This window comes from Cnephaeus nilssonii, assembly GCF_951640355.1.
Source record: "Cnephaeus nilssonii genome assembly, chromosome: 17".
Lineage (NCBI taxonomy): Eukaryota > Metazoa > Chordata > Mammalia > Chiroptera > Vespertilionidae > Cnephaeus > Cnephaeus nilssonii.
The window spans coordinates 53,484,689-54,000,326 of record NC_137088.1 but is presented as its reverse complement, the minus strand read 5'-3'; the positions used below and the strand labels follow the sequence as shown (position 1 = coordinate 54,000,326).

General features: G+C 45.8%; 1 protein-coding gene across 1 annotated transcript; it reads left to right on the top strand.

Moving 5' to 3' along the window:
• The first annotated feature begins 29,807 nt into the window (after nucleotides 1-29,807).
• SUCLG2 (succinate-CoA ligase GDP-forming subunit beta) lies at nucleotides 29,808-277,710 on the top strand. Its single transcript, XM_079795026.1, has 11 exons — nucleotides 29,808-29,945; nucleotides 91,490-91,631; nucleotides 158,362-158,461; nucleotides 159,348-159,438; nucleotides 163,415-163,567; nucleotides 165,868-165,957; nucleotides 176,336-176,432; nucleotides 185,049-185,210; nucleotides 187,640-187,782; nucleotides 256,515-256,635; nucleotides 276,661-277,710. The coding sequence occupies exons 1-11, from the start codon at nucleotides 29,868-29,870 to the stop codon at nucleotides 276,774-276,776; spliced, it is 1,293 nt and encodes a 430-aa protein (XP_079651152.1). The 5' UTR covers nucleotides 29,808-29,867; the 3' UTR covers nucleotides 276,777-277,710.
• The last annotated feature ends 237,928 nt before the right edge of the window (nucleotides 277,711-515,638 follow it).

Below are 515,638 nucleotides of genomic sequence, written 5' to 3'. Positions count from 1 at the left end.
TCCCTGCTTCAGGACCACGACAAGGAGAATAAATTTAAGTGTTACTTCCCATGAGACCAACTCCAGCCATGACTCGATGTTTTACATTTGTATTTATTCAAACAACCAATAAGGAGGGAATGATAGTTTGAAATATCAAACTGTATTTTCCTTCTTGGGAGAAAGTTGGTTTCCCCCGCCTGCAGCCCATCTGCCACAAAGATTAGGCCCAGACGCTGAGGAATATGACCCCAGGGAAAAGACAGGGTGTAAGGCCAGATCTTCCCAAGAGTGAAACTTGGGGAACCCTCCAGTGCTGACAGGAGGGGTCTTGGGGGAGACAAGCAGAAGAGGGCAAGAACCCAGTCCCTCGTGTCTCCAGCCATGCCCGGTGGATTCCGCCTCAGGACACCGAGGGACCAGGTGGAACACCCTAGACACAGATAAAGGCAGCATTGAGGTCTTTCACCAAAATACCAGAATGTTCTGGAAGCTCCCAACAGGGATTGCTGCCAGAAGGGCCAGGGAAGTGGGATGGGGCAGAATCCAGAACATCACTGTCCAATAGAAACAGAATTTAAGCCATTAGAAATTTTCTAGTAACCACAACTTAAAAAGTAAAAAGTAGCAGGTAAAATCGATTATAATAATATAGTTTATTTAAGTCAATATAATAAAATATCATTTTGATATGCAATTAATATGAAAGTACTACTCAGATATTTTATATCTTTAAATCCAGTACGTATTTCACTGGATTTTATTTGCAACACTCCTCAGCTCACACGAGCCTCATTTCACAGGCTTAGTAGCCATATGGGTTGCTAGCACAGATCTAGAACGATCTAAGCTTGAATCCTGGGGTGCTTTAAGCCAGAAGAAACCAAATGAGCTTGACAGGACAGTTCTCTTTGCTTGTTTTTCTGCTACAAATCTGGAACAAAGGTTAGAGAAAGGAGAGATTGGTGTTGGGAAATCTTTGAAAACCATGGGATTATTTCATGTTTATTAGATTCTTCTAAAGTGTCACATTGAGCCCTAGCTGGTTTGGCTCAGTGGATAGAGCGTCGGCCTGCAGACTGAAGGGTCACGGGTTTGATTCCAGTCAAGGGCACATGCCTGGGCTGCAGGCTCGATCCCCAGGAGGGAGTGTGCAGGAGGCAGCCAATCAATGATTCTCTCTCATCATTGATGTTTCTATCTCTCCCTTCCTCTCTGAAATTAATAAAAAATATATTTAAAAAAAGAAGAAATTTCATTAAAAAAAACTTAAAAAATAAATAAAGTGTCACATTGAAAATTCTCGTTCCTACTATACAGAAGTCTGTGGCGTGTCTGCCTTGTGGGGGCCATTGAATGGGACTGAATTGTCCGTGATGCTCAGTGGGCCCATGAAAAATAAAGACATGCTATAGATAGAGACAAAAGAGCAACATAGGATCCAGGAAAGGCAGTAATTAATTCCTCTGGATTTCCCGAGGCCCTAGGCTCCATGAGGCTGAAGCCATCCCTGCCCTATTCACTGCTTCCTCAACAGAAGGTGAAGTAGGGCTCAGTGGAACTGGCCAGATAGTGATTGCTGGTTAGATAAAACAGGTGAGCAAATCATTTAACCTGGTATTTGAATTTGCTTTTGAAGAAATAACTGTCTTCATCTGAAAAGGTAGAACACTCAAAACCAAAAAATCTGAACGTCCTGAGAGAGGCATATTTGGGGCGTCCCCTGTCCATGGTATCTGGGGTTTTGAGGCAGGAGCGTAGATGGAGACAGAGGTGAGATGGAAGAGGTAGATGGGGCCAGATGGGGGAAAGGGTGGAAGGGTTTTCTGGATCATTTGCAGGATTAGTCTGCCCTAGCCCCCTGCTGAGAGCACTGGCTGCTGAGCACTCCCGCGGTGCTAAGAGAGACTTCTGCAGCAGATTGACCTCCTGTCTTTAGAGCTTTCAGAAAGCAATCAACCATCTGACAGCCCGATGGGGGAGAGCCACAGCCGCAGTCTCAGAGCCTCCTATACTCTGCCATTGAACTTCCCATCCAGTCAACTTCTTATTCCCTCCTGAATAAAGTAACTGAGAGAGCAATATGATCAGGGAATAAAATAAAATAAAAAATGTGCTGGGTTACATCTCACCCCAAAATAACAGAATGAGATTTTTCACTGGGGACAAGAGTGGCAATCTTTGTTCACTGTGATCATCAAGCCTGTCTGGAAGGATGCTTCATCTACTGAAATAATATTAAACACACCATCCGACTGGTGATATTAATGCATAAATCCCAAGGATACATCTAGAAATGTTTGTTCTGTAAAAAAATAGAATGTTTCTGACTAATACGGTATTTTATAATTCAATGTGCATATTGCAACAGCAACTTTAAAGTGGCAATAAACAAAGCACAAAAGGAGGAGGGGAGAATAGTTTATGAAGCTTATAAAGGCATTTATTCCAGCATCCGGGTAATTGGAAATGTGATTATGGCCAACACAGTTTGGGTTCCTGCTAAAGGGAGCTGGTGCAGTGCAGCCGTTACCAACACGGACATTGAGCCAGGTAAGCAGTGGTACCCACACTGGCTCATTATCTTGCTGGAAAATGACTTACCTCTCTAATCCTCACTCTTTACATTTGCAAAATAAAATGATAGAAATAGTAACAATGAGGGTTGTTATGAACATTGAGATTGCAAAGAAGTGTCTGATGCATGTTAAGAACTCAATAAGTGATACCTATTGTTTTATCATTCCTTGAACAATTATTGAGCCACTACTAGTACCAGGTATAATGCATTAAAGTCTGGAAATTGAGCAAGTTCACTATCTAATCTAACGACTGTTTTCTAGGAAAGCACCCATGATTATCAGCCTTCAACATGTGCTCTCTTTGGTGATGGTTTCAGACAGCCGAGGGCCAGTGGTGCCTTTTGCTGGGGACCTCCCCAGGTTTAGCATTTTAGCATTTTAGAATCGGGGAGCCCCCACAGCATTGAGCCCACTGTATTTCCAGACATTTTGTGGAACTCCAGAATGGATCTAACAAATACGAAGCTTGGGCTCAGATCAAGCGGGCAAAATTCATCATAGTTTGTTTGTATTCTTTTAAAAAGAATTTGGCTTCATGTCTGACTTCTCTCACTTTTCTGGCTGTCCCTCCCTTTTGCAGGAGGAAAGAAACCCTCAGCCTAACCTGTGATCCACCCACATTTTCAGGGCTGAGGCACAGGGGCTGCCCTGGCTCCCGCATGCGTGGGTCCCAGGAAGCGGCTGGGGCTCCCCCTGGGCTGCCGGCCTGGCCCCCGCCGAGGCTCCCGCTGCCCCCACGCCCCGTGCGCAGGATGCAGTCATCGCTGTGAGCCTTCCTGCCTCTCCTCCCACGGAAGACATTCAGGGCCTTAAGCCCTCGCTTTGGTCCCTTTCTTGCCCCCCAATCTGAAGGAATCTCCCCATTTTCGGGGTGGGAAGAGCCAGCTGCAAGCTCCCCCTGGCTGCGTTAGCACACGTTAGTATGCCTATATATTTTGCTCCTTCTAATTTTCCGCCACCTCTTCACCCAGTTCTTCCAAAGTTTTGTTCAGGGTCCTAAGCAGGTGCCCCTGGGGCTGACTGGAGCCCACAGTCACGCTTTGTGTGCCTTACACAGGCTTTTGTTTGTGTCTTGATTCATTTAGGCTTAAATCTGAATTCTTTAAAAGAGGAAAGCACTCTCCTGTTCAGGACAGATCTCGCCATGCCCGGTCCGCATGCACCCTCCCCACTTCATCTGTTCGCGTGACATGCCTGTGAGACCCCCCTGAGCAGCCCACCCGTTACCCAGGTTCCACCACTGTGAACCCACAGCTGTATCAGTGGGTTCCCCAGAGAAACAGAACCAATAGGATGTGCATGTTTGCACATTATATTCACAAATATTTATTTATTATAAGTGTTACTGGGAAACCCCCGGTTGGGCTCAGGCTGCCTGTCACTGTGTCCAATAACAAAGGCAGGGTTGGATCATGTGAGGCGTTTATTGAGAAGGCCAGCCAACCAAGAAGACAGGGCGCTTACAAGCATCAAATCCTGTCTTTCAGCAAGGTGCAGGGGACAGGATTATAAAGGGGAGTGGACTAGGGGGAGGCCAGCCTGCAGCTACAAGGAGTCCCGGAGGTCCACAGAATTCAGCTACTGTTCCGGGTCGGCAGGCGATGAGATCATGTCTTAACTCTTGGCCTGACCATGCTTAACGGTTCTGCTTGCCTGCTGGGTACATGGTACATTGTCCACAGCTGAGTCACCTCCTCAATCACTTTGCGGGGGATCAAAGGGAGTATGCCGGTGCACCTGCCTAAGAAAGGACACTTAGAAAAACTTAACCCTCTGTTCCCACACAAGAAAGTTAACCCTCTGTTCACATAAGTATATGTATTCTAGGATTTAAAATTAATATGATTATTTTTCAGATGAACTCAGGTGCTCTATCTGTCAGATGTGACCCGTTCCCCCATGTAAGGAATCAGCTCACATGATTTTGGAGGCTGAGAAGTTCAAAATCTGCAGTCAGCCAGCGGGAGACACAAGAAAGCTGAGGGTGTAGTTTCAGTTCAATTTCAAGAGCCTGAGAACCATGCGAGCCGATTGGTAAGTTCCGTGATTCTGAGCCCAAGTCCAAAGGAAGGAGAAGACAGACAGCTCAGCTCAGAGTCAGGCAGAGAGAGACAGTTCTTTCTTATTGGACCTTTGGTTCTCCCAGGGGTGGGGAAGGTCCTGCCCGTGAAATCATCTGGTCTGGCCCTGCCAAGGCATTAGGGGAGTTAATCAATGTTTGACCAATAGGCAGGCTAACTTTTAAGCTGATAATTTTGTGTGATGTTACAAATATCCAATGATGTTATAAACACCCAGTGGCCCTCGGCAGAGAGAAGGATCCCCACCCTGGTTTAGGCCTTGAATTGATGGGATGAGGCCAGCCCACCCTGGGAGAGCTCTCTGCTTTCCCCAGTCACCAGTTCCGATGCTAATCTCACCTAGAAGTGCCCGCACAGACACACCAGGAAATAAGGTCTAATCAAATTCTGAGCACCCTGGTCTGGCCAAGTTCACACATAAAATTAACCATCACACAAGCTAAACTTTGCCATTTTTCTTCCTACCTGGCCTGGCCTTGCTAATTCATCAGCTTCAACCCTCATCCCACTGGGAGGCCAGGCCAATAAAGGCACACACACCCCTTCTCCTCTCAGTGGGAACCAGGCCTTCCAGTCCTGGAAGCAGAGGTGGTCCTGACCACTAACGCTCCTCCAAAGGAGAAAAGAAGGTCATTGAAAATGCAGCACTCCAAGAGTTTACTGCAGGTCATACCAGTCCTGTAAGAGACACTGGGGAAAGAAAAGAAAGACAGGAATTCCTGACTATTAAGTGTTCTATCCTTGTACTGGTTTTCTATGCTATGGAAAATATCACCACAAACTCGCAGTTTCAAACAACATTTACTGTCTCAGTTCCCGAGAGTCAGAGTCTCTGCTCAAGTTCTCACGGGAGCGATATCAGCGTTGGCTAAGCTGTGCTTTTCTGGAACTAAGTCCTCTCCCAAGCTCATGCAGGTGTTGCCTGAATCCCGTTCCTTAGGGAGGCTGTCCTGAGGCCCTCAGCGCCTAAGCTGGCCCTCTCCCCGGCCATCTCACTTGGTGCCTGTGTTCCAGGGTCAGCAGGGGGACTGCAGTCTTGTTTTAAGGGCTTTCACCCGAGTAAGTCAGGCTACCCAGATCATCTTTTTGGTTAATTCAAAGTCAACTGATTTAAGACCCTTCATATTTGCCATAGATGTAGCCTAATCCCAGGAGTGATGTCTCATCAGCTTCAGCAATGCCGCCCGCACTCACAGGGCGGATATTGCACCGGGAGTGCACACTGTGATGCACGGAACATTCAAACCTGTAGAGAACGTTTGTGAGTTTCTTTGAGCCAAATTGTCGCCAATTGCCAGGAAGCAAAATCTCAAGGGATTGAGAAAATGCTCCAGAGAATGTCAGTTTTGCACCTTATTTTACACTTCAGAATCAAAGGAGCCGTAAGTGGGTTATAGGAACAACGTTGGTGATAGATTAAGGGAGGTGGGAGAAAGCAAAGCGGGGAAACGCCTGGGATTGGATAAAAAGTAAAATGACAGACTTCTATTAAGGTGAAAATTAACCTTTGTCAGGGAAGATTCTTGCCTAGGGCATGACCACACACCATAAACTGCTTCTAGTTAAAGTGTTTTCCTTTCAGATCATCCTTTGTGGTGACCTTAGGTCTCTGAGTTGGTAAAGCAGCCACATAGGACCCCCCTGGGCGTGTCAGGTTAGCACGTGGCCCCTTTTCATCCACAACACCCAGGGGTCGGAATCTTGGGGGCTGCCAGCCACAACCCAGATTCAGTTTGTGAATTAGAATGTCATGGGGTCTGAAAAATCTTAGAGCAAGCTTTGTTTCATCTATTTCTCTTCTAATAACTCGGTCTATGTGAAAACCTATTTTCACATAACACCTTTCTTCATCCCTGACATGAGTTCTGTGTCAGCCCTATTCCGGATGCACTGGAACAGAAACACCTGGACCCTGCAGGGAGTCCAGGCTCTTCCGCCCGTCACTTCCCAGGGGCAGCTGCTTGGACGAGTTTGAAAGGTTAGTGTGGTGGTACGCAGGCAGGCTAAATAGCCATCTCAGGTGGTGATGAAAGTAAATTGAGTTGAGCCCTAGCCAGTCTGGCTCAGTGGATAGAGTGTCAGCCTGCGGAATGAAGGGTCCCAGGTTCAATTCCAGTCAAGGGCACATGCCCAGGTTGTGGGCTCAATCCCCATTAGGGGCCATGCAGGAGGCAGCTGATCAATGATTCTCTCTCATCATTGATGTTTCTGTCTCTCCTTCTCCCTTCTTTTCTGAAATCAATAAAAAATATTTTTTAAATAAAAATGAGTTTACTTAGGGGAAATTGAGGGAAGGGGATGGGGGTGGGGGATAGGATTTCCAAAGGGAGGGGCTGCCAGCCCCGAGCCAAGGGGACACTGGGCGATGCTGGCAGCCCAGGAGCTGGAGTTTCATCCTCATATGCAGTCACTGGCGGGAAGCTCTTGTCCTCAGTGGGTGGGGGCTGAGCTGGGCTTGGAACCGGGTGGAACGCAGGTGTGCGGTCAGGGGTCTTCAGGACAGTTCCCATTCCTCCTATGGCCTGAGTCCTGCTGTCCAGAGAGGTTTTCCTGGCCTTCGTTCTCCTGTGGCGGGAAGCTCGCAGATGGCCGTTAAGGATTGCATCGCCCTAGAGTCCGAACAGATTCTTTTGATACCGCTGTAGTAATCTAGTTATTATTTAACAGGAAAGGAGGAAAGGGAAGACTAGATGTAGGCATGCCATTTATACAGCTTTGTCACAAAGCTACACTTACAGTCCGAGTCTGTTCACTGCTCATCCTTGGGGGAAGGGGCTGGCAGAGGCGGTTTAGACCCACGCCCAATAAGGTCTGAGTGACCAGGGAAAGTGCTTGCCCATCAATCACACCTAGAAACAGGTAATTGGCCAGGATGGGCGTGGCCACTGCAGGTGCACGAAACCTAAATACTTAAACTTCCAAACAAAGGAAGGCTGCATTCTTGGCTTTCTCTCGGCTCCAGGGCGCCTGCCCCCTTAGGATTCCGGCTGCAGGGGCTGCTGGGCTCCCTGTGCCCACAGGACAGGGCCCGCGGCCACGCTGGGCTCCACACGTGGACTAATGGACTTGAGTCTGGCCTGAATGCTGAGCCACACCGGCTGCAACGTGGAACAGAAACCCTGGGCACCGGCCTTGCTTCTGACGTTACTGCCCTCCCAGCGGCACCTTTTCCAGGACTGGCTTCAGGGCTGGGAGGCTTTGGCACCCGAGGCATGTACCTCCATGCCAACAAAGCCTGCTTCCACATCCCATCCTCCTGTGCCAGTTTTAGAAAATTAATTTTCTGGAGATATTGCAAGAGCCTCAATGCCACTCGTGTCTGGGAAGCCTGGCCCATTAATTTCTCCAGCATCACCTTGACCTTGCAGAGCCCTGTAAAGTGGCTGTGAAATATCAGTACCTGCTTCCCAAGGCTGTAAATAGCACCTTGCAACAGGCCCGGCACAGGTCAGAGATCCAATAAGGTACAAACGGACGTCCGCTCCTTCCCGCTCCGTAAACAAAATGATACTCCACCGATGTTAGACTGCACACGTTTTCGGATATCACACTTGAAGGTTTATAACATCCTTAAGCTAAAAAATCTAAAATTCAAATTTAAGAAGTATATTTATTTATTCTGTCCATAATAATTTGTTTTAAACGGTCTTTCTTCAATACTGTCAGACCACAATCAATCCAGAAATGAATCATTAGCATATGGATGTCACATATGTGCTCTTAACCACCGCGCCGAAATAGGAAAAACATGAGAATGTTGATGTTACTATTTAAGTTAAAAAAGTGAAAATTAATTAAGATGTCACAAAAATGTGGCCATTCCTTTCACCAAGAAAAGTAATATAAAAAGCCTTCAATGCCCTAGACGGTTTGGCTCAGTGGATAGAGCGTTGGCTTGCGGACCTAAGGGTCCCAGGTTTGATTCTGGTCAAGGGCAGACTCCTCCTGGCCCAGGCCCTCGTCAGCGCTTGTGCAGGAGGCAACCAATCAATGTGTTTCTCTTACAAGGATGTTTCTCTCTATCTTTCCCTCTCTCTTCTACTCTCTGTAAAAATGAAAGGAAAAATATCTTCGGGTGAGGATTTTTAAAAAAAGCCTTCAACCACATAATGTGAAGCATAAAGTACTTAATGCCTTTGAAACAAGTGCCAAGTTTAGGAGATAAAATATTTGACATTTAGGCTAGTATCTGTGTGGTCTTCAGAATTTACTTTTTTAAAAATATTTTTTTATTGATTTCAGAGAGGAAGGAAGAGGGAGAGATAGGAACACCAATGATGAGAGAGAATCATTTATGGGCTGCCTCCTGTACACCCCCTACTGGGGATCAAGCCCCCAACCTGGGCATGTTCATTCCTTGACTGGAATTGAACCCAGGACCTTTCAGTCCGCAGGCCTATGCTCCATCCACTGAGCCAAACTGGCTAGGGCCAGAATTTACCTTTCTAAGCCTCAATTTGCTTACCTAAAAAAGGTGGGTACTATAATAGTACCTGCATCACAGGCATATTATAAAGATGAAAACAGATACAAACTACGTGTAATGTGTATTACTTATTAAGTGTAAAGTTAATTATTGTATCAGTTTAGGCTCTCATTTGAGCTCAACTATTGTGTTGTACTTTAAATCTTTGAATGAAAAGTTGGTGCTGAATTCCTAAAAACTCAGAAAACTTGGTTCATGTTGGGCCTCATTAAAAGGAAAACAGTACGCCTGTGTTGTTCACTGTCATTAGCCGTTAACAGAGAGCAGAAAAGTGCAGAGAATATATCACGCATAAACAAAATTCTTTCTAAATGGAATCCTTTGCAATGTATCCCATGAGGCATCTGTAGGTCTTTAGGGACACAAAACAATTTATTGAAACTTCTGTGCAAATTGAAACCCATATTTGGAGCAATGCATTAAGAATCTACAGGTCATTTATTCATGCTCGTCGCTGACGGAACTGCAGAGGCCACTTCTATTGTACAAATGCTCCTTGGTGATTAGCATTTCTTCTCTGGCACATGGATGGAAAAGGATAAAAGCAAGTGGATAAGAAATGTAACCTGCTCTGATAAATTGCATATATTCAAAACAAGGAAAATAGAGTATGTGTTATCATATTAAAAACTAAAATTTATCGGGAAATCCTTGAGTTTTCTTCCTCAGTAATGAGAAGCATGGAATGAGAATGTTCACTTATAGTATGTAATTTCATCAGCCACCATCAGTGGGACCAGAACAAATGGGAGGCAGGAATGCGAAGAGGATATCATTTTGATATTACTTCTGCAAACAGCTAGGAGAGCTAATGCTCGTTTTTAAACTGAATATCAAGGCTTCAAGAGTCCCAACAAAGAAAAAACATCCTTGCAATTTAACTTGTTTTTCCCAGAGCTGCAAGGTACCTGTCCTTTTCTGGACGCCTTTAAACTCGTCGGGAAGAGGTATTGGCCCTCCCAGGGCCGCTTGGTGGCTTATGTTAACTGAGCACTCCACAACTCCTGGGCACTGCCCGCCCCAGAGCTTTGACAGCGTCTGAAACAGACTGGGAAGTCACCCAGAGCTGGGAAACCTGACTCTGGCACTGAATGTGAAATTTGGTTAATTTTTTAAAAGACTCCATTTCTTCATTAGTCAAATAGGAATAAAAACACCTACCTTTTACATTCAGTGCAGGGATTGTATGGGCTAATGTTTATAAAGCACTGGACTCAAAATGCTGTAGATGCACAACAGTGGTTGCTGGAACCGCTTTTCTAGTTAATGTCTGTCTGTGTTTGGCTTTTCCCAACAGCAGCCCCTAAGACAAGGATTTGGGTGCAAAAAGTTTATCTGGGAAGTGATTCCAGAAAGCAGAGTTGGAAAGTGAGACGAAGCAAGGATGTCAATGATGTGGGATTTGCTGAGCTGGTGACTGCTGGTCACCGGGGCTCAGTCCCACTGGGGAACTCCGAGAGGCAAAGTAGACAGTTTCAGCCTCACCCGCACCCCACGATGTGAGGGAGCTGGGGTCCGTATCCACCGGCTCTCCTGTTGCTTGAGCACCATCCCTGAGGGACTCGCCTGCCTGCGCTTCTGGCAGTCCACAGGCTGGCTGCGCCGGGCAGAGCCTGGCCCCGGGCACAGGGTCAAAGGGGTCTCAGTAAGTGGCCTTCCCAGCAGCTGGAGTAGGGGAGGCCGGCCCAGCTCCTACGGGATCTGCTGTGATCTTCAGCCCACGGCTTCGGGGGTCTTCCCCGGGGCCCTGCTCCCCAGCTCCTCAGCTCTCGGGACTCTGAGGCTACTTTAGGGGTAAACTGTTTCAAATTGTACTCTCGGCATCTTCTCATCGGAAGAGTTTGGGCAGCCGGGGTGTGAGCGTGCCCTCTGGGTTGAGTGATTTGGAACCCTGAGGCCAGCCAGCCAGACCTTAGGCAGGCTGCTTTGGCAAATGCCTCAAATAATTTACAATTGAACTGAGGCGGCGGCACAAACACAAGCACAAACTGTAAATTCAGAAATCTGAGGAGTGCTTTCGGGGAAGGGAACGCGAGGCTGTCGCTGAGAAACCTGCTGCGCGCCCCGAGCGTGTGTCCGGCAGCACCTCCCTGCCCCTCGGAGCCTCCAGGCGTCTGAACAGGCCCCCTCTGGCTGTCAGCTCCTTAGCTCAGGAGTGAACTGGACGAAGGACTTGGTACAATAGAGTAAAAATGACCAAAGACCGGACAATTGTTTAGGAAACATCCTACCAAATTATTCCGCTTCATTCCAGTTAGAGGAAAGGGTGGCGGGAGTGGGTCTTTCCCGGGGTGGCATGGAGAAAGCATCAAGCGGAAGGCGAGGCTTTCAGTGTGAGCATACACTGGAAAAGCGCCTCTGAATTTGTAAATTTTGCTAATTAGAATGGAGAACAATTTAGTGAGCGTCTGATTTATGTTCTTAGAAAGGTGGGGAGAGTAGAAAAGTGTAGGCTTTCCTGAGGGAAAAACCCGAGATCTAAGCTCCACTAGATTCGAGCGGAGATCCCAGGTACCGGAGTTCACCGCTCGGAGCCCACGTGGGTGAAGACCTACCACAGTTCTGTGGAGAGCATGACATGTCCATGAACGAAGGCACGGAAAAGTGCTGGCGCCCACCACCTGGGGAACCATGGGCACATTGTGGCACATCTTTGCAATGGGAAGCTCCCCGCCATACAACAACGAACTGCTGATGCACAAAATATGAACTAATCTCTGAATAATTATGCCAGGCAGGAAACAGAGTATGTGCTGTAACAGTTCCATTTATATGAAATTCTAGAAGATATAAGATAACCGAGAGGGACAGGAAGCACATGAGTGATTGCTGGAGGACGAAGAAGGGGAGGGGAGGGAGGGGAGGGCAGGATGGGAAACAATGGGGAGATGGAGATGCTCATTATGTTGACGGCTGTGCTGGTTTCACAGGTGTGTACATGTCAAATATTGTCAAAGGTACACTTGAATATGTGCCCTTTATTGCATGTTAATTATACGTCAATGAAGCTACTAACAAAAGCAGCGTTAGTAGATTCTCAGTAAGTTTAATTTTTTTCTCTGAATGTATGTTCATCTGACCTTGACTCAACCTGCTTGGAGTCAAACTGGGTGAGTCCAAATCAGTTGCAGCCATGCAGAACTGACATTCTTTATTCTGTCTGCCCATCACCTCTCTCTTCTTCATGCAACAGAATCTTCCCTGTTTTAGTCAATTCCCCATTTTTGGCACAAATACATGGTTCTGGTTGGGGTTGCCAATTAGAGACCCGACATTTGGCCACTCAGGGATGGGTGTGTGCAGCAGACAGGAGGGCTGGGTGCCCAGCCCCAAACTTCCTTGGATTTTGTTGCAAAAAGGTGGTATTTACAGCCTCCTTAGGGGTTAGCTCCTGGTTTGCTAGGGTTGCTTCACCTCCAGGGAGCTGGAGCTGGACGTGCCTCAGAGATCACAGCCCCTCAGGGCCAACTCAGCCAATGGCTGGTGCGTAGGTGCAAAAGCCCGGCTCCTTCCTTCTAGGTGGAGACAAATTCTGCAGTTTATGCTCCAGAGCCCCTCCCCTTCCCCTGGGATCAGATGGAGGCTGGAGGCCGGCTCTTCACCTGGAAATGGAGCAGTGACCTGTCCTTTCCCCGCCTTCTCCTGTTTCCCCCATTGCCTCTCCATGTTGCACTGAGAACTTCCGTAATAAAACCACTTGTACTTGAGCCTGACCTCAAACAGCATGGCAGGCCTCTGGCCACAGAGATTTATCCAGTAAGGATGAGGCAGGAGAGTCCCAGCACCCAGCACCCTCATTTGGTTAAAAAGAAAACAAAACAAAACTGTTTTTGAAAGAAAAAGCCAAACTGAGAGAAACTCAGACCAGAAGAGAGAGACTCCCATGATGCTTGAGTTCCTGAAGCCAGTTATCTTTATTACAGACACTCTTTCCTTCTGGGATATTTTATGTCGGCCAATAAATGCCCTGGCTTGGCTTCAGTTTCCGACATTTGCATCAGATGGAATCCTGAGTGAGACCCCTAGCAAGCACAGGAATAGGACCCGCTGCTCTTGCCAGGTGACATGGGCCGACGGGCAGGTGAGGACAAACTGCATCACACAAGCGAATGCTCTTGTTCAGTCAGGTGCAGGAAATAGCCAACATTGAAGGTTCAAAACCACCTTTCAGAATTACAGCTCAAAGAGATTTCTCTTTTTTCTGGCTTAGAAATACAACTTGTATTTTGAGTTGTAATCAAATACTTTAGCAATATTTTCTATGTTCCTATGTCAGTTATTTTTAATAATTTGAACTGATTTTCTTCAGAAGACCAAACTCTCCTTTTGCATAGACCGATGGTACGAAATCACATCAAGGTAATTCGGAGGCCAACCTTAGATTTCTTCCATTAAAAATTACACTTTTCCCTGAGACTCAGAACAATACCAAAAACTTATTTTATCAAGGAAAGAAGGGATCTTAATGGCACACACATGCTGATAGTATAAAAATGCCTTCCTGGGAAAGTTTAGTTCACAGATGCTCTGAACCCTTCATCAGATGGATAGCAGGACCGTTAACTGCCTGCAGAACTTTCCAATTGAAATTTGCGATTTTGTGCAGGATATTGGAATAGTACTTCCTCAACCTGGCTAAAATCAGACTAATGACAGGAGAATTATTCTTTTAATTCATTTAATAATTTCTTGGAGACAAAAAAATCTTTTGCTTTTCACTTACAATTTTTTTTAAAATTCACCTACTAAAGGATCCTAATATATAAAAACCCAGGGTCTGTAATGTCCAAAACGACCGAAGTCTTGACCAACTGGAAGTCAGTCCTGCAGTCAGTGCTGGGTTGCCGTGGCGACCCAGTACTGACTGCCACTGCTGCGGGCACAGCGACCCAGCACTAACTGCCAAGGGGACTGTGGATCAGGCCTGGAAAAAGGCCTGGAGAGAGATTCAGGGTCCGTGGCAGCTATTGATCGGCCCTTGCCTCTCTCTTTCTCTCCGGGCCTGGCCAGCAGCCACGCCTCTCTTTCTCTCCCGGCCTCCGAGGGGGCTGCTGATCAGCCCCACCTCTCTGATCAGGCCTGGAGATAGGCCCAGAGATGCTGACTGGCATAGAAACCAACCAATCAGAACCTAATCTGGGTGAACTATGAAGGCAGAACCTAAGGTGGGGGCTGAGGAGGGGTTTTAAGGGCAACAGCTGTTTGGTGTAAGGTGTAAGAAAGCGGTTCAATTTTTTAATGACCGGTTTGGCAGTATAGTGCATATGGCTGGCTATCAGTCCAGATATAGGGATTATGTATTTTTGTCTGCCAAGAGCATCTCCTCCTACTGAAAAAGGCCTCCCCACCCCCATTTAAGCAATCCTATCCTATATAATCTATTTATACTACTAAAAGGGTAATATGCTAATTAGACCAGGTCGACCGGCCATCTTCCGGACGTCCGACTTCCTTCTGGACAAAGCCATGGTGGTGAGGGCCAAGGCAGAGGCAGTTAGGGACGATAGGCTGAAAGGGGAGGGCAGTTGGGGGCAACCAGGCCAGCAGGGGAGGGCAGTTGGGGGTGAGATCACACCGGCAGGGGAGGGCAGTTGGGGGCAAGATCAGGCCAGCAGGGGAGGGCAGTTGGGGGTGAGATCAGGCCTGCAGGGGAGGGGAGGGGAGTTGGGGGTGACCAGGCTGGCAGGGGAGAGCAGTTGGGGGCGATCAGGCTGGCAGGGGAGCTGTTAGGGGTGATCAGGAAGGCAGGCAGAGGTGGTTAGGGGCTATCAGGCAGGCAGACAGAGTGGTTAGGGGTGATCAGGCAGGCAGGCAGGTGAGCTGTTAGGAGCCAGCAGTCCCAGATTGTGAGAGGGATGTCCGACTACCAGCAGTCGGACATCCCCCAAGGGGTCCCTGATTGGAGAGGGTGCAGGCTGGGCTGAGGGAACCCCATCCATGCACAAATTTCATGCACCAGGCCTCTAGTCATAAATAAAATGCCTAAGGTTAAGGACAAAGAGAGAATCTTAGAAGTAGCAATAGAAAAGCAGTTAATTACATACAATGCAGCTATTTTTAACCATAAGAATGTCAGCTATTTTTTCAACAGAAACTTTGCAGGCCAGAAGGGAATGGCATGAAATATTTAAGGTGATGAAAGGTAAAGTCTACACCAAGACTACTCTACCCAGCAAGGCTATAATTTAGAATAGAAGGAGAGATAAAGAGTTTTCCATACAAGAAAAAGGTAAAGGAGTTCATCACCACTAACCCAGTATTATAAAAAATGTTAAATGGACTCCTTTAAGTAGAAAAGATAAAAAACATAAGTAAGGAAATATAGTTAAGAAAAAAATTCTTAGTGACAAAGGCAAACACTTAATAAAGGTAGTGGATCACCCTATTAAAATGCAAATATAAGGGTCACAAGACAAAAATAAGAAAATCATGCCCAGTTGGTGTGGCTCAGTGGTTGAGTGTTGACCTATGAACAAGGAGGTCACAGTTCAATTCCTGGTCAGGATACATGCCCAGGTTGTGGGCTTGATCCCCAGTGTGGAGCATGCAGGAGGCAGCTGATCAATGATTCTCTCTCATCATTGATGTTTCTATATCTTTCTCTCTCTCCCTTCCTCTCTGAAATCAATAAAATATATATATTTTAAAAAAAGATCTTGTGTAATTACCACAATAAATTAATGGATACACACAAACACACACAAAATAAAAAAAATGAAATAACTTAAAGATGGAGGGGGTGAGTAAAAATGATAGTCATTTCAGAATGAATTAAACAGCCATGAACTTATAATAGACTTCTATTTTAAAAAGCTTGGATTTATATGAAGCACATGGTAACCACAAACCAAAAATCTCTAAGAGATATACAAGAAGAGAAATGAATCCAAACCTAACACTATAGAAAGTCATCAATATTCAAAAGAATAGAGCAAGAGAATAAGAAAGCAACAGAGAACTACAACCAGAAAATAATGAAAAAAAAAATAGTACTAACTACATACCTGTGGGGAAGCATGGGACTTGGTTGGAAAGACTGTAAGGAGGAATCTTCGAAAGGTTACGGGCCTCTAGGGGGACCTTGCCAAAGGCAACAGACACTGCCTTGATTTTTCCAATCAAGTCTGAGCCCCCAGGCGTTTTACTGGAATCTTTATATTTAGACTTCAAAACGTCCTTGCTTAAAGGACACTACAGACATGTGTGTCTTCTCAAGGATACTTACCCTGCTGATAGTATGTAATAGTTCATTTTAGTTGAAGCTGTTGCTATAATAAAAGCCTAAGAAGGCAGGCGAATGGGGCTGTTTGGTTCCTATAGCCAAGCAGTCCCTTAGCCTCTCTTTCACAAAAAAGAGTGTCAGAGTAATCTATTCATCCATCGCTCAGGATCTGCTCGTCATAGCCATCAATAATTATGTTACATGTAAATGGACTAAATGCTCCAATCAAAAGGTAGTCTGAATGGCTGAAAAGCAAGGCCTATACATATGCTTCCTATAAGAAAGCCAGTTCAGATCGAAAGACACACACAACCTGAAAGTAAAGGGATAGAAAAAGATATTTCATGCAAATAAAAATAAACAAACAAAAAAATCTGGAATAGCAATACTTATATCAGATGAAATAGACTTTAAATCAAGGCTATAATATAAGAGACAAAGAAGGATGCTACATAATGATAAAGGGATTAATCCAACAGGAGGATATAGGTCTTACAAATATCTACACACCCAATACAGGAGCACCTACCTTTAAAGAGCAAATATTGACAGACATAAAGGGAGAGATCAACAGTAATACAGTCATAATAGAGAATTTTGACACCCCATTGACATCATTGGATAAATCATTCAAACAGAAAATCAACAAATAAACAGGGCCTTAAATGGATAAATAGCCTGGATACAGTTGGAATTCATTGATATTCCTAGAACATTTCACTCCAAAGCAGCAGACTATACATTCTTTTCAAGTGTACATACAATATTTTCCAGGATAGGCAACATGTTAGGTCATCAAACAAGTCCCAATAAATTTAAGAAAATTGAAATGATACCAAGCTCCTTCTTCAATCACAATGGTATAAAACTAGAAATCAATCAGAAGAAAACTGATAACACACACACACACACACACACACACACACACACACATGAACATGGAGGCTAAATACCATGCTAATAAATAATGAATAAGATTTCAATGAGATCAAGGAAGAAATAAAAAATATTCCTTGAGACTAATGAAAATGAAAACATAACAACTCAAACTCTATGGGACATAGACAAAGCAGTTCTAAGAGGAAATTTATAGCAATTCAGGCCTACTTCAAGAAACAAAACCATCTCAAATAAATAATCTAACCCTGTACCAAAGGAACTAGAGAAAGAAGAACAAAGTGCAAAATGAGTAGAAGGAAGGAAATAATAAAAATCAGAGTGGAAATAAATAAAATAGAGTCTAAGAAAGCAATAGAAAGATGAATAAAAAGATTATTTAAAAAGCAATGTTGTTAAACATTTAGGTAGAATCAAGGAAAAAAAGAGATAGGGCCCAAATAAATAAAATCAGAAATGAAAGAGGAAGTGACAATTGAAACCTCAGAAATGCAAAGAATTATAAGAAAATGCTATAAACAATTATATGCCAACAAATTGGACAATATGGAACCCTATATAATAAAGAGCTAATATGCAAATGGTCATCACACCATCACGTTGTCATGCCTTAACGGCTCAGACACTCAACACTGGGGAGAGAGGAATGGGGACCAGCCAGGCACAAATGAGCTTGCAAGAGAGGAATGGGAATCAACCAGGCACAAATGAGCTCATGAGAGAGGAATGGGGACCAGCCAGGCTGCAGCCCAGGAGAGGGACAAGCCACCTGCCCCGTGGTCCCAGGTGCCAGTGGCTGGTGCTGTGGCCCGGGAGAGGGACAAGTCCCCCATCCCCCAATCCACTGTGCCAGCGGCTGTGCTTGCGCCTGTGGCCCAGGAGAGGGACAATCCACATGCCCCATGGTCCCCGCACTCCCGGGCACCAGTGGCTGTGCCTGCGGCCCGGGAGAGGGACAAGCAGCCTGCCCCACAGTCCCGGGTGCCAGCGGCTGTGCCTCTGCCTGCGGCCCGGGAGAGGGACAAGCCGCCCGCACTGCAGTCCCAGATGCCTGCGGCTGTGGCCCCAGTGAAGCCACCTGCCCATGATCCCCTGTGAAGATGGCCCGGGTCCTGGGTGCCTGTGGCCAGCCAGAGGGAGTGAAGCCCTGGTCCTGGGTGCCTATGACCAGCCGGAGGAGGGAATCCTGGGTCCTGGGTGTGGGGCGAGGCAGAGGCGGTTAGGGGTGATCAGGCCAACAGGGGAGCAGTTAGGAGTGATCAAGCTGGTGGAGGAGCAGTTAGGGGCAATCAGGCAGGCAGGCAGAGGTGGTTAGGGGTGATCAGGCAAGCAGAGGTGGTTAGGGGCGATCAGGCAGGCAGGCAGGTGAGTGTTTAGGAGCCAGCGGTCCTGGATTGCGAGACATCTCCCAAGGGTTCCCAGATTGGAGAGGGTACAGACTGGGCTGAGGGATACCCCCCAACCCCGTGCACGAATTTTATGCACTGGGCCTCTAGTGTGTGTGTGTGTGTGTGTGTGTGTGTGTGTGTGTGTACACACACACACACACACACACACACACTAGTGGCCTGGTACACAAAATTTGTGCACAGGCAGGGAAGGGTGTCCCTCAGCCCGGCCTGCACCCTTTCCAATATGGGACCCCTCAGGGGATAACCAGCAGTCAGACATCCCTCTCACAATCCATAACTGCAGGCTCCTCACAGCTCGCCTGCCTGCCTGATTGCCCCTAACCACCTCTGCCTCGGCCCCGCATCCAGGACCCAGGATTCCCTCCTCCAGCTGACCACAGGCACCCAGGATCCAGGCTTCCCTCCCTCTGGTCAGCCATAGGTGCCCAGGCTGGCTGCAGCCACAGGGGATGGTGGACAGGTGGCTTCGCCTGGGCTGCAGTCACAAGTGCTGGCGCCCGGGACTGCGGGGTGGGCGGCTTCTCTGTCTACCAGGCTGTAGCCAGCTGCAGGTGCTGGTGCCTGGACCGCAAGCAGGCGGCTTCTTCGTCTTCTCTGGGATGCAGTGTGGGTGACTTCTCTGGCTGGCTGCAGACTGGGATCATGGGGCAGGTGGCTTCTTCATCTCCCGGGCCGCACCCAGCCTCAGGTGCTGGGGCCCGGTTTCTCTGTCTCCCCCAGGACGTGGGGCAGCCGGACGTGAGACTTCTGCTGCTGGCTGCGGCCTGGGATCACGGGGCAGGCGGCTTCTTCGTCTCCCGGGCTGCAGCCAGCCTCAGGTAGTGGGGCCCGGTTTCTCCATCTCCCCCAGGACGTGGGGCGGGTGGACATGGGGCGGGCGGATATGAGGCAGGCGGACATGGGGCAGGTGGCTTCTCCAGCTGGCTGCAGCCTGGGATCACTGGGCAGGCAAATTCTATTTCTCCTGGGCTGCACCCAGCCTCAGGCACAGGGGCCTAGTTTCTCTGTCTCCCCCAGGACATGGGGCAGGCAGACGTGAGGCTTCTGTTGCTTTCTGAGGCCTCGGATCACAGGGCAGGTGGCTTCTTGGTCTCCCTGGCTGCAGCCAGCCTCAGGCACTGGCGCCCAACTTCTCCAACTCCCACAGGCCAGGAGCGGCTAGGGGGCAGGGTTGACGCAATCTTTTCAGGTTAATTTGCATACTCACTCTGATTGGCTGTTGGGTGTAGCAGAGTGATGGTAATTCGCATGTTTCTCTTTTGTTAGTGTAGATATGCCAATATCCATGATGAACAGAGATGCAAAAACCCTCATCAAAATATTAGCAAACCAAATTCAGAAAAACATTAAAAAGATCATGCAAAATGATCAATTGGTATTTTTCCCTGGGATACAAGGTTCATTCAATATCAACAAATCAATTAATGTGATACACCTCATAAACAAAATGAAGGATAAAAATCATGTAATCATATCAATAGAAGCAGAAAAAGTATTTGACAAAATCCAACATCCATCCTATATAATAGAAGTTTAATATGCTAAGTTATCAACCGTTTCTTCGACCGTTTGACCAGTTGCTATGTCGTGCACTGACCACCAGAGGGCAGACACTCCGACCAGTAGGTTAGCTTGCTGCTGGGGTCCGGCTGATCGGGACTGGGCGAGATGGGCTGGACACGCCCTGGAACCCTCCCATGGTCCCTCCCTGGCCCTGATTGTGCACCAGGCCTCTCGTTTATAATAAAAATTCTGAACAAAGTGGGTATAGATGGAATATCAGTCAACATCTATAAAAAACACACAGCTGAGATCATATTCAATGGTGAAAAGCTAAAAGCTTTTCCTTTAATCAGGAACAGAAAAGTATGTCCACTTTCATCCCTTTAATCAACATAATGTTGAAAGTCCAGCTAAAGCAATCAGATAAAAAAAAGAAAAGAAAAGGCACCCAAATTGGAAAGGAAGAAGTGAAACTGTTATTATTTGCAGATAACATAGTACTATAAAACCCTAAAGATTCAACCAAAAGGATTAAAATAAGTAAATTTAGTAGTGCTGTAAGATACAAAATTCATATTCAGATATGTTGCATTTTTATACACTATCAGAAGCAAAGTTAAATAAACAATCCTGCCGAGAACCAATTCCAGCATGTAATAATTACAAGAGTTCCGTCAAAAGGTTGATGGGACTTGGCGGCTCAACAAGGGTGAGCCACATATGTAATTTACCTGTTGGAAACGGCTAAGGCACTTCCCCCAAACCTGAATAGGATAGTTAGCTGCCAGACAGCTCAGGGCATTTTATTGCCTCCAGTTGGCCAAACACCTGAACAGCTGTAGTCTATTCCCCAAACTGACAATGCTCTGTACCCTTTGATACCTTACCCTTTGAAGTGTATATTTCCACCTTGCCTTGGGACAAATTGTGTTTAATAAAAGCACGGGTCCTTGGTCAAGGAAGAGTCTTCAGTTCCCTTTAGCAGAAGCTCCTCTGACCCCCAATGCCTTTCAAAAATATCTTTCGTCCTTGGACTCCTTCTTGAATCTACGCACAGCCCCTTTCTCCAGAATGCTGAACCCTTTGTAAGGCTTTGTAAAGAACCCCAGCATTATGGTGCCCTAATGAGGGACACCAACACAATCCAATCAACAATTGCATGAAAAAGAATAAAATGCCTAGGAATAAATTTAGCCAAGGAGGTAAAAGACCTGTACTCAGAAAATTATAAGACATTGAGGAAAGAAATTGAAGAAGATACAAAGAAGGATTAACATTGTTCAAATGGCCATAATACACAAAACAATCTACAGATTCAATGCAATCCCTAACAAAATACCAATTGCAGTGTTTACAGAAGTAGAACAAATAATCCTAAAAATTTATACAGAACCACCAATGACCCAGAATAGCCAAAACAGTCTTAGGAAAGAAGAACAAAGTTGGAGGTATCATGCTACCTAATATCAAACTATACTACAAGGTTATAATAACCAAAACAATGTAATACTGGCATAAAAACAGACACATAGATCAATGAAATAGGATAGAGAGCACAGGAATAAACCCACACCTATATGGTCAATTAATCTATTACAAAGGAGGCAAGAGTCTACAATGGGTAAAGACAGTCTCTTCAATAAATGAGGTTGGAAAAACTGGACAGTCACATGCAAAAAATGAACCTAGATCACTTTCTTATACCATATACAAGAATAAACTCAAAATGGAATAAAGACTTAAATGTAAGACCCAAACCATAAAACTCCTGGAAGAAAACATAGACAGTAAACTCTCTGATATTATTCTTAGCAATAGTTTTTGGGGAAATATCTACCCAGGAAAGGGAAACAAAAGAAAAAAAAATGAATTGAATTACATCAAACAAAAATATATTATGAAGGAAACCATCAACAAAATAAAAAGATAACCTACTGAATAAGGGTAGATATTCACCAATGATACATCCAATAAGGGGTAATATCCTAAATATATAAAGGACCCATACAACGTAAGACTAAAAAAAAAAAAAAAATCCCCGTACTGACCACCAAAAAAAAAGGGGGGAAAAAGGACTAAAAAAACCCAAACCGTCCAATTTTAAAATTGGCAGAGGATCTGACTAGACATTTCTCCAAAGAGGACATTCAGATGGCCATCAGACATATGAAAAGCTGCTCAACATCAATACTTATCAGGAACATTAAAAATAAGACCATAAGGAAATATCACCTCAACAAACAAGTGATGATGAGAATGTGGAGAAAGAAAACTCATGCACTGTTGGTGGGATTGTAAATTTATGTAGCACTCTGGAAAACAGTATGGAGGATCCTCAAAAAATAAAAAAATACAACTACTTCTGACAAGCAAATCCACTTCTGGCTATTTATCTGAAGAAACCCCAAACATTAATTTGAAAAGATATATGTACCTCCATTTTCATTGCAGCATTATTTACAATATTCCAGCTATGGTAGTAACCTAAGTGCCCAGCGTTAGACAACTGGATAAAGAAAATATGGTGCATAGATACAATGGAATATTAATTCAGCCACAGAAAAAGAATGGAATCTTACCATTTGTGACAGCATAGATGGACTTGGAGGCTACTACGCTAAGTGAAATAAGTCAGACAGAGAAAGACAAATACCATGTGATTTCACTTATATGTGGAACCTAAGGGACAAGATAAACAAAACAGAGACTCATAAATACAAAGAACAGGCTGGAGGTTGCCAGAAGGGAGTGGGGTTCAGGACTGGGTAGAAAAGGTGAAGGGATTAAAAAGTACAGATTGGTAGTTACAAAATAGTCATGGGGATTTAAGGTACAGCATAGGGAATCTATACTAATAAGAGAGAAATATGGTAATTGACCATTACTCCATGACGCCCACAGCCAATCAGGAGGGAATATGCAAATTAGTGGGACAAAGATGGCGGCAGCCACGGAGCCAGCCGGAGCGGGCGGGAGGAAGCCAAGCTTCCCACCCGCCCTGGCTGGCGGCTGAAGGAGGGGCCTGTGGGCGGTGGCCACAGAGCAGGCCTGAGCGCACAGGAGGCTTGGGTCGCCTGGACCGGCCGCCAAGGGAGGGACCTGCAAATGGCCCGCAGCCCCTCACCCAGGCTGGCCAGGCACCCCGGCAGGGACCTCCACCTTGAAGGGGGTGTGGCCAGCCTGAAAATGGCCCTCAGCCCCTTACCCAGGCTGGCCATGCCCCCATGGGGTGAAGGTCCCCGCTGCGGGGCATGGCCAACCTGCAATCAGCCATCAGCCCCTCACCCAGGCTGGCCAGGAACCCCAGCAGGGACTCCCACCTTGAAGGAGGTGTGGCCAGCCTGAAAACAGCCCTCAGCTCCTCACCCAGGCTGGTCATGCCCCCCCAGTGGGGACCTTAACTCCATGGGGGCGTGGCTGGCCTGCAAACTGCCCCAGCCCCTTGCCCAGGCTGGCACCGTCCCCAGTGGGGACCCCCACCCCAATGGGGGCGTGGCCGGCCTGCAAATTACCACAGGCCCCTCACCCAGGCCGCCCCGCCCCTCAAGGGACCCCCCACCCTGATCTGGGACACTCTTCAGGGAAAACCAGCTGGCCCCCACCCGTGCACCAGGCCTCTATCTATACTAATAAAAGGCTAATATGCTAATTAGACTGGGAGACCTTCCAGGAGACCTTCCAGATGTTCTTCTGGACAAAGCCATGGTGGCGGGGCTAAGGTAGAGGCAGTTAGGGGCCAAGAGGGGAGGGTAGTTGTGGGTGATCAGGCCAGGATGGGACAGCAGTTGTGGGTGATCAGGCTGGTGGGGGGGGCAGTTGGGGGCAAGCAGGTTGGTGGGGAGGGCAGGTGAAGGTGAGCAGACCGGCAGGCAGAGTGGTTAGGGGCAATCGGGCAGGCAGGCAGGTGAGCAGTTAGGAGCCAGCAGTCCCGGATTGCGAGAGGGATGTCCGACTGCTGGTTTAGGCCCGATCCCTGTGGGGTCCCAGTTTGGAGAGGGTGCAGGTTGGGCTGAGGGACACCCTCCCTCCCGCCCTCCCCCCTCCCCCCGCCCGGTGCACGAATTTTGTTCACCGGGCCACTAGTATAGTCAATAATATTGTAATTACTATGTATGGTGTCAGGGTGGTACTAGACTTAATGGGGCTCTTACTTTGTAAGTTATGTGTCCAATCACTATATTTTGTACCTGAAACTAATATAATATTGTATCTCTACTGTAATTTTAAAATAAGTATTTTTAAAAGTGTTCAATAAATGTGTGTGTGGGGAGAGAGAGAGATGGATCTCTAAGGCATCTAGGAACTCTGAGGGACAGTGTATAAATCCAGCCTAGTGTGTGATAATGAACAGGTTATTCCCTCCAGGGGCCTCAACTTCCTACCTTGTGGGGAGGTACTGACAGATTTCAAGACCTTAATTACTGGGAATTTTCTTATAAAGGGTGATTATTGCATCAGCTTCCTCTTTACCTGTTTATCCTTTCTGCTTTAGGCAATGTACTGTGAGCAGGATAAAAACATGGAAGAAGACACAGTCCTTGTCCTTGCAGATTTTAAAACCCTAAAGGAAGAGCAGACAAGAAGCTGATGTAGTAATTGCCCTGTGATAACCACGGAGAGGGCCCAGCCTTGCTCTGAGGGAGATTTCCTGAAGGGGCTGATATTCAAAGGATGAGAGAGAGCCTGAGGCTGGTGAACCACTGGATGGGTATTTCAGGCAGAGTGCACAGAGTGGAGACTTTGGACAGAAAGATTAAGGAGGGTAGTAGAAGTGGGTCAGAAATGGAAAGGAAAATGAGAAAGAAGGGCATTGCATGATGGCTGCCCTCTCCCTCCAGCCTTCTCAAAGTCCCCTTCCATGTCAATGCCTCTCCAGCCTTGGACCATGGACCATCTACAATAGATGGTGGGGCCCTAGCTGGTTTGGCTCAGTGGATAGAGTGTCGGCCTGCCGACTGAAGGGTCCCAGGTTCGATTCTGGTCAAGGGCACATACCTGGGTTGCAGGCTCGATCTCCAGTAGGGGGCATGCGGGAGGCAGCGGATTGATGATTCTCTCTCATCATTGATATTTGTATCTCTCCCTCTCCCTTCTTCTCTGAAATCAATAAAAATATATTTAAAAAAATAGATGGTGGGGTGAGAGTTCCCTGGGCCTACTCACCTACTGAATCAGAACCTCTAGAGAATGTGGCCCCAAAGGCATTTAAAAAAAAACCTCTGAAAGGCAATTCTGTCCGATCATTGTTGTGACTGCTTACTTCCTAAGGACACTTGAAATGAAATGTTCCTTCACTTTTTATTTTAGTATTGAAAAGCAGGAAGCATTTCAATAATACTGAAAATGCTAAATGCAGGCTACTGATGGCAAGGGAATGTAGGTTTCGTTTCTGAAGGGAACTTCTTTCCCATAATCTGGTGCCATTTCTCTCTCCAGTCCATGTCCGTCCACTGTGCTTTGGGCAGATGTTCTTCACTCTGCTCTGCCTTCTCCATCTGTCTCCACCCTCCCTTGTTTCTGTCATTACTTCCTGTTCTCCACCTACTGTCTTCCCCGCTGACTTCCCTGACTGCTCCTTCTCTGGTTCAGGAGCTTCCTTCTCTCCACTCTTTTTCATCTTGACTTAGACCTGCTACACCGCTGTGGCCTTGCCTCCCCTGAATTCTCTCACGCATTTAGTGAGAATTTCTCCTGAGCCCACTGTGGTTTTAGAAGAAGAGATGCTTTTTCTTGGGGATTCCTTTTTTTCTGGGCACCTTATAATTTAAATAAGCTCCTGAAAAATGCCATTAAAATTAATCACGTTCATGCATATTGAAGAGGGGAAATAACATTAGCACAATGGCAGTTCTTTCTGGGCCAAGAGAACAACTGAAGCATTGGTTAAAAACGGCTGTCACCAACAGCAGCAGAGACATGGCCTGGGTACACAATGAAAGCCAACGTTTCTTTGCCTATGAATTCAAAAATTTGTAATCCACTAAAGAATAACGGAACAAAATCCATAAATGCCCTTTATTTCATCATCGTAATAGTGATTTTCATTTCTGACATGCAAGCAGCATGAACTCCAATACATTATTCATGAAAATTAGCGTTTTTTTTCTTTAAAAATTCTATTCAGTTCTGCGGGTTATAATGAGTTTGTATTTGTCAAATGGTTTTTATGCTTAAAAGAAAAGGTAATGACAAACAACCATTGGAATTGCTGGGTGCACCACCCAGGGCATGCCTCTTGGGCAACTCGGCCCTTGGAGAAATCAGCGTGGATGTGAACACCAGTACATTCTTTCCCTGTTAACAGCCACTGCTGGGATGAAAGAGAAGGTGTGTGGGCCTACTCTCTATTTTCCTTCTTGAGGTGATTAACTTAGGAAACAGAGTAGGCAGTGTGTTCTAAATCCCAAGTTTGTTCATGGAGTTTTAGAACTTAATAACGTATGCGGGTTTATGAGAAGCACTACACTGTTAACTCCCAGTTCATATAAGAGGCTATTACACCTGGCATTCATTTTACTAATGGGGAAACTGAGGCTCACAGATGTAGATATTAAAAAAACAAACAAAAAGAATTTTTTAGTCGAATCAAGAAGGCATGGTTGGATAACAGCCACTGGTATCTAACTGTCGACAATTGCCGGGAAGCAGAATCTCAACGGATTGGGATAATGCTCTGGAGAAGGGCAGTTTTTCACCTTGTTTTATATACAATACAATAAAAGGAGGAGACCTAGTGGGTTACATGGAATCCATTGGCAATAGATTAGGGAGGAGGGAGAAAGCAAAGTGTGTGTTTGGGGGATACCTCTGGGATTGATTGGATAAAAAGTAAAATGATAGACACATACTTCTTTTACTTAGGTGGGTGCAGGATAGTTAACAGTCAACAATTACCATAACAATAAGAATAAAGGAATTTGTGGTTTCTGTTCTAGGGCCCAGGGCATTTGGTTGTGTCCTGTGGGGTCTGGGAAAAAAAGGAAGTTATAAGTTACCCTGACATTTCAAGGATATGTTATCTACGTTATAGTAGATGCAAAAAGACAATAGGCTCAGTTAAGGCAAAGATTGACCTTGTCAGGGAAGATACCGGCCTAGGACGTGATTACCCACCATAACTGCTTTAGTTAAAGTTTTAACTTCAGACCATCCTTTGTGGTTACTTTAGGGTTCGGAATTTGTAAGACCACCACACAGGCCTTCCCTGAGCTGGTCAGGTTAGCATGTGGCCCCTTTCGTCCACACCAGTCTCTGTTCAAGCAGTCTACAGTGCCATTTTAACAGAGAAAAAGCATAGACCCGTGGTCGGCAAACTGCGGCTCGTGAGCCACATGCGGCTCTTTGGTCCCTTGAATGTAGCTCTTCCACAAAATACCACGGCCTGGGCGAGTCTATTTTGAAGAAGCGGCGTTAGAAGAAGTTTAAGTTTAAAAAATTTGGCTCTCAAAAGAAATTTCAATCGTTGTACTGTTGATATTTGGCTCTGTTGACTAATGAGTTTGCCGACCACTGGCCTAGACTAGCTGCTTATTTGTCCCTAGTCAACGTTTCTGCATGTCACAGCTGACCTAGACCCCTCGGAGAAAATGGGTTTTGCTCCAGGGTGTCCAGGTTCTCTGGAGGCAGCGTTTAGTCACACCTGCACCTACACTTGGTTAGCTTTTTCTTCCACATTTAGGAACCCAATGGAGGCAAGCAGAGTAATCTGTCTCTTGAGTTACCAAGTAACTTGAGAGTTTGTCTATGGCTTAGTTTGCTTTTTTTTAGTTCTCAAACTAAAAAACAAAACAAAACTTTTGTGGATGAAAAGGGGCCACATGCTGACCTGACTAACTCAGGGAAGGCCTGCGTGGCGGTCTTGCAAACTCAAGAGACCTAAGGTAACCACAAAGGCTGGTCTGAAATTAAAACCTTTTAGTTAAAAAGCAGTTTATAGTGGGTAGTCATGTCCTAGGCCAGTATCTTCTCTGACAAAGATCAACTTTGATCTTTAGTGAGCCTATTGTCTTTTTGCATCTAATTACAGTGATGGCGAACCTATGACACGCGTGTCAGCACTGACACGCGTAGCCATTTCTGATGACACGCGGCCGCATGCCGAGGATGAAACATTTGCTGCTCCTGAGGATGAAACATTTGCGACTAGAGTCTTGGAGTTAGTTTTTTCCTCAAAGTGACACACTACCCGAGTTATGCTCAGTTTTTTTGGCGAAGTTTGACACACCGAGCTCAAAAGGTTGCCCATCCCTGATCTAAGATAACATACCTTCCGAATGTCAGGCTAACTTGCAACTTCCCCTTTTTCCGGACCCCTCAGGGCACAACTAATGGCACTGGGGCAAATTCCCTCATTGTTATCACGTTAATCATTGATTGTTAACTATCCTGTACCCATTTGTGTAAAACAAGTATGTGTCTATCATTTTAGTTTTTATCTAATCCCAGAGGTTTCCCTGCTTTGCCTTCTCACGCCTCTTTAATCCATCACCAATGGAGTTCATGTGACCCACTTATGTCTCCTCCTTTGATCATAATGTCTAAAACAGTGGTCGGCAAACTCATTAGTCAACAGAGCCAAATATCAACAGTACAACGATTGAAATTTCTTTTGAGAGACAAATGTTTTAAGCTTAAACTTCTTCTAACGCCACTTCTTCAAAATAGACTCGCCCAGGCCGTGGTATTTTGTGGAAGAGCCACACTCAAGGGGCCAAAGAGCCGCATGTGGCTCGCGAGCCGCAGTTTGCCGACCACGGGTCTAAAACAAGGTGAAAAACCGCCATTCTCCAGAGCACTATCTCAATACCTTGAGGTTCCGCTTCCTGGCAGTTTGGCTTAAATAAACTCAGAAATTCTTTGCAGGTTTGAATATACAGTCTATATATATGTATTTACGTTAACATGTACCTACTGGAAAGGCTGCTATGCTGACTGAATTAGCTCATATCTGTAAAGTGCTTGGCAGGCCCTGAACATATTTGCCACACTAATTCTTATTACGCATCAGTGTTCAGAGTTGGTAAACTCCAAATGTCTGCCTGCTCTTGTGATGGTGGCGGCAGGGCTTCGAATCCTTCACAGGTTTAGCATTAATCATCCGTTAAAGGTAAAGAAAAAAGCTTGCTCATGTGCAGAGGGTTTCCACCACCCTCACCAGATCCACGTGCTCCCCTTATTCCTTCCAGTCTCAGCTCAAATGTCGCCAGGCCAGGCCAGGCTCAGTGACCCAGGGGCGGACCAGAGGTCACTGGGAGGCGGTGTCAGCAGCGGGCAGGTCCGTGGAGCGCTCGCTGCAGCGAGTGGCAGTCCCTTGTCCACAGGTCCCCGGGGACAACTGAAGCCCCAGGTCGCAGGGCTGGGGGGCGGGATCTGCATTTGCCCCAAACTGCATCCCCGCAGCACAGCGCGAAGGCCGCCGCCGCTGAGGCGGCTTTGGGCTTTGGGGCCAGGGCTGGGGACCGCGCCCCGCGGGCAGGGGAGCGGCGCCCGGGCTCACCCACCGGGGCGCTGCGGGCCCCCCGCGCGGGCACGCGGCAGGGGCGGGGCCTTGTGGGGCGGGGCGGGGCCTTGCCGAGTGGGGAGGGACAAAGGGGGACGGCGGGCCCGCCTCCCGCCTCCCGCCTCCGGGCCTCCCAGCCTCCCGGCCTCCCCGCCTCCCGGCCTCCCCGCCTCCGGCCCCGCTCCCCGCTCCCCGTTCCTGCTAAGATGGCGTCCCCGGCGGCTGCGCGGGCGCTTCTGCGAGACCTGGCGCTCCGGCCCCGGCTCCTGGCGGCCAGGTCGCAGGTGAGCGGGGGCGCTGGCGGGGCGCTGGCGGGCGCCGCTGCCGGGTCCCCTCCTCCTGTCCCGGGGGCGCGGCGCGCGGTGCTCCGTCCGGGGCGCACGAGGGACCCGCACCTACACGCGGCGCGGGCCGGGGCCGCGGGGGATGGCAGCCCGGGTCCCAGCCTGGGAGCCGCCCGGCTGGCCCACGGCGCCGGCGGCCCCCGAGCTGCGGCGGAGGCGCCTGCCCCGGGCCGAGCGAGCGCTGCCTGCAAGTTGGGGAAAAGTTCCTCCCCGGGTTCGGAGCCTGCGGCTCGATGCGCTTTCCAGTTCAGCCCCTGCAGCGCCCCTGCCCCTGAGCGCGGGGGGAGGCCACGTGGGAACCCGCCTGCACACCCAGCCCCGCCCGGCTCTGCGCAGGCTGCCCGCTATTGCAGGCTTGGGGCGCCGAGCTGGCGAGAAACTCAGTAAAAATCAGTTCCGTCTCCAAAACACACCAGAGCATCGGCCCCGTCCACTTCTCCTGTTCTTAGGGCAGGAAAGCCCTAGGGCCTGCGGTGCTGAAGAGCGGCGGCGGAGCGTGGCGTCCCGGGGCGTTTACTGCTGCAGGCGCAGGAGGCAGGAGGCCCCGGGCGGCGGGAGGCGGGGAGGGCTTGGGGGAGTCACTCAGCCACCGCACTTCTTCCCCTCTCTCCCTCCTTTACAGAAAGCACCGTGCGGGGCTGAGCCCCAGCAGGGCCACTTCCCGTCCATTTTCCCACTTTTAAGTGATGAGAAGCAAATTGGCACCCGTGCACTTTTAACCAGGACATGCATAGTATAGTTTTTAAGAAAATTTAAAGATAGCTACTAATGATTTTTTGAGTTACTCTAAGCTTTGTCTAATTATGACATCTGCGAAGTTTTTTTTCTCTTTCATTTCCTGACTTCTCATTTCTCTCTTTTTGTTGATGTAAATCTAAAAGGTGCTAATACTTATTACGGTGATATCCTTACTAGGCACTTGGCAGTATGGTGGGCTAGCGGAAGGTGCAGTGGTTTTGTCTAATTAAAATCACTAATAACTGGGAATATGGAGTGAGGAGAATACCTCCAGGTGATCAAGTCCTATTCATTATGTAGGTGTGACAGAAAACAAGAACTGTGGTGCTAACTGTGAGTGTAGGCCTGACTTGATAAGAAACTGGGGCTTAGGGCATGAACACTCAAGCAAAGGAAGTAATTGTACAGAGAAACACACGTGTTTAGCTGACATGTAGGGCTTCTTGCTTGCCTAACCAAGAAATGGGAACACAACCCTTGAGAACCTGGTTGGGGAGAGCTACCCCTGGTTTGGCAAGAAGACTAGGTAAACAGATCTCCAATCTCTTAATCCCATCTGGTAACCTTGATTTACACACTTGTGGATGACTTGTTATCGTGTAAACAGAAGGCTTAGCAGATGAGAATACAGTGCACTCTTGATTTTGTGGACCTCGATTTAACGGACTTTAGATTTAACAGACAAAATTTCTGGCCTGTATGTCGAATGTGAAAATTAACACGGTTACTTTTAAAATGCTTTTAACCAAAATTTGCTTATAATTAAATTAACAGGTTTTTTTGGTTTTGTTATTAATTCACTGTTTAACGTTTTAGCAAATAGGCCATATGTTGGGAAAAACACTAGTAATTTCACCTTCATAAATAAATATTACATATCTACAACTATAGTCTACATATTTAAATCCAGGAGTCCATGGGCATGTGCTGTAATTGGTTCTGTTGTTGGGTGGCGTGACTTGGTGAATGTATGCATTTACTAGACCTATTCAGTATATATTTAAAATTACAGTAGAAAACTACTGTTAAATTTAAGTTTTCATACGTACTTAATTTTAATTACACAAATGTGTAATTAAAATTACATAAGCAAAAACAGGTAAACTAAGTAATTTGTCAATTTTTAACATACACATTCAGAAAAACCTACTTTATTATATAACTGACTTATGTATGATAGTCTGCATACCAGTAGTAACTATATTACATCCATCTCACTAGCACTGCTACACAATTTTATTTTCTTTATAAACATCTTAGAATTGCCCCCCCCCCCCCCCCCAAATAAAAAATTGATGAGTATCGCTCGTGACTTGTAAGGAACTCTTCACATTCTTGGATACTTCATTCTTTTTTTTTTTCCTTTAAATCTCACCTGAGGACTGGCGAGAGAAACAGAGAAGAGAGAGAGAGAGAGAGGAGAAACATCGATGGGCTGCCTTCCATACACTCCCTGACTGGGGATCAAACCCAGGTATGTGCCGTGGCCGGGAATTGAACCAGCAACCCTTCCGTGCATAGGACTACACTTAACCAACTTGGCTATTCCAGCTGGGCTTGGATACTTCTTAGTTCTCCTCCATCTAAGTCTTCTGGGATGTGTGCCTAGCCATTATGTACAATTGGACATTACCCACTTTTCCACAAAACTTAAGAATCCTCAGCAGGTATCTCAGAAATCTGTTACCACTCTTGGCTCAGACCCATTTTGTACCAGGCCTTGTACAAAACTGTTGGGTGTACAGAGATAAAAGAACCAGTTGTCTGCTTTGAGAAGTAACTTTAACCCATAGCATGACACTTCATCTAGCCCCTCCCCATAGTTAAATTTAACACTTGACACATTTTCCTAATGCTAATGCCATTGAAAATTTTTATTTCCTTTACTGGCTTTACTGTTTTGATTTTTGATTGATGTTATGTCCTTTAGCCATTTCTTACTTTACATATAGTTTTGTATTTGGCCTATAGGTAGAACAGGACTGTTCCAGGTGCTGAGATATGGGAGTGGTGACTAAGGCAAGCAGAAACATACTTTATTTTAATGGGAGTGGGGAAGGACTGGACCATACATACATAAACAATAATGATGGCTTCAGCCAATGACAAATGCTATGAGGAAAACAAAACGGTCTTGGGATCGAGAAGAAATAGCTTAGCCAGTTGGGTGGTATAGATTAGGTGATTAAGGAAACCAATTTGATGAGGTAGTTTTTTAGTTTTGGTTTAATTTTTTTATTGCAATATAACACACATACTAAATATGTATAATAATAAAAGCATAATATGCTAATTAGACCGGTCGTCCTTCAGGACGACCTGGATGAAGCAGGGGCTGTGAAGGCCGGGGCTGTGAGGGCCAAGGTGGCTGCCGCAGTGGGCAGGGGCCGAGGAAGAGGAGGCCGCTGCAGCAGGGGCCGAGCCCCTTGCACGAATTTCGTGCATCGGGCCTCTAGTATGTTATAAATGAACAGCTCAGTGAGTCCACAGACTGAACATGCCCAGGTAACCAAATCCAGATCAAGAAAGAATCATTTAGCAGTAACGCACAGAACCCCCTGTGTTCCTTCCTTTCACTACCTTCCCGCTACAAAGGGTGACTGTTCCCGACTTACACCAACCATACACTGGTTTCATTCCTTTTTTACTTCATGTAAATGGAATTACATAATATGCACTCACATAACTCAACATTATGTTTACGAGATCCTGGCGCTGACTTTTTGACATTTGAGCTGAGACTGAGTAATGAAGGTAGCCTGCCAGGTAAAACTCTGGGGAAGAGTGCGTTAGGCAGAGAGGACAGCAATGCAAAGGCCCTGGGGTGGGAATGAGCCAGCATGTCCAGGCAGTTGGAGGGGAAGATGGCAGTGCAGGTAGTGCTCTGAGAGGTCAGCAGGGGTCAGGCCTTGTGGAGACTTGTAGGGTCTGATAAGGTGTTGGTCAGAGCTTAGTGGCTTAGTGGCTTGCCCAAAGCTGTTCAGTTAGTGAACCGCAGCTGGGTCTGAATCCCGGTGCTGGCTGCCCTTCAGCAGGCATGTTCCTGACTGCCGTGCGCTCTGTTTGGATCCAGCTAGGCTGGCTTTGAAACTTTCCAGGGCACAGTTCAGATCTACATGGTTAGGCGTCTTCTCGCAGACCCAAATTCTGGTAGATAGACCCTGCAGAGTCCAAATGGCCAGGAGAACAGGGCGCCGTGGTACATGGCAGCGTAATACAGCCGGCACAGCCATGGCAGGAGATGCATCCGCTCCCTCGCTCACGGCTGAGCGGACATCGTGGTGCGGGCGCTGCGTTTAAATGGTTAATCGTGATTCTGAATGTGGTCTTGTTGCCTCTGGCACAGCTGGGCGAGGTGCGCAGAGCTGTTCTGTCAGAGGACCAGAGAGAGGCATTGTGGCAAACTCCCTCCGCCAGGCCCCAGCCTGGGCGTCCTTGCTTTATGCTTCTCCACGGAGCCCAGAGCCTCCGTCCGGACCTGGGGGAGGTGTGCGTTGCTGAAGGAAACTTGTAAACTTCCGAACGGGTGGCTGCAGCTTCTCTGTCGGCCCTTCACGGAAGTGGGCGGTGGGGTGATGTGTGTCAGCCTTTAGGGAAGGACTAAAGGTCAAGTGCAGGTTCTTATCAGCTAAACGAGGCTGAGGAGCCGCACTGAGGTTGTGACTTCACCTGGACCTGCCTTCTTGCCTAGAAAAGAATGATGTGACTTTTTTGATTTTGTTTTTAAAAAAATGAAGTACAGCTATGATTGCTGCTGTTGGAAAAGGAAACGTGTCTCGATAATGTAGACGCTCAGCTATTAACCTGCGTGGGGAAGGCCTCGAAGGCATAGCTCCTGGGTCAGATGGTTTTGTGTCCTGTAAATGGAACATTGCTGTCATGGTGGGTGGTGGCGCTCACCGGCCCACAGGGGTGAGGACTTTGCTGCCCTTGTACCCTGGCCCAGTGCTGCCGGCACAGTGCCCAGAAAGTCACTGAAATACCGTGTATTTGGGGAGGGAAAGAAATTGCATAAGTAACCTCAGATCATTCGTCCTTCAACTCTCTTTACCACTCAATCTGGAGTTGTCAGTTGATGCATTGCTTCCTTTTATTTGATGGAAATGTTTTGTCTGAAGAACTTAAGAGATGTGTACATGTTTGAGCAAATGATAAAATCAATACACGAAGGAAATTTTAGGAGATAGTACCAGGAGTTAGTCTGGTGAAGAAGGTGGAGGCGGGAGGCGTTCCAGACAGAGTGGACTGCGCGCGTAGGCGGAGGAGAGAGAACAGGGGAGCTAGAGGGGCCTTTGCCGACGGTTTGCTCTGGGCAGTGCAGGTGAGTAACACGGTGAGGGACCATCCAGGTAACTTAGGCGAGCGAGGGAGGAAGGGGCCGTAGGCAGTCCGGTTGTGAAAGGGCTTTCATAATAATTGCAGGAGTATTCATGTCCTCTGTGACAGGCTGTGCAGAACTATTTCTGCACATTGTTTCTTAACCCTTAGAGCATTACTGCAGGAGAGATTGTACTGCCTTCACGTTGCATGTCAGGGAGCAGAGGCACAAGGCTCACGTAGCCACTCTCTTAAAATCACAGTGCGGCCAGTCACCTGCCTTTGCTGATCAGCCACTTCTGCTGTTAGAGCGTTACGCTAGATTGCCAAAGGATCCTGTTTGGGCTGACGTTCGGTTACACAATGCTTACCTTTCCCCTCCCTTCGCCCCGAGTGCTGGGTTTGTGCTGACTCAGGTGTTGTGCCATCACCACTGAGCAGCTGTCCGCCGCAGGCCCGTGCTCGACTCCCCCCTTCCCTGGCTTTGGGGTCTGGGAAACAGTAACAGGAGAAAAGGGAATGAGTTCTGTGTTCAAATAGAACCAAGTTCAAATTCTGGTCTGCTGCCGGGTTCTTGCTCTGCAAATTATTGAACTTGGTAAAGCCTCAATTAGTTTTTCTCTGAAAGGGAATAATTCTCACAGATGGTCACAAAGATTAAGTAAGATGCTGTATATGACATTTGGCATAATGGTTAGATGGTGGGCTCAGCGATGACTTCTCGCAGTGGATTTGAAGCTAAGTTTGCATTTTTAAAGGTTTATTAAACTAGAATAATTTTCATTTCCCAAATTGATTAACAGTTATTCTTGCTGCCATATCAGGGTTAGGCACTGGCTTGGCGTTTCTGTTTTATTTCATTTGATCCTGGCAACAACCATGTGAGACAGAGGTGATAATTCTCAGTTTACATCCGGGGGACCTGAGGTGCAGAGAGTTCAAGCCCCGGGGCTGAGAGGGCATTGGTGACAAAGCCGTCACCAGCGGAGCTGCCCCTGACGCCCTCCCTGCGGGACACTGTTCCACTCCTGGCGCCAAGGTCTGATGCGGCTCAGGGTGGCAGCGGGGAGGGCCACGGGGCAGGCAGCTCAGTTGCACCATCCTTGCTGTTGCTCATTCCAGAAATGTTTGCACATCCTGGTGTTGACTTAGTAGCCACGGCTCTGGACCTCATGTGCGTCAGAGATTTGAGGTGGGGGGACATGTGAAGAACAAACTAATCACAACCTGTCCCAAAGGGCACCTGGTACATGCCCTTCACTCCCTGCCCAGCACGAAGGCGGCCTTCAGGGTTGCAGGAACGCGGGAGGAATGGTGAACTCGCATTGCTTTGCAGGGTAGACGTGGGGCGATGGTAACGGAGGGTGGTGTTTCCCAGTGGCCTGAGTTCAGACCTTGATCAATGTGCTGATTATGTGGCCAGCTGTGGCCCTTTTCTAGAAATTATTCCAAATGAGTAGCACTTAGGCATTAGTCAGGAATAGAAGATTTCTAATATTCACCTTTAAAATTTATTGTTATTTTAGAAATTGGAAGGGTTTGCTGTAAAGTTGAATTGATACTGGAGACGTGGCAAAGCACAAGAGTAGGTCTGTGTAAGCTTTGTCCATGTGCTTGTCCCATTTCCATTCCTGGGCTGTCTTGTCCCACGGCTGTGACTCCAGGGCACGGGGGAACCTCGGGGCTGCCCTGTGGGGTTTGAGGTGGGGGAGCAGTGAGACAGGAGGCTGGAGACAGAAGCAGGGACAAAATTCTGTGAATCTGGAAATGGAGTTAGGGTTTGTACCGAGGGCAGTGGGGAGCCATTGAAGGGTTTTAGATGTTGGGATGTCCAGGGCAGTTTTGTGCGTTAGGGTATCTTTCAGCATGTTGCTCATTGGGTTGGAGGAATGACAGAAGAGAGATCATTTGGGGGACTCCCAGCGACTCAGTGCCATTCGTAATTGCGCCAGCATAATAGGCTGTAAGCAGGACTGCAGCCAGATTGCCTGCGTTCAGATCTTGCCTTCAAGACTGATGACCTTTGTGTTCTTCAACACTTAACGTTTTATTACAAGACTCACTTTCTTCTTTGTTTTCTGATTCATTTATAGTTTTATTTTATTTTTTATTGAATTTATTGGGGTGACATTGGTCAATACAGTAGGTTTCAGGTGTACATTTCTATAATACATCATCTAAGACTCGCTTTCTCCTTTCTCACATTTCAGCCTCTCTGAAAACTGGATGTGTTTGTACACTTGTGTCATAGATTGGTTGACAGTTTTTCCCCTCCAATGGCACATGAAATGGGAGAAGATGGGGCTTGAACTAAAGTTAGGGTGACTACATATTTTATTGCCAAATTGGCATACTTTTGAGTGTGAGCTTGAACACTGTGAATAATTTCACTGGGACAACAGGTGTAACAAGACTGTCCCTGAAAACAGGTTTATAGTCGCACTCGGTGGTGGTGATGGGATAGGAGAAAGATCGGCGCTGTTAAGGGGATGCCCTGGACGAGACCCCCAGTTTCCCTGCTGGGTCCCCATTGCTGGCTTCTGCCCTCTGCCATACAGCAGAAAGGTAATGAAGGCTGTGTACTGTCCCTGAGCGAGAGGGTGTGAGACCTTGGACTTGCCTTCAGGGCAGGGAAAAGGTTTATTGAAAGCAACTCAGATTAGAACTCAAGACCAATCTTCCTTGATGCTGGCTTCTCTGTGCTTTTCTGTTCCAGTCACTGGCCGCTTCCTCATGGTAACATCTCTTTGTAACCTCTGCCTGCCTATGACTTGTCCATTCCCATGCCCCCTGCAGCCCCTGCCCCGCACACTCATCCAGCTCCTGTCTCAGAAGGTTACAGTTCTAGTAACGAGAAAATCTCCCCGGTCTGTCTCACCCTTTTGCACCCAGGTTCAGGTTGCTGATCGGCTGAAGGTTGGGCTGGTTTTGTATGAGGTACCCACCTCTGTGCCCCCACTGGTGGCTGGGGTGGGAGGTCGTGGGGACGAGCAGCACGGTGACCCCGAGGAGCAGGGCTCTGAGTGCGGGGTTGGGGGGCGGCCGGAGCCATTTAGAGCACCGTTGTGTTTCTGTGCTTCATGACCTGCTGCTAACCTGTCTTCTCTTCAAGGTCGCATGTTCATGTTCTTTGCTTCCTTTTGTACATTCCCACATTTCTGAAGATTCTCTTCCTATTCCCTGTTTTGGTTGGCGCGGGACTAATGTACCAGAGCTTAAGGTGATGGCAGATGGCCTTTTAGACCATTTTCTTTGGATCACAATGGAAAGTAACTAATGATTGGGAATTAATTACTTCTCAGGAGAGAATTACTAAGTGGGAAAGTGGGGTGTCATGGGAAGTCATCTCATCCGTACAAGTAGCCAAGTGAGTGTTCCCAAGACAAAAGTAGACAACAGACTCCCCCCAGGCCGGGACACGTCCTCGCTTGCTGGGAACCATGTTCAGGGGTTCGTGCTCCTCCATTTTGTGCTCCCAGCGCGGCTTTGTTTGGGCCACTTGGCACCGTGCAGAGAGGAGCTGGCTGGGCAGGGGCTGCTGGCTCCTCCGTGAGTCCCGGGAGAGTCAGCTGGGACAACAGGGCAGGCAGGTCCATGTCACTCACACCCTGAGTAGGAGGACTTTGTATCGTATCCGTAAAACCGAAGCACTTTTGGGAGTAAAAGGGAGCATTGTCAATTATTCCAGGATGATGGGCTTACACAGGACTGGAACCACATTGTCTGGGCTCACATCTGGCTTTCAGCACTTAATAGGTTTGTGATTTTGTGAAAATGACTTATGTGCTTTCTTGTGAGACATACTCCTTTCTTTTCCATATTTCAATACCGTGTCATAGGTTGATGGGCAGGTTTCCCAGTGGCACGTTAAAGAGCTGGCGGGGCGGGACGTGCTGCGTGTGTCATAATGCTTTCCGTTTTGTTTGATTCTGGTTTATGGTGAGGCTTTTGTGAGTGTATAAAATTGGTCTTCTAACTGTATCTTTTGTGGACAAAAAGGGGTCCTGTAATAAATCATGAATTCCTAACTGGGCAGGTCATGGTGGGCAGTCACTCCCAGGCCTGTAGCTTTTATGGTGGGCAGTTTTAAGCCAGCCTCATCTATTGTTCTTGTGCATCTAGGTTAACATGCCTTTAAAATGCCAGGAGTGATCCCCCCAAAGGCATAACCACCCTTAGGAGAGCTCGTAGTCTTACTGCCATGTAGTCCAACCTGCCCCACCTTGCTTTCTCCCTCCTTCATGTAATCTTTCCTAAGTCCCCTCATGAATTTCAGATGCATACCGTAAACTGCAGACTGATTCTCCAGAGCATTTGACGTCTTGCTTCCCAGCAAGTTGTCAGTTTGGCCTAAATAAACGTAAAAAATTCTTTACATTTCACTCCTTTTATGAGTGAAAGGTCTGACAACCCTGTATGCTGCGGGGCTAATTTCATGTTGTCTAAATGACTGATAGAAACCCTCATTTAGCAGTTTGCAAAACTAAACCATCAAGTTAAATGAATGGCATTTCAAATTGCAGAAGCATCTGGACTTTTCGATGGATTTAGTGCCCCGCCCACCTTTGTGCGCTTGCATCTCCTGGGATGCGCCTGCCTGTCAGGTGGCGGCGGCCCTTGGTGCCCCACGCCAGGTCAGCCTAACGAAGGCTGATGACAGGAAACTAGGGGAATGGCAGGCCTCTGGAACGGGGGAGGGAAGCCTGGGGAGGGGCTGGTTGCAGTTGTGTGGGGTAGACTGGCAGTCTCCCGCCAAGGATGTCACCGAGCAGTACTTCCCTTGAGCTTAGCCGAAAGGCCGAGAAGCGAACGCGAAAATGAACAAATAAACTTGGCTTAAAAATTTTCCCCCCCGCAGGTTTGCATGTTTCTTACATCAACAATGTTTTTTATAAAATATAATTTAATGTGGGGGAAACTTATAGAGTTAAACTTTCCATTTGATGGTCCAAGTGCGTATGGCATTTCATCTTTCCTAATAATTAGCAGTGTATCAGTAATGTTGTGTTGCTCGTAATCCATGAGTTACAGCACTCCTTTCTTAATGTTATTTTCTTCTGTGCTACAGGATGGATCATTCCCCCAACATACTTCAGTCTTTTTTAAGAGGTCAGAAGAGATTTCCTTTCCTGTGACTTGGAAGTTTTAAATAACATTGTTGTAATTTAAGTAAAACTAATTATGAATGCAAAGGAGTGTTTTTGTGATTGAATTTTGGGGTGTTGGGAAGTAGGAAAGGAACTGCTTTTTTCATTCAAAGTTTGGGTGAGCCAATGTCCCTTAAGTCTCCAAAACCTTGTTTTTGCCTCTCAAACTTCTAAAGTTACTAAAAATAGGAATACATATATTTTTCACTTAAAATTTTAGTTATTTCTTTTTTTTATTTTTATACTCACCCAGGGCATGCCTTTATTGATTTTAGAAAGATAGGAAGAGAGAGGAGAGGGAGTGGGAAACATCCTTGTGAGAGATCAGTTGCCTCCTGCACATGTCCTGACCAGGGATCGAACCCACAACTTAGGTATGTGCCTTGACTTGGAATCAAACCCATGACTTTTCAGTAAACGGGCAGATGCTTCAATCATCTGATCTACCCAGCCAGGGCATATTATTTACTTTTTTATTGTGGTAAAATCCTATATAATAAAGAGGGAATATGCTAATTGACCATCACACCCTCACAAAGATGGCAGTGCCCACAGCCAATAAGGAGAGAATATGCTAATTGACTGCCATGCCCTCAAAGATGGCGGCACCCACAGCCACAAGAGGGCGGCACCCAGTCTCCTCAGCCCTCCTGGGGCGCCAGGCGCGCGGAGCCTGGGGGTGGGTCCTGCCACTCCGCGCGCTTGCCTCTGGAGTCCTCCAGTCCCCTCAGCCCTCGAGCCACCCAGGGCCGGCCCAAGGGATGACCAAACGACTGAACAGCAGGCTGTGTGGTGTGACCAGGTCAGCAGGGAGGCTGTGAGGGGCGACCAGGCTGGTGGGGGAGGGGGCAGTTAGGGGTGACCACGCCAGCAGGGGGGCAGTTAGGGGCGATCAGGCCGGCATGCAGAGGCAGTGAGGGGGCAATCAGGCTGGCGGGGGGGGGGGCAGTTAGGGGCGACCAGGCAGGCAGGCAGGTGAGCGATTAGGAGCCAGCGGTCCAGGATTGTGAGAGGGATGTCCGACTGCCTGTCTAGACCGGCAGTCTGACACCCCCTGAGGGGTCTGGATTGGTAAGGGTGCAGGCTGGACTGAGGGGACCCCTCCCCCCCCCGTGCACGAATTTCGTGCACCGGGCCTCTAGTATACATATAAAATTATGATTTAACCATTTTTAAGTTTCCCTTTTTTTGGCATTAAGTACTGTTAACGTAAAAACATTCAAACCTGTAAAGAATTTTTGTGTGAGTTTATTTGAGCCAAACTGGACAATTGCCAGGAAGCAGGATCTCAATGGGTTGGGATAATGCTCCAGAGAATGACGGTTTTTCATCTATTTTTATACATCGCAATCAAAGGAGGGGACATAGTGGGTTACATGGAATCCATTGGTGATAGATTAGAGAGGCAGGAGAAAGCAAAACGGGGAAACCTCTGGGATTGGATAAAAGTAAAATGACAGACACAATACTGGTGGGTGCAGGATAGTTCACAGTCAACAATGAACATAACAGTAACAATGAAGGAATTTGTGGTATCTGTCCTGGTGCCCAGGCACATTAGGTTGTGCCCCAAGGGGTCTGGAAAAAGGAAGTTGCAGGTTACCCAGACATTTCAAGGGTATGTTATCATAGATGCAAAAAGATAGGCTCAGTTAAGGTAAAGGTAGACCTTGTCAGTGAAGATACCGGCCTAGGACGTAACTACCCACCACACTAACTTCTTTCAGTTAAAGTTTAATGTCAGACCATCCTTTGTGGTTACTTTAGGTCTGAGTTTGCAAGACCGCCATGCAGGCCGTCCCTGAGCTTGTCAGGTCAGCATGTGGCCCCTTTCGTCCACAGTACATTTACATTGTGGGACTGTCACCACCACCATCTCCAGAACTTCTCCGTCTTCCTTAACTGAAGCTTCATACCCATTAGACCAGTGATGGCGAACCTATGACACGCGTGTCAGCACTGACACGTGTAGCCATTTCTGATGACATGCGGCCGCTGAGGTGGCCACATGCCGAGGCGGCCGCATGCCGAGGATGAAACATTTGCTGCTCCTGAGGATGAAACATTTGCGAAATAATGTTTTTTCCTCAAAGTGACACACTACCCGAGTTATGCTCAGTTTTTTGGCGAAGTTTGACACACCAAGCTCAAAAGGATGCCCATCACTGCATTAGACACTGTGGGGGCAGAAGACACTTTCCTCCACCCTCAAGGTTCTTCTGGCTGTTCTAATAGTCAAATAGACACGAGACTGATTAGCAAGAGAAAATACATTTATTTTTGTGGGGACCATGCATCTGTATGGGGACCTTGCATACATAAGAGAGTCAGAGACCACACATGCATGAGAGGTTCAGAGACAGAAAGGGAACATGGGTATATAAGACATCCTGAGCTAGGCCTGAGGTGAGGGGCCGTGGGCGCTCAAAGGGTCACTGTAGGATGATGAGAGCAGATGTTGAGTAAATGGAAGTTTGCCCTGCCCTATGGATAGGTCAGAAGTCAGATCCCTGATCATCTCTTAGGGGCAAGACTTGTAATTCAAATTCTTCTAGGAGGTTTCTCTTGAGCCTGAGGCTAAAGTTGCCTTTAGCTCAAAACCACCCACATACCACAGAGGCACATCTTGGGGTGACTCATTCTGAACCCCCACAACAACTCCCCATTTCCCCCTCTCCCAGCCCTTGGAAACTGCCATTCTACTCTCAGTCTGTGAATTTGACTACTCTAGAATCATACCACGTTTGACCTTTGTGACTGGCTTATTTCACTTAGCACAATGTCCTTAAGTTTCATCCATGTTGGAACACGTGTCAGAATCTCCTTCCTCCTTAAAGCTGGGCCATCCTGCTATGTCTGTGGCACACTTCATTCATCTATACATTGGTGGATACTTGGGTTGCTTTCGCCGTCTGGCGCTGGTGACTAACGCTGCTGTAAGCGTGGGTGTGCAGTGAATATATATATAGTGTGTGTTAATGACCACTTGAGAAGAAATGTCGTCTGCTGTATCGTTAGGGCTACACTTTCCGTTTCCCATGTCTGTTAAGAAATACCTTTACTGTTAGATTTTCAGGTTCATTTATCTTTCCTGTGGATACTGGTGTTAAATACACAACAGGCGCACCATCAGGCAGAAGGTCGTGGGTGGGTAGGAGCTTGGGCATGTGAGGCAGCTGCTGCCTTTGAGGAGCGTCTGGTCTAGTCTGGAGACGGATGAGAAATGGGCAGCTACGGCAGGAGTGCTTGGTGTGAGGGGCTCCGGGCTCGGGAAAGCAGCTGTACGGTTTCTCTTGGACTCACCTGCACAGTGGCAGCCAATGGGGTCTGTTTGGATACCCTGACATTGGGTACACGTAGAAGTAGACACTTGGCATTTATCAAGCCCGTTCAGGGGGCCAGGCCTGCTGCTGTGCCCTTGAGGATGACCTCCTTGAGTCCTCAATGCCGCCCTGGGAGGTCGACACTCCTGTTGTCCTCACTGCACCCATTTCAAAGAGGAGCAAGCCTTGGCTGAGAGACTTCAACAACCTCCATGGCGATAACAGCTCACATCGGTCTGTCACTTGTGCTGTGGGTTGAATTGTGTCCCCTCCAGAATTCATGTTGAAGGCCTGACCCCCAGTACCTGAGAACGGGACCTGGTTTGGAGGTCGCCTTTACAGAGGGGATCACGTTAAGGGGAGGGCCTTGGGGTGGGCTCTCATCCATTAGGACTGGTGTCCTGATGAAAAGGGCAGCCGTAGGCCCCGGAATGCAGGCAGAGCACCATCCGCCAAGCAGGAAGGCAGAGCAGGGCCAGGGACTGCCGCCACCTCCCGAAGCTGAGAGGTGCCAACAGGCTCTCCCTCCGCTCCGGAGGCGCCCCCTGAGGACGCCTGGCCTCAGACTCCAGCCTGCAGACTGAGATGGTGCATTTCCTTCCCGTGCCTGACAGGCACCTCTCAGAGGCTGCGGTTCTGGGTCCAGACCACTGCAGTAAAGCGATGTCACACAAAGGGAGCCCCACGAAGCTCTGGGTTCCTCACTGCACGTGAAACTTACATTTATACTATTCTGTGGTCTGTTAAGGGCAACATCCTTATGTCTAAAAAAGAATATACATATCTTCATTAAAAATGCTGTTTTGCATCATCAGAGCCCTCAGGGAGGCATCAGCTTTTTGCTGGTTGAGGGTCTCGCCTTCAGTTTGTGAGAAACTCCGTGCAGCGCAGTAAGATGCCGGCACATGACGTGGCCGGCCTCGGAAATGAGGACCGTGGCCGTGGCGGTGCGCCCTGGGCCAGCGCCAGGCTCATCTTGAGCTTCTCCCCCGGGCGCTTGGAACCTGGGCTTAGCCTCGAGATGCACGTCTTCTATGGCTGCTCGGAAGGCTCGCTCAGGGGCCACGGCCACGGTCCGTCTTGCTTTATGATTTATGCACCTGTTTTGAATCAGAACACTGTTCTCTACCACCTCGCCCTCCAATGCTGGGTTAGGAAGCTCTGGCCGTTTCTGAAAGTGGAGTCAGTTTAAAGGAAGAAGAGTTGCAGTTGAGACAAATACTCCAAGGATGTGGTACATGCTTTGATACCACTTCCCAAATAAGTGTTCTAGGAGTATTTTGAACAGTAGTAGAATAAGCCTTGCTTATTCAAATGAGTAAGTTCTGGTACTTTTCATTTTACTTAAAAAACAACAACAAACACCTCATTATTTTTTCTTTTTTACCTCACCCAGTTCTTAACCATTCTTTTTATTCAGAAAGCTCATTCAAGGTTAAACAAAAGAACTGCATTTTAAAACTTGTGTTTCACGCCTTTTAAAAAATAGTTATATAACTTAATCCATCTGATTTTATAATCAGAGCATAATACCAAGCACTGTTTTCTTCAGGAGTACAAAGTTGAAATTTAAGAATAATCAGCATGCAATCAAAAGCTGATTATAAATGCACAATAATGAACATAAAAGTGAAATCAATTCTGAGGGTTATAATGAAAGAAAAAAGGAGTAATAGCCGCAGTTGAAAAGGAGTAATAAAAGTGCACAGTGGATGAAAATCAGCAGCAGTGTTCTGTGGAATGATGGGGAGACCAACTGAAAGTAAAAAACTATGTACTTGTGTAGATTTACTGCCCTGGGGGACGGCTTCTGGGGAAAGTGGTAGTGGGTGTCAGGAACGAGCCCTCTCTGGTTTAGGTGCTGGCAGATGTCACAGAGATAAGAGAAGTTCAGTCGGGCCTGTTTTTGGCCCACTGACACTGGCTTCAGGTAGGAGTCTCGGTGTCCTCATTAAACTGGCTGGGTGTGTGAGCAGGGAGACCAGATGGTAATCCAGAGGAGAGATGCGTGGGCTTGGACCAGAGAGCTGGGCACACAGGAGAAGAGGTGGTCAGATTCTGGAAGCATTTTGTAAGGAGACTCATATTTCCTGATGGGCTGAATGTCAGGAAAGAGAAGGAGAGAGGATTCAAGAATGACTAATGGGCAAGATGGAGTTTACTTGTCAATCTTACTCAACTCCGAAAAGTTTCCTAGAAAGCTTTCTTTAAAAGAAGTATAAATTCACAGGAAGTTGCAAAGATAGTATAGAGAGGCCTCCTAGTAGTTATCTTCTATATATATAAAACCCTAATACGCAAATAGACCGAACGGCAGAACAAACAAACAACCAGTCGCTATGACGTGGGCTGACCATCAGGGGGCATGCGCAGATCATGGCAGGCGTCGGCAGCAGGCGGCAAAGCACAGAACTTGGCGGGCATCGGCCAGGGAGGGATGATGGAGCAGGTGAGCAGGGGCACCAGACCAAGGTGGGGTGCTGGTCGCTGTCATCGGGGCAGGCCTCTGGTGGTTACTAAAAATTCTTTGCTCCCATGTGCCGTGGTCCCGCTGGGCGCTTGCACCTGCTGCCAGTGCCGGAGCTGCCGCTCGCACCTGCAGCCGGGGCCTGGCACCAGCTCTGATCGCTCGACACCTTCAGTGGGTGCGAGGGGTGGCTGCCAGCCCCGATTGCCCCTGAGGGCTTCTTCACTTCCTCCTGCTCCTGAGGGGCGATCAGGGCAGCAGGCACTGCTCACACCTGTTGAAGGTGCCGGTCCCACTCACACCTGCTGCTGGCGCCGGCCCCAAATCGCTCCACGCCGTCAGCAGGTGCGAATGGGGCTGGTGCCGTCAGCGCGTGGGAGCGGCAGTGGTGGGAGCGGGGCTGCTTGCATTCAGGGGACAGGGGCCACGGCGGGAGGGGCTAGGTGGGGGTGCAGAGGATAGGCCAAGACCTGCTCCTGTGCCCACCGCAGCCTTGCGGCCCAGAGTTCCTTTCAAGATGCACGAATTCGTGCACTGGGCCCCTAGTATCTTACATAATCAAAAGTATACAGTCAGAAGGGAATTGGATATTGACATAATGTGTGTGGGATTCTATGCCATTTGTCACGTGTAGAAGTTTTCCATCAGCCCAAAGCTCCCCCTCGTGCTAACCCTTTATGGTCACACCACTCCCTCGTCTACCATCCCTGGCCTCTGCAACCTACCAATCTGTTCCCATCGCTGGGATTTGTCATATGCTACATAAATGGAATTCTTCATCATCTGACCTTTTGAGCTGGCTTTCTTCACTCAGCTTAACCCTTTGCACTCGCTTGCTTTTTTCTCGATTCCTTTATTCTAATGCTAACCGTGTCGAGTCACACTCGACATCCGAGTGCAAAAGGTTAAAGCCCTTGGTATCCATCCAGGTAGCATGTGTTTGTTGCATTTTATTGCTGAGCAGTATTCCATGGTATGGATGGACCACAATTTGTTTAACTCTTCACCTACTGAGGGACATTTTGTTTCCAGTGTTTGGCTATCTATACTAATAATCTATACTAATAATAGAGGAATATGCAAATTGTCTGGGACACCATCACAGTAACAGTAATGACTGAACAGCAGGCTGTGTCGGGCGACAAGGCTGGCAGGGGGGTTAGTGAGGGATGACCAAAGGACTGAACAGCAGGCTGCATGGGATGACCAGGCCGGCAGGGTTAGTGAAGGACGACCAAATGACTGAACAGCAGGCTGTGTGGGGTGACCAGGCTGGCGGGGGAAGGGGGACAGTTGGGGGTGACCAGGCTGGGGGGGGGGCAGTTAGAGGTGATCAGGCAGGCAGGAAGGTGAGCAGTTAGGAGCCAGCGATCCTGGATTGTGAAAGGGATGTCCGACTGCCGGTTTAGGCCTGATCCCTGCAGTCAGACATCCCGAGGGGTCCCGGATTGGAGAGGGTGCACGCTGGGCTGAGGGACCCCCCCCCTCCACTCCCCGTGCACGAATTTTGTGTACCAGGCCTCTAGTTACAAATAAAATGCTGTGAACAATCATGTACAGGCTTTGTGTAAATAAATTTTTGTTCTGTTGGCTAAATGCTCAAGAATGTATTTGCCAGGTCATAGTTCCAGTGCATGTTTCATTTTTTAAGAAACTGCCAAACTTTTTTCAGAGTGGCAGTTTCATTTTCATTCCCACCAGCCATGTATGAGGGATCCAGTTTTTTACATCTTTGCCAGCATTTGGTATTCTCAGTATTTTTAAATTTTAACTGTCCTACTATCTCATTGTAGTCTTAATTTGCATTTCCCTAATGGCTGGTGATGTGGAGCACGTTTTTATGTGCTATTTGCCACCTGCATATCCTCTTTACTGAACTATCTCTTTATTTCTTTGGCCTCTTTTCTAATTGGATTGTCTTGTTTTTCGAAATTCTTTATTCTAGGAACCAGTCCTTTCTCAGATATATGGTTTGCAGATATTTTCTCCCAATGTATGGCTTGTCTTTTTATCCTTTGAACAGACTCTTTCACAGAGCAAGTTTTAAATTTCAGTGAAGTCCAATTTATCCATTGTTTTTCTTTGATGGACCATGCTTTTGCTGTGTCATGTCTAAGAAATCTTCACGAAGCCCTACATCCACAAGATTTTCTCCTGTTATCTTCTAAAAGTTGTTACAGTTTTACATGGAACTCTATGATCCATTTTGTTAATTTTTATGTAAGGTGTGAGGATTAGGTTGAGGTTTATTTTTTTTTTTTTGCCTAGGGATAGTCAGTTGCTCCAGCACCATTTGTTGGAAAGCTATCCTTCCTGCATTGAATTAATTTTGTTTTGATAACTTTTAATTTTATTCTGATGGAATCTGGAATTTTGGAATTGTTAGGCGTCTTTGACAAGCAACTTACATGACAATACACCCGAATCGCAGAGAAGTTCCCGTGGGAGCCCAGTGCTGCTGCCTTGGTTAAAGCTGGGCTTGAACCTTTGTCCCTGACTCCCTTCCAAGGCACTTACAGCTTCTGAATCCAGTGACATCAGTGCATTTGGGTCTTTGGATATAGTTTTTTTTTTATGTAAACTCAGAACTTTTTTGTCTCTGTATGGCATCCTGGTTTTTAAGCTTTTCTGAATTAAGAACCGTTTGAGATTCTGGAATGGGATATTGAACATTTGGCTTAATGTTCCCATGGACCCTGGGCCAATAACCCTACTGAGCTTGTCTATCCATCTGCATTAAAAAGATATTGCTCTCAAAACTTAGTATCTTGGTGAAATCAGTGTATGCATTTTCTCTTTAGGAGTTTCCTTCCTGCGGGTTTGAAGTTTAAGGGAACACGAATCTGGAGAATGTTTCCATCGGTCATTGCCTCGTAGCGTTTATATCATGTTGATCAGATACAATTGCTGAACTGGCTTCAGGTGATTGATAACTGGTTGGTTTATCTCAGCTTCCTTTCTGTGGTTTCTTAGCAAAATAATTGATAAAAGCTTTTCCTTGACTCTTTAAAGAATCTCAAAAATAGATTGTAATTCTTTTTTATCAGTGGTTTATAGGATCTTAGGACTGTAAGCAACTTTGGAAATGATTTAGTCCCAACACACAAGCCAGGGCCATTTTTTTGGGGGGGGGAGGCAGTAATGAATTCTCCAAACCTATAGAGAATTTATATGAGTTTATTTGAGCCAAACTGACAATAATTGCCAGGAGGCAAAAACTCAATGAATTGAGAAAATGCTCTGGAGCAGCGGTCGCCAATCGGTGTGAGGTCCAAAAGGTTGGCAACCGCTGCTCTGTAGAATGGCAGTTTTGCACTTTATTTTATGCATTATAATCAAAGGAGCAGAAGTAAGGAGGTTACATGAACTCCATTGGTGGTAGATTAGGGGGCTGCAGAAAGCAAAGTGGGGAATTCTCTGGGATTGGATAAAAAGTGAAACAGAGAAACGCGTGCTTCCTTTACGTGGGTGGGCACAGGATAGATCATAATTCAGTCCCCAGCACACGGAGATGGTGTGCGGGAAGAGGTAACAGTGAGGGCTCCTGGTCTCTGCTCTCGCAGGAACGAGGGTGAGCCCTGCGGGGTCTGGGAGAGGAGATTAGCTGACATTCCAAGGCCTGTTATCTTGGATGCAGAAAGACAAGAGCAGCTCAGTTAGCTAAAGAGTGACCTTTGTCAGGGAGGCCACAGGCCTGGGACGTGACTTCCGGCCATGCCTCGCTTTTGGTTCGGAAGTGTTCTGTCAGACAACCCCGTGTGCTTACTGTAGGTCTCTGAGTTTGTGAGGCCGCCTTGCGGGCCTCCCCTGAGCTGTCAGGTTTAGGGTGTGGCCCCTTTTTTTATCCCCCCGGGGAATTAAACCTTTTTTATGGGAACAGAAATCTGTGTGTGTGTTTTCTTTTACCTTTGTGTATGGCTGTTATATGGAATCAAACTGGTGTATTCGAGACTTCGTTCTCATTCAGCTTTAGTAGCAAATATTGCAAGTAAGACTGTGAAGCATTTATATAGTTTGGTGGTTAAAAACCCAAGCCTAGGCCTGGGGGATGGAGAAAATAGGGAGAGGTTAGGAAAAAGGCACAAACTTTCTGTTTCTTTCTTTCTTTCTTTTTTTTTAAATCCTCACCCGAGGATATTTTTTCCATTGATTTTTAAAGAGAGTGAAAGAGAAAGGGAAAGACAAAGAGAAATATCGATGTGAGAGAAACAAATCAATTGGTTGCCTCCTACACGAGCCCTGACCAGGGCCTGGGCTGCAACCGAGGTACATGCCCTTGACTGGAATTGAACCCAGGACCCTTGGGTCCGCAGGCAGATGCTCGATCCACTGAGCCAAACCAGCTAGGGTCAACCTTTCAGTTTTAAGATGAATAAGTTCTGAGGATCTGTTTATAACATGTGAGTATAGTTGATAATACTGTGTTGTGTAATTGAACTTTTCTAAGAGAGAACTTAAATGTTCTCATCAAAGAAAGGGGGAACATGTGAGAAGATGGAGATGGATGTGTTAATTAACCGGAGGTGGGAACCCTTTCACAGTGTGTATGTATACCAAATCATCACGAACACTGAAATATCTTACAATTTTGTCAATTAGACCTCTGAAGCTGGGGACAAAATAGTAATTAAATTAATAGAAAGGCAAACAAAATAAAACAAAAACAAAATACAGGCTCTTAAGGCAGACTCCTGAGTTCTGATCCTGGCCCTTGCTCAGGGAACTTAAATGAACTCCCAGAATTTAATTTTCCTCATGTGTCAGCTGTGCTGGGCATACAATAAGCCTCAATAAATGATGGGGATGGTATCAGTAGTATTAGCAACCCAGGCATGTGCCCTGACCTGGGAATCCAACCAGCCACCTCCTGGTGCATGGGGCGACACTCAACCACTGAGCCACACTGGCAGGCTGAACATCCTCCTGACATACTGTACCCGTGGGCATCCTGGAGGGTGGGTGGTGTGGTGTGCTTTCGTAAAATAGCGAGCTAAAGAACATGATAAGTGCCACACAGCTTAGCAGTTTGGAAAGTCAGAGGTCGTTCTGAGGCACTCTCTGGGCCTCCTTCTCTTTTCTCCCCTGCCTGTGGCCTCCGTGTCTGTGCCGCTCTCAGCGGCGAGGTCCCTGCAGAGCCTGGGCTTGGATGTCCTTGTGCTGCTGGTGCCTCACCCTATTAACTCGCCTGGTTGTCTTCGCAATTTAGCCCAAAGGCAGGAGTGATGTTTTGTGTTTCCCAATGTCATCTCTCCCTGCAGTGCCTGAGTCTCTGTCATCTTTGAATCGCCAGCATCTGGCTCATGGAGGGTCTGTGGACTGCATATGTCCAATCACCGGTGAACAGAGCTTACAATTAATTGAAGGCAAGGAGTTTTCTGCTTTTGATGAATAATTAGTAACTTTCAATTATCCGGGAGAAAGTTTGGGTATCTGGATAGCATCATTGGAACTTGAAAAGTTGAGAGAATAGTTTTTTTTTTCTCGTTTAATAAAAACATGTCCATGAGCTTTTGCCGGTTTCTCAGTGATTAGAGCATTGCCTCGCCAACCAAAGGGTCATGGGTTCAATTCCTGGTCAAGGGCACGTACCTTTGTTGCAGGTTCAATCCCTGGCCCCCATTGGGATGTGTGCCTGAGACCATCAATCAATGTGTCTCTCTCTTTCTTTTTTTTTTTTTTTTTTAATATACTTTTATTAATTTCAGAAAGGAAGGGAGAAGGAGAGAGAGAGAGGGAGAGAGACATCAATGATGAGAGAGAATCATTGATCGGCTGCCTCCTGCACGCCCCACTGAGCCCGCAACCCAGGCATGTACCCTTGACAGCAATCGAACCTGGGACCCTTCAATCTGTAGGCCGACTCTCTATCCACTCAGCCAAACTGGCTAGGGCATCAATGTGTCTCTCTTAAGTCAATGTTTCTCTCTCTCCCCTACTCCTCCCTCCCTTCCACTCTGTCTAAAAATCCATGGAAAATATCTTTGGACAATGATTAAAAAAAAAAGTACATAATAAAAATGCCCATGAATAACTGATAAAAATTTAATTGTGAGAATAATTGGATATTGCTTCCAACCATTTCCCCCCACATGTGAAAATCCAATCTCTTAGCCCTTTTACCTGAGGATCTTTTTAATCAGCATGATGTGGAATAGATTGTAGAGAAGAAAGGAAGAGTTGGTGGTTTAATATCTGTTTTTAATTTTCAGGGATGGGGAGGTGGTTGGCACTTCTTTTTCTATATTATTTATAGTTATTAGCATGCTTTTCAGTGCATTAGACTTTATTGTACTAAATGGCCATATTGCTAATAAGCCTAGGCATAGTTGGAAAAGCTTTTGTTTCTAATGTAAGGTCAGCTACACAGAAGATAGAACATTTGAACACTTCTTTCTGGTTGTTGTTCTAATCCTAGCTTCGTGTTTAGTTTCCAGACTTCTCCTGATGGCCATAGATATTTGGTGGTCATTTATTTTGCGGATTGAAATAAAGGAATGAAAAACTCAATAAGATAAGAAACTATTTGAGGGAGATAGCAAAGCCAAAAATCTGGTCTTTTCCAAAATATTCATTTGGGTATGGAAGCTGTTTCAGAGAAAGCCTTTTGATTAAAAAAATCCTTACTTTATCATTATCTGGATATTTTATGCTTCTTTATGGTCCAACAAGTCCGGCTTTCCTATCTCTAGTCTGTTCATGGAGTTTTCTCAAAATAGGATGTTATCTGCCTTGACAGGTGGAACTTAGCTATATACTGAAACTTCAGTCTGCCTATAACTTAGCTATATACTGAAACTTCAGTCTGCCTATAATTTGAGAATATATATATATATATATATATATATATATATATATATTCTCACCTGAGGATATTTTTCCATTGATTTTTAGAGAGAGTGGAAGAGAGAGGGGAAGACAGAGAGAAATATCGATGTGAGAGAAACACATCGATTGGTTGCCTCCTGCAGGAGCCCTGAATGCAGGGCCCAGGCTGGGGAGGAGCCTGCAACCGAGGTATGTGCCCTTGACCGGAATTGAACCTGGGACCCTTCGGTCCATAGGCTGATGCTCTATTCACTGAGCCAAACCAGCTAGGGCAAAATTTGAGAATATTTTAAAAAACTTTTTTTGATAATTAAATAGTATTTCAAAGCTGTCGAGTTGCTGACATAAAATGACATAGTCTTGGAGAAAACCTATGGGTATCAGATATTTTAGCTATCTTGTTTGAAGGGTAATGTAATGTGTTTTCTAATTTTATTTCTGAATAAGAAAATTCACTTTGCACTTACTGTAAAACACTTGGAAACTCTAGAAACATATCACAAGGCCATAAAGATGCTCTGTGTTCTAGAGAAAGCTGTTGTAGACAGTAATGAGGACTTTCATTATTTTGCACACGTGTGCAGTATGTTTGTGTGCATCTTTCAGACAAAATTAGGATCATACTAATTAGATAATTTGTTAGTTCCCTCCCAGCTGACATCAAATGAAGAGTACTAACCTATGCGTTAACATTTTTGCAAATATTTCTGATGCCAAAGAATGTGGACGAAAAGGAAGCTGCACTCACATAGATGTGCTCATTATGTTGTCACTTGCTTGTTAGTAGGCATTTGTGTTATTTTTGATGTTCCACTATTTTTGTGTTTTTTTTTTAAATGTATTTTTTATTGCTTTCAGAGAGGAAGGAAGAGGGTGAAATAGATGGAAACAAAATGATGAGATAGAATCATCAATTGGCTGTCTTTTGCACCCGCAGCATGTGCCCTTACCAGGATCGAAGCATGACCTCCTGGTTCACAGGTTGATGCTCAACCTCTGAGCCACACTGGCAGGGCCATTCTGCTCTTTTAATGTTACGTTGACTATTCTTGAACATACATTTCTGTTTACTAAATCAACCAAATTCTTAAGACATTTGGTCAGATTGACCTCCAGAAAGGATATACAAATTTATACTCCTATCTGTAATAACCTCAATAATAGTGGCTACTATTTATTGACAATTTATTATATTTTATGTGTCACATCCTATTCTAGGCTCTTTGTGTGAATTAATTCTCTTATTTCTCACAAAACACTAGTGTCCTTACAAAGATAAGAAAAGCAACATGCATTATATGAGATCGTTCTCCAGTACCCTGAGCAGCATCAAATATGATCATTTAAAGAAGTTTTTCTGTTCATTAGATGGGAAATAAGTTCTCATTGTTACAGATTTCATTGCTCTGACTCTACAAAGATTGTACCTTTTTTTTCATCGACTAGAAACAAGCAGTATCATCTTTCTTAGGAAGAAATTTGTTCCTGAAAATCTCCTAAGACAAATTCTAAATTCTTGTGAATCAAAAATATAGTTACTGTTAATTTCAATAGGAAATTTTTCAAAGCATGGCTGAACCCCAAAATAAAATGGATACAATTTCTTCAGCAGTTGTCTTGAAATGACGTATAGACCGTTTTCTTTCATTTTTTGCCCTTTAACAGATCTGTTACCCATGTTCCTTAAGCAGTATTTTAGCTTTACATATATGCACTTAACAGTCTACTCACCAATTATTCATTGATATTCAATGTTTATGTAATTGAAACTTTAATGCAAGCCCCATAAAGCATACAGAGAAAAATCAATGAAAATAACGAAAGCAATACTCTAATCAGTATTATGAACTAGCAAACTGTGATGAGCCCACTGACATCCAGTGTACAGATAGAAGATTGCTTGCATGATGTTTCTCGTTTCCCAGCTTTCAGCTGCTCAAAAGGCATGAGCTATTGAAAATGATCCTTGTAAATGCAAATAAATGTCATGTAAGTCAAACTAGGTTTATTAAAAGAAATTCCTCATTAAGTGGAATTCTTGTAACCTGATGGATGTATGTCAGGGTCTTACTGTATTATAAATAATTGGGATTGAGGAGGGGGACTGAAGGTTATTTCATGATATGTTGTTCAGTTAAGCATTTTAATTGAGTTTCACCAATGGAGGGTTTGGAGCAAGGAGGCTGTGTGAGTAGATTTCAGTTTTCAAAAAATCACTGGCTGCTGGATGGACTGACTGTGGCCACGGAAGTGGAGACAGTAAAGCTAGGGAGGCTGTTGGGAGAGTCCAGTGGAAAAGGTCCAAGTGGATTCTAAGACCACCTACATCAGGATCACCGAGGACACTCGCTAAAAATGCAGATCACTGGGCCTACTTGGATGTAGTGTGTGGTTAAAACCCAGGACTCTGCATTCTAACGAGAATCTTTCACATGTCAGTCCTCTCAGCCCCGCCTCATCCAGCCTCAGTACCCCGCAGAGCTAGTGATCTTTAGGGTCCATTTTAGCTCTGGCATAAGAAAACACCCACTATGGTCTGTTTCATGAAATTTTGAATAAAGAAAAACTTTAATATGTTTTCATGATAATTCATTTCAAGAGTGTTTTTTGTTGTTTTGTTTTAAATGGGGACCATTTATTGACTATGTAATAGGTACCAGGCATTGTCCTAATTGCTTTTGATAATTTTTCTTTAAAGTTTTGCTAAACCTTTCACAACTGGGCAAGGTCAGCATTAATAATCCAGTTTCTAGAAACCGAAATCCACACACTCAGGTCATTTTTAGCTAGAATGATTTTGGCTACAAGTAAAAAACCTGGCCTCAAGTTGACCTAAGCCATAAAGGACTCATTATTCCATGTGCCAGGTACTCCAGAGGTAGGACATGCCGAGGTGGGCGAGGGTCTAACATCTTTGCTTCTCTTTCCTGCAAAAGCTTTGGCATTGCCTTTGCTTTGAAACTAAGATGACAGCATTTCTGGGTGAGAGACAATATCCAGAGACCACCTGTTTTTAGTCTCCTGAGGAGGAGAGTTCTTCCTCTAACCCTCCCTTCAGGCATCCTCTCACTTGTTGGGGAAGGTTAGATCACAGGCTTGTTGCTGGACCAGTCCTTGTCAAAGAGGTGGAATTCCTTCATTGGCTGAGACAGCAGAATGGTGTAGAAAAGATCCTGGGCGATCACTAACAGTGTCTACTGCAGCCGCATTGCAGGGGAGTGGCCCAGCTAGGATTTGAACCCTCTAAATGTCATACAGAATCCAAAGTCTCCATGATTTCTCCTGTGCTACCTGCCTCCCTAAATTCCTCTCTCCTCGCTATAAAGGGTTAAGAGTTGCACTTCCCTTAGTGGTTTCTTGTTGGAATGAGACTGATGGCCCACAAATTATGTTCACGTGTCCACTTGCTAGCTTTCTTTGTGGACCAAACCTGCCCATCCTCGGCTGTGAGGGCATCTCCTGATCCGTGGAGCCCGAGTCACGGTAAAAGGCGGCATCTCCACTCGGCTGTGTGCTGCCCCTCGGCAGCATGAGCAGCTGCACACTGTCGGCTAAGAGGTGAAAAGTCACGTGGAACTACACACTGGATGTGCGCCATCTGGGAGATGATGTGGGGGCCGTGTCTGAGCCTTCGCTGGGACCGCCTCGGCCCGAAGGCCCACTCAGTGCTAGGTTAAGCGCTGTGACTGCATTTTCTCTGACACAGCGTCCTGTGCTGTTATTATAATCATCTGCCATTATCCTCACTTTACCAAAGCGGAAACGGAAGCTTAGAGCGGTTAAGTAGTTTGCCTAAATTCACCAGCTTGTAAATAATTGAGTGTAGATGTGCATTCAGAGCTATGGGACTTCAAAGCTTACACTTTTATTTAAAACTTTTAAAAATTGTGAAATATAACATACAACACTGAAAAAAATCCATGCAACATATGTGTACTTCAATATGTAATTATAAAGAGAACGTCACTCCCCAGGATGAAAATAGAAAACCCCCAGAAAATTCCATGCTCAGTCCTTCTACTCATAACCAGTTCTGCTAAGTTTTGTGTTAGCCATTCAGTTGTGAAACTTACACACTTAATTATCCTCCTCAGCAAGTCATAATCTGCTATAGGGAAAAGCTAACTGCAGTCAGAGGCAGCATGCCCCCTTCTGTAATTGTGTTTACCTTGGGCAGGTCACGGGTCTCTGAACAGGGCAGACATAAGGCCAATTAGCCTCTACAAGCCTCACCCACCATTAGCCACATCAGTAGTTGCTTAACTGGAGCATGAACGTCAAGTTGGAGGTCAGATTTTGCTTGCATTTTTGTTAATGTAGTCGTGTGGTTACAGAAACCCTTAATGATTTCAGTGACAGACTTCACTCATGTCGAATAGCAAGTATTTTGTTCATTTATGTAAGTCAGTAAATTGCCCTTACACCTTATTGATTAAAATGTCCTAGGTCCTGAAGGACTCACAAGAATAATTTCTCCAAGACCGACTTTAGTTTTTTAAAATCTGCTGTTGAGGCCTGTGCATGATAAAGTGGAACCAAGTGGTTATTAATTTTTCATTGAAATCTTCTGAATAAGTGTTTTCTCCTGGTTGGTTTCCAGAGGAGTCATATTCCTGAATCTAATTAGAGGCAGTTCATGTACTGTGGGCTTATTAAGATTCAAGGCACTTTTTTTATTTTAGCCTGTCTGATAGCCCTTTTTAATTTCACTTATATTTGAATTACTCTAAACATCATCTGGGCATATTGAAGATACTCACTATTATTAATAATGATGATGTTGACGAATCTGCCCTGTCTTATTCTTCCCAAATTTCATAACCTTATTCTTGATTCTGGCTTGTGAATATGTGGACTGCGTGCTCGCTTCCTCTGGAGGTATCGGTAATCAGTCGTGACACTGCTCTGCTGAGCCCAGACAGAACCTTGGCGGCGATCCTCACGAAGCACCCAGGCAGCACTCCCAGTGGGTTAGAGTTAGCGGGCTCTTTGCTCTCTCTGGTCCTGATGCTGATCGTCTTCAGTCTAGCCCAGTGGTCGGCACACCGCGGCTCGCGAGCCACATGCGCTCGCGAGCCGCGGTTTGCCGCTCTGTTGACTAATGAGTTTGCCGACCACTGGTCTAGACGTACACATCCCCCTTGGTGATCTCTTGAGTAAGTTACATTATCAGCTGGTGGTTCTTCCTAAATTTCTGCCTTGGACTCCCATGTTTCTAACTGTTTGGATGAAGACCTTTCCCATCCCTGGGCCTTTCTGTGTTACTGTACAACCCAAAGGTGCTCAAATCTCTTACGCTGCCATCTAGCATGTGCATCTCAGGGTAAGCTACTGGACTTACTCCTTGACCCGTGTTTGCCATTCCTCCAGAGTTGTTCTTGGAGGTGATTTTCTACCTTAAGGTGTGAATTCTTTCCTCACATAATAACATTGTTACTGGTCATGTCAGCCCTTGGTTCAGCAACCTAAGTTCTTGAGTTCAGCAAAGAAAGAATTGAAAGTCTGGAACTCTATTGCAAGAGGAAGTTTATTTAGTGAAAGTACACTTGAAGAGAAGAATGTAGAGGGCTGCATAGAGAGCTGCTTTGGCCTTTAATTTTTATTATATTATATATAAATTTCAGAGAGGTTGGAAGAGAGAGAAAGAGATAGAAACATCCTATCTAATAAAGAGGGAATATGATAATTGACCATCACACCCTCACAAAGATGGCGGCGCCCACAGCCAATAGAGGGAATATACTAATTGACTGCCACGCCCTCACAAGATGGCAGTGCCCACAGCCACAAGATGGAGGCGCCCAGTCCCCTCAGCCCCGCCTTCATCCAGTCAGAGTCCCCCAGTCCTCTCAGCCCCGCCTCATCCAACCTCAGTCCCCCAGTCCCCTCAGCCCCACCTCATCCAGCAGGAGTCCCCTAGTCCCCTCAGCCCTGCAGGGGAAGGCAGTTGGGGGCGATTGGGCTGGCAGGAGAGGACAGTTGGAGGCGATCGGGCCAGCAGGGGAGGGCAGTTGGGGACAATCATGCCGGCAGGGGGAGCAGTTAGGTGTCAATCAGGCTGGCAGGGGAGCGGTTAGGGAGCAATCAGTCTGGCAGGTAGAGTGGTTAGGGGTAATCAGGCAGGCAGGCTGGCGAGTGGTTAGGAGCCAGCAGTCCCGGATTGTAAGAGGGATGTCCGACTGCTGGTTTAGGCCCAATCCCTGGATTGGGCCTAAACCAGCAGTCGGACATCCCCTGAGGGGTTCCAGATTGGAGAGGGTACAGGCTGGGCTGAGGGACCCCCCATACCCGCATGCACGAATTTCGTGCACTGGGCCACTAGTCAATGATGAAAGAGAATTGTTGATTGGCTGCCTCCTGCACGCCCCCTACTAGGAATCAAACCCACAACCCTGGCCATGTGCCCTGGCTGGGAATCTAATTGTAACCTCCTGGTGTGCCAGAGAGAGAGAGAGAGAGAGAGAGAGAGAGAGAGAAAGAGGGGAGAGGAGAGGGGAGAGAGAAGAGAGCGCGTGCACACACTCACGCCTGTGAGAGCGTGCGTGCACTTGCAGTGAGTCCTTTGTCTAAAGGGTTTTTATCTGTTTTCTAAAGGCAGGGATTTTAGGGGAGGTCTCAGGAGAGGATCTCAACAGAATGTTATCAGCTTCCTAGGTATGTCCTTTAGTAAGCTGATTCATCAACATGAGTGTATAGGATCGGAGTTGTGGTCTCTACGGATGGGTCAGTGCTAGGGTAGGGGGTCGTTAATCATTTCACCTGGTCCTGAGGCGGCCAGGGCATCACTTCAGCTCGTTTCACCGCTTTTCTGGGCCTGGAGCTGAAACACAGCTGGGGCCTAGATGTCCTCTCTGGTTTGACCAAAACTGTCTGTGGTCAGTGGGTCCCAGGCTTTGTTCCTGAGATTATTTAATGCTGATCCCACGTCATTGTTCTGAGGGCTTAATGCTCAAGGGCGTGGCCGGACAGGGAGAAGGAGGCAGGTGAGGCCGGTGCTGGGTGAGGCCAGTTTGAACCCGCTCTCTGTCCAGTTTCCCCATTCCACTTGCTAAGGAATGTTCCTGGCTTTTTACTATCCTGCCTCACTATGAACTCTCAAAGCACTGTCTCTGCTGAGGAGTTCCCTGGCTGTTTGGGACAGAAGAGAACATGTCCGCTTGAATCACCCCGGAATGTGTCAGCATTTCCAGCATGGCCATGCAGGCTCTTAACAGACTGAGCTTTCCCTAGCTAGCGACTCTACTCTGGGCAAAATCCAAAAACCAACTACCTGCTGGCTCTGGAGAGTGGAGAAGGGCAGGGAGATCCCGAAAGGGAGTAAAAGTTGGAAGGGACAGGCGTGTTCTAAGTTTCCAGTTTTTATTCCCAGCTTTTCTCTAGAGAGCAGGCCACCGTGGTGTCTAAAACCCCAGTAGGAAGCCTACAGGCTTTCTGCCCTGAAGAACCAGGCCAGAGCTTGGGACACCACGGTCCCTGGACCGAAGGGGTGTGCCGGGAAGGACAGAGAGGGTGAGTCCGATTCTGTGTACAAACTCTGCCCAGATCAGGTGACCTTGAGGGTACGTGCAGGGCTGACTGTAGGCGGCCCAGCTAATGTAAAGCAGAGCTGAACTGAGATTTGAGCTGCTGCCCAAGAGACAGAATTTGCCGTGTGAGTCTGAACATGTCAGCCGTGAATCCCTCTTCACTGAGCTGTTTGCACTGTGGCTGCTGCACACGCTGTATATACACTCCTTCCCGCTGTTCAGTTGGCTGTCTCAGTCGCACACGCTTCTTCCACAGTTGTTGGGCTCACAAGGCAGGGAAGAGGTCTAAAATATTTAGAACTAGTTCAGAGCCTCAGCCAAGAGTTTGGTACGAGGTTTGAAGGATAATGGTTCTGTCCCAGTTCCTACTTCTTTTGCACAATTACTGGTGTGCTGTGAGGGCCGGCCCCGTGCAGGCTAATGTCGCTGGCGGCCTCATCTTGCTGTGTTGGATCTTCAGAATGGCAGTGGGAGCAGTGTTGAATATTGTAAAAGTCACAGTAATGATAAACGAGAATAGCTAGTATTTTCTGAGCTCTCTTTACACAGCAGGCACTGTGCTAAGCACCTGCATATAGTTACTGACTTTGTTCTCATGATAACCCTGTTTATCATGCCCGTTTAATGGTTGAGGACCAGAGAGGCTGAATACACAACTATAACATGGTAAAACCAGGAGGAAGCGGAAACTATGCGAGTATGGTATTTACTCATGTATATTCTCTCAAAATTGGGGGTTGAATTGGGGGACAGGTGTGTTCTGGACTGAGTTCCAGTAGATTTCTGGGCAAGGTAGATTCGGACAATATAATTTTCTGCTATGTGTTACCAAGTTTACTGGCATGAACTTGTCAGGGAAAAGGTAAGAAATAGCAGGCCCCAAGATTGAACCCTAATTGAAAGGAATAAGTAACGAATGAGCAGTTAGCTTATCTCAGATGACTTAGATTCTGCCAAGGGCGTTGTGTATTGACTAGTAGCTAAAATATCACTGTGGTTTTTATTCATGTTGAGGAGCAAATTATAGAATGTAATCAAGTTGCTTATACGAGATTTCACCATTTTCTCTGTGTGGCCTGGAATCCTTGAAATCTGCTCGGAGTTCTCCAGGCTCTGGACTGTCCCCTGGGTAGTGGTCGTGGCCATAGTCAAGAATTGGCAAGAGAAAGAGAAACCCCTTCCTGTTTTGGCACCGAGGAGCCGTTAACAGTGCCCTGAGCACTGCGGGGTCCTGTTAGACGGACGCAGAAGGCAGCTGTTCCAGTGTCAGGGCGAGGCAGCACACGGGCCCGCCCGGGTCGGGCGGTGCTGTTCCCGCTTTTGTTTAGACCACATCTGGAAGTGTGTCCTTTCTGAACTGCGCAGTTTTAAAGCAGACCTTTATTCCAGTAACACAGTAGCTTTTCATGGACTGACATGTAACACAACACAGTGTTCACCTCTAGACAAAATATACAAAATAAAAACAAAATTTCAGAAATATTAAAGTATCTGAAGTGTTGGAAAATAACTGAAACTAGGCAGAAACTGGAGAGGGTTCCACCCTAACGTGAAGAGAAATCTACTGGATGTACTTTATTTAGGTTCGTCTGAGGGCCCTTCCCAGTCTGCCCAGGACGGTAAACACCTGCCCACTGGAAGGTTACTTTCCCTGTTTGCTAATGGAGTTTAGGCTTCACTGTTGCCAGGAGACCTTGCTGACGCTGATAGGCAGCACTGGTTTTTATTTAATTTATTTAAAAAAAAATACATATTTTTATTGATTTCAGAGAGGAAGGGAGAGGGAGAGATAGAAACATCAATGATGAGAGGGAATCATTCATCGGCCGCCTTCTGCACGCCCCACACTGGGGATGGAGCCCGCAACCCGGGCATGTGCCCTGACTGGGAATTGAACCGTGACCTCCTAGTTCATAGGTTGACACTCAACCACTGAGCCATGCTGGCCGGGCGGTAGCACTGGTTTTTCGTTGGTATTTACTACAACTAGATATTTTCCTGGCCTTTCATTATGGGATATTTATTTAATTTCATGTGGACTTGGGGACTTACATGATTTTACAGGGTATGGGACAAATATACTAGTAGAAGGAAGGAGGCAGGGAATAGTAACCACATGGATTTCGATTTAGAACTTGGTTTTTGAAAATGTGAAAACTTCATTTGCTGTTTCTGGGTTTTAAAGGTTTGACCTCTGTGTAAATGACTTTAATACAGAACCTGGTTGCAGTGCACTACAATGTTTATGAATATTGATATAATAAATATTTAATGGATACATTTTGCTAGTAAGTAATTCGTTTAGCATGGAATTAGAGAAATTTTACCTGAATCAGTCTGTGAAACAGCCAGGAAAACATAATCCTGTCCTTTTGAATAACCTTAAAATATTTTAATTTTCATTATTAATTTGTTCTTGCTTATGGTTTCTGGCTTGAGTACATTAATTAAAAAATGCAGTACTAGGTACCTTCATCCCTCTATACCTGTGGGTTCTAGAGATGAGGGTGGGGGAAAAGCAAAATCAGACAAGCTCAGGTTTATGTTCCACTATAAAGGGTTGTGAAATATCTTTGTACGTGTTTGTTAACTTTGTGGAAGATCAGATGGATTCTTTGCTTGACTGGATGATTACGGTGATGGAACAGTTATAATAGTGAAAGCTTTTGTGGAGTGTCTGTTTTGTGTTAGGCACTGTGATACGTGCTTCAAAGGCAGGGTCTCATTGATGACAAGCGATAACCTGACAGCACGGTGACTAAGGGCAAGGGCTCCAGAAGTTCGTTTTCAGTCCCTGTGACCTTGGAAAAATGTCTTTGTCTTTCTGTGCCTCAGTTTTCCACCTGCAGTTGGACAGAATAATCCTTTCCCTCCCTTGTTATTCTGGAGAATTCCGCTAGGATGGAGTTGCCTCCCTTGCTATCTCCAGAGGATTGCGCTAGGATGGAGTTGCCGCCCCTGCTCATCTCCCATTAAATGGTCACGGTCATCGTCATAGAGGGGCCAGGACTCAAAGGCAGGTCTGCGTGCCTAGCGTCCATAACCTCAACCACCTCACGGTGTGTCTCAGCATGCCACCTGACACGTAGTGGGTGCTCAATACACATGCTCTGAGGTATGTGTTTGTAGAGCTTGTTTGAACTGGCTTTTTGGTCATTTGTAAGTAATACATGGCTGAATGCAGAGAAAAACTCCCAGCTTTGGAGCCTTAGAGATAGTGAAGGGCACATGGATTGAATTTGTATTGCTCTAGCACTATGAGCGCTGAACTGTTAGCCCAGGGAAGAGCCTGGCCATGTCTATATAATTTGTTGTCATGAGAACCATTGGTATTTATCTGCCATGAAAGCAGGTCGGTGGCCCCAGTTTTAGTTTCATGGTCACTTATCAGTGGTCTTTATATCTAACTAGTGAATTGGTGCACGGATTTGTGCACATTAAAAGGAAGTTAATTGGTGGGGCGGGACTGGGCAAGACGGGCCGGACACGCCCTGGAGCCAACCTCTCTCGGTCCTTCCCCGGCATCTGTGGAGTGAGCGGGGTCCCTCCGGCAGGTGGGGTCCCTCAGCCTGTCCTGTGGGGATCGGGCCAAAACCGGCTCTCCGACATCCCCCGAGGGGTCCTGAGTGCGAGAGGGCACTCTGCAAAACTGCTGTTGTACAGGGTGTGGAATGTAAACACAAGTGTGCAGTAACCAGATTCAGGGCCTACAGCGTCCCAGCAACAACATAACCCACGGCCCAAGGTGGAATCACAGGGCCCGGCGAGAAATTGGGCTCCCTCCTCTCTGGTTTCGGGGTGCGTCACCCGAGAACCACTGCTGCCAAGTCACTGCAGTTCAGCAGCTCCTGCTTTGAGCGTCTGCTCCGTGGTGGTCAGTGCGCGTAATAGTGACCGGTCGGACGGTCGGACACTTTTATATATATTCGCTATCAATCTATCTATCTATCTATCTATCTATCTATCTATCTATCGATAGATTAATTATCATTTAGCAAGTACTTATGAAGCACTTCCTGCAAGCCAGGACTGTCCAGGCCTGGGGATGCGTTGAACATAGCAGGCCTGGTTTGGGCCTCTGAGACCGTGACAGTGTGGGAGGATATGCCAGATACCGAGATCAGACAGCTGCATAACTGCCCTCTGAGACGTCCTCTGGGGGGAATGATGGGCGTAGTGAGGAGGTGTAACCCGGGAGAGGACTGCTGATGTGAGCTCTGTGGGAGTCAGCACTGTCTCCTGTAAAGGACCATGTAAGTCAGTGGTTTAGGCTCTGGGACTTACGTTCTCTGTGCAGCCACTTAGCCCTGTCTCTGCAATGAAAGCAGCTCTGGACAGTGTGTAAATGAACAGGTGTGGCTGTGTTCCAATAAAACTTTATTGACAGTGGGCTGTCGTTTGCTAACCCTGATTTTGGGAGCCAGGAAAGGTGTTCTAGAGAAAAGGATCCATTTGTAAAGGCAATTTATGTTGTTCTTGGGACAGAATTCAAAAGGTATGTAGGTTATTTTAGTAAAAATGAAATCTCTCACCGTCCTGCCCTCCTCAGAGGAGAGCACTCTTGTTGGCTTTGGGTGCAGTATCCCGTGTGCACAGTTTATTGTATAAGCCACACCTGTACACTCAGAAGCATACACTTAGAGAAAGCCAGGCACCGGTGAGCGAGTGAGGCAGGTTCCCCGGAGCCGCGGGCCCGGCCCCGGGCCACAGGAAGTGAGGCGCGAGGCCGGGAGGCTCGTCTTCTCTTCGGGCTCTGGGTGAAGGTGATGGCGACGTGGAGCTGTGAAATCAGTGTCTGCCCCGACACTCTGGTGATAAAACGGTGTCACTGTGGGAAGGAGCGCTTTGCCGTGGAATGGCCTGAGAAATGCAGCGTCCAGTCTGGAGCTTCATGCTGTTTCACTTTTGTGATTTTTGAGAAGGAACTGCCCTCAGGAGGCCAAGCGTGTGGCAGTCTGCTGAACGCGTGCCCGGACTCGGTGGGCAGCCCTGGTGAAACTGCCCATCTTCCTTTGCTGTCCTGGCATCACAAGCGGGTTTACTCCCGGCTGTTCTGCACCCTCAGGTGGGAGATGGAAGCGTAACAGCCTCCCCCTCCCTTCCCTGGCCCTGCTCCTCCGAGGGCGCCCGGGTCGTCCCTTCTGCTGGGGCCCGGATTGAGAAAGGGCTTTGGGCCTCGCAGGGTGTTCCTGATGGGCGTCGGAGAAGCTCGTCGAAGCCCAAGGGTGCTGTCCTAATGAAGCAGCGTGTGCACCGGAGGCCATGGGGTGCTTCCCTGAGCCGGCGAGGGAGAGCCGCCCGCGGGGCCGGGCTCGGAGGGCGTTCAGATGCGGTTTCCTCCTCTGGACTCCCAGGAGTTGATCTCCTGCTCTTTTAGATCTGGGTCAGGCTCAGCAAACGTTCCTTCAGAGAGAGCAGACCAGACATAGGTATTTCAGGCACTGTAGCCATGCGGGCTCTGTTGTGCCCACTCAGCTCCGCGGTTGTGCCAGAGCAGCTACAGGCGACACAGACCTGGGCAGGCATGGCTGTGCTACGATCAAACCGGCTGTGAAAGCCTCCGTATAATGTTACTTCAGAACGTTGATTAAGAATTAGCATTCTAGGTCCTGTGGTCAGAGTGTTTATGCCCCCACCCCCCAATTCATATCTGAAGCCCTAATCCCCAAAGTGATGATTTTTGGAGGTGAAGCTGTAACCACAGAACCAACTCAGAAGGGTTCTATCCTGTTTAACGAGGTCCTGAGTTGCTTCTCAGAGACAACAGACCAAGACTGCAAGGACAAGGGCATGCATGTAGGAGAGAACTTTGGCCTCCAGCTGCGCCCGGAGCCAAAGTCTCCCCACCCCCACTAAGGACCAGGAGATAACCGAACTTGAGCACCAGAACCCTTTCAGAAGCCGAGGGTGCTGACCTCCTTTACCATAAATGGCCAATTCCCAAGGTCCTCCAGTTAAAACTTGCCCACCAGCACACACACCTGGTCCCCCGACTCCCCGAAAACCCTTGCCCTGGCTCAGTGAGCAAGGTGGTTTTGAGACACCCGTAGGCCTCCTGTCATCTTGGATGGCACCTTCTCCATAAATAAACCTTTTCTTACTCCAAACCCTGACATTTTGAGTTCTGGCCTTTTGAAGCATCAGACACGCAAACTCTGGGTCTGGTAACGGAGCCTTTGAGAAGCAATTAATTCATGAAAGTTGATGTAAAGAAACTTCCAGACTTCTAGAAAATTTTTATAAGAATTTATCTGTACCAAACAGATGACATTTGCAGGGGAGCAAGATCTCAAATACTCCTGAGAGTTCCAGTTTCGAAGTTTCTTTTATGCATTTGAATTTAAGGAGGGGATTTAAGAAAGATTACATGAAGGTGGGAGAAAGCAAGGTGGGGCTTGGATTACCGAATATTTAAGATGATTTGATCCCTTGAGGGGGTTACATTTCAGAAGGAGGGGTCTGAAAGGAGGCATTGTCAAAGGTGTGCTAACCAGAGAGTACAGGACGATTGCACAGGCTTGCTTAGGGAGACAGGCCTTTCACTAACATAGGCCTGGAGTGTGACTACCCATCCTGTCCTGTCTGGTCAGGAATTTATGATCAGATCACTCTGTGAGGTTACTTTCCACAGAACCCCCTTTTTCCTCTTTTCATCCACAAGGTGGAGCCCTCATGAATGGGATTCGTTCCTGTATGTGAGGGTACAACCAGAAGGCCTGCATGGCCAGGCCTCTGGCGAGTCCTCCCTCACAGAACCTGACCGTGTTGGTAGCCAGCCTCCAGAGCTGTAAGAATTAGTGTTTGAGATACAAGCCACCCAGTCTCTGCGGTATTTGTTATAGCGGCTTGAGTTGCTGTAGACTCTAGGCAAGTAGGTGTTACCTTGTAGTCCAACTCTTGCTGGTGGTACCCACGTGGAGCACTGTGTGAGGAGTCGTCTGAGCCCAAGGCCATCTGTGGGGGAAAAGGAGGTGATTGATTAGTGATATCTGTCATAAATTCAGATTGGGGCACAATGCTATGCATGTGTCTTCCTTGCACCTAGGAATGCTTGGAGAACGAAGACTTTGATATTTATCTTTATACATAGAGTACAATATGTAAAAGTTCAAGAAAGGCTTATCAAATGAATGGACATTTAGCTTGATGTCTTCCTACAAAACTGCATTTAAACCAGTTGTACTGCACAGGAAGTGCTTACTAAATACTTGTAGTGTTAATGTAAACATCTTCTTATTCTAATGGTTTTCCAAAGAAAGGAAATTCTTTGTATTCTATGCCTAATGCCTTTTGGCCATCAGTATTTTATCTTTCTACATAACAGATCTACCAAAGTCTACTTAAATGATTTTTTCCTAGTTCAGTTCTTAACTCATTTGTGGTTTAGGCTTTTATGTTTTTTTACAAGTAATATAAACCATATAGTGCAATTAGAATTTGTATTAGCATTTCTTTGAAATATTATAGAATGGGTAATTAGGAGTGATTTTTCATGTGTGCTTCATTAAATTGGTTTCATTCCCTCATAGTAGAGTGCAGTGCCTTATATACTTACAGCTCTGAATCTTTTTTTACAGGCTCAATATACATTTCATGGCTGTATAACCAAATTTATCTCTTTTGTTTTTAGGGTTGTAGAATGAGAAGGGAGGAGAGAGCAGGATAAGAAACTGCTGTAATTCTCATAAAGTTGACTCTTTTACCACGTGATGTGGGGTATTGTTATCATCGCAATTAGGGAGTTATTAATATTAATAACTGGAAGAGAGCAAAGGGGAGGCCCCACATGATAAGATCGTCCTCTGGGCAGCTTCACCAGGAAGCTGCAACTCTGCACTCCCCAGGGAGCCACCAGGCCACTGCGGGGAGGGGCCCAACAAAAGAGAGATGGTACATGCGCAGTCAAGTCGGGTGCTGTAGGGGAGATTCTTGCTGTCAGTCTGACCTGGGAAAAGATACTTGGCTAAGGGGGTTGAGCCACGCAAACGCGTGCAATCCTGAGGGATCCTTATACTCCCCAAAGAGCTCTCTCTTGTTCTCTCCTGTGCTCTTGCTCTGTGTGCTCGCTTGCCATGTGGCCTTAAGCAGCCTCTTGGCCCATGGCCTCGTGGACCCCACAAGCAATGGACTGCAGCTGGGAACACAAGCTAAGCTGGTCAGATGCTGGACTGGGCTGGACTTTAATATGGAGCATTAACTCTGGGCAGGGGCCTTACTTCTAGCCCTGCTGAAGACAAGCTTGGACTTCTTCCATGGCAGGATGAAGGGAAATGGGATATTGGAAACTCAGGGGTGGAAATAAAGATCACTCACCCTCCCTTGCGAGTCTCAAGAAATTCCTTTCCTTGTGGTATCCCAAGAGCTGCATTTCCACGGGTAGCAGGTGGGGATTCAGAGGGCACAGAGCTCCTAAAACCCGTGGAATTTCCTGGGTGGTGAGAGTATCCTTTATATTTATAACAAGCCCCTTTTTGCCACACCTGAGTTTGTGCTAATGTGGTGACTCCTGGTGGGCCCTTAGTTTCCAGGGAGAGGCTGCTGCTTAGAAGGTTGTTACAGTCCCTTTCCTGACTGGGAGATTGAGTTCAGTCAACACTGGCTAATCACTTAATCATTCTTACGTAATGAACCTGGATTAAAACTCTAAACAGGTTGGTGGACATATCTACACATTGCCTGGGGAGGGGGCGTGTCCAGAGGGCTAGGGGCTCTGCTCACTGCCCACATTATGCATGTCTTACATTGGCTTTTGCTTGATAATACACCGTAAAGCACTTTCCCAAGTTCTGTGAGTTGTAGAGAATTTTTGAACTTGAGGGGAGGCCCAGGGGAACCGCCTCTTTTGTTGTCGGCTGGGTAGAAGTACATGATGCCTGAGAACCCCGTTTTTAGCTGGTGTCTGCAGTGGGAATAGTCCTGTGGGACTGAACCCCTAACCTGTGGGGTCTGTGCTGAATTGAGTTGTTGGACACCTTGGTGTGCAAGAGGATTGGGGAAATGGTGTGGGAGAATGACACGCCTCTGGTGTTAGGAGACGTCATGCGTGTCTGCTCTAGCCAGTGCTTAATTCAATATGGAGCTCAGCATCTCTGGATATTCAGCAGAAAGAACGCTCTTCCCCCAGAGCAGTGGTTGGCAAACCGTGGCTCGCGAGCCACATGCGGCTCTTTGGCCCCTTAAGTGTTCTAACACCACTTCTTCAAAATAGACTCGCCCAGGCCAAAAACCGACTTCTGCGCATGGGCCACGAAGTTTCAATCGCACTGTACGTGCGCGCCCACACGTGGTATTTTGTGGAAGAGCCAACTCAAGGGGCCAAAGAGCCGCATGTGGCTCGCGAGTCACGGTTTGCCAACCACTGCTCTGGGGGAAGAGCGTTCTTTCTGCTGAATATCCAGAGATGCTGAGCTCCATATTGAATTAAGCACTGGCTAGAGCAGACACGCATGACGTCTCCTAACACCAGAGGCGTGTCATTTCCCCACACCATTTCCCCAATCCTCTTACAGGCCTGCAGGGGAGGGCAGTTAGGGGCAAACAGGCTGGCAGGGGAGCAGTTAGGCATCAATCAGGCTGGCAGGGGAGTGGTAGGGGGTGATCAGGCTGGCAGGCAGAAGTGGTTAGGGACAATCAGGCAGGCAGGCAGGCAGGCGAGTGGTTGGGAGCCAGCAGTCTTGGATTGTGAGAGGGATGTCCGACTGCAGGGATCGGGCCTAAACCAGCAGTTGGACATCCCCTGAGGGGTCCCAGATTGGAGAGGGTGCAGGCTGGGCTGAGGCACCACCCCCCCCCGCCACCCCGCCCCAGTGCATGAATTTCGTGCACCGGGCCTCTAGTAGCTTAATAACTGGCACGTCACTGAAATGGCCCAAATTTGGGCCCTCTTCTTCTTTCTTTATATCTGAATCCCAGAGGTTGTACAGAATAATGAGAAGATAAGTGTGAAATACCCAAATCAACAAAGGTACTTGCACACGGAGGTGAAATAGCTCCAATTTCCTTCTGTCTGGTGTTAGGGTTAGTGTGTATGTGTCTGTTTTTGTAGTCTATGGCATTTTCCAAAGGAGTAACTAAAGCAAGTGCCTACTTAAAATTGCTTTGGCGAAAACTGTAAAATAAAGTTAGATTAAAAAAATATTATTGCACTTCTCTGATCCTTTAATGTGTATTGAGAATCTCTAAATCAGGGGTCCTCAAACTTTTTAAACAGGGGGCCAGTTCACTGTCCCTCAGACCGTTGGAGGGCTGGACTATAGTTTTAAAAAAACTATGAACAAATTCCTATGCACACTGCACATATCTTATTTTGAAGTAAAAAAACAAAACGGCAAAAACACCTGCATGTGGCCCGCGGGCCGTAGTTTGAGGACGCCTGCTCTAAATAAAGAAAATAAAAGTATATATTTCCCAAATATTTGACCATGGACTTCCCTCATCCAATTTCTAGCTCCCTAATTTGCTTTCTGGTTATATTCCCTCTACTTTCAACTTATCTCTTCTCCTCCCCCCCGCCCCCCCCCCCCCCGCTTTTTTTTTTAGTGATCAATTTTAAATTTTCAAGATTTCCAGTTACTTTGTTAAGTGACCTTTATTGGGGTACCATTTCTTAGTAGCATCATGTTTCAGGTGTACAGTTCTATATCTCTATATATCATTGTGTGCTCACTGCCCAAAGTGTAGTCACCGAATATTTGACTCTGTTTACCCTCTTCATCCTCTTTCCATCCCCCTTTTCCTCTGTCACCACCATACTGATGTCTGTGAGTTTGTTTGTTTAGTTTGCTTGTTTGTTGCTTTCTGTTTTATATCTCACATATGAGTGAAATCATATGATTCTTGTCCTTTCCATCTGACTTACATTGCTTAGTATGATCCTTGTTGTCACATATGACAGTATTTCATCTCTTTTTATGGCTGAGGAGTATTCCATTGTGTATACGTGCCACGTCTTCTTTATCCAGTCATGTGTTGAAGGGCATTTAGGTTGTTTCCATGTCTTGGCTACCCTGGCATTCTCTCACATCTGTCTGATGTATTAGACTTTTTAAAGGGCAATTTGGTCTGTGTTCTCCATGAATTACTTTCTTCTGTTTCTCCTTCACAGTGTTGGGGGGCCTCCGTAATCACTGTTGGTACTGTGCATCAAGCACCCTGCCCTCAGTGCTGGGAGCGGCCGAGTGTGTAGACACACGGCATGTGCCAGTAACTGGTCTCTTGTCTCGTGTCAGGTAGCCTGGGCACTGTCCTCTCTCAGGGCCACGGGCCCCACAATTACCATTTGCTCCCGGGTCTCCGTCTCCTAACGGTTGCCTCCTCTGCCCTCTGGGTATCCAGCCCTCAAATGTAAAATATAACCAGAGTGTCCGAGAAGGAAGGGGGCGTTTATTTGAGGTGTCCCCTGAGATAAACTTTAACCGTGCAGGTATTTAAAGTAGTTGCCAGCAAAAAGACTACTTTATGCAGGCAGGATCGTGGCAGGCAATTTCATATGACCTTAAATTAGTATAATTACGACTGCTGGAGGAATTATGCCACACAAATAGTTACAGTTGCAATTTACACAGCGATTTATTTTTTTATTATTGCAGTGGGCACAGAGCTTATTAACTCACAGCACACGGTTACTCACAAAATTCCTGGTGCCGTGGGTACAGGCTCAAAGGGAGCTTCCGAAGCGTGGCCTCCTCTGGTGGCAGCAACTGCACCTTCTCTGTCTGGTCGGTCAGGTCAGGAAGGAAGTTTCAGTTTCAGGGCGGCGTTGCCTCCAGAGATCCCTGTGCACAGCGCGGATCCACCTGAGGCCCCACCATTCGTCTCTCTTCTGGCACCAAGCGGAGCTGAGCGGATGGGGAGGGGGACTGCGCCCAAACTGAAGGCCATCAGCGAAGATAACTTCCAGCGATCAGAGCCACCAGTGCAGCGCAGGGATCAAAGCGAGCAGCGACGACCAGGCGTACAGCGATCAAGTGATGATCAACTTAAATGGTGTTGGGGGACCCTTTAAATAGCCTGTGGTACCCACGGCAGTCCAGGGGGGAGTAGGGGGATTCTGGTAAACAAAATGCATAACAAGATCTCAAGTTTAACATTCGTTCCAGTGGGCATATCAGTAAGCAAACTTGTAAGCACTCGGTCTCACTCTGGAGAGGGGGAGGAGTACAGGTCATCAGACATGGTTATCAGGGCAAGTCACTCTAAGTCTGCAGTCTAAGTTCAAATCCTTATCAATGGAATACGCACACTTCAGGGCAGTGGGGAATGTGTCCTTAATATCACACTTTAAGTTTCAGGAAAGTTAACTCAAACATTTTAAAACCTTTTTAACATTTTTTTGGCATTTTTAAACATTTCTATATTTTACTACAACACACACCCACGCCCACTTTCGGTGCAGCCCCGTCCTGGGCTTGTTTAGCTGTGGATTCTACCTCAGTCTGGTTTGTACTTGCCTGCTGTTCTTTAGGAACGGTAGTTCCTTCAAAAGTCTTCTGTAGGAAAGTGAATGTTGTGTGTCCTGCATTGTGTAAATTCTCTTTTGAGGGATTATTTTGAAGTTTCATGTTCACCTTCTCCAGTTTTCTGAAAGCCTGCCTTGAATTTAAGTTCCACGGGTTAGTCCCACAGATGCAGGTGAGGTTTAGCTCCCCCGCTTCCCCACTTTGGCCGAAGAACCTCACATTTCTGCCAGAGCAGAGGTGACTGATGTGAATTGAAAGATCTGACATGTACTTTTCTCCCATAACCAGGGCATTTTATATAGAATATTGGGGATTTAATACTCAAAATTATAATTTCTCCTATAAATGCTGGTTCTGACAATGGAAACATGAAAAGATAACACTTTCTATAATGTTATCTTTGAAAAATCATTCTTAATAGAACATTCTAAGAGTTAGTTTTCCATAGTAGTAATACTTTATTTATTAGTATTAATAAGAATAAAGTCCCTTTCTAATTTATTTTTATTTTTAGCATATTTTTTATTGATTTCAGAGAGGAAGGGATAGGGAGAGAGAGAGAGAAACATCAGTGATGAGAGAGAATCATTGATTGGCTGCCTCCTGCACGCCCCCTACCGGGGATCAAGCCCACAACCCGGACATGTGCCCTTGACCAGAATCAAACCTGGGACCCCTCAGTCCCCAGGCTAACACTCTATCCACTGAGCCAAACCAGCTAGGATAAAGTCCCTTTCTAAACACAAAGAGTGCACTCAGAACCTTGCAGACGCCTATTATCATTCTGTACAGCCCCTGCAAAATGCCGCAGCACCGCCTGGGAGTTCCCCATTGAAGGCCGCTCATTCACTACTCCCCAGTCATTCTGAGCATGCCAGGTTGACAGGTGAGCCTGGGAGATTGAGTTAGCTCGGCCGCTCAAATGCCGCTATAAAAAAGCTATGAGAAGGCCATTTCTATGGGGTAAATCCCATTAAAGCCAAATGTATCCTAAACTAGTAAGTGCTATTTGATTGTTAGGAGCATGAGTGGGTTGATTGAAATAAAGTCTGTCCCTTAAAGCTTTTCACTGAATTTATTGGAAGGGACTTTGGGGAGTAATTTAAGGAGTTCCTGAAGGAGAAGGGCGGGCGGAAGGAAGGAGCTCTGAAGGAGGGTGTCTGATGCCCTGAGTGGACACTTTGACCCATTATAATAGCTGTGTGGACACACCTTTCAGTACCTTATCTGTTTGGGCTTCTGTAGCATCCTAACAGAAGAACAATATTTCTTCAAAGAAGTGCTAAGACAAAGGAAAAGGAGTTTGAGCTTCTTTGGGCATCCAGTTGTAGGAAGGGCCACTTCTTTTCAGTTGCCTTCAGCTCAAAATAATTCTCATGCCAGAGTGGCATATTTTGGGGTGACATACTCTGAAACCTTCATTTGTCTCCATAACATCTATATATACAAAAGGCTAAGCGACCATAGCATCCAAAACAACTGAACGGATGACCGAACAGACTGCGTGGGGCGACCAGGCTGGCAGGGGGGTTAGTGAGGGGCGACCAAACGACTGAGCAGCAGGCTGCGTGGGGCGACCAGACCAGCAGGGGAATTAGTGAGGGGCGACCAAACGACCGAGCAGCAGGCTGCGTGGGGTGACCAGGCCGGCAGGGGGGTTAGTGAGGGGCGACCAAACGACTGAGCAGCAGGCTGCGTGGGCAACCAGGCCGGTGGGGGGGCAGTTGGGGGTGACCAGGCCGGTGGGGGGGGGGGGCAGTTGGGGGCGACTACGCCTGCAGGGGGTGCAGTTAGGAGAGACCAGGCCAGCAGGGGGGGTAGTTATGTGTGATCAGGCAGGCAGGCAGGTGAGCAGTTAGGAGCCAGTGGTCCCAGACTGTGAGAGGTATGTCTGCCTGCAGATCGGGCCTAAACCAGCAGTTGGACATCCCCCGAGGGGTCCCGGATTGGAGAGGGTGCAGGCTGGGCTGAGGGAACCCCCCTCACCCCCCGTGCACAAATTACGTGCACCGGGCCTCTAGTTGTTTAATACTTTTGCTGTTGAAGCATGCATGCTCTTATGTGACCCTCTATTTGTCACTTGCTTATTTCTCCCTCTATTTTGCTGTGGAAATATTTGTGCATCGATATATCAAGAGCTGGCTCATTCATTTAAACCGCTTTACAGTATTTCATTGGACATGCCACAGCTTATTAATCCTGTTTTTATGTGTCTCTTTAATCAAGAGAGGCCTGTGTTTTCTCCTTGGAGCAGAGCTGCCGAGGGGCCACTGTAGGAGGACGGGCGCTAGCAGAGCTCTGCCTGTTGCCGCTGGGACTAATATTAAATAATGAAGAAGGTTCTGAGATCAAAGACCCAGCAGCTCTGATGTGGAGGAGGAATGATGTACGGGTGTCTCAATAATTAAGTGTCATGCCAAGTCCAGTTTGGGCAAAAAAAACTAAGGCTAAGGGTGTTTCTAAAGAAATGCTTTCTTATGATACGTAAAATCCACCAGGTTTACACACTGTAAAGAGTGTGTGTGTGTCTGTCTAATACTAGCTTTCTTTTTCCTTAAACCCCAGGTCTGAGCCCTGAGTGAGCTTTGCTTTCCCACAGGCTTATCCAGACTCTCTTCATTTCCGTTTCTGCCTTCACTGCCCTTCTCTGTTGTTTCATTGAGGAGTCTGCAAACCCAATTGTTTTTGTAAGTAAAGTTTTATTGGAACATGCCATGCCCATGATTTTGTATATTATCTATGCCTGACCTATGCTACAAAGGCAGAGCTGAATAGTTGCAACTCAGGCTATCTGGTCTCAAAGTCTAGCGTATTTACAGCTGGGCTGTTTGTAGGACACGGTTGCTGACTCTGTTCTGGTTCAGTGCAGCTCCGGTAACTGGTCTCATCGTCTCCACCGCAGACAAGGCGACTCTTCCAAAACGTGGACTCATCTCACCCACCCTGCTTACAGCCGAGGCACAAAGTCTAAGCTCACCAGCCGTTTGCAGGCACCGCACGTCTGCTTCCTGCTCACCTTCCATTCTCCTCTCTCATGTTGTCCCCGGTTTCTGCCCAACTAACCCTTTCCTCCCGAGTATCTTCACATGCCCCTCCCTTCTGTCTTCAGGGCTCCGCACAGAGGTGGCCTCCTGGAGGTCAGGAGGTCACCGTTCAGTCTGCACTGGCCTCCGTAATTCATCATGTATTTCCTTCATAGCACCTCCCACGGTAATCACATTCTTCAGTTGTGTGTTCAGGTTGTTCTTCCCTGCCTCCCCTCCTGGGACACAGGCCTCTAACAGCAGCTCATCTGTGCTGACCTGTGGAGCGGGGATGCCAGTCAGCAAGTGGCTGCTGCGTCGTAAATACCCAGGGGAAAATCGTTCAACAAATGAACAAGGTACAGGTTCTGCCAGTGGCCTTGGTAGGGGTTAAATGCAAGTATGTGTTCATGCTGCCTTAATTTGTTTTCCTCCATTCTATATAATAAAAGACTAATATGCAAATTGACTGAATTGCGAACGACCAGTTGCTATGACGCACACCGACCACCAGGGGGCAGACGCTCAACGCAGGAGCTGCCCCCTGGTGGTCAGTGTGCTCCCACAGGGGGAGTGCCGCTCAGCCAGAAGCTGGGCTCATGGCTGGCAAGCGCAGTGGCAGTGGCGGTAGCCCTTCCCGTCTCTGCGGCAGCACTAGGATGTTCGACTCCCCTGAGGGCTCCCGGACTGCAAGAGGGCCCAGGCCAACGCCCCTGAGTGCACGAATTTCGTGCACCGAGCCCCTAGTGTATCAATAAGTCTGTCCACTCTGCTCACAGTATAAGATAAGGGTGGCTTTCCGTGTGACATGCTTGAGCTGGCACGCAGTCCACCAGGGGAAAGCCAGACATTTTAACGCGATGCTGCTCGGTATATTCAGTGCCTTCTATGCATTTATTTTTGCTGTTGTGTTAATATGCTAATGTTTATCAAGGATGTATTTTTTCTCTCCCTTTCTTTCTGGCTGTTGGTGAAGTCTGCACTCTCCTTGGGGCATTTGTCGTGACTACAAAGAGTTTCAGCTGTCTTAGCTCCTTAAAAAATGGGCTGCTTTCCTGCTGAACTGGGATAAAAAGAACCAGACAGTATCTGTGAGGATCCTAATTCTTTTGACTTAGAGAAGCCCATCCAGGAAACTCTCTCTCATTCACATCTTCCCATGTTCCCCGACCCTCTTTCAGTGCCGCTCTGGACCTTCCTGAGGAGGAGGCTCTACACCGCCTCCTGCCGCTCCTCCTGCCCCAATTATTCCACTGCTCTGTGACCTGGAGACCTTGCGCCGGTCTGTCCCGTCGGAGAGCATAGACTGGAGTCAGACACACCTCAGTTTGAAATGTGGCTCTACCTTTGGCCAGCTCTGTGACTCTCAGCAGGCACTAAACTTATCTGAGACTTAATTTGCTCATCTGTAAAATGGGCCTCATCCAGTTTCTTCCTTGCAGGTCTGTCGCGACCCACAGGTTGAGAACTGCTGCTGTAGAGCCTAAGACCATCGGAAAACACAGATATTTACATTACGAATCATAACAGTAGCAAAATTACAGTTATGAAGTAGCAACGAGAATAATTTTATGGTTGGGGGTCACCACCACATGAGGACCTGTATTAAAGGGTCGCGGCATTAGGAAGGTTGAGAACCACTGTTCTAGGTAGTAGAGGGGTTTGGGGAGGGAGGCAGAAGTTTCTCGAGCCTGAAGCTAAAATGGCCTTTAGCTGAAAGTAATCTGCAGAGCACTAGTTCTAGACCCGCACATCCCCAAGAGAGGAAGTAATTCTAAAATAGGAAACGGCTACGATCCAATTCCAGGGTAGTCTGAAAACTAAACTTTCAATTCTTTCCTGGTAGGCCAGGCCATTTTATCTTTTTAGCAGATGCTGCCCCGCTTCCTGCCCGGTCTTAGACAGAGGTGTGGTGCTGTCAGAGATGCATTGGGGGTGGAGCAGACACGGCCTCCGGCTCCCAGTCTCATTTATTGCAAAGAAGAGTTCAACTATTGTTTCTCTTGATTAGGAGACTTTAAAGTATGTTTCTAGTCATCTGCTCTAAGTTCCACATCTCATCCACACTCTGTTTTCAGGCACCATGCCATCTTTATTAGCCTTCCCAATTTGTTAGTCACTTTGTTTCTGATGTCACTAGCTAGCGCTCATTAACAATCGGAAAGAAGCAAAGCGGAGGCCGGACATTGTAAACATGATCATCAGGGCCGCTTTCCCAGGGAGCTGCAGTTTCACACTCCCCAGGGAACCACCTGTCCATTCCCTGCAGATCCTGGGGGAAGGGAAATGGACACATGGCAGTGAAGTCCCGGTGATGCAGGGAAGGTGCTGGCCTGTCCGTCTAACCTGGGAACAAAGATCACTGGCCAGGAGGGTGGGCCCCAGTGCAAACCCGTGAAAATTTGGGACACACAATCCACAGACAGAGAGTTCTCCCTGCTGCTTGCACTCCTGTTTCTCGTGCTCCGTGACCTGCCCAGCCTGTCATGCAGCTCCCACGCGGTAGCCTGTAGCTGGGAACACACGCTAAGTTAGCTGAACTGGACTGTGATTTACCATGGACACCGGCTTCCATCCCAGCTCTGCTGAGGACAGAATGGGACCTTGGAAACCAGGGGTTTAATTCCGAGAAATAAAACTTTCCGCCATTCTCATTCTCCCGGGGGCCCTCAGGAAGTTCTTATTCCAGCTGCACCCCAGAAGCTACTTCCACGGACAGAGAACACCCCGCTGGTAACAACTTTATTTCCTCTTCTTTTAAATGGAAAATGGGTACTTGTAGATCAGGAATGGCAGTATATTTTTTGTCTGGTGGTGGTTCCAAGTTCTTTTTATTGACATAGGATTCACAGACTGACCCAGAAAAATCAATCAATTAATCAGTTGGCATAATAGAAAGGTCATGGGTTTTTAAGGCAGACCTGGATTTAAATCTTGACTCTTCCTTAACCAGCAGAGTGGCCTTAGATGAATTACTTAACCTCTCTTACCTTCTAATTTTCTCATCAGTGAGATGAAATTTCAGGGCTTAAATGTGATGGAAAGTAAATTTACTTGGCACATATAGCACATTTTAACTTGCTTACCGAATGAGATTTGTCTGGTCCTTCCTATTATAAACCAGAGGTCCGGTGCATGAAATTTGTGCGCTGGGAAGGGGGGTCCCTCAGCCCGGCCTGCACCCTCTCGCAGTCCGGAAGCTGGCAGTCGGACATCCTTAGCACTGCCCTGGAGGCGGGAGAGGCTCCCACCGCTGCGCTTGCCAGCCGTGAGCCCAGCTTCTGCCTGAGCGGTGCCCCCCCCACCCCCCGTGGGAGCGCATTGACCACCAGGGGGCAGCTCCTATGTTGAGTGTCTGTCCCCTGGTGGTCAGTGTGCATCATAGCGCCCCGTCGTTCTGCTGTTCGGTCAATTTGCATATTAGCCTTTTATTATATAGGATTACTATTCTGTCTCTTTTTATGAGTGATTTAAGTATAGAGATTTCACTATTAGAGTGTAAAAATACTTGCCCCCATGCATTTAAAACAAACAGCAGGACACCATGGGCACTTCTTTGTCATTTATGTGATGACCACCTGCTATTTTCATTCTAGTGATTGCTCTCCTTGTTATATACTTCTTCTCCCCCCTTGTATTTCTGCATCCTATTTAATAAAAGGCTAATATGCAAATTGTCCCCTTGACTGGGAGTTCGACCAGGGGCAGGGGCCAGCCGGCCAACCATCGGCGGCCCCTCTCCCTGAACGGCCCCGCCTCCGATCGATCCCCCACCCCTGATCAGGGGCGAGGCTGGACCACCAACTGCCCGCGGCTCTTCCCCCCTGCCGGCCCCATCCCCATTCAGCCCCTCTCACCCCGATTGGGGGTGGGGCTGGCCCGCCAACCGCTCACGGCCCCTCCCCCTGGCCAGGCCTCTAGTTAAATAGTAATAGCTAATATTTTTTGAATACTCAGGATAAGCTGGACCCTGTTTCAATTGATTTATAATATTAACTCATTTAATTCTCACAACAGCTATGACGATGGGCCTATTAGTTTCCTGGATTTGTAAATGAGGGAACTCTTTTCAGCTGCCCTTTCTCATAGTGCGGGTAGCATCCCTGTGCACTCCTGCTAGCGCGTAAGAACTCATAGTGGACTAGTTCACTGGTTAATTAATTTCCTTACAGTGTGCAAAGTGGGGATGTCACCAGACCAAAGGGATCCGTTTGCCTATGCACATCACACCCACTAAGACGCGAACAGGACTTTGCAGCAAATAAAGTAAGGGTTTTTTTTTTAGGAAATGGTCCTTCCCCAGCGTCACAGGTGAGCTAATGGGCAAAGACCTGGCTCCCTGAGGGCTTCCAAGGGATGGGCTATGTAGGGAAGTAAGGAAGTTAGGGTCATGGCCAGGGTCGTGGTCTCTACTGATTGGTCGGTGCTGGGGGTAGTTGGTCAGTGGTGCATCAGCCATGGTGTCACTTCATCTGGTTTTGCAAGAGTGTGGTCGGTGGGGTCATTCTGGAGCTGAAATCCAGCTGAAGCCTAGATGTTGTCTCTAGTTTGACCGAAACTCTGTCTCTGGGTCAGGGGCTGAGGCTTTGTTCCTGAGAGTATTTGATGCTGATCAGAACCTCATTGTCCTGAGGGCTTAATGATTAAGGGAGTGGCCGGGCAGGGAGAAGGAGGCAGGTGAGTCAAGGGCTGGATGAGGCCTGTTTGAATCCGAAGGAAAGAGAGGAGAAAGGATCCTATTAAAAACAGGAAGTTTCTGCCTGGGCACAGGGACGGCCTACATGGAGAGGTGAGGGAGCAGTCCAGTGCTAGACAGAAGGGCTGCTCGTGCTCTGTTTTATTTTTAAAGGTGATTCCCAAGAAGGCCCTGCACACTCCAGCCTGAACACAGAGTAAAATACAACAAAGCGTCAGTACCCGCGCTCCTGCCCTTTCTTTAGTAGTTTTTCCTTTCCATGCGCTTTGGCCCCTAATCATGCACTAAGTTGCTTTTCTTTATTTGCTTCTTTAGCATGTTTTCTTTCTGAAGGAGGAGTTGATGTGTTCGCATTATCGCATTCAGGGCCAACCAGAAAAACATTATTGTTTTTTAAATTATTATTTTTCCTCTTAAAAATCAGATTCCAATTAATCTCTTTTACAGGCAGAAGTGAGGTGGCTTCTTCAGAGCCTGTTTTCAGCAGTCAGGCCTTTTATTTTATGACTAGGACCCCGGGGCACAGATTCGTGCACATTGAAAGGAAATTAATTAGAAGGTGGCCGGCAGGGGTGGGGGGTGGGGGGGGGGGACTGGGTGAGACAGGCCAGACACGCCCTGGAGCCAACCTCCCACAGTCCCTCCCTGGCTGGCCACATCTGGGTCGACGCCACAGCTCAAAGGGCGTCTGTGGAGTGAGCGGGGTCCCTCTGGCAGGTGGGGTCCCTTGGCCTGGCTTGCAGGGATCGGGCTGAAACCGGCTCTCTGACATCCCCTGAGGGGTCCCGGATTGGGAGAGGGCAGCTCTCGGGTGATGCACCCTGGAATCGGGCTCCCTCCTCTGTGGTTCTGGGGTGCGTCACCCCAGCTGCCAAGTCACCACAGCTTGGCAGCTCCTGCATTGAGGGCCTGCCCCCGGTGGTCATTGTGCGTCATAGCTACCAGTCGGACGGTTGCTTAGCCTTTTATATATATAGACTAGAGGCCCGGTGCACGAAATTCGTGCACGGAGGGGGGTTGTCCCTCAGCCCAGCCTGTACCCTCGCCAATATGGGACCCCTCAAGGGATGTCCGACTGCCCGTTTAGGCCCGATCCCACCGATGGGATCGGGCCTAAACGGGCAGTCGGACATCCCTCTCACAATCCAGGACTGCTGGCTCCCAACTGCTTGCCTGCCTGCCTTCCTGATTGCTCCTAACCACTTCTGCCTGCCAGCCTGATCACCCCCTAACCACTCTGCTGCCAGCCTGTTTGCCCCCAACTTCCCTCCTCTGCCGGCCTGGTCACCCCTAACTGCCCTCTCCTGCAGGGTTGATCACCTCCAACTGCCCTCCCTTGCAGGCTTGGTCCCTCTCAACTGCCCTCCCTTGCAGGCCGGGTGCCTCCCAACTGCCTTCTCCTGCTGGCCATCTTGTGGTGGCCATCTTGTGTCCACATGGGGGCAGGATCTTTGACCACATGGGGGCAGTGATATTGTGTGTTGCAGTGATGATCAATCTGCAGATTACTCTTTTATTAGATAGGATAGAGGCCTGGTACAGGGCTGGGGGCCAGCTGGTTTGCCCTGAAGGGCGTCTGGGGTCAGTTGGGGGTTCCCTTGGGGTGTGGGGCGGCCTGAGCGAGGGGCCTGTGGTGGTTTGCAGGCCGGCCACGCCCCCTGGCAACCCAAGCAGAGGCCCTGGTATCTGGAATTTATTTTCCTTCTACAATTGAAACTTTGTAGCCTGGAGCGGAGCCAAGCCTGGGGCTCCCTCCGAGGCTGGCCGCCATTTCTGTTGGGGTTATAATTGAAACTTTGTTGCCTTAAGTGGGTGGGCCCGGCCAGGGTGTGCAGAAAGCTTTGCTTCCCCTGTTGCCGGCGGCAACCCTGGCCTGCTCTCTCAAGCTCCATTCTGCCGCCATTTGTTTGAATTTGTTTACCTTCTATAATTGAAACTTTGTAGCTTGAGTGGAGGCTTAGGCCTGGCCAGGGCAGGCGGAAAGCTTGGCTTCCTCTGTTACCTAGGAAACCTTGCTCTCACTGGCTGTAGCCATCTTGGTTTGGGTTAATTTGCATGCTCGCTCTGATTGGATGGTGGGCGTGGCTTGTGGGTGTGTCGGAGGTATGGTCAATTTGCATATTTGTATATTATTAGATAGGACTAGAGGCCCAGTGCATGATTTAATCATGCACCTGGTGCACCAGCGGGCTGGCTGTCCGCCGGTGCACCAGGCCTTCCGAATGCCTCCGGCGTGGCGGAGGCTTTCGAAAGGCCTTGTGCCGGAGCAGACAGCCGGCCAGCTCCCCCGCTTTGGCTTTTGATCGCGGGGGAGCTGGCCGGCTGTCCGCCGGTGCACCAGGCCTTCCGAAAGCCTCCGGCACGGCGGAGGCTTTCGAAAGGCCTTGTGCCGGAGCAGACAGCCGGCCAGCTCCCCCGCTTTGGCTTTTGATCGCGGGGGAGCTGGCCGGCTGTCCGCCGGTGCACCAGGCCTTCCGAAAGCCTCCGGCGCAGCCATGACACAGACGCTGAGCTCGCGGCGCCAGTGACGCCGCGAGCTCAGCGTCCTGCTGGCCCAATCAGCTACCCTGGCCACCCTGAGTCCCGCCCCCTGCGCCTCCTGCTGGCCCAATCGTGGGCGTAGCGGAGTGATGGTAATTTACATATTACCATTTTATTATGTAGGATACTCATTGCAATGTCTTTTCATCTGCACCAACATGTGCATTTGCAGCCTCATATTTTCCTCGGTAACATGACAAAGGTAGATGGGTGATAATTTGCATACAGAATGACATGGGCAAAAACTAAACTGTAACAAGCACATACCAACTTTTGGCTTCGTAGCCCGCTCGGCATCTGCCTGCCTTGCTTTGCCCATGACAAGAGGGAGTTTTATTTTCCTCTGAGTTTACAGCTAACTTCTTGTTTGTATTCACTGTCTCCTTGCTCTTGAGGCCTCAAAATGAGGTTTAAGAGCCTCTTCTTTGGAACAGCAGGAATTTATAGGAGGTGGTCGGTCTGTGTGACCCAGAACACAGCTTTGTCCCCACACCCTCACCTTGGTTTCACGCTGCCTTTCAAGAACGCTGCGACCTTTAAGCGAGGATGTAAGCCCTTCGCTTCCCAGACTAGTTAATAGAGATGCAGTTGGTTACAGCCTCGGTTTTATTATTTCCTCTCAGTGTTGTTTTTAAGTAGATTGATTTTCATTATATAAATAATAAGTGATTTGTTTTTCTATAATGTTTTAAAAAAATTTATAAATTAGACCCTTTTCTGGGTCTGCCCTCGTTTTCTGGCATTAGGCTTGGGGAACTTCATGTGGGCCTTTCGTATCTATTTACGTACAGGGAGCTCTAACTTTAAAAGATACAGAATGTTGCTTTGTGTGTGGACACGTGTGTCTGAAATGTTCATGTTATTCTACTTCCTATGTTGAGAGAAACCTGCTGACTCCTTTAATGTGCCTTGGAGAACAGTCACAATCAGGGGTAGGATGTTCGTGCTTGTCAGGCGAGGCTGGTACATGAGCAAATACAGGTTATTCCCAAGACCTCAGTGATTTATTTCTCACGCATGCAAAGGTGGGCCAGTGATTCCGATATAACTCAGTAATTCAGGCCGATTCAGCCCTGTGACTCCGTCCTCTGCACGTGTGGCTTCCAGGCCCTTGCAGCCAATAAAATGCGCTGGAGGGTTGCAGCGGTTGCTTAACAGTTCGGCACACCAGTTCCAAGGGAGCTGAGAATGCAGGGGCACATGGATGCGGGTGCTCTTGGCTGGCACAGATGTTTCGAGTGCCTCACATAGTCTGACCTGCTGCGGGGCAGTCTTTTCTATTCCAGGGGCGTTCAGGTCGCCTCCCCCTTTCCCCTCTGCTCTGTGGAACACTACACAAAAGAGGCGCGTCCGCGGTCCACGTGTGAGCGCTTTGTTAGCCGACACCCGAGAAGTAGACCCAGTGCACAGGGTGTGGGTGGGTGGTTAGTTTGCAAGATGCTGCCAGATTGGTTTTGAAGGTGGTTGCACGGGTGTTCTATCTGCGCGGGGCGTGTATGAGCAGGTTCACGGCACCTTCACAGTGACATCACAGGCTTTCATGCCTTCCGGCAGAATGGCTTCTCGTTTGTGTTTTTAATTTCTATCTTCCTGATTACCAGTGAGCTTTTGGCTCTAATATCCTCCCTCCTCCCCCTCCATGCAGCTCTCCCCCTCCCCCCGGGCTGCTTTCCTGAGTGAAGCAGCATTACTGTGCTGACACGGGGCGTGCGGCGCCCCTGGGCACATGTGGCAGATGTGGCTCACTGGGTCTCCCTGGGGGCGCCCCGCTCAACCACATTACTTCCTAGACTCCCCTTAGTGATGGTCCTCCTGAGGGCTGTTCCAGTAGTCTCTACACCTCTGATTTTAAAACCACGGGGCCAAGGATGATTTCTGTTGTGCCATGGTTTCTGTGCAGCTGTCTAATTGTGGGCTTTGATGTGTGTGTGTGTGTGTGTGTGTGTGTGTTGTGACTTTTCCCCCCTTAGTCATTGTCTTTGATGTCTCGGTTCTATTGGTCCTTTCCTTCATTTTCCTTCCTTTTCTTCTGCCTCTGCTCCCTTGTTCCCGGAAGCCCTCACGTCTCCATGTGCGGCTTTTCTTTCAGTTGCGTTTTCTCCTTCCCCTCCAGCTTAGAAATGGGTTGCTCTTCCAGGGACGTGGAAGTGAGGGGAGCGGGAGGTCCCAAAGAGACCAGCGCGAGGTGCCCACCCCCTTGCTGTTTTGAGAACATTCTGCTATGATAATATGGTCACTTTGCCAAAATCCAAGTGAAAGAGGGAATGGAAGTTGGAATTTGTCTAGTTGCCATCCTGCCTCGCTCACTGTAGGACCCGTGGGCCTGTTAAACCCCCTCGTTAGGCCTCACGTTCCTGAAGGGACAATGAGGAGGTTGGACCCCAGCCGTCTTTTCATACCTTGGAATCTGCCTGCCGGGGACATGCCTGCCCGGGAAGCTGCTGCGGGTAGGGTCCCAGTGTCACCAATGCTGCCCTCATGAGTGCCAGTCCTTCCGCTCTGCCTTCAGGGGCGCCCGCAGCTCTGTGGAGCATCAGGTCTTTTAATAGAACTTACCAGGGAAAGATAAATAGTTACAAAGGTGTCAGAACCAATGGAGGGCAAGCAGGGCTGGAGGCCACCCAGAGGTTGGCGACTGGAGGGACCCTCTGACCGTCCGAGGAGTGGAAGGCGCCGTGTGATGCGCCAGCTGGTGGTGCAGGGGGTGTGGTGTGCCGTGTGGCGCTGGGTGTGGAAGAAAGGGCTGCTGGAGGGACCTGGAACTACCGAGGAGGTGCCGTCGCTGCCAGAGGTGCTGACTCAGAGGAAGACAGCGCCAGGCCAGTCTCTGCACAGAGCCTCACGTTTAGCAGAATCCCGATGGAAAGAGCATGGGGAGAGCGGATGGCAAGCGGGCAGGTCACAGCAGCCGCAGGTGACAGGTCTGGAGTCAGCTGAGCTTTAAACCCCCTCCGCTGCTCCGTTCCAGAGTCCCTGGAGGTCCTGACTTCTGCAGTGGAGACACAGGCCCAGGGTTTTAACAGGTGGCTCTCTTCCTAGGAGTTGAAATAAATGGCTTCTGCCATTCTAGTGTCTTAGGACAGCACTGCTCGCACCCACCTCCCTCTCTCCCAGAGTCTGAAGCATTCACACTTCCCTTTACACGCACGGGCCAGCGTTTCATGAATTCTGTTCTGTAGACATTTGAAGACAGGAACGTGATCTTACTCATCTCAGCCTGTCTGTATCCCCAGGGGCCCCTGGGTTGTGGGGCCAGAATCCAAATGCAGGGACCGGCAGTGTTGCACAGTGATCAGTACTGCTAACCAGAGGGGCATTGTGTCTGACAGCCTCCTGTGATCTTGGGCCAATGACTTTACCTTCCACCTGGGTTTCCTAATTTATAAGATGGTTTTATAGTTAGCACAGGCGAGGTTCTATAGGCAAGGTTCTGCAACAGTAACAAATAATCCCCAGAATCTCAGTGGCTGAAGGTCCACGAAGGTGTATTTTTTATCCCCTGGGGTGTGTGGTCCTCACTCTGGCCCCTGGCTGGGACAGCAGCGCCATCCTGAATGTCGCCTTTCCCCAGGTGAAGAGCGAGAGAGCTTCGTGGGCGGGAGGGTTGATAACTCAGTGTTGGCCCAGACGTGTTACACGGCATGTGTACTCATGACTTATCAGCCAGTGCGAGTGACAGGCCTTATCTAACTTCAGCCACGGCAAGGGCGCGCCTGGAAGAAGGAAGCTTGGGGTAGTTGTTGGTTTGCATCAATGATAGCTGTTGAGAAAGATAATAATATTTGACTTTTCGTGATTGTTTTGTTAGATACACGATAGTTTAGTATGATGCGTAACACATGGTAAGTGCTCAATCAACAGTAGAAGGAACTGTTAACATGATTTAAGATCAGAATTTAGCATTTGATTACATTTCCAGCATACTTTACACCAGTGGTCGGCAAACTCATTAGTCAACAGAGCCAAATATCAACAGTACAACGATTGAAATTTCTTTTGAGAGCCAAAAACCGACTTCTGCGCTTGGGCCACGAAGTTTCAATCGCACTGTATGTGCGCGCCCACACATGGTATTTTGTGGAAGAGTCACACCCAAGGAGCCAAAGAGCCGCATGTGGCTCGTGAGCCGCAGTTTGCTGACCACTGCTTTACACCATCCATTTGCTTAGCGTGTGTCTTCTCTCCTTTTTTCTTCCCCTTGAAAATACAAACATAGATTTAAGTTGTTCCTCCCTAGATATATCACAAATTCTTAATGAACGAAGTTGAGTTAATGAAGTTTTAGACCCAGTCAGTGACCCTGTTCTTCCAAGTTTAGGGCTGACAAATACAGGTGATTATTGATCACTTTGTGGATGATAGCTCAGAGTTAGCAGTGGCTTTAGAACTGTGTTCACTGTGCTAGTTTTCAATTTAAGAGCAACTGACTTGCAGCAGGCTTTCATTGGAGTCAGTGCAAAAGCAGTCAATGTGTTTATATGTCTATGAAGCTGGTCTCTGGATCAATTGCAATTAGTTTGCAGCAGATTGCATTAAAATATCTAAAATTAATACAGTGAGTGTTCTGATGAAAAGGCATCGACTGTGACCACACTGTGGCTGTTTTTAGTCTCTCTCAAATGTTCTTTTCAAACCGTATTTTTCTTCATCTTCTGCTAACTGCTCTAAATGGGTCTGTCAACATAGACTTAATCTATTGATCCTTCCCCACTTGCCTTTTTAAAGTGGTCCCAGAATATGATGTATATCCTATATAATAAAAGGTCAGCGATCAGAATGAACCAGAGACCAGAACACCACGGCCCTCGCCCAGGCTGGCCCCACCCCCCAGGGAGTGGTTAGGGGCATCCCTAAGCAATGCAATAGGGTGTGAGTTCAATGGGGGAAAGTTGAAGAAATAGTGGGGAACGTCTTAAGGGTCTGCGGGGGTGGGGTGGTCAGCCCGGAGTAGGTTTGGAGGTTGTTGGAGAAGGAAGAGGAAGATCCGATTGGAAAACGGCTCAGCACCTACCTTTCTCAGTGCCAACCAGGATGGCGCCAGCCGTGGACTGAATGAGCGGTTGTTTCATGAGTGCGCTTGGGACTGATGTGTTCATGGCAGCGGCAGTGCTCCCAAAACTTCACTGATTCCAATAGTTCCAACCTCAAAGAACAGAAAAATCCTCTCCACCTAGAGGCCCTGGACATTGTAACGTGACTGAAGGAAACACCACTTAAGGAGGAGCTAGAAAAACCGGAAGTGTGCGACCAGAGGATTGTGGGATTGTGGAGGACACCTGGGTGCCTACCGCTAGAATGTGAGCCTGTTATTGCGCATGTACACAGTCAGCCCCATAGTCCTCAGTCTCGCAGTATTTGGACGTGACTCTGGCAGGAAATTATTTGGATTGAGGTTTGCTGTTCCCTTGTTCGAGGAAGATCAGCATTAAAGGTTGCATTTGTTACCTTGGTTTGAAGCGGAGAAAATGGGATAGTGATGGATAAGAAACTTGGGAGACAGTGAAGGGCAGTTTGTCCAGACTGTTGAGAGCTCAGAATTAGAGTTTAATTGGGATAGAAATCCTGCTCATAGCACCTGCTGCCTGAAATCTGAGCGCTCTACTTTTAGGTTTTCCAGTTCAAGTTTTTGGAGACTGTCTATTAAAACATTCCTGGTTGGAAAGTGCAGAACACCATGACACCTTGCCCAGGCTGGCCCCGCCCCTCAGGGAGCGGTTAGGGGCGATCAGGCAGGCTGGCAGGCGAGTAGTTAGGGACGATGAGGCGGGCAGGCAGAGGTGGTTAGGGGCGATGAGGCAGGCAGGCGAGAGGTTAGGGGCGATGAGGCAGGCAGGCAGAGGCAGGTAGGGGCGATTAGGCAAGCAGGCAAGTGGTTAGGGGCGATCAGGCAGGCAGATGAGCAGTTAGGAGCCAGTGGTCCCGGATTGCGAGAGGGATGTCGGACTGCCGGTTTAGGCCTGATCTGCAGTGGGATTGGGCCTAAACTGGCAGTAAGACATCCCCTGAAAGGTCCCAGATTACAAGAGGATGCAGGCTGGGCTGTGGCCCCCTCTCCCCGCCCCCCCGCCGCAAGTGTAATATATAATATTCTCTTTCTTTAGGGAGCTTTTACTAAACGCCTGAAAATTGAGTTTTTCTTAGTGTGTAATGTGATGTGCTATTAAGTCTTTTGATACAATGAATATGTTCATTTTTGAAATTTTATGTTTTTTAAATTTTAATGTTTCATCAAGACTTAAAAGTTCAGAAGGTTAACAAATCTTATACAATTCTATAATATCCAGGAAATGATGGGAACATTGCTTACCTGGCAGTTTATTTTTATCCCAGTAGATTTATTTCTAAAGAAGTGTAGGCCAACTTCAACATTGAAAACACCATTTCCAATATTAATAAGGATAGAACAGAGGGATATCTTTAGCTTTAATCATGTAAAAATTTGAATTTTTAAGAAGTGTATTTAAATTATATTACGTTTATTTCAGGTCTAAAGGACTTTTCCATTTTTAGAGAAGGTCATTTTCCGGGAATGAAACATGATCTGAACAAGGGGACAAAAGGCAGGGTTTATTCATTTGGACATCTAAGTGGTATGTTTTTAGTGTCTTCCACATGCCAAGCACCGTCACCGTCTTCATTAAGATACAAAGAAGATGAAGACACCTCTCTGCCTGTGGGTAGAGCCCCGTCTCGCTGCAAGGTGCTGGAGCCTCTGTGGAATGGCCTTTGTCCAAAGAGCTGCATGAGTGCATTGTAGCTTTGAGATTCCAGAACAAAGCACCATTTTAAGGACGCACTAGAGGTGCTGAAAGCTCATGGTAACATTTGGTAACGCCCTGTGGACCCCATGTGACAGTCTGGAATATCCCTTGGCTATCCACCGAGGCCCGTGACGGAAACCACAGGGAGGTGTGTCGGGAGGCCTTCCACCACCAGCCTCGTGGCCCAGTTGTGTGATGGGTATTTTGATTTCTTTCTGCATCAATGGCGTTGTCATCCTACCTCCTGTGACTCATGGATGGAAATGAACTTAAATTAGGTGTACTTATTTTTTCCTGTTTCTCTTCTTTTAAAATTTGGGCTCATGGATTTGATAGGGAATGCTGTTGATCGTATTGGATAAAATGTGAAGAATCTATTTATTCATGTCATTCTGCCCTTTGATTACTTTCTTCCAAGACAGATAAAAACTAATTGATCGGTAGTAAGGTTGCCTTTCATACACCCGTTGCAGTTTTTGGAACTAGTTTAATTAATGGTGACTCTTTCAGGTTACTGAACTCTGGTGTGTGAGAGAGATAATCTCATTAAACATGTAATGATTATGCCAAATCCCATTAAAAACTTCAGTAAGGAAATGGATTGGTCTATGGCCTATTGACCTGAAAGTGTTAAAAAACAATTAACAATGTCCCTACAGGTATTGCTGTGAACTTTATTTATTTGGGGTGGGGATGGGGGAGGCATACACTATATAATAGAGTCCTTACCATTTTAAGAATAACTTCATTTTAAAATGCTTGTAGACTTACAGGGAGCTGTAAAAATAGTGCATGAGTCCCGAGTACCATTCACCCAGCTTCTCCTAACATTGACATCTTACATAGTTTTAGTACAGCAGCAAAACCAGGAAATCGACATTGGTACATTATTATAAGTTTTTCTCTCTTGGACCGTGACCAGTACAGCTAGAGAGCGGACAAGTTCCTGAGTAGGGGCAGCTGGGGATTGAGAAAAGGAAAAAAAGGAGACAGACACAGAGATAATGGGGAAAGCTGGGACCAGGTGGAACACTGCCCCCTGATGGAGGGACAGTGACCCAGAGCTGATGCAGCGTGTTTATTATATACAGCGTGATTCCAGGAAGTTTTACTAGAGTTTAAAACAAAGGAAATTATGTGAAATCATGGTTAAAGATTAAGCTGTAACCCTTCATTCTTGTGGCTTCTTTGTAATTGTCACTCCTGGCTGAGCCCGGATAATTTGTCCGTTCCTTGCGCCTGGCTGAACTTAAATAATGAAACCCACCCCCTGGCACCTGAGCTAAGGGTCAGGCTGACAACATACCTGCCTCTGGCACAGTATGTTTCCAGGACGTGGCTCTGCCAATGCCACTGGACTCAGCTGACAATAATAAAAGAAATGCTCATGTGCCTTCCCAGGCACTCTCTACACATTACTGTTTACTGGACATAGATCTTACTTACTTTTCATAGTTTGTTAAAATTTTGATGTATTTGTGTGTGTGGTTATCTTTAACATTTTGATTAGGAAAACAGTTAAGCATGAAGAATTTAGATAGATTTTTGTTGGTTTGTTTATAATGTGTTGCTGCCATTTGAGGGTACCTGTAGGACTGGCCATATAGGTTGACTGTCATTTCACTTGTTATTATGTGTTCACCTCTCCCCCAATTTTTCTAGGCAGTCCACTTAACCCCCAGACGATGGCTGAACCTGCAGGAGTACCAGAGCAAGAAGCTGATGGCCGACAACGGAGTGAAAGTTCAGAGGTTCTTTGTAGTGGACACTGCGAACGAAGCTCTGGAGGCCGCTAAGAAACTGAGTAAGCTCACCCTCCTGGTGTAATGCGTTGTCCCCGATTAGTGAACTCATCTAACTCACTGTGTTGTGGGTTATACTCACAGTGACAGATCCAGTGGGGAACGTGGAGTTGCAAAGGCAAGAGAGCTCAATTAGGGAAACTTCTTTTATAGCAGAGAACAGCACATGGGATGTCACTCTATGGTAATTTTCCTGAGTTTTTTTTTTTTTTAATATATTTTATTGATTTTTTACAGAGAGGAAGAGAGAGGGATAGAGAGTTAGAAACATCGATGGGAGAGAAACATCAATCAGCTGCCTCCTGCACACCCCCCACTGGGGATGTGCCCGCAACCAAGGCACATGCCCTTGACCGGAATCGAACCTGGGACCCTTGAGTCCGCAGGCCGACGCTCTATCCACTGGGCCAAACCAGTTTCGGCTTTCCTCAGTTTTAATCACTGTTTCTATTGTCCGTGGCTTAGTGGGTCAGACATATGGTTGAAGGCTATGGAAGGTGAGTCAGGAAACGTGGTTGGCACCCTTTTTAACCCTTTGCACTCGCTTTTTTCTCGATTCCTTTATTCTAATGCTAACCATGTCGAGTCACACTCGACATCCGAGTGCAAAAGGTTAAGCCTCTTCGAACCTGGGGCAAGTTCCCTCTGAGCAACTGGAGGAGAGATGGGACATGGAATGGACATGTATTTCAAGGTCAAGTTGACTTTGGTTCAGTGTGTTGCCCTCCCATTTACCAGCTCTGGTTTTGCCTCAGTTTCCTTATCTGTAAATCCAGGCTAATGCCACTGCTGTTGTGTTTCTTTCATATATAATCTATATATATATATGTGTGTGTGTGTGTGTGTGTGTGTGTATGTATTTAGTATTTCAGAGAGAGGAAAGGAGAGGGAGAGAGAGAGAAACATCAATGAGAAATATCCATGGGCTGCCTCCTATACACCCTCTACTGGCCTGTGCTCTAACTGGGCAACCAGCTGGCCACACCAGCCAGGTACTGTGGTGTTTCTTTAAGGGAGATTGTACAGGAAAGAAAATCTAACCAGTTTCTCAGTTAAATTAGGAAATGAGGAGTCAGATCCCGCTCTCTTTGTCAGTGGACTTTCTCTCTGGTGGCATCTCTTATTGTCAGCCTGGGTTAGAGCTGGAGCAGAGATACCATATGAGCCACATACATATTTTCACATTTTTTAAGTCACCTTAGGAAAACTAAAAATAAATGGATGAAATTAATTTTAATAATATATTTTGTTTATACCAATATATTCAAAATAGGATTTTAACATGTGATTAATATAAAATAATTTATCAGTGGGATGTTTTTCGTTCTCTTTTGGTCCTTAATCTTCACAAAAGCTGCTTGTATTTCACACCCCAGCACGTCGCCTTTCCCACCAGCCACACGGCGTGTGCTGCGCTGGCCTGGGCCGTGGCTCCCGCTTCGGACAGCCGGGTCTGGACCTGGAAGGGTTTGCAGGTGCATTCCCTGCCTGTGGCTCCGGGGAGCAGGTGTTCCCCACGGAAAGCGAAGACTCGAGCGCCTGCTCAGGGGCCTTGCCCAGGCCTCGCAGTCACCTTTGAGAGTGTAAGGCAGAGGCAGGCTTCCCGTCTCAATCTCCCGATGTTCGACGCCCTTTGAAGGTGAGCAGTGCGGTCCTTCAGCCGGCTGTTCTCTTCTCTCCCTTTCCACGTTCCTTCAGCGGCTTCTCACAGGCCCTTTCTGTGCTGCCAGTCATGCGGACTGTGCATCGGGCACCACGGGCACAGCTGTGGAAGGAAGATAAGCGAGCCTTCTTTCTCCTTAGAACTTATGCTCTAGTGAGACATTAATTTGTAATCTGCAGATGCTAAATGTAGAAACTGAGAGCAACTGATACATGTTTTTAATTTTATTTTTTAGTTATAGTTTCTATTTAATATTATTTGGTATTAGTTTTAGGTGAGATCGACCAATATTTTAAGAAATGAAAATTGATTTCATTTTCAAAACTATCAAAATTGCTTTTTAAGGTGAACCTCCCCCCCCCCCCCCCCCCCCCAGTCAAATGAGCCCTAACCCGAATGAGTGCTCGTCAGTAAACTCTGGCAGTAGACTCAGTAAAGGCTAGCGTTCGAGCCTTTTCAGCTGAAAGGATCATTTTGTTTTATACTCCTGTGCTTTCGGGATTGGGTAATGAGAGTGGAGAAGTGTAAAGTTCACGTTGGCCTTTGGTCTTCATCGTCCCCATTATTTTCTTACCTGTGCTGACATACTGGTATTCCAGGTCCACGGCCCCTCTTGAGGGAATGCTGGGAGCAGCCGATTCCCCCAGCACAGCCGGGGCGCTTCTCGGTGAGACTTCCGTGGGGTTGGGGCTTACTGACCTAAAGGGCTTCCTAGTCATGGGTTCGGGTAAGCATTCAGTCAGCCCGGCTCTGTGGCTGGGATTGCACGCTGTGTCGGTAAGACAGGAACTGCGCTGGAGGAGTCAGCCAGGTGGCTTTCCCATGTGGGGCCAGGGCGGGGGAGCGGGAGAGACAGACGGTGAAGCCAGTTTAAAAAATGAAAAGAAAAATGAAAATCAACTTTTGAAAAAGCCATTTTGGTTTTTGAGGAATGTGCTTTAAGAAAATCAAACTGGATAAAAGGTTTGGGGATGATGTGGCTGGGTGTCCCCTCCCTGTGGCACTGTCAGAGCTGAAAGGGAATGGAGAGAATGAGTCCAGGCACCGCCTTTGGTGAAGGAACGAGTAATCCTCTTACTCAGTGAGCACTTGTTGTAGAAGGAAGGTCTCTGGGTTTGTTGCTGAATAGACCGTTTTGCTCAGAGGGGAAATTTATAGTCTTGGAAGAGGAGATGGTACCAAGTCTACCTGGGTGAACCGAGGTGATGGTAAATATAAAAGGAAGCACACATGTCACTGAGATTGCCTGGAGAAAGCAAAATACGAAGACTCTGGCAAAACGCCACAGTGTTTACATTTCTGTCCCCACAAGATTGGTAAGAACCAAGAGCACAGTGGGAGTTTTAACAAATAGATTTGAGGTGAAAGTTAAAACTGGATCACACATATATCTTTCTGATTGTCCTGAAAATGGGACCTCCACTTTATAATTATGACATTTTAATGGGGAAAAATTACATGGAAGGATAATATGCCTAATATGTAATAAGTGCTCTATAAGATTTTATTACTATCATCATCAGCAGCAGCAGTAGCAATATATAATATCAAGGGTTTACAGATGTCATAGAAAAACTAGACACATGATAATTAGTATCTTATTGATCATATGTTAGAAGAGTTCATATTTTAATTCAAAAAGTTTATAAATGATTGAAATGTGTATGCATGCTTACTTTTTTCTATGTTATATTTGGATATGTTTTGAAATAAAGTGACATTTGATAAAATATTTTGAAAATTGATGCTGATATTAGGCATACCTATGATTTCCAGTAATCTCTGTGAGGATGATAGGCAAATCTTTCTTTGTGTCTGAAGCCACATTCCTGGTAGTCTGTTGTCCACCCACTCATGGGTCTCTGTCTCTCCGTCTATCCTGCCCCAATGGAACTGGCCATCTCTAGGATGCTCTGAACTTCTCTTCCTCTTACGTCCCTCCACTTACCCAGCCGAGATACCGCCAGGCCGTCTCTAATGCCTCTCCTGTTTGTCATATTCAGTCAGTTGGCAAATCCTGCCATTTAAGTAGGATGTTAAAAACTTGGGAAGTTTCTACCACTAATAATTGACAAAGATGGGATTTCTACCAGCCACATTGGATTTAATCTCCTCCCCAAGCATTTTCCCTCTTTGCTAACTTGATGACGATGTTCTTGGAAGGTTTTATGTGTGAGTCGGCATTTTTAAGATAGCAAATATATATTAATAAAATTAGAAGGTTGAATTAAAACCAGAACTAGCAGGTTCTGAGGAGCGATTTGTAGAAACTGTGTAATCTGCAGATATTTTCTTAATGATCCACTTCGTTGTATCTCTTTGGGTAATAGAACATTTTGCTATATAGTTATGGAAAACTTGTTAATTTGAACATTTGTTTAAAATGGGTAATGCAGACCTTTTGTTTCTCAAACAATTCATAATGATAAGATATTGAGTGAGAACCTCATTTTCTTGCACAGAAAATGGACTTGTGTCTGAGAGAGTAAATTTGGTTTGGTGAATTAAGTTTTTAATATGTGGGTAATTTTCATTTCTGTAGCTGTTTGTATCAGCTACCTTTTAAGGAATTGTTTTTTCTTGCCTACAATTTTCTCAGGAGGTTTATTAATTATGTATATTCACCTCTATGGGTTAAATTTAAGTATAAAGTCAACAGATGACTACAGAATACCCACTGTGTGCATAACTAGCCTTGATGTGCCTTTCTATTCTCTTCAAAGAATGTCTCTCACATGATTCACAAGGCCTGCCTTGAAAGTATATTTGCATTAAACATAGCTGAAACTGTATTAGGACCTCCACTTTTTAGTTTTTGGGATCTCCACAATTTGTTAGTTAATCCATTCATGTTGATATGAGATTCTCAATATTAGTTTAAGCAAAAAGATTATACTTAAAAAATGGTTTTGTTTTATTTATTTAAAAATATTTTTATTGATTTCAGAGAAGAAGGGAGAGGGAGAGAGAGATAGAAACATCAATGATGGGAGAGAATCATTGATTGGCTGCCTCCAGCACACCCCCCACTGGGGATCGAGCCCACAACCCGGGCATGTGCCCTGACTGGGAATCGAACCATGACCTCTTGGTTCATAGGTCGATGCCCAACCACCAAGCCACCCCACACAGCCGGGCTGTTTTATTTTTTGCTGGGAAAGAAATTGAAATATAAATAGAGAAGTTAATATTCTTCCAGCTAATGACCTGCATGCTAAAATGTTTTTATTTGTCAATATGATAACATCCTTTTCATTTTATATATAATCACATCCTGTTTTATATAAAAAGGGCACTGCCTGTTGACTGATCAACTTGTCCTATTCATCCTAAGACAATTAAATACATCACAAGCCTCCTTGATTGTTGTGGCTTTGTCACACCACATTATGTGTTAGGATCGTGTCAAAAGATCTTATAAATAACCTTTGTGTTGAAATGATGGTCCTCATCCTATATAATAAAAGGGTAATATGTAAATCAACCGAACCGCCGAATGACCGGTTTCTATGATGCGCACTGACCACCAGGGGGCAGATGCTCAATGCAGGAGCTGCCCCCTCGTGGTCAGTGAGCTCCCACAGGGGTGTGCTGCTCAGCCACAAGCCGGGCTGACGGCTGGCGAGCGCAGCAGCCCGCCTCCGCGGCAGTCGGGCATCTCCCCAGGGCTCCCTGACTGCGAAAGGGCATAGGCCGGGCTGAGGGACCCCCTCCCCCCACTCCCCATCAGGCCTCTAGTTGTCTTATAATGATAGGTGAAGATAACATTGGGTTCTGCGTAGTAAATCTTCATTTTACCACCACGTCAGCTGCCCATTATTTTGAACCTGGAGTCAGGGATGCAAAGAAGCAAGGGTAAGGCAAACGCTGGCCATGGAGGTGGCGCTGCCTGCTTCCCAGGGGTGAGGGCGATGGGGCTGTCCTCCCGGCTCCCCTGGCGGATTGCCTGTCCTGGCTGCTGCTGCCCCTGTGTCCCTTCCCATCTTTGAGCCTCATTCTCCCACCTCCTTGGTAATTATCTGAGCCCCCTCATTTCTTTTTGGTAATTTACTTCATGCTTATTTAGGTCCTGAGATATAGAATATGCTCAGTAAATACTATTGTTATTCACAAAATATTCACTTACTGATGTGTACTTAGTCCTCCTTAAAGGCACACCGGAATTGACATTAAAGGCATTCCCTACTGTGTGCATCAAGATGTTCCCTTTTCCTATTTATACATTTTTGCTAAGAGATCCCCTTTTTATAAAATGATCTTTTCTCTTCCTGAGTCTGCAGATATAAATGAGTCTGTGGTCACCCCCTTAGGTTTTTCTGTGCTAGGACGTCTTTTCCCTCACCGTCTCGTGTTCCCTGACTAAAGCAGCAGGACACCTACACAGGGAAGGGCGAGGTCCCGGCGGGCCGTGGGCAGGCAGCTTCACACCTGCTTCCTGGCACTCCCCTTAGGAACGAGTCGCAGTGCTCTGCACGCCAGGGCCTCGGTGTGCGTGGGGGCAGTCCAACAAAGCAAGGACGGACCCTCTTTCCACGCTTGAACCCATAAAAGTCATAGTGTGCTGAGCATTTTGCGAGTGTGATCTCAGATGGGCCTCGTTTACACAAGAGGCGCGCTTACTTTAGGAACTGGTTCTGAATCTCACCACGTCCCTGCCTGCCCAGGATTGTATATCCGTGGAAACTGGGTAATTTCTGTGTTTTCAGTATGTCATTAATGGAGTTATTTGTTAAATGGCTTTTTAAAGCTACCGCATTGTGAATGAACAGAGAAGTGTCGATTTCCAGGACTTTCCTGGGAATTATTTGCCCCTGGGCCTTTGACTCACCCTGTACATTGGGTGGTTCTGAATGCCTGAGAGGCTGCCTCATGGGGTAGTAAATGGAGCGAAACCTTGTCTGGGACATGGGGGCATAAGAGCTAGCTCCATATTATGCCTATCTGGATATATTGGCCTTTTTAAAGAAATCTTAAGCATAAACAGACAAATCTCTTCTGATTATGAAAGGACTATACTCATTATTTTGATTTTAGAAAATACAGAGAAGTAAAAACCTCCTCCTGTCCCAATATCCAGAGGGAACTTGACTTAAAGTGAACATGCTTTCTTCCACTTTTTATGCATTCATTCGTTCAGTCAACATTAATTTCGGGGTACATATTTACGTAAATATAATTAAGAGGGGATGTCTGTTTTTATACTTGGGAAAATACTACTCATACAGTTCTATATCTTACTTTTAAAATTCCACGTTATAACATGAGCATTACCTAAATACTAAATATTTAAAAATATATTATTTTAATGTTTTTTTTAAATCTTTAGTTTGACTGTTATTTCCTATTATGACTTGTTTTGATTTTTTTTTCTATTTTAGTATGTTAGGTAATGCTAGCTTCTGCAACCCTTAAACTAACCCATCTCAGCAGCCTCTCCAATAGAGTTATTTCTTAGTCACATAGCAGCCCGGTGTGGGGTTCGGTCTGCCTCTGAGTGGTGACTCACAGACCCAGGCTCCTTTCTTCATGCCGCCCGGCCCTCAGCACGCGGCTCCCACACATGACCTGGCGTTGTGCTCACTCCAGCCGCTTGCAAGGGGAAGAGCACGGAACTCATGTGGAGATTTTGCAGGGACCACATCACGTCAGTTCAGCTCGCGTTTGTTGGCGGAAGTTAGGTGATTGCAGTGAATTGAAGAGAGACAGGGATATCTCCTCGGAGTGCACCTGGGGACCGGAAAGGGGTGGGATCACGCAGCAGGCTCTGGCACTTGGAATCGGGGAAATTGGTCTGCTTCTTGGCTTAGAATGAGCATGGGCTATATATACAGTCAGAGCACAGCTTTCACAGCAGCTGTACTTTGATTACTTAAGCTGCAGTTTACCTGACTATGAAATTGAGGATAATAATACACACTTGAAGAAATGATTCAGATACAAAAGACAAGCATGGCACATAATTTATTCAAACAAGGCACTCATCAATTTACCTTCTCTTTTGGTCTGAACTGAGCATATGTTTCAAGCATCATAAAAGGATTATAATAATAGCTATCAGAAACAGCAACAGCAGATAAAAACTTAAAATGCACAGTGCTCTTGCAATAACACCTGAGTGTTAAACTATATTTAGTGTACAGCTCGTCAGATGATTTGATAATGAATATATTGCTCATATACTGTTGGTGATATTTTCTAGGGAGACTGCAGCGTATGAAATAAAAAGTTGCATAATTTTGAAAGAAAATGAAAAGTGTGCTTTCTTTATATTGCAACGGAATAAATATTACCTAAGGAATTTTGCTTTTACCCAAGGTGGTGGTTGCAGGCGTTGGCGTTAATAGATGTGCATAAATAGTACTGAGGCTCCACTTGGGGTTTCTAGGTTACCGGCAGAAAAGTCAGGGAATGAATTGAGAAGGTTTAAAAAATACATATTGCGTGATCTATTTTAGGATCAAAACCAGATGAGTAAACAAGCTTCATCATTTACGTGTTTTTGTTTCTTTTATTCAACATGGAACAAGCTGGTGAGTCTGTTATTTTTCTCCAATGAAATTGGGCCAGTTATTAGATTTTTATTTGTATTTTTGTCTGCAGGCTTTTGTTTGAGCGAATATACCAGTCACTGCAGTGTGGGGAAGAGGAAGCAGATGGGATGTGGATAACAGAGGGGAAATGACAGTGCTGCAAGTATTTGATATGCAGCAATCAAACTGTTCCCAGTCCTCAGATGGGAGATGTATCGCTGAGAAACAACTTCACATAAAATATGTGTTTTCTTTATAAATAACCTCCACCCGAGTGTCGCAAACATGGGAGAATCTAGATCCCTTGATGGCTCTTCTCTTGCTCAGAATGCCTGCTACTCTTCGCTTTTTGGCAGGTTCGGGATAAAGTCGTGTGGCCAGTTGTGCAGGACATAGTCCTGGTCTGTCTGACACACTGTGCCCCTTGGGGCTGTTTTCTAGTGTGTGGCCCAATCGGGGTCTTCTTGCTTTTGTCCAAGTTCTTCCACAGGATGCCTTCCAGCTCAGTGGAGATCACTCTGGAGTTGGCCGTCAATTCAAATCCTGTGTCTTCCACATGCTGGCTCTGCACCCTGGGCAAGTGATCTGACCTCTGGAATCCGCACTTTCCCCATCTGTAAGTGGGTTAAATAATAACACTGGCTTCCTAGGGAGCCGTGAGAGTGAAATGAAGTCATGCATGTGGAAGCTTTGGCAGAGTTGTGTACCCTAAAGTCTCATTAATGGGTAGCTGGGCTCATTATCATTGTTATTACCCATTCATTATGGTCCAGCTTAACGGTCCCCTCCTAATGCTGTCTTCTGGGAGATGCTGGTGGTGTCAACAAGATGGGCTCTAGAGGAGATTGCCTTGGTGTCAAACCTAGCTCCACCCTTTCATTAGATGTGTTGTAACCAGTGATAAATGATGTTAGATGTGTTGTAACCAGTGATGGAGAATGATGTTAGATGTGTTGTAACCAGTGATGGAGAATGATGTTAGATGTGTTGTAACCAGTGATGGAGAATGATGTTAGATGTGTTGTAACCAGTGATGGAGAATGATGTTAGATGTGTTGTAGCCAGTGATGGAGAATGATGCTTTTATTGTTTCTGTAGCTAAAAGGCTGGTAATTTCATACCAGACCAAACAACTTTTCATTTGTTCAACTTCCTTTGGTGGTGGTGGTGGTGGGGGGGGCTGTGATAGGAGTATGATATTGAGGTACTGTTCCATTTGCTATAACTGTAAGTCTGGTATAATTCTCTCTGGTTCTTCAGCTTACGTCCAGATGATCTTTTTTCCCCCCCTTATTAAAGCCCTTTTGAACTTTTAATTTAAAAATGTATCAGTGGTTGATAAACATCATCTATAGCTCTACTGTCTTATCCATTTTCACCTTCTATCTTCAATAATAAAAATATTTTACACCTGAGACCAGAAGGGTACCAGGTTAACAGATTTTATGGACCTTTTGGTACCTTTCAGTTGATGTTCAGTAACTTGTTGAGAAATATTTGAGTATTTGATCTTGGTGGGGACAGAGAGTATAAACGGACAAACAGTTCACACGTTGTGAGAAGTGCTGCGACAGAAACAAACAAGCGGTGAAGCCATGGGGACTTAGGGTGTCGAGGGCGTCGTCTCTGAGGGGGTTCTAGTCTGACACTCGGATGGAAGGCGCCAGCCAGGAGGAGAATCGGGGGTAAAGGGTTCCAGGCAGGATGACCAATGGGGCTGAGATCCCGAATGGGAAACAGCTTTGTTAACTGAAAAACAGAAAGACCCGTGAGATTGAAGTTCAGGAAAGGCAGTGGGGTGAGATTTAAGAGTAGACAAGAAGAGTGTTTGTAGGCCTAGTTAAATATTTTGGATTTTATTCTAAGTGAATGGGGAACTGTGGAAAGATTTTGGTAAAATCCATGTCTATCAGACATAACAACAGTGCTAGATGCCGAACTACCAATGAATCATTTCTTCTTGCTCAAACGTCTGTCTATTGGCCCAGCCAGGGCCTCACTGGACGTGGCTGTGGCAGCCGGTGGGGTCCAGGTCTGCTCCGTGTGACCCTCACCCTGCTTGGAGCAGCAGGATCCCTGGGGCATGTCTTCACAGTGAAGTGGCCAAAACAGAAGAGAGCAAACCACCACAAGCATGCTGCACGCCTCTGCTTGCATCACGTGTGCTAACATCTGGCTGGTGGAACCCAAGTCACAGGACCCAGAGGAAGGAGCTGCAGGGGCACAGGGCACAGGGGTGCCTCCAGGAGGGTGAAGACTGGGCCATGATTTCTCTGACCACAAGCAGTGACCCGTCCTGTCCATTACATAGGAATGCTCTCATGGACCAGATGACCACCTGTCCTGGAGTGCCCGGAAGGGCGGGGTTTCCTGGGATATGGGACTTTCAGAACTTAAAGCCAAGAAAGCCCCAGGCACCCAGGAGGAGTTGCTCCCTGTTGTGCATTGTCCTGTGGGGCACGGTTAGCAGGGCTGCGGGAAGAGGTAGGCGTGCTGTGACCATCCAGGTGAGGGGCTGGTTCGGATGGTGAGGGTGGCAGAGGAGCTGGAGAGGCGGGATCTGTGTTTGGGATGTCTTTTGGAGGTAGAGCTCAGAGGACTTGCTGATGTATGGAATATGGTAGATGAAATAAGTTGAGGGTAAGTTAGACCAACTGACTGACTATGCTATTTGCTAGAATATGATGACTTGAACACCTATGAGTAGAGTAACAAATTGTAATACTTATTGTAAGAATGTTATAACAATCCAGTACTTGCAAATACATTCTATGTTATAGTCACACAATTACATGGCATTTCTCTTTGAAACCATCCAAAGAAATTAGTGGAATAAATGTAGGGATTGCTATATATGGATCTAGTCCTGGAACAATGTGAGCAGATTGCACTAGAAAAATGACTGCCACTGATAAAGAGACTCTTCCTAAAGGCCTGTGTAGGCCTCGGTAAGTACCTGGCCCACCAAAGGATACTGTTTCCATAGAGAGCAGGAAAGCCATGGCGACTGGAAAAGGGGTCCAGTTCTCTTCCTTTTAATTTGCCAAGGGCTGAACCCATTGTGATTGACATTTTACATGGACAACGTGAATTTCCTGTGTAGTGCTGTAGTATCTTGGGTGACTGTACCTGGTGTGATGGAAAGAATATTTGGATAGGTCTGCATTTGAGCTGTGGTTTTCATATTCAGTTACCCCCCTCTCCCCATTTTAGGTGTGGGGTCGAGCACTGAGTATGATTGTGAGTAGAACTGCCAGTTCCTTTTACCCACCGTCTAGATTAGTATCTGGGAGGACAAGGAGAACGTGTTCCCCAGACCATTAGGGGTGCTGGGTGAATCAGCATTGAATTAATACCCATTTACATGTGGGCAGCGCCACTGGTACTCTTGTGACTCTGAATAACTTGCTTGGCATGTTTGGGCTCAGTTTCTTCCCCTGGACCGGGAATAACAGTTTAGGGATGTTTGGAGGATCTCATAAGGGACTGTTCGAGTCCTCAGAGAAGTCCTGTTAATAAGGTCCTCTTTCTTTTCCCGCCTGGACTCATATCCTCTGGCCTTGCCCCCTGTCCTCAGGGCTATAAACTCCTATTTGTGGGAGACAGGGCAGATAAAGGGCCAGGTTTCTAATAGTTGTTGGTTCCATCACTCACCTCTCTGGATTGTCGTGTTGACTACCTCTATGAAGCCAGAGCTCCTGGTTTTTTTCTACTTTTCCTGCATGAGACCTTGGGCAAGTACTTAATCCCTCTGTGCCTTAGTTTCCCCATCTCAAAAGGGATTAATATTTCTTGCATCAGAGACTTGCTGAGTCTCCTCATTATTGAAACAACTCGGGTTGCAATAGATAACTGCACCCAGTGAATGTTAGCTGTCTTAATTATTATTGTAGTTATTATTCACAGGTGTTTCCTGCTGAGTTTACTTGACTTGTAGACCTGAGAGAGGGCACAGGACTGCTGGGGTATGTAGAAAACTGGAAAGGTTATGAAGGGTACTTTGGTAGAGATTTCCATTATTTTTGGCGATTTGTGACTTCTCTGCAGTGACCTCTGCACCCCACTTGATGTGTTTAATGCGTAGTGTAGAGTTTTGATCATCTAAAGTGCAGTCTTTATGACTCGTAGTTCACCGAACTCTTACTTCATTTTCTCTTGTCCTTTATTGGCCTGAGCTGTTTTAACGTTTACGGTCCTCTAGCCAGCGTACCCCTCTGCCATCTTTAAGTTTTTGAGTTTCTCTTTATTTGTCCTAGCTTCTTTTTATGTGCTCTCGTTGTGCTCTTGATTTATTGTCTCTGAGATCATTCTTTCTTGAGGATAGGAGGAGAAGCTCTGGCAGACGCCCTGGGAGACCTCAAACAGCCCCGGGTGTGGCCACGTGCCGCTCATGCAGCCACTGGTTAGCGTCAGGAAGCTCACAGCGCGCTGTTAGCGGAAGAGGCATTTGTTAGTTGGCATGCTTCTGTAACTGTAAGTGACTATACATTTAGAAGTTACTTCTTTAACATTCTCTTTCTATTTTAATGGCAGTTTTGTATCTTTTTCCGTCTGGGACGGTGTGAGACTTTGAGGGATAGAGAAATAATTTTATGAATACTTAACACTCTGAAAAAATGACATAAGAAGCAAAACCCCATTGTAGCCTTGAGATTGGCAGTGGAAATTGTCATGGTCTTTATTGCTTGAATATGTTGGGTGCCATGTGGGAAAAGAACACAATACGAATACTTTTAAATTATGCTTTTTGTAGATTTTTAGGCGTGATCTCATTTGTTATTCACATAATATGGCATGTTTGGGGACAGGAATTATTTCCCCAGTGAAGAAATAGGTTTGGGGAACTCCAGGGGCTTGAACAAGGACTTCCATGGCAGATAGGTGTACCCCAACACTTGCAGGACCAGAGGCAAGAGTCCAGGTAGCAGCCTACGTCCCATATGTTCCAAATACAAAGTTATAAATCAGGCTAACAGTCTGTCGAATAGACTAAAATCAGATATCCAAAATTGCATAAAATGTCTCACCTTGATAAACATATCTTCACAGTGATCTGGAAGGGCCAGTTTAAGTCCCACATGGCTGTCCTTTCTGGAGCATAGGCAGATGCTGGCCTGGTAGCTCGGTGGGGTAGAGCAGTGGCCAGCAAACTCATTAGTCAACAGAGCCAAATATCAACAGTACAACGATTGAAATTTCTTTTGAGAGCCAAATTTTTTAAATTTAAACTTCTTCTAACTCCACTTCTTCAAAATAGACTCGCCCAGGCCGTGGTATTTTGTGGAAGAGCCACACTAAAGGGGCCAAAGAGCCGCATGTGGCTCGTGAGCCGCGGTTTGCCGACCACTGAGTTAGAGCATCATCCCAATGTGCCAAGGTTGTGGGTTTGATCTCTGGTCAGGGCACATGCAAGAATCAACCAATGAATATACAAATAAATGGAAAGCAAACTGATGTTTCTCTCTCTCTCAAATCAATAAATAAAAATTATAAAGCCTGTTTGGTGTTGCTCAGTGTTTGAGTATTGACCTATGAACCAGGAGGTCAAGGTTCAATTCCTGGTCGGGGCACATGCGCAGGTTGTTGGCTCGGTCCCCAGTGGGGGGGCGTGCAGGAGGCAGCCAATCGATGATTCTCTCTCATTGTTGATGTTTCTGTCTCTTTCTTTCTTCCTCTCTGAAATCATTAAAAAAATATTAAAAATTATGAAAAAAAGAAAAGAACGTGCAGTATAGGTATTGCCAGCCCCTGGCTTGTCATCCCTTTCTTCACCGGCCCATCCAGGATGGTGAGGTGCCTCCTGTGCATTCATGTTCAGATTCGTTCACCTTTTCTGCAAATGGCCACTTTTTGGCCAGCCTTTCAGCTTTGGAGTGTACAGAGGAGGTGCCATATTTTTCCCCTGTAAGGCCAGACCTTGGGAAGAGGCCCACACTGGGGCCCACTGGGCAGACAGTTCGCAGCAAGGCTGTAGGCACGTCCCCTTGGCCTTGCGGATTCCTCCCTCCATCCTCTAATCAAGTCTGATGAAGAGGCCAATAGTGGGTGGGCCATCCAAGGTCCGAGCTGGATCCGTTTGGTCACTTCAATCACATTATTAGTCAGTTCGGTGAAAAATAAAATTGCTTCATTTAGGATGCACTTATTATGTGCAGGCATTTGGTGCTGGAGATGCCGCTGTGATGGGGGCTTTAAATTCTGTTGGGGAAGAGAGAAAATAAACATGTAAACAATTACAAATAATGCCCAAAGCTTATCAGTGCTATGATGAAAGTAACAGGATAGTGAGCTGGCGATCGAAGGGTAGGGCAGGGCTGATGGTCAAGGAAGGCTTCTGTGTGGAAATGGCTTCTGTGATACGAATGCCGAATGGTTGCAAGGAGATCTCAGGGAAGTGTGTTCCAAGCAGATGGAACACGGGTGTTGGCCATGAGCTTGGCGGCCTCAGGAGACAGAGGTTGACCACGGAAGCTTGGGGTAGTTGGTTGGGGAGTGGAAGGAAGTGAGGTTGGGGAGACTAAAGGGTCTGGGAGGTCACTGGGGCGCTGTAGGCTCTGTAAGGGATTCACATTGTGTTCCAGTAGGTTCCTTGGGATGATATTAAACAGGAGAGTGATAGTAAAACTTCTGATGCAATTCATTACCTAACAGTTAACTCAATGTGGCCTGTCAAAGTTTTAATTATTTTCCAGTACCAAATGAATCCCCATGCCATACAAATCCCCCCACTCTTGCAATAGTTGAATATCAGAGATATATTTTGTGGACATTTTGAAGAGTTAAACATGGGCGCTCCTGGCAAGTAATGTGAAAAAAGTGGCCATATATTTAGCTATCAAGTTTTATGTCCTTTGCTAAAAATAAGAACCAAGAGAGCTCTGAGCATAAAAAGAGGCATGCTCATGGTGTTGGTTATTTCCTAACTATTCTTAGGTGCCAATGTCTTCGTCCTCACGTGATTTATAGTAATATAAGTAATGTGTGGGAGACTAACAAATCAAAATCTCATTTCAAATGTGTGACACTGATGTTGTGTTGACTTATTGTTTTATGTGTTAGATTTCTGATAAAATTTGTAAAACACCTTTTGAAAGGAGTAACAGGCAAAAACAATTGTGGTATCAGATATTCAGCTCTATGTGCTTTCTCTTTGGAAAGCGGTTGCTAATAAAAGTTTTAATTGTGTTAAGTAGCATATTAGAGTACCACCACGTAGGAGCCCTCAACACTTTGAAATCTTTGATAGCAAAGCGTTGCGAAGTAGCTTGATAATTAGGAGAAAACGAAGAGCAATTTTAAGGTTCTGTTTGTTGTAGTGTATTTTTTTACTATTAAAGATGTTTCCTCAACAATTATCAGATGTGTAGCGTAGAAGCAGCTGAATGAAATTGTCATTTCTATGCCTAATATTGGGAGTCTTAGACAAGGTTTACTGTATGTTTTGGAAAATGGAAGATCTTTTCCCCGTCTCACAGCTGTGCACACAGAATGACAGCATCTTCTCCTGTCTCCAAGTGACCATCTGTTTTTATGGGACTTGACAGGTAATTTATTAATTTTAAGAGGTTTGTTTTAGTGAAGTGTTGGCAAATGTGCATGTAGCCGTCTTGTAGGAAGATGCTGTAAAGCTCTGGCATTTTTCAGGGCCTTCCTAATGGTCTGGTGGATCTTTAAGAATCTTTTTTTCTGGTCTGTTTTGAAATAGATAAAAATATTTGCCAATGACAGAGTACGCTCCGCAGGCGCCAATGCCCACTCGGCACGCTCTTGTCGGTTTGGCCGGATCCAGGAATATTAACCGTTCAACCGAGAAAGCACTTACTGAATTGTTTTTCTTTCAGAGCGATCTCAACTCGTTTTCGTTGTCTTTTTAATATACATGTTAAACACAGACATTAAGTGGTGAGTTATTTCTTAAACTCTGCCCTTGTCTATTCCAGCTGTCACTACACCTTGCCAGGGTCCTCCTGGCATCTTCTCAAATCTTGCAAAAGATGTCAGCTCGCTTTCATGTTCTTCTGACACTTTTAAGGTGGCGCGGAGTTACTTAGGCTGAATGCAAAGCGATAAGAAATGCCAGTTATTATGCTGACTGCGACACAATGTGGGATTCTTTATGGCGGGCCCTTTCACGTGCCTAATACTTTATTTATTCCAATGTGCTCAGCAAGCCAGCCTGCCCTTGTTTTCCTGCAGGTAAATCAGGTGGCTGGAAATAGTCCTACCTATTTTCATTTGGGAAGCTTAAATACTTTCAGGATGAGTAACAATGCGGGTGAGCAGAGTCGAGCTCCATCAGTTCTCTCTCGGCCTCTCAGTCACCAAGCGATGCTAGCAGACTTAATCATTCTTAGTTCAGCTCCCCAGTCTGCAAAATGAGGTTTCTGACATTTTCTTCTCTACTTTACTGGCATAGCATTAGAAAAACCGATGAATGTGGTGACTATTTATCGGGTGGCATTTGCTGAGTATGGCTTTTCAGAGTTTAAGACTTGAATTAAAAAAGCAGTTTAATTGTCTATAATATGGCTGTCTGGGAGCGAAGCAGAGGAGGAGGATGGTGGAGGAGTGGGCGGCAGGTAGTATAACAGTAAACGAGGGGCCTGGAATAGGGGCTAAGCCCCTGGATCCTGGAAGCAGACTTTCTTGGTTCAGATCCCTCTCCTGTCGCTTCCTAGTTTTGTGACCTGATGCAAGTGACTTAAATCTTGGAGCCTATTAGATGTCAGATTTGGGATTTGAGCTATGCCCATCTCAGCATGTGCAGCTTTTTTTTTTAAAAATATATTTTATTGATTTTTTACAGAGAGGAAGAGAGAGGGATAGAGAGTTAGAAACATCGATGAGAGAGAAACATCGATCAGCTGCCTCTTGCACACCTCCTACTGGGGATGTGCCCGCAACCAAGGTACATGCCCTTGACTGGAATCGAACCCGGGACCCTTGAGTCCGAAGGCCGACGCTCTATCCACTGAGCCAAACCGGTTTCGGCAACATGTGCAGCTTTTAAAGCAAAACCAAAAAGCCCCGAAACATTCCAGAGCATTTGAAAAGGTCATCTCACAGAGCATATAAACACAGGAGGAGCCAGGGACACCCTTGTCTTCTTTAAAATACTCACTACAGTAATTAATTTTTTAAAAAAAATATGCTTTTATTGATTTCAGAGAGGAAGGGAGAGGGAGAGAGATAGAAACATCAATGATGAGAGGGAATCATTGATCGGCTGCCTCTTGCACGCCCCCAACTGGGGATTGAGCCCGCAACCTGGACATGTGCCCTTGACCGGGACCTTTCAGTCCGCAGGCTGACGTTCCATCCACTGAGCCAAACGAGCTAGGGCTAAAGTAAATATTTAAATGCCCCATGGAGTCATGGATGTCAGCCGCACTTGGGGAAGGTAAATGAATTGGCTGCCGGAGCTCTGAGATTAGCATATTGGATCTGCTACAAAGCTTGCTTGTTTCTGATCTCTCAAAAATCAGTGAACCTCATTATTAGTAACAGCTCTTTCTTTTTTCTTTATTAGTGAAGCACTTCTGCAAAAGGAGAATTTTGTCCCATGCATGCTGTAGGCTTCACAGGGCGTGTTCTCAGCACGCCTCCGCTTGTCCTGGGCCCTGGGGCGGGGGGACTTGGCCGGAGCTAGGAGAGAGGCCTCCTCCTCAGAGCTGCAGCCTCTGAGAAGGTCATTGACAAGGGGGATGCACTGTCCTCGCTACAAAATTAAAAAAAAAAAGTCTAGTGTAAAAAGTGGAAATAATGGTTTATTTTGGAAATACATGGCGATTTATTTCATTGTGCAAGCGATTCTGATGAAATGGGGGTGATTCTCTGTTGGTTTGGGATCTAGTTGGTTGATGGCATTATTTCGAATATGTTGAGGGAATTCTGTCATGGAAGTAATTGAAGTAAACCTGACTCCTGGGACCGGGGGGCAGGAGGGCTGCTGGGGGAAGCATTTCAGCAGGGCAGCGATGTGTGTACTCCTGGGGCATCCCCGGTGCTCGCCCCGCCCCGCCCCGCGGAGTGGCACCCGCCTGGGGCAGCTGCAGACAGATGGTGGGGTAGTTCTGTTCCAAAGAATGTCGTCTGCCTGCTCTCTGGGTGTCACACTGCTCACATGTATGATTGCCAGTGTGGTCATTTTTCATGATACCTTCTCTTATCCCGGGAGACAGCAAAGGGGAGCAGCGGGAGCACTGAGCGTCCTCTTCAGGATCTTCCATGAGCAAGACCATGCTGATGCGGAACGATTCAGGAGGCTGGGTCCAAAGCAGCGATGGGCTCATTCAAAGGGCTGGGGTGCTAGGATGAGTTGGAGAGGCCCTGAGGCAGGCGTGTGTTGGCATGTCAAGGAGGTCAGCAGGGCAGGAGCAGGCTGCTGGAGAGAGAGAGCACAGGAATGTCACGGGATGGGGAATGCAGATCTGTAGGATTTGTGAGTAATTGGGACACTGACTTGAAATTTGCTTGAAAAGAGTAACCGTTCTGCCCATATTTAACTTTAATTTTGAAATGTTCATTGAGTCTTTTTATGTTATAAGCCTTACCCATTTCAAGTGTCCAGCTAGTTGAATGACTTTTGGTAAGTTATATCAAGTTATGCTCCCATCACCGTAGTCCCGTTTTAGAGCCTCCCTACTTACTGTTAACCCCATTCCCACTCCCAGCCACAGACAACCCCCACTTGACTTCCTGTCCCTACAGATTTCCCTTTTCTGTAAATCGCATTATGCGATATGTAGTCTTTTGTTTCTGGCTTCTTAGCAGAAGCACATGTTCCACTTAGTAGGATGTGTTGGAGGTTCTTTCATGTCCCTGGAGGTGTTAGTAGTTCTGTGTTTCTGTAGAGTATCCCATTGTATAGATATAGCACGTTTTTCTAATTATTCTCCAGTTGGTGAGCATTTAAGTTGTTTTGAATTTTTTGCCTATTGTGATTGGTGCTGCTGTGAATATTTATGTGTAACTCTTTGGGTGGAATATGTCCTTATTTCTCCTGGGTGGAGTAGGAGGCAGAATTCTAGCCCCATGAACTTCCTCCGGTGCTGTACCTGTGACTGTGTGATACTACGTGGCAGAAAGGCAGGTCTAATAAAGATGACCGTGTGTCAAGGAAATGGAGACCTCAGTCCAAACGCTGTAAGGTCAGAATTCTGCCCATAACCAGTGAGCTTTGAAAGACGACCTGAGCCCCATTCCTGGCCAATACTTCGATTTTAGTCTGGCGAGAATCCAATCACATGGTGCCAGGCCTCAGACCTACTCTGGGACATAGTTAGCGAGTGCTGTTTTAAACCATCGATAAGAGAAAATGAATGGAATACATCCTAGGATGGGATTGCTAGGGCCTATGGTAAATTCCCATTTTACCAAACTGCAGTGGTTCTGAGCAGGGCAGTGAGATGGTCTTTTGAGAGGATCCCCTGGCTGTGCTGAAACTAGCCGGTGGAGGGGCCAGGGGCAGAAGAGGGAGAGCAGTCAGGAGGCAAGACAAGTGATGGTGGAGGCTCCACCAGAGTCCCTCTGCCCGAGTTGGAATCAGGCAGAGCCAGGAGGATGGAGGCACCTGGACCTGGATTGGCCTGGGAGTAGCACGGGGAGGTGATGGTGGTGTTCAGGAGCCCTGGTTGAGGGAACATCCCAGGACCGCTGGTCAGTCTCAGGTGGAGTCTGAGCACTTAGCAGAGGGGGTGGGGTTTACAGTTACTCAGTGGTAAAAGCAAGGGCTTATAGGATATTTCCCCTTTTATCAGTGCATGTAAATAAGTAACCCCGCTCACCGCTCTGAGATAGCCGAGTTCTGTTGAAGTTAATGCAGGTTTGACAGAGGAAAATGAACACCAAGATGAATAGACCAAGAGAATTGTCTTATGGGAGAAAGGTGTGTCATGTAATGAAAGGTGGCTTTGAGGGTGGGGAATATCACTCCACACAGATATAGGGGCTGCGTAGTGATAATGTCATGCATGTTGTGGAATACCCCTAGTACTTACTTCAGGAGTCAAGTAGAAAACTTCCAAAGGACATACTTAGCTCGCTGTGACCTGAGAGATAAGCAGGCTTCCTGATTTGGGTATTATAAGTTAATCAGTTCTCCAAGTTTTTTTTTTTTTTTTTCTTCCAAAAAAATATACATATATTTTTTTATTGTTTTTTTTTCTCAATTTGTTTTATTAAGGTATTATATGTGTACATATCTTACCATTGCCCCCCCACCCCACTCCCATATATGCCCTCACCCCCCAGAGTTTTGCGTCCATTGGTTATGCTAATATGCATGCATACAAGTCCTTTGGTTGACTCACCAGTTCACCATTTCGACATCTTAAATGCCATGTTGATAGAAGCCATCCTTACTTGACTGCTGATAGCTACTTGAATGCTGGTAGCTCCCTCAGTACTTCTAGGTCTTTGCATCCACATTCCTCTTCTCGCCCTTGGTACTTCAGTGCTCCAAGGAGCTCCTCTGACCTTCCGTGTTCAAGTTGGGTGTCCCTTCGAGATGCTGCCGCTGCAGGCCCTGTACTCATCATGTGCTGTTTTGTGTTTGCTTCTCATTGTCTCCCTAACTTGATTCTGGGCAACAAAAGTTCAGGGCTCAGTGTTGTCCATGCACCCCTAGTGGCACAGGGAAGTGCTCAGTAAATATTGGTTGAATTAAAACAAAGAAATGAAGCCAACACTGTCTTGCATGCCCCCTCTTTGGAAAGTACCTAACATTTCTCTTAGCGGAAGAATATGAGTGTCCAGGGAAAGTCAGTTGTGATTGACAGACCTCCGGATCCTTTTGAACAAACGTGCAGCAGCGAGTATATCAGGTGACCGCCGCTGGCCGCTGAGGCCCTTTTCAGCATGATGGAAACCACCGTGTCCTAAGCACTTGGGTCTTGTGCCTTATTACTAACTTGGTTTTGTCTTTGGAGTTTGCTCCCGAGAAAAGACTCCATAGGAAAGTCTGAAGAATGTGTTAACCTTGCCCTAGCTGGTTTGGCTCAGTGGATAGAGCGTCGGCCTGCGGACTGAGGGGTCCCGGGTTCGATTCGGTCAAGGGCATGTACCCTGGTTGCGGGCACCTCCCCAGTAGGGGGTGTGCGGGAGGCAGCTAGTCGATGTTTCTCTCTCATCGATGTTTCTGGCTCTCTATCCCTCTCCCTTCCTCTCTGTAACAAATCAACAAAATATATTAAAAAGAAAAAAAGAATGTGTTAACCAGCATTGGTTATGAGCCTTAGCAATCAATGCCCCTGTATCACTGCACAGAGAGTGGGTGAGAAAAGTGTTTATTAGAAAAGTGACTGTACAGGCAAGTATTTCAAGGATAAAGCACAGTGGAGAGGAAGTTAGCAGGTTTACCGTGTAGGTTGCCACAGAGGGGAAAATCCTTGATTTCAGAAACACAGACTCAACCGAAAAATGGGGTCTCATTTTCAGAGGGTCTTGCCCAGGTTTCCCGTTCACATACCCATAAGTTCCTGCAAACAATTCAATTTTATTTGACATTTATTGGGTTACACTTGACATTTCCAAGTGCAGTAGATCTTTTTTCTTCCTGCCAACTCAGTTGTGAGATTATGATTGACACGCCATAACGTTCAGCTCAGTTGTGTTCAGAACTGACCATTGGTAAGTTTTAGAGGATGGACCACTTCCAAATTTTGTGACCCATGGATACTATTCTCATCCTGTAAGTAGAGGTAATATCAATAGTTAAACAAGGGAATTCTCCACTGGGGGTCTGGTCTCAGGCTTCATTCCTGGGCTCAGGTTTGGCCAGCCTTTGTATGTCTCACAGTCCTTTGGGAGGCACTGAGCAAATACTGGGTGAAAGAATAAATATAATCACTTGAGGATATGTCTTTCATTACCTTTTCATTAATTAATTTAGTACTCTTTTCCTCAATTGTAAAAAGATCAATTGGAATAATTTCACACAGACTTCCACTGTTAGGAGCTTGATTTATGGCCCTGCAGACTGATGTGTAAATGCATATACAGAGTGTGGCTCAGAGCAACCCACTTCGCTAAAGACACCATTTTCACCTTGACATGTCAGGGAATAGACCTCTGTACTGTGGATATACACACAGTCATCATTAAGGCACATTTGACCGTATTTAACCAATCCTGTTTTCTTAGACATTTAGGATGCATTTTTGTCTCTATACACAACCCTGCCGTGAGCATCCCTGTCCGCGTGGGTGATCAATGCTATGCGAGTGGACTTGCCGGTTGCTAAGTCCATGACTTTTGAAAGTCCTTTGGATATTGCTACTGTGGTAGGTTATTGCTGCCAGTGAACACACGGAATCCAGGTGAATGACGGGTCTGTGCCAGTCAGAGGGAGGGTGCCTGCCTCCCCTCCCTGCTCTGAGGCTGTACCTGGCCATTCACCTGAGTTTTTAGAGCAGGTTCATGTCTTTTGGAGACGGTTGCTAACTATGATGGAGATGTAGCATAGCAAGCAGTGTCACACTATGGAGGTTATAATCCTTGAGACCTAGCTGTATGCGGTGTGTTGTCACTCTCTGTACCTGTGAGTTTGGATCGCAAGCTCCTTGAGCACACGGCGAGCCTCCTTTCGATTGTAGGCAGCACCCACAACGATGTGCGTGCGAAGTTCTACACAGATGCAGCTCCAGTGGCTTCTTCGGGGAGAGAAATGTCACTCACTGTTCATTCTCAGCGTGACTGCCCCGGGTCCTCGCCTGCAGGCATTTGTCTGCTACCTGTTCTTAACAATCAGGTTGGCACTCCCCGCATGGCTCTGTGCTTCCTCGTGCTGTTCTGCTGGACCTTTGACCCAAATTCTTTTATGTATTGGGGTCGGGTCTATCTTCCTGCTATCTCATCTTTACCCAGCATGTTTTATGTTATTCTGGAAAATGGATGCGTTCTAATTTTTTTTTATTTTAAGGGTCCACATTTAATTCATTTGCATTATTGGATTTTATTTAAGCTGCTGAGAAGAGGGCACGTGACACTGAGCATTATTCTGTGATGACCATACCACACATACTTAAGGCACAGGTGTCCGCCAGTGAAACTAAGACTGAAATATTAGGGTGGTAAAGGAGTTAGCATAAAGGGAAAAAAAGAAAGAAATATATATAAACAATATATAAAAGAAGAAACTACAATATACTCTGACAAACCTCAATACAGTGGATATTTTGTAATTTTGTCCAACCTTATTTTACTTAATCCTTATTTAATCCCACCAGTATTGTATGAATATATTCCAAGAGTTTAGAAAACCCAGCCTCACATGAAGAATACCAAGTCGGTGTACCTCACTGCCTTTGTCTGTGGTTCAGCACATGGAGCGTGAGCAGCATAAAGAAAGCCGGGATCAGCACCTTTGGCTGCGGCCGTGATTCGCATCACAGTGGACACGGTCACCTACACCTGGGCTGCGCCAGGCCAGGCCCTGCCAGCCTCCCTGCTCCTGTCTGCGCAGCGCCCCGGCTCCAACCACCTGCTCTGCAGGCAAACAGGACTTGGTTTTCTTTTCAACTATAAAAGAAATTCATGCACTGGGGCGGGGGGGGGGGCGGGGGGGGAGGTCCCTCAGCCCGGCCTGTGCCCTCTCGCAGTCAGGGACCCCTTGGGGGATGTCTGCCACGGGGAGCGGGCCTAAGCCAGCAGGCGGACATCCCTCTCGCAGTCCAGGACCCCTCGCTCCTTACCACCTGCCTGCTCGCTGCTCCTTAGCATTGCCATGCCCATGCACTGACGGCGCTGGCCCCACTCGCACCCACTGACAGTGCAGAGCAATTGGGGCCGGTGCCAGCAGTGGCTGCGAGCGGGGCCGGCATCGTCAGCAGGTGCGAGTGGCGGCTGCTGCCCTGATTGCCCCTCAGGAGCATGGGGAAGTAGAGAAGCCCTCAAGGGCAATTGGGGCCGGCAGCCGCTGCTCACACGCACTGACGGCGCCGAGTGATCAGGACTGGCACAGGGCGCCGGCAGCAGGTGCAAGCGATGGCTCTAGCACCAGCAGCAGGTGCAAATGCTCGGCAGGATCGCAGCACGCGGGAGCAAAGAATTTTCAGTAACCACCAGAGGCTCACCCCGATGACAGCGACCAGCGCCACGCCTTGGTCTGGTGCCCCCGCTCACCTGCTCCACCATCCCGCCGCAGCCAACACCCCCCATGTGTTCATCAGATTTTTAATTCACTTGATTTTTAGATTCACTTGTTGATAGATATGTATTTGTTGTTCATAATTTTTATCTTTACCTTTTTCTTTGTCTTCCTCTTCTTAAAGAATACCTTTCAGCATTTCATATAATACTGGTTTGGCAGTGATGAACTCCTTTAGCTTTTTATCTGTGAAGCTCTTTATCTGCCCTTCAATTCTGAATGATAGCTTTGCTGGGTAGAGTAATCTTGGTTGTAGGTTCTTGCTATTCATCACTTTGAATATTTCTTGCCACTCCCTTCTGGCCTGCATAGTTTCTGTTGAGAAATCAGCTGACAATCATATGGGTGCTCCCTTGTAGTTAATTAACTGTTTTTCTCTTGCTGCTTTTAATATTCTCTCTTTGTCTTTTGCTCTTGGCATTTTAATTATGATGTGTCTTGGTGTGGTCCTCTTTGGATTCCTTTTGTTTGGGGTTCTGTGCGCTTCCTGGACTTGTAAGTCTATTTCTTTCACCAGGTGGGGGAAGTTTTCAGTCATTATTTCTCCAAATAGATTTTCAGTATCTTGCTCTCTCTCTTCTTCTGGCACCCCCATAATTCAGATGTTGGTACGCTTGAAGTTGTCCCAAGGCTTCTTACATTATCTTCAAATTTTTGGATTCTTTTTTCTTTTTGCTTTTCCGGTTGAGTGTTTTTTCCTTCTTTGTATTTTAAATCTTTGACTTGATTCTTGCGTTTCTCTAGTCTGCTGTTGTGTCTCTGTATATTTTTTATTTCAGTCAGTGTATGTTTAATTTCTAGTTGGTCCTTTTTCATATCCTCAAGGGTCTCGCTAAATTTATCGGCCTTTTCTAGGAAATTCTTGAAAAACCTTATAACCGTGGTTTTGAACTCTATATCCAGTCGTTTGTTTTCCTCCATTTCTTTCGTTTGTGATCTGTTTGTCTCCGCATTTTCGCTGCTTCCCTGAGTTGGTAGGGTAGCTTTGTGTGCTAGGTGTCCTATATGGCCCAGTGGCTCGGCCTCCCCAGTTACCTGAGGTGGACACTCTTGGTACACCCCTTTGTGGACTGTGTGTACAGCCTTGTTGTAGTTAAGTCTTGATTGTTGTTGGTATCAGTGGGAGGAATTGACCTCCAGGCCAATCGGCTGTGAGGATCAGCTGTGTCTACACCGGGAGAACTTATGTGCTGGAGATAGTCTTATGAGACAAGACTTGCAAAATTACAAAAGCCTCTGTGCTCAGCTTGGATGGGGCGGAGTCTCAGGGCTGAGCAGACAGTCTTGGCTTCCCGTCAGCCCTTCCCTATGACTCCCCTGGCTCTCAGTGTCCCTTGGTAATCGCTGCAAGCACCTCTAAGAGTAAGCCGCCCTCGAGTTTCGCCCGCTGCCAGACCAGTTTCTCCCCCAATGAATCTGGATTCCCAGATTCTCGCCCGGAACTGGAGTTCAGCGTAGTGGGGGAGCTTCTGTTTCCCACCCGCTAGGGAAAGCCAGTGGCACACTCAGCAGTCAGTCCTCGCTTTGCGCACTCACGCGCGCACCTCCAGACCTCTGCCTTTTGCGGCTCCCCTGAGTATCCGCCTGACAGTCCAAATTCCCCCCGTATAAGCCTGGGTCCCCAGGGTCTCGCCCGGAACTGGGGTTCAGTACAGTCAAAACTGGGGTTCAGTGCAGTCAGGAGCTTTTGTCTCCTTCCCGCTAGAGAAAGACAGCCAGGCACTCAGCCGTCCGCGCGTGTGTCTCCGTACCTCAGCCTTTTGCAGCTCCTCTGATTCTCCGTGTGCTTTCCTCTTTCCTTCTAGTTGTAGAATTTCCACTCAGCCAGCTTTCCTGTGGTTCTGGATGATGTTCGTTTTGTCTTTTAGTTGTAGTTTTGAAATTGTTGTGCGAGGTAGCAGTTTAGGTGTTTACCTATGCCACCATCTTGGTTTCTCCCTGTTTTTTTTTTTTTTTTTTTTTTTTTTTTAACTATATAGTTTTTTAAATTTATTTCAGAGAGGAAGGGATAGGGAGAGAGAGATAGAAACATCAGTGATGAGAGAGAATCATTCATCGGCTGCCTCCTGCATGCCCCCTACTGGGGACTGAGCCCACAACCTGGGCATTTGCCCTGAACAGGAATCAAACCTCAACCTCCTGGTTTATAGGTAGATGCTCAACCACCAAGTCACGCCTGCCAGGCAAAACCTGAAGTGTTGAAGTATAGAGTATTAGAGTATGAATACTGTGTTATTCTCATTAAATTTCTAGTTTTATTCCAGAAAAATAAAGTTCTGTGAGACCTGGGCATTAATTATGGTAAAGAGAACTTATTCCTCACTAAAATTAATGCCACTTGACATTGAATTCTTCTACTCTTCACCTCATTTTGCCATGATTTATAAATTGTGAACTTTGGCCCTTTATCTTACTGAAAATTCAATTGTAAAAGATTTATTAATGAGGAAGTGAAATAATTCTATTTTATTTTCGACATTATTTTAATATAAATTTTGATATTGCATATAACATACTGAAATTTGTAATTACTTTTTAAAGGAAATTTTAAGATTTCATAATAGACATTTTAACTTTTGGAAAAATATAAAGCTCTAGTTTATGGCAGGCCAGATGCTCCCGGCCCCCTCAGGGGGCAGCTCCCCTGCCTGCAAAGGCCTGAAAAAGGAGCGAGAAGACCGAAAAAGCCTGTAAGTAGATTCCTTGCCTTGCTTTTCTGCCCCATGTTCTTTCTCCCTCATCCCTCATAGATTGTTCTCAGACACAGTGGCTCCCGGCCCCTCTAGAGACCTCCCGCCCTCCACGGACAGCCGGGCAGCTCTGTCCTCTGTGGGAGCCCTGGCCCCGGGCAGCACACACTGTATTCCCGCCCTGCCGCCCCGTTCTCTCTCACCTGGCTTCCCTGCTGTTCCACTCTCAAGTAAAAGATACGTTGGCATACACTTTTAAAAAATGCCCTTATTTATTATCAGCCAATCTAAGACATTTTGAAAACATAAATTTTCATTATTTTGTCCAAATATTTATTAAGTAACTGGATAATTTCAGCAGACACAAGCCCTTATTTTTAAGTGGCACAATTTCTTTACATCTTGTATATAAAATAGCCTTTTAAATTATTTATGTAGATGTGAATTATATATTACTAGAGGCCCGGTGTACAAAATTTGTGCACTTGGGGGGGTGTCCCTCAGCCCGGCCTGTGCCCTCTCCCAGTCAGGGAGCCCTTGGGGGATGTCCAACTGACAGCTTAGGCCCGCTCCCCGTGGGCATCCTTAGCACTGCCACGAGGCGGGAGAGGCTCTCCTCACTGCTGCTGCACTCGCCAGCCATGAGCCCAGCTTCTGGCCCACTGACCACCAGGAGGCAGTTCCTGTGTCGAGCGTCTGCCCCCTGGTGGTCAGTGCCCGTTATAGTGATGGGTTGTTCTGAGGTTCAGTCGATTTGCATATTAGCCTTTTATTATGTAGGATTATTTGTTGATGATAATATTGAATTTATACTATTTATTCATTTTTGTGATGTGTAATCATCTTAATGAAAAGCAGAGGTGTTTTTCCAAGTGTTAAGATTTAAAAATGTTATTTTATGACTAAATCAGTGAGAAAAAGCACAGACAGAGAGAGGAAGATATAAAATAACCACTGGCCTCCCCCCACCCATACGTGCTCACCGCACTCTCTTGAGTTGGTTGATGATGGTGGTACTCCTGTCTTCTCGTTCAGTTGGTTGATGGTGGTGGTACTCCTGCCTTCTCCTCCCATTCCTGCCAGCACTTGAAGAGAAAGAGCGAGTCAACAAAGAGGCTCTGATACAGCTTTTCAGGCTGTCAGATTTTTGCCCTGGGCATTTTAAAACATTTCTGTCAGGTCTCCATTGGTTGAATATCACCACATTTTAACTCGTCTCTGCTTATAATAATCAGAAGTCATTTACTTAGCATTTAGTAGCTATGGAAAGTTACTATTTAAATCCAGATTTCTTCTAATACGTCATTTCTATGTCTTCACTTACTCAGTCTAATTCTCACTTAATCTATTTTTTTCTAGCTCATAATTCTACTTAAACTTACTAATCAAACTATGCTCTGAACCCTAATTCTTCTGTAATGAAGACTATACCTTGTTTTTTTAAAAAGCCCTTTTATTTATGACTTTGCCATAACCAGATATTTCAGAGAAGCACCACTTACTTTGTTTATTTTTAGCTCAGCACAGGGTCTTTTATGAATCTTATTTAATTTTCTCCTTTATGAATTTGTACTTCTCTTCTCAATAGCTTATTTTTATTACAAACTGAACTTGACTCTTCACTGCCCTAGTTGAACTTAATTCTTATGCTGTGCAGCTGGGCCAGGCCAACCTGTAGAGTTGTTTACACTGAGGTGGCTGATCCACTTGGAGATTTCCTTCTTCTTCTTCTTCTTTTTTAAAATCCCTGTTTTTGTATTGATAGTAAAAGTTTTTTTGGACAATTTGCTCTTAATTTTTAGTGAGAAGTATTAAGCTGTGAATCAAGCTGACCTGTGGTGTTTGTGTCCTCTCACTTGCGTGCTTTTCCCCGGACCCAGGTGGTCTGAGATATTTGTATTTATTGGACAGAGTGGAAGTGACTCTCAACTGAAATTCTCTAAAATCAAAGTTGGGGAAACATGCAGAAGGTTTCTGTGTTCTCTGAGGTCATCTTTCGGAGCAGAGCAGTTTTCTCAGGCAGAGGGTGTTCTTGACATGTCCCCAAACTGTCGCAGCCCCTTGAGATTGCTCTGGGAACTTAAATATGTTCATCTAAACTCATTTGTTGCTATTTAAAGAAGAGGTTTCAAAACCCTTGTGAATGGGAAGTACTTCTTAAAACTGTTAGGTTCTGAATCAGGAAAATGTCTGAAATCTACTCTTTTCTTTTTCTATTAAAAATTGTACAGATTATTCACTGGCCCACATGAATTGTTTTTCTGCTCTGAGGTATACAAACCGTACTGTGGCTTACATGGTCTCCCTTACATTGAATCTCCTGGTTATGACTAACCAGCATTTCTGCAAACTCATGCAGGTGAGACTTGTCTGTGATTCTCTGAGGGGCCCTATGCTGAGGAAGTCTGTCCTCTGCTCACCGTTGTGACAATTGGTGAATAATCTTGTTTATAGTTATAGCCTGGCCACGGCCTTGCTAGTTATGCAGAGAGCCCGCCCAGACAGGAGGCTCCGATGTCCATGGAGGATTCCGAGTCCACCCCCTTTGGGGGTGTTCCTGGTTTCATGTGAGGAGGGGCCAATGGGAAAAGTCCAGTTTCTCTATTCTAGTTGAACATGGGCTCAGAGACAGCTACTCAGAACCCACTAGTCAGTAGACTTTGTCATCCATTTTCCTTCAAATCTGTTTTTATCCTTAAGTTCAGTGTTAATTTCAATTATTTTCCAAGATCAGACACTTCAGACTTGGATGGTTGCCATACATCTCCTGGCTGTTTTTCTTTCTTTTTGTAAACAGCTTTATAGAAAAACATTTTACACTAGAGGCCCGGTGCACAAAATTCGTGCATGGAGGGGGCGTTCCCTCAGCCTAGCCTGCACCCTCTCCAATTGGTGACCCCTTGGGGGATGTCTGACTGCTGGCTCCTAACTGATCACCTGCCTGCCTGCCTGATCACCCCTAACTGCCCTCCCCTGCCAACCTGATTGCCCCTAACTGCCCTCCCTTGCCAGCCTGGTTACCCCTAACTGCCTCTGCCTGCCTGCCTGCCTGATCGCCCCTAACTTCCCTCCTCTGCCTGCCTGGTTGCTCCCAACTGCCCTCCCCTGCTGGCCTGATCTCGCCCCCAACTGCCCTCCCCTCCCGGCCTGGTTGCCCCCAACTGCCCTCCCATGCTGGCCAATTTGGTTCTGATTGGTCAGTTTCTATGCCAGTCAGCATCAAAAACTTTGCCTCCTAGGCAGCCATTGGCTCCCCACAGCACCCACATTTGGTTCTGATTGGTCGGTGTCAATGCCAGTCAATGTCAGAAGCTCCGCCTCCTAGGCAGCCATTGGTTCTTCACAGCACCCACATTTGGTTCTGATTGGTCAGTTCCTATGCCAGTCAGCGTCTCTAGGTCTATCAACGGGGCCTGATCAGAAAGGCAGGGCTGATCAGCAGCCCCGGTGGAGGCCTGGAGAGAAATGGAGGCACGGCTGCTGGCCAGACTGGGATAGAAAGAGAGAGGCAAGTGCTGATCAAAAGCTGCCACAGAGGCAACGGATCAGTCCCTGCTTCCCTCTTCAGGCCTCTCTCTGGCCCTGATTCACAGCCCCCTCAACAATCAGTGCTGGAGCACCATGCCTGCAGCGGAAGCAGGACTGACTGCAGGACTGACTTCCAGTTGGTTGAGCCTTGGCCGTTACTGGTCGTTACGACCTAGGGATTTTATATATTAGGATATATTTTACTCATTTCAAGTGTATAATTTGATGACTTTCGGTAACTTTGTCGAGTTGTGCAACCATCATCATGATAAATGGCCTTCTGTGTCTGACTTCTTTTGTCCTGCATAATGCTTTTGAGGTTCATTTCTGGCAGCATATGTGAGTCCCCTTGTGTTGCTGAATAGTGTTCCATTTTGTCTCTCCTTCCATAAGTTACTAGACATTTAGATGATTTCTAGTTTAGGCTATTACGAATCATGCTAACATGAATATACATGTGCCAATCTTATGTGGACATATGTTTCCATTTCTCATTGGTAGTATTGGAATTGCTGAGTCTTATGGTAACTCTTTGTTTAACTTTTTAAGAAACTACTAAACTGTTTTTCAAATTTGCACACTGTTTAGCATTCCTATAAGCAGTGCAGGAGGATTCCTAATTCTTTACATCCATGCCAACATTTGTTACGTTCTGTCTGTCAGAGCACAGCACGGGCACTGCACAGCTCATGAGTTCGTGCATTCCTGTGAGTTATTCCCAGCTACGCGAGGGCAGGTTCCTTTTCCAACCCGGCCCACTCTACTAATTGTTGTGTCTGAGCCCCTGTGCCTCAGGACTGGACTTCCTTGGTCGCTGGGTCTGAGACGGAGAAGCCATGAGAAGTTGTGGGTGTATAAAAATGAGTCTTTATTGCAGAAGCCAGTGGCCATATAGCCGACAGACAACACAGTCTTTCACAGCAATCCTATACAGCCAGGCAGCCGGACACCAGCTGGTAAATACATGTCTTTCCTACAAAGCAGCGTTAATCTCTATACCCACAGCTGTTATCTGAGCAGCCGCACGCTGCCTCTAAACCTAAAGCTTTACATCACAATAGCACCTGCGCTCTCCCTTAGAGCTACAGCCTTAGTAGCCTCCCTGGCTCAGCAGCTTCTCCTGTCTCCCCCTCCCAGCACACTCGAGCTGGTTAACGTGGTAGCTATATCTGAGCTCTCTATGAGCTCTTAGCCTTACATGGTAGCAGTACCAGCTCTCAGCTCCATTTCTCCAGCTCACACACCTTCAGACTATTGGTCAGTAACCTATATAATACTCCTTAGACAAAGAAGGCTTCCTGCCAATAGTTGCATCAATCATTTTGGCTACAGAGCACACCTGCGCAGTATACCGTGGGATTGTACCTCCTTATGGCATCTCAGCCTGATTAAGATTCCCATGTTCAGGGTGGCCTTGGATGTCTGGTGTATTAACAACAAGGCCTCTGTGCTTCACTAGCCTTGACTATCAGGCATCCAGGCGTCTCTGGCATGGCTCCCACACTGTCTTTTACACCTGTTTTACTACTTAGCCTTCTGAATTCTTGGTAAATTGTCTTTTTTTTTGTTGTTAGTTATTTTTTTTTTTTTTCATTATTCAGTTATAAGTGTCATTAACATATTCTGTGTTCTGGAGACAAATCCTTTGTTGGCTATGTTTTTCAAATATTTTCTCCTGGGCTGTTGCTGGTCATTTTATTTTTCTAATGGTGCCTTTTGAAGTGCACAGGTTTAGAATTTTAATGAGGTCCAACTTACCAACTTTTTTCTTTTTTGGTCTGTGTTTTAGATGTCAGATCTATGAAATTTTTGCCTTATCCAGGTCTCAAAGATTTTCTCTTGTATTTTCTCCAAAAGATATTGTTATTTTTAGCTCTTACATTTGAGTGTATGATCTATTTTGACTCCATTTTTAATATGGGGTGAGGTGAGGATCTAAGTTCACTTTTTTTGCCCTTGTCCTAGCATCATTTTTGAACACTCAATACTTTCCTTAATGAATTGACTTGACACCTTCACCAAGAATCAATCAACTATAAATATAAGTGTTTATTTTTGGACTCTCAGTTCTGTTTCATTCATCTGTAGGTTTATCCTTATTCCATGTGGTAGGCAGAACCCTTTCTCGCCAAGATGTCCTTGTCCTGATTCCCAGAACCTGTGACTGTGTAGCTGTGTATGGCAAAAGGAACTTGACAGTTCCCTGTATGAGTGTGAATGGATCACTGGTGGGCTCAGGCTAATCACGCACGTACTTAAAAATGGAGAACCTCTCCATGCTGGGTCCCATAGATGAGGTAAAAGGAAGAGGGAGCACGTGAGAGTGATAGAGACTCTGCCTCTGTGACTGGCTTTGAAAGTGGAGGAAGGCAGCCACGAGCCAAGGGAAGTGTGTAGTTTCTAAAACCTGGACATGACTCTCAGCTGCGAGTCAGCAAGTAAACAGGGATTTCAGTGCCAGGACCTCAGGAAGTGAGTTCCGTTAATAGCCTACACGACAAAGGAATGTAGCCGCCTCCCTTAGAGCCTCCAAGAAGGCATGCAGCCCTGCTGACACCTTGATTTCGCCCGTGAGACTGGTTAAGTAGGGTTTTTCCATCAGGTGTGCTATCTGCTGTGTCTTTGGCTGTTTTAACCTGAGGTGTGTAATGTGGTGTAAAAGGGAGAGCAGCTTACTCCCAGCAAGAGCCCACCCTGTTTTTACTGCTCTGGCTTGTGTCATTCATTAGAACTGGGAGAGTTCAGTCGCCCTCCCTTATCCCTGGGCTACCTTCCAAGCCCCTCAGGGCATGCTCGAAACTGCGGAGAGTGCTGAACCCTGTATATACTATGGTTTTATCCTATACATTCATACCTGTGGTAAAGTTAAATTTATAAATTAGGCACAGTGAGAGATTAATGGAAATAATAATAAGTGGAACAATTAATAGCATACTGTAAGAAAAGTTATGTGAATGTGGTCTCTCAAAATATCTTATTGTGGCCCGGTGCACGGAATTTGTGCACATTAAGAGGGAATTAATTAGAGGAAATATTTTAATATTGCTATTTTCCCTTTCTCTATAATAGAAGTGTCAGAGATGAAAGAAAATTGGTAAAAATTATATGAAAATTTCCCTTCTGTCAGAGTATGGGGTGCACCGTGAGACCCAGAATCAAGTCCCTTCCCACCCACGCGTGCCTTGAAATAGCGCGAGACCCAGACCCAGCCTGCCCCACCCCCATCAAGCCTCGCATGGTGGGGGGCGCAGCCTCTGGTCCCCTGGGGCAGGGGGTGCAGCCTCAGGTCCCCTGGGGCAGGGGGTGCAGCCTCAGGTCCCCCGGCCCGGCGCCGGGCGGGGGGCACAGTGTAAGGTACCCCGTCAAGCCCCACCGGGTAGGGGGCACAGCCTCTGGTCCCCTGGAGTGGGGGCGTGCAGCCTTAGGTCCCCCGGCCTGGCCTCAGGTCCTCCGGCTCTGGCGCCACAGTGAGCGCGCAGCCTCAGATCCCTCGGCCCCGATGCTGGGGTGGAGGGCACGGCTTCAGGTTCCCCGGCCTGGCCTCAGGTCCCCCAGCCTAGCCTCAGGTCTCCCAGCTCCAGAGCTGGGGCAGGGGGCACAGCCTCAGGTCCCCTGGCCCGGCCTCAGGGCCCCCGGCCCTGGCGCGAGGGCATGATGACCATTTGCATATTAGCTCTTTGTTATATAGGATACTCACTTTTTCACTAAAAGGAAGCTCTTTACAGCTTCTCTGTGGCATGTGTGAAGCGCCTGCGTCACTGCTCCTGCACTTTGGGGCCATTACTAAGTAACATAAGGGTGACTTGAGCACAAACACTACCATACCACTACAGTCCATCAGATAACAGAGATGGCTAATAGGTGACTAATGGTTGGGGAGCGTATGTAGCCTGGATACACTGATTCATGTCCCAGGTGGGTCGGTGTGAAATTTCATCATGTTACTCAGAATGGTGCACAATTTAAAACTTGTGACTTGTTAGTCCTGGCCAGGTTTCTCAGATGGTTACAGTGCTGTCCTGATGAGCCAAGGTTGTGGGTTTGATCCCTGGTCAGGGCACATACAATAATTAATGTATAGATGAGTGGAACAGATGTCTATCTGTCTCTCTCTCTCTTCAGTCAATCAATCAAAATAAAAATAAAACAACTTACGAATTGCTTTTTTTTTCTGGAATTTTCCATTTAATATGTTTGGACCTTGGTTTACCATCGGTAACTGAAACTGCTGGATTTTATCAAGTGATTCTTTTGCATCTATTGATATGATTATGTGACTTTTATATCACTAGAGGCCCGGTGCATGAAATTCGTGCACAGAGGGGGGTTGTCCCTCAGCCCAGCCTGCACCCTCTCCAATCTGGGATCCCTCTCACAATCTAGGACTGCTGGCTCCCAACCGCTTGCATGCTTGCCTGCCTGATTGCCCCTAACTGCTTCTGCCTGCCAGCCTGATCACCCCCTAACCACTCCCCTGCCAACCTGATCGATGCCTAACTGCTCCCCTGCCGGCCAGATTGCCCCTAACTGCCCTCTCCTGCCGGCCTGTTCACCCCTAACTGCCCTCCCCTGCCAGCCTGGTCGCCCCTAACTGTCCTTCCCTGAAGGCCTGGTCGCCCCCAACTGCCCTCCTTGCTGGCCCAGTAACCCCTAACTGTCCTCCCCTGCCAGCCTGGCCACCCCTAACTGTCTTCCCCTGCAGGCCTGGTTACCCCCAACTGCCTTCCCCTGCAGGCCTGGGTTCCCCCCAGCTGCCCTCCCTTGCAGGCCTGGTCCCTCCCAACGGCCCTCCCCTGCTGGCCTGATCACCCACAACTGCCCTCCCTGCCGGCCATCTTGTGGTGGCCATCTTGTGTCCACATGGGGGCAGCCATCTTGTGTGTTGGAGTGATTGTCAATTTGCATATTACTTTTTTATTAGATAGGATGTTTGATATATCATGTTTATTGATATGCATACATTGTTCCAAACTTGCCTCCCTGAAATAAATCCCACTTGATTGTGGTGTAGGATCTTTTGTTTTCTTTTTACTATATTAGAGGCCCGGTGCACAAATTCATGCATGGGTGGTGTCCCTTGGCCTGACCGGGGGGAGGGGCCACAGGAGGTTGGCTGGCGAGGAAGCAGGGAGAGACTGCGGCAGGTTGGCCGGCCGGCCTGGGGTAGGGAACACGGGAGGTTGACCGGCTGCGGGACGTTGGCTGTGGGAGTGCACTGACCACCAGGGGGCAGCTCCTGCATTGAGCGTCTGCCCCCTGGTGGCCAGTGTGCGTCATAGAAGTTGGTCGACTGGTTGTTCAGTCTCTTAGGTTTCTATATATATAGACTAGTGGCCCAGTCAATGAAATTAGTGCATGGGGGTGGGGTGTCCTACAGCCCGGCCTGCACCCTCTCCAATCTGGGACCCCTCAGGTGATGTCCGACTGCCAGTTTAGGCCCGCCCCCAACTGGCCCTTCCTGCTGGCCTGCTTGCCCCCAACTGCCCCCTCCTCCCCCGCTGGCTGTAATTAGTCTATTACCCTTTTATTAGTATAGATTTTTATTGACTTCAGAGAGGAAGGGAGAGGGGGAGAGAGAGAGATAGAAACATCAGTGATGAGAGAGAATCAGTGATCGGCTACCTCCTGCAGGACTCCTACTGGGGATTGAGCCCACAACCTGGGCATGTGCCCTTGACTGGAATCAAACCCGGGACCCTTCTGTCTGCAGGCCGAGGCTCTATCCACTAAGCCAAACCAGTGAGGGCAGATCATGGTGTATGATCTTTTTAATATATTGCTGGTTTCAGTTTGCTAATATTTTGTTGAAGATTTTAGCATCTATGTTTATCAGGGATATTGGCCTATAATTTTCTTTCTTCATGTTGTCTTTATCTGGTTTGGAATAAGGATAATGCTGGCCTCATAAAAAGTGCTTAAAAGTGTTGTTCCCTGCTCTTGAATTTTGTGGAGTAGTTTCAGGAAGATAGGTATTTGTTATTCTTTGAATGTTTGGTAAAATTCACCCATGAAGTGATCTGGTTCAGGACTTTTGTTTGCTGGGAGTTTTTTGATTACTGCTTCAATTTTATTGATCTTTTGTATTGTTTTTTAGTCTCTGTGTCCTTTATTTCTGCTCTAATCTTTGTTAAATTCATTTCTTCTACTTACTGTGAGCTTCTTTGTTGTTCTTTTTCCAGTTCTTTTAGGTGTAGACTTAGATTGTTTACCTGAGATTTTTCTTGTTTTTTGAGATAGGCCTGAAATGCTATGAACTTCCCTTTAGGTTGTTGTGTTCATTTTCATTTGATTCCTGTAACTTTTAATTTCTTTCTCTATTTCATTGTTAATTCATTCATTGTTTAATAACATGTCATTTAGCCTTCATGTGTATGAATGTTTTTCAGGTTTTTAATTGTCATTTATATGTAGTTTTATACCATTGTGATGGGAGAAGATGCTTGTTGTGTTTTTAGTCTTCTTGAATTTATTAAGATTTATTTTGTGTCCTAATATGTGGTCTGTTTTTGAGAATGTTCCACGTGCATTTGAGGAGAATGTGTATAGTGCTGCTTATGGATGAAATGTTCTGTAAATATTAATTAAATCCATCTAATCCAGTGTGTCATTTAAGGTTGCTATTTCCTTGATTTTTTGTCTGGAAGATCTATCCATTGTTGTAAGTGGGGTGTTAAATTATCTACTCTGTGTTGTTGTCGATCTCTCCCTTAATGTCCACCAAGATTTTCTTTAAATATTTAGGTTCTCCTTTGTTGGGTGTGTGTATGCTTACAAGGCTTATATATTTTTTTGAAAGATCCCTTTACTATTATGTAGTGGGATCTCTTCTTTGTCTCTTATAGCCTATGTTTTGAAGTCTGTTTTGTCAGCTATGAGTATTGCTACCCCTGCTTTTTTTCTTTCCACTTGCATGGCAAATTTTTCCCTATCCCTTCACTTTCATCCTGTGTGAGTATTTTGTTCTGAGGTGGGTCTCTTATAGACAGCATATATATGGGTCATGCTCTCTCATACATTCAGTTGCCTGTGTCTTTTGATTGGAACATTTAATCCATTTACATGTAAGGTTATTATTCATAAATACTTATTTATTGGCATTTTATTCTTTATATCTGTATTCTCTATATATTTTCTTCTTCTTAAAGCAGTCTCTTTACCGTTTCTTGTAATATTTGTTTGGGGTAATTAACTTCTTTTTCTTGTTTGGTCTGGGAAGCTCTTTACTTCTCCTTCAATTTTAAATGATGTCCTTGTTGGATTGAGTAGTCTAGGTTATAGGTCCTTGCTTTTCATCACTTTGAATATTTCATGTCAGTCCTTCTGGCCTGAAATATTTCTGTTGATAAATCAGCTGACAGCCTTATGGGAGTTCCCTTGTAGGTAACTCTCTCTTTCTCCCTTGCTGCTTTTAAGATTCTCTCTTTGTCTTTAACCTTTGACATTTTAATTATGTCCCATGTGTGCCTTTTTGGGTTCATGTTGATTGGGACTCTCTGAACTTGTGTGACTTTTCTTTCACCAGATCAGGAAAGTTTTCAGTCATTATTTCTTCAAACAGGTTCTCTGTTCCTTGCTCACTCTCTTCTCCTTCTGGTATTCTTATGATGAGGATGTTGTTACGTTTGATGTTGTCCCAGAGCTTCTTTAGACTTCCTCATTTTCAAAAATTTTCTTCTTTTGTATGCTCTGTTTGGGTGCTTACTGCTATTCCCTCTAAATAGCTGCGGATTTCTCATATTCTTTAACTTGGGACATATTCTTTGTCTCCTCATTTTGTTTCTGTGCATTAGGTAGATCTGCTATGACTAACAAACTTGTTATGACAGGTTTAGGTGTCTTGTTGGGCTCAGTGACACAATCTTCCAGATTACTTGAACCTGGTGCTCCAGGATTGTTTCTTGTGGGTGGGTGCACCCTCCTATTGTAGTTCAGTTTTGAATGCTGTTAACCCTTTTCTTGGGTGGCATTAACCTCTCAGGCAGCCTGGTTATAAGGATAGACCTCTGTCACCATGTATGAGTCACTGTGCAGGGGCTGCCAACTGCCCGCCCCACTGCACCTGAGGCCAAGTTGTTCCCAGCAAGGTCTGGTGCCTGCAGAATTCCCCTTTGTGCATGCTGCTTGTGTGGCTAGTTGGGTCAAGCTCTGGTGTGGTCTGAAGCCCACCACTGCTTGTGTTGAAGAATACTCGTATTTTAATTTTATTCAAGTTCAAGCAGAAATTGGTTGTTCTGCTGCTTATATGCTAAATAAAATTTTAATTATTCATTCTTTTATTTGTTCCTCAATTTATTTGCTCTTATACTTTCCATTCATTTGGCCATCTGTCCATCTGTCCTTCCCTCCATCCAGAAGATGTGAATTAACGCATGCAGCATGCCATTGTTGTGATAGGTTTAGGGGCCTGGGAGGGAAAGTTATGTCTCTTGTTTGAGGAATTTACTTTTACATGGAGGGAGGTGGAAGACCCAGACACAGACGGAGCAAATTAAAGGTCGCTGGTTCTCGGATATGACCTGCACAGGTCTGTGAGCAGGATGATCTTACATTTGGGGCACTTTGTAATTTTCTTGGACAGGTCATCTAGGAGGGATTTGCTTACCCAGTGGCTGAGTTTAACAGGCAGCTGTGCCCGGCAGTGCCATTTTTGGATTGCGTGGTTTGTTTTCCTTTGCCATTGCCTCTATAGTAACTCTCATGTGTGATATAAACTTTGCTTCTTTGTAGAAAATGGTCATGCAAAAAAGCCATGGTGTGTGATGATAATGGCAAGAAACAGAAAATGGTCATGGCAGAGAAGATACATTTTGCATTAAAAAGTATTTAATTCATTGGCAGTACGGATTTATGAAATCAAAGTCATCTATCTGTTCTGCAACAATAAAAAAAAACACTGACTTGTGAACATGCTTTTACCAGTATTCCTAACGATAATGTTTTAAATGGTTTCCATTTTTTTAAATTTTTTTTAGGGAGAATTAAGTGATGTATGGACCATTCAACAGTACTTACTTTGGTCCAAATATTTGGCTAACTCATTTTAATAGATGATTTTATTTCTTCTATAAACAATCCTGTGGAGTCAATTCTATTATTCATTTTATTTACAAATGAAGAAATTGAGCACCAGAAGTTTGGAAATTTGTTTGATGTTAAGAGTGGTTTTGTGGAGTTCGCTTTTGAATACTGGCCCTTGACACATAGGGTGCCATGTGACCCTTCCTGAGTTGTCTCAGATGTGGGTGTCTGCCCTGTCAGGGCTCCAGTGCAGGCTTTCTGAAACTTGATATTGTAGACACTTGGGTTGGATAATTGTGTGCTGTGGGAGGCTGTCCTGGGCACTGTGGGCTGTTTAGTAGCATTCTTGGCCTCTACCCTTGAGATGCCAGTAGCAACTGTCAGATGAGTCCACCAAAAATGTGTCTAACATCACCACTTATCCTTTGAGGGACAAAAATCTCCCTTTTAGAGTCCCTGTAACTAACAGGCAAATTAGGATTCTGTGCTCCGATGCACCAAGGAGAAAACTATGGTTAAATATTTAGGGTAGTAGATGAAATATGACTGAGATGGTGCTGAGGTGTTATCCCTGCCCAGGTTAGCCAAACTGCAGAGTTAGAGAGCACCGTCTCCAAGGTTGTCTTCACTTCTGACACCAGCTTCAAGTCTGGGCGTTTCTGACAACCACTCTCAGGTCCCAAAATTTGCTAATAGGACTCACAGAACCCACTGGAAGCTATTCTGTTCAGGGTAATGACTTACTACAGGGGAAGGATACAGATTAAAGTCAGCCAAGGGGAGAGAGGCAGAAGGCAGAATTTGGGAGGGTCTATACATGAGGCTCCTTTGTCCTTTCCCTGTGGAATCAGGACACAGGCCTTCCCAGGACTGATGTCTGACATTACTTCGTACAGTATTGCCAAGCAGGGACACTTACCTTGGTGAAATGTCCAGAGATTTGTTGGGGTTCCATGACTGGTTAATTGATTGCCCATGTGGTAATCTTAGCCAATGTGTGACTCAAAGCCCGGCCCCCTAAATCTGATGATGGGCCTTTCTGGCATGGTCACCACTTACTCTAAACTATGGAATGTGGCTAATCCCACCTAACAGCTCTCACTCTAAACCAGTGATGGCGAACCTATGACACGCGTGTCAGCACTGACATGCGTAGCCATTTCTGATGACACGCGGCCGCATGCCGAGGATGAAACATTTGCTGCTCCTGAGGATGAAAAACATTTGCGACTAGAGTCTTGGAGTTAGTTTTTTCCTCAAAGTGACACACTACCCGAGTTATGCTCAGTTTTTTGGCGAAGTTTGACACACCAAGCTCAAAAGGTTGCCCATCACTGCTCTAAACAAAGGGGGTGCAGTGAGGGGCAACCAGGCCAGCAGGGGGGGCAGTTAGGAGTGATCATGCTGGCAGGCAGAAGTGGTTAGGGGTGATCAGGCAGGCAGGCAGGTGAGCAGTTAGGAGCCAGGGGTCCCGGATTGGAGAAGGTCCAGGCTGGGATGAGGGCCCCCCCACCCCCTGCACGAATTTCGTGCACTGGGCCTCTAGTATATATATATGTTTAGAGCATATATATATTTATTGATTTCAGAGAGGAAGAGAGAGGGAGAGATAGAAACATCAATGATGAGAGGGAATCATTTATTGGCTGCCTCTCGCATGACCCACACTGGGGATCAAGCCCGCAACCCAGGCCTGTCCGACCAGGAATTGAACAATGACCTCCCTGTTCACAGGTCGATGCTCAACCACTGAGCCATGCTGGCTGGGCAGATTCTGTTAGCTTTTTAAGGCTCTAGAATTGTCCACTTTGTGTTGGTGACGCTCTGTCTCCTAAGCCCCCTGGGGTAGGGGCCCTGTCTCCCAAGCTCATTGGTGCAGCAGTGTCGTCCGTCACCTGTGGGCGGCAGCTTTACCCCCACCCCTCCTGGTCAAAGTAAATATGATGAGAAATACTGAGCCCTGCTTGGTCCTCATATGTTTAGATGTTGCAGTCAAGGTGGGGAGACGGACATCTACACATAGTTGTAACAAACTAGTTGTAATAAACAAAAGTTGTAATCAATAGTAAATTGTATGAATGATAGAATTTACTATTTAAGAGTTTAGCAGTTTTGTATGGAATATCCTCAGGAATATTTTGAGATTTTTCTTAACATCATCTCTTGTAAGAAAGAAATGATTGAATCAATTAATCAAGAAAATAGAGAATTAGTACATTTGCTTTGGTAAGCTTGAGAATCTTAGGATTCCAGATAGGATTGGGGATCATAATTGAAAAGCTCAACAGCTTGATCATCATTCCTAAATATGTCCTTAATATACTTTTAACCTCCAGGAATAATCTTAGTGTAGATTTAGGAATGTTTTCCTCAAATAAGCCTAATTTTTTTCTAATACCTTTCAGTATATATTTTTAAGAGCTTACTGCTCTCAAAGAAAGTGGTAGGATACTTTTAGGGATTTAAAGTTTGTGTTCAGGAAATATTTGTGTCTTTTCTTTGAAAAACGAGTCACTTGACTGCACAAAACTTGCACACAAGGTGGCTACTGGGAATACCGGGGTACAGTTTATAAAGTGTGTGATTGTCTAACCACTGTGCTGTATACCTGAAACTAATACAGAATTATATTAAATGTAAACTGTAATTGGAAAAAAAAATCACCAAAAACTTGCACACAGACATTTATAGCAGCTTTACTCATTATTCCCCAAACTTGGAAGCAACCAAGATATCCTTCAGTAGGTGAGTGGATAAATACACTGTGGAACACCCAGACAAAATATTTCAGCACTGAAAAGAAATGAGCTGTCAACACAGGAGAAGACATGGAGGGAACTTAAATGCATATGATTAAGTGAAAGAAGCCAATCTGAAGGGTACATACTGTATGATCCAGCTATATGACATTCCGAAAAAGGCAGTGGAGACAGTAAAAAAGGTCAGGGGCTGTGGAAGGGATGCAGGGGCGGGGGAGAGAACAGGAGGAACACGGATGTTTAGGGCAGTGGATCTCCTCTGTGTGATGCTACAATGGTGGATACTTGTCATTATACACTTGTCCAGCCCCGTGGAAGGTGCGGTTCCAGGAGAGTACCCTGACTATGGACTCTGGGCGACGCTGATGTGCCGGTGGGGCTAAGGGTATATGGCAAATCTCTACCTATGCCCAATTTTGTAGTGAACCCAAAACTGGTGTAAAAAATCTAATCTGTTTAAAAGAAAAAGCTGCAAGTTTTCTTTAAGACCAGGATGGGAGAGCATTTGTTTTCTCATTTTCTCTCTCATTTGTCTCTTTCTGTGTTGCTGTGAAATGTCGGGCTTACATAGGATCAAAGAATCATATTACTTTTTTGTCTTTTATTTATTTTTTATCCTTTCCTTGACTCTGCTACTTTAAAATGTATCAGCTGCTTTTCTTGCAGAGTTGTAGCAGGCTGGGTCTCACCATTTGGTTGGAAATGGCACTCCTCATTCTTCTCATTTGAGGCTTTTTAAGGCTCTAGAATTGAGATTACAGTATTTTCCGGCGTATAAGACGACTTTTTAACCCAGGAAAATCTTTTATATGCCCAGTCGTCTTTTACGCCGGAAATTACGGTATTTGGGTAATCCCACCTAATATCTCTCACTCTAAGGCTCTAGAATTTTTAAGTCTAGAGACTTTTTAAGGCTCTAGAATTGGAATTATGTTGGATTCTCTATAGTAAGTTGCCTTTTGTGTGATATGTGTTTAGCACATTTAAACCCAACAACAAATTTTTCTTAAATTGAAAAATGTTCAGTAACTCTAACACAGTAGTTTTATTTATTTTTTTGTTTGTTTTCGCTGTCATGAGCTCCCTCTCAGGCATGACGAAGGTCACCTAAGACCAGTCTCCTTGATGCCTGTGTCTTACGTTTTGGTGGAGTTTCATTTGTGCCAACTGTTCCTGAGAGCTGATCAACGCACGTCTTCATTCTCTGCCGAGGCTGCGGTAGGGCAGTGGTCATCATCTTTTCTTTCCTCTCTTTCTCTTTTTTTGGAGTTGGATACAATAGAATTAAATTTTCAGTGATAATTTCTGAAACCATTTTATCAAGAACAAAGAGACAGATTTTCTTTGTATATAAATAAAGAAGACGGTTGCTGCTGAGGGGAAGAAGAATTCTTTAATAAAACATTGTCCCTCTACCTTGGCTCAACTGGGAAAAATCAATTTTAGGTTCGTCAAGTGCAAAGAAAGATCCAAAAGAAAAGCTGACCGTCTCCACAGAGGGCAAGGTGGGAAGCTTACCGCGGGCCCCATCTCTCTGGTGTACTTTAAGCAGCCTCTTTCCAAATGGAATAAATTAAGGAGATGAAAGTTTTCTTTTGTGAGAGTGGAATAAAGAATGACGTAAATAAAAAGGTTGCCAAAATGTTTTCAAATTAGTGTTTTTTTTAGTTTTGAAATTTTTGTCATTAGAAGTATAGTTTAGCCATATTAAAATGCAGCATTAACTTATATGTAAAAGTATTTTGTTCATTTCTATTGATATTTTTTCTTCACTTCCAACTGAGGTTAAACATACTGCAGTTTTGAGGCATTAAAAACATGGAATGGAAGAGATTCATAATTATAAGGGTAGCCATTAATGTTTAAAATCCTAGATAATTATATCTTTTAAATTTCTTAAAAGCTTACTTTATTCACTATGGAGAGAAGCATAATGGCTCATCTTTACTTCTCATATATGTGTTTTTAATGAATGCAATTCAATTTGAAAAATAGAACATGTGTACTAATGGAAGATAGTAGAGGAATTGTTTTACTTTGTAAAATCCACTATAAAACCTGTTAAGAAAATAGAATTTCTATAAGTAATGCATGGTCATAGTATAAATATTGAAACCAGAGGGAATTACAAAGAAGAAAGTAAAACTCATCTATTTAATTTGTCCTCAGAGAGATCATTTATTTCATCTCCTTTATTTTCTGTGTGCAAATGTATATGTATATTAACTGTTTTCATATAACTTTATTTCACAAAATTGAGATCCCACTTTTGTTGTAATGTGCTTTATACATTAGCATTATATATGAGAATTTCCCATGTCATTGAATACTTCCCCCAAATGTAATTAAAATCATTGTTTTAAAGTTCATCATTTGACAAATTAGAAGTTATTTAACCACTTTTGTTCTGTGAGATTTTTAGGTTGATGTCCTTACATTACTATAAAATTTACAACCTGAAAAATCCTATATAATAAAGAGGTAATATGCAAAGTGACCATCACTCCAACACACAAGATGGCCGCCCCCATGTGGACACAAAATGGCCACCACAAGATGGCCAGCAGGGGAGGGCAGTTGTGGGTGATCAGGCCTGCAGGGGAGGGCAGTTGTGGGTAACCAGGCCTGTAGGGGAGAGCAGTTAGGGGCGACCAGGCTGGCAGGGGAGGGCAGTTAGGGGTGACCGGGCCGGCAGGGGAGAGCAGTTAGGGGCAACCAGGCCTGCAGGGGAGGGCAGTTGGGGGGGACCAAGCCTGCAGGGGAGGGCAGTTGGGGGCCACCTGGCCAGCAGGGGAAGGCAGTTGGGGGTGACCAGGCCTGCAGGGGAGGGCAGTTAGGGGCAATCGGACTGGCAAGGGAGCAGTTAGGCGTCGATCAGGCTGGCATAGGAGTGGTTAGGGAGTGATCAGGCTGGCAGGCAGAAGCGGTTAGGGGCAGTCAGGCAGGCAGGCAGGCAAGTGGTTGGGAACCAGCAGTCCTGGATTGTGAGAGAGGTCCCAGATTGGAGAGGGTGCAGGCTGGGTTGAGGGACACCCCCCCCCCCCCAGGCACGAATTTTGTGCACCAGGCCTCTAGTAAAGACATAAGTGTATAACGTCAAAGACACACTGGAATGTTCACCATCCTCAGAGAACCGAAAGTTTCATTCGAAAGTCTCCCCAGCCACCTATGGACATCTTTTGCAAATGCTTGTGTTTGAATCAAAATCTGGTTTTAAGTGGACATGTGTGTTCCTCCACTAGACCGCGGGAGGCTCTGTCTGATGGAGCCAGGGCTGCCACCATAGTAACCGGAATAGAGTGTGCCTCACTAAATCGAAGCTAAGAAGAGGAAGGCATGACTGAGATGGTCAGGAGTTTTAGGGCATTTCCAGTGTAAGCAGTGAATATGATTTGTGGAACCATGGAGAGCCAGTGACAGCTGCCTGGCAGTGTGCAGGCTCCCTCTCTCACACATGCATTCATCAGACCTGTGTCCTGGCTGAGTGCCAGGCACTGGGGTATGCTGGTGGCCCATCATGAATGAGACATGTGCAGGCCTCCTCAGTGCACATGCATTCATCAGACCCGTGTCCTGGCTGAGTGCCAGGCACTGGGGGGTGCTGGTGGCCCATCATGAATGAGATATGTGTAGGTCCCCTCTGTCACACATGCATTTAACAGACCTCTGTCCTGGCTGCCTGTGCCAGGCACTGGGAGGTTGCTGGTGGCCCATCATAAATGAGACATGGTTACTGTACAGGAGGCCTCGAAGGTTATGGAAGGTGACCAATAACTCTAGTGCAAGGTTATAGTCCAGTAGTAGAAATGTATAAATTATTGTTGGAACACAATAATTTGCAGACGTCTGAGACGTCAGGAAGGGTTCACAGATCAGTGGGATTCCTCACCTGATGGGTATGAAGGGTGTTTGTTTGTATGGCAGTGTTAAGTGCTTTGGACTCAGCCAGTGACCAGTAAAATGTGTTACTTTTTTTTTGTATTTTGATAGCTAATATTGGATTATAGAGTTGGGGTAAGGCTGAAAGCATAAAATAACTGGTTTTCACACAAATACCCCAAGTCATCCTGTAATGCTACTGCACATGGAATAAAAAGAAAATAACACTGTTCAGTACAGTTTTTACTATTAACTCCTCATGAATCAGGAATGATTATAGACCATATATGACTACATGAAGTAGTTCATGATATCAATTTTGGAATTGCTCCTCCTTCCCCCCCAGATAGCCTATATAATAAAAGCCTAACATGCTAAGTGTCCAACTGTTCGTTCGACTGTTTGACCAGTCGCTCTGATGCACACTGACCACCAGGGGGCAGACACTTCAAATGGTAGGTTAGCTTGCTGCTGGGGTCCAGCCAGGACTGGGTAAGACGGACCGAACATGCCCTGGAGCCCTCCCGCGGTCGCTCCCCACCCCGATCATGCACCAGTGGGGTCCCTCAGCCTGGCCTGCACCCTCTCGCAATCTGGGACCCCTTGGGGGATGTCAGAGAGCCGGTTTCGGCCCAATCCCCGCAGGCTAGGCCCAGGGACCCCACCGGTGCATGAATCCGTGCACTGGGCCTCTAGTAATACATAACTGAGTGAAAGCAAGTACCCAGTTTATTTCCCTCTGTATCCTCAGCTCCTAGCACACTGCCTGACATACAACACATAATAATAATGCATTCATGTCAAAATTCTACTTAAGAGGTTTGATTGATTCCATTAGAGTTGCCCAGTATTTTGATTTTTAAAATGCCACAGTTTGAAAATCTAATGTTTCCTTATTTAAAAAAAACACCAAAAACCCAGTGGGAAAATAGAGGTACTGTTGTAATGTGAGGTCCATTTAATTTTTATTGAAAAGGAAAAAATGCTGCTCTATTATAAATAGCAGTATATGCTTATATCAGTTTTTTAAAAAAGTGACACTTTTCCCTTGGAGTACCAGAAATTCAGGCTCTAGATATTCTCTGAGGATTCTGAGGCGGATATTTAAGACGGGGTGTGAGGGGCCCACAAGAGAGGGCTTCATTTAGGAGTTCTTGTCCGTTATGGTGACTGTAGAGATGATAATTGTGGCATTCGGCTCCAGCCGTTCCACTGATGCAGCATGCCACCAACTCGTGTCCGTGCCTATTTTGGTAGACTGGTTTGTAAGCTGTTGAACATCTACATCAGGTTCACATGTGAAATGAGTATCGGAGTGACTACCAGCAGAAAAGCAACGCCCAGTGAGCTCTGTCAGTCAGCTCAGCGAGTTCATGTGCTGGGAGCTAGTGCTCCCCAGGTCATGTCCTCAGGGGAGGACAGCTGTCCACAAAGCTGGAGACGGGTTACTTCTGGTGCAGGCAGCCGCTCTACAGAAAGGACGCGTGGTGGCTGGTCAGGTTCCATTGCTGCTGCAGAGATGCTTGCGTTTTCTAGAAGGGAAACTTGAAATAATCTGGAAGTTTCCCTCTTTTTATTCCTTTAAGATATTATTTAATTGACAACACTCCCCTCCCCCCCACCCAAAAAAAATGAAAACAAACAAACCAAAACTTCAGGGACAATTAGTACTTTTCTTTTTTTCTAGCAACTGCTAATAGTAGTAGTTCAAATGCGGGTCCTTAAGAACTTGGATGAAGCCGGGTCAGCTTAACAGGTAGTGTATTGCTTTATTTTTTAACTTCCCAGCTGGTGGATCTGCCTAAATTAGACCGGTGGGAATTGAGAAAATTATACTGTATGTTAAGTACCGGTATAAAGGACCACCCATCCAATTACACAGGAGCCCGAGTTGCCCCAGGGAGCGGCTAGTCCCGCCCTCCCAGCGAGTACAGTGACATGGCTGCCTGAGAAACCCCTGCTGTCAGTGGGAATGCGCATTCCGGGCGTGCGCAGATTGCAGCATCGGCTCAGACTTGCCTTTTGGAAACGGGTCAGCAGAAAAGATCTGTTACCAGAAATCATCTGTTTCAGAAGGAAGCTGCTCTTTCAAGCCAGCACACTGATGTGAAGTAGAAAGACCAGCACTCTCACGCCTGCTCTAAGTCACTCCGCCAGTGTGAGGGGGGTGGTGGGTACACAGGTGAGCGAAGCCTGGTGGCCTCAGGCCCTGGGCGCTCACCCGGGCCCTGCCCAGCGGGAAGCTGCAGCCTCAGGACCACAATGTGGAAGAAAAGTGGGACATCTTCTTCCCCGAGATACAGATGCGCTTGAAGTTTCAATTTTCTTTGTGGCATTTAAACCGTATGATTATTTTTTTAGAGTCAAAGAATAGAAAATTAGTTTTAATTGTTACTTATGGGGCACCATATGGCCACCCTATAATTCTGGCATCCCGTGGAGCTGCATGTGCATATGGAAAATGAAATTAATTGGAAATCACACCCTGAAATCTATTATTAAGTCAGTATAGCTAACAGCTTGTGGGGTGTCCTCATCTCAGCGTGATGTAATTGCATATAACAACAAGTAGCTGTAATTCTCGTGGGAGACCAGGAGGATAAACAGGTCAGGCGGACAGCCTTGGGAGGCAGTGGCATTAATTATGGATGCCACAGCAAACAGTTCCGCTCCTGCTGTCCGCAAGCCCGGGGCCCAGGGAAGCCGTTTAATCACATTCAAATGAATTAATCAGCAGTCTTGTGAATTTCACAGCCCAGGGACCGATTCTTATTTGGCCAACAGTGTCATCGTGAGCTGAGGCGCCTCCTGCGGAATGGGTGGCAGTTACTTAAATCAGAAGTTCCCAAACTTCGCTGTGTGCCAGGATCTACTGAGGAACTTTTAAACACACTGAACTCGAGTGTAATTCCTGACATTTTTACTCATTAGCTCTGGATTCTAAGTTATTAAGCAGTGCTACAGGTGATTCTGCTGCCGCTCAGCTGTGGACCGTGGGGAGCGCTGATTTAAGGAACATATCCACAGGCTCGGGATATTGAATGACACGTCTGCAGCTAGCGTGAGTTCAGTATCCCTAATTAGGTTCTCAATTTTAAAATCAAGTGAAGTGAGGTAACATGGAAACACAACCTAGGGTCTAATACTTGCTGAAGTGAACAGTTGGATGTCATCTGTGCTTCGTGTGAAATTTCCTGGTTTATGGGGGTCTCCTTCCCAGGCCTGTGGGCTCAGGGAGGACACTGGCTGTTTTACTCACTTTCGTGTTCAAGGCACGGAGCGGCAGGAAATAAATAAATGTTTATAGACTAGGAATATACGTATGAAAAGAAGCAGAATATTCATTTTTAAAATTAGTAACTATTCTCTTCATTATCGGCATCAAACATAGTCTTTATTCATGTAAGTTGACAATAACGGTGTTATAAATGACTACCCAATTTGTGATGTTAGTGCAACCTTGTATTAAGTCACTGAGGACATAATCCATGGATTTGTAGCCAGGAAGGAGATTTTTCCTAGTCTTGATTCCTTTTCCTGTGAATGAAACAACCAGGTTGTGTCTGTAAGAGCCACGTCTAGAACTGTAGTTGACTCATTGATGAGCTTTTTGGGTAAGTTCAGTCCAGGCTCTTCTTTGTGCTGGGGTGGGAGGTCCTTGTGTGTGGTGTAAAGGTGCCCCCTCCATCCCGGGAACCTGCTCTCATTTCTGTTTTATCTTCTACACTCTGCCATGTCTCATGCTTCCACACCGCTTGGTATTACTTTTGCTCTCCAGCTTTCTTGGGTGTGTGACTTCCATTCTTCTAGTCCTCAGGACAGAATTGTGTCCAGAAGGTCTTAAATGCGGTGCAGATAGTATGACGTTGAAAACACCATGCTATCTGGCCCAGAACTTGTTGCCTATGGAACTGACTGGTTTGGCGTTAGGCAGGTTGGGATCTTATTGATGGACCAGAGGGAAGGAAATGATGTTGTTAAGGCAGCAGCTGAGGCAGAGACATGGGAAGAAGGATTTGATAGCAGAGCTGAAAAGCCGAGAAAGACAAGCAGGTCTGGTAGCGTGTCTCGTGGCCTGACTGGCAGAGAACACTTGCTGTCCCTTATTATCAGGACTCCCCTTCTTTCTAAACAGTGGGCCCCGAAGGTTGATCGTTTGATACTTTATTTTGAAATAATTTCAAACTATGGCGAATTCTAAGTCCCATACAAGCAGCTCCATATCACTTTCACCAGATTCCCCGGCTCCTGGCATTTGAGAACATGTTGCCTCATCACCCTGTACCCTGTGGTATGTACCCCTAAATCGGGGAAGCCCTCCCGCATCACCCCCACGCAGTCCTCACAGCAGGAAACTGTGGACACTGCCCCCCAGATAGATCCCACCAGCTTCCTGGACAGCGTCTCCCCTCGTTTCTGAGCCAGGGTCCACGTCAGGAACACACACTGCACTTAGCTGTCATGTCTGCTTCATCACCTCTACTCTAGAATATTCTCTTGGTTTCTCTTTCTTTTAAGACCTTGGGTAAAAGTGGCCAGGCCCTTACTTCTGTAGAACGTCTCTCAGCCTGGTTCTGTCCAGTGCCCTAAACATCGTGGTCAGCTGTTCTCAGTTGGCCACTTTAGGAAGTACTGACCTGTCCCACCACTGGTCACGTGTGTCTGTCAAGTTTCTGCACCTTAGATTTTACGTTTTCCCTTTGTAATTGTTTAGGGTTTTGTGGGGAGCTGTTCTGAGATCACACGTATATCAAGTTTGTCATCTGACCTCCACCCACCAGCCTGGCCTTCACTTAGCTCTGTAATAGTTGTCAGTTGGAGATCCTCATTTCCATCATTTGTACATATCTGTGAGCTGGTAATCTACGTAAGAAAGAGATTTTCCTTCTGCCTTTCGTATTTATTTATAGCAGCAAGGACCTATGGATTCCTGTGTTAGTCATGGGTCGTCATCCATTCCGAAGTCATTTTTGACATGTACTTTCTTGTACAAGATGCCCCTGGACTTCCCTGAGAAGAGATGCTACTTTGAGGAGAGATGCATTCATTCTACTCTGCATATACACATTTACTCACACACACACATCAGTACCCATGTCTTTGTCTACATGTTGCGAAAAGCAGTGTGTTTATGTCAGTACTTGAAATTCCAGTCTGTTTGAGTTCTTTCCAGCCTCCCACCTTTCTGTGTTTGGAAAGACTTCCTCCAACAGCAGCAAACCTGGCTCTCCTTATCGACCACACTTACTTCTGCAATCAATGTCTCTTAGTCTAGCAATATGATCAATTTCCCAATATGCTTCCTGCCCTCCCCCCCCCCCCCCCCAGCCTCCAGCATCTTCAGTTTTGGGTGCTGTGAGATCTGCACTGGTGTGGGTCTGTGAGCACCTTCCTCCCCCTCCCTCAGTGACAGTGAACATGGGCCCCAGGTGTGCTGCCGGCACCTGAGTGGCCCTCCCCCTTCTCCCCTCAGTACCCATGTTCTCAGGGACCAGGGGCTCGCCAGTCATTCACAATGCCCACGGCTGCCTGGAGGAAAGACTGTTTCCCGTCTCCCGCGCAGCCCGTGTGGACTTGTTAGGGCAATGGAGCCGGTCTGACCAGGAGGTGGGAGACATGTGATAGAGGGTGTGATGGTCGTGGAATCACCCATGCTTCTTAACTCACTTCGGGACATTGTGTGAGAGAGAAATAAACTTCTATCTTACTTAAAGTTTTAAAATTATTATTTTAAGCTTTTGGTCCCTCGACTTCTAACCCAATTCTAACTCATCCTCCCCCTGCCAGAAAAGAAGGGAACAAAATGAATTCTGAATTCCATGAGGCAGTAAAGGGTGTGAGGGAGGTCAGCCCCAAGCTCAGTGGTGCAGCCAGTGCAGCATTTAACCTCCTGGAAGGGACAGGACACAGAGTTTAAAAGAGTGGCTGTAGGACACTAAGGGTATCATGGAATGGCTTCAAATTCACAGGCAGTAGGAAGGCAACTGAAAAGTCAAGCTAAAAAATCAAAAACAAAACCACCAAACTGAACATGTGTGCAGTCAGTGAAGGTGATAGCTGCAGCCGAGAGTGGCTGACCTGGCTCTGCTGGAATTGGGTGGAATTAGGTAGAATCAGGTGGTGCGCTAACATGACTGAGCCGAGGTTATATATAGTTGGCAAGACCACCCTAACTAGGGGTCGGGGGGGTCTCCATTTGTCTCAGTGAATATTAAAAACTAGAGTCCCTTGGCCTGGCCTGCGCCCTCTCACAGTCCGGGACCCGTTGGGGGATGTCGGACTGCTGATTTCGGCCCGATCCCTGCATGCCAGGCTGAGGGACCCCACCGGTGCATGAATCTGTGCACCGGGCCTCTAGTATGCATATAAGATCTTTGGTTAATCTCTTCCTGCCCTTCCTTCTCCCCCCTTCGCTCTGAGATTCATTAGTCTGTTCCATGTTTCCATGCTTGTGCATTGAGCGTCTGCCCCCTGGTGGTCAGTGGGCGTCATAGCTACCGGTTGGACGATCGGATGGTCGCTTAGGCTTTTATACATATAGATAATAAGAATTGCAAATTGAACTTGTGTAAAAGTGGATTTTTAAAAATATGTTCCTTTACTAAACCAGATATTTAACTAAGGCTGCAAGTGTGCTTTTGGCAGCACCGCCTCCCTAGGTCTCCAAACACACTGACACAGGACAGTCCCTGCTGCAGTGGCCACGACCAAGGTGCGTGGTGGACCAGATTGTCATCCTGCCAGGGACTGGGCCCGGCTGGTCCTAAAGCTGATTTCTGCTGACTCTGCCTGGGCCCCCTGGTGAGGTGCGAGGTGTCGGCCCTCAGCAGGTGAGCTGCTGCCCTGGGCAGCGAGATAATATCCACACCCCTCTGGCCAGGCATGTAATAGAGAAAGCCTGGGCTGCAGGTCACACCCTTCAACAAGTCACTTATTACCTCGGGCAGCCCTGGCTGAGGCAAGTATATTAAATCCAATATTTTCAACCATAAACGGGGGACAGTTTTTAAATGACGGGACTATTGGGGCAGTTAGCGATAACACGTGTAAGAATCACTCATATATTTCTTTTAGCAGGGACTCAAACAACAGCGGCACTTGTTAGAGAAGGATGTGGGCTGATGGATTAGTTTAGGAACCATTTGGGGCCTAAATCAGAGGGTGTAAGATGTAAAATTCATAAAACCTCATGTTCACTGGTCACCTGCTCTGTCCCAGCTTTGTTCAGTCTTCACATGCGTGCGCCCTTGAATCCTCCCAGTAGCCTGTGAGACACTTGCTAGTACCCTTTCCATTTTCCATGTGGAAAACCCCCGAAGTTTAGAGAGGTTAAGTGACTTTTAAAATTTTACACAGCGAAGTAAAACAGTTGAACCAGAATTTAAATCCAGGAACCCTAATGCTAGACCAGTGATGGGCAACCTTTTGAGCTCGGTGTGTCAAACTTCGCCAAAAAACTGAGCATAACTCGGGTCGTGTGTCACTTTGAGGAAAAAACATTATTTCGCAAATGTTTCATCCTCGGCATGTGGCCGCGTGTCATCAGAAATGGCTACGCATGTCAGTGCTGACACGCATGTCATAGGTTCGCCATCACTGTGCTAGACAGTGGACTTAAGTCCACTCTCCTGGGTCCTTGTGGGGCCACATCCGTGTCTGCAGTGACAAGGCGCAGAGGAGGTGGGGCTGGCGCCGCCGCTGACCTCTCAGAGTTGCTCTCTGACGGGCACCTGTCAGTTTGCATGCTGTGTTTTTCACAAGTAAAAGAGCAGTCCCCGCGCCGGGGCGTAAAAGTACTGAGGGGACACTGTTGGAGTCGGCTTGGTTTTATGACAGGAAGATCAAGTTTATTAAATCACAAAGACAATTGGTTGTGTAGACAGTGAGGGAATTGTTCTTGAAGCTACTAACCCTTGCCAGCTACCTGGTGGGCGTACCCTTACATGCAGCTCAAATCGGGATGGTGTTGTGTTACGGGTCTGCATCTTTCCTTCATTTTAATTGGCAGACCCCAGAAGTCATCGTCAGGAAACGGGTGGCTCGCCTTCTCTCCATGGCTGTCACCTTACCTAGCCCCCAACCTCTGCCGTTGCCCCAAACTTGAGTGGGTGAGGGTGAAGGACGGCCATGCTCACCTGCCACGGGTGGAGCTCAGCTCTGGCAGGTCCTGTGCTCTGTCGACCGACTGTGTGACCTTCTGAGTCAGTGTCCGGTCTCTAGGAACAGTGCCTCCTGCAGAGGCTGATGTGAAGGTGAAAGGAGACGAGGTGTGTCAAGTCCTCTGAACAGTCCTTGGTGGGTAGTCAGTGCTGAGTACGTGGGCTCTTTCAAGACACACAACAACAACCCCAACCACCATAGTAACAACAACAGCGATAGCAGCAATGATGCTCAAGGACAGGCAATCCTGTATCTTAACAGTGATGGGCAGACACCCGCTGAGTTCAGCATGTAGCTTGCTCCCCAGCTCATTTTCCCTCCCCCGCAGCCAGCCACGGGCGGGGTCCCGCACTGATGCTGGGGAGGGAGGCGTGTGCTGGTACAGACCAGCCTGCCAACAGGCGTGATGTTGGGCAGCTCTGGCTGAGGCGAGGCACATGTTCTCTGCCAGGAGTCCTGGCGGGTGGGCTGGGGCCATTTTTGCCGAGTGACAACCATGGGCATCAAAGGGAGACAGACGAAAAGCAAGGAGATATGCAGGCCTTGGAACCAAACAAACGATTCAAACATAAAGCAAAGCGCGGTGTGCCTTTGCCGCGGGGGCTGCTCTCTGGGGTCTGGAGGAACCCAGGTTACTTACAAAAGCAAAAGTGCGTCTGGGTGGTGGCAGGGCGGTGCTGTGGCGTAGATTTGGGCTGCTCTCCAGGCATTTGACCCTTTATCTTGATGTGAACTCCTATGTTCTCATCAGCCAAGAGCACATTTTTATTGTTTCTGAATGACTGGAAAAAATACAAGACAGGTATCTGTATTCTTAACACTTGGGAAGGTCAGTATTCGATTTTATTATTTACTATAAAAATTACCTTGCCCAATGGACAGCATATTCATCATTATCATCCTCATCTACTACTTACTTGATACTTATGATGCCGGTTTAAGAATAAGCCAGTATAAGTATAAGCCAGGCATTGTGTTAAGTACTTTACTTCTTCTCATAAAATACCCATAGCAACTCTGAAAGGTAGGCACTATTTTTGTTAATTTTATTTTTTAAATGACAAAATCGAGGCTCTGTTTTCTGGCCAAAGTCGCTCAGCTGACTGGTCAGGGGCAAAGCCTGAGTCCTAGTCAAAGCTGCCCGACCATGACGCGGGGACTTGCCCACTGCACGTGACTCCTCTCCGATGTTTTCCTCTCCGGGGGGACTGCAGAGGATGGCAAGTTCATGTATGTAGAAAGCAGACGTCCTAAGTCCGCATGTCCCTCTTAGAGTGTTGGAGCTCGGGGACGCCTCGGGAGGGCACGGCACCCCTTTGCGTTGCCCTTAAGGAGGAAGCATGATGTGAGCATAGTGCTGGGTGCTGCATGGGCCTCGTTCTGAGGCACACCTGTGAACTGCGAGGCTGGCAAGGATGGCCGTGTTCTGTGTACGTCTCAAGCACCGATACGATCTAATGGATAATAAGCTTATTTTAAAAATAGCTGCTATTCCCCTCCCCCAGTATTTACAGAAAATAATCAAACACTTCAGTATATTATATTCCTAAAGTATTCTCAGTATATACATTATATATGTATACATGTACATGTATTTATTGGTATATATTTTATATTTCAGCAAACTTTCCCCCCTCACTTAGCAATAATACTGTTACTGTTCTTATCAAGTCAAATAAACATAATTTATTTAACCATAAAATAGCTTTTCTCTGATTATAAATGACATAAGCAGTCACTGTAAAAAGTGCAGAAGAAAGTAAAAATTATTTGAACCCTCAGCACCTGTTATTAACCACTGTCAGTGTGGCTTTATGTCATTTCAGCCTTTTTAAGGCATTTATATCTGGATTTTCTAGTTTTTGAAAGAGTAATGTACTTTAGTTTGCAATGTTTTGGCTTTTATCTGCGGGCTTGCTGAAAGTCCGGAGTCGCACAGGGCTAAGTTTCAGGCAGTGGCAGCATGGAAGAGCTTTGGGTTAAGATTGTCACTCCCATCACTCGTCCCTTCAGCGTCAGACCCAGGCTCCAAGCATCGTCCTGGCTCTTCGGGGGGTGCGTGGTCTCCCCAGGAGGATTTACCTCCATCCAACGTGGAGCAGTCAGCACATTCCCAGGCAGACAGGTGCCAGGAGACACCACTGGCCCAGCTGTGCCTGGTCGTTTCCCTGAGCTCACACAACATCACTGCTGTAAAAATTACACACTAGAACGATTAGTTGTTTTCAGAAAGCTGCATATGCTCATGGTAAAAAGACAGCCCTTCAGAAACTAGTGCTTTGCCTGTCATTGACCGACTAGGAGGTAGATACCACTGAATGGTGGCAGGTCTGGCGGGCCCCCTGCAGGCCAGGCATCGGGGTGTACACAGTAACATTTGTTGTTTAGTTTTAGTGAAAACCCAGTTAAGAGACTTTAGATTCCTGTTGGTCTATTTAGATATTTTGTAGTAAGGCTACTCTTAATACGTTCTCAGAAACAATCATGTGTGTCTTGATTGGGCTTTGTGTCATACAGACACATGCATTTGTCAAAACCTGTCGAAGGGTGCACTGCAGATCTGTGCAATCACCGTATGTAAATTTTGTCTCTCCCCAAAAAGGGACTGAAACCAACTTCCGAGCGTTAGTTACTGAAGCGTATGCTGGAGCATTGAGGGTGATGGCACTGCTGTCTACAACTTCCTTTGCAAAGCGTGGAAACAAAAGACGACTGATGAGGGCCAGATGTGGTAGAGCGGGCACAGGGGAGGGTTGGCAGTGGTCAGACCTGGGTGCTGTGTGGATGTTTACTTGTGGGTCAGCTTTTCCAGGTGACTGGAAATGTTCAGAATAAAATGTTGGGGGGAAACCCAGTCATGAGGCTGTATGTGAAGGGGTTAGAGCTCAGTCTCTAGAAGTTTTTTACTAGCTTAAGCATCCAGACTCGTGTTCTGGCTAGCTGTGTGTTGGGAAGACTCAGCCTCGCCTGGGTTATCTGTTCAATGTGGATAAAGACTAGACTTAGCCCAAATCTTATTCCAGAGAAAGCTCCTAGCACACACTGATCGTGATTTTACAGTGCGAAGGAGGTGATGTTTGTGAATGCGCGGCCATATGCTGAGGGCCTACTGTGTGCCCGCAGTGTCATTGGTCATTTTCAGGAGCAGGAGGTGACTGCACTCTGCATCACTCTGCACCTCGTGTGCCCTCAGGAGAAGCTCTCACATGGGAGATGGCTGAGGGGCGTGACGCATGAAGCTACAGTGGCCGCGTTGACTTGGCCAGAACCCCGCCCTGGCTCCGTGGGTGCCCCTTGGCCGGGTGTCTCCTCTGAACTGGAAGGGCCTTCAGAGGGGGTGGCATCGACTTTATTAGTTCACAATGTTCCCATTCAGGCTAATGCCTTTGATCCTCAGAATGGCTCCCTTTGTGACCGGCTCGGCCGTCTCCTCTTCTGGGGTGATTCTGTTTTCTGCTTTATGGACAAGTTTCCTGGGGAATTCTTCTAGGGCAGCAAGATCTCCCCTCCCCGCAGCCTAATCATGTTTGTGCATCACGGCAGCCTGTTCGCTGCACTGGAGGCAACGAGAAGGGGTCAGGACCTGGGAAAGGCTGCCCGGGGTGACACCAGCCCCAGGGGAGGGGAGGGCATTCGTAGTCAGTAGTCTGCGGAGGTGCTGGCTACTTCTCAGGTCTGACATGCTGCTGGAAACGGAGGTGGAGAAGAGAGTGAAAACTGTGGTGTTGCAGGAGAGTGGGATATAGAACAAATATTGCTGCGTTTTGGGGGAGAGCGTGCCGTCATGGGTCGGAGTAGACTTACATGCTGGCTTCCCAGCTGCAGTGATGAAATGTAACCTTGACCCGTGTCTGTTCCCACCCCATCTGCCTGGGAGCCCACGGCTCTTTGAGGCTGATCAAGTTCTCTTCTCTTTGTGGCTCCTCTGTCCTTTTTGCTGCTCTGCTCGCCTCCACACTTTCCCTTCTCACTGTGCGTTGTTCTAAACATTTATTCTAGCATTCGGGTTTTTCAGTAATGACCTGTATCTCTTTCCTCCATCGGATTGTAAGTTTCCGAAACGCAGTGACCACGACTTTTTTAATCTTTGAGTTCCCACAGAGTAGCTACTCGGTAGATGTCTTAAAAGGGCGGGACATTGTCCTGCCGTGCTGACCTCCCAGGACAGGACAGGACAGGGCAGGGGTATGTAAGACGGCTCCACAGGCACAGCAGCCCTCAGCCAATGCAGTGAGATGATCAAGGCTGACACCGAAAAGAACAGTTAAGTATTCAAGGTAAACTGCTGTGGATAAATGTCTACATTTACCTTACATTTTTAAAAAAATATATATTTTATTGATTTCTTACAGAGAGGAAGAGAGAGGGATAGAGAGTTAGAAACATCGATGAAAGATCAGCTGCCTCTTGCACACCCCCTACTGGGGATGTGCCCGCAACCAAGGTACATGCCCATGACCGGAATCGAACCTGGGACCCTTGAGTCCGCAGGCCGACGCTCTATCCACTGAGCCAAACCGGTTTCGGCTACCTTACATTTTAAACTCATTTTTATGACAACACGTGATCATTGCAACAAACATCTAAATCATTACTGAACGATGCTCCCCAGCCCTGCATGATAATTTTAGTTTAGTTTTATTAATTCATTTAGAATTCCTTGTGACTCTATTCACAAATGAATTTATTTTTTAAAAATATTAATCATTAAGGTTTAAATGGGAGCATTTTCCCAAGTTCATATATAAAGATATACTTAATCATGGTTAATGGATATGTAGCATTATATTATTTCATTGTATTATTACAATTCATGTAAAATTCATTTTCCAATCCTGAATGTGGAAGTGCTGCTGGACATTTGATTGTGTTCAGGTTTCACTGTTGTAATTGCATCGCAGAAAAGCCTCATTTCTGTACGTGGATTGCTCTGCCAGGAGGTGCTGTGAGCTCTGGGCCCACCGTCCTCCTGACTGTCTCATCACAGTCTAGGCGCTTCCTAGCCATCCTGCGCCTCTCAGGAGCACGGAACGGGCGCCCAGTCCTGCTCCTTGATTTGCACGAGGCTCCGGAGGCTGTGAGGATTTTGAATGTACCCTGCATTTGGGAAGTCAGACAGATGCCGGGCCTCTGTGCCGGGGGTCTCTCTAAAGAGCAGAGCTGGTTAGAGAGGTCGGGCTCCTGGAGGGTGGTGACTGAGGGCTCAGGGCTCCTGGAGGGTGGTGTCTGGGCTGCAGGCTGAGGGGTCCTGGAGGGTGGTGTCTGGGCTGTAGGCTGAGGGGTCCTGGAGGGTGGTGTCTGGGCTGCAGGCTGAGGGGTCCTGTGGGATGGTGTCTGGGCTGCAGGCTGAGGGGTCCTGGAGGGTGGTATCTGGGCTGCAGGCTGAGGGGTCCTGGAGGGTGGTGTCTGGGCTGCAGGCTGAGGGGTCCGGGAGGGTGGTGTCTGGGCTGCAGGCTGAAGGGTCCGGGAGGGTGGTGTCTGAGGGCTCAGGGCTCCTGGAGGGTGGTGTCTGAGGGCTGAGGGGTCCTGGAGGGTGGTGTCTGGGCTGTAGGCTGAGGGGTCCTGTGGGATGGTGTCTGGGCTGCAGGCTGAGGGGTCCTGGAGGGTGATGTCTGGGCTGCAGGCTGAGGGGTCCTGGAGGGTGATGTCTGGGCTGCAGGCTGAGGGGTCCTGTGGGATGGTGTCTGGGCTGCAGGCTGAGGGGTCCTGGAGGGTGGTGTCTGGGCTGTAGGCTGAGGGGTCCTGTGGGATGGTGTCTGGGCTGCAGGCTGAGGGGTCCTGGAGGGTGATGTCTGGGCTGCAGGCTGAGGGGTCCTGGAGGGTGATGTCTGGGCTGCAGGCTGAGGGGTCCTGTGGGATGGTGTCTGGGCTGCAGGCTGAGGGGTCCTGGAGGGTGGTATCTGGGCTGCAGGCTGAGGGGTCCTGGAGGGTGGTGTCTGGGCTGCAGGCTGAGGGGTCCGGGAGGGTGGTGTCTGCGCTGCAGGCTGAGGGCTCCTGGAGGGTGGTGTCTGAGGGCTCAGGGCTCACAGGTTTAGAGTGAGGTTGTGCCTGACTGAGCCTGTGTCCCTTGGAGAGTGTGCATCTATTGGAGTAGAGACTTGGCTGCAAAGGGAACAGCTGTGTCACCAGGGCTCAGCCACCCTGCCGAGGAGCCCTTTGAAGGACCCACCCATGAGCAGCCGGAGGGTCTGCCTTGACCACGAAGGAGAGCCTAGAGGACAGGGAGAGGTGCGGTCAGTGACCTCCGGCGGCGGAATGAGGACATCACCAGGCGGTGCAGCAGGTTCCAGACTCTCCCACATGAGAACACCCCTCACCTCAGTAGGGCCAGATCGAGGAGTTGACTTAAATAAGAGAAAATAGGGAAAAGAGAAGATTTCTAATGAAGAGGGTAGGAGACCTCAGAATGCTAGTAATATGGCTGTGAAAGTGAAAGAAACATATTTAAATCTGGGGGCAGCCAGGAAATACTTATTTTTCATACATTTTACATTTCCGTCATTCCTGTCAGCTCTGAAAATAAAAGCATCACGCGCTATCTTCCCATGTCAGTCCTGGCGTGACCACGCTGTACTTCCTCTTGTTCATCGCTGGCTGAGATGACAGGAGCGCCCCTTTTATGTCTCTGTTGTCATGTAGCTTCCAAACGCCAGCCACGCCAGGAGGGGTCTGCCCAGGCGGGCTGCTCAGCGTCTGCCGCCCTGTGTGAGCTGCAGCTCCGGGTCAGTCCCGGGCCGTGGCCCACTCTAGTTCTGCTTGCCTAATTGAACCTTGACTGAATGCCCCTTTGGTTTGAAAATCAGAAAAAAAGAAGAAAAGGTTTTTTAGAACTGGCTTTCTTTTATCCTTTCCCTTCAATTGTACCACAAAACCCTGTAGAAATGCATTGGTGTTCATAAATGCTTTTCATCTTTCACGGCTGTTGAAGTTCCAGATGTTACACACATATTTTTATTAATGTATGTCATTCATTCTTCCTGTAATCTGTATAAAAACATAGTAGAGATTTGTTCTGGAAATTTATTTAGTAAAAACTTGTATGTGTGTGGGGTTTTTTTGCTGAAAAATTGTCATTTTTTTCAAGTGACTTCATTTTGAAAGATTGGTGTAATGTCCTGTGGTTGCAGGCTTACAGCATTAGAAATTCTTGGATTAGCTGTAAGTACTTGAATATAAGGTCACATGGATATTGTTGCCATCAATGTTGGGATTTTCTATCCTTAACCTTTCTTATGGAAATAGATATTTTAATTTAATAGGCAAAATGTAAGATTGGTTTATTAGTATTAAACTACAGAAAGATTAAGATATTGAGCCCTTCTAGAGGTAATTTTTATCTAGCCTTAAAAATTTCATTATCAATGGAGTATTAATGATTATAAATCTAATTAGTGACACCAGTGATAGAATCAGAAAAGTAGGTTAATTTAGGAATTTTTTATAGGAACTAAAATTTTAAAAATTACCTTGAAAACAAAAGCATGTTTTGTGTTAAGATAATGTTATCTTCGTTATAATCAATAAACTGCTCATAGTGGCATTTTCCTATGGAATCAGTTGGCTGCCATATTTGGTAGGAAATTTAAGATTGAAAACTCCAATGAAAAGCCTTATCCATAAAGGATTTCTTAATGTGAAACAGTGTCTCCCTGGACAGCTTCCTGTTTGTCACAGAACTCCTGGCGTCAAGATGACCCTGGATCCATCCTTGATTTGTGTTCGGAAACCACTGTGTTAGGCATGAGCAATTCAAGCCGTGATGGGCAGCAGTCAGGTGGGGGCCCGGGGTCTCTCTCCCGATTCAGCCAGCACGTGGCCGAGGAGGGAGCAGTGCGTCCTCATGTTCCATATGTTTGACATTTTCTGACCCAGTGAGCCCATGTCAGACATGTTGAAAGTTGAAATAATGGTTTTAGTCTCAGAGGTGCCACTGGGCATTTGGAGTCACTGCAGTATTATCTCATTCCCAGTGACGGGTCACAGGTCCGGGACCCGGAGCCAGTCTTCAGGAGATCCACAGTAATGACGAAGAATTGTAAGAGGGTCCTGGGGTCATAATGAAAGCACAGAAGCTAGCTTATTTTCCTTGGGAAACTGGCTCTTAGGCCTCTGCTATCATCTATGGATGGATCTTCTTTATACATGTTCATCTTTCTGTGGTAGCTTCTGAGTCTTGGTTCACCCTCCCCTTCTCCTTGCCTTACAGGAATAGGCAAATCTGAAATACATTTTAACTTTCTCGATTAAGAATGCTATCAAACCTTATGGAAGGTGAGCGCCATTCTAGAAATTATACCATGCAATTTTGCTGAAAACTGGATATTCCAATTTTGCTGCAGGCAGTGAACCGTAGAAACCAGTTTCCCCAACAGTTCCGGTGTTATTGACTCGAAATCGATGGTCGTCCGTTGCCCTGTCAGTGTAGATAGCGCTGCATTTTGCATTTAGGAAAGAATTATATTTTTGAAGAGAGCAATGCTGAAGAAGACCAGTTCGGTAATACAGGTATTTGATCCTTCACAAAACCTTTTGCTTTATGGCCCCAAACTATGTCTTGTGAACAATATTCTGCCATCTCTAAAAAGCAAAGTGAACCGGCTTTACCAAGCTTGCCAAATTAAAGGCATTTCTTACTTAGTCTCCTTAGCTTGTGCTTTCCTTAATGAATTTAATGTTTTTTCTTTTTAGGTTTAATAATGCTTCCAGGAATGTTTATTAGCCAGCATGGGACTATTGGCAGACTATAAAAATCGCTATAAAACTGTATTTTTGTAATTAAAATACAATAATTACACGTGTTGTGGTAAAAATGAGAGGAAAATATTTGAGAAAGCATTATTCTAATGCACTAATAGAGCTAAGCGAGACCATGTATGGGGTGTTTCCGTTTCTAAATGGCTGTAAATACTGTTCTCTTAGCTGACACAGTATTTGAGGGTCTTTGCTATCTATCCGTAAGTATATCAAATATATTTTTACGTGCCTTTTCTCCTAAAACACACATATAGTGATAGAATACGGGGTCCGGTCACACCTGGTGGAGGCCGGACACTGAGCAGGGTAGCGTGCTGGAACGGCGCCAGGGAGGACGCAGGGAAGTGCACGTGCAGCGTGTTCGGGCTCCTGCTAAGCGCATAGTGAACTAACTGCGAGGATCGGAGGCAGCCAGACCCGGACGATGCTTGTGCTCTCAGCATACAGACAGACAGGTGCCGCCTTCTCCACACACAGCCGATTAGAGAGGAGGCCTGATTCCCGGGCTCTTTTTATCTTGTTATCTTAAAGCGTGCGAAGCCATCGTATGCATTCAGACAAAAACAGAATTTCTCCTATGGGATATTCTTTTGTCATTCTCTTTGGGACCAGGGAGGTAACATTAAAAAAACACCTAGAAATTTGTATGAGTTTTGCGATCATTCAGATCATTAAATAACATAGAAATAATGACATTAAGTGTAAATCAACCTGGTAAGTACTGAATGAGAAGACTAGTTCCTGTTCAGTAGGACTTGGTCACCTAATTTTCAGCACGGTGAGGAAATACCCACCTGAGTTAAAGTGCTGCATGTGCGTTTCCCCCAAGATGAGAAGGACTTGCTTTGCTTTGGGCTACTGGCCTGCTGGACTGTTTGCCCTTGAGGCCTGGCCGGAAGAGGTGATGGAAGTGAACTTATTTTGGCCTGGAGTGTACGTTGCAGAAGATGACCTGGGTAGTTTCCTCTGCCTTTTTCTGTTTGCCTGGCTGAGTATATGGCTTCACGGTGTTTGAAGTGGTTGCTTAGACTACCAAATGGGTGACATGGAGTCCGTTGACATGTGGTCACATACTAACATGTCATTGGCAACACTTCATTGAGACTGCAGTGCTTTCTTTGTCGTGGTGCCGAGTGCCTGAAGCTGATCTAATCACGCCTGTGGGGCCAGTTAACAGTGTCCAATTAGACGTTCTGTCTGGCTTTCAAGTTTAGCTGCTAGAAAGCTTGGAGAGGCAAGCATTTCTTCTTCCGGATGACAAGGCAATGCAATACTCGTTATCCTTTTAAATGAACGTGAATAGATCATAATTAAAACTTTAAGACAGCAGAAAGCGTTTTGCCATTTGATGTCATCAAAAGAAATATCTTCCTGTATACCACTCTTTTGGTTAATTGCTGAAAATAATTATAATGATACATATCATATTTTGGCTATTTTTAAAATGTGCCAGGTGTTGACATAAGCACCGTACCTAGTGTATTTTGTTTATTTTTTGACATCATCCTAACATATTATTATGACCATTTTACAGACGGGTATGCTGCTTTACCTCTCTGATCCCTCAGTCTCCTTCTCCACGAAGGAAGTTACAGGCAGAGCTGGACGCTGTGCCGCGGGGTGGTTTAACTCCAGTCCTTGCTTGCATGGCTGTTCTTTAACTCATTAGCACAAATAGGCAATACATGCTTTTCCTGGTTTCCTTTCCTGGTGAGTTTCTGGTAATAAGCGTCACTGCAGCTTGTCTTCTTCTGTTTGATAGGAACCAGTTTATTCTAAAACATGGTTGGCTGATGCTATGATGGTTCATTTCCAAGGCAGGACCCGTTGTCAGAGGGTACAGAGTGCAGCAAAGAAAGAGCTTTGTTTGCTTCTGAGAGGAGGTGAGCCCTGGTTTCCCCAGTGTAAGCAAATATAGGAGCAAGGAAGACCAGCCCGCAGAGGCAGTGAACTTGAATAAGCTCACCGCGTCAGGTGGAGTGACTGTCCTCCCCAGTGTCTGTGGCCTCCCTCTGTAGCTCCTGTTGCCTTCATGGTAAACCTCCGGTGGCTCCCTCTGGTGGAACCTTTGCGTGCTTGCCTGTGAGTAACGGCAGCGGAAGTACCAGCTGAGATAGCCAACACTTACGCAGCTTTACGTGAATCGTGCCACATACCAACAATTTCTTTTTTACCATCTCCGCCCAAGGGGAAATAATCCTTTTGAATCTTTACACTGTACAGAGGCAATAAATGGACTAATTGACTGTGGCAATCGTTTTTCATTAAGCATATACGTTTTTAGGCTCTTGGGATAAAATGATCACATGTGTTGTCTCATTTAATTTTTAAAACCATCTTCATCATCATTTCACATTCAAGTAAATAAAGTCTCAGAGATGTTAAGCTACTTGGCCAACATCACACAGCTGAGTAAGGGATGACGGCCAGGTTGAAACCTGCGTCTGCAGATTCTAAACCATTGGAGCCTTAGAGAAGCTTGTCAGACTTTGTTCTCTGACTTTAGACAAGTATGAGTCCCACAGAATGCCAGCTGTGGCCCGGAGGTGGGTACTGTTTGGTTGATGAAACATATTTGATTGGGGGACGGCCTTTTCTTTTTCTTCTTGATGGTTGGGGCGGGGAGCGTTGTTGTCTGCTAAGGCCTTGCTCCGTCCCTGGCTGCTTCACTCCCCCGGCTTTCCTGCCTGGCCCATGAAGGTACCCGGGTTAATGACTCTGGTCTAAGTGGCAGCTCACTCTAGTGTTGAGTGCAGAACGAAGATTCCACAACCACTTCTCCTTGGGATGTTTTGTGACCCTGCCAACACTTTAAAATCATTGCTTGCTTTTAGTTTTAATCTATTTCCTCCTCCCTTACCCAACCCTGTCAATATCAGAGCAACTGCTCAGAAAACTCTTAGTTTCCAAGAATACAGTTATTACGTCCTCCCTTTGCATTTTGTCTGTGCACCTTTCCTTTTGTAACCCTGTCTTCCCTTTGACATCCCAGATGACTGACAGGTCGTTAGCTTCTCTGGCTCCAGGTGGTGCCTCTGCCACGGGGAGTGTCATCACACAGTGGAATTAAAACCTCAGCCTGGACCGAAACCGGTTTGGCTCAGTGGATAGAGCGTCGGCCTACGGACTGAGGAGTCCCAGGTTCGATTCCAGTCAAGGGCATGTACCTTGGTTGCGGGCACATCCCCAGTGGGGGATGTGCAGGAGGCAGCCAGTCGATGTTTCTCTCTCATCGATGTTTCTGGCTCTCTGTCCCTCTCCCTTCCTCTCTGTGAAAAATCAATAAAATATATTATAAAAAAAAAACAAAAAACAAAACCTCAGCCCGGGTTTGGTTAGCGCCTTGACACTCACATGCCTTGCCTTCCCTTGGGATGGTCCAGTGTTAGATTAAACTGGTAGAGCAACGTAAGTGTCCTCGATAAACAGACTTTGTAGTGGTGCACTGATGTTTTTTGAAGTTCCTTACTGCCTTCATTTTCAAAGTTGGTTGGGGAGAGCTTTTACCAGTGTTGGAAGTTATATGTCATTACCACGTTCATTGTTGATTAAAAAAATAATTTAAAATCAACTACCCACTCTGAATTTTCTTTTTCTTTTTCAGATGCAAAAGAAATTGTTTTAAAAGCCCAGATCTTAGCTGGAGGAAGAGGAAAAGGTGTCTTCAGTAGCGGTTTGAAAGGCGGCGTTCATTTAACCAAAGAGTAAGCCTGGGCATTTTCATCCCCGTCTGGGCCCGCAGTGGTGGAAGGTCTTGCTGGTGATTGACAGGAGCACCGATGGGAAGGTGGGGTGCAAGGTGGGAGCTGGAGCTGGCGCATGGAGGGGACAGGGTCAGGAAGACGCTGGCAACGCCTGTTTCCTCCCGCTCCATAAAAGCGTTTTCTTCACTTGGTGCCCCTGGGCGCTGCTTCTGCCCTGGACAGTCTGGTTTCACTCCCAACGCTGGCAGGGACGCCACTCACAGATCAAGCTCTGCGCCCTGATGGCTCCTGCTCCAGACCTGCAGCGGCTGCCCACCACCGGGCCCCCTGTCCCTGTCTGAGGCACCCAGGCTCCCTCCATCTGAGCTGTCTGTGCAGCCGCAGCTCCTTGACCCTCAGCTCTGAACACGGCCTCTCCTTTCCCGAACTTTCATTTCTCCCAGTGATTCTTCCCCTCACCTTTACCCCCGTTGGCCAGTACATTCCAAATTACCCGCTCTCAAGTCTCTGTTACTCAGCTCTCATCTAAACCTGTTGTGCGTTTCAGCCTTGTCTCTTTACTATGACTATCATTTATTTGGGGGGGGGGGGGGCGGTAATAGGGGATATTTTCCTTCCTTCCTTCCTTCCTTCCTTCCTTCCTTCCTTCCTTCCTTCCTTCCTTCCTTCCTTCCTTCCTTCCTTCCTCCCTTCCTTCTTCCCTCCCTCCCTCCCTCCCTCCCTCCCTCCCTCCCTCTCATTTGTGTTTTTGAACAGAAAGCCCCATGTATCCGGGCATGGAGGTGTGCCCTGCACATGTGGACATGAGGATTTAGTATGGACTCTGCTTTAAAATTACTTTCAACAGAGATGTTGATTTTCTTTTCTTTCTCTCTCTTTCTCTTAGCCCTAAAGTTGTGGGACAGTTGGCTAAACAGATGATCGGGTATAACCTGACAACGAAACAAACTCCAAAAGAAGGTGTGAAAGTTAATAAGGTAATATGAATGCTTCTGGTCATTTTCTGTGTGTGTGTGTGTGTGTGTGTGTGTTAAAAAAAGATAGCCATATTTCAGTTTTGGCAGAATCTAATGCACTTTGGCAATGCGCCATTTTATTTTTAAACCTCATGTAATCTGTTTAGTATGTAGTATGACTTTGAGGAGAAAGAAAAAGTGTGTGTAATAGCAGTGTTCTTTATTAGGCTCAGCATGTAGTGAAAGTGGGCCTGGGCCCTGTGCAGCCGACAGGCCACGCCCCAGCCCGGAGCGCAGGGCGAGCGGCCCCCTCCTAGTGCTGAGTCAGGGCCTCGCATGTCGGGAGGAACTGTCTGCTCTGTGGGCACAGCTCGCAGGTGGCGATTCCCAACCCTGTGCATGCTTGGGGAAACTGAGGCAGCGCATGCTGGTTTTACTTTTCAGAGAGAGTTGAGTGGAAAATTTTTGATGTGACCAACAAGAAAATCACCAGCTCGTGGTTCTTGTGCCACGAGAGAGTTTCCTCCCAAGGGGCCTTGGAGCTGGAGGAAGGCTGGGCGCTGAGATCCTGAACTCTCCCTCGGACATAGCCTTGCTGATGCTCAGATGCGCTCACAGAGTGGGTCCGCCCTTCTCCCCTTCCACCGCCTCTCCCTTAGGTGCCGGAACTGGTTCACATGCAAGTGCATTGTTTTTTGCTTGTTTTGTTCAGCCTGGCACATTACGTTTATCTCCTTTTAAATCTGACTATGAGCCTTTACAAACTGTGTACCTTCTTCAGCATTTGTCCACAGAGGGCATGATTAGTATTTTTGTTTTAAAAATTTGTAGTTCTTTATGGCTAGAAGGGTTTTTACATTAGAGTTTGTGGTTCTTTTAAAAAGCATATAAAAATACACAAAGAAGAGTCACACTGTATAGATGAGCTTAAAATGAGTTTGTAGAAAGGTTCCTAAAATACCGGTGGTAAGTTCACTCTTGTAATTTGAATCATTGCCAGGAAACTACTAGATTGATCAATTTTTTTAGTAGTTTTTTGTTTCCCCTGATTGCAAAAGTGACTAACTTATGTAAAAATTCCAGTAGTACAGAAATAATAAAAATTGGAAGTGGAAGTTCCTTGTATTGTCACCACCCAGAAATAATTGTATACATTATTTCAGTCTTTCTCCTCTGTAAAGTGTGTCTTACCACTTTTCTGTAACAATAACATTTCATATGCTCTAAGGAACATGCGTTTTCTTTTTACTTACAGAACCTTGGACATCAGTCAGAATCCCAGAGTATTTTAGGTTTCTGTTTCTTTGAGAAGTTATTTCAACACATTCATACCTCTGTGCCCATGGGGTGTTTTTCTAAAGCTGTGCCTTTGGGTTAGCGGGCTGTTCCCGGGGGAGTTAGTGCTGGGAGCTGAGATGCTGTGGTCGGCGCTGTGGGGCCAACACGGAGCACGCGCTCATCTTACCTGACCGCGGTGTGTTGCCGGGAGCCTGTGTACTGGCACTCCTCCGGCCACAGTCCGAGCAGCAAACCAAAACCAGCTCAGCATCCAATCAGGGTCAAGCATGCTTCAAAGCTTTCTGCACTGGGGACAGCACAGAAAGGCTGCACTGGTGGTGTGCCTGGTGTCAGTCACAGATGGAGCTTTTCTGAAATGTATCTACTAGTAACTGAGCTGCTCCTGGGAGGAGTGTTCAAGCTCCATTTCCGTTCTCTCTGTTACAGTTCCTAAAATATTCTGTCATCCCGGGTTATAAGATGGCAGAATAATGTACAGAATTGGCCTTTATATAAAATTTCTTGATTTATCTGTTGATAATCATTGTCACTTTCCTGTGGAAGTTCCCAAAGACCAAGCAGGAGCTTGTGAGCCAGCGGGGGTCTTCACACACAGATCTGATGGAATCCAGAGCACACCTGCCAACACTTTAGAGGAATAAGATAGGACTCGTGAAGGACAGGTACCCTAAAGTTGTGAAGTTGTGTTGCCTCTAAGAATAGCTCCTGAAAGTCACTAAATCTGTTCATAGACGAGCTCTGTGTTAGGAAGTGAACTTTTAATCAAATGGTCCTCCGTAATCCCAGCACCATATGCCAAGAAGCATTATATATATATATGCCTAACCAACCATTATGACTGAATGACCAGTTGCTATGTCACACATTGACCACCAGGGAGCAGACACTCAACGCTGGAGCTGCCCCCTGGTGGTCAATGTGCTCCCATGGCCAGCCAACCTCCAGCAGTCCCTCCCCCCAACCCACCGGCCCCAATTGCGGGCCAGGCCAAGGGATCCCATCCATGCACGAATTCGTGCACCGGGACTCTTGTATACTCATAAGCTACCATTTATCACAAGAGAATCGGGATGAAGCCCCTGCTTAGGTATTTTATTTTTAACTGGTCATAAATTCAATAAAAATTTGAAAAAGAATTCTATATCCATTACATTGTAGCTTTTTAGATCACCAGAAACGGGATGGGGCAAGAGTAGGTTTACAGTTGTAAGTATGGGGAACAGTTTAAAAATCTTGATTATTTATTAATTGTTGTATTATTTTCCATACAAACTGCTGTTCACCTACTTTTGCCCCATCCTGTATTTGTCGCATTTCAGGTAACTTAGAACTTAGTGTGTTTGTGGCATCTGGGTAGCTAGAAACTAATGCTACTTAACCTGCAACTTCCTTTGTGCAACATATTATTTACGTACTTTTAGGAAAAGCAATGCAAGTACTTTTATTATTTCCACTCCTAATACTGATTGCTTATGAAAGTTTTTATTTTCTTTTAAAAATCATCCAAGACATCTTTTACTGTTCTTTTCGTGACTGTAAGTTGATACAGCCTTTCTCTCCAGGGCAGTTTGAGAGTACTTACCAAAATTTTCCATACGAAGAATCTAATACCTAGCCATTTTCCTTTTAGGTACCCTATCTGCAAGGCACTCAAACAAATGAGCAAAGATATATGCACAAAAATATTCACCAAAGGAGCATTGTAGAAAAATTGAAGCCCTTGTAAATGTCTGTCACTAGGGATGTGGTTAAATACATATTGACATATAAGTACATAATCACAACGGCCTTGGAAAGATGTCTGAGTTGTAGAAAATTAAAAGCCAGAAGAAAGAAAGGCATTGGGGTGCACATAGTACATCTGCGTGTGCAGGGTCATTCCACGGCGGCAATACTTGCAGGTGCCCAGAAAAAGGGCTACAAAGGCAGCAGTGGTTCCCCTGCTCCGGCTGCTGCGTGGCGTTGTTAAGGTTGCGCACAGCCCAGGACGCCCCGCTTGCCTGCTGCCCAGTCAGGTTAACTTAAATATGAACATCGGTAAAAATGGTGACCAGGTCCTCCCAGAGCAAGGGCGGCTCTTCGGAGTATCAGTTCCAGGCGGTCTCATGGCCACGCTGGCTGCTGGGGCCGGGGCGGATGTGTGCCGCTGCTTTCATTGTCTCGTGTAGTTCCTTCTGGTGTCATTTGCATTGATTTTGGACAAGCAAATACATTTGTCATTTAAAGAAAGTAAAAATTGAAATACAAATGCAGTGAACCAAGAGACGGAGTACACAAACCTAGGAAGCATCGAGCACACTGGGAAAAGAACCCTTTGCCAACCAGACTGGGTTTTGCCCCAGATCAATTTGGGAAAAAGCAGAGTGGTAACACGGATGTGCTGTTAGGGTCTCAATGACAATAGCAGCTGCTCGCCTGGAGTCTTCCTAAGTGTCAGGATTCTCAAGGAAGGAAAAAATAAGATTAAAGTGGGAAGGCTCCTTGAGGCCAACCACTACCTGTCACTTGAGCACGTTGACAGGATCAGTTAGGAGGAGGGCTGAGCGTGGCGCACGCCCAGAGCAGAGCCAGCGCGTCCTGGAAGCGAAGGCGCCGGGTTCAGGGACCTATAAAGGAAGCTGTTTCACATGTGAGGCAAGTCTGTTAGATTTCCAAGTGGAAACTTGGAAATTCACCTGCCTTTCCTCCTGCCTGGCAGGTGATGGTCGCTGAAGCCTTGAACATTTCCAGGGAGACCTACTTTGCGATTCTGATGGACCGGTCCTGCAATGGCCCCGTGCTGGTGGGCAGCCCCCAGGGGGGCATGGACATCGAAGAGGTGGCAGCTTCAAGTCCAGAACTTATTTTTAAGGTATGTTCAGATTTCTGGCTATTCTGCGTTCATCGATGGTGGTTGTAGAAGCTGTTAAATATTTAATGTGGAGTCTGCGGCTGGTGGTGATACATCTCTCTCTGGGATTTAAGGCCTGAGGATGTCAAGAGCTTTTTCTCAATAGCCATCCAGTTGAAAGTTGGGTAGAAGGGAGATATCACTATGCAAGGTCTTTTTCTTTGCTTTCCTCGCCCTCCCTCCCTTCTTCCCTCCTTCCTGCCTTTCCTTCCTCCCTTGCTCCTTTCCCCCCAGCCTGTCCCAAGAATTAAACAGTGGAGCAGACTGTGATGTTTCCACTGCCTTCTTGTTCCCTTTGCCCACTTAACAGTATTATGAATAGAAAAGCTGCAAGGAGACCAGATGTAAGCTGGAGGTTGCCTGGGTGTCTTCCAACAGCATCAATGTCAAGCACACTCCTTCGAAAGCCCAGACTCTTTGTTTCTTTCAATCCTTTAAGTCTTTTTTCCTTTTATTGATATCAAGATTAGTTTATAGCCCTGGCTGGTATCACTCAGTGGGTAGATTGCCGAAGGGTCACAGGTTAATTCCCTGCCAAGGGCACGTACCTGGGTCGCAGGTTAAGTCCCCGGCCCAGGTCAGGGCGCGTGCAGGAGGCAGCCAAACGACGTGCCTCTCTCACATCGATCAGTTTCTAGCCGAAAATGTCCGAGGCAAAATCCCAGCCAGCCAGCAAGGTTCCCGATATCTCTAAGCTCTATGTTTAAACCAGTAAAATGAAAAGGGGGGTAATTGCCACCCAGAGAATTGTGAGAATTAAATGAGGTGATGTGTTCTCGGCCTACTTCAGCTGAAGTAAAAAAAAATCTAAGGCCTCCTGAACTATAATTCCAGGTTTTGAACAAGCATATACATTTGGTGTGATACCTTAAATTCTGGGTTCTTTGTATCAGGAAAATCACATTAAGATTTCTAGCATAAATACTCATTCTTTCCTTTAGAAAGAGATTTTGTTTTCCTTCAAAAAGTGGGACATTTATTTCTTGAACTTCTTTGTATAAAGCACTGATAGTTTGGTGATTGGTTTTAGAATATTTTTACCGATGTTCAGATTTAAGTTAACTGCCTTGGAAGTTAAATGGAGACTTTACAGGCTGGCTTACATGTAGGTCCCCCATTTTTCAAAAGTAGAGCTCGCCTGTGAAACCGTTTGTAAGCCGAAATGATGGAAAGTGAAGCAGAATTTACCTTAGGACGATGCACAAAGTAGACTGAGGAAGCCCAGGGCTCACAGACTCATTTCCCGGTGATGGAGGCTGGATGCGGGCATGGTCCCCGGGAAGGAGCTGGGCAGGGCTCTCGCTGCCCAGGATGCGCTGCCTCCATGACTGCAGCAAAGCAAGCACTGAGCACTATTTTCACCTTTAGCCATTTTTTGGGAAAGCAGAAATCCTCTTTAGATTTTTTTGGTTAATGAAAACATAAAAGGTAAGGAGCAAAGCAGACTTCTGAAAAGAGTGGGATACCTGTAATACCTAGTTGGTATGATTTAAAACAAGCCATTCCTGCCCTGACTGGTGTGGCTCCGTTGGTTGGGCATCATCGCATGCACTGAAAGGCCACTGGTTTGACCCCTCGTTAGGGCACGTGCCTGGGTTTCGGGCTCGATCCCTGGCAGGAGGCGTGCAGGAGGCAGCAGATCGATGTTGTGCTCTCACATGGATTTTTCTCTCTCTCTCCCTCTTCATTCCTCTCTCTCTAAAAATCAATAAAAATATTTTTAAAAACACACAAGTCATTCCATTTACTAAGAGCATATGTGAAATAATGTTCGTTTGTGAGCAGTGCCTAGTGTCTAGGAGAGAATGGCACGCGTAAAGCTGAAGCATTCGTCATTTTCATCATCGATACAGTGTTTACATCTTAAGCTAATGTTTTATCTGTGTGACAAGCTCTAACCTTAGCAGCAGCATTAGGCTGGAGAAACCTTACGCTGGAAGCCTTCCAAAAGACGGCATAAAAATTAACTGACTGAATATTTGTTAGTGCCATCTGTATAGTAATTAAAAGTGAACACGGGCATCCGATTGTCTTGTCAGCACGCCCCCTGAAGAAGTGCAGCTTTTGGAAAGGCTGTTTTATAGACGGTCTGCCAACTAAAACCTGCCACATAGGCAGCTGCAGGGGCCTCACTCAGAGACCTCTGGGACGGCGTCTCCCTTTCATCTCTCACTTGCAAATAAATGCGAAGCGCTGGTCTTTTGAGGTTGTCTTCTCACTTGACTGTCTGAATTTTGGTTATTTTATTCATCTTTTACCAGGAGCAAATCGACATCATGGAAGGGATAAAGGACAGCCAAGCTCAGCGGATGGCAGAAAACTTAGGCTTCCTGGGGCACTTGAAAAACCAGGTACCTGTGCGATTGGAGGCCACTGTGTCTGACTTGTTTCAGAAAACATTGGAGAACTTGCTTCTTTGTCTTCAATTACTCAGAAACAAGATACGTTATTATATTCTTTTTCCATTCAGTTGTTTATGATGAAGAAAATATTTCTCTGGTGTTCCAAAAGAGGATGTTTATGGTGTGTGTGTGTGTGTGTGTGTGTGTGTGTGTGTGTGTATGTATATATCTCGGCATGTGTGTAGGTGTGATGTTTGTGTGTGTGTGTATTGCCTGCAGACACATACACTTTGTTATGAATGTTAGTCTCTGTCTTTTTTATAGCTTGCAGCTCCAGGCCATGAATTATAATCGGCAGCACAGTGATTAGAAGCACAGGCTGTATACTCAGACAGATCGGAGTTTGAACCCTACACTGCTACCCAACACGTGAGCACATGTGTGATCCAGCCCATCTGAATGTCAGTGCATCAAGTGGGGATGAGGAAATTCTGAGAGGGTTATTGCAAGGACTGAGTACACTGATGTGTGCAGGTGCCAATTCAGCCCCCTGACAGGTCAGTTATTATTGCTACTACTAGCACACATAACTTGTCGGTATGCTTTCATAGCTACTAGCCATTTGAGATGAGTATGCATGGCATGAAGGTGATACTTCACTGAGAACAACTTAAAACATGCCAATTTAGTAATTATATCTCTAAACTTCAGAGACAGACAAATTGGCCTCAGAGGTGCTGAGGGAAAGTCTGTCTTGAGCATCACAGCCCTGCACTGCCCTTGGGGCAGCCTAACTGCTTGTCTGCATAGCCAGCTTCCTCGTCCCACAGCTAAGTCAGGAGGACTTAGTGGCTATTCTTAACTCCTTCATTACTAAGATCCTGTGTGTGTGTGTGTGTGTGTGTGTATGTTTGTGTATGTGTGCATGTGTGTTTTCCCCCTAGGGCTCCAGGATAATTACAGAACATTTTCTTTCATTTAGTTGGGTAGTATTCCTTTAAAAAAAACATGATATTGCACTTTTTTCTTATCTTTACTTTTTCTTTTGATTGATTCTATTTCTGGATATTCAATAGTGACAATAAGGCAAATCATAGAGAGTGAAGCAGAATAAAACTTTTAAGTATGTGTATGTTCCAAGACATCATTCAGAACCACCTGAAATCTGCCTGAATGGGAGTCCTACAACTAGAGAATTAAAGAAGAAAGCACATTGAGTCTGGTAGGAGGGAGCAGAGGCATGGAACAGGCTGGTCTGACACCCATGTGTTGTGTTTTTCTAATTTGGAGGGATATCTCGGCTGTTGAGGCCTCCTGTGAGGAGCAAGGGGTCCCAGGCCCATACCACACCCCCAGCCCAGGGTTTCAGAGCTGGAAAGAGAAGTTCCTTTAACTTTGGGCTACAAAAACCAACAGGGATTGTGGCTGAAGGACACAGAGGCTGCTGCAGACCCAGGCAGTTCCTCTTAAAGGGCTGGCACACAACCTCACATGGACTCATACCCTCTGAGCTCCAGCACTAGGGCAACGGCTTGGCAGGATCCAGGGACTTACGGGGAGGAACTGGATTGTCTGGCATCTGAACAAGAATTGGGGGATTGTTTCTCCCAGACAAAGGTGCTCACAGGTGTCATTGTTCCTATGCTGAGACCTCCTCCATCGCTGAGCTGACTGACAGCCATATCTGAGTTTCCATCAGCATGGCTCACACAGCTAGCTCCTCCCTGGAGATTCCCTGAGACACCGCCCCATCCAATTTGCAGCCCCACCCAAGCTGTTTGCAGCAGCTTTTCCATGTGAATGGCCTGTCCTAGCTCAGGCTTCAAACTTTTCTAAAATCTCACAAACAAGCAGTTGCTAGAGTCACTGTGCCCCATACCTATAAGAGGCCCAAGACATGGCACTAGCAGCAGCCTGCCTTGCTTCACAGCTTGGCCTCACCAACATAAATAGCAACCATCTGCAGATTGCTCTGTAGCTCCTGTCGGATGGCCCCTGGCAATGACTGACTTTGCACCTCCTGAGAGACCTCAGAGCCAGTGTAGTGGTGGACAGCTTCAGACCCTACCAGATTACAACTCTACACATGCACAAGTGACACACTCAAGGGGCAGACCCAGTGAGCACCAAAGCCCCACTGAAGCAAGTCCTGCTCCATAGGCTTGTTTTCTGCACAGCAGCTCTTCCACTAAAGTTTCAGCTCGTCCTCACCGCCAGTTAGCATGAGTTCAACTCCTCCCAGTGATGCCAAAAGCAATCAAGGCTCAACTACAAGACTGTGCACAGAGCCCACACAGGGGCCCACCTAGAATGCCCAGCTCAGATGACTGGGGAGACTGAGCCACTGGGCCTTACAGGACACCTATTATACAAAGCCACTCTTCCAATTCCAGGAGACATAGCAGCTCTACCTAATACATAGAAACACACAGGAATGCAGCCAAAATGCAGAGACAAACATGTCACAAATGAAAGAACAGAAGAAATCGCCAGAAAAAGAACTAAATGAAATGCAAGCAAGCAACTGATAAATAACAGAGTTCAAAACAGTGTTTATAAGGATGCTCAAATATCTTAATGAGAGCTTCAAGGGATTTAGTGAGAATTTCAAAGATATGAAAAAGGACCAGTCAGAAATTAATCATACACTAACTGAAATAAAGAATAATTTACAGAGATTCAACAGTAGAGTAGAAGATTCCAAGAATCAAATCAAGGATTTGGAATATGAGGGAGCAAAAAAACACCCAATCAGAAGAGCCAAAAGAAAAAAGAATAAAAAAAGAAGAAAATAGTGTAAGGAGCCTCTGGGATAATTTCAAGGGTACCAACATTCGCATTATGGGGGTGCCAGAAGGAGAAGAGAGAGAGCAAGTTATTGAAAACCTATTTGAAGAAATAATGACAGGAAACTTCCCCTACCTGGTGAAAGAAATAGACTTACAAGTTCAGGAAGCCCAGAGAGTCCCAAACAAGAGGAACCCAACAAATGTATTGGTGAGGATGCCCTGTTGGTGGGAATGCAGACTGGTGCAGCCACTGTGGAAGACAGTGTGGTCTTCCAAAAAAATAAAAATGGAGCTGCCATAAGACCCGGTGATTTCACTTCTGGGAATATATCTGAAGAAACCGGAGATATTGATTCAATGGGATCTATGTACATTGCAGTATTATTTCTAACTAGTGACCTGGCGGCGAAATCGCGTGGCCCTGCCCACCTGCGTGCGCCCCACCCACCCACCTGCCACCCCGCCTTGACACCCTAACCTCTCCACCCAGAGCTTGAGCGCGCCTGGCCCCACCCCTGACCCCTCTGGCCTGCTCTGGCCGCTTCAAGCCCCGCCCTCGGTCCCGTGAGTCACCTTGGGCTGGTCCCGCCTCCTCTGGGCACCTCCCCGCTTCTGCCCCATCTCTGGAGCAATGCGGCGGCTCCACCCCGTCAAGGCGCCCGGAGGAGAGCGTGGAAGCCTCCCGCCTGCTGAGGAGTTTCAAGTGCCGCTTCCTGGTGGCATGTGCACTGCGCTCCTTCCCCTGGCAGGTGGGCGGTGAGCATGCTGGGTGCGGGTAGTGAGTGGCGAAGGACTGGTGAGGGGGGCGCTACAGGCTCTCACCCCCACCCTCCCCACCACGGGATGGTCCCGCCTCCTCCGGACACCTCCCCGCTTTGGCCCCATCTCCGGAGCAATGTGGCGGTTCCACCCCGCCGTGCATGCGCACGCAGCCTCCTGCTGATCGGTCGTTACAGCGTGAGGGTGTCACGACCACAGGCTTTTTATAATACAGGATAGCCACAATTTGGAAGCAGCCCAAGTGCCCATCAGTAGGTGAGTGGATAAAAAAGCTGTGCTATATGTACACCATGGAATACTACTCAGCCATAAAAAAAGGAAATCTTACCTTTTGTGACATCATGGACGGACGTGGAGAGTATGATGAGATACCATGGATGGACCTGGAGAAATAAACCAGTGAAAGAAAGATAAAAACCTTATTTCATTTCTATGTGGAATTGAATGAACAAATAAACAATATAGAAACAGACTCATAGATACACAGAACAGACTGACAGCTGTTAGAGGGGGAGGGAGTTGGGGGGCTTGGTGAAAAAAGTTAAAGGATTAAGAAACAAAAACTACAACCTCATAGACACAGACAGCACTATGGTGGTTACCATAGAGGAAGGGGGGAGAGGAGAGGAATGGGAGAAGGTAGAGGAGGATAAAGGAGAGGTAAAAGGTGAAGGAAGGAGACTTGACTTTGGGTGATGAACACACAATACAATATACAGACATGTATTATAGAATTGTACATCTGAAATCTATATAACTTCAGTAACCAATGTCACCCAAGTAAATTGAATAAAATTTTTAAAAAGTTAGAGAGAGGAGAGTACTTATTTGAAGATGGGAAGAAAGGTTCCCTTGGAAAACAAATATTCAGGAGGCCAAAGGGGACAGGATCATCTGTGTCTAAACCTCAGGAGAAGGTACAGTCAGGATTCAGTGAGCAGTTAGAGGGGCTAATTGTCATTTCGAGGTGCCAAGATGCCAAGGTCGTGAAAGGGCGATGCTGGACGGCTCTCGGGTAAGGGCTACAGCCGTTGGCTCTCTCTTGGGAATGAGGCCATAATTGCATTATTTATTGATTGAGCGGCTCCTTGTCGGCAGGCTCACCGGAGCCGCTCTCGCATAGCCGCTGTGTCCCAGCTCCCCGCCCTCAGTAAGCGCCGTGTGCTCAGGGCCCTGGTTCTGTGCCCATTTCCTTGGCTGCTCTGTGGTGCCCTTAGCCATGTGCAGTCGCCTTTGCTGGCTCCTAAAGTGAACACAGCACTGCCATCTTCTCGCTGCTGTGTTGCTAGGAATGTGCTTCGCAGATGTATGAAGTGCCCAAGCAGCAGCTGTCGTATGCTTGGATCAGTGAAGTAGCACATCTCGGATGCTCCTTTGAAGAGATGCTTCGGGGGGGGGGGGGGTAGCAGCAGGCAGCTGTAAGGGCAGGAGGACAGATCTGGAGGGGCCAAATCTGCTGGCCACATAATCTCAAAGCTCAGGAGGTGAACATAACAGAGTTCTAGGGAAGACAATAACAGTATTGTGTACATCTTAAGATACCTCATCCCTCCCCAAAAGCATTATAAGAGAAAATTAAGTTATTTATAGCTGTTTAAGGTCTGAATCTTGTTTTCCCAATGCCCCAAACAACTTAGGTTTTAAGTAAGTTACCAATGAAAGGAAGATGAACATGCAACTTCTCAGGGGTCATTAGTAGCTAATTGTCATTATATTTCTTAATTACATTTTTAATTCACATTGTTTCTTATTTCATTGCTGACTACATGAAAGACTTTGCATCCTCACTTGCTCAGCAAAAGTGGAGGGAGCACCGAGCGGGTGCTGCCCACCCTGTGGGGCCTGGGCACAGAGAGGGTGAGTCCCCGCCACCGTCAGGCTCAGCGGGCCGTGGAGGCAGCACCTGAGAAGGGAAAGCACTTTAAATGATGATCAATTTCTGGTCCTTTGATAAAGAAATGGTAATCTTAGAGACCCTGCGGATTCAATAAGACTGAAAGTTACTTAAGTTTCATCTAGGAGGTGGTTTAGGCATTTGGAGGAGACACCTCAACTCATGGATGAACAGCATATAAAATGATTATCTATAAATTTAGTTATGTCTGTCCTGTGACTCCTGCCTGATGTCTCTAAAAGCTGATGTAAGTTTTAATAAAAATAAGTATCACCTTGCATAATCACCACCACGTATGTGTTCTGGTGAAAATCCACTTCAGCAAGAATGGGTTGAAAAGACCAAGCCATGGAAAGCTGAACGGGACCCAGAATTCACAAGTCCCTCACGTGTGTCTCAGTTATCATCTGTACTGCTAACTTCCGAAACACTGCCACCATGAATCGTCACCTCGTGCCTCTCGGATTGAAGCTGAGGAAATGACCCAGTGGGCCAGGTGAAAACCCACACGAACCCCAGGAGTGGTTTGTACTCCACTAGCTTTAGGGACCATGAGTGAATGCTCATGATATTCCTTTCTGGAATGCAAGAAAGGTAGTTACTTTTTTTTTAACCTGTCAAAACGTTTTTGAAGACACATATAAATCATCATAGTAGGAAGCATATGTCCTCAAGGATATTTGAATTTAGGCATTTTAACTTTCTAATTGTTTGTTGCAACCTTAACTTTCAGGTTGTTACCAGCAACCTTAAATTAACATTAATTGGTGGCCAAGGGAAAGAAGACACCTTCCCTGCGTAATGTGTGATGACCCGAGGTCGCGGGTGGCAGTCCCACCTGGCTGATGGTACAGTCCTCGGCAGAAGGGTTTCTCTGACTCGTGTTTAATTGTTTCTTTAAATTTGAACACATTTACAAAGCAGGGGAGCTAACCACAGTCCTGCCATTTCCTGTTTTACACCTGGGCAGACCGACCACCTGCCCAGCCCTTATAGTCAGTTTGTATTGCCTCGGAATAAGGCGTGTCTCCAAGCCTAGCTGGCGCTCCATGTCTGTCTTACAACACGATTTCATCATGCTTCCTCCCTATTCAAAACATGTTTATATTTCAAGAATATGCAATTTGTACGAGAATATACGATTACAATAGTGGAGGACCCCCGCCCCCATAAATGCTCTGTCAATGTCTAATTGCAATGGCATTAAGTGCAGAAAATCCAGGCTGCTTCTAACCTCGGTTGATAGGCGTAGGGAGCTTTGCAGCGACCCAGGTGCCCATTGATACACGAATGGATAAATAAAGTGTGATGTGCGTGTATGCAATGGAAGGTGGGTCAGCCTTGGAAAAGCAGATCATGACGTGCTGAGCATGGCTGAGCCTTGAGAACATCGGCCTGGCGTTGGGGGCTGGGTGAAAAGGTGAAGGATGAAGCAAAGGAAAAAACCTCATAGACACGGACAATAGCATGGTGGTCACCAGCGGGATAAAGGTGGGGGAGGTTGAAGATGGCAAAGGGGGGATAAATGGTGATGGGAGGAGACTTGACATGGGGTGGTGAACACACAATACAATGTTCAGATGATGTTTTCTGGACTTGTATACCTAAAACCTAAGTAATTTTATTAACCAATTCACCACAATACGATAAAATAAAAACAATAAACGCAAAAGAAATTAGCCAGTCACAAAAAGACAAATAGGTATGATTCTATTTACGTGCGTATATGAATAGTGAAATCCTAGTGACAGAAGGTGATTGGTGGTTGTCAGTCAGGGGGTGGGGAGAATGGGTAATTACACATCAGGTACGGACTTTCAGTTTTGCTGGATGGAACGTTCTGGAGCGTGGTTGCACAAAGATGTAAATATCCTTGACACTGTGGAACTGTACATGTACAAATGGCTGAGCCCATGAATTTTATGGCGTGTGTGTTTAAAAAAAGAGAAGGCTTTAAAGCAGCTGAGATAAGATCTTATACGTTTATGCACCCAGCAGTCATTTCTCTCCTGTAGTTTCTCTTCATTGTTAACCGCTGCTTACGCGATGCTCGCTGAGCGCCGACGGGCGGAGGCTGTGCCAGTGCGGGGCCTGCCGTGGGCGCAGGACAGGCAGCGTGCGTCCCCAGGACTCGCGTTCCCAGCACGCCGATGGCTTAGAAAAGCCGTAAAAGTACAAAACACAGCCAAGAGTGTGTTACTTACCAGCTTTTCAGTGTAACTCAAATAAAATCTAAAGTTTGGATTTTAAAAAAGTAAACACTAAATAAAGGAAATTTTAAAGAGTCTTTGAAAAAATAATGGAGGATTGTTTCAACACTCGAAGTGGGACCAGCCTTTGTACATTGACACAAAGTCGGACGCTACAAAAGAAAAGAGTGGCATCACTATCAAATTCCCATGTGGCAGAAATAACAAAAAGATGGGCGAAAGATAAAGGAGAAAAGTACTTGCAATTGATATGAGATGAGATAATTTCTTTCATGTAAAAACACCTTCATGTAAAGTAATAAGAAAAAAGAGTAAAATCTCAACAGAAAAAGTGGGCAGAATTCACAGAAAAGGAAATACAAATGTCTCCTAAGCTCATAGAATAATATCAAATTCCCTCCTTAATAAGAGAAATTTCAGTTAAAACTGCGTGTGGGAGACGCATTTCCCCGGCACACTGGGCGCTCCGAGAGCTGGTGGTTGTGGTTAGGACACTCGGAGGAGCTGGTTTGTGGGAGGGGAGTTAGTGGCAGCTTTTATCAAGAACAGTTTATGGTAGTCTTCTATTATTAAAATGCCCACATCCCTCTTTGTTCCAATTCCGACAAGTTTCCCTACAGGCGTTTAATCACACGTATGATGTACATGCAAATACAGGTGAGGAGGCATTTGAAGGAATGTCAAACTATTGGAAGCCAAGGAGCCATAAGTAAGGAGCCACGTTAAATGAGTTATGATATATCCACACAACAAGTATTATGCAGCCATTTCAGAGAATAAGATTGCTCTGTTTGTGTTGCTGATGATGGCTCTTTAAAATCTATTAAAGACAGAAGGTATAGACCCACATTTGTTTTTGCAAAAACGATGAGCGAGGAATGTGCATGCTGGCATGTGCATAGAATCTCCAGCGTAGCCCCCCACGGGTCAGGTGGCTGCGGAGCGGAGCTGGGTACTGTGTGGCCCGGAGTCCGGGGAGGCTCGAGGCAGACCTTGGTGTGCCAGGGGAATTTGTGTCATGTCTGTATTATCTTGCTCCCCAGAAATTAATATTAAAAAGTATTCAGTCTTCCTCTAGCCGGTTTGGCTCAGTGTATAGGGCGTCGGCCTGCAGACTGAAGGGTCCCCAGGTTTGATTCTGGATAAGGACATATGCCTGGGGCGTGCAGGGGGCAGCCGATCAATGATTCTCTCCCATCGTTGATGTTTTTCTCTCTCTCCTTCTCCCTTCCTCTCTGAAATCAATAAAAGCACATTTAAAAAAATATTCAGTCTTACTCATTATGTATGTTTGTTTATGTCCACTGAGTTTCAGGTTAGGATTTAAGGAGGTTTACAAATATACATAAAGTGAATAACACATCACACCTCCAGTTCTTCTGTTTAGTGGGACAAAGAAACCACTCTTGTCATTTACCCGGTGGGACTTTATTCGAGGAATTGGCTGCACAGATAGGGATGTCAGAGCTGAGACATTTCAGAGGGACAGAGGCGCTGTAGAGCTAAACAACAGCCATTGTTGCTACCTGCGTGCTCGGGGGCAGGAGGCGGGTGTCGCTGGACACTGGGGCACAGAATTGGAGCCCTGGTGGGCCCGTGTGGTGGGAGCTGAAGTCAGAGCAGGAGATGCTGCCCAGGGCAGAGAGAGGGGAAGAGATACCCCAGCTTTGTGCCCCCCCCCCCCCCCGCCCCACCTCCTGGCTCCCTCTGCTGCCTCCCATTGTTGGGCTGAGCCCAAGAGCCTTGGAAACTCAGCCTGCTAGAGCCATGTCCCCGATGTAACAGAGGAGAGGGGGGAAAGCCACATGCATTTCTGAGGACAAATGACGCAGGGCTGGAACCACCAGCAAAACTGCAGCAAAGGGGACGCCACGGCCAGGAATGAGACCGAGCCCAGAGGGACTGGTGGCTGCCACTCGCCTGGTCGCAGCCTTGCTGTGAGGCGCCCCAGGCTGTGCGCGTGCGGGCGTGAGCTGTCCAGGCGGGGTCATGCCCATTCCTGTGGTCCCCGAGCCCCGGTCACAGTGCCAGGGTGCCGACTCAGCAGTTCAGACATCCTGGTTGAAAAGCATGAAGGAGGGGGTGGACTTCAGGCAGAGTGAGGAACGTGAAGTCGGCACCACCTCTGGGAAACTGGACGTCCTGCTCTCTGGTGTCTGCCCCTGGGCACGCTGTTTTCAGCTCAACTGCGCTGCTCATTCACGGGCGGCTCAGGACTCCATCTCCCATTCTTGCAGCAGTTTGCATTAGACTCTCAGTAATTGTTCCACAGATTATAAGTTTGAATTGATGAATATAATAACTGTCTAATTCCAGCATAATTAGGAAAACGTAGTTATTATAAACTCTCAAAATCATGTTTACCTTTTACTTAAATGGAGCTTGTTTGTATTAATGATTGTAGCTCACACTGTGGCATAGCTCGGCTGATAGGAACGTGGCAATTTACAGAAAGATTACCAGCATTTTCAGGCCATCCTGGAAATACGTTGTTGTCTTGATAATGGACTTTTCTGGTGTCTGGAGGAACGTGGAGCAATTCCTTCTAATGAATAGCAGCGGAAATGAAAATACTATGCTTTTCTGTTTTCCCCTTCAGAAAACCTAACTGAAAATGAAGACAGAGCGTGTGATTTTCCAGGTTTCATTAGTCCAGCAGAATAAGCGTTCTTCTCCTGCTTTGGTGTAATTTCTTTTCACTTGATCACGTTTAGGCTGCGGATGAGATTAAGAAGCTGTATAACCTCTTCCTGAAGATCGATGCCACGCAGGTGGAAGTGAATCCCTTCGGTGAGACTCCGGAAGGACAAGGTAAAAATAAACAAACAAGAGAAAACAAACGAATGTAATTATTCCTCAGACTGTAAATTAAATTCTACAAAGGACTGTCGCAGCAGCTTTGCGTTAATTTTTCCCAGTGATTTAATTTCTGCCGTAGTTTCCAATGCTCCCATGAGGCAGTCGCACATTTCAGCACTTGAGTTCGTTCGCAGCCAAGTGCCACGCCTCAGAGGAGGCTGCTCTTTGTTTTATTGAGAAACACCCGTCCTCCGGCAGCCCTTGCTTCTGAGGCCCATCACTGTGGCCAGGAAGTGGGTGGGAACAGGAGCCACTGCACGGGGTGTAAAAACCGTACCTGCTGTAGGACCTGCGGGAAGCTTTGCAGTTGACCTCAGTCTGCATATAGTCAGTCACCTGTGCGCCCGCTGGGTTTGCACCGTCACGGTGCCCCCCCCCTCCGGTGCCCCGCCATCCGCTTCCCCCCGACGTGATTAGGAGCTTCTGCTTCCAGTGGGAGAAGGAGGCATTTCTGTGGGGAAGGTTTTTCTTACCCATCAGGCACTTGTGGAGTATAAACAACTGTTGCATCTCCGCACCCCCACCCCTGCACTTGTCCAACAAGTTCTTACTGATTCCCTAGCCAGAGCGCGGGTCTGTGCGTGTGCTTGGGGGTAGGGGTGGTTAGTGAGTAGGTGGGCAGCATAGTGACACCAGAAAGTGACTCCCATGAACCTGGTCTTTTTAGTACATTTCACCCCCAGTGTCCTGGGTGCTGCTGAGAATGCTGCGGACAGTCAGTAAATCGGTCTTTGCCACTGGGCTGGTAAATGAGGTGATCTGCTATGTGCAAATACAACCAAGTTGTAGACCAAGATGGACGGGGCGGTGTGTGTGTGTGTGTGTGTGTGTGTGTGTGTGTGTGTGTGTTTTCATGCTTTAATTCAGAGCTGTCTGCTGCAGGTACTACTCTGTCTGAACACAAGGTCAAAGGAGACAAAGTGAATTCCCCTTCCCATCTCCCTCCTTCCTGCACCCCTTGAATAGTGTCAAGGGGATGGCCGAATGTCAGAGACCTGACCTGTTTGCGTTTGCTCTGTGCCCTAGGCCAGAGAGGGGGTCATGAGGTCACTGGGCAGAAGCTCCCCAGTGGGCCTAGAACCTTGCCTTCCCCCCCAACCCCCGCCCTGCAAGGTGCTGTCCATACCCTGCGCCAGTGGTGTTTGGGAAGGGTGCTCAGTGGCTTTTACTTTGCAGAGGGACCTGGGTTCTGCCATGTCCTGACTGCAGATCTAGGCTGGGCCTCGTGGTTGTTTTTTCCCATCTTCTTTTTTTAATCCAAAAGGGTGACTTGTGTTTGTGTAAGCCTCCGCTGTCAGACACAAATCATGCCAGTTCCCGACAGTCATAACATTTCGTTCCTCTTCTCAGGAAGGGTAGAGATACATCTTCATCTTTTTTCTATTTTTTTTTTTAACATTTCAAATTAAGATAGGCAAAAAGCTCATGTTTAGGAAGTCATTGAAAATAATATATTTCATAGTTTACACAAATGACCACCATATAAAAATCTGTGGTAGGTCATTTATAAACAAACTACCTTATTCATAAATAATTTTTACATTTCATCTGGCTGTGAAATCATCAGTACATCATATAGTCCAGGGGTGGCGAATGTCCGGCCCACGGACCATACAATCATTTGGTCTGGCCCTGCCCCGGCATAGGGGTGAGTTAATGAAATGTTTGACAAAATAGAGCAGGCTAATTTTTAAGCAGGCTAATTTCGTATGGCCCACAAATATCCAATATCTGATGTTACAAATGTCCAAATGGCCTTTGGCAGAAAAAAAGTTCCCCGCCCCTGATTAAAGACAGTACGGGAAGGGAGAAAAAACTCTTTTGAAATCTTACGTCAAGCACTATGATAAACTTTTACTTACATTCTTTCTGGATTACTTGCCGCAACCCTGCAAAGTCAGAAATGTTTTCCTATTTTATGGAGGATTAAAAAATTCATGTGACTTCCCCATGAGTAATTAAACACTGGGATTCGAACCCATGTCTCAGTACACTGTGTCTGTGGATTTTGATGTGCCATACGGACTTATAGTGACTTGCCTTTTTTTCTTTTTCCCTCTTAAACTATTAAGTTGCTTTCATCTGACTGATCGAGAAGTAGTCCCAGTTTGGGACTATCAGTCAAAATTCACGCTGTATTGAGTGGCTGGTAATTAAGTCCACGAAATGAAAGAGAAGGAAGTTCAATATAAGCTCTTAAAGGTCATATATTGCTTTTCAAACCGGTATGCACAAGAAACCTGGTTATTTCATATTTTAAAAAAAATGGAAATTCAAGCCTTTGGGAAGAGGTCAGTCACAGCTGATTCTGGCAGGGACGGGCTGTGAGAACCTTTTCCTAGGGGGCATTTGTGAAACCTTGTGAAATCCGAAGGTTTCTTTTTAATTATTAAGAGAAAGAAACATTATTGAGCTTTTTTGAAGGACTCATCATAAAGTAAATTTTGTGTTTAGAGTTCATTGAAACATAAGTCTTACGTGCTATTTTAAGAGCAAAATTATCTTTAGCTATTTGTTCATTGTACCATAAAAGTCCAACTACTGAATTTAATCACAATTAAATGAGTGAGTTGGTTTATAACCCTAATGAGCAGTAGTCAAATTAAACCCAATTAGGAAACGGTGATTAATGACCAAATGTACAAATTGATCTTCATCATTGTCACAGTCCCCTAAAGCAGTCCTTTATTTAGGGGCTGTAAAAGCAATCATTTATATCTGAGCAATATTGATAATCTTAATATTTAATTTTTTCATTTAGATCAGTAATAGCAGAACATATAACCTTTCCCATTAAAACTTTAGTAATTACTCTTTTAATTTAGAAGTTTAAGGAGCTAGGCATCATACCAGGCGTTTTCACCTTTATCTTATTGGTCATAGAGCCTCTCTGTACGAGCGTTTCTTCAGGCTTCTGTTGCTCCATGAGGAACATTGTTTTAAGCCCAGCTGCGGGGTCACATATTTGCAGATGCTGCTGCTGGAATGAGAGCAGTGGCCTGGGTAACAGCTGTGCTGCTAGCTCACCTCTGGGGCATTTTTGAGGTCGAGAAAGAACAGCGGTCTAGGAGCGATTTTTCCCCCACGTGGTTTATAATCTGATTCAAAGACTATGATTTGGCACCGCTGATGGCAATGTAATTTGGTGACTATCGGGATGATAATGGTTATTAGAGATAGAAACCCCCATCTGCCTAGTTTTTTGGAAAAGTCCCTGGTGGGGAAGGGGCACGTATTTCACTCAGGTGACGGAAGTCTAAGGCGTGGGCTGGGGAGCCTCTGGCCCTGGGCCCTGCCTGCGCCTGAATCCCCTGCACTGTCAGCCGGGTGCTGGAGGGCAGTAAAGATGAGCCAGTTCTTATCACAGCTCCTCCAGCAACCATAGCAACCTTTCAGATGATTCTGATTGGTCCTGCTTGGGTCACATGTCCATGCCTAGACCAATCACTGAGCCTGGCTCACATGGTATAGGAGAAAGGCAGTTTCTTGATGGAAAAAGGGACCAGAATGACCTAACTTATTGAAATGAAAGTAAACTGTTTATTGTCAGAGAGAATGTAACTGTTTTCCTTGCTTACCCAATTGGCAGTGCCAGGATTAATTCATTAAACTGTGAATGAATTTGCTTTATTATTATTTATCTACTTATCCATCCATTCATTTATTTAGTTTGCAAGCCACTGGGATTTTGCCTCTGATTTCATTTCTTCCCACTTTCAGCCAGATTTGCCTGCACACAGACGCCTTTCTTTGGTGTCTGTACTGTTTCTCAATGGGGAAGGTGGGCATTTGTCCCCTAGGCGATGTTTGGCAATGTCTGAAGACCTTTTTAAATTGAGAGATAATTGACATAACACTAATAGTTTATTAGTTTCAGGTGTACAGCACATGATTTTATTTGATCACTGCAGTGAGTCTCGTTGACATCCATTTCTGTTTGTCACTAACTGGGGTGCAGTTGCTACTTGTTTCTAGTGAGCGGAGACCAGAGATGTCGCTGAACATCCTGTAACGCACAGCACAACACCTCCCAACAGAAATGATCTCGCCCAACATGTCATAGTCCCCACAGGAAGAATTCCGGCTCTGGGGCGTTTTCGTCAGCTGGAGCACAAATCCATTCACCAAATTAAAGGAATGAAACCCAGTTTAAACAGTGACTATCTGGTCAAGATGACATGAGAATTAAGGCTGGGTTAAAGTTAACTAGAACATCAAATCTCTTTCTTGTTTCAAGTTAATTTCCCTAAATGACAACCCTGTTGCTTTGTGTTAGCAAGTGCCCATGTTGTCGGTGGGTGTTTCTGTTTCTGTCTTTATACACGAGACCCCTATTTTCAAGAACATTTTTAGTTCTACCTACCCTCACCCCCCCCCCCTCATATCTATTTTCTCTTTCCACAGCAAATTAAAAAAAAGTTCTAAAAAGTATACAACTCTTGGAACATCGGTATTTAGTGGAAAGTGGGGCAGTTTGAAAGTGGCAGCATTTAAGGGCCCATTTTCATAGCACATCATGGCTATTTATCCCAGATCCAGCGCAGCGCCTTGCTTGACGACAGATTACTTTTCCAACTAATTATGACAGTCTCACTTCCTGCTGCTGTTATGTTTCCTTTATTGTGAGTCTCCCCTCTGAAAGGTCCTTTTCTTTGTGTGATTCCGTGGCACTTTCTTCCGCTGAATCTCCGGGTCAGAGGCTGCTGACTGCCCGTCATTTGTTCATGGAGGTTGTTGAATTAGCAGCTCGCAGAATCTTAACACCCACCGCTGAACAAAACAACGGACGCGCCCTGCGACCAAGCGCGCGGGTCCCTTTCATGGCTGTTCAGAAGGAAAACTCATTTGTATAATCTATCAAGCATGTAACAATGTGCTCTTGATGGCGAAAATTGTTTTATAAATATTAATAGGCGTGTTTTTCACCCACTTTGTACACAGAATGGCCTTTGTTCAAGTTGAATTTTCTAAAGAATTGAGGTTTTGTTATTGTGACATTGAAAGTCTTAATGTCTGAACCAAGCTGAGCTCCTCCCAACATACATTTTACCGTAGTTTGTTGTTATATTAAACGAAAAAGCTAAGGCTTGAGCAAGCAAGTTTGTTTTATTGCCATGCGGTTGACATAGACATCAATCCGTTTTGAACGCGTCAGGCCTAACGTGTACTTGGAAAGGTCTTACAGGGGAATAAGCAAGAGTCAATCAATATTCAGGGATTAATCTACTTGGGTGCCAGCTGCAAGGGTTATTTTGTTTGTTTCGCATTTTTATTTTCAAGCTAGCAGGACGCACTTTTCTAAGTTTCCCCTTCACCATAACGGACGTGCGAGCTGAGGCCCCGGTGTCAGTTGTTAGAGCAGGGGACCAATGTGACGAGACTGCTGTGGTGAGCAGCGACAGCCCACCTGCCCCCGTGAAGGGCTGGCCACGCCTCTCAGCTGCGGGACTCTCAGGACAGCGGCAACAGGGACACGTAGATGAGCTGATGTGGCTGTGGTCCAGTAAAACCCCGTTTACAGAAACAGGCATAAGCTGCCCTGAGGGGCACACTGGGCCCCCCTGACTTCGATGTACCAGTCTGTAGCCACCTTGGCCATCTGCAGAGGTGTTGTGTGATTTGAGGCTCAAGAGAGGCAGCTCTTTCATCCTCGTCCTTTAAGAGAAAATGAACTTCTCTGTCAGGTACAAAGCCTTAAGCAATGCCTACCATTAAAACCCTTCCTGTGGGAAAGGCTTTGCAGTGAAGTAGGTCTAAAACGGAGTGCCACCCGCGAAGCCCCAATCTTTCTGGGAGGCCAGGGAGTGAGAAGGCGCAGGGGCTCCCTTAGACACAGCCTCGTTGTGAAGATGGCATTGCACTGAAAACCACTGGTAACTGCATTGCTGTGAACTCCTGAGCATCAGCTTATATTTATTCTAGACAAAAGGCTGGCACTGTACGGGAGTGGACCAAGTACAGGTCATTTTGAGTGAGAGGAAGAGAGGAGAGTCCTCGGGGCTGGGCAGCGGGACCCTCCGAGGGTCGGAAAGCTCTGTGCAGGGAGAGGATGGGGGCCGAGGGCCAGCTGTGTATGTGGCCCAGTGCCGTGCATGCCTCCTCTCCTTCCAGCGCGGCTGTGAGCCTCTGCTCCCCGTTTCGTAAGCCAGGCCACTGGGCTTAAGGTGATCGGCGGCCTGGCTAGGATGGGCCAGAGTGGGATTCAGACAGACGGTGCTTTTGATGCCAGAGCACATACATCTTTGTTTCTCCCATAGAGATCCTTTTGATCCCACAGGCACCACCTTCAAGCCCTGGCGAAACTCTAAAGGTGAAACTCTAGAGTGAGCGCATTTCTGTACTTGGTGCCACATCCGAGCACAGGGCAAGCATCGCAAGTGTGAGCTCACAGACACGCAGCGGGCCGCCTTCCGCACGCCGCATCCACATCCCTCAGTCACGTTTCTCTCGGTGCCTGTGAGTGCGGTCTTGTGAGGGGCAAAGAGCAGCCGGGACTTAACGATGATTTACTGGTTTATTGATCTTGACCAAGGATTCTTTCATGTGAAACTCTTTACTTAGGAAGTCAATTTGGTTGCCTTTGCCCATTCATTTCAAAGGTGTCAATTACAAGTAGTCTTGCCAATGAGTAATGGAAGAGCTACAGTTACTAATAAATTAATTAAATTGTATTTATAAACCCGGTGGAAAGCCAAGAATGAAGTTGCTTTCCTATTGATTATTACACCGGTCATTAGCTGCTGAGAAAATGCCATTGTAGCAAGCAGAGAGCACTGGCCAATTCCTTTGTAATTAATTGTAGGGTTCCATCGCTAAGATTTCAGTATTTGGGAAAGTGATCGCTCCTTGGCCCCATGTGTTCACAGCCTGTGGGAAATGTGGTGGCACATTTTGTGGCAAGACTGCCGACTCCAGCAGACATTAACTTCCACGTAGGACTCTCTCCTCTCAGTCAGGGCTACTCTCAGTAATGTGTGGTTTTGACTTTTACTTATGCCGCGTGTTCTCAGATGTTAATATGCCAGATCTGCACAGATTTGTTTGATGGCTGTGGTAGAGCCCATTGGGGAAACCGCTACCTAGGCGCCTTAACCCCAGATGTCACAGTGTAACAGTGTTTTCTTTCCAGAGGAAGCAAGTGGGATTCACAGACTACAGTCATTGCTTTTGATTGAAATATGCCAGGGTGGTTGTTTCCCCTTTAAGAGTTAGGTGCCGGTCTGCCGTGCTGGAGAAGAATAGTACCTGGTCGGAGATCCCTGCCTATCCATATCCCAAGTACAGCAGAGGAGGGTGATGATGGAATGGCATCACAGACAGCTAATTTCCACCCTAAAGGCTATAAGTAAAGCCATCAGGCCAGTGCACCACCCCTCCCCACCCCCCTGCGCTCTCCCCTGACCGCACATACAGAAGATCTCCTGTAAATCAAGGAATGCGCTCACAGTCCATCCTCGTCCCTGAGTGAGAGTCACTGTGTCCAGGGCCCTTGGCCACCGAGAGAGCTAAGAGCCTAACCAGCACTGGGGGCAGAGACGGCGCTGCCGATAGTGCCCGTCGGCCTTCCTTATGTCTGACCAGCTGGGTCTCTTAGTGCTTTACAACCTGAATCAAAAGAGTCATGTCCTGCACACATCAAGGTGGTGTTGATGGAACGCACATTAGCAGGCCCCAAGTAAGTGTTTCAGCAGTCTAGGGAATATTTCCATTTTCTAAATAAGAAAATGAGGTCCAGAGAGGAAGTAGGTTATTATTATTATTATTTTTAAATCAAGACTACAGTTAGTTAAGGATCATAAAAGAAACTATTGCCGAAACCGGTTTGGCTCAGTGGATAGAGCGTCAGCCTGTGGACTGAAAGGTCCCAGGTTCGATTCCGGTCAGGGGCACGTACGTTGGTTGCGGGCACATCCTCAGTAGGGGGCGTGCAGGAGGCAGCTGATCGATGTTTCTCTCTCATCGATGTTTCTAACTCTCTATCTCTCTCCCTTCCTCTCTGTAAAAATCAATAAAATATATTTAAAAACAAAACAAAACAAAAAAACTATTGATTCTGACCCAGTGTTCTTTCCACTGCATCTCTCAGAAATATTGGTGAGGATACAGGTTAAATAAAAACTTCGCTTTGCATCATCAGAAGAAGGACAGAGGACCACAGCAGGATTAGGGGTTATTGTCTGGTCTCTTTGCATAGAAGGAAAAGGTGACAATTAATGATTAATTGCTAAAAATATAGCATGAACGGCTCATCAAAGCTACATGTGGCTGGCAGTCTTAGCTTTTAATGGGTGATAGCAACTTACATTGTTATTTGATTAAACAGAGACCCGCAGACACAAATGCCTGTGCTCTTTGTTAGAAGGTAAGTCCTTGGAACAGGAACCACTCCGTCTTTGTCTTTGTAGCTCTGAAGTTTAAATTCGGGGCAGGAAGCCATGGCAGTTGTCCCGTCTATTTCATGAGCTAGGGCAACAGCGTCTTACTTTTTTTTCTTTTTCCTGTGTCAACCAACCTTGAGAATGTAATATGTGGATCCTAAAGAGACATCATGTATGTTCCTTTTTTTAGTTGTCTGTTTTGATGCCAAGATAAACTTTGATGACAATGCAGAATTCCGACAAAAGGATATATTCGCCATGGACGACGGATCAGAAAACGAGCCCATTGAAAATGAAGCTGCCAAACATGACCTAAAATACATAGGACTGGATGGGAACATTGCCTGCTTTGGTGAGCACTCAGTTCTGGCAAAAGGATGGCTTGTGGATTTTTGCAGAATTTAGGAACTCCTGATTTCTGAAATTTTATGTCCTAACAGCAAGTAACCATAAGAGATTTTTCTACCCAAGAATCTTAGGAGACAGTTCGTTTTCTTCCCAAAGTAGATTTTGGTCGATGGTCCCTGGTGTAAAGCAGGGTTTCGTCTCTGGCACCTGCGACATTTCAGGTGGGGAATTCCTCGCTGGCTGTGGGCTGGCCTGCACATTGGAAGGGGTTCAGCAGTATCCTGGCCTCTAGCACCTCCACTTGTGACCACCAAAGTGTCTCCAAACACGGCGGGATGTCTTCGGAAGGGCAGAATCCCCCGCCCCGGGAGAAGCCCTGTTTCAAAGCATCAGTTAAACTTCCCTTTTTACTAAGCTAAGGGCCTTTGCTGCTCCAGGCAACGCTAATATGTAGGAACTATTCTGAAATTTGGGTTCAGGTAAAACTACTTGCTCAGAGGAAGTAGAAGAGAATATATACTTTACTCATTATGCTCAAGTTTCAACTTCTGTGATAAACAAATGATAAAGTGTTTCATTCATTATACCACTTTGGTAATAAAACAATTGATTTTATCATAATTATCTAAATTTGTGAAAATGGCTTATGCAGTTGAAATAAGAATGGGTCTATAGAGGCAACACAACTTTTGTTATTGTCCACAGCTTATAGTACTGAGATTTATAGACTTCTGTGTCATGGTGGAACCGATTTATTACACTGGAAACTGAGTTCTTAATCTTAATGGAATTTAAATAAAGAAGATTTATAGCTCATTAAACCAACAGCATCATTATATTCAGAACTGGATAGACCTCATCCAGTAGTTGGCTGTTCAATACAATAGAAAATGACATTCAGTTACAAGCGACACCAAAAGTCTTGCTTTGATTGGAGCAATAAAGCTCATGTACCACCTCCCCCACCCTCCTGCCCTTGGTCAGCTAATGTGCTCAGTATTGTAGGCATTTAGGAAGGAGAGAGAGAAAATGCAGGGGTAGAACAAATTCAATGCAGATCCTTTGTAGCCTCTGTAGGCATGTACGTGGTTTAACGAAGTTAGCCTAACACATTTCAAATTACTTTCAGATCCTAGATAAACCATTTTTATTTTAGTTGACCCATAATTAATTAAATTAGTCACAGTTCAGTTGTCTGGGGAATTCAAGGGTCAGAAAAAAAGTGAAGGGTACTTTATCTTGAGAGTTTCTGCTGAGTTCAGGAGATTTTTATTATTATTATTTTTTTATTTTTTTACTTTCTAACCTGAAGAAAATAACTTCATATAATTAAGCATAAGAAACAACTGAACTACATTGATCAATAAAACTTAGTTCTGGAAAATAAGAATTTCTATGTTAAAACTCATTACTTGGTTTTTAAAGAAAAGCCCCGAAGATGCTAGCACATTTTGGTTCTAGTTTGAATGGTCAGGTTGCTAGTGAACATTTGTTATATTATTTTGAAAAAGGAGCAGGGGGCTAGGAATGTTGTTTGAGTGATCATCTGTTCGCTTGTCTTCTGGCTTTCTCCAGATAACGTATAATCATGCTTGGTTGCACTCGGTAGGAAAATGTGGGGAACCCTCTTGCAGCTGAAGGCCCGTGGTTCAACCCCAGAGGGTGCTACATTCCAGGGACCGTATTCTCAGCAAACAAAACTAGAAGAATTCCATTTTTTACTCTTAAAAGATTTTAAAAAGAATGTGGTCCTGGCGGTGTACTCAGTGGTTAGAGTGTTGGCCCAAGGACAGAAGGACCTCAGCTTCCATTTCAGGTCAAGGGCACGTACCTGGGTTGCAGGTTCAATCCCTGGCCCCGGTCGGGCGTTTATGGGAGGAAACCCATCAATGTGTCTCTCTCACATTGCTCTTTCTCTTCCTCTCTCTCTCTCTCTCTTTCTCTACCCTCCTTCCTTTCCTCTCTCTCTAAAAATCAATGGGAAAAATATCCTTGAGTGAGGATTAACAAAATAAAAAAATAAAACAAAAAAGTAATTCATAGGCCCTAGTTACTTTTCACAGCTTTTTTCTCTTTTCCAATTTCTTGAAATAGACTTTCCAGAACCTAAAACTCCCGCCTCTATTACTAACTAGCCCAAATTGATAACTGACTTCAACTCTTCCCTTCTTTCCATTTCCCAGATTGATTTAACTTCTTGATAAATCCATCTCCCCATCCCCAGGCCTCTTTTGGTTGTTCATTGTGTGCACATCTTCTGATTCCTTATCCTAAAAATCTATGAGCTTATCTGGTTGAATAGAATTTCAAACAGGGCAGAAATGGGCCCGTCATGATAGGGTTCTGTTTTGTAATTGTGTGGAGGGGAAAAGTTCCTGGGCCATTTCATTTTACTAAATTGATCCTGCCCTGTGTGCTGCTTGCATTGTACAGTGAATGGTGCTGGACTCGCCATGGCTACTTGTGATATCATTTTCCTGAATGGTGGAAAGCCGGCCAACTTCTTGGATCTTGGAGGTGGCGTAAAGGAAGCTCAAGTCTATCAAGCCTTCAAATTGCTCACAGCTGATCCTAAGGTAACTCTCTTGGGTGGAGGTTGCATAATCTTCTGGTTTCTCACCATCAAGAGCAACCTTGTTCCTGCTGCAAGGCGTTAGTATGCAGCCCAGATGCAAACCCTGCCTTACATGCCATTGACATACCCGGTGTTTAACTCATTTGGGGTGAAAATCTTATAAGTGCCCCAGGATCTTATTTCAGAGGCTGTGCTTTAAGAGCTCTGGGAGGTGGCAGGAAATAAAACTGGTGTAGTGCCCCGAACAGTGAAGCGTGGGCTGGCGTGAAACATCATTTGGGTAATTTACAATGAAGCAATTAGCTCTATACTTATATGACTTAAAGAAGACTGGGTGTTGGATTCCTTTCATAAGATGCTGACAGTAGTATCATATGCTTGGAGACAAAATGAAAGGATAGGATTATATTATCATACCAGAGGCCTGATGCACGAATTCGTGCACCAGTGGGGTCCCTCAGCCTGGCCTGTTGGAACAGCTCTCTGACATCCCCCGAGGGGTCCCAGATTGCAAGAGGGCGCAGGCCAGGCCGAGGAACCCCACCGGTGCATGATCGGGGCCAGGGAGGGATGCAGGAGGTTGGCCAGCTGGGGAGGGATCGCAGGAGGGCTCCAGGGTGTGTTGGCCCATCTCGCTCAGTCCCGATCTGCCAGACCCCAGCAGCAAGCTAACCTACTGGTCGGAGTGTCTGCCCCCTGGTGGTCAGTGCACATCATAGCGAGCAGTTGAGCGGCCTTAGCATATCATTAGAATATTATGCTTTGATTGGTTGAACGGATAACCGGACGACCAGACACTTAGCATATTAGGCTTTTATTATATAGGACATTACTTGAAAATAATGACCTCATTGCCTTCTGCATGTTTTTTATTTTTCATCTCTGACAGTTGCATATGTTACAGTTTATAATAAATGCTCTTAGTAGCAAATGATATTGCTTTCTGTGTGTCTTGTCTTAACTAGAATGTAGCTATCACCCTGGTACATAGTAGATGCTCAGTAAACATTTAATCAGTCTAAATACCAGTATATCTTCTTCCATTGGAACTACTCGGTTGTCTATGATAACAAGGTTTAGGTGAATATTTATTATGTGAACAAGACTAAAAATTTTTAGTGTATTATCTCATGGTTTTAACAGTTCTGTGGGTAGTGTATATACCACAACCATTTGATTTTAAATTTTGAGAGTCATTATTTTGATGTTGTTTGATTATCTAATATATCCTGCTGGTTCTTGAGACATATGAGGAAATGGGAAATCTGAACGTATCACCAAGAAAATAATAAATGAAACCAATACCATATATTTTTTTAAAGAAATGTAGTCTGAACTTAATGTGGAAACCTTTCATTAATAAGTATAATGGCGCCAGGCTGGTGTAGGTCAGTGGTTGAGCATCAACCTATGAACCAGTAGGTCACGGTTCTATTCCTGGTCAGGACACATGCCTGGGTTGTGGGCTCGATCCGATCAAGCAAGAGGCAGCCAATCTATGATTCTTTGTCATCACTGATGTTTCTATCTCTCCCTCTTCCTTCCTCTCTGAAATCAATAAAACTATATGTAAAAAATATATAATGGCAATAGCCTTTTTAGTTTCAATGTATAAAATTTTGTCTTATATTAGTAGTATAGTATGCTTGTCTGTGTTCATTATGACTTGGGTAGTTGGTAACCTTCTTTTTGCTAAGACTTTTCCTTCTGACTTACAAATCAGTGGAAAGGTTTTATCAGCTGCTGCTGTTCAGTTCGCCAGGCCGTTGGGGAATGGCCACGACCCTGAAGTCAGGTCACCCAGCCAGGAAGGAAGTGTTTGTGGTTGACTTTCCTGTTTACATAAGCACCTTGTTTTCATTAAGTAAGGACATCATCAGTGGCTGCCTACTTGTTTTTTAATTCATGTAGCCCTTCTTGCTATTCCTTCCTCAGGGAAGAATCATTTTCTTCCCAGTGATTTTTAGACCAATTGAAATCTGTGAATAGTATGGACATCTCACACAGCGCTTGAGGCTGCTGAACCACAAAGGACCCAGAGGACAGGCAACTGTAACAACATACTGAACTTTTGTTCTGCTGAAACTCAGTAAAGAATAATCGAGAACCATCAAGGGATTACATCTGCCAGGGCAATCATTGCATTTAAAAATATATATATTTTCGCCCTAGCCCATTTGGCTCAATGGATAGAATGTTGGCCTGCGGACCAAAGGGTCCTGGGTTTGATTCCAGTCAAGGGCACGTACCTTGGTTGTAGGCTCCTCCCCCGTTCAGGCCTTGGTCAGGGCACGTGCAGGAGGCAACCAATCCATGTGTTTCTCTCACATCAATATTTCTCTGTGTCTTTCCCTCTCTCTTCCTGTGGGAAACCCTTTCACGTCCCGCGTGGTTCAGGGTTCAGGTTCAGGGTTCGGGTTCTGGAGAAGGCCGCACACATATGAAAGAGACTAGAAAAATATTAATTTGGGAAATGGGGGCCAGGTGGAAGCCCAACTCTAGTGGGAGGACTACACACTGCTCTGGCCTTGCTGTCCCTTTTATTGAGACTATGGGATACACCCATAGCCCTTAGGCAGGAAATTCCAATAACAAAAATACATCAGACAAACGGAGGTGGAGGCTGCTTCAGCTAACAGTGTTTCAACTAAACAGTGAGTGGTTAGAGCAATTAAGGTTGTTGACCAGCCTTCCGGGTTTCCTGTCCACATCTTCCTATTAGTGAAACAATGATCGGTTTCCGGCATCTTCCACTCTCTAAAAATCAATGGAAAAACAGCGTTGGGTGAAGATAATATATATATATATATATATATATATATATATATATATATATATATATACACATACACACACACACACATATATATATGTATGTGTGTGTGTGTGTGTGTGTATATATATATATTTATTCTTAGTAGCTGTTCCTGAATTTTAATTCTGTAAAAATATTAGGAGGGGAATGAAAAATCACTTGCAGAGCCATTTTTTAAAAAATATCTCTCCAAAAATGTTGACTTTACCTTATGGAGTATTTTCCAATGCTTGCAGTGTTTAAACTTGTTTGAGATTGGCTGTCATCTTAGGTGGAGAAAGGTGTGGGAGTTATTTTTCTCATGCTATATCAGGAAAATGAATGCAGACCTCATCGCACAGTACATTTTCCAAAAATTGAAATTTCAAAGCCAGTTAAAAAGCAGGGGAATGTAATGGTATTTTCAACCCTGGCATTGTTTCACCGACTTCAGAGAACGGGGGCTGAGAAGCACTGCCGCTGCATTGATTGGCTTCTGCAGGGAAGCTGGCCGGGGCCTGGCCGCCGCTCCTTCCCGGCGAGCCCCGTGCCTGCCCAGAAGTAGGTTCCCACGAGCCCGAACCTAATTATTTCAAAGGCATTGATTTTCCCGTTAGATAGAAGGGTTAGTCTAGTTGAGTGCACTGAAACTCAAAATTACAAAAGGTCTGTTGTTGTTCAACTTAAGTCAGCTGATACTAACAACTACTTGTTTGCCATATGTGTATGAGCTAGTTCTATTGGTCAAGTAATAAACATCATCATTTAAGAAAAATATGATGGATTGACATATATTTCCACTCCTAAGGTCAGCCACGAGCTGGAACTTACATTTATCCTGCTTGGCTATTAGCCCAGATGCTGATTTTCGCTGGGACCTAGGGCAGGTGCCTTGATGAGCAGGGTTTTTATTTGTCTGTGATCCATATGGAATAGAGTTCCTCCGCTGGACTGTGTACAAGGGGCTTTCATGACAGCTCACTTACTGAATTAGACTCACATCAGGGTGTTATGCATATTTTATAATTCTCGTATTTTCCAGCTGGGCTGGAGATGAGAGGAAGGTAATAGAGTTGTTCTGCTGGTGGTAGAACAGATCTTATCTTACCTTCATCATTTTTAACTTACAGAAGTCATAGAGTGAAAAGAATATAAGATGGGAAGGGTAAGTAGAGTTTTGCGGTAATCTGTAAAGAATTTGAGCACATTTAAGGAAAAACTATAAGGAATGCTATCCTTAGGTTTTTGTTTTCCTAAATGATGCTTTGGCTTTTATTTCTACTTTTAAACTTAGAATTCAAAAGGTGTAGAAAATGGGTGGCAACAACATCTGGAGTATGTAAAACACTTTGCATAAATGAATAAAATGAAGAGACAGTTGACAGGAATCTTAATAGTAACTGCAGCTCTTTGGGCCACAGTTAAGCAGATCCGTTGCCCTCCGGGGCCTGGTTTTGCAGAGCAGTGGGGTACAATTCCCATTAGTGAGGTCACCTCACTTGGTTTGACTGTGCTTCCTGGTCTAGATCCAACTCAGAACTCAGAGCCATGCTTCAGAGCCCTCTGCACACCCGGGAAGAGGTGTCTACCGAGGCCCCAAATGCTAGTTTCCGATGGAAGGGAACCTTCGTGGGCTCTGGTGCCAGACTGCCTGGGTCCCAGTCCTGTCCGTACCGCTCACTGGTTGGAGGGCTGTGGGCATGTTATTCAACTTCTGTGGGCCTTGATTTCCTCAGAAAATGGAGAGCATCCCAGTACTTACTGCCTTAGAGGGTGGTTTTATTACATGAATTGAGATAAACACATATATTTTCTACTTAGAGGGGTGATAATTTCATATGATAGTATCATTTAAAATTTTGATGAACTCTTTATTAAAGTGTAACCTACATATAGAGCAGAATAAAGATCATTTTAGTATGTAGCTTAGTAAATTATCGCCAAGTGCACATACCTCTGTGTCCTCCAGTCCGATCAAGAAATAAAATATGATCAATATTAGGAACTGAATGTCTGTGTCTCCCCAAATTCATATGTTGAAATTCCACCCCCCAATATGATGGTGTTGGGAGGTGGGGTCTTTTGGAGTTAATTAGATTATGCAGGTAGAGTCCTCATGAATGCGATTAGCGCCCCTATAAGAGGGACCCCAGAGGGCTCCCAGTAGGTCCTCTGTGTGCCAGGAAGTGGTTTCACTAGACACTGAACTGTTGGTGCCTTGATTTTGAAATTCCCAGCCTTCAGAATTGTGAGAAATTGTTGTTTAAGCTGCTCAGTCTGTGGTAGTTTTAGATAGAAGCCTGAACAGTCTAGAACAACCTCTCTCAGAAACCCTTATGTTCCCCAACTCCCAACATCCTACCCAGCTTTCTCCCCAAAATAACCACTATCCCAACTTCTGATACTGTCGACTAATTTTGCCTGGTTTGAGCTTCATGTAAATGGAATCACATAGTGTACACTCGCGTGTTTGCCATCTTCCTCTGAGCTGGATTTGTAAGACCCGCCACACTTGGTGTTGCACTGGTTCGCTCATTCTTATTTCCCTGCAGTATTCTACTGTGTGGCTCCCCCAGACTTTCTCATCCTCTTCACTTGAGAGGTATCTGTGTCGTTCTCAGTTTTGACTGTTATGATTAACTAGAGGCCCGGTGCACAAAATTTGTGCACGGTGGGTGGGGGTGTCCCTCAGTCCAGCCTGCACCCTCTCCAATCTGGGACATCCCTCTAACAATCCAGGACTGCTGGCTCCCAACTGCTTGCCTGCCTGCCTTCCTGATTGCCCCTAACCGCTTCTGCCTGCCAGCCTGATCACCCCCTAACCACTCCCCTGCCCGCCTGATAGATGCCTAACTGCTCCCCTGCTAGCCTGTTTGCCCCTAAATGCCCTCCCCTGCAGGCCTGGGCACCCCTAACTGCCCTCCTCTGCAGGCCTGGTCCCCCCCAACTGCTCTCCCCTGCAGGCCTGGGTCCCCCCCATCTGCCCTTCCCTGCAGGCCCGGTCGCCCCCAACTTCCCTCCTCTGCCGGCCTGGTCACCCCTAACTGCCCTCCCCTGCAGGCTTGATCGCCCCCAACTGCCCTCCATTGCAGGCCTGGTCCCTTCCAACTACCCTCCCCTGCTGGCCATCTTGTGTCCACATGGGGACACGATCTTTGACCACATGGGGGCAGCCATCTTGTGTGTTGGAGTGACAGTCAATTTGCATATTACTCTTTTATTAGATAGGATAGAGGCCTGGTACACGGGTGGGGGCCGGCTGGTTTTCCCTGAAGGGTGTCCCGGATCAGGGTGGGGGTTCCCTTGGGGCATGGGGTGGCCTGGGCGAGGGGCCTGTGGTGGTTTGCAGGCTGGCCACGCCCCTCAGCGACCCAAGAGGAGGCCCTGGTATCTGGGATTTATTTATCTTCTATAATTGAAACTTTGTAGCCTTGAGTGGAGCCAAGCCTCCTGCTCGCTCCGTGGTGGCAGCCATTTCTGTTGAGATTTATTTATCTTCTATAATTAAAACTTTGTAGCCTTAAGCAGAGGCCAAGGCAGGCCAGGGCAGATGGAAAGCTTGGCTCCCTCCATCGCTGGGGGCAACCCTAGCCTCCTGCTCTCTCCAGTGCCGTGGCTGCCGCCATTTTTGTTGGGATTTATTTATCTTCTATCATTGAAACTTTATAGTATTGAGTGGAGGTCTAGGCCGGCAAGGGCAGGCAGAAAGCTTGGCTTCCTCCATTGCTGGGGAAACCCAAGCCTCCCTCCTGTTCTCCATGGCCGTAGCCATCTTGATTGGGTTTATTTGCATATTTGCTCCTGATTGGCTGGTGGGTGTGGCTTGTGGGTGTAGCGGAGGTACGGTCAATTTGCTTATTACTCTTTTATTAGATAAAATGTTGCTCTGAACATTCTCATTGTCCTTTGGAGCACATTTCTGTGGACACACACTTGGAACTCATATTTCCGGGTCACAGAGTGTGCATATGTTCCGCTTGCATCGCTGCTGCCAAACAGTTTTCCAGATGCCCCCAGTGCACCAGCACGTCCAGGTTCCGGGCCTCTACAGTTCTGCTAGCACTTGGTAGTCAGTCCGTCTTCTCAGTTTGCGTCGTTCTGATAAGTGTGTGGTTGTGTCTCATTATGGTTTTAATGCCTTTCTCACATGACTAATGAGCTTGAGCACCTTTTCATATATTTACTAGCTATTTGGATATACCTGTTAAACTTCTGTCACCTCGTCTCTGAAGTAGATATGGAAATAATACTCCAAAGTATTGTTTCAAGAATCAACTGTGGTAATATATGTGCAAGTTCTTGGCAAAACGTTTCTAAAGCACAATAAAAACTTGACTTTGTGTGGTTTTTTTTTTGTTTTTTGTTTTTTGTTTTTTTTTAAATATATTTCTTTATTGATTTCAGAGAGGAAGGGAGAAGGAGAGAGAGAAACATCAATGATGAGAGAGAATCATTGATCGGCTGCTTCCCACACACCCACTAGTGGGGATCAAGCCCGCAACCCAGGCATGTGCCCTTGGCCGGAATCGAACCTGGGACCCTTCAGTCCGCAGGCCGACGCTCTATCCACTGAGCCAAGCCGGCCAGGGCGACTTTGTGTTTTATATATGTATACATATTTCAAAGGGAAAGGGAGAGAGATAGAAACAAACATCAATGATGAGAGAGAATCATTGATTGGCTGCCTTCTGCACGCCCCCTGCTGGGGATGGAGCCCACAACCCGGCCATGTGCCCTGACCTCCTCTTTCATCAGTGGACGCTCAACCACCGAGCCACCCCAGCCAGGCTGTGCCGTATATTTTGAATGTTCGAATCCATGTTCATGTCTAACAGTGGGATTTGGAATTGCTGTAGCCGGGAATACGTGCTCCTCCACAGAACAAGAAGGTGCCTGAAGCAGGTGTGCTGCCAGCAGTGTTACTGCGGGTGCGGTTTGGAATGATGGGATGTGTAAGCATTCAGTAGCTTGCAGTCATCCTCTGTTCAGATAAGCCAGAAAGTACAGTTTAACGCAGGGAGGATTCAGTTCGTGTGTAAAAGAACCACAGCAGACACTTGGCATACATTTGAGAAGAGGCCAGCTCTGAGATGGATGCTTCCAGTGTCCGTCGAAGCTGAGGGGAAGTGAAGCTGCAGGCCCCCGTGCCAGGGCCAGGTCCGTGTGGCTGCCCACCGTCATAATACGTGTCCTGGGTTTCACCTGTGCTGAGTGCCCACACATTGTTAATGATCAGACATTTCGATTGTATTTAAATACAAAACACAATGCCCTTTTTTTTTTATTATGTACACGCTTATATCAGTGGTGTAAAACAAATCTCACTTCATTACATACCACATGTATTTGCTAACATACCTTATCTGCAAGGGCATGTTATTTTTGGGGTAATACAATTCTTGAGGGATTCAAATGCCCAACACTTGACACAACATGAGCATTATTTTTGAAACAACGGCCCTGAACCCCTATTTTCACAGGCCTGTTTGAAAATAAATTTTACTTTCCCATAGAGCTGAAAAGATTAAAAGTCCAGGCAGCCATTCTCAGTGGTGACAGCCCACCTCAGAGTCCAGTCTGGAGGAGTAAACGATTCCCGCCATGAGCATGTGAGTGCCCCTGGGCCGCCTGCACTGGTGTGGGAGCACCGTGCATGGGCTCGAGGGTGGGGACCCGGCCGCCCGCTCACTTCCCCTCCTTTCTCTGCGGTTTTCCTACGGCCATCGGTTCATAAATGCTGACTTGGCAGTTCCTGGCCTCATGTCCAGTTGATCCAAATTTCCAGGAATGTCTGGCTCTCCATGCCCAACTCACACTCATTCCATCCCACCTGCCAATACTTCCCCCCAGAGCTGGGTCCTGGCAGAGGCCCTGGTTCCGTGTCTTACACTCGGTCAGTGTGTCTGAGGGCTACCGCGTTTCCCAGGCATCCCTAATGCAGCACGGCACTCCAAATCCGTTTTCATGCTGCCTGTTGACATACTGTCAGAAATAAATAGAAAATAAGGTTTTTACTATTTGCTCTGCTTCTCAAAATTCAAATTTTAACATGCTTTATTTTGTCTCATGGTAAGTGATTTAAAGAATTTAACAGACTTTGGGATATTTTAGTAAATTTATTATTAGTCCCAACATGCTCAGTAATTGATTATGGATTCTATATGGTAGCCTTTTTAAACTATTAAAGAGAAATGGACCACTAATGCCCTCTATGTTGGAAATCATATAATTATTAGAAGCGTTAGTATTTGTTTCTTCTCCTAATGTAACTGCAGTGCGAGAGAAAGTGCTTAATTCAGCTTTGAACGGTGAAGGCCTGGCTGTGTTCCCCAGCCGTGAGCCTGGTCTGGCGGGGTGAGGGCCAGGGGCTGAGGACTTTGCAGACACTGACTCCTCTCCTCCTCCTCCGCCCTGCCCCCTCCCATGGCCAGAGATCCTGGGATTATGAATAACTCGTTCGAAATGAGGAACGTGTCCATGTAGGCCTCCGAAGAAATTGGCATGGCTCAGAGCAGTTTGCTAGGTAGTTCTTTGTGTGTGTGGTAGGATATCTTATTAAACAGAACCCTTTTCCCTAATTATTAAATTAGGAAAGCATAAAACAGAAAAATATAAAAATAAATCAACATGCATATACACCCACTTTTAAAATGAATGCAGAGGATGGCATTTTGACAAAACTAGCATCAGTGTAATCGACATTTGTGTGGAGTCCACCCTTCCCCGGGCCGTGCCTTCTGCTGCCCTGCGTGGTCTCTGCATCTTCAGGGCTGGAGAGCGCGTACCATGTGGCTGTTTACGTTTGCGTAACTAGTCCTCTGGTATTTGGTACTGAGAGTGTTTTCAGTTAAAACGATGCTGCAGTGAGCCTCCTTATGCTACTACCTGCCGTACGACTTAACGCGAGATGAATGCTGGGATTGGAGGTGGCATGTTCCTCTCGTTATCACTAAGACCCTGTCTTTCCAAGGAAGGCTTTCGAGTATTGAAGGAATTTTAGTGTAACCTAATGTGCATTTTTCAACCAGTGTTCTTAGTATAGCTGAGCCTCTTTATTCGCTGATTCCACATTTGCAGAGTTGCCCGCGTGCTACAATTTATTTGTAACCCCCAGATCGGTACTCCCGTTGCTTTCTCATCGTCCTGTGGCGGGGGGCGGGGAGGGCTGAGACCAGTGACAATTCCTCTTCTCCACGCGTGCCCAGCTGCAGGAGGCCAGGCTGCGCTCTCCCTTCCTTCAGCGCTCACGCTGCAATAGGCGTCATGGTTGCCGTCTAGTTAGTGCCACATTGGTCAGAGTGGTCCTTCTGAAGCAATTTGATTCCCAAGCCAGCCACCAGTGACATGTCCGGCACGACTTGCATGGGACAGGGCCGCCTGGTAGGGACCATAGACTGGAACTGGACTTGTCCCCAGGGTCAAGGAAGCAATGGAGGGGAGGAACTGTGCAGAGGGCACACTGAGGTCCTATCCAGCAGCCAGACGCAGTAGCTGCGGGAGAGGAGGTTATTCGGGAACATGGTGAGAGTGGGGAGGGGTCTCCTCTGAGAGCAGCAGGCGGGTAGGAAACAGCGACAAGAAGGCAGTTCCCAGACCATATGCAGGGAATTCACACAGAGCATCCCGAGAGCTCCGTCCTAAGGAGACTGGAGGCCCAGGCGGGTAACGAAGGAAGGAACTCAGCCGTAGGTACAAGTCTGTGTCAAACAAGAGGTTGATGAGGCTCATCCCACAGCAAGACTGACTTTATGGGAGGGTTCCCAGCTTGTTGGAGAGCAGCCCCTCAAGGAAGTCAGGACTGGTTCTCCAGACCACAGAATGACGGAGCTGGACAGAAAGCCATTCAGAACCTCAGCCAGGTGAGTGTCATCGGCGTGTGGAGGCGCCAGGCCTTCCCAGGCACTGAGGGTGAAGCGGCGACTGAACAGTTTTCAGGGGGAGATAGTTAAGCGGAGAAGTAGATAAATACATAATATAAAACACACGCCTAGTATGTTGGAGGATGATATTTACTAATTTGAAAAATAACATTGAATGGGGGGAGGGGGGGGGAGGCTGAGAATGGTTTGCCCATGAGGTTTGTCTGAAAATTTGACCTTGGAGAAAGAAATGTCATAGCTGTTCCACGATTTGGCGTTTGGGGTATGGACAGTGATGTGCGTGCTGCCAGTGAGGGGATCGGTCCAGCGTCTGCTGCCCTTTCTAGCTGCCCCTCTCGCTTGCCTGCACTCCCTGCCTCCTCACCCAGAGCCGGAAGCAGGCTCCCTTGCTGTGCTGTGGGCCTAAAAAGGGCGGGGAGGGGGGTGTACACTTGAATAGCTTACGCTGCAGCTTGACTAATTTGGGTGGCAACTCCCCCGCCATTAGAGGCCCTTGTGGACTTGCATGGATCTTTGATCTGCAGATCCAGAGCTCTCCCGGGGTGCTCCATTACCACCTCCGAGGCCCTGTGAAATGGAAGACTTCAGACACACATATTAGTTAACATTCCCAAGGGGCAGCTGGCACAAATCCCAGCTAATTATTTTTCCCCAGCTTATCCGTGAGTTCTTGCATTAATCATCTGTAGGCATTCTGGATACATCCCTTTTCCTCAATTAGAGCTCCAGCAAAAATTTTTTGAGCCAACATGTAGGTGTCTTGAACAGAAAATCCATTTGGAACTTCAGCCCTTGACCTTCTAGGTTTTACTTGCTCATTAATCCCAAACAGTCCATTTCCCTGAGAAGGAGACATGAGTGACTTTAAATCTCCGTTGTGTCCCTGTGATCCAAGAATGCTGTATTTGGGTGGCAGGTGGGAGGTGAAATGCCCACTCATACTATATTTAGATTATTTCATATTTTCTGCGTTTATAACCTAGGGTTAGTAGTTGCATTTTATGAGTGGAGTTTCTTCTCCATTAAGCTGAACTTACAAAATAGTTTATTCAAATGCTGGCAGTGCTGACCAAATTCCAAAGGAGAGGTGTTTAATATTCAAATGAGGAAAGTAAAAAACACAAAAGCAAAGAAACATGAAAAGAAAACTTACTGAAAGAATAAATTCTGTGATTCTATTTTCCTATCCAATTACAACCTTAAAAGCACTACCTATTGAAAATTGCTCCAATTTATCAAAATGCAAAATATCTTTATTTAAATTTTTATTGAATTTATTGGGTTGACATTGGTTAATAAAATTACATAGGTTTCAAGTGTACAGTTCTATAATACATCATCTGCATATTGTGTTGCATGTTCATCATCCAAAGTCAGCTCTCCTTCTGTCACCTTATAACCCCCCATTACCCTCTTCCAGCTCCACTCACCCCCTTTCCCTCTGTAATCACCATACTGTTGTATCTGTATTTTTTTTCTTTGCTTAGTCCCTTCACCCTTTTCACCCAGTCCCCCAAAACACCTCCCCTCGCACAGCTGTCTGTTCTCTGTATCTATGAGTCTTCCTCTTTTGTTTGTTAGTCTATTTTTTCATTGGATTCTGTATATAAGTGAAATCATATGGTATTGGTCTCTCTCTGTCTGGCTTATTTCACTTAGCATAATGTTCTCTAGGTCCATCCTTGCTGTTGCAAAGATAAGATTTCCTTCTAGCTTTTGGCTGAGTAGTATTCTATTGTGTAAATGTACTACAGCGTTTGAATCCACTCATCTACTCACGGGTACTTGGGCAGTTTCCAGACCTTGACTATTGTAAATAACACTGCAGTGAACATAGGGGTGCATATATGTTTCAGGTTTCTTTGGTTGTATTCCCAGAAGTGGAATTGCTGGGTCAAATGGCAGTTCCATATTTAGCTTTTTGAGGAAAGTCCATCCTGTTCTCCACAGTGGCTGCACCAGTCTGCATTCCCACCAGCAGTGCACCAGGGTCCCCTTTTCTCCACATCCTTGCCAACACTTGTTCTTCATTGATTTATTAATGATAGCAATTCAGACAGGTTTGAGATGGTATCTCATGGTGGTTTTAAATAAGTATCCAGAAATCATTTGCATTTCTCTGATGATTAGTGACATTGAGCATCTTTTCATATGTCTGTTGGCCATCTGTCTGTCCTTTTTTGGGGAAGTGTCTGTTCAGGTCCTTTGCCCATATTTTAATTGGATTGCTTGTTTAAGTTCTTTATAAATTTTGGATATTAACCCCGTATCAGATGTATCATTAGCAAATATGTTCTCCCATTTGGGTTGTCTTTTTGTTTTGTTGATGGTTTCCTTTCCTTTGTAGTTTGATGTCGTCCCATTTGTTTATTCTGTTCTCCTTTCCCTTGCCCGAGCAGACCTATCCGAAAAAATATTGCTATGAGAAAGGTCCGAGATTTTACTGCCTGTGTTTTCTTCTAGGATTTTTGTGGCTCGAGTCCAACATTTAAGTCTTTACTCCATTTTGAGTCCATTCCTGTGTATTGTGTAAGAAAGTGGTCTGGTTTCCTTTTGTTTTGCATGTATCTGTCCAGTTTTCCCACCACCATTTATGTACCATATTGTGTGTTCTTGACTTCGTTGTCAAATATTAATTGACCGTAAAGGTGGGTTTGTTTCTTGCTCTCTATTCTGTTCCATTGATCCGTTTCTGTTTTAATGCCAGTGCCATGCTCCTTTGTTTATTATGGCCTGTGGTACAGTTTGATGTCCTGTGGCATGATCCCTCTAAATTCATTCGTGTTTCTCAAGATTGCTGTGGCTATTTGGGGTCTTTTATGGTTCCATGTAAACTTTTGGCATACTCTACTAGTTCTGTGAAATACACCATTGGTATCTTTACAGAAACTGTGTTGAATCTATGGAGTGCTTTGAGTAGTGTGGGCATGTTAATTATTCCTACTCATGAACACAATATATGCTTCCATATATTTGTATCTTCTTCAGTTTCTTTTTTCGGTGTTTTATATTTTTCCGAGTATAGGTCTTTTACATCCTTGGTTAAGTTTATTCCTAAGTTTTTGGGTGTGTTTTTTTATGCAATTGTAAATAGTATTGTTTTCTTAGTTTCCTTTTCTGATAGATCATTATTGGTTTAAAAAAATGCAAATGATTTCTGATACTTATTTTGTATTCTGCTAGGTTACTGAATTCATTTATCAGTTCTAGTCATGTTTTGGTGGAATCTTTGGGGTTCTCTATATATGTATGATATCATGTCATCTGCAAATTATCTTAGATAACAGTATAAAAATAACAGGAAGGCCCCACCATCTTCCTAGCTTCCTCCCCTAGTACACCCAGCTTGGTATTTCTGCATCCAGCCAGCAGTCAACAGATGTTTCTTTTTTTTTTTTAATTTCTTTATTGATTAAGGTGTTACATATGTGTCCTTATTCCCTCATTACCCCCCCCCCCCATCCTCCCCACTCATGCCCTTAACCCCCTGGTGTCTGTGTCCATTGGTTAGGCTTATATGCATGCATACAAGTCCTTTGGTTGACCTCTCCCCCTTACCCCCACCCTCGCCTACCTTCCCTCTGAGGTTTGATGGTCTGATCGATGTTTCTCTCAACAGATGTTTCTTGATCACCTGTGTGTGTTGATCTGATTGAGAGAATGGGAAACCATTCAGTATTTTATGTCATTGGTTTCAATGAGACTGTCCTTACCAAGTTTTTCTAATTATAATCATTCCTTTATCACAGAAGAAGACATGTACCAGACTGAAAGACATAGTCTTTTCTAAGCTTGGTGAACACCCACTTTTAAGCACATATTATACTTGAGGTCACATTTCCATCTGATGGACGGTCAATGTTGACGTCTGCATGAAGGCTGCTATAAACGCAGGCTCTCAGCTCGCTCTCAGGCCTATGGAGTTAGAATTTGTGTTTCACAGGTTCCCCAGAGGGTTCCTATGCACATTAGAGTTTGAGAAGCACTGGTCTGGGGCAGGGCTAGGCAAACTTCAGTTCATGGTCAAATTGTGCCCATTGGATGTTTTTGTAAATAAAGTTTTATTGGAACAGAGCTTTCCTGATTCCTTTTCTTAATCTGTTGAGTCTTGTAACAGAGACCTCCTGGCCCACCGTCTCCAGGAGTAGTAGGCTCAGGGTGTGGCATCGGACCCAGGCCCCTGGGAGGGCCTGTCCGAAGCCATTTGTGTAGGTGTGTGATAAGTGCAGAAACAGTGAGTGTCTAGAGACTTTTATTGCCAATTGCCATCGCATGCAAGTGTAAGATCAACTTTTTATCAGTTCATATTGTTGCATTTTACAAGCATTAGTCGGGGAATTTTATAAAAATTGGTCTTTCATCACAGATTACGTGAGAGGCTCTGCTTCATGAGTGTAGATGCTGTGTACGTAAAACCCAGGTACATGGTATGTCTTGATGCCAAAGTGATCATCATATGGGCTGTGGTCATCATATTGTCATCTAGTTGTTTGTCATGGTGCTTTCCCATGACTCATTCTCTAGTTTCTGGAAGGATATTCCCCTTTCCCTGTGATCATGGGGATGGTAACAAATTCAATGTGAGTCCATTTGTTCTTCCCCCCCCCTTAAGTTAGAATTTATATTCTGCCCTGACAGCCCAGCCAGTCATGGTCAATACCCCATGTGTGTACTTCTCTTACCAGACTGGGAATTGGCCCCAGAATTGCCTTGTGCTACACAGTGGCCCGGGCTCAGCTCTGTTAACACAGTGTTACTTTTTTCCGCATATACTCTACACCCCCATGTATTTCAAGAATTTTATTTCTGTCTTTCTATATCAAAATCGCTCCCTGAAACTCAGAGGGACTTGATTCGTTCTAAAGTGACTTTTCTATCCAAATGCGGATAAAGGATAATCTCCCGGTTAATAGAGTCATCGGCAGGGTGTCGGTGCTTTTTGAGGCTCAGCTCCCTCGGGAGAACTTTATTTCCCTTCTACTAAAAGTGGAGCACAACAACAAGTGGTGTGATTTTCAAGTGACTTTCTATCACTTGATGAAATTACCTTATCCTGAGCTCAGGCACTGAAGTAGATCTAATTCACTTTGTCCCTATTAAGTCACCATCAGCGGCTTCTTTTCACAAGAGGTTTCCTTCCTATCACTGTCCTCTGCACTGACTCTCTCTCGGTGCTCTCCTGCCCCTCTCTTGATTTGTAAGTGTTTTGATGAGATTCGGTCTCCTGTCTATTCTTGTTTCTCAGTACAACCTTCATTTGCTATCTGGGTTCCTTGTGCCATTTGAGAAAAGGCAGGTGGTCAGATTTTCACATGTTTGGCAAATGTCATAATAGAGTGTTTCAAGATGGAAATGTTCAATCAACTTTTATGTTTGGCCAAGAAAATTGATTCATATGGTACGTGACATAAGGTCTTTATTGTATTTTTCTTTGGTATACATGGGGAGTGAAAAATCACTGTTTTTTAAAAATACAATTTAATGTTTCTTTATATTGGTGGGTCTCTGTGTAAACTTCTTTTATAAATTATTCTGTGTCAAAGAATCAGCATGCAATTTCCCTCACTCTTTAACAGATCATCTTGGGGTTAATTGCCACTGGGGAATCGAGATCTGCTGCTTTTCTTTTAAGTCATCTGTTCAGCAACCACCTAGACCTCACTGCTGTTTCTTCCACCTCTGACTGTATCATGTGACTGTGTCATGTGACTGAGTGTTCAAGTCTCAACAACAGGGAGGGCCAGACAGAAGCAGCTGTGAGCTGGTCTTCGTGCCTGTTCGCAGTTCCTGTGCGCCTACCACTGGCTGTGCCACTGCCCACAAGGGTGAGGTTCTAAGGACAGTTCAAAGGCAAAACGTGTCAGGAAAACGTGCTTTGAAAGTCCCATGAGCTACCCGCACACCTCGGTGTCTTTAAGCTGGAGTCCCAGCGTGTGCCGAGATGCCGATGCAGTGAGCATGGGGCTGAGCAGGGGCTCCTGCCTGGGAATGGAAGGCCGTGGGGTCACCATAGATTTTAGTCTTTGATGTAGAGTCTCTCTTGCTCACTTGCTTGTTGTGTCCCCAGGCCTGTGAGGTTGGAGTCATATAAATTCAAGGTGCCTACGATGTGACTTGGAATGAGACGAGACTGAATACCGAGCAGTGGGTGTGTGAAGAGAACAGTGACAACCAGGGCCAGGAGGCTGTTGCAGGGCGTCCTTGTCATATGAGACAGTTGCTTTAAATATGTGATTCTTCAACCAGGAAGGTCGTTATAGGAGGTTAAGAGCTCACCCTTCAGGCAGACAGAGCTCAGCCAGGCACAGCTCTGCCGGGAGCCTAGCTGTGTGACTTTGTGCAAGTGGATTCACCTCTCTGTGCCTAACTCAGTCTGTAAAGTGCAGTTAGAATTTGTGTGCTAGATGAAGTAACACATTAAGTGCTTAGCACAGTGCCTGGCATAAAAGCAGGGCAGCTGTCTGTGGGGTGATGGTGGTTGTGGTGGCCATTTATTTAGAGGGGGCAGTTGGGCAGCCTGTGCCACTGGGCAGGCGCTGTAATCTAGTTGGTAAGGACTCTAGAGCCAGGCTGCCTGGGTTTGAATACTGGCTCTCCCGTCAAAGTGTAGCCTCGGGCAATATGCTTAATCTGTCTGTGCCTCAGCTTCCTCATCTGTAAAATGGACATGATTTTGTGCCTATCTTAGGCTTTGTGGTGATAAGTAAGTTCTATTTGTAAAGCCAGTTCCTGGCACAGAGTTAATGACTCTGTAAGTGTCAGCTCTGTTATTAATATTTCCGCCGCTCAGTGGGGGTGGGGTGGAGTGGGCAGCAGAGACCACCCTGTGTGTTCGGAGCCTGCAGTGTGTGGGCCAGACAGACTTCCGTTACATGTCTCACCGGCTCTCTAACTTCAGACTGTGATTGTGAGGAATGCTGTGAAGAAGGCCTCAGAGAGGATGCTCTAGATAAAAAGGTGAAGAAGACTGGGCCTTCAGAACTCAAAACAAACAGCCACATAGAGGGTTAGAAGGACTAAACCGGGGGCGGGGGGGGGGGGCGCGCGGGGGACATCTGGCCCCCGGGCCACAGAAGGCCCTAGAAATCATTTGGTCTGGCCCTGCCAACGCATTCTGGGAGAGTTAATTAAATGTTTGACCAAATATAGCAGGCTAATTTTTAAGTTGATAATTTTGTGTGGCAGAAAAAAGGTTTTGCTTCCTGGCCTGGAGCGGGGAAACACCAGAGATAAGCCTGTTAGAACTGTGAATGACCGGATGATTGTGTGGGGAATTAAAACAAATAATAAAAAATAAATTAAAGGAAAGCTACATGAAGTCAGTCAGGTATGTTTTTAGCTCTGTTTTTAAGTGATCCTTCTTTCAAAAAAAACCAAACCCAAATTTAAAAATCTTGCATGCAATGCTATTTTAGAATTGGGTGAGACCTTCTCAATAGGAAAGAAAGCGATATAAGGGAAGATAAATGTGAGCAAAAATAGGAAGATCTGGCACATTGTTCCAAAGGAGGGCCAAGCCCTTTACAGTCACCAGATGAACTAAGTATTGTCTCATCTCCGTCAGCTACTCGGCGTGTCCACAGGGACCCATAGGGCGCGACCAGCAGGAGCACAGCAAATGGGCTTCCTTTTGGGATGTTATTTGAGGCCTTTCAGCCCAGGATAGTCCTCTCTTCATTGTACAGAATAAAGAAATTCTAGGAAATGGTAGTCGGTCAGCTCTTTCCCTGCGTTGCCATACTGTCCATGGGTGGTGTGTTCTTCAATGACCACAAAAAGATGCTGACTTTCTCAGTGTCCATCCTCAGGGCAGCCGGGCAGACCTTGTAGGCACGAGGTGGCTGTCAGGGCAAACTCTTGTTTCATTTACTTAGAACAGTTGGTTCTAATTAAACATCATCACAACTATATTTCTGCGCTCAGCAAGCCCCAGCAGTCCAGGACTGGGTGCTGACCCCCAGAAATTATCCACGGAAACAGCCCTAGGTCTTTCCCAAGCAAAGTCCCTTCTTAAAATGAAGTTGGGTCAAAACTCACCCCAAATGTAGTGTGCAGGGTCTGTTCTTACACACTTTGCACTTGGCTGTCCAGAGCCTTACTGATTTCCTGGAGGTCAGTGCAATGGCCTTTTAGCAATGTTGAAAACACATCCTTTAACACTCATTCTTTTGGGATTAGAAGTTAATTTCTACATAACCAACTCCTTATTTTTAATTTCAGAATTAAGTACCTAGGGGATTTATTTCATTTCCTAAATGATTCAGTTTTATAATTTAGTACGTGGTCATTATGGTGGATTTGGAATACAAAATAGCACACAGAATAAAATAAAATCACCCAAAATACTTTACCTCAAGGATTATTATTAAAATACTAGAGGACCGATGCAGGAAATCCATGCAAGAGTAGGCCTTCCTTCCCTCAGCTGCTGGCACCGGCTTCCCTCTGGCACCCAGGCCCCAGGCTTCCCTCGCAGCCCTGGCTTCATCTGAAGGACACCTGGCAGGATGTCTGGTCTAATTAGCATATTATGCTTTTATTATTATAGACTAGAGGCCTGGTGCATGAAAATTCGTGCACTCGGGGGTGTCCCTCTGCCCGGCCTGTGCCCTCTTGCAGTCCGGGAGCCCTCAGGGGATGTCCAACTGACAGCTTAGACCTGTGGGGGGGAGTGGGCCTAAACGCAGTCTGGCCTCCCTCTGCAGGAGGCGACTGGGCGGGCCAATCAGGGGACGGCCCGGGCCAGGGAGCGGCCAGCCCTGCTCACCCCCAGCGCCCCTCGGCCGCCACTGGTCGCTGCCCCCTCACGATAGGTGTCCCCTCCCTCTGCCCACTGGCACGCACCTTGGCTGGCCTGGTGCCACCTGCTTGCCACCTGCTCCCCCACCCCCACCCCCCTACCCCCGCTGACTGGTCGTTCTGCCGTTTGGCCAATTTGCATAGTATGCTTTTATTGTATAGGATGGTCTGTCTGCTTCCAGTGTCTTCTTTTACTTTCCGTATAAACACACATTTGTTTTAAATTAAAATTGGGACTGTACTGTTTTCTCTACTTAATATACTGAAATCATTTTACCACATCATTAAATATTTTTCTGCAACAAGATTTTTTGTGGCTGTATCGTGTTCCGTGTGTGAGTGTATCCTTATATTTTTGTCGTTTTTCTATTGTTAAGACAGTAGCTGGCTTCCTGTCTTTTGCTACCATCATAATGTGATCATCGTTGATACTCTTTGTGGTAGAAGATAAGCAATGGAATTGGAACTGTGGTGTCTTTCCCACTTGGAGATGTGGGACAGTGTAAATGTATTTTTTTAACCTTACATCTAAACATGGAAGCATTTTATTTTTGCTGTTTCTCCTTAAAATGGTACTTGGTTGTCTTCCATAATTCCCTGCACAAAGCATTTAGCTAAATGATCCCAAATGTTAAATAAAAACCGATTAACAAATAGACGCTTAGATATTAACAGATGTCTTCAGAGTGCCTGTATATAATTAAACTAAATAAATCTTACTGCAATAGTGAGAGTTGGGTAAAAACAAATTATCATCATCAAAGATATTTCATTGTAAGACAACCCAGTAAACAGAATCTGTGATAAAATATAAAAATCTGGTATCTCTTATAGTAAGTATGTTATCAGATTTTTGGATCTGGCATTAAATATGTGACATTTGTGGCTGCTAGAAACTTTGAATTCAGCAAGAATGGAAACATGATTTAAAAAAAAAACACCCACAATTCTTTTTTTAACTTGTAAGTCAATAGTAAAATATTTTCTAGACTTTTCTTTTTCCATATATTAAAGAGATGATTATTCTGTGTTCAAGTGGCCTCAATTTAGAGTCCATGATAGAGTTGTTTGTAAAATTCTTGTTGGACTCATTTTGTGGGTTTTCATGGATAGACAAAGTAGGTTATTGAGATGAAACCAGACTTTATTTTTTTCAGGGATATTACCAATATATAATGTAACATTGAATTATTACCACTTATTTGTATGTCTTAACCCAAAGCCACCGGACACTCTAAACACACAGAAACTTTTTTTATAAGTCTCTCCGACCTGCTCTTTTCTCACCTGCTCTGAGGAGAGGAAAGGCTGGCGTGGGTTCGTGTCATTGAAGGCCAAGTTCTCCCTGAAGCTTCCACATCAGTTTCCTCCTCCTTCTCTTCATCTTTTCTCCCTAATCCGCTCCTTTTGTATCCGGCGCCAGGGAAGGCAGGACCCATATCGACCAGACAGAGGTCCCCGCCGATGGGGTAAGTGCCATAAGTCTCTGTCTTGCCCTCTGCTACTTTTTCTGTAACTGGGGAGTGCGGTATTCTGGTTTCGGTGGCGTGGTGAATGAAGGCATTGGGTTTAGGAGGCTGGGGTTGGAGCATGGCAGTAGAGAGCAATTCTGAAGTCGTACCTGACGGTGGAGAAGCCCTCAGCCTGGTCATTCCGCGTTCGCAGTGCCTGCGGGCCATCCTGTGCCAGAAGCTCATTGTGTGCGCCTCTGGCCAACTTGGGCCTGAGCAAACCACGTGAAGTTGAAAACGTTCATTTACATTTCTTTTTCCAACCGTGCCATTTTTCTTTTCATTTTCTTTTCTGAGTATATTAAGTTTAGCCACAATCTGCTGTCTGGATGAGGTCAGATTTATTTATGGACTTCACACTTAAACTCGTTGTGTTCATCGTAAAGTTGAATTTAGAAAGTGAATTCCCTGAACATCATATTCATTTTTATTTTTTAAGCTAAGGGGCTCCTCCCTGAGGCCTATGGGGGAGGTTGGGTTCCCCTTCAGGGCACCTGCAGGCCACCCTCCTGGGCCTCAATCCCCTCAAGAGTCCCTGTTGACTTCCCCTGAGACGCTGCTGGGACAGCCACAGCGACCACAGCCCTGTCATTCCTCTTACCTGCCCCCAGCTCCCGGCCCCACAAGGCACCAGGCTCCCGCCCACCCCAGCCCACCGCGTGCCCATTTCGCCCACGGGGTGGAGTTGGGTCACTGACCTTCCCTTCTGGAACGTGTGTGCAGTCCATCCTCAGACTCTGCCTGGGCTCTTCTCTCCGCCCCAACCTCTTCCGTCCCTGTTGCTCTTTCTTCTCACTCCTCAGGTCTCGGCCTGAACGTAGGTGTGCAGAGAGCTTTGCAAGACCCTCAGACCTGCCTTCTGAAGGCTGGGTGTGTGCCTCCTTGTGACTTCGCAAACTATACTCCATCGTAGTTAATATGTGGCCATAGAGCTAATTTTGTGTTCAATTCCCTTTCCACTGCCCACTGCTCCTTGGTAACAGAATCAGAATGTCAGTTCTGCGACATTTTCTAGCGCCCCCCCCCCCCTCGGGCAGGTGAACTATGTGCTGCTTTCTGGCCAGTGAGATGTAAACAAAAGTATGAGGGCCCCTTCCCCTTTTTCCTATTATTTTCTACTTCTTGGAATGCCTTTAAAATGGCGGGAGCTCCAGCAGCATCTTGGACGAGGAGACAGCAGGATGGTGGTCTGGAATAGTGGAGGACAGCCATCAGGGGTAGTGACATACCAGCCCTGGCCGGCCGACCGCGCACCAGGCCTCCTTCATGTGAGAAGATAACGAATTGCATGTTTAAGTCCCTACATTTTTGTGCTTGACTGATCCCGTCTTGCTGCTGAGCGTTGACTGGAATGAGCGTCTCATTACCATCGAATACTTCCAATACTTCTGTTCTTCCCTGGTAAGTTTCTCTTCCCGTTTCACACAATAAACAAGTTGGCTCAAATTTAAACTGGACTCTGGAGCAAGTCAGAAAACAACAGCCTTCATAGTGAGTGCGAAGGCAGGTGTGTGCTGTTCCTTATGCACATTTGAGGCTCCTTTGAGGAGGACATAGTGGTAGAGAAAGGAGGGCTTGGCCTGGAGGGGCCTGCCTGCGGACACGGCCCCGCCCTGTGCTTGTCCTGAGGTCGCAGCTGCCTTAGTGCCAGTGGAAGTGCCTGTGTGTGGTCTGTTGTTCACGGCGGGCTTTTCCAAAGGCGCGGCCAGTATTTCCTTCAAGACACTGTGGTGGGGTCCTTCCAGCAGGTGGGCGTGGCGTGAATCTGGCGGGTTCTTCATGGCCCCTGACTGGGGAAGGGATGGGGACACTGACTGACTGGGGAAGGGATGGGGACATTGACTGGGGAAGGGATGGGGACACTGACTGACTGGGGAAGGGATGGGGACACTGACTGGGGAAGGGATGGGGACACTGACTGACTGGGGAAGGGATGGGGACACTGACTGGGGAAGGGATGGGGACACTGACTGACTGGGGAAGGGATGGGTTCACTGACTGACTGGGGAAGGGATGGGGACACTGACTGGGGAAGGGATGGGGACACTGACTGGGGAAGGGATGGGGACACTGACTGGGGAAGGGATGGGGACACTGACTGACTGGGGAAGGGATGGGGACACTGACTGAGGAAGGGATGGGGACACTGACTGAGGAAGGGATGGGGACACTGATTGGGGAAGGGATGGGGACACTGACTGACTGGGGAAGGGATGGAGACACTGACTGAGGAAGGGATGGGGACACTGACTGAGGAAGGGATGGGGACACTGACTGGGGAAGGGAGGTGGACACTGACTGACTGGGGAAGGGATGGGGACACTGACTGAGGAAGGGATGGGGACACTGACTGAGGAAGGGATGGGGACACTGACTGGGGAAGGGATGGGGACACTGACTGACTGGGGAAGGGATGGGGACACTGACTGGGGAAGGGATGGGGACACTGACTGACTGGGGAAGGGAGGTGGACACTGACTGACTGGGGAAGGGATGGGGACACTGACTGGGGAAGGGATGGAGACACTGACTGGGGAAGGGATGGGGACACTGACTGACTGGGGAAGGGATGGGGACACTGACTGACTGGGGAAGGGATGGGGACACTGACTGACTGGGGAAGGGATGGGGACACTGACTGGGGAAGGGATGGAGATACTGACTGACTGGGGAAGGGATGGGGACACTGACTGACTGGGGAAGGGATGGAGACACTTACTGGGGAAGGGATGGAGACACTGACTGACTGGGGAAGGGATGGGGACACTGACTGACTGGGGAAGGGATGGGGACACTGACTGGGGAAGGGATGGGGACACTGACTGGGGAAGGGATGGGGACACTGACTGGGGAAGGGATGGAGACACTGACTGGGGAAGGGAGGTGGACACTGACTGACTGGGGAAGGGATGGGGACACTGACTGACTGGGGAAGGGAGGTGGACACTGATTGGAGAAGGGATGGGGACACTGACTGACTGGGGAAGGGATGGGGACACTGACTGGGGAAGGGAGGTGGACACTGACTGACTGGGGAAGGGATGGGGACACTGACTGGGGAAGGGATGGGGACACTGACTGACTGGGGAAGGGATGGGGACACTGACTGGGGAAGGGAGGTGGACACTGACTGACTGGGGAAGGGATGGGGACACTGACTGGGGAAGGGATGGGGACACTGACTGGGGAAGGGATGGGGACACTGACTGGGGAAGGGATGGGGACACTGACTGGGGAAGGGATGGGACACTGACTGGGGAAGGGATGGGGACACTGACTGACTGGGGAAGGGATGGGGACACTGACTGACTGGGGAAGGGATGGGGACACTGAATGGGGAAGGTATGGGGACACTGACTGGGGAAGGGATGGGGACACTGACTGGGGAAGGGATGGGGACACTGACTGACTGGGGAAGGGATGGGGACACTGACTGACTGGGGAAGGGATGGGGACACTGACAGACTGGGGAAGGGATGGTGACACTGAGTGGGGAAGGGATGGGGACACTGACTGACTGGGGAAGGGAGGTGGACACTGACATTGGCAGAAGGGACGTAGATGTTATTTTCCTTCCAGGATCCCAGTGCTTGGTGCTCTAAGTCAAGCAGGCCTGGTAGGTTGAATAGAGAGAGGAAATGCAAAATGTGATGACTAATTCTTGTTAAATCACACACACAACATGTACCTTTGAGTAGCATTGGCCACCACGATCCAGACTGAATTAAGAGCGTTTGGATAAGTGACCTTCTATGTGAGTAATTAGACGGTTGGATTTGATTTGCCACCGAACAACCTGAATTCTTTTATAAAGCCCCTTTTCTTTCCTGGCCACTTTGTTGTGCTGGGTCTCGTAGGGGACTCAGCCTGTGTTCTCTCGTTGGAAGACTTTCCTAAACGCAATTAGCAGACCGGAGAGGAGGTGGCATGTGTTCATGTGCCCTTTCTCTTTGCAGTTGAAGGACTCAGAGCATCTGAAAGGGCCGAGAGTTTCAAATGTTCTAGAAGGCGGCGTGGGAGGGCTGTGGCGATTTCCATGGAACCTCCGCTCCGGCCTGTGACTGGTCGCCTGGCGGGTGGGAGGCCATGCTCTCCAGGTGCTGGTTGCCCTCCCGGCCTTTACTCAGCCGAGGATGCGGGGCCCACGCCTGCGAGGTGAGGAGATGAAGAGCACGCTTCAGCAGAACCGTGGCATTTCAGAGCTGGAGGGAGCTTAGACAGGAGCGGGTCACTTCACAGGGAAGCAGACACAAAGCCCCGGGGGGGGGGGGGGGGTGTGCTGGCTGGGGTCAGACAGGGCTGCGGGGTGTGCGGCCACAGCCCAGGTGCTCTGCGGCCCGGAAGCCTGGCTGTCAGCGCACTTGCCGATGAGGACTTACTCACATTAGGGAGAAAGAAGGTATCGGTGGTACCAACTTCTGGGGATAGTTGTGAGGTTAGAATGAGACAGATGTGCATGAAGCAGTTTCTGTTATCATTGCTGTGTCGCCCCACCCACACTCAGAGGCGTCCGCCGGTAACGGGGCCTAGTCGGGTGGGCGCTGCGCCTGCTCCTCCTGGAGTGACCCTGCGGCCGCGCTCAGCTGGCAGAGGGCTCAGCCGTGATGCTCGGGCCTTTCTCTTCCAGCGGATCTCTCCACGTGGCCCCTCTGCGTCCTGTGTCCTGTGCCCTGTAGAGTAACCGGTCACAGGTGACTGCTGAGCCTTCCAAGGCGGAGGCCCAGAGCCGGTGCAGCGTCTTCCGCCACGTTCTGGAAGCTAAAGCCGGTCACAGGCCCAGCTGTGCTCAGGGGGAAGGGGCTGCAGAGGGTGTTCGTCAGTGGGACCCTGTTCAGTGTGGGCACTAGCAGGGCAGACGGAGATGCTCCCGCCACCTCGCTGAGGCTGGTGCAGGCTCAGGGCCGGGCTCAGGCTCAGGCTCAGGCTCAGGCTCAGGTGCAGGCTCAGGGTCAAGCTCAGGCTCAGACTCAGGCTCAGGGCCGGGCTCAGGCTCAGGCTCAGGCTCAGGGCCGGGCTCAGGCTCAGGCTCAGGGCCAGGCTCAGGCTCAGGCTCGGGCTCAAAGCTCAGGCTCAGGCTCAGGGCCAGGCTCAGGCTCAGGCTCGGGCTCAAAGCTCAGGCTCAGGCTCAGGCTCAGGCTCAGGGCCAGGCTCAGGCTCAGGCTCAGGGCTCAGGCTCAGGGCTCAGGGCCAGGCTCAGGCTCAGGCTCAGGCTCAGGCTCAGGCTCAGGGCCGGGCTCAGGCTCAGGCTCGGGCTCAGGCTCAGGCTCGGGCTCAAAGCTCAGGCTCAGGCTCGGGCTCAGGCTCAGGCTCGGGCTCAAAGCTCAGGCTCAGGCTCAGGGCTCAGGGCCGGGCTCAGGCTCAGGTTCAGGGCCGGGCTCAGGCTCAGGTTCAGGGCCGGGCTCAGGCTCAGGCTCAGGGCCGGGCTCAGGCTCAGGGCCGGGCTCAGGCTCAGGCTCAGGCTCAGGCTCAGGCTCGGGCTCAAAGCTCAGGCTCAGGCTCGGGCTCAGGCTCAGGCTCAGGCTCAGGGCCAGGCTCAGGCTCAGGCTCAGGCTCGGGCTCGGGCTCAGGCTCAGGCTCAGGCTCAGGCTCAGGGTCAAGCTCAGGCTCAGGGTCAAGCTCAGGCTCAGGGTCAAGCTCAGGCTCAGGGCCAGCAACGTTCGCTGTGCTCTGTTGATGGGAGTGGTAGTATTGAGAGTTGTTTTCATTGTTTTGTTATTGTTTGAAGTAGACATAGATGGAAAACAGTTCATATAGACGTTTTAAAAGATTAAATAATTTTTTCTAGATCTCTTAGTTTATACCTGTAACATCACTGTCACCGTTTTCTTGGGATAGCTGCAGTAAAACTGCAGAGGGAAACTTCTTTTCCAGTAGGGCATAAGAATAAATTCCCGGATGCAATGGTTCTCCAGTGAGCTTCCCACGTCCTTCATTCAGGCGTGTCTGGGTTGGGGCAAGAGAGTCTGCATTAATCAGTGTAACGCTAAGAATTATAACATTGAAATTGTTCAAGTTAGAAAGTTAATTTCTGCATATTCTCCCCATGATATACATATCACTTCAGAGCATTGCATTTTTAGGAGAAGCAAGAAATGGGAAATCTTCATTTTTCCTCCAGTGAGATTCCTTGCCTGTTTCCATGCGATTCTCTTGCTGCCGATTTCAGGAGCCACGGCTGGAGGAGCGAGGCCTAGTCCACCCTCGGGGTCCTGCCTCAGCCGTGAGCAGCCTCCACAGAGTGGATGTTACCAGGAGCACCGTTCTTCTGTGAAGAGCAGGTCGTTAGATTGTTTTGTGGAAGATGCGTGGGAAATGTTTGCATTTGAGGAGTCTTCCGTGTGTCATGTTCTTAGGCCTCTTTGAAGACTTTCCTTCCTGCAAAAGCTGTCTGTCTAATTATAAAAATTATACATTCACAATTTTAAGTTTTCAGACTACTTAAAAGTCTAAGAAGAAAGGAAAAATAAACTGAGTCATTCGTGGCGGCATTACTATTTCGGTGTGTGTCATCCCAGGCTTTCATTTCAGTGTTTCCCCCCAAAACATGTTTCTCTCTGGCACATATGCATGTGCATTTGCTTTTAAATATTCGCAGTGGAAAGCCTTCAAGAAACTTTCAAGTTTAGCTGTTTTGCTGGAGGGAGAGAACGAGAGAAACCACGATCTATTTTTGCCCGTATGTTTTAAACTTTGCTTTACTTAGAGTCTCTCCTTAGAAGCTTGATGGTAAAATTCCGTTTCTTACTGCTCCGGATCCCTTCCCGTCGGGCTCACACCGATGCCACTCCCTGTGCTCCCAGTGACGCCTGAGCTGACCACACGCTCGTTTGAGCGGAGTGTGCTTTCTCCTGCCCTCACAGAGCGCGCCAGCCACGTGCTCCTTTCTCGGCTGCACCTTCCCGTGTCTGCCTTTAACCTCGTGGTCCGGGAATCCTGGGGCTGACGGTTTCTGCTGGGACTGAGTTGGCTAGCATTTTGCTCAGTGATATCTGAGGAGCACTGACCTCCTCCACAGAGGAGCTTTTTCCCAGGGTTGCCGTTACTCTCTGAGGCCTGCCTGGATTGCTGCTTTTGCCTACAATGGGCCATATAATTTTGACCCAATTAATTGTTAACTTGATTGGTAATAAGGTCACGGAGTCCTATGTGCTTTTAAGCTACTCAGACATTGGGGAGGAGTGCACTGGCCAGACTGGAGAGCAGGAGTCACACGCCACACTTTTGTTTTCATCTTGCTGATCGGGAGCAGGCCCATGATTCCAGGTTGAAAGGGCAGCTGGAAAATATCATAGCACCGACATTTGTGAAGATTCTGCTGAGGAAGAAATTAACAATCAGTAGTTGGCATGCCAGCAGCTTTGCCTTGCAATTAATGTCTTGGCAATGAGTCATCTCTGATTCAGGCCTTGCTACTAATAGCATAGCTAAAAATAATATTCATGTTGATAATACCTTAAATTTGGAGATCACTGGACAGTTGCATCCTGTACCCCAAATATGCCCAGGGTGGGGTGAGAGCTGTGTCCTCAGACCTGGTGCTGTGATGTTCTCTGTGGGACTGGAACTGGTACCGGTGTTCATGTCTGAAATCTTTAGTGCTCATTTTTTCACTTTTTTTTGCCTCATTCCCTAACAACATCTCTGTACCATGGTGTTTTCTCACACCCTATGCTAATAGCACATTATACTGCATTCTGATTACAGGGATTATGCTAACATTGAGAATCATAAAATTGAAATTCTTTAAGTTGGAAAGTTAATTTCTTCATTTTATGTTCCCAATTTGTATTACCTTGGAGCATTACATTTTTAGGAGCAGGAAGAAATTTAAAATTCTCTTTCCCTTCCATCTGATTCTGGAAAGCAGGCTGTCCTTTTAGTCATGCGGGTTCAGTGCCCATGCAAGATGTTGAAGTCCTGACCTGCCGGAGGTAGACCAGATGGCCTCCACTTAACAAGGGAAGGGGAGGGTGAGCCAGAGGTCTCTATGATGTCCTTTTACCTTCACCCAAAGAACTCAGTTTTAAGTTACAGCTTTTTAAAATCCTATATAATAAAAGGGTAATATGCAAATTAACCCTAACGGCAGAATGAACAGAATGACCGCTGGACCAGTCACTATGAGGCACACTGACCATCTCTTGGTCCCTTTCCCAGGCCGGCAGGCTCCTATCGCCTGATGGCCACCCGTGGTGGGGGCGGGGCCGGTGAGCCGGTGGGAACAGCCGACCTCTAGGTCCCTTCCTCCAGCCATCAGGCACTGATCAATGGCAATGGCGAATGGGGAGCCAGGGGTCGGTGGTGGCGGGAGGTGGGGCCGGCTGCGGGCAGCAGGGGCAGATGGCCCTGATCACAGGCCAGGCCTAAGGACCGTACCCGCGCACGAATTTCATGTACTGGGCCTCTAGTACTTGTTATAATAGAGGCAAATGGAATCCTTCCTACCTAATAAAAGAGTAATATGCAAATTGACCGCACCTTTGCTACGCCCAAGCCACGCCCACCAGCCAATCAGGGCGAGCATGCAAATTAATCCAACCAAGATAGTGGTTGATTTGCATATCAAGACAGTGTAGAAAGAAGCCAAGTGCTGCAGAAGGGAGCGAAGCTGCAGAGAAGCAAGCAAGCGGGGCAGTGGTGAAGGAAGGGAAGCAGGCGGGGCGAGGAGAAGGAAGGGAAGCAGGCGGGGTGGGGGAGAGCGCAGCAAGAAGCCCTATTGCAGGAATTTTCCTGCAACGGGCCTCTAGTATCTAGTAAGAGTAATATGCAAATTGACCATACCTCTGCTACACCCACAAGCCATGCCCACCAGCCAATCAGGAGCAAATATGCAAATAAACCCAACCAAGATGGCTGCGGCCACAGAGAGCAGGAGGGAGGCTTGGGTTTCCCCGGCAATGGAGGAAGCCAAGCTTTCCACCTGCCCTTGAGGGCCTAGGCCTCCACTCAATGCTACAAAGTTTCAATTATAGAAGATAAATATCCCAACAGAAATGGCGGCAGCCATGGAGCTGGAAGAGCAGGAGGCTAGGGTTGCCCCCGGCGATGGAGGAAGCCAAGCTTCTGCAGCCCTGGCCGGCCTAGGCCTCCACTCCAGGCTACAAAGTTTCAATTATAGAAGGTACATAAATCCCAACAGAAATGGCTGCTGCCACGGAGCAAGCAGGAGGCTTGGCTCCACTCCAGGCTACAAAGTTTCAATTGTAGAAGATAAATTAGAAGATAAATAAACCCCAGATACCAGGGCCTCTGCTTGGGTCGCCAGGGGGGACGTGGCCAGCCTGCAAACCACCACAGACCCCTTGCCCAGTCTGCCCCACGCCCCAAGGGAACCCCCACCCTGATCCAGGACACTGTTCAGGGCAAACCAGCTGGCCCCGACCCAGACACTCTGTACTGTTGTCCATAATGGCTGCACCAGTCTGCATTCCCACCAGCAGTGCACTAGGGTTCCCTTTTCTCCACATCCTTGCTAGCACTTGTCATTTGTTGATTTGTGTGAGGTGATACTTCATTGTCATTTTAATTTGCATCTCTCTGATGATCAGTGACTTTGAGCATTTTTTCATGTCTCTTGGCCATCTGTATGTCCACTTAGGAGAAGTGTGTATTTAGGTCCTTTGCCCACTTTTTAATTGGATTGTTTGTCTTCCTTTTGTTAAGTTGTGTGAATTCCTTATATATTTTGGATATTAACCCTTTATCAGATGTGTCATTGCCAAATATGTTCTCCCGTAGAGTAGGCTCCCTTTTAGTTTTGTTGATGGTTTCTTTTGCTGTGCAGAAGCTTTTTATTTTGATGTGGTCCCATTTGTTGATTTTCTCCTTAGTTTTCTTTGTCCTAGGAGATGTATCCATAAACATATTGCTGCGAGAGATGTCTCCAATTTTTATCTTGATGGAAAATAGTTTCTTTTTCTCCCAATGAACATCGGTCACTATGTATCTTTATGAACTTTTGTGTGTATTTCTGATAAGTTATTAGAAGTAAATTTGTTAAAACAATATAAGAATGTTTTAACTTTAGCTACATTTTAAAACAAATAGTCTCAAACTTCTATGAATTTCTCCATTGACAAATATGCAGTTTGGAATGTAGTTTATCAGTGACCTAATATTTGTGTGGTAGGAGTTCCCTCTTTTTTTTAAATATATATTTTATTGATTTTAGAGAGGAAGGGAGAGGTAGAGAGAGATAGAAACATCATTGATGAGAGAGAATCATTGATTGGCTGCCTCCTGCACACCCCCTACTGGGGATCGAGCCCGCAACCCAGGCATGTACCCTTGGCCAGAATCGAACCTGGGACCCTTCAGTCCGTAGGCCGACGCTCTATCCATTGAGCCAAACCAGCTAGGACTACAGTTCCCTCTTAAGGTATGTTTGCACATGGTGTTGTAGTCTATGCTCCTGCCTCCCACACTCACATCCTTCCCAATACCTCACACAGAGCACACAGAGGTTTATTGATTTTTATAGCAAACTCCATTGGTCCTGGTGCCTGCTATATAATAATTGCTCAATAAATATTGAAAAAATTGTGGAAAAAAACCCTACAAACTATATTTTTATATTCAAACAAATGTTTTTCAGTAATGACTTGATAACATTTCCTCTCATTGTTGGGGTTCAACTTCCTGGCAAATTCGCATTTAATTACAAGATTTTATGATACTTCTGGTATTATTAATTTTGGGAAATGAGGTGGTTATCCTGGCAGAGAGTAAGAAATGATTCCTAAAAATTAGCTCAGTTTTATAGACCTCGAATTGCAGCATGTTCTTCAGCTGAGAGTGATTCCTATTAACATACGCATCTTGAGAACACATTTTAAATAAAACCAGGGAGCGGAAATACAATGTGTTTTCTTTAGCTCAGAGGTGGGGAACCATTTTTCTGCCAAGGGCCATCTGTATATTTATAACATCACTAGTAGCCCATTTACAGGAAAAATCCTGCAAGCGGCCGCTGCAGCCACATGCGCGGCCGCTGCCGCCGCTGTTGCGGCTGCCGCGCCTGCACCCGTGCGCCACTGCCACCCGCCCCGCTCTGCCCCACTCCGCCCTGCCCCGCCCCGCCCTGCCCGGGCTTTCCCTCTGGCAGCCATCTTGCTTTCCGCTTTTCCTCCATCTTCCTTCTAAGTTGTCTTCAGTCTTCACTCCTCCCTCCCTCCGTGTATGCAAATTAACCGCCATCTTTGTTGGGTAATTTGCATACTCGCCCTGATTGGCTGGTGGGCGTGGTTTTAGATGGTGGGCGTGGCTTGGGCATAGCGAAGGTGCGGTCAATTTGCATATTACTATTTTATTAGGTAGGATTCGCGGACCATACAGAATTATCAACTTAAAAATTCACCTGCTATATTTGGTCAATTTTTTTACTCGCCCCTAATGCTTAGGCAGAGACAGACCAAATGATTTTGTGGACCTAATGTGGCCACCGGTGCTAGTGACGATTTTTTAAAACTTGTTTGAAACACTAATGTGAATCTTTAGTTTTTAACTATTTTCTGCCTCAAACACAGATGATTATTTTAAAAATCTTCATCTTATTAAAAAACACTAATGGAAGTCTGTAATTAGTAGATAACCTGGTTTTCATAAATCACAGTTGAAAATCATTAAAATGAGTAGGGTTTTCCTTAGTTGTACATGTTTTGTTTTTTTTGTGTTTGTTTGTTTAGTAAAATGCCCTTTTGATGACCAACATGCCCTGCGTTTCTGGCATTGTTTTGCCTAAAAGGACCTGCACAGATGTACATTCAAGATAGATGTAATTATTATTCATGTTACTGTTTTAAATGGAAGCGGATACACATTTTGTATTTGTATTTGTATTTTGTCTGAATCAGGACTGGAAATGATTAATTACAGGGCAATATTTCTTGTCAAGTTGTGAATAAATATGTTTAGCATTAGTGTAGCTGTTTACAAACAAGAAAATCCATAGTGCTTGCCAAGCAGTTGATTAAAAACAGGCTCAATTCATCACTTAGTCTCTGTAGGAAAGATCTTTACATTCCTATGGGTTGGCATTTAGTAATTAAATCTCTTTAAACATTTTAATTAGGCTGAAGGCCACCCAAAGCCTTTGCTCTCAACTGGAAAACACTTTCAGCTGGAACCCGCAGGAAGCTGTTAGGGCAGCTTGTCACTGGCCCAGGCCTCTGAAACCTCCAGCTGAGCTCCCCAAAGTCCAGGGGCACAGGAACCCTCGGAAGCCCGGAGAGTGGGGTCCTGGGCCTCGCCTCTGGGATGAATCCAGTGCCTGGGGTGTGGCTGTCCGGCGAGCTCCAGGCCTGTCCTCAGGCTGCTGGCCCAGGACTCGCGTTGGAACCCCTGTACGAGTTGTGGTTTGAAAGTTGTGACTTAAAGAGACTTCCATTTGGCAGGTATTTCAAGTATTTCAGAACAAGAAACATTGAGTAATAAATGGCACAAGAGCTTTTGTAAGCCATTTGGGGAGGGGAGCAGCGGAAAACGCGTGGGTTGGCTTTCACTGAGGGCAGAGGGAATATTCTGAAAGCCGTTCTTAGCTCCTCCCTGTTCTGCCCCGGCTCCCTGTGGACAGCTACAGCATTGAGGTGGTTGGCAGTGAGCTCCCCTTGGGCAAATCACTTGATGTGTTACTAAGGCTTGGTCACAAAGCACCCCACATTCAGCAGCTGAAAACAATGTATCTTATTGCTCTCCGTTCCCAAGGGCTGGGAATGTGGAGCCGACCCGACCCCGCAGAGCTGTTCTGGCCCCGGGTCTCTCACGAGGTTCAGCCTCTGAAGTGCTTGGAGTATTTTCTCCCAGCCTCGCTCATAAGGGTATTTGTAGGAGCTTCAGTTCCTTGCCTGTGGCCTCTCCTCATGTCTGCTTATCACATGGCAAGACAGCACACACAGGACAGGCTAGTCTTGGTATAACCTGGTCTCAGGAGAGGGCCCTGTTTACTAGAAGTCCAGCCCACACGCAGGTGAAGAAGTGAAGTCCATCTTCTGAGGAGAGTGTCAGAGAAGTTACAGGCATATCCTTGAAACCATCACACTACATTAGCATCAGTTTCCTCATCCATAACATCAGAAAGTGAGATTTAATTGAGCTTAATAATGGTAGCTATTAAGTTATCAGAATGGTCATAATCTTCAGCCTCAGCATCATTATCAGGATTTTTTAAGGATGTTTTCCCCACTTTTGGACCCTTTGTTCTTAAAATTACCAACTAAAGTGTCTCATGTGCAAAATTCTCTGCACCCATGTTATATTTTATAAAATGTCACATTTTGTAAAAGCCCCTTATTTTTAACGAATGAAATATACCCTAATAATAAAACCAAACTCGATACAATCAAGTTGTAGACTGGTATCATTATGATCATGAATGAGAACATCTGTGATAACTTATTACTGAATCGAATTCAGCGACTTAAAATAATGAATTGCATTACGAAGTAGGGTGTACCCCTCTCACACACAGGATGGTCAGTCCATCAGTTACCTTAAAAATTATCGTACCATTTGTCCTATAATCCATCTCTGCTATTTTGTCTTAAGAAAATAGTGCCAGCATTTTTGATGGGAAAATAGGTTTTGCGCAGGATAATAGTTGTTGGCAGCCTCCAAGGTGGCGCTTAAGGGCTGATCCCATCCCCTGAGGCTCCTGTTCTGTGTAACCTGCTCCCACCGCAGGGCACCTGCACTCCCCCTTGACCCGGCAACTCACTGCCACCTGACCCGTGAAGGTCAGGTTGTGCAAAGACTGGCTTCTGTCTGGGGGGCTGCCACTCTTTGTCACACACAGTAAGTGTGATTTTAACTGCACCTGGCATCAACCTGCTCTTCACCCCAGAAACAACTAGAAGGAAATACACTGTGTGGCCAGATTATTATGATCTCTGAACGCATAATAATCTGGCCACTGAGTGTATGTGTGTATATATATGTGTGTGTGTGTGTGTGTGTGTGTGTGTGTGTGTGTGTGTGTATTAGAGGCCCGGTGCATGAATTCATGCATGGGTGGGGTCCGGTCAGCCTGGCCAGGGGGAGGGGACATGGGCGGTTGGCTGGCCTGCCTGCTGGTCAAACTCCTGGTCCATGGGACAATTTGCATATTAGCCTTTTATTGTATAGGCTACACACTGAGTGGCCAGATTATTATGCATTCAGAGATCATAATAATCTGGCCACTCAGTGTAAACAAACTGATGACACTCGGTGTCTTTGAGTGTTAGGACTATCTATGATTTGTTCTATTTTTTTTTTGTATTTTTCTATTTTCTATCAAGGTCATCTTTTTTTTTTTTTTTTACAATAGTGAGATGCTTAAAAAGAAAAAGAACAAAGTACATGTAGGTGTTTAAACACCTGTAGCATTTGAGAAATATTTAGTTGTTTAGGGAGAAAAACATGGTGAATTTGTGTGTTGTAATTCAGTACCTACAAGGAAAATATATAATTTAAGAGTATGTAATATTTAAAGTTTGTATAAGGATCATATACCTTTATAATAAGACAAAAAAAACTAAATGCAATATCTGTAGAAAAATACTGGTGAATTTATAACTATAACTTTCAGATTAAAGTACCATGTAATTTCTTAGTAATATTACTGAAGATGATTTAGTAACAATTTAGTATGAGTCTGGTTGTAATCTTTGCTAGTTCATTGTCCCCAGATCTAAACTTCAACCAGTGTAGATTTATGAGTGGTGGTCTTGTTTGGCAGTAGGATTTTGTAAATGGCCTTCAGTAATGCTTCGCTGTCTAGTGCTCTCACTGTTGTTTTACCTTCCCTCCTGTCCAGTACATTCTGCAGCACGTGGGCCTTCGTGCGGGCCGGCCCATCCCTGTGGGCCCCGGGGCCGGGGGGAGCGGGCGGGAAGGGGGGCGCCCGCAGCAGGTCACAGCACTGCGCGTGTCCAGAGCAGGCTGGCAGCAGAAACATGGAATGGCCTCAGGTTGTTTGGGACCAGAAAGGGTTTCTCCCTTTCCAGCAAGAGCTGAAACAGAGAGGTTTTATTTCTTTTCTTTTTCATTTGTTGTTATTAATGGTATTGTGTTTAGAAAAATGTTTCCCCCCACTTTTGGATCCTTTGTTCTTAAAATTACCTGAAGCATCTGCTAAGAGTTGACTTCATTACATGTATTCCTGCGATGCTCACAACTAATGTTCATTCTTTGTATTTAATTTTATTTTCTGAATTGGTCAAACCTAATGGGTTAGTCTCCAAAGTACTAAATTTACTAGCATTCCACGTTTTCACAAGTATATCTACACTAAACCATATACATCTTGTTGACAGCAGATACAGTTTCAGGGGCTACTGTGGGAGATAACGGGTTTTTATATGCTTGCGGCTCAGGCCGCGTTCCTCGAGCTTCACTGTAGAACTCGCCTTTTCACCCTGAAGTCGCTCCTGGGGAGGGAGAGACCATTAAACTGTACCGCATGGTCAGTGTACATTCCGCTCAGCTGCATGCAGGTTTGCTCTTAAATGGGGTTATTTAAGGGAAGAGTCATAATTGAGAAGAAAGTATAATGTTCTCTTGTCTGTACTTGGTTAGTTAAAAAACACACATTACTTTTAAGGCTCATTTTCCTTTAAAAAGCCCCATCGTTACAGAATGCTTTCTTGATTGTGACTGGGTTTCCTTTTCCTGCAGTCCTAGAGCCACATATGTGTGCACATGGTATTGTTTATGTGTTTTCATCTGTAAGAGGATGCTTGTCCGTTCACCCACTGGTCTCAAGAGCTGCTTCAACCTGAGCCATGTAGGAATATTGCATTTGCATTTTCTCTGAGTTAATGATATCTATGAATTAAGGCTGCATCTCACTTTAATAATAAAAAAAACCATTATCCCCGTGTGATGGAGATAACCTATCATTACTACCAATAACTGCTGGTGTTAATAATACATATTTTCTGCATTTGATGAAAAGGATTGAGGTAGTATTTTAAGCTTATTCTCTCAGTGTTTTGTTCAAAGGAAAGTAATTATTAACAGATCCTGAGAGCACATTGTTGGGGTCTGAATCAATTATTACAAGGTGGCAAACTGTATCATGCAAGCGCACTTATGATTGGCCGAGAATCATACAGGAGCAGTGGTCCTCGAACCTTCATCAGCTGTGCGGCACCACAGTGGAGGAGAGAGAATGGCTGTGGTTCCCCACTCAATACGCAAGCGAGGGAGAGAAAAGCCATGACAGGGTTACCTTGAATCTTCAATACTTCACTTAGAAGCACAAGTAAACATTCACGGATTTACATACTTAATTACAATCCATTACATGTGATGGACCCATGAAGAATGCACATTAGACAATAGCGTAGCGTGAGACTGGACGGGGCCCGGCCCCTGCTCGGTATCATCGCCTGCCTGTGTACTTGGAATGGAAAGAGGAAAGGAGCACAGCCTTTGCATCTCATCCTGCCACATGGCATGTGCACAGACATGCAAAGGTTATAAGTAAAGAAGGAAGGAGTTTTTTAAATGAAGATTTGCTTTGCATTCAGATTTGACCACCATCACCCCTCTCTCCACCCAGTACAACATTTCACTGCTGGTCTTCTCCCATTCCAAGTGTTCAGAAGTAATTTGCCATCTCTTTTGTTTGGCCGCCTGATGCCATTTTAAATTGAACTTATTTTAGCCGTATCCCATTTCATGATTCTGTGAGACAACGGTAATGATCACCATCCGTCTGTGCGTGCGCACCCGAGCTGTTTTGCTCTCAGAGAGATTTTAACTGGCGATTGCATTTGGTCAGTTTGCGTGGGGAGCAGTTATTCTCTCTTTAATGGCTTGGAGATGCAAGATCAGCACTCCCGAGAGCCGTGTCTCCCCGTGTCCTTCGTCAACCTCTGGATCTGTGGTGGCGTCTTGCATTTGCCCTCATTGCTCAATTAGGCTTCCCACACGTATAGGAACCTTTTTTTTTTTACAGTTTTTCTCTGAACACAAATTATACTAATGATTAAAACAGCAAGTAGACAGTTAAAAAGATGTGCTTTTTAGATGCTTGATAGAGCTAGACTTCACTGAGTGCCTCACTGCAAATTAGTCCCCTTTCCGATAAATCCTGCACCTCGCATTCCCTGGCTAACGTGACCCTTGTTTAGTCTTCAGACCTTAAATTCAATTTGCCCAATCTCTGGATTTATTAGTCGTCCCCTGGGGACTCCCTGTCCTTCTGGGTGTTTGAGCAGTTTGCTTAAGCAGCTAGCATGTTAGGCCCACTGCACCTTACTCCTCAGCTTCTGTCTCCGGTCAGTTCTCTTGAGGCGGAAATAGCCTTCTTCCCGCACAGTGGCTGAAAGAGGGAAAGCCACGCAGTAACAGGACCCCGGCCGCTTTCTCTGCTTCTACAGGGAGAAAAGGTTTTCTCCGTGGACACCTCCAGCCACCAACCTTCATTGTTGAGAGGGCATCCGGCTGCCCTCTGAAAGGTTTTCACTAAATAAAATTAGTCATTTTCAGCCAATTTCAGCAGATTAGGTCACAGCTGGTAAATGGGTTGAGCAGAGAAACTTCAGTAACATTCCAGCTACACATTTTGAAACTCATGAACAGAGTTTGGGGAGGCAGGAGGAAGTGCATCTCTTGGCGGCCCATCGAGGGTTTGGAGTATAATGATCGCGGGTGGACTTAATGGAAGGGCTGTTTTGAACTCTTGCTAGAGGAAATGCTAGCAGCAACTTCACCCCAAGTACAGTGAACAGGACAGGCAACAGGCACACTGTCCCAGGTAGAGTGCGGCTGTGCAGCATGACGAGGGGCCACGTCAATTTTATGTGTTGCCCATTCAAAGGATTTTAAGAAGATAGAAAACTCGGGAGACGTTAGGCATTGCTTGCAATTTCATTCAACTCAATAAATGAGTACTGAGCTACGGAAACTCTGACCTGGTGTGGGAAGGGGCTTCGAGGTGGAAGGGTTGCAACACTAAGGTTCTGTTTTTGTCCTCAGAAAAATTTGGAATGGACAAACCTACACGAGTTTGTCTCTGAAGTCAGGGCTTAGTGACTTACAATTGGCGCTGTCACCGATAGCACCGTCTGGAACACTGCAATATGGCATTTGCTAAGACCAATTGCTGTCCGTAGGAACTCTCAGTCTAGTACCCCATGCAACTAATTATTTGCTGTGTGGTTACTGACACAAGTTTAATGAATCAGCAAAACAGTGACTAACAATCCAAAGTTGCCAGATTTAAAATGAAAGCTTTTACTGTCATCCGTGAAGGCACAGGTGAGCAGGTAGTTACCCCTCAGGTGGTCCCTCTCCCAGTGTGAAATCTGGCCCCTGCTGCAGCACCTTTGGACAGCTGAGAAATGCAATTGGGACAAAGCGAGTCTGAGCAGACCATCCATCATCCCTTCCATCTATTCTCAAGGTCAGCTGCCCTCCATGTGCCACCAGGGAGAGTAAACTTGGTCTGCAGTGCCCAGCCAAGCCTCGCTTGCTGACCCCTAACTGACTTTTATTTGTTTACTTTTAATTTTGGCTTGAAGGTTGAACTGAGTGTTCCTACCAACCAGTGGGGAAAGTCAGTTGACCGCATTAGTTTCAAGCATACAATTTGCCCAAAGAAGGAAAGATAACAATGCACTTCTGAAACCCAGCGCTGTGCCCATGAACAGTAAAGGGAGGCCGGGGCTTGAGCGGGTGACCTGGTTTCTATTGTTAACTCTCCTGCCAAGGGCCTCTCCCCCTTGAAGTTATTTTAAAAGCTGATCTCACAGCAATACATTCGGTTTCACAGGTGAATTGTGGGCTGCTTATAAAGGAAAATAATTTTGGCTAAAAAGAGAAGAGCACTAAAAACGTATCTATGATTTAGGAGACTAGAACCATTGCTAATCATCAGAGTATTAGAGAAAGACTGATCTTCCTCTCTGATCAGTCTTGTTCAATCTTATTATATAACAAGACCAGTAAGCAGGAGGAAATTCTACTGTGAATTAAATTCCTTTTTAGTATTTTTAAAATTTTTCAATTATAATTGATATACAATATTATATTAGTTTCAGGTGTACAACCCAGTTATTAGATATTTATAAATAACTTAAGAAGTGATCACCTCAAATCTAATACCCATCTGACACCCACCGTACTTATTACAATACTAGTGGCGTGTGTGTGTGTGTGTCCCTCAGCCCTGCCTGCACCCTCTCCAATCTGGGACATCCCTCTTGCAATCTGGGACCGCTGGCTCCTAACTGCTAACCTGCCTGCCTGCTTGATCGCCCCTAAAACTGCTCTGCCTGCTCGCCCCCAACTGCCCTGCCCAACCAGCCTGATCGCCCCTAACTGCCTCTGCCTCGGCCCCGCCACCATGGCTTTGTCCAGAAGGACGTCCGGAAGGTCTCCCAGAAGGTCTCCCGGTCTAATTAGCATATTACCCTTTTATTAGTATAGATTATTGACTGCATTCCTTATACTGTACTTTACATCTCCATGACTATTCTGTAACTACCAACCTGTACTTCTTAATCCCTTCACCTTTTTACTCAGCATCCTAACCCCCCTCCCATTGGGTAACCATCAAAATGTTCTCTTTATCTATGAGTCTGTTTCTGTCCTGCTTGTTCATTTTTGTTTTTATTTTATACATTCCACATAGAAGTGAAGTCATATGGCATTTGTCTTCCCCTGTCTGACTTATTTCACTCAGCACAATAAGCTTTAGGTCCACCCATGTATTGCAGATGGCATGATTTCATTCTTTTTTATGGCTGAGTCATATTCCAATGTATATATGTACCAATTTTTCTTTATCCATTCACCTATTGATGGCACTTAGGTTGCTTCCATATCCCGGCTATTGTAAATAATGCTGCAGTGAGCATATGGATGCATATTTAGTGTTTTGTGATTCTTTGGGTAAATACCTAGAAGTAGAGTTGCTGGGTGCTTCTTTGTCTCTGTTATATAGCCTTTGTTTTAAAGTCTGTTTTGTCTGGTATAAGTATAGCTACTCAGTTTCTTATTTTGTTTCAATTTTCATGAAATATCTTTTTTTATTCCTTTACTTTCAGTTTGTCTGTGTCTTTTGATTTGAAGCGAGTCTCTTGTAGGCAACATATGCAAGGGTCTTGTTTTCTTATCCCTTCAGCCACCATATATCTTTTGCTTGGAGCATTTAATTTCTTTGCTTTTCAAGTAATTGTTGATAGATATGCATTTCTTGCCATTTAATTCTTTTTTAAAAAAATCTTTTTGTCTTTCCTCTTCTTCTTAAAGAAGTCCATTTAATAGTTCTTGTGATACTGGTTTGGTGGTGATGAATTCCTTTAGCTTTTTCTTGTCTGGGAAGCTCTTTATCTGTCCTTCGATTCTCTATGATAGCTTTCTGGGTAGAGTTATCTGGTTGATTGTCTTCATTTTGTTTAGTTCTTTTTCTGGAATTGTATTATTTTCTTACATTTGAGACATGTTCTTCTGTTTCCTCATTTTGGTTGCCTTCTTGTGTTTTCTGTGTATTAAGCAGAATTGCTAAGTCTTGGTAGGATGGCTCTGGACAGTAGGTGTCCTGTGGATTTCAGTGGCACAGCTTCCCCTGTCACCTCAACCGGAAGCTGTAGGTGTGACCCCCATGTGCTCCCTCCTATTGTAGTTGAGCCTTGATTGCTTTGGAACATCAGTGGGAGGATTTACCCTCAGGCCAGGCAGCTGGGAGGACTAGCCTCAACCAGTGGAGGATCAGTTGTGCAGGGAGCAGGACTTGCTTCAGCAGGGGCTCTGGTGCACGCTGAGTCCAACCCTGGAGTGTATTGCTCATGGAGGTGCTTCAGAGTGGTCTGAAACTGTCCATCGGGTTCACTTGATGTGGGGCCTCCTGGGAGGTGCAGGCTGAGGTTAGCTGATGCCTGTACCCTGCCCAGGGCTACCCAGCATGAGCTACAAAATGATCTGTACATGGCTGTTACTTGTGCTGGGCTTGGAGGTACCCAGAAGAGGCCAATTTGCTAACCAAGCCTGGCTGCTGCTCGTGCTGGGCCTGGGGCCACTTAGCAATAAGTACAGTACACGCTGAGGTCAGAGGCTGCTTGTTTGAGGTCTGTGAATCTTTGAGAGGTTTTAGGAACATCCACAGCACAAGCCAAGAGAGGCCATTTGTATGGAAAAGCCACTGGAAGCAGCTTGGTTGGGCCTGCAAGTCGGGTGGGTTGGGGTCTCAAAGAATCAGCAGGGTGGGTGAATAGTGTGAGCCAGGCTGATGGAGACTCAGCTATGGCCCTGCTTGATAGCTCTGTGGAGGGGAGGGCTCAGCAAAGGCACAGTGGCCTCTGCCTGCACTTCCGTCTGGAGAAAGCTGCCCCTTCATCCCTCGCCCTGAAGCCAGACAACCAGTTCCTCCCTGTGTGTCCCCAGTGCTGGAGCTCAGAGGGATGAGTCTGAATAATCTATGGGTGGCCCTTTGAGAGGAACACCTGGGACTCCAGCAGCCTCTGTCACTCAGCCACAATCCTGCTGGTTTGTACAGCCAGAAGTTATGGGGACTTTTCTTCCCAGCACTGGAGCCCTGGGCTGGGGGCCTGGTGTGGGGCTGGGACACCTCACTCCTCAGGGGTACCTCCACAGCCAAGATATTCCTCCCGACTTTTAACCGCCACATGTGGGTGTGGTATCTGTTCATTTTGTGTCTCCACCCCTCCTACCAGTCTTAAATGTGTATCTTTAGTTATTGGACTTATGTTCAGCTAGACTTCAGGTGGTTCTCAATGATGGTCTGTAGTTTAGTTGTAATTTTGATGTGGTTGTGGAAGGATGGGAGTACCATATTTTCCTACTGGAACCTTTGTATATTATGTTGTAAATGTTACTTTATTATTGTTACTAGGGGCCCAGTGCATGAATTCATGCACCTTGAAAAGAACTGTGGGCCGCGAGGCTGCGGTGGGCACAGGGGCGAGTCTCCGCCCATCCTCTGCACCCCCGCTCGGCCCCTCCTGCCACGGCCCCAGGTCCCCTGTCTGCTGGCTGCCCCGCTCCCACTGCCACCGGCCCCGCTCTCGCCTACTGACAGCACAGAGCAAGTGGGGCCAGTGCCAGCAGCAGGTGTGAGCGGGGCTGGTGCAGTCAGTGGGTGCGTGAGGCAGCTGCCAGCCCCGATCGCACCTCAGGAGCAGGGGGAGGTGGAGAAGCCCTGAGGGGCAATCGGGTTGGCAGCCGCTGCTCACACCCACTGACAGCGCAGAGCGAGTGGGGCCTGTGCTGGCAGCAGGTGCGAGTGCCAGGCAGGACTGCGGCACGGGAGCAAAGAATTTCAGTAACCACCAGAGGCTCACACTGATGACAGTGACCGGCACCCCACCTTGTTCTGGCACCCCCGCTCACCTGCTCCACGATCCCGCCGCGGCCAACACCTGCCATGTTCCATGCGCGCCCTCTGGTGATGAGCGCATGTCATAGTGACCAGTTGTTTGGTTGTTCCGCTGTTTAGTCTATTAGCATAGCAGGGTTTCATATATATAGATGTCTTTAAAGTAGGCAAATTATCTTTGGTAAGGTAGACATCTTTTGCTACCTACTTTAAATAACACTAGATCATTCTAAAAAAGCTGCACAGCAAAGGAAATCATCAATGTAATAAAAAGGCAACCTAATGAATGGGAGAAGGTATTTGCAAGTCTTGTACCTAATAAGGGTCTAATATCTAAAATATGTAATATAGAGAACTCATACAACTCAATAGCAAAAACAAACAATTCCATTTAATATGGGCAGAAGATCAGAATAGACATTTTTCAAAGAAGACACATACATTAGGTTGCCCGCTCACACCTGTGGTATGGCAAGTAGATTCGTGAAAAGATGCTCCATGTCACTAATCATCAGCGAAATGCAAATGGAAACCACAGTCAGACATCACCTCACACCTGTTAGATGGCTTTCATCAAGTGACAAGACAGCGTGTTGGTGAGCGTGGAGAAAAGGGAACCTTGTTCATTGATGGTGCGAATGTGCATTAGTGCAGCCACTATGGAAAACAGTATGGAGACTCCTCAGAAAAGTAAGAATAGAAATGCCATATGACCTAGCCGTTCCACTTTTGGGCATCTATCAAAAGAAAACAAAAACTAATTTAAAAACATACCTGGACCGTAATGTTTATTGCAGCCTTATTTGCAATAGACAAGTTCTAGAAACAGGCTGTGTGTTCACTGATGAATGAATGGATAAAGCAATGTGATTATATTATTCGCCCATTTAAAAAAGAATGAAATCTTGCCATTTTTGACAATATAGATGGACCTTGAGGGCATTATGCTAAATGAGATAAGTCAGAAAGAGAAAGATGCCATGTATAATCTCTCTTGTATGTGGACTCTTTAAAAAGAAGGGGAAAAAAAGCTCATTGATTCAAAGAAACGATTACTGGTTGCCAGAGGCAGGGGGTGGAGAGTGGGCAAAATGAGAGGGAAAGGGATCAAAAGATACAAAGTTACAGTTATCAAGTAAATCATAGGGATGTAATGTTCAGCATGGTGACTCTAGTTAATAGTAATATATTGCATATTTGAAAGTTGCTAAAAGAGTAGATCTTAAATGTTTTCATAACAAAAAAAATGTTGTAACTGTATGGTGATGATATTAACTGCCCATGGTGATCATTTCACAATATATACAAATGTTGAGTCACTATGTTGTACACCTGAAACCAATATAATGTGGTATGTCAATTGCAGGGGAGGAACAAACTCCCCCACCCTCAAGGTTCTTCTGGCTGGTCTAATAATCAAATAGACATGAGCCAGATTAGCAAGAGAAAATAAACAAATTTAATACATGCATATGTATGGGAACCCCTCACACAGGAGAGAGTCAGAGACCCACATGTGTGAGATGTTCAGAATAGAAAGGAACATGGGTATAGCGGACATCCTGAGCTAGGGAGGGGCTAATGCACCTTGGAGCTTCAGAAGGTCACTGCAGGGAGAGCATAGGTTCGGTAGCTATTTGCCCTGCCATAGAGACAGGTAAAAAGTCATTTCTGCTGGTAACTTATCATGGACCAAGCCCCTAATTTACATGTTTATAGACAGTCAAGGTGGGGCCAGAGTTTCTCTTGAGCCTGCAGAATGTTGGTTGACTTTAGCTCAAAACAGTCCACATACCACTGAGGCACATCATGGGGTGGCTCTTTCTGAACCCCCACACAATTATACCTCAATTTGTTAAAAGTCCTAATTGTAAAGCATTTACTATCTGTGTTTCTCTTCAACATCAGATTTTTGGCAAATACTTTCTAATACCCCCTATCATAGCCTCTTTTGTTATCTATTGCAGTTAATAAAACCTCCCAAACAGAAATAAATAAGTAAATAAATAAATCTTAATAGCAAGAACTTCTTGTTATTAAGGAATCAAGTATTTATAAATGAGACTTTTGATGTTGGAGAATAGTTTGTTTTCTTAAATATGTTAAGTATGTTCTTTGCAATCTTATTCAATATATTTTTACTCAGCAAATTCTTTTTCTTAGACAATGCGAAAATAAATTTCAGATAATTCCACATCTATATTCTGAACAAGTGGAGTTTGGATGAGGAGTGTTAGCTGTTTGTGCAGAGAGACGTGTATTTTGAGTAACAGCGCACTCTTTCAGCCAAGACGTCCTTTTCATGTCTGTTTATTGGCTGTCCAGTTTTTTTGTCATTATACTAACTGACTTTACCCATATACTAATATGACACTGAGTTTAATAAGTAGTGAAATAATAGTGATAACGGGGTATTCGTGCTTGCTTTTAGCTCGGGAAAAGTAGTTATGACCTACTGAACGTGAGGGTCCACCTGGGGTAGAACTCCTTTACATCCCCCCTCCATCCAGTAGAGTCTTCCGCGTGGGAGCTGCGTGGAACTTAGGTCGGTCAGTGCGTACACGTGCCCTGTCTTGCAGGAGGGCGGGATCTTTCTGAGCTGGGATTTCCCTCTGAATGCACACTGAACTCCTTTTGAACTTACGGTGACATTTTACGGATCTCAGTGTGAGACTAAGTCTCTTGTATGTTAGATTGCAGGACCTCAGGAGCCTGAGTATTAAGGGGCCCATGGTGTGCAGTGATGGGGACTCACTTTGCTCCCCAAGGTTCTGGTGTTAATTCTCGAGATAATTCACACACTGAACCCAGTGGCAGTCAGGCGACTGACAGGTGCTAGGTCCTGTCTGTGCTCCCAGAATGATGCTGCGTGCACGGAGGCAATAACAAGTGCGAACAGGAAACTGCACCTGTAATTAGAAGGACAAGTTGAATTCACGAGTCAATTAGAAAACCATCAATCATGGAAATCGCATAGGACATTGAATTTAAAACTAACAGAGCTCTTAATCAGATGTGAAAGTATTATCTGAGTAAAAGTGAGGGGAATGAGAGGTGACTGTGGGTTGAAAATCTTGGGTGGGTTCACTGCAGAATTGGGAGGCAAGAGGCTACTTGGGAGAGCGGAGGGAAAAGAGAGGCCTTTGAGACTGGGTGATCAAGCAGAAGAGGCGAGGGGAAAAGTGGGATGGAAGGTAGATGTTCAGCTGCGGGGGAAGGGCCAGGTCCCAGAGGCCAAGGAGAGCTGTGGTCACCTCGCCATCCCCGGTTCCTTTGGAGTTAGTCGTCAGGCACGGAGAGCGGTGACGGGTGCTGCGGTGGTGATATTAGTGACAGCCGGGCCCCATGGTGTAATGGTTAGCACTCTGGACTCTGATATTAGTGACAGCCGGCAGTCACCGGGCTCCTATTTTGTGCCAGTCTCCTGCATTTTTGTGGGTTTCGCACCTGAAGGCATCAGTATTAGTGTTACCATTATCCTCATCAAGTTGACAGCCAAGGAAAGGAGGCTCACAGGTTGATAACTCACCCAAGAACACAGCGCTAGTTGCTCTAAAGCCGGAATTTGAGCCCAGACAATCTTACACTGTCGTCCGCACCCTTACACACCTCTTCTCATTCCCTCTGGGCAGTAAGTGTCTGTGCAGAGTGCAGTTCAGAAGCAGCACCCTACAGTTTTGGATGGACACAGTCTAAAGCCAGTATTTGGAAGAGAGAGAGGGAGGGAGAGAGAGAGAGAGAGGGAGAGGGAGAGAGAGAGAGAGAGAGAGAGAGAGAGAGAACACCAGGTATACCTTTGCCAAAGAAACGCACTGTCTGCAGTCTGATACGCCTGTCCCCAAAGGCACAGGACACTCACCCTACGTCCCGTTCTCGGCTTTGGAGGCTTCAGCCTGGCGCGGTGGTGTCCTCGTGAGCTCTGACCATCCTCTTTCTTGATGTAGATGAAGAAGCTTACTCAGTGTCAACTCTACAGATGCCCACCCTTTAATAAGACACGCAGACACTAATGAGCATGTGGTCACCTCAGAGGTGCCATCCTAACTAGGTGGTGCAGCAGCAGTAAGTGGGAGATGCACCGTTTACTAGTATACAGAGATATTCTTAGATGAGCTCTGCCTTTGAAATCTCTTTCTCCCTCGAGATCAAGCTCACCGCTGGATTACAGAATCAGCAAAGGTAGACTGAGACTTCTGGTCCCCAGGGGCTCTGTCCCCAACCTCAGTCCAGTGGGGGCACAGTGTAGGATCTTTGTAAGTTTGCATTGAATGTTCTTTTTGTTAATATCCCCGTCGTGCTTTATTGCTCTCAAGGCTACTGAGGGCAAAAGAAAAAAGAAAACAGGCTTTAAAAAGCTTAGTCTGAGAATCACTCACTCCTGTTTTGCATTTACTTGCCTCATTTGAGTAAATTTCTCCTTACCTTGAAGAAATTGTACATACATTTGGACTGATTAATGTGCAAATCTTTATGGCTTTAATTCTAAGAATTGGAAATGTTTCTCGTTGAAATATTCAGCTCCTCGACATAACCCCAAACAAGCTTTTTTAAAGCCCATTTTAATTATTTTCCCAGTCCAGTTTGTGCCAAAGGAAGCAATTCAGTTCTGACAGTGCCTCTGCTCTAATTAAACTCCTCCAATTTTCAATTCTTTTTCTCGATATTCATTTATCCGTGAAAGCCAAATTTGACCTAGGTATGTAGTGGTGGATGACAAACATTGAGTTTCTAATCCCCATTCTCCCAATGAATATTACTTTATTGCGTCTCCTTTTCACAGCACAACTAACAGTTTACGGAAACCTGTCACGGTGGGGAAAAGCTACACCCGCTGCTGCTCGCCGCGATTGGCACCCACTGCTTGATTGTGCATTTAGCGCATCCGCGCGGGAATGTTTCTCCAGGATTTCCGAAACAGATGGGCAACTGAGGCCGTGGGGGAGACGAGAGGTTTCCACGGCCCCATCCGTAATTCGGGGCGGAGTGAGGGCGCAGGCCCCCACCTGACCACTCGTGAGCTGTTTCTGTGCTTGTTCTCTGCTTGTTTGTTTTCTCCTGGGGAGTGTTGGGGGAATATAAAGAGGCCTCCTCTTTGCATGTGTCCGGGCCACGTTGTGCTGGATACTGAAGTCTGGGGGCCATCGGCATGGCAGGGCGGGCCTCTGGATGTGGTGGGCAGTCCCATGCTGCGTAACAGTTTGGATGTTATGGTCAGGGAGACATGGACTGAAATTCCAGCCCGGACATCAGGACGCTAGGGAGGTCCAGGATGGTAAGCAGGTTCTCAGCCTCCACGCCCTCCCCTGCCCACCCCTGCACTTGTGGGGGTGAAAGGACTGATGCCTGTGATGTGCGGAGCGTGGTACCTGACAATCATGCCCCTAACAAAAAGGTAGCTGCTCTCTGCTGTTACATGTTCACTGAGTTATGGTTAATGCGGAACCACACGTGCCGAGGCAAAACCAGGCTCCCTGCAGTGCAACAGGCCAAGGTGACAGCCCCGGTTCCAAGTGTAGTCAGAACATACAAGCGTGTGTACGTGTGCACGTGTGCATATTTCTTTGCTTGTTTGGTTTTTACTGTATCATCCTGCCGAAAGGAGGATTGTTTTTGAAATATAAGGAGAACTCTTTTTTAAAAAAACATGTTTTTACTGATTTTAGACAGAGGAAGGGAGAGGGATAGAGAGAGAGAAACATCTAACAGCTGTCTCCTACAGGGCCCCTACTGGGGATTGAGGCTGCAAACCAGGCATGTGCCCTGATCTGGGAGCGAACTGGTGACCTCTTGGTTCATGGGTCGATGCTCAACCACTGAGCCACACCGGCCGGGCTCAAGAGAACTCTTTAGCACGTATTTAAGTCATGTTGTAGCACAGTGTGAACTGGGATTGAAGGAATTAGCAGAGAAAGGTCAGTGGTTTTACTCTTGGTGCATGGGCCTCTGTAAGTTAGTAGCAAGATAATATTTTACCATTTCTCACCGTGTCCTGCATTCATGCTTAATAATATCCCTCACACTTCGCTTTTTAATTTTCCAATAGTCTAATTTATTTTGGAAAACATTGTTCTAGATTGTTACCTTCCTCACTTACTACCATTTATGGCAGATTGCGTTGTAACAGAAAATCACACACAATTTTTAGGTCAGTACATTTCAATAAGTCCAGTCCATTGCCTTGCATGCTTTCTAGGCAAGGTGCCCAGCATGGGAAGTGCCTGACCTTACCTGAAATTGTAAATCTCCTTGGAACAAATCCAGTTCTGTTTTCCTTTTTCTACCCTATGGCATTTACCCTTTTTTCCTTCTGAATTTAGGATGGTAAGCAGGTACTTCTTACCTCGCAAATGAATGGGTTTCTGGGTGATGATAATAGATCGCACTAATTGGGGGTTGCTGCACACTAATTGGGGGTTGCTGCCTCTACCAGAACCCGAAGACATGCTAATTGTTCTCTTTATGAAGTGCTCAAACCATCCCTTCCCTCTTGATGTATTTGCTAGCTCCCTCCACCTTTTCTTAGTCATCTTAAGGAAATAGGAGCTTCTGTGAAATGATTGCAGGGCCAGCAGCTCCTGACCATTCCCTGATCGTGCATCTTTGCATTCTACACTTGCTTCTACCTCCTCAGTTGTCCTGTTTTTTTTCCTGCTGTTGATTCTCCACTCTGTGAATCAAATCAATAACGGTTTTTTAATCATTGTAAATTAGTTTGATCAGGAAATTGCAAATCAAACTTATAAATTGGGGACCAAGTCAACATATATTTGTCTTCTCGTTAACTTTTGGGAGAAAATATTCCCCATGCAGGACTTTAAGAAAACAGTCCCTAAGATTGAGTTTCAGTTGTTTCCTTTGACCTTGCCAGCTGCACTAAAGCACATCGGAAAGGACGCCCTCCTGGCTTAACGGAGCATAATTTCTAGTAAAGCCTTAGTTCATGGTCTCAGCACATTCCTCAGAGCCAGAGGCAGACAGTGGGTGGTCTGAGTCACCTGTCGGTTGGAGGCCAAGTTCTTATGCTCCTTCCTAATGAAGAAGCAGAAATGCATCTTCTCAAAGGCACGTGGGAAGGCGTAGAGAATCTTCACAAGATAACCACTGACCTGGTTCTAAATTGGTGTGTGGTGGGTATTTTTCCAAGAAATTAAAGACATATGACTTAGAGCTATTTTAATTTGTTTTTCTAAATAGGCTGGGAATAGAAACTGGGTAGCTGATTTGAGTAAAATTAAAGTCAGCTGCCACTCATGACAGCACCAAGGTCAGAGGTCCCCGGGCCCTGGGCCACACACTGCCCAGCACTTAGTGAGTGGCGGTGCTGGAGGTGTAGTATACACTATGAATGTAGTGCTGGATGAGTGTGTGTGAATTAGTCCCTGTGTGAGGGGAACCATTTGGTACCTGTTCTGAATACAATTGTTTAAGAGAGGGAAATTGCAAATGTCCAGTTTTCTACCCCTTTGCAAGCCCCAGACACTGTCTGGGCAGCTAGCAGTGCGGACTGTCCTAGATGAGATTACGGGGCACTTTCTAGGTGTTCTAGGTCTTCAGTTCTTTCTCATGCCGTTGCCAAATGGAACATGCATGGAAAACGTACAGTCAAACCCAGTGTTGGAAGTGTGTGCTTCCTTTGGGGAGACATCAGGCGTTATATGGTAGTACTGTTTTTTTCTGGAGACAAGAATTCTCTTTGCCTCTGTTTTCCACGACTCAGCTTTTCTTAACTCGTCTTTCTTATCCTTTAAAACTTCCTCTTCAGAGAAGCAGAGAAGCTTTCTTCATCCTTTTTTGTTCCTCCCGTTCAGCAAGAGCTCCACTTTTAAGTGGAAGAAATAATGCTAGTTTTTCCTCAGGGATTGATGAGAAATGTCTTCTCTTTGCTGAATTATACTGGCCTGTGAGGGACACCTGTCACATTTATGTTTCATGTTGGCCTTGCCTGAGTAACTCCCTGTGTGTAACACTGTACCACATCTTTTCATGGTTTTTAAGAACCTCTATTAAGCAGCACAGTCGAATTGTTGGGGACTTGAAGTATATTTCATCATGAAATTGATTTAACTTTTTGTGGATAGTCCCATACTTATCAATGCACTTAAAAGTTTATATTATTTCCTGGAATTTTTTTATCACATTTTTTTTAAATCCTCACCAGAGGATATTTTCCATTGATTTTTAGAGAGATTGCAAGAGAGAAGGAAAGACAGAGAGAAATATCAATGTGAGAGAAACACATCGATTGGTTGCCTCCTGCACAAGCCCTGACCAGGGCCCCGGAAGAAGAGGAGCCTGAAACCCAGGTACATGCCCTTGAGAGGAATCGAACCTGAGACACTTTAGTCCACAGGCCAATGCTCTATCCACTGAGCCAAACTGGCTAGGGCTCCTGGAATTTTTAAAGATGGAATTGCGATGTTAATTCCACAGTACTTCTCATTTAACACATGTGGTACTTAAGACATATGTAACAGACCTTTTCTAGAAAACAGCCTAAATACTCTTAAGAGAAATAAGAGACTAATGTAATACCAAATACTCATGTTCATAAAGCAAAAAATAACTAATGTGTTCCAAAGTAACAGCATCATCATCATCATCATAGTGGAATAATTCCACATATAAAATTTAAGAAAAACTTCCTATTACAAATATAAGCTCATGTTACTAGCTTGTACTTACAGTTTAGTATATTTAAGTGTTTTTAATCCTAACCTGAGGATATATGTGAGGACATACGTTTTTATTGCTTTCAAAGATAAAGGAAGGGAAAGAGAGAGAGAGCGCTGATGACCGGGAGAAACATCAATCAGTTGCCTCCCCTAAATCCCCTGACTGAGATTGAACCCGCAACCTTGTGGTCTACGGGACACTGTTCCCACTGACTGAACCACCCAGCCAGAGCCGTTTAGTGTATTTTAATGTGGCAAATGAGTATAGTCTTTATTCTAACATTCAGTCCATAAATAGTAAAATTATATTCATGTTTATTTGGTGATCTGCCACATATTGCAGTGTTAAATATATCCAATGAAAGAACTCATTTGCATCACATTTTTTATCAAGCCTTGATGACCAAGGAGGCCATCGGACCTCTGATTATTTGGGAAGTGGCACCTGGGTTTTATTTAAGGGTGGTTCGCCTCAGCGTTCCTGGCATCTGAAGACTTGATTGCGGGGGTAGAGGACCTGCCGCCAGTGGCTCCCGCGTGGCCCTTGGCCGGAGACTTCAGTTCCTTTAGACGCTGGGCTTCGGCCGGGCTTCCTCGGGGCTGACAGGCGGTCGGCTTTCCCGAGTGAGCGAGCTGAGATCGAGTGGAAGAAACCCAGTGCCTTTCTTTTTCTTTTTAAAATATTTTTTATTGATTTTTTACAGAGAGGAAGGGAGAGGGATAGAAAGTTAGAAACATCGATGAAGAGAAACATCGATCAATCGGCTGCCTCTTGCACACTCCCTACTGGGGATGTGCCCGCAACCAAGGTCCATGCCCTTGACCGGAATCGAACCGGAGACCTTTCAGTCCGCAGGCCGACGCTCTATCCACTGAGCCACACCGGTGAGGGCCCCAGGGCCTTTCTTACCCGTCTCAGAAGCCTCACGTGGCCACGTCCATCCTGTTCTCTTCACGCAAAGTGAGTCACTAAGCTCGGCCCACACTCAGGGAGGAAAATTAAACTCTATCTAACGTCCAAGGAGGAGCGTGTGTGGACGTATTTTAAAACCCCGTAAGATAACCTTCATGGGAGGATGAGGCTCTTCGTGTTGGATTCCTGTGTGTGGGGAAGATGTTTCCGGCTGTGCCCAGGACTTAAGCCAAGCCACTCTGGGTGACTGCAGGCGCTGTGAAGGAGGGTAGGGCGGGCAGTAGGGCTCAGTTGCTCCCACATGACCTTGGGTATGACCTTGAGAAAGCCCCCTGCCTCTCTGTGCTGTGTGCCGTGGGTAGAGGGAAGCCTGGCTTTCCTCGCGGCTGAGAGGTGAGTCAGCAGGGAGGAGACACCAGAGAAGTGCTGGCATCAGAGCGGTGGGCACGGGGCTGGCATGGCATGGTCGGCGCCGTCCGCAGGCTCCTGCTCTTCACCCCCCTCTTCTTTAGCCCAGGGATTCCCGCTTGGATCTCCTCTTCAGACTGGCTTAATCCCTTTCTCCCTTCACAGCCTTCCTCACACATCCCTTCATTCACACACACAACTGTTCTAACCAACAAAATAGCGTGGCACGCGGAGCCCGTGACGTTCTCGGGGCGCGGTGGCGGGGAGGAGTGCTCCCCGGAGCACCCCGGCCTCCCCCCCAGGCCGCCAGGAGCTGCAGCGCGAGGACCGTGAGGCTCGCAAGTGCGTTTCCCCCCATCAGCCCGGGGTTTTCAGAATCCAGATTTCTGGCTTTTGAAAAATGAAGAGGTCTGGGCACAGGAGGCTCACATCCCCATGGCAACCACGGGAAGGACTGTGTGCGGCAGTCTGTAGAAGAGGCTCACTCCCCCAGGACGCCGGCGCCTCTGCTGCTGTCTCTCCCGCCCCGGGCTCATCTCCTCGCTCACCTGCCTGGCTCTCGGCGGCACTGGGTTTGCCCGCCGCGTCCCGGTGAACGGCCAGCCCTGTGCAGCCTAGACAGGGCACTCTCCCTCCCGCCACGTCCACGGGGCGTGGAGATGGGGCTGCCTCCCTGCCGCAGCGTGACCGGGCTGGGCCTGTCCTCACTCCTGCCGGGCAGACACCACCGTCCGCCCAGCTCGCTGCTCAGGGCTTGGGAGTGTAGCTGAGGGACGTGTGTGACAGGTACCCTACGGACCACGCTCCGCGGCAGGAATGGGCACACCGTGGGAAGCAGCTTCCTAGTCGGGGCCGACAGGAAATGGAAGGTGCCCTTAGCTAGTCCTGAGCCCTCAGAAGGCTGTCCCAGGGTTTCCGGAGTGAGAGCTTCCGAGTACTGATAAGTATGTGCCTGCCCGTCCAAGGTGCTTCCGCTGTGGCAGGCCACGGACAGGGATGCAACGGAGTTAAGTGCCTTTTGGACCCTCCCAGCGCCTGGGGAACGTATATTCATGAGAGAAACCCCCGTGGAGGGGCGATGTGAGACGGGTGAGGAGGGTGTCTGCCAGGAAACGTTGGCCAGATGTTTCAGAGAATAAGGGGCGGGTACAGGTGTGGGGACGAGAGAGGGACTTACCAGGAAAGCCGATGCGTGTCTGAATCGCGTGGGTTCGGACAGTATGTTTCGTGCCTGGCTGTCCAGGGCGCTCACTGCCCGGAAAACGTGCGTGTATCTCTCGTGATGCCAGAGATCCTGCTCCCTCGCCTACATTGCTCCTGGGCTGTTCCGCCATCCTGCAGACTCCCTTGGGTTTATTATTGTTTGCTGTTAACAGCTGGATGGCACCGTCTATTTGCTTGATAAGCAGAGTGACACGACTTGAGAAAAATGGAGGCCACTACTTGCAACGAGGTCATTGGAGTTTCATGGAAGTTAAACGTCACTTTTTTATCCAGGAACGCAGACCCACATTTTCACTGACTAACCATCTCTGCCGGTCTGTGTTCCTCCTGTAGTCGGAGGCGGCCACATGGGGACGCGGAGGTATTGGGCCGACCTGTCATTATGCTGCGAATAGGGCCGCAGGTCCCGCTGGACGGGCTTCCTTCGCTTCCCGGGCAGCTGGTGGAGCGGGGAGGCCGCTGGCGCGGAGGCGCGGTCCCGTGACGAGCTCTCGTTTGGCAGAGCGGAGACCATAAGGCATTTGGCTTGTTTTCCTTTTTCCGCCTTTGCTTTAGGTAGAGACCCAGGCAGTTAATGAGCAATAATTTCATATGCTTAGGTGTTAGCCATCTCTCCCCAGAAAACAGAAAAAGGGATGTTTGGCTCATTAAATAGCTTGCTTGATCTGAGGGTGTTCAGATGTTCAGATTTTTTACTTTTACTTTTGTTGTTTAACTCATAGTCATGGACATGTTGTAAAGAGGGGAAAACCAAAAAGAAAAAAATTAACAACCCTATAGTTTTAGAAGTTTCAGCCTTCAAATGACTAGATTTTTCCATTTCAAGCTGGGCTGATCAAATGAGGGTATTGTTATTAGTCTAACCAGGAGATGCTGACTCCCTCACTCACACCAGCATTCACGGTGTGTGGGGAGATGGTGACTCCCTCACTCACACCAGCATTCACGGTGTGTGGGGAGATGCTGACTCCCTCACTTACACCATCATTCACGGTGTGTGGGGAGATGGTGACTCCCTCACTTACACCATCATTCACGGTGTGTGGGGAGATGGTGACTCCCTCACACCATCATTCACGGTGTGTGGGGAGATGGTGACTCCCTCACTTACACCATCATTCACGGTGTGTGGGGAGATGGTGACTCCCTCACTTACACCATCATTCACGGTGTGTGGGGAGATGGTGACTCCCTCACTTACACCAGCATTCACGGTGTGTGGGGAGACGGTGACTCCCTCACTTACACCATCATTCACGGTGTGTGGGGAGACGGTGACTCCCTCACTTACACCATCATTCACGGTGTGTGGGGAGATGGTGACTCCCTCACTCACACCACCATTCACGGTGTGTGGGGAGACGGTGACTCCCTCACTTACACCACCATTCACGGTGTGTGGGGAGACGGTGACTCCCTCACTCACACCAGCATTCACGGTGTGTGGGGAGACAGTGACTCCCTCACTTACACCATCATTCACGGTGTGTGGGGAGATGGTGACTCCCTCACTTACACCATCATTCACGGTGTGTGGGGAGACGGTGACTCCCTCACTCACACCAGCATTCACGGTGTGTGGGGAGATGGTGACTCCCTCACTTACACCAGCATTCACGGTGTGTGGGGAGATGGTGACTCCCTCACTCACACCAGCATTCACGGTGTGTGGGGAGATGGTGACTCCCTCACACCAGCATTCACGGTGTGTGGGGAGATGGTGACTCCCTCACTCACACCAGCATTCACGGTGTGTGGGGAGATGGTGACTCCCTCACTCACACCAGCATTCACGGTGTGTGGGGAGATGGTGACTCCCTCACTCACACCAGCATTCACGGTGTGTGGGGAGATGGTGACTCCCTCACACCATTCACGGTGTGTGGGGAGATGGTGACTCCCTCACTTACACCATCATTCACGGTGTGTGGGGAGATGGTGACTCCCTCACACCAGCATTCACGGTGTGTGGGGAGATGGTGACTCCCTCACTTACACCATCATTCACGGTGTGTGGGGAGATGGTGACTCCCTCACTTACACCATCATTCACGGTGTGTGGGGAGATGGTGACTCCCTCACTTACACCATCATTCACGGTGTGTGGGGAGACGATGACTCCCTCACTTACACCAGCATTCACGGTGTGTGGGGAGACAGTGACTCCCTCACTTACACCAGCATTCACGGTGTGTGGGGAGACGGTGACTCCCTCACTTACACCATCATTCACGGTGTGTGGGGAGATGGTGACTCCCTCACTCACACCAGCATTCACGGTGTGTGGGGAGACGGTGACTCACTCACTTACACCAGCATTCACGGTGTGTGGGGAGATGGTGACTCCCTCACTTACACCAGCATTCACGGTGTGTGGGGAGACGGTGACTCCCTCACTTACACCATCATTCACGGTGTGTGGGGAGATGGTGACTCCCTCACTTACACCATCATTCACGGTGTGTGGGGAGACGGTGACTCCCTCACTTACACCATCATTCACGGTGTGTGGGGAGATGCTGACTCACACCATCATTCACTTACACACCATCATTCACGGTGTGTGGGGAGACGGTGACTCACTCACTCACACCAGCATTCACGGTGTGTGGGGAGATGGTGACTCACACCATCATTCACTTACACACCATCATTCACGGTGTGTGGGGAGATGCTGACTCACACCATCATTCACTTACACACCATCATTCACGGTGTGTGGGGAGATGCTGACTCACACCATCATTCACTTACACACCATCATTCACGGTGTGTGGGGAGACGGTGACTCACTCACTCACACCAGCATTCACGGTGTGTGGGAAGACGGTGACTCACTCACTTACACCAGCATTCACGGTGTGTGGGGAGATGGTGACTCCCTCACTTACACCAGCATTCACGGTGTGTGGGGAGACGGTGACTCCCTCACTTACACCATCATTCACGGTGTGTGGGGAGACGGTGACTCCCTCACTCACACCAGCAATCACGGTGTGTGGGGAGACGGTGACTCCCTCACTTACACCAGCATTCACAGTGTGTGGGGAGATGGTGACTCCCTCACTCACACCACCATTCACGGTGTGTGGAGGAGGGTTCATCTGCAAAGAGGTTGATCCTGAGAGTGAGGGTAGAGGGTTCAGAACCGGGAGAGAAAGTGCATGCATCCGGGGCTTGCAGCTTGGTATCTCTGTACCCCTAAGCCCAAAGCCAGCAGAGAAGGTTACTGGCCAGAATGGAGTTTGTAATGAAGGCTTTCTTGAGCCAATCAGAGACCTTTTATGGTGAGACAACCTTGCTGAGGGACTGGAGGCTACAAACACCAGCCTCCCCTCCCCTCCTGCCGGGGCCGCCCCAAGGCAGACTGGAGAGGAGCCCAGGACCTGGAGGGCAGGTGGGGAGGCGGAGCTGACCTGAGGGGCGCACAGCGCTCCACAGCGTGGCTAGGTCCCAGTACATCCTTTTGATTGTCTGTTGAACATCCACCTCAGGGGACAGAATCTTCTGGAATCTTCTGGCAACTCTACTGAGATCCACAAAAGGTCAACCCAGGGTGAGAGAGGGTGTGGCCAACCAATGATTTAGACTCTGAGGTGGCAAGAGTTCGGTTAAATTTCTCCCAGCCGGCTGTGGGGCCTGCTTTGCCCATGTGGTTTTTTATTTGCTCCAGACACGGTATTCTGCCATTTGCTGAACAGCAAATAAACAGATGAGACTTCCCCCCAGCAGGTCCCAGCAGGGCAGACAGTGCTGGCCGCGGTCTCCAGCACTCACTGTCCTGCTGAGGTGTCTGTTGGTGGCAGGGACATTGATGCTGCTCGTAGGTGTCAAGGACATGTTCCACCTCCCGCCCCGGCAGCATTCCCGCCAGGCCTTTCAGCGGAGCCCTAATTCCAACGGGATACTGATGTTTGTAATTACAGATTTTTTCATGGATAACACTTTGGAGGCTTTAAAAAAATTGTATGTTTTGCTTATTTACCTGAACTTAAAATGTTGATGCTAAAGAACGTTTCCTCCAATGACAGTTTTGGAATTGAAAAGTTTGGGTGCCGGGTTGGGGTTTGCGGCTATTTTGCTGGGGTGAACAAAGGGTGGGATGTTAAAGAATAAATGGGAACTTCGTTCTGACCAAGAAGTTCGGCAGAAAACTGGCTTTCACAAATACACCAGTGAGCTCTGTTATGAGAAGCAGCATCTATGTGTTTTTAAAATTATTTTACTTAAAACTATTTTAATATAAACTTTAGTGTGTGCTAAATAGCTTATAATTTATTGAGATCTTAACCGGAAGCTTAACTTTTTCTTTTTCCCAGTCAGGTATTTATCCGTTAGTTTTGATACGGATTTTTGTCAACCTTTGTTTTTCCAGAAAACGCAATGATCAAATAGGTTTATTGGAACAGATGTATGAAGCGTCCCAGAATCATTCTGTGCCACTTTCATCTTACATTACACTTGTTATTTACAGAAACAGTGGGTTTTGCTATTAGCTAAATTTATCTTCATTTCTCTGTGGTGTGAAGTGTGAATCTGTGTGGTCCTAAGTTTTGGCTCTGTCTGCTTAGCTGATTTTTTTTTTAATTGATGTCAGTCATGAGTGAAAGCAAAGAAATCACCCACAGAAGCATTTTTTTCCTTTCCTGTAGGAACAGTTACTGTGTGGAGACTAGAATGCAGCAACAATAGACAGATAGACACCCTGTTTATAGATTAATAAATGGGTCCTTCACCCAGTTGCCAATCTGATGGGAGTTCTCTATATTAGCGCTCCAGCTAATGATGATGGAGTGTACATATTCACATCCATCAGGATGCCAGTCTGAAATGATTGGACACATGCTGCTCAGAAAGAATGTCAATAAATATTCTTAATCTGCAGCACTATAGCTCCCATCGCAAATGAAATATAGATACCGCCTCCCGAGCAATGAGCACCCTGCCTGAGAGCAGTGCTCTGTTAGCCGGGGAGGCAGTTTTGTAACCCAGATATTTCTTAGCAGTCATACGAGTAGCTCATTTATTAAATGAGAGTTGTGTGCCTTTTAACAGTCTTCCCACGCTTCCTGGTGAAAGGTGCACCGCGTCCTGGCGGCTCTGCAGGAACTGTTATCACCAGGCCCAAGGTGCCGCATTCGCGCTTTCCGTGGCAGGAGGCTTTGCAGGGCCTGCACTGGCGCTGGCCCCAGTTCGGAAGGATGTGGGAAATGTCTCCGTGAACGGTAAAACAAGCCTGTGCGGTGCCCTCAAATCTCCATCTCCTTGGACCTCTTTAACTCCCGTCACGTTTGCTGGCAGCTGGGGAAGCGTTTGCAACCCGGGCCTGGCTGAGGCGCTCGTGGTTCTTGGCTGTGAAAGCCTGCCCTTTGCAGGGACTTACACACATGATCGGATAGGGAAATGGTTGGCACGTTTGGGCAGAAGGACCTAGCTCCCTGTGCCACCCAACCGTCCCGGGCGCCAGCTCCGGAACCCCTTTCTTGCCAGCTCGCTGGAATCAAGCTTGGAGCCCTTTGACTCTCGCAGAAAATGAGGTGCTAGAAGTTAGAACACAGGTAGGCTGTACAGCTCGCATATGCTAGAATCCATGCAATTTGACCAGACGACTTTCTCATAAAGCATTCCATAGGCCTACTGCGTCACGGGAATTTTACTGAGCTTCGACGTAAGGAAAAAGGCACTCGTCTTGGGAGGAAGTATGGCTTTATAATTTATTTGCTGCAGCATTCGTAGTATTTTTCATGTGTTGAAATAAACCAGTGCGCTCAATGGAAGGTGCCCTGGTCCTATCAGGTGCTGGGAGTCAGTCTTCAAATACTTTGGTTTGCATGGACTAATGCATACATATAAAAGAGATTGGAGTGATCATACTGGAGGGAGGTGGGTTTACTCACTGTTTATCAAAATATATGTTCTGTAACTCCAAAATGGGGGCGCAAAGGTGATGCACTTGATGTGGCTCTTTCCTCGCTGTCATGGCAGGCCTTGTGAATAGGTCCCACGGAGCCGGGACACGGATCATTGTCCTCTACACAGCACACCCAGCAGCCACTCAGTGACCGTGCCTCCAGGGACCACTGCATCACCTGATGGTTAAAATCTGTATCAGCAATGATGTCTGAAATGGCATCGTTCTCTATGAGAATCTTACTTACCTTAATTAGAAACAATAACAGTGGCAAAGGGGTACATTTCTGCGTGTCAAAAAGGGGGGAGGGGGCTTGTCAGTCTGCAGAGAGGGGTCTGGTAGGGACCACTGTCCCAGTTCAGGGCAGCCTCGGTTTTGAAGGCCAGGGCCACTCTTATACCATCACACCACTCCACGGTCCCCTCTAAGAAGGTATTGCGAACCATGAGCTCTGGACAACGCTTATCAGTGAACAGGAAACCCTGGATTGTGAAGTACCAAAATTCACCTGTCCACAGAACTGTGAAAGATATCTTATTTCTGATCCATTTTAATCGGACAGTGAGATTGGACAGCAAGAAGTACTTGGGCATCAGCAGAGCACTCTGGAGTGTGCCCCTGCAGCTGGGAAACAGGACCAACATAGAGCTGGGCCTCTTGACTAATCATAAAGTCACTGGTTATAGAGAGACAGCCAGAGGGAGGAGAAAGAGCATGGACTTCCAAGTAGGACTGACTTGGTCCAAATCCCGGCTCCACTGCTTGGTAGGTTTGTGCCCGTGAACACATTATTTAAGGTCTTAGCATCTCAGTTTACTTATCAGAGAAGGTTGAACTACATAATTCCCAGCCCTAGGAAAATTAACTCCAATAATTAATCCTCCGTACCGTTTTGCTTATTTTAGTGAGGAACAGATGGCAGGATACAAGTAGGGGGAGAATTCGGGAAGAAGGGAATAGACAGTCAAGGACGATGAGACACATGTCCCTTGGGTCACCCTGCCTGTCCTCAGAGGTCAGTCTTGATGGAAATTGGCTCTTCATCCAAATGTTCATTCATCCGGTGTCATTTCCGTGCTTCAGTTTTGCAGTTGGAATGAAATGATTGGGTTTGTCTTGATTGAGTAATTAGAAATACCAAAATGTTGTTTGGTACTGAGGGTGACGTTTGCGATACTGCCTTTGGGTTCTGAGGTTATCAGGTTTGAGTATGAGTTCATTAAAAGTACTTTTTCCTTGGAAGAAATTAAAAGGGCAGAATGGGAGGGTGTTTTTCAATAAGTATTATTTTTCTCATGTTATTTGTAGCTAGTTGGGGGGTACATCATTTGCTTTAGCCCAAGGATCCTGGTGCTTGAATTCATACAAAAGAAAATAATTTCAAACTTCAAGAACAAACCATTGGTGGACAGCAAGCTGGCGTAGCTTGCCCGGATTTCAGCAGAAGGCGCACCGGGCCCCAGCAGAAGCGATCTGTTGGCTCACGTGTGAGATTACAACGAAACCCAAGATTGAAGTCCTCCCCGCATCACCCCTGACTGACTGAATCCATTTAGACTCCCCTCTGATGTAGCAGCGTATTTTTATTAAAGACAGGGAGACAAACACCAATTATCCAAGCTGCTCCTAATTTTCTTCATCATTTATTTTCTTTTGTTGGCTGCCAATGGATTAGAAGACATGATTAGATTTCAGCAGGGAAATAAAAACAACAACAAAAAGAAAAACAGTTGCACAAAAACATATGCTTAAACAAGAACAACAACATTCAGAATTAAAATAAATTTAATTTTAAAGTCTTTACCTTGCCCAGCTGGGGTAGCTCAGTGGTTGAGCATAGACCTATGAACCAGGAGGTTACGGTTGGATTCCGGGTCAGGGCACATGCCCAGTTTGTGGGCTGGGTCCCTTGTGTGGGGGATGTGCAGGAGGCAGCCGATCAATGATTCTCTCATCATTGATGTTTCTATCTTCCTTCTCTCTTCCTCTCTGAAATCAATAAAAATACATTTGTAAATACTTTTTAAAGTATTTATCTTGCCTAGTGTAAACACGCTTGCTTGATTTTTCTCAGCAATGCCCACTGCAGTGGGACTCAGTCCCATGCTGGACAGGAATCAGCAGAGGCAAACGCAGTGGTTTCATTTTCTGTGCCTCATGCACGTGCTGCAGCGGGTTTTAATGCAGAACAGCACTCAACCATCTGCAGTAACTGTTGCAAAATGGCTGGCTTATTACTGGAGTCTTTTTGCTTGTTCCCTTCAGCCAGTGTCAGGGAGTGAAAGAGAATAAAGTGAAGGCTGGCCCTGGCCAGTGTGCTCAGTGGTAAGAGCGTCAGCCTGCTCATTGAAGGTTACAGATTCGATTCCCGGTCAAGGGCATGTGCCTCGGTTGCAGGCTTGATCTCCGGCCCCAGCCGGGGCCCATGCAGGAAGAAGTCAACCAGTCTATATGTCTCCCTCACATAGATGTCTCTCTCTTTCTCTCCTTCTCTTCCTCTCTCCCTCTCTTCCTCCCTCCCTTCCGCCCTGCCCTTCTCTATTAAAAAAAAAAAAAAAATCAATGGGAAAAATATCCTTGGGTGAGGACTAACAACAACAAGAGAAAAATGAAGACTTAAGTCATTTTATGAACTTGTTAAAGATACAGGTTTTGTGTGTGTGAATTTATCTGACTGGGGTTCCATCGTGTTCATCAGATACTCAAAATCATCACGTTCCCCAAAAAGGTTTTAGTCATGATTGTTATTGGTTGGTTTGTTCATTTGGAGTTGAGTTTGTTAAATACCAAAGGCTGTTGTTGCTTTTCTTCTTTTGAATCTCATTCTCTACTTTTAATCGTGGACTAAAACCTGCGACCGGAGCGCAAAGCCAGCACAGAGACCTGAACACCTGCTCCCGGGCTGCGGGCCCCTGCTCAGCCGCCCGGCTGCCACCCACCTGGCTCTGAGGGCCTCCCTCGGTGACCTTGCCTTTTGAGAAACAGTGAATAGCAGCCCTTGTGGTTCTGGCCCCAGAGTTTGGAAAAGCCTCTGTCCCCCAAGCCCTTAGGGGTTCCTGTTCCTCTGGGCATTAGCTAGACCCTGCTCGGACTTCTCCTTCACATTCTCTTCCTCAAGAAAAAAAAAACAACTATTCAAATCGCTGTTGCTGTAGCAATTAGTGCATATGCTAATGAATGGCCCTGAGGCTCACATTGAAAGTCTGACATGCTTTGTAGGTGCTAAATAATAATGTCACAGTGCTTTCATTTTCAGCCCCTCATCCCATTCTCAGTTTCAGGTTGCAGATTACAGTAAGTAGTTAATTAGAGCAGTGGGCCCAGAGTGAAACTTAGATCTGACTCCCATTAAAGTGCAGGCTGCAGAGGGGTGACGCAGGGTCTGCCCATCCGGGGGTGATGCCTCTGGGTGCTGGGGTGCCCGTGCCTCCGGAGCACCTGTGCCCCGCTGAGCAGCCTGCGCACCTGTGCCCTGTGGCTCCTCATGTAAAACTGCTAGCTGCTCTGTAGGTTTCACCCAAAACCTTCTCTCCCTTTCTTGCTGCTTCTCTCTCTCTCTCCTTCCTCCCTCCCTCTCTCTCTCTCTCTCTCTCTCTCTCTCTCTCTCTCTCTCTCTCTCCCTCTCTTTCTCCCTCCTCCCCTCCTGCTTCTCTCTCCCTCCTCTCTCTCTCTCTCTCTCTCTCTCTCTCTCTCTCTCTCTCTCTCTCCCTCCTCCATTCCTCCCTCCCCCTCTCTCTCTCTCTCCCACACACACTACTTTTCTTTCTTGCTCTCACTCTTTCCTACCACTGCTGCACATGCTCGGTTGTGGTCTCCTCACACTCTCCTCTCTGTCCCTCCCTCCCTCTCCTGTCACTCTTCCCAACCCCAAGGGAGGCTACTTTCAAGACTAGCCTTCACCAGCTCTGGAAAGAGAAGGAATCAGCAAAGAGATCCAAGGCCCCGGCCCGGCCGCTCTGCCTGGCCTGCAGTGACAGGTGACAGCCTGCCTTCCTCCTGGCTGCCCTGCTCCGAGGCCTGGCCTCTCCCCGCTGGCGTCCTGGAGCCTCGCCTCCTCGGAAGCCTCTCTGGGCGCAGCAGCTGCGGCTCTGACCGCCCGGCCTTAGTGAGTGAGACACCTATACACGGGAATAATAGCGCTTAGTCCGTCAGGTTGTTGCAAGGACTAAATGAGATAATACATGTGAAATGCTTAGTACATGCCTGTAAGATACTGAACATATATACTGTATATGCGGTTACTTCTTTTACTTTAAATTCCCGTCCTCCTCCCCTTTGGCAACCATCAGTTTGTTCTCTATCTATGGGTCTGTTTCTACTTTGTTTTGTTTATTCATTGGTGGTTGTTTTCAAGATTCCACATTTAAGTGAAATTATATGATATTTTCTTTCTGTCGACTTACTTCACTCGGCGTGATACCCTCAGAGCCGACGGGCGCTGCCGGCTTCTGGGTTGGCTCTGGGCTGGTCTCTGCAGGCCTTGAGGGCAGTGACACCTCACTGGCCTCCTCAGCAGGCACTTCCCTTGGTGCCTGGTGGGGGGTGGCCAGTTGACATGGAATCCTGCTGACATGGAATCCCTCCACCCAGGCTGCCCTCCCCCCCCCCCCCCCGCCCTGTAGTAGATGTGGCGCTGTGTCAGGGATGTGCCAGCTGGGGTGGAGCCTGTGTGCCCGGTGGAGAGGAGCATGAAGGCGGCCGCACAGGAGTGCTGCCTTTTGGGGATGAGGTGCAGGGGGAGAGGGGAATAAACTGCATTGGAGACCAACAGTCCCCACTTCTCAGCAAGTCTAACCAAGCCAGTCGTGCCGGCTGTTCCAAAGAGGGCTTTTCCTTGGGCTCAGCGCCGGTGCGGGCCAGGCCCGATGCAGAGGATGCTCTCAGCGTCAGGTGCCCAGGAAACAGAAGCTGCCGGTGAAGAGACGCGGGGACTGGCCCCCGGAGGCAGCAGTCCGCACTGTCACGCCTCCCAGGACGCACGTCCGAGCAGACGGGTCACTGCCCGGGCCTCTGGTCACTCCCCCACTCCTGCCTGCGCCGAGGAATTTAATTCACAGAAGTGTGTGCTGTGATGCGAGCACTCCGTGGAGAGCTAAATAAGAGGTGTTTCATACGGATTAACAGTAAGCCACTCACGTCCGGGGCCAGGACGGCTTCGCCGAGTGGGCAGAGGCGTGCGGTGCCCATGCGAGCTCGGCGGGAAGGCCTGGCTCCCCACTCCCCGTGCCTGGTTCCGATTCTCGGACCCTGGAGTCAGCATTGCTCTCTAGTGTTTTTCTTTCATTGTTCTGGCAAGTTCCTCTCTATCCCACAGCTGTTTGGAAACTGCTGCTCTGCTGAGCCTCCAGCCTCGGTGCTAACAGCCTTTAAACGCTGCTATTAGGGAGCGAGCTCCTGCCGCCAGTCAGCCTGCTGCGAGTGGAACGGGCGTCACCGGGATCTGTAATTGGGTTGGAAAATACTGCTCACTTATTTTAGTCTTAAGTCATTACCTTCTTATTGAACGTCAATAACTTTGCTTTTCTATTATATTCGAATTCAACATAGCTGCAGTTTACTGAAAGGTTTTTTAATTCTTACTTGCTGCCTAGGTAGCCTGCCCACTTTCATCATTACTTGTTGAAATAAATGCATGTACAGTGTAGCCACTATGGAAAACAGTATGCAGACTCTTCAAACAATTAAAAATAGAGCTGCCATACAACTCAGTAATTCCACTTCTGGGTATTTATCCAAAGAAAACAAAAAACACTGATTCAAAAAGATGCATGCACAGCTAAGTTGATTGCAGCATCACTTACAATAGCCAAGATATGGAAGCAAACCAAGTGTCTATCAATACATGAGTGGATGAAGATGTGGTACACATATACAATGAAATAGTACTCAGAAAAAGGAAGAATGAAATCCTGCCATCTGCAGCAACCTGGGTGGAGCTAGAGCAGCGGTTCTCAACCTGTGGGTCGCGACCCCTTTGGGGGTCAAACGACCCTTTCATAGGGGTCGCCTAAGACCATCGGAAAACACAGATATTTACATTACGATTCATTAACAGTAGCAAAATTACAGTTATGAAGTAGCAACGAAAATAATTTTATGGTTGGGGGTCACCACAACATGAGGAACTGTATTAAAGGGTCGCGGTATTAGGAAGGTTGAGAACCACTGCTCTAGAGGGTATTATGCTGAATGAAGTAAGTCGACAGAAATCCTATCTAATAAAAGAGTAATATGCAGATTGATCATCACTGCAACACACAATATAGCTGCCCCCATGTGGTCAAAGATCCTGCCCCTATGTGGACACAAGATGGCCACCACAAGATGGCCAACAGGAGAGGGCAGTTGGGAGGCACCCGGCCTGCAATGGAGGGCAGTTGAGAGGGACCAAGCCTGCAAGGGAGGGCAGTTGGAGGTGATCAGCCCTGCAGGAGAGGGCAGTTAGGGGTGACCAGGCCGACAGAGGAGGGAAGTTGGGGGCAAACAGGCTGGCAGCAGAGTGGTTAGGGGGTGATCAGGCTGGCAAGCAGAAGCGGTTAGGGGCAATCAGGAAGGCAGGCAGGCAAGCAGTTGGGAGCCAGCAGTCCTGGATTGTGAGAGGGATGTCCGACTGCCCGTTTAGGCCCGATCCCAAGGATCGGGCCTAAACGGGCAGTCGGACATCCCTCGAGGGGTCCCAGATTGGAGAGGGTACAGGCTGGGCTGAGGGACAACCCCCCTCCATGCACGAATTTCATGCACTGGGCCTCTAGTTATCATATAATTTCATTTAAATGTGGAATCTTGAAAACAACAACAAATTAATAAACAAAGCAAAGTAGAAACAGACCCATAGATAGAGAACAAACTGATGTTTGTCAAAGGGGAGGAGGACAGGAGGACGGGAATTTAAAGTAAAAGAAGTAACTGCATATACACATACATATTCAATAAGTATTTTACAGCCATGTACTAAGCATTTCACATGTATTATCTCATGACTAAGCGCTGTTATTCCCATTGTATAGATGAAGAAACCGTATTCAAGACAAGGATGTACCTTGCCCAAGGTGCATACCGGCCCCGGCTCTGACAGCTGGCATTAAGGAAGAATAGGGGGCGATCTAGAGAAGTGATTTGGAACTTCGCCACTGCTCCCTGGTAGCTTTGTGACCTTGGGCACATTCTGTGAATTCTCTGAATGGCTCTGTCAGCTACAGAGGGCTAACCCTCCCTTTACGTTCTGAATAGTTTTCTGGCAAGGAGCAAAATTAAAAATGAGGGCTCGTATTATGGCACTTTCTAAAAGAGCGAAGTGCTGAACAAGCGTGAGGCACTCTTCTCGCGTGCTTTGTGTAGGTAATTTAGCATATTGAAACAACGGGACTGGCACTGGCATGCAGCACTCATATATGCTTTGCAATTAGTGAAGCCTAATTTAATTGTGATTCCATTGTTGGGATTGTGATGCCTCCCGCTTGATGAATAGCCATTTTTCTGGGGGTGTTATCAGTTAATCTAGGTAATGAATTCTCTTCATTATCTTGTTCTTCATGTTAATTATACAGGATTTTCTTATGCCTATTTATCAAGTCAGGACAAGTACAATTTTCTTTTTGCCCACACGCCTTTGAATCTGGAATATGCACAAACAGGCTGACATGATTGGTTTAAATTTACACTTCTGATAAGTTCCAGTCAGTGGCTTGACTTTTCTTACATCCTTACTTGTGGTATAAGCTTGTATCTCTTCCTTTTGGGGGTCTATGTCTTTTTTATAGAAAATGTTGTTATCTTAGACAATTAAGCTATCTCTGACTTTTGAGAGGGTACCTCTAGCATATCAAAATGGTATTAAGAATGGGAAAGCATCTATCTTTGCATATTAATATATATGAAACAACAAATAATAACGTTCTAATGTTGAAATATTCCATGAAGCACCATGACAGGTAAAATTTAAGTGTAAACCATGAGAAGGAAAGACATTAGTGCATGAAATCTTAAATGACACTTAAAAGAACAGTTCCAGACAGGTGTCTAAGGAAAAGCAGAAGACTGTATATAATGAGTGAGTAGTGACTGAATTCATTTTGAGTTCAGAGAAGTGGTTGATGGGCTAATATGGGCTAATGTTATATATTGATATTTATTAAGTTAGCATCAAATTTTAACTTTCATAATATTTTCTAGGCCTTTTGCTTAATATTTTATGTTCTGTGTTTTTTAAAAAGTCTTTTTTTTTTATTTGTCTCTATTGTTTAGCCAGTTATTTTTGAAAATCAGCATTTTGACGGGCATCTTTCTGCTTTTGATTTCAGGTTGAAGCCATCCTAGTCAATATTTTTGGTGGAATTGTCAACTGTGCCATCATCGCCAATGGGATCACCAAGGCCTGCCGGGAGCTGGAACTGAAGGTGCCCCTGGTGGTCCGGCTTGAAGGTGAGTTACAGGTGATCTCCCTCTGCCAGGTCAGGTGAGCAGAGTGCTCTGCACTTACACCTCCCTGAGAGAACAGAAGGAAACACGGGAGTAAGATGAAGTAAGGGCAGCATGGCAGTGATTCTGTGAGCGTCTAATATGCTCATATAGATTGTAACTCTCCAAGAATGGCATATGTTAGGATTCTTCAAATTTTCCAAATTTGTTTCAGAGTGGAGCCCTTTTATTGTGAATCATTTTGTGAGATTGGTGTTTTGAAGGGAACACTTTGAGAGATGCTGCTGCAAGAATTATTCATCAAGAGAAGGCAGTGGTTGTGGTCTAGCACTCCTTATCTGCTAAAATGGTGGACCCAAAGAGCTCTGGCTTATTTGAGTTGTATATTTCAATACTTATATTTTTAAATTAAATTAAAATTTTTTCTTTCTTTTTTGTTAATCCTCACCCAAGGATATTTTTCCCATGGATTTTTAAAAAATATATTTTATTGATTTTTTACAGAGAGGAAGGGAGAGGGATAGAGAGTTAGAAACATCGATGAGAGAGAAACATTGATCAGCTGCCTCTTGCACACTCCCCACTGGACATGTACTTGCAAACAAGGCACATGCCCCTGACCGGAATTGAATGGGACCCTTGAGTCCGAAGGCCGACGCTCTATCCACTGAGCCAAACCGGTTGGGTCCCATGGATTTTTTAAAGAGAGAGTGGAAGGGAGGGAGGGAGAAAGAGAGAGAGAAACATCAATGTTAGAGAAGCAAATTGATTAAGTGACTCCCACACATGCCCCAACCTGGGGCAAGGATGGAACCTGCAATCTAGTACTGGGAATCGAACCCGTGGCCCTTCTGTGCGCAGGCTGATGCTCTAACCATTTAGAACACCAGCCAGGGCTATTTTATTTTTTATATTATTTTTTAAAAATATTTTTTATTGATTTCAGAGAGGAAGGGAGAAGGAGGGAAAGATGCAAACATCAATGATGAGAGAGACTCATTGATCGCTGTCTCCTGCACGCCTCCTGCACGCCTCCTTCTGGGGATGGAGGCTGCAAACGGGCATGTGCCCTTAACAGGAATCCAGCCGTGACCTCCTTGTTCATAGGTCGACGGTCGATGCTCAACCACAGAACCACACAGGCCAGGCTATATTATTTCTTTTATATATAAATATAAGTAGTATATATTTTATGAAAAATAAATTTGTTAAATTTTTAATAAGAATAGCAGCATTGTTTTACATTTTTGAAATCTCTTTAATATGTAGTTTAATATTTGCTTCATTTTATCTGTTGCAATATGTTGTTTTAGTTGAAGTAGATGAAGAAAACCTGGCCTCATATAGAGCTATTTATTTGGAAAAGGGAGGGTATTTTTAATAATCATTTCATATAATTTTGGTGCTCCATTAAAGTCTATAAGCAATAGTTTCTTTATTAAAGATTTATTTCATGTGGAATCTGAAATTATTTTAATGAACTTTTCATATTCTATTCTATTAAAGTCCGTTGGTCTGTCTTGCACATGAAGTGGATTTTATGCATGCATGGTTTGTAATATCATGCAGTGATCATATGGAGCATTTTGGATTATGCAGATGTAAAGGTTGACACATTTCAACATACAGTATAAAAAAGTTCCACATTTGTTAATATCACAGCATCCTCGCCCTGGCCTGTGTGGCTCAGTTGGTTGAGCACATGGTCCCATGTACCAAAAGGTCTCGGGTTGACTCCCGATCAGGACACATGCCTGGGTTGCATGCTGCCGGTAGGTGTGCAGGAGGCAAACAATTGATGTTTCTCTTTGACATCGATATGTCTCTCCCTCCCTCTCCTTCTCCCTTCCTCTCTCCCTAAAATCAAGGAAACACCATTCTCATCAGAGAAGCTTGCACGTACTTTCAAGGTGGTAGATGCAATTTTTCCAGAATTCTAATTTCCACAAAAATGTACAAAGTTTATCATCAGCCACAGAGCAGTCGGTTGTTTTCCTGGAGGTGGCAGACTCTCTCCCCCATTTTCCATAACGTCTGCCAGTGCATCCTCTTCTCCCCAGCCTGGGCCCCGGGGCAGGGGCCTCGGACTCCTGGCGCAGCCCAGCCACAGCTCAGGGTCCAGCTCATGTGTGTCCCATGGAGGCCCCCGCAGCTCAGGGCTCAGCTCATGTGTGTCCCATGGAGGCCCCGCAGCTCAGGGTCCAGCTCATGTCTGTCCCACGAAGGCCCCGCAGCTCAGGGTCCAGCTCATGTCTGTCCCACGAAGGCCCCGCAGCTCAGGGTCCAGCTCATGTCTGTCCCACGAAGGCCCCTGCAGCTCAGGGTCCAGCTCATGTCTGTCCCACGAAGGCCCCGCAGCTCAGGGCCCAGCTCATGTGTGTCCCGCGGAGGCCCTGCAGCTCAGGGTCCAGCTCATGTGTGTCCCACAGAGGCCCCCGCAGCTCAGGGCCCAGCTCATGTGTGTCCCGCGGAGGCCCCCGCAGCTCAGGGCCCAGCTCATGTGTGTCCCGCGGAGGCCCCGCAGCTCAGGGTCCAGCTCATGTGTGTCCCACAGAGGCCCCCGCAGCTCAGGGTCCAGCTCATGTCTGTCCCATGGAGGCCCCACAGCTCAGGGTCCAGCTCATGTGTGTCCCGCGGAGGCCCCTGCAGCTCAGGGTCCAGCTCATGTGTGTCCCACAGAGGCCCCCGCAGCTCAGGGTCCAGCTCATGTGTGTCCTGTGGAGGCCCCACAGCTCAGGGCTCAGCTCATGTGTGTCCTACAGAGGCCCCTGTAGATCAGGGTCCAGCTCATGTGTGTCGGTTGGAGGCCCCGCAGCTTAGGGTGCAGCGCGTGTGGACTTCCCCCTGAATTAAGCCTGGGAGATTGTCTGCAAGGAAAAAATCTTTTCTAGAAAACTCAAAAATTACCTTTCTAGAAAACAAATTAAAAATAAGAAATATCACCTAAACAAAGATATAAAAAGCAACTTAAAAATTATTTTAAGTTTTAAAAAATGTTATTTTAAGTACTTAAGGGTTGAGACTTAGAAAAATTAATATTTTTTACTGTTCATTAAGGATACCCGACTTGAAAGTGCACCCTGTATGGCAAGTGTGTGGTGGGGGGAGCAGGACTAGCCCAGGTTGGTGCCACTTCTTCGCTTCCGTGGTAGTGGCTGGCACTTTACCCACCATCACCTTAGCTTCATCAGTGCAAATGCCAACAGAGTATCACTGTTTTTAATATGATCGTTTTATTATTACTACTACAACAAAATCATGTTTCACGTCAGGGGCCGACCTCCCCTGGGTTCTGGGGACCCCACTTTGAGAACCACTGCAGCAGGGAGGCAAAAACAGGCCCTGTAATGTGAGAACTAGCAACAGGCCTGTGGACGCCATCACAGTCTTCTGAGCACAGTGGCCAAGCAGCCCGGGGTAGATTTCTGCACATCATCCCCGGGACAGCTGGTCTCCCCACGTCCCGCGCTGGTGCATCATTCCGCAGACGCGGTCCCCACGGGGGATGTGGCCCCTGTGTGTCTCCGTCCCATGAGGGCGAGACCCCAGCACAGCCGCAGCGCTGGTCTCTTCGGCTCCTTCTAGTGCCCCTTCCTCCTCTCACCCTCTTCCCCGCTCCTCCCTCTGAGACGCCGCCTCACAAACTTCCATCAGGACCAGGCGGACCAGATAGAAATAATGATGACAAGAGAAAAACGAAAATAGCAGAAGCGCCAGTTGGCAAAGGTTAACACGGACATTCCAACATCTACATGAATGAAATCTTCTTAATACAGTAAAGGCAGCAGAACTGATTCCAGAGAAAATCACTTAAGTAGTTGATCAAGGAGCTGCTGGGCTCAGTGTAAGTGTAGCTCGCAGTAAAGGGCTGTGTCCACCTTTCAGGGCAGCGTGGCCAGTGGCCCTCGGGTTCGACCAGTCAGCTCTGTGTCTGTAGAGGAGAACAGGTGTCCGGACTAGTGTCTGCCACTTGAAAATGACCCGAAGTGAGTGTGTGCCTTGGTGCGCCCTCTGTCCTGCGACCCTCCCTGCGCCCGTGTTGTCGGCAGAGGTCCGTAATTATTAGCTTTAGGTTCGTTCCTAGGAAAGAAAGCTACCCCACTTTTATTTTCCCCCAAAGACCAAAAGGAGCAGTTCTCTTTTTCACACAGTGCTTAGTATTCCAGACGGAATTGATCTCTGACATTGAACAGCTCCCTATCGTGTGTACCTGGATAATAAACATGCTGAAACACGCTAAATACCACATCCACGGTCATCTCCGTTACTGATCTCTCTTGGCGGTGTCAGAGCTCTGCCCGCGCTGCTGGGAGTGTTGACATTTCTAAGTTGTTGGACAATCAGATTTGCATCTTTTAAGTTAGTGCGCTTCCAAAGTATATGCCTGTGGGGTTTTAGTTGGTTAATTGATATACTAAATACTGTATGCAGGTTACGGAGCTTTGGGCATGAAGGAGGATGTATAGAAATATAAGAAATTATCTCAGTTACTAGACGGCTGGGGAAATAAAAGAGAAAGAAAGAAGATGTAACAATACAAGATAATATATGTACAGTGTTAACAAGTGTTGGTCCTACTAGAATCTGTCTCTGTGTCAGGGCTTCCTGACAGCAAGGCTTCTGGAACCTTCAGAAATATTATCGCCGCATAGTATCCCCGGTGACAGGGGGAATTGCAGGTGATGAATCAAGATGAGCTCAAACAGCAGACTGCCCCCAAAGCTTTGTGGGCTAAAGCACCTCTGGTGACCTAGGACCCTGCTCTTTCAGCATCGGGGCCTGTCCTGTAATAGGCACCTGGGACCTTTACCAAAGGGGGGCGCAGGAGAGCTTTTGACACTCCCAGATCCCAGCTGTTTCTTTTCCGCCTCCTGTGGGAGTTAGCATCTTGTTGATAAGGGTCCTCAGCATGGTCGTGCCAAGGACACGCACTTATGTGATTTCGGGAAGCCAGCAGCCCACACCAAGGTTAGGACTGTCCCAGAGTTGTATTGTCCTACATAATAAACCAGGAAAGATGAAGGATTGTGCCCCAGCTCTGCTCCCGGCACTAATATTAACAAAATGCAGACATCGGAGATGGCATTATCCATACAGGGCACAAAACAGGAACCAAGCAAGTGCTCGCTCTGCGAAGGGAGCGCAGGCTGTTACGTGCGTCTCCCAGCGAGTGCTGCTGTCGGCCCGCTTCCGTTGGCATCCCCCTCTTTACGCTTCCTCGGTTTTGACTACTGTAACTATGGTGCATTTAGAGAGTGAGTCAGCAAGGAGATATTATAAAAGGAGAACTTCCAAGTTGAATGTGGAAATAAGTGTGATTTGAATCATGGAAGGAAAGGAGGAGGGAACTTAGAGGGTCAGAAGACAGCACATCTGTTCCGCACTCAGGAGTTGGCACTGGGATCCTAACGGTGGCAGACAAGCCCAGGACCTGGCCGGGTGCGCTGTCCCGGGGAGCAGTGACTTTGCAGCAACACATTGTGGCTCGAAGAACAGAGTGGGAACGTCCAGTTAGTAGCCAGAGTGCGTGACACTGGCATGTAGAACCCAGGCAGGACTGTCACATGGAAGTAAAAGTGGATAGAAAAGTGAGGACAGAGAGGAGGGGAGCTAGGGTTTACCATCTGATGACCAGGAGGATGGCATCCTTGGTCCACGTGGGAAAGTGAGCGTGGGAACTAGAGAGAATGGGAGAGTCTTATGTGCAAGGTGGGGAACCTTTTCTCTGCTAACGGCCATTTGGATATTTATAACATTATTCGAGGGCCACACAAAATTATCAACTTAACAATTAGCCTGCTGTGTTTGGTCAAACATTTAATTAACTCACCCCGGATGCCTTGGCAGGCCCAGGCGAAATGATTTTGAGGGCCGCATATGGCCCTCGGCCGGGCGTTCCCCACCCCTGCCTCAGGGCAGAGCCACCCTTCTGAGAGGAAGCTCTGCTGTCAGATGGAAGGCATGTGGGGGCGGGCATGGGGGAGTGTAGGAGTGGGCCAAGGAGAGGTGCTAGCAAATGCACGCCACCCCACCGAGGGCCCCACAAGGCACCCTCAGGTCCTGCTGCGTAGGACATTGTACCCCAGCAGCACAGCCCAGGGAACGTAAGAAACCAGCCAAAACCAAAAATCTGCCCCCGAAGGTCTGGTCCCAGCCCTCCAACTGGGACAGTTGGTGACTCTAGGGGTCTCTGAGGTGTTTCTCTTACGCTCAGTCTATGTTTTTCATTTGCTTTCTTCTGGGTTAGAAAGTAAATTCTGCTCCTCCCACAAATCTCTCTGCGTTTGCTCCATTTTACCCAGCCTTACACTGTGATTTTTCTAAACAGAGTAATTCTTCATTGCCTCTGGTGACAGAGGCAGATGAAGGGGCCAGAACATTCTGGACGATTCCAGGGGTAGTTTCCAGTTAACTTGACAGAGCACTGTGCTTCCTGTCTTAGCCGATGTGTTTCTTGGGATCTTTATCCATATTAATATGTATTAAAAATGGTCACATTTCCAGAACATATACCCTTGTCTAACCAGTGAAAGTGAAATAAGAAAGGGATGTCCATCACCCCAACATCTATGTTAAAGCCAAATGACACATAAAGAAAACCAAGTGTGCTAGACAATTTTTACCGGAGTCTGAATTACAATCCTATATAATGAAAGCCTAATATGCAAATTGACCATCACTCCAACACACAAGATGGCTGCCCCCATGTAGTCAAAGATGGCCACCACAAGATGGCCAGCAGGAGAGGGCACTTGTGGGAGATCAGGCCAGCAGGGGAGGGCAGTTGAGGGTGACCAGGCCTGCAGAGGAGGGCAGTTGGGGGCAATCAGGCTGGCAATGGAGGGCAATTAGGGGTGAAGGGGGGCCAGCAGGAGAGGGCAGTTGGGGGTGACCAGGCCAGCAGCGGAGGGCAGTTAGGGGCGACCAGGCCAGCAGCGGAGGGCAGTTAGGGGCGACCAAGCTGGCAAGGTGGGGCAGTTAGGGATGACTGGGCCAGCAGGAGAGGGCAGTTAGGGGTGACCAGGCCAGCAGGGCAGGGCAATTAGGGGCGACCAAGCCGGCAGGGGAGGGCAGTTAGGGTTGACCAGGCTGGCAAGGGAGGGCAGTTATGGGTGACCAGGCCTGCAGGGAAGGGCAGTTAGGGGCAACCAGGCCAGCAGGGCAGGGCAGTTAGGGGCGACCAGGCCGGCAGGGAAGGGCAGTTAGGGGTGACCAGGCTGGCAAGGTGGGGCAGTTAGGGATGACTGGGCCAGCAGGGGAGGGCAGTTAGAGGCGACCAGGCCAGCAGGGGAGGACTGTTAGGGGAGACCAGGCTGGCAGGGGAGGACCGTTAGGGGCAACCAGGCCGGCAGGGGAGGGCAGTTAGGGGCAATCTGGCCAGCAGGGGAGGGCAGTTAGGGGCGACCAAGCCGGCAGGGAAGGGCAGTTAGGGGCAACCAAGCCGGCAGGGAAGGGCAGTTAGGGGTGACCAGGCCTGCAGGGGAGGACTGTTAGGGGAGACCAGGTTGGCAGGGGAGGACCGTTAGGGGCGACCAAGCCGGCAGGGGAGGGCAGTTAAGGGTGACCAGGCTGGCAGGGTAGGGCAGTTAGGGGTGACTGGGCCAGCAGGGGAGGGCAGTTGGGGGTGACCAGGCCGAGAGGAGAGCAGTTAGGCATTGATCAGGCTGGCAGGGGAGTGGTTAGGGGGTGAAATGGCTGGCAGGCAGAAGTGGTTAGGGGCAATCAGGCTGGCAGGCAGGCGAGTGGTTGGGAGCCAGCAGTCCTGGATTGTGAGAGGGATGTCCTACTGCCCGTTTAGGCCCGGATTAGAGAGGGCTAAGGGACACCCCCCCCCCATGCACGAATTTCGTGCACTGGGCCTCTAGTAATAAATAATTGCTGCTAACAGTCAGTAGCTGCTTGCTACATTTCAGATCCTCTGACACATGGCTTTATAGCCTGAACAAGTATGAGATTTTTCATAACCAGGAAAACAGACATTTCAGCAGCTGATCATAGTTTTATTAGTAGTATCTCTTTCTTATGAATAAGCGCGGTGGCCTCTCCGCTTGCTTGGCGGCCATTTGGAAGCTCTGGCATCCTGCCCCGGGTCTCACCAGTTTGTGGCTCGCATTTGAAAGCCTCTGGTGCCCTCACAGTGTATGAGTGTCCCGATGAGGAAGCTCTGATCGGTCTGATCAGCTGGAGTTCGTGGGGTTTCGTGGACAAATCTTTATTCTCAGCTGAATAGTAAGCATCGCTGTTTACCAGTGGGTAAGGAGAGGACTCTCTCCCCTTTGAAATGGCCACTTCATAATGCCAGGTGTTCACTGGGCGTCTCAGAATAGAGCTCCCCCGCTAGGCACAGGATTGCTCTCCTTTCAAAGACTCCTGGTCAGTTGAACAACCACATTCTGGGGGGAGCTTGTTAGCCTTTGTCAGCAGTGGTTTCTGTTACGAATGAAGAACGCATGATCTGGAATGAGCTTTTCTTTGCTTATTGCAGTGCATACACACGTAGCACAGAAGTTACGTGGGTGGTTAATTCAGGCCCACCCATGATACTCCTGAGAAACACACGACATTAATCCATGGCCTTGTATAGCCAACGTGGGGACGTGCTGCAGCTGAGCTTCGGACCTGGGCGCTCCGCGTGCTAGATCCCAGAGCCTTCCCTCAGAGAACCCGTTGTGAATTCACTTTCCTGGCCGCCGTCCGCTGACATGCAGCTGCGTCCGTGCTGCAGGTCTGGGCGGCTGCTCGTCGCAGGTGCTCATGATTCCGAGTTAAGCTCGTAAGAAATAGTAATGAGCCTAGATCATTTGTAGCTTGGATCCCGTTCCTCTTAGCCGTGTCTTTTCAACTTGATTTTTCTTCCCAATACCAAAAGGTTTGTTTCAGCAACATACACATTTGATTTCTCTTTTGCCAATATCTTTAGAACACACGTCCCCTCTGTCCCCCTCCTCTTCCTCTCCAATCTGTCTAATGTTCCCTAAACACTCCCTCGTGTTGTTGACATCGCGACCGTCTCTGAGGCAGGAACTCTGTATCATTTCTCTTGCTTCCTTGACCAAGGCACCGGCACCTCCTCGCCGTGGACACTTGTCCTGGCCTCTGAGACGTTGACAAATTTGCATCCGCCAGAGGAATTCCAAGTGTCCTTAGCACGGGCCAGTAAAATTGCCGCCCGATGCCTTGATCTGCTAGAGGGGAAGTGAGTATCAAAGTGTGGAGACAGCCACGGAGCGCTCAGCTATGCCCATGCACTTGGCCGCTGCCCATGCCCCCAATGTCGTGGTGCTGGGTGTGGGGCCACCACTGACATTGGAGAGGAGAGCTGGCACAGGCCTTTGGCTGTCACCTAGAGGCAGGGGGGCTCTGGCTGACGAGCTTGAAAATGTTTCATTCAGAATGTTTGAGCCCTGGGCTTGCTGCTTCCCTCGAGTCCACAGGGAACAAAGACCCTGCTGAGTGGCGGCCTGGCCCTGGGCAGGCGAGTGTACCGGCCCCGCAGGGCCAGGCCTCCGGCTGTGCCCGTTACCACCCCGGCCTCAGCACACTTCCCCGTTGGGCTCTGTGCCTAGTTTCATCTTCTCCTTCTCAGCTCTGCTCCCTTTCGGGTGAGACAGCCCTGTCCCATCTGCACCCACCTCTCCAGCACACTTTGGCCCTCCTCCCCGCTCCCCTCCCGGTGCAGCCCTGTTGCTGCCGTGGTTGGGAACGTGGCCCCTGGAGGGGTCGGATGTTCTGTGCCAATGTGCATCTCTTTTCCTCTGTGTGTGATCCTCATTCCTCTTCCGGCTCCCCCCTCTCACCTTGCACACCCACCTCTCACCTTGCTTTCTGCCCTCTGGTGCCCACGTACCTCTCTTCATCCCCTCCCTCCATCCCTGTCCCCGTGTGTGTGCCTTGCTGGCGTTCCGAAGCTCACTAGACATCTGTCACCTCTCCTCCCTGTAAGTGTTAAGTCATCATCACCAGGTTAAACCAGATGAGACGTTGGACGCAATCTTGCTCTGTCACGAAGCCTTAAACCCTCCCATTGTCTAAGACGGTAACACTCCTTAGCCCACGCCTCACCCGGCCTCGCCTGAAGTGTTAGCTGGACTGCTCAGAGCTGCTGTGGAGCGAATATTTCCGTTTCCAGACAGATGCTCTATGATGTCTGCCATTCTGGCTTTTCATCTTACCTCTCGGTGGTGCCTGTGACTGAAATACATGCCATTTGGACCCGCGCTGCCTCGCACCGCAGGAAGCCCGTCCTGTGGTGCCGGGACCAGGGCTCGCGAAGGACCAGGGCTCGCGAGGGAGGGTGGCTCCGCACTGTGCAGCCTGGCTTTCTTCTTTCGTTTGGATGTAACAACTTGAGCTCCGAGGACCTTAATAAAAAGGCGTTCCTTGTCGGGTTTTATGGGATTGCACCCGGAAGCCCCCTACGCTGGCTCTCACGCCCTCTCGTTCTGTCTTGGCGCCTCTGCCCTTGGCCCCTGTTGAGGCAGCTGGTCCCTGTGTGTTCCCACAGCCCAACCATCGAGTGCGCCCATCCAACCCGGTGCATTGGGCCTTGAGGGGACCCAGCAGGTTCTTCCCCATCTGGGTTGTGTTCCTGCTGAGAAATAAGATAAAGGACTCAGGGCACCAGACTGCCGCCTCCGTGACTGAGAAAGAAGTGGCAGCTGCACCTCGTTGTGCACCAACAGCGAGCTTCCTTACTGACCGCGGAGTTCGGCCGCGTGACACCCGTCACGGGCACTTTGGCCCTGGGCCCTGGGCGGGCCTCCCACTGGAAGCCTGCAGGTGAGAGCACCTGGGCCTGGGTGCAGCCCCCTCGGAGGGAGGGCACAGGAAGGGTGAGGCTGGCTCTTGCATCAGGTGTTCCATCAGATCGGCCCTGCCGCCACCACCGCCGCCGCCGCCGGGCAGCAGGCCAGAGCCTGCAGTGCTGGGTGATGCCTGGCCCTCATGCACATCACAGGGCATCAGTCTGCCCTGAGCCTGGGCGGCCTTTGGGTCTGGCGCCCACCCCAGTCTAGGCAGCGGTCATCCCTTCAAAAACAAGAGCCTGACGCTGTTTCCTGAGTGGAAGCTGAGCATGGGCACCTGAGTAAGGAGGGTGCTCGAGCCGGCAGGTATGGCATCCGAGTCCTGCCCAACATCACACCACCGCTGGCTGCCCCTGGGGGTTTCCCGAGTGACCAGTGAGCTCTCTCTGCATGGCTCCGTCTCCTTATGTGACACCTGAAGGCTGTGTTTGACCAGCCATCGAGAGCACGTGGCCACCGGAGAAGTGACTCACGGGTAGATTCCCTGTGTGCTTTCACAGGTGACGGGTGTGTCCTGTTAAAATGGCTCTCCCAAGAGCGCCACCTTGGGGCTGCCCAGAGCAGAGCTACCTGAGATCGGGAGGCAGAGGGCTCTCATCTGACAATGTGAGGGATGCACAGAATTTTGATACAGTTTTCATCCAACTGCAGTAGTTTACCCATGTTGCTCAGCTGGTCAGTAACAGCCAGGTTTGAAATCTCAGCTTCCCCATCTGTGAAATGGGAGCAAAAATATAGGCGCCTCATAGGGTTTTATAAGCTGCAACTGAGTTTTTAAAAAAATAATATATTTTTATTGATTTCAGAGAGTGAGGAAGAGATAGAAACATCAGTAATGAGAGAGAATCATTGATCAGCCACCTCCTGTCACAGTTCAATTCCCAGTTAGGGCACATGCCTGGGTTGCTGGCTCGATCCCCAGTGTGGGGCGTGCAGGAGGCAGCCGATCAATGATTCTCATCATTGATGTTTTTAACTCTCCCTCCCTCTCACTTCCTCTGTGAAATCAATAAAAATATTTTTTAAAAACAAGCAAAAAAAAACCCTACACTCAACCTTCCGGTTCATGGGCCGATGCTCAACCACTGAGCAACACTGGCCGGGCAGGAGCAGATGAGTTTTTAAATCACCCAGCGCGGTCCCTGGCTCAGTACGGGTTCGCTGTGGCTATTATCGAAGCCATCACCCCAGCCAGCACGCCGTCACCGGAGCCAGCGTGCCAGCGAGCTGCCTGCAGCGAGCCAGCCCGGCCCCAGGACCGCTGCCCTGGCCCTCCAGCAGCGGCCCGCCTCCGATGTGGCCCGTAGCTCATGCACAGGCCTCCTCCTCCTGATGGTCACCTGAACGGAGAGTCCGGAGGAGGCGCGAGGGCGCAGGGACGATGGCGTTTGTCTGCCGCTTTATACAGTTTGTTTGCTTCCACCTACCCCCCTCTCTGAGCAAAACAAGCAAACAGCAGAACAATTGCGTGGAGCAGGGGCCGGATAGTTTCGGATTCAGGGCGGAACGGCCACCCCGCAGCCGCGGCGGTCTGTCACTGAGTCACTTTGCTGTGTTCCGCCAGAACTGGATTCGCAGGCACCGCAGTTTGAATTCCAGGTACTTTTCATGTATCACAAAATATCATTCTTCTGATTTGTTCCAAGAATTTTAAAACGTAAAAACTATTTTTAGCTCAGGGTGGTCAGAAAGAGGCCATGCCTCGCTGTGCCCGCCAGGACCTTGCTTTCCAGGCCTGACTGGGAGCCCCGGCGTGGGGGCCCCGACCTGGGGCTCTGACCTGGGAGCCCCAACATAGGGGCCCTGACCTGAAGTCCTGACCTGGGAGCCCCAACATGGGGGCCCTGACCTGAGGCTCTGACCTGAAGCCCTGACCTGGGGCCCGACCTGAAGCCCTGACCTGGGGGGCCCGACCTGAAGCCCTACCTGGGGGCCCCGATCTGGGGGCCCTGACCTGGAGGGCCCAATGTGGGGGCCCCGACCTGGGGGGGCCCCTGACCTGGGGCTCTGATATGGGAGCCTCCAAATGGGGGCCCTGATCTGAAGCCCTGACCTGGGGGCCCCAATGTGGGGCCCCTAACATGGAGCTCTGACTTAGAGGCCTTGACCTGGGAGCCCCGACCCTGGGGCGCTGACTTGGAGGCCCTGACCTGGGGCACTGACTTGGAGGCCCTGACCTGGGGCTCTGACCCGGAGCCCTGACCTGGAGCCCTGACCTGGGGCCCTGACCTGGGGCCCTGACCTGCCTCGGGTAACTAACTGGTTGTTTGACCTGAGCCAGTCGTCGACATCGGTGGCCTCAGTTCCCTCCAGTAAAAATAAGCAGCTTGGCTTGCAGTCTCCTGGGCCGCCTGCCGTGCGGGGCCGTGTGGGGCCGGCCGGGTGTGGTTCCACGTGCCTTTGCCGTCAGCAGGCCTGGGGCTGGGCCTGGCTCGGCCTCTGACTTTCAGGGATAGTGGGCAAGTTCCGAGGCCCCCGGGTACCTCGGTTGCCTCATCTGTAAACGGGATAAAAGGACATTCTTTTGGGTTGAGAGCCCCTTCACTCATGTATCCACCGAGCATTCATTGTTCCTCACAAACACTAGGTACTACCTCTTGTATTTTTTTAAAAGAACCTGCATTCCTGTTGATAACAGTGTAGAAAGAGAGGTCTACACTCTGCCAGTGGGTTTCCTCACAGCCTGTGATAAAAAGCCCAGGAAGTTGCGGGGGGGTGGGGGGGGGGGGTGCGGGCGGCGCACCCTTTGAACCAAACCCTGTAATGTGTGTCCTCCTAATGAAGGCAGAGAACAAACTTGATCAATTAACCTTGCATCTCTGTGTGGCTCTCTCACTCCACCCAGTGGCGGGAAGTCTGTGGTCAAACAGGCGGAAGAGGGAGAACTTCAAAGACTGTGATAATTATTATTTTGTATAATGTCCTCTACCACTAGAGCGAGATTTCATTTTGAAATCGCCCCCCTTTGTTCTCTGGGGGGCAGGTCCTAGGCGCCTGCAGTGCGGCCAGCGGGCGTGGGCGGCCGTCTGGTCAGGTGGTGATTCAGGTTGCTCCAAGGGAGATGTGGCTGGGGCAGGGGCAGGGGCAGGAGCTGGGACAGGAGCCAGGGCAGGGGCAGGGGCAGGGGCAGGAGCAGGGGCAGGAGCAGGGGACAGGAGCCAGGGCAGGGGCAGGGGCAGGGGCAGGAGCAGGGGACAGGAGCCAGGGCAGGGGCAGGGGCAGGGGCAGGGGCAGGAGCAGGGGCAGGAGCAGGGGACAGGAGCCAGGGCAGGGGCAGGAGCAGGAGCCGGGACAGGGGCAGGGGTAGGGGCAGGAGTTGGGGCAGGGGCCAGGCCGGGCAGCTGCAGACGGGACTTGGCGAGCTCCCATTTTTCCTCATCTCTCTATTTGACTCTGTCCCTGTCTCTTTTCTATGCCTGACCCTCTCTAGGTTATTCCTCATGAGTCTCTCTTATCATGTGTCTCTGGTCTTGGTCTCTCTCTCTCTCTCTCTCTCTCTCTCTCTCTCTCTCTCTCTCTCTTTCTCACCCCTCCTCTTCCTTTTTCTTCTTCTACCCCTCCCCCTGCCACTCCCCCTTATTCTCTTGTCTAAATCTCTAGTTTTCTTTTGTCCCTTCTGTCTCTAATCTTTATTTTTTGTCTCTTTCCTCCCTCTGTGTATCTCTCGTCTGTCCATCTTTCTATCTGAGCATCCCGTCTCTGTCATTTTTGGACTCTGCCTTGCCCTCTCCTCAGGCTGTTCCTTCCCCCTGTGTCTGTCTGTGGCCTGTTTGTGAGCATCGCCCCCACCCCACCCCACGCCCCGTGTGGACTCTCCTCTGACCAGGGCCCTGCACACGCTCCAAGCTCATCCAGGCCCGAGCTTCCATCTCAGCATGAGGACTCCTCCCCCGGCTTAGCTCTGGGCGTGCTCGGTGTATGCTGAATAATTAAGGCCGTAATTAAAGTGTAAGTGCAAGTATAATTAAAATTCACTTTAGTGGATCCTGAAATTATGAAGCAATTAGGTATTGGATGTGGCCCGGCAGGAGCAGCTGGAGGAGAGCTGCGCCCGTCCTCCCTGGCCCGGCCCTGCCCCCCGCGCTGACCCGGAGCAGCGCCCCGCTTGCCTGGGGCCCGGGGAGCTGCTGGGCAGAGAGGGCCGGCGGCAGCTGGGCGCTCTCATGCCAGGCACGGGACTCAGCAGCTGCTGCTCCGCCCTTAGCTACCGGACGCACAGAAGCCCTGGAGAATCCCGGGAAGCGGGGAGTGTTAGGCCGTATTGCAGGCCTGTCAAACGGCTATCTGCGGATGTTGGGGCAGCAAGGCGATCAGAAGCGTGTCTCTCCCCTCCTCCCCCCCAACACGCTTTGAATGTGTGAGCCAGCGTGGCGTCTGGTCCACCAGCAGGTCCCGCCAGGGTAGCAGGCGCTGTGCTGAGCCAGGACATCCTGGGGCGCGTCTAGCCCATCGCCAGCCCGTGAAGCTCGTGTTCAGTGGGGACATGATGTGTCAGGAAGCGGACCGGGTGCTGGGGTCTGACTCCCAGGCACTGGGAGCTCCTTTCATAACCCTTCGCTCTGGCTGGCAGGCGGGAGGTGGTGAAAAGGCTTCCCAAAGAAATGCCACTTAAAGGGAGATCTCGGGACCAGATGGCATCGGCGGGGCAGAGGGGGCAGCAGAGCTCGGGTAGGAGGCCACGGCCCGGCCTGTCTGCCGGGTCCCGGGGTCCCAGGCCACGCATTTCCCCTTGGAAACGCCTGGTTTTCGTCGGGTGCTGAAGAGGATATTAGTTAGGCTAGTTGGTTGCGAGGAAGAGCAGCCCATTTGTCTCGGCGGGGGGGGGGGGGGGGGGGGAAGGGGGGTCAAGAGTTTATCTCACCCCTACACGTACAGGGGAGCCCCGGTGATTACCACTTCTCATGGGCGGGAACCACAGGAGAACTGGCCCCAAGCAAGAGCAGGGCCGGGCTCGGGCGCCCTGGTCTGGGACTCACAGCTCTGCAGCCAGCTCCGCGTGCTCTTGCCTGCTCCCCTGTGACAGCCTTTCCCTGCCACCACGTCTGTCACGCATGCTGCCCGTCCCCGTTCTCAGGAGAGCAAATCTGTGCACAGCTAACAGCCACCGCCAGTATTTGGACTGTCCTTGATCAGGTGCAATCAGTGTTCTGGGAACAATTGATTCTGCTCAGGAAACACGGGTCCCTCCCCAGCAGGGTGGGGGTAGAGTGGTTTAGCCAGACGGGCGGTGGAAAGAGCAGCATCCTAATCGTGCCTGGTCTTTGCCCCGGAGTGACGTGTAGCGTCATTGAGATTCAAGTGGTCTCACGCAGGGCATCGTGCTGCCCATTTAAACCCCACGCAGGAGGCCCAGGAATGAGCATGGAGAGGGGGGAGCAAAGTGCTGAGACTGAGCCCGGCCAGCCAGGAAGCCTGAGTCCCGGCTGAGAGGACTGACTTATGAACACCGGCCTCAAGGTCATCGCAGAGAGCACACGGAGGCACACGGAGGACTTCGTAAGCCACAGGAACAGATATCTTATTACTGCCAACATTGTTATCATGGCATGTTTACAGAGTCACAGGAGTTACTCGGAATTCAGAATAGACATTTCAAGCATAAGCTCCAGAAATCCTGTAAACCAGTGAGAGGGAGTCGCATGCTCATGCCAGGGCCTCCTGGCTACACCAGCCATGCCCGCTGGACCGGAGCCGGGAACCTCTCATCTGTAGGGGAGGAGAATAACAGCCACCTGGGGGCGCCACTGAGGAGCAAATGAGCTAATAATATGCTTAGAGCCTGGAGCCCTGGACGCATGCCGAGTGCCCTGCTCTGGCTGCTTTGGCTGATGACCACCACCACTGGCGCTGTTCCTGTGTCAAGCCAGGTCCACCCAGCATGACTGGCCCCGGGTCCACACAGCGGGTGGCAGGCCTGGTAAGGCTGTGGGCGCAGCGGGGCGCACCCCACAAGAGGCAGGCAGGACCCCCGCCCCGGGGTCAGGCAGAGGAGCCTGCCTCCTGGGGGGCCCCTGGAGGTCACATGTTGAGATTGGAGGGTGCTCTGAAGGAAAAGGGGAGAGGGAGAAGAGCCTTTGTACCTTAACTTAGATTTCTTCCCCGGCAGATTGGAGGACCGTTGGGGAAAGAATTCTAGCCCATGTCTGTGTGGAAGGAGATAAAAACGCACACAGTCACTTGGTCCCGAGACGGCCTGGCTCCGTGCCAGCCGGGCTCTTCCTCCCCGCAGAGCACAGCCCGAGAGAGCCCGTCGGGAGCAGTGCGGGGTTCCCCGCCCAGTCCACCACCCCTCCGAGCCTCCGCCCTGCTTGCCAGCCTCCGGGACGCTGGTAAACTCCACCAAGTGAACCAGGATGCGCACCAAGGCTGCACTCGTGACCTAATAGATCTTCGCAGGTGCTTTACTTAAGTCACAACTTGCCCCGCCATTTAGCGACTTCGCACGCGGAACGTGGATGAGCCGCGTTTCTGCGGTGGGGATCGGGTGTGGCTCGGCGGGTCCCGAGGTCAGGTTCGCTCACGGCTGAGGTCTAGTCCAGGCTTCGCTGGGCAGGGTCGCTCCCAAGTCACTCACGTGTTGCGGGGGGACCGGAGGCCACAGGTCTTCCCTGGCTGCTGGCGGAGTCCGCCCTCGGTCCCGCTCCTCCCAGAGGCCCCGCGGGGCAGCCCGCAGCTGGCAGCTTCCCTCCTCGGGGAGCAATCCAGCAGTCGAGGGAGCAGACAGACTCTGGGCTTGGTCACGGAGTCCGCAGAGGCATGCCGTCGCCCGCTGCGTCCTCACTGAGCAGCAGCAGGTGGTCCAGCCCGGCGTGCGGGGCGTGGGCACCGGGAGCCATTGGTCCCCTTGGCGCTGCCGCCCATTTACAAAGTCACCTGGATACCGTGATGCAGCTTCTGCAGCAGAGGCGCCGACATGTCCGACTTACCCGGCTCCTCCTCGTCCGCTCGAGGCCTCAGGGTGGGAGGGTGCCCTGCTCGAACCCAGCGGCCCGCTGCCGCCTCGCTGCCACCTTCCAGGGTGGTCCAGCTGGCGGCGTCCAGAAGGCGGACAGGGCAAAGGGTGCAGGGCCACACTGCAGGTCTAGGGGTGTGCGTTTTGTACCCCTTGCCCTCCAGTGGCCAGAACTCAGTCACATGACTCAGGCCAGGGGCCTGGTGCCGCTCCCTGGTGGGCAGCCACCCCCCAGCCTCTGCTCCCACTGGACGGGGAGCAGGAGCCGCTGGGTGCTGGCCTGGCCACAGACACCGCCCTTTGCAGAGTGCTGTCCAGGCGTTAGCTCTGCCTCTCCTCAGCCTGTCCTCCCAGCACTCTCCTCGCTGACAGGAGACAGCATCGCTCTGGAGCAGTTAGGGCCTGTGATGAGAGAGAACAGGCTCACGCCCGTCGCTGCCGCCGCCCCTGTGGGACCACAAACGCTCTCCCTCCTCTCTGTGCCTCAGTTTCCTCATCTTGTAACAGGGGCAGTAGCACCTACTCGGGGTCGTCGGAAAGACGCATCTGTCACTGACAGTAAACCTGGCCTATGTACGTGCCTAATGACTATTCGCTGTAAGGAAGATGATCATAATGTTATGTCTGGAGATAAAGAAGTTGGGGCTCAGAGAGTTAAATGATTTACCCAGAACTGTCCAACTCACGCACCGCCGGGGCAGGGGAGAGGCGGGTTTCACTAATGACTTCCTGCCTTTGGGTTGTTGCTTCGCAGAGAGCACATTTGTCCGATTCCCGTGTCAGGCAGCGGCCAGTGAGCATTGAGCCAAAGACCCAGTGCCCTCCCCGGGGCTTCCGTGTGCCCGGGGCCCCGAGAATCCACGTGACATCACCTTTCACTCCTGCCCCTCTCCAACTCGCCTTTCCCTCCGCATGGATCGCTGCCCGGCTCCTTTCCACGTGCTCCTGGGCGTCCCAGGCCGGGGCTCCACGGCCGTGTTTATAAATAGGCTGTCTGGCCAACCAGGTGAAAGCGCAGGAAGTGAAGTCAGCTGAGATATTTCATTAGACTTAAATTTTATCACATTTCTCTCAGGGCTGCTCACCCTGAAGGGACAGAAAAGCATTTCGCATGTTAATAGTCAGTCCCAGCAAACCTTCGGGGGTGCGGGGCCGGCAAGTGCTACAGACTCACCAGGACGGCCTGTGGCGCTCCTTCGTGCCTCCCCCTGTTGTATAGAACGAGGGGAAGCGGAAACGCGCATGTTGAACGCTGTCATTGTCCCACAGCTGTGGTTCGTGGCCACTGGTGGCAGATGGTCTGAACTGCAGGTGTCAGATTAGGCCACGGCTCAGACCTTCCTTCCAAGACATTAGGACCCGACCTCGGCGCGGCTACAAACCACGCTGCGCCTACCGGACTGGTTACCGTGATAGCAGCTTCCATCAGTGAAGTGTCTCTGTCTCTCGGAAGTCCTCTGCTTCCTTCTTTTCCAGCTGGACCACTCTTGATACAGATCTCCTCCGTGGCCTCTCCTGCCCGGACACTGACTAGACCTGTGTCACCATCTCCTGGAGCTCAGGGTTCGGGTCAATAGTCATGCGCCCTCCGTGTGGCTGCTGGTGTCCCTGCCGCCCGCACTGGGGTTTCCTTCTCTTGCTCATTTTTAAAAATATATATATTTTATTGATTTTTTTTTACAGAGAGGAAGGGAGAGGGAGAGAGAGTTAAAAACATTAATGAGAGAAACATCGATCAGCTGCCTCCTGCACACCTCCTACTGGGGATGTGCCCGCAACCAAGGTACATGCCCTTGACCGGACTCGAACCTGGGACCTTTCAGTCCACAGGCCAACACTCTATCCACTGAGCCAAACCGGTTAGGCCTCTTGCTCATTTTTGACACAAAGTTTTTTCTTTAGATCCCATAGTCAGACTGTTCAGTCAAGGGATAAATCCATTGCAGAAGGTTTTCCTTTTTCAAACTCGTTGAACAAGTGGTTGTTAATCTTCCTTTTTTCACAATCTTATAAGAACCTCATTATTTTCATTTTCTAAATGCCAGAGAAAATATAGGCAGTATCTTTTAATGCCAGACATTTAGATGAAAAGAGGGGAAAAATAAATTTGTCATTTGGATTTATTTAAGTAGCCATATCTGCACATAAAAAGCTGAAACGGAGTCGTAATCGGATTGCGTTGGTGAGACGGGGCGTCCGGTCATGTTAGGTTTGACTCTTGGGGACCAACTCCCGTTCCTTGTCAGTGACTGTACCCCTGCCCTCTCCCAGGAACCAACGTCCACGAGGCCCAGCGCATCCTCAGCAGCAGCGGGCTCCCCATCACCTCTGCCGTCGACCTGGAGGACGCAGCCAAGAAGGCCGTGGCCAGCGTGGCTAAGAAGTGAAGCCTTTGCCCTGATCCCCGAGGAAGAAGTCCATTTTGCCATGAAAAGGGCTGGTTCTCTCCTCACTGAAGGAAATGGTTATCTCTTTGGGGAAAACACGGGAAGGGGAGAAGCAAGACCATTGTGCGAAAAATCTTAATTCTGTATCTTCTTGAATCAGATATCTAAACAGACTAATCTGATTTCACTTATGTCTTTATTAAATTAATGCCCTGTCTTCTCACACTTTTCTGTCACCGTGAGCCTGCTCAGTAGACTTGTGTGGCCGACGCTGGGGAGCGTCTGTGTGGCCTGACAGGCCTCATTCACTGCCGGCAGTTGGGGTGACATTTAATCCTGAACAATAAAAAATCACAGGCCGTGCAAACTCAGGCAAGACTACCTTAACAGATTAACTCTCTAAAAGGTGCAGCTAAGACAGTCAGACAGATAGCTGTTACTCTGTCACAGCTTTCCACATTCCTAATTCCAGCACATGCTGGGAAAACCCATGAATATTCCAAAATATGTTTTACAGTGGAAGGTCCACACTTCACATGATATTCCATATATTCTTACCTTTGCCTTAATACTGAGTATACTCCTTACCTCACTCAAAATAAAGCCAGAAAAATAAATAAATAAATAAAGCCAGAAGCCTTACTTGTAATTTTTTAGTAGATTTTATTTAATGTGAAAACTGAGGAGAGCTGATTCTTCTGTAAATCTCTGTAATTAAGACATTCCAAGATGAGACATCATTGTAATTTTATCGTGAGGGTCAGTATCTTCTCCCCCTGCCCTTCTTGACCCCCCAGAATCTACTAACTGGGGTCACGTAATTAAGAGAATATGGCTTCTCTATAGTGCCTATTGGGGGAGGGGAGCGAATTGGGTTTATGATGATATTTTGGTAAATCTTTATTTGTACACAAATTTAAATAAAATCCTGTTCTGTAAACTAAGATCTGTGTATTTCTCATTTTTGTCAATATTATTCCTTAAACACTTTTCTCCAAAAATTAGGAAATTTGGGTTATATATTATATGGTCCCAGGATTAGTCCAGTTTCACTCAACTTCAGCAGCAACCATTTCTGTTAGGAGATTATTCAATGAAAGAATACGAGTTACATACAAACCAGAAGTGTTGAAATGTGACTTCAGTCTGCAAAAGGCTACAGGAAATCAGCGACATAACTCCCGTCTAATGAGGTTCAGTTGCCACTGGTAACAATTTTCGCATCACGTGTAGCAGACCAGACTTTTTTGTTTGTTGCTTCCCAGTTCTCATTCGTTCTGCATGGCCACAAGTTGACAAGTCATATTATAGCTCCATGTTTGCCATTGTTTTTATTATTAATTATTATTTTGTAATAAGTGAAAAATATCAATAATGCCTTTTTTGGTGTGTTTTGAGTTTTGATAGTTTAATAACAAGTTAGCATGGTAAAAGAAATAATATATATTTTGCCAATTAGGCAAAAATCATCATATTCGAGTGTTTTGTAAAGACTGTGCTCACAACACATGTATCTCGATGTTCCTAATCAATCCAGTTTCGAGGGGGCTGTAAGGGAATGGACTGATGTGATCATTTTTTAAGAGGGTTAATCACAAGCAAATAGCCAGCCCCCTTTATTTTACCGCATAGGTGGTGATCAGGATTAAGAGTTGTTTCTCTTTTCTTGGAAGCTCCAAGTGTCTGAGTTTATTTGCTCAAATCTGTCCCTGGTGCTGAGCACAGTGTGGATTCTGTAACTGTTTGTGGGATGAGTGCTGGGGGGTGTGCCCGGCTCTACTGGCTGGAATCGGAATGGAGTCAGGGGCGGTGCTGTGGGTGGTGGACCCGAAGGCCTCTGCATTACCCACTCCAGTGCCCTGTGCTGCTGACCTTCCCGCGTCCCCTCCAAGTCTCCCTCTGACCTGTACTACATGCAAATATGCAAAACATTTCCTTTCAGCCTGATCGAGATTTTCTTAAAGTTGGTCATGTCCTCAGCAGGAATACCCATGAAACAGGGTGACTATCTAGGCTTGCTTGGAGCCCGGGAAACTTACAGAGCAGCACACACGTTTTGCCTGAACTGCTCTGCATGTAAGATGGGACCACACTCGCTAGTCTCCCTGTCAGTCTCCTAGAACAAGTGCCACATTCAGAGGACGTGAAAGGTTCACTTATTTGAGTCAACCTATTCTCCAGATGCTTTTTGTAACGACAAAAACCCAAGTCAAGCGTCAGAAGAGAGGAGGAACTGTTTTGCCCCTGTGGGTATGGAGACAGAGGTTTCTGGTTGTAGTTAAGGCTGCGTCCAGAGGCTCACGCCATCAGAACTGGGACCCTGCGTCTCAGGCCAGCTCGTCTCTGCGGCTTCATTCTCAGGCGGCCATTTCCCGAGGTGGCAGAGTGGCTGCCATCCCACATACATTTTGTCAAGCTCAGCATCCCTAAACGAGAAGGACAGGGGGTGCCGGGAGAGAATGAAAAAAAAGAGAGAATTAAAGAGAGAAACAGCGAGAGTGGGAGGAAGAAAGAGAGAGGAAGCTTCTCTCCTGGTGATTCTAAGAAACCCCAGAACGGAGATGGCCGATGTGGGTCAGGACCCTGTCCCTCAGCCAGTCCTGCGGGTGAGTTACAGGCTCTGGTGAGTCCGTCTGGTTCAATGTTGCCCCGAGGACACAGCCAGCCCATCCAGCTCTCAGCGCTGAGCACAGGGCCGAGGGGGGTCCGCCAGGAGGACTGGAGAGCTAATAGAAGGAACAGTGTATTCTGGGAAAGAAAAATCAGAGGACGGCCACACTCATCAATCGTAACGCAGTGAGGGGGAACAGATGATTCCATAGGACACGTCCCATTCTGAAATGTCATGATTCTGTCCTATTTCCTCGCCAGTTCTCTGGAGCCCACTTTCGCCCGTGCATGCCCGGCCCGGTGTGTTGTGTACATGCTGCCTGAGCCATCCACACCTTCACTTACTTGCCTTGAACAGTGATGTCCACATAAGAATAATGGCATCGAAGCACATAGCTCAATTTTGGTTTTCTATTTAAGTTGTAACTCAATTCATGAATTAGTAAAGTAGTCAAGGCATTTTAAATAGCTTGACTAGACCCACGGATCGTTTTTAATTAATTCTTTCACAATTTGTATGCTATGTGCATTCCTCTCAATTTGCTGTCTGAGGGGGGGAAAAAGTTATCCTGAAGAAAAATAGTGTTTATTAAGACCTTAATAAAAGTTAGAAGAAATTTATATTTTGACATTGATAAATCAAACATTTAAAAGTCAGTGGTCATTTGCAGGGTGTGATATATGTTCAAAAATTAAATGAAAAAAAACATGTAATCATGGTGAGAAACGGGCAAGACGGGGGAAGGAGCCCTGGCCGGTGTTGCTAGGTGGTTAGAGCATCGGCCCGCACACCAAAGGGTTGCAAGTTCGATTCCCAGTCAAGGGCATGTACCTAGTTTGCAGGTTTGTTCCCTGGCCTGGTTGGGGCGGGTGCGGAAGACAATTAATGTGTCTCATGTCCTTGTCTCTCTCTCTCTCCATCTCTTTCCCCCTTTCTCCCTCCCCCCCTTCCACTCTATCTAAAATCAATGAAAAAACAGCCTCGGGTGAGGATAAACAAAATTAAATTTAAAAAAGAGTGAGGAAGGCTATGTTGTTCTGTATCCTAGACCTGGAGTTGGCACCCGAAGGCCAAGGGCTATTTTAGAAACTTTATTGGCACCAGCCACACCCACTTAGGTACCGGTTGTCTGTGCTGCTCACCTCCCTCAGCACAGGACGCAGCTGTGACAGAGACCTGTGGCTCTAAAAGAGTTACTACTTGGTTCTTTACAGAAAAGGTTTGCCAAACCCTCCCTAAGACCAATTTTAAAAATACAATATTCCCTCTCAAAGGACAGCAGCAAATTACTGTTTCCAAACCTGCAAAACAGATTTAAGCATTGAAGTGAAAGAAATGAATGAGTAGGAAGTATGATCGTTGATCTTTTTATGTTAAACCCTGTAGGAACGTACTAGTCTACAAAAGCCACTTGCCAGTGAGAAGCCATTCCATATGCTGATGTGTATCTTGCCACCATCACAGGACTGCCTGCCGATAGCGGTGTGCTTCTGAAGCCATGCTTGTCTTACCACTTGCGTGTGCGTTGGAATAACACCAAGTCATGGCTGTGAGTACCGAGTTCCCAAAGCCCTGGGCGTCTCCAGTCATCCTCACAGTGATCTTTGCTAGAGACTGCGCTGTGCAGTTTCATCTGGGGTCCTGGGAAGGCGATAAGAAAGCAAAGGTGTAGATGTACCACAGTTTTCTAATCCACTCATTTGCTGATGGGCATTTAGGCTGTTTCCAAATCTTAGCTATGGTGAATTGTGCTGCTACGAACATAGGGGTGCACATATCCTTTGTGATTGGTGTTTCTAGTTTCTTGGGATATATTCCTAGAAGTGGGATTACTAGGTCAAATGGGAGTTCCATTTTTAGTTTTTTGAGGAAACTCCATACTGTTCTCCACAGTGGCTGCACCAGTCTGCATTCCCACCAGCAGTGCACGAGGGTTCCTTTTTCTCCGCATCCTCGCCAGCACTTGTCGTTTGTTGATTTGGATCTGTGAGAGCATTATGCTAAGTGAAATAAGCCAGGCAATGAAAGAAAAATACCACATGATCTCACTCATTTATGGAAAATAAAGAACATTATAACCTGATGAACAAAAAGATAGATACAGAGACAGTAAAGCACCGAACAGACTGTCAAATTACAGTGGGAAGGCTGGGGAGAGTTGAGGAGTGGGGGAAAGAGATCAACCAAAGGACTTGTATGCATGCATATAAGCACAACCAATGGACACAAGACACTGGGGGGGGGGGGAGGGTGGGATGAGGGCATGTGACAGGAGGTAGGGGAGGCTGGGGGAAGGTAAATGGAGGGAAAAAAGAGATATATGCACTACTATATGTAATACTTTAAACAATAAAAAAATAAAATAATAAGTAAAAAAAAAATAAGAAAGAAAGCAAAGGTGATGTCAGTGTACCTGTCCCACCGCGGTGCTGCCCAGGCACCACTCCCTGGCCGCTGAGGACGCAGCAGCGGGCAAGATGGGCGTGCTCTGCTGAAGGCACCACCGGGGGTAAAGGCCGTGTGGTTCCTCCACTCCCGATGCCAATGGTATGTCCACCACGTGCCCGCTCGCCACGGAGACTGTTGAGCGCTGAGGACAGATTTTTGGTCTGTTGCCGCCGGGAGCTGCCGTCGGGCCGCGCAGCTCTGGTCCAGGCAGAGGGGCTTGGCAGCATCCCTTCACCGCACAGGAGCGCAGAGTCCGTGCCACCTGCCCCAGAGCATCGCCCACTCATCCGCTTAGCAGCTCTGTATCTGTCACTCCTGTCGCACAGAGGAGGACGCTGTCTCTCAGGGAAGGTCAGACATGGCAGGAACACACAACTGTGGCTGGCTGCTCAGGTCTGAAACTGACCTCCCGAGGCCAAAGCGTTGCTCTTTGTCTTAAACCTGCAAGGGCCCCAATCCAAGAGGGTTGTGGGTAATCTGACATGATGCTGGGCTGAGGCGTTTAGCAAGCTAGGTTCTTGACTGTATCGCCTTCTCGGTGGCCCCCGACCTCAGGAAGCACCATTTTAGAGCTGAAAGCTCGCCTCCGCCGTTGGACAAATTGTCCGACTACAGTGGGAATGTGCTCCCAACGCGCACAGCGCCCGAGGCAGGGCCTTTCCCAGGGACCGAGTCCCAGGTGCCTCCCGTTAAGTCACTGTTTTCCCCAACATACGAAGCCACCCCAGGCAGGACGGGCAGGAGAGGCGAAGGCTGGAGACTCCTGTTACAGCAGGAGGAGGAAATCTAGTAACATCAGTGAAATAAGAGGGTTCTTAGTAGATGAGTGCATTCAACTAAGAAAGATATAAATTCATTGATATATGAATTGATATATGCTCTAACCACTGAGCACCGACCAGCCAGGGGTCCTTCCTCCTTAGGGCTCTTGAATTAATTTGTAGTGCAAATCATCTATAAGACTGACAACACATATACACTCTTACAAATAATATTCTATTTGGGGAGAATATTAAACTGCAAAAAGAAAAGAAAATATGGTCAATACAGATCCAAGTAAAAGTCTGATTTTAAAGCGATCTATTTAAACAACATTTTAAAATCTCCTAATTCAGCTTACATTGTAGGTGTTGCAGAGTAAAAGCTAATTTTAGTCTTAGGTCTGGAATTGAAACAATTAGTGATTCTCAACTAGTATTTATTTCATAGATATGCCTCCACCCAGCTTTATTCAATACATAGGAATAATTTTTTCTACAACATGAGTTGTGTTTCATGTTATTTGGACTCCCTTAACCCTTTGCACTCGCTTGTTTTTTTCTCAATTCCTTTATTCTAATGCTAACCATGTCGAGTCACACTCGACATCTGAGTGCAAAAGGTTAAACCACTGAAGTGTGATGTCTAAAATTCTCATATTTGAAATTACACCACACTGTGTTCTAGGGACGAATGTCCAACAGTCTGTAGCTCACTGTTGAGGTGGGTTCTTTTGCGGGGGGGCTTGGGGGTGTCAAACTTGCTGTTTAGGAAGAAGCGCAGGTGAGGACAGCCGCACCGCTGACGTCCAGCAGAACTGCTCCTGCACATGCTCCGGGCAGGGCAGCCCTCCCCAAACCACAGGTGCTGGACGGCCACGCTGCTCAGCCGTCACCGCGCAGCTTGCAAACGCGGCTGATGAGATCCAGTCCTTCTGAGTCTTTGTGCTTTGCAAGATGCTAAGACTCTAGTATTTGACAGTGTGCCACGGACACAAAACCTCTTCAGGGCCACTGTCCCAGCATACAGCATTTTAAAATCGAGCTTGAAAAATGTAGCTAACTCAGCTTCATTCAAACACATTCTCTCTGACATCTGCTCGTCCCCAGCAGCTGGCAGCTGCTGGGAGAAAACAGGAAGTAAAGACAGGCCCTCTCCTCCAGCAGTGGCTGCTCAGGTGGGCGTGGCGCTGTCCGGCCTGGGCAGGACCGGGAACAGGCGGGAATGATGCACTAGAAAAACCTGGCAAGGAATTCCCAGAGACGATCATCATGCCATTCGGAAAGATTTCTCAGAGGTTTAAATTGGTTTACTAGTTAATAATTATTAAGTTATAAATTTTGAAGGCTACTTTTTAAACTAATAGACCTTCTCCTTCTGTTTATAAATCCATCCAATTTAACAAATCACTTTCAAGTGGCTTTTGATCATGGTTCCATCCATTTTAAATGGGTGAAATTCCTTTAAACATTCCAACTGCACAAATTTAATAGATACCATTTTGTTTGTTATGGCAAGCCATCCCAAGCACTTCTGTGATTTTAATTACGTAAACCTAATAAATTAAATGAAAGTTTAAGATAGTCAACCTTGAGATTATTCAATCAACTACCTGTGTGGGCTCCTAGGTAAGCCTTGACCAAGTGTTGAGACTGTCGCATGGTTGTGCGGGGTCCGAGAAATCCTCCGAGGGGGTCAGAAGCTAGATGTGAAGGAGTAATGGAATCCAGAAACTAAAATCACCACAGAAATGGCAAAACCCCTGGAGCAATCCTGGGAAGACCAGGCTTTCTTGAATTGAATATGATCCTTCCAAGAAGAATGTCAACTCTGCCTCCTCCTAGTTTAATGAATTGGGAGAAAAAAATCCAAACTTCTGTAAGCCATGGATGATATAAGCACCTTTGACCAACACCTAATAAAGATGAAAATGACTTTGAATCAAAATAAAATAAATAAAATAGTTACCCTTAAATTACCTCAAATGTGCTGATTGCTTGTATACTTGGTAGGATTGCAATGAAAACTCCCAATACCTTATCCAGGGCTCAGTCACGTGTGTTAGAGTGGAAACACGGTGCTGACCCGTGGATGTAAGTATTTCTCACACACGGCAAGTGCACAAAATGTCATACTTTGCATGCTGGACATTTGAGCATCTTTACATTTCTCTGTTCAACTCAGCCTCTTCCTGGGCGAGCTGCAGTGACCATAGCTGGCCACTTCGGCCCGGACAGGAGGGCTGGCTGGGTGGGGATGGGCTCAGGTTATTCCTGGGCCGTTTGCCGCAGGAAGGAGTGATGTCTGAGTGGGTTCTGTCCTGCCAGGCTGCCCCTTTTCTCCGCCTTTGGCTGGAGGGAGCAGGCTTTGGTTGCAGCGTTTCTTGTCTGTGTCACTGGCATCGCCAGGTGGCCAGCTTCCGCAGCTCCAGGTCTGGAGCGGGGGCAGGAAGAAAACCAGGGCACTCACACCTTGCTGCTCCTTGTTTCCCGGGCCCCTGGGAGGCCAGCCGTCTCCACCTTTCAGTTAGCGTGCTGAACACGTCACGTGCAAGCTCTTCAGCTCTACTGAGTGGGAGGAAGAGAGGAACCCTCATCTACTCCATCTTCCCAGGAGTGGGAGACCCCCTTTTTAAACGTTTGAACTGAGTTTAAATGAGGAAGAAAAACGTCACTATTCCCTAGGATCTTTTTGTTAAGTTACTCATTTTTTTAAATTTTAAAAATATAGTTATGCTTTTAGTTATGTGTTGAAATTTAAAAATGTTTTCAAAAGGAAATCAAAATCTCAAATAATTTCACTGCTACCGTTCATGCCTTGGTATGCTTACTCTCATTCATTTTTCAATGCCTAGATGGAGAGATTTGTTTTACTATTTAGGATTGAACTATGTGTAACTGTGTATCACTTTTCTCTTAACATGAGAGTATGGGCATTTTACTAGTAGCAGCCCCATCACCTCTTCTTTGATTATCTTCTGAAAGCAGCAACCCACATATAGAGATGAGATGAAAATCCTGATAGTCAGATATCAAGCATGCTCTCTACACAGACAGCCTGTTAAGAAGTGTATTATTATATGTACTAGGGGCCCGGTGCATGAAATTTGTGCACAGGGGTGGGGGAGTCCCTCAGCCCGACCTGTACCCTCTCCAATCTGGGAGCCCTCAGGGGATGGTCCTATTGACAGCTTAGGCCTGCTCCCCATTGTTCTCAGCTCTCTGTGGACCTGCCTGCTTGATGCCACCGCAGGACCTGGTGTCTGTTCTCTGTAGGGGCCTGCTTGCCCTTCACCGCCGGGGCCAGGGGCAAGCAGGGCCCTGCTGTCTGCTCGCTCGCTGCAGGGGATGTTCCCGCCCCACCCCCAGCTGCTTGGTGCCTGCGAGCATAGGACCAGAGTGGCTGGGGGCATTCCGGGACCCTAGCTGCTTCGGGCCTATGAGCAGGCCTAGAGGCTCAGAGTGGCCTGGCTCCCAAGGACACCCGTCCCCGGGACCCCGGCCGCTCGGCACCTGTGTATGCAAATTAGCCCACCATTTTTTGTCAAGTTAATTTGCATAGTCACTCCTGATTGGCTGGTGGGCGTCACAAAGTGATGGTCAATTTGCATCTTTCTCTTTTATTAGTGTAGATTATTATTGCAGTTATGAGCACATACATGTCCAGGAACAAATAAAACTTGGCTATCTGCTCCTACATTTCATTCACTCACTAAAAAATCCTACATTTGAAGGAGTTAGTGTTAATGACCATGGACGCTCTAACCAACCCTGAAATTATTAGATGTCTGTGAGTTTCTGGATCCTTGGAGAAAAGTGAGCTTATTTCCTCTATGCGAAGATTTAGCCAAATGGATAGCATTTCAGGTTCTACCCTAGATTTACTTCTTGGATGAGAAGGAAATGCTCAAGTTGAACTAATGTCTTCGGTGGGGTTTGGTTGGCAGCAGAGCCTGACACCACAGTTCTTATTCATGTGATTTATTGAGGTCACATTCTCTGGCGAAGCATAGGGGGCTGGGGGAGTGACAGTGTCAGGGGAGGACTAGACAGAGATGTGCTTTCAGGAGCAGTCTGCCCTAAGCTGACCCCGGGAGCCCTAGAACATACACTGCGCCATGGAGGTTGGCCCACCCAGGGGGCAGGAGGGCTCTTCAGCACCTGCGTCCGTCAGTCACAGGTTCCAGGCTCCCCTTGGAGAGAGGGTGGTGTGGTAACTCACAGGTAACTGCCTAAGGCAGCTCCTCTCGGTCAAGGGCATGCCTCTGGAGAAGGACAGATATGAGCTGTTAACTGCCATCACCCACAGAAGGTGGAGGAGAGATGCATCTGCTACAGCTTCTTTATCTCACAGACCCTGGGGCTGGTCACTGAGTCCGGCTTTGGCCACTGCATCAGGGCACAGTGAAGGCCTGGAGAACAGCTGTGTCTGAGAACTCTTGAACTTTGCAATCTAGTGTAGGAGACAGAGTTAAAGCCAATATCACAGAGATCAGAGTATAATTTTAGCAGCGATGTCATTAAAATGGTAAGTGGAGCCCAGTGAGAGTGGCTCAGTGGTTGAACATTGACCTATGAACCAGGAGATCATAATTCTATTCCTAGTCAGGGCACCTGCCCGGGTTGCGGGCTCAATCCCTAATAGGGGGCGTGCAGGAGGCAGCCAATCAATGTTTCTCTCTCATCATTGATGTTTCTATCTCTCTCCCTCTCTGAAATCAATAAAAAAAATATATTTTTAAAAAAGATAAATGTATTTAGAAGTACATATTAGTAGTTATAGTATAGTCATGGGGGTCTAAAGTACAGCATAGGGAATATAGTCAATCTTACCTTATAATAGAGAAACATGCAAATTGACCGCACCTCTGCTATGCCCACAATTGGGCCGGCAGGAGGCTGGGGGCGGGACTCCGGGTGGCATATCCGCCGTTGAGAACTTCAAGATGGCGGTGCCAAGTGGCCGGGCCCATGCCGCCGCTCCCGGGGGTGCCTGGGGCGATCGGCACCCCGGGGGTCGTGGCCGGGCCCATAGGCACCCCGGGGGGCGTGGCCGGGCCCATGCCGCTGCTCCCGGGGGTGCCTGGGGCGATAGGCACCCCGGGGGGCGTGGCCGGGCCCATGCCGCCACTCCCCAGGGTGCCTGGGGCGATCGGCACCCCGGGGGGCGTGGCCGGACCCATGCCGCCGCTGCCCGGGGTGCCTGGGGCGATCGGCACCCTGGGGGGGCGTGGCTGGGCCCATCGGCATCCCGGGGGTGCGTGGCCGGACCCATGCCGCTGCTCCCGGGGGTGCCTGAAGCTATGGGCACCCCGGGGGGCGTGGCCGGACCCATGCCGCTGCTCCCTGGGGTGCCTGGGGCCATCGGCACCCCGGGGGGCGTGGCCGGACCCATGCCGCCGCTCCCAGAGGTGCCTGGGGCCATCGGCACCCCGGGTGGGCGTGGCCGGGCCTATCGGCACCCCGGGGAGGCGTGGCCGGGCCCATGCCGCCACTCCCCGGGGTGCCTGGGGCCATCGGCACCCGGGGGGCGTGGCCGGACCCATCGGCACCCCGGGTGGCGTGGCCGGACCCATGCCGCCGCTCCCGGGGGTGCCTGAAGCGATCGGCACCCCGGGGGGCGTGGCCCGGCCCCTTCCTCCGCTCCCGGGGGTCCCAGGGGCCGAGGCTTTCCGGGCCTTGGGCACCAGCGGGGAGCCTGCACAGATCGCAGGAAACTACTGGGGGTCGGCTCCTGCGATCCTTAGCAAGGATGTTGGGTGCTGCGGAGCCCAAGGCCACCGCCCGGGGCAAAGCCCCGACCCTGAAAAAGGCAGAAGGCGGTGGCCACAGCCAAGGCCTGGGTCCCTGGTGCCGGCAGAAAACTGGTGCAGGCAGCCAGGTGAATGAAGGTCTATTGCACGAATCTTCGTGCAAACGGGCTACTAGTAATATTATAATAACTATGTATGGTGTTAGATGGCTATGAGATTTATCAGGATGGTCACTTAGTAAGTTATGTAACATCTAATCACTGGAGTATACACCTGAAACTCAGTATCTCAAAATATAATATTGTATGTCAACTGTAATTGAAAAAATAAAAATAATTATTTTTAAAAAGTGCTTTGATATTAAGTCATGTGACTGTGTAAAGAAACTTGATTTGCCAGGGATGAAAGTAAAGGCTTGCCTAAGGAAGATGCATTTGGGCTGAGAACTGCTGAATAAATGGACTCAAGAAGGAGCTGACTAAGGTAAGGGACGAGGGAAACGGCATGTGTGCTGGGTACATGGCCCATTCTCTTAAAGAGACATGTCTGATGTGCTGGAGCAATCGAGTGGACACACAGTGCGGGAGGGTGTGTCCACTCGATTGCCACAGAATGCTGTACGTGCAGCAAATCATCTCAAGGCTCAGTGGTGTGAAACAAGAGCACTTATTTTCCCCTGAATCTGAGTCGGTGATGTAGGCTGGGCTCTCATTGGTTTGGCTCATTCACATGTCTGCAGAGCAGCTGGCTGACGGCTGATCTGGGCTGGCTTTGGCTGGGATACGTGAGCCACTTGGCTCTGTTCCATGTGTCTCATCCTTCAGCATGCTAGCATGTTCTCCTCGCAATGACAGACAGCAGGAACAAAACCAAAAACATGCTAAAGCACGTTTAGGCATCTCTTTGCATCATAACTGCTAACATCCCATTGGCCAAAGCAAGTCACATGACCAAATTCAGAATCTCAATATCAATATCATAAGTATACTTGATGGGATTTGCTTCTCTTGCTTTTGAGCCACAACATATCTTACCGCGTTTCTCTTTTCATATTCCGCCTGCTGTTGTTATTTGTTTAGAGCAGCGGAGTGCCCGGGTCTCACATCTGAGGGGCTTCTCGACCAGAGGCCCTTAACATTTCCTATGCACTATCTCATTTAATCCTCCACTGGAAGTAGGTATCAGTCATACCATTTTACCTATGAAAAAAACAGGCTCAATGATGTTAAGCAGTTTTCTCATGATCACACACAAAAAATACATCAAAAAGACAAAATGCATCAAAAAGACAAAATGATTCTGGAGCATAAAATCTGAACTTGTGCATCTTGACAAGGTGGACCTATTGAAGATGCAAGTAAGATGAAAGTGAGCAATTGATGGAGGAATCCCCGGAGAGCTGTGAGGAAGCCCATGGAGAGGGGAGGCATGATAACACAGAGAGATCCCAGAGAGGACGAGATGCTAACTGAGAAGCCGAGGTGCATATACAAGTTGTTACTAATTAGAAAGTGAGGTTTTCTATTTAGAGAAGCCAGGGCCATGAATCTGTACATGAAGGATGAAGGTATAAAACAATCATGGTGAGAGATTGGATGAAGAATCTGGAAAGAGATGTCTAATCTAATTAGATTTGGTCAATTAAAGACAATTAAAACAGCCCTGGTCAGGTGGCTCAGTCGATTGGAGCATCGTCCTTTGCACCAAAAGGTTGCAGGTTCGATCCCCAGTCTTGGTGAGTACAGGAGGCAACCAATCAATGTTTCTCACATCGATGTCTCCCTCTCCCTTCCTCTCATTCTAAAAATAATTAAAGCATGTTATTAGGATTTAAAAAAGAGAAGAAACCTAAAACAAATGTGAAAATTTGAATCCTGGAAAAGTTATATTTCAACTGTTCCTTCTCTCTAATGCCCCAAGCAAATAGACGGAAATTTTTAGATTAGACACAGCTGTGTAGCTCTATTTCATCCACTACAAGTGTTTTCAAAGAAGACCTATAATTACGGATTTTCCTCTACTCTTGGTTTTCTATAAGGCATGATAGTAACAGCAAGAGCTGGGTGATTTTATACCTCAGTTGGACTGGGATGGTCCTAGTTTACCCCTTTGCCCCTATGTAGGTAACAGCACCCTTATTTCTCTCAAAGCATCCAGACCTGTATGATGAATGATATGGTCACCCTCATAATAACTAATTAGTTATGTCTATTTTCCAGATCAGTGCTTACCATTTACATGCCTAATCTACTTTCATTCTCACATCTAGTCCATGAGCTAAAGTACTTGACTATCTTCATTACTACATTTATCATTTCAGTCAATGAATACTTATTAGGTGCCTACCATGTTCCAGGCAATACTTATATTAAAGGATGGAGATAACATTATGACCTTACTATTTATTGCTCTTACCCGTATGCAGCTGGAATGGGTTACCAAGATCAGACCATTTGTGAAAACCCAGGATTTTAACCTACTTCAATCTGCCTTCAAAGCTTACATCTTAACCACTACCAATTGTACTTTTGTAATGATAAGTATTTTAAATTACACATTATTGACTGAGCCAGGTAGCTATATAAATACCAAAAATGTTACCGTGTCAAATTTTACTGGCAGATTAAAATAACACACGTGACAGTGTTTCATGGCAGAATATTTGATGGGAAATTTTAAATTTCAGTCTCCATTGCCATTTGGTCTAGTCATCATTCTATTCAACATCGAGAAAGATGAAACCACTTGGTCCACGTTAGAAAGACTGCGGCTGGGACAGTGGCGACTTGCCACAGGCCTTACGTCTTTGTGTGAGACTTTTGTCAGCATTGCCTGATTCTTTCTTTTCTTCTCTCTAAAAAAAAAGACATCTGGATTTTATAGCATGGGGCATGCAAAGGTAGACCCTTAAGGTTCTTTCATTTTACAAAATTACCTCTTAAAGATAAGCAATTAGAGTATTCAGAATAGCCATTAATAACATTAAAATATTGATTATAGAACATGCAAATGATTAAAAAGCACATCAAAAGCTGGCCCTTTTGACAGGGGGAACTTTATCTTTGGTAGTAGTATTTATCAGCTTTCCAAATGGGCAGAACGGTAACTTGGAGGTGATATTAGTACTGGGTGTAGGTGCCCTGGGTGACTTTCTAAAGAGCATGGGAAAAGGTGAGGTAGATGGGAGTCCTAGTCAACCCCAATGCTCAGGGGTCAACCAGTGGTTAAGGTCCAGTTAATAGCATTCTCATGCTTTTCCAAGTAAATACGTTTTGCTTCATCCTAGGTAAAATAAGGTATGACATTGTTTATATTTATTAAGTGTATATTTTTACTAATATTTGGTTGCACTATTCCATCAATTCACTAAAATGAAGAAATGCCTAGAAATAGTTCTAGCTTAAAAGCAGTGATAGAAAAAGTAACACTATTTACTTTTTCCTATTTACTGCAGCTTTAGATGAAGTTGTCAGCCTAAGGACTGAGTGCAGGGTCTGTGTTTGCTGGGACAAGCCCGCTTCCAGGTGGAGGAGATGACTGAGGCAGCCGAAGCAGCAGGCATGGCTACGAAGTACAATGATGAACATCTGAAAGTTGGATTTTATTGGATCAATAGATGGCCGAATGCCCACAATATTATCAATTTTTTAGCAATGATGCCATAATGTATTTTATGCTTTTTATTGCTTTCAAGTAGTATGCTGGTACACCAATTGTGTTTTCTCAAAAAAAGAAACACAATGACATTTCCAGTACAGAATGTGATGCATTGTGTTGAAAGGACAGAGAAGGGAGGACCAGGACAGAGACGTCACACAGAGTCGCACCCTCGTGGCAGAGAGCAGCAGAGTTGGTGGCTCAGACTTGGAGAGAGAATTGAGTGAACTTCCGGCACAATTCCTTTGCCAAGGGACATGGATGGCCATTACCTAACACAAGTGGGATGCGCTGGGGAATGTGAAGGGCTGCTCTGTGAGTTGGCAGGTGCTTTGCATCACAACTGGAGAACACGCTAAGGTCTCTCAGTGTGTGCATAGTGCACAGAGAGAGAAGTGCTCAGTGACTTTCCGTTCTGTTCACCAATGAGCATTCATTCCACAGAAGAGATATTTTATTTGGTTGATGGTCATTGGAAAGCTGGGAGGTGGAATGAAAAATGTATGTTGTAATCAACACAGAGCAAGCACCAACTGCACACGAAGCAGGGAAAGACTGCATTCGGGCTTGTGCCTGACCACCCATCCAACGCCGCCTCACTGTCTCCGGGTCTTGGTTTAATAATGAGAAAAAGTTAAATATATATATATATATATATATATATATATATATATATATATATATACACATACACACACATACACACACACACACATGTACTATTAATCAAGGTGTTTGATTTTAACTCTTTACAGAATACTGTGCAATTTCAAAATGACGTTTCCACACTGCTGTTGAGGAAAAAGTTCTTAGATAAACTTTAAAATGAGCAATGAGATTAAACATGTGTTCATTACACTGACGATGCCCATGATGACTATTTCTATGATTTCAGATGGTTTGCTTCAGTTGCAGATTTCAGGGACTTATTCAGAATCTTGAATGAATACACCCATCACCTCAAGGATACGTTGTTATTTTTACTTATTGAAGATAAGACAAGAGGATTTCTTAGGAACAGCAAATAGTGGTACCAACACCTCAGTCTTTGCAAATTTAATTCTTTTCAAATGTGTGGTGTGTTTCTCGCCCTCGTCCCCAACTTGTCTAGGAAAGAAATCACTGACATGGTCATGCTTAGAAACCCATCCAAAAGCTGCGACTGTGAATGTAAACTCCTTTCTAGAATGAAGGACATCCAGGGTGGGTTAGGATTCCTTCTGCTGTGACCCTTCAGTGAAATAGTCAGTCTTCCAGCATTTGAGTGTGGCACGTAATGTGGTCGCTATCAGTATCAGATGTGCACTGACCTGTCTTCAACGAGAAGTTTCCCCATAATCTGGGTCTATATTTGGCTCGGATATTGTTCTATAGAAATAAAAGATATAAAAATAAGCTGAATGGGGGAGGCACCTGTGCTACACAGCTAATTTTATTTAATGCACGTGGCTATGCATGCTTTACTTAGCCTATGATGTTAGTGTATATTATGATCTATTATCTTTAAATAGTAAATGCTGTTGCATTCTTACATGTTTAACTTACTAATGTGTGCTGTGCATGCCTGAAAATCCATACATTGTTCTATGAACGCAATAATTTGAGAAACACTGGTCTAAGTCTTAAGAGATAAAATGAGTCTGTTTAAAAGACAAAGCCCAGCCCATGTTTCCCAGTGGTTGAGCATCAACCCATGAACCAGGGGGTCACTTTTGATTCTGGTCAGGACACATGCCTGGGTTGCAGGCTCGGTCCCCAGTAGGGGGCGTGCAAGAGGCAGCCAATCAATGATTCTCTCTCATCATTGATATTTTTGTCTCTCTCTCCCTTCCTCTCTCTGAAAATCAATAAAAACATATTTTTTAAAAAGACAAAAATAAAAGTGAAGCATAAATCTATGGGAAATCCAAGAAAACACCTAATGTGTCAAGTGAACTAAACTAATATGTTAAAGAATCAAGTTCCCAAATGGTCATCTCATGAAGTGATTTTTTTTTTTTTAAGTTTTGACCACCATCCCCAGTAAGAAATGCATTTTACCTCATCAACCCTTACACATGTACATCTTTATGAGTCATCCTTGGCCAGGTTTTTGCCACTCAAATCTCTGTGGCTTCAAAACAAAAGTTTCTTCCTTATGGGACTCATAGGCTGGTCCGTCCTCAGGGGCCCGCTCCACGCTGCTCTCCCCTCCCGGCTGGAGGGGGCTGCCACCCGGCTCCAAGGAGCTTGCCGTCCAGGATGAAAGAGGCAGCCGGCTGAGATGTGCTCGTGGCAGAGGGAAGGAGCCAAACAGTAACTGCTCTGAGAGCTGCCGCTCAGGCTCCTCTTGCCGTTGACCGGGCAACCAGAGCCCTCCAACATGGACCAATCCTCCCTCCGGCCTGCAGGTCCGCGGGTAATGGGGAAGGAGGCATCCTCCTTCATTAAAGAAATGTGTGGGGAATGGGGGTCGGGGGAGTGGTGGAAAATCGTAGCTCACCACACATGTATTTGGGTATATATATGTGTGTATATAGGAAGCAAAACTTCACAAAATAATAATTACCCTTGCTATGTTTGATACATTTTGATATTTTCTATTCTATTGTTTTATTTTTTGAAATGCTGGCTGCAACTCACTAAATTGGTTATTTGGCCCACTTTGGTTACCACGAGCATTCCGTACAGATTGTTCTAAATGCTAAGCAATGTCTTGCAGTGTCTGGAGTGTACAGTCAGAAAGTGAATGGGTCCTTGGTTATAGCTTTTCTGACCGTGAATGAGACAAGCCCACTTTTCCTTATGCTGAAAGTAGGGACATAAGGCAGAGAGGGTAGAATGCTACAGTGAGGAGCTGGAGAACTTAGTCCTGGCTCAGCCCCTGACGGACTGTGTGACTCATTCGCTCTTTCCAGGCCTCAGTTTCCCCCTCTGTAAACGGGGATGACACCTGCCTGTGTGTACACACGGACCCAGGGAAAAAGCTCTGAAACTAAAAATCTGCTTCTGTGAGGGGAGGGCAGGCAAAGACCAAAGAAGGAGGTGGCTAAGCCAGTCTGGGAAACTTACAAACGAGGTGTGTGGGGGGAGGCAAAGGAGGGGGCTGCAAGCCGAGATGCATTCCTGTGCCACTTGGCAGGCACCAAAGAATCATATAGGATTAGGGGTGTGGGGAGGGGTAGTACCTGATGCTACCAGGTGCAGGAAAGTACCATCCACACGTGGCCAGGTCAGGACAACAGCCTGTTCCGGAGCCAGTACGTTGCAGGGACAGGGAGGGGTGCTGAGCTATGTCAGCATGAACATCCATTACAGTCGGACAGTCTGGGGTGGGGTGCAGAAAGCTGCCTCCATTCTGGCCCGGGTCCAGCTTGTGGACAGACAGTGGCCACGTCATGGAACAGTACCCCACGCTGCCTCGTCTATGCCAGGGGATAAAGACACCTCTACCTTCCGCTGCTGTTCTAAGCACTACATTTACTATCTCACTCCACCCACAAACAGCCAGCCAGGCAGGTGCTGGGAATATCCTCATTCTATGGAGGAAGAAACTGAGGCACAGACACGGGCGTGATTTTAAGTGGATCCAAGATGGGAGCTGCGCCGCCTGGCCTCCAGCATGGGGAGTCACCTTTTCAGCGTGTGAAATCACCAGCTGTGAAATGGGGCTGTTTCCTCTTGTTCATTCTCCGGGAAATGGTCTGTTTTTGACTTTTCAGAGTGTCCCCGGTGAAAACGCAGACCCGCTCACAGTGAAACTGGGAATGATTCCGGTGAGCAGATGCCTTGGTCCCAGTGGGAGGCGCAGAGCCAGGAGCAGCCTCCGTGCAGGCCGCGTGCCTCTTGGCCTCGGTCTCTCCGAGGCAGAGCGAGGACCAGTGGTCAGACGCGGGGAGGCCACACGCACTTGCCTGATGACAGTCACAAGCCCAGCACTGCACGTGGGCCCTGACGCCAGACCGTGGAACTCTGAGACCGTCCTGTTCTCTATATAACTCTTGCTGGAGCATAGGAGTGAGTGAGGGTCGCCGTGTGACCTGGAGGTTGTGTCCCCGATCTCCACATTGTAATCACTTTCTGGATTGCTTTTTAATAGGCTTGTTTACGGGGGCAGCCAGTCTTGTTGCAGTGAGATTATCCCTCCAGGAAAAACTTACACTAAATCTGTGTTAAATTTCCTTCTCTCTCGTTTTCTTTAAGAACCAATTTTGTCAGGTTGGAAACAAGGCCTTTGAGAAAGCAGGCTGTAATGAGAGAACACAGAAAGACGAATGCAAGGAGAGTTTCTGCTCCCGCAGAACTAACCTGCGGGAGAAACTCCGTGCACACAGATGTAATTTACACTCAAGAGATTCCATTATATAACTAGGAGTCTTGACCCAAAAATAGCTTTGTATTTTGGGGCCCATTTCTGACCAAATGTGTCATTGTCAAATCTCCCACCTGACGGAGGAAGACTTTGCAATGATATATAAAGTCTACTTTTTTTAAAAAAAGATAAAGCATTTAGTGTTTGCCAAGGCTACTAAAATGTCTGTGCCATCACTTGGCATTGATATTCTATCTAGAAGAATTATGGCCCAGCAAAATGTTATATCACTTGATAATTTTTAACATTTCCTTTTAAAAGTCAGTATTGTATTCTACATACATTAAAAAATCTTCCATTATAAATGACAAATAATAAGTTTTAATAAATATACACAGTAGTGTAACTACCACAATCATGATGTAGAATAATTTTTATCTAGGATATAAAAACCCTCTTATAATCCTATGTAATAAAAGCCTAATATGCTAAGTGTTCGGTCATCCATTCAACCAATCAAAGTGTAATATGTTAATGATATGCTAAGGCCGCTCAACCACTCGTAATGATGTGCACTGACCACCAGGGGGCAGATGCTCAGGATCTGCCCACCAGTGGTCAGTGCGCTCCCACAGGGGGAGCACTGCTCAGCCAGAAGCTGGGCTCACAGCTGGCAAGCACAGCAGCGGTGGTGAGAGCCTCTCCCACCTCTGTGGCAGCGCTAAGGATGTCTGACTGATGGCTTAGGCCCGCTCTCCATGAGGAGCGGGCCTAAGCCATCAGTCAGACATCCCCTGAGGGCTCCCAGACTGTGAGAGGGTGCAGGCCAGGCTGAGGAGACACCCCCTCCCCTGAGTGCAAGAATTTTGTGCACCGGGCCTCTAGTTCATTAATAAAAATATAAAAAACAGTGCTGGCGAGGATGTGGAGAAAAGGGAACCCTCATGTACTGCTGTTGGGAATGCAGACTGGTGCAGCCACTATGGAAAACAGCATGGAGTTTCCTCAAAAAAATTAAAAATGAAACTACCATTTAACCCAGTGATCCCACTTTTAGGAATATATCCCAAGAAACCCAAAACACCAACCAGAAAGAATATATGCACCGCCATGTTCATAGCAGCATAATTTGCAATAACTAGGATCTGGAAACAGCCCAAGTGCCTACCAGCAGATGAGTGGATAAGGAAGCTGTGGGACATTTACACTTCTCAACTGTAAACATGAAGGATTTCTTACCCTTTGTGACAGCATGGATGGACCTGGATAATGTTATGCTGAGTGAAATGAGCCAGTCATAGAAAGTCAAATAGCATATGATCTCACTTGTAAGTGGAATCTAATGAGCATAATAAATTGACAAATAGGTCCAGAGGCATGGAACTTGTATACATATATGAATTATCACTGGACATAGACAATAGTGTGGTGAAGGCCTGGGGTGGGGCAGGGGCTGGAAGGAGGGGAGGAAAGGGAGGAAATATGGGGGAAAGCTGTAAACTGTCAATAGTAAAAAAAGAATATGAAAAATAGAATTTTAAAAATTAAGTGTTAAAAAATTTTAACAGTTAACCAAGGAAAATATGCTAAAGCAAATAATACATGAAACAATAATCGACATCACTGTTCATTTGGGAAGTGTAAATTACAATCCCATTTGGATACTATGACAACCATTGGGACAGGTGTATTACAGTGACAAGATCAAGTGTTGGCAAGAATGTTGAGCCACTGGGATCTCCTATAGTCACTAGTGGGAATGCACAAGACACAGGCACCTGGAACGGAGAGTTTGGAAGCATCTCATAAAGTTCAATATACACTTATCCCATGACCCTCTTCGTACATTTCCCCAAGAGAAACAAAAGCTTGTATGCAAATGCCTAGATCAGATTTATTTATAATATTCAATAATTGGATATAAATCAAGTATCCATCAACTAGATAATGGATAAACAAACTGTGACTATAAAATGGAAATTATTCAGCATAAAACACAGAACTAGGGATGAATGCAACAGCATGGATGAATCCCAACCAAAACATGTGCTGAATGAAAGAAGCCAGAAGAAAAAGAGGACTTACTCCTGGCATAGACCATATGTTAGGCCACATAACAAACCTCAATACATTTAGAAGGATAGAAACAATATACAGTGTGTTCTACAAGTAGAAAGACCTACTTTTTCTTCCAGGAATGCTGTTTTATATCACTCTTTATCTGTGAGTGATTATTCCTGCAGCTGTGGGTTCCTACAACCTATTACTGAAGTGTGTGTTCTAGTGTCTGTATATTTGTAATGTTGTTTAATTTTCTATTCAGTTAATTTAGGGAATGTGTTCTGTTTAATTGGAACACAGTATGGCTACTAGTATATGGCTGAAGGCTTCTTTTAATTTATATGTTGAGTCCTGCTAAATACTTCTGTTTGTTTTCTTGAGGATTGTTCTATCAATCACATTCATTCTGTTCTCTCTAGAATATGATCTTGACTTTTATGCTCCATAAATAGAGGGTTTTAGTACTGCTAGTACTGATGACAGAATGGTGTTGTCAGTATACACAAAGACACATTTATATTTATATTTACATTATCTATCTTTCTCAACTTGAGGTCTTCATATAATTTATCCACATAGTCACTTCTTTTCTTCTTTCTATTCAATGAGAGTGATATTTATTGGTCTCCACTGGATGTGTTTTTGGCTGTGATTAACACTGAACTCTATATTAATAATTCTAGAAGAAATTAAACTTCTATATCACATTTATTCTAAAAAGAATTAACTATATCTTTAGATAAAAATAGATGAAACTCTCAGGAATGTTTTTGATGGTTGCTACCTACTTTTTAATTTAAGTTTGGTTTATTGATGTATATTTTACATAGAGTAAAATTGAATCATTTTTATTGTAAATTTCAGGAGGTTTTTAACAAGCCAATATAGTGCTGTAGCCACCACTATAATCAACATATAGAACAGTTAAAGCATCTATAAGTGCCACCATTCTCCTTTGCCATCAATCCTTCCCCCCAGCTTCAACCACAGAAAAGAACTAATCTGTTTGTCTCTATTGTTTGCCTTTGTAATAATATCACAGAAATGGAACTATCCAGGAGGGAGCCTTTTGAGCCTGGCTTATTCCACTTAGTGTAATTCACTTCACAGACATCTATGTTGTTTAGAGTATCATTTCCTTCTTTTTTATTGCTGAGTGGTATTTTACATATTGGATGTACCACATTTTTTTTTATCCATTCAACAATGGAAGGGTAGGTGGTTTGAGGGAACTGTTGGGTTATATGGTAAATATACGTTTAACTTTATAAGAAGCTCCGGTGGCTTTCGACAGCAGCGTTACCATTCTGCATTCCCATTAGCAGCATCTAGGAATAGCAATGGCTCTGCATCCTTACCGGCACTTCGTATTGTCAGAATGTTTTTCAGTTTTGGTCATTCCAACTGATGCGTAGTGGCACCTAATTGGAGTTTTAATTTGCATTTCCCTAATGATGTATGGTGTCGGACATTTTTTTTTTATCTGCTTATTTGCCACCTCAGAACTTGGCCCACTGCCCTGTGCTGAATAATGAAATAAAACAAAATTATAACTTCCTTCAGAGGAGGCTGGACTTGGCCTTACGTGTACAGCTATTTGGGATCATATCCATGTGTTAGAATCAGCCAGCGTTCAGTGAATGGGAGCCCAGACTCAGCCAAACTTGTCTGAATTGTACTTGTCTTAAGCTAGATTCTCCTCAAATACAGTGCTTGAGAAAGGCTTGCACGTAGTCATTAATTTTTGGAAATGACCCCAACGAAGAGGATTAGGAGTAGGGAAGGCGAAACAAAGCGCCAAGAGGGTCATGGAGCTGATCACTTCTGAGCTCAATTCTGGATCAAGATCCGGCTTCACGGAAGCAGCCGTGATAACATCGCCCCTGATGTTCGTGTTTTATTTTTCTCTTCTCTCTCTTCTTTCCCTTCCTCTCCATCCTTCCAAAATCCCTTTCCATTCTCCACTGCAACTGTCATGATAAATAATTAATCAAGTGTGAAGAAATATCTATTGTTCAGAAAGGACAAAGAGAACCCACTTTATTTAACTTGATGATTCTCAAGTATGTGAGCATTTTAGGACAAACAATTGTGCCTTCTTTTTTATGTTATAGTCAGCTTATGCACAGAACCTAGAACACAGTAGTTGCTCAAAAATTGTGTTTTGAATGAAGGAATGAATGAATGAGGATTTAGGCCATTTCCAGAACACTAGAAGGTTCTTCCCGTGTGTGTGTGTGTGTGTGTGTGTGTGTGTGTGTGTGTGTGTGTGTTAGGTACAAACAAAACTGTGCAGCTAACTATGCTAATTTTAAATGCACATGGAGGTTCCTGAAAAATCATTCTTGAGATGCTCTCATTCTTGCTTTCTTGTGAAGGGCAGACTTTACAACCAGGCCACCCCATCATACAGTGCCCGCTCCGAGGCTGTCAGAACCACCTTTTTATCTCAGAACAGAATCTACGGGAATTCTGCATTGCATTCACATTTGAAGTCTGTCTTATAAACCAACGTTCCTCTCCCGATAATTCAGGCTCTGAGACACTGCTCTTTCTCACCCAGGCTGTGAACAATGATCTATCCACCCAAGCTAGTAATATTAAGTTAAATTTATGTGGGTAGGTTCTCAGCATATTTCCCATTTGGAGTTGCATTCTTCTTCCCCAGCCTGCTTATGAACAACAGCTTTCGTTATAAATGTTCCCAGTGAACCCGCACTCCCGACGATAGAAATGAAACACTGTGTTTTTTACAGAATTCTGACATGAACCCCACCAATCACCGTGACACGCAGCTGAGAAAGTGCTCTTGGCTCTGCGGTGTTTCCCCACTCAGGTGGACGGGCAAGACCTACGTCCTCGGACCAGGAACCTCTCCGGGGGTGACGGGGGAGAGCATTGTCCAGTGAACAGTGCTCCAGGGGCAGGGAGCAGAGGCCCAGGTGGCTCCGTAGGAGGTAGAAATGATCGCCTTCTACCTCGCACGGTAGCAGCAACAACCGTCGATACCGTCCTTGGAAAGGAAAAAGCGGCAGCAGACAGTCTTCCCTCGATTTTAAAATGTCTTTCAACTCTGTCTTCTTTCTGATATCACACCCCCTTTTTCCTTCCTACTGGCATATGATCATCTTGTTTCTGTCAAACGGTTAATTTGACATAGAAAATTTAATTTGTCTATCACTGTTGCTCATGGATAAAATGAAGGTGCTAAGTTGCTGGTCTGTTGAGTACCAATTCTCTCACACACTCACACCCACATTAACTGCACTGATTATCGTTGTAATACTTGCAGGACAGCGTACACTGGACGATGTTCCCACAAGCCTGGTGAGTCCCCTTCAGTCCCCACCAGGTACCTGTCGGCAGGCCCAGTGACTGGAGCCCACCTTGTCTTAGGTTTGGCCGGGGCTCTTCTACTGCCCTCGTGGGGATAATGGGTAATCTAGCCCACATGTTATTTGGAGGTTTACGCCTGGTACACAGGAAGAGCTGACTGAGCAAACAGAGGCTAAACTTGCAAATGGCCTCAGGGAATACACATCTCACCAGGTAGCTTTGTCTGCCCCTTTAGGGAGATGTGTCTCCATGGGCATATTTCTCAGAAGGTCATTCAGCTTAATCAACCTTAAAATAATACTTTCTAAACCCACACGCATGTTGTACTTTTAACAAAGGATTGTGTGGCAAAAACTTCCATAAAAAGGCAGGTGGGCTCCCTCTAGTTCCTAGCACAGAAATATATATTAAAAGTTCAACTCTGGGCCCGGCCAGAGTGGCTCAGTGGTTGAACATAGACCTATGAATCAGGAAGTCACAGTTCGATTCTGGTCAGGGCACATGCCCGGGTTGTGGGCTTGATCCAGTGTGGGGCATGCAGGAGACAGCCGATCAATGATTCTCTCTCATCATTGATGTTTCTCTCTCCCTCTCCCTTCCTCTCTGAAATATACTCTGTGTGTGTGTGTGTGTGTGTGTGTGTGTGTGTGTGTGTGTGTATACTCTGTGTGGACTTTTGTAAAACTCACTATATATTTTTTATTATTATACCTCAGCTTGAAATTCTGACAATTTGAGGTTTTTACATTTGTATAAGAAAATGCTTCATAAACTTTAGAAGCAGACTCTGAAATGGAGGTTGGGTATAGGAAACTTACTGGGGAGTACCCTGGGTCAACATCTCTGGGGGCCGAGCAGGACTGGGCAGAGAGCGTGTGTCGCAGTAGTGACAGTACCCTGGCCCGCAGCTGGGGTGCCCATCTGGAGTTGACTGACATGGGCCTTTCTGCCCCCATCAGCAGGTCACTGTTTGTAGGATCTCTTTGACTAAAGGACTGTCCCTGAGTGCAACTCAGCTGAGACCCATGAACCACCAACACTCCCAGCATCTGAGGAATGAGGAGCAATGCCCAGGCCTAAATCGACACCACAGCATCCAGAACAAAGCGGCATCTGCCACAGGCCCCTTCCTGCATCTCTCCCTCCCCTGTGTGTGTGTCTATTCTTGATGCGTCCTGACCTCAGGATGGAAGAGCCGCTGGCTGGCCAAACGGTGCCTCTTGAATGCTGTTCTTTTTGATTTGTCATTGTGATTTTATTATTTCTTTTGTCTCTACTCTTAAAATACCCAGGATCAGGAGTTATGTGATGCACCCAACCAATGATTCTATTTTGGATTAAGACCAAGGATCCGGCCAGGAAACAATGGCACTCTAAAATGGGGTAACCAAGGAGAATTGAATGAAGGGACTCAGATGTGCATGGGCAAAGGCAGGGAAACCAACAATGAGTGATGAAGCCCTTGTTTGGGCAACAGTGGAAAGGCATCCTGCCACTAACCTGGAAAGGCAAGGGGCGGGGGAGGTTAAGCACCTTGGAGAGCGCACAGTGGGACCAGGCCCTTCAGAAGGGAATGCAACCACCAACACCCAGCAGGGAGGAGCTGGTACATAAATGCCCTGACCACACTCTTCTGCTACCTCCCCATCTCCTGCTGGTGCCACCCATCGGTTGGGCACAACCAGAATGTGGCGGGTGAGGGAGCCTGTGGAGCAAGCCCATGTGGGTCAGTCAGCCTCCTGGGTGTGTAGCAGGTAGAGTAGATCTGGGCAGCGAGTCAAAGGCCGCCCTTCATGGCTTTGTGTATTTTCAGCGTCATTCAAGTTTTTAACATCCGTGTCAATTTTTGAAGCCTTTCCTGTAGGGTCAACTCTAGTACATATTGCTCCCCTACAGACCTTTTCTACCCAGTAATCAGCATGTTGTTTTTAAAGCACAATTCTTCTCCTGCTACCTACTTGCTGAAAGAGTCCTCAGTGGCTACCCACTGCTCTTAAAAACAAAGGCCAATGGCTTGAACATGACTCAGCCCCATTTTGTGCCAGCCACACCCTGTGTACTTCCTTCAGGTCCTGGGAAGATTCCCCCCCACCACCACCCCCTCCCCCCTCCCCCCCCCCCCCCCCCGGTCACCATCCACCCTACTGTTCTAGAACACACTGGGCCCAAGTAACCTTTCCTGGTCCCTCACATTTTAGCTCCGAGATCTACTTCTTCTATGAAGCCTTTCTGAGCCTCCTTCTCTACCCACAGGACCCCTGACAAATGCTCTCATAGCACCCTCTATGGACATGTTTTACCATAGCACTCTTCTACATTTGCAAATTTATAGAACTGTTTCCTGTCTATTTCCCCTTAGACTATACATTCTACAGGGGCAGAATCTAACACAATGCCTCCTGGCACAAGGTAGGTGCTCAGGAAACAGATATTGAATGAGCATATGAATAGATATCTCTGAATGAACGAGTAAATAGGATGGGTGGGAAACTTCACACAGTTAGATAGCCAACACCTGCTTAAAGGAGTAAGTGTAAAGATTCCCCATGGGTCACAGGCTCAGTGTTGCCAAGAGCTTACATGAGACCACTGTTGCCAGAATTTTCCAAGTTTTTGTTGAAATTAAGAACAACCTTGATATAATATGAAATCTCTTGATTGTCAAATATTGGTGACTAATTCCAGTTAGTTTTAAAATATGATGCAGTCTGAAACACAGAGCAAAAACCAAACAGCCCCCGCCCCCTCCCGCCCTCCCCCCCCTCCCCCGCCTATGTGGGCTGAATTCAAGCCAGGGCTGCCTGTTTTAGTTCTTGGTATGATCAGCGTCAAAGAAGGTAAAATTTCACATCAGAGGCTCTCAGTTTAGTATGTCAACCCAAGACTTTTTTTTTTTTTTTTTTTGCTAATATTTTGCGGGTGTCTGGGTTTAACACAAATTTATTTGTAATCAAGTAATGGCCCAACCTAGCTTTTACTTAATCACAATACATCAAGATATTTTAAAGGAACAATTAGGCAGAGGACAAGATCTATGGAGTAGTCAAACACCCCTACTGAAAATATGCATTTGAGAACACTGGCTCATCTGGTCCTTTAATAATTACCTACAGAAAATGCATTAATTAAAACGAGGAGTGCTGTTTTCATAATGGCAAATTATGTTTTCATGGACATAAAACTTGGCTTGAAGACAAATCCCACCAGGAGAAAACATTTCTGTTTCTGTGGCCTCGTGAGTTATTTCAGCCCCTTTCCCTATCCTGACTGCTTAGTACACAGTTACTAAAAATACTTGTAGCAAAGTGCTGAAGATAATAAATGAGAGGGAAATCGAGGGACAATGGGAAAATAGGGCTACGCTGAAACTCTGTGTACTTTCAGAAACATTGCCTAGATCTTTGAAAACCCTCATGAAAAGCACTTGAGTTCTTTGCCCAGCCCAGTGAGAGTTCTGTTGGGAATGGGACTATCTTCACCACTCCAGCTCAGTTTTCTGAAGAGAGGTGTCAAATCTCATGCCTTTTTTGGCTTTATACTTTCAAAAGTTGAGTATCATTTTTCCCTATTCTGCCAATGCTTAGAATGAAAAAACATATCTAAACAGATGTCAAATGCTATCGATGTCAAATGTCTTTCAAGCTCTTCCCTTTGGAAAGCCTGTGTGGCGTTTCAAGGTGATGTCTTCCAAGTGAAGAGGTACATGGGGTCACAAGGACAAAGAGAGGTCTGGATAGCGATTCCCCGCTCTGAGGTTGTCCTGGCCTGCATTTTCTCTAAGTGCTTTATCTAATGCAGGTTGTAGTAACTGCTTTCTCTGCCCCGTAGGCCTCTTAACACTTTATTCTTGCAACATCATTTTTGTAAATAGTGTTCTATAGTTTTTATTTGTAAACAGTTTCTGTAAAATAACCCTCCTCTAGTTATCTTTAAAAAAAATCTTTATTGAAAGTATTATATATGTCCCTTCCCCGCCCCCGCCATTGACCTCTTCTAATCTGCCTGCCCCCTCCCCCAGGCCTTCACACCCTATTATCTGTGCCCATGGGTTATGCATAGGAATACAGGAAAAGGAAAGCAGAGAAATAAAAAAGATAAAAAAAGCCAAAAATACAAAACATGAAATGTCAGGCTTAAACCATAATATTGCAATAATTACATTAAATACAAATGGTCTAAGTACAACAATTAAAGGACAGAGACGGCAGAGTTGAATCTAAAGCATGACCCAACTATATTCTGTCTACAAGAAACTCATTTCAATATTATGATATAGGTAGGTTGAAAGTAGAAGAATGAATAGAGATTTATCATGTAAACATTAATCATACCATACACATATTACCTCAAAGTGGATCTTAGATCTTAAGTGAAAGAGATAAAACTATAAAACTCTTAGAAGACAATATAAGAGTAAATCTTTTTGGCCTAGGCAATGGTTTCTTAAGTATGACACCAATAGCAAAACAACAAAAGAAAAGGTAGATACATTGTATTTCACAAAAAAATAAAAACTTTTTTCCTTCAAAAAACTCCATTAGGAAAATGAAAAGACAATGCACAGAATGGGAGAAATATTTGCAAATGATGTATGTGATAAGGTACTTTTATTCAGAACACATATAGGACTTTTACAACTCAACAAATAACCCAATTTAAAAATGGGCAAAGGATGTGAATAAACATTTCTCTAAACAAGATATGCCATTGGCCAATAAACATACATAGAGATATTAAACATGACCAGTCATCAGAAAAATGCAAGTTAAATCCACAGTGAGATACCATTTCACACTCGGTAGGGCAGCTAAGTAAAAAAGACAGACAATAACAAATGTTAGTGAGGCTGCAGAGAATGGGAATTCTCATACATAACTGGTGAGATTGTAAAATGGAAAATCTACTTTGGAAACAATTTGGTAGCTTTTGGTTCCTCAAAATGTTAAAGATACAGTTCCAAATCTACATATGTACTCAAGAGAAATGAATACATATGTCTACACAAATCTTGTACATTAATGTTCATAGTGGCATTATTCATAAAACCCAAAATGGGGCGAACAACCCAAATACCCAACAACTGATGGGTAGATAAATAAAATGTGCGTGTCTCCATATAATAGAATATTATTCAGCCATAAAAAGAAATGAAATACTGATGCATGCTACAATATTGAAAACATTGTGCTAAGTGAAAGGATTCAGTAACAAAAAGACATATGAGATTTCACTTCTGTGAAATGTCTAGAATAGACAAATCCATTGAGACAGAGAGTAGGTTCATGTTGCCAGGGTTTGGATGCAGGAAGGGATGGTTATGAGGCTTCTTTTGGTGACAAAAATTTACTACAATTAGTAGTGGTGACGGTTGTACCACTCTGTGATTATACTAAAACCACCGAATTATACAACATAAAAGTTAATTTTATGGTATCTGAATAATATACTAATAAAGCTATTATTTAAAAAGCATAAAGAAGAAAAAACAAATCAAGAATGGTTATATGAATATCAGACGGAGAAGAACAATGTGTGTGATAAAAGTTTGAATCCACCAAGAAGACATAGTTATTCTAAATGTGCACGCACCAAACAACAGTCACAAAATATGTGGAGCAGAAGCTTGTAGAACAGGAAGGACAAAGGCAGAAACACAATTACAGTTGAGACTTCAACATTCTCTTCTCTCAGCAGCTGACAGAACAACTGAAAATCAGCAAGATATGTCAATAACACCAAGTACCATCAGGTCTAATCAACACACAGAGCACTTTTCCCAATTTCACCAGAATAACATTCTGTTCCAGCATTCACCGGACATACACCAACATACACATCATCTGATCCATAAAACAAACTTTGACAAATTTAAAAGAACTCAAGTCTTATAGAGTGCATACTCAAGCTAGAAATAAAAAACAGAAAGGTAACAGGAAAACCTCTAAACACTTAGAAACTAAACAATGGGCTTCTCTATAACCCATGACATTAGAAAAGATGAAAAACTTCAAATCAATAGTCTGGTGGTCCATCTTAGAAAACTGAAAAGAAGAGCAATTAAACCCAAAGTGAGAAAAAGGAAGGAAATAATAAATATAATCACAGAAATTAATAAATTTAAAAACAGAAAACAGCAGATAAAATGAATGAAACAACAAAAATGTCTTTCACTGGGTGAATGATTAAACAACATGTTGTACATTCATATCATGGAACGCCACTCGGCAACAGAAAGGATAAATGAAATTCCTTGCATAACGACCGAGGGACCTCTCTGTACTATCTTTGTGGATTCCTGCGAATTTATAATTATTTCAAAGTTTATTTCTATAATCATTTAAAGAAAGTGTGCCAGATGAATTTTTTTACCCTTCTAAGACATGTATGTTTATTATTTATAATGCCCACTTATGAATATTTTGATTTGAGTACTTATTCAAAAACAAAGAAAGCATCAGAAAGCCTGTTTTTAAGTTCTGGTTTATCCACACTTCATCTTTGTGACATTGAAAAGTAAATTCTCCTCTGTGAGACTCAACTGCATTGGAAGAGTTGTACTTGGCAGACTTTGTGTCCCCCAGCGTGCTAGGGCAAGGAGACCAGACGCTCATGCTGAGGAAGACCAAGCGCTGCATCGCCACGATCCACAGTGAGTGCTCAGCACCGCTCGCTGGATTAACTGGACTGAATCATAGACCAAGGCCATGTGTGTATTGGGGAGGTACAATATGTTTACGTTGTATAATGCCTCCAAACAAAGTAAGTTTTTTAAAAATATATATTTTTTATTGATTTCAGAGAGGAAAGGAGAGGGAGAGAGAAATAGAAACATCAATGATGAGAGAGAATCATTGATTGGCTGCCTCTTGCACACCCCCTTCTTTAAAAAAAAATTCTTATTGTTGAAAGTAATACATATGTCCCCTTTATCCCCCATTGTCCTCTCCCATCCCGCCTTCACTCCCCTACTGTCTGTGTCCATTGGTTATGCTTATATGCATACAAGTTCTTTGGTTGATCTCTTGCCCACCCCCCCACCGCACCCACCCCCGCCCATCCTCTCCTGCCTTCCCTCTGAGGTTTGATGGTACAGAATAGTCATGAGGATGTAAAGTACAGCATAGGAAATATAGTCAATAATATTATAATAACCATGTATGTATTAGATGGTACTAGATTATCGAGATGATCACTTTGTAACTTATATAAATGTCCAATCACTGGATTGTGCAACTGAAACTATACTGTACCTCAACTCTAATTAAATTATTAAAAATATTATTAAAAAAAGAAAATCTCAAGTGAATGTTGCCTATGTAGTCCAATTAGATACAACTAGACCATCTATGTATAGTGGATGTTGTTGATCCTAATTCTATGAAGGTTCACTCATTTCCCTCCTGCTATGAGTGTTGGTAATGACTGACACTTACCTTCTTCAGCAGAGAATTCTCAGCAAAGAAGGCTATTCTCAGCTGGAAGGTTAGTCCCAATGTTGCGAGCTGCCACAGTAAGTGCCTACACACGGTATAAACTGGTCCCCGTGCTTCGAAGTGGGACCAACTCCGTGGTGCAAACTGCCTCAGAAAGTCCTGTGGGGCCAAGCTACAGCCCGGCTCCACCTGGGACCAAGGGTTTGCCTAGCCTTCCCCTGCCCTCTCTCCCCGCCTCCCTTTCTCCTGTGGACTTTCTCAATCAATCACGCGCTCCCAAATCCCTGTCAGAATCTGCTCAATTCAAATTCCTACAAGGGCCCTGGAGTGGGCTGGAATTTGAAAACAGATTAGGTATGGAATTAGGGTTGCCAGAAAAAAAAAAAAAGGGATGCCCAGCTAAATTTAAGTTTCAGAGAAACAACACATTTTGGAGGCAAGGGTAACTATATCCAAATTATTGCATAGGACACACTTACACTTTAAAAAAGTATTCAGTATTTCTGAAATTCAAATTGAAGTGGGCACCTTTCTCTGCTCAGTCTGGCAAACTGTTATGGGAGGGATTGCGGTGGACTGGACCCTCCAGTGTGGTCATCAGAGGAGCAGCTGAGGTGTTTGAAGCTTGGTAGATGCAGAATCCAGGCATCTCCTCAGACCTCTGAATCTGGGTCTGCACGTTAACGAGGTCCCCCAGGTGACGCACTTGTACATTTGAGAAACAATGGATGAAGGAGGAGACTCCGGGGTTTGCGAGCACAGGGTCCATCTGTGGGCAGCTGGTCCAGCTCCGGCCAGTTGTGGCCATTGCTGGACTGTGAGTCCAGATTCAAAAGAATCTGACAGTCTTGATTTTTATATAAAACCTCTTGATTTATGAATGTTGGCAATCAACTCAATGGGTCGTAAATCCTTTGTGAGTCAAATAAAACAGAAATATGGACTGAACCCAATTTGTAGGCCACCTATTTTGCTACAACTGATCTAGAATAATTCCTCTGAAGGTTCTTGAATGTAGAATTTTATTGACAGAATAACATGATTGAGTGAAGATGGCTGAACCACATGATCCAGTTTAGCCAAAAGTAAATGTGTGAATGTGCATGTGTGCATGTGCATGTTGTGAATGTAGGCAGCATGTTTGTGTACATATGTACAGTTGTGTGTTTGCATATGTGCGTGTATGTTTGCACGCATGGGCACGTGAGCATGAATGTGTGTTTGCATGTGTGTGTTTATATGTGGTTACAGTGATGCCCTCATATGTCACTTTTCCTCTCGTCTCTTAGAGGCTGCTGACAATCTTCAGCAGGAGTGTTAATGGTCCCTGAAGTGTCTGTCCTCCTTGTCCCACCCGGGATGTGCTCGGAGCCAGTGTCTCACAGAAGAGATCTGGTTCCTTTGCCAGAAGAGCTGCAGTTTCAGGTGCAGAGTGGCTTGTAAGTAGGGGTCCCCTCACATGTGAAGGAAGGTGACTCTGGTTGAGCATGAGGGCTTCGCCTTCCCATCGCGGTCCTGGGCTTGCTCTCTCAGTAGGTCTTGCATCCACTCCGCCTGAAAGACACAAGACCACTCTCAACCCACTCCTTTGGGGGGACACGCTCAGTAAGTCCAAGCTGCAGTGTCTCTGATTCTAGGAACAGGGACGTGGTGATACCCTTTTCCCACTTGCTCTAAAAGCCCAGCGTTTTCCAGTAGCACTCTGTTACTCTGTTACGTTGCTTGTGGTGAAAGATATGCACATGCTTATATGCACCCACAAGTTCACAGGCTCACATGCATGCATGTGTGTAGCTGTATGTCAAAGCCAGCGAAACTCCAGTGGACGGCCCATCGAGGCCCTGTCATTGTGCCACATCACATCTGGGCGGCTGGTGTCATCCCTTCAACGTGGGCAGGCGATATTTTCTTATGGAAAGACCCTCTGTTATTGCTTTTTTGTCATTCATGGACTGATGGCCGGCCACGTATGAAAGGTTCCGGGACTCAGGGGAAATCGCCAGGACCAACTAGAAGACTGATCAGGGCATACAATAAACCAGAATGATACGGAGGCTTAGCTGTGGAGGAACCAATAGACACGACCCCAGAATGAACTTATATTAAACTTGGACATCTTGGGGACTTGGGCCTTTTAAAGTCTCTTGAACATTTTTAAGTAGAAATATATTCATTTTTAAGTAAAAAAAATTACAGATCAGAATCTTCCCTGTGCCTTAATCTCAATGGAATAAACTGATATATTTGACTGTATGAATTATATTTGACAATACTTGTCTCTGTTTTACAGGGAAAAAAAAACCCCACAATTTCCATTCACTTATATTTTAGCCATGTTTAGAAAAATTGTCATTAAATTATCCCTAATTATAAAAAGACAGTATGTCTAAACATGGTATTTACTTACTTACTTATTTATTTATAAATAGATTTTTATTGATTTCAGAGAGGAAGGGAGAGAGAGATAGAAACATCAATGATGAGAGAGAATCATTGATTGGCTGCCCCCTACTGGGGATTGAGCCTGCAACCCGGGCATGTGCCCTTTACTGGAATCGAACCCAGGACCCTTCAGTCCCCAGGCAGATGCTCTATCCATTGAGCCAAACTGGCTAGGGCTAAACATGGCTTTTAGATATATTTAGATATATTTCCTCAAAATCAACTATTTTGTATTTACATTTTACACCAAAATTCTATTATATCCCTTAATATGTTCATGTGTGTAAGTTTTTAAGTTCCAAATTACATGGAATAAAAGTTTTACCTTTGGCAAAAATGTAGTTTAGTAAGTGTAGTGGTAGTTTATCAACTATTTTTTATTTGCTTTCCAATTTCTCTTTGAGTAATAAATAATAATAATAAAATAATAAAATAATTTTAAAAGGTTAAAATAGGACATTATAAAATATTTTGTCCACTTAAAATATACATTTGTCCACAAACTCTTTTTTCCTCACATTTTGTTATGGGAGTTTCCTCAGCTCTCCCTTGTAGGACTGATGTTCATGAGTGATGTCAGCAATGCCAGCGAGGGACTCAGTCACGTGGCCTGGCCTGTTACTCTTGCCTTGTTCAGGGAATGCACACGAGGGGCTGGAATCAGCCTACATGCTCCTTGGCAACAAATGTGACGCTGGGGATGCCTTTACCGCTCCAGGGTCCCCCCGTTACGGAGGTGCCCAAACAAGATGCCAAAGCTTTCGAAAGGGGGTTAGCTTGCTTCCAGAGAAAAATGTGGCTCACCCACTCACAAATTAAAAACATAGAGATGCTTGGAGGAGCTTTATGATGCACTAGGTGCGCATGTCTGTTCCTTTTGCTTTCCCGTCATGGAAACTAGATGTCATTGAGCATGTGTCTAGGGTTGGGAGGAAAGGAAGCCTGTGCTCCCCAAAGATGAAAATAACTTGAGGATCATTTTTTCCTCTGGAATTTATCTGCATCTCTGCAATTTTTTCAGCTTGATCCATAGAAGCAGAGTTGCAATAAGTTCATATATTCATACCACAATTACTGACAGAGGAGTTACTGGGTAGCTATGACAGTCCCCAAGACAGGCGTTTTCCCTGCCTTCATGCCATTGGCCTTTCCATGAGGAAATGGACAAAGAACAAGGTTAAACAACATTGTGGCCAATTCTGATAAGTAAATCAAAATAAGTTGCTGAACAGGACAAGAATGACTCCAGGGATAGCAAGGGAGTGTGGGGGCCTGATGCGGCGGGGGCCAGACATGGTGGGGATCTCCCTTTTCTGCGTCCCGCACAGAAAGAGAGATGAATGAACCGGTTCTAAGTGGAGGCGGGCAGGGATTGAGAAATATTAGAAATAAAGAGAGGAGACACAGAGATAGATTTGAAAGCTGGGGCTGGGTGGATCTTTCTGTGCCTGGCTGAGGCCACAGAACAGATCCAGACTGCAAAGCTGAGGCTTTATTTATAATCAGGGACAAACAAGGCAATTAACAATGTTCTTGTAAGTTTCACTTGTTTTGGCAGCACTTGCTGCCCCTCCCACAGCCCACTAGCTACCCAGGAAGGATCTAGGGATCAGTTAGAGGATTAGGCTTAATTATGCTGGGAGGGGTCTGCCTTCCAAACGAACTTGTTTGTGACCCTGCCACAGGTCAGTCAGAGGCTTAACCCTATAACCGCTTCCTACAAGGGAGAAAGGCCCGCCCAAGGAGAGCTGCTTTAGCTGAGCTGTAGGAGTGAGGAGGCAGGGAGAACAGGCTGGGACAGGGAAGGCCTTGAGGTGGTCACCTGGGTGGATGGTCAGGTGGTTGGGTGGCGACTGTCTCAGCTCCAGGGGACGGGGTTAGACTGCAGCAGACACTGGCTTCCAAGGCCCTGGGGGTCATGCTTTGGAGTTATTCCAAGCGCAGAGAAGCTATGGAAGATTTTAAACTGGGTCAACGTGATGTGAGGCCAAGGACAAAGAGATGTCTTCAAAAAAACTTTTTCTAGGAGACCAGGCAACCAAGGATGGTGCTCTAGGCCAGGAGAGAGCTAGAGAGAACCGATGTGTTGGAAGAGAGAACTGACAGAAACTGTTGATGGCTGGGCAGTGGGAAGAAAGGAGAAGGGAGGAAACATGGAGACTCCTCTGTGTCTGGCTTGAGTGTTTGAGTGGATCTCAGGGCCTTTTACTAACATGGACCCAACCATTTTCATATTCATACCTGCATGGGGGACATGACAGTTATTCTCATGTGTCAGTGTTTCAAGCGCTATTAAGCACACAGCATGAGCATTTGCCTTTTGTCTCATGCTTAGCGTTTTTTTTATTGCATCATAGGTGTAGGTTTCTGCAGTTACATGATCCTTTGTACAGGTAACATTGTACCAGTTATTTTAAAAAATGAGCAAAAGACCTACTTTTAAAAACAATTTCTTGCATATATCCAGTGGACTTGACACTAACCTTTACTATCTATACTAATAATAGAGAAATATGCAAATTGTCCAGGATGCCATCGCAGTCACAGTAACAACCGAACAGCAGGCTGGCAGGCTGAGTAGGGCAACAAGGCCAGCAGGGGGGAAGTTGGGGGCGACCAGGCTGTCAGGCAGAGGCAATTAGGAGTGATAAGGCTGGCAGGGGGGCAGTTAGGGGCAATCAGGTAGGCAGGCAGATGAGCAGTTAGGAGCCAGCAGTCCCAGATTGTGAGAGGGATGTCCGACTGCTGGACATCCCCCAAGGGATCCCAGATTGGAGAGGGTGCAGGATCGGCTGAGGGGATTATAGACTCGTGCACCGGGCCTCTAGTCTATAATAATAAAAGTGTAATATGCAAATCAACCAAATGACCAAACAGTAGAACGACCACCCAGATCACCTTTCAGACAATCATACTATGACACCCACTGGCACCAGGCCAGACAAGGCAGGTGCGATGTGATTGGTCAGGGGCCCAGCCATTGCCCCATGATCCTCCTGTAGAGGGAGGCCCAGACCATCAGCCAGCAGGGCAATTTATCAATCAGGGGCTCCATGATCGCCCTGCAGAGGGAAGCCCAGACCATCAACCAGTGGGCTGTGGTGGGTGGGTGGGGCCTCCTTCTGTGGGGGTGATACATCGCAGAGCCTCGGCTGGGTGGGCAGGGCCTACCTCTTTGGGACAATCCATTGAGGAGCCCCGGCCAGGTGGATGGGGCCCACCTCTTTGGGGCGATTGATCATGGGGCTCCCAGACTGTGAGAGGGCACAGGCCAGGCTGAGGGACACCACCCCTCAGTGCACAAATTTTGTGCACCAGGCCTCTCGTGGAAAAATAAACACAGAGCTGGTGCAAAGCTTGCTTTCAAGTGCCCATTGAGTCATCCACAAGCCCCCTGAGGAGTAGGAAGGAGCAGGAAGCCTCAATGTATTGATAACAATATACAGTAGATCTGTTTTATACAGCTCAGCAGAGAACCATCACTGCTGAGTCAATGTATCCAACTTCTTGAATGTTTAAACTCAAAGAGAATACCTTCATGCTAAGATTCCTATAAAGTCTTGCTGATTATGTTTCATAAAAGCGAATTCTCCCACAGCGGGCTTTTAAAAAGACCAATTTTCTGCTTCTCTTGTCTATGTGAGACATTTAGGAATTAATGAAAAAAGCAATGCCTATCTGATTTGTAGGCATCACAGTCTTATTTCTGCATAAATTTTCACAGGTCAATTCAAAAAACAGCGCAGGGTCAAAATCTCATCTAGTTGCCTCGATTAAAAACTAACTTCTCTAAAGTACACCCTCTGTTGAAGCCTTCCATGCAAATAAGTGGCCAGGGCCATAGCGTCTCTCCCTTTATTAGGTGGGCATGTTGTGAATTGGAGCAGAATGTCTGTTCCGACTCCAATGACATGCACTATCAGGGCAATCCATCCTCTGCACACATGTCCATGGGAGCATCTCTGAGAGTGCGGCTGTCACAGGGCCTGGCAAGGCAGCTCAGCGTGACAGTGACTCTCTAATCTCGGTTTAATCTTTTTCTTTCACACGAGATTAAAAGTCATTTGATATCCATTTCTTCATAGCGTGGACAATGAATCCAACTGGGCTCAGTCTGCATCAAAGTACCATTTTCCTCATGAAGATGGGCTCCATTCTCCAAGATATGTGAGGTAATTACCCCCTGTGATGGGGAAATACATTCATTCCAAGAAAACTGATTTTCTAAAAAACTTGAGGCCTGGGACACAAAATTCGTGCACTCGGGGGTAGGAGTTCCCTCAGCCCGGCTTGTGCCCTCTTGTAGTCCAGGAGCCCTTGGGGGATGTCTGACTGACAGCTTAGGCCCACTCCCCTAAGTCAGCAGTTGGGCATCCTTAGCGCTGCCGCAAAGGCGGGAAAGGCTCCTGCCACTGCTGCTGTGCTTGCCAGCTGTGAGCCCAGCTTCTGGCTGAGCAGCGCTCCCCCTATGAGAGCGCACTGACCACCAGGGGGCAGCTCCTGCATTGAGCGTCTGCCCCCTGGTAGTCAGTGCGTGTCACAGCGACTGGTCATTCCGCCGTTCAGTCAATTTGCATATTAGCCTTTTATTATATAGGATAATGTTTACCCACAAGTAAGCAGCCAAACAAGAGGAATCAATGATATCCTTTCCCCCAGACGAGCCAGCAAGCAGGCCTGTCCCTTGCTGCCTGTGACTGTCCCTCACTGCCTGTGACTCTCCTTTGCTGTTTCTGTGACTATCCCTCACTGCCTGTGACTGCCCATCACTACCTGTGACTGTCCCTCACCGCCTGTGACTATCCCTCACAGCCTGTGACTGCCCATCACTACCTGTGACTGCCCCTCACCACCTGTGACTGTCCCTTACCACCTGTGACTATCCCTCACCACCTGTGACTGTCCCTCACCGCCTGTGACTGCCCATCACTACATGTGACTGCCCCTTACCACCTGTGACTGCCCATCACTACCTGTGACTGCCCCTCACCACCTGTGACTGTCCCTCACCACCTGTGACTATCCCTCACCACCTGTGACTGTCCCTCACCGCCTGTGACTGCCCATCACCACCTGTGACTGTCCCTCACCACCTGTGACTGCCCATCACTACCTGTGACTGTCCCTCACCGCCTGTGACTGTCTCTCACTGCCTGTGACTGTCCCTCACTGCCTGTGACTGTCCCTCACCGCCTGTGACTGTCTCTCACTGCCTGTGACTGTCCCTCACCGCCTGTGACTGTCTCTCACTGCCTGTGACTGTGCCTCACTGCCTGTGACTGCCCCCCACCGCCTGTGACTGTCCCTCACCACCTGTGACTGTCCCTCACTGCCTGTGACTGTCCCTCACCACCTGTGACTGTCCCTCACCACCTGTGACTGTCCCTCACTGCCTGTGACTATCCTTTACCACCTGTGACTGTCCCTCACCGCCTGTGACTGCCCCTCACCGCCTGTGACTATCCCTCACTGCCTGTGACTGTCCCTCACCGCCTGTGACTATCCCTCACTGCCTGTGACTGTCCCTCACCGCCTGTGACTATCCCTCACCGCCTGTGACTGCCCCTCACCACCTGTGACTGCCCCTCACCACCTGTGACTGTCCCTCACTGTCTGTGACTGTCCTTTGCTGTTTCTGTGACTATCCTTCACCATCTGTGACTATCCCTCACCGCCTGTGACTGCCCCTCACCACCTGTGACTGTCCCTTGCTGCCTATGACTGTCCGTTGCTGCCTGTGATTGTCCCTCGCTGCCTATGACTGTCCGTTGCCGCCTGTGACTGTCCCTCACTGCTTGTGACTTTCCCTCGCTGCCTATGACTGTCCCTTATCAGCTCTGTTACTGTCCCTCGCCGCCTGTGACAGGCTGAAGGCATGGCTCTGCGTGGGCATTTGGTTTGTTGGCTGTTGAAGTGTGATGGCTACCTTTGAAAGGAAATGGCTTTCCCAAGCCCTTAATAGGCTCTCAGGATGTGTCAACAAAGAAAAGAAAATAGAAACAGATGGAATTTGGACACAAAGGAAAACAACCTTCACTCAAGAACTGTTTATGAAAATGATAGTACAGGCGGTAGGTCACAGATGAGAAATGTGGGAGGCTGTGGATGTTGAAGTGTCAATTATGTGGCAGCTTTCCGTGCAGAGCTGGGCCCGCAGATCTCTGTCACAGTCAGCAAGCACAGGGCCTCTAGTCTGCCCTGTGGACAGGGGAGAGCCCCGAGTATTGGGGAGTGTGGGGAACGGATGCCATGTATTCCTCTCCATCAAGTACTTGCACATTTACCCATACTTACACTTACACTTACACTTATACTTAGGGCCAAATTCCTGACAATGAGAGTCAGCACACCCGTCAGAATGTACTAGAATACCACGTTAGAATGGCTGGGAGTGGGGCGTTGGGAAGCAGAGCGCCTTCCATCCTTTGTGACTGCAGCGTTTCTGGTTTGCTTTTTGAACCACGTCATGGGCATTATTTCACAACTGGAATGGTTTCCCAACAAGTGCCCAGAGCTGTGCAAATGAGGACATGCTTCCTCACTAATGAAGAGGGAGAGTGGCCTTGAGGAGCGTTTTGGAGAGTGGTGGTGAGTATTTAGGACAGTGCCTTGTGCTTCGAAAGGTGCCTGTCCTCTTGCCTCCCCTGACAGAGTGGGCTCGGTCGCTCCTCCTTACTAAGGTCACAGCTGCCACTTCGGAAAACGAGGTGCCGGAGCACTTCTTCCCAGGCCTTCTTCCTGGGAAGGCGCAGAGGCGGACAGTGCGGGGAGGGTCCGGCTCTGCAAAGCTTGGCCACCCAGTTCTCTCTGCCCAGCCGGCCCTCGGGACTTGGTGGTAACAGGCCAGCCCACCAGCCCTGGGCTGTGGCGTTCATCAAATTCAGCTGCCGGCTGCCATTACAAGCCTCACAGGGATTTGTTAGGGTCTCTCCTGTCTCCTATTTTGTTAGCCCGATGTTTCCAGGACGCGACCAAGCAGTCAGGCCAAAGGGTTTCTCGCAGTTTCTTCGGGAGGTGCCCTCCATCTCCTCAGCTCCCCTCTGTCCCAACAGGGCCGGGTGTCTCTCTCAGCCACTCCAACAGAGGCTCTTGGGAAAGGTCTGCCGCCTGTGCCTGGCTGTTAAGTTGTACAATAATCTGAAAGCCCAACTCGCTGGAAGTCCTTGTTTGCACTCCAGAGACTTGCTCCGAGGAGAAACCTGTTAGCTAACCAATGGCCATTTTCATCTCTTGGCTCCGGCTCCGACTTTAGCAATCGCAGCAGGGCGGGCGTGAAACCGAGAATGTCCTGTCGTCTGGACCCTCCAATGGAAGGCATCAAGCAAGGGGCCACGGTGGAGTAACTGCCAGACAGCGGGTTGCTTTTCAGGAAAGAATGCTTCTTGACTTTTCTAGGTAGCAAGCACCTTCTCAACGTTAGAGAAGAGGCGTTAAGTTTATAAAGTGTGGAAATATCTGAGGGCATGAAGAAATCAAACACAGATAGGGCACATGAGAGGAGATTAAGATACCAATTTGGATTGTTCCTTAAAGGGTTCAGACTTGCTCTCCTCATGAACTATAAAATGTTCATTCAGTTTAACATGGCAAACACCTCTGAGATGCCAGATAAGTGGAATATTTGTGATGCAGTGACTGTGTGATTAATGAAAACTCATGCCTACTTCTACATGAACAGTTGCTGCTGTGAGCTTTGTGCACTTAGCGAATCAGACAAATTATTCTTTATATATATACTAGAGGCCCGATGCACGAAATTCGTGTACGGAGGGGGGTTGTCCCTCAGCCCAGCCTGTTACCCTCTCCAATATGGGACCCCTTGAGGGATGTCCGACTGCCCGTTTAGGCCCGATCTCACCGGGATCAGGCCTAAACGGGCAGTCGGACATCCCTCTCACAGTCCAGGACTGCTGGCTCCCAACTGCTTGCCTGCCTGCCTTCCTGATTGCCCCTAACCGCTTCTGCCTGCCAGCCTGATCACCCCCTAACCACTCTGCTGCCAGCCTGTTTGCTCTCAACTTCCCTCCTCTGCCGGCCTGGTCACCCCTAACTGCCCTCTCCTGCAGGGTTGATCACCTCCAACTGCCCTCCCTTGCAGGCTTGGTCCCTCTCAACTGCCCTCCCTTGCAGGCAGGGTGCCTCCCAACTGCCCTCTCCTGCTGGCCATCTTGTGGTGGCCATCTTGTGTCCACATGGGGGCAGGATCTTTGACCACATGGGGGCAGCTATATTGTGTGTTGCAGTGATGATCAATCTGCATAGTACTCTTTTATTAGATAGGATAGAGGCCTGGTACAGGGGAGGGGGCCAGCTGATTTGCCCTGAAGGGTGTCCCGGATCAGGTGGGGGTTCCCTTGGGGTGTGGGGCGGCCTGAGCGAGGGGCCTGTGGTGGTTTGCAGGCCGGCCACGCCCCCTGGCAACCCAAGCAGAGGCCCTGGTATCTGGAATTTATTTTCCTTCTACAATTGAAACTTTGTAGCCTGGAGCAGAGCCAAGCCTGGGGCTCCCTCCGAGGCCCGGCAGCCATTTGTGTTGGGGTTATAATTGAAACTTTCTTGCCTTAAGCGGGTGGGCCCGGCCAGGGTGTGCGGAAAGCTTTGCTTCCCCTGTTGCCGGCAGCAACCCTGGCCTGCTCTCTCAAGCTCCATTCTGCCGCCATTGGTTTGAATTTGTTTACCTTCTATAATTGAAACTTTGTAGCTTGAGTGGAGGCTTAGGCCTGGCAAGGGCAGGCAGAAAGCTTGGCTTCCTCTGTTACCTGGGAAACCTTGCTCTCTGTGGCTGTAGCCATCTTGGCTGGGGTTAATTTGCATGCTCGCTCTGATTGGATGGTGGGCGTGGCTTGTGGGCATGACTTGTGGGTGTGTTGGAGGTATGGTCAATTTGCATATTTGTCTATTATTAGATAGGATATTTTATGTAAATATAATCTAAATATATCATATTAATTTTGCTTAATATATAGTATATATGTATGTAAACATAAATAAATACCTTTTATACATGTACACATATATTCACTCCATAAAATTATATTTTTGGTTTTCTTTTATTTTGCTGATGCTATTGTTTTGGCAAATACTGTTAAATGGCAACTTCTAAACCAGGGATAGTACATGGGACCAGTTGCCTCTCTTCATAAATGTAATGAGCTGGAGCTATGCTTCAGCCTCCAGTGATGGGCTGAGTAGCGCAGAGCCTGTGGCTTTCATGCCACAAGCCTGATGAGACCTCCAGGGACACGAGCTAAACTGATAGCAAGTTTACTCTTTAAAACTTTTATTGAATTTATTGGGGTACCATTGGTTAATACAATTACATAGCTTTCAGGTATACCAATCTCTAATACATCATCTGTGTATTTATTGCATTATGTGTTCCCCAACCAAAACCAAGTCTCTTTTTGGCACCATTTATCCCCCCCTTTCCCTCTTCTACCTCCTTCACCCCCTTTCCCTCTTGTAATCTCCATGCTGTTGTCTGTGTCTATGAGTTCTTGTTTGTTTGTTTTTACTTAATGCTTCACCTTTTTCTCTCAGCCCCCTGACCCCCTTCCCTCTGACATCTGTCAGAGCAAATTTCCTTCTGTTTAGTAACATTAGAGAAGCCGTGACATTGGGATCCCTCCCACTCAAGCCCAGGGAAGCATATTTCCATCATTTGATTCCCACAGAGGTCTGGGAATGTTTCCATATCCCAAGCACAAGGCAAGGAAATATTTTGCAAATTCAGTGCAAACTAGATAACCCAGATCCTACTTCTCATAGAGCTTATATTCAAGTGGGAGAAATTATAAAATAAATAAATAAGAAAATAATTAGTTTTTTTACATCACATTTTATTTAAAACACACACACACACACACACACACACACACGCACATGCACGCACACATACACACACAATTAAATAATTGTGATAAGTACCAGGAAGGAAAGCAACAATCTTGTGGTAAAAGATAACTGTACCCACCTATGGTAGGCACCAGGTTAGGTTCCTCAGAGGAGATGACCTTTCAGAGACATAGAGCAGGTAGAAGCCAGCCCTGCTGAGAGCCTTAGAGTAAAGAACAGCAAATGCAAAGTCCTGGGCTGTATTTGCAGGAGATTTGTGAGCTTGTGGCTTACTGAGTGAGGGGGGGAGCAGGATAGAGGGGAAATAGAAATGGAAAGGGAGGGGTCCCCTCCACTAGCTGGTCTTATCCAATTTAGGCTGTTAATCTGATAGCTCTCCAACCCAAAAACTTCACTCTTACATTTATTTAATGATAGCATATTGTTGTTGGTGTCTTTTGCTGATGCTATTCTTTTGGCAAATATTGTTAAATGGCAACTTCTAAACGGTGGATAATATATGTGACCAGTTGCCTCTCTTCATAAATATAATTAAACAGAAGAGTGAGTAAAAATTTTTTAAAAAGTATAAAAAGTAAAGAGAAGTTTATTGTATTCATTCTCAAAGAAAATCAGCCATCTATATATATAAAAGCCTAAGCAACTGTTACAACCGAATGACCAGAAAGACTGGAATGACTGGTCAACCAGTCACTACGATGCACATTGACCACCAGGGGGCAGACGCTCAACGCAAGTGCTGCCCCCAGTGGTCAGTGCATTCCCACAGCCAACCTCCTGTGGCCAGCTAACCTCACATGGCTCCTCCCCCTGGCTGGCTGGCTCCCTTATTGGCCCCGATTGGGGGGCCAGCCAGCCAATCTCCTGCAGTCCCTCCCCCAGGATGGCTGGCCCCCTGATAGTCCTCGATCGCTGGCCAGGCCAAGGGACCCCACCCATACATAAATTTGTGCACTGGGTCTCTAGTAATTAATAAATCATTGTACCACCATTGATGTAGAATCCATCAGAGAATAAAGATCTCATCATTAAAAAAAACCCCAAATTTTCTAATCCCTGTGCAAATGGCCAATAAACCTATGATAAATCACCACCTAATAATAATTAAACAAGTACAAATTAGAAGAATAAATTAAAAATATAAGAAGATATTCAACTTTGCTCATAATTAAAGAACCTAACTCAAAACAATATTACTTTTTTTTTTTTTTTTACCTATCAGATTAGCAAAAGTTTAAGATTTGGTATTATTTAATACTGGTAAAAATCTGAAGAATATGTGTTTTCAAATACTCTTGTGGAAAGTGTATGTTGATATGACATTCTTCAAATTGATATGTAATTAAAATATAATATATTCATTTCAGATGTACAACATAATGATTCAATATAAGCCTGTACTGCAAAATGATCACCGCAGTAAGTCTAGTTAGCATCCATCACCATACATAGTTTACTTTTCGTTTTCTTATGACAGAATTTCAGCTTTTCACCATTGCGTGTGATGTCAGCAGTGGGCTTCTAATCTATAGCCTTTTATTATTATCTTGAGGTGCATTCCCATTTTGTTGAGCTTTTAAAATCATAAATAGATGTTGAATTTTGTCAAATACTTTTTCTGCATCTATTGAAATGGTCATATGAATTTTATTTTTTATTTTGTTAATGTAGTTTATCATATTGATTGATGTGCAAATGTTGAACATCCTTGCATCCCTGAAATAAGTCCCACTTGATCATGGTGTATGAGCCTTTTATGGCATTATAGAACTCAGTTTATTAATATTTTGTTGAGGATTTTTATATCTATGTTCATTAGGAATATTGGCCTGTAATAATCTTTTCTTGTACTGTTCTTGTCTGGTTTTAGTATCAGGGTAATGCTAGCATCTTAAAACTGGTTTGGAAGTGTTCCTTCTATTTTTTGGAAGAGTTTGAGATAAATATGTTTTAATTTTTTTGAATTTTTGGTAGAATTCATCAGTTAAGCCATCTGGTCCTGGATTTTTATTTATTGGGAGGTTATGATGACTAATTCAATCTCTTTACTAGTAATCAGTCTGAATAGATTTTTTATTTCTTTATTGTTCAGTTTTGGTTGGTTGTACATTTTTAGGAATTTACTCATTTTTTCTAGGTTCTCTAATTTGTTGGCTCATTGTAGTTTCCTAAGATCCAAATATTTCTGTTATCAGTTGGAATTCTCCTCTTTAATTTGTAATTTCATTTGAGTTCTCACTTTTTCTTAGTCTAAACAAAGGTTGGTCAATTTTATTTATCTCTCTAAAAACATAAGCTCTTAGTTTTATTGATCTTTTATTTTCCTTTCAGTCTCTGTTTCATTCATTTATGCTCTGTTCTTTATTTCTTTCCTTCTACTGACTTTGGGCTTAGTTTTTTCTTGTTTCTACTTCTTTGAGGTATAAAGTTGGGCTGTTTATTTAAAAACTTTCTTTTTTATTAATGTAGGCATTTATCACCATTAACTTTCTTCTTAGAACTACTTTGGCTGCTATTGGCTGATGCTATTCTTTTGGCACATATATATATACATAAAACATTTTACATTTTTGTCTTTTCAGATAATAATGAATTAACTTTGAATGCATCCAAAAGCTGTACACTTTTACACTCCCCTTCACACATTTTATGTTTTTGATGTCACAATTCATATCTTTTAATCTTGTCTATTCTTTAACAAACGGTTGTACTTATAGTTATTTTCAATACTTCTGTCTTCTAGCTGTTTATACCAGAGTTATAAGTGATTTACTCGCCCCATTATATTAGAGTATTCTGAATTTATCTGTATGTTTACCTTTATCAGTGAGTTTTGGGAGGAAGAAGATCCGCCCAATAATATCTGCATATATCTTATTTGACTAAGTGACTTGGCCACTTCTAGCTGCATAGGAATATGAGGAAGTAATTTTAACTGGGAACATAGCATTGTTGCCTGAAAAAAATCAGGATATTGTTAGTAAGAACAAAGAGGAGAATGAGTATTAGATAGGCAATGAACAATGTCTATCATACTATGAAAATGTTGCTCTTATATTTCAAACTAGTGGCCCGGTGCACGAAATTTGTGCATAGAGGGGGGGTTCCCTCAGCCCAGCCTGCAGCCTCTCCAATCGGGGACCCCTTAGGGATGTCCGGCTGCTGGTTCAGGCTCGATCTCTGTGGGATTGGGCCTAATCCCATAGTTGGACATCCCTCTCGCAATCTGGAACTGCTGGCTCCTAACCGCTCACCTGCCCGCCTGCCTGACCACCCCTAACTGCCTCTGCCTGCCTGCCTGATCGCTCCTAACTACCCTCCCCTGCCGACCTGATCTTGCCCCCAACTGCCCTCCCCTGCTGGCCTGATCTTGCCCCCAACTGCCCTCTCCTGCTGGCCTGATCTTGCCCCCAACTGCCCTCCCCTGCTGGCCTGATCTTGCCCCCAACTGCCCTCCCCTGCTGGCCTGATCTCGCCCCCAACTGCCCTCCCCTGCTGGCCTGATCTCGCCCCCAACTGCCCTCCCCTGCTGGCCTGATCTCGCCCCCAACTGCCCTCCCCTGCTGGCCTGATCTCGCCCCCAACTGCCCTCCCCTGCTGGCCTGGTTGCCCCAACAGCCCTCCTAGCTGGCCTGCCCGCCCCACGCAGCCTGCTGTTCGATCATTTGGCCGCCACTCACTAACCCCCCTGCTGGCCTGGCTGCCCCAAGCAGCCTGTTCAGTCATCTGTTCGGTTGCAATGGTCGCTTAGGCTTTTATGTATATAGATGGTTTAATCTGGTTGATCAGCTCATGGACACATCTTTGTGGTTCATTATTTTTTCCTTCTCTATTTTAAGCACAGATGAAGAGAGAGTGGATATTTTATAGAGATTTTCTATGGCTGCCTTAATTTGTTTCATGCCTTGTTTCCCTCATTAAGTTGATGCAGTTATTTAGCAGAAAAGACTTTCTGAGCATATCATATCAGAAGATGGTGTTGCCAGCCTACCACCTGGTAGTGTTGTATTGAGATTTCTGTCTTCTAGAGATGGAAGTGAATTGTTAGTAAGCCATCCATATTCACATTTCTCTGGGACTTTTGGGTGAGTTCTAGACATCTTAGAGAGCATAAACCAAGTGTAAAATAGAAAAGGGAAAAGTTAACTGAACTAAACTTGTCACCATCTGATACATTATCTACAAAGAGACCATTGGAAAATGTACTGCTGATCATGTTAATTCCATATGTCATGATAGTTTTATGCATCCCATCCCCTCTGATAGCATAAAACTCACACCTTAGCATGACATTTAATGACCTCTGTAATTTGACCTCTTCCTACTTCCCCATCAACTAGTCCTCAGCCTTGCCCTTTAGCCTCAAGCAGCATAAAATTACCTGCCCTTCCTTGTATTTATCATGCTGTTTTTCCCTACTCTGCCTTTGTTCTTGCTATGACTTCTTTCAGGACTGCCTTCCCCCACTTTTTCACCTAGCTACCTCTTACTCATTCTTTAAGTCATTGGTTCTCAAGTAAGGTGATCCCCCCCTCCCGCATCTCTAGCCAAGGGACATTAGGAAATGTTTTGAGACATATATGGCTATCCCAACTGAGGAGAGGGTGTTACTGCATCCAGTGGATAGAGGCCAGGATACTGATGAACACCCTACAATTCACAGAACAGCCTGCTACAACAAAGAATTATCCAGCTCAAAATGTTAATCATGCTGAGCTAAAGCATGCTGCTTTAAGTGTTGTCTCCTCTAGAAAAATTTTTCTGATATTTCCAAGAATGGCTTAGGTACCTTCCTTAATGTTGTCATACTACTATTGAGAACTTCTGAAAAACCCAAAGCTCTGGTGATTAAGAGCTTGGGCTTTGGAGTCAGTATCTCTGATTTTGAATTCAATTCCTTTGGCAAGATACTGAGCCTCGGTTTCTTAACTGCAAATGTTGGTATCTAATTCATGGCATTATGTTGAGGATCAAATGAGACGATGCGTGTAATGTGCTTGGTACAGCTCTGCGCTCAGTCTGCAGGAGCTGATCCTCTGCTGTTCTTGTCATTGTGCTTATCATTACTTATTACACTACTTCCAGGATCAGGGGTGGATTTACCAAGAAGCCAGCGAAGCTTAAATTTCAGGGCCTCATTTTGCGTGGGCCCTTCCAATGCCCTGTACCTGATTCTGCATTAGGCATGTTATATTATTGTCTTAAAGGACACACCCACCACCCTTCTTCACCCCATTGTATAAGCTCCAGGCCATACAGAACTTAGACCCCTACCCAGTCCCCATCCTGGTCCGGGCCTACTATAAAGCCTTGATATTTGTGACACGGTCAATCTTTACCAATGACAATAAACTACCCAGGGCCATAGCCTCTTCATCAAGCTGCCAACTAGCTTGGAGTGAAATGTGCTTATCATTGTTGTCTTTTTTTTTTTTTTTTAAGAATCCTTCAGCCTTAACTCCCATTGCTGTCTCCTGGTTGGTGGGATCCTCTAGAAGGCGTTTCACCGATCATTCAGAATCAATAGCATCCCTCTCCTTTTGTTCTCTCTTTCCAGTTGAGGAGTCAGCATTTGCTACAAGGATAATGAGGGAAGAAAGTGTGCTATCGATGATTATTTACTGGAGGGAATTCTGATGTAACTGCAACAGCAAAGCTGTTTCCATGGGGACTGTCTGGGTCTTGGAAATGTTTGTTAGCATAAACTTCAAGCTATTATTGTGTTTACTATATAGTTATCTGACTGGCATACCTGCTCCCTCCCCAGCCTCAGCTTACTCTAACATTTTACTCTATGTTCCCAGTAATAAATACGGGAGAGAGAGAGAGAGAGAGAGAGAGAGAGAGAGAGAGAGAGAGAGAGACTGGGACTGGCTTCCAGCCTCCCAGGGTCAAGGTTGATATGACAGGAAGAAAAGAACTGGACAGGTCAATAGACAAAACCCCAGGAGGGTGGAGTAGTTCTCCGAGCTTGCATTGAAAACTACATGGGGCATTTGAATTCTAACCACAAAGAAGTCCAGTGACAGACACCTAATAAAAATGGAAGATAATAATAGGGAAAGGATTGCAAGAAAATTAAACTCTGGGGTTGGCAAAATTCAAATAAAAATGGGAAGAAAAACACAAATATCAAACTTTTCTCACTGTATAGCTGATTATTCAAGGAGGATGGCTTAGATGTTTTCTTCCCTAAATAAGATCTCTCCTCCTTGTCTGATTGCATCCATCCACCAGAGTAGAAACCACACAGGTCTTCACTGAGATACATAAGCAGCACCTCTGCCTTCACTGATTTCCACCTGGGACTGCTACTTTCTCGTGCTTATTCTGATTAGAAGGGGGGAATAGCAACATTTTATCATTTTGACTTAAGGAAAGGTACAGGCTGAAGGTAAAAAGGAGTATTTCACCAGGGGAGAAATTCTTGTTTGCTTGTTTCTGAGCCTCAACTTTTTAATCTGTAAAATGAGGTTAATAATATTTACCCATGAAAATTTTGAAAGTACAAATGAGGTGAGACATGGAAGAGATTTATATTATGGTACTTTCTCCTCAGAAACTCTTTTCCAAGGACCCTTGATTTTTAATCAACCAGAAGGACATGCCAGTGGCTTCCACAGCAATGTCTCTACTCCAGGCCTTTCACTAAGCTCTAGACTAGAACATTCTATGTTTCTACAACATCTCCAAATTGGCCTTCTCCAAGGCACCTTAAATGCACACACATATGCTGAACTCATCACCTTTCCCCTAAAATCTTCAAGACCCTTTTCTAATATTCTCCAGCTCATGAATGGCATTACCACTTATTTGAACAAAACATCAATTTTCCAATATTTAGTGATTTCATTTTTCTTTGTACAGACTTAAAGCATTCTGAATTTAGTCCTAGGTTTTCTTATGTCTATGAAGAGAGGAATATAAAAGAAAGTCAGAGATTAATTTTACAGAGGACAGGTTCTTTAGTAAAGTACTTTAGTAACTGCAACCAAGGGTTGACTGCTTGCCGCCACCAAATACCAAACTCATGAGACTGATGAAAAAGGAAACAGGTTTATTTAAGTGTTGGTTACCTGAGCAGAGGGGCGCTCTCATCCCAAAGCCCATCTTAGAATCTCAGTGCAGGCAGTGGTTTTACAGGGAGATTGTGGGAAGAGGGGGACTAAGGAATTCTGGTGATATGTAGTTTCACATATCAGCTTCCGTGTGGTTTCAATGTGACCTTTCATGTGTGCCAGTGTCTAGTGTTTTTTTCTCTCTCTCTGTGGGTTTTATTGCTGATATTTGGGGACAGGATGATGCACTCCCGTGATGAAGGCTGGCAAAAAGCGAAATTGGAGTTGCTGCTGCCTATAATATGCTTAAATATAAAACAATTAATATTTTAGACTATAAGTTTTATTAGTACATTCTTATTTTTAAATCTTGGTTAGTTATTTAATTAAATGTGAGGGCTTTTTTTTTTATACCATATACCCTGTTACACTTTGTGTCTAAACCAGTTCAGCACATGAACCAGTGAATACTGTTCCCTGAACAGCTAACCTGCAGGGATGGAACTAGTTCCGAGGAAAAGCAGCCTGTGAATAGGAGATACTGTGTGTGAATTAGACAAGCTTTCATTTATTTTTGTTTCCCTAAAAAGGCAAAGGAACACTCAACAAACTTTAGAGGAAGAAAAAAAGGAAGAAAGTAAGTAGAGTCAAAATGCTATTTTCTTGTCTTCAAGCACACATTCTATTTATCAAAAAATAATATAACTCCTAAAAATGTTGGGTATTGCCTTTTAATTTCTATTCAATAACATCACTCAAGTATTATTGTGCAAGCTATTAAAGAATATGAAACTAGCTTGAGAGAATGTTCAATTATGTTTACAACTTGATTTTATTGCTCATATTTCAACATTCACAAATGCTATTGATCTCTGATTTAGCAGGATTTCTGTTGCAATTCTAATGCAGAAACTTATTTAAAAGGTGGTGGATAGACTCACACAATCTGAGGCTTACTGGGATATTTGAGATTATCTAGTCTATCGCCTTCATTTTCAGAAGAAACTGGGATCAAGTGATAGAACTTGTCCATTTTTATACACAGTGTCCGAACTGAATCTAGAAACATGGCTTTGCGAGTTTCTCCTTGGATTCTTCCCTCTGGCATTTTTATTCTCTACTGATTCTGTTTTAAACATTTGTTAACCCAAAAGTTCTAAAGTTCACTGAGGAACTTGTTTTGTTAATTTCTTTTTTTGCATGTTTCATGACACCCTCATTATAATAAAAACTAGAGGCCCAGTGCATGAAATTCATGCACAGGACTGGGGTGGTGGTGTGTGTCCCTCAGCCCAGCCTGCACCCTCTTCATCTGGGACCCCTCGAGGGATATCTGACTGCCTGTTTAGGCCTGATCGGGACTAAATGGGCAGTTGGACATCCCTCTCACAATTCAGGACTACTGGCTCCCAACCGCTCACCTGCCTGCCTGCTTGATTGCCCCTAACTGCCCTCCCCTGCCAGCCTGGTCACCTCCAACTGCCCTCCCCTGCCGGCCTGGTTGCCCCCAACTGCCCTCCCTGCAGGCCTGGTCACCCCCAACTTCCCTCCCTTGCAAGCCTTGTCCCTCCCAACTGCCCTCCCCTGCTGGCCATCTGTGGCAGCCATCTTGTGTCTACATGGGGGTGGCCATCTTTGACCACATGGGGGTGGCTATTTTGTGTGTTGGAGTGATGGTCAACTTGCACATTACCTCCTTATTATATAGGATAAAATGAAACTTTGACACAAAACCCAGGGAAGTAAATGTGGTATCTTGACCATTTTCTTTCCAGATTATGCTCTCCCCATATTCCCTGACCCCCCTCTTCACCTACCATTCGGAATCTTTCCTTGACCTTGATTATTTTACCAGTTGCTGCAAATTTTTCATTAATAGTCTTTTGACTTCATTACCAAAATAATGTATTGTTAAAACATTTTTATCCTTACTTGTTTACGTCTAAACATTATTCTGTCATTTAAAGGTGAACCCAATAATCTATCTATATTTTAAAACTCTTGATAACTGGAATCTTAACTATCTTTTTTAAGGACTTGAATTAATTATTAACATAACAGATTATTTGCCTTGAGATAAACTGCTTAGTTTTTAAAAACAATTTGTATGGGTGCACAGCCTGATGTTTCCTGCGTATTAAAATTCAGAGGGCACACAGTAGATTTCAGCTTTGTTTAGCTTCTTTGCAGATCCCACATATTATAGTACCCTCGCATTCCATGTACTCATGAAAAACCATTGGCATTCATACGTGAGGTATATTTCTTTACATGTACCACACAGCAACACAAGAGCTCACAGACTGGTGATGCTGTCCGCATCAGCAAGTATCACTGATCAAACAGTGATAAATGTAGTGAGGACAAATGCACATTTCTTCATGTTAAACAGCATGTTTATTTCCCCCTCCCTCACATAAAGCATGTACCAGGCAGGCATATCCCAAAGCAGACCTGGGCATATGGGTACATGTTTGAACTGAAGTTTCTGACTTCTGAGTTTTCCTACTGGCCTGAAAATTAGATGTCTCCATTGGAGAGACCATGTGGCACCTGGCCACTGCACTGGCTTCAAACAGAGACATTTATCTCGATCAGAACTCCTGAGGGTCAATACTTTATCAGAGTTGTTGGGAAGGGAGATTCTTTCTTGGAGTGATGAGAATATAATTTTTTAGTATACAAACATACAATTTGCAGTTTTAAAAATTTACAATTATATAATTCTTACAAAGAACTTTAAATGAAATACCCATTTGCTGATAAATCAGACATGGAAATGACACAATATTATGTTGGTTAAGATGTCTATGATGCCAACAAGTCATCGATTCTAGGTCTCTCTTTTTCTTTTCTTTTCTTAGGGAGGTCAAGTCAGTAATTGTTTTTGCCTTTATATTGCAAAATATAGGGTAGACCATCCTCAACTTTCCATTGCCTAACTCAAATATTTCCCACGACCCCTCTGCCCAGCTGTGGTGTGCTATCACGGCTGATGGCAACAGGAAGACTATTTGTATTGCAATATTTATAACATCAGGAGTCCCCTTTGCTGGGTTTATTTTTTCTGCTTTGCGTTCATTCTTCCCTACTGCTGACATACCCTTACCTGCGTTTCTACGATAACTCACCCTCCCCTACTGTTCTTATTTCCACATGTTATTTGTCTGGTGTCACATGGCCCAGCCTTGACCCACCACAGCATTCCACTCAAACCTACCAGAGGCTATGAGAGTTATGTTCCAGAAATTGTGTGAGAATAATTAGAATTATTGGAAATGGAGGCTCTTCTTCCACCCATTGAACTTGAAGCTGGGCAGATGTTAGCCTGGAACAGCTGGTGTGCAGCAGGCAGTGCTGGTCTGCCCATAGCCGCTAGGCTGTCACACTTCCATGCTAGGAGACCCAATGGTTTCCAACTGCAAGCCACTGTGTCTCTTTGCCTAAGGGCTTTTCTTCTGCCACAACAGCCGGTCCCTTCAGCTGGCACGTTCATGGGGCGGGCAGCAGGTGCGAGACAATCCGTGCTCCCAGCGCAGCTTCCCACCAGGGACCGAGGGGAGAGTTGGTGGATCACCCCAGCGCCCTCTTCCCTTGGCTGACAAATCTCTAAATTGTGGACTCGAATTTTCCATGTCCAGCTCTAATTTGCTATTTGCCTTTGGGTAAATATATATGTGTATATATACACACATGTATATACATACCTAAGTGTGTATGCATGAATATATATGTGTACGTGTATAGGCATATACATAAATATCCATACAAACATGTACAATTTATATTATTTTTATATTGTTCATAACTTTTCTATTGTTTTATAATGATATATATCTCTGACTTAGGTGGGGGGAGTATTCTTTTTAGTACCTTTCTTGGCTTGTTGATAGAACTCTGTTCTAATCAGTTTAATAAGACCACCCAGTTTTAATTCCAGAGCTAATACTGAGCTGATATTTGCTCGCACAGCGACATCATTTCTGCAGCTGGCACTCCTTTTCTGGTGTCAGTTCTGATGGTCCATGTACATGCCGTGGCCTCTTAAAGCTGCGTCGGCATCATGGCTGTCTGCTCACACCCACGGCTCAGATCCTAGTCTCACCTGCTCCCAGAATAGTCTTGCCGCCCCAGACAAGGCCCAAGACAATCAGGATGGGGAAGAGGACCCTCATTTCCTGGGTAGGGAAGGGAAGGTGAAGAATGGGACTCTCAATGGACTGGAGGCAGGATAGTTTTTAGAGACATTAGCAAGTTTGGGTTCTCTTATCTTCTCCTTCATTCCAAAGAGCCATGCCCCTTGCTCTTTGCTATTGGATTTTTGCAGGGCCAAAGATGAAATCTGGGGGGGTCTCTGTTTCTACCACCTGGTGTACACACCTACACTTACTGAATTGACTTATGCACAGGGGGGAAAGACAAGGAGAGAGGCTCAGGCAGGAACGCATGTGTGGCGGGGCGTCTATTGGCAGAGAAGCAGGAAGGTGCCTGATTCCCGGGTCCGCAGTGCAATGGCACAGGCCAGGGCAGGCCCTGCCCAGTTTCCATGAGTAAGTCTTCCAGATGCCAGGCCACCCTAGTCTCCCGCAGCTGGAGGAAGGAAGGTTTGAGTGCATCAGTTTGATTTAGGGAGGTACATATTTTTACTTAAAATGAATGGTTTTCAAATAAGGAAATATCCATAGTTAGGAGAGAAATAAATAGGAAAAGTAGGAAGTAGGTGTTTTTTAACCCACTTGAATTTTGGGATCGAAGAACCATATCTCAATCGACATATCGAGGAAGCTCATGAGAAACAGCCGCTGTTTTTGTGTGGTGAGAGCATCATCCCTGGGCCGCGGGCTTGTCCTCTCATGAGGAATCCTGAGGAGGCCACGTGCGGGAGGTCAGGGCTCTGTGAGATGTGAGGCCACGTGTGGGGGGCCAGGGCTCTGTGGGATGTGAGGCCACGTATGGGAGGTCAGGGCTCTGTAGGATGCGAGGCCACGTGTGGGAGGCCAGGGCTCTGTGGGATGGGTGGTCACATGTGGGAGGCCAGGGCTCTGTGGGATGGGTGGTCACGTGCGGGAGGCCAGGGCTCTGTGGGATGCGAGGCCACGTGTGGGAGGCCAGGGCTCTGTGGGATGGGTGGTCACGTGTGGGAGGCCAGGGCTCTGTGGGATGGGTGGTCACGTGCGGGAGGCCAGGGCTCTGTGGGATGCGAGGCCACGTGTGGGAGGCCAGGGCTCTGTGGGATGGGTGGTCACGTGTGGGAGGCCAGGGCTCTGTGGGATGGGTGGTCACATGTGGGAGGCCAGGGCTCTGTGGGATGCGTGGTCACGTGCGGGAGGCCAGGGCTCTGTGGGATGCGAGGCCACGTGTGGGAGGCCAGGGCTCTGTGGGATGGGTGGTCACGTGTGGGAGGCCAGGGCTCTGTGGGATGGGTGGTCACGTGCGGGAGGCCAGGGCTCTGTGGGATGGGTGGTCACGTGTGGGAGGCCAGGGCTCTGTGGGATGGGTGGTCACATGTGGGAGGCCAGGGCTCTGTGGGATGCGTGGTCACGTGCGGGAGGCCAGGGCTCTGTGGGATGTGAGGCCATGTGTGGGAGGCCAGGGCTCTGTGGGATGCGAGGTCACGGTCTGCTGGCTCAAGGTGATCGAACGCTTTTCCTGGCATTGGCTGTGTGGCCCAGCTTTCACTGCCCTGGGACTGAGCATTTTTGTTGTGTTTGCAGATGCCTCAACCAGGATTTAATCTATTTGAGAAATTTTGAGCCATATGAATGTTGCCCCAAAGGCTTTAAACGAGAGAAAATATGCATACTCCAACCTAAAGATTTATGGGTTTCAGTGCAAAACATTCCGGTGGGGAGATTTTAAAAATTAATTTAGATCCGAGGCAGCACAACATAGAGTATTGGAGGCATTTAAGAATTTTAAATACGAGGAAGTGTGTTGAATGATTCATTTGAAATAGTATATCAGAGTGTATCAGAACAGGTGGGGAAGCTCCACTCTTTCCTTAATGGAAGAAAACGTGGCGAAATTGAATTTTGCTTTGCCCACACAGGAGCACTAAGAAATCTCAGCCCCAGCTCTCATCTCTGCGAGAGAGCGCCCCAGCGGTGCCGCTGCCCCTCCGCACACTCAGCCAGAGCCTCCGTGTGTCTGTCAACAGCCAGAGCCGGCTAATCCCGAGCACAGCACCAACGAGCCATCGTGGGGAATGCCAGCCCCTGCTAATCACTTTCTGAAAGTGCTCTCCAGCACTAATTGAAACCATAAATCCTCATCCCGTTCAAAGCCTAGCCACGATGCACCGGCAGCTCACGTCAGCTCCTCCTCCTCATCTCCTGGCCACGTCCTTGCTGCACCCCACTTCCCGCGAGCAGCCTGGGTGGGTGCTCCAGGTCAGGTGCCATAGACATTCCTGGGAGACGGACCATTTCTCTGAGCACGGCCCCGAGGCGGCGCTGCCCAGGACACCCAGCCCAGTCCCACCGGAACAAGGTCAAACGTGTGGGTGAGATATATCTTCACTCATTTCACCCTCGATGCCTGTGGAGAGCGCAGATCCAAGAATATTTAAATTCTGCTTTGTTGCGACAGGCTTCTTCTGTCACATGGAGCAGGTAGGAGGTTATGGTCGCCTCTAGACAATTTGCTAGACAAGAAAAATGGCCTCGCAAACCACCTGACAGCTTTATTCTTGTGGCTCTGGCAGAAAAATAGGCAAAAAAGATTGCAGAGGTGGCTGAGTGGAATACAACACAAAAGTTCAGAAAAATATTAACTGGCTGTGAAATGAGTGCGAGGCTGCAGTAAAGGAACTGGCACCTCAGTCCCATAAAGTCACTCATTATAGTTTTACAGCCAGATGATGCTCCCTTCGGCGCTGGTGCCGGGAGGGGTGGTAAAGAGTCCTCCACGAGGCACAAGCTGTTCTTATGAGGAAGAGGGAAGCTGACTCACGCTCCTGGTCCCAGGGACGCCCCGGGCAGGCCCGGGCTGCTTTCTGTGGGGCCCTGCGCTTTCACAGATCTGTTCTGGCCCGTTTACTGGCCTGCACACCCTCTCTGGGCCTTCCCATGGACACTTGGAATTAATGCGGAGTGCTCCAATACATGGACCTTTGGGGCCCTCAAATCACTGAGGCAACAGGGAATGCTGCACGTTTTCTGTTCCTGGAAGCAGAAAAAACTAACCCAATAAAGTATTTTCTTAGATGATGGCCCACTTGGTAGAGTCACCTCCAACTCATCCTTTTTAGCCAAACTCGTTCATTAAACAGAAGAGAAATCGTCCTCTCAACCTCTTATCAGGAACGACAAGGACTTGGGCTCGTCTTTGCCATCAAACGTGAAGAAACAGGCGATGCACCCTCGGCGTCCTGCCGTTGCAAGAAAGAGTAACGTGTTTGTTCAAAGGAAAATCAGTAACTAGGCGCTTAGGAAACCGCCGGGCGGAATGTGAAATCGGTGCCCCCTGCAGGACCTCCAGGGCCGCGCATGTGCTGACAGGCGCTTCAGGTCTTCAGGAGGGAAAGGCATTCACTTCTGATGTTTCTTCTACCCGGGAATCTTTATTCTATGGAAACCGGCATGGACCGGTCGCTTAGAATACGCTATGAAACAGTGCCCTTCGGTATCCAGGGCTCTGTTAACTGGAGAAATAATGTTTCTTTAAATGTCAGGAAAATTTAAATGGTTGCCTTTTTTGGAATTCCCCATTCTATAGACTAATGATCAAATGTATTGATTTGATTTGAGTTTACCTCTGCATTGAAAATCCTACATGATCAGGCCCTAGCCTTTTCTCCCCCTATGTACCAATCCTCAGCTCTCCTTGCCCCTCGCACTCCAGTCTAATGTATTTCCTGCTGCTCTATACACACTCGTATGTCTCACCTCTGCATCCTTGAGCATAATGCATCCTCTTACAAGCTTTCCTCTTACTTCCATTTATTTGGGACTAAACCATTTTTCCGGAATCATGCCCCCTGCTTCTGTCCACGAAGGGTTCCACCATCTTGCTGCTGGGAATCGCTCTTCCCGCGTTAGTGGTCCCGTTGCATTCTTGGTGGACCCGCCCGGCTTACACCAGCTTTCCATGTTCTCACTGTTTGCTGATTTCCATGAGTTACTCCTCTCAGAGATGCGTTTCTTGAGAGCAGGGCCTATGTCTTGTTCGTCTTGGGGCACAGAGCCTGCTGTATTGTAAGAACACACAGAATCTAGGTCACATTGCATGACAGAGGCAGCCCTGGACACCATTTCCACCTGGACTCTTCCCTCGGCGCTCCTGCGATGTTAGTGAATGACCAGGCCCAGGAGGGGACAGGATCCTGTGATGTTAGTGAATGACCAGGCCCAGGAGGGGACAGGATCCTGTGATGTTAGTGAATGACCAGGCCCAGGAGGGGACAGGCTCCTGTGATGTTAGTGAATGACCAGGCCCAGGAGGGGAAAGGATCCTGTGATGTTAGTGAATGACCAGGCCCAGGAGGGGAAAGGATCCTGTGATGTTAGTGAATGACCAGGCCCAGGAGGGGAAAGGATCCTGTGATGTTAGTGAATGACCAGGCCCAGGAGGGGACAGGATCCTGTGATGTTAGTGAAATGACCAGGCCCAGGAGGGGACAGGTTGCACTTAGAGCCTAAGGCCAGCCTACAAGTCTGACTTTACTCCAGTGTGACATTGCTTCCCATTCTCTTTCTCAAATGTGGCAGCCACACGTGTGTGTGTGTGTGTCTGTGTGTCTATGTGTGTGTGTGTGTGTGTGTGTGTGTGTGTGTGCGCGCGCACGTCCCTGTGGGAACGCTGTCTCCACAGGCCCCGCCCAGAGCCCTCGGGTGACACTTCCCTTGGATGGATTTGTTCTGTGGCATCTTCATCAAGGTCGATGTTCCTCTGTGCCCCGGATTGGAGACCCTTTTCCCTCTCAGCTCTGGGAACCGGCTGAGGCCAGACGTGCCCAGGGCATCCCCGGCCCCGTGGCCTGTGGATTTGAGAGGAAATGGGAGCGCCTGGTTCACAGCGGGTTCCCACACGAAACAGCTGTGAGTGCGGGCAGGTTATCTTTGTGGCCTCAGTTTACTTGTCTGTAACAAATGCGGATAGTGCACCCAGGCAGCGCTGGTGAGGAAGAAAGGCGGCGTCCCGTGGGAAACTGGCACCGTCACTGGCTGTGTAAGTGCTCACAGCGGCAACTTCAGCTACTGCTTTAGAATAGAGTGGGAGGGCCCAGCACAGCTTAGAGGCCCTGGGCAACAATGGAGCACCAGCACGGACCCACCTCACAGAGAAGAGCTTTTACCTCATCGTCCCTGTGGGCCAGGAGTCCAGGCTCCTCTGGGCTGGAGCCCCTGCCAGGCTGCCATCCAGATGTTGGCCCCGGATTCTCCTCTGGGGCCTGGTCCAGTCGGCTCCCCATGCTCACTCAGGCCGCGGGCAGAATTCATTTCCTGTGGCTGCAGAATCCAGGCAGCTGCTTCTTCACAGACAGACATGGAGAGAGAGAGAGAGAGAGAGAGAGAGAGAGAGAGAGAGAGAGAGAGAGAGAGAAAGAGAGAGAAAGCGATTCCAGAGAGATTGCATCACACCTTCCTGTCACCTGTGCCCCGTGACCCTGGTCAGAAGCCACTCACAGGTCCCAGGAGGGAGCACCCAGAGGCATGAATACCAGGTGGCATCATGGGGCCACCTTAATGTCTGTCTGCCACAAAAGGATGGTTATAATAGAAGCCTCATGGTTGTTGTGAGGATTAAACAGGAACATGCCTGGTGCTGGTAAGTGCTCAGAGAGGATTTTCTACTTATAATCAGGTCGCAAGTGGAATGAATGAATGAATGAATGAATGACTGGGCTGGCTCAGGATTCATAACTGGGTGGATTCTTTCCATGTGGGCTTTCTGCTGGGTTGATTTCCAGTGGTTTCCATGGTTTTAGATCAGCGGCTGCAAGCTGGGCTGTGGGTGGTGTTGAATGTCACCCGCAGGTAGGTCTGACCTGCCTTAGTCTGTGTAACTAATTTCAAGCACACTGTTTTCAGGCAAGTGCCTGTAATTGCCACTTTTGCTACTTGTGAGTGACTTGTTGGCTGTCTTCTCTCACGACTGTAAGAAAGGGAGCCAGAACCAGGAGTGGGCTCCAATGAGCCGGCTTCTTCCCTGTGAGCTACCTGAGAATTGGTCTGGCACAATAGGAGGCTCACAGGCCAAGTTCAGGCATCCAGGGAGACCCAGGCTCATGGTACCAGATGGGAAGCACAAAGAACCAAGTTCTCATTTAATCAGGGGCCTTGTCTGTGCCAGGCGTTGTGCTCGATTCTCAGAGGACAACGGGAGAGAAACGTAGACAAAACTCAGGGAATTTTGAAGGCATGGCCTCAAAACTCTTTGACACTCATGCCATTGAGGGGGAGGGGAGCCGGGTCTCCTCCCGGGTCGGAGCTCTGTGACTGCTGTCCATTGGCGTAGGGCAGCAGTGGTGCTGGCCGGCTCTCAGCCTTGCAGACGGAAGACATTTGCAACCTCCACTTCCTGTCTCTTGCTCTCGAAACCCAGTCACCATGTCCCCAAGGCGAGGCCCATGTGCAGGTGCAATGACAGCCAGCACCACATGCCAGCCACGGAGTGACGGTCTCAGAAGGACACCCCCAGCTCCCGCAGAGCTGCTGCCCCGTGGAACAGAGGTGAGCAGTCTCCAGCTATTCTCGCCCAAATTGCAGATTCGGGAGCAAAATGATGGTTGTTGCTTTAAACCACTAAATTTTGGGGTGGATTTTATGCAGCAGTAGATAACCGGGACAGGTAACGTTTGGAGAGTGAAGCAGACACTAACCTGAAACTAAACTAACAATTGCATATCTATAGGCTAAGGTCACTGCTCGGCCCAATAGGAACACGGTTCTGTGAGGTCATTGAGCAAAGGAACCTCTAACGTGGGCTCTGCAGTCAGAGAGGGCTTCCTGGAAGAAATGATGTTGGAGCTGAGATCGAAAGAAGTTAACTGATCAAAGAGGAGCAGGAAACAGCTTGTGCAAAAGCCTCGTGGTGAGCAAGAGCCTGAGCTGCTAAAAGAAGTAGAAATAGGTCGCTGTGGATTGAGGGCCACAGGGAGGAGTGACTCAGAGCTGCAGATGTGGGCAGTGTCCAGATGTGGGAGGGCCTGTCTCTGCACCAGGGAATGTCCCGAGTCCTCACGGGAGAGCAGCACGGCTGCGGGGTCACGGGCACGTGTCGGATGAGTTGAAGAGAAGGACTGAAGCTTGGCACGTTTGGTGTAACCTGCCCTTCTTGCCTACTAATGCAACCCGTAGTGTGTGACCCTCTGCCGGCAGGGGCTGGGGTCTTAATTCGGTGAGGAATTGATTGCTTCCTGGCAGAAGAAAGTCTGAAAAACATTTGATTAACAGTTCTAACTCCTTTTTTCAAACTGCATTTCACAGCTGACCTAATTCAGTAGCAATGTCTACAGGAGTTTTTAATAGATTCACTGGGACTAGTGTTTCAGACTTCTCTCTATTTTTACATCTTCACAGAGAAGAAATTATTCCTTGTAGCTAAGCATACTGCAGACTCTGGCCTGCTTTCTCCTCCTGCCTCTGTGCATGTGGATGACACCGAACGGAGGCTCTTACATGGATTGGACTCATGGCATGAGGGCAGGCCTTCAACCCGCCTCTTTTTTTATTGTACCTTTTTTCTAAGGCAGCGTCTTCCGCCCTTCCCTCAGGTTCATCCTTCCCTTCCCTCCCACACCTACAGCATGTTCACATTGCCTCATACCTCAGACTCGGCTTTGCATAAGCAACAAGCATTTTGTGAACACCTACTGTGTGCCAGGCCCTACGCACTGGGGATGCAGAAGTGAAGTCTAGTGTAATCTCACAGAGTAGTAGGCTTCGCTCCAGCGGCATTAGAATCACTGGAGGGGTCAGGAAGGCAGAGGTAGGGGGTTTAAAATATGTTGGTGCCTTAGACCTCTTCCCAGAGATGCTGATTGTGTTGTTTTTTACTATTTGAGTGGGAGGTTACAAACATGCCAGAGAAGTAAGCTAGACTGAGCCACGTAGTAACTGACCAGACTCAGAGACATCAGTGTGAATTCATGCTGGGCTTAGTGTAGGCACAGGTGATTAGATGCCGAAATATTTGTAGAAATATGTATGTACATGGTTATTACTCTCACATGTATGTCCTTGCTCTGTCGTCTGAGATGCCCCAGAAGCAGTGACACCTCAGTGGCAATGCGCACACTGGAGGCCAGATCTCAGTATTGAACACCATTCTCCAAAAAAGGAACCAGAGATTCCGGGAAAAACGGCTTGTTTTAGGAGCGAGGCAGGAAATACACACGATGAGCCCGCAGCGTCTTGTAGTGCCAGAAAGGAAGGAAGTGCACACACAACACACACCCGAGCACGGCCCCACCGTGACGGGAGTATGGCTGCCAGCAGCCAAAGCTGAGGACAGTTGAGCAAGAAAACAAAGTAGCATTGGATTATAACCCCAAGTATATAACCATCGCTTTGCTCCCGAATCTGCAATTTGGGCAAGAAGTAAATACCCATGAGTCCACACTGGTGTACATAAATGATAGCCTAAACAGATGGGCGAAACAGAAGTGAGAGAAATCTCCCAGGCAGAATTCCAAGCTTATGTATCAACTTTGCCCACAGGAGGTGGAGCACAACTCCCCACTCTGTAAGTGTGGGCTGCACACTGACTGCCTTCCAAAGAGTATTTACAGCATGGACAGGGGAGGAGGGGCTTTATAGTGGATAACCTGACAAGCAATACCTCAGCCAGGGGAGCAAGGTCAACATTAGCAATGAAAGGTTGTGCTGATCGTATGTACTCTTGACATGATATGATGCAAATGGCCACTTACCTCTGTGATCTTTCTTCCAAAAAAAAAACAACACATTACCCTGAACTAATCATGAGGAAAACATCAGACAAATCCTAGTTGAGGGACATTCTGCAAAATACCTCACCAGGACTTCTTGAAACTGTCAAAGTCATCAAAAGCAAGGGAAGGCTGAGAAACTGGGACAATCCGGAGGAGCTGAAGGAGACATGACAAGTAATGTGATGTGGTGTCCTAGATGGGGTCCCAGAACAGAACAAGGACAGCAGGTACCTGAATAAAGTATGAGATTATTTCATAGTAATGTATCAATATTAGTTCATCAGTTATGACAGATGTAGCATACCAACATAAGATGTTAATAGGGAAATCTCTGTACCATCTGCTAATTTTTCTTTTTTTACAGCTATTTTAAAAAATATATAGTTTTATTGATTTCAGAGAGGAAGAGAGAGAGAAAGAGAGAAAGAGAGAAAGAGAGAGAGGAAGAGAGATCAATGATGAGAGAGAATCATTGATTGACTGCCTCCTGCATGCCCCCCACTGGGGATCAAGCCAGCAACTCAAGCATGTACTCTGACTGGGAATTGAACTGTGATCTCCTGGTTCCTAGGTTGATACTCAACCATTGAGCCACGCTGTCGGGCTGCTAATTTTTTATAAATCTAAAAGCATCTAAGATAAAAAGGTTAATAAAAAATAAAAATCTGTTTCATAATATTTGGTTACCAAATTGTTTGTCTTCTGGCCAACCAACTAGACTGAGTTCTCTGAAGACAATGAATCCTCCTTTTTTATATTATTTTAGCATGTACCGCTATACACAATAGGTAGGCAATTATGTTTGTTACACTTACTGCAATGACCTTACATGAACATTTTAAGTAACATACATTGCTTTTATAAAATTGAGGAGGATTTTGTTAAAGTAAAAGTAAGCATATTAAAAAAAGTCATAATTATGTGATGTCTAAGAATATCTCTGTTAATATTTTGATACTCTTCTAGATATTTATTTTCCATTATATTAAGATAACGGATTACCTACTATTTTGAAATCTGTTTTCATTAATGGTCTATTGAAGTTTTTCTTATTGTATAAGTAATCTTCTCACAGCATTAATTTTAATAGCTGGATAATGTCTAAATGCTAAGTTTATGCAATAACATAGGCAAGGGGTCCTGGCCAGGTAGCTCAGTTGGTTAGAGCATCATCCCAATACTCCAAGGTTGCAGGTTCAATCCCACTTCAGGACACATACAGGAATCAACCAATGAATGAAGGCATCAATAAGTGGAACAGCAAATCTCTCTCTCACAATCAATTTGTGAAAAAGAACACAGGGAGGGAAGGAAGAGGCAGGCTGACGGCAGGGGAGAGAGGGGCCGCAGGAGGCGATAGCATTGGGTGTCAGGAGTGCCTGACCTGCCGGTGTGGTGGCAGTTGGGCCGGCAAAGGAAAGCCAGCCCTCCTGGCTCCTCTGGATCCACTTTTCTGCCAACAGAGGGACCGGGCGGGGCCACTTCCATGTTCCTCCTTTCCCATTGCAAGTGAGGAGGAAGGCGACTCACTGCAGGTTGAACAGCATCTTCAGAGCCATGGTATTTCCTTGTCTCATTCGGTGGATGATCCAAGACTCCGAGGTCGGTTGGCTGACACCGAGAGCTCTGCTGTGTCTTCGTGGCGATCAGCTTCCTCAGCTCAAAGCCTCCCGTTGGTGCAGAGGGCGGGCGTCGCAGGAAAGGCCTGGGCAAGGGAGCCTGCGTTACCTCCTGCCCTCGGACACAGGAAAGCACGGGAACCAGAGGTGAGCGCTTGCTGCAAATCCTCCATCAACTTCTACTCCCTGTCCCCGCCTTGAACCCCACAGTGCCACAGGCTCCCGCTCCCGGGACCACCTGTGCTTGAGACACCCTGAGCGATCTTGCCTAGGTTTTGAGTTAGGGCACTGCTTGCATTCTGTTCCTTAACCAATTATCAGGGAGCAGCAGAAGAAACCAGGTGGGCTTTATACAAAACCAGCTGCTGGGTCCCAAACTCTGTGAAATCCGTTCCCCTTTCGGACATTTACAAGCAACATGGAAGTGGAAACTTTACCTGAGTGGGCTGCTGTGGGTGGAGACTTATTTTTGGTGATGAGGACATTTAGGAAACAATGAGTGTTTGCGTGGGGAGTGAGGAAGCAGTCACGAAAGTGTGGGACCAGTGGGTATGGGGTTTTAAATAGCACGTGGGTGCCTACTGACATTTGAGGACTTTCATCCGGGGTGGATTACAGACGTAGGAAGTACACGTACAGGCATCTACTTGGCATTTAAGGATGCCAAATCGAGCACTGATACAATTTGGTGAACAAACAAATCCGTGCATTGACCCGTCCTCGTCAGGAAGATGTTGTAGGTCATGCTGCCAGTGTTTTTGGTGTTAGGGAATGTTTATGGCCACTGAAAGCCAACCTTTTAAAAATACTATATGTTTAAACCTGTGGGTTTTTTACTACAGAGAAATTTCAGGATCATGTGAGTCCCTCTTAAATCCCATCCCAGGAAGGTGAGTTAGAGAAATAACACAAGGCCCTTCTTAAAAGCATCTTTACAATGAGAGACTGGGTGTCACTAGAATATGTATGGAAAGAGGAGTTAGAAGGTCTGGGTGCAAATCCCTGCTTTGCTGTTACAGTGTCGCCTTATCTGCATGGTTTACTTTCCACGGGTCCAGTTGCCACGGTCAGTGGGTGCTGAAATTATTTTTTTTTTAAAATATATTTTATTGATTTTTTACAGAGAGGAAGGGAGAGGGATAGAGAGCTAGAAACATGGAAGAGAGAGAAACATCAATCAGCTGCCTCCTGCACACTCCCTACTGGGGATGTGCCCGCCCTTGACCGGAATCGAACCTGGGACCTTTCAGTCCGCAGGCTGACGCTCTATCCACTGAGCCAAACCGGTTTCGGCATGGTGCTGAAATTATTAAATGGAAAACTGCAAAAGTAAACAATTCATATGATTTAAACTGGGTGTCATTCTGAGTCGCATGATGAAATCTTGCACCATCCTACTGTGTTCTGCCTGGGATATGAAGCACCACATTGTCCACAGCCTCCACGCTGTGCATGCCACCTGCCTGGCACTCGCTTAGTAGCCGCCTCGGTCATCAGGTTCTCTGTCACAGTATCAGTGCTTGTGTTCACAGGGCCCTTATTTTACTTAGCGATGGCCCCAAAGCACAAGAGCAACGATGCTGGCCATTCAGGTGTGCCGCAGGGGAGCCGCAGAGCGCTGCCTTTCAGTGAGAGGTGAGTGAATACAATAGAGAGAGAGAGAGAGAGAGAGAGAGACAGAGAGAGAGAGAGAGAGAGAGAGAGAGAGAGAGAGAGAGAGAGACAGAGAGACAGAGAGAGAGACAGAGAGAGAGACCATATTTACATAAGTTTTATTACAGTATGTTGTTATGATTGTTCTATTTTATTATCAGTTATTGTTGTTAATCTCTTACTGTGCCTGATTTATAAATTAAACTTTATTATAGGTATATATTTATAGAAAAAAACATAATATTTGTAGGGTTTGGTACTATCCACAGCTTTAGGCATCCACTGGGGTCCTGGGACATATCCTCAGTGGGTAAGGGGGCTACTGAACCTTGCCATGCAACATAGTCATGGGCAAGTGCATGTCACTCTGGTAAGTTCTGGTGATGTGTGATCAGAGGGATGAGTCCAAATCCTTCCTCCATCTGTTCTTAGCAAGACAGAGAAATTTCCTGAACTCCAGTTTCCTTTTCCATGAAATGAGAATACTGATAATAAATACAAGCCTTATAGCCTCTACATGTTGGGGTAAGAATGAGAGGGAACAGGCTGATGAATCTCAGAAGGATGGGGTGGGGGCGGGGGCGTGATGGGGAGAGATTAAACTGGGAAAAATCCGGTTCACAGCCCACCTTCAATGAGGTTCTTCAGACTTAGCTGTATAAGATTAGGCAGGAAGCTCTTAACTCCCCCAGCCTTGTTTTCTGCTTCTAGATGTGAGAACTACGATCCATTCCAATGGGATAGTTTGGTTTTTAAATGTATTTACTATTGACAGTATCTGTTAGGACAAGTGTGCATGGTGCTGTGATGTATTAACTTAGGACGCCTCACAGTTCAACGGGGTACAATATTATGATGTCCATTTTGTAGAAGATCCTTTGCCATTTCATAGAGACATTAGAATGCTCTGAGGTTGTCCTGTCGCTTTTCTGTTTAGATTTACTCTCTGGGAGATGTCATTTGGCCTCAGGCTTCAAACATCATCCAGCTGCTGAAGACTTCCAACCGAATCTGCCAAGCCTCCACCACTCCCAGGAACTCCAGACCCACACACCCACTCTAACAGGCATCTGAAAAGGACCTAAGCCAAGCATGTCAAACTTACAGCCTGCAGGCCGCATGCGGCCCACAACGACTATTTTTGCAGCCCAGCCAATATCATGGTATGTAAGAAATGTATTAATAAAAATCTCGTAACTTAATTTTTACAATATCCCCTTATACCTAATTATTAATAACGAACTATAGTTCGCTAATGACTGATGACTATAATCCTGTTGCATTCATTTCCCTTATGCGCCTTCATGCAGGCGCACCATTTCTCTCCACTAATACCACAGCGAATATTTTAGCAGCCGATTGCCAAGTCATTAGTCTTGGACTGACTTGTTTGGTGTGCGCAACAGGAAATATTTCTCTTTCGGAGAACAAAAAAAATTGGTTTACTTGCATTGTGCTTATTAATGTGTACAGTTATTCAGTGTCTGGTAAGTTAATGTTCAAGAAAAAATATTAATTTTTATTAAAATGTTCTGTTATTTTATGTTAATGATGACTCATTTATTTCAGCCCTTTGCATTCAGCATGTCTCTATCAAAATAAACCTACGTTTCTATGAAAATTGAAGCTTTTGTTTTTTTGCGGTCACATACACGTGTACACACCTTGTTTATTGGCCTGTGTCAGCTTTTGAGCTTGTCATGCCTGACCTAAGCCAAGCTCAGGGGATCCCCCTACATGTGTTCCTTTTCCAGTCGCACCTTCTTGGTAAATGCCACCTCTCTTCTTTCCATTGCCGAGGCTGAAAACCTTGCAGTCATCCTTGACTCTTCTCTTAATCTGACCTCCCACATCCCATCCATGAAAAAAATCCTTGGGCCCCTTGCATCTGGGAGTCTACTGTGACCTCATAACCTAAGTCACCACCTCCCCCCTGGACTGCTCCCACTTCTGAGCTTGCCCCAGGGTGGTCTATTCTCAACACAACAGCCAGGGAAATGCCGTTGGAAAGATAAGTTAGATAAGTCTCCTCTGCTCTACACTCTGATGGCTGGCCACCTCATCAGAGGAAAATGCAAGTCCTCCAAGACCTGTGAGGACTGACATGATCCGCTGCCTCCGCGTGGCCCTCTGACCTCATCTCCTAGCAACCTGGTCCTCCTGGACCGTCTCCAGCCTTCTGGCAGCCTGGCTGGTTCTCCAACACCCTCATTTCGTCTCAGAGCTTTTGTGCTCGCTGCTCCCTCTGCCTGGAGTTCTCTGTTCTCACATACACACACACGACTCCTCTCCTCACTTCCTTCAGGCATTTCTCGAACATTCTCCTGGCTCCTCTTTCTAGATCACCAGCTCTGAAACTCTTCCAACCCCCTTCTCTGATTGGTCCTTCTCCTTAGCACAGATCATTCCTCAAATATCACACATTTCCTTTGTTTTCAGTCTGTCTGTCCCTCTAGAATGAGAACTCCACCAGGGTAAACACGTCTGTTTTGACACTTAGCAGGTGCTCAGTTCCTTATTTTGGAATTGATTCAAAGGGAACCAAACCTCAAGGAGATTAAGAAATTACCTGCACTCAAAAAGGTTGAGACAAGCAGTAGTATTTACAGTATCTGATGCGTGAGGTCTCTCTGAGATTGGAAAAGGGGGAATTCAGGCCCTTTGGGCGATGGTGCATTCATTTCCGAGAGCCCCTCAATTGCTGTTCTTGCCAAAAGGTGATTTTTAGAATTCTCAACAATGGTGCCCAGCCTGGCTGCCCGGCGTGTAACCAGCTGACACAGCTGAGTCCCGGAGTTCTGTGTCTAACCCAAATTCATAGCCCCTGACATGGCCTGTCAGCTCCCACTGCCGGAGGTTCTAAATTTGTGTGATCTTAGCATAATTAGGCCGGTTTTGTCATCCCACGACTGCTAAGTATGCAGCGGCTGTGGCGTGCCGAGGCTCCTCTGGAAGCAGGTGACATATCATGAAATATTTATTACAAAACAAGTGCAGCCTTTCTTAATTTTCACTGCTGACTGCTTCGCCTCAAAGTCCTGGATAGGCGAGTCTGTGCACGGCACCACCGCTTGAGTATGGTAATTCCCGCCTGATCCTCACTTCCCTCCTGTGCATCTGGGCACAGTTGTCGGCTCTTTGAAAAGCTCCACTCAGCCTCATGGCCTGCGTGTTTATTTTCCCAGCCTGCAGTGCCTTTTGTTGTATCATTTACATTTCTTAGGCTGTTTCAGATGGATAAATATTGCCCCAACCGCTCTAGCTTAATAAAACTATCATTGCTCATCATCTCTCTGTGCTCGACTTATCTGGAAAGTATGTACTGGGGTTGTTTCCTGTTGTGTGTGTGTGTGTGTGTGTGTGTGTGTGTATTAATTAAAAAAAAAACACTTCTTTCTCTGGGACCCTCTGCAGTATATTCTTGGGAGAGCAGAAACAGATCTCTGGACATGAGTTACTGAGTTCAGGTCAGCAGAGAGGGGACAGGAGGAGGTGTGGAGAGGCTGAGCCACATGCACCTGCTCAATTAATATTTGACAAAGGAGACAAGACCATATCGTGGACTAAAGACAGTCTCTTCAATAAATGGTGCTGGGGAAATTGCACAGGTACATGCAAAAAACTGAAACTAGAACACCAACTTATACCATACACAGGAATAAACTGAAAATAGATTCAACAACTTAAATGGAAGTCGTGAAACCATAAAATCCTAGAAGAAAACATAGGCAGTAAAATTTTAGACATCTCACGTAGCAGAACTTTTGCCTATATGTTGCCTAGGGCAAGGGAAACTATGGAAAAAATAAACAAATGGGACTATATCAAACTTAAAAAGCTTCTACACAGCAAAAGAAACCAGCATCAAAATGAAAAGAAAACCCACTGTATGGGAGAATATGTTCACCAATGATACATCTGATAAGGGGTTAATATCCAAATAAAAAACTCCTACAACTCAATACCAGGAAGACAAATATTCCAATTAAAAATGGGCTATGGACCTGAATAGACACTTCTCCAAAGAGGACATACAAATGGCCAAGAGACATATGAAAAAATTATCAAAGTCACTAATCATCAGAGAGATGCAAATTAAACTTACAATGAGGTATCACCTCACACTTGTCAAAATGGTTATCATCAATAAATCAACAAACAAGTGCTGGTGAGGATGTGGAGAAAAGGTAACCCTCGTGCACTGCTGGTGGGAATGCAGACTGGTGCAACCACTATGGAAAACAGTAGGGAGTTTCTTCAGAAAAATTACAAATGGATCTGCCTTTTTACCCAGCAACCCCTCCCCACTTCTTGGAATATATCCTAAGAAACTTAAAACACCAATCAGAAAGAATATACATACCCCTATGTTCATAGCAGTGTTATTTACAATAGCTAAAATCTGGAAACAGCCCAAGTGCCCATCAGTAGGTGAATGGATAAAAAAGCTGTGATACATTTACTCCATGGAATACTATGTGATTATATAAAAGAAGGACTTTTTTTACCTCTTGGGACAGCATGGATAGACCTAGAGATTATTATGCTAAGCAAAATAAGCCAGTCAGAGAATGACAAATACTATTTGATTTCACTTATATGTGGAATCTAATGAACAAAATAAACGGACGAACAAAATAGGTCCAGAGGCATCGATACAGGGAACAGACTGACAGCTGTCAGCGGGGATCAGAGTGGGGAGGACTGGATGCATGAAGGTGAAGAGATTAGCCAATAATAAATGCATAACCCACAGACACAGATATCAAGGTGGGAGACATCTGTAATACTGTTAACAATTTTTAAAAAGAACTAGACAAGTACTGATACAGTGGAGTTCATCTGCAGATAGCCCCAGAGCTAACCACTGTTCTCAATTTTGTGCTTATTGTTTCTCTCCTTTTTACAAAATAGTATTACTACATTTGTTTACATTCCTAAACAATATATATTTCATTTTTATTGTTTTAAAGACGAATTAAGAAGGTAACAGTTCTGTGATTTACTGCCTGCCCCCACCCCAATACAACCCACAACTCCACCATAACCAATACATGTGATCCAAATATTTCAAGCACTTGAAATGTGGGGTCACATTACTTCCAGATTAATGAAGTGAGGACAGCAAGCCCGGGAAGCTGGTAGGCTTCTGAAAGTCTGGACCCACCATTCAAGTCCATCCTGGTCCTGACTGTTCCGAGTGGCAGGTGCCTGCTCCTGGTGTATACCAGGGGGCACAAATCTGCAATCTGTGTCACCACTTAGAGGACAGCCATCAAGTGGAGCCAACTGAGCTGCACTGGACTCAAATGAGAATGTTTTCAGGTCACTGAGATTTGGGTTGTTTTTGAGAGCAGCTGGTTTCAGCTGTCCCAATCAATACAGCTTCTTTCCATTCCGAATGACTCTTTTTGGATTTGTGCCTCTCTGTGTCTTCATCAGCCTCACCTGAGATTTATTGACTTTACCAGAACTGACTTTGACCGAACGGACTATCTCTATCTAAAGGTTTGTGTTTTTATTTCACTTAAAAAATTTCCCCATCTGCTTTCCTTGAGCCAGTGGTTATTTCTTTTCTAATTCCTTTAACTAGCTGCTTAGCTCATTAATTTTCAGCCTCTTTTCTTATGCAAGCATTTAGAGCTATACGTTTTCTTGAAGTCCTAGTTTTGGTCCATGTCACATCTGATTTGTAGCTACATCAGTCAGGATAGTTTAGATATGCTACAGTAATAAACAGCTCCAAAGTCTCATTTAGTCAAAACAACAAAGGTTGTTTCTAACAAGTTCCAATTGATGCTGGTGATGCTGGTTCATGGGCTACCTTTTGAGGAGTACTGCTTTAAATTAATTCTTTCCTTCTTACTAATGAGACCTGAAGCTAGTAATAGCTGTGAAATAAGCGATGCACCTTACGTGATGAATTAGATAAGTACTCTCCATTCCTGAAGTCACTTATTCCTTTCTATTATGTCTTCAGACATCCGCAGGGACACATAGTTTGATGGTGTGAACCCTCCTTCTCAGGTATGGAAATTAAGGGGCATAAGAGTTTCCCCCCAAGGCCTGGGTGCTGACCTCACATGCTCTTATTCAACTCTGTTGGGACCACACAGGAAAGCTCGTGCAGCGTGCCCCTGCAGCATGTCCCTCACCTTTCCTGACCTGCCCACCTTGAATGGCACCCAACAAATTGAAATTCCATCGTACAGGCTAACTCTCAGTTAAATGAGGTTTCTTCCACATAAATCAACATTGGGACATCTTATAATCCTCTCCAACCATTGGGTGGGCCAGAGGTGGGCAGCCCAGTGGGAATGCTCTGTGTAACAAGAACAATGAGGCAACCAGACCACTCTGATGCTCCCCTCACTTTTGGCGGGTGCAAAATCTCCACGAGGCCAGGTGTGTTACAGTTCTTGTTCTTCCCATGACACCAGGTTATTAGACTCTTCATGATCAGAAACGCTGAAATTTCTATTGTAGTAGGAGAGAGTTAAGAAAGCCCTTTTTCCAAGCCTGGGACATAATGTTTGATTGTTCAAAAGGCAGTGGCATCAAAGGATAAGAAGGGACAGTTTGCCCCTGGGCAGAGATGAGTATTTTTAAATTGCTTGTGGGTGGTAATTAAAAAAAGCAAACTTGTGGATTTTATTATAGTTTTTACATTTTTTTTTTTTTTGTAGAAAATGCATCCTCTTAGTGCCTGTGCTGGGGCTGAGTGTGCTCACCAGCTACCCTTGGAATGTCAAAAGGACAGGCCTCTGGGGTAGAGGGGGGGTGTTGATGAGCAGCTCTGGGCGGCTCCCTCCCACAGCACCCAGGAAGGCAGACCTGCGCTCACAGTGCCTGTGGGCGCCTGCAGCGTGAGCCCCCCGTGGTGTGGCCGTGGGAGCTGAAATCCTAAGGGAGTGACCGCACGAGCAGCTCTGAATGAACAGCAGGGATTTAGTCGGCGGACATCCTAGCTGCCACCCACACGGATGCGAGTGTCAGAGGCTCTTCTCTAAGCTCCCTGGGTTTCCATAGATTCCAGCGTTTTTTCCCTCCATTTCTCCAAAAGGATTAAAATTTCTCACCAATGTGGTGATGGGGCATGGGGGAAAGGTTTGATTTAGAAAAATTAAAGAATATGGTGTTTCTTGTATTTGTGTGTCAAGAACCAAAGTGATCTCGGTTAAGCTGTCTTGCTTATTGCCATATTTATTCTTTTTTTGTTGTTGTTAATCCTCACCCGAGGATATTTTTCCATTGATTTTTAAGGAGAGTGGAAGAGAGAGGGAAAGACAGAGAGAAACATTGATGTGAGAGAAACACATCTATTGGTTGCCTCCTGCATGAGCCCTGACCAGGGCCCAGGTCGGGGAGGAACCTGCAACCAAGGTACGTGCCCTTGACTGGAAGGAATTGAACCCAGGACCTTTTGGTCCGCAGGCCGACGCTCTATCCACTGAGCAAACCAGCCAGGGCTGCCATATTCATTCTTATAATAACTCTCAGAGCTTGAAGAAATCTGAGTGATCCTTTATTCCCTGCAGATAAAAGGGAACAAACTGATTCAAAAGTATATTTCAAAACGAGTCTTTTCAAACAGGTATTTGCTGCTTCAGGTAAAGCAGGGAATTCCCTGGTTCCACAGGAAGGCTGGGTCTCAGAAGATGAGTTTCCAGCCCCACGTTTTCCCTCCAGCGGTTTGTGGCCGGCTCTCTCTCCTGTGTTGATGACACAGTCTGGGCCACGCAGAGTGGGAATGCCAGCCAAAGAAAGGACTAGTGGGTTCCCAGGAGAAGGAAGAAAAATAGGAAAGAAAAAAATGTGTTTCCAGAAATATAGGGTACCTTCTTCTATCCTCCCCTCGAGAAAATGGCTTGTTGGGAAAATGATACTTTCCCCCATAACCTGTCTGTACCTTCTCGACAACATGTTATATTCCTTCCTTGGGGATACTTCCATCTCTTGATCAGTTCGGCCTGTGTCCCCCAAAGCAACACCAATGCCTCCTTGACCGTGAAGTCACCATGAGGTTATTCCAGAATCTTTCACCGAAGTCTTCCAGAAGCCCCTGCTCGCCCACTCGGGGTGGCTGGTTTTTTCTTCTACCACAGGAGGCAGGCCTTAGAGTGTAGATCTTACCCCTGAACGGAGTCCACTAAAGGCTCTGAGAAAGACTCAATTCTCTCTGCGCGCCCTCCCCTTTTTGAAGCACTTCCTTCCCTGAAGGTACATTAAGATTAGCCTGGATTGACTTCATGCTGGGACAGGTTCAAGATTAGGCATTCATGGTTGCTTTATTCACCTACTACTACATAAAGTAAACCCAAAATGTATTGATTTAATCAGCAATGGTGATATGCTTTTTCTCCTAGTTCCGGTCGATCACTTGAGTCTCTCACACAGGGGCAATCTTACGCGGCTGGGCTACAGCCGTCTGAAGGCTCACCACTTCCAAAGTCACGCACAGGCCTGGCGGGCTGGTGCTGGCCACTGGCTGGAGTTCCACAGCCTGTCCACGGGTGGGGTGTTTGAGTACTTGCAGTGCATGTCCCGCTGGCTTCTCTGTTCCAGCCTCGGAGGTCACTGCCACTTGCCCTGAATTCCACTGGTTGAGGCCATCGCAAAAGTCTGCTCAGACTCAGGGAGAGCATGTCAGCCCCACTGCCTGATGGAGGATTGTCAAGGTAGCATTGTGAGAAGAGCATGTGCGATGGGGTATATATTATTGCAGCCACTTTAGGAAAATATAACTGCCATAATGGCTGATAAAAATTTAATGAGCGTCCCAGGGGTAATTGTTGGAAACACAGGTTTCCTAAATTTTGGCTGGTGCAAGCCTTACCACAAAGCCTGGATATATAGTATGAGAAAGTAGGGCTGTCCCTGGAATGTGATCTAGGACAGTAACCAGAGCTGTGCATGAGAGATTAAAAAATGAGTGAAATTTAGGGCCTGGCAAGAGGATATCACAAGTGTGAAGAAAGACAAAATACTAGCGGTTACAATGTGAGAATGTCCTGCAACTAATTCTCTTTTCCCCACATGTGCTTAAAATAAAGAAGATGGGTTTTCCTTAAGGAAGCTCTGACTTCGTGAGACTTTGGGCATTGCGGATGCAGGGTTGGGAGGATGGAGTGAGCAGGGTGGGGTTGGGTGGACAGAGAAATGCGGAAAAGGAAGAAGGTAAAGAGGTCAGGTCTACAGCAGCGAGTGAGTGCCTTACCCCGAGTGAGAAGAAAGCTCTGGCCTGGAAGGAAGAAAGAGCTGGGGTGTAGTTTGAGGGTCCTTAGAGGACAGCTATGCTCAGGGGATAGAGGAATGAGGACTTCATGGGTTTGAACTGCGCATTTGCTGTTCTTTAATATCTTTTTGTTGTTGTTAATACTCATATGAGCATATTTTTTCCATTGATTTTTTTTAGAGACAGTGAAAGGGAGGGAAGGAGGAAGGGGGAGGGGGAGGGAGAGAGAGAGAGAGAGAAAACACAGATGTGAGGGAGATACATCTATTGGCTATTTCTCACATGCACCCTGACCAGGACTGGGGTTGAACCTGAAACCCAGGTACGTGCCCTTGACCAGGAATCAAACCTGCCACCCTTCAGTGTACTGGCCGATGCTCTAACCACTGAATACACTGGCCAGGCTGTTCTTTAATATTCTTTTTTTTAAAAAATATATTTTATTGATTTTTTACAGAGAGGAAGGGAGCGGGATAGAGAGTTAGAAACATCAATGAGAGAGAAACATCGATCAGCTGCCTCCTGCACACTCCCCACTGGGTATGTGCCCGCAACCAAGGTACATGCCCTTGACCGGAATCGAACCTGGGACCCTTGAGTCTGCAGGCCGACGCTCTGTCCACTGAGCCAAACCAGTTAGGGCTGTTCTTTAATATTCTTAATAGATTTTAGAAAAGAATGCCATTCTCTTCAAATTCATTTTGCCACTGAATTGTACTTTTGAATGAGATTCATCCTCAAGACTGAAGCACTTGGGTATCGGAGTTGAAGAACCCAGAAATTAAGTGTGTGAGTAAAAGTGTGATCTCTGAAATCGCACAGATCCGAATGCCATCGTGGCTGGGGACTGGGGACGAGTTGTTTACCTCCTTTGGGCCTCAGTTTTATCCCCAGTCAAATGAGGTCATGGGTTTCCAAGTCTCCCCTGGCATTTTAAATGCGGGACCTGAGGTAGCCCCAAATCATATGACTTCCTGTGGCTTGGCACCCAGGCAAAAATCAGGACTTTGAAAAATAGAGTTCCCGAACAGAATAATAAGAGGAGTCGCTTAAAATAGAGGTTCTCCAGCAAATCCAGGGCACAAGACTCTTCATTTAAGACAATTAAAGCTCCTCAGCCCGCTGGGAAACTGGGCCATCCCACCTGGCTCCTTGCTCTGCAGGGCACAGCGCTCACATCCGGAAGTGGTGCGAGAAGAAAGTGGAGTTCTCTTTTTAAAAGTACACCCAAATTCTGATTTTAACTTTCCTTCATAGATATTTAAAGTGAAAATAAGGTGGAACCTGAGGCAAGATATCAACTTCCCCCCAAACTTAATGTTTTATTTGGGGGAAATATTCAGAGATTTTTATATTTTAAGGTTTAGATGGATTTCAGCCCCCGTCTGCTGTAAAAATGAGCAGTTTCAATGTGAGTCATATATAATTTGAAATTATTTTGTAAGATTCTATTTTTTCCTATTGTTTTTTCAAACCTGTGGGTTTTTACTTGAACCTGGAGCCTTCTGTTGCTGCTGATAACAATGATGGTGGTGGAGTAGGAAAACCTGCAACATTCTGGACCCCTTCGTATCCTCAAATTCGTTATTTTTCCTTTTTCTTTTTTCTTCCTTCTCTCTCTCTGTAGATCTTGTCTTTCGTGACCATGTTCTCACCATTTTTTGAGCCAGTCATATTGCTTAGGACTTTTACATATCCGGTCATTTAATTTTTATAACAGCTCTCTGAGTGTTATATTATTATTTCCAGTTTAGAGGTGGGAAAATATAAACCCAGTATGATTAATTAACCTGTGCAAGGTTCCACAGTCTGCAAAATGGCAGAGCTAAATTGCCTGATTCCAAAATATTTCTCGTAACATAAAAAATTATTTTATTTTTATTCACTCAACTGCTAGCAGTTGACCATTTCCCCCCCAAGCACACCATGTAACAGCTTGGAGTGTGATTGTTGGATCGTATCGCAGGACTATGTGTAGCTTTGTAAGAAACTGCCAAACTATTTCCAGAGTGGCTGCACTATTTTCGCATTTTCACCAGCAATAGATGAGACTTCCTGTTGGTCCACAAACTTGCAGCATTTGGTATCGTCGGATTTGTGTGTGTTTTTAACATTAGCCATCCTCATAGGTGTATAGAGGTATCTCAATGTTGTTTTACTTTGAAATTCCTTAATGATGTATGATGTTGAGCAACTTTTCACAGAATTATTTGCCACCCATATATCTTCTTTGGTGAGGTCTCTTCAGATTTTTTGCCTATTTTAAAATTGGGTTAGTTTATTTCTTATTGTTGAGTTTCATGGATTCTTTGTCTATGGTAGATACAAGTCCTTTATCAGATATGTGTTTGGCAAATATTTTCTTCATCTATGGATTGTATTTTTATTCTCTTATGCCCTATTGCTTTTTAAGGGGATTTTTCCAAATTATTAAAATTTAGAAATGTCCTTTGACAATTTTGCCAAATGATGCCAGGTAAAGCAAATAAAACACTGAATCTTCTATAAAGAAAGTAAATAGTTTCCATTATTCATATTGATTTAAACTTAAGCTGAGTTCCCAAACATTGCATATCTCCCCCACCAGCACTCACTATTTTATCACTGGAGTATCCATAGTATGAGTCCATGAAGTGCAGTCTTACAAATAAGTGAGAAGTTTGACCGCTGCTAATAATAGTAGTTATTGGAATTGTTCCTGCTTGTCTGCAGTGAAATGTGATGTTCTCAGCTATTTTCAGATTGTCTAAGACGAGGCCTGTCTGTGATACCCCGCTTATTCATTGTGCATTCGTTATCCCAAACTAGCTGGATTATCTTTGGCAATTTCTATTTAGGTGTTTTGATTGCCACCCACTCCCTTGGATTAGTCATCCTGGGCTAGATGGTGCTGCAGTGCCAATCCAAGTCTCAGAGGTTCAAAACCTGCATGTCCCACTTCATGTCTCATGAGGGGTCATCCTCAGTTAGTGTGCAGGCTGATAGAGGCGGGACCGTTGGGCATGTTGCTGGTTGCTATGGCAAGGGAAATAGGAATGTGGGATGGACCACTGAGTCCTAAAGTTTTCTTCCCAGAACTGACACAGTTTCACGAGCCATATCAAGCCACATGACCATGTCAAACTTGAAAGGGGCAAGGAAGTAAAACCTACCACATACACAATGGGTGAGACCAGCCATATCCGTGAAGAGCCCACAGCCCCGTGACTGGACAATCCTGAAACATTTGGGCTATTTTTTTCAATTAAAAAAATTTAAATTACAATTTACATTCAATATTATTCTGTATTAGTTTCAGATGTACAACCTAGTGGTTAGACAATCATGTACTTTACAGAGTAGGCCCTTCAATATTTCAAGTGCCCACCTGGCCTCATACATAGTTATAATAGTATGATTGGCCTTATTTTCATAGTGTAGTGGTTATCATGTTCACCTAACGTTCTGGTTACTATCGATAATTATCATTGAGCATGCATTAGGGGGTCTTTATGAGGAATTGGTTACACCCTGTACCCTCACATTCAGCCAAATGACAGTCATTTGTTACAGAATGTGCTGAGAAAGGGCAGGTTTAATAGAACTGCACTTTACTGTCACTTCTCTTCTTTTGGAGGAATAAGAGTGCACAGGACTCATTCGGTTTTCCCACCCAAAGCATTGGGGGGGAGGGTGGTAGTGAGAAAAGCATTTTTGAAAGCTTGTAGGTTTTGCAAGAAAGGAAGAGAAGCATCATGTTCCCCAGGCAGTCAGACTCCCTGCTCATGCTGGTGCTCCCTGTGTGGGGTGAAAGGCGTGACTGCAGAGAGCGGGGTGTGTCCCAAAGATGAAGCCAATCTATGCCCACGCAGGGGTGGAGAAAACATGAGAATGGTGCCTCAGATTTGTTGGAGACCACTAGGTCTGGGGCAAACAGGCCTGTGGCAGAGGCATATGCCCTGAGGGCACCAACAGGAAAATGGGGGCCAATCCTGTGAGGAATAATCAATACCAGTGCAGCTGGCTGGGATTGAGTCCCTGGCCTGGTTGGCTTTTGGGGCCTGCACAAGCATACGCTTCAGACCATGATCTGTCGGCTTTCTTCACACAGAGAAAGACCAGTCTAGTCAATGTCACTCAGGATGGTTCCCATTAGGAAGGGGTCATTATCACCCACAAAGAAAGCAGCTGTGCCACATGGTGTCATGGCACAAGGACACAGGAAAATTAGTTGTTTCTGTCCTTGTTCCAAGGCAGAGGAGTGAGGGCAGGGTTTGGGATGGGATGCAAGTGTGGGAGTACATACCCCCTCCACTCCATACTCCCGATATCATAAATCTACCTGTGCTGGGGCGTGGGGGCGGGGGACAGAATACACTGAGCTGAATAGAATATGAGATTGAAGATGGGAAAGACTAAGTGTTCACTTGAATGAGACTGCTTAAACAACCAAAATGACTGCAAAGCCATGGGTTGGAGTGAGAGATATTAAAAGAGCTAACTCAATAGTGAGAACGCTGAGCTTTAACAATACAACATGAGTAGCAAAGAAAAAATGAAACCCATCTTGGTTTATACCACAGTAAATTGAGAGTGTAATCAACCTGGCTCCATATAAAAAAGCAACTCACATTGGTACAGTGACTTCTAGTTTAAAAAATGCTTTCTGTCCTTGTTCTCCACTGATCCTTTAAGCAGCCCTGAGATGTATATAGGACAAATATCATTACTCTATTTTTAAACGAGGAAACTATGATTTCAAGTGATGAAGTGACTTGTCCAAAGCTACATGGTCATTAAGCATCTTAACCACTAGTGTGTCCAGTCTGTCTGATTTCCTTTCTGCTATCCTAACAGGACAGATTGAGGAAACAGCTCTAGAATCAAATGAATCACTGATGTAAATAAAATAGTGGAACCAAAGGAAATTTTGCAAATAGGTAGAGAATGAAGTAAAAATGAGAGTGTTTCTTACGGTGAAATATTTGGTCCATCGGCATTCAAATATCCTGAGTATAAATCTATTAAAAGTTCAGATTTTTAACATCCACCCTCAGACCTTTTGAATTAGAATGTCACAGTTGCCACCCAACATTATACACATGTAACGATCTCCCTCAGTGATTCTTCTCACCCAGGGGCTTAACGTCAGGCACTGCACTTCCATGCTTCTTTGGCTCTTTTCTTTCTTGTATCTTGCTGAGAATCAGACACGGTACTTTGATAATACTTTACAAAACTGGCTCATTTAATCTTCACAACTATCTAAAGAGGTAGGTGCTAATATGTCCATTTCACAGTTAGGAAAACTAAGGCGCAGACATTGAAATAACTTGCCCAAAGTCACACCCAGGCCTGTTGGACTCATAAGCCTGTGGGGTTAGCTTTCAGTCTCCATTCCTCTGTTCATGTCCGCCCTTCACGTTGCCCAGGTTTTCTAAGCCCTTTGATTATAGCAAAATGAGTTGCTCTGTCGTGTTTGCAAAAAGCATATCAAACATATTCAGAGCCAGGCCACTTAACTGAGGTTAGATAAGCTCATTTTTCAGTTCTACAAAAGTCATCAAAAGAATGCTTGTAAAGGATGCTATTTACACACTGATCAGCTCTCAATAACTTATTAATCTATTAAGGTCTCTCTTTTTTTTGTATTTTATTCTCAGAGAAGTAGCCAAGTTTTCTCCTAGGGTGTTTTTTTGTGAGGATGAAGACAATAATTTGTTAATTGTTTTCTATTATTGCTTGAGAATTGGACCCTGAGAATATCAAAGTTGGGGGAGGGGCTGGGGCAGGAAGAGGGAGAGGAGTCCATCTTGCTTGTTACATCTTGCTTCTGAAATACCCGTTGAGCCCAAGGTCCTCTGAAGTGCAGACTTTGCTGTCATCATAGCCTCGCTGTAGAACCTCTTCATGCTTGTGCTGCCGACTTAGCCTCAAAAGTCTAGGCCCCCCATGGAGCCATCTCCGGTGCTATAGTGCATCTTCCTGGACTATGCAGAGATGAGTTTAGTATGGAGAGATCTGGTTTAAGAAACTTTATGTGGGAATCCATTCTCTTGATCATACTAGACACTAAATTTATTACAATTGTGTTTCTCTATATTATGATTGAAATACAGCATGTTTATTTATCAAATGTACCTCAACAATAAAGCTGAAGAAGATATCTAAGGATCTAATTGCAGAGGTGTTGGCAGAGCTGAGAGTAAAGAGGGAAAGGTCAGCCAGCCTGGAGTTTACCAAATGCAAGAAGGTGCTACTGCAGGCAGAACCTGAGGAACTAAGAGAGGAGATGGTGTCATGAGAATCCAGGAGTCAGGGATGCCTGAGAGAGTGGAACCTTGGAGGGGTTACTGGCCCAGGTGACCACGTGGCTGGGACTTTCAGGTGAAAGCTGAAATTCTGGAGGAATAACTACTCAGGTGGTCTGGGGCTGAAGCAGGGGTTCCAGAGAGGGAGGAGCACAGAGGGAATGTGCACCTGCAGGAATTGGGAGCTCGCAGGAGGTGCAGACAGTGACAAGGCGCTTCCTGAGGAGAGAGGGGAGGGGAAATATCCTGGCTGCTCCTTTCTTTCTGGCCTCCAGTCTTACGACATTGCCTCCCAGTAGCAAAGGAGCCGGGGAATAGTCGTTTTCAGCATTCTACTCCCTGTGATGCAGAGCAACTGGGCAAATGACCCGTACAGACACGAAAAGGAAATGACATGTGAGTGGCATCACAATGATAGCTTACAAACGAGGGGTCACCAAGTCTGGAAACACAGAAAAGAAGATATATAATACATCGTTTATTGATGTTACATTATAGTACGTATGTTCAATGACATTACATGATGTGTTCATTGTTTTGTCCCTCAAGTAGGGGTCCATAGTGCAGTGCACTATGAAAATTGCCACAATAATGGTACCTCAATGCCTTTCCAGCCGTCCCTGCACAGGCATATGATATCTGCTGCATCCCATGACTTGTACCTTTGATTTTCATTGCATGAGCCTGCATCTTTAGCATATCCCCAAAGAACTGTGTTCAATCTGTTTTTAAAACAAGCACCTATTTTCCCATCTGCCTTATATACATTAACTTGTTTAATTAGCTGTTATTGTGCATTAAACTGCATCTGTAATTTGTTCCACAGAGAAGATCTGAGTCAAGCTACAGCAAAGTAAACTTCTTCCAGTTTTGCATTCTCAATTTCATGACAAGTAACCGAGGGCCTGGTGGTCAGAATGAATTGAAGAAATAAATTGGGGATGAACTTCGCTATGTGTTTCGGTTCCTTTCACAATGGTGGCTTGCAGTGTTAGAGATCTAGAAATGTTACCCACCTGGCACTCAGGAAGTCAGGAAACCTGAGAAATACTCCTGGAGGATCACAATTTGAGCAGAACTGAAGATCTGAAGTTTATTCATTATCGATCCAGACAGCAAAATGCAAGGGCCGTAGTCAGGTTATCACATCAAATGTTCACCTCAGCCTCCCCAGAGACCATGCATGACACACAGGCCGGGGAGCTGTTTCCTCCTCCAGCCTCTTAGCTAAATATTAGTCTTAACACTCTGCTGTCGCTGTCCAAGCTGTAAACCTCAGGCTTCCTGGCTGCCTCCCACTTTCCTTGGCAACGAGTCCTGTAAATCCTATTTCTCATGCCTTTTATTTTCGGTCTGTTTTGCTCATACCCACGAACATAGTTTTATTTCAAACCCACATGTCCTTGTACCTTGTCCACTGCAGCAGCTTCCTAACCACCTTCCAAGTTGGCTTTTTACTCATTTAATAAATCTTCCAACCTAACTTCCATATGGCAACTGGAGTGATATTTCTACATTCCTGGTCTAATCATTGTACCTCCTCGGTTAAAACCTATGGTGCTCCCTTTTCCTCTTAACTAAGCTCCATTGCAAGTTGCCACTGAACAAAGGAGAAAACTAGAAACGCTTTAGCATGAGTCTGAGACCCTGCCTGATGTGACGTTGACCTAACACCACAGCCTCTCCCCAGCTGCTCCTTTATCGAAGGCTCTTTGCCCTCCATTCTAAGGAACAGAACCTTATGGAAAGTGGTGCAGGTGTGGGCACCATTTTCAGGCCCCTATTTAAGCTTTAATGTTATTGGTCAAATAGTTCTTGTTCTCTGCCTGTGGGGGACGTGGGGGATTGCTTTTCCCTTATGGTGGTGGGTCAGTGTGACCAGCTCGGCCAGTGTGCTTTGTGTGGTTGAGATGCGGGCCCTTCTGGGCTAGAGCAGTTAGTTGCTGGTGCAAGACTTTCTGGCTCCTTCCCTTTGCCATGTGTTTGCTCAGCGTGAAGGCCGCTCCATCGGCCTCCCTCTCAGAGGAAGGAGACTTGGTGCGAAGCTCCGCAGGGACCGTTGGGCACGGGCGGAAAATGAACCTTTCCTGCTAGAAGCTTCAGTTTGGTGGTGGTTGTTGCTACGGTACAAGAGTTGGCAAACGTTTTCTATAAAAGCTCTGTAGGCCACGCAGGCAGTTGGCCCCTTTGTCGTCCTCCCTTATGATCCTCAATATTGTAAAAACAGACGCAGCCTGGATTGGGCCATAATGGCCATCCCTGCTATAGTAACCGAAGACAGGAAACAAATCCGTGGTCCTTTCATCGCTGCTTTTCTCTGACAGCATCTTCAGTTCTCTCACCTCTGGACCAGTTTCCTCTGCTTCTGGCCTGGCACACGGCCTAACGCAGTCACCATAGGTGGCTCAGCATAGCTGCCCTGGCCTCAGCTGTTCAGCCTAAGTACCTCTGATCTATTAGTTCACGTTCTCTGGGGACCATTTGGCAACTTACCCTAAGTACTGGGTAAGGTGTCACCTTTGATCCATTCAGCCTGAGCAGAGCAGGTATAGAGTCTCTCCTTTTAGGAGCGGAGGGTGTGACAGGCTCTCTGGAAGGGACCAGGAGCAGGGAATGTTTACAGATTTTCCAGCAGAGCATTCAAACATTTGGCACAAGCCCCTTCCAAGCCCCCTGTTTAGTCTCTGTGGCACATGCTTTCTGTCCCTGCTCTTCCCCTGACAATCTGATCCATAGCCCAAGATCCAGCCTAAACATCTCCTCTGTGAGGTCTTTCATTAACCAGTTAGCCCAGCTGGACACAATTAATTGCTTCTCTTTTGTAGTCCCACAGTGCCTTATATAAACACACCAAATTAATACAGTAATGTAACGAGTGCATGCATGTCTCCCTTAGAGGGGACCCCCTTGATGAAGAAGCCGTGGCTCAGTCACGGTCACGGCAGCCTTTTTGGCTGCAGGGATACTACCCCCTTGGCCTTGAGGGACACTGTCCCCTGATAATGTCTATCATTCTAAATTTAGATTTGTCTTTGGCAATCATATCTGAGATCCTTGGTAACAATAATTACTTCAAAATAGATTCAACGAATTTACATCTTCCTTTAGCAGAATATCATCTAATTTTTATAAGAAATTTTTTCAGAAGGGCAGAAATTGCAACATCCATAGGAACCCATGCATAAAACTTAGCCCCCCACATACAATTCTAGCCTGAAGGTTAAACAAGAATTAGATTACTGCTGCTTACGGTCTAAGTTCATGTGACAGCTTTCTTGCCCCCAATGCAGGGCAACGTCACAGACATTTTAGCAGGCTGGGATACAGTTTTAGTTACCAAACCGCCACCAGCTGGTTTAACTTTAATAAAACATGAAGTTGCTATATATGCCATGCCTTTTTGGTTCCAACATTTAGTACATGTACTGCTTGCTTTCAATTTCAGGAATACAGAAAGTAAATAGAACAATGTGTATAAAGTATTATTTATTTTAAATTATTATTTGGCAATATTTAAATGTGATAATGTCACTTTTAAATCGTCGAATTCATTTATTAGCTCTACTAGTTTTTTGGGGGAGTATTTAGGGTTTTCATATCATCTATGAATAATGACAGTTTTACTTCTCCTTTCTAATTTGAATATCTTTTACTGCCATTTGACTCAGTGATCCCACTTCTGGAAATATATCCTAAGAAACCCGAAACACCAATAAGAAAGGATATATGCTCCCCTATGTTCACAGCAGTGCTATCTACAATAACTAGGATCTGGAAACAATCCAAGTGCCCATCAGTGATGAATAGATAAAATACAACAACCATGGTACATTTACACAATGGAATGCTATGCAGCTGTCAAAAGGAATCTTTTACCCTTTGGCAGGACCTGGAGAGTATTATGCTAAGTAACATAAGCCAATCAGAGAAAGACAAGTATCACATGATCTCACTTATATGTGGAATATAATGAATAAACTGATGAACAAAATAGGTCCAGAGACATGGAAGCATGGAACAGACTGATGAATCTCAGAGGGAAAGGAAGGAGATAGGAAGAGATTAACCAAAGAACTTATATGCATACTAGAGGCCTGGTGCACAAAATTTTTGCACTGGGGGATGGGGGGGTCCCTCAGCCTGGTCTGTGCCCTCTCACAGGGTCCCTCAGCCTGGCCTGTGCCCGTGATGGATCACCCCTGCAGAGGGAGGCTCCACCCCACCTGCTGCAGCACCACCACCAGGTAGCCTGGGCCTCCCTCTTTGGGGTGATCAATCTCAGGGCTCTGCATCAATCACCCAAAGAGGTAGGCCCTGCCCACCTGGCTGGGGCTCTGCAATGGATAGCCCTCACAGAGGGATGCCTCGCTCACCCGCCACAGCCCGCCAGTCGGCAGCCTGGGCCTCCCTCTGCAGGGTGATGGCCAGGCCCCCGACCAATCGTATCACACCTGCCTTGGCTGGCCTGGCACCAGTGGGTGTCAGAGTGTGGTCGTCTGGATGGTTGTTCCGCTGTTTGGTTGTTCGGACTATTTGCATATTACGCTTTTACGCTTTTATTATTATAGATATGCATAGCATATTATAGATATGCATGGACACAGATGATGGTGCAGCAACAAGTCTGTGCAGGGGTGGGGTTGGTCAAAAGGGGAAAAAATGGGAACATATGTAATACTTTGAATAATAAAGATAAATTTTAAAAATGTAAAAATAAAGTGCAGGCGATAGTTTGATGGTGTAGCTGGAGTTTGCTGATACCACAGGAAAGGTCTGAAAGAGACTTTTCCAGGGCAAAAGTGGAAAGCTTTCAGATCACAGTGTGAACTGTCTTATCTCAGTGGAAACGAACCCAAAGCGAAGCATTTCCCCTAAAACGTGAGGTCAACTGCCTGTCCCCAAAGCAGCAGCTGGCCAACAGCTTGTGGGCACCACTGTTTCCTTGGGCTGCCCTTATCGCCAGATGGCTGGCACCGAAGGGCTTTTATTTTTCTGCTGAAGAGAAACAGATAAGATATTGAAGATCACCCCCGCATTGTCTGCTTGGGCCTCCTGAGAAGACAATAAAGAGAGAGACTGCTTTCCAGCCTTAAGGAGTTGGTGTTACTTATGGTGTGTTGTGCTCAGTTGAAGTGGCTCTAAAAAGGACCAGGAATAGAGTCAATGTCGCTGCTTCTTTAGGGCCTCAGGATGGCTTTACCCTCAAGGTCACGTCTCTTCTCAAAGTTGACCCTCACAAGATGTTATTCTTTAAGCTCTGATTTCCTTTTCTGCATCTTGCTTCTTCAGACCTGAGGAAAGTAACCGTTCCACTCTTACTAACCCTGGGATTCTGTGCTATTCCTTGTGGTTTTCCTACATCTGCCCACATCTTTTAAATATTCCCTTCATTAAGTCCTCCATAGAGTATCCTAATTTGAATGAACCATCTGTTTCCTGTTGGGATGTTGACTGATATTCTTATTAATGTATGGGGAGAATTTTTGAGTTAAATATTTGTCATTGATATCTATTTTAATTGTTAAGAGGATGTAGACTGTGGAATGCAAATTCTAATTCTAATTCTTTGTGGAGTTTTTATTTTTGCATTTGTGAGTTGTGAGCTAGAATTGTTTCATTTTTATAAATGATTCATGAATGTTTAAAAAGTCATATTCTTTATGTGGGAGGCAGGGTTCTACCACAGATTCATTATATTAAACTCAGAAAAAAAATCAGACTCACCAAAAGTCATGAGAGAACTTTGAAAACACCCAAATTTGAGTTGCTCCTAGAACATGAACTTTCTCCCACAAAATGTAGTCATGTATGATTGAAAAATGTTATTTAACCCCAGACCCCTAAAGAGGGAGACTTCACAAGCTCTGATGAGTAGAAAAAGAGGCCAGTGGACAGGTGGGTGCAGGGCTGTCTGCTAAGTTCACTTATAAGCTCGGTTCACCTGGATCAGACCCTCCGAATGCCAGGCTTCAGAAAAATCATGTGTAGCTGCATTCCGGAGACCTCTGGGGCATTCCTGTGTAATGAGACCTGCAAATATAAAATCCATAAAGACCAAGTGACTTGTGTCCTGCCAATCCAGTTCACTGTGCCATTGGCCAAGGCACCCAGCCGCTGTGATCCAGGCACAGTCACGGTGACCTGAGGATAGAGAGCACTGTGTGAGTGTGCATGTGTCGGCATGGAGATGATGAGTGTCTGTGTGTGGAGCATAAGACATGTGTGTTAGGGCTACACGAAGCCTATGAAGACAGCACCGATGTTGCTAATGGAAACCACAAAGAGAGGGAAAAGGTGAATAACTCAGAAATTTCTACAGCTCTTTTTCTCTTGCTCTTTGTTTTATAATGTTTCTGTAAAGCGTATCTTCCTATATAATAAGAGAGGAATATGCTAATTAGCCCAGATATGCTAATTAATTACGACCAGTCAGGCACTTAATAGTCACGACCAGTCAGGTGTGGCCCAGGAGCGGCCCCGGTGGAAGGGGCCACCTGCGAGGCCGTCAGGGTCCTGTGCTCCCGGTTCCTGGACGCCAGACAGAAATGCCGGGACTTCAGCCAACAGGCCACCAGGTCCTAAATGAGTGTTTCTAGTCCCGCCTGAGCAACCCGTGTCCCAGTGAGGAGGCTGAGGAGGAGCTCGCGGAGAAGTGTGGCATCACCATCTCGCAGGTCTCCAATGGGTTTGGCAACAAGCGGATTCGCTGTAAGAAAAATATCGACAAGTTTCAAGAGGAGGCAGACATCTATGCCGTCAAGACCACCCAGGGGGGCCACAGCCGCACCAGCTCCCCACACCCCCTTTGTCAGGCAGCTCTGGCGTCTCTTTCAACCTCTCAGGATCCGGAGACATGTTTCTGGGGATGCCCGGGCTCAACGGAGACTCCTACCTTCCTTCCCAGGGGGAATCACTCCCACACTCGATGGGCCCAGGGGGCTATGGAGAGAACCTCGGGGCGGCCAGATGTACAGCCCTCGGGAAATGAGGGCAAACGGCGGCCGGCAGGAGGCTGTGACCCCATTCTCAGTGACGTCCCCAACAGAAGGGCCAGGGAGCGTTTCATTCTGACACTTCCAACTGATCTCACCCCTCAGGGCCATGGGGTGGGGGCTCACGAGGTGACTCTTGAGGAGAGGACAAAGTCATCCAGAGGACAAGCCCCAGGCACAGGAGAAGCACAAGATGGAGAAGGGCAAGTGGGGTCACCCTACCCCAGCCGACTCAGTGCTGGGGTTGCTGACTACAGAGCAAAAAGAAGGGGGTCCCCTAAGGGGAAGGTGGGGTCTGTCTCCCCTTTTTTCCCTTCTTCTCAATCTTTTTCTTTCCCCATTTCTTACACAGAAACACACCCAGAACCGTATCTTTCAGATCCTCTCTCTCTCATAGACACATACACAACTATTGTTTCTCTATAGACACATATACATTCTCTCTCTCAGACACATATATGACTATTCTCTCTCTCTCTCTCTCTCTCTCTCTCTCTCTCTCTCTCTCTCTCTCTCTCTCTCTTATTTCACCCATTCTCTCTCCCCCACCCCTTATCTGCTCTGGGATCTGTGGAGACGCCAGACTTGCCCTACCTACCAGAGATGCCAAAAATAGGGACACAACTTATGGACAGATGACCTGGCCACGCCCCTGGGCCTCCCACCCCTCCCCCTGCAGACGGCTTTATTACCTCATATGCAGCTCATCTTAAACCAATAGAATTGCTCAGTAAAAAAAAAAAAAGGGGGGGGGAGGAGGGAAGGAAGAACTTTATAAAGGAGTCAGTAGACAGCAGAGTTAAAGAAGGAAAGAGGATGTATGAGTGAACTGTAGGAGCTATAATGAAAATCAAGTATAGTTGTGTACTGGGGACAGATTTTAAAAGCAGGAGTCAGAAAAGAAAAAAAGATAAATGATAGTGAATAATTAGGCAGGTAGATAGATAGATATTAGAACAGTGGAAGTAAGTAGAGAAGAATGTATGGGATGAGAGAGAAAGAGGGAGGGAAGAAAAGTTTTAAAGGGGAGCCAGTAGAGCTTAAAAGGAGAATGGGAAGAAGAAAGAAATGGGGGAGGGAGCAAAGCAGGTCCGCAGGTCCGAGTAAGGAAGTGAAGAAAAAAATTAAGGTGGGAAGGAAAGGGGAGGGAAGGTAGGGGTAAAAATAAAGGAAAGAAGGAATGTGGGGAGGGTAGGAGAAAGATGGGAAGAAGGATGATGGGACAGAAGTAGGAAGTAAGGAGGAAAGAAAAGTTTATAAATGATGAGTCAGTAGGAAAAAGTGTTACATAAAGGAGAGAGAAAAATTGTGTGACAGGGAGAAGCCAATAAGGAAGTCAAATACAATTGTGTGTGAAGGGGATAAGATTAAAAAAGAAAGTTAATAGGAGTGACCAGGCCGGCAGGGGAGGGAAGTTGGGGTGACCAGGATGGCAGGGGAGGGCAGCTAGGGGGATCAGGCAAGCAGGCAGAGTGGTTAGAGCAGGCAGGCAGGTGAGCGGTTAGGAGCCAGAAGTCCCGGATTGCAAGAGAGATGTCCAACTGCCAGAAGTCCCGGATTGTGAGAAGGATGTCCAACTGCAGTTGGACATCCCCCGAGGACTCCTGGATTGGAGAGGGTGCAGGTCAGGCTGAGGGACCCACCCCTCCATGCACAAATTTCATGCACTGGGCCTCTAGTCCTACCTAATAATAGACAAATATGCAAATTGACCATACCTCCGACACACCCACAAGCCACGCCCACCATCCAATCCGAGCGAGTATGCAAATTAACCCAAACCAAGATGGCTACAGCCACAGAGAGCAAGGTTTCCTAGGTAACAGAAGAAGCCAAGCTTTCTGCCTGCCCTTGCCAGGCCTAAGCCTCCACTCAAGCTACAAAGTTTCAATTATAGAAGGTAAACAGATTCAAACAAATGGTGGCAGAATGGAGCTTGAGAGAGCAGGCCAGGGTTGCCGGCGGCAACAGGGGAAGCAAAGCTTTCCGCACACCCTGGCCGGGCCCACCTGCTTAAGGCAACAAAGTTTCAATTATAACCCCAACACAAATGGCTGCCGGCCTCGGAGGGAGCCCTAGGCTTGGCTCCGCTCCAGGCTACAAAGTTTCAATTGTAGAAGGGAAATAAATTCCAGATACCAGGGCCTCCGCTTGGGTTGCCAGGGGGCGTGGCCGGCCTGCAAACCACCACAGGCCCCTCGCTCAGGCCGCCCCACGCCCCAAGGGAACCCCCACCTGATCCGGGACACCCTTCAGGGCAAACCAGCTGGCCCCCACCCCTGTACCAGACCTCTATCCTATCTAATAAAAGAGTAATATGCAGATTGATCATCACTGCAACACACAATATAGCTGCCCCTATGTGGTCAAAGATCCTGCCCCCATGTGGACACAAGATGGCCACCACAAGATGGCCAGCAGGAGAGGGCAGTTGGGAGGCACCCGGCCTGCAAGGGAGGGCAGTTGAGAAGGACCAGGCTTGCAAGGGAGGGCAGTTGGAGGTGATCAACCCTGCAGGAGAGGGCAGTTAGGGGTGACCAGGCCGGCAGAGGAGGGAAGTTGGGGCCAAACAGGCTGGCAGCAAAGTGGTTAGGGGGAGATCAGGCTGGCAGGCAGAAGCGGTTAGGGGCAATCAGGAAGGCAGGCAGGCAAGCAGTTGGGAGCCAGCAGTCCTGGATTGTGAGAGGGATGTCTGACTGCCCGTTTAGGCTTGAGGGGTCCCATATTGGAGAGGGTACAGGCTGGGTTGAGGGACAACCCCCCTCCGTGCACGAATTTCGTGCACCGGGCCTCTAGTATATAATAAAAGGCTAATATGCAAATTGTCCCCTTGACTGGGAGTTCAACCGGGAATTCAACCAGGGGACCAGGGGGCCCCTCCCCCCAGCCTGCCTGGCCTGATCGCCCTGATCTGGCGGGCCGGCCAGACCCCACCCATGCACAATTTTATGCACCAGGCCTCTAGTGTCTAATAAGAGACATCAACATAGATTAAACTTTTAATTAATGAGCATTAACTTTTAACACTCTAAGAATTATTTTAATAATTTTGTCTGCTTGATCTACTAATGACTGAAGAGATGTGATCAAATTTCTCATTATGATTGCATTTGTCAATTTTTGCATGAGTTCTTTCCTTCATAAATGTAACTTATTTGTCATGTGTTCCATTTTCTAACCTTGTTTCTCCAAGGTGACAATTATCTTTTCATTAATTTACCTTAAATTATTACTGATTGGTAATGAGTTAATATGTTGTCTGAATCTATAGGCTATATTTAGAAAGCCTCTCTATTTACAAATAGGTTCAGTCCTAAACATTCTACTCAGAGACCACTGCCTTTTGTGGCCATATTTAATGAGCTTTGGGTCTGATTGCTTCTTTGCTTGTATTCACAGCAGCTTGCATCAGTGAGTTCCCATGATCAGAGAGCATGATTAGAGGCTGTTTTATATTAACCTTTTTTCTTTTTTGTTAATCCTCACCTGAGGATATTTTTTTCATTGACTTTTAGAGAATGTGGAAGGGAGGGACAGAGAGCGAGAGAGAAAAGAGAGAGAGAGAGAGAGAGAGAGAGAGAGAGAGAGAGAGAGAGAGAGACATAGATGTGAGACAGATACATTGATTGGTTGCCTCTCGAATGCATCTGGACTGGGATGGGGATTGAACCTGCAACCCAGGTACGTGCCCTTGATGGAGATTCAAAACACAACCCTTCAGTGCCGGGGGCCAATGCTCTAACCACTGAGAACACTGGCTAGGGCTCTTCAGTATTAACTTAGATTTTATATCTATTCTTCAAGGAGGAAGAGCTGGAATGAATGTTGGGAGTCCTGGCAGACGTGAAATTGAGATCCCCTTCAAGAAAGACTCCCTGCTCAGCTGCACGATGTGTGGTTTGCTGATCCCTCCAGCTGTTACCTCCTTCAGTGGACCATAGCTCTTCACAGAGCAGCACAGTGGTGCAAGGGCTTCACCATTTCTGCCCAGTGGGAGACTCCTCTGAAGGGCAGGCTACGCTCTACAGTCCTGTTGGCTGCTGGTGGGTCTATGTATGGTCTGAAGATCCTCCTACCCAATTTGGCTTCTCCCGTTTCCTTTCACAAATATTACTTCCCCAAAAATCTTCTGTACTCCTTACTCAGTCTTAGCATTTACTTCCCAGAGGACCAAACTGATACCAGAGTTACCCAAATATGTCCATTTCAAACCAGTTCTTCTACTTTCTCTCCATGCTGTTTCTGTGATTCTTCTAGAAAGATTAAAGATTTTATTTCAATTGGAATCAGTTTTATTTCAACCTCTGAGGTACCCAATGATTCATCAGTAGGTTCAGGACTGGCTCGTCGTACTCCTTCAACTCTTGATCTGTTCAAGGTATTTTGCCTAAGTAAACTCAATGCCACTGAGGCACAAATGTTATGTTACAGACACCATTGATTTTCTACAAGGTACTGCAAGAAAACGATTCATTGATTCCACCCAGAGGTGCCAATCTGCATCTACATAAAGAAAGACCAGGCAGGCAGGAGCAGCTTTTGAAAGCCATTTCAATTCTAACTGGAAAGTATTTCTTTTGAGAATTTGGTCTCCATCGATACTTTTACTGTTTGTTCTTTTAAAACGTTATACTATGAGAGGGGATGCTTGGGCAGGAAGGAGGTAGCAGAATGAAGCAAAGTGAATTTTAGGCGAGACACCTGGATAGCAAAACTGAGTGAAGAAATGAGGATAGTAACAGTAAAATCTCTCCTTTAATTACCTGAATCATTCAGAGGAGTTGTATTATGTGGCTAAAATGCAAATAAGGATGTTCTCACCATCTATTTTGTATGAATTTACAGATTCTTGAAATTCCAGCTCACTAGTACTATTCTAGCATAATTGTGGATTGACATGCATGTACAGGCTAGGCACATATTATGAAATGGGGCTGAGTGATGGTATAGGGCTAATGCTAATGGCATGTTGGGCCACATCCAATGTGCTTAATAAGTCCTCATGGGGTTCTAAAAAGTGGGTCAAATATTTGTTCACCATAACCTATTCTTTTGTTCAAAACTCAGTGAGGATAACCGGATACATGGACATCTTTAAGCTATTTTATTTTAGTCTCTGTGTTGAACTAGTTCCAGCTGGACTGTGATTTCTTTCTAATAGGGAGTAGGGCGTGAGTGTGTGTGTATGTATGCATGTGTGTGCAGAGTGTTAGGAGTGATGGTAAGTTGTATTTGTAACAAAGTGAAGAATTCAGTAAGCAAAGATTCATTACCTTGGGGGAGGGAAGGTTTCTATACAGGTGGTTTGGAACCAACCTCATCTCTCTCTCCACATGTCCAGAAGCCCAGGTAGGAAAGTGCCCGGGAGGGGTGAATTGATCATCTTCCCACCACTTATGACTGGCAGATGATGGGTTTCCAGAGCTCCCTCGGTTCTGCCATAAGGTGATCTACAGTATCTCCCAGCAACGAGGAGAGTGAGAGCCCAGCATCTCCTTAGGCATCTTTTTATCCTCCAAATGTCAGCCCCAGACAGCCATCCTGAGGAGGAAAGAATGTATCTCCTGCAGCTCCTTTCAAACAAAAGCATTCTTTGCACATGCATGTTCAAAAGAGGATTGCAATGCTTACCTTTTTTACTTCGGGTAGCCTACTGATTGTGTTAGGTCTTGTGTAACATGGAGATCGGGTGTAAATGGATAGTGTATGCTCGTCTCCTCTACCTCAAAGCATTGTTTTACAAGCCCTCACGTGGTGTGTCATTGTTGCTTAATTATCATACCTTACACATCAGTGTTGTCCAAATGTGTTCCGTGAAACACTGGTCCTTTGAGATGCTCATGAAGCAACAGGCTTGGTTCAATTTGGTCTTGGGAAGAACTGACAAGCAACCTCATCCTTAGAGATCCACAGTGTATGTTTCAGGACCTGAGGGTCATGCAGGGAAGATTATGGATGTGTCCCCTTGTCCCAGAGCCACGTGTCTGAGTCTGTTCCAGAATATTCTCCTGACCTCTGACCTCGGTAGGGCAGAGCCCCTTGTAAGCAGGCCAGTGGAGTCTACCCAAGGCCAGGAGTTTCTATCAGCTCTCCCCTGAGGTGAAGTGGAGGGAATGGTCCTGCTCCAAAGCCAGTCACTGATGCCCCTTGAGACTGCCCAGACCCACGGGCTTGGTCTCTGCTGTTGTCTCCTCAACGGGAGCCTAGATGAAGGGTGGGTGAGCGGGAGTCTAGAGGCTGTGTCCCAGAGGGCGGGGTCATTGCTTCTCCCAGGCTGTTGTTGCTGGGAGGGGCTTGGGCTGTGCTGCAGTATTGGGGTGAGGGCTGACCGAGCACAGGTATCCCAGCAGCTGCTCCTCCACATCCCTCCCCATGCCTCCCACCCCAGCATCTCCTCAGGCGACTCCAGTCCGCACCTCCCTCCTCCACCGAAGCTCAGTGTGGGTGGCTGTGAACAAAACTCCCGTGCTCTGGCCTTTAAAAAAAAGGTTTGTCTCTGGCAGGCTCTGTCTCCCTGCCTCTCACAGCTGGATGCTACGTGGGCAGCTGCTCCAGGGGTGGCACTCTGGGCTGGGGAGCCCCTGGGGTCCTGGCCTCACTGCTCTCAGGGTTCCCACCCTGCAGCTGAGATCTCCCTCCGAACCTGGCCTGCTGCGCCTGGTGTAGACCGTCTCCTGACTCCGCCCTTCATACAGTCTCCAGGGGCTCCTGCCCTTCCTTGTGTAAAGGTCCCCTCCTCAGCTGGTCTTCAGTTGGTAATTCAGGGTGAATGTTCCCCAATTTAGTTTTATTTCCAGTTTGGTCCTGGGAGGCGGTCTGAGAAATATCCATCCACTGTGTCACCATCTTGAGATCCCCTATATGTTTACTTCTTCACTTGGACACTTTTTTCAGAGCATAACATGCCTGCAGAGAGAGCTCAAAGTTTAGTGCCTGGCCTGATGGCTTTCGCAGAGTGGCTCACCGTGTGGTGTGACCAGCTCCTGACCTGGCAATGGAGCATCCCAGCCCCAGCAGTCCTGGGCCCTTCCAGCAGAGAGAGAGACATCAATGTGAGAGAAAAACATGGATCTGCTGCCTCCTGAACGCGTCCGGAATGGAAAACGAACCCGCAACCCAGGAAATCACACTCGTAACCTTTTGGTGTTGCTCCAACCCAACCTAGCCAGGGCTGTAAATGAAGTTTTATTGGAACATGCCTATGCCCATTTGTCTACATATCGGCCATGGTAGAGTCAAGTAGGCCCAAAGGAGACCTTTAGGTCCGCAAAGCCAAAAATAGTTACTATGTGGGCCTTTGAATGGAATGGAGTATGGAGAAAGAGGAGTGGCAATGCGAATCCAGCCTGTGTACTCCCAATGCTGTGGACTGCTGGGAAGGCCGATAGCGAACAAGTAGCTCTACCAAGAAGTAGTCAATAACGCATCATACGAGTTCTCTGAAAAGGAAGCCCTCAGTGCCATGTGGGGAGCAGGGGGACCCTAGAGGCCATCCACTCTGTACCATCACATTTTTCAGAAAATGTGGCAGAGACACATCGGCATACACAGGTTTTGTTTCGCTTGGATGGGTATGGATCCTGGGGAGCTGTGATTGAATGTGGGTGAGCATCCTGGGAGAATCATTTTCCAACACCCCCACTGGAGTGGGAGGGGAGCTGACTCAGAGCCCCTCCCCCCAGCATTCCTGCATGTGTCTGCTAGATAACGGGTGTCGCCCTAGCTGCTCACCTTTAACCCTCCAGCCCAGACCTGCTTCCTGTCTTTCATTCCCCAGTGGCCTCTCCTATCAGCAGCCTGTGAACTTGCCTGCCAGGTGTGGTTCTGCTGGGGCGGCAGGTGCAAGCTCCGGAGAGCCTGGCAGTTTACATGTGATATTGTTGGGAAAGGTTTTATTTCATTTCCGCCCGGTGGAGTGTGCAAAGCGTGAACGTTTGGGTTTGTTTGTGAAGGATTGCAACGACTTTCCACCTTGCCTCGTCTGGAATCACGTGAGGACAGGCGTTTGGGGGAATTGGACCTGAGATGTCAGTGAGGGCACAGGGCTGCCGCAGTTTCAGCCTCCAGGCCTGCGAGGGGCTAGCTCTGGGGTTTTGTGGTGTGATTTGTTTTGAATGTTCTCCTTTTCCCTCTTTCTTTCTTTCTTTCTTTCTTTCTTTCTTTCTTTCTTTCTTTCTTTCTTTCTTTCTCTCTCTCTCTCTCTCTCTCTCTCTCTCTCTCTCTCTCTCTCTCTCTCTTCCTTCCTTCCTTTCCTTTTAAATATTTTATCAAAAAAGAAATGTATGCTCCCTGGCAGGTATTTCAGTCCCTTGATGTGTTTTGGTAGAGGCTCATCTTCACAGCTGGTTATTGGAACCCATCAGCCCCTCTCGAATCACAGGTGAGCAGCCCCAAAGCTTTGCATGTTCTTGATGCATCTGCAACAGCAGACCATGGTCTTGCCCATCTGAGCTGCCTGCTAAAAAGAAAATAACTTGGAGATGATGGTTTTGTCTCTCTTTGAATAAGAAGTCTCGGAAAGACTGTCAACACTTACAAGAGAGACAGATGTTTACAGAAATTAAGCATTCTATAAACCAAAATGGCAAACCTCCAGACGAATTCCCGTGTATATAACTGAAGCCCATGTCAGAAGTCAATAGCAATCACTACACTCCTTTGTGCTGAGCCTGGTCAGGCCTCAGACTCCTTATTAACACTATATGTCTGGTAGCTACTATCAGGAAGTAAAACGCAAACAAACAGATTTACTATTCCTGATTTAAGTAATTACTTTTGAGTAACATATTGTCAATACTGATAATAATAGCTAACATGTATTAAATATTTATTATGTGCCAGACATTGTTCTAATAAGTGCTTAACATGGATGCACTCATTTACTATAACACACACGAGTATAGACTTTGTTTGGATTATTGTTGCATTACTAGTGCCTTAAAGAGGTTCTGGCACATATTGGGTGCTTAATAAATCCTTGTTATCCAAGAAAATTCTAAAAGCAATGATTATTATTCTCCTATTCCAGGAGAGGAAACTGAGGCCCAGGAGCTTAAGTAACTCCTAATCTAGTAAGGGCTGGAGCCATGATTTGATGTTGCGTTAGTATTTTGTTCATACTTTTAACCACTTTGTTCTATTTTTTATCGGAGCTGTTTGATATCTCTGTTCTATTTATTAATGTTCAGTAACTTGCTTGTCCAGTCTCAATGCTTCTTTTTATTCTTCTTGCTCACATGCATTTTGATATTTTAGAGAGCCATTCGTCTCTGAAACCAACAAGGGAAGAGCAGGAGGTGACACTTCCATGCAGATGAGGTTTAGACAGAAGACGTAAGTGGGGGCAGCCCAGGGGCGGTACGCTCTGGGCCACGGCCGCGTAGGAATCCAAGCCAGCACTGCCAAGTCTCATATTTCAACAGAACTCGGAAATCTGAACTTACATATCAAAGTACCAAATAGAAATATCAATATGAAAATTCCCATCTATAAAACATTAAGAAGCAAGGCACTTTGATGCACAAAAATAAACAAAGCATTGCAAGTCAAATAAAATATCTCTGTGTGCTCAGTCAAGCCCATGGATGCACAGTGGGCAACCTGGGAGAAGCAAAACGCCGGAAGTAAAAGCGGTGCTGACAACTGATGCGTAGTTCTGGTAAAAATGAAAACCAAACGCCATGATGGAGACAGTTGTAACTTTATGTTAAAATTTTAGAATGGGGGTGTTTCTGGGAAATACAACCGCAATAATGACAGTAGCTCAATACTTTCGCACAGTGCTTCATATTTTTCAGTTCACTCCTATATAGGCATTTGAATCTCCCTGAAAATCATTGTGATGGTTCAATTACTTGGTCAATATTAAGCAGTAAGATTCAGGATTCAAACACTGATCTCCCAATTCTCAACCTGATTTGCTTTTAGCTCCACAATCCCTGAATGACTGACTACCCAACATTCACGATTCTTACCGGCCTGCGCTTTTTCATCTTAGAGATAATCAAGAGGTTAAAAAACACCCTATTATAAAATAGAGAGCGTATGCCCAGTTTCTGCTGGATGTTCAGGAAGGAGAGAAACAGGACAATCATTTGAGGATGCATGCGTGATTGCTAAAGCGTATTATTCTTGGCAGATTGAGGTTGTTGATTTCCATTTGGTCCTCCCCAAATCATCTCTAATGACAAAAATACGCACCTACCAAATGCTGGAAAAGTAATGTGAATCTGGCCTAAGCATTGTGCACCGTCCTGAACACTCGCTAATGACTCAGCAGGTGGGGCTGGCTCCCCCGAGGGCAGGCACGCCAGCCAGGGCTGAGCTGTGGCATGTTTGGCATGTTCTGTGGAAGCCATTGTACACGAAGCAGATGTGAAAGTCCTCACGTGGAGAGAAGTGTTTCTGATCCCCGGGTCTGTGTGGGCCCCGAATGTCAGTTCTGCGCAGGAAGGGCTCCTGGCGCCCGGTGCCTTTCTGCCAGGGTGTGTATTTGACAGCTGTTCTGGGCTGCCTTTTCCCAGCCACTGGCCCAGCTACTGCCATCAAGTCAATTCGAGTCGCAGGCAATTAATGTGATTTTCCTCAAGAGCTCCTTATATTATGTAGCACTTCGGCATGAAATCCGTGACCTTTGCAAATACAAGCACAGGGAGCAAATCAGCCCCGCGATGCCTGTGCGCGCTCATTGCGGGTGACGAAGGTGGGAGCAGAGAGTGGTTGCTGGAGGCAAGGCTGTCCGTGGAGCACTTTATGTCTCGGGATTGTCGGGAATGAAGAGATATGGCCACGCCACACCCAGGTAATCCAGAGAAGGGCGTAGGTATAATGAACAGCAATGCATTCACATATTTTCAGCAAATTACTTCACAAAATGTATGGATTGTAACACATTCATAATGGGGCTCCATAACTAGTACTTCACCGTTGTTTTGCCACATTTTAAGAAGGACATTAATAAACTGAAGATGAAAAGAGAACGCCTGGCCTTTAGGGAGGGTTGGAGAAAATGGGGCTGCTTGATCTAGAAAGGGAAGACTTGGGGGAGTGATCCTCCAATAGGTAAAATGCACCCCGCGTGAGAAAGCACATCTGATTCCTGGGTTATCCCCTGCGAGTCCTGTGACCCTCAGCTGAGAACACTGTGCCTAGAGCATAATACGTGCTTACAAGAACGTATTCAGTGAGTGAAAAAATAAATAGGACCCAGAGTGCAAGACACTTGCCACGAGATGCGTCCACGAGAGCAGTTGTCACGCTGAAGGGGCTGCTTTGTGAGGGTCCCCGTTCCCCGTTAAGCCGGGGCTGTCCGCTGGTGGCCTGTGGACACCGCTCGCATGTGGATGGGGACCGTTTGCCCAGTCAGTGTAAACTTTTCTTAAAGTTTGGTGTTTTAAAACTATAGTAATGAGAGGATTGCTCATCCCCCCTCCTCTCTGTTCTGCATCTCAACAACTCTGAGACCAGAAGCTCCCCTTCGCTGGGGCACGGGCTTCTCAGTTTGCTCAGACCCCACTTGTTCCTGTGGCTTTGGGCTCAGCTCCTTTCACTCGTTGACCTGACCTTCCTTGCCCCGGAGGGCTGAGCTTGCTGCCTTTGGCGCAAGCAGAAGTGAAGGCCAGCCATTTGTCCTGAGTGCAATGGCTCCAATGTGGTGAAGGAGAAGGACACGACTTTTAACCCTAAGACGCCTTGGTTGGGTGATGAATACCGTGCCTTGTTCATCAGAGTGAAAACAGCACTGGTCCAGCAGCTCACAGGCACGTCTTTCAACCCAAACACTCCCTTCGCGCGAGCTCTGCCTGGATCACAACGCCAGGCCGGCAGAGGGCCAGATGCCACCAGCTGTCCTCGCAGTCCCACCTCACCTCCGCTGGGGAGATTAGCCAAAACGACATCTTCACGCCGCCCTGCGCCCTCCTGTCTCACTGCATGGGTTTCCCTCCAGCAGCACACAGAGGCGGCGCCCAGGAAGTGGGGTGGGGAACTCGTGGAAACCAGCTGTGTCCCCAGTCGGTGACATCAGTGTCAAGAAGCACTGGAGCTGAGTGCGTCTGCAGGGAGCTGGGAGCCCGGGCTTGTTGAAATGTAAAGTCTGCCAAGGTTGTGCTAAATGCCAATCACTTTCCAGCACCGGCTAAGGCGTGTGGAGTTCTGGGCTCACGTGCTTTTTGGCTCTCCCAGGCTGGCCCCTGAGGGAGCTGCTGGCATCTGGCTCCTCCTACGCTTCTTCTGCTTTGCTCCTTCAAAGAATCCTCCTTAAATGGGGTCCCCTAAAATTTACACAATGGACCCAGGAGAGCTGGAGAGGCAGCGAGAGTGAAAAACAAGACCCTGGTTCAGACTCAAGGTCCAATGGCTGACAACACACCTCATCAGGTCACAGGGGCACTCCAGTGCCGCACCTGTTCCCTTTGCGGTCTCACAGATGCTGCGCAACCGCACTGGGAAGGCCAAAGGGTCGTATTTCTCATCGGGAAGAGAAAGAGGAAAGTGTCTGGGGTGGATTTAGTCCATAATCACCCAGCAAGTGCCGAATACATACCCGCGAGCCTGGAGGGGCCATTCACTTCAGTCCGGGGTCGGCTCAGCTGGTTGAGAGGGCTGTGTTTCCCTGTCTCAGGCTGTGTTTCCCTGTCTCAGGTGCCGTAGCCAGTGGCAGGATGGTGTCCTGGGCCACACGTGCTTTGCTCTCAGAGTCATTGTCAATATGTCAGGCCATCAAGGCAGATGGCGAGCGGGACGATGCTTCTGAACTTTTGGAACATATACCACCCGAGCGTCCAGCGGGGGAAATGCCTGGAATTTTAAAATAACCTAATAGAATATTTGATTTGCCAACAAAGACCTAAGTTGGGAAGATGGACACATGGAAATGAGAGGCCAGCGTGGCCAGCGTAGATCTCTCAGCTCCACTTAGTAACAGCCTCTCAGGGGACTGCATCTTGGCCTCCCACGGGGCCCCCAAAGTATCCATTTGATCTCTCCCTCCCCCAAAACACTACACATCCACAAGCACACCCCCAGATAAGGTCTGGAGCTATATCTAGAAAGTTGTAGCATCAGCCTAAGAATAGAGGTCGGGGCCCGAGGTCAATGGGTGTTTCTGGAGGGCCTGTGGTGGTCAGAGGGGATAGCGAGGGGATGGAATGTCATTGCCGTTTAACTCCATTTGCTTTTCTCCCTGCTGCCAGCTACAGACTGTGCCTCCCTGGAGTCAGAACCACCAGGCTCACCAGAACCTTTTGAACCAGAATACCTCAGTCCTCCAGGGTGAGCCTGTCCCTTGCCCACTCACATCCTAGGTCTCGGAGTAAAGTACGTGTCATTACCTCCCAATATTCTCATTATTGCTCAAAGAAGATTTCCTTGGTGTGTACCCCACATGGAAGGCTGCTTATTATTTTACACGCCCGTGATTCTCTGCCTCTCTCCCCGGACGAAGGGAACACTCTTGGCAAACCTGAAGCGCTGGAGAGTGAGGGGTTACTCAACCAGCCTTCAGCCACGGTGGGTGGGAAGCCAGTGGAAGGTAGGTCAGCTCCTCTGCCCTCAGTTGGGACCAGTCCCTGAAGGGTGCTCGCCCTTCCCCCTGGGTCCCCAGTGGGGTGAGCTCCAGCTGTTTGCAGTGGTATCTGAATGGCTACCATGTTGTTTCATGTGCCTCATGCCTTTCCCGTCACCTCCTCCTCTCGCTGCTTCCTGGCACCTCCCGAAGTAATTGTTCGCACCAGAACCTCCCTCTCAGTGCCTGCGTTAGAATCCAAACCCAGGGTTAACTTCCATGCAGGAGGGAGGCTGTGCAAATTAGACTGAGAGATGGTGGTGGGGGCTGCCTTTGGCCCCAGGGCTTGCTTTACCAGAAGCATTGCTTTTCCCTGGAAAGTATACAAAAATCAAAGAAAACTACAGAAAAATCTAGGCAGATGAACAATCAGAAGGAGAAGATTGACACTTTTTAACACGCAAAGATGGCCAGCGTCTTAATTCTTGGTTAAGGTCTATTTCCCACCGTGAGGTGTTTAATTTCTAAGAGGACAGGGGCCATCACAGCTGTTGTTCACCAATGTGTTCCCATAAGGCAGACACACACTCATATATTCTGCATTCACAATAGTAGGGTGCTCTCCAAACCTGTTAATAGCACAGCTCCACTGGCTAGTGGGGGTGCCGGGTCCCGTCCTGAGGTATGAACAGGGGACCAGCAGGGCCACAGAGCAGGGCCCTTTCATCTAGGTCTTAAAAATATTAGTAGTTTAGTAGAAAGGGGGGTAGGGAGAGTGTGGGGTCACTTAGTCATTCCACAGATGTATCATTCGTACCAGCGTTGTGGCAGGGACTCTGCTTGGCCTGGAGAGGCAGCCGTGAGCGAGGCAGACAGGGATGCTGCCTTCTTGGGACTTGACTGAAGCTCAGTCCACACGGCATTCTCAGGCTCTGTGTTGGCTGTTCTGCAGGCCAGTGATAATCAAAAGGAGTTCATGGCTTTCCTGAGAGGAAGGGCTTATTGAGCCATGTGCTGGCCAGAAAAGGACCCATCCTGGTCTCACCACCAACAGTAGCGCCGGGCGGAGAGGCAGCGTGCCCTCTTGTGACAGGGAGTGAACTTTATACTATTCTGACTAACCATAGACCAGAGCTAAAATAAGAATGCACGAACAAAGCAAACATTAAAAATCTATATAAAACAACCCATATTAATCTCAGTAAATGTTAAACCCAGCTTGTTACTCTGACCTGATATTGTTGTTTTTCTTTCTAAGCATTCTCTACTAGAATTAACAGTTTCAGTTGCTGTGTCAACCTAAGGAGCAGGCTGACCTCAAGGTCCTACCAGACGCCGACCCCCCAGACACAGGAATTCAGCTGATAAAAAACCAGATGGCCAACTCAAGGATTCTGGCCATAAAAATCCATATCAAGGCCGATGGGAAGAGGCCCCACACATCTGGCATATCCACCGTTTTCTCTCTCCCTCTTCCAGCCCCGAGAATTGCTGGCTTGACCGGAGCTGTTAAGATGGTCTTTGGGAAGAGAATCCCCATCTTCTCTGTTCACCAGCTCCTGAATGGACCTCTCTTGTTTTCCAACAAGAGAAGCTCTCGAGTGTGGCTTTTGTTGTGTCAGGCAGTCCGACCGGGGTTCGGTTACCCCTGTCTTGAAGTTGGTGGGCTTTTTTTATACATCAAGGAGGGGGAAGGAAGATGTAAGTTGTTCTGAAGGAATTGGCATTGGCTCTAGCTAAAGAGGCTGGGGAGGTGAACAGGGCTAGTTCTGGGACAGGTGCAGGGTCCGGAAAGAAGTGTTTGCTCCTTTGGGTTGGTTGTGGGCAATGGTCAGGGAAGTTTGTGTGTAAGCAAGAAGCAGAGGTTCCTGGGAGGCGGGTGTGCCTGCCTATTCTCTCTGGATAATCAGGAAAATAGCCACCTGGGAGTTGAAGTTCCAGCACATACTCAGGAATGTGAGCAGTCTTTTGTTGGTGTTGCCAGCATGTGTTAGCCGATTAACTCTCCTTGTCTCTTCCTTCCACCCTCCGGCCTGCTGTAATTTCATTCAGGGCATCTCAGAATGCTCTCCTTGTCAACAGCAAAGAAGTAAAGAAATACATAAAACAAGTAAAGTAATAATAAAGGCAACATAATAGAGCAGTGATTTTCACACTCATTGGCATTTGCCTCACGTGGGGATCTTAATGAAATGCAGATTCTGACTCAGTGGGTCTGGGCCCTGGAGTCCACACTTCTCACCAGCCCTGGTGATGCTGTGCTGCTGGCCTCGGGACTCACTCACTGCCTGTGCACGGGAGATCCTCAGGAAGCTCAACCACTACCGGTGCCTGATCTCACTCCCCCAACTTTTATTTTATCTGACTGGGAGGGGCACAATGGCTGTTGGCTGAACCAGAACTTAACGTTTTTCAGGGCCTAGAGTTGTGTTTGTCTTATGGGTTAGTTTGATGGATTGTTTTAAAAGGGCTGGTATAGTCACACTGAAAAAAGCAAACCAACCATCAAGTGTGCTGAGAAGCGGTATCTGTGCGGCTTCTCCTTACCAGTCCTGCCAGGAGCCCCATAAATCACCTCCAAGTTGACTATTATGTCATCACCAGGCGCAGGGGTGACAGATAATCTGGGGCAGCCTCATGGCATCTAAGGAGATGGTTGTCTTGCTTGTGTCAACTCAAATCGGAGGACTCGGAGGCAGTGCTGAAGGAATGCCTCTCCTTCTAAGCCCCCTTCCCCTTTTTATGGGAGAAACAGAGTCAGCGGGAGCGAGTCCTGCTCCCTGGCAATGGTGGGGGTGGGATGTGGCTGATCTGCAGGTACTCTCCTTGTTTTCGACTGTTTGAAACAAGGGCAGGGAGGTGAGGACTTGGCCTGCCAGACACACATACTTGTACAGGGAACGCACGGGGACAACCAGGGAGGAAAGAAAACGAGGCGGTGAGGAGGCGGTGGCCCTTCCCAGGCCATGCAGTGTGATAATGACAGATTTGAAGCGTGAGGCTCGCGTGGCCTAGTCAGTCCTGCTCCCCCTGAGCAGGTGGGGAGTGACAAGTGACTCCGGGAGGTGCGATGTGCGCTTTATGAATTATGCATATTGCACAAACTTGCAGGAGCAGGAGCACTCCAGTGCTGCCTGGCTATAGATCTCGGCGAGGGCTTTTACGTGTGGTTTCTTCACTGGCATCGGTGGAGAAGACACGGCCGGCTCCGACTCACTTCTCAGTTGTGACCCACTACCGTTCCCACCTGGATGACTGTTTTGCTGCTTTTTTCATCATGGAGCTTCCAGAAAGCTCCAATCCTTGAAATAAAAATGGCTCCGGTTACTGGTTTTCTGATTTTGGGGCTTTGAGCCAGGCTAAGCCTGCCCGGGTGACTCTGGAGGCACAGATTCCAAAGACAAGATGAGGAGAATAGATGGGAGTCCTGGTTCAAGAGCAGGACACGGTGCAGAGACACAGCTGAAAAGCAGAAGCATATGTGGAGAACAGCAAATGCCGCCCAGAGATACGGAAGATGTTAAGCCATGAGCTGTTCACCTCAACCCAACCTGGGGGTGTCCGTGATGGGCCAATTAGAGTGTGATGAGAAACACACAGGACCAGGAATTAAGATACACGGACCTAGAGCTCTGTCACCTGCTGGTTACCCGGTAATCAGTAGCTGAAAGAAATTGGAATGGATGGAATTGAATTGAAATAATTTATTTGACTCTGCAGTTCCTATCAGCTAATTGTCTGGGGCCTGGGGGAAATACTACTAATATCTTACATTTATTGAGTAGTTAGCATGCAGTGGTATTCTAGTTTCTGCACACATTGTCACATTTAATCCTCTCAACCAATCTATGGAGTAGGCACTGTAGCATTTCCATTTTGTAAGTAAGGAAACTGAGGCTCAGAAGCGGCTAAACAATTTTGCAGGGTCATACAACCAGGAAGTAACACAATATGATTTGAACCCAAACAATTATTTTGTCCGTGTCCATGGGCTATGCATATAAGCATATTTGGTTTCTCTCTTCTTGTCCCCTTACCCCTCGTTGAGGTAGGTCAGTCTGCTCCATGCCTCCCTGCTTCGGGTCTTATTTTGTTGGTCAATTCCTTTTGTTCATTAGATTCCACAAATAAGTGAAATCACATGATATTTGTCTTTTCCCAGATTGGCTTATTTCACTTAGCATAATACTCTCCAGGTCCCTCCATGCTGTCCCAAAGGGTAAGCGATCCCTCTTTTTCACAGCTGCAGAGTATTGCATAGTGTAAATGTCCCACCGCTTTTTTATCACTCACCTACTGATGGGCACTTGGGCTGTTCCCAGATCTTAGCTATTGTAATAGCGCTGCTATGAACGTAGGGGTGCATACATGCTTTCTGATTGGTGCTTCTGGGTTTTTAAGATTTATTCCCAAAAGTGGGATCACGGGGTCAAACGGAAAACATCCCTCCTAGGCAGTGTGAGCAGGTGCACCTCCCAGCAGGATGGGCGCGTTCACCATGCCGACCCGGAAGGGCTGCTCTCAGGCTCCGTACTCTGCCTGTGCCTGAGTCTCCTGACGTGTCATCCATACGACTATCTGCTCACCTTCCCATGAACCCTTCATGCTACAGACCCTGGCCCTTAGGGGCACTACCTCTTTGGAATCCCACTGAACGGTGAAGTCTTCTCTCACTTGGTTATAATTGTTATTACATATGTGCTTTTACGTCTGCCTTCCCTACTGCGTCCAACAGAGGCTGGATGAGTGAACGAGTGAAGGAACGAAAACACAAAACTCATCATCTAAAAGCACCAATGAGTGCCCTGGGCACCGACAGTGATGCTAATGCTAATAAAACGTGGCCTTTTTTCATTGCTTCCAACGCTGCGGTTGAAGTGACTCCACCAGGCCAGGCGGCCGGTGGCAGAGCCGGGACCTGAGGTTCTGAAGCCCAGGTACGAAGCCACGGTGAAAACTCCTCACCATGCGACCTTGATTTGGAGACTTCGGGGCATGATGGGAAAGATCCGCGGACCAGAAGCGGAGAAAGTCACTTATTTGAGGACGTAGGCATTTAGATTTGCCGTGTAGGCCTCTGGGACCTAAAGTGACATGTTCAAACCCGGACTGTGACGTGCAGAGGGGCAGCAGAGCGCCGGTCTCGGTGGCAGGGAGGCTGGACGCTGCTTGCCTTCTCCGAGCCCCAGTTTGACACGGCACGAGGTTTTATGTGAGTGTTTTTTAGCTTCCCTGGCCCTCAATTTTGCAAAATGAGGAATTAGACCCAATGACTTTGATTTAATGTTCCTTTAAAACTTGTTTATGAATGGTGAGCCTGAATGTAGACAGAAACATGGGACTGTATTGATCCAACATGTGAACATATTCTGGGCCAAGCTTTGTGCCAGCTCCTAGGGAGGGCATGATGATCTGGGCAGACTCATTCGTGACACTTCCCTGGAAGTCCCACTCACACTTAGTGACATCATATTTAGTGACGACCTGCCAGAAAACTGAGTTTAGAAGGTTAAGAGAGAATTACAGTTTCTGCTCAGCTAGGCAAATACATATTTAATTACTAACATATACTTCAACACAAACGTCTGAATTGGGTGATTGTTTTTTTTTTAAAGTAAAAAGAATAAAGGACTTCAGTTTGACCTTGGAAGCCCCCTTAACAGTGCCTTTGATCAGAATTTTCCCCAGGGGACTCTGTCTGCTTCCGGGAATGTCCTCCCTGGCCACCTGCCTCCACGCCCACGGAAACGGGAACCTGTCAGGCGCTCCTCGGCTTGGGGAGCATGTTTCAGTCATTAAATTATTAACCATCGCTGTGCCCGCCGGCCCTTCCCAGCTCACTGCATCATCTTTCTCAGGGTTTTCACTTTGTCCTCTTGGTTCTTGGGAAAAAGGACATGAAGATGCAGAAATATGTGCCACAGCAGAGCTCACCACCTGCCTACAAGTCAGACAACTTCTCGTTTCTGGCCCCCATGCATTTCAGTTAGTTTAGGAAGCAAACAATTGTTGAAAAACATGACTTTCTGTCTTGATGGAGAATGGCAGGGGACTCAAGCATAATTTCCCACCCCAGTTTGTATTATCTGTATTATCGCTGAAGGATGTTATAATTTTGATTTTTTCCCCCAAAAAACAAGGACATGTGTTTTGTATATCTATCATACAGCCTCTGAACAGCAAAACAGGTGTCTCCAATTAAGGTACTCTTGACTATCTTATCCATAAATTGCAAACTTTACATTTGCATTCATGTTGTAATTACTTGCTTTAAAAAAAAAAAATCCTCACCCGGAGATATGTTTTTATTCATTTTTAGAGAGCGAGGAAGGGAGGCAGAGAGAAACATTGATGTGAGACAGAAACATCCATCGGTTACCTCCCATACATGCCCCCCACCCCCTCCCAGGGATGGAACCTGCAAACTAGGTGTGTGCCCTGACTGGGAGTCAAACTCGCCATGTTTTTTATGTATGGGACGATGCTCCAACCAACTGAGCCAGCGGCCCAGGCTTACTTGCTTTTATTTTCATGTCTGCATTTGTTTATTCACAGGAGAATGCTCTGCTAAGGTAGAAAGTAGAACAGGTGTGGTGTTTATAGTCGTCTGAAATATCTAAAGCATAAAATAGACCATGATGTGACTGTGTGGTTCTTCCAAAGGCTTCTGCAAACAGCAACATCAGTAAATGGCAAGTGATTTCAGGACAGAATGAAACTTCTTGTTTTTCAATTCTTTAATCCGTTTCAATAAGGAATGAGGAATGGAAACATGTATTTTCAAAAGCCTCTTATCAATGGTAAAGTTAAAAGAAAACCTAGGAATTGAATTAAATTTTCCTGGTTAAGAATGACTCCTTTTGGAAAAGAAAAACCCTATACCACAGTGTTGTGTTTACAAATACAGATGTTCTCCAGCAGATTCATGCAGGTGACCGTTTGGTCCACTGGTGAGGGAGAAAATAAAGCAGAGCACGATGTGTGATTGTTTAGTGTGGAACAACTGGCCACAGGACACTGCTGTCCTCACCCCAGCCATTCCCCCATCACTGCTCATAACTACTCCTTGATAGCAACTTTTCTTACCCAAATTATTGGGACAGGTATTTACCTACTCCAATTTATTTTTATTAATAGATTTGAACTTTTTAAAGAAAAATTGTAATGACTTTTCTCACAAAACTTTTTACAGTACAAATTCTTTATCTTTAATTTATAGTATCTTTAATTTTTATCTTTAATTCTTTACTTTCAATTGGAAATGTTCAAGTGCTCTATAAAGTGTTGGGTTAATCACTGTTTTTTATATTCTTGTTCCATAATATCATTTTAAAGTATAGAATGTCTAAATATTAGCATTTTCATTTGGAAATCTCATTTCATTGTGATTCCATGAATAAGTCTTAAACTCCGTTTTAGTATGTAATCAATGTGAGATGGCACTATTATTTAATTAGTGCAAAACTCAGCAAAGCCACTATTGGTCAGGGTTATCCACAGAAACAGAAGCAATAGGATATTTATATCTACGTCTATCTATATCTATGTCTATATAGTTGACCCTTGAATAATGCAGGGGTTAGAGGTGCCAACCTCCCTCCCTCCAATGCAGTAAAAAAAAATCCACATATAACTTTTGGCTCCCCAAACACTTAACTACTAATATCCTACTGTTGACCAGAAGGCTTACCAATAACATAAACAGTTGTTTAATACATATCATGCATGTTAAATATATATTATTTACTGTATTCTTATAATAAAGTAAGCTAGAGAAAAGAAAATGTTAAGAAAATCATAAGAAGATGAGCTACATAGATACAATGGAATACTACTCAACCATAAAGGAGTTGAAATATTGCCTTTTGTGACAACATAGATGGATCTTGAGAGTGTTATGCTAAGTGAAATAAAGTCAAATGAAAAGAACCAAAACAGTATGATTTCACTCATATGTGGGATGTAACACCAAAAGCAACAAACTCATAGACACAGACAACAGAAGGGTAGTTACCAGAGGAGAAGTGGAGTAGAGAGTGGGTAAAGGGGGTCAAATTTATGGTGACAGAAAGAGACTCGACTTCAGGTGGTGAGCACACAATAGAGTTTGCAGGTGTTGTACTATAAAGTTATACTCCTGAAATTTATCAGGTGTTATTAACCAATAAATTTAATAGCACATAAAAACAAGTAAATACGTTTTTAAAAAATAAAAAAGGAAATTTTAAGAAAGAGAAGATACTTTTACAATATTTATTGAAAAAATCCATGTACATGTGATCCCATGCAGTTCAAATCCATGTGGTTTGAGAAGATACATGTAAGAAATTTATTACAAAAATTAAGTATCAACTGAAGATACACATAATAGATTTATTATAAACATTGGCTCACACAGTTATGGAGGCCGAGAAATCCCACAAATGCTGCCTGCAAGCTAGAGAAGCAAGAAAGCTGGTGGTATAATTCAGTCTGAGTCCATAGGCCTGAGAACCTGAGGAGCGATGGTATAACTCCCTGTCCTAGAGTGAGGCCTGGGAATAGGGGGGCTGCTGGTGTAAGTCCTGGGGTCCAGAGGCCTGAGAACCAGGAGCTCTGATGTCCGGGAGCAGGAGAAGATGGATGTCCCAACTCAAGGAGAAAGAGAGGGAATTGCTTTTGCCTCTTTGTTTTACTTGAGCCCTTAATGGATTAGATGATGCCTGCCTACATTGGGGAGGGAACATCTCTTTATTCCATCTAAGTCAAGTGCTAATAATCTCTTCTGGAAACATCTTCACAGATTCAACCAGAAATAATGTTCTACCTGCTATCTGGCCTTAGTCCAGTCAAGTTGACACATAAAATTAATCATCACAATCGCTATATATTTATTGCCAGTAATGGCCTTTATGATCTCATTGGGTTAGATGGCCTGTTCATCTACCCTGCTATCTTTTCAGCAAATCATTACTGAGAAAATGACCATCAGAGTCAGGTAATATGATTGCATCCCGAGGATAAAACTTCAAAAGTGATTGTTCCTGCCTTCTAGGAGCTTAGACATTTTCTTTAAAAAACAAAGATTGCTTGGCCAATGTGGCTCAGTGGTTGAGCATCGACCCATGAACCAGGAGGTCATTGTTTAATTCCCATCAGGATGCATGCCTGGATTGTGGGCTCAATCCCAGTAGAGGCAGCCAATCGATGATTCTCTCTCATCATTGATGTTTCTTTCTCTCTCTCCCACTCCTTTCCTCTCTGAAATAAATTAAAACATATTTTTAAAAAATAGCAACAAAGATTACCCCCATTATTCACAATAGTCAAGATATAGAAACAACCCAAATGTCCTTCCATAGATGAATGGATAAAGAAAATGAGGCATATACATACAGTGAAATATTAGCCTAAAAATAAGAATGAAATCCTACTATTTGTGACAACATGGATGGATCAGAAAGACAGGCTAAGTGAAATAAACCAGCCTCATAAGGTCATATACTGTGTAATTCCACTTATAGAGGTATTGAAATAGTGAAATTCATAGCCAGAGAATGGAATGCTAGTGGTCAGGGGCTGGGGTGGGAAAATGGGGAGTAGTTTTTCAATGGTTATAAAGTTTCAGTTGTGCAAGATGAATAATTCTTAGAGATCTCAGTCCAACATAGTTAACAAAACAGTATCGTGCACTTTAACATTTGCTAAGGGGGTAGATCTCATGTTAAGTGTTCTTAACACACACACACACACACACACACACACAGAGAGAGAGAGAGAGAGAGAGAGAGAGAGAGAGAGAGAGAGAGAAATAAGCTTTTGGAGGTGGTGAATAAGCGTATAACCTGGACTGTTGTGACAGTGTCACCACAATGATACTATCATTACAAAGTACCCCAATACTATTAATATATCCAAGCTCATCAAATTGTACACATCAAACATGAACAGATTTCTCTTTATTAAAAAACCCAAGGGTGATATCTGTGAAGTGAGAAATGACCATGGCAGGAGTAAACGCTTCAGAAATTCGTAAGATGAGACAATCGCTTTGGGCCGGGGTCATCCAAGAAGATTTCTTATGGGGAGAATTTGAGCTGGAATTAAAAGATGCTTAGGGTTTCACAAAGGAAAGGAAGACGGCAAGGAGGTGAGACAGCAGGCGTGTCTGAGCACAGCGATGCGTGCATCACAGAGGTGGCTGGAAGGAGGTGGGTGAAGTGGTTGTGGAGGGCCCAACCAGAAGAATGAGTAGTCAGGCTTTATACCTCAGCCAAATGAATGTTGAACTTTAAAGTGAATTATGTGAGCAATTTTATTCATGTTAATGAAATAGAATGAGTACTGCAGCTCAATTTTTCTGTCATGTTTAAAATATCTGCATTGGTGGACATGAAATTGTTTTCCATTTGTCTCAGCCAACATCAGTGCCTCAACGAGTTGGCTGTAGCCCACAAACGCTGAGTCAAGTGTGAGCCTGGAACAGCGATGGTACAGACGGGGAATTCCATCCTGAAGATCCACGCTTAAAAGCTGTGAGTCTGCACTAAGGTTTATAAGGCAAAACTCTTAGATGTGTGGGTAATAAGACAGTGACTCAGCCCTGGGCAGTGTGGCTGTGGTTAGAATGTTGGATTGTGCACCACCAAAGAGTCACGGGTTTGATTCCTAGTCAAAGGCATGTACCTAGGTTGCAGGCTCGGTCCTGGCATGCAACCAATCAATGTTTCTCTCTCTCTTCCTCCTTCCTTTCCTTCCTTCCACAGAAAAAAAAATGGGGAAAAATATCCTTGGGTGAGGATTAACACACACAAAAAGAGTGATTCAACATTTTTTACTAATTTGGCTAAATAGTTGATATTTAATTAATTCAATCTAACACTTAAAATATTGGTACATGACAGCACAGACTAAAGAGCTGCTCCAAAACCCTGTACATTTTCTTTTCTTCTAAAAGCTTATTTCTTTTAATTAATTGAGACAACAATTTTTATCTATCTTTCCCTTCACAAATGATAAGAAATGATGCTAAAAATAAACCTACTTAAAGATGTCTCCAAATTACTAGCATGAATCATCAAGCATTCCTAATTTTAATAAGAAAAACAACAATCACTTGGTTTCATTAAGTCTGAATGAGTGTACGTCCCCAGTTCTTCATCTCTATTTGGGGTCCCCCTGGCTATCTTCTCCTTTTGGGGGGATGGCAGAGGAAAGACAGTCACTCCATGGTTCATGAAGATAGACGTGGGTAAGGAATCTCTCTCTGTGGAAACATAAGAAGTGCACAGATCCATGAATCTCGTGTCTAAGACAAGTTCTTGGTGCCCCCTCAGTGGACTTCCTGGGGTTGGCGAACTACAGCCACGGACTGTTTATGTAAATAAAACACAGCCTAGGCCACCCTCACGGCTTTGTGTATGTGCACGCTACTGCCATGCTACTTGGAAGAGGGAGTTGTGACAGAGACTGCATGCCCTTAAATCCCAAAATATTCATCATCTAGCTCTTTTAAAAATAAGTGTACTGACCCTGGACTAGATGATCACGTAGCATTAGTGTTGCTGTCATTGAACACTATTTTGACCTCATACAGTACACTTCATACTTCCAGAGCACTTTCAGAAACACTTCATTGAAAGGGTTCCTAAGGTGGCATATGCAAACGAGTTGCTTCAGAACTGAAAGGCCTTTCCCAATGGGCTTGCCTGCCTCCCATTTACATCTAAAGCTAGGTTGTGTCTCTCTTCTTTTACAAACCAACAAGCTAAAACTAGAGGACACTGCTGTTCGCAGGACTAGATGACACCAAATAGACCTCATCTCATAACCTCTGCCGAGGCTTCATGGGGTTGGGGTCCCCGAGCCATGTCCCAGTGAGTTATTGATGAGTGAGGGGAGCAAAGGGCTCTTCAGTTGTCCAAAAATATTTCTTTCTCTTGAAACTTTCTACAGGTATAAACATTAATACACGCAGGGTCCTGAGAAATCCTGCGGTGAAGAAACCCAGTGAAATGTATAGTCAGTTTGTTTCTAATATTTTAGTACAAACTAACCTCTTCCCCTCCACCTAACAAACAAACATTTCTGCACATCCCACGGAACCAACTTGGGACGCTTTGCTATATGTACCCATTACCTCAAAAAGGAGTTGACATTAGAACCCACTTTTCCCTTTAACCACCCCCCCCCCAAACATAGCTTTTCTGTTGTCTCTTCCAGTGCACGATTTCTTCTTTCAATGTGTAGATTTGCCACAACAGGCAACCGTGCACCTTTTCTTAAGTATATAAGGAAGGCACTTCAGAAAGTAAAAAGTTGAATAAGCAAAGGGGAATATAGAACACAAGAAACACTATCCCCTGATAACACCTATTCCCTTTCAATATAAATTCTTTCAAAGTATTCCATATAAAAATATTGGCCCTAGTCTGTTTGGTTCAGTGGATAGAGCATTGTCCCGCAGACTGAAGGGTCTCAGGTTTGATTCCTGTCAAGGGCAGTACCTCGGTTGCAGGCTCGATCCCTGGCCCATGCTAGGGTGTGGGCAGGAGACAACCAATCGATTTGTCTCTCTCACACTAATGTTTCTCTCTCTGTGTCTCTTCCCCTTCCTTTCATTCTCTCTAAAAATCAGTGGAAAACCATCCTCAGGTGAGGATTAACAATAACAACAAAATTCCATTTTATATAAAAATTGAATTTTACCATGCACACTACTGGTTAACCTGACTTTCCACTTAAATATACAATGGATGTCATTTAAAATAAGTAAATATAGTCCTTTATCTTCTTTTTTAATGGTTGTAATGTGATCCATTGAGGGATCTAATGTCATTTATAAGCAAATCCCCTATGGCTGGTATTTGGGCTGTTTCTACCTTTATTCAACCAGAATAAATTTCTCAGGGGTGGCACTGCCAGGTGGGAGTGTTTGCAGCGAATGTTATTACACAAATGCTTGTCTATTCTCGTCAAGATCTACAGCCTTGGATGAGCACTCGCCCCCTCTCTCTGGGCCTCACTGCACCCAAGCAGTCACCTCCTGGGGCGTGTGGACTTGCTTCTCCCTGGGACTCCACACCTCCCCGCACCTCCCCGCACCTGGCCCTGGGGCAGCCAGCAGCTTTATCCATCCTTTCCCCTGGCAGTGCTGTCTGAGCAGGATTGTCATCTGAACCAGTTCTTTCATTTGGGGATTGAAAAGTGGTATTTTTTAAATTCTACCACTTGGTCTGTGACTGGTTTCAAAAATAGCAATATACAAAGAGGAAGACCTTTCCCAGAATGCACAGCTTAACACAGTAGGATGTTAAGCCTGACCTCTGGGAGAGTGGCCGATGGCTGCATGAAATGATCCCACTCAGGTCAGTCTCCCCAGAAGCCCAGGGTGAGCCTTTCTCAGCTTTCTGTCCAGCCGTGGCGCTAGGCTTTGCTTGCGAATGTGGTTACCATTAAGCAAGGATCTGGCCACATGAAGCTAAGGGCACTTAGCTGAAGTCTCCACTGAATAAGGTGGACAAAAGACAAATCCAGAATATTCCATTGTAATTCAAGTCAAATAACAAAGTCTTAAGAAAATAATGTTGACGTTTTGTGCAGGAGACTCAGATACAGACGTGTGTCCATGCACTGAAACAGCACTATCCTTGGGTACCCCGGGGAGAACACTCTGACAGCAGGGCCTGTGAGAGCAGGGCCATGGGTTTGCATGGCTGACTTTTCTCATGTCTAATAATTTGAGAAAACAACCACTGATGTCATTACTGCCAAGGACTCTTAGCAACAACTTTTATCAAAAGCTCCAAATACCCATGATCTTTGAGTCCCAGGCTGGTAGGGGAAAATTTCTCTAGGCAGAGAATGACCCAAACAATCACACGCTTCCCAAGTCTAGAAGCTTTCTTCCGAATGAATTTTGTTTTGAAATTAATGTGTTTATCCAAAAACAACACATTCTACATCCTCATATCTCTATATATGAAAGCCTAAGCGACTGTCCGACTGTTCCACTGTCCGACCAGTAGCTATGATGCACACTGACCACCAGGGGCCAGACGCTCAACACTGGAGCTGCTGAGCTGTGGTGACTTGGCACCTGTGGTTTTCCAGTGATGCACCTGGAACCAGAGAGAAGGGAACTTGATTCCAGGGTGGGTCACTCGAGAACCACCCTCTCGCAATCCGGGCCCCCTCAGGGGGTGTCAGAGAGCCGGTTTCGGCCCGATCCCTACAGGCCAGGCTGAGGGACCACACCAGTGCATGAATCCATGCACCGGGCCTCTAGTTTTTAATAAAAAGTGTGTGTGTGTGTGTGTGCGTGCATGTGTGTGTAAAACATCTTATTATCTTTGCTTCATTTAATATCATCTTTATTGAGGACTGACTACGTGCTGCTTCCCTCAGTCTAAGCTACCATCATTTCCCTCATAGGCCAGAGGAGTGGTAGCTCTACTTACACCTCCTAACACCTTCTCTTCACACATGCTAGGTGATCTCTTTCAATTCCAAAATTACCAAGATTCAGACATGGTTGTTTCATATACTCACCCTCCCACCTCCAACTCCAACCTTTAGAGTATTTTAATACACATCCCATCTTGTAATACAGCTATCTATTTTATTATGCATTTATAAAAATAAGGATTTTTTTTACATAAGTATGATGCTATTACACCCCCTACTTAATTAACAATAATTCTGTGGTACCATCTCACACTTAGTCCACATTCACATTTTCTCACTTATTTAAGAAACATTACTGTTGGCTTGTTTGAATCCAGAGACAAACAAGGTCCGCAAATTACCTTGTGCTGTTGTATTTCTTAGGTCTCTGACTATTTCGTACCCTCTTTTATTTTTCCATACTGTTGACTTGTCCTGGAAACAACTTGGTTTAACTTCTTCCCCTACTTTCTATATTTCCTGTAAACTGTAAGTTAACTGTAAAAGTTTGAATAATTTCCAATTCAATTGTTTTTGCAAAAACACTTATTTTGTAGTCTCTAGGTACCTCATGCTACATCAGGCCACTGTGGCTAAGGTTGATTAGTGGGTTCAGGCAGTGGCTGCCTTATTATCCCTGCATGGAATGGCCCCACACAACCTTTCCTAGAGTAATTCTGTCCACTGGTGACTTTGTCTGAATGCGTTATTTCATTTTGGGGCTGTAAAATGGGGTTTTTGTAATTCTACAACTTCATCTACATTTAATAACTAAAATTCTTCTGTACAGAACTTTTTTCATCAACTAGGGCTGCTTGGTTACTCTGAAATGAAGTTCAGACAGGAAAAGCAGGATAAGTGCCTGCATATTTTCCCTTCGTGGCTGGCTTTCAGAGTTGGTCAGCATGCTCTTTTTTAAAGAATTAAATTGGTTCATGTCTATTCTATCCTTGCTTAAAACCCTTCAGCTATCTCCTTTGTCATGCAGATGAAGTTTAAGGTGAATAGCATGACCCATGCCTATCTTCCTACCTCATCCCGTCCCTCTCCCCGTTTCCTGCACAGTAAGCACACTGGGTGTTTTCAGTTCTCCAAACTCCTCACACACTTTTCTGCCTGCAGGTCTTTACATACATTATTCCTTCTGTGTGGCCACTCCTTCTGCCCAAGACATGGCTGGCTCCGTCTCAATGACCAGGTCCCGGCTTAAATGAAACCTTTACAGAGAGGTCATTGCTGATAGTCCAGCTAAAGTAGGTTTCCTCCCCCTTGTATTGTCTAACCCAGACCCTGATCATTATCACCATAGCATTTACCTATTTCCAACATTTTTGCTTCATATATATACATATACATATACATCTATACTAATAAAAGGGTAATATGCTAATTAGACTGGGAGACCTTCCAGGAGACCTTCTGGACGTTCTTCTGGACAAAGCCATGGTGGCAGGGCCAAGGTAGAGGCGGTTAGAGGCCAAGAGGGGAGGGCAGTTGTGGGTGATCAGGCTGGTGGGGAGCGGGGCCATTGGGGGTAAGCAGACCAGCAGGGAAGCCAGTTGGGGGTGAGCAGGCCGTCAGTGGGGGTCAGTTGGAGGTGATCAGGACAGTGGGGGGGCAGTTTGGAGTGAGCAGGCCAGCAGGGGGGGAGTTGGGGGTGAGCAGGCTGGCAGGGAGGCAGTTGGGGGTGAGCACACTGGCACAGGGGGCAGTTAGGGGTGAGCAGGCTGATGGGGGGCATTTAGGGGTGAGCAGGCCGGCAGCGGGGGACAGTTGGGGGCGAGCAGGCCAGCAGACAAAGTGGTTAGGGGCAATCAGGCATGCAGGCAGGCAAGTGAGCAGTTAGGAGCCAGCAGTCCTGGATTGCGAGAGGGATGTCCAACTGCTGGTTTAGGCCCGATCCCTGTAAACCAGCAGTAGGACATCCTTTGAGGGGTCCCAGATTGGAGAGGGTGCAGGCCGGGCTGAGGAACACTCCCCCCCATGCACAAATTTTGTGCACTGGGCCACTAGTATACATATACATATACATATACATATACATATACATATACATATACATATGTTAATGATTTCAGAGGGGAATGGGGAGGGAGAGAGAGATAGAAACATCAATGATGAAGAGAGAATCATTGATCAGCTGCCTTCTGCACACCCCACATTGGGGATCAAGCCCACAACCCGGGCATGTGCTCTGACAGGGAATCGAACCATGACCTCCTGGTTCACAGGTGGATATTTAACCAGTGAGCTACACTGGCTCAGCTTGCTTCACTTCTTATTGTCTATCTTCCATCTAGATGGGAGGCTCCATGAGGGTATGAATCATGTCTATTTTGTCCACAATTCATATTCCAATGCCTGGTGCACAGTAGGCCAACAGAAGGCTTATGTGACAGTGGGGAAATGGACGTAGTTTATATCTTCCCCTGGAATTCAGATTAATGGGGATCCTTATAGACACACATATCATGCTGTGATAGGCATAGGCACAGTGAGAGAGGAATAAATGGGAGCACAGTGGAGGTATATCTGATGTGGGTTTGGGGGTATTTAGGAAGGCTTCTTGGAGATGATGGAGTATAAACTTAGCCCCACAGGAGTTGGTTAGGAAAAGACTCTAAGAAATCATAAGTGTAAAGGTGAGCAAGAAAATGGACAGGACTTTGTCTTTGTATGGAAGGAAGAAATCAGCTCATCAGGGGATAATGTCATACAACAAACTAAGGATCCTTGGGGGAGAAATGGGACTGAGGGCAGAATAATGAATCCAGTTGGAACATTTCAAATTGGAGGGGCCCCTGAGGCATTTAGAATTCATGGGTCCAGGAGAGCCATGTGAGCTGAAATCTAGATTAGGAGACAGAAGCACACAGATTGGAGTAAAGCCAAAGAGATTGGATGAAGCAGACTCAGAAAATTCACAAGTTTACAAGCACTTCCTGTTTGGATCTTCACTACAGCCTAGGCAGGGAAACCTAGGTATTATTAGCCTCTTCTACAGAAGAGAAGCTGTGCCGTGGTAATACCAAAAGATGACATCATATACATCATAGCTAGTAAGTGATAGAACTACCACCTTTGTCCTTTTATTTCTTCACTAGAGGCCCACTGCACAGATTCGTGCACTGGTGGGATCCCTCGGCCTGGCCTGCGCCCTCTCGCAATCCAGGACCCCTCGGGGAATGTCGGACTGCTAGTTTTGGTCCAACCCCCAGAAGTCAGGCTGAGGGACCCCACTGGTGCATGAATCCATGCACCGGGCCTCTAGTATGCATATAAAATCATTGGTTAATATCTTCCCACCCTCCCCCTTCCTCCCTTTCCTCTCAGATTCATCAGTTTGTTTCATGTTTCCATGCCTGTGCATTGAGTGTCTGCCCCCTGGTGGTCAGTACACGTCATAATTACTGGTCGAATGGTCGCTTAGGCTTTTATATACATAGATTAACCTTGATAGAGACCGAGAAGAACTATTTTTAGATTTTCTGACTATTATTTTTGTTCTTATGCTCCTTGCTCTTTTTTTTATTATGATAAAAATAGACATAATATAAACTTATCATAAAATGCCATCTTACTCATTTTTAACTGTCCAGTGTCTTTGAGACACTGCTTCTAAACCTTTTAGATATAAACCCAGAAATGGAATTGCTGGCTCATATGGTAATTCTATTTTTAATTTTTTTGAGGAACCACCACATTGCTTTCCACAGCTGCCCCACCGATTTCCATTCCCACCAGCGGGGCACTCACCTCTCGCTATCTACGCACTTGTTTTCTGTGTTTTGGTGGTAGCCCTCCTAATGGGTGTCAGCTGGCAGCTCACTGTGGCCACTCCTCACTCTTATTGTATGCTGAACATCTTTTCTATCAAGCAGAAATACTATAGCAGAAATTGCAGACAAAGTGTTACATCACTCAGATAGAAAAAAATGGACCATATAATTTCACAAGCAAATTGAACTTGCTGAAGATAGTACCATGTGATGCATAGAAGCTTTGCTTTTGGGAGCAGTCTGTGGCTGTGGACTATTACTTTTCCTGATACACAAACTGTCAGTAATGATACTTTCTCATAGGTTTCAAAAGATTAGACAAGATGTTTATAAAGAGCTCCCTCTCTGTCTCTGGCACATGGGCAGTGCTCAGTGAAGAAAGTTATCAGTATTAGTTGAGTTTTATGACATCTATGCATTCTCTTCTACCAAACGAGTTGTTCTGTCAAATCAGGACTGTGGTTAGTTTGCAATGACCTTGTTTTTGGCCCTTACTGGTCCCTGAGGACCGCTGCATTATTTTTCAGTCAGCTTATTTCATAATGTATGCTGGTGTTTTGTTTTCCTTTCACAATGGACATTTGCACATCTGTGAGCTTCAGGCAGCTCTTTCCTGGTTGATAGAGCCCAGGTACATTAGTCAAATATTTACATTCCAGATACAATCCGCCCAAGACACCCTCAGGACTTCAGACTAATTCACATATAAATGAATATAGTATACTGTTAGGTGACTTTGTTTTTTTAAAGTCATTGCAATAACCCCTTGTCAGTCGAGATACAACGTTGCAGTTTTAAAAATGCTTAAGATCTCGAATTCTAACTGAAGTGAACTCTTTCCTTCATATGCAAAAAAGAAAAAAAAATGACCTTGTTGGTTCAAAAATATAAAAATCAATGAGAAATATTTAAGGGAGCAATTAATGCGATAATGTCTAGAATGCAGTTGAAGCCCCTGGGAAGAAATGTTTTTATATCAGACAAGTAAAAGTGAGTTGTAAATTCAATTGAATTCTTCTGTGAAATCAGTGCCTGGAGGGAGAGGAAACAGAAGAGTCAGCATTTTGTCCTTGTGTATCACAGCGATGTTTGTTCGTATTCATTTGAATATTTACTTACAATTACTAACGAAGTGCAGAACCTCTTTAAAAGGGCATGTGGTAAGCTCCGCTGGAGAGCAGTGACTCTGGCACTCACCTTCCTCGTCGCCCTGGGAACTCAGGGCTTTCCCATTGTTTTAAAGGACACTGTCATATCCAGGCTGCTTTAGGGCACTTGGGGAAGACTCAGAGGAGGTTTTTATTTGTACCTTCACCTATTTCTTTACCGACTTTGTAATTTATTTAAAGGACACTGAGTTTCTTTATACCATCCATCCCCCTATCTAAGACACTGTCTCCAAGTTACAGATTAATTCAGAAAAACCAAACTACACACTTTATACATTCAAAATGATCCTGCCTGGTTGACTTTGCATTTACCTAAACACAAAGCAAAGATCATAAAGAATTTTGCAATAGCACTGGTTTTACTTATGAAAAATTCAGATCCTTTCATCTCTTCAGGCAACTAGAAAATTTGAAAAGGTTGAACAAGTAATTTTGTCACCAGAAAGGACCAGGTCCAGAGTGGGTCTGCCTGAAGCTGACTGGTATTGTGTAGGTTCTTGACTTTGTGCAGGAAAGATTTCACAACGCGAGTCCAGGTGATTTTGAGAGTGTTTCTTAGAGCCGGGGGCAGTGAAACGAAGGAAGGGCTTAGGTAGGAGAAGCAACAGAGGAGAGTCTGGACATGCTCTGATTTGACCTCTGAGAAGCATGACAGGAAAGAAATGAGCCCAGGTGGCTGCTGCTGGCTTGCTGGGGAGTCAGAGAAAAGGGGGGCCTTGGAGACAGGATCAGGAGGTAATTCCTGCCACTGCCCTGCTCCTGTGGTTGCAAGTCTGGTGGGGACCCTCGGAGTTCAGGAGAAAGAAAGTAAGATGTTCATGCCCCAGAAAAGGCACAGGTGTGCTACAGAGAGAGTCCACACCAGCTCCCTTTGTCTTGAAGGTTTTTATCTCTCTGCTGTAGGCGGGGATCTTGGGGAAGTCCCCGGGAGAGGATCTTCACAGAATGTTCATGAGTTTTCCAGGTGTGACCTTCAATATGTTGATCTACCAAAATGAGCATTTAGGGGAGTTTGGGATCATTCTCTGGTCGGCTTCACTGCTTTCCTTTTTTATTTTAAATTGATTTTTAGAGAGAAAGGAAGGGAGAAGGAGAGAGAGAAACATCAATGTGAGAGTGAGACATCAGTTGGCTGCCTCCTGCATGACCTCTACCTGGGATCAAGCCCCCTACCTGGAATCGAGCCCGAAATCCAGCATGTGCCCTGACTAGGAATCCAACTGGCAACCTTTCGGTGCACGGGTCAATGCCCAACCAGCTTAGCCACACTGGCCAGGGCTACTGCTTCACGTTTATCTTGGGTCTGTCTGGCTCTGATTCTGTTTTTGTAATTTGTTCCCCTTCCTTCATCATTTCTTGGGTTCTGCTGGCACAGATGGCACTAACTGGGTCTCTGTTACCTCTCTCCCTGACCAGGGTGATTTAAGCTATTTATTCTCTGGTTAGGGAGGAGGGGTGTAAACCATTTGCTCTCAGGTGTCCTTCGTTAGGGAAGATAAGGTCTTGTGATTCGCTAGCTGGCTGTAAATTGGTCAAATTATCTTGGGGGATGTGGGGGGTTATGAACCGCTCCAAGGCTGTGGTCCCAGGAGAGCCCCTGCTTGATTCTGCTAGAGAGAGACCCGGACTTTACACTGTAACTGTGGACACAGGCCTCCCTGCCCAGGGGCATTGGAGACTTGAAACAGGAGGGAATGAGACCAGGTTCGTGTGGTTCAATAACCTACTACAAGGCCCACTAGCTCCGCCAGTGAACAGCGAGCCCCTGGCTGCCTTTCGCGGCCCGCACTGGATGTGCTAGGACCAGGAACTTCTGAAGATAGATGAGAGGTGAGGCCTCCTGGGAACGGCTTGCCTCCTCATTCACAATAGGGTTCCCACAGAGGATGACTCCTCCACGCCCCTGGCCCTGGCTCCACTATTTGTCCCTCGGATGGACGGATGGATGGTATTAGGGAGAGCCTTCGAATGGGACTTGGGCTGCAGCTCCCCCGGAGTTCTCGGTGCCGCTGCCTTTAGCATGTTGTCTGGGTCGTCACAGTGCTGGAGCTCACACCGTCTATAAGTGCAGGTGCCTCCCCACCCCCTCCAGTCCCTGGAGCCTGGACTGCACCGCCTGCCCCAGGTCAGGGTGAGAAGTGGCACTTTGATACGTGCTAGTCTGGGTTATTGATCCTATTAACATGGCCTCTTAGGAAATCAATGCTTCCGTCTGGCAGCCGACATGTAAATACGGTGATAAAAGGTAAACCAGGGCCACTGTTTCCTGATGGGAACTGGGAGGGGAGTGAAGACGGTGCGATCAGCAGCAGAGGCTGCTCTGAGCTCCCAGGACCCAGGAGGAAGGGGACCCGGGCTCTGCGCCCGCTAACTCAGCGGCTGGCTCAGCGGGCCGGCTGTCCTGGGCACCTCACCACCCTGCCACCCCTCCCCCTCTCCCCCCCACACCCCAGGTGTCCTGGGCCCCTCACCCGGCGGGGCTCTCCCAGGCGTTAATGGTGCTGCTCACACTTCGTGATCTGATCTGACTGAAACCAACATCGTTTCCTCCATTTCTCATCAGTTATATCTGATAATATAAATCTTTGTCCCAATTGACTTACCTAACTGATAAAAGGAGATACTACTAACCAATCCCTACATGTCTATTCAGTTATTCAGCAATTTTTTTTTTAAATGACCTACTCTGTATCAGGTACTGTTGTAGGCCGGGGCATGCTATGTGACCAAGACAGACCAGTCCCTCCCCTCTTAGAACTACCAGGAGGTAGTGGGACGGAAGGTAAGCGAATGCAATGTCAGAGGAGGATGAATACAATGCAGGAAAAGCAGAGCGAAAGGACAGCGCGTGAGTGGGTGCAGCGTATGTGGGGAGCTCAGGGGCCTCTCTCTGAGGGGCTTCTCACAGAGACTGGGCCGACTGAAAGAAGAAGCCACGGCTAAGATAGACAGTCCAGGGCGTGATCTCATTTGGAGGCACAAGTGTATTGGGAAAGGGCTTTGAAAGCAAGAATCCGGGGATCCTGGTCCTGCCCCCACTTCTGATGAGCTACGTGACCTTGGGAAGTGAGTGATCTCTGTGTATTCTGATTTCTCCGGGAGGGAAGAGTACATAGTCCCATCCATCTTATAAGACAGCTCTGTTGGACAGGACAAGGGTCTCAGGGGCTGGACAGTTCTAAGTGTAATTCTTGCTAAATGTGAAGATGTAGCACAGGACTTCCCAGAGGCAGCTTCCAGGATGAGCCTCCCTCCTGGGAGGCACAGCTTTGAATCCCGTCTCCTCTACTTGCCGCCAGCAAATAAAATCTTGCTACAACCACATCTTTTTGTTTGAAGAGCGCACCCCAAGAGGCGAACCCCTCGATTGGAATGTAGTAGGCCCCTGGTGAGTGTCAGTTCCCGTCCTTGGCACCGCTGGGGATGCTGGGGATGCTGGGAGATGGGTTGCTGGATGTTCCACTCAGCCCGTCTTTGGGGGGGCTACTGTCGTTCATTTAGCCCACAGCATGTTCCGCACCAGCTGCGCCGCAGTGAAGAAGGCCAGCCTAGTACTGTCCTGCGTGTCTCTTCAGCAGCATATGCCCCCTGAGAGCTCAGTGGTTAGTGTTACACACCCAGAGGCGACCTAAGCAAACCCCAGGACCTTCCACTTCACAGCTGGGTGAGCTTGCAAATGACTTCGCCATGCCTCTGTTTCCTCCCCTTTGAATAGGATGATGATAATAACAACGGTAATGCCTACCTCACCAGGCAGTTAGGACAATGAAGTGAGTCACTGTTTGGAAATCATTTAGAATGGGGTCTCGCACGTAAGCACCAGAGAGCGTTTCAGAAGGAATAAACCCGTGAGACGGGGGCTGTCCTGCGGGGAGGCATGCGGACCTTCCGGCTTGGGGTTCTGCTTGTGCTACCGCATGTAATCATTTCAACAGTTCATTTCACAGATGAGGAAAGGGGGGCTCCGAAATGTTAACCGCTTTGTCCCAAAGTAACGGGCCTGGCAAGGGGGGAGCTGGAAATTTAAACTGTTCTACTCTGAAGCCCCCTCTTGACCCACATTCCCCCAAGAAGTGGTACTGCAGCGACAAAGATGAGCACAGCTCGGTCCCTGCCCGAGGGTGGAGTGGGAGGGAGAGCTAGCAGGGTGGCACCACTTGCACAGGACCTCACAGCTCGCCACACAGCCATACCCGGGGCCCAGTTCTAAGTCTGGAGCCACTTCGCTCTGCTGGTTGTGGAACTGAACGCAGTAAACATGCAGTAGACGATTCTACATACAGATGAGCACAGTGGCTCCTAATGTGTTAGTGACGGATGACATGGGTCTTTCCAAGGCATGCTGAGGGCGTTCTCCAGGAGAAAAGCCTTTCCTTAAGCAAACTTTTTCTGGGGAACAATTTTAAATTTACAGAAAAAGTTCTGAGGACAGTACAGAAATTTTCATCTAGTTTCCCATGAAGTGGCATCATTTTACCTCACCAAAGTGCTTACAGAACCAGGACATTATTCTTAACTAAGCCTTGATTTGAGCTTCACCAGTTTTCCCACTAATATCCTTTAAGAAACGGTCACTTGTGCGCGTAACTCCAAGTCTTGCGTTCTGGTCATGGGATAAAAACACATGGCATCTCACGAGATGGTTTCCTCTCTGTGGAGAGGGGTCGGTACCTCGGAACTTGAATGGCACGGCCCTTACACAGATTTGTTTTCCAGGCCGAGGAAAAAGGATCCATTAATCCTGTAGAATAATCTCTCATTATTTTCATAACAGCAAAAGAGTCAATAACTTCAGTGGGGGAAATCCCATCCTCCAAGTGTCCATTCAGATACTTCCTTAACTCCCTCTACTCACCCCTCCCTACAAAGTGTTTATGGTCTAGATTTCCTCTTTTTTACTTTATTGAGCTAGTATCTCTAAGACAAAGAAATTCATCTAGCTTTAATGTGTTAATTGACCCCTCCCAAAACAGATTTCATTTTTGTTTTTAATGCACACCTTTTGACAATATCTTACTAGTATTCTCTGTGTGTGTGTGTGTGTGTGTGTGTGTGTGTGTTTCTCAAAGTGGGAGTTATTTTAAAGGGATGAGATAATACTAGCGAGAAAAAATGAAAGAGGTCTTTATGACTTCCACATTTACTTTTAGTCCGTAATTTTGTCTGAAATGTTGGTTAAATTAAATACATAATGTGACCCTGGTGTGTCTGCATTCATGCAATAGGTTTTTAGCTCGTTTTTAGCGGAGGTCCTACCAGCCCTGGAAACTTGGAAAGGTGGTTTCACGTGGGTGAGCGGCCTGGGCGGATTCCTCCCGGGTACCTGGCAAGAATGGGGTTGTCTCCACACTAACGTGGTGCCGTTCCTCTTCCACCTCTTGTGGATTTGTGTCAACAAAATTAATTATGGCCCTTTTAGAAGAAAAGTACAACACGAAGCGACTTTTATTCATGCCTGAGCCTCCAGGGGCTCTCCTTGCAGAAGGAGCTCAGGGGAGAGGTTACCGTTTGGTCTCTTCCTGACTCAGTCACGTCCAGCTGCGCTCTTAGATTTTCAAGTGCTGCTTCTATGGTGGTCGGGTCACTGTTGACCCGTTCAAGGGAGACGGTTCTTGTCAGTGGGAACTTAGAGGGATTCTGGTGTGAACTAGTAGAGATCACTAAAGTAGAGTCTCTCTAATTCTAACCTGGAAGCAGTTGCTTTGACAAGTAAAAAATAAAGACATGGAGACCAGTCAAATGGGAAATTAGCACCCCAGCCACCATTGCTTGAAGAGTTCACTTCCCTCTAGCGAACTCCCATTTGTTACAGTCTGTAGTCCTGAGCCCACATTGAATCCGAGGGTACAACCTGAGAGCTAGCACATCTTTGAGGACTGTTTCCCTTTATTGCCCATCTGACCCCGACACCAGCTGAGTTGCTTGCTCCTTCGAGGCCCAACACACGCCTACCAGCCTCCTGCCTCCTCAGCTTTCTTCCTCCTTCCCACACACCTGTGTTTTTCCTTCTGTCTCTCATGCAACCCTTCCCATCCTCCAAGTGTCCGTTCAGATACTTCCTTAACTCCCTCCACTCACCCCTCCCTACAAAGTGTTTATGGTCTAGACATGCATTTCGCCACAGAGCATTATTATCTCTAAGGGAGCAAAACTTGGCTCGGGATTGGATGGGGGGAAGTATAAGAATTTTTCCTCTTTTTAAGTACAGATATGCATACAGTACATAAATATTTAGTAATCTGTCCATTGAAACTTTATGGGGGTGACAATTAGGAAAAATATGTCTAAACAGGCTTTTAGTTGGGCACTAATGAATAAACTCGAGAAACATGTATATAGTTTACTCCTTGAGTATCTGGCACCAGAACCCACCTCTCTAGCAGCTATGCTCTCTTTGCATCCAGAGCTTAATAAAACAAGAAGCAGATGAAAGATGAAGAATCAGGCAGTGCCTACCCACCATCCTTCCATCAGCACCGCAGAGAAATGTTGTTGATGTTATCTTGTTAGGGGCTTTGTTTGCGCTTTTGTGCTTTGTTTTATACAAACATCAAGCTATGAAAAAACAACAATCTTATAACAATACTAGAGGCCCAGTGCACAAATTCGTGCACAGGTGGGGTCTGGCCCACCTGGCCCCAATCAGGACAGATCAGATTGGGGCTGGGCCTGTCAGGAAGAGGAGATGGTGGGAGGTTGGCTGGCTGGCCCGCCCCTGAATGGGGTGGAGGGGGCTGATCAAGGGTCAGCGGCCAGGGGAGGGGCCAGGGGAGGTTGGCCAGCCAGCTCTGCCCCTGATTGGAGTGGGGGACTGATTGGGGGCAGAGCTGGCTAGGGGGAGGGGCCACAGGCCAATTGGGGTGGTGGGGGCCCACTGGGGGTGGGGCCGGCCAGGGGGAGGAGCTGTGGGACAATTGGGGTGGGACAGGCTGATCAGGGATGGAGCTGGCCTGGGGGAAGGGCCATGAGGGAGGTTGGCTGGCCACCCCACCTAGGGGTGGGGCAGCTGGGGGGAGGGGTCGTGGGAAGTTGGCTGGCCAGCCCCACCCCCCATTGGGCAGGTGTGCTGGTCACAGTAGGCGTCATAGCGATCAGTCACTCTGGTCGTTACAGTGTTGTGGCCGCTGGCTTTTTATATATATAGATATTTCAGAAAGCATGTCTATAAACAGGAGAGGCCAGGGGTGGCACATCTTAACACCACTGATAATGCCTTTGACTGTGGTCTGCACACTTGGAATCTAGGTGCCCCCAAGGCTAAGAAATAAGTGCCCTAGGAGCTCTGGCCCACGCAGTAGGAAAGAGAAACAAAATTCTCTCCCTCACCTCCCCTTCTCCAAGTTCTGTGCTCACCTCCAATGAAACAGAACCTCAGAGGGAAAATTCAGCACTGAGTAAAGAGGAACTTTCTCAATGGCATACAGAGCAGTTTAATTCCTCCTGATCTTCATTCAGCTGCTGGCCACTTCAGTAAAGTTTTGCCTTTGCATAATCAGCAGTCCCACCGAAGGGCTGATTTTCTCTCTCCATCTGTAAAAGAGCAATATACTACCAATAGGAGAAAACTGCTGGTTGTTTTAAAATAGCTTTTTGTTCCCACTTCTATGAGGAAATATTTCAGAATCATTGAGACTTAGCCTCTGTTACTATGTTTTAGTACATACTAAAGTATGTCTTTATTATTAATATAATTTATTTTAGTGGATCATAGTTGAGAAGTTTGCAAAGATTTTAGGGTCATATTTTTTATTGTATGAAATTTGGAAACTACCCTCTAGATCAATCCATATTGTCACAAATGGCAAAATTTTATTATTTTAATGTGTAATATACCATCACATATACCCACCACATCTTCTTTATTCATACACCCATCCATGGACACCCAGGGAGCAGAGGGAATTATGCTAAGTGAAATAAGTCACAAAGAGAATAACAAATAGCCTATGGTTTCACTTATATATGGAATAAAAATAAAACACTAGAATTAGTGTGTGATCACATTGTAAGGTATAAAAAATGTTGAATCACTATATTGTACATGTGAAACTAATATAATCAATATGAAATTGTATAGCAACTATATTTAAATTTAAAAAAAACTAAGAAATTTGGAAACTAAAGAAAATAAAACTGAAGACAATAAAAATTATGATACTATTACCCACAGATGACATTTGGGGGCAAAATTTTGTTTTTATGCATCAATACACATGTAGGTGTATATATAAGAAAATTTTATACATACATATATTTCAACCTGAAAACCACATTTTTATTTAATATATATTGTCTCCATTTTTTCATTTCCCTAAGTATTCCTTGACAACATTTATTTAAATGATGGCATGAGATTTTATTATATAGAAACATAATTTATATTTAAAAAGCTCAATTATTAAACATTAATTTTTCTCCCATTTTCATTAATACAAATATTTCTATAAGAAATATTTTTATAGATATATCTTTGGGCATGCTGTAGGGTCATTTTAAATAAATTTCTTAGAATTTCAATAACAAATTAAAACCTGGAATTAAACAAAATAAAGTATTATTTTATTTTACACTCAACCATACCAATAGAACATTATTCTCTCCAAGGTTATGTTGCCCTTTACTGAGGCCACCATTCCTTTTTGGAATAACAAAATGTCAACATTTCTGTGTTCTTGAGTTGCTGAACTTCTAGACCACGTTAGGTAAAACCAGTCTTTGCTCAATAAACTTTAATGATCATTTAATACTTAACCAACCAAACAAACTATATTACTAGATTAAAGAAGTAACTAAGTTTCTGGTGAGATTTCCTGGTTTGGTACATTTCAATGCTGAAGCTTCATTTTCCAGGCTGTTTGATCATCAAGATGATCAGTGCATGAATAGATGCATTTCTGCATTAGTGTTATTTTATGTTGATTTGGCAGTAATGAGTTTTTTATAACTCACTCATATTCATCAAGTTATTAATGAGAGATAAATGTTGGATTTGGCAGCAAAACAGCAATAATGTTACATGTAGAAGACCCAGAAAGGAAAAATCTTGACTAAGTCATGTTTTTTTTTTTTTTTTAAGTAATGTTATTTCTTGTTTTTGTTCAAACTGGGAGGAAAAATCTTGATTAAGTCATTTTTTTTTGTAAGTAATGCTATTTCTTGTGTTCAAACTGGGATCTAGAATAATATCTATATTTTTAATCTTTTATTATTACAATAAAAACTCATTGTCATTATAGAAAAATTGAAAAATGCAGAAAAATATAAAGCCCAAAATAAAAATTAACCATAATTTTACCTCCTAAGGAGGCAAATGATAATATGTGCATTTCCTATAAGCTATTTTTTGTGCTTACTTAAGATTAAAGCATATATGTTGTTTTTATTCATCGTTATGTTGTAACCATTGCCCCATCTATATATATAAAAGCCTAAGTGACCGAACGACCAGTTGAACGGTTGCTATGATGCGCACCGTCCACCAGGCAGATGCTTAATGTAGAAGCTGCTCCCTGGTAGTCAATATGCTCCCACAGCCAACCTCCCGCGGTCCTTCCCCCCAGCTGGCTGGCCCCAATTGTCCCCTGATTGTGGGCCAGGCCGAGGGACCCCACCCATGCATGAATTTGTGCACTGGGCCTCTAGTTTTATTAATAATTCTTCAAAAATGCCATTGTATTAGCTGTGTAATAGCTCAGTGATAAATGTGCCATAATTTAATTAATTTTCTGTTGAGAAACATTCAGACTTTTTAAAAATAGTATCTCATTACCAAGAATAATTCTGAGATGAATATCCTTAAACTTCTTTATCAAATGTCTAACTAATTCCATAGGGTAGATTTCTAAACTGGGGTTACTAGGTTAGAGAATATGAACTTGTATAAGGCTCTTGTAACAAATTGCCAAATTGCTTTCCAGACAGTAATTCACACTTCCACCATCAGGGTAAGTATCTGTCTCATCATAGTCAAGTTTTTAATTTGAATTTGGACTAATTTAATAAGCAAACTTTTTATTAACATTACTAATAAACATTCCCATGGATTTATGGATTGTGTTTTCTTCTATGAAACATAAATTCACGTCCTTCTGAGAACAAAAGCACTGGCGGCAGTAGTGGGCATGGTACTGAAAAATGCTTGCTTGAGGCTCATTGAAATTAACTTTAGTATAAATTGTACACATACTCTCCTATATAAACCAGCCCAATACTATTTACTCTAGTTGGAGAACAATTCTAAACATTAAAAAAGAAAACCAAACTCTTGTGAGGGAAATCATATAAATTTTTTTTCAATAAATCTTGAAAAGAAGAACATACTAGTAGCAATCAAAACTCAAAAGCTATTTTAAAAAGTAGGAAATTTGGCTTCAGATTCAAAATTTCATCACAAGTAAAAATATATCCCTGATGGTGCAGAACATAGTTACTGTTGTGATTTTTACAGAATCCCAATGCAAACCCTGTCTTGCCATAACAGACCATGAACTTGCAACCAGGTTGAAATAGCTGTAAGGGCTCCACACCCCTCCCTTCCTGCTCTGTGAAGTCCTTGTGGGCCAGGCTCGTTGGTCTTGATGCTCTGTCTGGAGGGCTTCGATTTCCAAAGTCAATACATGGTTCAAGATGTGGGCTTCAGCCACAGCGATCTCATCTGCATTCCAGAAGCCAAAAGGAAGGTGGGACAGACAAGGAGACCGAGGGTGAAGGGCATGCTCTGGTTGCTTTTAAGGAAGATGCCCCATGAAATGTTCCCATACACATTACTGGACAGAAGTTACACTCCCACACTCAGCTATGAGCTCGTCTAGGATTCCTGGGTCCTCCCACTTGGAAAGAGTTGGGAGAATAGATATTGAGAAGATAACCAGCAGTTTTTATTACCTTCCTACTGGTAATAAGCAATGTTTTGTTAGTATCTATGCCTTTGTATTTCCTGGTAGGTAGGACTGAGGTATTTCATGATCCTCAAAATGCACCCATATTAAATAGCTAATTCTACCTATGGCAAGCAGAATTATAGACAATAATATTTTGTCAAATATTATAGAGTTAATAGAAGAGAATTGATAATACTGTGAACTTTGCTTCTCGCATTTCTTCTGCTCCTAGCTTTCAAGCAGCAGATAACTTTGGGTGTTCTCAGTTCAGATTCACTTCATTAAAGCGTTACGTGTCATAGCGACGAGTCCCGCAAACACATGTGGAGCCTTCCAGGTTCCCCGCAGCAGAGCCATCCACTCCCCTCTTTCTGGTCCTTCCTGGCCAAGTTGTGAGAATTTAGAAGTAACTAGAAACCTGCTATTCAATTATTTTTCTTTAAAAAAGTTGATGAAGACTTCCTAAATTCTCTCCATTTTCTTGTAAGACTCCTGGAACAAATTCATCTCAGGCCCCAAGAATAGCTCTTTCACCCATATGTTCACAGACTGGTTTGATTATGTGTTGGCATTCCTGCTGGTTTAATTTCATCAACATTACTTACCATTCATCAAAAACCACCAAGCTAAGTGAGAGCTTTACCAAATAACCCAACAAGGACTGGTGTTTACATTTCCTCCCATCATTTGTCACCTGGCTGGGCTCCAGAAACAACTCAGACACTAACATCACTGTTGAGGACCCAAAATCACTGTTGCAATGATGCATTCCTTCATTCAGTGCCTCAGATTTCTTCTCCAGGGCCTTGGGCATAGCAGGGCTCTGGGCCTTTGCAGTCATGTGTAGGTATCCATATCAGCGTTCAAATTAGCAATTAGGGGAAATGTGGCTAAAATTTAAACTGCCAAATATTTTTTCTCCCTCTTAGTGACTATTTATAACAATAAAGCCCTTCTACTGTTGACCAAAAAAATTATTTTGAATGTTTATTTGGGGTTTTTGTCCTTCCCAGATTCTCCTGTAATAATATTAGATTAAATAATAGAAAATACCAAATTCTGAAAATATTACTTGAGATGACTTTATGATTGTCTTGTATGGTTACTTTGTGTCTTCTAAATGCTAAGTTGTCTCAGAGACAACCCAAATTGAGGTGTTGGGGAAGTGTGCAGTGCGGTGGTGGGGGAACCTTAATTACAACTTTATGAAAATAAAAATTTAAGACTTTTACTTTTCCAATAGAGTGAGTATTATTTATAATCATTTAAATTATATCACCATGATGCGGCTGTCTTTCATCATTTAGTTCCCCTTCTGGAATGTATCTTTCTATTTCTACTCACTAACATTTTACTTCTGCATTTAAATGACACTGATACAAGTATCTAGCCATTTCTTTTTAAATGAAGTTCCATTCGGTTATAAATAGCTGATGACGCTCCAAACTCCTCTAGTTTACGGGAGAAATAATTTAATGAGGACTTGGGTTGCTTTCCGTAGCTTTGCTAATGCAAATGAGTAATGTGTATTGATTTTTCATGGTGTGAAAATTCTTTTTATTCATCTTGTGCAAGAAAGTTTGTTAAAGAATTATTAATGATGTGATAATTGCTTTAAGATCTATGCCCTAATTAAAACAGTAAGTTCTTTATTACATCTTTATTTTAATTAGATGTACAGAGAGACAATAATTTCTGCAAGAAACCCTATGCAAAAGAAAATTACCTCCTTCAGAAATGCTCCCAGTGCTCTGCAGCGGTGCTGGGCAGAGAGGACTTGAGAACTTCCTGAAGAAATGCCACCGTGGCTCCACGCCCCTCCAAACGCAGACGCCACCAGCTGCAAGTAATAACCTTAAACACACTGTTTCACACTTTCACTCATTTTATTTAGCACATTTTATTTTATTTGTTATTGAATTTATTGGGATGCCGGTGGTTAATAAAATTATATAGGTTTCAAGTGTACAATTCTACAATACATCATCTGTATATTATATTGTGTGTTCAACACTCAAAGTCAAGTCTCTTTCCATCACCATTTAGCCCCCTTTACCTACCTACCCCACCTCCCTTTCCTTCTGGTAATCACCATACTGTTGTCTGAGTCTATGAGGTTTTTTCCCCCTTAATCCCTTCACCTTTTTCACCCAGTGTTGGCATCCCCCTGTTTCACACTTGTAGTGAGGTACAATTCATCTATACTAATACATTTCTGCCTCTACTTTTTAATTTAACTTTCAGTACTTAGAAGTAAAGATATTTTTAAAAGTCTGAAAAGCTCAACTAAAGACTAGAAGGAAAATGAACTTATTGTCACGGAAATTACCTTACATCAACTTGAGTCAATTTGTTTCTGCTGTTGTACTTTGCTGTTTCTTCAATTTGCAAGACGATCCTTTTTAATTTGTTCTGAATTGCCAGTATAGAAAAACCACAACCAAAATCAATAACTGCCTTCCACTTATCATGCCATTCTTTTCTCTCTGCTTTTTGTCTTCAATTTGTATGTGATTGACTGGGGCCTGCTCCCTTGTGCATAATGATCACTGACTTGAAGGGTGGTGGGTGAGTTCACATTTGAGTGCAGATCTTGGGACAATGTGTTGGGATCTTTCTGGACTGTTACTTAACCCTCAGAACACCCAAAACCAGGAAAGCATGACTTCAACTTTATAGAGAAAGGAAGTGAAGGTTCAGAGCTGTGATCATTTTGACCAGAGGTCAGAAAATTATAATCCATGGGCCACATCCAGATTGTCCCCCGAGGTTTTATAAATAAAGTCTTATTGGAACATAGACACACCCATTTGTTAGGTGTTGTGTATGACTGCTTTCTTGTTACAACGGCGTTGAATAGTATAGTGAGATAGTGTCTGACCTGCAAAACCTAACATATTTACTACCTAACCATTAAGAGAAAGAGTTTGCAGATCCCTGGTCTAAATAAAGAAACCCAGAATTCCTCTCACAATCACATCTCCTTCCATTCATCAGATCCCTTTGTGTTCCACGTTTAAAATCATCCACCCCTGCCCTGGCCAGGTGGCTCAGTTGGACTGTGGTCCTGGACACCAAAAGATGCAGGTTCTGTTCCCAGTCAGGGGCATAGTTGGGTTTCGGGTTTGATCCCCTGTGTGGGTGCATATGGGAAGCAACTGACCGATGTTTCTCACATTGATGTTTCTCTCTCTCTCTCCCTCTCCCTTCCTCTCTCTCTAAAAACCCATTAAAATATTTAAAAACAAGACAAAAAACATATACTCAGGTGCGGATTAAAAAAAATTATCCACCCCCTTTTTCTAGTGTACCTTTTAGAACTTTATTTCTTTATTTTGCCACTGTTAATATAAAGGGCTTTTTCCTCTGAGCAACATCTCCTTTCTGAATAGTCTGAAATAACATCTCTCTAGTCTATTTCTCTTTTAGCTGTCTGTCATTATTTAACTCTGATCATGTTATTTAACCCAATATAGCATTTTGGACCTCAGCTAGTAAGAGGATTGGTTATAGCAAAATATTGCCTCATATTACCTCATCTTATAACCTGAATTTCTTCCCTTAAATTTCCCACAGGACAATGGTTATTTGGCTGCTGGGGAAAGAGTCACAGGCATTTACAGTTTAGAAAGTACAGCAAATATCACACAATAAAAATTAGATCACAGAAGCACCGTGCCAAGTCAGAGAGCCCATACTTTCTTTCATGTAGAGAAAAGGGAGAGCTGTGAGGTAGGAAAGGTGTTCCCAGCCCAGGGCACAGCAGTCAGTGAATCATTTAATGCTAAATGAAAGCTCTTTTCTCGCCGACGCTGCTTGTTTTGCAATGAAAGTTGCCCAGCTCCAGATTTACCTTCAGCAAATTCAGTCACATGAACTAATTTAGTAGGTCTTAAAAGAGCCAGACCTGCTGTGACCGGTTTGGCTCAGTGGATAGAGCGTCGGCCTGAAGACTGAAGGGTTCTGGGTTCGATTCCAGTCAAGGGCATGTACCTTGGTTGCGGGCACATCCCCAGTGGGGGGTGTGCAGGAGGCAGCTGATTGATGTTTCTCTCTTATCGATGTTTCTAACTCTCTATCCTTGTCCTTTCCTCTCTGTAAAAAATCAATAAAATATATTTAAGAAAAAATAAATAAAGAGCCAGACCTACTTGAAGAGGCCCTAAGAGGATTTCTACAAAAGAAGAAAAAGACCAGAGAAGGTCTGGTTAATCAAAAAGGGTTCAAAAGTAGTAACAATGGAAACATTTTAAGATGTTCAAGAACCATTTAAAAATAGAACACTATGTACTATAAATGATATTATAGGAGAAAATTTAATAATAAGGGGACATAGCAGGTTCTTAAATATATATGTTTAATTTTATTATTTAATTTGTGAAATATACATTTTATATATATATATATATATATATATATATATATATATATATATAGAGAGAGAGAGAGAGAGAGAGAGAGAGAGATAAATATATATGTAAACATTAGGTGTATATCACATTAGTAATAGTGGTTATCTTTGGGTGATAGAGTTATGACCAACTCTATTGTTTTCTCTATGCTTTTCTATATTTTCCCAATAAGTATGTATTAGTTTCCTAATCATAAGCTGTTTCTTTTTATGAGACAGAAAGAACAGAAGTAGAAATGTTATGGGTAATCTGAAGAGAAAAACAGATATTTTCTCCCCTAAGTAAAATTAAGGAATTTTGGTAAATGTGTTGTGTTTCCACCCCAGGATTTGGAAAAAAATATTAGAAGCAGATTGATTAACTGAGATGTGTTAAGAGAAAAGGTCCAGTTGTTTTCTTCTGCGGTTTCAGAAATATTGGAGTAAGCAAACACTGTTCCTAGTCAGTGGGTTACTCACTTTGAAGGTCCTTGGGACTCCCCAAAACTGCCCGCAAAGTTCTTTCTTGTTTGCAGACTCAGTTTAGGCGATCCCCTCAGTCAAGACAGTCTTGTTTACTCTGGTCTTCTTGAACCAACTAAGAAGTTTCCTCTTCCCTATTCCCTAACCCTTATCCCCACTCCCACTTTTCACTAATCAGAATTCCCTTCCAGGGCCAGTAACATTTCTATAGCCATTTTAGGGTTGGGCTTTCTTTCTTTCTTTCTTTCTTTCTTTCTTTCTTTCTTTCTTTCTTTCTTTCTTTCTTTCTTTCTTTCTTTCTTTCTCCTTCCTTGCTTCCTTGCTTCCTTCCTTCCTTCCTTCCTTCCTTCCTTCCTTCCTTCCTTCCTCTCTCAATCTCTCTCTCTCTCTCTCTCTTTCCTTCCTTTCTTCTTTCCTTCTTTCTTTCTTCCCTACCACATTGAGGACAAACCAGCTTTAAATCATAGTCATAATTCCAGTGCTCAGAGTAAGTATTTGAATTGCCTATAATAATAAAATATGTCTGCTCAGCAGAATTTGATTTATCTTGGCCTTCCAGCCCAATTCTTAGATATGCCCCACCCTCTTCCTCTCCTGTCAAACCTGTTAAAACTGAGCCAAGTGCATGGCTGGGAATGGAATGGGTGCTGGGCCAAAAGCTGCACTCGAGTATATTTGCCTAAACCAGGGGCAGAGAACCTTTTATCTGCCAAGGGCTATTTGGATATTTATAACATAATTCTCAGGTCATACAAACTTATCAACTTAAAAATTAGCCTACTATATTTGGTCAAACATTTAACTAGCTCACCCCTAGTGCCTTGGCAGGGCCAGACCAAATGGTTTTTTGAGCCTTATATGCCCTCAGGGTGCACATTCCCCACCTCTGGCCTAAACATTCGCTTTCAACAATTTTTGAAGTAATAAGCTGATGCAACATTTAAGACTAAGATGAAAAATTACTGGAGGAAGCAACAAGAACTACTAAATTGAAACATTAGTCTTTGTCCTTTAGACTCTTATGGAATATAATCAAATGATGGTGCCATTTTGTAGACATTATCCTTCACACAATACACCATTGGCCATGCCCAACCCTCTCTCACTCCCCCTGCCCTGTTTTGAAGGGCTTTCCCTCACCCTTTCATGGGTGGACACTCAAAACTTACTCAGCCTGGACCCTAATACATCTACACTTCCTCTGCAAATCTGACAAGGCAGTACAATTCCCAACTTGAGGATTTTGTTGAGATGTTCTTTATGACCTAAGAAAACTGTAGTCTCTCTGGGGAATAAGTTTTAATGCATAGCTATAAAAACAAAATTATCTGTTTAATTTTTAATTCTTCTAGTTTCTTATTTTTTGTCTGCTTGAACAAGGATGGGCTGGACTCCTATGGGCACCTTATTAACCCTACAACACATAATCCCCTCCCAGGAGTTAAGGGGTAGAGCAAATTGGGGGATGAGGTGAGAGCAAGGTGGGAGAGAAGCTCTTGATAAAGCAAGTCAGCACTGATCTGTTTGTGGCACACCTGTTATTCTTGGACTTTTCCAAGTAATTCTAGCGTGTTATTCCTAATCAGCGCTAAAAAGAAAAGTCATAATTTATAGATGGCTGATCAGCCTGGCGGATGCCTTTCCAAATTGTCATGATTTTCCGCTGTCTGTTGGTATAGGGTGATCCACTGGATTTGTTTTCTATCCTTGACCAGACACCAGCCACAAAACATTCCCAGCTCTTGTATCTGCCTCCAATGTGAGTGACATCAGAAGTAAAGCACAACAAAAACTCAGACAGTCGTCTGGAGAGGCAAAACACACTCTGTTTTTGCATAAATTCTGTCTGTTTAATTTGCATGAGTATTTGGGGGTATGAGCAGGAATAGTCTCTTTAGAGAGAGTAGGAGATTACATTTCTGTAGTGGGTCCCATATTTTTCTGTGTGGAAGGGAAGGTTTATAAGCTTGTGATCTATTGTATGCAAACAACATCCTTTGTGAGGCATGAAACATTTTTATTGTATCCCCTTCCTTTGGAACTTTAACCCAAAGTAATTTTTATGGACAATTAAATTAGGAATGATATAACAGTCATAGTAATAATAAACATGTGCAAAGTGTTTGCTGCACGTGTGCCAGGCACTGTTTGTGGTATTTTACATGTATTAGCGTATTTAAGACCACTGTCATTAGTACAGTTTTACTTATGTGGAGGAAGCTGAGGCACAGGTAGATTCCTTCAAAGTTCAGCAGCCTTTAAGTGTCAGAGCCAGGATTTGAGCCCAGGCAGTTTGCTGGTGACCATTAAGCTGTACTGCTTCTTAAATGACAGCTAAGAGGGTTTCTGTCCCTTCTATGATTTGCAGGGAAAAACCAATTCAAGAGACAGTTACTGAGATTCAGTCATGTTGGGCACTGGGCTAAATGCTGCGGCATATTTTTTTGAAGAAGTAAATCCATCCCCTATTTTTTTTTCCTTTTAATTATGTGTTTATTTCTTTGTCATAGACTCTTTTATTTCTTTTTTTTTAATCTTTATTGTTGAAAGTATTACATATGTCCCCTTTTTCCCTCCATTGACTTATTCTAGCCAACCCCCACCCCCACCCCCCAGGCCTTCATGACCTTATTGTCTGTGTTTATGAGTTATGCATAAATGCATACAAGTTCTTTGATTGATCTCTTACCACCCACCCATCCTCCCCCACCTTCCCTCTGAGATTCAACTGTCTGTTGCATGCTTCTAAGTCTCTAGATCTATTTTGTTCATCAGTTTATTTTGTTCATTAGATCCACATATCATGTGATACTTACCTTTCTCAGACTGGCTTATTTTGCTTAGCATAATACTCTCCAGGTCTATCCATGCTGGTGCAAATGGTAAGAGTCCTTACTTTTTTTTTACAGCTGCATAGTATTCCATTGTGTAAATGTACCACAGCTTTTTTATCCACTCATCTGCTGATGGGCAGTTGGGCTGTTTCCATGTCTTAGCTATTGTAAATTGAGCTGCTATGAACCAATCTTTCTGATCGGTGTTTCTGATTTCTTAGTGATCCCACTTCTAGGAATATATCCACCCCTTATTTTAAGTTGTTTAGAGTTTAGCAGGGAAATTAAGACAAACATACAAAGTATAACTTACAATGTAGAAAAATGTCACTACAGAAGAGTGAGAACACTGCAACAGTCCAAAGGCAGTCCAAGTTGCAATGGTCTTGTAACTGCAGTGACCTTGTCTGTCTTCTATTGCATTTTCCAACCTCCGATGTGGAGAAATAGAACTTCATTATCAGTTGTTGTACCAGAGCAAGGCTTAGTCCATCAGAAGTTGTAACCTTAACCCCAAGCATGTGTTGAGTCTAAGGTTTGCGAAACATGCTTTAGTACTTGCATGAAGAGACAAAACAAGGTGAAGGTGAAGGCGGGGACAGGCCAGAAAGCTCCCATTAAAACTGTCTGGTATCTGTCCACTTCTTTTATTTACCGTTACTATTTCTCTTTCTCTCTGTCTCGCTCTGAGTCCTTTTGATTTCCTAGATATAGGTGTGTAGTGTTCTTTTTGGTGTTTGAAACATAAGCTTAGGCCGAAACCGGTTTGGCTCAGTGGATAGAGCGTCGGCCTGCAGACTGGGGGGTCCCGGGTTCGATTCCGGTCAGGGGCATGTACCTTGGTTGCGGGAACATCCCCAGTGGGGGTTGTGCAGGAGGCAGCTGATCGATGTTTCTCTATCATCGATGTTTCTAACTCTCTGTCCCTCTCTCTTCCTCTCTGTGAAAAATCAATAAAATATATTTTTTAAAAAATAAAAAGAAACATAAGCTCAGTTTGTCTGTCCTCTGAAGGGTCTCGAACATTTCTGGCAGTTTCTGAACCTTAACACAACCCAAAATGTTATGAGATAACACATGTCAGGCACTTAGTACAGTGCCTATCACAAAGGAAGGACTTAATTATTATTACCTATTCTCTCTCTCTCTCTCTCTCTCTCTCTCTCTCTCTCTCTCTCTCTCTCATTGTCATTGCTGTTGGGCTCCAAACCCCAAAGCCATTTCCGCCACACCCTCCTGAGTTGCACCATGTGATAAAGGCAGAGAAATGTGTTTGTCAAAGACAACAGTATAACAAACACTTGGAAACTGTAGGTCATTTGAGGCAAGTCCAAATTGTCGAGTTTGTCTGAAGTACAGAATGAATTAGTGGGCTAATTGTGGATGTGGACTGTGAGGTAAAGGCTGGTGTGTGGCTGTGTTTTGTAACAGTCTAACACCGGAGTCACTTACATCTGAAAGAAGACATATCCTCTGAGAACAATGTGAAAAGGGTGGTTCTTTAATATCATGGGCTTTTGTTGAAGCTTTTTTGAAAAGTAACAAAAATGAAATTATATCTGAATTTTTAATCTACTTTGCCTGTATATCTTGTTTCAGACTCATTTACCCAATAATGCAGCTGGCCTCTTACCAACAAGTATTCAAATCAATTTGAATATAAATTTAAGTAAAACGTAATTAGATGCATCTAGAAGAGCATAGCTATCTAACATATTCCACAGTTAAATTTAAATCTGCTGTTTTGGATTATTTACAGCTCTGCTTTCAGTTATTAAAAATTAAGGTTTAACTTACTAAAATTCTGAGTTTGTGTTCAAGATGTTTATCCTGTAAAGTATACCAGCAGTGTGAATAATTCCAGTGCATATGTCAGTCTCTGTGGTGTTCTAGGGCAGACATTCAATGTGAGTGATGGGCAGATTCCATTTTCCCTGTCTCAAGACAAATACATTCTTCATAATGTTGATATTTATAGTTAAATATGACTAGTTGTTTTTGTGAAGAAAATCTATTTTTCTCTGTAAAAAGGTTGGAAAACATGACTTAAAATTCCTCAAGATTTCTTTTGAAGTCCTAGTCCAGTGGTCAGCAAACCACGGCTCGCGAGCCACATGCGGCTCTTTGGCCCCTTGAGTGTGGCTCTTCCACAAAATACCATGGCCTGGGCGAGTCTATTTTGAAGAAGTGGCATTAGAAGAAGTTTAAGTTTAAAAAATTTGGCTCTCAAAAGAAATTTCAATCATCGTCCTGTTGATATTTGGCTCTGTTGACTAATGAGTTTGCCGACCACTGTCCTAGTCCATTTTAAAACAACAAAAATAGTAATAATCACCTGTATCTGTAGTAGAACACACTCTAATGCTTATTAATAAAATATTAATGAGTTTAAGTACTTACACACTTTATTAAAATGCAATTACCAATCTTGTTTCTTTCAAACACAGCACTTGATGGACCTATTGAAACAACAACACATGTTCATGAGTAACTTTGATCTCAAGTATAAGCAGATTGAGTCTGTCACTGTGAATTACGGGTGGTCATTGAAAAGGCAAACCATAAGGAACCATCTTCTTTTGAATAGGAAGAACATATTTATATGAGAATAAAGGAGTTCCCAAATCCATCGCCATGTTCTCAGATGTAACATATATTTTCAGTCTTCTGTGCTCAGGATGGTAATATCAGATGAAGGTGGTGGAAGAGTGGGGGAGGCAGGCGAGACACACCTGGCAGACACTAGCAGAGGATGGCCAGGGACCAGCAGAACAGGGACATCTCCATGGAGGCCAGTGAGGACCAGAGAACAGGAATCAGAAGTGTATTGGACACTCTTCCCCTGTTGGGATGGCACCTTAGTCACGCCTAAGCTGCAAACCTAGGGAAGAGAAAACATAGAAGAATCCAGAAGGAATTAGACTTAAATACCCCCCCAAAATGGTTATTTAAATGGGTTCATATTTATGCAAAATCTGATAATTTAAGCTGGAAGTGATGAGAAATCCTATTTTGAGAGAGTAATGGGGTATTTTATGTTCTCATTCTACCTTCCTGTGTGGGCAGGCTTTGACCTTGTTTCAAGTGCTTCATCAAGTTCAGGGATACAGGAGGGGAACCCAGATTGGGGTTTGTGAAGGAAGTAGCAAGGCCTGGGAGGGTTGCCTCAAGGAAGAGTGGCTTGAGCGTTATCTGAGGACCTGGATAGTGACAGAGGAGTCCCAGAGCAGTCCTCCTCACTCCTCGTTCAGTGCCCTTCACACCGTGCCATCCAGCCAGCTGACTGCCACCTGCAGCCCACCTGCTCACTCACTGCCTGGCACCTCCAAAGGGGGCATATTAGCAAAGTTGCTCCTGCAAGAGAAGAAAACCTGACTGATTGCAGATTTGATTTTATTATCTGAGAGCTGAACAGAGTGGCTCAGAACTCCAGACAGGAGGGGAGTACATGCCCTGGCCGAGTGCTCAGTTGGTTAGAGCGTTATCCCGATACACCAAGGTTGCGGGTTCAGTCTCTGGTCAGGGCACATACAACAATCAACCAACGGATGCATAAATGAGTAGAACAACAATCAACGTTTCTGTCTCCCTCTCTGTACCCTCTTCTCTCTTTCTAAAAATGAATAATTTTTTTTTAAAAGGGGAGACCATACATCACCAAATGTAAAGCTCTGGATTCCATGTGAAACACATTTTGGTGATATGTAATAAACAAGCCCATGTGGAACTAGGGACATGCAAAGAACCACTCAGTCGTCCATCTCTTAGGAAAGAATATGTTAGAACAACATGCGTAATGATGACTTCTGAGGGTCGCAGGACACAGTGGACTCAGCGGACTCAGCCCCACAAGCTAAAAGCTCTGCTCCCACATTAGCCTGGACAACATTTTTCTCATAAGTGAGCCATCAGAACAAGAAATCAGAAAAGCAAACATGCTTAAAACTGTGGAGCCCCAGAGACACTCAGATGAGCCTTGACCGTGGCTTTGGGAGCTCCTTGTTGAAGTGAGCTTACCGATCCCAGCAGCGGAGCCAAGGAGGCCCAAGTGCAGGCGCTGCTGGGAAATGAGTTTCTGTTGCCCACATACTGACTGGATCACCTGTTGATTGAAGAGTGACCAAAATTTCTTCTGATGTTCTTGTCATGGTGGGCCTAAAATGCTCTGGCCAGAGTTCAGAGATTGTTTTGGGTTGTGGAGGTCATTTCTCCTGGCTTGGGTCACAGTTTGGCTTCTGGAACAAGACAGAATAGATCTCACAGACATTGTCCCCTGGTCCCCAAGCTCCTGCCTTCTCCACCTCACATGTACACAGGAGTTAGCTGGCCTCTTCTCCACCAACCCTCACGTCAAAATTAAGTTCTGTTACATAGTTCCCCTCATCGCTTCATTTCTCATTTAAAAAGTCTTTATGTTCAGACTTATTTTAATTTATTTTTTAATTGTCTCTCTTATTTATTCATTGCCTGTTGAGGCCACTGCACTCAGTACTGGAGAAACAAAAATACATAGTCTCTGGCCTCAGAGATTCACTGTGAATTCCAAGAAGTCATTACACATACAAGCCCATAAAGAATTCAACAAGGGACATCATACTTAATAAGACTGTTGAAAATATTGACAAATCGTATGAAATATTGGGGTGAACAAATTATCAAGAACCTGGAGAAAGATCCAGGTGCAGAAGCCTATAAGGGGATTCTGAGAATCTAGGAACTTTCTAGTCTGTTAGGACAAAAGCTCAGGTGTGTCTATAATCTAATTCCATTTCAGGAGTGGAAGCTTGCCTAAGCCTACATTTCAGAAATTTCCCTTAATCATAAAATACACCAATGTCCTCTCAAGTATGGCACAGATGTTACCCAGGGTAGTTTCTTCTGGGCATTGTTTTGAAATGTCACTAAGTTACAAGTAACAGTGGTTTAAACAAAGGGATGTTAACACGGTCCGTGGTGAGTCACCTGGGCTGCTGCTGTAGGCCCAAGACTTCATTAGTGTCCTAGAATTTTTCCTTTTTCTGCCCTTTCTATTTTAATCTGACATCTGCTTTTGAGGTGACAATTATAAAATGGTCCTGGAGATGAAAGTAGTTCTTCAGGAACATGGCAGCTGGCAAAAGTGGATGAGGAGAGAGTGTGAGTGAGTGAGGGAGAGGGCGAGTGTGTGGTTATGCGTGGGTGTGTGTGTGTGTGAGGGACACACTCAAATACCTAGAGGCTAAATAGCATGTTATTGAATAATGAATGGGTTACCAATGAAATTAAGCAAGAAATTAAAAACTCCCTGGAAACAAATGAATATGAATACACAACGACCCAAAACCTATGGGACAGGGCTAAAGCAGTCCTGAGAGGGAAGTTCATAGCATTACAGACCTCAAGAAACAAGAAAAGCACTAATAAACTATCTAGCGCTACAACTAAAAAAATAATAAATAAATAAATAAACAAACAAGCAAACGAATAAAATGGTCCTGGAGCTCCGAGTTCCAGGTGGGAGGTGGACAGCAAGGGAAAGACGTGTTTCAAAGGTATTTTTTCCAGAAACCCTAGCCAACCTCTCTGCTTATATCTCAGAGCTTCACACTCTATGAGGGAACCCACATATGCTCCTGGGAGAATCTGTTAGCGACATTCTAAGGGGAGAAAGAGCACTGAGTTGCCCGGCTCTGTCACCTGCCGCTGGGTCACACAGAACATGTCGGAGCCTCTTAGGGGGGGAGGGGTGGGGGAACATGTTGGAGCCTCTTAGGGGGAAGAGGGGTGGGGGTACATGTTGGAGCCTCTTAGGGGGGAGGCATGTGAGGGAACATGTTGGAGCCTCTTAGGGGGGGAGGGGTGTGGGGGAACATGTTGGAGTCTCTTAGGGGAAAGAGGGGTGTGGGGGAACATATTGGAGCCTCTTAGGGGGAAGAGAGGTGTGGGGGGACATGTTGGAGCCTCTTAGGGGGAGGAGGGGGGTGGGGGAACATCTTGGAGCCTCTTAGGGGGAGGGGAGGTGTGGGGGAACATGTTGGAGCCTCTTAGGGCGAGGGGGGTGTGGGGGAACATGTTGGAGCCTCTTAGGGGGAGGAGGGGGGTGGGGGAACATGTTGGAGCCTCTTAGGGGGAGGAGGGGGGTGGGGGAACATGTTGGAGCCTCTTGGGAGGGGGTGGGGGAACATGTTGGAGCCTCTTAGTAGGGAGGAGGGGTGTGTGGGAACATGTTGGAGCCTCTTAGGGGGAGGAGAAGTGTGGGGGAACATGTTGGAGCCTCTTAGGGAGAGGTATGGGGGAACATGTTGGAGCCTCTTAGGGGGGAGAGGTATGGGGGAACATGTTGGAGTCTCTTAGTAGGGAGGAGGGGTGTGGGGGAACATGTTGGAGCCTCTTAGGGAGAGGAGGGGTGTGGGAATGGAAGTCGAGTCAAGCAAAGGAGGCCAACCTAGGAGGACTCCCCAGGAGGCCCAGGTGCCCGCTTCTCTCTGGCAAACTTCACAAGAAAATGGTGACTCACCTTCAGAAGCTGCTGCTCCCAAGCATCATCAGGTTTTGGGGTGAAATCACTGGAGCCTCAAAAATTCTGAAGCCTGTTTTATGGGCATGTGTGTAAAGTAGATTTTATATTAATAAAATGTCTAATATCTACTTCACATACACACTGGAGATTGTGAATTATCATAGAAAATAAATGATATGATATTTTTTTAAAAGTGACCCCAAAGCAAATTTGTTGATTGAATCACAACATTTTATTTGATATGTTTTGGGAAATTGCAATTTTTAAAAAGTGGTTTATTTATGTGAGCACTTGTCTCAGCTATTAAAGATAGTACCCTACCCACCCTCCACCAAAAATACCCCTTATTTCTTATTGAAACAAACATTTCCAGTAGAGAAAAAGCTTACATATGAAAATGCATAGGTTTTTAAATATAATGCGATCTCATCTCACAAACAGAACAAGGAAGCCGGTTTAAATGATGCAGTCATTTTAATTTTCATGAAGCAAAATTAAAGTTTAATAAAATAAATCAAACATTGGCATTAACAAAGGGGCAACAATCAGGGCCCCGGCAGGAAACAGCATGCCCAGAGCAGGAGGGTCCATTTTCAAAGGAACTACTGTCTACCAAGCTGGCGGAAGGGTAGGAAAAAGCCAGGACCTGGGCCATGATGGGGAGCACGATGACCTCTTCTAGCCTGTAGGGGACGGAATTAGGGTGATGTCCGCAGAACCCAGAGGGAGAGAGTTGGGTAGGGAAAGTTGTCTGGAGGAGCAGCGTGATCTTAGACCAAAGAACACACCCAGCTTCAAAGGCAGGCCTGGCCATCTCAACGCCCAGCCAAGGAATCAATACCCGGATCTCCTGCTGAGGGTCCTTGGGCCAATCCAATCAGGAGGCAGAGTGCCTGGGGCCCATAGAGTCCATGCAGGACAGCACTGAGGCAGAGAACAGGGAGAAGGGGTGGGAGGGGGGATTGGACCGGGAGGGGTATAAACAGAAGATGTGCCACACAGGTTAAGGATGTGTCATCTGTCATGTGATTCTCTCCCCCTGTGTACTAACGCCTCTTCTTCCTGTGGGAATATGCAATGCCATTCTTTGTTTGTCAACCTAACAGTTCTGGTATCCCCAAGGAATACTTTCAATGCTACCTTTCCAGAAACTACCTACAAAAGCTAATTAATAGTACAGCATTATTAACACATGTAGATTTGGCATTATAAGTCTAATTAAAAGGATTTTCATAATCTCACCTTCCCCCTCTACCAACTCCTGAAAACTCCAGTCTAAGTAAATTAAACCCATTAATCAAAGTGGTAAAAATGATATAAAGTACAGGATACAGGCAGAACGAAGAGGAGACTAACAGCGCTCATTATGTTTAATTTTGTTCCCCAGCAAAGGATAATAAATTCAAATTGTAACATCACAATAAAACATTTAATTTTTCAAGAGCAGGGAAAGACACATTATAATTAGCTCCCAATTATGCGCTGTCACTTAGGTGGTAATAGATGCAGTTGTGTAGCTCAGCCAGTCGTGAGCTCAAGGTTTAAAGTGAGCTCTCAACCACTCTGGCGCCTTGGAAAATGTCCCACCACGTGGAGCTTGCCTGGGGAGGTGGGCAGGTGCGGAGATTTGGTGTTCATTCATTTGTCCTTGATTCAACAGATCTCAGCCTAGTGCCAGCTCAGGGTGGAGAATTCTGGGCATTGGGGTTGCAACCATGAGTCAGCAGCGAAAGTGCCTCCCCTCATGAACGTATACTTGGACTGGACCAAAATCCCTCCTCCTTATCTCAGCCTTGAAGCTCTCCAGGATCTGTCCCAACCCACTTCTCACTCTTCATCTCATGCCACCTTCCTCCTGCCACCAGCCCTTTTGCTGTTTCTCACGCACACCACCCTCATTCCAGCTCTGTATTTGCTCTTTTGTCTGTTCATTTGTTTTGTTCTTTTCATTCCACCTAAAGTGAAATCACCTGGTATTTGTCTTTGTCTGACATATTTCACTTAGCATAATACCCTCTAGATCCATTCATGCTGTCACAAATGATAAGATTTTATTCCTTTTTGTGGCCAAGTAATATTCCATTGTGTATATGTACCACAAATTCTTTTGCCCACTCGTCTATTGATGGGCTCTTGGGTTGCTTCCCTATGTGGGCTATTGTAAATAATGCTGCAATTAGCATAGGGATGCATATATTCTTTCTAATTAGTATTTTGGGTTTCTTTGGATATATACCCAGAAGTGGAATCACTGGGTCATAACTCAGATCCATTTTTAATTTTTGAGGACCCTCAATACTGTTTTCCATAGTGGCTGCGCCATTTCACAATCCCACCAATAGTGCATGAGGGCTCCCTTTTCTCTACATCCTAACACTTGTTGTTTATGGATGATAGCCATTCTGACAGGTGTGAGGTGATATCTCATTATGGTTTTAATTTTCATTTCTCTGATGATTGGTGATGTTGAGCATCTTTTCATGTGTCTGTTGGCCTTCTGTTTGTACTCTTTGGAGAAGAATCTATTCAGATCCTCAGCATGGCATTCTTTCTTGTTAGCTGTGGCCTCAGAATCCTTTCCAGACACCCACTGACAATTAGTTACAGTTGGCACTCAGGACTTTGCCATCCCAGCCTTAAGGAGACCCACCATCGCACATGAGCACTGCAGGTTGCCTTCACTGCTCACCTCCTGCCTCTCCTGGGGTCTCTGCGATGAGACCGGAACTAGGGTCAGCATGAAACTTTTGAAAGTTGAAGAATTTTGGGCTTGCCTGTCAACACTGCTAATCCCTATGGGAATATTGTTTCCGCCTGATTGGGGGAGGGGCAGCATTTGTTTAAAGGTTGTTAGAATCTCTCACTAGTTGGTAAGCAGACATGGAGATCCCTATGGATGAGAATTTGACCAGAATTGTTATAATGCTGTGAGTCTTTTCAAAGCCTTTGTTAGTTGGTTTGTATTGGGAAACAGTGGATCATTAGTTCTGCTAGAATTTCTTTCCCTCATAATTGCCTTGTGCTTTTCTACCTCTTGCTTTCTCTTTCATCCACATACCTATATGCTGTTTTTATCCATAAAGATAGACATAGTGTCATTATTCTTAAACTGAGGACCTCTCAAATCTTTTAGCCAAAGGCATTTATTTATCATCTCAAATACTGCCCTCACCAAGCACTCTGTCCTACTTCCCTGTACTGTTAATGATCACTCTTTCCGAACTCCAATATCAGTCGGTATCTCTTACAGACTTCCACTATCCCACATGATATAATTATTTTTGCAATTTCCTTAACTCCTCCAATTATAGTGAAGCTCCTATAGGACAGTAACCATTTCTGACTCATCTTTGCATTCCCTGCAGAGCCTGGCAATTCAGAGGATCCAAAATATCACATTGTTTTGCCACTCAAATTTCTTTCAATTCACACTCACATCTAACTGTGACAGAAGTTCATTTGTAACCTGAAGCAGACAGAATATTGGAGGACCATGCTGATTAGTGAGCTGTGGTTCTTAACTGGGGGCCTTACTGAACCTCCAACCCCTGACAAGTGGTTTTGGAAAGCAGGAAAGGCATTTTTATCACAAACTTTGGAGGAGTTCCAACTGACATTTAGTGCCGAGGGTCCAAGGATGCTAAGCATATGAACCCTGGGGAACAGTCCTATGTAACAAGAACTTGTCCTGCTAACATGTCAATAATGTCTCTGTGAGAACACTGTACTCTACCTGGCTTGGTTAATAATTGCCTTCACTATGTTCACTTATTTTGTGCCAAACACTAGCTACAATGTTTACCTACCTATGATTCTTCGGATTTAGTGTGCATTAGCATCACCTGGAACATGGATTAAAATGCAGATTGCTGCTCCCAACACCTAGAGTTTTTGATGCTGTAGGTCTTAGATGAGGCTGAAAAAATTGCATTTTAATTGAATTTATTGGAGTGACCTTGGTTACTAAAATTATATAAGTTTCAGGTATATACTTCAGCAATACATCATCTGTACATTGTATTGTGTGTTTACCACCCCAAGTCAAGTCTCCTTCCATCACCATTTATCCCCCCTTTATCCTCTTTTACCTCCTCCCACTCACACCCCTTCTCTCTGGCAATCACCACACTGTGTTTGTGTCACCTCCCCCATGACAGCTGTCAGTCTGTTCTCTGTATCCATGAGTCTGTCTCCACTTTGTTAGTTTATATTGTTCATTAAATTCCACATGCAAGTGAAATAATATGGTACTTGTCTTTCTCTGACTGGCTTATTTCACTTAGCATTAATACCCTCCAGGTCCCTCCATGCTGTCCCAAAAGGTAAGAGTTTCTTCTTTTCTTGCACCGAGAAGTATTCCATTGTGTAAATGTACCACAGCTTTTTTATCCACTCATTTACTGATGAACACTTGGGCTGCTTCCAAATCTTGGCTATCTATAATAATAAAAGCATAATATGCAAATCAACCGAACAGCCAAATAGCCGAACAACGCAGCGGCTGCAAAGGCCTACTCTTGCATGAATTTTGTGCACCAGGCCTCTAGTTGTAAATAGTGCTGCAATGAACATAGGAGTGTATTCATTCATTCAAATTAGTGTTGCAGGATTCTTTGGATATATTCCCAGAAGTGATATTGCTGGGTCATAAGGCAGTTTCATTTTTAATTTTTTGAGGTAACTCCATATTGCTTTCCACAGTGGCTACAGCAATCTGCATTCCCACCAACAGTGCATGAGGGTTCCCTTTTCTCCACATCCTCTCCAACACTTGTTTGTTGATTTATTGATGATAGCATTCTGACAGGTGTGAGGTGATATCTCATTGTGGTTTTAATTTTCATTTCTCTGGTGAATAGTCATGTTGAGCATCTTTTCATCTAAATTTATTAAGAACTTATAAAACCCAACACCAAAAACAAAACAAAGCAAAAAACCCACAAAACAAAACTCAAAATTCCATTAAAAAACAAAGGACCTGAATAGACACTTCTCTGAAGAGGGCATACAGATGACCTAAAAGACATATAAAAATTGTATTTTATACAACTTCCCAGCTGATGTTGCTGGTCCAGAGACCACACTTTGAGAACCATGGACGTACACTAATTTAACCTCAGAATTATCCTGAGTTACAGTCCACATTATGTCTATTTTTTGGATGAGGAAACCAAATTATAGAAGTTAATTTAACCATTTGTCCAGAACTACACAGTTGGGATTTGAACCTGGACATTATGAGTATGGTTTAATATAAGAGTGAGTGGAGAAATTCATTTGTTTGGGCAGTAGGCAGAGATAGTAAAGAAAAGGCTATGGAACTAAGGTACTATTTCCTAACTGCATGATCTCTAGAAAACTACTTCAACTCTCTGAGCCTCAGTTTCCTTGATTTGAAACAGTGATGATAATGGTCCTCTCTCATAGGGGTGTTATGAAGATGTAATGAAATTATGAATGTTCTAGATGTGGAAGACTAGAGTGAACAATGGCTCCCAAGTAGTTCACATTCCAGTGGGAGAACCAATAATAAATAGGTAAAAACATAAATAAGTAATTACAAACAGTAGATGTGCTATGAGTAAATAGAATAGGGGAATGACTCGAGATGAGCAGTAGCTGAGGTCTGAGAGGACTCTTCCAAAGAGGTGACATTTGAGCTGAGATGTGAATGAAAAGAAGGAGCCGGCAGGTAAGTGTCATTAGAATGAGTGTCCCAGGCAGAGGCTAGAGCAGGAGCAAAGGCACAGTGGGACTCTGCAACCTCTCCTTACCAGGGCACAGTGTGGCCAAAGGAGCACAGGATTAGAAGCTAGACTTGGGTCTGTTTCCTGTCAGATGCAGGATAACAATGGAACCTTAAATATGCCACTTGATCTCTGTCTTTGTCTGCACTGGTAAAATAAGGAAAGTCTCATCAGACTGTTGGGAGGGTAAAATGGGTGCTGCTTTAGAAGTGTTTGAAAAAGTTAAAATTGTCCCACAAATCTCAATTGCTTTGAGTGTTATTTAATTGAAGAACACTTTAAAAATGTGGTAGGTTGGAGTAAGTCCTTGGTCAAAACTGAGACCAAGAGGGAGAAACACAAGCAACACTAACAACTTAGACAGAATGGAGAGCTTCCATTTGTATTTGGAGGCCAGAACGCAGGTTTTTCTCCGTGTGAGTCTTGAGGAAGATAGAACGTGGAGGTTCTTTATGGACTGAGATGAAACTAAGTCATGGTCTAAATGCATGCCTGATCTTGTGCCTCTTAAAACATCCCTCAATAATTATTATGGGAACACTGGGATGAGGATAGTAATCATTATTCTAAATGGTCCATGAATGCGATTTCTCTCTTTACAAAGCCTTCTCTCAAGATTTATTGTCTTGTTGAGGTGTGTTTAAAAATAACTAAATAAGATAGTACTGAGCTGTATAGTTACACAGAAGCAACCAGTTGTTTAAAGACTCATTAATCACTGGTTTAAATCCCAGGGTCTCCAGCCATCCAAAGTAATGCCTGAGATCTTAACTCAAGTCCTGAATAAGCTAACAAATCAACCCTTCCAGACCTTGAATGATAGAACCAGTGGGTCCGCAAATGAGGCAAACACTCTTTCTTTTCATTCATTTAAGCCTACAAATTCCCTAAAACATAAATTAATTTATTCCAAACAAAAACTATACTATACAGAGAGAATCCAATTTGAAGAGAGAGAGCAGGTACATTTATCACTACTTATTAAACAGTACTGGATGCTAACAAAAAAATAGAGATCACATTATGTTCACACTTAACTTATACACATGGCTCCTCATATTATCCCACTCTCTCATGTAACCAAAGAGAGATCAGTTCCAATGCTTCAGGAAAAATGGTCTTTGTTGACTTTTTAAGACATTATTCAATGGGCAAAAATATTACCTACATTGAATAGGTGATTGAAATAAATTTTAAGGGTAATTTTAACTGTACTCAATTTTTAATTTACATGCAATCATCAGCAACTATTTCTGCCTAAGAGGTAATGCTGCTGTAAATGGCTCATCTATGTGGTTCAAGCCTTCATGAATAAAGCCTAGACTGTAGTAAGTGTTCAAACAATGAGAGCTGTAGCATTTAATAGTAGGGTCAGTAATAGTCATAGATCATAGTAGTAATTATAATCATAGATGACACAACTAAAAAAATCTCTTTGAACAAATATTAGGGGTTCTCTGAGCCAAGATAGAGCATATTGTCATGAGGTTTAAGGTTTCTAAGACTCTAATTAAGGAGTTATCATGAATAATTAAGCTGTTTTAGAATTTGAGTGTCCTTTCTTTAGGAGATGATTTCAATGGGGGTGATAAACAGTCATTTACAGAGAAAGAGAGTTCTTTGTTCTGGCTATAATTTTATTACCCTGACATCCTAATTTGTGATTTTTGAAGGAGAGCCATTCATTTGTCCTTCAGATTGTTTAATTATTAATTTTCCTTACATAGTCTAAACTAAAAAGAAATCTAGATTATAAAAACTCTGCAATTTCTATTAAGTGTTGGACTTAAACACAGCTAGAGTTCTGTTCTACATGGTTTAATCCTAACACCCAGAGCACTTAACTTTTAGACATTAAAAGATCCTACGAGGTGTATTCTTAAGACTATTAATGAATACCTGGTGTTACTGGTAATTTTGATGCTTTTTTAACACCTCAGTTTTCCTGATTCTCACTAGCCAAAAGCATTGATTTCATGAAGCTACCCACTGAGGGTTGGGAAATTTGAACAGGTACCTTCACAGTACCAGGTTCTATGCTACCCCAGTTGTGCATTCAAATCTAATATCTCCATCTATTCATATTCCATTAAGCAATATCCAAAATCAATAGGAATTGAGAAGTAGAGCGGTCAGATGAAGAAAACATATTATTTAAGCAAAATTCAACTTAACATGGAAGAGAAACAATGATAATGCAGTAGATGAGACCTTCTGTGTGGCAGGCCATTTGCAGCCAGAACTTACTCTTAGGCTCTGTGATGTTGTAGCCCCCATGAAGGTGTAATTATCAAATACCAGCTTCAGGGCTCAAAGGACGTCTCTGAAGTCATTTATTCTAACATTTCAGTGAGTAGTTTGCTGTCCAAAGGACTCAGAATAATGAATTCATTGACTTTGTGGGTTTGTTTGTTGTTTTTTTTGTAAAGTGTATCATAGATATAGGAAAATATAAAATGCACATGTACATCTTAAAGAGATAGTAAAAGAAACACCTCCATATTCACTGCCGAGCTTACAAAAGAGAGTGCTGCCCATACCTCACATCTGCCACATCCCCTCTCCAGGGAGCCACGCTCCTGTCTTTTGCGATTTTGTTACCTTGCTTTTCCTTAGAGTTTTGACACCTAAGTATGTTTCTGTAAACACTATAGTTTAGCTTTGCCTCTCTTCTGAAGTTTACATAATGGAATTATAAAAATACACTCCTTCGTGTCTGAATTCTTTTACTAAATATGTTCATCCATGGTGTGCACAGTTGTACTTCATTTTCATTTCATATGAACAGTCATCATACAACTATATCATAATCATATTAATTCATTCTACCGAGGAGACACATTTAGGTTTTCCCAGGGATTTTTGGCTTTTACAAACAATATCTTTTAATATTCTTATATGTACGTTCTGTTGCATGTGTAAGCAAGTTTATAGGGTGTATACAGAGAGCAGAGTTCTGGGCTACTCATACCTTTACTTGTTAATATTCAACTGTTTTCTAGTTTGTACTGTCAAAATATATTTTTAAATAAAAAATCATGACTCTCATACCAATGTAAAATCAATAAATGTCAAAGATTTTATTTAACTCGTTAATCAATGAAGGAAACTGTCAGTGTTGTAGTCCGTTCAAGGAAGAATTCAAAGAACGGACAAATATATAAATATCAGGAATGCTGAAAATACTTTACAAACAAACGCAGGATTGGTTGATGTACAGTGGGTAGTAATCAATGCCATGCTACAGGACACAGTTTGCATTTCTGTGGACAAGAATTATTTGTGTTGTCAGTTTTCTACTATTTACAGAGCTGTAAAATGGCTCAAAGACAATGAAAGCCAGCAATGACCTGGAAGGGGGGGCACTAGGCAGGACACATAGTGACCTTTCTGATTCTTAAAAAAGTCTTCACAACTTTTGCCTCCAGCACCACTTCCCACTCCCTCCGCAGCTATGCGAGTTCCCATTGCTGTGAATGTTTGCCACATCATTGTCAGGTGGGTGTGTGATGGTACCTCATTAGAATTTTAGTTTGCATTTCCCTAGTTCCGTGGTAGGCAAACTGTGGCTCACAAGTCACATGCGGCTCTTTGGCCCCTTGAGTGTGGCTCTTCCACAAAATACCACGGCCTGGGCAAGTCTATTTTGAAGAAGTGGCGTTAGAAGAAGTTTAAGTTTAAAAAATTTGGCTCTCAAAAGAAATTTCAATCGTTGTACTATTGATATTTGGCTCTGTGGACTAATGAGTTTGCCGACCTCTGCCCTAGTTACTAATAATGCTAAGCACTGTTTTTTGAAGTACTTACTCAAGCTTCGGCCCATTCTCCCATTGGTTAAATGGACTTTTTCAGAGCTCGAGGGAATTTAAGTGGTCCCCTTGTGCAGAAATATTCCCATCTTCTCTCATCCTTTACAAGTGTGTGTCTTATCTGTATGTCTGTGATCATTTACTTGGTATTTTTATTTAAATTGACTCACTTTATTTTTACATACATTGATTTTTAAAATAAAAATTTTATGAATATAGTAAATGAAAAACCAATATCAAGTTGTCATAAACAGAAGATAGCAGTTAAGTAAATACAATAAATCAAAACCACATTATTAAATGTAACCAGGAGAAATTTGGGGCCTGGGTCCTATTCGCTCTCCTGTTTATCTTCTCTATCCCCAGCCAATGAGAAAGGAAACAGTGACGTTTCAGAGCAGTCTAAAAGACATACTGCACCAGACAGATGTTTGCCTTCTCTTGACATGAGGACATAGACAGCGTGTGCCCCAGGGGGAACCAGGCCAGGTCCCACTGGAGCTGGAGTGCTGGTCTCCAGAGGAAGGTTTCTGCATGAGAAACACTGTCCCTTCAACCCCTCCTTTCAAAGAAGCGCGGCAGACCAGAGCAGTGACACAGGCGGAATAGCGCCCCCCCCCCAAAAAAAAGATGTCCACACTCTAACCCCCCAAACCAGTCAATAGGTCATCTTCTGGGAAGGGGGACAGTGCAGATGTGATTGAGGTCGGACTGGACATGGGAGATGATCTTGATGTCTGGGTGGGCCCAGTCTAACCTCTTGAGCCCTTAGGAGCGGAACATTTTCTCTGGCTGGAGTCAGAGAGGACGCAGCAGAAGGGGGAGGAGAGAGTTGAAGCTTTCGAGGGGCTCACCCCACTGTTCTGGCTTTCAACTAAAGGGACTCAAGAGTCAGAGAACATAGGAGACTTCTAGAAGCCGAGAATAGCCCCCGGCCGAGAAGCAGCAGGAACCCTATAGCTGCCTGGACAGAAGTCTGCACACAGCCTGCGAAGAACAGAGGAGCCTGGAAGAGGGTTCTCTCCCCGAGACTCCAGACAAGAATGCCTCGTGGAGCCAGAGCAGAGGTGCCTGGACCACGGCCCACAGAACCGTGAGAGCACACGGCTGCCGGGCTGTACCCAGTAACATGGCAGGGATTTGGTACTGGCACATCGAAAGCGAATACAGTGACTTGTTCACAGTCCGACAGCCACTTGGAGTCTGAGCTGAAACAAGAACCCGGGCCTTCGTCTCCGTCCCGGAGCGCTGCCCGCCGATTGCAGTGATAGTGCCGGGAATGTGATGCCGGCATATCAGGAAGTGCACAGGGAGGACTTCCCGAGCTGCACGTCTCCAGCTTTGCAGTCGTGTACGTCAGGGGGCTTACATATTTCAGGGCCACATATTTGCAAGAGAATCAGGTGCAAGAAAACCACATGCGCAGTCCAGCGATTTTTACACGGGGCTATTTTACGCAAAGTAGGTAATGTCCTAAAGGGTAAAGGGCAGACACGTGAGTCACACTGCTGTGCAGATCATTCATTCTGTGGACGGTTTTTAAAAAGAAGGAAAAGAAAGAAAAGCAAACCTAGAGCAACAAAGTTCAATGCCCTGGTTACTTACTGCAATCAATGTACAGTTCACACCGCTTTCCTGCAGGGGCTGTAGGAGAGGGTCTGGCCAGCCAGTCTATTGAATGAGATGTCCTGCTGGGGAGGAAATTACTGTCTCCTGTCAAACACCCCTGGCTTGGCTCGGATTTACCTAATAGATACAACACTTCCTCTCTCTGAATAACAGTTTTGTAGGAAGTAAGCTGTTGGCAAGAAAGATGACGGTAGAGTTATTTCTACCCTCATGATCTATATATTTTCCTCATTATGGGCAAAAAATTCATTGATGTCCAGTGCCCTTGAAACTTAGACAAAAAAGGACTATTTTCATCTGCTAGTTCTTTGTGAAAGATGCACAGGGGGGTGTGACTTTGGGTTCTTGGCAGGATGACTGAAGATGCTACCACTGGTTACCACAACTTGTGGTCATTACTGGACTGGAAAATGGGGCAAAATTCAAGAGTTCTGCTCCACTTCAGTTTGAAAAAGTTAATAGGCTTTGACAATGAGAAAGCTACAGCAGGCTCTTGCCCCCTTTTTGTGGCTCCTCCATCACCAGGAGATAACAGAAGTCAGCTTCACAAACTCCAAGTTGAATACATGACTGGAATCTGAGTGTCTGTTGAAGCACCTTTGCCCCCTTATAGAAAGTAAATTTTTAAACTCCTCATTATCAACATAAGTGCTTTCTCAACAATACACTATTTTATTCTCCAAGCTTGGGGGAAAATAATTCTATGTAGACCATTTTTATTACCAACTTTAGCTCTGGGCCCGGTATCAAGATGGACTTTATATAAAATAATTAAGGCCTGAATAAAATGTGTTTTTTGGGCAAATGGTTGTCTCATGAACACCAAACAATTGCCAGTGAGTGCAGGGGTAATTAAAGGCATTCCTGGTCAGAGGAACCCTTACTTTAACATTTTCTATCAACTCCTTTGCTCTCCAAAAAGACGTCCTGATCAATGCAAATCCGGAGGCTGTGTGATTGGTGCAGAGGGAAACTGACCCACCCCTGTCCACTCTGAAGCTTCCTGCTACAGTCACACAGTGGACCATGAATGCCCTCAGGCTCCTCCCCTTCAGCAGTAACCAATCACCTCAATCACTGCTTAAAGGAGCACCCAGCAGGTATTAATGCGGGAGAATGTTGGGGCAGAGTCATACATCTGTGTACTGGATTATTCGATTTCCCTTCTGGGTCTTAGTTTTCTCGTCTATAAAATGGAAGAGTTTCTTGAACTAGATAATTTTTAATGAATTCTACACTCCCACTGGCAACTATAATCTATAATTCTGTACTGTAGACATTGTGTTGGCTTTCATCTTTATATTATTCCAAAAGGTGATGTGTGCTTATTTACAAATTACAGAAAAATTAAAAAAAATTAAATGCCCATAATGTACACATTCAGATTCTATTAAAAGTCAAGGCAATGTCTTTTCAAACATTTTATTTTGTATTTATATGTAATCATGTGTGAATAAGTACACATACACACACACACACACACACACACACACATTTTCAATACTGTGTGTTGCTATATACATATTTTTAACTTACCCACTTTTCTGTGTAATAAAGCATACACATTTCTCCATGTTAGAAAGTGCACATCTACTGCTGGAAAGATTTCCATTATGTGAATGTGCCATAATATATTTCACCACTTTCTTTTTTGGTGGACATTAAATTGTTCTCAACCTTTTACTCTTAGAAACCATGTTGGAGTGAACATTCATGTATACACATCTTGGTCTACTTAAGCAAATATTTCTGTGACATTAATAGATCAGAGCGTGTGCACATTGTTAGACATTATACTATATTTCTGTTACGCGTGCTGTGGATAAAATGTCAGAGGCATTAGAAGTCCATTTTTTTTCCTCAAGGGATTTCTAATGTGGCTTAGGAACTAAGGGAAATAGACTCAAATCATGTTTGTACTGCAGATTTTTAAAAAGAATTTGCTTTGATTTTTCACCCTGAATTTGGGATTTACCAGTGATGTCCATTTATGTAGTTTCAGAAAGTGCCAGATATACGTAAGACATTCAACTTGGCATTATTGCTCTTCTCATCCTTTTTGTATGACTCAGAGACAGGTCATAGTATCTCCTAAATCTCCCAATAGTTGTCTGATCAGCTTGCCATTTTCTTCCTCTTGAACAACATATAAGTATTTAGCAGAAGAGAGGAACTTGGGAGGACTGGCTGTGTCCTGACACTCTCCCTCCCTCGTTGGCTCGCAGGGAGCAGGGTGGAGACTCCACAGCAGCCAAGTGAGTGAGGAGGAGAGCAACATCCCAGCACCTGTGACCCGTCTGCCAGGAGGCTCTCTTACTGCAGTGCTGATGGCGACAGGTGCTCCGTTCTCGTTCCACGGACCCGTGTGAGTGCAAGTGCTACAGTGGACAACTACCACCTGCCTCTGAGAAGGAACCAGACCAGTCCTTCTGCTTCTTTGGAGAACAGTTAAACATGCATTTTCATTTTATCTTTGTGTTAGTGGCCCCACCTAACTTACACCTGGAAGACCCATTAGTGCAAGCCAACCGCATTTAGCATAGGATTTGCATTTTGTGGGAATAAGAGGCTAACTGATTCATGACCTAAAATCAGCCCAAAATGAGGGTTTGAGTCACTGGAATATTTATCATTTTCCTATTTTTAAGATTCTCTATGTAGCTCTGCCTAGGCCTCGCCTGACTCCCGTGGACCTGGCACTCACCCACTGCAAGGCTTTGGTTCCCACTGGGTGTTTTAACCATTGCACACATCCTTATTACTTTCTCCTTTGAAATTGTATCAAACTGTTCCTTGTAAATGAAAGGATGAGCAATGGGCAATTCATCAATGGCAGAGACTCCACTATGGAATAAGCAAAGATCTCCCTACCCCCAGTGGAGAAGGGGCATGTGGTGTGCAAGTGCTTATAAGGCAGAAAAAAAGATGGTCCCTTTCTCCCAAGCTGACCAACAGAGCACTGCATTATTGTTTGCCAGGGCTGACCAGCAAACCCTGAGCGATAGATGAATGATTACTCTGATAGGTTTGCTGTGAAAGAGAGGACTAAGGGACTGCTTGGCTAAAGGAACCAGACAGCCTCAATCGCCTGCCTTGTTAGGCTTTTACTGTAGCAGCAGTTTGAGAATAAAGTTTATCTTTTAGATACAATCAGTAGGGTAAGTAATATTGGGAGGACACATGTGTCTGCAATGTTCTTTAAGCAAGGACACCCAAAGATTAAGAATGAGGATTCCAGTAAACACCTGGGGGTCTGAACATGCACAGACTTGTTTGGAAAAGTCAAGGAATAATTAGGGGCACCACCTTCAGCACTCCCCTAAGTCAGAATTCTGATAAACAGGGCAGGTGGCCTTCCACACACTTCCCTTTTCTCAGAATGCCCTCCTTACACACTTTCCAACCAAGTCTCATGTGCTCCCTAACAATTGTTCTGTGGTCAGCACTGACTGTGGATACCTCCACCTCTTGACCCTCTTCTTGTACTCTAGTGACTCCATCATCACACACCAGAGCCTGTCAGCTTCGATGATCATCTCAGCATTCCCTGGTGAACAGAACATTGCCATTTAAAAGAATAATAGCAATTAAGCCAACACTCATAATGTGTCTCTAGATTTCTCTATGTCCAGCGAAGGAGGGCACTCTTTTATAAGAATAAGGAAGTGTGGCAAAGGCAGGTGGGCGCCCTCCTCACAGCACAGATGTGCACCTTTTGCTGGACAGTTGCTGAGCCTTGTGAATGCTCTCTGCCCTGTCAGAGGCTCAGCCTCTCTGGAGCCTGTGTCTAGTCCCTGGGAAGGACCATCAATCACCGTCCACGGATCAGTTTCCAGCATGGCTAGAGGTAACACTTGATTGATGCCACACACGGTGACCTAGATGACCCTGAGGGCTGAAAGTTGTGTTAAAAATGAGGTAAGGAATAATTGTTTTTAATAACCTTGGTCATTGTCCTTTTCAAGGTTCTTATCAAGAATTTTAACTTAATTTTACACTATTGTAACCCAGTCAAACATGTTATTATAAATGAGTTTCTGTATTCTAGAAAACCCATAATGAGGAGTGGGGGATAAGAAGAGATGTATATACTTATATGCATAGCCCATGGACACAGACAATAGGATGGTGAAGGCCTGGGGGGAGGAGGGTTAGGGACTGGGCAAAGGAGGGTAATATATATGTATGTATATATTTTTTAATCATACCATAATGAGAGGGTACTAGTCTGAGCCCCTGATACATATTATGTTTGAGGTTCAGGTACTTCTTTCCTTTTTTTCTAGATTCATGCAAGAATGGTTTCTTAAAATATGTTTTTATTGATTTCAGAAAGGGGAAGGGAGAAGGAGGAAGAGATAGAAACATCAATGATGAGAGAGAATCATTGATTAGCTGCCTCATGCACGCTCCCTACTGGGGATTGAGGCTGCAACCTGAGCATGTGCCTGGATCAGGAATTAAACCCTGACCTGCTGGTTCATGGTGGACACAACCACTGAGCACAGTGGCCAGGCCAAAACTGACTTTACTTGGCCAAGAGATCCATTGATGGTATAGAAAGTAAAGAAGTTGATTTTGATGAGATTTCAAGACTTCTTCAAATACTTAAGAAATTCTGATCTAAACAGTCCCAGACTCACAGTGAAACAGACAAGGTCTGTTAGGAGCTTTGATGAAAATGTTTACCGACATAGAAGACTGTAGGAGCTGTTGAATTCTTCTTCAATTGTAATGCTTAGCATAATGATTCCCCCAGGTGTGCTCTAAACGCCATTTGCATGTGAATGTGTAAGTAACAAGGACTCTTCATTTACTGATGTATTTACACCTCTCATACAATGTATTTGCTCCCAAACTCAAAAATATCAGAAAACCTTCTTGGGGGAATTTCTACAAAAGACCTGACCAGTACTGCTCAAGACTGCCAAGGTGATGAGAAACCAGGAAAGACTGTCCTAGACTAAGGATACTGGAGATGTGACAACAAATGCTTGGTGGGCCTGGGCTGGATCCTGGGCCAGGAACAGGGCATTGGTGGGAAAACTGCTGAAATCCAAATACAGTTTGGACTTTAGTTAATAGTAATATACCAATGTCCATTTCTTGGTGTTGACAAATGTTCCAAGGTAATATAAGAGAGCGGCAATGGGGAAATCAGTGAGGTATATATGGGAGTTCTCTCTATTATCTTTGCAATTTTTCTGTAAGTCTAAAAGTATTCCAAAGTAAAAGTTAAAGAAAAAACAAACCTTACATTCACTCCCAGTCACCATTAGAGCTTCCTGTGTCCTCATGGCTTCAGAGTTTTCTTTTTCTTTTCTTCTTTATATTTTTGTCCTCAACAATTATTAGTGATGTCATCATTGTCTACCCCAACAAAGTCACTTGAAACTGTGTTGTCATATTGGGGCGCACAGGCAAGAATGGGAGCCCAGAGCTAAGAACCAGTCTCCTACACCATTGAAGGCATGAGAGCAGAGAGTGGGCCTCAGGGCTTTGAGTACTAGCATCTGGGCCTCCTGACGCCCACTGCCTCCCAGTCTAGGGAAAGAAAGACAGCTGCCTCTCCCCCATCCCTGGATATCCCAAATGTCCTGTTTTTCATGAGCTCAAGCTTTTAGAAAAGAGAGTCACCTTCCTGACATTTCTTACTCAGCCCTCCAAAAATCCTCAGCACAAGAAATGCAAAGACTCTGTGGCTACTTGGTTGGCATGGGTACAGGGAAAACTATAGCAAAAACAAACATGAATTGAATATAAATATACTATCCTGCCACTTATATAATTGAAACCGGCTTTATTATGGGGACCACAGTAACGTATTTACCTTGAGAAAGCACACATAGTGGGGATTCCCCACACCTGGCCTCAACCCTTGGGCATCATCTTGCAATAAGAGAGACTGACACCTGTACAGCTCTTCTCTTGCCTCGGGGTCAGGAGTTACCAGCATCTTTCTGCCCAGGAGGAGTGACAGCTCTCTCAGCCAGAAGCACTCCTCTTGCTCCTTTTCATGGCCAGACAGGTAATGAGGTCACTCGGGCACAGGGAGTCCGAGTGCCAGGCTGAGGGCATGTCCAGCAGGAATGGGAGCAGCAGAAGGAGGTGATGTGGAGAGGAGGCCAGGGCAGAGAAGGAGGGAAACATTAAGGGGGAGAGGAGGCTTTGAAAAGGGGTAGAGGCCTGGTTTGTCCTGGGAAGGCAGCAACAGAGCAAGATCCCTGAATTCCCCATGGTGTTCGCAGAAATGAATTCCAGGTTCCTTACTCAGAAATTCGTTAAGTGTGTCAAGGTTAATTGAAGAGTAAATCAATGCCTATAACTTTTAGGCTGTAACCATGAGCCTGCTACTGTTAAGTTAAGAGTTTTTTGGAATATAATGAACAACATAAACTGATGAACAAAAACAGATCCAGAGACAGAGAAAGATCGATCAGACTGTCAAACCTCAGAGGGAAGGTAGGGGAGGATGAGGGTAAGGGGGAGAGATCAACCAAAGGACTTGTATGCATGCATGCATATAGGCCTAACCAATGGACACAGACAACAGGGGGGTGGGGGTGAGGGCATGATTGGAGGGGATGGGGGGTAATGGGGGGATAAAGACACATATGTAATAACTTAATCAATAAAGAAATTATTTAAAAAAAGAGTTTTTGGCTGAGGGCAAGTCTAGGGGATACTGCAATAATCCTGTCAGAAGCTGGTGATAGTCACTTGTCACGAGACATGTGTCACAGACCATGACATTGAAAAGAATTCTTGTTTCCCTCACTCATGACCCTAACATTTCTGGGCAAGAGAGTGAATGGAAGCCCACATACAATAGCTCTGAATGCTTAAAAGTTATAAATCAGTCTAGTAAACTATTAAATAAAGCATAATCTATCCTCTTACCTTGACAAATAAATTTTCATTATACAAAATAAAAACTATATCTTTTTTATGCATTTGATAGTTTGCAGAATATCAAAGGCAACTGAATTGAATTATTATTGAGTCCTGTTCTTGGTGGTCTGTTAGTAAGATGGTTATGTTTGCATAAAATAAAGACATAATTTTAAAATTATTTATTGCAAAAATTATCTTTCTGGTCTTCATTTCAGCAAAATCACTAATTATATTGATATAATCATAATTTTCACTTATTTTATATTCTAGTGACAGTCATAATCTAAAGGACTGAAAATGAAATATAACAGTATTTCACCCACTTGCATTTTAATATATTTCATCAGAAATACAAATTAAATTAAACTAAATCTAACAAATTAAACCCAACATTATTTTCAAATGCATTAAAATTTATTTTTTAACTGTGAAGAAGTATTTGCTAAAATTAAGAGTTAAAAAGTAATTATACATTATAACTCAAATTTATTTTTTAAAACTAAAGTTTTATTTCAATTAAATTTTCCTATATATATTTATAAAAGTCATACTATTTGCAATGCTAAGCTTCAATATCCACCTGGTGGCCAATATAAAGCATGAGTGACAGTTCATCCCTGGTAGATCAAGAGTAGAGCAACATACACACACATTTAGGAATAATATTGATAGTTCAATTGCAATATATCTTCACCTGCCACATACAGTTACTGTGACCACCATGCTAATTTGCATTTATCCCCAGAACCATAAATTGGAAAACCAAGAGTAGCCAGAAAGTAGACATTCAACACTAATGGGAAATGATGTCTCTGTTCTGTTTTGTTTTTAAACTTTAGTTCTTCCTTTTATTAAAAGGAAGTGCATGGGGGTGGTGTCCCTCAGCCCAGCCTGCACCCTCTCCAATCCTGTTTAGGGCAGTCGGACATTCCTCTCACAATCCAGGACTGCTGGCTCCCAACCGCTCGCCTGCCTGCCTGCCTGACTGCCCCTAACCGCTTCTGCCTGCCAGCCTAATCACCCCCTAACCACTCCCCTGCCAGCCTGATCGATGCCTAACTGTTCCCCTGCTGGCCTGATTGCCCCTAATTGCCCTCCCCTGCAGGCCTGGTCCCCCACAACTGCCCTCCCCTGCAGGCCATCTTGTGGCAGCGATCTTGTGTCCACATGGGGCGGCAATCTTTGACCACATGGGGGCAGCCATCTTGTGTGTTGGAGTGATGAACAATTTGCATTTTACCTCTTTATTATATGGGATAATTGGCATCTGACATAATAGTTTCAGGTGTACAACACAATGATTCAATATTTGTATGTATTGCAAAATAATGACCACAGTAGGTCTAGTTACCATCCATTACCACACATGGTACAAAGTATGTTTTCTGATGATGAGAACTTGTAAGATCTACTCTTAGCAACTTTCAAATCTACCCTACAGTATTATTTACTGTAGTCCCCATGCTGCATATTATATCCCCAGGACTTATTTGTTTTATAACTGGAAGTGTATTCCTTTTGACTATCTTTTAACCCATTTTGCTAACCCAACAACTCCTGCCTCTGGAAACCATCCATCTTTCTCTGTACCTGTGAGTTTGTTTTTTTGATTGTTTGCTTTTTGTTTTAGATTCCACATGTGAGAATCTAAAGTTCATCCATATTGTTGCAAATGGCAATATTTTCTTTCTTTTATGGCCAAATAATATTTATATCACATTTTTCATCCATGCATCTAATGATGGACACTTAGGTTGGTTCCAGATCTTGGCTATTGTGAATAATGCTGCAATAAACATAGGGGTGAGTATATCTTTCCTAATTAGAGTTTTAATTTCCTTCAGATAAATATCCAAATTGGAATTACTAGATCATATGGTAGTTTTATTTTGATTTTTTTGAGGAACCTCCACACTGTTTTCTTTCTTTTTTTCCTCACTGAGGATATATTTCCATTGATTTTTAGAGACAGTGGAAGAGAGAGGGAACGACAGAGAAATATCAGTGTGAGAGAAGCACATTGATCAGTTGCCTCCTGAATGAGCTGACCAGGCCCTGGGCGGGGGAGGAGCCTGCAACTGAGGTACCTGTCCTTGACTGGTATCAAACCTGGAACCCTTTGGTACACAGGTTGACACTCTATCCACTGAGCCAAACTGGCTTGGGCTCCACACTGTTTTCCATAGTGGCTGCATGCCAGAAGCCAAGTAATTAATATAAATGCGAGAAGTCCAGTCAGAAGGCTGAATGCGGCTTTTGATATTCAGAAGGCTGAATGTCTGCATTGTTATTACCTGCTGCTGACTCAATAGACTAAGGCAACCGCCCAAACCTGGTGATCTCTTTACTGTTTACTAAACATCACCTTTGATATGTCTGTTTGCATTCCTAAAAGGCAATTGTGTATTCTAGTAAATAAAAGGCAGATGGGAATGGAGACTCAGTGGAACTTGGTCCCTTGTACCAAGCTCACAACTGGCTTCCCCCATAATTTCCAAATTTATATTTCCTGTGTTGTGTATTAATTTGCACGTCAGCCCTTTCTCCAGGTCTTTGAACCCAAGCCACACTGGCAGTGGCCTCACAGCTGCACCAATTTGCATTCCCACCAACAGCACATAAGGGTTCCTTTTTTTCCACATCCTCACCAATACTTATTATTTTTTGTCTTTTTTTGTAATCACCATTTTAACAGATGGGAGGCGATATCTTTTTATGGTTTTGAGTTGCATTTCCCTGATGATTAGTGATATTGAGCACCTTTTCATGTTCCTGTTAAGTGATTTTTTTGGTAAGAACCTCACAATCTGAGAAATTTGTAGGAGTTCATTTGTCTTATCTTTTACCTAAGTTCTTCCACCTCTAAAAACCTCTCTACATTCCATAGTCACTACCCACAATACTCACAGCATTCAGAAGCCGTCACTTTTTGTTTATAACGCACAGGCAGTGAACAGCTTTTCCCTGACCTGCGCAGGGTCAGCCCCCAAAGTGAGTGACTCAGGCTCTGGCCATGCTGCCCTGGCTCAGGGGCTACCAAGGGACAGAGACCCGCATGCTGTTTAATAAATTTATTTTTGTTCATATTTTAATAGGAAAGGCCTCGGAAGTAAGGGTCCAAGTCCAGGGACCTTACTGGTTTATCTTTAGTCACCAATCATGATTATTCAAATCCTGATCGTGTAGCATTCGTTTTTTAAAAAACAAATCTCATTGTTATGACAGGAGAAATCTTATTAGTGTCACAGAAGCCAAATAGACAAAATTAATTTGGGGGCTATAGATTATCTTATGGGGCTAAGAATAGCAGAATCAATTTTGTCATATGTCTTTCTCCTCTTCCTTACCCACTGTCTTAGAAAGGTATGTGAATCGTAGCTATGAGGTGGTTAGTAACATGTGCTGGTACTCACATCCACATTTATTTGTAGACATTATATCTTCTCTTTGCTGGAACATTTTATCAAATCCTACTTCAGTGTATGGTACCAGGGACAGATGTTCTGGAACAAAGATACTGGCTGCTTCGCAGCAAAACTACCCATATTAACAGCTTGACAAATGGCACAGCTTTTCTCTTTCCCCACAAATTCCCTACATCATCCCAGCCAGGTTGAGGATCACTTGTCATCTGACCTTGCAAGCAGTGTTGTGACTGGTGAGAGCTGAATTGGATATCACTGAGTTGAGTTGCAGACAGACCAGAGGAGAGAAATGGGACCCCAGCATCCCTCCCTTTCTTTCTTGTAGGATACTCTATGCCCTGTCCAGAAGCGAGTCTCGGCCCTGGTCTCTATGTTCCAAAATCCAAGACTTCCCCAAGGCAGCTCCAGATAAGTAGCTGCCATAAGCTTCGTAGCCCCAAGGGCTGGGACCTCTGCCCTATTTGCCTGAGGTACTCAGTATCCCAACACTTCAGCTTCTGCTGCTGCAGGTATGGTTCCAGGGGCCTCCAGGACTGACCTGCAATCAGAGAAACCTCCTCTTGAAGAATGGTACCTCAGGCATCTCCTCTAGGAATGCCAACAAAAACCATGGCCTGTTTAACCTCGGCCCACAAGTCCTGAGGAACCACATCTTGCTGTGACTCCTGCTTTCTGCAGAAACGCAACCCTACAAGTGAGGCTCCCTGTGCAAGGATCACTTATTTGAGCCCTGAAGCCCTAGCTAGACCAGAAGTTGCATGATCTGCAGGCCCATGGCCAAGCTGCCGGAGAAACACAGAAACATAAACTCTATATGCACCCCTTACCTCTTCCCTCCTCGCCCCAGGAAAAGAGAGGTCCGAAAAATCTTGTTCAACATGGAGAAACCAAAACTGAGACCTTGAGGTATTGAGCCTCAGTGACCTTCTCCTCCTCCCAGTGAATGAGATCCTTTCAGACCAGGTGGAGCCAAGTGAACCACTGCTTCTTGAGAGTCACTAGGGAGAAAAAAAAACACAGATAATAGAGTTTATAAAGAAGGAAGAGAGCCCTGGCTGGTTTGGCTCAGCGGATAGAGCATCGGCCTGCAGACTGAAGGGTCCCAGGTCAGGGCACATACTTTGTTTCTGGGCTCAATCCCAAGTAGGGGGTGTGCAGGAGGCAGCAGATCAATGATTCTCATCATTGATGTTTCTATCTCTCTCTCCCTCTCCCTTTCTATCTGAAATAAAAATATATTTTTTTAAAAAGAAGAAGGAAGAAAGGCAGGGTTGGGCAAAGTAGGAAGTCCAGCTTGCTCAGAAGCACTCTAGTATAGTGTTCTGCCATTTAGTAACCATACGGCCTTGGGAAATGTAGATTCTCTGTGTCCTAGAAGTAGGATTTGTCACAAACAACAGGATCTATTTTGTAGAGTTATTATCAGGATTGAATGAATTAGTACCTATAAAGGTCTTAGATCAGTGTTTGGTCCTTACCAAATTAGTGTTATTTATCAGCATTGTTATTATTACCCATCATAATCATCAGTAGCTCTTGGAGCTGGGCCACGGCAGTGCCTGGCCCCAGCCTAGTTATCTATGCAGTATGATTACCACTGAACAGATTTCCGGAGGCTGAACTGGTTCCTGGCCCTTGGAGGACTGTGAGGCAGCTTCTGTGTAGAAGACACACCCCATTCTTTGGATCCTCAGCTGTTGTTAAGACACAGCTGGCTGGCGGAGTCCCCCACTTTTCAATTAGCTGTTCCTGAAAGGCATCACATGCAGGTAGGGTAGAAATAGACTCCTAAAATGTTATTGCAATCTGAGCTCAGTCTCAACCAAGGACAAGGAGACCCAACAGGTGACTAACTGGGCTTCCTGATGGAGACCTCCTCCCCAGGACCCCACCCCAGAATTTGGCCAAGGTTTCCAGCTCCTAGGTGTGTGTGAACAATCTCTGCAGCTGCCTGCTTCAGCAAGGCCCACCTCACCTGCCACACAGCGACACCTGATGCTGAGCCTGGGACTGAGTTTCTTCAGAGGAGCAGCTACAGGCAGACTGAGTGGCCCCTGTATTTTACGACAACATTTAAAGTCCTTCTGTCTCTAGTTTCTTGGGATATATTCCTAGAAGTGGGATTACTGGGTCAAATGGGAGTTTCATTTTTAGTTTTTTGAGGAAACTCCATACTGTTCTCCACAGTGGCTGCACCAGTCTGCATTCCCACCAGCAGTGCACGAGGGTTCCTTTTTCTCCGAATCCTCACCAGCACTTGTTGATTTGTTGATGTTAGCCATTCTGACAGGTGTGAGATGGTACCGCATTGTCATTTTGATTTGCATTTCTCCGATAATTAGTGACTTTGAGCACATTTTCATGTGTCTCTTGGCCTTCCTTCTGTCTTCTTTCAAAAAGGTTCTATTTAGGTCCGTTGCCCATTTTTTTATTGGATCATTTTTCTTCCTTTTATTAAGTTGTATAAGTTCCCTGTAGATGTTGGAGATTAAACCTTTATCAGTGATAACATTTGCAAATATGTTCTCCGATACAGTGGTCTTTCTTGTTGTTTTGTTGATGGTTTCTTTTGCTGTACAGAAGCTTTTTATTTTGATGTAGTCCCATTTGTTTATTTTCTCTTTAGTTTCCATTGCCCTAGGAGCAGTATCGGTGAAGAAATTGCTTCGGCATATGTCTGAGATTTCTTTGCCTGTGGATTCCTCTAGTATTTTTATGGTTTCCTGTCTTATGTTTAAGTCCTTTATCCATTTTGAGTTTCTTTTTGTGTATGGTGTAAGTTGGTGGTCTAGTTTCATTTTTTGCATGTATCTATCCAATTTTCCCAACACCATTTATTGAAGAGACTGTCTTGACTCCATTGTATGTTCATGCCTCCTTTGTCAAATATTAATTGAGCATAGTGGTTTGTGTCGATATCTGGGTTTTCTATTCTATTCCATTGGTATATATGTCTGTTCTTGTGCCAGTACCAGGCTGTTTTGAGAACAGTGGCTTTGTAATACAGCTTGAGGTCTGGTATTGAGATCCCACCTACTTTGTTCTTCTTTCTCAGGATTTCTGTTGCTATTCAGGGTCTTTTTTTATTCCAGATGAATTTTTGGAGAGTTCATTCTAGGTTTGTGAAATATGCCGTTGGTATTTTTTAAATTTTTTTAAAATTTTTTAAAAATATATTTTATTGACTTTTTACAGAGAGGAAAGGAGAGGGACAGAGAGCTAGAAACATCAATGAGAGAGAAACATTGACCAGCTGCCTCTTGCACACCCCCTACCGGGGATGTGCCCGCAACCAATGTACATGCCCTTGACCGGAATCGAACCTGGGACCTTTCAGTCCGCAGACCGACGCTCTATCCACGAGCCAAACCGGTTTCGGCTGCCGTTGGTATTTTAATGGGGAGTGCATTGAATCTATAGATTGTTTTGGGTAGTATGGACATTTTAATGATGTTGATTCTACCAATCCATGAACATGGTATGGATATATGCACCCCTATGTTCATAACAGCACAATTTACCATAGCTAAGATTTGGAAACAGCCTAAATGCCCATCAACAGATGAGTGGATTAGAAAACTATGGTACATCTACACAATGGACTACTACGCTGCTATAAAAAAGAAGGAGTTCTTACCATTTGCAGCAGCATGGATGGACCTGGAGAGCATTATGTTAAGTGAAATAAGCCAGGCAATGAAAGAAAAATACCAGATGATCTCACTCATTTATGGAAAATAAAGAACATTATAACCTGATGAACAAAAAGATAGACACAGAGGCAGTAAAACACTGAACAGACTGTCAAATTACAGAGGGAAGGCTGGGGAGTGTTGGGGAGGTGGGGAAAGAGATCAACCAAAGGACTTGTATGCATGCATATAAGCACAACCAATGGACACAAGACACTGGGGGGGGGGGGGTGGGATGAGGGCATGTGACAGGGTGTAGGGGAGGATGGGGGAAGAAAAAGGAGATATATGTATTACTATATGTAATACTTTAAACAATAAAATAAAATTTAAAAAAATAAAGTCCTTCTGTCAAGAAGAAGGAAAATGGTACCAGATGAAAATGGGGACCAGCACAAAGAAATGAAGAGCACAAAAACAGTAAATATGTGGGTAAACATAACATATTTTCTCATTGTAAAGAGTTTTAAAAGGAATTTGACTATTTAAAACAAAAATAATAACATGGGAATTACAGACTACACAGAAGTAAAATATATAATGACAGTACAAAAGACAGGAGGGAGGAATGGATGTTTCCTGATGTATACAATTATTGAAAGGTTTCGATTAGTTAAGTACGTATTGTTAATTCTAGAGCAACCACTAAAAAACAATCAAGATGAAGAGACAATAAACCAATAATGGGGATAAAATAAAATAATAAACAGCAGACAGATAAAAGAATGTAAGAAATAGTAAAAGAAAATACCACAGGACAGATCAAATAGGAGATCAATAGTAAAGGAGAAAGAGCTGCGAGGATGGAAGAACAGTCAGAGAGATACAGCGTGAGAAGGATATGACCCACCATTGCTGGCTTTGAAGCTGGAGGAGGCCACCACAAACTAAGGAATAGGGACGCCTCTGGATGCTAAGAACAAACTCCCACGTGATAGCCAGTGAGAAAATGATGACCTTGGTTCTACAACTACAGGAAGCTGATTTCTGCAGACACCCCAAATGAGCAAGAAAGTGATTCTCCAGAGAGTCTTCAGAAAGAATTGTAGCCTGGCTAACACCTAGATGCTAGCCTAATGAGACCTGTGTCGGACTTCTGACCCATAGGAATCTGAAAGAAATCCATTTTGGCCGATGATGTCTCATTAGGTCAGATAACTTGAGGCCAGACACCAAGCTCCTCCTTCTCTGTAGCCTCCAAGAAACCAAGTGTGCAAAACAAGCTCCACCAGCAGGCCCTCGTCATCCTCCTGGGGACGGTGACCCACTCCGGCCTGAGCATCAGCGCCCTCAGGGGTAACCCCGCCACCATCCTGAAGCGTCTCCTCTAAAGCACGCCAGACTCCAGGCATTTGGCACTTGCAGCCTCAGAGTTGGACCACGACTATGTGCTGCCACGTGGCTCAATTGCAGAAGCAAGTACTTCACCAGGGAGTAAGTCTCTACATTTTAATTAGTATTTGTGAATTTAAGGATTCTGGAATGGCTCAACATATTTCCTTTGCAAATGTCAAGGGTATACCATACATGTAGAACCCAGGTTTCCAGGAAAAGCTTCATGTGTCCACTAGAAACAGATGCATCTTAACAGCAAGCAGTTAGGAGGGCCCTGTTTGAGATTCCCTCAAGTGGGGTGTAGACCCACCCTTAGACACCTCAATGTCGCCTCTTTTGTGACATCCTTCCTGACTTTTCTCAAATAGTCTTTGCTATCCATTTGTCTGCGCTCCCATAGCATTGTACTAGTATGTATGCCCATTATAACATGTATCACGTTACTGTTGGCCTCCTTTACAGAACATACTTGCTTAAAAACAGAGACTCAGCTTTACCTTTGTAGCCCTAGTACTTACCTAGTACAGTTTCTGACATGTAGTTATCTTTCAGTAATTTTTCCCTAACAATGAGCCAGGGAAGGCTTGTTTTTATGTTTGTACCTCAGCATTCATGGGTGGGCAGCCAGCCCCTCCCCTGCAAAGTCAGGGATGTTGAGGTTGAAGTTTACATGATGTGGTGGGTGGGCGGCATTTTCACCACTTGGGCCCTCTGGCAGGATCCAGGGCCCGAGTCACTCAGCTGGAGCTGCTTCTAGTAGCTTTGCAGGAGGCAAGCCTGTGGGCGGGTACAGCCTGATCTTTCCTTTCAGTAGACTTATCCTTGTATGGTCCTAACTCATAGGCATCTGCTGGGCATCAGGATAGTTAATGGATCAAGTTCAACCCGATTGAATTACGTCTTACAGACAAAGTCACTAACGCAGCTCTCTCTAAAACAAACGTGGTCATTCAGCCAGGAGGGCAGGCGTCCATCTAACACTCAGTCATCCCCAGTGCCCGTGCAAGTGCTTGTTTTGAGCAAATGAAAGAGCGAATCTTCAGTTATGGAAATTCCACCTCAGTCCCGTTTGACTTTGACATCAAAGGGGATTATTCTTTCCTGAGAGCATGATCCCAGCATAGCTATCATAAAAGGGCCATCCTTTGTACCTCACACTCTCTACCCTGCTCAGACACATATCCTAACACCTACCTTCTGCCACGCGCTGAATTCCTTCAGAAAACGTGGTCAGAGATTTGGTGAAAGGACAGGAGTAAGAAGGCCCTGCTTCACCAAACATTCCATCACCAAGCACTGAAGGCCTTAGTTAAGGGCAGGAGCCTCCAGGGGCCCTTTCGGATGATGTACTGAAGCATCTGGGTCTCCATAAAGCTGCGTGTGAGAGTCACCCGGAGATCTTGTTTTAAAGCAACAAAGAAGGGTTAGCGCATACCCTCATACTCTGATTGGATTGGCAGCGGTGGGCCTGCATGGGATTGTCAGCTGAGGGCATGCTGAGACCTGCTGCCAGCTCGCTGCTCAGAGCCCATCTGCAAACTGAGTTTATTGTTGTTTGTTTTCACAATAAGATAGATGCAGAAGTCACGACTGCTTAGAACTCTTTATAGCAAGCCCACCGAATAATTTATGTCTCCTGAGTCTAATAATAATAAATACATCGAAGATTAAAAAATACTAAATTTCACATATTGATAATCACAGTAAATGCAAATGGTCTAATCATTCTAATTAAAATTCAGAGATTGCTAAATTGGACAAAATGTGAGGCTTAATTACATGCTGCTTCCAAGAAAACCACTGTAAATATAAAGGCACAAACCAGTTAAAATTAAAACCGGCAAAAAGACACCCCATGCCAACATTAATCAAAAAGGAGTAAGCAAGCCCTGGCAGAGGGGCTTAGGTAGTTGGGGCATTCAGGAGGCAACCCATCGATGTTCTTTCTCACGTGGATGTTTCTCTCTCTCCCTTCCCCCCTCTCTCTAAAATCAATAAAACATGTCCCTAGGTGAGGATTTAGAAAAAGTAGTGACAAAGAGCCTGGGCTGAGATTGGGGGCGCACCTTAGCTCTGCTGCGTGCGCAGTGGCAAACGTAGGCCACTTAACTTCTCTGAGCCTGTTTTCTTCCATTTGTTTAAAATGAGGCTCTGTATCTCATGGGCTTGTAGTGACATTTAAATGAGTCGCTATAAAGCCCCTGGCACAGTCCCCAGCCTACATTTAATGCCTCCTCAGTGTTAGCAGCTGCTAGCCCGCCCGTGCTGTTCCCGGTGCAGAGTAGAAGCTCGAGGGGAGACCCTCGGAGGCAGGTGCCCAGCTCTCACGGGCTCCAAGAACCTCTGCCTCCTCGGGCCTCGGGGCTGCGGCCGGCACGCGCAGGTGTGCAGGTGTGTGTCTCCTGGCGGCTGAGAATCGGCATCCAGGCTGCAGTACCGGCTGCCCAGGCAGCCCGAGTCCTTGTGCAAAGATCCACCGGCCTTACCTCTAAGTGGGGCTGGGGCCGCCGTGATCCCTGCGCTGCCTGGAGCCTGGCTCACGCGGCCCCCAAGGCGCAGGGGCGCGCAGGCTAGAGGGAGAGGCGGCTGGAGGGGGAGTGAAGAATGGCAGGCAGGACACCTGGGAGCCGCAGGGCGCCCGCGTCCCCGGAACTCGAGGGGGCATCCGGCACGGTTCTCCCACTCAGCGGTGCCATTACGCCAAGATAATGGGGCACAGCTGCTCAGGATAAATAATTCAGGTGCAGCAAGAGACATACAACCCGGGCCCCGGGAACGGCAGCCAAGATATCTCGGAAGCAGCTCCTGTGCCCCCGGTTCAGTCTGCGCACCAACTTCATATCCAGATGTGAATCTTGAGCGGAAGCGGCAAACACCAGTTCCCGGGCGGGAAGCTGTGCGATGGGCTCGGCGGGGCCTGCTGCCTCCGGCGCCTGCTTCCGAGGATCCGGCCTTTCTTTTCTCTTTGCTGCAAACTGCCATCTCCGCTGGCGCCGCTCCACAACCTTCACCAACCGGTCCTTAGTCACAGAGGCCTTGCTGCTCCTTGGACAGCTGAGCATCGACGCCTCCTCTCATGGAAGAGGCGAACTCCATAGCCAGCGTGCTGTGGAGCGCTGGAGAAGGCGCTGCCCGGAGTCCGCGGTCTGTTTCGCCCTCACCCACGTCCCTGGGAGGAGAGCCTGTGCTTTGTCCGGTTTGGAGCAGGAGGAAACAGCTCAGAGAGGCTGCGCCTGGCCCAGGCCACCTGGAGAGGAAGAAGGGAACTGGGCGGTCTGATGGGGAGCTGGTCTCTGTCCGCGGTCTCGCCCCCCGGGGAGCTGTGCAGCCGCGAGGGATCATGTCGGTGCAGGAGGGTCAGGGGTGGGAGCTCACATAACAGCCAGGAGAAACCTTGCAGCGCAGAGGCTGAGCCTGGAGCTCAGCGCCAGGCCCTCAGCTTCCTGTCCCACTTCCTCCAGGTCCTGCTGGGTTTCCCTGGGCAAGTCTCTCAACTTCTCTGAGCCTCATGCCCATCAGAATAACAGGGTCATGAAGTGCCCATCTCAACAGGTCCTGTTGGCATTAAATAGGATAATCCACGTGAAGGACATAGACCAGCGCCTGGAACAGACGAGGTGCCGCCCACAGAGTATACGGACTCATGGAGAGCAGCTGGCGTGGCTGAGGCTCCGGGGAGATGGTCTCCCAGGCGGAGCAGCAGCTGAACTCACCTACCTGCCTTTCCCTCTGCCTGGGAGTCAGCTAGCGTCATAGTTGTTCTGGGAAAGGTTAATAGAACTCGGGGCGCATTCAAAGAGAGGACCTGCCCTGGCCGGTTTGGCTCAGTGGATAGAGTGTGGGCCTGCGGGTTGAAGGGTCCTGGGTTCAAGTCTGATCAAGGGCACATGCCCAGGTTGCAGCTCGATCCCCAGTAGGGGACGTGCAGGAGGCAGCCAATCAATGATTCTCTCCCATCATTGATGTTTCTCTTTCCCTCTCCCTTCCTCTCTGAAATCAATAAAAATATATTTTTAAAAAAGAGAGGATCTGTTCCGAACAAAAGCAGTAATTGTGATATTTACAGAAAATTATTTATTTTAAGGGCAGGAGGTAGAGGCTATCACGTGATGTAGTCACATCTCCCGGATGGCAGTGAGATTTCGTGGCACGAGGGCATCTGACACACACATGACCACCACACTTCTTAGAAAAATCAGACTTACCAGGACTTGAGCATAATGGCGGGGGGTGTGGGGGAGGACGGGGGGGGAAGTGCATAAGATAAACACCCACAAAATTAGGCTCCCTGAGGCAGGGGTCCAGCAGGCTGCCCACTGAGACCTTGCGGAAGGTGTGTCAGAACTGTGATACCTGTTAGTTTTAGAGTGAGGCCTTTCCTGTGCCCCGTGGCTGGATTGGTGGACAGCCCTGAGCTGTGTCATGGGATCCATACAGGGAGAATGACAGCACTCACCATAATGCATGTGCATCAACCAGCTGCCATTTATGGTGGAACCAGATCCAGATGCTGTCTTTCTAGCATCTTATCTAATAAAAGAGTAATATGCAAATTAACCGTCACACCAAGACACAAGATGGCCTCCCCCATGTGGTCAAAGATGGCTGCCCCCATGTGGACACAAGATGGCCACCACAAGATGGCCGTCACAAGATGGCCGCCACAAGATGGCCACCACAAGATGGCCTGCAGGGGAGGGCAGTTGGGGATGACCAAGCTGGCAGAGGAGGGCAGTTGGGGGACACCAGGCCAGCAAGGGAGGACAGTTGGGGGGACCCAGGCCTGCAGGGGAGGGCAGTTGGGAGCCAGCAGTCCTGGATTGTGAGAGGGATGTCTGACCGCCCGTTTAGGCCCAATCCTAGTTGGGTGGTCGGTCATCCCTCAAGGGGTCCCAGATTGGAGAGGGTGCAGGCTGCGCTGAGGGACACCGCCCCCCACCCCGTGCACAAATTTCGTGCACTGGACCTCTAGTTAAATTATAAAGTGGATATGAAGGGCATAAAATCAATGAACTTCATAACCAAGACTACTGGGTGAGGAGGAAGTAATACCATCGTAATATTTTCACACAATCATGAACATCTCTGCTGCTTATAGAGACCAACACATATGTCAGTAACACATACGTTTTTTTAAATGTTTTTATTAATATTTTAGAGAGAGAGGAAGGAAGAGGGATAGAGAGATAGAAACATCGATGAGAAAGAAACATTGATTGGCTGCCTCCTGTACGCCCTCTACTGGGAGTTGGGTCCGCAACCCGGGCATGTGCCCTGAACGTGAATCGAAACGGCAACCTCTTGGTTCCAGCGATGCTCAACCCGCTGAGCCATGTCAGCTGGGCAGAAGCAATGTTTTTATTAATCGCTGATAATACCACAAACAGACCAGTTTACTTGACAAAAGCCCCCAACTTAGGGGTTTTAAAAATGATGACACACAATGTGATTTATAACAAGTTTTAATCATTCATCTTCTATCTCTTTACGACACAACACACCCTCAGGAGAGGGCGCTTCCTTTCAGATCAGAGGACTGTCTTCCAAGCCAGTCTGTCTGGGAGAGGCCCTTCAGGAGCTCCATGATTGACCCCTTTTGCACAAAGTCCCATTTGGGACTAGTTTCTACCCTTCTAAGCCAGGAAAGCCACAGTGAGGTGTGCTTGTGAACGCAGCCCATTTACAACCACCTGCCGTCTTCCCTCTAATTTAGAACATGCCTTTTCTAGTGTCTAGTACTTCCCATTTCCCCTCTAATTTCCTATCTGGTTGTTTATTTCTTTAGCCGCTTCATCATTTTGTGGGTGTTTATCTTACACACACACACACACCCACCCCAATGACGCGTTAGGCAGTGAGAGCTTCATTACGCGCACTTGTGTCTCAGTGATAGGCCCAGCAGAGTGGGATCTCCATACCAAGTGCTTACTGAATAGGAAAGTGTCCTCACCCCCCCGCCACCCCCCGCATATGTTTATACCACACTTTCAGGAGTACCAGCAGAAGAAATAAAAAGCCACAAGTTTTCAGTGTCCTTATTTTATGAAAAGTTATATGAATACTCATCTACCTTAATTACAAAGCCATTACCAGGTATACCAATGTTCTAAGAATGTGAAGAACAGGTCACACTCAGCACACAGCTAGGCACTGTGATAAGGACCTTAGTTCTTTTATTTAACTTTGTCCCTAAAACAACGCTGGGAGGTAAGTAATAGAACCATCGCTACTTTACAGAAGGGTAAGCTGGTCCTAGGGGTACCAGTGGCCCCCCAAGCTCCCCGCCTGCTGAATGGGAGACACTGCCGCCCCACCCACCTCTCCGCAGAGTCCCTTGTTGCTCACCTGGCTAACCTGCCTGTTGCACTGGCCACCAGCTCCCTCTCCAGGATGGGCCGAGAGGTGAGATCGCCCGGCCTGCCTGCCGCCCTGTTAGTGATGCTGCGGGAGGGGACCCACCCAAGTCTTCCGCTCTCACTCCGCCCACTGTTTCTTCCTGGGCAGTGAAAGGTGTGTGTGCTTCTCTCCCCAGAGTTCACAAATCTTCTCGCAATGGCAAGGGCTTCAAATTCTCTCTCTCTCTCTCTCTCTCTCTCTCTCTCTCTCTCTCTCTCTCTCTCTCTCTCTCTCTCTTTTAAACTTACAAGAAAAGCAGTCACAGGGCCCAAGGCGGCCCCCACCTGGATCAGCCCCTGGGAGAAAGCAGCACCTCCTGGCCAGGCGCTGGGAATTCCAGCAGGCCTGGCTGATGGAGCACCAGGTGCCAGGGCTCCCTAAAGCCCGGGGTCCCCAGATGCCTGAGAGCACGTGGAAGAGCCCAGGCCTGCGCTTCGTCCTCCTTTCTCTCCTTCCTTCCTTCCTTCCCTCCCTTCTCTCCCTTCCCTCCCTCCTTCCTTCCCTCCTCCCTTCCCTCCCACCATTCCTCCTTCCTTCCTTCCCTCCCTTCCCTCTCTCCTTCCTTCCCTCCTACCTTCCTTCCTTCCCTTCCTTCCTTCCTACTTTCCCTCCTTCCCTCCCTCATTCCTTCCCTCCCTCCTTCCTTCCTTCCCTCCCTCCTTCCTTCCCTCCTACTTTCCTTCCTTCCTTCCTTCCCTCCTTCCTTCCTTCCCTCTCTCCTTTTCTCCCTCCTTCCCTCCTTCCCTCCTACTTTCCTTCCATCCCTCCTTCCCTCCCTCCTTCCTTCCTTCCCTCCCTCTTTCCTTCCCTCCTACTTTCCTTCCTTCCTCCCCTCCCTCCTTCCTTCCTCCCTCCCTTCCTTCCCTCCTTCCTTCCCTCCCTTCCTTCTTCCCTCCCTCCTTCCTTCCCTTCCTTCCTTCCTACCTACCTTCCCTCCTTCCTTTTCTTCCTTCCCTCCTACTTTCCTTCCATTCCTCCTTCCCTCCCTCCTTCCTTCCTTCCCTCCCTCCTTCCTTCCCTCCTACTTTCCTTCCTTCCTTCCCTCTTTCCTTCCCTTCCTCCCTCCTTCCCTCCCTCCTTCCTTCCTTCCCTCCCTCCTTCCTTCCCTCCTACTTTCCTTCCTTCCCTCTCTCCTTTTCTCCCTCCTTCCTTCCTTTCTTCCCTCCTACTTTCCTTCCTTCCTTCCTTCCTTCCTTCCTTCCTTCCTTCCTTCCTTCCTGCCATCATTAAGTGCCTGGTTATGAAAACAATATAAGATCTCCACACTGAAAAATAAGAGCAATAAAAAATATTTGCAAGGAACACACAACGGTGGCTCTCTCCCTAGAAGTTTTCATCAGTTCCCTTTCTGGGTGAAGCTGTGTGTTTTTATTCAGGTCTGACAAAAGAGAATGTGATGGTTTTTCATGACCTTTCTATCCAGGGAACTATTTTCCACTAGAAAACTGAGGAAATGATGTCTTGAAAGCCTGGAAAATAATTTCCCTTATTTGTCCTCATTGTAGTGGAAAATTTGAAGAAAAATTAAGAATTATGTTTTTGACCTTTTTTTTCTGGTTAATGGGGATTTTTTTCCCCCCAAGTCATGTTGGCAAAAGAAATCCACTCTTTGCTTGCATAGTTCACAGGCGTTAGAGGGTGACACAGGACAAGGCAGTTAGTGTTTCACACCCGCGTATTGATGGAGGAAGGAGTTAGAGAGATGTCCTGAGGGCAAAGCCAGCTTCTGTTCTCCTTCAGATGCTCATCTTTTCTGCTCTGCCTCGGAGGGACCCCCGGCCACGGCTCTGAGAGTGCAAATAGCATTTTCCACAGAAGACTCATCCTTACAGTTAATATTTTGGATCATTTCAAGAAAAATGTAATCGTGAACTCTTTCCACCTTTTTTCCTGTGTGTTGCCATAACAACTAGAATCAGATTATGTTCCTAAGTAACTCGGCAGAATCACATGAATTGCCCTACCAGGGAGTAAGTCGCTTATAACCTCCTCCTGCCAATAAAGAATATTCTAGCTACTGACTTGTTTCCTCATCCACTCCATCCTTAGCTGAATTTAAGAGTTTTGTTTGGGTTACTTTTGGTGACCGTATTTGAGTGGATAGCCAGACACATAACTAGTCAGTCACCTCTTGGAAAACCTTGGGAGATGCTGGGCAGGGGAGGGGGGGCAGGCAGGGGGGCGGTGATTGTGGAAAGTCACCAATTGGATGAGCTCTGCCATCGTTAGCAGCCTGGCGGCGTTAGCCAAGCCGACTCTCTTTGTTCGGGTGCATAGACATGCCCTTTTCAGACATGTCGCTCCTGGGGTCTGCACTGAAGCACATACAGCAGGGAGGCCTGCTGCGGGGAGTGAAAAGCCCTACTGTCTCCCTTGAGAAGCTGCTTCCATTCATCTGCAGGAACCCGTGCCCAGCGTGTTTATTAGGATGGCAGTATCAGTGACTAGGTGAACGTCTATATCGACTTACAAAACAGCAACTTATTCTGAGGGTGGCATGGCCATCCAAAGAACCTGTCCCGTTTTGCCTCTACCCTGCTGCCAGTCCCCCAGGTTACTGTACAAAGAAACAGAAACGCATCACCATTTACATGCTTCAGGGAGTGCCATATCTTGATGATTTGAGCTCTTCTTATGAAAAAGTCGTCGTTAGAAAGCTCCTAGAAGACGCGACTTTCCCCCTCCCTTTTCTCTATTCCTGCCAGCCCACCGCTCCATGCGTGGCAAGAATCTCCCCTGCCCCTGGATAGGCTAGAAAGCCAGAAAGCTGAAAGTCCTTCCGACTTTCACAAGGCGGTAGGCAAGTTATTTTAACAGCAAGGACAGCAACCACGCCTCAGCACGAATTTCTTTCTTTTCTTTTGGAGGACCGGCTGTAGCTGATCAGGGAGGAATAAGACATTTTATTCTCCTCTATGAGACACAGGCAGCCTTGCTGGGTTTTCAGAAGAATAACGTTATCCTCTCCATCTCTGTCTCTGTCTCTGTCTCTGTCTCTGTCTCTGTCTCTGTCTCTCTCTCTCTCTCTCTCTCTCTCACACACACACACACACACACACACACACACACACACACACGAGACTCAACACAAACGGACACACGCAGACATGAAGGAAATCGCTTCTGAGATTCAGAGCCGTGGACGAGGAGGCTGGGTCACTTCCAACTCAGAGATGGATCCCGGCACCAGAAAAGGAAGGAGGAGCGGGGCTGCGTGTCCTGACCCGCCAGCAGGCTCCCATGTTTGAGAAGAGCTGCAGACGTCTCCATCACTCACTCTGAGTCATTATGAAGGCGGGGACGATGAGCACTGAGGTGACCACCACGCTGGACCGAGGCCAGAGGTCTTTGTCCAAGTTTCCTGGACGGCATTAGCCTCCGGAGATAGGGGAAGGAACAGGGACACCCAAATAATGATTAGCGTTCAAAATCAGACTTAATTAATTAAAACGTGTTTATAGCATGTAAATTTATACCAATTACAAAAATAATTGAAAGCAAAGTGTAGGCGTGCCTTCACTCATGTGTTAACATTGTCTTGGGGATCTCTAGAAGCAAATCGTGAGAAAAGGATTCAAGGGCAGGTGGCTTTTGGGAAGTGAACCTAGAAAACCCCAGAAGAAGAGGGAGGAGTGACACAGGAACGGGGGGGCGGGGCAATAAAATGTGTGTTGTCCCTTTGATCGATGGGAACTTAATCCTGGGGAACCCGCAGGGTCTCCAGCCTCAGACTTTTCCTGCCTGGAGAGAAGAGAGCTTGAGCATTTTTATGTCAACCAACAGCAGTCATTGTTGATGACCGCTCTCAAAGAACACGAAGTCTCTGGCTTTCTAGCCTATCCAGGGGCAGGGGAGATTCTTGCCACCAGAGAAAGCCCTCGGCCGCTGAGTCGCAGAGTGTGCTGTAGTGGTAACGGCCAAAGAGGAATGGTGAGAGCTCAGCAGGGCCTGCTACAGGTCATGGTGCGTTAGTGACCGTAAGCCAGTAGCTCTCCGTTTGTAATCACGCTAATAGCCTGAGTTTTTCAGGGTTGGAGTCTCTTCAAAGGGCAGTGGAGTTCTCACATGCGCTCTAGACACATATGGTCTCAGAGTGGAAGGGGGACAGTGACTCTCTAGGCTATGCCACTGGTTCTGCCAGTGACGTAACTGAGGCCTAGAGAAGGGGAGTGATGTGCTTGGGTTTCCCCTTGTATGAGCAGCCAGAGCATCTGATTTGCAGTCCAACATTGTTGTGACCAAATTAGATGGTCCTTTATTGCCTCTTGTCTGTGGCTATTGATCAAGAGTGGAATTCAAGCAAAATATACAATATAGCATCTGAGTGGATATGCCGCTAAGACTGGTATCATCACTATTTTGTTGGAAGGGAACCTCAGCCTTGCCTCATCCTCCATGTTCCTTAAAGAGTTACGATGTGGATTGTTATCAACCCCCTGCGCCAAGCCTTGCATTTCCCGGATCCTGTGGCTTTGCTGTCTCCTCTGACAGTGTCTCCTCTGCTTGGAAAGGAGATCCACATTAGACCCTCACCAGAGCTCACAGTCACCCTTTCAAGTCCAACAATGTCATTTTCTTGGGAAACTCTCTACCATGTCACATCACAAAGTTTTGGATTCTGCTCCATAATACTTTGCTCTTCTGTCTCTTACAGCATTTACACTACAGTTTGGATGGTTGTTCGCCTGCTTACTTACCTCCTCCCCCCACCCCTGATTTATCTGAGTTGCTTTAAGAACAATAGCCTGACATCCCCCAGGATAGGCCATGTTTATGCTGAAGGACTAAATGACCCTAAAGCCAAAGGACTTTTTTAAAAGTTGATTTCTTGTGCACATTTTATGTCTATCAAGGGGCACCTAGAGTACCTCCTCCACATTGACTTCATGCTCACCAGGGACCAGGCTGGTAGAGCAGGTGCTGCCTGAAGCATTGTGCACTCTTCTGGGGAAGGGAAAACAGCACGGCAAAGCACACACTAGCTTTCCTACCTCTGACCTGGCAATGATACATGTCAGTGCTCTCATTCCATTGACTAAAGCAGTTTTACCATGTGCTGCTAGATCTGTGAGCTGTCTTAATGACTATTTTTGTACTTATAGTGCCTGGTACACAGTAGGTGCTTAATAAATGCTTGATGAATAAGTGAGTGAGTAAATAAACTAGTGAATGGTTCTGTATATTTTCTTTATATAGATTTGTTTGCAATGTATACACTCTGTTGAGTAATGTAAGTTGACATGCCCTGAAGTAGTGTTTCTCTCTTTTACATCACAAGGCAGAATCGTCACCAGCATCCTGTGGTCATCCTCTTTAAGCATGTGTGCCAGGCTTCAGCCGAGGCTTTACAGGCTCATTTAGTCACCATGGCAATTCTGTAAGACTTTTTTTTTTGTTATTATTCTATTTCATAGTTGAGAAAACTGAGGTGCAGCGAGGTTATCCCTTACCCAAAATCACATAGGTCAGTGGTGAAATCAAGTTTAAATCCAGGTCTATCTGACTCCAAATCCTATTTAATTGTTTTTGTTATACTCCTCCCAGAACTCCTCCTGCAGATCCTTTAACAGCCTAGGTAAGTCTAGTTCCAAAATAATGCCCTAGAAATGCTGTTTACTGCTGTCAGCCAGTAGGTAAATATGAAATGAACATTAGTACAGGGGCTAGAAAGGGCAGTTTCAAGATGGCATCCTCCAAAAACTATCTTCCAAAATTTGATATTTTCTACTTTTTCTAACTCTTTTGGCACTTTGACTACCAAGTGCAAAACCTGAGGTTTCCACTGAACAAATCCTTGAAGAGATCCAAAGTTATTATCTGGGGCAAATAAGGGCTCTGGCCCCTGGCGGCTCACTCTGAGACTGTGGACATTGAGCTGGTTATCTTGCCTGTTGGAGAATCAAGTTAGCAGTGTATGACCATCCTGCCCCCTAGTGGAAGGCACGCGTGCCTCTGTCCTTGGTTCTGAAATAGCACTCAGCCTGAGTCAAGGCAGTTTCTCATTACCTTGGGGCCTAAGGAGGTTTCCTAGTCTGGGCTATACAGTGCCAAGAATTGTTCCTTGTTTCTTTTTCCTATTTTGATAAGCAGTAGAATTGATTTCATGTAATTTTTATGGTTCTGTCACTTTTCTTACACTGGTTATTTTTACTGAAGAAGTTGGAAACACATAAGCTTTTTTCTTCATGAATTCTGATCCTAATGTTTAGGTCTTTGACTGTAGGTTGTTGCAATGCCACACATTATTCCAAAATAGAGAATAATTATACTAAAAGTAGCAGAGAACCACAGAGCAGTAGTTAAAAACACAAGCTTTGGCCCTAGCTGGTTTGGCTCAATGGATAGAGCATCAGCCTGAGGACTGAAGGGTCCTGGGTTCGATTCTGGTCAAGGGCACATACCACGGTTGCAGGCTCCTCCCTGGCCCAAGCCCTGGTCATGTTGTGTGTAGTAGACAACCAATCAATCTGTCTCTCTCACATTGATGTTTCTCTCTGTCTTTCCCTCTCTATTCCACTCTTTCTAAAAATTGATGAAAAAAATATCCTTGGGTGAGGATTAAAAAAACACACACACACATGAAAAAACACACACAGTCCCACAAAAACAAGCTTTGGAATCAGTCTGACTATGTTGAATCTGAGCTCAACAGGCTGGGAGCTTTTGGGAACTCATTTAATTTCTCTGACCCCCAGTTTCAGTTTTCTCATCCTTAAAATGGAACTATAGGAGTACTTAACTCAGAGAGTCATGGAAAACTTTAAATGAAACATGCTTGTAAAATGTTCAGCACAGACCTTGGCTTCCAGTAAGCATGCAGTAGTTATTAGCTGCTACTCTCATTTTGAGGCACCTGCTATTATTTTCATTAGTCATATCATTATAATTTTTCCAGTCATAAAACTGATTTTGATATAGCACCTGCCAAAATTTTGCTTACTATAATTAATATTTTGAAGAAGAATCCATTGGAATGTTAACTGTTCATTTTCTCATTCTTTACCCATTATTAAATAAGATATGCAGAACACAGAATACCTGAATCATATTATCCCAGCTATTTCTCCTCAGAAATACCAACATTATTTATAGAAAATTGGTAAAGATGATTCTTGCCAGCGTCTGTGCCTTCTCCAGAGTGAACGATATTCTTCACTGTTATCCATGAACCTTTAAAAGGGATTTGGTTGCAAGAAAAGTTTCTCCCAAGGAAACTTTTTGCCTTCATTTGTTCAAAAAATATATATTATGTAACCTAGTGTGGTTTTCTTTCCTAGCTGCCAGGAAATGTATAGCCAAACCCAGTTTCTAATAGTAGCAATGAGTTCATCTCAAATGCCGGATATTCCAAGCACCCCCTGCCTCTCCTATGATCTGTATTCTATTTTTATCAATAACTAACTTCTTTGACTTTCTGTGCACTGACAAATAAAATTTTATTCATTTATAATTTACAATGCTTACAGATTGTCTATTTTGTACCACATATTGTCAGTTGCTATAAATATTCTAATGTAGAGGGGGTACATATTCTAGGCATATAATTAAAACATAATTTCTATTAACTTAATCTATCCATGTAACAACTATTCTTGAGGAGTTATTATTGGAAAATAAGCAGTTACTTGGCTGAAACAAACCAGGGGTATAAAATTAGGTTAGCATGTTTCATGTAGTGTTGTCTCCTGTGTAGGCATTTATAGCATATAGCAGGGATACCCAAAGAGAAATATTCTTTTGGGGTTAAGAACTTGGGCTAAGACTCAGAATGTCTGCATCTTTTTCTTATTAGCTTGTGATTCAGACAAACTGGATAATTTTTCTGGTCTTGTGAGTATGTGTGTGAGTGTGTGTGTGTGTGTGTGTGTGAGAGAGAGAGAGAGAGAGAGAGAGAGAGAGAGAGAGAGAGAGAGAGAGAGAAAGGGTGGTATAATGATTAAATGAGATATAAATTAAAGTGGCATTGTATATAGTAAGCATTCAAAAATGTTAGCTGCATCATGCCTATCATGACACAATAATAACTGCTATTACTACTATTTTACTGCTAGTATCTTTCCTGAACCGCCCTGCTAAAAATCGCAAGACAAGCAAATAGAACAAAACAGCACTCCTTATCTCTCTTCCCACTTTTATTTTTCTCCGTTGAACTTATCACAATCATTAGTACTATATCTTTGCTCATTCATGTCACATCTCCCCTACCAGAATGTAGACAGCAATTTTCATTTTTTAAAAATTTTGTATTGTTTTCCTCCATTGTCTCATATATCTAGTATGGTGCCTGGTATGTAGTAGATTTTTAATACATATTAAATGAATAAATGAATAAGCAGCTCATCATGGGTAACTATTTGCAATAGTCTTTGATGGGAGGTAAGATTGTTTAACCCAGAATCTAAAAATCATAACAAAAAGATTAGATGGCACCTGTCCAAACTCGACTATGGAATGAGAATATAGAAAATTCATTATAGAGCCGATATGAGTATAATTATTTGTCACAATTGCTAATAGCACATCGTGAGTTTTTAAGATCAATTTCAAGATTCTCCTTTTTGAAAAGTTGGTGAAAACTGTAGCCAGGGTTACTAAGAGTTCTCACCACAGACCTTGCTTTCTGTTGTTAGAGATGGAGACGTCTCCGTCCTTCAGCTGTCTGCACAGGATGTCTGGGCTGGTGCAAAACCCCAGTGACAGTAATGTTGACCCTAGCAAACCTGTCTTATCATTTAACTCCTGCTCATCTTCTCTTGCATGTTTCTTACTGTTCTGCCTAGAAATGGCCACTCACCATATCAGAGTTGTCACCATTCTCTTAACCTGTAACTTCAAAAAGCTCAGACCATATGAATGTGGAACACGTATCATCACCTTGTTCAGGTGGGGACCTACGTTTGACTGCCGGCTTCACTATTTACTGTCTGGGTGCCCTTTTTCAAGTTACTTCTGTTTATTTATCTGTAAAATGGGACTAATAAGCAACCTTTACTCATGGGCTGCTGTGAAAATGACATGAAAATGCTCAGAAAATATTAGCTATTATTAGATATTCCTAATTGGGCACAACACCGTTTTTGGAGGTCCTGACTCTCAGCAAAATTGTGACAAAATCGTGTCTTTGGTGCCTCTCTTGCCAGTGTTCTCTTTCCTTTGACTGAGTTTATTTCCCACCACCCACCTCCCCTCAAAAGGTAAATAATGGAAAAACATGCCTCAGGCTTGTTTGCATTTTAATTTGTAAATCGGGACTGGCTTGTTTATAAGACAAAATCTAGGAATATGAGATGGTGTTTTCAATTTTTTCTCAGCCTTTTGTCCAAAAATTAATATTATGTAACTCAGTGTGGTTTTCACTTTATCATTTCTGGGTCCAACCTCTGGGAAAAGCTCTCCATCCAGCAAAGATGAACTCATTCCAACGTGCCCTTCAAGCGCCACCTGCGATACTCAGAGCTACTTGGAAGAGGAAGAGCCTCCGGAGCGAGAATGAAGGTATAGACACATCTGCATCCCGTAGACCTGCACCTGCTACATGTGCTTGATTGAGTTGCTCTGGGCACTTATGACAGTCCTGGGAGCACTGCTTCTACAGGAAGCCAAGTGTGGGACTTACACTTGATTTTGGTCTCATAAGAAATGTCTCTGAAGATTGTGGGTACAAAGGAAGAGAAAGAAGTGGTAGTTTGTTAATTTGGAAATCACAGGCTCACAGATAATTAAAAAAAAAAAAAGAAATAGTAAATGAATGATCAACTTGGAGACCCAGTGCAGCGCTTGTGTTTGCTGCAGCCCACCCTGCCCCGCTGTGAGCCCCCAAGTTCACGGAGCAGAAGCACACTCACCCCTACCTCAGCCAGGTAATTACAGCTGAAGACTGTACCTAGAAATAAACAAACTTAACCTGAAAGGAAATTGCTTCTCATGCATTCACAAATGACTTGAAACAAAGCAAAGGCATTCAAGAATTTTATACTGGATGACAATACCTACCGGAAAGTCTTGTCTGATAGAAAAGGCACATTAATAAAGTCAGCTCTTGCTAGTCAACGGTCAGGGTCAGAATTAGAGAAAGCACTTTGGGAATTTCTTTGTGCTTTGTTTTGGTTTGGGGGGGTGCTGTTTTAGTTTGTTTCTGGGCTATGAAGTCATCTAGACAAGAGCAAGATTGAACTCTAGTGGTGAAGAGCCCACACTGCAAGCTATTTAAAAACCCCTCTCCGAGGAAAGAATAGCCCTGGAATGCTGTACCCACATCAAGAATTTAAGAGGTGCCCAGCCCAGCGACAGCGGCCACTTGATCCTAAAAGAAGAGCCTGTGTGGAAGAGGCCAGGTTCCCTCCCATACGGCAGGACTGTTACGGCTACATCAAGGCAGCACACTGTTCCAGGGCAAATGCCAGGGGACGGTATTTTTAGATTTCTCAAAAGCAACCACTGAATATATATGAAACGACAAGGATAGCATTCATGAAGTAATGTGCTGAAAATAAATGTTATTAAGAATTCCTTAAGTCAACCTTGAGTCTAACCATGTTAGCAAGGAACAGGACCAGCCTGCGTTTCATTCAATCCACAAACCTGAATTCAGCCCTTTCTCAGGGTGAGCTACTGTTGGGGGACATAAAGACGTGTTGGGTAAGTGTCTTGCACTCCCCCAGCCAGGTGTGCTTGTCTAAGAAGACCCCTCCGACGGCTGTGAACAGCACCCACCCAGCCCTAGGACAGCACTGCAAACTCGGGGCACGCTTTCCCTGGACTCCGCGTGGTATCACACTGTGCATACCTCGTTCTGACATGAAGCTCAGTAGCTATGGAGATCTCAGCCAGGAAGTGGACCTATGTTTATAAAACCTATGCATCATTCAGAGACAGGAATATCATTTATCCCAGCTGATCAGCTAGGTATTCGATTGGCCCTTCAAAATGTGAGTGCGCTGTAAACAGCTCAGGCTTATTACTGAGGTTGCCACAGGGCAGGATCTCCCAAAGCACATTCTGCAGGAAATGGGGTTGGAGGTGTATTACTGCACCAATAGAGAACATTTTAAAAAATAAATTCATTTTCTTATCTAACAAAAGGATCTATGAGGGGCGAATCTGGCTGCAGGGATGCCTGGATTTAGAGGCTTGAATGTGCATGGTTAGTATTTCTCCCTGTTTTTCTCAATTGTTTGCTTTCTCCTCCTCTTTTCCTCCCCATCTCTCACATCAGTATCTCCCTGAGTGGTGGCTTCTCTCCTGCCATACACAGGCTTTCTCCACTTAGCTAAGAGTGTGGAACAGGTCCCTTAAAAGTTACAGTCTTAAATCCATGGCCTAAGAGGCAATGGGTGTCTGTCTCCCCATCTCGGCCTTTAATTCAAGGGATGTCCTAATTGGCTTGGCTTGTTAAATGCCCATCCTTTCCACAAACAGAAGTCACTATGATTGGCCCAGCATGGCCATACCCCTGTGCCAGGATACAGTGTATCCGAAGACAGTGGGGCACAATTATGGCATGCAGGTGACCATCCCAACAGGAGTCTGCTAATATATATTTAAGGAATTTTAAAATAAAATTAATTCAGTTCATTTACTGTAGGACTGCCCAGAACCTTCAATATGCTAATGAGCATGGTAAATCTTCATGAAATGATTATGGAATGCAGCATTATTAAATTTTTTGTCAGCATGACACTGTTTCACAGTGAATTGTGCAGGAGAAATATTTGGTAGGGCCGTTTGGGAAATACAACGCTGGAGACCAGTACTCCTGAAGTGTATCAGTTATTTCCACTCGTAAATGTTAAGTTTTGCCATCCTAAGTTTCTGTCCCTCGTAACCAGCTTGTCTGACTTAAAAAAGCTATTCTGGTTTCTGTTTCACATTTCTCATTCAGTTCATAGATGTTTACTGGGTGCACAGGCAGGGTGCCAGGTGCTGGGTACAGCAGTGAATAAATGGATGATAAGTGGGCCCTTAGAGGATTGTATTTTAGTAGGGAGACTACCAAACAATAGCTGAATAATGTCAGGAAATGATGAGTGCTTAAAACAAACAAACAAAACAACAACGGAAAGTAAAGTAGGAGCTGGATGAGATAGGCTGGTCATGAGAGGGTGAAATTTGCGTGCGGAGGCTGGCCACGTGAACAACTGGACACAGAGCATCCCAGGCCAGTATGTGCAAAGTCTCTGGGATGAAAACACACCTAATTTACTTGGGGGAAAGCGAGAAAGCTAAGAATCAAGGGAGTCAGTACACATTTACTATTACCATGTAGTGGGAAGACGGTCAAAGATTTGAGCAAATGGTGTCAGTCTGCACTACTAAACTCTGCTGGGAAAATCCAATGGGCAGCTATAGAAAGCATTTTGGGCCGAGGCCAGTTTGGCTCAGTGGATAGAGCGTCGGTCTGCGGACTGGAGGGTCCCGGGTTCGATTCCGGTCAAGGGCATGTGCATTGGTTGCGGGCACATCCCCCGGTGGGGGGTGTGCGGGAGGCAGCTGGTCGATGTCTCTCTCTCATCGATGTTTCTGGCTCTCTGTCCCTCTCTCTTCCTCTCTGTGAAAAATCAATAAAATATATTTTTTTAAAAAAAGCATTTTGGGAGGAGGATTATAGGGAAGAAGCAGCTAAGAGACTGTGGGTTTAGGTTCTGTGGACATAAGCTAGGGCCATGGTAATGGAAGAGAAAGGAGGTCACTCAGCCTCACGTTACTGGGTTGTATTCTACATCGGATCCGAGGGAGTGGAAGGACTGAGGATGAATAAAGAATTGACATCCTACAAGCCAGTGGGAAAGATGCTTCCATCACAGATTCAGAAGTCAAGAAGACGAGCCAGGAAATCTCAGTGACGAGCGGGTGGTAGAGACCCCATTGCTTCAGGTTGTTTTGTTGAGCAGGATGCAAGGGTGATTTCTTTCCCAGGTTCTTGTCCAGATGGATTCAAAGAATGAAGCCACAGACAAAAGGTGGTAGGTGAAAAGTACAGAAACTTTATTGCAAGCAAATACTGCCTCTAAAACTTTACTTCTAAATTCTAAGCCTAAGACTCTGTCCCCCTTGGCACAGGAGGGCAGAGGGGTCACCTAAGAACGGTGTCCTCTAAGTTTATAATCCTGACTCTGTCCCTCCTAAGAAGGGTGACCACTGCTTTCTTGTCTAGAGGCATTAAATAAGCTGGAGACCATCCTTTTCTCCCATGGGACCTTAGCCTCCTCCCCACCCCACCCCCAACCACCTGCCCCCACTTTCTTTCTTTCTCCATTTCTGTATTTCTGTTTGGAAAGTTTCTCTTGATCCATCTTCAATGTCACTGGTTCCTCACTTCTTTTAGAGTGTTTTTATTTTTTATTTCTAGCATTTCCTTTTGGTTCTTTCTTAGAGTTTTCATCTCTCCTCTTATACTGCCCACATGCTCTTGTGTGTTGTCTACTCTTCCATTAGAGCCCTTACCATAATAATCACAGTTACTTTTATTTCATTTCATTTTTTTTCTTTTACTCTTTATTGTTGAAAGTATTACATAGGTCCTCCTTTTCCCCCCAATAACCTCTTCCAGCTTGCTCCATTCCTCCCCCAAGGCCCCCACCAACCCATTGTCTGTGTCCATGGGTTATGCATATATGCAGACAAGTTCATTGGTTTATCTCTTCCCACCCACCCTCCGTCTGTTCATGCTTCTATGACTCTGGGTCTATTTTTGATCATCAGTTCATTTGGTTCATTAGATTCCACACATGAGTGAGATCATGTGGTACTTATCTTTCTCTGATTTGCTTATTTTGCTCAGCATAATACTCTTCAGGTTCATCTAATCACAGTTATTTTACATTTCTGTTTGATAATTCCAACTATGTCATATCTGAGTCTGGCTGTGATGCTTGCTTTGTCTCTTCAGAGTGTGTAGTTTGGGGGTTTGTTTTGCCTTTCTAAAGGCCTTGTAATTTTTTGTTGAAAGCTGGACGTGTTGTATTGGGAAATAAGAACTGACATAAACAGGCTTTCAGTGTGTAGGATTTATGTTAAGCGGTCCAGGACTTGGGCTGCATTTAAGGTTTATTGTACCTATAGATGCCAGGGGCTACACATTTTTCTAGTGTTTTTGTTTGAGTCTCCCCTCTTGACTTTGGGCTTCCCTGAGTACTATTACTCAGAGAGAGTCTGTGTCTCACAGTTCCTTCTGCTGTAACCCACTGTTATTATACCAGAGTCCTGCTCGTGAATGCCATGGAGTAGGGTGTAGGAGAGGAGGAGTATTCTATACATTCCCATTAAGTCTCAGTGTTTTAGTGGTCCTGTGGTAGGATAGTAAGAAGCTAGAAAGATTCCTGGGCAAGTGGAATGGGGAAACTGAGGCAAGAAAATTAAACAAGGCCAAACAGTTTGGGCAGCTTGCAGCCAATTTGTAAGTCGTAAGACCTTATCTTCCCCAACTAAGGACACTTGAGAGAATATGTTTTATGCCTCTCCCTAATCAGATTATACATAGTTTAAATCACCCTGGCTTGGGAAAATAGAAAACAAAGACCCAATTAATGCCATTTGTGCCAACTATACCCAAGGACAGATAAAGTCTTGGGGACAAATAAAACCCCCAAAGTACTCCAATGTTATCATCTGAGGGGGTATGTTAGGCAGGAAAGATAGCTGCCAGGGCAGAAGGAGGAGAAAGAGAAAAAAGAAAAGGAAAACAAAGGGGATTTTATTTCACCTCTGAACAAAGAAGTTAACAGTCTTGGGACTTGCCAAGATAAAATCGCCAGATTATTCCCATAAATTCTGGGGAAAACCACAACATGAAAAGGGGGGCCTTGAAATTTAGTCTATCCAGAGGGGAACCTTAAACCCATAGAAAAGTATAAAACCCTTGAACCCCCAACAGGTGGGGCACTCAGACTAGCTGAGTTGCTCACTTGTACTTTATGCCAAGTGTATTCTTAATAAATGTGCTTGCTTTGCTTCCTTAATAAAATCACTTGCTTTGCTTCAAAACTGCTTTCTGTCACTCATCTGAATCCTTTCTCAAGAGCATGACAAGAGACAGCAAGAGGAGACCCAGAGCCCTTTGACTTGGTGGCTCTCCTGTAACAGTCCTGTGACTAGTGTTTCTCCTTTGGTCTAACATTTTGTCCACCCTCCCCCTCTCCCCCTCCTACTCTCTTCTCTGGCTGAAATATTCCAGTCTATTTTCTTGAAGCATGGCCTCAGTTGATGATCTGTTTCCCCTTTGGATGAGACAGGAAGGCTACAGGGGCTGAGAGAAATGCCCTTATCTCAACTGAGATAAGAGTCTGGCACAGTCTTTTCTCTTGGGGGATAGACCTTTGTTATGAAGAGGCTGTGATTATCCTTTCTCTGCCCATTTAAGAATCACAAGAATAGTTTGTTTGTTTTTTTATCATCTGATAGATCCTATATGTAAAAGCCATGGAAGGGTTTGAGCATTCCCAGGACTGGCATCCAGGAGTTTGTCACTCTCACACTAGCCTACACTCAGCCTACAGCAAGTCATCCCACTTTTGATTTTCAATGTACTTCCCAGTTTGTGGCTCCAGCAGCATCCACTCCATGTAAGCAGGCCCTGTCTCTCCATAATCTGGAGTGTGAGTTTATCTTGCAACTTTGGTACTCTGATGGGTCCAACAAAAGTCATTGAATTTTAGTTTGTCTGTATTTTTCTTGTCACGAGTGTTAACCCCATGTTCTTTACATGTCTAAGCTGAAACAAGAAGTAATGGTCTAGACTTAGATGAAATCTCCAGAGCTGTGACAGAGCTGGGATAAGTTTCACAGAATAAAAGATTCAACCCAGGAACCTCAGCTCTCCTGTGGCCTCTGCCCAATTCAAAATAAACAACTAGACGCTGAAACAAACAGCTGTTTCATCCATTCTTTGAGGCTCCTGTTAACAATCAGCAACTCAGGAGAGGGACCCTTTTACCTTTCTTTCCACTGGGAAGGTTGTAACCCTGAGGTTACACAGATGGTTGTTTACCCGAGTCCCCAGCAAATGGCTTCGGTGACCCATTTTCTGCTCTCTATACTTTCCTACACAGAAGATTGAGTGAATTTATGTTTATATGATGTTCTGAGACTCTCCTGTTGTTTAACAAGGTAGTCAGCCCCAAGCAGTGTTTCCTTTTCCTCCTAATGGATTCTGGCGGAACCTTGGCCTTGGCCTTGACTCTGACAGTGACAGACACCTACTGCAAATCTGTTCTAAATGTTCCTGTCCTCAGCAGCTGTTCTGTGGAGCAGAGATATATTTGGGGGCTTGCTTCACATTAGCTTGTTCCTCACATATTAAAAAGTTACAAGGTCATTACCACAGAAGGTGGAGTCATACCCTGCACCCTCATCCATAAAAGCAGTCTCCACAGAACACAGGCATGTGGGGCTCCGATGTCTGTTATGAGCTGAGGAGGGGCATTTGTTACTTGCAAAAAGCCGCAGGGATTACATAACAGAGCACAGACACAAACCAGACTCTCGGTGCTCTATAGAAATAGGAAAAAAACCATGGGAGGAAAACAGGACCCATCACTGATGCAGCTCTCCACGTTGTCTGGATGGTTTATGATCATTCATTAGTTATTCTTCATAGCACACTCGTGAGAAAAAGTGCTGGGTTCACAGAGATCAGACCCTGGACTCGGGCATTGAAGACATGCAGTCCCTTTCCCCACCCCACCCCAGCAAGAATCTCAGCACGGGTGTGACCTCCCTGATGGGGCAGCTTGGATTAAAAGAGAGATAGGAACTTTCTGCTCATAGCTTGCATCTGGTGACAGAAGTTCTCCTCCAAAGAAATAAAACACATCTGACTATGGCTGGTTTGAATTGCGGAGTTGCTGTTTAGGCCTCCAACAGTTATGCTTCTGGGTTTGGTGCTGACGTATTTGTTCAGAGCCATACTGCTCCTGGGTTGTGCACAGTTGTTCCCAGGGGTAAAAATCTCTGTGGACTCGATTAAAAAATAAACATTTGTCAAGGTACGGAGAGTCAAGAATCGGACAATTACTTTGCTAATGAGAACATTGATCATTTATCTGAAGTTTTTGACTAAGCTGTTTCAGGAAACTCCTTCAACGGTTCATTTCACTTTTCCTGTTTAAACACCATTCAGATGTCTGCAGACAAGAGGACTGACTGTGCTGTGTGGTTGTCTGTGGGGGTGAAACACATTCTGTGTGGTTGTCTGTGGGGGTGAAGCACGTGCTGTGTGACTCTCTGTAGGGGTGAAACACGTGCTGTGTGGCTGTCTGTGGGGGTGAAACACGTGCTGTGTGGTTGTCTGTGGGGGTGAAACACGTGCTGTGTGGTTGTCTGTGTGGGTGAAACACGTGCTGTGTGGCTGTCTGTGGGGGTGAAACACATGCTGTGTGGTTGTCTGTGGGGGTGAAGCACGTGCTGTGTGACTCTTTGTAGGGGTGAAACACGTGCTGTGTGGCTGTCTGTGGGGGTGAAACACGTGCTGTGTGGTTGTCTGTGGGGGTGAAACACGTGCTGTGTGGTTGTCTGTGTGGGTGAAACACGTGCTGTGTGGTTGTCTGTGGGGGTGAAACACATGCTATGTGATTGTGTGGGTGAAACACGTGCTGTGTGGTTGTCTGTGGGGGATAAGCATGTGCTGTGTGGCTGTCTGTGGGGGTGAAGCACGTGCTGTGTGGCTGTCTGTGGGGGGGAAGCACGTGCTGTGTGGCTGTCTGTGGGGGATAAGCACGTGCTGTGTGGTTGTCTCTGGAAGTAAAACACGTGCTGTGTGATTGTTCGTGGGGGATAAGCACGTGCTGTGTGGCTGTCTGTGGGGGTGAAACACATGCTATGTGATTGTGTGGGTGAAACACGTGCTGTGTGGTTGTCTGTGGGGGATAAGCATGTGCTGTGTGGCTGTCTGTGGGGGTGAAGCACGTGCTGTGTGGCTGTCTGTTGGGGTGAAGCACGTGCTGTGTGGCTGTCTGTGGGGGATAAGCACGTGCTGTGTGGTTGTCTCTGGAGGTAAAACACGTGCTGTGTGATTGTTCGTGGGGGATAAGCACGTGCTGTGTGGCTGTCTGTGGGGGTGAAGCACGTGCTGTGTGGCTGTCTGTGGGGGTGAAGCACGTGCTGTGTGGCTGTCTGTGGGGGTGAAGCACGTGCTGTGTGGCTGTCTGTGGGGGTGAAGCACATGCTGTGTGGCTGTCTGTGGGGGTGAAACACGTGCTGTGTGGTTGTCTGTGTGGGTGAAACACGTGCTGTGTGGTTGTCTGTGGGGGTAAAACACGTGCTGTGTGGTTGTCTGTGGGGGTGAAGCACGTGCTGTATGGCTGTCTGTGGGGGATAAGCACGTGCTATGTGGCTGTCTGTGGGGGTGAAGCACGTGCTGTGTGGCTGTCTGTGGGGGTGAAGCACGTGCTGTGTGGCTGTCTGTGGGGGTGAAGCACGTGCTGTGTGGCTGTCTGTGGGGGTGAAACACGTGCTGTGTGGTTGTCTGTGTGGGTGAAACATGTGCTGTGTGGTTGTCTGTGGGGGTGAAACATGTGCTGTGTGGTTGTTTGTGGGGGTGAAGCACGTGCTGTGTGGTTGTCTGTGGGGGTGAAACACGTGCTGTGTGGTTGTCTGTGGGGGTGAAACACATGCTGTGTGATTGTGTGGGTGAAACACGTGCTGTGTGGTTGTCTGTGGGGTGAAACACATGCTGTGTGATTGTTCATGGGGGTGAAGCACGTGCTGTGTGGCTGTCTGTGGGGGTGAAACACGTGCTGTGTGGTTGTCTGTGGAGGTAAAACACGTGCTGTGTGATTGTTCATGGGGGTGAAGCACGTGCTGTGTGGCTGTCTGTGTGGGTGAAACACGTGCTGTGTGGTTGTCTGTGGGGGTGAAACACATGCTGTGTGATTGTGTGGGTGAAACACGTGCTGTGTGGTTGTCTGTGGGGTGAAACACCTGCTGTGTGATTGTTCATGGGGTGAAGCACGTGCTGTGTGGTTGTCTGTGGGGGTGAAGCACGTGCTGTGTGGCTGTCTGTGGGGGTGAAGCACGTGCTGTGTGATTGTTCGTGGAGGTGAAGCACGTGCTGTGTGATTGTTCGTGGGGGATAAGCACGTGCTGTGTGGCTGTCTGTGGGGGTGAAGCACGTGCTGTGTGGCTGTCTGTGGGGGTGAAGCACGTGCTGTGTGATTGTTCGTGGAGGTGAAGCACGTGCTGTGTGATTTTTCGTGGGGGATAAGCACGTGCTATGTGGCTGTCTGTGGGGGTGAAGCATGTGCTGTGTGGCTGTCTGTGGGGGTGAAGCACGTGCTGTGTGGCTGTCTGTGGGGGTGAAGCATGTGCTCCGTTCCAGAGCCGACCTCTGAGGTAGCGTTCCGGGGAGCTCTGCGCCTATTTCTGAGGTCAGATCTGAGGCCAAGTACATAACAGCTCCTGGAAGAGGGCCAGTGGACGCCAACGAGCTCTGGACTGAATCAGGGCTTTGTGAGCTGTTTGGAATTTCTTAGGAGAGCAGAGGCCTGCCCATCCCAGGAACACCCTCCCTCCAATTGGGGTCTGTTCTGACTCACAGGCAAATTAACTCCTGCTAACTGTGGGCCTTTGAAATTTCCTCTTAACACCTCGATGAGTCCGTCCCTGCTCCCCGAGCAGGACGCATAGCCGGGCAGGGGGGGCCTTTGCTTCTGGGTGGAGCAGCGTAGTTCTCCATTCAAAGCATCAAGTTACTTCCTGGTTTTACCAAGTATTTCTTGTGTATAGTGGACTAAGTTATATATTGCTTTTAGATCTCTGCTTCCTGATCTTTCAATTGGAGAAATAATAGTTTATTATGAAGAGTTGTCCTATTTAAATGAACAATAAGCCAGTGCATCACTGGTGCCGATAGCACTCACGGGGCCTGTGGTGTCAGGAAACACTGCTGTCTGAGCTCCTCCCAGCCAGGACACTACACCCCCAAAATAAAACACCCCCCAAATAAGAAAAATGTTGGCTGAAGACCACATATTAAATATAAGCACAGCCTTGGGACTCGGCTCTTTTGTGGAAATGGCTCTATTTTTTATCGTGAGTGCCTCCCTGACCTTATACGATGTCTTCGATGGTGGGCCCACTCAGGGGCAGCCACCATGCCAACCTACTATGGACGTAAAGTTATCTCACAATTGAATTAACTTGGATGACGAAACAATGAGCATACTAGAAGATTCTTGTGTTCTGTCGAGACTTTGAAAATATTGCTTTGATGATCTGAAAAGAAAAGAATGCTTTGGAAGTTGTTCCTAATTGGACAGACATTCTTTTTCTAATTTAGTCCATGGCTGAATAATTTTAAATGGCTCTGAGTGCTTCTCAAGGCAGGGAAGCTCCTTTTTTGTTGCTAAGACACACATCTTCAGAAAGCCATGTGCTAAATAAACTCGGGCTGCTTCGGGAGGAGTCAGCTGGTATCTGTCTGGACACTTTTCAATGTGAGCCTATCTGAATGTTTAATTTAGGTCTAATATTTTCTGACACAACTCCCCATGTAAACGTACTGGTTAATACACTGACATCATTCACCCTGAATCACAAATCAGTTCTTTCAACTCATTACTTCCTCCATGACGTTGAGATTCTTACAACAAGAAACGGATAGTTCATCGAGCTGTTTTCCCAGTTAATTACTCTTTGGGGCATTGAGCACTCGCTCACTGCCAGGCTCCTGCCTTGGCTGCACTGGGATCAAGATCCAGCTTTATTGATCAGTAAAACATCACCCTCAGTCAAAGGGGCAAAGGTCTCCTCTGGATACCGAAGAAGATGACAAACTCAAACTCTTTTCCCTAAAACACAAGAATCTATTAGATTGCCCTGGCTGGTTTGGCTCAGTGGATAGAGCATTGGCCTGTGGACTAAAGGGTCCCAGGTTCGATTCCAGTCAAGGCACATGCCCAGGTTGCGGGCTCGATCCCTAGTAGGGGCCATGCAGGAGACAGCTGACCAATGATTCTCTCTCATCATTGATGTTTCTATCTCTCTATCTCCCTCTTCTTCCCTCTCTGAAATCAATATATAGATTGATTAACCAATCTATTAGATTAAACAGAAAAGGATACAATTCAATATGGCTCCAAACCAGGGCATGATTCATATGCTCTCCTGGTCCCTTGACTGACCTTGTGCACACGATGCCAGGGATTTAGAGGGTCTGTTTCTGGAAGCATTGTCGAGGCACAGATCTATTATTTAGGTTGCCTTCAGCTTTTATGGTTTATCTGCACAAGGGGATTTGAAATCATCAGAAACATGAAACAATCTGTTATTGGCCACTGGTCATTGGTTTCTGATTATTGGCTGATATCACAGGTGGGAAAGAGTGACAGGAATGTGGGGAAAGTAGGTGGAGCCTTCCCTTCCCTTCCAATTCCTATCTTTCTCCAGTGAACACTTCCTGTCCCATAACCTAGAAATCTATTGCTCATTCTTAAGGATACAGCCCAGGACTTGTCCTGACTCAATTCAATATTACACCATTCACCATTTTTCAATATTGAATCAGTTTAGACTGAAGTCTTCGGTAGGATGACCAGTCATCCCAGTTTGCCCATTTCTCAGGACACAGGAATTTCAGTGCTATTGTAACCAAACAGTCAATGGGCCCATGCTGCCTGTCATTACTTGAGTCAATTAAGCAGAGACAGGGTTGAATCATTATGAGCGTTTATTCCAATACTGCCGGCAGTATGGGGGAGCACCAGGTCATCCACAAAATCTGCTCTGCCCCCCACCATAAGGCAGCTGCTTATATTGGGTAAAAGGATGAAGATCACATGGGGAAGTAGCCAAAGGGTATGCCAAATGGGCAGTTAACAGGTAACAGAGGGCTGGCATCTTCAAAGGGCTTAGTGATATGCAAGGACTAGGGATCTTCAAAGGGCTGGCGATTCTGGTCTCTGCAGCAGAGTTGTTAATCTTTCCATGGTAATAGGCAGCTCAAATGGGGAGGGTGGGCTGCATTTCCAGGTGAGCTCCCAGGTCCCAAGTGCAGCTGCCAGCCAGGTTAGAATGTGCCTTCTTTAATCAGAAAAAAAACAATCACGGTTAACAGAGCATGATTAATATTTTACAATTCTAGCTGGTTCTCCAACATTCTATTTCTGCCCCTATCGCTATAACCAGGAAAATTCTGGCCAAGCCAGGATGAAGTGGATACCTTACTTAGCAGTCTAACCAAGTTTGGCCACCTCTAAACTTAATAGCACATACCCTTGTCATCTACAGTATTTAAGCAATACCCACACCAGGAATGTACAATATTCTCTTTATTCTCAAGATGCAACTGAATTGTGTCCTTTTTCTAACATTACTTACCTTTGTATTGTTTTCATGTTAAAAAAACAAAAACAAAAAACTTATTATCTACTGCCCTTACCAGATCATCAGAGCCATTTGAGAAGGAAAAATGTTTTTTTATGATGCAGACCACCTGTGTATGTGGTGGAAAGATCTTGACTTTATACAGTTTTCTAAATGATAAATTTGAAATGCTAAATCAACCTTGACCTATAGCCAAAATTGGCTCTTAAAACTCACATGTTTGGGAGTAAACAAAATAATTTATTTTTGAAGGGTTTCCATCTCATATCTCTTTGGGGAGATTAATTCCATAAACTTTTCTAAAATAGTATGATTTGCCAGCAGCAGGAAAAGTGTAACAAATTAATTATAGATGTATGTTAAATTACTCTCATTACCATCCTGGTTTAGTAACAGGCTCACGCGAGTGGAATGACTGATCAAAGAGTCTCTTGATCCATCCCCCTGGCAAGCAGTCCTTCTGTTCTGCCTGTAAAGCTGTTCTCAGATAGGGAAGAAGCCATGCTCTGATTGCAAGGGCTGTGTGCGGATCCCTGAGGAAGGAATAAGGTCCACTGTGAGGTATTCAAGTGAAAATGTAGATGCAACCTTCATCCTCAGGGGTTCACCAAGCCTGGGGTGTTAGAGGTCACCTACATACCAAGACTGTAGCCAACTTCAAGCAAGCCCTACGTTTTCAGTTCTCCCTGCCCCTTCTGAAGTCTCATTTTGTGGATGGCCTGGGGGGTTCTCACCTGTATTTACAAGCTGCCCTTCAGCCCTTCTGCCAAGCTCTCCTCCTGTTGCTACTTGCAGGTAGCTGGTCTGGGTCTTGGGGCTTTGTGTCACTTTCTGACCAAAGGAGATTTACTCTTTACCATTAACTAAGGCTGGAATTCCTGGGCAATGTGGAGTCTTCCCTTAGCCCCTCGGGGTGGGGCCTCAAGCAACTTCACATAATTAAGCTTCAGTTTTGAGAGATGGAATAAACACACAGATCGTGGCCAGACCTTATAGAAAAACAAAACTCTGATCCACATCTGCAGCAACCAGTCAGCCAAACCACAGAGCCATCAGTACTTAATGACTGATAGCTCCTCTAATATTTGCCCCACTTCGCACCTAGGACCAAACAGAGACAGCCAAATATGCCCAAGCCAATCCCATAGGAGCCTGGCTTCTAGTCAGCCCATCTGCCGCCTCCCAGGCCGACAGCCACAACCAGGCAGCCTTCCCTGTTTCTCACTCTCCTGATAGCCTTCGAGTCTCTACCAAAGTCACCTATTTTAATCGACGAGGCTTCCGAATTAGACATAACCCTAAGATCAGAAAGGAAGCAAGTAAAAAGCAGAGATGAAAAAAGCTACTGATGGTTGCTGCCCTCTCTGCTGCGGGCAGGTGCGGCCTGGTCCGGAGGAGGGCTGGAAACACTTGAAAGTTTATGTCACGCGATGACAGAGAAGTGTTGATGAATAAATGGATTCATACCTCAGCTTCCTTGTCCTTAAGTGGGACATTTCTGAAATATACCCATTTCATTGGCATCCCTCCCTTCCCTGTCTTTATTCCCCATCCCCTCGCCATGTCTCCTAGGATTGCCCCGCAAAAAGTTACTTGTACCCAAATCCTTGGCTCATGGTTTGCTTTAGGAGGAACCCAAACCAAGACAGAAAGAAAGCCTGGTTTTAGAGATAATTCAACTCTAAAATAAAAACATCCATCGTCTATAATGATTTGGATGAAATGCAAACATTATACTGAGATAGGAAAATGACAGATGTTGCAGAAAACACAGCTTGTTGGGAAAGATTCTTTTTAATAAATGATTTGTCATCAAATTACATAACCATCCTTTATGAGGACTTTGGAGCCAGAATTACAAGTCTTTATGTGTGTGTCCAAATCGTTTAATCCTATGTAAATATTCAGAATGTTCAAATTTCCAGATTGGATAAATTTAATTAACCTTGGATTATTGCACATCTTAGTCACATTTTGAAAGCAAATATTTTAAAATTTAAAATATGAAAGATAGTAAAATTAAATTTTCAAAAGAGATAGAAAATATCTTGTGAATATTTTAATAGGTGAGACTTCAGAATTAGACATAACCCTAAGATCATAAAGGAAGCAAGTAAAAAGCAGAGATGGAAAAATTTTTAACTACTGAAATTAACACATTGCCAAAACTGTATCTTTAAATAAAATATTGATAATGATGAGTAATATGGATGTATTTGTCTGCATGTGTATATCCTAATTACAAAATAAACCCATTCTAGAAAGCACATACAAATAAAAAGAGGAAAAGATCAATGACCCCCATGAATAAACTCTTCAGAAGTAGAAATTAATATTTTAGCACATATAATCCAAATGTATTATATATTTAAATAAAACACACATATATGTAAATGCATATATATTAACAGAATTTGGATAAAAATGTATTAACTATTCGCTGTCCTGAGTTTTTCACTTATTATACTGAGTATGTTTCCATGTCATAAAATATTTATTGAAAACAATCTCTAGTTGATTTCTTCATATCTCATTTTATTTATATACTAGCATTCCCGTTGCAGGAAGTTTCCTGCAATAGGGCTTCCTGCTGCACTCTACCCCACCCGGCCTGCTTTCCTCCCTTCTCCACCAGCCCGCCTGCACTCCTCCCTTCTCCTCCGCCCCGCTTGCTTGCTTCTCCGCAGCTTTGCTCCCTTCTGCAGCTCTTGGCTTCTTTCTACGCTGTCTTGATATGCAAATTAACCACCATCTTGGTTGGGGTGATTTGCATACTCGCCCTGATTGGCTGGTGGGTGTGGCTTGGGCGTAGTGAAGGTGCGGTCAATTTCATATTTGTCTATTATTAGGTAGGATATCCTACCATTTATTTAATATTCTATCATTGGAAATTTATGGTGTTTACAGATATTTGCCATTATAAATAATGCTTCAGTTAATATCTTTATTTCTTTCCCTTTTTATCTCTTGATTCATTTCTCATGATACATTACTATAGGTAGAATTTTCTGAAACATAATTATTAACACTTTAAAGCTCTTGAGACACATATTCTTGTCAGCAATGTATAACAGTTATTATTTAATGACATTCTTAACTTGGAGTATTAACATTGAAACATTTTTATCATTGTGATACATAAAAACATATCTCAGGGTTTTTTTGTTGTTGTTAATCCTCACTCAAGGATATTTTTTCCATTGATTTTTAGAGAGAGTGGAGGAAGGGAAGAAGGAGAGAGAGAGAGAGGGAGAGAGAGAGAGGGAGAGAGAGAGAGAGAGAGAGAGAGAAAACATCAATGTGAGAGGGAGATATTGATTGCCTCCCTCACATGCCATGATGGGGACCAGGGACCAAACCTGCAATCCAGGTACAGGCCATTGACCAGGAATTGAATCTACAACCCTTCGGTGCATGGGACAATGTTCTAACCACTTAGAAACACCAGCCAGGGCAACATATCTCAATTTTAAATGAAATATATCTGTTTATGCTAATATATAAAAAGCTAGGGGCTGTCACGACCTAAACTACCAAACGGTCGACCGAACAGGAGGCTGTGTGGGGCAACCAGGCCAGCAGGGGAAGCAGTGAGGGATGACCAAATGACTGGGCCCTGGGCCCCAGCTGGGGTGTGGTGGTGGGAGGGAGCTCTGGGCCCCAGCCGGGGTGCAGCGGAACTCTGGGTCTCCCATGATTGGGGGCGTAGCCAACTTTCAAACTAGGGTTCAGAGCTCCCTGAACCCCGCCGTGCTCCATCTGGGGCTCAGAGCTCCCTTCTGCCAGTTAGGGGTTACCAGGCTGGCAGGGGAGGCAGTGAGGTATGACCAGGCTGGTTGGGAGGGGCCAGTTAGGGGCAACCAGGCCAGCAGGGGGGGCAGTGAAGGGTGACCAGGCCAGCAGGTGGGGCAATTAGGGGCAACCAGGCCAGTAGGAGGGGGCAGTGAGGGGCGACCAGGCTGGCAGAGGGGGACAGTGAGGGGTGACCAGGCTGGCAGGCAGGTGAGCAGTTAGGAGCCAGTAGTCCAGGATTGTGAGAAGGATGTCGGACATCCCTCAAGGGGTCTCAGATTGGAGAGGGTGCAAGCTGGGCTGAGGGGACCCCTCCCCCTCATACACAAATTTCATGCACTGGGCCTCTAGTTAGTGAATATTTGTTTATGTCACTTGCCCCTTTTTTCCTTATAGTTTTTACAGTTCTATATGCTCTTACATTATTAAACTTTTGTCTTCATTGAGCACCTACTTTATGATAGGTACAGGAGACGATCTATTGTACAAAACATTTTTCTTTTTTCTCACAAAGTATACCGTCTATGAAAGACAGGAGTTGGACAAGTGGGTTTTAGGAAAAGTTCAAGGTGCTATTAAAATGTGTGGTCAGCACTGTTCAGAAGAGCTAATACTGGAGGCCTGAGACTGTTATTCTTAAATAGGCCTAATTGTAAGGTTGGCCCTTGTACTTCACAAAGGTTCAACCATTTCTTGATAAGAATGGCCCCTTGTGCCAAAACTAACCATACAAATAGTATGTTTCCGTTCTGAGAGTCTGGAATGTTGGTACATGCCAGGCACATACTGCCTGTGTGGCCAGCACTCAGTAAAAACCCTGGACACTTAGTAGTAGTGAGTTTCCCTGGTAGATGACACTTCACATGTGCTATCATAACTTGTTAGTGGGAGAATGAAGCATGTCCCATGTGACTCTACTAAGAGAAGGCCCTTTGAAGCTTGTGCCTGGTTTTCTCCAGACTTTACTCTGTGTATCATACCTTCATGGACATTGACCTACTTTTTTGCTGTAATAAATCATAACTATGGGTAAGGTGTGATGAGTTCAGTGGTTTCTCCTAGCAAATCATAGAATCTTTGGGTGGTTTGGGGACCATGGACACAGGTAGCTAACCCAGTTCTACTACAGCGTTTGTGGAGGGTGTGTGAGGATCTATGAGGAACTAAACACATCAGGTGGAGTGGGAGAATTAACCCAAGACTGAACACTATTCTAGTCCTTCCCACAAAGCTTAAAAGCAAGACCTGAAACATCATAGTTTCAAAGCAATTTAACCATGTCTTAAAACAAATCCCCCACACCCCAAAGCAGCCAAATAACAATTTTAGAGGGGAAAAAAGATCCAACACCTAACAAGCTAAAATACATAATATCTGTCTAATCAAAAATTACCAACCTTTCAAAAAAGCAAAAAAATGTGAGCCATGATAAAGAGAAAAGATAATCAAAACTCAATTAGAAATGTTAGACTAATTAGATATAGATATTAAAACAATTATTTATCTATTCCATACTAGAGGCCCAGTGCACAAAATTCGTGCACTGGAGGGTGGGGGATCCCTCAACCTGGCCTGTACCCTCTCACAGTCTGGGACCCCTCGGGGGACCCCTGGGCTAAGCTGGCAGACGGACATCCCTCTTGCAGTCCGGGACCCCTCTCTCCTTACTGCCCACCTGTTCACTGCTCCTTACCGCTCGGCTCACTGCTCCTTAGCCCTGCAGCAGAGGTGGTAGAGGCTCCCGCCACCACCATTGTGCTCGCCAGCCGTGAGACTGGCTTCTGGCTGAGCAGCGCTCTCCCTGTGGGAGCACACTGACCACCATGGGGCAGCTGCTACATTTAGCATCTGCCCCCTGGTGGTCAGTGTGCATCATAGCGACCAGTTGTTCAGCCATTCAGTTGATTTGCATATTAAGCTTTTATTATAGAGGATATTCAAGAAGTTAAAGGAAAGATTGAATATGTTCAGTAGAGATTTTTTTTTAAAGACAAATCAAACTTCTACAGGTGAAAACTACAATTGCCGAGACAAAAAATATACTGAATAGAAAAATAATTAGATTAGACATTGCAGAAGAAAAGATTAGTGAACTTAAAGACATAACAATAAAAACTATCCTATATAATAAAAGGGTAATATGCAAATAGACCGAACGACAGAACAACGGAACAACCAATCAAAGTGTAATATGCTAATGATATGCTAAGGCTTCTCAACCACTCACTATGACCTGCACTGAGCACCAGGGGGCAGACAGTCAACTGGTCGACCACTCGCTATGATGTGCACTGACCACCAGGGGGCAGACAGTCCACTGGTCAACCAGTCACTATGATGTGCACTGACCACAGGGGCAGATGCTATGATTGGTAGGTTAGCTTGCTGCTGGGGTCTGGCCAGTTGGAACTGAGCCCTCCCATGGTCCCTCCCTGGCCCAATCGTGCACCGGTGGGGTCCCTCAGCCTGGCCTGCGCCCTCTAGCAATCCGGGACCCCTTGGGGGATGTTGGAGAGCTGGTTTCAGCCCAATCCCACAGGCCACTCCCCTTGGGAGGGAGCAGACACAGGGCTCATGGCTGGTGAGTGCTGCTGTGGCAGCACGAGCCTCTCCTGATCAGGACTGATTGGGCACGAGCCCGTGGCAGGCACAGTGGGGCCAGGATGAGCGGAAGCAGCAGATAGGGGCTGCAGGTGGCGTTGGACTGCGGGTTTCTGCCTGGTCCCTGTAGGCCACCCAGAGGGACCCCACCCGTGCATGAATTCGTGCACTGGGCCTCTAGTCTAAAATAAATCACAGAGATAAACAGCTATGAAAATTAAAAGGGGTAGAAATTTCAGGCAGCCAAATATATCAGTAAATAGAGTCCCAAAAAAGAGAGGCTAGAAAGCAGATGATAGAAAAACATTTTTTTTCAAAAAAGTGTAAAGAGAAGTATGGAAGAGATAACTACCTATGAGGCCAATTGTGGCCCAGGGTGTGAAACGCAAACACAGCTGTGTAGTAAACCAGATTTGGGGCCGACAGTGAACCAGCAACAACATAACCCATAACCGAAGGTGAAATCGCGACCCCGCGAGGAGTCAGGCTCCCTTCCTCTCTGGTTTCGGGCTGTGTCACCTGAGAACCACTGCTGCCACCTCACTGCAGCTCAGCAGCTACTGTCTGAGCGTCTGCCCCCAGGTGGTCAGTGTGCGTCATAGCGACCGGTTGGATGGAGGGAGGGACACAGCATATTAGCCTTTTATATATATAGATATGGGTCAGCAACTCTAAGCCTGACTCAGTGTTCCAGACCCACAAGGACGTGAGACACAAACTTCCTCCCTGCTCTCCTGGTCTGATGATGTCACCCTGCTGATGTCTCTAGGCAAGTCTGTCGAGCTCAGCCATGACTCCTATTGTCAGATCTTCGTTGCACCTACTTTTCCTTGGACAAGTAGCTCTGACAATGTCATATCCTTCCCTTCAACTATTCAACTGACATATTGCTCAAAATTCTCACCCTGGCTGGCCTTAAGATAAAAATTTTGAGGAAGTCAAATCAGACCATGTCCAGCTCAGAGTCGAGGAGTGACTAAGATATGCTTCTGTTCTGAGTGCTCCAATCTGAATTTTGTGATACAAGCCACATGCAGAAATAAATTCTATTTCTTAAACGAGAGAGAGGGCACACTTGGGTAAGTGACTGGCCATGTCTCTGTCCATTTGTGAAGAAGTAGACAGCTGAGTGAGGTGTCATCTCGTATTTTCTCTTCCCCTGCCCCTGCCTTACATCCCTTTTTTTCATGCCCACTTCCCTGGGACTGCACGTCCCTGTAAAGCGTTAGCATTTAAGTATTGCATTTACACAGGCTTTGGTTTCCTGAGGACCCCAACTAAGCGTAATACAGGAACCAAAAGTATCACATAGAATAAGGAGATGATGAGATGGGGAGCTGAAGACTTGACAAGGCTGGTTTGAGAAATGGGCGTGAACTGACTCAGAATAAAAATAGACTGTCGGAGAAAAGGCACAAGGTGTTGCAGGTCAGTGGCCACAAACCTATCGGCCCGTTCCAGGGGTGCCCAGCACGAGGTGGACCCTGGCGCTTGTCCCCATGTGGATGGCATTTTGGTCAGCCAAGTGTAAGAGAAGGATGAGAGAGCAGTCAAGAGGGTTAAAGATATCTGCAAGATGGTAATCGAAGAGAAACAAATTCTAAGCTAGACAGTAAATGTTGACAAAATTAAAAAGGAGGCTGCCAGAGAAAGCAGAGACCAGGTAGTAGTGGGGAAAAGAACTGAATTCCTGAAGAATGGAGAGAATGGAAGAAAATGGGTTGTGACTGAGCACAGATGTCTGAGGTTACAGTGTCCACAGGGAAGATGTCACTAACAAGTGTAAGTGTGGTTATAAATGGGGCTGAAGTGATGTAAAGCCAATGATTACAAACGTTAGTATAAGCTACAGAACAAGACTAGCCAAGCAGACATTCAAAAACTAGAACCAAATCTTTAGGACACTTTATTGATTTCTTTTCCTATGTTAACTAGGCTGCTTATTCAGGGCCAAACCTTAACTGCTTTTCTTCATGACATTATATGTGCTCAACTGAGTTTGGAAGAACAAAAGTATATTTAATCAATCAAAGGTGGGATGTGAGGGAGAAGGGTTGGGGCACCCTTGTTGTCAGGGTCTGGGAGGCAGGTAAAAGCCGAGTCACTCACCTTGTCTGGGTCTTACTTCTGTTACCGGGAAATCCCTGGTTGGGCTCGGGCTGCCTGTCGCTGTGTCCAATAACGAAGGCAGGGTTGAATCATGTGAGGCGTTCATTGAGAAGGCCAGCCAACCAAAAAGACAGGGCGCTTACAAGCATCAAATCCTGTCTTCCAGCAAGGCGCAGGGGATGGGATTATATAGGGGGATTGGGGCTGGGGAACAGACTTTAGCTATTGTCATCAGGCGATGAGATGATATTGATGAGATGATGTTGACGAGATGATGCTTTGACTCTTGGTGGATTGGTCTGACCAAGCTTATCGGTTCTGCTTGCTGGATTCCCAGCTGAGTCACCTCCCCAATCGCTTCGCACAGGCCTTCAAAGGGATAAGAAAAACTTAACCCCCTCTTCACATAAGTATATGTGTTCTAAGATTAAAATAATATGCTTATCTTTTCAGATTAATCAGATGCTCTATCAGATTGTAGGTCCCCCCCATCACTTCCCTCATATGCAAAATGAAAGTTATGCTACGAATCTCCTTAAATTAGTTTGAAGATTAAATTAAACAAATAAAACGAAGGATGTAATGTTTGACATAGAAAAGAACTTATATAAATCCCCAAATGCACTTGGGTTCATACTGAGTTTTATTAGTACTGTCTTATATGAGTGTACATTTTTAATGATAGATGGTAAATGGTATTGCTGAGGCACAAAAAGAATAAGTGTTTTAAATAAAACACAGTAACTATGCTTTCTGGAGGGCAGCCGTGAGAGGTGTCAGGTTTAGCTATTAAATATTTCTTAGACTTATCTGGTCACCCCTGCCTGCAGGTAATGGCACCCAGTTTGAACTTCATACTTTTCAGTCGGTGTGGTAGGTAATGAATTCCTGGAGATTTTCTGGAGACAAAATAATTTACAATAAAATGTACATGATTTTATTTAAATTAAGAGGTCATAGGTTAAAGCTTCTGTTTCCAGTGAAGATGGACTAAGTGATCCACAGACCCAGGAGAGCAATGCAGCCTGGCCGAGGCCCGCCGAGGGGAGCGAGCTGCATCCCTTCTCCTTCCGACCTATGTTTCCACCTGCGTGGAAGGTCTTCCGTGGGACCCCATGATGCTGAACCTTAATTTCTCCACCTCAAAATACACCTACTCTTTGCTACCTACCTCCAAGGTTTGGTAGATGTGCGGGTGAAATGATACACAGTTGGATTTTGTAATTACTCCACAAATCAAGGATCCGTCGTTCACAGGGCAAGCTGGCCCCCTGGCTTGTGATTTTCAGTTACATTTGGGCTTTTGGCTGTTACTTGGCAGGAGCCATCTCCCTACTACTTTTTTTTTAAAATATATTTTATCGATTTTTTTACAGAGAGGAAGAGAGAGGGATAGAGAGTTAGAAACATCGATGAGAGAGAAACATCGATCAGCTGCCTCCTGCACACCCCCCACCGGGGATGTGCCCGCAACCAAGGTACATGCTCTTGACCCGAATCGAACCTGGGACCCTTCAGTCCGCAGGCCGACGCTCTATCCACTGAGCCAAACCGGCCTCGGCCCTACTACTTTTTTTAATCAGTAAAACATTCTTGTTTGCCAGATGGTTTACTCTACGTTGAAAAGCCCATTGTTTGCTGTTCACGCAGTCATTGTTTTTCCTAAAGTGAGGAAAAAATACATATTGAATATACAAGAGCAGCTTCTTCATTGGTAGGGAGTTGGTTTAATATAAAATGAGCATCTAGCCTGGCTCGTCACTGCCCCATGGAAGACCCGGGCATCTACTTGAAAATGAGCCGAGCGCATTTAGAATGCTCGTCACCCAGCAGAGTATGGGCAGTTCGGGGTCACATGCACATTAATCAACAGGGGCTGCTGGGAACCCAGATGTGCCGGTGTTTTCCTACATACATGTGTGTGTAAAAATGTTTGCATATTCAATTTCTCATGGAGACTCAGTGGATCCGCCAGTAGTTCAGTGCTTTCCTGAAAATCTCAACCGGGAGTTTTTATTTATTTAGATGCCTAGAGAAAGGAAAGCAGATCAAACAGTAAAAAAAAAAATCCTTGGTTTCTTTGAGAGAAACTGGGCCATGCTAATTATACAAAATGTGTGTGCCACATCGCATAACAAAAATAGTCATGATGGTGTGAATATAAATTCAGGAAAAGTTAAGCAGATAATCCCGTTTTATAAGCTCTGGATAAAATATGAATATGAAACACAAGATAAAAATAGTGGCAAGTGACTTTTTCTTAAACAGCTTGGAATTCTCCTTGAACATGGATGGACTAAGAAATTTCAGGATTCTCATTGGAGACCATTTACAAGGCACCTCCCACTCAAAAGCTGTGAGGTTGACTGGCCTGAAAGATCATAGCTAATGGATCCTTATGGCACTCTGGCTGTTCGGGGCTCCGGACAACATTCCTCATACTCTGTTCCATAGCACGTGCGTGCGTGTGTGCGTGTGTGTGTGTGTGTGTGTGTGTGTGTGCGCGCGCTTAATGGCCAATAAGATCATGAATTTCTTTTTCAAAAAAGTGAAAAAAGAGCTAATTTGTGGGAAAGAGTTAGCTCTTAGACTTTTTAAAATTTATCTTTATTGTTGGACTCTTAGACTCTTGATCAAGACATCTGTTCCACACTTTGATTTTCTTGATAAATCCTAGTGTTTGGACTATGAAGTGATGCATTTAGGTACTGAAGATATAAATACCCTACTGAGATCCACTCTTGAGCTTACCACATGAAATAAATAAAAATAAACCCAACTGCCTCTTCCAAATACTGTTGTATCGTTTTCTTCCGCCCCAAATCCACATATAATTGAGCAGAAGCCAGGCCCCAAGAGTGAACACTACATGACGTTCTAAAAAAAGCAAAACCAGGCTCAGAAAAGAGATCCGTGGTTGTCGGGAACTGGGGTGACAGGGAGACCTGAAGGCAGAGGCACAGGGAACTTTGGGGGGGATGGGTGGCCTAAGGCAGGATTTCAGTGGCAGCTATAGGATGGTGCCAATTATACCGCAATAGACATGACAAAACAATCCACAAAAGCACTTTCTGCCGTGGAAAGCCAGAGTGATTCAATGTGGAGAACAGTGGAACTCATTGCCATTTCTTCCCCTAGGGAACACGCATCCACCCAGGGCCATTCACAGCTGTTTGCAGATCGGTGGCCAGGATCCAATCGTGTTCACAATTGTCCTTAGAGCCACGGGTGCCGAGTGGAGGCCGGGAGGCACTCGCTGAATGCCAGTTCTTCCTTTGGAGCCAGCCTGTTTCCCCCCCCCCTACTCTCCTTGCCCCCTCCCCCCACTCCCCTTTCCCCCTCTCCCTGTAGTGCTTTTTGGGGCTCTCACAACCACAGCTGCCCACAGTGCTGACCACGGCTGCCTCCCAGCGCACGCACAGCGAGAAGCGAGCTGGCTCAATGACGGATCCCTTGTATGACGTGGGGGCCGGTGCACAGCGGGTGAAGCGTCCCCCACGCGCCTCCAGAACACACGCGCTGAGCGGTGCTCTCCGCGGAGATTCCCGCTTTGCCTTTCAGTGTTCGCACCGGGCTTAGCACAAGCCCGTCTGAGCGCCCTCCGCACAAAGGAACTGGCCACGGGTTCTCCTTCCATCCCAATGGCACGTCACCGATGCTGCATTTGCAAGCTGCTTGGAAAGACCTTGCCATTCACGCTTTGGCAAGGAGAAAAGCAACAAACACGAAGGCATATACACTGAGTGGCCAGATTATTATGACCACGCCATCAGTACTTCCGTTGGGCCACCTTTTGCCTTCAATACTGCGGCGATTCTTCTTGGCATTGACTCGAGGAGATGTTGAAAGGTGATGCGAGGAATCTGACACCATGCCTGATGAATAGCGCTGTCCAGTTCTGTGAGATTTGATGGTTGTGAAACCAGCTGCCTGATGGCTCTTTTAACTTCGTCCCACAGATGCTCAATTGGATTGAGATCTGGGGATTGTGGGGGCCACCTAAGCAAGGTAAAGTCTCCCTCATGTTCTTGAAACCACTCCTGCGCAATACGAGCACCGTGGCATGGCGCATTGTCTTGTTGGAAGAAGCCATCTCCATTGGGATACGCCATCAGCATGATAGGATGAACTTGATCAGCAACGATACTTAGGTATGTTGTGCTATTCAGACATTGTTCCACACGAATGAAAGGGCCCAAATCATGCCAGGAAAACATGCCCCAAACCGTAACACTGCCCCCACCAGCTTGAAGGGTTGTACTCATGCATGTGGGGTGCATGCTTTCATGCTGTTTCCACGAAATTCTCACTCTGCCATCGGCATGATGCAACTGGAAACGTGATTCATCGGACCACATGACTTTTTTCCAATGCTCGACTGTCCAATCCTTGTGTTCCTGTGCGAATTGGAGACGTTTTATCTTGGTAACTGCAGACAGCAAAGGTGTTCGAACAGGCCTTCAGCTTCCATATCCCATACGATGCAGTGTAAGGCTAATTTGCCTACAAACGTCAGGTGGTCATAATAATCTGGCCACTCAGTGTATATCTTCAATGTTTCTTAACAGACAACATGGTGAAGACTAAGAGAAAATACGTAGATGGTCTTTTCAGTTCATATTCACACGCCTACGGCCTGAGCAAAATCCTTACATTGAAGACTCATTTGTCCTCATTTGATCAGGTTCAAACCCCACGGTTAGCCCACAATCAGCCCTGTTTATCACACCCACACGGCTATCCTGGGGTAGCACTTACATGGTTACTACATTGGCACTGTATGCATCAGGGAGCCACTTCTGAGCCATTTAACCTGTTACAAATTTTGATTATAATATAATTGCAACAAACAAAAATGACCAATTAACAAATGTAAATGTGAGAAGTAAAGGATGGGCAAACACATTAGAAAAATTGTCTGCACCCTGTTGGCTAAAAGTCAGCTGAGATGGACGAATTAGCCTTGTTCACTCCGACCGCCCAGCAGAGGCAGCGACATTGAGTCACAGTCGGTAGCCTTCAGGTCTTACACTTCAAAATCATCAAGTGCATTTAAACCAAATACATGTTGCTATTATGTGTGTTATTGATTATGTCTGCTATTATTTCTATCTCTGAAAAAACTACACTACAGACAGGGCCCTCAGTAAACCACCTGGACCACTACAAACCACACTTCAAGAACTTTTACTTTAAGGAACTTACAGGTGTTTCTCTTTGAGGCTAAGTCAGCTGGCCACCTCCCTCCCCACGGTCACCCTGTTAATTAGCTGCAGCTGGCAAAAGAGACCCAGCCTCCGTCTCCTGCCTGCCCGTGATTGATGACTCGCCATCTGCCTGTATGGATGCTTATCAAGCACTGGCGAGTCCCAGCATCGCCTGGAAGGCTTGTTAGAACACAGACCACTGTCTTCGCCCCCAGACTTCCTGATGCAGAAGTTCTGGATCAGGCTAAGGATTTGCATTTCTAACAAGTTCCCATATGGTGTAGATGAGTGCCACTAGGTCTTGCTCTTCGCTCATAGTCCCCTAAAACAGTGCCTCCCAAAGGTTAGCAGCACACAGATCACTTGTTAAAATGCAGCGCCCGCATTTCTAACGAATTCCTGGCAATGCCAGTGCTGCCCACTCTCTGAAACATGCTCAGCCACCAGGTAAACACCGAGAGGAGACACTAGAAACATGCAAGTTGGTTCAGAAAAACAGAATTCCTCAAATACTGTGTCTCTTATGAGGGGATGTGCTTGGATACATACCTGAAGCAATCTCTACCCATTTTAAGAGGTCATTTATGTCCAGCCCTTTGTCATCTCAACCACCACTTCCAAGGGTCTCTAGTTTGGTCTCTTTCTCCTTTCCTCTGAGTAGGGTGGCAGTCTTCAATGTCTCCCAGGGGTATGGGGCCCAAATGCTCACATGAAAGGCTTGGGAAGTTAGTGTTTTACTGCAATGGATTTTATTTTAACACTAGAGGCCCGATGCATGAAATTCGTGCAAGGGGCTGGGCCCTGGCAGCCGGGGCGGCTTGTCTCAGCCCTCGCAGCCCTGGCTTCATCCGGAAGGTCTTTCTGCTGTCCGGTCTAATTAGCATATTATGCTTTTATTATTATAGATATGCCTTTGAATTGCAAAAATCACCAACAGACTATACTATTCTACATGTTAACATTAAATTTTTTAAAGCTTTTGTTTTTTATTAATTTTGGAGAGAAAAACATCAATTGGTTGTTCTATTTACTTATGCATTCATTGGTTGATTCTTTTTTCTAATACTTTTTTATTATTTTTAGAGACAGAGGAAGAGAGAGAGAGAGAGAGAGAGAGGGAGAGAGAGAGAGAGAGAGAGAGAGAGAGAGAGAGAGAGAGAGAGAGAGAAACATCTGTGTGAGAGCAAAACATTGATTGGCTGCCTCCTGCACTCAGGGATTGAGCCCAAAACCTAGGCAATCGAACCAGTAACCTTTCGGTTGGGATGACGCCCAACCAACTGAACCACACTGGCCAGGACTCATTGGTTGATTCTTGTATGTGTCCTGACCAGGGATTGAACCCACAACCTTGACATATTGGGACAATGTTCTAACCAATCGGCCAGGGCAACATTTAATTTTTTTTTAAAATGTGATTTTTAAAAAGGGTGAAATTGACCCTTTGAGACAGCATGGATGGACCTGGAGAATATTATGCTAAGCGAAATGAGCCACTCGGAGAAATATAAATATCATATGACCTTTCTTATATGTGGAATCTAAGGAACAAAGCACATTGATCAACAAGATAGGACCACAGACATGGAAGCATGAGACAGAGTGACAGATCTCAGAGGGAAGATGGGAAAGAGGGTAGGCAGAGATTAACCAAACAACTTACAAGCAGATATGCACAACCCATGGCCACAGACAATAGACAGGGGCAGGGGGAGACGGGTGGAGTGGAGCATGGCCATGGGCAAGTTACCTAAGGTCTTTCTGTCTTTCCTCGTGTTTAAAATGGAAATAATAATAGATTGAACGAGTTAATTCATATAAAACACTGGTAACAGTGAGTGCTCAATAAATGTTAGCCATTGTTATTATTGAGACATTCTTTGATTTTCAGCCTGAAACTGCCTTCTTTCATTAATAAGCCAAAATGTTTCAAGCCCTGAGAATGGCGTGGCAGTCCTTTGACCTGCCAGCCACCCGCAAATGTTTCCATTTACTGAGAGAGAGAATCAGATGTATCTACTTCACTGACAGGTACTTTTGGAAGCAAAGTTTTTCTTTCCATATAAAAGGAACCAAGTCCTAAGGGTTTTCCATTCTGCCATTTAGCCCCAATATTCCTGCTTTATTTGCTGAGTAAATGTAAGCACTGGATCCTTGAGGGGCAAGCCCTGAACTCCATGCTGAGGCCTCCACTGATCTGGACTCCGCTGTTTCCCAACTTGATCACATTCCACTTGTCCAGCTCACTCTCCCCTTCCACCAGCATCATACCCTGCACCGTCGCTTACCAGTTCCTGGAATAATCGGGTTCTCTGGAGCCTCAGGACTTTTGTGCAGCCTGTCGTCCCCCCGCCTTCTCATCTCCCAGGATGCAATGTCAGAGAGGTCTCCCGGGCTGCAGCATTCACAGTGGCTTCTTCTCTCTCTTCTCACACCCATTCTGTTTTCCATATCTCAGCCTCTTTTGGTTCCTTTGTAACACTCATCTCAACTTGTACCCATGACCTCTGTTGGCCTTGGGAAGGATGGCGTGGGGAGAAGAGCGGGGTCTTCTACTCTTTTCCATGGAGCCGATGTCTCTCTTTTCCAGTTACATTGCAAGTGTCAGGTACACAGTTGGCATTAAATAAAATGCTTATTGAATGGATGAGTGACCAAATAAATACTTGATACAAGTTATTAAAGTATTTCTAAGTGGGGAATTTTTTTGCCCTGATTAACAGATAAATAATAACAATGCAAATTTGTTTGTTAAAGATTTATATGTTCTTACATTTTATAGGTTGTTCCTGAGAATTTACTTATTCAATTAACTAGCTCTACAAACATTTTTTTTTTTAATATGAAGAGAGTAAAGAAAAACTTTGGCTCATTCAAAGACATTTTCAATTGAATAATGTGAGAATAATGACATTCTAAATGGCAATGATCTGAATTTAGTTGTTCTATAAAATTAATTTAGACAATTATATCACCTCCTTTTGCTCCAGTTTATACGTAGGAAGCATCTTATGTAATGATGCCTAATATGATACAAAGCATCCATAATCTCCAAACTTTGCCAGCAGACTGGCTTTCTTAAATCACAGAAAATACTACAGTAATCTTCTTTCTATTAAAATATTCCTAAGTTATCATTAGCACATTTTATGTAATTAATTTCCTCGTATCCAGCCTGCTTTAAAAAAAATATTAGTTTGTGTTATGTAAGCGAGCATCAGACCTAAAGTCAGAATCTTAATGTCTTGCTATTTTCATTTAAAAAAATGAAAATAGTGAATATTTTAAGAATAAAGGAAAGACAAAAACACTTACTTTGCCCTTACCCTGACTCATCTGATCTTCCAAAGATTTCTACTTTCCAAAGTAACATAGTATTTCACTCTACATGCTTTTTGAAGAAAAATGTATTCACCTGCAATGATAACAACAGAACATTTTCATTTTTTGGTTCTGACAAGCAAGCAGCTTTATCCTTCATGTTTCTGGTTAACTGAAGTAGCATTCATTCTCATGTCCTGGCAGAGCTGCCTGCACTTACTCTCATCGGTAGCCACATTTAAGAAAAAAGGCATGAGGAGAAATGGAACATCAAGTAATGAGAGCAAAACGCTGCCCCCAAGATGACTGCCAGCAGCTCGGGTGCCAGGGAGGCCTCCCCGTGATGGAAAGAGTTTCAAATGGCAGCGAGTCGGTCCCACCAAACACGTGCCACCAACCACCAGGAGGAGACGTCTGGAATGCGAACTAAGGACCTCCGCAAAGTGCTCGCCCTTGGGGGCTTAATCACAAGGAACAACAACAGCCTGTAATTATTGGAATCGAGAGTCTAGGTCAGTGGTCGGCAAACTCATTAGTCAACAGAGCGGCAAACCGTGGCTCGTGAGCCGCAGTTTTCCGACCACTGGCTTAAAGCAACGAGACACTGGCAACAAATCATGAAATCAATGCTTTCAGAACTCTGGCTATTAAGCAAAGCCTAGCAATAATCCTTGGGTTATTTACACATTTATACAAGGAAAACAGGCGAATCTCCGTAAGGACTGTAAGCTCCGTAGCTTTCCTCTCCTGTTCCCATCCCTATTCCCTCGGCTCTACCGCGGCCACAAAGACAACAGTCTCACAAGCGCGGCGGCTATGAAACCAGCAGCCCGCAGCCACTGGTGGGGAGGAACAGGTGTGGAGTCCCCTGAAAATCACCAACCCCAGAGAACTGCTACTCTCCGACTCGTTTGAAAACTCCCTGGAGAAGCTCCATTGTCAGGGCTTATCTCTATTTGACCTGATTCAGGGCTCACTCTGTGGGAACAGCCCCATCATTAGGGCATTGGTTACAAAAACAAAAAAACAAAACACAAAAAAACAAAAAGTCTGTAGCAACTGTTTTACATCACTTTTGCCTGAGGCAGTGATATCAGTTGGGGCTAATAAGAGATTGACAAAACCCTTAAAGGGAGAACAGGGGACTTAGAGGGCCACAGGGGCTTTGAAGTCGTAGCCGTGCTCCTGGGCATCTAGAACACAGCATGGCAGGGTGGTGTGCGGCCGGGGAGGAGACCTGGCAGGCCCTTTTCTGTCGCCCTTGGCTGACCAGGAGGCTCTTCCAAGGAAGAGCTGAAGGTTAAGGCCGGTATTAAACTGGCAGCCTGAGCATTGAAGGCGTGCCCAGTTAGCACAAAGAGCCCTGCCCGTCATTACCTAACTCACCAAGCTTCAGTGACTGTACGTGGCAAAGAATACAGGCTTCACGTCATTTGACCAGGAAAGTCGCAAAACAAGCAAAGAGCACTAACAACAACAAACAACAAAACAAACCCTAAAAGTGGAGAGAAAAACTGATCTCCAGAGATGTCACATCACATCATTTAGTAAGCCTTTTTTATTGAAAGTCTGGCATAATACGTTAGATACAAAGTGTGTGACTTGATGTCAATCTGACTTGTGAGTTAGGCTGTTTGTTTGCTATTGCTGTCAGAGCTAAAGGAAGTTTTGTTGACTTCTGGTTTCTGATCTGGCATCTAAGGAGCTTGGAAGTTGCCACTTCATCCTAAAACTAGAAAAAACTGAACAAACAAAATCAACAAGTCTCCTTGTTCCATCAGAGAATTGCGATCACAGGGAAAGACAGACAGGTGGACACAGAGAACCACAACGTCCTGGAGCATAGACCTCCACAAGAAGCAGTGAAGGCAGGAAGACCTGAGCTGTCACTGAGGACCTTTTGGAAGTTCACTGTGGACAAGTCTGAGAGTTATAAACTCCAGGAGGAACCCGTCTTAGGGAGGCCCCTCACTTTTGTGAGTTCTACCTCCAGGAGCTCCATTGGGTTCTCAGTGAAGATCTGTAAGATCCTTACAGGTCAACATAAGAACAAACAGGGAGCAGGTGGGAGAGTGGGAATACAGTTCTCACAACCAGCTACCGAGTCAGAGTTGTGATATGAGTTTTCACAGATTGTTTGAAAAATTACCATAATGAGGAAAGTGTGAGTACAAGTCCAGGCTCAAGAATGGCTAAAATCACTAGCATGAGCGCTTTAGAAGAAAGTGCCTAGCTTTGCGTTGCCTGCTTACTGAGAGGAGATGCTGACCAGAGTTCATCCCTCTTCTGAAACGGAACAGGAAGGAGAACAAACAGAGATGCGAAGACACTATGTTTTAGTAGGTTTTGTTTGACACAGGAAGTAAAAGCTGTAATCCAGCGATGACCATGGACCCTGGCCATTGCCTCCTTAGTCCAACCAGCCATGTAAAGGAGACACACCCTAATCTTTTCTGCTTCCAACTGGATTACCAGCCTATTGACAAAAGTTAGAGTGCTATCTCTTCATAAGATGTGACAGTTCATGACATCTTAAATCAAAGCCAATCATCGATGTGGAAAAAGGTAAAATTAACTAAAGGCCAAATCCCCCCAAAATGTACAGTGAGACAGTCTTATAAAATATTCTCCATTGTTTACTTAAAGAAAGGTTAACTTTTTACATTGTTGAGATAAGTAATTCCACCTTTTGTAATAACAATATGAAGACCTGATGCCATAGCACAGCACTCTGAAGAAATGAAGTTAGCGGCTGTTTTATTCAGCACGCGTGAGAGACATTGATTTACGGGAAGTGTCTGAGCCCTGTCCTGGGAAGAGCTTCACATGCCCTAATTCAGCTCCGGCAACGGCTTTGATAACTCTGCCTTGGGAAAAGGAGATGAAAGCTTGCTCTAGGAGTGATTAAGAGATTTATGGGATTTATACACCAACATGAAAGCTCGGGATTTGAGGCTTGCACTAATTGTTTCCAACCCTCGTCCCCAAACTCTGCCTCCACTATTGAGACATCTTCAAAGGTATTTCAGAATGTGCTTCAGGAGTCCCGCAGTTGTTCAAGTCAAACATCGCTTTATGCATATTTAGATATTATTGAAACTGTAACGCACACATGGCCACTTGTTCCAAAGTGCCCCATTCTGAATTTTAATACACGTGAGAGCATTCGTGCCTGCGGTCGGGCCCTTAGGAAAAACCATTCAGGTACAGATGTCAAAATACTGTTTGCTTTGACACAGTATTGCATAAAGTTGAACCTGTTATAAAGCAATATAATCTAAAAATCTATGTGGCTTTGCTACAGCTTTTTATTAATTATTCAAGACTGTGCATGACACCTTTGGTTATGCATTTGCATCCTTTCTGGTCTTGCCAATACTTTGCCAATGTGAGGAAGTTTATTAGGCTGTTCAGGGGGAGTAGTACCATCCTCACAGATGCAGACAATATCAGCAACAAAACCGCACCTCGGACATCACATGCAAAACTAAATTCACTTTACTACTTTGAAATGTTGTGACTCTATTAAATATAGACAAGCAGTAAAGTATACAAAAGATCATTTAAAAAAAACTATACCAAACATTCCATTATGTTACAATATAAATTTGTAAAGTACTTTCCACCAAAAAAATTGATTCTTTTTATTAGTCTGATAACGTTAATGAATAAATATAGGAAAACATCTAGCATCTATTGTGATAGTTCAGAATCAGTGGAATTGAATTGTCCAGTATCCTGAGATTGTAAACTGAGGGGTGTGGGAAGTGTGTTATTTGCTACTATTTAATGAATTGAGATTTTCTCCCTATTGTGCAAACAAAACAAAAGACAAAAATATATTGAATATTGAAGCTGATAAAAGGCTACAGCTGTCATAAAACTGATAATAACCCTTGCTTTCAAATGATCAGTTAGTCAAAAAAGCCTATTTTCTTTGGTATTATAAATAAATAAAAATTGTTATAAATATGAACTTACAAAATAGGGTTCAAACTACTAAAATTCTACTTTTTTATGTATCTAAATTGAGTTTCACTGTTGTTTAAAACTTGAAAATTATTCTGTTAAAACCATACAAAGATCAAAATTACTGGCTTTTCAGTTGCACAAATAAAGATGGAATGTACTTCAACAATTATCCCTAAGTTTTGTTTGCTTTTCTTGTCATTTAGGTTCTGAAGAACTAAGATCTAATTCTCATTTTGAAAACAGCGTTTGCCCAAACAACTAATTTCAGTGCTGTCCTCTACGGAACAGACACACACTCTCTGGGGCATTTACCAAGGCTATTCTTAGGTCAGCACGGTCATGCTAGCACTCAGCGGCCTTTAAACTTCTCCTGGTCTTCTGTCCTCTGTTGGGATAAACTGCCGTGCAATTCACAGCAATATCAAGGTACAGCTACAGGGTCTGAATAGCTTCCCACTGGCATCATTAAGTCAGCCCTGTGATTTAGCCCAATTCTCTAATCAGGGTTTACCTGAAATAGAATTCTCTGTTAAACAAGAAAACAGAAACATGAAGAAATACTCTTTTTAAATCAGACCTACATTTTTCTAATTCATCCTCAGCTCTATTGATCATTGATTTCACCTTGAGTTTCCCTTCAAAGCTTGAGTGAGTCCCTTTTAATACATTTCTCTCCGTTTTTCTTGGGCTTTTTTAAGGAATTAAAATTCAATCCACCACGGTCAGTTATCTAAGCCACGTAGCCTTTGTTCTCAATACCATTTATGCCGTAATCTCATCTCAACTTCAGCCAGCCTCTTTCTACCTAAAATTTATAAAGAAAAAAAAAATTACCTGGTTTCTCAAGTTATTTGCCTTATTTCTCTGCTCCTTTAAATACCTCTCACCAGTAGAAAGGAGAGATTCAAACATCCTCAGGCAGGACGGTGATTCTAGCTTGCTTGAGGGGCTTCCAGGAGCCCTTCTTAATTGGAATAGAACTTCATTTACCCCAAGCCTGCTCCCTGCAGCCCCCTGCCCTCTAGATGTGCATAACAGTACTGAGAGTCACAGCTTGCCCTATTTGAAAGGATCCAGAATTTAACTGTTTCAAGAAAGACACACCTAAACACAATATAAAAATGGCCTTAATGAAACTATAAGGCAGTTTCTCCAAAACATCTCACTAACTGAAAATACCGTTTGTACACATAACAGCTGAAAATGGCCATTTCCTCCTCCCTCTCTGTTTTATGTCCTACCTCTCTCCTTCGACTCTGTACTATGCTGGAACTCACGGGGACCTGGGGAAGCAGGCGGGCAGGTACATTCACTGAGGCCAAGGAACAGAGAAGGAGCTCAGAAGGTCCTGGCCCTTGTGTTTTCTAACTCTACGTCTTACTCATGAATTGACCTGCTCATTTCCTGGCCCAGAGCCTACCACCTGGCTGACCATTAGATGGACCCAGAGAGCTACCATAATGTGAGCTACCATTTGGCATTGGCAATGAAGCCATAGAAGACCAAAACCCAGAAGGACTTCACCCTTGTCAAACCGAGCATCCTGAGCATTTCTGTGAGGTGGTGCCACCCAGCACTGCACAGGTGGCGGTTTCTTTACATCAGCACCGTGGAATTCTGACTCCTTGAAGGAGTTCTGCTGTCGGTATGTGTTCCCCACAATAACATAATAAAACAGGAATTGGTAGAATGAATTAGGGTTGCTTAGAAAAGGAAAAGTGTTACTTGATATTTTTATTATTTCAATTTTTGAATCAGTAACACAAAATAAAGATATATAATAATGGATTCAGAAAAAAATCTTACTCTCACCTGTGACCCTCTTCTCCCAATTTTCCAACTTCTAGATGAGAAGTAGATTCTTCATCCATTTATAAGCATATATATATATATATATATATATATATATATATATATATATTAGTGGCCTGGTGCACAAAATTTGTGCACGGAGGCAGGGTTCCCTCATCCCAGCCTGCACCCTCTCCAATCGGGGACCCCTTGGGAGATTGGGGCCTAAACTGGCAGTCAGACATCCCTCTCACAATCTAGGACCGCTGGCTCCTAATTGCTCACCTGCCTGCCTGCCTGATTGCCCCTAACCCCTCTGCCTGCCTGCCTGATCACCCCTAACTGCCTCTGCCTGCCTGCCTAATAGCCCCTAACTGCCTCTGCCTGCCTGTCTGATAGCCCCTAACTGCCCTCCCCAGCTGGCCTGATCTCTCCCCCAACTGCCCTCCCCTGCTGGCCTGATCTTGCCCCCAACTGCCCTCCCCAGCTGGCCTGATCTCGCCCCCAACTGCCCTCCCCTTCTGGCCTGATCTCACCCCCAACTGCCCTCCCTGCAGGCCTGGTTGCCCCCAACTGCCCTCCCCTGCCGGCCTGATCTCATCCCTAACTGTCCTCCCCTTGCCATACTGGTTGCACCCAACTGCCCTCCCCTGCTGATCAATTTGGTTCTGATTGGTTGGTTTCTATGCCAGTCAGCGTCAAAAGCTCCGCCTCCTAAGCAGCCGTTGGCTCCTCACACTAAACCCAGATTTGGTTCTTATTGGTCAGTTTCTATGCCAGTCAGCATCAAAAGCTCCACCTCCTAGGCAGCCATTGGCTCCTCACAGTTGACCCAGATTTGGTTTTGATTGGTCGGTTTCTATGCCAGTCAGCGTCTCTGGGCTTATCAATGGGGCCTGATCAGAAAGGCGTGGCTGATCAGCAGCCCCAGTGGAGGCCTGGAGAGAAATGGAGGCAAGGCTGCTGGCCAGCCTGGGAGAGAAAGAGAGAGGCAAGTGCTGATCAAAAGCTGCCACAGAGGCAAAGGATCAGTCTCTGCTTCTTTCTTCAGGCCTCTCTCTGGCCCTGATTTGCAGCCCCCTCAGCAGTCAGTGCTGGGGCACCGTGCTTGCAGCGGAAGCAGTCAGCGCTGAGTGCAGGACTGACTTCCAGTTGGTCAAGCCTTGGTCCTTACCTGTTGTTACTACCCAGGGTTTTTATATATTAGAATATATATGTGTGTGTGTGTGTGTGTGTGTGTGTGTGTGTGTGTGTGTGTGTACAATTTCTTTTTTGCATTTTTCACTTCATGATGTATCTCGGTGTTCTTTTTTATATCAATACACAGAGAACTCCCTTCTTTTTTATAGCAGCATATGCATCAAACACAATTTGTTAACTGGTCCCTACAGAAGACATTGAAAATGTTTCCAATATTTTTGCTTTTTTAAATACTGCTACAAATATATTTATTACTCAATTAGTGTATGTTGACTTAGCTAACATTGTGTTTAGCTATGAAGACATTTTAATGTAATTAAACATACCTTTTCTTTCATGGCTTCTGAGCATTCAAGATCATACAGGAATTTTCTCATGGATTCTTCTAGTGCTCTTATGATTTCACTTTTTACACTTACATTTTCAATCCACTTGGAATTTACCCTGTAGATACAAACTTTTTCTAGATAGCCATCCAGTACCATTTGGGTCACTGTCCCAGTACTATTTACTGACTAATCCGTATTTCCCCTCTGACCATAGATGACCTCTTTACCACATAGTGTAGGAAGCGGTTATAGGGTTAAGCCTCGGACTGACCTGCTGGCAAAGTCGCAAACAAGTCCCAGCTTGGAGGGCACAGTCCTCTAAGCATAATTAAGCTTGATCTTGTGACTGCTCCCTAGATTTTTCCTGGGTAGCTAGTGGGCTGTGGGAGGGGCAGCAAGTGCTGCCAAAACAAGTGAAACTTACAACAACATTGTAGATTACCTTGTTTGTCCCTGATTATAAATAAAGCACCAGCTTTGCAGTCTGGATCTGTTCTGTGGCCTCAGCAAGGCATAGAAGATCCACCTAGACCCAGCTTTTTCTCTTTGTCTATCATTTCTCCATCCTTTGTCGCCCCCGCTCAGGCTCGCCGAACCCTTGGCTGTGCTGGTGCGGCCCAAGTGACACCCAACGCAGTGCTGAGTTCAGCCCAAGTGGCACTCAATGCGGACCTGAGTGTGAGGGAACTTCAATTGTCAGGCAAAAGGAGCCCCTAAGGTGTGCGCACGCAGTAAGTAAGGAAGGGGTACTGTACTAGACTAGGTGTAAAATATGGGAAATTCAGGATCACAGGGAAAGAATGTATGCATATCCATGCTTAAGGCTATGCTCCAAGCAAGGGGCTGTTCTGTGAGGTATGAGCAGCTTTTCGATTTTTTGGAAAGCCTGCCCATGGTTTTAAATATAGAGGCATGGGAGAAGGTAGGAAAACAACTTTGTGATCATTATATAGCTGAAGGTCCAGAGGAGATGCCTGCCTCTGCTTTCAGTCTGTGGTCCCTGGTTCAGGACTGCTTAGAGCCCACTTCAGAAGGGGAGTGGAGGAATGTGGCAGGGGAATGCAAATCTTGACCAAATTGGGTGATTAGTTATTACTTTAGAAAGCGAAAAAGAAAGAAAAAATTTAAGGACAATTTTTGCATTTGAATACTTACAGGCTTGCTACTCAATTTCCCCGGGCAAGGAAAAAACAAGGTTTGTTCTTAAAAAATGTAAAGTGTTATTCATCTAGGAAATGCTAAATATATTTGTCCTGACAGCTTTAAAAGTTCAAAGTGCAAATTAAATTGGGAGAAATTATATAGTTGTGGTAATTAAATGTCTAAAGTATAAGAACTTATTTTTTAGAAAATAAAATGTTGTGTTTTCTCTAATCATTAGGAATTCAACATAAGTTGCTTATTATTGGTCTAATTAAAAAAGAGGATTAATTCTGTGATCCCAACCAAAATTTTTCTATGCAAAAACTAGTTTAAAATCTAATTGATATCTTAAGATAATTATAAAAGGTATTATAGTATTTAAATCATATATAGATGTTTGCTTGATGGTTTTTTTCCATGTTAAAATTTCAAGGCTTTAACAGAGATGATTCTTGGAAAGCTCCAAGGGCCCGGAGTAATACAAGAAAGTTATTCTCTCTTCTTAAAGGAAATCTTTTTAAATTTAACAGATTTAATATACTTGAAATTGACCGCGCCCGGCTAGCTCAGTCGGTAGAGCATGAGACTCTTAATATACTTGAAATTGCATAGAAAGAAAGCCTTATCAAATAAAAATTAATAAATATACACATGCACCCACTGGGGTCATTTGGCAAGCTCCTGAAGTTGTTGAATGGCTATATTTGGCTCATTCTCCAACTGAGGTATTACTAAAACAGAAAGGGGGAGATGGATTTTATGTGTTATCTCAAAACAAACTCAGTCATGTTCTTTATACTTTAAATTTTTTGAATTGCGATGCAGAGGGTTGTACAGCAGCCAAAAGACATCGGGGCTCCTGTACAATAGCATCCGCCAGGTTAGCCCGATGGAAGGATACACAAACTGGGCAATGGTTTGGACCAGATCCAGTAATGATGTGGGGAAGAGGTTGTGTTTGTATCTTTCCAGAAGGAGCAGCGCAGCCAATTTGGGTGCCAGAGAGTTACGTGCGTCACCACAATGGACCCAGAGAAGCTCCTTGTTCCATCGTTCAAAAGACTGAAAGTTGCCCCGATGACAGCAAAGCGGAAAAGGAAGATGACAAAGGCTATGCAATAGACCGAGGTGCCAACATGGGGTCAGCTGAAGAAGTTAAAAACTGAGGCCCAGCAGATGGCAGAAAAGCAGGAAGTAGAAGCTACTCCCTCAACCATGTTTCTGGCCATGCTAGCATTGGTTAGCTGCCGGTCTTCTGCAAACTCTTGCACAGACAAGTCCGAGGACTCTTGAGTAAATCAGCAAAAGAAACTTTCATTTAGTAGGAAAATGTTACTGTAGTTTGATTTCTTTATTGTTGTGTTGCATTGGCATTATTATTGTATTGAATTGGCATTGTTTTATTAATAGCCATGTATAGATTTTGCATTGGCATTGTTTTGTTAATGTTTTAATAGTCAGAAATTTGTTCTTGATGTTTAAATTTTACTTCCATTATTAGTAGCTTAAATTTAAAAGAAAGGGCGAGATGTAGGAAGCGGTTATAGGGTTAAGCCTTGGACTGACCTGCTGGCAAAGTCGCAAACAAGTCCCAGCTTGGAGGGCACAGTGCTCTAAGCATAATTAAGCTTGATCTTGTGACTGCTCCTTAGATCTTTCCTGGGTAGCTAGTGGGCTGTGGGAGGGGCAGCAAGTGCTGCCAAAACAAGTGAAACTTACAACATTGTAGATTACCTTGTTTGTCCCTGATTATAAATAAAGCATCAGCTTTGCAGTCTGGATCTGTTCTGTGGCCTCAGCAAGGCACAGAAGATCCACCTAGACCCAGCTTTTTCTCTTTGTCTATCATTTCTCCATCCTTCGTCGCCCCCGCTCAGGCTCGCTGAACCCTTGGCTGTGCTGGCGCGGCACAACATGGCATGTGTTTGGGTCTCTTTCTGTACTTCCTGTCCTATTTCATTGGTTCTCTGTCTAGTCTTGGACTGCTACCATAGTGTTTACACTATTAAAACATTAGGGTATGATTTACTGTCTGAAATGGCTCGTCTCACTGCTCTGGGGGTTTTTATGGTTTTAGGGGAGTATATTCTTCTTGATTTTGCCATGTGAACGTTATATTCAGTTCATCCAGTAAAAAAATAAAAACTATTTGGTATTTTTATTGGTATCATAACATTAAATTTTATTTTATTATTATTATTTTTTATAATTCTTACCCAAAGATATTTTTCCATAGATTTTTTTAGAGAGAGTGGAAGGGAAAGGGAGAGATAGTGAGAAACACTGATGTGAGAGAGACACATCAATTGGTTGCCTCCTGCATGCCCCTGACCAGGGCCAGGAGCCTGCAACTGAGGTATGTGCCCTTGAACAGATCGAATCCAAGATCCTTCAGTCCACAGGCCAATGCTCTATCCACTGAGCATAACCAGCTAGGGCCATAACATTAAATTTTAAATTAAAATAGAAAGAATTGCTATCTTTATGATATTGAGTCTTCATTAGTTCAAGTCATTTGTATTATTTGATAGTGTTTAAAGGAGACTTCATGTAAGTCTTGCATATTTCGGTTAAGTTTGTTCCCTTTTATCTTATCAGTTGCTATAGTAAAGGGGATCTTTCTTCTATCATAATTCTGAAAACCTTTTCATCTCTAGATATTAAAATCATATTACACTTGATTATTTTCATGAATGAAAGGGGAAATTATAACCTCCAAATCATTCACATGTGTGGTGGAAGTGTGCATTTACAGTGATGTTTAAGTATGACCATGTATAAAACCCAAGGCTTTACTGCATAGAGAATATCAAAGCTTTCATGGGAAGCCCTAACATAGGCATTGCTAAGAGGTACCATTTCTATATTTAGCTTAATCAATGCTCAGACCTTTCCCAACTTTCATCATACCAGTAACATTATACTTCCTGCTGACAAATGTACACAACCATTGCAAAATTGATCCTTTCATTCACTTGCAGCAGTTACGGATTGTTTTTATTTAATTTTTAATACTTTTTAATTCAGTGTCTTCAAGGTACAGGCTATATTCCTAGTAAGAATAAACTGTTGACCCATAATTTAAGTATCTCGCCCTCTGACTTTAACCTATTTTTTCATCCTTCATTCTCCAAATTTGACTATTGTATTATTTTGTCCAAATCCCCATACTTTCCCCATATTCAAATCTCTAAACACTCTATTACCTTCATCTAAAATGGCTATCTTCACCTCCACCAATGAAAATTTAATAACCTCAAGACCCTGCTAAAATGCTCCCACCTCTAATAATTCTAATTAGACAGTTCTTCCAGGATTCCTTTTTTATCATTTGGTTTTAGACATTTAATTTCTTTTTACTTACTGATTTTTAATTGAGATATAACATTGTATGAGTTTTAGGTGTCACCATGCTCATTGACACACTCATATACTGCAATAGTTACTTCTGCAGCATTGGCCTACATTTCCGCCACCTCTCTTAGCAGCTTTCAAGTATAATACAATATTGTTAGCCATACAGTAGGTTCTCGGGTTACATCGGAGATCCGTTCCTACGGTGCAACATAACGGGATTTTCACCGTAAGTCAGAACCCACCTACATAGGCACCTACGTCACTCACATGGAGCACATACACAGCAGTAATGAAGTGAAACAGTAAAAAAAATTTAAAAGAAAGATAACAATTCCTGATCTTTACTTGTGGTAAATAAATAATAAAAAACATAAAGCACATATGTACATACATCGAAATGACAGAACTTTTTTTTTATAAATAAACTAGGGGCCCGGTGCACGAAATTCATGCACTGGGGAGGGGTCCCTCAGCCCAGCCTGCCCCCTGTCACATACTGGAAACCTTCAGGGGATGTCCTATGGATGGCTTAAGCCCATTCCCCATTGGGAGCGGACCTAAGCCGAAGTCTGGCTTCCCTTTGCTTGAGGCGACCGGGCTGATCAGGGGAAGGCGCCCGCCCCATCACTCCTCTGCTGCAGCCACTGCCAGTCACCGCAGCTGCCCAGGTATTTTCATCAACACACACCCCAGTCCCTTCACCATGAAAAAATGACAACTGTCTTTAAGCATTTTCAAGATGTGTCTTTCTTAGAATATGACATTTCTTTATTTTTCTTTTTATCCTCACCTGAGGATATGTTTCCATTGATTTTTTTCCCCTTACCTCTGATCCCAAGCTCAGCCCCTTCCCAAGCCTAAAGCCTCCTCCCCAGGGTTTATGCTTGGGAAGGAGTCCCTCCCCACCCGTCCCCCACCCAACACCTCCGATAATAGGCTTGGCCCCTTCCTAAGCCTAAAGCCTCCGCCCCAGGGTTAGGCTTGGGAAGGGGTTCCCCACCCCCACCCCCGCCCCTCCCATCACAGGCTCGGCCCCTTCCCAAGCTTAAATCCTCTGCCTGATGGCCTGCTGGGAGTGACCTGGGTGCCAAGGAGGTTCCCCGGACCCAGGTATGTATGCAAATTAACCGCCATCTTGGTTGGGTTAATTTGCATTCTCACCCTGATTGGCTGGTGGGCGTGGCTTGGGCATAGTGGAGGTGTGGTCAATTTGCATATTACTCTTTTATTAGGAAGGATGGGAGATGGCGACATAACCACGAAATGACGTTCATCGAGTCTGATGTAACCCGAGGACTGCCTGTAATCACCATGCTGTACATTAGACACCCCTCCCCCCCCCCGCCCCAGAATATTCATCTTATAACTGAAAGTTTGTACTCTGACCATCATCTCCTCATTTCTTACAAATCCTCAGGCCCTGGTAACCACCATTCTAATTTCTGTTTCTGAATTTGGCTTTTTTAGATTACACATATAAGTGATATTACACAGCATTTTTTTCCTCTGACTTATTTCACTTAGCATAATGCCCTCAAGGTCTGTATTGTCACAAATGGCAGAATCTCCTTTCTCGTGATGGAATAATATTCCATCATGCATATATACCATATCTTTATTATCCATTCATCGCTTGACAGACCCTTAGTTTGTTTCCATATAATGGCTTTTATGAATAATGCTTCAATGAACAATGGTGTAGGTATCTCTTCAATATCCTGATTTTATTTCCTTTGGATATATACCCACAGTGGGATTGCTAAATCATATAGCAGTTCTATATCTACTTTTTCAAGAAACCTCCATGGTGTTTTCATAGTGGCTGTACCAGTTTATATTCCCACCAACAGTGCATAGGGTTCCCTTTACTCCACATTCTTGCCACCACTTGTTATCTGTTTTTTGGATGACAGCCATTCTAACAGGTGTGAGGTGATATCTCATTTTGGTTTTGGTTTCTCATGATAGTTCTAATTAGAACTTTCCTCTCTCTCTCTCTCTCTCTCTCTCTCTCAATGTCTATAACATTTTACTTTATAGGTCTCTCTGGTAGCATAATGGCCCCCAAAGATGTCTACACCCTAATCCTTAGAACCTAACCTACAAGCATGGAAAAGGGACTTTGTAGAAGAAACTAAGGTTAGGAACCCTGAGATAAAGTATCCTGTGCTATTCAGGTGGACCCAAAATAATCTGTGAGCTCTTCACAGCAGAGAGCTCTCTCCAGCAGGAGTCAGAGAAATGTGGCAGAAAGAGGGAGCAACTGGAAGCATGAGAAGGACTCTCACTGCTATTGGTGGCTTCACAATGGAACTGCACGTGGAAAACATGAGAATGAAATGAGTCCTGCAAACACCAAGGAGCTTGTAGAAACCCTGAGTCCAAGACAGAATCGCAGTCCCAGCTGCCACCTTGATTCTGACTAGAGGTTAACTTTGGAATCCACAAAATCCCAATCTCAAGAGCATTAAGGGACGTTCTGACATTATAATGGAACTAGAGGTTCAGTGCACGAAATTCATGCATGGGTAGGGTCCCTAGGCCTGGCTGGCGATCAGGGCCGATCTGTGGGGCCTGGGGCCTGAGGGCTGGGGATAGCTCCTGCGTTGAGAGTCTGCCCCCTGGTGATCGGTGCATGTCATAGTGACGGGTCATTCCGCCGGTCGTTCCGCTGTTTGGTTGATTTGCATATTAGGCTTTTATTATATAGGATTTTACTCAATCAAATGAACAAATAATTAGAAATTGCAGCTAGAATTAGAGATGAAGCAGACACTCAGTCTCCATACAGAGTTAGGAAATGTGAAAAGTGATGGGCATAGTGACAATCAAGACATGGAAATGCATTGAGCTCATGGTAATGGTGTCAGTAGAGATAGAAACATAAACATGTGTTTTCTCCTCAAAAGAACTGAGGAGGGGTATGTGTGATCCAGGCACAGGTCCATTCACCTTTCTTCCCATTTACAAGACACTGAGCCTATAATCAATCACTATTTTTAGGAGAAGTGATTAAATGGATGGGAATCTGCAGAAAGCACATGGTTTACAGAATTGTTCATCACAGAGGTTATTGTAACCAGAGAAACATATTGTCTTCATTATGGATCTGAAGAAAACTTGCTCATTTCCATTGAATTTTTTGGCTGTGATGCAATATTACTTATTTTTTTGCAAGATGACACAAATGGTATCTTGGTGAACATTTCTGGAAAGGGTTCCTCACTGGTGAAAAAAGGCAAAGATTTTCTCTGGGTGACTCTAAATTATGCTAGATTTCCTTTCGCAAGTTTTTGTTGCTATCAATTTGGCCTTTAGATATTTCTGGGAACATCAGAGTCACATAAGAAATCACTGTATCTCTGTAGGGCATGTGAAAGCCATATTTCTAAAAAGAGAGGTCATAAGTGTCATTGGATGTTCCAAAGAGACTACAACCTTTAAAAATCTCAGAAGCCCTGCGTTGGAGCTTGAAATGACACCTCTTTGCTCAGGATGCACTAGCCTTTTATTTCCAGTTGAAACAGCAGCATGGCCATGCTTCATGGTCCTGAGAGTGGATGGTCATGCTTGACCTCCTATGGCAGGAGAGAGTTAATAAAATAAACACACACACTTTTTAAAAATTATATTGTGACTGGTGAAGACCAATGAAATAAGCCATCCTTTCTTTTTGCTCTTAAACTTTTGAACAAACTTTCCACAATGATGCTCCTTTGACCTTTGTAAGGCAGGTAAATGTACTTCACGGTAAACAGGTAAGCACAATTTTCTGATCATGTGAGACTCAGTATAAAGAAACAAATACATAATTTCAGCCATAATTACCGAATGGTCATGGGGCTGACAAACAACACAGGCTTCAATCCTTTAGTGGCACCCAATGACTCCCAGAATAAATCCTAAATTCCTTCCAGTAGCTTTGTGATCTAAATGAAGTTTAAGCCTACATGTTTATCTCTAACAGAGTTTCTTAGCCTAGGCACTTCTGACTTTGGGGCCAGATAAATCTTTGTTGTAGGACTGTCTGGTGCATTGTGGGATGTTTAGCAGCACCCCTGGCCTCTACCCCACACTCAGATGTGGCAACCAGAAATATCTCTAAGCACTGACAATGTTTCCTGGGGGCCCAACTCTCCCCTGGTTGAGAACCACCAATTTATAGTATTTTACAGCCTTCGACTTGACCCGCCCGCCATAATGAACTCTCAATTTCAGAGCACACACTGTTCTTTCTCCTCTGTGCTTTCTTACCTGCCATGCCCTTGATGAGTGCAATACTCTTCCCCCTCCTTTCTGCCCAGTGAGCTCCATCCTTCCTCAGGGCTAGCTGAGAAGTCTGAGGGGTAGGTAAGCTTCCATCAATTCCACTTTCACAGCGTGACCTGCTGTGTAGAAGAGTTGGACATTTGCTTGTCTGCAGCTCATTAAGACGTAAGTTGCAAGAGGTCAGGGCTCATTACTAAGTTCTTCACCAGTGTGTCCTCATTGCCTGGCATGTATTATGTGCACAATAAACAGTTATTGAAAAAACTAACGTTTGAGCCCAAGCAAACATTAGTCAAAACTAATCAAGTGTTACTTTAAAAAACCAACAACAACATTTCCTTGTATGGTTACTATGATTTATAAAAAATAACCTTGGAGAAAACCTAGTATAATATGTCAAAACACATCACTGTTTCAACTTAATTCTTCCCATGCTTTTGACCTTTATAAATCTTCTTAGCATAATCCATTTTATATTTAAAACCTATATTTTATCACAGTTTGGCAGATTCTGTTTGCTGCCTATTAGTACAGTAAAGGTCACGTCATCAGATGAAGCCTGGTGGCAGAAAACACAGTAATTTACCAACGGGAAACAGGAAAAGTGGCTTCATTTCTTATGTTGTCCTACAACTTTTACCTTGGGGTTGATTTTTAAGTTATTATTCACACTTGAAAAATTATGTTTGGGTTGAATTCTGGAAAGTACACAAAAGAGAAAAATTACTTAGAAGTTCAACTCTAAAACCATTGTCATTTCACACAATTAAATAGTAGAAAGATGCTTAATATATCTTGTTGTCAAGGGATTTAAAAAGCTGCAGAGTAAAAGCTACTATTTAAATAGGTACAAACCCTTAGGCTATCTATGTGTTTTACTTAGTTCCTAATTACTAACATTTTTCCTAATGATAAAAGAAAATTATTTCTAACACTTTTATATCAGATGAATAATTGTTTGATGTGCAGCAAATTGGATACAAACTACAGTCCATTCTTGATAGTGTTGTGTGGGACACAGGGTGTTTACAGTAATTGTCTAGGAGGCACTGATTCTCATTTCAAGGACTTCTCTATTAGAAATAAAGCAAAGTAACCCATCAAGATGATTTACTGAGTGCCCACTTTCTGACGCATCCGAGGAGGGAAGCAATGACCGAAACACAGCACTGGCTTGGAGAACTACTAATCTGGCAAAGGATAAAAGATATGTACACAAAGAACTATACTTTAGAAAAAGCAACACAGGCATTGAAAATAAGCAGAATGCCACGTGGACTTGAAGACAATAGAGACAATACCATTCTGTGTGTCTGAGTCTTATGCTGACTCTGTGTGTGTGTGTGTGTGTGTTTGTGTGTGTGTCTGATTCTCTAGGTGTTTATAAGAGGGTTGTTTCAGAAAGCAGGGCATTCTAGATTAAATAACATGTTTAAAGCAGTATTTATATCAGGCATATTTTGGTAATAGTGAGCAGAGAATATATTTGGAGGTAAGGACTAGAATACTTGGTGCCATACATGTCACAGTAAAGAATATGTCTTCCCCTTGGTTGATAGAAGTCACATTTGAACAATACTTTTCTCTATCACTCTAGTATTGAGTCATTCAATAATTGGCGGTAGTGGATGTGGGTGTGTGAGGGGGAGAGAAGGAGAGAGGGGAGAAAAGGAGAAGATGGGGGGCATTTACTAATATGGAGCCACTAGACATGTTTATATCAGAATACTATAACTCCAGCTATATTGAATAAATCACCTGATTCTAAGGAACAACAATATATATTCAAACTTCGGCTCTCAAACGTTTCCCATCTCAAACAATTCAGTTCTTGACTAAGTTGTTCATGGGAAAAAATGTCTCAGTCTTTGAACAAAACTTTGGTTCTCAACCTGACAACCCTTTCATGCTAATAAGTCAGCATGACAAAAAGCTTTTCTCAGACCACAAACAAAAGAGAGAATGCACTAAACCTCAGGTTGTTAACATCTCAGGAAATTGTGCTGTGAATATATGTTTAGTGCTTTTTGCTTTTGTTGCTGGTGAAATGGATGATTAGCACAATTTTAAAACATAAAGAGGCCATCATAAGTGCTAATGTTGCTAAGGATGTGGAAAAAGAACAATGATCACAGGCCATTGAAGAGTTAGAAAAACTGCTATTTATTTGGACAAGCA

Excerpts from the sequence above, each read along its gene's own strand:
- SUCLG2 (XM_079795026.1), top strand. The coding sequence starts at position 29,868 with ATGGCGTCCCCGGCGGCTGCGCGGGCGCTTCTGCGAGACCTGGCGCTC. Across the intron at positions 91,632-158,361 it reads GGAGGCCGCTAAGAAACTGA|ATGCAAAAGAAATTGTTTTA; the intron begins GTAAGCTCACCC and ends TTTCTTTTTCAG. Across the intron at positions 165,958-176,335 it reads TGGGGCACTTGAAAAACCAG|GCTGCGGATGAGATTAAGAA; the intron begins GTACCTGTGCGA and ends GATCACGTTTAG.